Source organism: Chiloscyllium punctatum, chromosome 7 (assembly GCF_047496795.1).
Source record: "Chiloscyllium punctatum isolate Juve2018m chromosome 7, sChiPun1.3, whole genome shotgun sequence".
In the NCBI taxonomy this organism is placed as follows: domain Eukaryota; kingdom Metazoa; phylum Chordata; class Chondrichthyes; order Orectolobiformes; family Hemiscylliidae; genus Chiloscyllium; species Chiloscyllium punctatum.
The window spans coordinates 44,609,819-45,035,444 of NC_092745.1; the positions used below are offsets into that span (position 1 = coordinate 44,609,819).

General features: G+C 40.4%; 2 protein-coding genes across 3 annotated transcripts; one reads left to right on the forward strand and one right to left on the reverse strand.

The window, feature by feature from the left end:
- The first annotated feature begins 470 nt into the window (after positions 1 to 470).
- Positions 471 to 77,688, forward strand: LOC140479611 (olfactomedin-like protein 2B). Its single transcript, XM_072573459.1, has 8 exons — positions 471 to 957; positions 1,565 to 1,828; positions 15,470 to 15,577; positions 30,771 to 30,953; positions 41,970 to 42,192; positions 52,699 to 54,036; positions 65,304 to 65,480; positions 70,393 to 77,688. Exons 1-8 carry the CDS (start codon positions 760 to 762, stop codon positions 70,992 to 70,994), a joined length of 3,093 nt encoding a protein of 1,030 aa, XP_072429560.1. The 5' UTR covers positions 471 to 759; the 3' UTR covers positions 70,995 to 77,688.
- A 16,868-nt stretch (positions 77,689 to 94,556) lies between these two features.
- Positions 94,557 to 424,558, reverse strand: atf6 (activating transcription factor 6). 2 transcript variants are annotated; one of them, XM_072573462.1, is made up of 17 exons: positions 424,031 to 424,048; positions 406,743 to 406,807; positions 399,387 to 399,536; positions 398,687 to 398,771; positions 396,033 to 396,109; positions 388,678 to 388,813; positions 386,188 to 386,370; positions 377,098 to 377,324; positions 339,760 to 339,945; positions 329,914 to 330,005; positions 322,862 to 323,002; positions 304,513 to 304,623; positions 300,743 to 300,842; positions 291,646 to 291,713; positions 279,630 to 279,741; positions 219,411 to 219,495; positions 94,557 to 96,862 (listed from the first exon to the last, which is right to left on the reverse strand). In XM_072573462.1, the coding sequence occupies exons 3-17, from the start codon at positions 399,411 to 399,413 to the stop codon at positions 96,636 to 96,638; spliced, it is 1,857 nt and encodes a 618-aa protein (XP_072429563.1). In that variant the 5' UTR covers positions 399,414 to 399,536; positions 406,743 to 406,807; positions 424,031 to 424,048; the 3' UTR covers positions 94,557 to 96,635. The 2 variants fall into 2 exon arrangements, with proteins under 2 accessions (XP_072429563.1, XP_072429561.1); XM_072573460.1 differs by lacking the exon at positions 399,387 to 399,536 and having other exon boundaries at positions 424,031 to 424,558.
- Positions 424,559 to 425,626: the final 1,068 nt, after the last annotated feature.

A 425,626-nucleotide genomic window follows, 5' to 3' on the forward strand; every position in this document is an offset into this window, starting at 1 on the left:
CTTCTGATTTCCTATCTGAATAATTTAGCTCTATTTTTAAGATTATGTTTCCCCACACTTAATACCGTTATCAGAGGAAATATTTTCCCCATAATTATCCTATTGAATTATTTTGCATTTCAAACACCAGAACATAAAAACAATATAACTGAGAGCCTTTACACTGTATCACAAAATGCGGTTTGAAGAATGGAGAAATGTGTCTCAAATTATTTTTTTCCCTCATCTCACTTCACTGATTCTTTCCCAGATTTGGACCATGGTTAAGTTTCTTCTGATAAATAAGTTCCACATTTTCTTAAATTGTACCAATCCTTGGTTTCTTCATCTCTTCCTTTTCTGCATTTTGTTCTTAAGGCTGTTAGAATTGGACCAGCCCCCTCCTTTCCCACCCCTTCATCTGTTCCTGCTGACTATTGGCAGTAAGACTCCCCCTGGCTTCCTCTAGTCCCATTCAGTCAATCAGCAGCGACAAACCCAGCTCTGCTGCACATTGGAAATTAATGCTCTCTCCACATCAGGGGTTCGCTATGAATGGCAACGCAGTATTATTTGTGCAACTGGTATTTGTCAAAAACTATAAGTGAAGGAACTGGACCGTTCTCTGGAGTGTTTGCCTCAGCCTTGATCTTGCCGATTTTAGTGGGGCGGGAGGGGGGGGGAGTTGGTATTTGTTTTCTGCAGCTCTTGGCAGCTGCCAGTAATCCTGCCCTCCGACCCGACCACACTCTTATTCAGTGAGTGCGGAAAGCTCCCTTCATGAGGATAACGAAGATGCTGTGGGGAGTAGTCTTCATCGTGGGCTTGGCCCTGTGCAGTGGGCTACCGGTCAACAGCGGACTCCGCAACATCACCGGCAAAAATGCTAAACCGATGCCAGTTGTTTGGGAGGAAGCGAAGAGTGACGCTGAAGCCAGGACAACTGAATCCCAGAAACAGGACAGCAACCTATCAGAGGTAAAATCACCCCCTTTACTAGTTCGAGAGGGGAAACAAACTGAAAACAACTGCAGTATATTTTTGGAATGGTAATTGCACCTTTGGGAAAATGGTTTTTCTTATAACTTAATGATGTGCCCGTCATACCGTTGTTTATTTCAGTCTAACAGACCTGTCGTTTATATGCAAAACCTTTTCAAATTCTTTAGCTTTCCTTTAGCACCGTTGCATCAGTATTATTTAATTCTAATTGGGAACATTCTTATCGATACTGTCTTCCATTTAGGAGGAAGTCCTGCTCCTCTTTTCCCTTTAGATCCCTGAGACAAAATCAAAGCTGCAAATGTGCGCTTGCAAGTTTCTAAATGCTCTGGTTTGTTGTGCAGCAACAGATTTAGGAAACTTCAGATTGCCGGATGCACAATTCTTTAAAATGAAACAAAGTTACAGTCAGAAGTAACAGAAGTGTAATCCTCCCACGTTTTTAATTGTGCATTCATTATTGACCGTATACTGACTGGACACATCATGTAGTGACTAAATATTGCTGCTTTGCACTTAAGGTTTGCTATTTTCTTTTGCACACACACGCACGGGTTGTGACTTGCTCTTCGCTTGCCTCCAGTTGCTAGGGGACTATGACAAAGTGAAAGCCGTGTCTGAGGGCTCGGATTGCCGCTGTAAGTGTGTGCTTACACCCCTGGGCCGGGACGCTTGCCACCGGATTCAGGAAGGCACCGCCAGGCCGGACGACTCGTACACGGTGGAAACTATCAGCTCGGGACCACACTGTAAATGTACCTGCCTCGCCCCACCCTCGGCTCTCGACTCCTGCGCTGGCCAAATCAGATTGCAGAAGTTCCAGGAAGCGGAAGGCAACAGTTTCAAGGTTGGTTGCAACTGAAGCTGAACATGTTGGATTGATAACTATCAGGCTGTGGAGCAAGTCTCTGAGGGCATGCTTTCATGGAAGCGTTTTTGGCAAACTGTGATAAAGGAAGGGGTGTGGGGCACCATCGTAGACAAGTGAATCAAAAGTGCTTTTGAAAATGCGCTCAAATAATCAGATTTGCTCATTGTTGTTGAACATATTCGTGGCGGTCTGATCAGTTCCCCTGACCCTGCCTTTTGTCACCCAACACACCATAGACAAAAACCTCCTCACATCAGCAGTAAATCAGCCTTTTGAGGGCTCATTAACTCAAATAACATTAGCTCAATTTTATGGGAAAGCATCCTAAGCATCGACAGTGTGCAGTGTAGAGTACAGTGATAATGACGAACTAGCCCTAACAGTGATTTGTTGTAATTTACAGTTATAGAATTCAAAATCACACAACACCAGGTTATAGTCCAACAGGTTTATTTGGAAAAGCACTAGCTTTTGAGGTGCTGTCTCTTCACCAGGTGGTTGTGGAACCTGACCATATGACACAGAATTTATAGCAAAAGGGTTACAGTGTCATCGAGTAATGGCATATTAAATAACTTTAGTTTAAAAATACACTAGATCAGGTTATAGTTCTTAAACAAATTTAGATTAAGTCTTTCATCTTTTAGAATGGAGTGGTTTAGGTTCTTTACTATGTAATAATTACAGTTATGGAGTCATAGAGTATCACAGATGTACAGCATAGAAACATGTCCTATTTGCCAGGACTTGGCTCATATCCCTCTAAACCCTTCCTATTCATATACCCATCCAGATGCCTTTAAATGTTGTAATTATACCAGCCTCCACCACTTCCTCTCGCAGCTTACTCCATACATGCACCACCCTCTGTGTGAAAAGGTTGTCCCTTAGGTCCCTTTTAAACCGTTCCCTTCTCACCCTAAACCTGTGCCCTCTAGATTTGGACTCCCACACCCTGGGGAAAAACACCTTGTCCAATTATGCTATCTATTCCTCTCATGATTTTATAACGCTCCATAATATCACCTCCCTACGTTTTCCGTTGTACCAAAGCACAGTAGAATAATCTTGCAAATGACTCCCGAGTATTAGAACCATTCTGAACAGGCTTCATCAGATGGAGACTTAGCTCAAGTTATGGTCACATGTAGAAGAGTCGGTCATTATAGGACAAGTCGAGCTCCCTTATCTTGCTAGTGCTCTTAAACCACATAAATTTGGGTCCTATGACTTTGTTTGGTTGTATTAATTGTATAATTTGTTTTACACTGATTTCTGCATTTAAGAAAAGTGTCCGACATGTTTTATTGGTTTGGCTGGTAAATCAAAAATCAAGTCTGCACCAGCCCTCTGAAGAGCATTCAGCCCAGATCCACCCCTCACGCCCTGCAACCTCTGCATTTACCATGACTAATCCAGCTAACCTGCATATCCCTGGACAAATCTGTAGCTTGGCCAATCTGCCTAAAGTGTATATCTTTGGACTGAGGGAAGAAACTGGAGCAGCCAGCAGGTGCTCACACAAACATGGGGAGAATGTGCAAACTCCACAAAAACAGACACACAAGGCTGGAGTCAAACCAAGGTCCCTGGTGCTGTGATGCAGTGGTGCTAAACGCTGTGCCCACCAGGTCACAGTAGGATTGATCCTCATTATGTTTTTCAATCAATACTGTACAGGTTCCTCCTTGAACACGCACATCAAGTACAAATTCCAGCACATCCCATGGCTTTGCCCAGTATTGATGCCAGACAGTGAGTCTACAAACACCACTACCAGCTGTGAGAAACAACAATATTTTCAGAAAAGAATGCACCAAGATAGCACAATGATGCCACCAGTGATTAAGAAATGTTAAAAAAAAATTTGGCAATAGTGGACAATCCTGCCAATGGCCTAATTTGAGAGATGGGTTCAGTAAGTCTCTCTTACATCAATATTGAATCAGGAATATATGTCAAATAAAACAGAAGATTTGGGTATATAGTCTAAATAGGTTTCCAGCTTCTTCGCGGGGCACCTGGTCAAAGTACTCAAGGAAACAACGCTGCATGAAGCCATAATACTCCCATACAATGGATTTAAGATCAGTTTCTCTGGAATCCTTACTCTGCTGGTTAAAAAGATTGTGCAGCTTTAAACAAGATTGTATCCTCACAGTAACATGCCCTGAAAAATGCAACAGTCATTGACACAATTATAGGTGATCGATGAAGGTTACCTCTGAAACCTTTGTTCTAACTTGTACAAGAAAACAAATTGAACATTGCAATTTGAACATTGTGCTGGAGAAAAAGTAAAATTGCCTTGAATTTCAATGTGATGAGTCTGGTAAGGTTTGTAAGGTGAGTTGTATAAGGATTATTGTCTGCCCTACAACTGTTACTGGAGCAATAATTTATATTTACTCTGAAAGGATTTTAAAAAATCAATTTCTGGAGCGAATAAAGATGAAGTAACAGGTTGAATCGAAAATGCTTGCTCCCAATGGGGCAGTCTACATTCCCGAAATTGCTGTCTTGGGTATAACAGCAAACTGATTTTGTTTTATAGTATTCGGAATTTAGTACAGTACACTTTCTGGAACTGATGCGAGTTCAACAAGTTTAATGGCTTGGTTTTGCAAATGTGCTCAATATAAAAATGAAGCTGAAGGAATAGGAAAATGTTTTGTTTGTGCTGAGTGAGCTGATCTCCACAAGGCCAATGATAGTGAGTGCTGCAGTTGTCAGAGGACACCACATTCCCCTTGTGACGTATTTTTGAAGTGCACTGTGGTTTTCCCTACAGTCAAATTGGTCATTAACATGCAGTGACTGACCTCCTACAAGACATACTGACTTGGGTGAGTTACAAGTATGATATTTTTGTCTGTGAAAGTGCATTTCATTAAAAACTCTGTCTTCCGATGTGGAATACCTGGAGGAAAAAGACATTAAACACATTTGGAAAAAAAGCCAAACATAATTTGACAGCATCTCATAAAGGTGTAACAATTTCTAAGGAATCACGGAGGTTTGCAAAGCTCATGGTCTAATTGTACTTCTTGTGTCAACTCCAAAAAAAATCTTGAGTCCGGAAACAAGAACAAAGTTGAGCCAGATGCGTTATTGGAACTGTTCAAGGGCTGCTTCATTCCTTGGGATTGTTACGTTCCACTTGTACTGTGACAGCATCATCAGTGATTTTTTTTTTCAATTGGAAACCATTCAAGTTGGAATTTGCACACTTCTTTGCAACTGGGAATGTCCTTACTGAGTTTGTGTCTGCAGTTGTCGGATGAAGGATGTCAATGATGGGCATACTGGGTGCTTTATTACTTTGGTAACCTACACTAACATAGACTTAGGAGCAGAAATTGGCATTCATCTCTCAAGCCTGATATGCCACACAATAAGATCATGGTTGATCTGATTTTAATCTCCTCTGATTTGTGAACAGTTCTAGATTTTCCTAAAAGAAAAAACACCTCCTCCACAGCTGCCTGTCAAGACCTCCTTTGATCTTCTTTGCTTCAATCAAGGTGCTTCTTACTATTTTAAATTCCTGCAGATGCAAACCTAGACTGTCCACAATTTTCTACCAAGACAACCTCTCATTCCAGTACGAGCCCCTATGTCTGATATCATGCAAGGAAAAATAATTCTTTCCACTGTGAATTAATTGACTCTTTTTATGAATACTGAGCAGCGCTCCAGTTGGAGTTCCAGCAATGCCCTCTATAACTGAAGCATAACTTCCCTACTTTTGTATTTAATTCCTTTGTCAACCAATGATAATATTTATTTGCTTTCATTTAGCTTTCCTGAATCTTTGTTGTACCTGCATACTTCTGCGATTCATGCACAGGGACACCTGGATCCCTCTGTATCTCCGATCTCTGCAATTTTTCACCATTTAGACAATACATCTTTTTAAAAAAGAGCATGTGTCAAGACTTTGTTTAAACAATTCATAACATACTGCAACACCCCAGAACTCCGCAAAAAAAGAAAAGGAACACCTATACAAAGTCTTTGTCAATAATGGATATCCTACCAGCTTCATCTTTTTGGTGCTTGGCCTACAAACGGCACCAAAAAGACACTGTGCCCCCCACCACTCTACCCTATATTAGAAATGTCTCAGAACTAACAATGAGACTTCTACATCCTCTGGGAATAACGACAGCACAAGGATCCACAGCAACACTTCTCTAGTTACTATTCAGGACAAAAGACCCATATCCACAATATGCAGGACCAATGTGGTATATAAAATACTATGCAGCAACTGCAAGAAACATTACATAGGACATATGGGCAGGAAACTCGCCACCAGAATATATGAATGTCAGCTTGGACAACAACATGACCAGCCCTCCCTCATATCAATACACACTGACAACAAAGGACACCAATTCAACTGGGACAATGTCATGATACTGGGACTGGCCAAACAAATAAAAGCTCAGGAGTTCCTGGAGGCCTGGTATTCATCCATTGGTTTCATAAACAAACACGTTGAAGTAGATCCCATCTACAGACCAGTACAGAACAAAACCAGAAGTAGAACCACCCGCCACAACAGACAGAACCGTATAGATTCGGGGCAGATCACAACAACAGGGCGTCATCCGGAGGCTCCTGAAGATGCCACCAGGGAGGGAGACGAAACATTTGTAAGAAAATCAACCCAGCTCAGCGAATCAACCAACCAAAAAGTCTTCCTGCCAAAATGGATAGTTTCACATTTCCCCACATTATACTGGATTTGCTACATATTTGCCCACTCACAATTTATCTATATGTTTTCGTCATCTCTTTGTGTTCTCTTCACAATTTTCTTTCCTACCTCATCTTAAAAAACATAGAGGGCTTTGTTCAAGATTATGTGCTATTGTACTTTCTGACAGAAACTGATTTGCAGCAATTTTCAGAATGTGTTCAAACTACATGTCTCATTTCAAGGCTTAATTAGATTAGATTACAGGCCAGTTAGTCTTACTTCTGTGGTAGGCAAAGTAATGGAAAGGGTACTGAGGGATAGGATTTACGAGTATCTGGAAAGACACTGCTTGATTAGGGACAGCCAGCATGGATTTGTGAAGGGTAGGTCTTGCCTTACAAGTCTTATTGAATTCTTTGAGGAGGTGACCAAGCATGTGGATGAGGGTAGAGCAGTGGATGTAGTGTACATGGATTTTAGTAAGGCATTTGATAAGGTTCCCCATGGTAGGCTTATGCGGAAAGTCAGGAGGCATGGGATAGAGGGAAATTTGGCCAATTGGATAGAAAACTGGCTAACCGGTCGAAGTCAGAGAGTGGTGGTAGATGGTAAATATTCAGCATGGAGTCCAGTTACAAGTGGAGTTCCGCAGGGATCAGTTCTGGGTCCTCTGCTGTTTGTAATTTTTATTAATGACTTAGAGGAGGGAGTCGAAGGGTGGGTCAGTAAATTTGCAGATGATACAAAGATAGGTGGAGTTGTGGACAGTGAGGAGGGCTGTTGTCGGTTGCAGAGAGACTTAGATATGATGCAGAGCTGGGCTGAGGAGTGGCAGATGGAGTTCAACCCTGCCAAGTGTGAGGTTGTCCATTTTGGAAGAACAAATAAGAATGCGGAATACAGGGTTAATGGTAGGGTTCTTGGTCAGGTGGAGGAACAGAGGGATCTTGGGGTCTATGTACATAGATCTTTGAAGGTTGCCACTCAGGTGGATAGAGTTTGTAAGAAGGCCTATGGAGTATTATCGTTCATTAGCAGAGGTATTGAATTCAAGAGTCGTGAGGTGATGTTGCAGCTGTACAGGACTTTGGTTAGGCCACATTTGGAGTACTGTGTGCAGTTCTGGTCGCCTCACTTTAGGAAAGATGTGGAAGCTTTGGAGAGGGTGCAGAGAAGATTTACCAGGATGTTGCCTGGAATGGAGAGTAGGTCGTACGAGGATAGGTTGAGAGTTCTCGGCCTTTTCTCGTTGGAACGGCGAAGGATGAGGGGTGACTTGATCGAGGTTTATAAGATGATCAGAGGAATAGATAGAGTAGACAGTCAGAAACTTTTTCCCCGGGTACAACAGAGTGTTACAAGGGGACATAAATTTAAGGTGAAGGGTGGAAGGTATAGGGGAGATGTCAGGGGTGGGTTCTTTACCCAGAGAGTGGTGGGGGCATGGAATGCGCTGCCCGAGGGAGTGGTAGAGTCAGATTCATTGGCGACCTTTAAGCGGCATTTGGATAGGTACATGGATGGGTGCTTAATCTAGGATAGAAGTTCGGCACAACATCGTGGGCCGAAGGGCCTGTTCTGTGCTGTATTGTTCTATGTTCTATGTTCTATAGATAACTTTACAGTGTGGAAACAGGCCCGTCGGCCCAACAAGTCCACACCGACCCGCCGAAGCATAACCCACCCATACCCCTACATTTACCCCTTACCTAACATTATGGACAATTTAGCATGGCAAATTCACCTGACCTACGCATCTTTGGACTGTGGGAGGAAACCCATGCAGACACAGGGAGAATGTGCAAACTCCACACAGTCAGTTGCCTGAGGCGGGAATTGAACCCAGGTCTCTGGCGCTGTGAGGCAGCAGTGCTAACCACTGTGTCACCGTGCCGCCCAAAAGGAGTAACTAAAAATTAGACCTTGAACTTTATTCAGGTTGGTACTTCAGTCCAAGATAAATGAGAAGTTTACAGCTGTCATCTTTCTCAAAATACGAAAAAGCCAAGGAAATCAACTGGTGCTCAACTGGCAATGGGTTGGAGTGAGTTAGGTTAATGTCATAGATTCTGAGACCAACGTTAAATTCAACTTAGACTGACTGAATTAATATCATGTTTCATTCTGTTTTGCCTAAGGAGCTTTCTAACTCTGACATAAAAGTTAGTTTCGGGATGTTTTGACCTGGAGCCAGCTCATTGCAAAAGTAAACCTGCTTTTGTTCAAATATCTGTTCAAAGAACCTGGAAAGGTAGTGGTGAGACTAGTTAGAAATGGTACAATGATGTAGAAGAAGATGCCTTTGATATACAGTTCCCAGTTTGCACATTCCTCTCCTGCACCGCTCCATTCTCAAAGTGGAAACGTACTCCTTGAGAACAGTTTATTGTTAAACTATAGCAACAGGAACATGGCTATGGTCGTGTTCTTGCCTCTGAGCGAGAAGAAGCAGCTTCAAGCCACACTGCAGTGCTTAAAGGTCAAGGAAGGTGCATTTACAACATTTCCAAACTTGCAAATGCTTCCAGTGTATGCCAACAGTAGGTGATAAGAGCGGGAGAGATTCCTGATCAGCTGTGTGATGAAAAAAAAGTCAGAGTCCCTACATCTCGTCGCTGCAGATACAACGTGCTTGTACAGTCTGTAGTGCCAAACAACTTGGATTCATTGTGAGCCAGTTGGCTGGACGGCTACTGTGGATCATTCTGGTTCCAAGAGCACAATGTTTACGCCTGGACTGGCTGGGGTAATTTCAAGACCTGTCTCCTTGCCCTACCTGTGATGGATAATGTGGCACAGTGGGTACCACACTGCCTTTGGGTAGAGATCTCAAGAATAAGAAGAATACAAATACGTCCCCGGAGGATGCCGTGTACAGCCCCATTGTCTGCAGTGTCAGAACATTCTAATGTGTGTTTTGAGCGTGCAGTTTATTGGGAGCCAGTTAAGCCAGATTCAACTCCTAAAATCCTGCGCAGGATGCTTAATGAAGAAATTACTGGCAAGAAAGGGGGGACTAGAACGCTGAAAAGAAACGTTCTGTGTACAATATAGTTTGAGCAGCCACTTGAAATGAAATTATGATTCACTATCTGTTAAAGCCAAGAGCAACATTTTCACTAGAACACAAAGAGGAAACTATAGCTATCATTTATCTGCCAGTAACAGCTGAAGAATTCAACCATTAAATGCGTTGGTTCCAGATGGAGTTCAGGACAGGAAGAAACTGCACTTATAAAGCAACTTAACATACTGCTCGGAAACCGCCCAAAGTAGCTCCATATACAATGTGGAAGCAAATTAGACACATGTTTTGATATGTTGGTAAAAACATTTTCTATTTTCTTCATAGCGAAGTCCAACAAACAATAATGAGATGAGTGACCAGTAGTTGTGTTCTTAGTGATGGTGCTTCAACTCTGACCTGGGTACCAGGAAAACCTCCCTGCTTAACAAAAACAGGGCAATGGAATCTTTACTTCTGCCTGACCTTGAAGATGGGTTTGTCTAAAATGAACAATTAGAAAGGGAAACACATAGATACAAACTCTTTAAAAATGAGAATGAAGAAAAGTGAAATGTTGAATTTGTCAACATTGACATGTTTACTCATTCAATACTGTGGCAAGCAAAATATTCCTTTTATTGTACAGCACTTCGGAATGTTTGGGAATTAGCTAGGATATAAACACTTGTTTTTCGTCTGTATTTCCTTAATGTCAAAGGTTATGGAATCTGAGACAGTAATTGGCACAGAAGCTCTGCAGAAAATACATAGGAGAAAGTGAGGACTGCAGAGTCAGAGTCAAAAAGGGTGGTGCTGGAAAAGTACGGCAGGTCAGGCAGCATCCGAGAAGCAGGAGGGTCGGAGTTTCAGGTATAAGCCCTTCATCAGTTTTGAGGCCTTGGACGGAGGTGAGGGGAGATATGTGGGTGCAGGTTTTACATCTTGTGTGGCGGCAAGGGAAGGTGCTGGGTATGGAGGGTGGGTTGGTGGAGAGTGTGGACTTAAGGGAGTCACGGAGGGAATGGTCTCTGCGGAATGCAGATGGGGAGGAGGGAAATATCTTTGGGGGTGGTGTTTGACCGTAGGTGGCGGAAATGACTGAGGATAATGCGCTGTCGGGAGATCAGTTGGGGTGGAAGGTGAGGACCAGGGGGTTCTATCCTTGTTGCAATTGGAGGGGTGGGGTTCAATGGTGGAGGTGCGGGAAGTGGAGGAGATGCGCTGGAGGACATTGTTGATCATGTGAGAAAGGAAAGTGCGGTCCTTGAAATAGGAGGTCATCTGGGATGTCCTGGAGTGGAATTGCTCCTCCAGGGAGCAGATACAGTGGAGGAATTGGGAGTAAGGGATCTAATTTTTACAGGGGTTGGGGTATGGGGGAGGGTGGAGGTGGTGGGAGTTGGTATAGTCAAGGTAGCTATGGGAGTCGTTGGGTTTGAAATAGATGTCTGTGTTGAGATGGAGATGGAAGGTCCAGAAGGGGAGGGAGGTGTCAGAGATGGTCCATGTGAACTTGAGGTCAGAGTGGAAGGTGTTGGTGAAGTTGATGAACCATCCAACCTTCTTGTTGGAGCATGAGGTGCCGCCGATGCAATCACTGATGTTTTGTAGGAGAAGGTGGGGTATGGTACCAGTGTGACTGCGTAAGGTGGACTGTTCCACGTATCCTATGAAAAGGCAGGCCCATGCGGATATCCAGGGCTACCCCTGTGGTCTGATGGTAGTGGGAGGATTCAAAGGAGAAGTTGTTGAGGGTGAGGAACAGTTCCACCAATTGAATGAGTTTGAATTGAAACCATTTCCTGATATAGGGCTCTGGCCTGAAACGTCGACTCTTCTGCTCCTCGGATGCTGCCTGACCTGCTGTGCTTTTCCAGCAAAACACTCTTGATTCTGATATCCTGCATCTGCAGTCCTCACTCTCTCCCAATTGAATGAGTTTGTCATTCATGAGTGTATAGTGACTGGATGTCTATGATGAAGATGAGGTGTTGGGGATTATTCCCTCTATGGCTCCCCATTAGGTCCACACCCCCTACCAACCCACCCTCCACACCTGGCACCTTCCCTCCCCGCCGCAAGAGGTGTAAAACCTGTGCCCACACCTCCACCTTCACCTCCGTCCAAGGCCCCAAAGGATCTTTTCACATCCGACAGAGATTTTCTTGCACATCCACCCATCTCATCTACTGTGTCTGCTGCTGTCAATGTGGTCTCCTCTACACTGGGGAGACAGGATACCAACTCACAAAGTGCCAGGGAACATCTCTGGGACACATGCACCAACAACCTGACCACCCTGTGGCCAACCACTTCAACACCCCATCCCAGTCCCCCAAAGACATGCGAGTACTAGGTCTCCTTCACTGCCACATCAAAACCACTGCCTCATTTTCCGCCTCGGGGCCTTTCAATTACACGGCATCAACATCGACTTCACTAATAATTTCCAAATCTCCCCTCCCCGCATCTCATCTCAGATCCAAGCCTCCAACTTGGCACTACCTTCTTGACATTTCCTACCTGTCCATCTTCCTTCCCACCTGTCTGCTCTACCCTTCACACTGACCGATCACAATTACCTCCACCTGCCTTTCCACCTAATGCTGCCTGATTTGTTGTGCTTTTCCAGTGCCACCCTTTTTGATTATAGATAATACATAGTCCATTCTGTAGTGGAGTCCACCTATTGCCTTTAATCCTAGAGAAGGTCCTGAAAGATTTTACCTATTCCTCTTCCGCCCAAGTTAATCAAATACATCTCCATAACGTTGAGGCTTTATGATTCCTTATTAACCAATTCCTGTTGCAATTATTTGTACCATTTCAGCTGCTTAGAAAATAATAATTCCCAAGTGCATTCACTTAACTCCATCGGTGCTTCTTTATAATCTTCAATTCTGTTTCTAAATTTATATTCATACAGTTCCTTTAAAGAGGTGTTAATTGACAGAACATGAATAACCTCCACAAGGAGAAGTGTTGCCATTGTCATGTGAGAAAAAATAATTACTTCTATTTGAATTAACTGACTGTCTTTAATACTGGGCTGTATTTTCGCAATCAGTGCTCATGGTATGTCTGCAGCTAAATTATGCATTCCTTGTCGCATTTTAAAACCTCAATCACGTCTTCTCACAATCCTTTTTGATGGAAACAGCATTTTCTGTGATCTAACTGAGTTGCTTCATTAGATTAGTGGGAGAGTCCACAAGGAGGTATAACCTTGAAATTAGTCATTCGGGGTGATACCAAGAGCCACAAGTGAATTTCTTTGCATTTGTGTTTCAAATGCCAACTGACAGCAAACTTCCCTTCATTGGATACTGCAGGCCAAGATGAGACCCTTATACTGGCCCCTGTTACATTTGGGGATTGCAGCTGATGGGAAGTTGTCTCACGCTCATACGTAACATAAATTGGCCTACATCATTCATGAGCAGTAGTGATTTTTTGAGTCTCCACTCGGTAAATCAACTTTCCTTAAAGCCTACTGAATTTGTGAAGCTGGTCTAGCATTATGAGCTGGCTAACTGGGTGGCACGGTGGCTCAGTGGTTAGAACTGCTGCCTCACTGCACCAGGGTCCCAGGTTCGATTCCAGCCTTGGGTGACTGTCTGTGTGGAGTTTGCACATTCTCCCTGTGTCTGGGTGTTCCAGTTTCCTCCCACAGTCCAACGATGTGTAGGTCAGGTGAACTGGCTGTGCTAAATTGCTGAAAGTGTATAGGTACATTAATCAGAGGAAATGGGTCTGGGTGGGTTACTCTTCAGAGGGTCGGTGTGGACTGGTTTGGTGAAAGGGCCTGTTCCCACACTGTAGGGAATCTAATATCAGTTGTGTTAACAGCTGATCAACGAACACTGTTAGATAGCAACTCATAACAGATTAACAGTGGATATTAACAAAGATAAATAGATCTGAATGCTCCTAATTTGAAGCTGAGGTGAATATGAAAAGCAGGGTTGAGTGAGTAATGAAACATGTGCAAAGAGGCCAGTGGAACACTGCTGTCATGAAAGTAAAAGGTTCAGTCAAGCTTTTCATTTCCAAAGCCCATCAGAGGCAGTTAGCAACTCTTTTCATTAGAAAATAACATGGTTTTCCAGTTTTGAAGAAAAGGCATATTGGTTTTGAAATGTTAAATTTTTTTCTTGCTTCTTGGATGCTTCCAGACTGGCTGAGTTTCTCCAGCATTTTCTGTGATCTAACTGAGTTGCTTAATTAGATTAGTGGGAGAGTCCACAAGGAGATATAACCTTGTAATTAGTCATTCGGGGTGATATCAAAAAATATTTTAGCTTTAGGGATAAGGTGACTTTACAGAGCAACGAGTGAATTGCCCAATAGACAAAGGAATATCTAATCCATGGTGTTTCTTGATAGGATAAGCAAGGAGATGCAGAAACAATTATGACAGATCTATTTGTTGCATGGATTGTGCTGTCTGCAGAATGAAACATGATGAGAATGAGTTGAAATCTGAGAGTTATTACTAAAACAGATTTCAAGGTGTTATTTTGGATATTTCATGTTATTGTATTTGCTCTTCATTATAATATCACAGGACATGGATCCTGTAAACCATTGAGGAAATTGGAGGATCACTGGGATTGCCCTCTGCATTACAGCAAACACAGGTGCCACTTGAGACAATAGCTTAGACGTGACTAAACCTAGTCTCAATGGAACCCTAACAACTGTGCTTGATAACTATTACAGAACAAAATTATACATAACATAGTTAATATATTAACTCATCAAAAGAACACCATTGTTATTTTATGTCTTGGAAACAACCTCTTTCAATTGAAATCAATTCATCTTCAGGATTCATGGTATCACTTTGGAGAAGGTCACTTGTGTTTTTGAAAAAAAAACTTGCATTAGTATTGTCTCTTTCTGAAAGCTCTTTGAAGCCAATGAAATGTATTCCCTGTTGTAATGCATGAAATGCAGTAGCCAGTTTTCATACTGCTGTTTGTGCGAACTTGTAACTGGATTATAACCAATAATCTGTCTTTATGATATTGATTGAAGGTTAAATATTTTCCATGATAGTAGGAGTAAATCCTGTGGGGAGGACTCTTCCAATCCTGGGCCATTCACTGGGAATGGAACTTAATTAGATGGGATGGTGGCATCCAAGCACCTCCCCATCTTCCTGTCTTTGCTCAGTTTAAACGTAGTTTTTCTGCTACTGACAATTGGTCAACTAATGACCAGTTAAGGGCCTACTCCTGCCTAGGCTGAGATTATTTTGGCCTGAGGTGGGATGAGAAAAAGTCGGTCTAACTGACTGGTTAACAGTGCAGGTAGGTTGACAATTTGTCGATAGGATGGAAGTGGGGTGATACCTCAAAGTGTATTAAACTATGAATGACTGAGGTACTTGATCTTGGGACAGGGGTGGCAAGAGTGAGCTACACCTTCACATTTGCTTCTGATCCCACAACTCTCAACTCGAGAAAGTTCACCACCAACAAGATATATTTTTCCTGTCGGGAGACAATGAGCAATTATACTGGCAGTAGTCACAGTCTCCTTGTGATGCCGCTGAGCTTTGGAGCTACTGACCTCTGATTTGTTACAGGGGCACACTTTCCCTACATCTGAATTCTGGTAAGTTTGCTGTCAACGAATCAACTGTCTGATCACCAGAAGATCTGGCAGTCCTGCCCTCACAGACTGCAGATTTCTCTCTTCCAAACTCTTCTGGTTTTAGACTTAACCCAAAATCAGTCTTTGAAACTCTGCACCCTGATCATTTACCTGAGAAAGCAGATGAGATTACGGTGTAACATCTTACACAAAAATTGGCTCCTTCCGGACTGTATTGCAATGAAAGCTTTTGTTTAATTGCAGTCAACATTATTTCAATGTGTTTCTCATTTATTTTCAGCTCTCCTCTGCAATGGAATTGTTGGAAGGTGCCATCTTTGGATTAGACCTCATAAAGTTACATTCCATTACAACCAAGCTTATCAAGCGCATTGAAAAATTGGAAGAGGTAAGGCAGCCTTTGTGTGGAGCCGCAGAAAATGGGGGAGATACTAAATGAGTATTTTGCATCAGTATTTACTGTGGAAAAGGATATGGAAGATATAGACTGTAGGGAAATAGATGGTAACATTTTGCAAAATGTCCGTATTACAGAGGAGGAAGTGCTGGATGTCTGGAAACAGGTAAAGATGGATAAGTCCCCAAAACCTGATCAGGTGTACCCGAGAACTCTGTGGGAAGCTAGAGAAGTGATTGCTGGGCCTTTTGCTGAGATATTTGTATCATCGATAGTCACAGGTGAGGTGCCGGAAGACTGGAGGTTGGCTAACGTGGTGCCACTGTTTAAGAAGGGTGGTAAGGACAAGCCAGGGAACTATAGACCAGGGAGCCTGACATCGGTGGTGGGCAAGTTATTGGAGGGAATCCTGAGGGACAGGATGTATATGTATTTGGAAAGGCAAGGACTAATTCGGGATCGTCAACATGGCTTTGTGCGTGGGAAATCATGTCTCACAAACTTGATTGAGTTTTTTGAGGAAGTAACAAAGAGGATTGATGAGGGCAGAGCGTAAGATGTGATCAGTAAGGTGTTTGACAAGGTTCCCCATGGGAGACTGATTAGCAAGGTTAGATCTTGCGGAATACAGGGAGAACTAGCCATTTGGATACAGAACTGGCTCAAAGGTAGAAGACGGAAGGTGGTGGTGGAGAGTTGTTTTTCAGACTGGACGCCTGTGACCAGTGGAATGCCACAAGGATCGGTGCTGGGTCCTCTACTTTTTGTCATTTACATAAATGATCTGGATGCGAGCATAAGAGGTACAGTTAGTAAGTTTGCAGATGACAGCAAAATTGGGGGTTTAGTTGACAGTGAAGAGGGTTACCTCAGATTACAACAGGATCTTGACCAGATAGACCAATGGGCTGAAAAGTTGCAGTTGGAGTTTAATTCAGATAAATAGGAGGTGCTGCATTTTGGAAAAGCAAATCTTAGCAGGACTTATACACTTAATTGTAAGGTCTTAGGGAGTGTTGCTGAACAAAGAGACCTTGGAGTGCAGATTCATAGCTCCTTGAAAGTGGAATCGCAGGTAGATAGGATAGTGAAAAAGGCATTTGGTATGCTTTCGTTTATTGGTCAGAGTATTGAGTAGAGGAGTTGGGAGGTCATGTTGTGGCTGTACAAGACATTGGTTAGGCCACTGTTGGAATATTGCATGCAATTCTGGTCTCCTATCAGAAAGATGTTGTGAAACTTGAAAGGGTTCAGAAAAGATTTACAAGGATGTTGCCAGGGTTGGAGGAATTGTACTATAGGGCGAGGCTGAACAGGCTGGGGCCGTTTTCCCTGGAGCATCAGAGGCTGAGGGGTGACCTTATAGAGGTATACAAAATTATGAGGGGCATGGATAGGATAAATAGGCAAAGTCTTTTCCCTGGGGGTGGGGAGTCCAGAATTAGAGGCCATAGGTTTAGCATGAGAGGGGAAAGATATAAAAGAGACCTAAGAGGCAACATTTTCACACAGAGGCTGGTACGTGTATGAAATGAGCTGCCAGAGGAAGTGGTGGAAGCTGGTACAATTGCAACATTTAAGAGGCATCTGGATGGGTATAAGAATAGGAAGGGTTTGGAGGGATATGGGCCGGGTGCTGGCAGGTGGGACTAGATTGGGTTGGACCGAAGGGTCTCTTTCCATGCTGTACATCTCTATGACTCTATGACTCTACATAATGAGCTGACTATAATTTGGTACCTAGTCCAAGTGGATTCTCTTGGGTGGCGATAATGATGGTGATAAAATAGAGTAGTGATGTCAGAAGTGTGTTTAATTATGAGAGGTTTTGTAGCAAACCCAATCCTGCAGATTGTGTTTGCCAGTGTCACAGAACAACCTCTGAAAGAGGGAAGGCAGAGGGAGAGTCACTGAGGCCGCAGTATGTATCTCCTTATGGTAGGTTTTAGAATTACACAGAAAAAGCCATTGAACCCAAATAGTCTGTAATTGTACTCCCACTTCATATTATAGCAACTTATCACAGTGTCCTTTCAAACAAAACTGAAAGAACTGCTGTAAATCAGAAATAAAAACAGAAATGGCTGTAAAAACTCAGCAGGACTGGCAGCATCTGTGGAGATAGAAATCAGAGTTAACATTTCGGTCAGTTTTGAGGAAAGGTCACTTGACCTGAAACGTAAACTCTGATTTTTCACCACAATATACTTTTATTTTTTGCTCCCTCATGTAATAACCTAACTTCTCAAACATAGGGTGGTACAGTGGCTTAGTGGTTAGCACTGCTACCTCACAGTGCTAGGGACCTGGGTTCGATTCCAGCTTTGGGTGACTGTCAGTGTGGAGTATGTACATTCTCCCTGTGTCTGTGTGGGTTTCCTCTGGGTGCTCCAGTTTCCTCCCACAGTCTAAAGATGTTATCTGAGGTGAATTGGCCAAGCTAAATTGCCTGTAGTGTTTTGGGTTGTGTAGGTTAGGTGCATCATTCAGCAGAATGGATCTGGGTGGGATACTCTTTGGAGGTTTTTTGTGGACTTGTTGGGCCAAATGGCCTGTTTCCACACTGTAGGGATTCTATTCTATTCAATCGATGTTGGGCAGAATTGTAAAGGAGCCTGAATGATGTCGGCTATGGCAAGAATTGTGACAGAATTGGTTGGCAAGTCGGTGAGGCCTATCTTGAGGTCAGGAGCAGCATGCTGTTTTTTATTATTGAAGCAAAGAAGTGCAGATGTTGGAGATCTGAAACTAAGACAGAAAATGCTGGAGAAACTCAGCAGGTCTGGCAGCATCTCTCGAGAAAGAAAAACATAGTTAACACTTTGAGTTGAGTGACTTTTTGTCAGAACTGAAACCAGCTCGGAAAGGATGATTTTAATGCTGATGAGTGAGATGAATAAATGGAGACAGTGCCCAGGAGACAGACCGAGAGAGAGAGAAAGAAGAGAGGTAAGCAAAGGGATTGCTGATGATCAGGTGGGAGAGAGATAAATACTGAATGGATACTGATGAGAAGTGTGAATGCCTGCAAATGGATTGGCTGTACTAGGAGCAATCTGTACAAAATGGGACTTGGGGTGTGAGGGTAGGTAGTGAACATGGAGGAATTTAACATTCTGAAACTGTTAAATTCATTGTTGAATCCTGAAGGCTTTAAGGTACCCAGGTAGAAGATGAGATGTTGTTCCTCCAACTTGTGTTGATCTTTGCTGGAGCACATGCCTGAGACAGAAATGTTGGCATGGGAACATGGTCGTCTGTTGAAGTGGCTGACGACTAGACGCACAGCGTCTTTCTTTATGGACAGAGTGGAAATGTCCTGAAAATTAGTCACCCAGTCTGTATTTTATCTGTCCACTGCCGAGGAGGCTATATTGTGAGCAGTGAAACAAGGACAGAACGCCCCTGGTGCTCACCTTCCACCCTACCAACCTTTGCATAAACCAAATCATCCGCCGACATTTCCGCCACCTCCAAACAGACCCCACTACCAGGGATATATTTCCCTCCCCACCCCTTTCCGCCTTCCGCAAAGACCGTTCCCTCCGTGACTACCTGGTCAGGTCCACGCCCCCAAATAACCCACCCTCCAATCCTGGCACTTTCTCCTGCCACTGCAGGAACTGTAAAACCTGCGCCCACACCTCCTCCCTCACCTCTATCCAAGGCCCTAAAGGAGCCTTCCACATCCATCAAAGTTTTACATGCACATCCACTAATATCATTTATTGTATCCGTTGCTCCCGATGCGGTCTCCTCTACATTGGGGAGACTGGGCGCCTCCTAGCAGAGCGCTTTAGGGAACATCTCCGGGACACCCGCACCAATCAACCACACCGCCCCGTGGCCCAACATTTCAACTCCCCCTCCCACTCTGCCGAGGACATGGAGGTCCTGGGCCTCCTTCACCGCTGTTCCCTCACCACCAGACGCCTGGAGGAAGAATGCCTCATCTTCCGCCTTGGAACACTTCAACCCCAGGGCATCAATGTGGACTTCAACAGTTTCCTGATTTCCCCTTCCCCCACCTCACCCTAGTACTAAACTTCCAGCTCAGTAACTGTCCCCATAACTTGTCCAGACTTGTCCTACCTGCCTATCTTCTTTTCCACCTATCCACTCCACCCTCTCCTCCTTGACCTATCATCTTCATCCCCTCCCCCACTCACCCATTGTACTCTATGCTACTTTCTCCCCACCCCCACCCTCCTCTAGCTTATCTCTCCATGCTTCAGGCTCACTGCCTTTATTCCTGATGAAGGGCTTTTGCCCGAAACGTCGATTTCGAAGCTACTTGGATGCTGCCTGAACTGCTGTGCTCTTCCAGCACCACTAATCCAGAATCTGATTTCCAGCATCTGCAGTCATTGTTTTTACCTCGTTAAATGAGATGAAGTGCAGGTAGATCACTGCTTCACCTGGGAAGTGAATCTGGGACCTTGGATAGTGAGGAGTGATGAAGTAAACGATCAAGTATTGCACCTTCTGCGACTGCATGGGAAGATGCTGTGCAGGTGTGGGGTGGTGTTAGGTGGAGAAAGACTGGATGAGGGTGTCTAAGACGGACCAGTCCTTACAGAATGTACAGAATGGCAAGTTGGGTTTTTCACTAGGCAGTGGTGATTTACCAATTGAATGGGATTGTAGCTTGTTAAATTAACTCTTAAAATACATAAAAGGTGGATAAATCCCTTGGACCTGATCGGGTGTATCCTAGAAGTCTTGAGAAGTTTGGGAAGAAAGTGCTGGACTTCTTGCTGAGATATTTGTATGATTGGTAGCCACAGATGAGATGCCGGAAGACTGGAGGTTGGCTAACGCGGTGTCACTATTCAGGAAAGGTGGTAGAGAAAAGCCAGGGATCTATAGACCAGTGAGCCTGACATCAGTGGTGAGCAAGTTGTTGGAGGGAATCCTGGGATTTATATGTATTTGGAAAGGCAAGGACCGATTAGGGATAGTCAACATGGCTGTGTGCACAGGAGATCGTGGCTCACAAACTTGATTAAGATTTTTCAAGGAGTAATAAAGAGGATTGCAGAGTAGTGGACGTGATCTATATGGACTTCAGTAAGGCTTTTGAGAAGATTCCTCACTGTAGACTGGTTAGCAAAGTTAGACCACATTGAATATAAGGAGAACTAGCTATTTGGATACAGAACTGACATGAAGGTAGAAGACAGAGGGTGGTGGTGGCATGGTAGCTTTTCAGACTACAGGCCTGTGACGAGTGATTTGCCACAAGGTTTGGTGCTGGGTCCACTACTTTTTGTCATTTACACAAATGATTTGGATATGACCATAGGAGGTATGGTTAGTAGGTTTGCAGATGATACCAAAATTGGAGGTGTAGTGGACAGCGAAGAAGGTTACCCTCAGAGTACAAGGCAATCTGGAACAGATGGACCAATGGGCTAAGGAGTGGCAGATGGAGTTTAATTTGGGTAAATGAGAAGTGTTGCATTTGGAAAGGCAAATTAGGGTGGGACTTATATACTTGATGGTAATGCCCTGGGTAGTGTTGTTGAAGAGACTTTGGAGTGCAGGTTCATAATTCCTTGAAAGTGGAGTCACAGTTAGGATAGTGAAGAAGGCGTTTGGTATGCTTGCCTTTATTGGTCAGAACATTGAGTATAAGAGTTGGGAAGTTATGTTGTAGCTGTACAGTACATTGATTAGGCCACCTTTGGAATACTGTATGCAATTCTGGTCTCCCTGCCAAAGGAAAGATGTTATGAAACTTGAAAGGGTTCAGAAGAGATCTTCAAGGATGTTGCCAGGGTTGGAGGATTTGAACTAGAAGGAGAGACTGAATAGGCGGGGGCAGATAAATGGCAGATGGAGTTTAATTCAGGTAAATGTGAGGTGATGCATTTTGGAAGGTCAACCAAAGTTGCAAATTATACAGTTAGGAGAAAGTGAGGACTGTAGATGCTGGAGATCAGAGTCATGAGTGTGGCGCTGGAAAAGCACAGCAGGTCAGGCAGCATCTGAGGAGCAGGAGAAATAACATTTCGGGCAGAAGCCCACTGAAGGGTTTACGCCGGAAACATCGATCCTCCTGCTCCTCGGATGCTGCCTGACCTTCTGTACTTTTCCAGCACCACACTCTCGACAAATTATACAGTGAATGGCAGAATCGTTTGGAATATTGATATGCAGGGATCTGGGCGTGGGGGTCCACAAATCACTGAAGGTGGCAGCACAGGTAGAAAGGCCTATGGATTGCTTACCTTCATTGGAAGGGGCATTGAGTATAAGGGCAGTTATAAAGCAAGTTATGGTGCAGCTTTATAGAACTTTAGATAGGCCACACTTGGAATAATGCATACAGTTCTGGTCATCACACTACCAGAAGGATGTGAATGCTTTGGAGAGGGTGCAAAAAAGGTTTGCCAGGATGTTGCCTGATGTGGGGGATTTTAGCTGTGAAAGAAAGGTTGGATAGACTGGATTTGTTTTTGCTGGAACACAGGAGGTTGGGAGGGGGGGGAGGGGGGGTGACCTGATAGAGGTTTGTAAGATTGTGAACGGCTTGGATAGAGTGGAAAGTTTAAGGCTTTTTCCCAGGGTGGAGAGATCAATTACTAGGAGATACAGGTTCAAGGTGTTGGGGGAGGGGAGTCAGGGGGAGTTGTTGGGAGTGGAGTTGAAAGAGATGTGTGAGGCATGTTTTTCACATAAAGAGTGGTAAGTGCCTCAAACATGCTGCCAGACGAGGTGGTGGAAGCAGACACAGTAGGAGCATTGAAGAAGCACCTGGATGAATATATGGATGGGAAGGGAACAGAGGGATACAGATCCTGTAAGTGAAGATGGCTTTAGTATAGAAGGGCAAATGTGTTGGTGCAGGCTTGCAGGACCTGTTCCTGTGCTGTATTGCTCTTTATTCTTTGTTCAATGCAGTTTGCACTTATACAAAACAATTGTAAGATTCAGTCCACTGGTTAAAATAAGTAACACCATTCTATGTGCACCAACACATTTGCCCTTCTATATTAAAACCATCTTCACTTACAGGATCTGTATCCCTCTGTTCCCTTCCCATGTGGCAACATGATTCATATTCACTGGAGAACAATACCAGCGGTGACCTGGAACAAGGCATTTGGCTGGGGGAAAATTGAAGCACATGGGGAGTGAAGAACTAGTGTGACTGGAGTTGAAGAGATACCACAGCTGTTATTTTGTTAGAACCATTGAAAGTTGTTGACTGAACTTTAAGTTATTCACTACGTCTTACCACACACCAAGGGTACAGACTTTACTAACAAAGAAAACCTGTTCAAGTGTCAACCATGGTTTAATTCACAGAAGTGCAAGAAATGCTTTCCCTGATGATGCACGCACATCAAAAAGACAGACACTTTTTGCCAGACCGCAATTTGTTTATCTTTCCTTTTGTTGTGTGACTGACCATTGGCACAGAGCTATGGAAAATCTTGGGTAACCTTTCCACTCATTTTAAAAACAGGCAGTGACCTTAGAGTTTAGCAGCAGCTTAAAGCCCACAACTCCTCTTCCATGGTTCTACATCCTTCTGTACTCTCTCATGCACAGTTCTTTTGGTTGAGTTACAGACAACATTGAGCATGGCAAATCAGCATACAAATAATCTGTTAGATCTAAAGCAAATTAGTATGAAAATCTGTGTAAACCATTCAGGAACTTACAGGTCTAGTCATATTGTTGGTTGTGATATTTGATCCTCAAAACAAGTTTTGAAGAGGATACAAAAAGTCCTCAATTGTATAATTAAGTTAACTGAATGGGTAAAGATTTGGCAGATGGAAAGTTAGGTGTGAAAATGTAAATTTGTTCACTTTGACAGAGTAGACGCATTTCAAAGGGTAAAAAAAAAATTCCAAAGGACAGAATCAAAATCTGCAGTTAATTAGAAATGTTAAACATATGATCAAACTAAAAGAAAAAGCAAATCTATGTGCAAAACCAGGTGGATTAGAATATTGGATAGAATATGAAAGAAACAAATGACTGAACTATTAATAAGGAGAGAAGAATTATGCTACAAGGGAAATATAAAAACAGATAGTAAGAGTTTCTATTAATAGTTAAAGAAGGGGGAGGTAGTGGCATTGTGGTGGTGTTGCTGCTGGTAATCCAGTGCCTGTTTTGATGGGGAGATGGTAGTTCCAGGATTTTGGCACAGTAACAGTGGAGGAACAGCGATGTATTTCCAGGCTGGTGGTGGTTGTGAGTGTGGGAAGTACTGTGTAGGGACCTTTCGCAAATTGCTGTATCATAATGATTCTATAAACTACCAGGTCGTCTTCAAATCTGACTTGCTCTATTGATGTCCTTTAGGAAAGTAAATCTGCCATCCCTAGTTGGCCTGGTCACCGCAATCAAGTTGATTAACAGTCCTCTGAATTAGCTAGTATGCCACTTAGCTGTGAAGAGGTCCCTCAGTAAATGCCAGGCAAAAGTGAGGACTGTAGATGCTGGAGATTAGAGTTGAGAGTGTGGTGCTGGAAAAGCACAGCAGGTCAGGCAGCATCCAAGGAGCAGGAGAACACATGTTTCGGGCAAAAGCCCTTCATCAGGAATGAGGCTATGAGCTGAGGGGGTGGTAAGATAAATGGGAGGGAGTGGGGCTGGGGGCAGGGTAACTGAGAGTGCGATAGGTACCTATTGCACTCTCAGCTACTTTGCTCCCCAGCCCCACCCCCCTCAATAAATGCCAGCCTTGCCAATCACACCCACTTTTTATTCGTCAATGAAAATATAACCTTTCCTCATCAAGCAGGTATATTCTGCCAGAAACAGCTTTCCAAAAATAAGAATTATGCCAAAGTCATAAATTTTTCCTGGAGGAGATCTCGGCATTGCTCCCGGAATAGAGTAAAGGCAAGAATAAAGAGACTATTCTTGGACTCATCTCAGAGTCTGGTACCAGTCAAAGCTGTGTGGACACAGCACCTGAGCCCTTTGCATTGTTCTAATATTAATCGCCCACCTCCTGGCCCACCCTGACCTCCTGACACATACTTGAATGACATGCCCAGCAAAGAAAACTTGGTCTGATAATTCCTTCCGGAAATTTTGGGATCAACTTGTCCTTACTTGCACTAGCTTTTGTTGAATGGATTGCAAGGGCGAATTCCTGCTGACGGCAATGATGCTTTGGGAAGTTCAGATCCAGTATCCATCCGGAGTTTAGAAGAATGAAGGAGGATCTCATAGAAACTGATAAAATTCTAACAGGACCAGACAGGATAAATGCAGAAAGGATGTTCCTGACAGCAGGGCAGTTCCAGGACCAGGGGTAACAGTCGAAGGATACAAGTCTGAGCAGAGACAAAATTTCTTCACCCATAGATTGGTGAGCCTGTAGAATTCTCTGCCAAAGCAAGTGGTTGGGGTCAAATGTTGAATGTTTTCAAGAAGGATCGTTATTAGGGCTAAAGGGTTCAAAGGATATGGGGATAAAGTGGGAACAGGGATACAGAGTTGAATGATCAGCCATTCAGTGATCCTAATGAATGGCAGAGCAGGCTCAAAAGATTGTGTGGCTTACTTCTGCTACTATTTTCTATGTTTTCTTTTATTATTTAAATGGAGTCTATAGAATACTGCAGAATAGATAGACCTGAATGTCCTTGTACATGAAAACCGTATGTTAGAAAGCAGGTATAGCAAGTACAGCAAACATTTTATTAACTGGTACTTATGGGACCAGGAATGTGCTGGTTGATCAAATATTCTGGACAATCAAGAGATCCTAATAATCAATGTAAAAACACACACTAAGAAATAGAAACATAACAAAGCGGGTATGCACATCACTGTTGTACCTTATTTATAGCATTAATCAGTTAAATAATAATGCAACTTTGCCTTAAATAAAAGGGCAGAGAGCCCTCTCACTGACACCATCAACTGACTACTTGGACATCGCGGTAGAGTGCAGTATTTGAGGAGAAATTGACTCAGAATTGAGTCAACTGTTGATATTTCATGTGGCCATTCAATTGAACAAATATTTACGTTGAGGTATAAATTTAAAACTAGACAGAATAATACAATAAGCCTTAGTAAAATACAGTCAACTACAGGTATATAATTTTTTCTCGGTTTAGTGTTGGTTCCAAAGGTGTTGGTTAAAACAATGTTTAATGTAATTAAAAGGCAGGTGGAATACTTTATTGGAAGGTTAATAGAATATAAACAGTAGAGAGGGCATTGGTAAGACCATACATGGTGTAAGTACTGTGCGCAATTTTGGTCTCCTGGCTTACGGAAGGCTATACTTTTATTGGAAACAGTTCAGAGAATGTTCACATGGCTGATTTTAGGAATGAACAGATTGTGCTATGATTCTCATTCCTGATGAAGGGCTTTTACCTGAAACCTCGATTTTCCTGCTCCTTGGATGCTGTGCTTTTCCAGCACCACTCTAATCTTGACTCTAATTTCCAGCATCTGTAGTACTCACTTATGCCTAGGTGGTGCTATGATCAGAATGGGCAAATATTATATGGAGTTTTGAATTTATTAAAATGTAAAATATTCTGAGGGGGCTTTACAGGGTTGGTGGTGGTAAGATGTTTCTTCTCATGGAAGAATCTAGATTGAGGGTCAGTCTGAAAACAAAAGGGTCTCCCGTTTAAAATAGAGATGAGGAGAAATTCCTTCTTTCAGAGGATCATTGGTGTTTGGAATTCCTTTCTACAAACAGAAGTAAAGATCATGTCATTGAATATCTGAGACAGACAGATTTCTGATTTACAAAGGAGTCAAAGGTAATGGGGGCAGACAGGGATGTGAAGTTAAGGTCACATTCAGTTCAGCCATGATGTTATTGAATAGTAGAGCAAGCTTGATGTACCAAATAGCATTCAGTTACTCTATTTCTTATGATCTATCTCTGCAATCTTCTCCTGCTTCATAATCCTCCCATAACATGTGTTCTTCTAACTCTGGCCTCTTATGACATGCCTTAGAACCAATTTCTTTAACCAAGCTTTTGGTCATCTGCTGTAATACCTCTCTACCTAATTCAGTCATATTTTGTTTTGTAACATTCTAATGAAGATCTTTGGGGCATTTTATTGTGTTAAAGGGATTATATTGTGTAAGCACAAGTTGTTGTAACAACAAGCTCTATAAGACTTTAGTTATTGTGTTCAATTCTGGTCGCCACATTACAGGAAGGATGTGGAGCTTTTGAGAGGGTGCAGAAGAGGCTTACCAGGATGCTGCCTGGATTAGGTTTGAGCTATCAGGAGAAACTAGAAAAACTTGGTTTCTTGGGTTCTTTTCTCTGGAGTGGTGGAGGCTTGGGGGGGACTTAATAGAAGAGATGCATAGATAGGGTATACACTCAGAATCTTTTGCCCAGAGTTGAAATGTCTAAAACTAAGGGGCATGCATTTAAGGTGAGAAGGGAAAGTTCAAAGGGATGTGAGGGGTAATTTTTTTTTTACACAGAGATTGGTAGGAATCTGGAACTTGCTGCTAGTGGTGGTGGTGAGGGCAGATACAATTGGGGCATTTAAGGGACTTTTAGATAAACACGTGAATATGCAAGGAGTGGAGGGATATGGACCAAGGGCAGGCAAAAGGGATTAGTTTAACTTAGCATCATGTTGGCATAACATTGTGGTTTCGAGGGCTGTACAGTTCTATGTTCTAAGTAACAAACAATATTTTATCCAATGTATAACAGTCTTTCTTAAAACACACATTTCCCCTCACATTTGCGATGTTATATTTTGGGTGTCACTTTGGTACAGTAAATTATTCTACTAATTTTGCAACGTGTTGAGATTCACATTGACATTCATTTACACATTCACAAGCACCAACATAATAAAACTGCACAAACTGCCTATTAAAGGAAACAGCAAAAACATTCAATTAAAGTACTGAACATTCAAACTAGTTAAGCTGCTTAAAATAGTTTTTGAAAATCTTTTTAAATGTGCTGACTCTATCTTTAAATGGAAAGGATGCAGTGCAGGTAATCTTGTTGCTAACCAAAGCGCAAAAATTTGTCAAAGTTCTAAGGAAGTTATCAAGCTTCACATCCATTGCTAGATTTATGTTTAAGATATTTACAGGTGTATATCTGTCCAACAGTTCAGTCTCCCTGCAAGCATTTCTTGTGCCTCATGCAAACGGCTGTTTCCACAAACGAGCCACACTCAATAATGCAAAATGTAGTCATTTGCTTGAAGTAATCAGGGAATTCCTATGCCTGTGGTGAAGGGTAAATCCCTTATCTTGTTTAAACATTCATGTAACTATTGACTATGCAGCTTTCTAACTGTGACCTATCTATTTCAGGCTAAAACAAGTAGTCATTGGAGTCATAAAGAATTGTGAAATTAAACTAACCATTAATCAATCCTCAGAAGTAACAAGAAGTCCACTGAAAAACCTGCTTCTACCAAATCATTAAAATGTTAAAAACTGCTCATGCTTTAAAATGTAAGAAAAGCTCATGTGAGAACATGATAATTCAGAGCTTCATCCCCTTATCACTGTGGTGTGACAGCTGAACCATGTCAGTGCACATGGGGAAGAATAATACTTCTTATCCCTATCAAATAGGGTCTGCACATGGAGTTGCCAACAAACACTAGCTACTTCCATCCTGCTTGAAATGGCAGCTGCAGCAAGCTCCTACTGCTTGACCTGCAAGGCATTCCAATTGGTACAGCATGATTAAAGAGGCAAGTGAGCTTAATTCCAAAAAGTATCTATCACACTAGACACACATGCAGTTGGAGAATAAGTGAACTTGCTGACAGATGGGATCACTTTTGCTTAAACCATGACCAGATGAACGTTTCTGGCAACTCTGTCTGAAAGAACAGTTAGTGGTTTTTGAACAGGTTTTGCTTCTATTCACAAACTGCCCATTTGTTTGGATCTGGGTAATGACCGTTAAGTACAAATAGTGTAATTGTGCAGATGGGCACTGATACACGGTGTTGTCAAGAAAGGATTGTAACTTACTAGGTCCAGGTTAAGTGGGCATTGCTATTTTGAAACAAGGTTGAAAGGAACAAAACTAGGGACCATCAACATAAAGTGGTAATTCAGAAATTAAACAGGAAATTTACCTGGAGTGCTCGAAATATGGAGTGGTTACATGGTGAATTCTTAGATTGAGATGTCCAGAAGGATTTAGGGGAAAGTTTGATAAGTATATATAAAGAAAGCATAAAAGGGTTCTGCCAGTAGAGCTGGATGAGGAAGGAGGTTCAAGTGCAGCACAAAGACAGACAAGGATGGTTGGGCCTGATGCTATGCTGTACATTTTATATAAACTAACACTATAAGCCTAAAAGGGAAGATTAAATCAAGCGTTACCTTGCAAAAGATAACAGAAAGTGGCTGAGAAAATTAGAGGAGCACTTGAAGAGGAACAGTATTCTGGAGTATGGGTATTGTGATTAGAAAACTGATGTGGAACTAACATAGTAATGAAGGGACTGATGGTGGACAATTTTTGTGATTTTGTTTCTTCAGTTACTAGTCTTTGTCCAATTTGAATTCTATGGGCTGAGTGATTTAGAAAATGCAGTTTATAGTGCTGTTGCTTCATTGATGAAAGAACCTTAAGGCTTTATCGGTGTTGAAATTTTTATGATTCTGTGAAAATAATATGATAAGTTGATGAATCTTAAATTAGGGAAGAAAGAACTGACAGTCTTGCATTTATGTCACACTTCCAATGATCTTAGGAAGTTGTAAAAGTTATTTGTTACCAGTTAATTTGGATTGTAATGTAGGAAACAGCAATTGATTCATGCACACAAGCTATGAACAGCAATGAGATAGAATTCAGCCGATTTGTTCAAGTGATGTTGATTGAGAGTTAAATATTAACTGGGAATGAGAAGAATTCTCCTGTCGTCAAATATACCTTGTTTTTTTTAATGTCAATTTGTAAGATACTTGTCTACCCCAATGTGATTTTTTAATAGTCTCATAGAACCCCTACAGTGTGGAAACAGGCCCTTAGGCCCAGCAAGTCCACAGCAACCCTCCAGAGAGTATCCCACCCAGGCCCATTCCCCTATTACTCTACATTTACCCCTTACTAATACACCTAACCTACACATCCCTGAACACTATGGGTAATTTAGCATGGGCAATTCACCTCACCTGCACATCTTTGGATTGTGGGAGGAAACCGGATCACCTGGAGGAAACCCACGCAGACACAGAGAGAATGTGCAAACTCCACACAGACTGTCGTCCAAGGCTGGAATCAGACCTGGGTCCCTGGCACTGTGAGGCAACAGTGCTAACCACTGAGCCACCGATCTACCCAGGGAAAGTATATAAAATGAATCAATTGCATCCAAAATCTATCAACAATAACTGGGTACTTATTCAGATGGTTCTCATAACACACAGCAACAGAACAGATGTAGAAAAGGAGGTGTGAAAAGATGATGCTGGTTGTATTTATAGTGTGACAAGAGCTTTAAGAAGATGCCATGAACAATAAAGTCTCATGGACACAGGCATATTCTCCAAATAAGATAAAACCATAATTACCCACACAAAGGAATGCAATATCACAAGCATGCTGAACAATAGTTCTAAGCAGTTAGCCATGCTCATAAAACTCTTTCAGACTATCAAGTCAGAAACCTCTACAAACTTGCCCTCTCTTTGTTAAGTTCAGTGGACCAATTGTCAGTGAAATTGTTGTTGAAACAGTAAATTATTTTGTAACATTATGGTTTTAGAAGAGGTTGGTTCCCAAAACTACTTTTAAGGCTTAAGATGTAGCAAATAGCTCCTCATCACCTTTATAATATTGTAAATTTCACAGACACTGTGTAATTAGTGGTATTTGAGGTCTATGAATCAATATGCAGCATATGAGGTATACTAATTTAGTGATTGAAGTACAAGACAAAAATTCAAATCAGGAGTCCATCCTGGGAGGCTGTAAAACTGTAATAAATAAAATCTGCTAGATTTGTGTAAAACTTCAGCTGGTCCATACCTGCTTGTTGTTAATGTGACTTTGGTTATTTTCTATTGTAAGGGTGCTTTCAAGCCACATGTCGGTTGCTGCTGAGTTACAGAAATAAACTTGAGAAGCAGAAGAAAGGACCAACCAAAATCAGATAAATGAGGGAAGACCGACTGGCTGACAGAACAGGGCAGCTAACTGATCTCCCCTTCTCTTCAGGTATATCCCATGAAAACCTCCACAGAGGATGTGCCAATCACTGGTTATATCAATGAGGTTCAGAATAAGATGGAGAAGAAGGAAAACTGCACTACTCCTCACAGAAACACAAAGGAAGAAACGATCGACATGAGCTCAAACTTCCTGCAGAGAGATGCTGCAGCCACCTACACACAGTCTGAGGTAAGATATCAAGCAAGTGGGTAAATAACAGCATTTTGACAGCTCAGTCACATTTATATATCTTTTGTCAGTTTGAAGCGCAGCTGAAGGAGATAGGGATCCTAGCAGAAAAACAACAATAACTAAATAATTTGACTGGTCTAGGTTTAGGGTCTTGTCTCTAAGCACTCTTCTCAACTCCCACTCCAACATGACAGGATTGGCATGTGATTCATTCAGGCATGGGTAAAAACTCCAAACTTGAAACAAAAAAATGACCTTGAGGTTTTGTGCTTACCAGCATTGGGGATAGTTAATATTGGAGCATGTGCCAAAGGTCTAAGGCAGGTTTATGTTTGGGTTTATTTCGCTGAGATGACAGCACCCTTGTATCCTGCTTCTCCATGTTTTAATTCAGCTCCACTATCCACAGAAATGTTTTGTTGGAATACAGAAAATAGGGCTAGGATTTAGCCATTTGGTCCCTTAAGCCTGGTGCACTATTCAGCTAGATCCTGGCTGATCTGCTAGATCAATTTTATATTTTAAAATATCCTCAATATCTATAAATCTATCCACCTCTGTCTCATATATTCTTAATGACTGGGCTTGCACAACTCCCCAAGTTAGAGAATTCCACCTCCAAAGTCCATTTTATATTTACTTTCAATTCTAATTTTCTGTTCTTTTACAGGTTTTATTGGCCTCCTTTGCTGAATTATCAAGACTCCCAATCCTCAGGCTTACTACTTTTTTTGGCAACCTTTTCCTTTGACCTAGTACAATCTTTAATTCTTATTCGCCATTGTTGGATCATGTTTCCTGATAGGGTTTTATGCATTAATGGAATGTAAATTTGTTTTTAACCATTTATTAATTTCTTAAATGCTAGCAATCACCTGTCTACTCTCATACCCTTAATTTAATTTCCAATCTATCACAATCTACTTTTCCCTCATAACTTTGACCATAAGATATAAGAGCAGCATTAGGCCATTCTGCCCATCAAGTCTGTTCTACCATTAGTTCATGGCTGATATGTTTCTTAACCCCATTTCTACCTTCTCTCTTGCTAATCAAAAACCTATTCATCTCTGTCCCCTACATGCACTCAGTGACTTAGCCTCCACAGCCTTCTGTGGCAGTGAGTTCCACAGATTCACCATCTTCTGGCTGAATAAATTCCTCCTCATCACAGTTCTAAAGGCTTGTGCCTTTACCCTGAAGCTGTGCCCTTGGGTCCGAGTTTCTTCTACTTGTGAAAAAATCGCCACATCTACTCTATTCAGTCTTCTCAATATCACTGTTGATTTTATCTTGTACTAACAAGGCAACCTGGTCCCCTCTGCCTGTCTTTTTGATAGGATGCATATCCTTGGATATTTAGTTCCCAACCCTGATCCCCTTGGAGTCACACCCCTGTCATTCCCACATCGTATCTGCCAGTTTCAATCTGCGCTAGAAGCTCATTTACCTTGTTTTGTATTCCGTGTGTATTTAAGTACAACACCCTCAGGTTTGCATTGACTGCCCCCCTTCTCATAATTGTCCCCTTATCTGCTGTGCCTGAGTTAGATTCCTAATCTTTTCAATACGCTTTGTCCTATTACTTGCTCTGGAAACTTTAATAACCTCTCATAAATCCGTCATCACTTTAATTTTTCAATAACGTTTCATGCAACCAAACTCAATGCACCACTATTTAGCTTAAAAGTCGTATTTACAATGACCCATGAATTTGAACCTGTTTCTCCCACACCAGTCTTTGAGCCACACATTTACCCCTTTATTCTTGTTGATCCTGTGCCAGTTAGCTTATGGATCAGGGAGTAATATGGAGATTATTACTTTTTCAATTCTGTTTTTTAATTTAGCCCCTAACTGCTCATTCCCTCAACAGAACGTGTTTTCTCTTCCTCTCTGTATCATTAGTACCTCCATGGAGCATGATAACTGGATCTTTCCCCTTACACTCCAAGTTCCTCTGCAGCCCAGATGAAATATTCTGAACCTGAGCACCAGGCAGGCAACACAGCTTTTGGGACTCTTGATGCTGACCACAGAGAACAGTGTCTATTCGCCTGACTATACTATCCCCAATTACAACCACATTTATCTTTGCACCTCCATCTTGAGTACTACAGTGCAATGTTCAGTTTGCTTATCCTCCCTACAGTCCCATTCTCATCCACACACCTGTTAGGCAAGCTCAAGGGCTGAGGTTCCTGGATCCTTCTACCTGCCTCGCTCTTAATCACACTCTCCTGCCCCTAACCAATGACTGAATTTGGGGTAGTTAATTTGAGGGTTGTGACTGCCTCCTGAAACACAGCTTTCAGGTAACTCTCCCACTCCCTGATGTGTCATTGGATTTGAGGCTCAGACTCCAGCTTATCAACTCCAGCCGGAGTTCCTCAAGCAAACAATTTTGGAGTTTCCAGTCATTTAGATGAAAGACTGTCATTTCAGGTGGAACAACATTACTTTCAAATTTTATGCAATTTTCTTTTCAAATTATAGTCACTTTCTCCGAAAGGCTTCTTTACAACTATATTACTAAGTAGCTCTTGTTAATTGCACAATACTAGATCTAAACTAGCGCGGTCTCTAGTTGGATTCTTAACATGACATGTAAAATATCATCAGGAAAACGTCCTTCATAGAATTAGTGCTGCTTCGGTTTACCAAGTCAAGATGTAGATGAAATATACCTGATCTTTCTTCCATGCATCTCTAATATTTTGATTCATAATGTGCCCTACATTAACACTAATGTTTGGTGACCTATAAATAACTCCCATAAATCTTTGTTGAATCTGTGATTTTGGTGCTGGATCAGAGAGTTTTGGAAAGCACAGGGAGTTAAAAAAGGGGGGGGTGCCAATATCCTCCAAATATAACTCCAAGTTTCCATATAAAAGGAGCTTTGGTCACTTGTAGTCCACACAAATATAAAGCTTGCATGATGCCATCTCAAAACTGAGCTTCAATCTTTGGAAAAGCACCTCTGACTTGCTTTATCAATTTCCAGGTTTTCATTTTCTAAGCTAGCCTGAGCAGGCAGAGTTTCATGTTGTGGGCTCAACACCCACATGGAACAGAATAGAGATTGCTCAAATTTGTTTCAGCTTAGGAAGGATCCTCAACAGCCAGTCAATAGATCACCTTGAGCTATTTTTAGTTGGGTTCTAGAGGTCATAGAGTCTTTAATTCTTAATTTGACAGGTTGATCATTAAAGATAGAGGCTTTACACCCTGCCAATGTCAGAAATTGAGATAATACTGCTCCTCGCAACCTACTGGTTCTCCCACCCACTACCCTTAATTGGACAAGAAAACAGTGTCCAGTGACAATTAAGGGGATCCCCAGTCATAGAGTAGTAGAGATATACAGCACGGAAATAGACCCTTCGGTCCAATTCATCCATGCCGACCAGCTATCCTATCCTAATCTAGTCCCATTTGCCAGCACTTGGCCCAGATCCCTCTAAACCCTTCCTATTCATATACCCATCCAGATGCCTTTTAAATGTTGTAATTGTACCAGCCTCCACCATTTCCTCTGGCAGCTCAGTCAATACACCCACCAGCTTCTATGTGAAAAAGTTGCCCCTTAGGTCCCTTTTAAATTTTTCCCCTCTAACCCTAAACCTTTACCCTCTAGTTCTGGACTCCCCATCCCATGGAAAATACCTTGTCTATTTACCCTAACCATGCCCCTCATGATTTTATAAACCTCTATAAGGTCACCACTCAGCCTCCATGCTTCAGGGAAAACAGATTCAGCCTATTCAGCTTCACCCTGTCGCTCAAACTCTCCAACCCTGGCAGCATCCTTGTAAATCTTTTCTGAACCCTTCATGTTTCACAACATCCTTACGATAGGAGGGAGACCAGAATTGCACACAGTATTCCAAAAGTGGCTTAATCAATGTCTTGTACAGCGGCAACTACTCTTAATGCTCTATCCAATAAAGAAAAACATACCAAACGCCTTTTTCACTCCTAAACATGTAAATAGAAAGCGGGTCTCTAACAGCAGTGCTTTACTGGAGGCTCACTGATGATGTTACCTAGTATGGTGACGAAATGTCTGAAAATGAACCTTCCAGCTCTGCGAGCAAACATATATCCAGAGCCTTCTTCACTATCCTATCTTCCTACGACTCCACTTTCAAGGAACTATGAACCTGCACTCCAAGGTTGCTTTGTTCAACAATGCTCCCCAGGATCTTACCATTAAGTGAAAGGTCCTGCTCTGATTTGCCTTGCCAAAATGCAGCGCCTCATATTTATCTAAATTAAACTTCGTATGCCACACCAAACCTGAGTAGTGGCTGTTTCTTTGTGGGGCCACATTTGGGATCCATTAACAGCCCCAACTCCCATTTCCTGCCTCTGAGGTGAAAATTTAGCCCTCTTCTGCTAAAATGGAAGATAAAACCAACAATGGGAAGAAATATGGTAGTGATAAACAGCAAGGCAAAGGAGTGAAGGACACGATAAATTTTCGTGGAAGGGGCAAGAAATATTGCAGCTGAAACTCACAAAGCGTAAAATGGTCCATATTAAGTGTTAAGTGACTAGGTAAGGCAGTTATTTGTCATGACATTCCAACAGGAGTAGGTTTAAGAGATTAACAGCCTAATTTCCAGCCGATGGGAAAGATGTTTAAAGGAAACTCTTGAACAGGTTGGGAATGCATCCTTTTGCTTTGCTGTATTTCAGGGTTCAAATGTCCAACCTTTTCTTCCATTCATTCTCTGTTATGGCCATTAAGTGAGGCTTGGGGATTATTTGGTTCCCCAGTCTCCAGGTAACAGTATAAACTTTAAAGCAAACACTTTATTGCCTAACTATAGCTACTCTGTGAGCATGAAGACTCAACCATATGGTGTGAGATTAAATTTCTGTGCTTCTTGTCAAGTAGAGTTGGCAGCTTCCCCTTCTTGAAAAATGTGAGTGATCTATATAACAAAACACTGATAATTTTAGGCTGCGATTGCAAATAGCCAGATTTATGGAGTTCAGCTTCTTCTCTTGCCAAGGTAGGATTTGAACTTGGAACCACCAGGCTGCTAGTCCAGTACCACAATCACTAGGTTACTGTACCTACTTCTGCTTTCAGCGACTCCCATTTTAACTTGGAGTACCGCAGTGGTGGTAAATTACTTTTCCTCAGTTTCTCCTAAGCCTCACTGAGTCATCTCCCAACCTTCTGTGTTTAAGTTTCTCACCACCACATCCTTCCATCTAGACTTAAGACTTTTTGTTCTCCTTCTTCCCGGCTCCATCTGTCTCCTTACTGCAAGACCTTACAATTTCACCACTTCTTTCAATGTCACTGAAATCTTCACTGACACCCTATGTACAAGTCCCCAATTTTGTCTGTTCTTGTCACTCTACACATCCATCTCAATACCTGCACTCCAATACTAGTCAGTTGTTGTTCCTCTCTTGTTGAATTGGTTGCTGTGCTATGTATTAAGGGCAGTTTCACCAGTGTTTTGTATATTCTTCCTTTCAGTTTCAGTGATACCTTTCCTGTGCACAACATCCAATTAGACAGAACCATTGAAAACGCACAGAAAAAGACCATTCAGCCCACCTTGTCTGCATCACCTAAAAGAAATTGAGCTGCCCATTTTAATCCCACCTTCCAGCACTTGTCCGTGGCCTTGCAATCAGGTGCAGGTTCAGGAAGCTTTCAAGTGAATAAAGATGTCTTGCTTCAACCAAACTGGGCAACAAATTCCTTAAACCCACCTGTTTCTAGATGGAAAAGGTTTATTCCTCATATTGCCTCTAATTCAATGTCTAATCAATTTAATCTGTTCCCCTTGGTAAATTGACTCCTCTGCTAGAGGAATCAGGCCTTTCCGATTACTCCAAGAAGGCCCTTCATAATTTTGTACACTTTAATTAAGTCAGCCCCCAGCTTCCTCTGTTCTAAGGAAAACAATTCTCACCCATCAGTCTTTGAGATTGCAAGGATGCAGAACCCTTGAAGAGAAAGAAAAATTGGCTCTTACTTCTTAAAACAATTCTTCCTATCAAAATGGATAATTCCACATTTTCCCACATTATACTCCATCTGCAATATCCTTGCTCAGTCACTCAAACTATCTATTTTTTTTGTAGCTTCCTTATATCCTGTTCACGGTTTTCTCCATATATTTGGGCCAACAGCAAATGTGACAACCATGCCTTCAGTTTCTTCATCTAAGTAGTTTATATAAAAATGTAAAGAGTTGAGGTCCCAGCACTAATCCGTGTGGTATACCTCTTGTTACATCTTGTGAACCTGAGAAAGACCCGTTTATGCCTAATCTCTACTTCTTGCTACCCAGCTAAACTTCTACCCTAGACCATGAGCTTTTATTTCTGCAATTACGTTTGATGTGGCACCTTATCAAGTGCCTTCTTAAATGTAATTCCTCTTTAGCTAGAACATGTGTTACTTCCTCAAAGAATTCCAACAGACTGGAGAAACTATGTCCTTCCTGTAAAGTGGTGACCAGCTGTGGCCTAACGTGTTTTATACAATTCCAGGATTGCATCCCTGCTTTTGTATTCTGTACCTTGTTCATTGAGGGAAAGCATTCTATCTGTTTCCTGACTACCTTATCTACCTGTCCTACCACCTTCCAAGGATTTGGAGACATATATTCCAATATTGTCTTGCCTTGCTTAGCTTTCTGTCCTAAAATCCAATATCTCACATTTCTCTGTGCGACTTTTCTGTCCATTCAACTAAACAATTTTGCTAGGCAAAAGCAATCAAGGGTTATCGGTGAGAGATGTGGAAGTAGAATTCAAAACTCAAACAGATCAGCGACTGTCTTATGGATAGGCAGACCAAGCTGAAAGGGCTGAAAAGTCTACTTCTATTCCAATTTCGTATGTCCATAAAACACTGATATGATTCTGGAGTGAACAGCAATTTTCCTCAATTTGACTATATGGCCAGCTTTTGTGACATCTGCAATTTTCCTAATCGTGCCCCCAACATTTCATTTTAAGTCATTAGTCTGTATGGCAAACAGAAAGGGTCTCAACATTAAGGTCTGTGGAACAGCACCAGAAACCATGCTGCATTTGTAAAAATATGTCAGTCCCTACCCTTCAATCCTTGTCAATTTTGGATCCCTTTCATTCGACCAGTTATCAAGTGGGACCTGTCAAATGCCTCAAACATCCATTTGAGTACCTTATTAATACTCCTTATTACTTTCTCAAAAAACTTTATTAAGTTAGTAAGACACAATCTTCTCTTTTCAAGATCGTGCTGACTCTTCCTGATGAATCTGTGCCCTACGAAGTGTCTCTCAGAATTGGTTCTAATAATTTTCCCACCACTAAGTCAGAATGATAAGCCTATAATAATTTGGCATATTCCTCACCCCTAAGTGCTCAGATTTCCAATCTTCTGGAGGATTGTCTGTACCCCATGCTGGGCACCTTTATTTGTGGGCAGCATGGTGACTCAGTGGTTAGCACTGCTGCCTCACAGCGCCAGGGACCCAGGTTCAATTCCAGTCTTGGGTGATTGTCTGTGGAGTTTGCACATTCTCCCCATTTCTGTGTGAGTTTCGTCTGGGTGCTCCAGTTTCCTCCCACAGTCCAAAGATGTGCAGGTTAGGTGAATTGGCCATGCTAATAGTATTTAGGGGTGTGTAGTTTAGGTACATTAGTCAGGGGAAGTGTAAAGAAATAGGGTAGGGGAATGGGTCTGGGTGGGTCCTCTTCGGAAGGTTGACGTGGGCTTATTGTGCCAAATGGCCTGTTTCCATACTGTACAGATTCGATGATTTAGTGTGGATTGGAAAATGATCCTCAGAGAATCCATTATTTCCTCACTTATTATACTTCTTCTAATTACTCCAACCAGAGTTAATCTGATCCTTAATTTCCAATCCCATGCAATCATATCTACTTATAACTCATCAAGGAAATGGTTGAGGACCTGAATAATTTACTTTGCATCGGTTTTCATAGTAGAAGACATGAGTAATAGCCCAAAGATTCAAGAGAGTCATGAGGCAGAGCTGATATGTTGGCCATCACAAAGGAGAAGATGCTAGAAAACCTGAATGGTCTGAAGGTGGATAAATCACCTGGACCAGATGAACTAATTCCCAGAATTCTCAAGGAGATAGCTGAAGAGATAATGAAGGCATTAGTGGTGATCTTTCAGGAATTAGTAGAGTCAGGGAGGGTCCCAGAGGACTTGTAAATGACTAACGTGACACTCCAGTTTAAAAGGGAGTATGGCAAAAGATGGAAAATTACAGGCCGATTAGCCTAAGCTCAGTCATGGATAAGATTTTGAAGTCCATTGTGAGGGATGAGATCTCTGAATACTTGGAAATGTGTGGTAAAATAGGGCAAAGTCAGCATAGTTTCATTAAGAGGAGGTCATGTATGACAAAGCTGCTAGAATGTTTTGAGGAAGTAACGAGCATATTAGACTAAGGAGATCCAATGGGTATTTTCTACCTGGGCTTCAAGAAGGCCTTTGACAAGGTGTCACACAGGAGCCTGCTGAAGAAGATCATCGTTCATAGTGTTTGAGCCAAGTTGCTAGCATGGATAGAAGCTTGGCTATCTGGCAGAAAACAGAGAGTGGGGATAAAAGGGTAAATGTTGTCCCCTTGTTTGAGAAGGGGAGTAGAGGCAACCAGAGATACACCAATGAGCCTTATTTCGGTTGTGGGTAAAGTGTTGGAGGGTTATAAGAGATAGGATTTATAAAAAACTAGAAAGGAATAAATTGATTAGGGATATTCAACACGGTTTTGTGAAGTGTAGGTCGTGCCTCACAAACCTTATTGAGTTGTTTAAGAAGGTGACTTAACAGGTGGATGAGAGTAAAGTGGTTGATATTGTGTATATGGATTTCAGAAAGACATTTGATAAGGTTCCCCATGGTAGGCTATTGCAGAAAATATGGAGGCATGGGATTGAGGGTGATTTGGCGGTTTGGATCAGAAATTGGCTAGCTGATAAAAGACAGAGGTTGGTGGTTGATGGGAGATGTTCATCGTGAAGTTCAGTTACTCGCAGTGTACCGCAAGGAACTGTTTTGGGGCCACTGCTGTTTGTCAATTTTATAAATGACCTGGATGAAAGTGTAGGAGGTTGGGTGAAGAAAACTTGCAGATGTCACTAAAGTCAGTGGAGTTGTGGGTAATAATGAAGGATGTTGCAGGTTAAAGAGGGACATAGATAAGCAGCAGAGCTGTGCTGAGAGGTGGCAAATGGAGTTTAATGCAGAAAAGGTATGTTGCCTGGTATGGAGGGAAGGTCTTATGAGGAAAGACTGAGGACTTGAGGCTGTTTTCATTGTCGAAAGGTGCCTTAATTGAGACCTATAAGATAATCAGAGGGTTAAATAGGGTGGACAGTGAGAGCCTTTTTCATCGGATGGTGATGGCTAGCACGAGGGGACATAGCTTTAAATTGAGGGGTGATAGATATAGGGCAGATGTCAGAGATAGTTTCTTTACTCAGACAGTATAGGGGCATGGAATGCCCTGCCTGCAACAGTAGTAGACTCACAAACTTTCAGGGCATTTAAATGGTCATTGGATAAACATATGAATGAAAATGGAATCATGTAGGTTAGATGGGCTTCAGATTTTTTTTGTATCTCAGTTTTACTCTGACTTTGAAACTATGATCTTTCGTTTGAGACATCCCACAAGTGGAAACATGATCTCACCATCTCTGCTGTCAAATCTTCTCAGAATCTTATATGTTTCAATAAGATCACCTTTCATTCTTCAAAACTCTAATGAATAATAAAGACCTAAGCTGTGTGGCCATTCTTGATAAGTCAATCCCTTTACACCAGGGATCAGCTTTTGAAATTCCTTCAAAGCCAGTGTTTTATTTTTTAAATATGGGGATTAAAACTGTATGTGTGGTCTCAGTAACACCCTGTACAGTTTTAGCAAGACTTTCCTAAACTGAGGGGTTGGTGAGCTTAGTTGGCTGGATGGCTGGTTTGCAATGTAGAGTAGTGGCAACAGTGTGGGCACAATTCCTTCACCAGGTAAGATTATTCTGAAGGACTTTGCTTCTCAATTTCTCCACTTACCTGACACATGGTGACGCTTAGTATAAATGACCACCAGTCACCTCTCTCTAATGAGAGATCAGTCCTATGGTCTGCTAGGACTATGATGATTTTACATTTACTTTTAAATTCCAAGCCCCTAGCAATTAAGGCCAAAATTTCACTTGCATTCTTAATTACTTGCCGCACCTGCGTGCTAACTTCTTGTGTTTCATGCATAAGAGTACCCAAATCCCTCTGTGCACAAGTCTCTGCATTTAAATAATAGTCTGCCTTTTAATTCTTCTTTCCAAATTGTGTGAACTTACACTTACCGACATTAAACTCCATCTGCCAGGTTTTTTTATATTTGTAACCCCTTGCAGCTTCTTTATGTCCTCATCACAATATGTCCTCTCACTTATTTTTGTATGGTCAGCAAATTTGGATACATTACACTCTACTCCCCACCCCAAGTCATTAAATCTTAATAGTAAATTATATTAGAAGACATTTTACAATGGCTGAAGGTACCTAGAAGCAGGGTTACTGCCCAGTATCACACCTGAAAAGGAGTCTTCTGCCTTAGCATCACTTTGCACCACTTCCCCAGTAAGTAAATGGGAGAACTTAGCCTTCAATTAGCACAGGATCACTTGTTTTACACACATGTAAATTAATGTATTTATGGATTATTCACAATCTGTTATGACATATGACTCCCAGAGTGGGAATTGCATCTAGAGACATTGGCTCCCAGGCAAATATGCTACCCTCTGTAAAAGACCTTCCTGTGAAACTGTTATTCATGATAAATTAACAAAACCATAGAATAAAAAAATTTGTGTGGTATGCTGAGCTAACCAATTTAGAGTCAGTATTATAGACTTTGAATCTGCAGTGTGATTTGTTAATGCTGCTGCGAGCTCTTAACTGGGTGTTCATCCTAATGGCCTCCAATTCTGGTTTGTTTAAAGGAGAGGCACATCCGATTGTTAGCTGAAATGTATGACAAAGAGCCTAGCCAGAAAAGACATAATAATAAAGATACCATAACACCCGCATTATCGCGCACAGAGAAGAAGCGGTTTGAGAGGAAACAGAAGCAGCAGTCCCAAGGGCCAACTATTTTACGAACAACATACTACAAGGCAAAGCCTTCAGAGGAAGCAGGGGATGAAGAGATGGCAGAGGATGAGCGTAAGTGCATATGTTTGAGAACTGGATGAGAGTTTTTAAGTTAAGCATAATTGGCCGTAAAGCATGTTGAAAGATCTTGATATTGTTGAAGATGTGATATCAATACAAGTGTTTTCTGTAATACTTAATAATGGAGTGACAGTAATGGTTCGGAACAGAGGAACACAAATATGCCGTTCAACCCATTGATCCTGCTCTGCCATTAATACAATCAGACTGATCGAACACTTGATCCCCATAGCCCTTTACATTATTGGTAATCAAAAATCTATTAATTTCTCTTTAAATCTCATCATACCTGTGTTTAACATGGAGGAGCACTAATTCATAATGGATGGTAATCATCAGGAGGTTTCTTTCCCTATGTTTGACCTGATGCCATGAGACTTCATGGTGTATGAAGCAACTATTGAGCACTCACAGAGCAACCCATTCCCAGGGCAACTGTACACCACCGTGTTGTATAGTACTCTAATCTGGAGCCATTGTGAGCTGCTGTATATCAGGCTCTGTCTTGTGACTCTGCACCTTCTCTAGACTAACGATCTGCTGCTCCCTTCCTTCTGTCTTTGCTCCAAGAGCAGAGAGTGTGACATCTGCTATTACAGCTTCATCAAACTCAGTGAACAACTAGAGGAAATAACACTGCCATAATTAGAAGTTGAAACATTGCACTGGTACAGTGTTGGACAAACTGCAGCAACTTTTACCTGATGTGTTAAAAAAAAGGAAATTATTAAACTTCATCACCTTGATAAGCATAAAACTAAAACTGTATTAAATTTGCTGAAGACTGGCATCTGGCGACTTGAAAAGGAGGCCAGGATCTTCTTGGTGCATTGATCTTTAGTTTAGAAAAGGCATCATGTGTCTGCACAGGCTAGGTGGGCTGAAAGGCCTGTTCATCTGCTGTATTGTTCTTTGTTTTTTGTTCTATAATCTTCATTGTACACTTTAGAAAAACAACAGTGCTAAATGGGACCAATTTAACACAAATGTAGATACCTAAAACTGACTATTGACATCAACTGAATTATATTCAGTCACAGTTTGTAACTTCAGCATATCCCTGACACTACGGTTCAATGATGAATGTGAGAAAGCATGCGAGGAGCAGCACAAGCTATGCCTAAAAATGAGGTGCAGCCTTGCCATGCTAAACAGTGGAAAGAGCTTGCAATAGAGAATAGCAAACTCCCAACCACCAGATCAGATCAAAGCTTTGCAGTCCTGCCACATCCAGTCATGAAACATAGTGGATAGTTAAGCTAACAGGAGGAGAAGGAGGCCTGCATATCAGTGCTAAGTCTGAAACATTTTCAACTATCTTTAAACAAATTGCCAAGATAATACTGGTGTCCTCCTCAAGTCCCCAGACGCCAGTCTTCAGTTGATACACTCCAAAAAAAAATTCCAAGAAATGGCTGAAGACCTGGATTATTTTAAAGGCAGTAGGCCCTAACAGCACGGTGGCTCAGTGGTTAGCACTGCTGCCTCACAGCGCGCGGGACCTGGGTTCAATTCCTGCCTTGGGCAACTGTCTGTGTGGAGTTTGCACATTCTCCCCGTGTCTGTGTGAGTTTCCTCCCACAGTCCAAAGATGTACAGGTTAATTGCCCATAATGTTAAGTGCATTAGTCAGGGGTGAAGATAGGGGAATGGGTCTGGGTGGGTTGCTGTTCGGAGGATCAGTGTGGACTTGTTGGGCCGAAGGGCCTGTTTCCACACTGTAGTGAATCTAATATCTAAATAACATCCCAGGTAGAGAACTGAAGATATGTTTCTGAACAAAACGTGTCCTGAGCCAAACCATCTGCAAAGGCATCTACCCTGCAATGAAAGTTGTGAATTTTGAGCTGAAAGGAGGTCACTGCTTTTAATTAAATATTCCACGTCTTCAATTAACCTTGGACACTGTTCCCCTCATGTTTAAAGAAACAAAGCAAACATTTTTGAACTAAGTCTATAATTCTACTGAAGAGAAATTCTGTTCAACCTGTAACAGCTTTACTATTAATTTTGTAATCATGACACTTTATTTAGTTTTTACCTGATTTCAGTATGTGGGCAACATGAGCAAAGATGCATTTACAGTCCGTCAAGTGTTCCATAAGGTGCTAGTGGGCAGCATCTTTGAACTTCACAATTCACATATTGTTGATGCTCTGTGGTGCCTTTGGGCAGCGAATTTCAATGTCACAGGAATATGCAGCTGCCTAAAGATGAAACATGACTATGTATTATATAGAGTCATAGAGATGTACAGCACGGAAACAGACCCTTTGGTCCAACTTGTCCACGCCAACCAGATATCCCAACCCAATCTCGTCCCACCTGCCAACACCTGGCCCATATCACTCCAAACCCTTCCTATTCATATACCCATCCAGATGCCTTTTAAGTATTGCAATTGTACCAGCCTCCACCACTACGTCTGGCAGTTCATTCCATACATGTACCACCTTCTGTGTGAAAAAGTTGCCCCTTAGATCTCTTTTATATCTTTTCCCTCTCACCCTAAAACTATCCCCTCTAGTTCTGGACTCCCCCACCCCAGGGAAGAGACTTTGTCTATTTATCCTATTCATGCCCCTCATGATTTTATAAACCTCGATAAGGTCACCCCTCAGTCCCGACATTTGTAGGAGGATTTTATGCTGAGTTCATAGCATTCAAATGTTGAATTAGGATTGAGAGGTTCACATAGTAGGAGCAATTAGGAATTAACAAGGCCTCAAGTGTGCCTGAATTCCCTGAAAGGTTCACTGACTCCAAAGTTCTGCAACTTTCTGTGATTGAACCAAACTGCTCACAGCCTTGGTATCCTTTTGGCCTCATCCATCCCTGGTTCAGCCCATCCACTGCTGAAATCCTCTGTTACCTCTGGTGTCACCCATTCTGATCCTCTTCTGCCCAGCATCCCACCCACCATTGTCCAGAAACTTGATCACATCCAAAACTCTACTGCTCAGATCCTAAGTTTCATCCATTCATGACGCCGGTGGTTGCAGACCTAAAATAGTTCCTGGCTCGCAAAATCTCAATTTTCATCTGTTTATCTCTGTAATCTTTCTCTGCCCGACAACTACCTGAGGTCCCTGCACTCTCTCAGATCCCCAACTTTAATCAGAGCACCATTGTGGGCTGTGACTTCAGCAGCCTTGGCCCTTAGCCCTCAAATTTTCCCCTTTAACCTCTCTGCCACTTGCACTTTCTTGAAGATGGTTGTTAAAACCAACCTCTTTCACTAAGCCTTCGGTCATCTATCTAAATATCACACTATGTGGTTCAGTGTTAAATTTTGTTTGATAATGTGCTTCTGGAGTGTGTTTTTGGTTACTTTACTGCTTGAAAAGGCAGTATGTAACTATAAGTTGCTGTTGTGTATCCAGAGACAACTGTGGACCTATGTTCATGCAGTGCATTAAAATAAGTTTAGAACATTTTTTAATAATCAAGGCAGCTAACATTGATGTGTCAAGACACTTCTGCTTTCTCCCTACACCAGTTGTGGGGCACCGGGCAATATTTAGTATATTTAGTGAATACATGCATTGCAAACTAAATTTGCAAGATAATAAGATTAGATACTGCTAAAATGTACATGCACAGAATAAATTGGAAACTAGCATTGAAGTAGGCAAACACTAAGGGGTACATAACGTGCTGTCTGTCTGCATCTTAATGTTTTAGTGCTTTTTATTCATTCATTCATGGGAAGTGAGCACTGCTGACAAGGGCAGCGTTAATTGCTTATTCCTAATTGCCAACATGAATCACTGCATTTCATTTGATTAATGTGCCTGCATTTAGGGAGTTCAAAATGTTTACATAACGGCAGTGAAGGAATACAATGCAGTTCCAAGTCAGGATGGCCTTGAAGGGAAATTTTCAGATGGCGGTGTTTCCATTCTTCTGCTGCCCGTGACTTTCTAGATGGCAAAGATTGAAGGGAGCTTCGTGAATTGCTGCAGTGCATCTTGTCAACACTGGTACAACTGAGCTTCAGCCATTCTTGCTCTCTGCTGACCGATATGACAGCATGACAATTCAGTAAAACATGGCACAAGATCTCTAATGAACATGACAGCCTATTTGTTGGTTAACAAGTGAAGAGACATGTGCAAAATGAGGAGACATGTTCATTATATTTGTTCCAAAAATTCTATGTAGTGAAATGGTGACATTGGCAGGTGGCAGAGGGAGTGACTATGTAAAGGTGTGGGTCAGGTGCTGATCAAAGGACTGTTTTGTCCTGTATTCTGTTGAGCTTTTTCAGATTTGTAGGTGCCTCACTCATTCAGCCAAGTGGAGAATATTCCATTGTGCCCCTGACTTCAACCTTTTGGTTCTGGGACTCAGGAAGTGAGCACTTGCCAAAGAATTCCCAGTTTCTAGCCTACTTTTGTAGGTGAGGCGTTTGTATGGCTAATAGGTTTCTGGTCAATGCTGACCCTTATGATGTTAATGGGAGGAAATTCAGACATGGTAATCCTGTTGAATATCAGGGAAAGGTGCGAGCCTGTCTTGTTGGAGATCATCGTAACTTGAATTATGAGATGTGATCATACTTGCATTAATCAGGCCAAGCTTCAATATTGTCCAGATGCATAATAATCAGGCATAATCAGATTCAACCCCAGTCTTCAAGTTTAGATCTGATACATGTGTCAATGGGCCCAGGCTGACCCCAAAGCAGTGGTATTGTGAACAGGAATACGATTGATGGCTGATATTCCACCAAGTGGCACACAATGGGTTAAAGCTCAGAGATTTAAAATAAAGCAGTTTGATAATACACATAGAAAAGAAATAGCTACATTTAAGTGGTGCAGTTCTTGCTATAACATGCTTTGTGGCCAGTAAAGTCCATTTGAAGGGTGATCACTATTGTTACAAGGCTGATGCAATAAATAACTTGGACACAATATGGTTGCATAAAGGGTAAATGAGGCAAATTTCCAGCTCATCTGTTGTTTTCTGGATATGTTGGCTGAGGGATAAATGTTAGATAGATAAAGGTTGGATTTGCTTGCTTATCTTTAAATAGTGACATGGGATCTTTATTCCGAATATGCAGGCAACACATTGCTTGAACACAAATGAAAAGCGAAAAATTGCAGATGTTGGAGATCTTGTTAAATTGACCCATTTTAGTGGGACGTGAGCCAACATTTATTGCCTGTCCCTAGTTGCCCTTGAGATGGTGGTGGTGGTGGTGAGCTGGCTTCTTGAACTGCTGCAGTCCACCTGCTGTGGGTTGACCCACAATGCCATTCAGGAGGGAATACCAGGATTTTGATCCAGCAACAGTAAAGGAACAGCGATGTATTTCCAAGTTAGGATGCTGAGTGGCTTGGAAGGGAACTTGAAGCTGGTGGTGTTCCCATATATATGCTACCCATGTCCTTCTAGATGGAAGTGGTTGTGGGTTTGGAAGGTGCTGTCTGAGGATCTTTGGTGAATTTCTGCAGTGCATCTTGTAGATAGTACACACTGCTGTTACTGAGTATCGGTGGTGAGGGAGTGGATGCTTGTAGATGCAGTGCCAATCAAGTGTACAGCTTTTTCCTGGATGGTGTTAATCTCCTTGAGTGCTGTTGGAGCTGCAGCCATCCAGGCAAGTGGGGAGTACGCCATCACACTCCTGTCTTGAGCCTTATAGATGATAGACAGGCTTTGGAGAGTCAGGAGGTGAGTTACTCGCCACAGTATTCCTAGCCTCTGGTCAGCTCTTGTAGCCATTGCATATATTTGGTGAGTCCAGTTGAGTTTCTGATCAATGCTAACTCCCAGGATGTTGATAGTGGGCGATTCAGTGATGGTAACAACATTGAATGTCAAGGGGCCTTGGTTAGATTGTCTCTTGTTGGTGTTAGCCATAGCCTGGCATTTGTATGGCACGAATGTTACTTGTCACTGGTCAGTCCAAGCTGGATATTGTCCAGATCTTGTTGCATTTCAACAAGGACTGCTTCAGTGTCTGAGGAGTCGCAAATGGTGCTGAACATTGTGCAATCATTGGTGAATATCCCTACCTCCTACCTTATGATGGAGGGAAGGTCATTGATGAAGCAGCTGAACATAGAACAATACAGCGCAGAACAGGTTCTCCAGCCCTCGATGTTGCGCCAACCTGTGAATTAATCTAAGTCCACGCCCTTACACTATCCCATCATTATCCATATGCTTATCCAAGGACAGTTTAAATGCCGCGACTATGGCTGAGTTAACTACATTGGCAGGCATTCCACACCCTTACCACTCTCGGAGTAAAGAACCTGCCTCTGACATCTGCCTTAGATCTATTACCTCTCAATTTGCAGCTATGCCCCTTCATAGAAGCTGATGTCACCATCCTGGGAAAAAGACTCTCACTGTCCACCCTTATCTAATCCTCTGATCATCTTGTATGTCTCTATTAAATCCCGTCTTAGTCTTCTTCTCTCCAATGAGAACAGACCTAAGTCCCTCAGTCTTTCCTCATAAGACCTTCCCTCCAGACCAGGCAACATCCTGGTAAATCTCCTCTGCACTTTTTCCAATGCTTCCTGTAATGGGTCGACCAGAACTGCAAACAATACTCCAAGTGAGGCCGCACTAGCATTTTGTACAGTTGCAGCATGACGTCACGGCTCCAGAAGTCAATCCCTCTATCAATAAAACCTAACACACCATATGCCTTGTTAACATCATTATCAACCTGGGTGGCAACTTTCAGGGATCTATGTACATGGATACCAAGATCCGTCTGCACATCCACACTGCCAAGAATCTTTCCATTGACCCAATACTCTGCCTTCCTGTTATTCTTCCCAAAGTGCATCACCTCACATTTATCTGCATTGAACTCCATTTGCCACCTCTCAGCCCAATTCTACAGTTTATCCAAGTCCCCCTGCAACCTGCAACATTCTTCCACACTGTCCACTACTCCACCGACTTTAGTATCATCTGCAAACTTACTAACCCAACCACCTATGCCTGCATCCATGTCATTTATAAAAATGACAAAGAGCAGTGGTCCCAAAACAGATCCTTGTGGCACACCCCTAGTAACTGGACTCCAGGCTGAATATTTTCCATTATCCACCACTCGCTGCCTTCTTACAGAAAGCCAGTTTCTAATCAAAACTGCTAAATCACCCTGAATCCCATGCCTCTGCATTTTCTCCAAATGCCTACCATATGGAACCTTACCAAATGCCTTACTGAAGTCCATGTACACCACGTCAACTGCCATATCCTCATCCCCACATGATTGGTCACCTTCTCAAAAAACTCAGTGAGTATTGTGAGACACGACCTGCCCTTGACGAAACCATGTTGACTATCTCCAGTGCTTGCTAGATGACTACAAATCCTACCTCTTATAATCCTTTCCAAAATTTTTCCTACAACAGATGTAAGGCTCACCGGTCTGTAATTACCTGGATCATCTCTACTGCCCTTCTTGAACAAGGGCACAACAATTGCCCTTGTCCTCCGATCCTCTGTAGGCAGTTACGACTCAAAGATCAAGGCCAAAGATTCTGCCATCGCCTCCCTAGCTTCCCAGAGAATCCTTGGATAAATCCCATCCGGCCCAGAGGACTTATCTACTTTTACACCTTCTAGAGTTGATAATACCCCCTCCTTACTAACCTCAATCTTTTCTAGTCGAATAGTCCGTATTTCAGTCTTCTCTTCTACAATATTCTGAGGGAAAATAGATGAGAAATATTCATTTAGCACTTCTCCAATCTCCACAGGATTCAAACACAATTTCCCACTTCTGTCTTTGACTGGCCCTATTTGTACCCTAGTCATTCTTTTATTCCTCACATACCTATTGAAAGCTTTTGGGTTGTCCTTTATTCTACCTGCTAAAGACAGCTTATGTCCCCTCCTTGCTCTTATTAACTCTATCTTTAATTCCTTCCTAGCTAATCTGTAACTCTCAATCACCTCATCTGCAACATCTCGTCTCAAAGTCACATACACCTCCCTCTTCTGCTTAACAAGAGATACAATTTTGTTAGTAAACTGCAGTTCCCTTACCTTATCACTTCCTCCCTGCCTGACAGAGGGATACCTATCAAGGACACGCAATATCTGTTCTGTAAATCAGCTCCACATTTTGATTGTCCACATCCCCATTTTGCTGCCCCATTTCATGCCTCCTAAGTCTTGCCTAATCGCACGATAATTGCCCTTCCCCCATCTATAACTTTTGCCCTGTGGCACATACCTATCCCTTTCCATCGCTAAACTAAATGTAACCGAATTATGGTCACTCTCTCCAAAGTGCTCACTTACCACTAAATCAAACACGGCTGGTTCATTACCAAGTACTAGGTCCAGTGTGGCCTCCCCTCTTGTCGGCCCTTTGACATACTGTGTTAGGAAACCTTCCTGTACACATTGGACAAAACCTGATCCATTCGATGTACTAGAGCTAAAGCATTTCTAATCTAATTGGGGATGTTAAAGTCTCCCACAACGACCACCCTGTTCCTTTCACTCCCACCCGGAATCGTTTTGCCAATCCTCCCCTCCACATCCCTGGAACTCTGCAGAGGCCTATTAGAAATTCCCAGCAGTGTGACCTCTCCTGTCCTGTTTCTAACCTCAGCCCATACCACCTCAAAAGACGAGTCCTCATCAAAAGTTCTTTCAGCCACCATTATACTATCCTTGACTAACAGAGTCACACCTCCCCCTCTTTTAGCACCTTCCCTGATCTTAATGAAAGATCTAAACCCTGGGACCTGCAACATCCATTCCTGACCCCCTCTATCCATGTCTCCGAAATGTCCAGAACATCGAAATCCCAGGTACCTGTCCATGCTGCAAGCTCACCTACCTTGTTCCGGGTACTCCTGGCCTTGAAGTAGACACACTTCAAACCAGCTTGCAGTCTGTCAGCACACTCCTATGACAGTGAAATCCTGTCCATGTACTCCCTACTCACATCCTCCTGTGCACTGGAACTACACCACAGGATCCAATCCCCCTGCTGAGCTAGTTTAAACCCACCTGAATAGCACTAGCCTCATGGATGCCCAGTCTTGAGTTGCTAGATCTGACAGTGCCACATAAGACGATGGAGGTTATTCTTAATGTGAAGGCGGGACTTGGTCTCCACAAGGACCGTGCAGTGGTTGCTCTTATCGATACTGTCATCGACAGATGCAGCTGGCAGATTGTAAGGATGAGGTCAAGTATGTTTTTCCCTCTTGTTGTTTCCCTCACCATCTGATGCAGACCGAGTCTAGCAGCAATGTCCTTTAGGACCTCATCAGCTCGATCAGTAGTACTGAGCCACTATTGGTGGTGGACATTCAAATACCCCACCTAGAGTACATTTTGTGCCCATGCCATCTGAGATAAAACAAAATGCTTGAAAAATTGAGCAGGTCTCGGAGCAGTTGTGGGGAGGGCAAGTGTTAACATTTGAGTCCAGTTACTTCTTTGGAACTGAAGAGAGGTATAAAAGTAATGGGTTTTATGCTATTGAGAAAGAGGTGGAGAAAGTTAAGAAGAAGGGCAGGACAGGGAAAGGTGAGGGGAGATTGAAGCTCAAAGGAGTCATAGATAAAAAGACAAAGGGGTTATAGAGAAAACAAAAGGCAGGGTATGTGCTCAATTGACTGAAAGCAAAATATTAAAATGGAGGACAGAGTTCACCTTCTGAAGTTCTTGAACATCATATTTAGTCCAGAAGGTTGTAAAGTGCACCTGCACACAGTTCTGAAGAATAATCATATCGGATTTAAAAGATCAACTCTGTTTCTCCCTCCACAGATGCTGCTAACCTGTTGAGTTTCTTCAACATTCTCTGTGTTTATTTTAGTGTAATCAATGTAGCTGTTGGTGTCTGTGGAGTTGTAATGGATCTTAGTGGATAGCCTATCCCAGGAGCTGGGAGACGAAAAAGGCAAGAGCTAGAGATGGACAGAGGAAAGTGGAATTAAGTCAGATCAACCATGATTCCATTGAATACCTGAGAGGCTGAATGGCTTATTTGCGCTCTTGTTTTTATGATCTTATGACAATACTTACATCATTGGAATGTTTAAGAAATTCAGTGTGACTAACTGGTGAAGCATTTTGAGAACTTTTGATTTTAATTGATGCAAGGATTTGCTTCATTTTGACTCCTTGCAACCAACACTTGTTTCTGGGAAATTGAATTTGAGGATTTGAAAAGACTCCATGTTCTGGAAATCTTCAAACCTGTACATAGTTCAATATTATAACCTGTAGAAAATGCCCATAATCAAAGTCACTGTCATTTCGAACAGCTTTGAATCAGAGCCAACATAAGTCACATTGCAATCACCTTGAAGGGATTTGTGATTTTGAAAATACAATTTCTTACTGAATGTTGCGTTGAAATTAAAAATAGAAAATACACACCATTAGTTTACTAAAGAAAGAGAATTAAGACAGATCACTGTCATAGGGAGGGTTTTCTATCAGCTCTTCAGTTCAATTTAACTGATTTTTTTTGTTTGTTAACAGAAGCCAGCTCTGCGAGTGGTGAAGACGCAACTCTACTATTTTTGGACGATCAACTCATTAAACACATGGAACAAGTGATTAACATTTCTCAGGCACCAAATCCTGCAGTGGAACCAGTCACAAAGATCAATCCAGAGGCAGCAACAACATCAAGACAACAGATGAATCTCTCTGCTGCTGCTAGTCCTATTCCTATCATTGCTTTTGCAGGTCCTGATATGACTGCTATCACTAGCAATACTAACATGACCAACTCTTCTGCAACCATCCTAAGCAGACACACTGCAACACCCAACCAATCCAATACCACTAGCCCTACAAGTGCAACCAACACCACTACTTCTGACACATTTACCACCAAAACTCTTGCTTCTGGTCTCTCTATGCTCTCCACAGCAATCACACCTTCCAACAACATTCCAAATTCCATCACGACGAATGCAAGTCATACCTCAACTGCACAACCTTCTGCCAACACCACAGTGTCCCTTCAACCACCCAGCTCTGCTCCTGTGTCTAGTGCAGGCATCTCCACAATTCTCAGCAGCGAGGTTCCTATTGCCATTCCCATCATTTCCATTGTTGATCCTTCGAGTACTGCAGCCCCCATCAGCACTGCAACCACAACCTCAAGCCCCCCACCTACTTCAGCCATCACAACTGTTGCTGCTGCCCTCATTACTACAGCAGCCACTACAAGCACTGCACCTCCAACAACAGCTACAACTGTGAGCACTACAGTCCACTCTACTACGAGCACCACAGCCCCCACCACTACAAGCACCACAGCCCCCACCACTATGAGCACCACAGTCCCCACCACAACCAAGAGCACCACAGCCTCCACCACCATAAGCACCACAGTCCCCACTACAACAGTCCCCACCACCACAGTCCCCACCACCACAAGCACCACAGTCCCCACTACCACAGTCCCCACCACCACAAGCACCACAGTCCCCACTACCACAGTCCCCACCACAAGCACCACAGCCTCCACCACCATGAGCACCACAGTCCCTACTACCACAACAACCACTATACCCACCACTGATGTTCCCACCACTGAGCCTCTGACTACTGCAGTCACCACCACAACCAATGTACCCACAACCACCAAACCCACAACAACCACTGTGCTTACCACAACCACCATACCCACCACATCTCCAATCACTACGACTGTTAGCACAACCACCACTCAAAGGGCAACCACAACGACAACTACACGTTCTCCAAAATCCAGAATAACTTCTTTTGCCAGAAGGAGGTCGCAGATAGAGGTCACACGGAGGCAGCGTGTGAGCCACAAGCCAAATAATAGCTACAAAAGTTTTGGTAAGTGAATCACCCATCAACATTGAATCTAGATTTTATGGCAGCAAAGACCACCCCAATTGTTGAGAAATCTGCTGTACTTTGACAACTGAGATGGTTGTGATGGTTCTTTTCTTTTTATCATTTTATTCGCTGACCTTGCGGACAGATTTATGGATGGTCAGTGAAATAAATAAAAAACATGAAGACAGATCCCAGATAGACACAAACAGATCAGACAAAACATTGATGGATAGATAACCTTATTTTGAAATAGATAACCCCAGAATGGTTTCTTCCATTGCAGATTGTCTGAAAGTCAAACAGCACAGAAACAAATCCTTTGGTCCAAAATGTCCACGCTGACCAGACATCTCAATCTGACATAGTCCCATTTGCCAGCATTTGGCCCATATCCCATGAAACCCTTCCTCTTCACATACTCATCCAGATGCCTTTTAAATGATCTAATTGTATCTGTCTCCACCACTTCCTCTGGCAGCTCATTCCATACACGCACCACCCTCTTTGTGAACAAGTTACTCCTCAGGTCTTTTAAAAATCTTTCTCCTTTCACCTTCAACATATGCCCTCTAGTTTTAGACTACCCCACCTTCGGAAAAAGACCTTGGCTATTCACCTTATCCGTGACCCTCTTGATTTTATAATCTTCTATAAAGTCACCCCTCAGCCTCTGATGTTTTGGGGAAAAAAAAGCCCCGCCTATTCAGACTCCCTCTGTAACTCAAATCTCTGGACACTGTGCTGATTCTCTGATTCTATACGGAAAGTAATATTCCAGATGTGGTCGAACCAGTGCTTTGTATAGCTTTCGCAAGAGTTTTATCCCTTAATATTCTTGTCCTCTGCATATGAAAGCCAGGGTAGCATTACCGTTTATGATTAATTTAATCTCTGTCCATGACTTTGCAATGCACATAGACTTCTATTTCTTGACTAAAAATAAGATACTGCAGATACTGGAAATCTGAAACAAACACCAAGAATTCCAGAGAAACTCAGCAGTTTGGCAGCATCTGTGAAGAGAAAAACTGAGTTAATGCTGAGTGTATTAGTGATTCTTCTTCAATTGAAGAGCTATACAGGACTCGAAATGATAACTGAGTGTCTCTCTTCTCAGATGCTGCCAGACCTGCTGAGCATCTCCAGCATTCTCTGTGTTAGCTTTTGACCCCTATTCCTCTGTGGGCCTTCACCGTTCCTAACTTGTCATCATTGAGACAGTACTTTGTTCTAATCATTTTTAGGTCCACTTGCCAATATGGATTAATGCCACAGATATTGACCATTCAATTAATATATTAATACTTCTTGGTAATTTTATGCTTCCATCTACACTGCTTACAGTGTTGAGTACTTCAGTGCAAACTGGGATATTCAGCTGTCTTTACTATTACCTAAGTCTTTAATAAATCATGAGTAGTCAAGAGCCCACTTGTTAGTCACATGTGCCCATTAAATTACTTGCTTATTATCCTTAACTCTGTCTTTTGTTGCTAAGCCAATCTACTGCACTCGATACATTGAGCTTCAACATAAGTTAACATCTCTTCTGAGGGCTATTATCAAATATCTTCCACAAGTTGACATAAACAAAGTTTGTGGACATTTCCCTGTCACTTCTTCCAAACAGGGAGAAAGTGAGGACCGCATATGCTGGAGAGTCAGAGTCAAAAGGTGTGGCACTGGAAAGGCACAGCAGGTCAGGCAGCATCTGTGGAGTAGGAGAGCCGGCGTTTCGGGCATAAGCCTTTCATCAGCAAATTCCTGAATTTGCTGATGAAATGTCGATTCTCCTGCTCCTCGGATGCTGCCTGACCTACTGTGCTTTTCTAGCGCCACACTTTTTGACTTCCTTGAAAACAATTCACGCAGTTTCACATGGCATAATCCATGTTTTAGTGATTCATACAGTATTTCTGATAAACTGAACATTTTCAAGGTATTCAGCTTCTCAGTCCTTAATAAGACTATTATAATTTCTTAACAACAGATGGTTGGCTCACTTGTCTACACATTCCTAATTTTTTCCATTTCGTTTACTTAAGCAGTGGAGTAAATGTACAAGTTTCAATCTCAAGTAATGGTTCCTGAATTGAGAGAACTTTGAAGATTATAGAACATAGAACATTACAGCGTAGTACCGGCCCTTCATCCTTTGATGTTGTGCTTACCTGTGGAACCAATTTGAAGCTACACTATTCCATTTTCATCCATATGTTTATCCAATGACCATTTAAATGGCCTTAAATTTGGCGAGCCTACTACTGTTACAGGCAGTGCGTTTCACGTCCCTACTACTCTCTGAGTAAAGTAACTACCTCTGACATCTGTCCTATATCTATCACCCCTCAATTTAAAGCTATGTCCCCTCATGCTAGCCATCACCATTCTAGGAAAAAGGCTCTCACTGTCCACCCTATCTAACACTCTGACTATCTTATATGTCTCAATTAAGTCACCTCTCAACCTTCTTCTCTTTAATGAAAATAGCCTCAAGTCCATCAGCCTTTCCTCATAAGACCTTCCCTCCATACCACGCAGCATCCTAGTGAATCTCCTCTGAACCCTTTCTAAAGCTTCCACATCCTTCCTGTAATGTGGTGATCAGTACGCATTACTCCAAGTGTGGCCGCACCAGAGTTTTGTACAGCTGCAGCTGTGGTATACCATCTCAAAGACTCAATAAAGTTTGTGAGGCACGACCTACCTTTAACAAAACAGTGCTGACTATCCTTAATCAACTTATTCTTCTCTCGATTGTTATAAATCCTATAGCTGTAGTTAGGGTTTCAGCAATGTTCTCAAGTACTTCTATTCAACTCTTGGCAGAAAAGAAAAACATCTAATCCTAGGGATTTGCAACCCTTTAGTTTCATTACCTTCTTCATGACTATTAGAATATAGAACATAGAACAGTACAGCACAGTACAGGTTCTTCGGCCCTTGATGTGCCGACCTTTCATTTTACTCGAAAATCAAACTAACCTACATACCCTACATTTTACTGACATCCATGTGCCTATCCAAGAGTTGCTCAAATGTCCCTGATGTACCTGACTCTGCTGCCACTGTTGGCCGTGCATTCCATGCACCCACCACTCTCTGACATCTCCCCTAAACCTTCCTCCAATCACCTTAAAATTATGCCCTGTCGTGATATCCATTTCCGCCTTGGGAAAAAGTCTCCGGCTATCCACTCTATCTATGCCTCTCATCAACTTGTACACCTCTATCAAGTCACTCTTCACTCCAGTGAGAGGACCTCCTAGCTCTCTCAACCTTTCTTCATAGAATATGCTCTCCAGTCCAGGCAGCACCTGGGTAAATCTCCTCTGCACCTTCTCTAAAGCTTCCACATCTTCCCTTTAATGAGGTGACCAGAACTGAACATAATATTCCAAGTGTAGTCTAACCAGGGCTTTTTAACCTCGCGGCTCTTAGTCTCTATCCCCCTGCTACTGAAAGCCAACACACCATACGGCTGCTTAACAATTCTATCAACCTGTGTGGCAACTTTGGGGGATCTTTGGATGTGGACCCCTCTTGTTATGCACTGGACCAAACCACTCAAAACATTCTTATGCTGGCAGCCCAGACCATAACTTTGCAATTTGTTTTGGTAAGTGCACAGTGAAAATTACCCAGGAGTAAGTTAGCCAGGTTGACTACCAGATTTTAAAACAGACAAAAGTTTATTCACAAAATTCCACAATGAAACACAAAGAACAGAATAAAGAACCCCCACAGAACTCAGTATATCCAAACAAGACTTAATTATGCTGTTCCAAATGTACACAACAGTCCAAATAAGCAAACCCCCAAACCACAGTAAAAATGAAACAAAAGCTTACAGGTCGAAGTTAGAAGGGTAGAAGGAGAGAGAGTCTCGCAGCCTGTTGCCACACCGTTCCACAGTTGACCTCCCCAACTAGTTCTGGAATGAACTGCTCAGCTAGAGAGCTGGCCACGCCCCCTTGATTTATACAGGTTACTTGTAAAAACATAAAATCTTTGGCCTAAAGACTCGTCTGTTTACGTAAAAACAAAAAGGCCTTTCATCTCTGTACCAAACCCAGCCGTTTTGGAGCCCGGCTTGTTTACTACCCCTCTGAAAAAAAAACCAAGGACACAGTATCCTTGAGAAAAGGAACATCTTTTAGATAAAAGGACCAGCTTTTTGACACCTTCCCACTTTAAAAAAAAACCATCAATATCAAAAAATGGCTTACTTTTTAAAACCCTTCAAAAGCAAACTGGTAGTAGTCTAAAACACACATATACACTATACTAACTATACAGATGCAAACATGCACAACCACATGCAAATTCAGGCCATGGCCACTGAACATCTCTGTGTCTCATTTGAGTCTCAACAACGCATTAGCAATCACATTTGTGCAACCTGCCACATGCACAGTTGTCAAATTGAATGGCTGCAACAACAAGCTCCCTGTAAACTGCCTGGCATTTTTGTTCTTGAATTTCTCCACAAATGTCAATGGGTTATGATCAGTGTATAAGGTTGTCTCAGAGGTGTTGCTGACATAAACACTGAAATGTTGTAATGCCAACACCAAGCTCAAAGTTTCTTTCTCTGTTGAATATTTCTGGAACATTCAATTTTCTGGAAAAAGGGTCTTTCTGACCCTTGTCGTCTCCTGCGGGAGCATTGCACTAATACCCACAACACTGGCATCAATAGCCACCTTCAAAGGCTTCGTGTAATCAGGTGTGGCTAATACTGAGGCAGTGGTTACCACAGTTTTTAGGCTGTCCAATGCCTTCTGACAGTCTGCTGTCCACTGAAACTTCTCGCCCTTTTTAACAATTCAGTGAGTGGAGCTAAAATTTGGCCCAAACTTTTGGTAAAATCTACTCAATCCCAGGAACTGTAGTACTGCTCTTCTTGTCAATTGTGTGGGAAATTCCCCAATTACTTTCGTTTTTGCATCCTGTGGAGCCTATTGTCTGTGTCCAATAACATTGCCCAGGAAGGTGACTTGGGCTTTGGCAAATTCACTTTTAGCCAGGTTTATCACCAAGCCTGCCTTCCGAAGTTGATTGAACAAGTCTAATTAATGCTGTAAGTGTTCCTTCCATGAGTGACTAAAAATTACCAGGTCATCAATGTAAACAACACATTTGGGTAATCCGACAATGACCTTATTAGTTAGTCTCTGAAATGTGGCTGGAGTGTTTTTCATATCAAATGGCATGACTTTGAACTGATAGAGTCCATTTGGCATTACAATAGCCGAACTTGCCTTTGCTCATTCTGACAGAGGTATTTGCCAGTAGCCTCTGAGCAAGTCCAACTTAGAAATGTAAGTTGCTTGTCCCACCTTTTCAACACAGTCCTCCAACTGCAGAATTGGATATGCATCAGTCTTTATAATGGCTTTGACTTTGCAATAGTCCACACATAACCATTGGGTACCATCTGCCTTTGGCACCATGACTATGGGTAAGCTCTAATCACTATAACTCACTTAGATTATGCCATCTTGGAGTATCCGTTCTGTCTCCTTCTGAACCTGTGCCAACTTTAGAGGGTTATGCCTACAAGGATGTTGCTTAATCGGAACAGCATCTCTTATGTGTACATCATGCACAATTAGGTTAGTACTTTGTAGTTTATTTCTGCATATCTCCCCATGAGATAGTAATAACTCTTTCAGGTCATTTCGATTTCCTTGCGGAAGGTAACTCAATAATCTATCCCAATTTTTGACAACTTCCTCATTGTCCAATTTGATTTGAGGAATGTCCAATTCAGAATCCTCTGAATTCGGTTCTTCCTTCTGTGATGTAATTATTAACACCTTCTCCTCTTGCTTTCCTTCCCTGTCAAAATACCTTTCGAGCATATTCACATGACACACTCTGTGAGATTTCTTCCTGTCCTGAGTCCTTATCAAGTAGTTCACCTCACTCAATTTCCTCTTGGTTTGATAAGGTCCACTAAACATTGCTTTTAAAGGTTCACCTATTACTGGAAGTAACACCAATACCTTATTCCCAATGGCAAAATTGCAAATTTGTGATTTCCTATCATTGTTTCATTGTATGCTGTGATACTTTAAATGCTGTCCAGCCAACTCTCCGGCTCTTTATAGTCATTCTATAAAATTTGACACATAGTCCAAATGTGTGATCTCTGAATTCTGACTTATTAATTTCTTCTTAATCAATTTTAATGGTCCTCTTACTCCATGGCCAAATATTGATTCAAACGGACTGAATTTGGTTAATTCATTTGGTGCATCTCTGATCGCAAAAAGTACAAAAGTACTTATCCTAATCATCAGGGTAGTCCTGACCTTAAGCACTCAACATGGTCACTGGCCACTGCATTTGTTTAGGTGTTTTTTTCAAATGAAAAAGGCTTCCACATCCTTCTCATTAAATTTAGGCAATGCTTGAACTTACTTAGATAATTTCATACTAGGCTTTTAACTACCAGGGGCTTGCTTATCCTTACTAAGCCTACCTGCAGCCTTTCCCTCCAGCCTCTTAAGCTGACTCTCCTTTTTAAGTGTCAGTTTTTGAAGTTCAAATGCGCTCTCTTTTTCTCTTTCTTCTGCTGGCTGTCTCTTTTTACCTCTCTTGTGCTTTTAATCACAACACAAGCGGTTTCAATTCTGCTGCCCTTTCCTTATCTCTCGTCTCTAACTCAAGCTGCCTCATTTGCAATTGAATTCTTGCCATCTCTATAGATCCTGATGGTGTTTCCAGCCAATATCAATGCTGAGCTACTGCTGTAATTACCTCTCCTTTCCTCAGAAGGAGGCAGCTCCAACCCCAGCTTGTCTGCTAATTCCTGCAGCTTGGTCTAATTCACTTTTTGTAAGACTTTCAAAATCAACGTGTCCATTCTGAAAACTCTTGGCGACTGAAAGAGCCATTGCTATCCCGAGCATTGTGTACCCAACCAAACCAATACCCAAAATAAAGACACTATAGCGCCTACCACTCACCGTTTAAAATCCTGCAAAAAGCCACTAAGCTCTTACGGACTAGGCCAGACCACTCAAAACATTCTTAAGCAGGCAGCCCAGACCATAATTTTGCAATTTGTTTTGGTAAGTGTACAGTGAAAATTACCCAGGAGTAAGTTAGCCAGGTTGACTACCAGATTTGAAAACAGACAAAGATCTATTCACAAAATTACACAATGAAACACAAAGAACAGAAAAAAGAACCCCTACAGAACTCAGTATGTCCAAACAATACTTAATTATGCTCTTCCGAGTATACACAACAGTCCCAATAAACAAATCCCTTAACTACACTAAAAATGAAACAAAGGCTTACAGGGCAAAGTTAGAAGGGTAGAAGGAGAGAGAGTCGTGCAGCCTGTTGACACACAGTTCCACAGCTGAACTCCCCAACTAGTTCTGGAATGAACTGCTCAGCTGGCCACGCCCCCTTGATTTATACAGGTTACTTGTAAAAACATAAAAGCTTTGGCCTAAAGACTCGTCTGTTTACGTAAAAACAAAAAGGCCTTTCATCTCTGTACCAAACCCATCCGTTTTGGAGCCTGGCTTGTTTACTACCCCTCTGATTAAAAAAAAAACAAGGACAAAGTATCCTTCAGGAAAGGAACAGCTTTTAGAAGAAATGTCCATTTTTGTGACACTCTGTTCCTCCACACTGCTGAGAATCTTGCCATTAACCCTGAAATCTGCATTCAAATTCGACCTTCCAAAATGAATCACTTCACACTTTCCAGGTTGAACTTTATCTTGCCACATCTCAGCCCAGTTCTGCATCCTGTCAATGTCCCGTTGCAACCTAAAACAGCCTTCTACACTAGCAACAACCACACCAACCTTTGTGACATCGGCAAACGTATTAACCCACTCTTCCACTTCTTCATCCAAGTCATTTATAAAAATCATAAAGAATAGAGACCCCAAAATACAGCCCTGCAGAACACCACTGGTCACCAAGCTCCAGGCTGAATACTTTCCATCTACTGTCACCGTCTCTCTTCTATGGTCCAGCCAATCCTGTATCCTCCTTAACTTGACTGCGTACCTTAGAAATTTGAGTATGTACTGAACTCTGCACAAGTATTTACAGTCGAGGTAAAGTAATTACTTAACACTTACACAAACAAAAACTGAAATTGCCGAAAAGCTCAGCAGGTCAGGCAGCATCTGTGGATAGAAATCAGAGTTAAGTTTTTGGGTTGAGTGACCCTTTTTCAGGACTCAGAACTTAACACCTACACTGCTTTTTGTAGCTACACCTGCTAGGAGTTGAGCTGTCATGGTATTCCATGCTATACTTGCTTGTGTCCTTCTCACACATCCACCGTAAGCTGCCTTCTGATACTGTGACATCCATCATCCAGCTGTGCCCGCACCGACCTCTTTCTGCCGTCCCAGAGATCTTTCAGAGATTTCAGTAGCTTTTCAGCTCTGGTCAAATGACAAAATGACATTTTCATTTCTGTGTGTCAATTTTTAGAGTTCTTTTTGCTCTCACAATTTCAAACACTGCTTTATTGATCTTAGAGTATGGACATGGAAGTTTTAGCATGCTGTTAGCATCCAAATTTCAAAGGGATCAATTTTCTTCCATTCTATATTTATTGCACAGGGTTAAAGGCATTCAGAAAATTGGATAGAATGTGACATCTTAGGATATTTTACTTAGTTAACAAGTTTGAATTCCTTTGAATCATACTCTTTTACTTGATATAATTCTGAAAGTATTAGTGTGCTGAACCTGATAACTCTTTGCAAGTTTATTTTCATCCTTTTTGTAGCTATTATAATGCTGACCTCCATTTTACTATTCTTTGTATTTCTCCTATTGTTGCATATTTTTGCATTCTTGTATACTGTTTTCATTAGTTTTAAATTTAAGGTAAGTCGCTTATCCCTTTAGCCAATGAATGCTTTCTTATCAGCAAGTAGAGCTCATGTTCCTTTGGGGTATAGACTGGTTCACATTGAATTATTTTGGAACAACTTATCTATTCTTGTTTCATCCATTAACAGATCTGACCAGACTTATAACTCACCAAAGTGCTGACATTTTATGTGAGTCTAGAAGTGAGTGTTAATGTATAGAAACACAGAAATTTGGAGCAGGAGGAAGCCATTCAGCCCTTTGAGCCTGCTTTACCATTCAATATGACCATGGCTGATCATTCAACTCAGTCCCCTTTGCTTTGGTTTTTTCTGAGAACTTTTGGTTCCTTCAGCTCAAAGAACCATACTTAATTCCTTCTTGAAAACATTTCAAAGTTTTGATCACAAGTTTGATCACAACTGCTTTCTGTAGCAGGGAATTCCATAGGCTCACCACTCTTTGAACGAATAAGTTTCTTCTCATTTTAATCCCAAATGGCCTATTCCGTATCTTTTGACCACGACTCTATTCAAAGGTGGGAAAGTGAGAGCATATAGTTGGCATTTTGCTTAACTGACATCCACAAACACATGATACTTTAATAAAGGATTATTGCATTATAAATAGGAATGTTAGCTCTGGTTATGGTCAGTGAACGTCCAAGAGTGATTGAGTTTGGGCCTTTCTGGGCATGGAAAGGTTAATACTATAGTAGAAGAGTTGATCATGGGCCAGTCCTGTCCTATCTGGTTTGGCATCATACCTGATGGATTGATAGTTGGGTGGAAAGGCCAGTTCACATGTTATACATCTAATGTAATCTTCTATCATAGTGTAAACCTGTGCCCTTTTTCTCTTGCCTGGTTTGGTAACACATGAACTGGTACACTTACCCACTGAACTCGTAAAAGAGATTGTTACTTCAAATTCAGTACTGAGGCAGATGCTGTTTTCAGAACTATATAATGCTCTTTTAGTGAATTGGCATCTTGGTTCTAACTGCTCTGGCACAGCAGGACATTCTGAAGTAGTTTGCAGTCAGACCAAAATCTTGGTGGGGGGGGGCGCACTGACTGAGCCTGTTTCAAGTTTCATACTTAGACTAGACTCACAGGAAAAGCATGTTAAATCCTTGCCAGTTAAAAAATATATCGTATCAACTCATTCCCATTGTCGAATCCCAATCAAACTTTGTTTTCAGGCACTTCCCTAAACACCGGTTTCAGCATAAATATAACATCATGGGGCTGAAAGGGAATAATAGTAACAAAACAATCTTAAGGATGCAAATTTCTGCTATTTCTGCAGTGAGCCCAATTGCAAACAATTTCACTACAGCTATAACTGTCCTTCTTATACTAGGCTAGTAAAGTTAAAAATCACACAACACCAGGTTATAGTCCAACAGGTTTATTTGGAAGCAGTAGCTTTCAGAGTGCCGCTCGTTCATCAGGTGGTTGTGGAGTAAAAGATCTTAAGATACAGAATTTATAGCAAAGGTTTACAGTGTGATGCAACTGAAATTATATATTGAAAAAGACCTGGATTATTTATTACGTCTCTCATCTTTTAGAATGACCGTGTTGGTTTCAGTTCTTTTATATGTAAATCCCAGAACCTTTTTTAAAGTTACATTCTCAAGTGAACTTCAACAATAGGTGCCATGTCAGCTCAGATAATGCATTGAAGGTGTGAGGTACCCTTGTGAGGCTGTCTGTGTGCCCCAATGTTCAGACTGATTCTATTTCTAAAAAAGGGATTTTACAGAATCTTACATGGATTAATGCAGTTTTTGAGCAAAATAAAATGTAATTCTGCAAGTACAAATTCATCCCATATTCTTATGTGTGTGTGTCTGTATGTTTGTGTGCATGTGGGTGGGTGTGTGTGTGTATGTGTATGTGTGTGATTGTGAGTGTAAAGGCGTATAAGTCTGTGAGAGGTTGCGTGTGAGCACGGGTGTCTTTGTGTGAGCGTATGAGAGAGAGCTTGTGTATGCGTGAGTGTATGGGTCTGTAGGGGTATATGTGTGTGTGTGTGTGTGTGTGTGTGTGAGAGAGTGTGTGTCTAGTACAGTGGGGTCACCTGTACTGTGACATGAACCCAAGGTCCCGGTTGAGGCCATCCCCCTGGGTACCGAATTTAGGCGAGTAAAGATGAGATTTAATTGAAGCATGGAGAACAGCTTTCCCCTCAACAGGGGTGGAATACCTTTCATTTTTGTCACATTCTGGGTGAAGCTCTCTGATGTGACTGATCCAATGATTCAAGCTCTCAACATGATGGTTGGGAGAGTGACCATTTCAAATGGTGGTACCTATTAGTGTTGCGTTTTTTTTGGAAAGAGATGATTCGGTGTAATGGACAGTAAAGCTGAAAGCCATTTTGTATTACAGCAGAGTGTAAGGAAACCTTATCAACTATTTCTGGACCGAAGACAAAACACATTTATGGGAGAAAAGAAGGTGCTTGGATGAAAGATCCATTAGCAAAGGGAGTTAAAATCTACATCACCAACTACTATTATGGCAATACGCTGGTGGAGTTCCGCAACATGGAATATTTCAAACAAGGTGAGGGCTTAAAATATGAAACACGAAAAGAATGCCTTTCATATACCAGAAAATTTCTTCTCTTACTGATCAAATAAAATTTCAAATATTTGTTTCTCCCAAGGTCTTTATGTTCAGCGTAATAATTGATTATGAACTGAGGTTCAAGAAGTTCTATCATCTTTGCCCATTATAATCCTACAATCCTGAAACCTATTTCAAAGCAGATTTTCAAGAGAAATCCAATTTTTCTCTGAAATTATATTTTTTATTTTATCCATATTGAGAACTCATAGCTGAGTGATGTTGACTATCATGTAAGTGGAATGTCAGAGGAATCGAATTTTCTCTTAATAATATGTAATTTTAACACATATATATTTATATTTTATGATACAATTTCAATTTTCCTTTAAACATAATGTTTTGTGATCTTTGCAACAGAGTCAGAGGCTTCAATGCTTGCAATAGTGTGATATCCTCAACAAAAAAAGCCAGTGCTGACCTCAAGAGATCCAGGATATGTACCTAAATGTGGAAATCGTAAAACCAGAATGGGATTTAGTAACATCTCATTTCAGCAAAGGCCTTTCACTGAATGTGCAATATCATTTGTATTTTTGACATTGACTAATGCTTGGCATACATGGAGTGGGGAAAAGTAACTGCTCATTTTGATGTTTTTAATTTAAGATACTACACTGAAATTATAATGGATCTTTGTTGTAGATTTTTCCACTGCCCTTAACTTTTCTTGTAAGAAACATAACAAATTACACATTTGAGTGTTACTCATTCTGACTCAGCCAAATGCTGGTGGCTTGTTCTAGTTGGCACCACATAGTTTTTAAATGAAGAGGTTCACAGCGCGATGATTCATTGCTCGAATTCTTTATCAGTCGACTTCCTAATTTTGGCTTCATGCTGAAATAGAGGTGGCATAGAGTCATAGAGATATACAGCATGGAAACAGACTCTTCGGTCCAACTCGTCCATGCTGACCAGATATCCTAAATTAATCCAGTTTAATTTGCCAACACTTGGCTCATATCCCTCTAAACTCTTCCTATTCATATGCCTATCCAGATGCCTATGAAATGTTGTAATTGTACCAATCTCCACCACTTCCTCTGGTAGCTCATTCCATACAAGCACGACCCTCTGTGTGAAAAATTTGCCCCTTAGGTCCCTTTTATATCTTTCCCCTCTCACCTTAAACCTATGCCTTCTAGTTTTGGACTCCCCCACCCGAGGGAAATGACCTTGTCTATTTACCCCATCTATGCCCCTCATGATTTCATAAACCTCTATAAGGTCGCTCCTTAGCCTCGAACCCTTCAGGGAAAACAGCCCAGCCTACTTAGCCTCTCCCTATAGCTCAAACCCTCCAACTCCGGCAACATCCTTGGTGATTCTTTTCTGAATCCTTTCAAGTTTCACAACAACCTTCCTATAGCAGGGAGACCAGTATTGCACACAGTATTCCGAAAGTGGCCTAACCAATGTCCTGTTCAGCTGTAACATGACCTCCCAACTCCGAAACTCAATGCTGTGTTCAGTAAAGGAAAGTATACCAACCATCTTCTTCACTATCCTATCTACCTGTAACTCCACTTTCAAGAAACTATGAACCTGCACTCCAAGGTCTCTTTGTTCAGCAACATACCCCAGGACCTTACCATTAAGTATATAAGTCCTGCCCTAATTTCCCTTTTCAAAATGCAGCATCTCACATTTATCTAAATTAAACACCACCTGCCCTTCCTTGGCCCTTCGGCCCATCTGACCAAGATCCCGTTGTACTCTGCTTTAACCTTCTTCATTGTCCATTACACCTCCAATTTTGGTGTCATCTGCAAACTTACTAACTATATCTCCTATGTTCACATCCAAATCATTTATATAAATGACAAAAAGCAGTAGATCCAGCACTGTTCCATGTGACACACCACTGGTCACAGGTCTATAGTCTGAATGGCAACCGTCTACCACCACTCTCTGTCTTCTACCTTCACCTGTATCCAAATGGCAAGTTTTCCCTGTATTCCATGTGATCTAACTTTGCTAACCAGTCTACCATAAGGAACCTTGTTGCACGCCTTACTGAAGTCCATATAGATCATATCCAGTGCTCTGTCCTCATTAGTCTTCTTCAAAAAACTCAATCAAGTTAGCTTTGTGGCAACTTAGTTAGTTGCATGATGTTGAAAATATTTCTTGGTCAATGAGCAGTGAGTACTGCAGGGAAAATATAAGAGATAGGGAAGTTTGAAAAAATGATATCAAATGCAAATAACAGATGAAAATGAATGGGAAGGCAATGGACCTGCAAAGCTGAAATTGCAACTGGCCTTTTTTGAAGCCTTCAAAGCTCAATAAGACATTCCGGGGAGAAGAGAAACCTATATTGTAGAGATAAAAGTGGGCAAATTAACGGTGATTGTTAATTATTTGCAGGAAGATTGAAAATCTACCATTTTTGGTTTCTAATTTGGCAAAAACATATTCAATCAAGCAAGGAAAATGGGAGTGGGGGTTGAGAGAGAAAGAGAGAGAGAGAGAGAGAGAGAGAGAGAGAGAGAGAGTGGTGGACGAGGAGGTGGTTACCTGATACTATCTTTGACAGCCATGCAAGTTTCTAGAATACTAACCAGTGAAGGGAAAATAACTTGCCTCAGCTGTGATATTATTCATGATGGAATGGCAACTTGTTCCTCAAATGCGTGAGTAATGGCTACAGTGAATGACTAGAAGAGTTACCATGAGGAATGTCCTTCTGAGAAGGAAATTGAAAGATCGAAAAGAATATTGATTTACATATTCTTGATGAATTTCTAAGATATAATGCACCAATAAAGAAAAAGGTTTGATTTCTACAATGCATAATCCAAGTACAGGTCATCACCCCAATCTCAACTAACTTAGCACTGTGTTTTAGGAGACTTTATTCACCACAGAATCATAAAGCCAGTCCAAAGTCTTCTTCCCACAAATTCTTTCAGTGAAGTCAAATCAGATTGGAATGGAAGGGATAAAAAATGATACAGCAGATGAATCACTTTCTGGGAAGGACTTACAGATCATGTGAAGGCTGCCTCAAGACAGTCATTGGCACCTGTTTGGGTGTTGATTGCATGTCCACCTTTTTTAAGCAGTGGCTGGGTGGGGCTTAATGGAGCAGACAGGAAGGCAAAAGTGAAGCTTTTTAAGAGGTAAACTAAACAAAGTTGAGAAATAAGGGGTTATGGTATCCTTGTTCATCACCTTTTTGACTTCTCATTTAAGCATAGAAAATATCAAAGATTACTGAAATTGCAGAACTGGGAGTTCAACTCTGAAGAAGGGTTACTAGACCTAAAACCTTAAGTTTGCTTTCTCTCCACAGATAAGTGTCAGATCTGCTGAGTATTTGCAGCATTTTCTGTTTTTGTTGTATAAAAGACTGACATAGGGTATTGGGCACCAGCAATTCAGCATATGTCATGACATTTAAGCACTTGAATACTAATTGGATGCCATCACCACCAAACTTCATAATTGCAGACACTGTCGTAAAGAGAGAGCATCAGAACAGCAGCTTAGTAATTTTTCTGTGCCTTATGGACTCTGAAACTGAAAATTACAAGCTGTGGAAAAATATTATATTGCTTTCTCTTCCTTTGAGAAAGCTAAATGATCCTCTCATAAGTGGCATTGTTTCAGCTTTTCAGTACAAGGCTGTTCATGAAAATTGTAGGAGTTACAGATAAATATACATGTCAGAATTGATAAACTATTGCCTCTCAGATGGTGAACATTATTTAAATGTGAAAATGTTCTAACCTTTATATGAAAGGATTAAAACAGAGTTCAATGTCTGTAGCTTATATTATGTCCCAATATAAAATAGTATATTGGCCACAGCTCTCAAGTCAATGTTAGCTGAATTTCCTTTCAGAAACAGTATTCATGTGTAGATAAATTGTCTCAAAGGATAACAGAACCAGCTTGCAATTTAGTCAAGATTACCACCAAATCTTGTAACCTTTGCCTTTGGGTGTTATCACACTATTTTATGAACAGAGGCGTTATTGAAAGAGGTGAATCCATTTCTTAAATGACTCCATCTTGCAGAAGTAGTTTCCATCTATATCTTGCAGGGTTGCTTTGTTGTAGGGAGTGTCTGAGTAAGGAAACAATATGTTTGCTGAGGTTGTGGTTCAGTAGCAATGTTTAAAAGGGGCTATAAGTGGGCTACATGATCTCAGGGGACAATTAAGGGAAAAAGTGAAATATCCTCCATAAACCATAAACTTCCAAGGAAGATTGAATGAGAGGGCATTTTTCATCAATGTGGTAGTTCTTCAGTGCTTGTTATGAAGAAATGGCACAATGGCATTTGACAATGGTGACACCTTATAACTTGTTCTTAGATGTCCATATTTTGAACATCTATGATAGATATATGGAAAAAATGTAATTTAAATTTCAGACATTCCAAAATTACATTGAATAAAGCAATCTATTATTTCTAGTTTGTAAATACATTGCTTCATGTTGAGTTGAATGGTGCAGAATGAGATGAATTCACTGATTTCAGCTGCAAGTGCAGCAATTGATCTCAAAACTGTATTTTGAGATTTAGTTTGACTACAATTTCATCTTATGCAATCAAGGTGAATAAGATGGAGTTAAGGTACAGATCAGCCATGATCTGATTGAATGTCAGAACAGCCTCAAGGGCTGAATGGCCTTCCTTTCTATTTCCCACACTTGAGAGTAATCTTGTAATATTATTGTTCAGGATCGTGCTTGGAGAATGTCTCCTTGAATAAAGTGCTGGATGAGCACCTAGTGTTCATGGAATCTGAGCAATGTCCTCAATTGAGTTAAGGAGAAATGATTAGGTGTATATGAAAAATAAACTTCATGTTCCTGTCACATCTTCTTTCAGGTCGCTGGAGTAACTCTTACAAACTTCCATACAATTGGATTGGCACAGGCCATGTGGTGTATGGTGGGGCTTTCTACTACAATAGAGCTTTCACTCGCAATATTATCAAATATGACCTGAAGCAAAGGTATGTGGCTGCCTGGACCCTGCTTCATGATGCAGTGTATGATGAGGCCACACCCTGGAGGTGGAGGGGTCACTCTGACATAGACTTTGCCATTGATGAGAATGGTTTATGGGTGATTTACCCAGCCATTGATGATGTGGGCTCCTTGCAAGAGGTCATTATCATCAGTAGGCTCAACACTGTTGACCTGTCCATCCAGAAAGAGACGACCTGGAGGACCGGCTTGAGGAAGAACTATTACGGCAACTGCTTTATTGTCTGTGGTGTGCTGTATGCAGTGGACAGCTACAACAATAAGCATGCTAACATTTCATATGCTTTTGACACCCATACAAACACACAAATCAATCCAAGGCTGCCATTTACCAATGAGTACTCTTATACTACCCAGATTGACTACAACCCCAAGGAGCGTATTCTGTATGCATGGGACAATGGCCATCAAGTCACATATGGAATCACATTCGCCTATTAAGATGGAAAACACAGACATTAACAAAGTGCTTCTAGCACTGGTCTTTGTAAAAAAAATTATAAAAAGAAGAAATGATGTTCTTATATTCATTCACAGATTGTAGATCGATCTGTTTTGTGTTAATATAACCATGGTAACCTGCTTTAAAAGAGACAGAGAGAAAAACAAATGCACACTAAAGGCCCCTTTTGATCTGCGCTTTATACAATAGTTGCATATCTTGCATATCAAAACGTAGAGGAGTAAAATGCCTGCCAAACTTCGCTGCTGAGTTACAAATGGCTCATAGTTCCTGCTCAAGCTTGACATGCCTGTTGACCGATAAAAGCTGCATGTTTCATTTCATATTGGTTATTTTGTGGAGAAGAATCCAGCCTCTCAGCTCCGTCACTGCACTATTGCTATGAACTGACCATCATTGCTACTGTCTGGAATAAATCAGACAGACAATACAATTCAAGAGGATTAAGTTTAAGTTCTAAACAATGAAACTGTTGATTTATGCATCCTAACTGATGACTTTGACATATGGCATTATAACAATTCAGTATTTCATCATGTTCTAAAGCACAAATATTTGATTTCTATTTGAAACTATTCAGTATTGTGGATTAACTCCTTGACGACTGAGAGGTATGAATTATTGAATGATGTACTGCACCTTAGTTTATAGCTTAGAGATGGTTGCTCCCTGTGCTGTTTATTATTGAGATATTAGTGGTTATGTGCTTGAGAATTTACAGATATGTTCCTGATATTTAGTTTTTACTAATAAATAGGATTTAAATCTTGAAGTAAGCTTCTGTGGAACGCTGGGGTGGAGAAGATCAGAGTTTTGGATATAGAGTAGAAAGCAGAAACTGCGTATTGGTATGGAGTCTGAAACCGACAGCCTATAATGTAACATTGTGTGCACTGTGATTGGTGCCCTCTATTCACCAATGATTCAGTTTTAAATCAGAATTGCAATACACCTATCAGAAAAGGAAGTGCTTTTCACCACAGTCAGCATGAGTTTTGCTATTTTTGTTGAAAAATTAAAATACTTTGTGTAGAACATTTGCACATCATTACAGCCAATTGGAATTGTCAGGTTGAAATCAGATCCTATCGTTAAAAGAACAAAGCAGCAAGCAGTTTTCCACACTCCATCCGCATCAATATGAAGTTACACAGCTTTCCAGTAACACGTGCATCCACCCTTGTCAGCTACATCATTGATTTTATAAGCATGGAAGTTCCAGCTGCCTTTGGCAAGGAATTAAATTAAATTAAATCACGCCCCTGAATGGGACCAAATAGGTAAACTAAAACCTCTGACACATGGGCTGAGCAGCTGAAGAATGAATTCTAAAATCTTCACGATAACTGAGGTCACATATATTTTGTCTTGTGCTGCCCCCACATGCCATCTGATAACCAGGAATACTTCGGGCAGCTGGACCTGAAAGGGGATATGGTGGGCAGATGACAAAATGAGCTGCTCTTGTAATTTTATAGTCATATGTTAAGTCACAGAGGAAATACTTTGAAGAGCACATGGTTTGGGAACATAGCTTTTTGTTACTAGATTAGAAATCCAGAAGCCCTAGACTAATGATTTAGAGAAACAAGTTCAAATCCCATCATGCCATCTAACTTAGATTATTTAAATCTGTATTCAAAAGATAGTATATGGACACTGTTACTGATACTATCAGATTGTTGCAAGAATCCATTTGATTCACTAATTTCCTTAAGGGAAGGAGATCTGCTCCCATTATCTGTTTTGGCCCATATAAGTCTCTGGACTGTTTATTCACTTTGAACAGTCCTCTGAAATGGTCCCACACAAGCCACTAAATTGTTGTCAAGAACAACCAACTTCTCAAGAACAATTAGGGATAGGTAGTTAACACAAGCATTACTGGCAACAACTTACAAATCATGAATTTATTTTAAAAAAAGTGAAAGTATACATTTAAATAACTTCACAAAGGCCAGTATCCCATCATCAAATCATCCTTTATTTACACGTACGTCGTACATGACTCTGATCCAGGTAGTTCAGAGCCAGCTCCTACAATGAGCAGAACGCCTCACACTCCTGTTTTATTTTCACAATGAATGAACGAGTGCATAAAATTTTATTACGTTCCACGACAAGGAAGAAAAACACTCATCTGTCAACCAGGACTACCTGATTTGATCAGGGTAACAGCCCAATCAGGGAACTCATACTGTGAGGTCCACCTGGCTGACCTCCTTCCAATCACTATATCCCTCCCCTTCTAAGTCCTGGGACATAAGCCCATTCTTTCTCCTGCAGCTTCTCCTGGGGTGCTTTTCCAACTCTGCTTCAGACACTGGTGGTGTGTATCGGACCATAGCCGGCCTCTTGTACCCAAAGTGTCTCAGCCAAAATTAATCATCAGGCAGTAATGGTGTCGGAGCTATGACACCTGCCATTTTCATCTCGACCTCAGACTTTGATGTTAGGTGGAGAGGGAGAACCTATGGGTTCTGACAGCCTTGCCAGATGTTCTGAGGGGCTGGATATGTTTTGCTCCTGCCCCATTTGCGACGTTATAGCTTTCATATGGTCTGTGTGTGTGTGTGTGTGTGTGTGTTCAGGAAAGCCTCACCTACCCAAACTTTGTACATCACAGGACTGACCTCGCATCGACCATGCCTCTTCCCATGGCCATTCCATTTCGACACCAAACTTCATCCCCTGAGTTAAACTGTTTCTCTCGCTTAGAGGAGCCTTACATCTGACTCTAGCGTTACTGATGTCATTTCGTTCTTCTCCCCCCCCCCCCCTCCCCCCAGGTCCGGGATGATCAGATTTAATCTGGTGCGGTGTCTTCTCCGCATTAGTAACTCAGCTGGAGCTATCCCTGTAGTTGCATGAGGGATGATCTGATAATCAAATAGGAATCAGGACAGTTTGGTATTGAATGATTGGTACATTGTTCAGTCGACTGTTTCTTGAAGCCTGCCTTCAAAGTTTGGACTGCTCTTTTTGCCAGATTATTGGATAATGGATGGTATGGAGCTGTCTTTAAATTCCTTAAAGCCATTCGACTTTAGGGAATACTCAAATTCACTGCCGATAAATGATGTCTGTGACCAACAACTCCGGAAGCTTGTGTATTGCAAAAGACACTCACAACGTTTCAATTATGGTGCCTGTGTTGGACGAATGAACTCTACTCACACCCAACCACTTTGAATAGGCATCCACAATGACTAAAAAAACTTAGAGCCCATGAAAGTATCTGCACAGTCAACATACAACCAAGTCCAAGGTTTACTTACCCATTCCCACGTGTGAGGAGCTGCTGATAGTAAATTTTGTCCTTGTTGGCCCTCTAGGCATTGCCCTACCAATGCAGCTATGTTGACATCCAATCTTGGCCACCAAACATAACCTCTTGCCAACATCTTCATTTTGGAAACCCCTGAATGACCTTGATGCAGTTCAGCAAATACCTGGCAGCATCCTTTACTCGGGACAATCACTTTTGCTCCCCGTAATAATATGCTGTCCTTTATGGTGATATGGTTTTGCTGTATCCAGAAAGGTTTCAATTCTGGTTGTGATGGCCCATTTGTTTCCCCTAACACCACTATCTGCTTTAGTTTTGCCAGAATGGGATTGTTTTGTGTCCATAGCTGATATGGTCAGCTGTGACCATAAGGGTGTCCAGAATGGACTCTTCTAGTGATGGCACCACCGGTGGTGTATCTGCCAGTCGGAGGCAGCTCAAGGTATATCCGCATTTGTCACTTGGCCTCCCGAACAATGTTCCAACTTGTAATTGTACACATTCAGAATAAATGCCCACCACTGAATTGTACCCGTAGCAATGGACATGGGTGTGTCCTCTTCAAGTAGCCCTAGCAGGGGTCTGTGGTCTATTACTATTACAAATGTATGACACTAAAGATATTGGTGGAACTTTCTCACAACAAAGATGACCACCAAGCTTGCCTTCTTTATCTGGGCACACCTTCGTTTGGCATCAGCCAAAGACCGGGAAGCATACGCTAGCGAGTGTTCCTTTCTGTTGGGCCATCTGTGATCCAACGCTACCCAGATACTGTACGGGAAGGCATTGGATGTCAGCACACATCTTACTTGGGGTCATAGTATGCCAACACCTTAGATGATGATAGCTGCCTCTTCACTTTGCTAAAGGCTACATCTTGGCAACAAGATGATATCCAAGGCTAATCCTTTTTCAATAGCAGATGTAAGGGTGCTAGGATGGAGGCCTAGTTATGTATGAATTTTCTGTAATAATTCACTAATCCAAGGATAGACCTTAAGCTCTGGTACAGACATGGGAGCTGGGCACCTTTGATCACCTTCACTGTATCTTCCAATGTGTGTAACCTGCTCTTGTCATCTCTGTAGTCCAAGTAGGTTTCTTGGGATGCGTTGGACACACATTTTTCCCTCCTAAGGTGTACACCCTTCTTGGAGAAAATTCCAGTTATTAGTGCATCATCAGATAAATGGAGGCCTGGAAAAACCACAGCTCCTATTGGAGGAACAACACCTTATCTGCCACCTGGGAACGCTACAACCCGGAGGACTCAACATTGAGTTCTCCAATTTCAAATAATCTCCCTCCCTATCCCCTGACTCCTTTCCCAGCCCCTCCCCCTCCCTTTCACTGCTCCCTGCCACCAACCAGATTCATTTCTCCCACTGACCAACCAGGTCATACCCTCTACCTGTCTTCAATTATCCACACTTCACCACCTTCCCCCCACCTCCCCCTTTATCTGTAGCTCCCCCCAACACCCACCCCCAGTCCTGAAAAAGGGTAACACCTGAAACGTCGATTTCTACACCTCGTGATGCTGCCTGGTTTGCTGTGTTCTTCCAGCTTCCTGCCCGTTGACTGATGATGAGGCAGTCTCATATATTGGTACAAACCATTAATTGTAGCTGGGAATCCTCATCTAATCAGGTACACATGGCTCATGAAGGACAGCCCCCTGCCTGTTTGGCGTAAAATCCCTATACAAGGGATTGGATATTTATCCAGCTGTGGAAATTTGTTTACTGTTTTGTTACAGTCCCCACAAAGGTGAACCGACTGATCAGACTTCACAATTAGTATCACTGGGATTGCTCATTTTGCAAACTGTACTGGTTTGATGATTTCCTCACTTGCCAGCCTCCTGATTTCTGACTTTACTTTTGCACGCAAAGCAAATGGCACCGGGCAGGCCTTGTAGAATCATGGAATTACTTCTTGGTCAACATGTAAGGTGGCCTTGGCTCCTTTGATAGTCCCTAGACCTCCCTGCAAAACTCCTGGGTATTTATTTAGGACTTCGCTCAGGCAGGCATTTTCTAATCAAAAAATGTTCAGCCAATCAAGTTGAATCATTCTTAACCAATTTTGCCACATCAAGCTTGGGCCTGAGCCTTTTACCACAATCAGTGGTAACTGAACCAGCTGCTTCTCATAAGAGACCAGAATCAAACTTGTACCCTTAACCTGTAGGAGTTCCCTGGTATAGCTTGTCAGCCTGGTCGAGCTCTTAACACAAATTTGAGGGTTGGGATTCAGAGTCCAGAATTTTGAAAAAGACTGGTTCTGCCATCTCTGATACAGCTGCACCGGTATCAGCTTCCATTTGAACTGAGCCGTTTAACCAGACATTTATTTTGATTGGTTCTGATTTGGATGTTGCTAGGCAATCTAACTGTTCCAAACCCGGAGGCAGGCAGGCTTTACAGGGTGTGCACTCTCCTGGATATTGGCCTATGAGTTCCCTTACTCAGTTCAGGCCTAGTGGGATTATTTTGCTGTCTTGAGTCCATATATTGGCATCAACTACAATGACTTGCTGGCCTGGATCCTGGAGAGAATTTTAACTGTTTGGCTAAGGCTTGGCTTCGTTTTGAGTTTTTATATGTAGAGTCCTTCTGTTTAGATATATCCTGAGTAAGGCTATGTAATCGCTTTCACTCAAATGGTGTTCCCCAAGCTCAGTTGGCCTGGCAAGGGTGTCCACTTCTGCCGAAATACCATGTAACTCATAAGCTCCACTTGCCGTTTTTTTTTAATGATACAGCCAGTTGTAGTGCCTGTTTGAAGTGCAGTTGGGCTTTAGCATGATTACATCATTAATCTCACTTACCAAATGGTGTCTCAGCATCTCACTTAGGGTTAAACCAAAATCACATGCCTCTGCCAATCACCTTAACTTTGTGGAAAACCCCAATACGTATTCCCCTGGTTCTCGATTAAAACTGATAGTGTTTCAGAGTTACAGAAGTTGTAATATTTCCTAGCTAAATCTGTCAACTCTTGGCAGGTTTTAGTATCTGATGCCTCAGGGCAAGTTGGGGTTCTAATAACTGAAAAAAGCTGCAAGTCCACAAGGTGTTTCGAAAATTAATTGTTGCTTTTCGTCTTCCCCAAAGTCATTTGATTGGAAAAAATAACGCATTCTTTCCACATACTGGGCCCAGTCATTGACGGCAACATCAAATCAGTCAAGCTTCCCAAATAGTGGAATGATACCAGAAATGCTGACCCCACCTGAAAGATGGCTGTTATAAGCGAATCACTTCAGGGCATATATTTCTCTTCTTGCTACTGAAATAACTTCACAAAGGCTTGGTGTGGAGGAGTCGATGTTGGACTGGGGTGGACAAAGTTAAAAATCACACAACATCAGGTTATAGTCCAACAGGTTTACTTGGAAGCACTAGCCTTCGGAGCGCTGCTCCTTCAGGTAGTTGTGATGAAGGAGCAGCGCTCCGAAAGCTACTGCTTCCAAATAAACCTGTTGGACTATAACCTGGTGTTGTGTGATTTTTAACTTTGTGCACAGTGGCTGGTATCCTGTCACCAAGTCGCCCTTTATTTACATTTGCATAGTACATGACACTGACCCAGCTAGCTCAGAATATGCTCCTCGACTGAAAGTGTCGCTGACAGTCCTGTTTTCTTTTTAGCAACTCACTTAGGGTTAAACCAAAATCAATTGCCTCTACAGCAGTCTTAACCTCATCAAAAATCCCAATACAGATGCCCCCGGTTCTCGAAATGTCTAGTAAAACCAGTAGCTTCTCAGAATTAGAGGAGGTTTGGGATAATAATATTCCTTAGTTAAATATGTCAACTCTTGAAATGTTTTGTGTTTGGTACCTCTGGGAAAGTTAGGCTCCTGATAACCGAAAAAACTGCAGGTTCACATGCTGTCAGGAGAATGATTCGTTGCTTTCCGTCTGCCCCAATGTCATTTTCCTGGGAAAAAGAACACATTCTTTCCACATACTGGGCCCAGGTTTCATTGGCAGCATCAAACGAGTCAAGCTTCTCAAATAGTGGTGTGATGCCACAAATGCTTACCTCCAATTCAAAGATGACTGTTGCGTGTAAGTCTCTTCAGGGTCGTGTTTTTCTCTCATCGCCACTGAAGTAACTCCACAAAGACTGGTATCCTGACACCGAGTTACCCTTTATTTACACGTGCCCAGTACATGGACACTGACCCACCTAGCTCTGAGTTGGCTCCTAAAGTGATCAGAACCCTCTAAGAGTGGACAGAACCTCTGATACTCTCGTTTATATCTGTCAGCGAGGGCTCCCTGATTGGATTAGATTAGTAGCCCCAGTCAGGGAATTATATTCTATGAGGTGCACCTTGCTGATCTCGTTCCAATCACTACGTACATATCTCAAAGAAAACTGATACTGTGATATCTCATACATAAATGCTATAACAACAGAGAAACAAAAACTGTCTTGCTGCTAACCAAGACAACCATAACACTTGACTGAGCATCAACATTCAACAGATTATATAATAAACTGTGAGAAATTGGAATTAGCTCAAGCTGATAAATGGTCATTATGCAAAAGATGTCAATTGATTACCAAATAATCTTATCCACAACGATTATACAACCTTTACGCTTGACTTATGGAATGTACTGATGATTACAGTACAAATACATGATAAGTTTGAAATTACACTAATGGCTCACTTCAAATGGATTGAAGCCATTATCAAAATTGCACAGAACGCCACTGCGTATTAAGTGTTTTGCACAAATATTGTTCAGCATAATTTCAAGAACAGCAGTATAAGAAATTCTAAAATCATTTTGTTTTTAGATTTAGCTGCTTAGGAGATCTTCAATGCTGTCATGTTATGTGATCGGTTAAAATTGCACTCTTGGCAAAATGGTGCTGCTCATTTTGATAAAACTATTACCAAACAGTTCTAGTATTCAGTGATGCTAAAGAGAGGACCCAATCAATTTTAATAAAGGTTTGTTTGATTGGATTTCAGTATTTATTCAATTGGCAGCTCATTTTAGATTTTAAAGTTACTTAAAATCACAGGCTTCCAGTCACCTTAATATTTATTAGTTTTTCTTTCTCAAATTGGAGTATGTCTGTCATCTTCTAAGAGATAGTCAGCCAGGTACCTTCTCTATACAGAGGAAAATAACTGCTCTGAAAGAATTTTACTGACATTATGGTTGAGCATAGCAGTTTAAATGATTAATTTACCCGAGGTGCTAGCTAAGCATAGTAACAATTGTAAGCATATATTTCTGTTATTGTATAATTTGCCTGTCCTATTACTCTTCAATAAATTTGTTTGACAATTGAAACTGAAGTCGAATTCCAGTGTTGTGGTACTTTGTCATTAACTGAAAGGAAGGAGAACTTAAATTTATTTGACATATTTCATGTCTTCAGGCAACAGCAATTCCATGGATTGCTCCAGGAACTAAGAACTGCTGTCTGAAACATCCTTGCAAGAAGACTCTTGCTTTAAGACTGAAATCTCTCAAAGCTTCGATAACTGAAAACTCTTTAAGCTTCTGAGAACCCTGTGTTTCTCCAACTCTCACAAATTGCTCTTCCTTGCAATTTATTTTCTCTAACATTGGTGCGTGTGCTTTCTGCAATTAAGATTCTCTTCAAAACCACATCCATTGAGCCAAGTTTTGTCACCTCCTATTATCTCCTTGCGTGACTCTATTTTATTTTTGACTGATTACTGTGAAGCAGGAAAGTAGTACTGCTTTAAAAGTGCTATACAAATGCAAGATGTTGTTAACTGGACAGGTTCAGAATCTCTGTGTTGGCTCATGTCTGAATTATAAATGTACAATTTGCTGAGAACAGTAAGACTGTGCTCAAGCAAGGCCACCAGGACGACTCAGGACTCAAATCCTGAGGGTGCAGTGTTCTTAATCAGATCATCATTCATGCATCTTATTGCCTAGGTTTGACAATGAAAAATATTTAAATGAAGAAAAGGCTTAATTTAGGAATTAAACCACTAAGGGAAACCAAATACCAAGTATTATGGAAGAGTAAATATGATTATTTCAAATTCAGCCAGGAGAGTGTTGCAAAGTATGAACTTACCATTGATTACATGGTAATAGTGGAGACACTGAAAATATGGCTGGATGGAATGATATGATTTAGGGTAATGGTGAGATGAAACTTAATAATGCAAACTGGTCTTTTAGCACCACTGACTATCTTTAGCAATGTGATCACTATTTGAAAACATCAAAATATTGGGGAAAAAAATCATAATGAACAGACCCCAGCTGTAGAGGTGATTTTTGAATAGGGATGTTTGTTTGCAGTAACTATATGACTTAAATTCAGTTTTGATGATATGGGATTTTTTTGCTTTTACAGCTGAAATCCAGATGTCTGGTTATAATCTGTTTAATCACTATTTTTAAAGAATAATCAGAAGTTGGGAGAAGATAGTGATCTAATTCAAGGACTTCACATAACATCAAACTGAGGGTCTTCCCAACTAGTATCTGGATCCCCAAAGATTCAAGTTTTTGACCCTCAAAACCCAGTTAATGAAGCTTAAAGAGTTTTCAGTCTTAAAAACCCAAAATCAGCACGTTCTTCATTAGAAAATAAACAACTATTGGCGTAACACAGCAAACCCATCTGTAAATGTGAAAAAAAATGGGTTTACATCCTGAGTGTTGACCCTTGGTCATTTATGTTCCATTTCTTCAGATTTACAACATTTTCAAATTAAAATGTTATTAATTCTTTGGTAGCTTCTTTAAAGTTCTCATGTCTTAATTTTTCTGGATTGAAATAATTCTCTGGTTTCATTAGAGCAAATTTACAGCAATATCATCTGCAATCAATTCACTTTGATAAGTACTGTTGAGTACAAAACGTGCTTTTGAACATATTGTAAGGCTGTAAATGAACTCTTGGGGCTTGGTTGAAAACCTTCATTCATGTTTTGATGAGTCATAACCACTTGGAATACATTACTTTATCAAATGCAGAGCCACCCATTATCACAGGGACACACATATCAGTAGAGGATCTTTCTATTTGAGCTTTTACACAATACTCTTGCCTTGAGTTACTGCAGGTTTTGTGACTAGGATTTCTCACCCATCTATGAAAACCCACAAGAGAAGGACATTTCACAGTATTTCACAGAAGTAGTAGACTCTGTATTTAAGATAACATCAAGGTGCTGCACAGTTTCCTAAATGTCACCTAACTACAAATAAATCTTCATTGTCCAATTTTTTTTGTCATAGCAAGTATATGTGTAATGCTTTTGTAATGATCAAAGCTTACAGTAGGCTATACTGAGCATTATACTGGATTAGTGGTGCTGAAAGAGCACAGCAGTTCAGGCAGCATCCGAGTTTTTACCTATACTGAGCATTATAGACACTTCACTGCTGAGGTATTTCAAATGCAAGCTGCACTGAACTACCTCAAATATAACCTATTTTTAGTCTGGTCTTCATGTTAGTACATGAATAAAAGGGACTTCCATAATGTTACTGTCAATCATTTTGATAAAATAGGGTTGTGTTAAATGAATGCTGATGACTTGGTGCTCGACCTCTGTCTTTTCCATCATGACTTTTCCCTTCAACTGCCTTTCTTGTGTATTAATGTACTGAAAGGTGATTCTGTCATGTTCAAACCCATTATTGTTTTTGCTGAACACCCACAACTCATTAATGTTGGAGACTGATGACATGGGCAGACCAGTCACATGGCAGGTGTCAATCAATAAGTATGAAGTAATACATTTTGGTAAGACCAGTGAGGAGATGTAAACAATCCTCTTTTAAAAGGAGTGAACAAAGTGCACCTGGGGTTGCAGCACTTTACACAACTATTTGAAGTTGGCAGGACAAATTAATGAGGCATTTGGGAGGTTGGGCTTTAATAAACAGATGCACAGAGTCAAAAAGAAGACAATGTGATGCTATTTGTACAAGTCATTTGTTACACCTCAACTGGAATATTATATCTAAACTCGGCCACCAAGATTTAGAATGAATTTCAAGGTACTCTTGAAATTCTGAAAACAGAGCAGAGGCACCAGGATTATTGCCCTTAGAACTGAGTTTTAAAATTTATGTACAAAATTAAGAGGATCATAGAGTAAATGAGAGAAACTGTATCTACTGTCAGGACAGATAATTGTGCTAATTGGCAACAAGATGAGTTCTTTTTTAAATACAGAAAGCTGTAATGATATGCACTCCACTAGCTGAAAAGGTAATGGAACAGATTTAATAGATGAAAAACTTGGTTGTGAAGCTTACATCAAATTTCCTTGGGGCAGACAGCTCCATGAGCTGTAAACCTGTGCAACCCAAGTGGGTTTCCTCATCAATTTTATACCTAATGCTTTGCATCTCCTAGGGAAACCTACTTTGTCTGAGTAAACATAAACATTTTCCAATATTCATTTCCAGACAATATATTCCATTTCATCAGTTTAAAAATAAGTCCTCATTTCCACCTCTGATTAATTTACCAATTGATTTACTCATTGATTTGAAAAGGAAAGGTTTGTGGGGTCATGTGGAAAGAACAGGGGAGTGGGACTAATTGAACAGTTCTTTTAAAGTGTTGGCACATGCACAACAGACTGAATGGCCTCCTTCTGTGGTTTACAGTTTTTTGACACTGATTATCTTGACTCCATCAGTCCCCTTATTGTCATGTTATTCTGAGTTAAAAAGGGCAGGACCTTGATACATGCTTCAACTATGAGTTCTCTCCACCCAATCTATTCTGATAGCAAGACTGCAGTTTTGAACTTTCACATTTCCTGATTTTGCCCCTCTCACTCACTGATGGTAGCCCTGAATCACAGTTTTATCGTCACAAGTCTCAACTTCTTTATCACTGTCAAATTGGGCTTCCTCGATCAACCCTCAGCATTCTTAAACATTCACTCCATCACTGAGTCCCACGATGTCAGGAATACCTACCTTCTGAAAGTTGCATTTATGTCCCAACTTCTGCATCGTTGTTGCCATCTTTCAAATAACCTTGAACAATTCCAACATGGTGACCTTCTGAGCCTGGTCTTTAACGTGCCTTACTTTCTTAAAATGCATTCACAGGACATGTGTATCACTCAATGGAAAATGAGGATGAGAAATAACTGCAGGTCCACATCCTGCTAGAAAATAAAAAAAATTAGGCACATTAAAGACAAGGTTCAGAAGGGCAAGTGACCTTCAAAACTGGTTCTCCTTATGCGCAATAGTTGGCAATTTCCTTATTAGCTGCTACATTCCTGCTCTTTACCATGTTACCTTTATGTTGCCCTATCTCAATTTGGTTTTGGGCAGGTGATGGCCTTGTGGTGTCATCACTGTTGCTCCCCATAACAATAAGCTGTCCTCTACTGTGATCTGGTCTCTCTGGGTCCATAAGAGTTTCGATCCTGGTTGTGAGAGCCCTTTGTCTTCCCCCATTACCACCAGCTGTTTGTTTTGCCAGAACTAGATCTTTCTATGTCCAAAATCTGATATTGTCAGCTGTGACTGGAAGTGTGTTCAGAAAATTTAAAACCATGACAGACACTTCCAGTGGTGGTACCGCCTGTGGTATACCTGCCAAGGGAAGGCGGCTCAATGCGTCTGCATTTGCTACTTGGCCACCTGGATGATGTTCCAACTTGAAATTATATGCACTTAGTATTAGAGCCCACCATTGAATTCGGCTTGATGCTATGGGCAGCATTGCCTTGTCCTCTTTAGATAGACCTAGCAGGGGTTACTGGTCCATTATTATTACAAGTTTATGTCCATAAAGACATGGTGGAACTTCCTGACTCCAAATATGACCACCAAACCTTCCTTCTCTGAGTGTATTTACACTCTTTATTAGCCAAAAGCCTGGATACATACACCATTGGGCATTCCTCTCCATTGGGTCATCTTTGAATTTATACTTCCCCGATGATGCACAGGCAGGCATTGCATTTCAATACCAGATATTGCTTAGGATCATAGTATCCAACATCTTAGAGGATAATAGCTGTTTCTACTCGTCCCTGAAAGCTATGGCTTGGAGATGCAACCATTTCTAAGGGTGATCCTTTTTTAAGAACGAAAGTGTCAGGATGGACACCAGATTATGTATGAACTTTCTGTAATAATTCACCTGTCCAAGGAAAGACCTAAGCTCTGGTAAAGACATGGGAACTGCAGCACCTTTGATTGCCCTCACTTTACGTTCCAACGGGTGTGACCTGATTCTTATTGACCCTGTAACCCAAACAGGTCACAACTCAGAACACAGATTTCCCTTCTAAGGCATGTGCCCGCCTGGGAGAAACATCTAAATACTATGTGCAAGTTCTGTAAGTACTCCTTATTGGTTATTAGCACATCATCTAGATTAGTAGCAACCTTGGGCAGAGCTTATAAAATGTTCTCCATCATCTGCTGAAAAATTACACATGCTGATGATACCCTAAATGGCAGTCTTGTATACTGGTACAAACCCTTATGGGTATTAATGCTGCATACTACTGGGAATCCTCATCTAACCGCAAATGCAAGTAAACATGGCTCAGGTCTAACCTAGTGAAGGACAGCTTCTCTGCCAGTTTTGTGTATAAATCCTCTATGCGAAGGATTGCGTATTCATCCAGCTGCAGAAAGTGGTTTATCATTGTTTAAAATCTGCAGAAAGCTGAACTGACCTGTTGGGCTTCATAATCAAAACAGGATTATGGGTAATCCAAGATTGGGGACGGGAAGAAATTGTGGCTGTAAGAGCTACTCCTTTTTTGAGGTATTTTAGGTGTAGGAGGTGATTTTCTCAAATTCCAGGAGCAGTAATTACTGTTTTATAAGCTGTTGTATTGTTTTGGAACTTTGGGGAAAAATTATCAAAACAACAGCCCTTTTAAAGGAGGAAGAGAGAGACAAAGGTAGAGACCACATGCTCAGAGAAAGAAACATACACTGCTGTCAGACACAGCATTGAATCTGCATAGCTATTCCCTTTACTGTTTGAGTTCAAGTATCTCTGAACATTGGACTACATCTAAGAAAAAAATGAACAGTGAAATTCATAGCTGACCTTGAAGGAATTGAGGGGGGAGAGTTCACGGGAGAAGCTAAGTGCATAGTTTTAAAGTGTAACCTTGCTGGAAATCTACAATAGTGAGTAGAGTGGGATCTTTTTTGATCATATGTTTTATTGAAATCTGTCTTTTGATTAAAATATAAAAAAAATACAGGCACTAAGTTAGCCTGGAGCAGTATTTCTTAAAGCAGTAAGACGGTGCTATTTTCTGGGACTGTAGATTATAAAGGTGTCAAGGAATTTATTTCGGTGGAACTGAGAAATACGAAAGGGTTGACCACCTTATTGGGATTGTATGATAGACTCCCCCTATAGTCAGCAGGAAATTGAGAAACAAATTTGTCAGGAGATCTATGTTATTTGTTAGAATAATAGGGTGGTTATTGTCAGGGATTTTAACTTTCCAAACATAGACTGGGACTGCCATAATGTTTAGGATTTAGATGGAGAGGAATTTGTTAGGTGCGTATAAGAAAATCTTCTGATTCAATAATGTGGACATACCAACTAGAGAAGGTGCAAAACCTGACCTCCTCTTGGGAAATAAGGCAGGGTAAGTAACTGAAGTATCAGTGGGGGAATACTTTGGGACCAGTGACCACAATTCTATTAGTATTAAATTAGTGCTAGAAAAGGATAGATTGGATCTAAAGGTTAAAGTACTACATTGGAGGAAGGCTGATTTTGACGGTATTAGGTAAGAACTTTCAAACGTTGACTGGGGCAGATATTCGCAGGTAAAGGATCGGCTGGAAAATGGGAAGCCTCCAAAAATGAGATAACGAGAGTCCAGAGGCAGTATATTTCTGCTAGGATGAAAGGCAAGGCTGGTAGGTTTAGGGAAGGCTGGATAAGTAGAGAAATTGAGGTTTTGGTCAAGAAATAATGACGCATATGTCAGGTATGGACAGCAGAGATCAAGTGAATCCTTAAAAGTGTATAAAGATAGTAGGTGTATACTTAAGAGGGAAATCAGGGGGGTAAAAGGGGACATGAGATAGCTTTGACAAATAGGGTTAAGGAGAATTCAAAGGGATTTTATAAATACATTAAGGACAAAAGGGTAACTAGGGAGAGAATAGGACCCTTCAAAGATCAGCAAGGCAGCCTATGTGTGGAAATGCAGGAGATGGGGGAAGAAACTAAACAAATATTTTGCATCAATATTTACTGTGGAGAAGGATATGGAAGATATAGAATGTGGGGAAATAGATGGTGACATCTTGAAAGTGTCCATATTGCAGAGGAGGTGGTGCTAGATGTCTTAAAATGCATAAAGATGGATAAATCCCCAGGACCTGATCAGGTGTACCCTAGAACTCCGTGGGAGGCTAGGGAAGTGATTGCTGGATCACTTGCTAAAATATTTGGATCATTGATAGTCACAGATGAGGTGCCGGAAGACTGGACGTTGGCTTACATGGTGCCATTATTTAAGAAATGCGGTAAGGAAAAGCCAGGGCATTATAGACCGGTGAGCCTGACCTCAGTGGTGGGCAAGTGGTTGAAGGGAATCCTGAGGGACAGGATTTACATGTATTTGGAAAGGTGAGGACTGATTAGGGATAGTCAACATGGCTTTGTGCATGGGAAATCATGTCTCACTAACTTGATTGAGTTTTTTTGAAGAAGTAATGAAGAGGATTGAGGAGGGCAGAGTGCTGGACATGATCTGTATGGACTTCAGTAAGGCGTTCGACAAGGTTCCTCATGGTAGACTGGTTTGTGAGATTAGGTCTCATGGAATACAGGAAGAACTAGCCATTTGGATATAGACCTGGCTTGAAGGTGGTAGTGGTGGACAGTTGCCTTTCAGACTAGAAGCCTGTGACCAACTGTATACCACAATAATTGGTGCAGGATCCATTGCTTTTCGTCATTTATATGTGAACATAGGAGGTATAGTTAAAAAGTTTGCAGAAGAGACCAAAATTGGAGGTGTAGTGGACAGCAAGGAAAGGGTTCTCTAACAGATGGGCTAATGGGCCAAGGAGTGGCAAATGGAGTTTAACTTAGATAAATGTGAGGCACTGCATGTTGGAAAGGCCAATCAGGGCAGGACTTGTACACTTAATGGTAAGGTCCTGGGGAGTGTTGCTGAACAAAGATACCTTGGAGTGCAGGTTCATAGCTCCTTGAAAGTGGAGAAGGTGTTTGGTATGCTTTCCTTTATTGGTCAAAGAATTGAGTAAAGGAAGACATGTTGAAGCTGTACAGGGACATTGGATAGGCCACTTTTGGAATATTGTGTGCAATTCTGGTCTCCCTCCTATTAGAGGAAAAGGTTCAGAAAAGATTTACAAGGATTTTGCCTGAGTTGGAGGGTTTGAGCCATAGGGAGAGATTGAATAGCTGAACTGGTTTTCCCTGGAGTATTGGAGGCTGAGGGGTGACCTTATAGAGATTTATAAAAGGAGTTTGGATAGGGTGAGGGGGGAAAAACTTAAAAGGAATCTAACAGGCAACTTTTTCATACAGAGGGGGATGTGTGTATGGAATGAGCTGCCAGAGAAAGTGATGAAAGCTGGTACTATTACAACGCTTAAAAGGCGTATAGATGGGTATATGAAGAGGAAGAGTTTAGAGGAATATGGGCAAGTGCTGGCAAATGAAAGTAGATTAGCACACCAGGCAAACAGCACTGGGTGGGCCTTGCAGAATCTGGCCACCTTCCATGTTGACCAGAACTCTTGGTCAACATGGAGGGTGACCGTGGCTCCTTTGATCGTCCCTAGACCTTCCTGAAAAATTTACAGTTCTTTAATTAGGATTTCCTTTTGGGCAGCCATTTTCTAATCAAAAATTGTGGAGCCAATCTTGGTGAATCTTTCTCAACCAATTTTGCCTCATCAAGCTTGAGCCCAAGTGTTTTACAACAATCAGTGGTAACAGATCCAGCTGCTTCTCATTACTGAGTCGAGAGTGTGGTCTGGAAAAGCACAGCAGGTCACGCAGCATCTGAGGAGCAGAAGAATCGGCGTTTTGGGAATGAGGCTTATGGGTCAGGGCTGAGAGATAAATGGGAGGGAGTGGGGTTAGGGGCAGATAGCTGGGAAAGCGATAAGTGGATGGTGAGGGAGAAGGGGATAGGTCAGAGGGGCCAGTGATGATCGGGTCTGGAGGGCAGTGCTGAGTTGGAGGCTTGGGACTGGGATAATCCACATTTATCCCAAATGGTTGCAGGGTCCCAAGGTGGAAAATGAGGCGTTCCTCCTCCAGGCGTCGGGTGGTAATGGTTTGGTGGTGGAGGTGGCCCAGGACCTGCATGTCTTTGACAGAGTGGGAGGGGGGAGTTGAAATGTTCAGCCACAGGGCACTGGGGTTGGTGGGTGTGGGTGTCCCAGAGATGTTCTCTGAAATGATTCACATGAAGGCATCCAGTCTCCCCAATGTAGAAGAGACTATACCGCGTGCAACGGATACAGTAGATGACATTGAGAGAGGTGCAGGTGAATTTCTGACGGATGTGGAAGGATCCCTTGGGGCCTTGTATGGACGTGAGGGGAGTGGTGTGGGCACAGGTTTTGCACTTCCTGCAGTAGCAGGGAAAGGTGCCAGAAGTGGGGTGTGGACCTGATGAGGGAGCCGCGGAGGGAATGGTTCCCATTAGAGACTGGAACTGAAGAGTCTACCCTTAATCTGCAAATATTCCCCAATATATGTATGTTCTCAGTCGAGCCGAGGTCTTGGGCAAACATGACAGTTGGAATCCAGAGTGAATTTTGTTGAAGACTGATTCTGCAGTCACTGATACAGCCACACTGGTAGTGGCCTCCAGGAGAACCAGATGACCATTTAACCAGACATTTATTTTGATTGGTTCTGATTTGAATGTTGCTAAGCCATTTAACTGTTCCAAATCCAGAGGACTTTCCAGAGTGTGCGCTCTCCTGAATACCAGCCAGTGAGTTCTCTTGCACAGTTTAGGTTTAGTGGGACTCTTTTGCTGTCTCAAGTCTATATACCAGCAGCAGCCACAATGGTTTGCCTGCCCAAACTCTAAAGAGAATTTTAACCATTTGGCAGAGGCTTGGCAAAGGCATTTGCCATGCCTGTTTGAAGTCCAGTTGGACTTCAGCTAGTAGGCGCATTTACATGGTTTCATCATTAATCCCACGTACCAAATGGCCTCTCAGGATTTTATTAAGGGTTAAACCAAAAACACATGTCTCTGCCAGTCATCTTAATCTAGTCAAAAATCTTGATACAGATTCCTCTGGCCCTCGAATAGCTGAGTAAAACTGATAGTGTCTCAGAATTAGAAGCGGCTTGGGGTATTAATATTCCTTAACTAAATACATTAACACTGGTGCCTCAGGGAAAATTAGTCTCAAAATAACCAAAAACGTTGCAGGTCCACAAGCTGTCAGGAGAATTACTTGTTGCTTTTCATCTACCCCAATATCATTTGCTCTGAAAAAATAATGCATTCTTTCCACATAGTAGGCAGTTTTGCAGGATCAAATGAGTGAAGCTTCCCAAATATTGGCATGATGCCAGAATACCCTAACTCAAAGATGACTGTTGTGAATGACATTCTTCAGGATCATGCTTTTCTCTCATTGTCACTAAAATAACTCCATAGAGGGCGGTAGCCTGTCACCAAGTCACTCTATTTACATGTGGATATCCCTTGACACTGATTCAACTCTGTCAAAGCCAGCTTTCAGAATGGACAGAGTGTCTGACACTCCTATTTTTTTTTCCACCATTGCGCAAAGACTTAATTGTATATTTTCCTCCACCAGGAAAACACACATGCAAACATTAACAAGCAAAGCCTGAAAAGGGCAATGTTTACGACAAAAAAGAAGAGTCTGAGGGGGAGGAGGACACTCCTGTTATTTTCAGTCAGCCAGTTTCCCAGATTGGATCAGATTAATAGTCCCAATTATTTCCAAGAGTTCCACCTGGCTGACCTTGTTATAATCACTACAAATTACCCTTTTTTGGGTCCTTGTCCCACCCTCTCACTGTGACAGCTTCTGTTCCTTTTTATAATTTTTATGCATCTCAAACTTTTCCCAGTACAAATGTATGGTCATAAACCTGAAATGTAATCTCTATTATTCTCTCCATAGATTCTCCCAGACTTGCTGTTATTTAAAACATTCTTTGTTTTTAATTCAAGTAATCTGTATCTGTCTTCAATTGACGGGTGGTTATCAGCCAGGACATTAAAACAGCAGGCTGCTGATCTTCAACTGGTGATGTGGCATTTTTATGTCGACCTGAACTGGTCGCTTTAGATGTTCAATTATCCTAACATGTAAATTAGGTACTCAAAAACAGATAAATGCAATGATTCTCTAACATCCCTGTGACTTTGTTGAGAGGATTGAAAGCTGTAAGAAACCTGCATAAGAGCTAAGAGAATAGAGTGAGAAGCTTAATTTATGAGCAGGCATTGGCATCAACTAACACACTCTCCCTCTCACACATTCTGTCTCTTACTGTCACACATACTCACTTCCTCACTCATTCACACTCACATCGAACATGGAATATAGAACAGTACAGGCCCTTTGACTCTTGATGTTGTGGTGGTCTTCTATCCCACTCTAAGATCAAACTGACCTTCAGACCCTTCATTTCACTATCATCCATGTGCCGATTCAACAATTGCTTAAATGTCCCTAATGTATCTTAACTCTATTACCACTACTGTCAGAGCATTCCATACACTCACCACTCTGTGTAAAGAACCAACATCTCCCCTAACTTTCCCCCAATCACCTTAAAGTTATGCCCCATTGTTATAGCCATTTCTGTTCTGGGAAAAAGTCTCTGGCTATCCATTTTATCTATGACTTCCATTGTCTTGTACACCTCGATCAAGTTACCTCTCATCCTTCTTTGCTCCCATGAGGAAAGCCCTAGCTCCCTCAACCTTTCTTCATAAGACATGCTTTCCAGTCTAGGCAGCAACCTGGTAAATTTCCTCTGCACTCTCTCTAAAGCTTCCAAATTTTTCCTATAACGAGGCGACCAGAACTGAACATAATATTCTGTGTGGTCTAATCAAGGCTTCATAGAGTATCCAGTCAGCCAACTTTCCCTGTATCCCATGCCGCCTTACATTTCTGAATGAGGCCCCAAGGGATCCTTCCATATCCGCCACAAATTCACCTGCACCTCCACACACATCATTTACTGCATCCGCTGCACCCGATGTGGCCTCCTCTATATTGGGGAGACAGGCCGCCTACATGCGGAACGTTTCAGAGAAAACCCCTGGGACACCCGGACCAACCAACCCAACCGCCCGTGGCTCAACACTTCAATTCCCCCTCCCACTCCACCAAGGACATGCAGGTCCTTGGACTCCTCCATCGCCAGACCATAGCAACACGATGGTTGGAGGAAGAGCGCCTCATCTTCTGCCTAGGAACCCTCCAACCACAAGGAATGAACTCTGATTTATCCAGTTTCCTCATTTCCCCTCCCTCCACCTTGTCTCAGTCAATTCCCTCGAACTCAGCACCGCCTTCCTGACCTCTCCGCCCCCACCCCCACTCCGGCCTATCACCCTCACCTTAACCTCCTTCCACCTATCGCATTTCCAACGCCCCTCCCCCAAGTCCCTCCTTTTATCTTAGCCTGCTGGACACACTTTCCTCATTCGTGAAGAAGGGCTCATGCCCAAAACGTAGATTCGCCTGCTCCTTGGATGCTGCCTGACCTGCTGCGCTTTTCCAGCAACACATTTTCAGCTACTTTCTGAATAAGCCTACTAATGGGGAACCTTATCAAATGCTTTGTTAAAATCCACATACACCACATCCACTGTTTTACCTTAATCAGTATGTTTTGTCAGATCATCAAATAATTCAATAAGGATTGTGAGGCATGACCTGCCTCTCTCAAAGCCATGCTGACTTTCTCTAGTCAAACGATTCTTTTTCAAATAATCATAAATCCTGTCTCTCAGAATCTTCTCCAATAATCTGCCCACCACTGATGCAAAGATCACTGCCAAAGGCGCAGCAATTTCTTCCCTTGTCTACTGTACTAACCTTGAAGTATATCCATCTTGCCCAGGGGATTCATCTATCCTCATGTGTTTCACAATTTCCAGCATATCCTCCTCCTTAATATCAACCTGTTTCACACTGTCCTCACAAACGACATGGTCCCTCTGAGTATTGAATACTGAAGCAAAGTATTCATTAAGGACCTCCCCTACCTCCTCCTACTCCAGGCACAAGTTCCCTCCACTATCCTTGATCAGCCCTAACCTCACTCTGGCCATCCTCTTGTTCCTCACTTAAGTATAGAATGCCTTGGGGGTTTTCCTTAATGCTATCCACCAAGGCTTTTTCATGCTCCCTTCTAGCCCTCCTAAGTCCATTCTTCAGTTCCCTCCTAATTCGTAACCCTCTAGAGCCCTGTCTGATCCTTGCTTTCTCAACCTTAAGTAACTTCTTTCTTTCTCTTGACTAGGTGTTCCACATCTCTTGTCATCCAAGGTTCCTTCATCCAACCATCCCTTCCTTGCCTCAGTGGAACAAACCTATCCAGCACTCGCAGCAAGTGCTCCCTAAACAACCTCCACATTTGTCATGCATTTCCCTGAGAATATCTCACTTTCTATAACATATTTATTCTCTCACTCACAGTTAGAAGAAACTATTTGGAGCGAGGTTCCATTGGGGAGCAGACCTTGGGCAACATGGGATATCCATCAGCAGCTAACTTGTATGCATTCGATTAATAAAATGTGCCTTTACCATGAGTGGACTGAGAGATGTAATGGGAATATACATAAAAACAACAACTTGTATTTATATTGAGCCTTTAATGGAGCAGAATCACTCAAGGACATTCAAAGCAGCATTGACAAACAGAATATGACAGCCTGCCATATCAAGGGACACTTGGGACAATGAAAAAGAACCTCGTCAAACAGGTCAGTCTTAAGGAGCATCTTAAATTGGGGAAAGATGGAAAGAGTAAAGATGGGGTTTATAGAAGAAATTCCACAGATTCACGCCTTGGAAGCTGAAGACATGGGTATCAACTATGCAATGACTAAAGTCAGGGATCTCAAGTGAGCAAAATGAGAGGAGTACCAAAATCCAGGGGTTTATAGGCTGTCAGAAATTATACACAGGGAAGATTGATGCCATGGAGGGATTTCAGGATAAGCATTTTAAAATTGATGTGCAGCTGAACTGGGAGCCAAAGTAGGTCAGTGAATACAGAGGAGCCATTGGGTCTTGGTAGGAGTTAGGACAGCAGAACTTTGGATGATCTCAGGTTTATAGAGAGATGAGAATGTGGGAGGCCAGAAATAGTGTATTTAGAATAGTCAAGTTTAGAGGAAGCAAAGACACAGATAAAAGCTTCAGCACTGCGGCAGGGGTTGAATTCGGAGAAAAATTGAAGTTAGCTTTTGAGAGTGTTGGCCTCAGAGGCTCAACAGATTTTCAGAGTTGGGTGAGGAAGAAAGACTGAAAATTACTTTGGGAGAAAAAGATAATGGAGATGAAGCATGGAGAGCAAATGAATATTTAGAAAACTGGCTCAATGAATGACATTTAGGATACTTATAGATGCTTTTAACCCGTAAGAAACTTTTGTTCTTCTTTCAAGTTTGCAAGAACATAAAACTGCAGTGAAAAGAAATCAAGTAAAAGCATTTGCAAGATACCTTCAATGTAACATCAGAACTTGTACAGTCAAGATCGTGTATTTGGGGTGCATTTCTTTAAGCATACTTTATGTGCTCGCTCATGGATATTGATCAAAGCCACAGTTCAAGCAAAAAGGGAGTTTTATTTTTGGCATGAGGAAGTGGGATGATGATGACAGAGAATTTAATGGTCCAGATTTGGAATTATATAGACAGCCAACAACTATCTCCTTTAATAAACCAACGTTATAATGATTTGTGGTTAAGCTCCCTTCCTCAAAGCTGGAGGTGGCTCCCAAAACAAAGGCCAATACCATAAGATCTTCTGAAAGCTTTTACTCCTGCTGCAGACAAATTTCAGTCTTCTTGAAATTCATATCAGGAAACATGCTCTGTGTATAAGAGACATTAGACTCACTTTGGTATCAGTTGATCATGATCCAAAGGATAGAGTCCTTTTGCATTGCACTTGCGAAAGCAAAAGAAAACTTAAGTTCAACAACAGGTCATGAAGATGTCACAAAGTTTACCACAGAACATCAATTTTAATGGTGTTGTAAATGCAGACATGAATTTCTTGACAAAACCAACAATAAACTTTAATATTGCATAAGAACATTTGCAACTTCACAGCTTCTCCAGAACTAGCTGGAAAGACTGAATCTCAAAGTAAATGATATCAAGGAGGAAAGCATGAACATCAAAAATGTAGCTAAGTGCAACATTATTTAAAAGTTGACAATTCTTGAGCTGTAGGTAAGAAACAAATTAAAAAACCCTGAACTTTGCATGCACAATCAGTTTTCTCAGGCTGCACCTTGAACAATCTTGGGTAGTGTGTGTGAACTACAAACAAAAAAAAACATGTTGTTGGCTTTGGAATGAGTGCATTCAAATAATAAAGTTACTGACGGGGACAGTTGCAGACACTGGAATGAGACCAATTAGGTTTGCTAAGTGGAATTCTTGGTGATAATGGGGCGAGGAAAGGATGTGCATTTTGAGACAAAAATGCAAACACTGAGCCTTAATTAATCAATCCTGCTATTTACTCACAAAAGAACTAATAAACTCCAGTGAACTGGTGAATTCATCAAAATATTGGATATGAGTGTTTCAATTTACATTTGATTGTACAGAATATTCTATTTAACTGCTAAGTCTCGACAAGAATAGTTAAGGCAACTGGAAATTCAAAATTAAATTTAAATGCCCATGAACCACATTATAATATGCTATGATACTGATGCAAGTGGCTGAGGACTGACTATTGTTTAGTGGTGTGAAGTTGCTTCATACCAGCCTGGACAATGATGGAAAATGACAAAATTGCTGCAGTATTGCCAGGCTCATAAAGATAAGTTAACCAAGATTTCTGCCCTGCAGGTAGAGAGCCATCAAATCATGTAGTAATGGCCTTTTGTGTGGTGTGTGAAAAGGAACAAATAGCCTGGACTTACTTGGCTTGCATTTAAACAACAACGAAAACAAGTAGGACAAGTTACCTGAGTTCTTAAGGAGCCTTGGTTTATACTCCAGAGAGAGTCTAACCAGAGTTGGAGGAGGTAAGAGGAGGAAATAAGTTCAGTGTTGAATGGACCTGAAATCTCCCACAGTAATTTTTAAAGAATTCATTCACATCATTGCTGTGCATGGTCTTCTTCAGGTCATTCAGCATATTTTTCAGGTGCTGCAATCACAGATCTAGCCTCCATTGAATTGACAAATATCAATGATATAAAAACAACAGAATGAAATCATGGACAGCTGCTTTTCTTGTCAATAAAAAGCACTAGGTTTCAAAATTGGACATTCATGTTCCACTAACTGCTAATTAATTAGTAGAATTAAAAGAAAACAAGCTCTTTAGTGGTCTTTGAATTTTTTTTTGAGATTCATTAAGAGTTCATCTCATGTAGCCATGTGATATTTTGATTTCAAGCTACACTGATGAATTACTGTATAGATATGCTGGCTTTGGTAACAGCAATTTTGCAGAAGACTAAAAGAATGTTTAGTAATATTGCTTTCACAGAATGGATATAGTTGGTTTCCCCTTCAAGCATTTCACAAGTACAATCTCTTTGAAGCAACTTTCTGTTTTAAACTGCCCAAATTTAATTTAGACTTGTGTAAAAAAAAATTAGGTGGATATTCACAATCACCTAACATAGATCAAACTGAGTTAAGTTGGACTGAAAACTGAAAGAACTGCGGATGCTGGAAATCAGAGGAAAAAAAAAAGCAGGAATTGCAGGAAAAGTTCAGCGGGTCTTGTGGTATCTGTGGAGAGAAATCAGGGTTAATGCTTGGGTCCCATGACCTTTCCTCAGAACTTGGCTCACTGGACCTGAAAAACTAACTTGATTTCTCTCTATAGTTGCTGCCAGACCTGCTGAGCTTTTCCAGCAATTTCTGTTTTTGTTTTTAAGTTGTACTACATCAGCTAAGGTTTTAACAAATTAAAAAAAAACTTCTCTATTAATTTTGTTTTCTAAATTATACAGAAATTAACTCACATGACAGTGTAGATTCTAAGTTGACCCTATGACCCTTTGGAAAACAATCTAGTCATTCAAGATGTTAAATGCTTTAAACCAAGCACTATTGGTAAAGTTTGAACCCAGTCCCATGGGTCTCTGTGATGATGTGCGGTGCTGCATGGGTCGGCGCAGGTGACGGACGCTGGTACGAATTAGTGTGATTTTCCCGCTGCTCTTGCAGAAAGGAAGGTATAGATGATGACTTTATATGAATAATTCTGGTGGCCATCACCTCACAATCAATCTGCATCATTACCTCATGATCTTTTGGGTCATTGATGAAACTTTCTGAAATACAAGCACAGAACAACAAATTAGCAAACTTAGAGAGAGGAATGCACTGTTTTCTCATTTAGAATCTAAAGTACTACAAATCACTTGCATTAACTTGATCCAGTCTGTGGATCCTAACATTAAAATTATATTGTCCTGCACTGTTGCCAATTCGCAGTTCAGTGAGTTCAGAGTCGCTCCACTTTAAGCTGAAAATGCTCTTTTTTCCCATGTATCAACTGTGAGACCAATTTTAAAACTTACTAAATTACAGCTTATTTCCTCAACTCCTTTTCTTTCTCAGCTAACTGCTTCCTGAATCTACATTGGAATAAATGTTGGTTCAAAAGCAGTCTAAATAAACAGTTACATTATGAAGATAACTGATACAGATCAAAAACACAGCAAGTTAGACAAAAAACAAAAACTAACATACACAGAACAGAAACTGTGTATGCACAAAGAACTGTTTGCAAACAATAAAGGCAGAGACAACACTCCTTTAGTTTAGTGCAGTATTGGTAAACTGCAGTTCTAATGGATGCTAAAATCATAACATGTATTTGTCTTTATAGGTGCTAACAGGCTTGTTTATTTCCTGTCTGTGTCTGTTTTAGTCATTGCATATAGATAAGTACATTTCAATTTAACTTGTAGCTTAAAGTCATTCTTTTTCTACATCTTCAAAAAAGGGGTCACAATCTATTTAAATGTTGTCTAATTTAGTTAAAAATCCAATTATATCAGATGATTCAGATAACATACAAGAAATAAAAGTTATAGCATGTCTGCGGAAGGGTGATCGCACAATAAAGTTTAACATCATCTTGTATTCAGATACACCAAGATCAGAAGAACAAGTTTATAACTTCTAAAGGGCCACGTTCAAAGTACAACTTAAGTAGAGTGAAGGAGGGTATTCATCAAGACCACAATAGAAGACAAGTGCGACATCATTAAAAGGAGAATGTTAAAACAAAAATGCTGGATTCAGTAAATAGGGAGAAACTGTTCTCACTCATAAAAGGAATAAGAATAAGAGGGCACAGATAAAATAATTCACTCAGTGACTAGCGAGGGTGTGGTATGCACTGTCTGGAAATGTTGTTGGGGCAAGTTCAGTTGAGGCTTCAATAGAGCACTGGATGGTTATTTGAATAAAAGTAACAGTATAGGGAAAAAGCAGGAGTTGGCACCCAGCAATGAGCTGATGCAGAAATGATGGGCCAAATGGCCTCCTCCTCCACCATAACACTGCTGTGATTCTGTCGTGTTGGATGTGCAAGACAAATGCACATTGAGGACCAGCACGAGCTTATATTAAAAATGTGAGGCCTTCAATGGATTAGCAGGAGAATTAATTGTTGTTAGGAGGCAAATCTGTATCTATTATTTTGAAGAGGGAAGTGGAAGGGGCGACAGTGATGACTTTAAGAACGTTAGACAACACATCAAAAGGGAGACCGGAAGAGCCGCTAAAAATTAAACAGCGTAGTGAGAGAGGCAAAAGCTGAAGTATTTTTGTAAAGAGGTCCAAGTGAAGAAGTGAGAATGTTAAAACAATGTTAGCCAGAATGGAACTGGGGAAAGGTATTAAATATTTTGATTTACAATTCCTCATAGTGTTCATACTGGAAGACACAAATAAAAAAGTCAAATTTGTGACTGAGAGATATTTGGTTTTTGGTGCGAGACAAGCAGAGTGGAGTTTAAAAATCAAACTTCAGTCTCTCGATCAGATGCACTCATTCCAGAGTTTTGTGTGTGTGAGTGTGTGAGTGAGTGAGTGAGTGAGTGAGAGAGAGAGATAGATAGATCGATCGATCGGGGGAGTGGAGTGTCATTGCAATTATTAGAATGTCAGTAGACACTGTGACATTCTTCACATTAAAATTTGATCTAAACTTAGATTTCTAAAAGGAATAACAGGTGAAAATCCATGCATTCTTTAAAAAAAACAATTTAATGCAGTAAACAAAAACAGAAATTGCTGGAGAAATTCAGTAGGTCAGGTAGAATCTGTGAAAAGAAAACAGATTTAACATTTTGATGCCGGTTACTCATCTTCAGAACACCTGATTAAATGCAGCATTGATTTGGGTTGAGGAGGAAGCAAGGTTTATTGATAAGCTAAGATGGGCTGAAAGATCTCTGTTACATGTTAGTAATTCAAATCCAAACCTCTGGTTGTTACATTGTCATAATCACAAAACTTCTAACACACCTTTCCCAACCCGAGAATATTTTCAAGCATGAGCTAATTAAGTACTTCTGTGCTGTGGTCAATGTTGTAATGTATTGAAATATGTCAATTAATACACACACAATCAATTAAGTAGCCAAATAATCTAATACAATGATATTGGCTTACTACCAATACAGGTCTAATGTTTTTGTGTTTGTTCATGGGATAACATGGTGTCACTGGTTAGGCCAGCATTTATTGCCCTGGAGGAGGTGGTGGCCAGCTACTTTCTTTAAATGCTGCAGTCATTGGTTGGAGGGACACCCACTGTGCTATTAGGGACGCCATTTTGGGATTCTGACCCAGCAACATTGAAGGAACAGCAATATAGGCCAGGATTGTGTGAGACTTGCAGGTGTTGGTGCTCATATGCATCTGCAGCCCTTGTCCTTCTTGATGGAAGAGATTGTGGGCTTGGAAGGTGTTGTTCAAGGAAACTGAATTAACTTCAGTCAATGCATCTGGAGCGATTAACTTTATTTTTGATTTCTCTGAATACTTCTACTGTTTGGCTGCTCCAAGGGGGGTAACAGACTTTCTCATTTGAAATTGTCTTCCGTTGCAAGACTACATAATAATTGGCACAATGATCATAAATGGATTAAATTGGGGGATTAAATTTGTATCTCCTCAAACTTTTGACACAGACATTGCTTTAAAACAGCACTAGCCCACATCTAATTATATTTAGTTTTAAAATAAAATGTGCTTTCCATAAAGCATTTTCAGAGTCTGGTACCCATCTGTTCATTCTAGACACATTTCCTGCTTTAAAGGGAACTTAATTTACAGCTCTTGTGACAAATGTGAACAGAAAAACACTATACCTAAACTGTGAACTGTACTCCTGCTGGACCACAATGTGATCATAGAAATTTGCAGCTGAAAAAACTATTATACATTAAAAAAAAACACATTGCCCGCCAAAAAGAAGAATTAATTTGGATTATACATTTAGCTGACAGAAATTCAAAGCAGCCAACATATGAAGGCAATTTACAAATAGCAACAATTTTGCCTTGAGAATGTTTCTGACCTTTTCCTCTCATGTAGATTTCAGTCATGAAATGCACTACATTGCGATGTGAATATCTTGCATTGCAGCAAAACAAAGTAGCAAATTAGTTAGTTTTTAATTGGGAGAGGCATCAGCCAAGTGGTATTACCACTGGACTGTTAACCCAGAGACCTTGGTAACACACTGGAGACATGGATTCAAATCCAACCATAGAAGCTGGTCAAAACTGAAGAAGGGCTCATGCCCGAAACATCGATTCTCCTGCTCCTTGGATGCTGTCTGACCTGCTGCGCTTTTCCAGCAACACATTTTCAGCTCTGATCTCCAGCATCTGCAGTCCTCACTTTCTTCCAAAACTGTTGATTGTCAGGAAAAAAACAACTGGTTTATTAAGGTCCTTTAGGGAATGAAACTGCCATCCTCACCTGGTCTGATCTACACATGACTCCAGACCCACAGCAATGGGGCAGACTTTTAATGACTCTCTGGATAGTTAGGGATGGGTAATACGTGCTGGCCCAGTCAGCAACGTCTGCACCCCGTGAATGAATTTTTAAAAATGTGCAAGCATTGTTAGTCACCACATGGTTCATCTCTGACTTTTTCCTTCCTTGACTTTTCTGTGTCAAGGCTAATACAAGTCCACTGATTCCCACAGCTACCTTGATGACAGTTCCAGTTGCAGTGTACCATGTAGTGATTCCATTCCTCCAGTTCCTTAGTCTCATGTTTTCTAATGATGCAGCTTTCCAGCAAAGCACTTCTAAGATGCCGTCTTTCCTCCTCATCTGAGGATTCACACTAACTATGATGATAGGGTCCTCGATCAAGTCTGCCACATTTTCTATAGTTCTCCCCTTATCCCTTCCCCTCCCTCCTGGAAGCACATGCCTTCTGCTTCTTCTCAACTTCCACTCCACCTGTAATTTGTGCTATTTCATAAGAAGCCGAGCATCTCTAATAGGTCAGTACAGCTGACATTGTGGGCTGAGAATCCTTTCAAGCAGTGTCTGTTTGATGCAGCTGAGCAAGATGGAAGCTCAGAGAAAAGCACAAGCAAAGATTTAGCTCGGTGAAACTTGCTGTTGGTGAAAAGCTACAGATATGCTAGTGAATAAACTGCTGGGGTACAGATTTCACAGTTCAAGGAAGCATAAACTCTGGAGAGGAGGGTTATCGGCTACTACAGGAGCGGTTGTTGAGCAGTCCGTGACAGAACAGCCCGACAGGGAGTTTCAAGCCAGACTGGCACAGCGAAAAATTATGACCCCGTGTGAATTTGAATGAGATTTGATGACAGGGATCATAAGATCCTAAACAGACTTAAGGATCTCACTGACAATGTTTTCCCAAGTTTAAGCTAATTCTTACACAACTAACGCTGGTGCTATTTGTCAACCAATTGATTGTTTGACATAAAATATTTCAACCAATCTTTGCTTTCTTGATTTCTCGTACCAGCTTTTCCTGATGAAATATACCAAACGTCTTAATGAAATCCAAGTGCACCCCATCAATCTCTTTTTATCACACTTTCAAAGAAAGCTGTTAAATTAGCTTGGTGAAACCTTATGTTTGAAACCCATATTGGTCATCTTTTGTGATTTTTAGCTCTATTTTAAAATGTTCTGCAATTATAGCTTTAATAAGGGATTAACACCTGTAATGGACATCAAACTCACAAGTCTGCAAATTCCTGAGTTCCTATTGCTATTTTTCTTCAAGAAAGGATTAATATTCCTCTCTCTCATCTTCCTGGGCATATCTACAGTACTGCGTACTCTAGATTTTGAGAGGTTTTGAAACTGCTTCATTTCCTGAAAAATTATTAGGTGTATCTGAAATTTATTTACCTTAGGTTTGTACAGCTGTTTGACAACAATGCCAGTAATACTGCGGCGTGAAATCCATTTGCAATAGCCTGCAGCTCATTTCTAGATTAAATACATTATCTGTCACCTTCTATGTATAAATTCTAATTCAATTAGCCAGTTGATTTACACACAACTCAGCGCTTATCACTGAGCTACTGTTCCACCCTGATTGTTGAGAATATTCAAGGTGAAGCTAAACAGATTTTAATCAGTAGGGGAATCAAGTGTTTTGGGGAAAAGGCAGGAAAGTGGAGTTGAGGATTATCAGATACCTTGATACACAGAGGAAATCACAGATAAGAGCTAGACAATAGGACATGACATCTTCATAAAGAAATGTTGCATCTCGGGCTTTGGAATGCATTCCTCAAGTCATAATTTTGCCATGGCACACTGAATTGTAAAGTTTTAAACAATGTATAAAGGACAATCCAGACGTTGAGATTATAGTCCAGTGACAGTTAACAGATAATGGAATTGAGGTTATTGGGAAACTCAGTCCTCAGAGTCAATATTTTTAGAAGACATATGTAGCAAAGTAGTTACTTGTGAAAAAACTCAAAGCATATAAATATGAGGGATTGTATCTGGAGCAGGATGCTAAGTGTATACTTTTACCCCCCCCAAAAAAACCTCAGTTCAGAAACTTATAAAGGCCTTTCACCTAAATGGTTGTTCTTTCACGAGCATCTAATTAACGTATCACAATTTTATGGTGTTACACTGCAAATCTATCCTAGTTTTCAGGATGTGCTGGGTAACTCTGGAGAATTTGAAACAAGTACTCAAGATTAGCTTAAGAAACACACCTAGAGGAAGCATTAGTTTCTGCTGTATTCTGAGCATGCTGTTAAATCATGATTCGACAGAGCAATGTTCAGCGCACAGACAGCAATTCGCTGCTCTAGGATGTGAAAAATAACAGAATGCAATCGCTTTGCGAGAAAGAAGCTGGCAGGCAACTCAACATACTAGTTTTCTGAAATGGTTAATTAGCTGCTACTTATACACATTTTTGAGTTTTTTTTATAGCCATGTTTAATCTTTGCTTGTTGAATAAACTGACTTCATTAGAACATAGCAAAGCAATCCTAATGTATTTTAAACAGTTTTAAAATGTTGTTGCCATTTGGCACTATTACAATTATGTAATATCTATCAGTTTCGATTACAAATTCATCTTCTTGGTGGGTTAAACTCTTGTAGACTTCAATGTGTTATTCGGGACTCACAATCAAGCCAGAGAGATCCATGGTTTGCGAAACATCCCAAGACCATATAATTTTGTGGGCGGCACGGTGGCACAGTGGTTAGCACTGCTGCCTCACAGCGCCAGAGACCCGGGTTCAATTCCCGCCTCAGGCGTCTGACTGTGTGGAGTCTGCATATTCTCCCCGTGTCTGTGTGGGTTTCCTCCGGGTGCTCCGGTTTCCTCCCACAGTCCAAAAATGTGCAGGTTAGGTGAATTGGCTATGCTAAATTGCCCATAGTGTTAGGTGCAGGGTAAATATAGGGGAATGGGTGTGGGTGGGTGCGCTTCGGCGGGTCAGTGTGGACTTGTTGGGCCGAAGGGCCTGTTTCCACGCTGTAAGTAATCTAATCTAATCTAATCTAATTTTGCTGCTTCAAGCTGGAAACAGTTCAGAATGCTTATGAAGGTCTTACATGGAGAAAACTCTCCTTCAATTAGATCAAGTTTAATGATGAAATTAAACTGAGGAAATGAGATACAAAGTGATGTTGATATCCTTTTGAGATTTGGATGGATAATATCATCAATTATTTATCCTACTTAGAGTTTCTAATCATGATTGGTCAGTGTTTGGGTATGTGGCACTTGGACCATGTTTTGACTCAAGTTTCAACACAGTAGAAAATGAACAAGGGTATCAGTAGTGCGCATTATTAAAACAACTTGCACTCACAAAGCATCTTTCAGAACCTCTAGTCATCCCCAAAAACAACTTTGATAGTGCATTTATTACTAGACAAGGATACACTTATTTAATCTACCATCAAACCGGCAAATGTCCAGTCACAAAATGGCATTTCCGTAATAGTTATTTTAAAAAAAAAGCTTGACAGAATCATTGTGGAATCATCTATTACCATCAAGAGGTGCTTGGAGCTTTGTATAATTCAATTTAAACATTTAATCTCACCAAGCTGTAGGTTTAGCTACAATCATGGATAAATGGCCACTTCAGCAGCTATTGCTGGATGGTGGATGCAAGAAAAACACAAAGGCAAAAAGGAAGAACGACAAACAAGGAAGAACTTGAATTTCTTTCCCTTTTCAGCATCTCCCAAAACACTTAACAACCAATGTACAATGTTTTCAATGTACAATGACCACTGTAGAGAAATGGAAACAAGAAATTTATCTTCAACTGGACTTGCTTCAAGTAAGCTAAAAGCTAACTGGAACTACCTTTCTGAACTCCTTCCTTCTGCTCTTCCACTACATACTTAGTGTTATTTTCTATGTCACCAACAAAAATGGGGTTCATCATAAAAGATAGATTATTTTTGTTCATATTTTAAATATGGTGTTTTGATAAATATTCAAACATTCTTAGATTAGTGAAAGGCAAATTACCAGCAACTCTAAAACTCTTGTACTCCTATGCTTCCTATGGCTTATATTGCCTGTGGTTAAGCAGTCTATGTAGAAATTCCTATCTGCTGAGCTACTCATACAAATTTGCTGAACTCTGCTGAAATGAGTCATACATTTGATGATGAACATGAGTACTAGTGTTCACTGAGATGCATACAAGTCAGAATAAACACTCCAAAGTGTTACTTGTCTGCTAGGTACTGTTGTGTGGCAGAGGGCACACATAAGGCAAGTCCTGATCTTAGACAGGGAACGGAGACAACATTTCAAGTGAAGCCGTTCGCTGAATTTCTGCAAGCTTCCTTGTATTCAAAATAAGTGGGAAAAGAGCTCAAACCCCCCAAAAAGAGAAAGATAACTGGATACTAAATTCAAAGACAATTTAAGGTAGCTTGGTACACTGGACAGTGTACATGTGACATTCAGAATTGGAAATAATCATGTCTTAAATATACATATGATCAACTTTCAGACGATAATTTCATTGCTTTACAAAGATTATGTATGGCTGCCAGTTATTGCTTTTATTTGTTAATTTGCACATTAATTTTGCTCTTTTAACAATTTGTCCTTATTTTAATCTTGCTATACTGATGCCAATGCACTACATTATCAGCCAATAGGTGGCTGAATGGCACCCTCAGTGTGCATGTGCAACCAAAGTCGAGACACAGAAGACTGATGAGGATATCCCTTTTCTCCAGGGAGTCAGTGGGCTGTGGTACACAGTGAAAGGATGGATGGGTGGGGGTGGGACAGCACAGGGGGTGTGGCTGCAGAATTCATACCCACTCAGTTGTCAGTAGGCCTCTCTCGCACTCTCAGAACCATCAGACTAACTAATTTTTTTTAACTTTTTCATTTATGGAACTGTTTTAGTTCAGCCCAGCTGATTTTTCTGTTTTTTTTTTGCATTGACTTAATCAGTAGTTTTTTTTATATTCAAGTCAGTCCAAAAAAGACTGTTTAAAGTTTACCAATAATAACTGAACTTAATAATGAAACTGAGCAAACTATCAACTTATCATGCAAAATACATGACACTGATCAAATCCCAATAACTAAAATGGCATAGTTTATAAGTGATAAGAGGTGCTTGAACTATTAAACCAGGTTAATGAACTATGCATTGCATTTTTGAGACTGGATAATTAGGACAAAGGAGTTTCCTGCATGCTGTTGCAGCATTTGGGTATTCAGTACGTTATAATGCTAACCATTAAGACACTAATGTCACAAATTACTCTGAAAACAGAGCTCATGTGGTTTGTATCTGTCTTTAAATGATGATACAGCTTCTCATTAATCGCTGTTCATCTCAAATGAAACATCAATTTTCCAGCGTCTACAGGAAAATAAAAAAAATAATTTTCATAACGTTAGGTCCCAGACGCTTCTGGATCTCAATTTTTGCTTACCAGCAGCCTGTTAACTCTTTCAGATTATGTACTGGACTGCAATGCAAAGACCAGGACTTGACCTTCAAAGAACTCACAATGCACAAGGAGCTTTGTCAGTTACACACAAAACAATTTTCATTTGCAGAATAAATCAAGTAACTGTCAGCTGAATATCAATTGTCATCTGATCACCTCCTTAATGCTCAAAACTCCTTGACTAAAATTTGCACTCAACTGTTGCTACAATTTAACATAAGCAGTTAAGCAGCTAGGAGAAAATAGAATGTTAAAATGACAGTGTAGACTTGAAGGCTCCTTCCCAAAATTGTGGCTTTTTCATTTCAGTCATAATTGCAAGTTTCATTAAAAGAGAAGCAAATGCAGATCTCTTGTTTTTTTTGAAAGCAGGAGCAGGCCAGAGGCTGGGAATTCTGCAGTGACTCAGTTCCTGACTTCCCAGAGGCTAGATATATATCTACAAGTCAGGAGTTTGATAGAATACCCTGCACTTGCCTGGATAAGTGCAGCCCCAACAACACTTAGAGTCATAGAGATGTACAGCACGGAAGCTGACCCTTTGGTCCAACTTGTCCATATCAACCAGATATCCGAAATTGATCTCGTCACATTTGCCAGCACTTTGCTCATATCCCTCTTAAACCCTTCCTATTCATGTACCCATCCAGATCCCCTTTAAATGTTGTAATTGTACTAGCACTACTTTCCTCTGGCAGCACATTCCATACATGCAGCACCCTTTGTGTGAAAACATTTCCCTTTAGCTCCCTCTTAAATCTTTCCCCTTTCACCCCAAAACTATGCCCTCTAGTTCTGGACTCCACCAACCCAGGGGAAAAAAAAACTTTTTCTATTTACCCTATCCATGCACCTCATGATTTTATAAACATCTATAAGGTCACCCCTCAGCCTTCGTATGTTCCAATGAAAACAGCCTTCGCTTACTCATCCTCTCCCTATATATAGCTCAAACCCTCCAACCCTGGCAACATCCTTGTAAATCTTTTCTGAACCCTTTCAAGTTTCACAACATTCCTCAGAAAGAAAGGAGACAAGAATTGAACACAATATTCCAAAAGTGGTCTAACCAATGTCCTATACAGCTGCAACATGACCTGCAACTCCTATACTCAATGCTCTGACGAATAAAGGAAGGCATACCAAACACCTTCTTCGCTATCCTGTGACTCGACATTTAAGAAACTGTGAACCTGCACTCCAAAGTGACTTTGTTTAGAATCACTCCCCAGGACCTTACCATTAAGTGTTTAATTCCTGCCCTGATTTGTCTTTCCAAAATGCACCACCTCATGTTATCTAAGTTAAATTCCATCTGCCACTCCTCAGCCCATTGGCCCATCTGATCAAGATCCCCTTATAGTCTTAGGTAACCTTCTTCGCTGTCCATTATATCTCCAATTTTGGTGTTATCTTTTAAGTAGACGTCCTCCTATGTTCACATTCAAATAATTTATATAAATGATGAAAAGCAGTGGACCCTGAACTGATCCTTGTGGCACACCACTGGTCGCAGGCCTCCAGTCTGAAAAGCAACCGTCCACCACCACTTCTGTCTTCTACCTTCGAGCCGGTTCTGTATCCAAATGGTTAGTTCTCCCTGCATTCCACGAGATCTAACCTTGTTAACTGGTCTACCATGAGGAACCTTGTCAAACGCCTTACTGAAGTCCATATTGATCATGTCCACTGCCCATCAATACTCTTCTACACTTCTTCAAAAAACTCAATCAAGTTAATGAGACATGATTTCCCACGCACAAAATCATGTTAACGATCCCTAATCAGTCCTTGCCTTTCCAAATACAGGTAAATCCTGTCCCTTAAGATTCCTGCCAACAATTTGCCCATCAATGATTTCAGGCTCACCAGTCTATAGTTCTCAGGCTTTTCCTTACTACGTTTCTTAAATAGTGGCACACCATGTTAGCCAACCTCTAGTCTTCTGGTGCCTCATCTGTGACTACTGATGATACAAATATCTCAGTAAGTGCCCCAGCAATCACTTCCCTAGCTTCCCACAGAGTTCTAGGGTACTCCTGATCAGGTTCTGGAGATTATCGATCTTTATGTGTTTTAAGACATCCAGCACCACCTCCTCTGTAACATGGACATTTTCAAGATGTCACCAATTATTTCCCTACATTCTATATCTTCCATGTCCTTCTCCACAGTAAACACGCACTTAATATCTTCCCTCATCTCCTGTGGTTCCATACATAGGCTGCCTTGCTGATCTTTGAGGGGCTCCCGAGTTACCCTTCTATTCTTAAAGTATTTATAAAATACTTTTGGATTTTCCTTAACCCTATTTGTCAAAGCTATCTCATGTCCCCTTTTTGCCCTCCTGATTTCCCTCTTAAGTATACTCCCCTACTGCCTTTACATGCTTCTTAGGATTCACTCGATCTCTGCTGTCTATTCATGACATGCGATTTGTTCTTTTTCTTGACCAAAACCTCAATTTCTTTAGTCATCCAGCTTTCCCTACTCCTATCAGCTTTGCCTTTCACCCTAACAGGAACATACTGCCTCTGGACTCTTGTTATCTCATTTTTGAAGGCTTCCCATTTTCCAGCCGAACCTTTACCAGCAAACATCCTCACCTAATTAACTTTTGAAAGTTCTTGCCTAATACCATCAAAATTGGCCTTCCTACAATTTAGACTTTCAAATTTTAGATTCAGTCTATCCTTTTCCATCACTATTTTAAAATTAATATAATTATCATCACTGGCCCCAATGTGGTCCCCCAATTGCCCTGCCTTATTTCCCACAAGTAGGTCAATTTTTGTACCTTTTCTACTAGGTACATCCACATACGGAATCAGAAAACTTTCTTGTACACACTAAACAAATTCCTCTCTATCTAAACCCTAACACTATGGCAGTCCCAGTCTATATTTGGAAAGTTGAGATCCTCTACCATTACTGCCCTATTATTCTTTCAGATAACTGAGATCTCCATACAAAATTGTTTCTCAATTTCCTGCTGACTATGGGCAGGTGGGGTGGGGGGGACAGTCTTATAGTACAATCCCAATAAGGTGATCATCCTTTTCTTATTTCTCAGTTCCACCCAAAAAATTTCCCTGGATTTATTTCCAGGAACACCCTCCCTAAGTAGAGCCATAATGTTGTCTCCTATCAAACACGCCACACCCTCTCCTCTATTTACTCCCCCCACTTTCTAGCCTTCCTATAGCATTTGTATTGTGGAACGTTAATCTGCCAGTCCTGTGCATCCCTGAGCCACATCTCTGTAATTGCTATCATATCCCAGACCCATATTCCTAACCACTCCCCGAGTTCATCTGCCTTCCCTGTTAAAGCGGAGAAAGTGAGGACTGCAGATGCTGGAGATCAGAGTTGAGTGTGTGGTGCTGCAAAAGCACAGCAGGTCAGCAATTCCTGAAGAGCTTATGCCAGAAACGTTGATTCTCCTGCTCCTCGGATGCTGCTTGACCTGCTGGGCTTTTCCAGCTCCACTCTCTGAAGACTTCCCTGTTAAGGCCTCTTGCATTGAAGTAAATGCAGTTTTTACCTCATTCTCTGTTTTGGAACTGCTTGCCCTGACTGTTTGACTTGCTCTTTTTCCCAATTGTACCAGTCTCAGACTGATCTTTTTTATCACTATCTCACTGAATTACTAGTTTAAATTCTCCCAAGTAGCTTTAGCAAATCACCCTGCCAGTATATTAGAACCCTTCCAATTCAGTGCAACTCTTCCTTCTTGTACAGGTCACTTCTGTCCCTGAAGAGATTCCAATGATCCAAAAATGTGAACCCTTACCCCTTGCACCAGTTCCTCAGCCATACATTCATCTGCTCTATCCTCCTATTCCCATCCTCACTATCTCGTAGCACCGGGAGTAATCCAGATTACCATCCTCGAGGACTTCATTTTAAAATTCCTCCCAGACTGAACGGTTGGTTCAGCTCCTTTATCTGGCACCGTAAACAACCCCTCATTAAATTAGCCAAACTGCAGTTGCCTCACAGATTGGGGGGAGGAGACCTTCTGGACATTAAAAATTACCAATTAAGCTCGCTTTTGACCTACGTAAGTGATTGGGTTTGTGGGGACCCTCTTTCAATATGGCTAGATATTGAAGTCTCCCAGGCAAGGTGGCCCCTTACCAGTTTGCTGTTTTTAGACAAGGTGAGGAAAGTTAGGGAATATTGCCATAACCCAATAGTCATCAATACTGTTAAAGCATGGAGGGCAATTTGGCAGAGGGAAGGTAATATTGGCAAAACATCTTTGTTTACACCTTTAGTAGGTATGCCGGGTTTTCAACCGGGTATGATAGATTCAGGATTTAAACGTTGGGCAGCTAGGGGTATATCTTGCATGGGTGATTTATTTGAGGGAGATGTAATGATGTCCTTCGATCGGTTAGTACAGAAGTATGAGTTATCTAAGAGAGACCTCTTTCGTTATTTTCAAGTTAGGGATTTTATTCAAAAAAAGACCACACTCTCTGTCAGTACTTTATATCACCAATTGGGGGGGTGCCACCTCAGATGAGTCCGATCGATTCTGCAAGATGTGGGAAAGAGAGCTGGGTGTTGAAGTTTCTTCAGAGGTATGGGAGGATATTTGGGAGAATGCAAGGAAGATATCAATTTGCAATAGGACCCATGCTTTACAGTTGAAGATTCTCCACAGGGTCCACTTAGCCCCCAGACCGTTTGTCAAAATTTAAACCAGGGCTATCTTCAGCATGTCCCAAGTGCAAGGTCTGTATGGGTATTCTTACCCATTGTCTTTGGTCTTGTGCCAGGCTTCAAACATATTGGAGTTTCATGGTGGGTGCAATGGAGAGGATTTTAGGTGTAGGGAAGGAGAAGGACCCTATTTCTCTCCTTTTGGGCCTACCCATTGTATTTCCTGCAGACGCGCATAACAAAAATCTTTTCAATATTCTTACGTTCTGTGCAAGGAAGAATATCTTGCTAGGTTGGATATCCGAAAACCCCCAAGACCTCTCGGGTTGGCGGAAGATTGTTATGGAGCATATTCCCATGGATTTTCTCACAAGTATGGTACACCACAAAACTGAGAATTTTTACAAGACATGGCAACCCTTTTTGAAATACCTGGATACAGATTTATCTGCCACACTAACAAGGGCTTTTATATAGCCATAACGATTGTGTTTCATGAGTCCAATATCCAAGGAAGAGGAACTGTGAATGTCTGAGAGTTTTGTTTGGCTGGGCTGAGTTATTACTATTTATTTGTTTGTTGTTAGGTATTTATTTATTTAGTTTAGGTTTTTAAAAAATTTTATACTTCTCTATATATGTTTATACATTTGTATGGGGGGGGGGTTGGGAATTTTTTTTTAATTATTTGGGTTTAGTTTTGTACTATTTTTGTACTGTTTTGAATTGCATTGTTTTGTATTTGTTGTAATATTTAAAAATCTATTTTTTCTTAATAAAAATATATTATAAAAAAATTCCTTCCTAACTTACTGTATTCTCCTTTCAGACTCTCATCCTTTTTCCTCCTTATGTCATTCGTTCAAATGTGTACATCGACATCCTGATGGTCCCACTCCCCTTTGAGAATATTTTGCACTCTCTCAGAGATATCCTTGATCTTGGCACCAGGGAGGCAAAACATCATTCTGATTTCTTCAAGCCATTCAAAGGAAAACGGTCCTCCTGATACCCCATTTACCACCAGCAATGCATAGTGACAGCAATAATATGCACTGCAGCAACTTGTGATGGTTCTTTCAACAGCACCTTCCAAACTTGATAAACTAAAAGGACAAGGCCAGCTGATGCATCACCTGCAAGTTCCACATAACCACTTTTACTTAGAACTGTATTACTATTCCTTTGTTGTCACTTGGTCAGTTTCTTGACAGCTTTGCGCATGCATCTACAGCCCTCGAAGTAAGGGCACGCTATCATCTTCTCAGGGGCAATTAAGGATGGGCAACATAGCCGGTCTGCATTGCTGATACATTGTGGCTGCTGTTGTCTAATATGTAGCAATAAACTTTGAGATAATTGTTGATCAGACTCAATTACTGGAGAAGCAGTTCATTACAGGTCTCAGGGATCAATTTTACAGCGCAACTATCATCAGCTAATCTGAAACACATGTATTGGCTTAATACAGTTCGTGTGTAGAAGTATACTTGATGTAAAACACAAAACCATGCAATTGACAAAAAGATCGGGAGTTGGATTCCTCTTCACGAGACCCACCTCTTTTATTTATCCTTCACTACTAGCTTGTTACTGCTCATTGAATTACTCTAGCTCAACACATTTCAGGCATCTGACAACTGTTTTCTCTCCTCATGCACCTCCCATCACAGCTCTTCTACTATTACGCCACTTTCAATCTTGTCTTCTGCTTTAAAATTCTCATGTCACCATTCAAATCTCTTCAGCCATTCAATGACACCATCAACACTCAGACTGTGACATTTCCACACACTACTTCTTTGTCACCCAACTACCACACTTCCATGGATCAAGTACCACCTGCAACATCAGAATATGTCCTGTCATGAATTCCTTCCCTGTGTCTGCTTGATCAAACATGAGCTGCTTTAATGATTTATTATTACTCTCTCAATCCTCATTTACAAGGTAGCTCTTCTTTTCCCCAATTGGCAGCAGAGTGGGGCTCCCATGCTTTTGTTTTTACCTTTTTCATTTTTGTTTGTGTTTCTTTTAAAAGCTTGTAACTTTCAAAAAAAATTTTTAAACTTAGTTGAAGGGGAAGGGAGGAAGCAACGTACAGAATGGAGGTCATTGTGGGGAGCCGACTCCCAGACTGCAGGCTGTTGCAAGGAGGCAACTCCTGGACTGCAGGTCTGTCGCGGGAAGGCGATTCCCAGACTGGAGGCCATTGTGGGGAGGCGAAGTCCTTTGCTGACTGGAGGCAAGGCCTTGAGTTTTGAAGCCCAAAGTAGTCTGGAGTTTTGGCCTGGTCTGGTCGGGTGGTCAGGTGCCAGCACACAATTTCCAGTCCTCCCAGCCCAGTGAGTTCTTTTTTTCCTTTTTATTCATACGATGAACTTTTTATTTATTATTCTGTTTTATACCAAATATTTCAGTACCTGTACCTAGATATCTTATACTTAAGATGGCATGTGTAAGTGGCGACATTACAAACTTTTCGCTACACTCATTCAAGTGCACATGGCAATAAAGCTAATTCAAATTCAAATGCAACGAGCTTCTGCACTTGAGTCAAAGACTGTTGCTTCCTTTACCTTGCCACCACTATAATTAAGTCTACTATTTCTCTGTATACCCGCTGCTTGTCTGGCATCAAGCCATGGATAAGCCAAATTTCTGTCTAAATTCAATAACAGCAAAATCAATGTCATGCTTTTCAGCTTCCAACAAAAAACCATCCCAATTCCAATCCTTCCTTTCTGATTTCAACATTCAGGTTGAGTCAAAGGAACAATGTCCAAACTATGTTTGGTCAACATTAATGGCTTAGACTTAGGTGTCTGGGATAGAAGTTCAATATCTGCAAATGCCCTAAACCTGGAAATCTTGTCAAGTATGAGGAGGACAGTGACACAAGACAAAAACAGAGGAAGAAATGGGTAGACAGGTGGCAGATGAAATGTACTGCAGAGTAGTGTCAAGTCATACAGTTTGTTGAAAGAATAAATATCTGCAGTATAAAACAGTGGATACAATGCTAATGGGGTGCAAAAGTAAAGGGATGTGAAATTATATGACTGTTCTCTCCAACTGGCAATAAATGGTAGCCTGGCCAGCTACGCTCTCTTCGCATTAATGACTTAAAAATATACATGTACATTCAAAAATTGGTGAAGGAAGTAAGACAGATTGAGAAAGCCATTATGAAGCAAAACAGAATCCGGGCTTCTATAAATTGAGGTTAGAAGTGCGAAACAAACAAGTTGTTGCGAACCTATTCATAGAATACTGGCTTAGCCTCAAATTGAGTTTTATTTCCAATTCTGGGCACTGTGTTTTAAGGAGGATATGAAGTCACTGGGGAGGGTGCAGAAAAGATTTATAAGAATGATTCCGGGGCTAAGAAATTTCAATTACATGCTTAGGTGGATAGATCAGAATAGTGGAACTCCTTTTAGGCAAGAGAAATTTGAGAAGAGAATTCAGGGAAGTGTTCAAAATTGTAAGCAGTTGACAGACTAGATTGGAAGAAAATTCTATTGCTCCAAGGGTCAAGGACCCAGGGATACAGATTTTAAATGATTGCCTAAAGAACCAGAGGCGACATGAGGTAAAATATATTAAAATGATGATTTGGATCTGGAATGCCTAAGAACACAACAAAGGCAGGTTAAATTTCAGTTTTTAAAAGAAATTAGACAATCACATGAAGAGCAAGTATTTGCAGAGCTACAGCAAAAAGCAGGGATGGCACGAGTGAAGTTGATATTGTGGAGACCTGGCTTGAACTTGATGGGCTGAATGGCCCTCTGTGTGCTTTAAACTTTCTCTGATTCAGGTTTAAAGACCACAAGGCAGTCAAACCTTTTGTTTTCCATTTTTAAAAATTCTGTCCACCTCGAAAACTGGAAAAGTCATTTCAGTGATTTTAAAAATGATCAAGTCCAGGCATTTCCACAGTTTTCAAATGAATCAGGTTTCACAATCTTTTAAACTCGAGTCTTCAAAAGAATATTGGTTACCCTGGATTGTCACTGAACATATTCACAAGTGGCTATCAATGTTGGTTGAAAAGTTTTAAAAAAGCCATTGTTTGAAATATTTTAATGTAAACAGCAAAACAAACTTACAATATTTTTTCCCAGAAAACATCCTTCACATATACACAACCTAATCAAGCATCACTTGTATCTTAACTCTTTAATTTCTGACTTAACGAAGTCTGATGGCCTACACCGCATTTCAGATTTGAAAACTTCTATAGAACTCTCACAGACTGGAAACTTCATAGGCTAATTTACCCTTCTGCTGATGTGAAACTATTTTTCAGAACTAAATTGAAACTACAAGTGGCTGTTGGTCTGTTTTATTTTCCATATGCTGTAAAGATTCAACACTGGAAACACTTCTTCAACTTATTCCACAGGTATCTATCAAGTCATTTAACTTAAATCATGTGATCTCTTGGACATTATGTAATTAGTTATCCTGACATTTTGGTCCAGGAGAAAGTCACACCCATCAGATTACATAATTCAAGCTGATCACAAACAGGATGGTATGACAGCAGACTAAGCAGACATGGGGTCTCAAAGGAATAGCTGTCAAGGAGACTCATCTCTGTGACTGTCCAACAGTTAAAAAGTTTTTGCAAGCTATGTGGATGAGAATGGGCATAGTATGGAGGATGAGCAAATGGCACCATGGTAAAAGATGCCATGCAAGTTGGTGAGGAAATAGGAACACAGCAGTGGTAGGAGACTGGGGAGCTAGTCAGCTAAATGCTGTTCTTTGCCAGAACGAGTAAGAGTCCTGAAGAATGTGCGGCCTGGTCAGTACCAGTTTCAGACACCTGCTCAGTGATGAGAAGGCCTTTGGAGTAGGGCAGAGGGATTGTTATGTGCATGGTGGTACCAACAATATTAACAGAACCAGAAAGTAGTTTCTGCTGTACGAATGTGAACAGTAAGAGCTAAATTAAAAAAAACATAACTGCCAAGGTGATAATCTTGGAATTACTACCTGAGCCATAAGCAAACTGGCATAGGGAAAATAAAATCAAAGGGTTAAATACATGCTGCAAAGGTTGGTGCAAATGGAATCAATTTCAGTTAAAGGGACACTGGCACCAATACTAGGGGTAGAAGGTAGCCATTCTGGTGGGATGGGCTTCACTTGAACCATACTGGGACCAGTGTCCTGTTGAATAGAGGTTTAAGACTGATTAAAGGGCTTCTGGAGAGGAGATACATAGGCTTACAAGACGCAAGGGATTTTTTTTTTTTTTTTAGATTACTTACAGTGTGGAAACAGGCCCTTCGGCCCAACAAGTCCACACCGCCCCGCCGAAGCTTAACCCACCCATACCCCTACATCTACATTTACCCCTTACCTAACACTATGGGCAATTTAGCATGGCCAATTCACCTGGCTTGCACATCTTTGGACTGTGGGAGGAAACCGGAGCACCCGGAGGAAACCCACGCAGACACGGGGAGAACGTGCAAACTCCACACAGTCAGTCTTGTGGCAGCATTGCAGGGCAACTATTTAGGTAATGATACACAGAATGGGACAGGAAAGGACAGAGTGTACAAACATAAAAGAAAGAAGCACAGAGGGTCAAAGGGGGAAACAATACCAAGGTAAAATGGCCTTTTACATAAAAGCACATAATATTCAAACAAAGTAAATAAATATCACAAATAAAGGTTAATGGATCAGATCCTACAGCTATTATGAGGAAATGGTTACAAGGAGATCAAACCTGGGGGCTAAATATTCAGGGGTTTGTGGCTTTTTGAAAAGACAGGTAAAAAGAAAAGAGTGGAGGAGAGGGTGCAGGGACTAGCTTTGTCGGTATGAGATAGAACAAGTAATGATCTTAGATCAGAAGATATACAATCTATATGGTGGAAATAAGAAATAACAAAGGAAGATGACCTCCACCAGTTGGCTTAACATTTGGGCCCTTATAGGATGGAGAATAGATATAACGATATAATAGGGGCATACATACAAGGCGGTATATTAATCACAGGTGACTTCACTCTTCACGTAGATCTGCAAAATCAAACTGGCAAAGGAAAACATGAGGAAAACTTCATAGGTATATTCAGTGTGGGGTCCTTGAAAAGTATGCTGTGGAACCAAGGGTTCAGTCTGTTAAGAGGGAGCGGGATGGAGTTGGTAACAAGGGAGGAGGATTTGGAACAGGGACTGCTAAGAATGGCTTCAGCTTTCCCTCTATTTACCGTGTATGTCCAGCAGAAAGTAGACCAGAACTGCCCTGTTTTGAAAACAAAAGCATACAGTCAGTTCTGCCATAACAGGGTAGTTGTGTTCTCATGCAATCCTGCATTATAAGAAAATCCAGTAATAGCAGCACCATTTAAACTAATGGGGCTGGAATCGCATTATAACCAATACACACTTTAAAAGTTTGCGCTATAGAAACATTTTGTGTGTTATAGCAGAACGACCTGTGTTTATAACTGACATGTTAAACCATATGACAATGTAAGAACAAACAATCTAATGATTGACAGGTGATAATTTTCAAATGCAACCATGTATGTCTCTTCTTCCTTGTATTTGAGTAGTCAGACTTCGAGATGATAACCTAACTCAATAAACAGTCAACAGCTGGTTGTAAGTGGATGGAATGTAATTCCCTTCTCCTGATGTGTTTGGCTGCTGAAGTGAGACATTCAATTAAATGTTTGGTTTACTGCATTCCTCCGCTACCAGGTTAAGTGTATTACAGGAAGACTGATGGCTTCATGTCCTGGTACTACTTATCGGTTTGACTCTGCTTGTACTGATATATACCCATCCACTGGCAGGGGAATTATCTGTGTGTGAAGGCCAAAAGCAAACCATGTCCAGAATGCCAGTCTCAGTGGGTGGAATTTCTGCCTCTGGTGTCCTTGATTCTGGAGAAGAACAGCCTGCTTCCACACTGTAGGGAATCTAATCTAAAACAGTTGCTGCTCAGTTAAGTATCTTCATGTGGCACACCTTGCCAAAAAGAGGTGACATGAGGCTCTTGCTAGCTCTTCCACTGGTGGGCAAGATTCCTGTCACTTACATTAAACCTCACATGCGCAATGATAACGACAAAAACTACACAATTCACTGATTACCAACTTGCAGAATGTATTTGAATTTTTATATTGTGCTAACTGGATGAAACCTCTGCATTTGATCCACATCATCTGAAGTAACCACAACATTAGCTCCAGAGCTGTTGCAATCTAAACTTTGTGTACGTTTACAGTTGGTCTTTTGTAGGCAACCACAACCATTTCTTTCACATGCTTCCAATAAGCTATAGTGGGCATGCTTCATTCTTTTTCTCACCTCAATTAGAAAGGTTAGAGGGGACTAAGGGTAACAGAGCAGAATAACAAAACTAACAGGACAATATGTATCAAATTATATTAAATTAAAGGCTGTAATGCAACGTTGTATTTTAAAGCCTTCATATTCTAAGCGGAAAGGAAGCTAAGAAATTCTACAGATCTTAATTCCTTGGAAAGAACTGAGTTTGCACATTCTCCCTGTGTCTGCGTGGGTTTCCTCCGGGTGCTCTGGTTTCCTCCCACAGTCCAAAGATGTGCAGGTCAGGTGAATTGGCCATGCTAAATTGCCCGTAGTGTTAGGTAAGGGGTAGATGTAGGGGTATGGGTGGGTTGCGCTTCGGCGTGGACTTGTTGGGCCGAAGGGCCTGTTTCCACACTGTAAGTAATCTAATCTAATCTAATTACAATAAGACATGGAATCATCACAGTGAGGCAGAGAACAGGAGAAAAATACTTGTGTGGAACTTGGAGAAATGTTGACATCATGAATGATGCTAGCACTGATGAAATATGGCGACACAAGAAGAGGTGTGTCCAAAAACCATCATTAAAGTACACATCAGATGCATTTTTAAACAGATGGCACATTACACAGCCTAATTCCCAGTGGATTCAGAAAATAAGGAGAGGGGGATTTATTGAAGTTCTTTAAACTTAAGAGTACAAAGCTAACTGGAATAATTTTCTATTCTTGTGCAAATACATTCACGAAATTGTTCCAGTAAGCATCAACACCAAAAGTACCATTTTTATATATTTTTAAAACATAATCAAATGTCCAAAACAAATATCCACACCTTTAATTTAACCCAGTGTTTATCTTGGTAAACAAAAAATGCATGCCTTTGAAAGATATGCTGAACTGAAAGTAAGAATGCTGCCAGCAATGATATGTAACTGCATTTTTAAAAGGGCTGAAGCATTTGGAGACTGACAGGATAGAGATCACATTTGTTTTGTGAATGTGAAGGCACTGCCTGTCAGAACAACCAGAACTGACAGCAATGCTATCATGTGACAAATGGATCTAACTGGACATAGGCATGACATCTAAGTTTGAACAGATTCCACTACATTTGAATTTCTGTCAACATTAAATGATCAGAAAAGCACAGCGAATGGGTTTGTTGGTTTCATTGTTTTTTGATATGCTTGATGTGTATTGAAAAGCATCTGGAAAATGGAGGGAGACATCTGGGAAAATGGAGGAAAAACAGAAGAGAATTAGTGTGGCCTGTGAAAACCATTAGATAACAAGAACTGACAGTAACTAAATAAAAGGTCTCGACTGCTCATTGTGACAATTCAGCATGAAAAGACCACATGTCATTACGTGCTGTGAAGTGGCAGAGGTGGATGCATCTACTACTCAAAGAGCAGGAGAGACATCTGTCAGTGAGATTGCTTGCAATTTTTAATACTTCTGGAGGCCATTTAGCAAGAATAAACATATGCCTCTCAGGATTAATGAGTTTGTAGGTGCACCAAAATTGATGGTATAGTGGACAGCTTTATCTCAGATTACAAAGAGATCTTGATCAATTGGGTCAATGGACTGAGGATTGACAGATGGAGTTTAATTTAGGTAAATGTGAGATATTGCATTTTGATAAAACAAACAACGGCAGCACTTATACAATTAATGGCAGGCCCCAGGTAGTGTTGAAGAGCAGAGACCGAGGGGCTCAGGTAATTAATTCCTTGAAATTAGCATCATAGGTAGACAGGGTGGTTAAGAAGGCATTTAGCATGCTTGCTCAGACCTTTGAATAAAAGAGTAAGGATGTCATGTAGAGATTATAAAGGATTTTGGTCAGGCCTCTTCTGGAGTACTGTGCACAGTTCTGGACACCCTTCTATAAGGATGTTATTAGCACTGTACAACCCTGTCATGGCAACCACTGCAAGATGTCGACATGGATATTACCTTTACATGTGGGGTCACCACCGACCATGTATGAGGCAGGTACTAATGTGACTCCGCCAATATTGCCTGTCTCGTCTGCTGCAGGCAAGAACGTGCAGAGGCATGGTACAAAGGCGAGATCAAGCAGACGCTTGGACACTGCGCAACAATCGCCAGTCAGGGAACACTTCAGCGGTCAGGGTCAGTCGGCCTTGGATCTTTGGGTGACCATCCTCCAAGGCAGATTTAAGGATACAAGACAATGCAGAGTGGGCGAGCACAGGCTGATAGCCAAGTTCAACACCCATGAGGATGGCCTCAACTGGGACCTGGGATTCATGTCACACTTAAAGGTGACATTAAAAGATGACACCAAAAACCTCAATACCCTATATACTCGTTCTTCTCTTTCACACACACCCTTACATACTGGCACACTCACACAGACCCTCTCTCATACATACGCTCTCTCTGAGACACACACACATACACGCTCCACACTCAAACCCATGCGCACACCCTCTCACAGGCTTCTACTCTGTCACACTCACGCACATATTTTACCAAATATGCATTCATGCACGCATACAGGCACACACACACACTCTCTCCCTCGTGCGCACACACACACGTCTATGGGGTGAATTTGTATTTGCAGAATTGTATTTAAAGATACATTCTATTTTGTTCAAAAAGCACACAATCTGTAGACGGTCAATCCATGTGACATTTTATAAATTCCTATTTTGTAAGTAGAACCAATCTGATTCAAGGTACATTTCGACTCTAACCTCACAGCTTTAATGCATTGCCTGAGCTGAGATGTCACCTTTTTTAAAAAAAACCTTAAGCTATCTCGGGAATGTGACTTGAAAGATGTTCTGGGATATACATATTAATGAATCAAAACCTGCATCACATTCTAAATGATGAATGACTTAACAGCAATCTAGGTTTGTTCAAAATATTGTATCAGTTGCAATGACACTACGATATTGTGCTATAAAGTTTGCATCTTCTTATCATGCCCCACTAGCTCCCTGACGAAGGAACAGTGCTCTGAAAGCTAGTACTTCCAAAAAAACCTGTTGGACAAAAAACTGGTGTTATGTCATTTTTAACGTTATTAAACTGGAGAGAGTTCAGAAAATATTTACCAGGATGTTGTCGGGAATGGAGGGTTTGAGTTATAAAAATAGACTGGATAGGTTGGGATTTTTTCCACTGGAGCTTAGGAGATTTGGGGTGACTTTATAGAGGTTTATAAAATCAAGAGGGGCATAGATAATGTTAATAACAAGGGTTTTTCCCTGGGGTGGGTGAGTTTAAAACCAGGGGGTATATTTTTAAGGTGAAATATGAATAGGAAGGGATTGGAGGAATGTGGGCCGGGTGCTGGCAGGTGGGACTAGATTGGTTTGGGATATCTCATCGACATGGACGAGTTGAACTGAAGGGTATATCTCGATGACTCTAAATAAAGCTTTAAAAAGGACATGAGGAGCAACTTTTTTTTTAAACACAGACAGCAATTCATTTGTGGGAACTGCCAGGGAAAATGGTAGATGCAGGTACAGTTAGAACATTTGAAGGATATTTGGCTAAGTATATAAATAGGAAAGATTTGCAGGGACATGGGCCAAATGCAGGCAAATAGAACTAGTTTAGTTTGGGAACATGTTTGGCATGGAATAGTTGGACCAAAGGGCCTGTTTCCATGCTATATGAGTCTATGACTCTACCAACAGCAGACTTATAATAACATACTATTTTACATATTGACTAAATTGAAAGGATTCTATTAAACAGTGCAATTAAAGACTATGAAACTACTTTGGAGATAAAGTTTATGAACATCTGTACAAAGAACCACTCATTGAGTAGCCAAACAGAATACAAAGATTATCAAATCCTGCTTGCCCATCACTCCTGTCCTCACCATCCCACACTGGTTCCTGATATAGTCTCTCAGTTGCAGCAGTGTGCACTATCTATAAGATGCACTGCAGAAATTCAGCAAAGATCCTCAGACAGCACCTTCTAAACCCACAAAAACTTCCATCTAGTAGGACAAGGGCAGCAGATAAATGAGAACACCACCACCTTCAAGTTCCCCTTTAAGACACTCACCATCCTGATTTGGATATATATCGCCATTCCTTCACTGTCAATCAGCCAAAATCCTGGAATTCCCTCCTTAATGGCATTGTGGGTCAACCCATAACGGTGGACTACAGTGGTTCAAAGCACCTCACCACGACCTTCTCAAGGGCAACTAGGACAGTCAAAAAATGCTGGCCCACCAGCGAAGCCATCATTGCACAAAATGAATAATTTTTAAAAATTCTACGCCCCAGTGAATGAAGGCAGGCATCCCATATGACTTCTTCACCACCCTGTCTACCTGCTGACACCTTCAGGGATCTACGGACTTGTACACGATGGTCATTTTGTTCCTCAGTACTCTCTAGACACCTAGCCTGGCCAGGTGATTAAGGTTTCAATGGGGGAGCATTTTGGAAACAGTGATCATAATTCTGCAAATTTTAAGACAGTCTGTATAAAGATAAGATTGGTCCTCGATTGATGGTCCTCGAGTGCTACATTGATGAAGCTCATTACAACAACATTAGGCAAGAACTGGAAAAATTAAACTGGTGACAGCTGTTTGAGAGTAATCCACATTTGACATGTGGGAGTCTTTTAAAGGCCAGTTGATCAGAATTCAAGACCAGCATCTTCCTGTGAGGGTAAAAGAGAAGGATGGCGAGATTCAGAAACCTTGGATGACAAGAGATATTGAACGTTTAGTCAAAAAGGAAAAGAAGGCATTTACAAAGTTTAGGAAACTAAAGTCAAACGAGACTTTTGAGTGGTATAAAGGAAGCAGAAAATAACAAAGGATGAGGGCTGGAAGGGGGAATTAGGATTAAGGAGAATCACAACACATTTTACATGTATATTAGAAGTAAGGGGGTAAAAAGAGAAAGGGACATCCTCAATGAGTACTTTGCATCAGTAATTACAAGGAGGACGACAAGGATGATGGCAAGGTTAGGGATGGATATGTTGATATTCTTGGGCTTGTCATTATTAAGGAGGAGGTGGTGTTGAAGTATCTTTGAAAACATTAAGGTAGATAATTTGACAGGCCCTATAGGATCTATCCTAGGATACTGAAGGAGGCAGGAGAGGAGACTGATAGACATGTTTGTATTCTCTTTAGCCAGATGTGAGATTCCAGAAGAATGATGAATTGTCAATGTTGGTTCCTTTGTTTAAGAGCAACAGGGATAATCCAGGAAATTATAGGCTAATGAGACTTTCATCAGTGGTAAGGAAATCATTGGAGAAGATTCTTAGGGTCTAGATATACTCACATTTGGAGATGAATACACTTATTAGTGTAGCTAGCATGACTTTATGTGGGGGAGATCTTGTCTTTCAAATTTTTTGAGGAAGTAACAAAGACAATTGATGCGGGTAGGGCAATGGATATTGCCTATATGGACTTTACTAAAGCATTTGACAAAGTCTCTCATGGTAGGTTGGTCCAGAAGATTAAGTTGCATGGCACTCAAAGTGAGTTGGCAAATTGGATACAAAATTTATTTGGTTATAGAAAACAGTAATTGTAGAGAGGTGTTTTTCTGACTGGAGGTTTGCAACCAATGGTATTCTGCAAGGATCAGTACTGGGACCTCTGTTTTGGCAAAATGCGTAAAATGATTTGGATGAAAATGTAGGTGGTCTGATTAGTAAATTTGCAGACAACACAAAAATTGGTGGTGTTGTGGATGGTGAGCAAGTTATCAAGTGATACAGCAAGATATAGATCAGTAGAAAAGTTGAGTGGAGAAATGGTAGATAGACAAGTGTGAAGGGACGCACACGTTTTTGTCAGTTCAAATGGAAGAGGAATGTATACAGTAAATGGCAAGACCCTTGGGAGCACTGATGTACAGAGAAATTTTAGGGTGCAAGTCCATAGGTCTCAGAAAGTGGCAACACAAGTGGATAAGGTGGTAAAGAATGGGGTAAGCTTGCCTTCATCGGTTTGGGCACTCAGTATAAAGGTTGGCAAGCCACATTGCAACTGTGTAAGACTTAAATTAGGCCACATTTTAAGAACTGCATGCAGTTTTGGTTGCCATGCTATGGGAAAGATATGGAGGCTTTGGAGAGGGTGCAAAAGAGGTCTACCATGATGTTGCCTACTTTGAAGTGTATTCACAGGAAAAATTTGATAAACCTTAAATGTTTTTGCTAGAGGAATGGAATGTCGGAAGCTGAGGGGGGTCCTGATAGAAGTATATCAATTTATAAAAGGACAGATGATTCGAGTCTTTTTCCCAGGGTGGAAATGTCAAATACAAGGGGCATAGGTATAAGGTGTGAATTAAAAATTTTAAAAGTTTTTCACACAGAGGGTGCTAGAAGCTTAGATTGCGCTGACAGGGTGGTGGTAGAAGCATTTACGTTAGCAGAGTTTCAGAGATTTAGACAGACACATGAACAGGTAGGGAATACAGGGATATGGACCATGTGATGGCAGATTAGTGTAGAACAGCATCTTGATTAGCTTAGACATGGCGAGCTGAAGGGACCTGTATTCCTGTGATTCTCTATTCTGTGCATATGCGTGGGTGTGGGTGTGGGTGAGTGGAGAGCTCATAAAAAGGTTAGAGTTTAACTTGCAGAGATATATGTGAACAGTTCATCACTGTTTTTCTGTAGCTAAAATCTGTTTTTTGAAATAAACAGTAACTCTTGTTAAGTACAGAAACCATGCTTTTTGTCAACCCTAATCTAAAAGACAAGTAAATTGGAGAATTTTGCATACTTTATAACATACTTTTGTGATGACTCTGTGAATAGCAGGGCTTGATTTCCAGCACATGATCCCAGTGAGGCATAATAGTAGTTTGCATGATGTTGCCATTGACAGCAAATAGCATTGCCTCAAGGAGTTAACTGTTAACATTAATAAAATTTGCTCAGGATGTTGCTTTCGCTGAAGGAATCACTTCACTACCTCTGGAATTTTCACTGCTGCCACATGAAAGCATGCAGCACTTAGCAGAAAGATCTATGTATATATAGTTTATATATTTGTGTCATATAATAGACATTTTGAGGATTCCTGATGAAGGGCTTTTGCCCGATACGTCGATTTTGAATCTACTTGGATGCTGCCTGAACAGCTGTGCTCTTCCAGCACCACTAATCCAGAATCTGGTTTCCAGCAACTGCAGTCATTGTTTTTACCTGGTTTTAACCCTACTGCGAATCGTCTTGTAAGGATGCCTGCCTTGAAGAAGTTTTCCTCCTCTCTCTACAAGAATCTCAGGGAGTCCCTCTCCCACTGCAACTGCCAGGTCATTTCCTCTGCCCTGAAGCTCTTCAACCATGTCGTGAAACAAACTCGCTACCATAGCCACATTTGCTTCCTCAGTGCCTGTCTCCGTAACCAACTCATCCCACACGGACTCCGGACCACCTTTAAACCAGCAGAGTTCGGACCCGAACAGGACAAACAGTACAGACTACAGATTCAAAAACACCAGCAACAGTTCTCCTTCAAGATCCTCCGCTCCACGCTTGCAGCAATGCGCCGACACCTAACCTCTTTCCTGATGAAGGGCTTTTGCCCGATACGTCGATTTCGAAGCTACTTGGATGCTGCCTGAACTGCTGTGCTCTTCCAACACCACTAATCCAGCATCTGCAGTCATTGTTTTTACCATTTTGAGAAACAATGCAATTTGCTTTCAGTTCTCATTGAAACAATTGAAGAATTGTTTTTTTTTGGAAAAGAGAAAAAAAGGCAAAATACAGCAGGCACCAGCAGAAGCAGACAAGGACATGCAAACATGACAAATGAAGCAAAGTGGGAATTGAACACAGAGCAAAGAATCTAAGGGGAGAACATTAAGAAGAAAATGAGACAAAAACTGTATTAGCAGAAAAGGCCACATGTTTATTGTTATGGACCAGGCCTGACCCCTCAAAACCTTTTTAAGTAGGCAGCCTAGACCGTAACTTTGCTATTTGTTTTAGGTAAGTGTATAGTGGATATTCCCGAAGTAAATTAGCTGATCTGACTGCCAAGTTTTAAACAAACAGAATGTATTTACAAAATTAGGGAATGAAACACAAAAAACAGAAAGTGGATAGCTTATCCGATCCAAAAACCCGACAGACTATCCCTACTTAATGGTGCGGTTCTGAAAATACTTGCAGCAGTCCCAATAAACACCATCCCTTAGCACAAAGAGTAAAAATGAAACACACCAGGGCATACAGGCTTAAAGTTAGAGAGAGAGAGTAGCCCCAGCAGCCTTTCTTCACACACACTGCTGCTGAATTGAATCAAAATCTATAATCTAAATGAAGGCTAACTACACAGCTAGCTGGCCCCTCCCCTTTGATTATATCAGTTATTTTTAATACAGGAAAGCCTTAGGCCACAGGCATTATCTGTTAGGGGTAAACAAAAAGGGCCCCAATAAACTTTCAAACGCAGCCTAGTTGGAGACTGGCCAATTGCCCATTGTCTGGAAAAAAACTCAAGGGCATAGTTAGCAAATAAAAAAAACAGTATTGTGACACAATCTCTGAAGAGCAATAAACAAGAAAGACAGATTAAGAGAAACAGAGGCGAGTCTGGAAATAATGCAAAACAACAGAAAGACAGAATCAGACTGTAAAACGATGGAAACAGAACGAGAGAGAGAAATATATGGAACCAAAAGCAAAGCAGGATATTTGAAAAAGGGAGAAAGAGAATAAAAAGAGAAAAAGGAGATAAGCAGAGTAAGGGAGGGAGAAATGGAGAAAACAAAAAACCCAAAGGGATAGAAGCTAAGTGAATAACAGAGATAAAGTCCACTTTTGAAACATTAAAATCAAGTGAAAAGAATCTTCCATGACTAGCATTAGCTTTACAGTGATTGAGACAAGATAAGGTGATCAATCACAAAGCTTCCTTTCCTGGTGCAAGATCTTCTCACTTCCTGTTGCCTACGGGATAGTTACAACATATTTATCAAATTGAATCAAGTAGGTTTGAATATCAATGCAATATAGTTTAAGAATCAAATTCAACAATGACCTTGGATATTGTTCACTAAAAGGTTATTCTAAAGAATAGGACAAGCTAACCTGTAGTTTATTGATACTGCATATGAGAATACTAGGTTCAGACAAAATAAGGGATTTATTTGAGCTGCAAGTAAAGCCATTTAAGTAAATTAGGGCTTTTTCTGTTGAAAGAAATGGTAATCTGCAACCAATTGATGGACAGAGAATTCTGTTTGACATACTAACAACTCATACTCAAGTGCTCTTCAGACTCATGTCACTTTGTGAATTTTAGGCATTTCATCAATGAATAGTAGGATGAAAAGAAAAAGCTTTGACCCTTTTCAATGAATATATGTTTTCCATTGTACTTTTACTTTAGCAAACAATTCACCTTTTTGCAGAATCCTGTTGGTGTGAACTTATTACTGAAATCTGAGTAGGCAGGAATGAGGTTTTTCACTCCCTGATGTGACAGCATAGCTAGAAACCAATTCAAGCTCAACCTTTTCCAATGCAACTTAATGTTCATTAGCATTAATTTAAAAGAGAGCTTCACATCACAATGGAAATTTTCCCATTCTTTATGGTCTCTTCTAGAGAGGCTTTGAAAGTTTGTGGTGAAAGATAGACATCACGATAGGGATTTAGTCTCTGATATGAACTCAGATCTGGACTGAGATTAGTTAAGCTTCTTGCACCGACAGACCTTTCTTACAGTTAAACTGATTCAAAGTCAGGTCCCAGACTGCAAACGACAACGCCAACCCTGGTGCACCTGGTTTACAGGAGCTTTAAGTTGAACATGAGTCAAGGGGAACTGGCACGCTTGTGAAGTGCCTTGGAACATTTTACCTTGTTCAGGGCAATGCACAAATAAAATACAAGCTGTTTCCATTGAAATATGCTTTCTTCTGATAGATATAACCATGGTAAAGTCAACAACTTGTTCAAAATATAAAAAAGCTTCCAAGGCCTTGACGCAAATTATAAATTGGAAACTATTGTAAATTCCAAAAGTTTAGTTCCCAATAATGCACAGGATACGAGTGGAATGCAGTGTACATTTTGATCAGTTGTAGATTACAGAAAATGCTATTTGTACTTTCTTCCAGATTTAAAACATCTTGCACTGGCACAAATTCTGCATTTGAATTTAAACTACGTGTCAATAATAGTCGGCTTGTTTTCAAAGTACTATGTATCCAATTATGTATTGAATGTGTGTTAAGCTGCTCTAGGATCCAAATAGATTTAAGTATAACCAATGAATGCTGAGAAATGCTTGATTATAGTTTGGGAATAAACTTTTTACAGAAGAGAATTTCTACACATAATGCCCAGATTGATATTAAGTATTGCTTTACATAAAAGGTACATGCTATAACATTCAGTAGGTTAACCACATAATTCAATAAGTCCCCAGGTCTCTGTGCAATTAACTGATGCCACCCAGACTGTGGGAGGCTTTAACAATTTGCTTCTTGCTATCTCATGGGCATAGAAGCCAAAGAAATAAACCAGAGGTTCTTTCCTGATTGATCATGAGTTGTTACTCCTCATTACTCACAGGCATATTGGCACCAAGCCACCCTTGCTGTTTACAATCAGCATCCAATTATCCCTGGGGGCCACCATCATCATATTAACATGTATATATGGTAGGTTATGTTGGGACAAGGAGTGAATGTTTGAATGGACAAGGGAATATCTGTGCATATTGTTTATGCAGAATTCCAGAAAGCAAAAGAAAAAAACATAAGAAATCAGAGCAGGAGGAAGCTAAACTGTGTGGAATTTGCAATTCTCCATGTGTCGGTGTGGATTTCCTCCAGATGCTCTAGCTTCCTTTCACAGTCAAAAGATGTGCACGTTAGGTGGATTGGCAATGCTAAATTGCCAACAGTATCCAGGGTTGTGCATGCTAGGTGGGTTAACCATGGAAAATGCAGGGTTACATTGATAGTTTATTGGTGGGGGGGGGGAGAAATGGGGGGTCTGGGGGATAGATTCTCTTTGGAGGGATGGTGTGGACTCAAATGGGCTGAATGGCCTGCTTCCACACGATAAGGATTCTATGATTTGACCCTTCAAGCATGCTCTGCCTTTCAACAAGATTGTGAAACGTCAGTTGGTGAAGGAGGCAACTAGTCATCAATCTCTATTTATGTTTAGAATAATTCATAAAGTGAAACAATATAATTGTATGGCTCCTAACTACAACACACTGTCAGTGTACCAAAATGTCTCTTTATATTTATTTTCAGTCAACCTGTTTGGATATGTTCTGATTCTCCTCCATAAGCCTTGAAATGGACCATCAGGCCCAGAGGTAGAGACACTATCACCACATCACAAGAGCCCTTCGGACAAAGTAACTACACATGCTTCAGCAATTATCAAACCAGTGGTCCCACCTGTACTTTTTTCTTTATTCTTTCATAGGATTTAGATGTTGCTGGCAAGGCCAGCATATGTGGCCTAATTTGGTGGTACTGAGGGGGAAGGGAGAAGCAAATAAACAGTATAGGCTTCTGTAACAACAGGTATGTGTCAATAGCCAGCAATGGGAACACATAAGGTATGACTGAATAATATAATGTGTGTTAGTTTGAACATGATTGGATAATATAGTCATGTGTATTAATTTGGAATGTCTTCTATGCAAATACCATTGAAGAGGGATATGGATGAGTAAAGGTGTGATCATTTGATTGGAAATTATTATTTTAAGAATAGTTGATCAGAAGCTCATTATCTGTAAATGGGGTATAAAACCTCTGTTCTTGTGATAAAGATTTGAGCTTATGCTATTTTCTTCATGTATGCACAAACATTTAAACAAAGAAATCTGAGTTTCTTCTGGTCTAAGAGGAAATAAAGAATTCAAGTCACTCTTTTGTTGCTCATCCTTCACTGCTCCTGAACTGAATGGCTTGACAGGCCATTTTAGAAGGCAGTTAAGAGTACCACAGACCACACAGGGTCATACAGTCATACAGTACAGAAACAGACCCTTCAGTCCAACTTGTCCATATTGATTAAGTTTCCCAAACTAAACTAGTCTCACTTGCTTGAGTTTGGCCCATATACCTCTAAACATTTCTGATTCATATACAGCATTAACAGTTAATTTTAAGTTACACAATGAATAGATTCCCTTTGCTCTTTTCAAACTAAATGTAAACAAATAAGATTCACTAACCAGATTTTAAAACAAATTAAACAGGAAAATCTGATTTTACACATCCTCCATAAAGCATTGCCTGACAAAATACTTTTCTTCTAGGATTCCAAGTAATGATTTTATCCACCCATCTTTTATCGTGAAACAATTAATTACTGACGTGCATCACTCATTTGATCTTGGAGATTTTCTTTTTTCTGACCTTCGTTTCATGCAAGCAAGGTCATTTCTAAATCTTTTCTCACTCAGACCTGTTACAGAACAAGGCTTCCAGAAATTGCTGAGGCCTCAAGACCTGTTATAGCCAGGAGGGGCTGGATGCCAAAGACAGCATGGTAGCCACGAAGACCTGCTAAATCAGTGGAAAGAAAGCTATTTAAATCCTCGGGGGTTTTTAAGCAAAAAGCACCTACCTTCCTGCTAGGCTTTTAGGAGAGGATTCAACCCTGCAAGATTAGCCATACATATCATTATAAAAACTGCAAGATTTAAAGGGGCATCACAGGTGTTTGCACTTGGTTAAAGCTCCACAGCAGCTACTGCTGCAGAGCTCATGATCCCAAAATATTAGCTGGAGACTGCCACTGTGATACAGTTTGGGAAGTCCTGCTGTAGAGTATGTAGATTATTTCATGGGAATGATTAAATGCATAACATTCAAGGATTTAACTATTTTCAGTCATCCCCTTGAATAGAATTTCCCCCAAAATATTTATTAAACACAATATCATTTCCACAGCTTCCACATAAACCAATGTTTCTGCAGCTAAAGCACTTATTTTCCTAGTCTCCAATGCTAAAGGGCAATGTTTCCCATTTTCTCCCACCAAAAGTATTATAAGATCAGCTACATTGTGAAGAATGATGAAAGAAAATACATTAAAAATAACTAATTTCAGTTTTGGGTAAGCCAAGCTTAAGGAAATTTTAATGCACATTTTTCCATATTTAACTTTTTACATGTTTTATCTGCCTTTTAAACATCTTTGACTTCAGGACACTTCATTGTAGCACTTAGGCCCAACGCATTAAAATTAGAAATCTATTTTGTGCATCATTATTTCTACTGACCAACCAAGCTTCACAAATGCTATCTTTCTCATTTAGTCTCTAACAGAACTGCTGATTCAAAGATATTCCATACATGTTCTGCTCAATGTCTAAACTGCAATCTTAAATTCTACTTTCATATTATTTTACTAACATATTTTTAAAATTCCATAGTCCGACCCAATAACATATCAAATGCATTATGAAGATGTCTGGAAGCTCACCTTTTTAAGGCAATAAAACATAGCAGGGCTGGCTTTTAATTAAAACAGTCCACTTCCAACAAAAAAAATCTGACTGTAAAATAATGCTCCCTTTCAGTCCATAAATACATTTGTTTATATTCCACAGATTCTCCTCAACGCTGATTGTCTGTTTAGGTGGTTTTAGAATCACTTCTTGCTCAGATATTTCACCCTGTAAAACTATGGATTTTATTCCAACTGATCTAAACTTGTATGGCTATGGGGTCAAAAGAACTAATAGACTTTTAGGATTACTTTGTGGAAGAGTCCACTTGAACATGGGCACTGTCCAATTGCTCTTTAAAACTACTAACAACTAGCCTCACCTTAACCTCATACGTTATATATGCAAGAATATTTTCTTCACAAATCCATTCATGGAACAACGATGTTGTTCCCTACTCTTTTAAACTCTGGAATTTCAGAATGTTCTGTGGATTCCTTTGAACTAATCACTTCCATTTATTTTGTCTCTCTGGTTAGTTTATCTTCTAGCTTAATGGCAGCCACCAAAGCTTCACAGCCATTTGGATTTCTGCTTCTAGATCTCCCTGGAGATGGTTCCATTGCTCTGACTTTTTTGTGTAATCTGTTCAAGCTAAGACCTTAACTTGGGCTTCTCTGTCTTTTGGGACTACAACTGTAAGGTCTGTCTCATATACAGTTGGAGACCCTGTCTCTGGTATATGATTATTTTCTAACATGAGTCAATTTCAAACTCACTATTAGAACTCGCACTGTACTTCCTTATCTCCATGCTTCTACCCCATTATACCAGCCAATGGACTTTACTTCTTGGCCATGACCTTGAATATTTAACCAATATTTAAATTTTCTCGTAGTTTTTCCTCCATATCCTCTATTAACTAGCTCTTCTTGGAAGATGTGTAATCCAAGTATCCACTTGAGCTATTTGCCTTTGGACGCAAAAGTTCTGTCCTCCCTATATGTCATGATCACTCAGCTCCCACAATCCAGCCCATAATCTCGTGCATTCTATTTCTCAGGATGTCATCGTAAAACTGTTTGAGAATGTGAAGCAAAGGATTACGGTTTTTATGGACTGCCATAAAAATCCATCTAGTTCACTTCAGGAGGGGAAAATCTGCTCATCTTACAGTCTTGATGACACGAAACTCTATTCTCACAGCAACTTTCCTTTTGTTACAATCCCCATTGGCACCAATAACATGAAAGAACAGAACTTCTCAAACAACCCCAAGAAACCAATGAACAAGATTTTAGTAAGCTTTACTGCAACAGCTAAACCAAAATCAACATCAAATAAACATGAATTAACGAGATAATGAGAAACAGGTGTCATTTGTCTCAGTTGCAAACCCCTCAAAATCCAGTCTTTTCAGCTCCTGGTTCTATTCCTTGACCCACACAGGGTGTGACCATCAAATAGCCTCTGACAACAACTTCAGTCCATCTGAATTCCACATCTATGATTATCACCAAAGACATCCACCTTCACTCAGTTCATGAGTGTTTGTGGGATAGATTTACCAAGTAATCTTCAATTGACTACCAATTACATTCCAGAACAAAAAATGGTCATCTCTGGTCAGATAAAGCCACCCAATTTTTTTAGTATGCCTGGACTGCTCTGACACCAATTCACAACCTCTAAATTGATGAACTCTAATGAAAACTGATCTCCAAGACTACTATTAGCTTTGTTTCAAATAGCCTTTATTTTCCCAGCAATGTACTGACATAACTTAATGATCTCGCAAGGAATTAAGAGCTATGAGGAGAGTGTGGGTAAGTGGAGTTGAAATGCCCATCAGCCATCAATGGTGGAGTGAACTCGATGGGTCGAATGGCCTTACTTCCACTCCTATGTCTTATGGTCTTAATTTACTGGTTCCTTTTTCACCTGGAAACTGAAGCCAGAAAGTTGAAATCATGATCTTTCCAGAAACTGAAAGTTTTGGTTTCTCTTTCAATTATGGACTGTTCACGAAGAAACATCCAGACTTTGAAATCATTTCATCACACTGTTTGATGGTTCAACAAGCTACTCAGTTGTATCAAAATTGTACATAAAATAACAAGAGTAATACTTGGCATAAACCTGGGAAACTGAGTCAAAAACAGGAATTTCTTCTCTCATAGCCTTTTGAGTGCATCTGCACCATATGGACAACAGCAGTTCAATAAGCTGTCTAAACACTCGTTTCTCAAGGGTATTTAGGATTGGGGAGCACCTGATGGCAGCATTACCATGAAGTAACATAAAAGCTTAATCTAGGGTCACATTATAGGTGCACAAATGTGAAAAGACATACCTATAAGAGATGATATCACAATAATTGACAAACAGATCAGACACCAGGAGATGTCTCTTAAACATCAGTTTCAATTCCCATGTAATTACATGGCTTTAAAGAGTGAATAAACATGCGTTTTTTTCACCCCTCAGATTATGGGAAACATACACTTCGCACAGCATAATCACACAATTAGCACGCGACTAAACAGAGGAAAACCACTCCATTCTCTTTCAAAATAGTGCCCTGAAATGTAACACAATGTCTTTAATATCCAAAATATATATTTCTAACTAAGCAGCAGTTGCCCACAGAAGTGGATGGATTACTTACTCAAATCTCTGGGATGGAGCTTGAAGCCATGGTTCAGTAACTTTGAAGTGAGAGTGAGACCACTGATCTACTGCTCACATTCCTCTTGCATGGCCCTATCCCATCACCCATTTTGGTCTGAGTTGCCATTACTCTTCAATTTACAGCAAAACTGTAGACAAAAATTTGTCATGATAAATCCATCAATTCCTCCTGGCAAATCCAAAACTTGCCTGAGATGCCTGGAGGGCCCAAACCACAGCTCTCAGTATCTGGTCAGGAACATTGGAACTATTTTGATCATCATTTATAGCCCACAAATCCCACACTGAAGAACTCCAAACATTTCCACAGATATGCCAACATGATTCCATGACTAACCACCCAACAGAAATAGAAATCAATTTTTCTCTCATTTTTTAGCCGGGCAGTTTTCCAACAGACTAACAATATTTTTTGGGGAGAAAAACTTTCACTGCTGCAGATATCAGCATTGATCACTAAAAGTCCTAAACAGTTGCAGAAGGAAGTAGTGCAGCAGATTGATCATCTATTAATGGCTTCAACTTAAACTGGTCATTTTCAGATGGAAGCCTTTAACGATAAATTTCCTTCCATGCAAAATGTTTTATTAACTATGCAAACTAACAGTCATCGACGTAGTCGCTCACAGGCAATATAACTATGGTATAAATATTTTTAGTACTGAATCATAAGAATTGTTATTGGTGAAAAACTTGCCTAAATCCACATGTTGCTACATCACTCCCACTATCCACTGGAAATAAAGATAACTTTGGGTTGTGTGATTGTAGTAGAAGAATGAGCTTCAATCTTTCTCTGTCAGGAGTGTGCTTTATTGGAATTCAGATTCTTCTGGAATCCTGACTGAGATTGGGAATTCACTTGGTTGGTAATATCATGTATGAACACAAATGATACTTTGTCCAGAACATGTATTTCATCAACACGATATACCATCAGTGAAATGCAAGACCTTTACTGCTAATGTCAGGTCCAATTATTGCACTTTTCTTCATTCTCCTAAGAAGTTACATCCACACAACATTGAGGTCATTCAATATTTAAAATAAAGAAATTCAGAAATCAAAAAATTGTTCAATCCAAGCCCAAATCACTGTGCTGAGTGAACAATGTAACAAAAAAACACAAGGTCAATATTTATAAATGTGGATATTTTCGATCAGCCATGATCACATTGAATGGCAGACAGTTTCCATGGGCAGAATGAACTAATCCCGTTCCTATAGTGGAGAAGCCTGCACCACTATCTAGGCTTTTTAGGATGATATGTAAGAATTGCCAATTGAATTTATATTATGTCTCTAATGTATCAAATAGTCTAAAGATGCTTCTTAGAAGCTTTATAAAACAAAATTTGACAATGAGTAACACAAAGCAGCACAGCAACCAACCTCAATGCCCCATGGCTGAACATTTCAACTCCCCCTCCCACTCTGCTGAGGACATGCAGGTCCTGGGCCTCCTTCATCGCCACTCCCTCACCACCAAATGCCTGGAGGAAGAATGCCTTATCTTCCGCCTCGGAACACTTCAACCCCAGGGCATCGATGTGGACTTCAACAGTTTCCTTATTTCCCCTTCCCCCACCTCACCCCAGTTCCAACCTTCCAGCTCAGCACTGCCCTCATGACCCATCCCACCTGTCAATCTTCCTTCCCACCTATCCGCTCCACCCTCCTCTCTGAACTATTACCTTTACCCCCACCTCCATCCACCTATTGCACTCTCAACTACCTTCGCCAGCACCTGCAGACCTCACTGTCTCCTACACAGAGCAGTACTAAAGCAATTGGCTAGAAAGCTTGTTCAAAGACATAAGTTTCAAGGACAGTCTTAAATGAGGGATGAAGGTCTGAAAGAAGGAATAAGATAGGCATGGTGGAACGAATGGTGGAACAATTAATCTCAAAAACAGTCAAGAGGCTGGAATTAGATAAGCATGGGTATCTTGAAGTGTTATGTGACTGAATGAAATTACAGAAGGGTGAGGGGCAGGATAGGTTTTGAAAGCAAACGTTAGGAGTTTTAAAATGAGGCATTGCTTAACAAGGTGTTAATATAGGTGAGTAAGAACAAGGGTAAACAGGATTTGATCTGGACACAAGCACCAGAGCCTTGACCAATGCTACCACATTACCTGAGTTTCTCGAGGATTCTCTGTTTCTATTATACCAAAAATTTGGCTGACTCCAAGTTCATGAAAAAACTTTAATGACAATCATTGAATAAGTCACAGGAAATATTTATTTGTGAAATGTGTTCAGATCATCAACAGCATACCCTGTAACAAGACAGTCTGAATGCACCAGGGGCAGGGTGGTTTTAAAAAAGCACATTCCACCAATGACCCAGACAGCCAACTTCCCCAACATGCCAAATCAATCTGCTACAGGACTGACACCCCTGAGAGATTTCCTTTTGAACATTCAGAGTCATACATTGAAACTATTCTGGTGTCATTCATAGACTAAACTGCCCAACCTATAAAGCGTCTGCTATTGTTTCAAACTCATACTTGGAAGAGAGGCTTTTCCTCAAGCTGATAACACATAGAATGAAAGAAACAAAGTCAAGGCCCTGTCAAATGAAGATAACCATACACCCTGAACCAATAACACTAAACTTAGACTTGGAGAAACTAAAGGAGGTGGCTCAGACAGGTCTTTTAAGAATAAAAGCCAATTAAGAAAATTTGCTCTTTTTGTGAAAGGGATATAGAGGAGCAATCGAAAATTCATAAGTATATGTGAAGATTGCAAAATCAATTTGTTTATAATACAGTGCCATACAATTACCTATTAAAGGAGTACAGCCCTTTACAACAAGATCAGTTGTATTGGCTTAAATGAAAATTTCCAGTGCAATAGCTGTTGTAGATACCAGACACAACCCCACATTGCCTCTGAATAAGGTTTTGTTTTTCATTTTATAGCTAAACTTGAAAATATAATTGGACTTCTCCTTTTCAGAGGTGTTTTGATTTCCCCTACCAAGAATGTTTTATACATTATTTATACATTAACTTTAAGAGATATGGTATCAGTTTCACAAAGAACCTTCCAGTCACCATCTGCAACAGCTTTCAATAGTGCAAAGGACTCTGGGTCATCAGGATTTATTTGAAATGGACAAAGTTAAGGAAACAGTGATCACCAAAACTGCAGTAATGCTTTTTACAGGCAGCAAATAGCCCACGAATTAAACCATAAATATGAGCTATGGATCAGCTGGAAGCATCAAGTCAGAGTGATGTGTATTTACAGAAAACCAGGAACAGGAGCAGGTCATTTGACCCCTTGAATATGTCTCACTCCAAGCATGAGCATACAATTCAAGATTGATATTCCAATGCAGTATTGCAGGAGCACTGCAGTTTGAACTAGTTGTCCTTTAGATGAGAAGTTATGCTGAAACTATACCTGTTCTCTCAGGTGTAAGCAAATATCCTGTGGTCTATTTAAAAAAAAGAGCAGGGGAATTAGCCGCTGAGCTCTGGCCAATATTTATCAATCAATTAAAACATTAGCTGGTTATTATGATACTTTGTTTATGAAAGCTTAAAATGTGTTGCTGGAAAAGCGCAGCAGGTCAGGCAGCATCCAAGGAGCAGGAGAATTGACATTTTGGGCTTTTTCAGCAACACATTTTCAGCTCTGATCTCCAGCATCTGCAGTCCTCACTTCCTCCTTTATGAAAGCTTATATTGACTACTGTCCAGATGAATGTTAATGCAAAAGAAATGCAATGCTATTGACAGTTTTATTAAATATAATGGTACTTTAATCCCAAAACAGAGACAAGATTCTTAGGTAGCACCAGATCTCAGCAGTTCTGACGCGAGATGGTTCAGATTAGGAAGTCAGTGTGATGAAAACCATGTGACTTTGGTTATGCAATAAACCACTGCTTCAACACACAATCAGCATGCAGTCTGTTGGAGGAATACATTTTTAGTCTGATTATCACAGCAGCCACTTTGACAGAGTACATTACTGCTGTGCTACTGCTGATAGAGACTTCCAATGGTTTTCAAAGGTGCTTTAAAATCAGAGCATTTTACAGCATCCCTTCAAATGCTAGCAAAACACATTTGCTGATGACTTGTTTCAGTACAGCCAATAAAGTGTTATTGATGTGAAATGGGAGATTGAGGCCTCCTGGTAAGGAAAAGAAAATTCAACCGTCTCAAATAACCTGGCCTTGATTGTACAACATAGCAGTGTATTTAACAAAAGATTTTTATTCAACTGATCTTATGTCGTCTGCCTGCAATGGGACATTGTACATGACTGCATCTCAATCCAGAATCCCAATTTCTAAACAAAAAATTACATATATTATCATGTACATTTTGAGTTTCCCAAGTTACCAACCTTATACTAATCATTCTCACACATTAGCAGTTCACACTGAATGCTTAAAGCATATTGGTTTCAAAACGATACACCGTGTTGATGTTTCATCTGGGTGTTGTTTCACAAGGAAATCTTTTTCTTTGGTACGAGAATCCATATGGGTGGAAATAAGTAGTAAGAAGGGAATGACTACACTGACAGGAGTAATCTATGGGCTCCCTAATAGTAGCTATATGGTGGGACAGAAAATAAATCAGGAAAAAACGAGAATTGATCAGTACGTTTGCAGATGATACAAAAATAGGTGGGGTGATAACTAGTGAGGAACATAGCCTTTGATTACAAGAGGAAAGAGATGGGCTGGCCAGATGGACTGATCAGTGGCAAGTGGAATTCTATCCAGATAAATTTGAGGTGCACTTGGGTAGGACAAACAAAGCAAAGGAAAGCATGATGAATGGCAGGACCTTGGGAAGCACGGAGAATTACAAGGAACTTGGTGTGCAAATACACATAGATCGCTATGACTCTATGTAACATAGACAGTATATTAATCATGGATATTTTTAACCTTTAATGGGTTTGGATCATCAGATTGGCAGAAGTAACCATGAAGAAGAATTCACGTATGCATTCAGCACAGTTTCGTAGAACAACAAGTTGTGAATCCAACCAGGGCTCAAGTTATGTTGTATCTATGGTTGTGTAATGAAGCACATTGAATAAATAATGTCAGAGTCAAAAAAAAACCTTAGGAATCAGAGACCATAACATGATAGAATTTTGCATTCAGTCTGAGAGGAAGGAACCTGGGTCTGAAACAACTGAGTCATATTGTGTGACAACCCTCAAAAATTACACTAAGAACATATACAGGTGAAACAGTGCCTTTAAAGGGTTGTATCAATGTGAATGACTGTATAACTGCACAATCTGAAGATTTATCTTGCACATTGTCAAAGGAAATTTTCCAGCTTTATTGGGAAGAGCACGGTTGGAGAAAACCAAACGTAACTGGTCTGAAGTAAATCACTCATCAGATTCTGACACCGACCTATCACAAATTCCAAAGGAACATGCCAGCATTTTCAATGGTGATCTGGGAAGAATGTAGAGGGTGTATGTTAAATTTAAACTCAAGGATAAGAATCAAGAAAAATGTTCCAAGGTCAGATCAGTGCCTCATGCAATCAGATTAAATACTGAAGCAGATTTAGAGGGGTGGGTCACTACAGGAGTCCTTGAACCTGTAAATGAAAGTGACTGGGCCAACCTATTGTACCATTGGTATGCACCTGCATTGATTTTAAGGTCACTATTAATCCAGTACTGTGTGCTGAGCAACATCCTCTGCCATTAATCAATGGTCCATTTACTGGATTATCTGGCAGCCAGCTTTTCAATAAAACTGACCTTAATCAAAGCTATCTCCAGATGAAAGTACAGCTCAAATCTTAAAAATACTCAACAAATGTAACACAAAGGACTATTCAAATACAAGAGTCTTCCACTTGGAATCACATCTGCACTTGCACTATTCCAATGCGTCACGGATCAGATTTTCAATGGGTTGGAAGAAGTACGAGAATGAAGTGGGAGCGGTGAGAGAGAGGACCGGGGAGCTGCCGGGAAGGTAAGTGAATCATAAAAAAAAAACTTATCGCGTGAGAGTCAGCGGCTTCCATTTTTTGCAGCCAGAATGGTAAGAGTGAGGTCCAGGGGCTGTCAGGAAGGTAAATTAATTATATAAAAAGCTTACCTTGTGAATAGGTGGAGCACACGCTGAGCAGGAGTGAACATGGGACTGCTCAGTAAGTGAGGTTATACATACGGGTGGGTGTTTTACCCGAAACACCACTTAGGTAGTGTCTCCCATCCATCCTTCTCCTCTAACCAAAAAAAATTTGGTAAGGGTACTAGTTTTTTTTCAATAGTCTCTCTGGAAATTCAGAACAGTGGAAATGGATGTTACAGCAGTTGAACACTCCTCCTGTAGAGTGTGGGAGGCAATGGTCATCACTAGTGTCCCTGCTGACTTCATCTGCGGGAAGTGCACCCAACTCCAGCTCCTCGGAGACCACGTTAGGGAGCTGGAGCTGGATGAACTTCAGGAGGCAGAGGGGATTATTGAGAGTTACAGGGAGGTAGTCACACCTCAGGTATAGGAAGAAGGTAGATGGGTCACAGTCAGGGGATGGGAAGGGAACAGGCAGACAGTGCAGGGATCCCCAGTGGCTGTTCCCTCCACAACAAGTATACAGTTTTGGATACTGTTGTGGGGGGCGGGGGGGAAAGACGACTCACCAGGGGTAAGCCATGGGGTGTAGGTCTCTGGCAGAGAGTCTGTCTCTTTTGCTTACAAGGGAAATGGGATCATTAGTTATTGGGGATTCCATAGTTAGAATTAAAGTTAGGAGATTCTGTGGGAACGAGAGAGACTCGTGGTGGGTGTGTTGCCTCCCAGTTGCCAGGGTTTGTGATGTCACAGATCGTGTTTTTCGATCCTTAAGGGGAGGGGAGCAGCCCCAAGTCGTGGTCTATATAGGCGCCAACGACATAGGTAGGAAAAGGGATGGGGATACAAGGCAGAAATTCAAGCAACTAAGGTGGAAGCTTAGAGCTAGAACAAACAGAGTTGTCGTCTTTGGTTTGTTACCCGTGCCAGCAAGGTGAGGAATAGGGAGAGAGAGAGCAGTTGAACATGTGGTTCAAGCTTTCTATAGCTAATTCAGGAATTTAAAGAATGACAAGAGTAAGATTACAGCCTATCAAAGACGGTGGTGGGAAGCTGTGCGTGGAGTCAGAGGAGATAGAAGTGCTAAATGAATATTTTTTGTCAGTATTCACAAAGGAAAAAGACAATGTTGTCGAGGAAAATACTGAGATGCAGGCTATTAGACTAGATTGGATTGAGGTTCACAAGGAGGTGGTGTTAGCAATTCTGGAAAGTGCGAAAATAGGTAAGTCCCCTGGGCTGGATGGGATTTATCCTAGGATTCTCTGGGAAGCTAGGAAGGAGATAGTACAGCCTTTGGCTTTGATCTTTATGTCATCACTGTCTACAGGAATAGTGCCAGAAGAATGGAGGATAGCAAATCGCATCCCCTTGTTCAAGAAGGGGCGTAAAGACAACCCTGGTAAATATAGACCAATGAGCCTTACTTTGGTTGTGGGTAAAGTATTGGAAAGGATTCTAAGAATTAGGATTTATAATCATCGAGAAAGGAATGATTTGATTTGGGATAGTCAACACGGTTTTGTGAAGGGTAGGTCATGCCTCACAAACCTTACTGGTTCTTTGAGAACTGACAAAACAGGTGGATGAGGGTAAAGCAGTTGATGTGGTGTATATGGATTTCAGTATAACGTTTGATAAGGTTCCCCACAGAAGGCTTTTGCACAAAATACGGAGGCATGGGATTAAGGGTGATTTAGAAGTTTGGATCAGAAATAGGATAGCTGAAAGAAGGAAGAGGATAGTGGTTGATGGGAAATATTCACCCTGGAGTTCATTTACTAGTGGTGTATTGCAAAGATCTGTTTTGGGGCCACTGCTGTTTGTCATTTTAATAAATGACCTGGATGAGGGTGTAATAGGATGGGTTAGTAACTTTGCGGATGACACTAAAGCTAGTGGAGTTGTGGACAGTGTGGAAGGACGTTGCAGGTTACAGAGGGACATAAATAAGCTGCAAAGCTGGGCTGAGAGGTGGCAAATGGAGTTTAATGTGGATACTTATGAGTTAACTCACTTCGGAAGGAGTAACAGGAATACAAAGTACTGGGCTAATGGTAAGATTCTTGGCAGTGTAGATGAGCAGAGAGATCTTGGTGTCCATGTACATAGATCCCTGAAAGTTGCCACCCAGATTGATAGTGTTGTTAAGGTATGTTAGGTTTTATTGGTAGAGGGATTGAGTTTTGGAGCCATGAAATCATGTTGCAGCTGTGCAAATCACTGGTGCGGCCGCACTTGGTAGATTGGGTACAGATCTGGACACCGCATAACAGGAAGGACGTGGAAGCATTGGAAAGGGTGCAGAGGAGATTTATCAGGATGTTGCCTGGTATGGAGGGAAGGTCTTATGAGGAAAGGCTGAGGGACTTGAGGCTGTTTTCGTTAGAGAGGAGGTGGTTAAGTGGTGACTAAACAGAGACATACAAGATGATCAGAGGATTAGATAGGGTGGACAGTGAAAGACTTTTTCCTCAGATGCTGATGGCTAGCATGAGGGGAAGTAGCTTTAAACTGAGGGGTGATAGGTATAGGACAGATGTCAGAGGTAGTTTCTTTACTCAGAGAGTAGTAAATACGTGGAATGCCCTGCCTGCAACATTAGTAGACTTGCGAACTTTAAGGGCATTTAAATGGTCATTGGATAAATATATGGAGAATAATGGAATAGTGTAGGTAAGATGGGCTTCAGATCAGTTTCACAGGTGCAACATTGAGGGCCGAAGGGCCTGCACAGCGCTGTAATATTCTACATTCTATGAAGAAGAGCAACTCCACAATTTAGATGCTACTCTACAGATATTTGAAAATTATGGCTTAAGAATGAAGAAGGACAAATGTGAATGATTTTGTAAACTTTCCATTGAATATTTAGACAATGTCATTAATGATAAAAGGACTACACAAGTCACCTACAATAGTAAAAGCCATTAGTGAGGCATCAGTACCTAAAAATGTAAACCAACTATAATCATTTTTGTCGAAATGTATGGCGCTGAAAAAGCACAGCAGGTCAGGCATCATCTGAAGAGCAGGAGAATCGACGTTTTGGGCATAAGCCCTTCATCAGGAATGTGTGTGTGGGGGGGAGGGGGGGGTTGTGGGGAAGGTGGGGGAGAGAGGAGAAGGGGGGGCTGACCGATAAATCACAGAGGAGTAGGGCTGAGGGGGAAGGTAGCTGGGAAGGTGATAGGTAGATGCAGGTGGGAGTGATGATGATAGGTCAGAGTGGAGGGTGGAGCAGATAAGTGGGAGAATTCAAGAGGGCAGTGTCAAGTTGGAGGATTGGATCTGGGATGAGGTCCGCATGGGGGGGTGGGTTGGCTGATGAGAAACTGGTGAAATCGACGTTGGCGCCATGTGGTTGGAGGGTTCCAAGGCAGAAGATAAGGCATTCTTCCTCAGTGCGTCAGGTTGCTAGGATTCTCTCAGCCCCCCACTCCCCCAACACATTCTTGATGTAAGGCTTATGTCTTAAACATCGACTTTCCTGCTCTTTGGATGCTGCCTGACCTGCTGTGCGTTTCCAGAGTCACATTTTTCAAGTCTGATCTCCAGCATCTGCAGTCCTCACTTTCTCCTAATCCTTATAATAATTTTTGGACCTGATAAATTACTATGTTAGGGCTTTTGCCCAAAACATCAATTTTCCTGCTCCTGGATGCTGCCTGACCTGCTGTGCTTTTCCAGTACCACTCTAATTTTGACAAATTACTATTTCAAGTTTGTCCTAAATCTTGCAACCATTCTCATGCAGGTGCGCAATTTATTATATCAAACCAAAGAAATAAAAATGGGAAGATCAATGTGAAAGAGCTTTTCTACAAACAAAAGAGGCTTTATTAATATCAGAAACCCTGACTCATTTTGACTCAAAGTTACTGTTACAAGTATGCAATGCAGCACAGTATGGAGTGGCATCAATTGTTTCTTAATATTATCCATTACTGAAAAGAAGCCAATAACTTTTGCATAAGGATAATTAAACATAGCAGAAATGTGCTGTGCATATATAGGGAAAGAACTTCTAGGAATCATTTTTGGCATTAGACAATTCTACCAATACCTGTACAGCAAGGAATTTATCTTACTAATAGACCACTGACCATAATATTTGGGCCTCATACAGGAAAACAATTGATGCACTCAGCTCACACCTATACAATTAAGTATCGACAATCTAACATGGGAAAGCTGATGGGCTTTCTGTATTACCTTTGTCAAATGAGTAGACTACAAATAGTCCTTACCTAGATATTTTCGACTTTGAACAAGTAGTAGTACACTAGAAATCATTCACTACTATCAGAAGTGATGGACATGGTACTTTGTGGCAATAATAATTTTTGGACCTGATAAATTACTATGTCAGGGCTTTCACTGGAAAATTCCTGAAATGACTGATGACATCATTTTATCACGTGATCGGTCAAAAAGCAACACTTCACAATACTTACAGATAAATGTAACAATTAAGGAATTGGATGAAGAAATTGAGTGTATTGTAGCCATTTTTGTGAATGACACAAAAATAAGTGGGAAGGCAAGTGTTGAAGATGAGACAGAGTCTGCAGAGAGATACAAACAGGTGAAATTTCGTAAAAAACTGGCTGACAGAATATAATTGGGAAAACGTGAGGTTATGTACTTTGGCAGGAAGAATAGAAGAACTAAATATTATTTAAACAAAGAAATACTTCAAAAAGATACAGAACAGACATTTGGGATTCCTTGCACATGAAATCCATAAATCTATCATCCAAGTTCAGCAAGTAACATAAAGGCAAATGGAACGTTGATCTTTACTTAAAAGAGAATGGAGTGTAAAAGTAACAAGGTTTTGCTAAAACTACAAGGTACTAGTCAGACCACAGCTGGAATACTGTGAATAGTTGGAGGCCTCTTATCTGAGATATACTGGTATTGTAGGAAATCTAGAGAAAATTCACTAGGCTGATGCCACAAATGGTGAGTCTGTCTCATGAGAAAAGTTGAATTGATTTGGTCTATATTCATTGGAATTTAGAATAATGAGAGGTGAACATATTGAGGCATGCATGATTCTTACTGGACTTGACAGGGTAGATGCAGGAAGGTTCTTTCTCTTGTGGGAGAGTCGAGAACTAGACGAAATAAACTCAGAACAGAGAGTTGCATGCTTAAGACAGAGATGAGGAAGTTCTTCTCTTGAGGATTGTGAAATTCTTTACCACAGAGGGCTATAGAGGTTGAGAAAAGACAGGAAAGTGGAGCTGAGAATGATCAGATTACCCATTACCTCATCAAACTGCAGAGCAGATTTGATGGACTGAGTGGTCTACTTCTATATGGTCCGTTCTCGTTTTATTTCTGTTGTTGGGTTGCTGTGGACCTTGATGTCTGATGGTTAATTTGTGATCTGTGCAAGTGGTGTATTCTTTCATTATCAGCTGACTGCAGGCAAGGAACATCAAGTGCAATTAGGTAAATCTGCCTGGAGTTGCATGATGCATCTGGTAGTTCACTTCCACTACAATATGGTCAAGGTGACAACTGCTGCACACAGGTCCCAAGTTGCTACTTGGGCTGGTTTTTGATGAGTAGTAAAGGGTTATATTAATTGGTTCTTCAAAGCTCAACTCTGGCAATGACATGGCAGTTTTGTCAAATTGAAATTTGGCTTTCTGCTATTTCACTTTGATTTTGTCACTCACCCTGTTACTAATTCTTGTTTCATCAGTGCTTTTGCTATTGGAAGATTAGCTTTGTGGATTGAGACATTAGTCTTTGCAGCGGACTATTTTCCATGCTTTCAATAGCTGAGTTTCTCCACTTGAGACTTGATTTGTATATATCTGTGTAGGATTTGCTTGATTTCTTTATGACCCCAATTTTCATAGCCACCTTAGCCTTTCCATTTGACTGGAGATAAAGTGGAGATTGTAGGAGATGTTGAATTTCCAAGTTGTTTATGAAGTGACAAGAATTTTCCATTCATGAGCTGAGGGCCATCAACACTTGTGAAAATATTAGGAATGCCATAACTGTTGAAATGTGCTTTTAGACATTGAATGATGTCAATGGTGGTTACTGAAGTCAGCTGGTCCACTCCTCAGTAGTCAGAACAGTAGCGGAGATCACCAGTTTGTGCAAGTGTGAAGAGGTTTAATCTTAGCTTCATCCATGGTCTGTCTGTGATGTGTATCATCAGCAGCTCTCTAGCTTGCTTAGTATGATACTCATGACAAGCATTGTACTGGCTGTGGTACTTCACTTCATTATTCAATTTTGACCAGGAGAACTTTTCTCTCACCTTCCTCAGGCTTGATTCAATTCCTCGGATAGCTCACGTAGATGTAATGGCTCCTTTCAACTACTTAGGATAATGACTATTTTCTTTGTACAACATGCCATCTTGGGCTGTTAATTTATCTCTGTGTGTCCAAAGCTCTCTTATAGCAACAGGTGTTCGTGATGCTCTTGGGCCATTCTTCCATTACAACTTCTTGAATACTTAGAAAGTTGCATCTTGTTGGACAATTTGCTTGATTTGAAAGGGTTAGTCTGTTATATTCAATGAGTCTGCTGAGTTGATGACTTCCAGAGCAAAATGAAGCTGCTCCTTCATCTTGAATCTGGCAGATTTCACACTCAGTTAGAGCAGTCTCTATTTCCCTTATTGGAGCACTGTTCTTGACATCACATCTGCAGTGTGCATCTGCTTCCTTTGCTTTTATGTCACAAACAGATGGTATTTTTATAACTGGAGTAACATGCTTTGAAGACACTTTGGAGCAGATAGTCGTGGTTTGAGGAAAATGCTTTGAAGTGGCTTGTGGTCGGAGTCAACTGTGATTTGCCTCTTCCAAATAGGAATTAATGAAAAAGTTCACAAGCAAAGACAATGGCCAGATACACGTTCTCAACCTGAACAGAACATTGCCCCACTTGTGTTAATACCCTGGATGGAAATATAACCAGTTATCTTCCCTGCCTTAGGGTTTCTCCAGGTCTTGTCTCACTGGCATAACACTGCAGAATGACTTCATCATTTACATCATCGTATTTTTGGCATTGGTATTGCAATCATTATCTGCTTGATTTTAAGGAATGCTGCTTCTTGTTCTTGTCCCAATACCATTGCATAGCCTCGGCAGTGAATTGCTGTCATGGTTCATGCTTGGATGATAATTTGGGTAAGAATTTTGCCAAATAGTTGACATATTCAACAAATTGTTGTACTGCCTTTACATCTGTAGGTTACAGCTTTGCTGCTGTAATTCTCAATTGTTCAGGATGTGGGCAAGATCTTTTGCTGTCAGTAGATGGTCTAGTACATGCCTTCAGGCATCTTCAATTGTATTTTTTTCTTGTTCAATTTCAGGTTCACCTGGAGAGCTGTCAAACAGTCACATTAGGTTTTGATCAGTTAAGCAACTGCCTTTTTTTAATATCTCCCGTCCATAATCTAGCAGATCGTCTAATACCGTGTCCATCCTCGGAAGGTCATGATCTTATGTTGTCTGCATTTATTTTTCTGGAGCACGGGAAATGCCAAATGGCACATGCAAACATATTTATCTCTCAAAGTGTATCTAGAATGTGGTTAAATCTATTGCCTTTGCAAGTTATGGCAAAATTCCTTTGATGTTTGGCACAGGGTAGTAATATCTCTTCAGGGCTTTATTTAGATTGCGTACTTTCAGCTTTCCAGGTAGTTTTACTGCTTGGTACCAGTAATGCTGGCAATCCATTCTGTCGGAATTGCCCTTTTATTATTTCCTTCTTTTTCAGCTCTTCTATCTTATCTTTCAAACTGGTCCTGAGGGCAGCTGTAACTTCCACTGTAGATGTTGAATTGGTCTTGCATTCTCATTCATTTCATAGAATCCCTGCAGTATGAAGGTAGGCCATTCAGCTCATCGAATCCACACCGACTCCATGAAGAGTATCCCACCTAGACTCACTCCCTACCCTATCCTATCCTGTAACCCTACATTTCCGATGTCTAGTCCACCTAACCAATACATCTTTGGGCTCTATGGAGCAATTTAGCATGGCCAAACCACCTAACCTGCACATCTTTGAAATGTGGGAGAAACCTGGGGCACCTGAAGGAAACCGACACACAGGGAGAATATTCAAACTTTGCAGAGATAATCACCAGAGGCTGGAATCGAACCTGGGTTCCTGGTGCTGCGAGGCAGCAGTGCTAACCATTGAGCCACCATGTGAAACAACATTATCCTCTGTAATCACATCACTGTATTCCTCCAAGATCTGCTGCAGAGTTAATGATTTTATTGCTGCAACACATTGTAAAACTCTTTTGGCATGTTGAGCGTTACCAGTACAAGCTTTAGACCTGCCGCGGCTGAGATAAGCAGCATTTGTTTTCCATGTATTATTTGGAGCTCCAGATCCTCATTTGTCTTGTTCAAGTGGGATTGTAATCTGTCCTCTTCACACAATTAAGATGCCATCACATATCCTCATCCTTATTCATTTTTGGATTGCTAATTTGAGACATTTTGCACAGGTCATGATATTGCATGATGCATCAGTGTCTAACGTCGACCTGACGCTCCCTATCGGCAGTCATCATTCCAATCATCACAAACAATATATCACTGACTGATTTGACTGAAGCAATTTGCTATAGAGTGATTTGTCAGCTGATATCTCTCCGGTGGACATCCTTGTCAGTTCTGTACATTTCAATTACTTTCCTGAGTATAGGTTTACCTTGTCTCAATAGGTGGTGCTTTCACTTCTGGGTCACTTACACAAACACAGTCCTGTCTTTATTTAGATCACCCTTACTTATGCAAATTCACAGGTTTCTGTGAGTTAAGTTAACCATGTTATGCATTGATCAATGCACTCTTTTCCACATTATTTATTCTCTAATATTGAATACAGTGCATTCATTTGTAATGCTCACTTGGGGCTAAAAGCATGCCATCAAAGCTTTTAAAATTTCTGCTGTTCAAGATTCAGGAAGGTATGCATTTTAAAACACACATTCCTCAAATATGATAAACGGCCGACAACTCTTAACAGTACTGGTTTGATCAGCAAATCTATTACTCTTGCATAACTTTAGCACTGTGCATGAAAGAAACTGCAATTTTGCTTTGCATTCCTTGTCATTTGAACAAGAGCTGGAACCATTTTCCGCAGCCATTTTCTTTTAACCAGTGTTTTAACTACGGCTGACTTTTGTGTTCCTTACAGACAGCTCACAGCTCTGCACATAGCTGCACAAGAGTACCTCCCTGTCAGTAACTGTAATTACTCACATATCTGCAACTTATGCCTCAATACCACTTCTGACACCATGCCTTGAGTATAACAAGAGCAGTGTATTCAACACAAGATCTTTTTGCAAGTGAGCTTAAGATGTCTGAGTACAGCCTCACGATACAGGACAACGGCAGACAGGGAGGGATATTTGTAAATGATGGTATTCCATTCCAAACAAATGCGGGAAGACAAAAAACCCAATATTTGTGAAACCAATCAATGTCCAACTTGTATTGAATAAACATCTATCACAAAGGTATCCATTGGTTATTTATTAGCAAATGCACAGGAGTTGAGGAGAAAATCATTTCACAGTGGACAAGTTAAAAGCCTTAAGTGAAATTGATCCAAATACTGACGAGTCTGGCAAACCGACCAACCATCTAAGAAAGGCCCAGGACATGCTGCAATATGTTGAGTGCTGTGGTCCCACCTTCCACTACTGTCATTTTAATAAATTATTGCTGTGCACCAAAATCCTAGGGTACTTCCATCATTTCAACACAGCTTATCATGAGGGAACTGATTGATTGCAGTTTGGAGGTCAGATCCTGAGCTAGCTGGATTATGGCTCTGCTTTGTATTGTTGTCCTAATTCCATCATTTCCAAACAGTTCCCTTGCATCATGAGATTCAAGTGAAGCAGTTATCACAGCAAATAGCAGGTTCTTTTCATTGCCATGAATGTTGTGCAGAATCATGGCAGCAAAAAAGCGAATCTCGAAGACAGACATCTGCCACTATAAGCCACAGTCTGCAAAATAATATCTGGTGGCTCAGTAAGATTATAAACTGCAGACTGAACACATACAGTTTCCATTTCTTTGAGTGTTTGTTGCTATGTATGTGCAAGGCAAGTGTTGCCATTGCATATATGCTGCTCGCTCATTGGGTCACTGGAGACGTGGAGGACAGATCTCTTCCTCCTCCTGCTTTGCCTGCCCATTCAATTAACTACTAAATACTTTAGGAGATGTATTTTTGTAGTATCGTACAGTCCAGTGGCAAACCGCTCTCTTCACACATGCTTCACTATCTTAAAAGTAAGGGAACTGTAAATTGCTTCCCAATTTGCAGTTTTTGAATGAAAATGTAATCATAAAACTGGAATGCATTCCTTAAACTGGATATTAATGGTATGTTGCTTCAAATTGATGTACAGTTCAGATGGATAAGTCAAGACCATGATAAGTTCTACTTTTGTTGTGGTACTCCAAAATTTATTTTTGGATTGTCAGTGAGGACCCCTTTTACTAACCACACACAATTGTCCCGGGAAGATGGTACAGGCAGAGTTCATTTTAAGCTGTTCCACCTTGTATTCATGGTGCTCCCACAATGGGGCTCAGTAGGAGTTTCAACAGTGTATATTTGACTCCCGTTATATATATTTGTATTGCAGTATTCATGTCTTGTTATTTAGCACCTGATCAAATCTGATCTAAGATCCCTGAAGCAAGCTAGCCGTTCCATTCAACCTACTCACTGTTTGCAGAAAACTGATATCACCTAACATCTCGAGACATAGCTTTGTGCTTAATTTTGTTAATAAATCCTTCAATACAACCTCTGAGAATACAATGCTGCATGGATGCAAGTTAAATACAATAGATCTTTTTACAACCTCAAGACCCGAATGAGATTCATGGTTGATACCTTGGCAGAAACAGTGCTATATATTCAACTACTACTGGTCCCAGCTTTTAAATGAGACTGACAGAGTCAAATTCTTTCCAAGTTTTAGCAAAAATAAACTGAGATGCAGCTATTAACACAGCTATTACCTCCAATGCATGCACAGATACCAGAAATAAAACACATACAGTGTAGGACTATCTCTAAAATACTTGTTGGTGGCAGGAGGGAGACGATTATTTATGATGTGGAAAAATGAAGTGCATATCGCCCTGATTCTAAAAGCTCTGTTCTGTGTGCTAACCAACAATTAAGAGAGAGATTAAGGGTTGATGTTTCAACCATTTTCAGTTTATGGATATAGTAAATTATGAAAGGATTTGTACATGAAAATGGAAAGCATAAAATTGAATCACTGGTTGCACAATGGTTTTGTATTTAGATTTATTACTGCTCAAATAGATTCTTGTAACATAATCAAGGCAACTGGCATCATATATTTAGGAGCAGGGCACTCAATAAATATTTTCATGTATCTTGACTTCACCGCAGTGACCTAATTTCCTTGTTTTTCATTCAGGAAAATACTTATTTCATCAAGTCTGGCAGCATCTGAGAAGAGAAATCAAAGTTTACCATTTCGGGTCTGGCATTGCTTCCTCAGAAAGTCACTAGACCCGAAAGATTAACTTTGATTTCTCTGCACACATGCTACCAGACCTGCTGAGCTTTTCCAGCAACTTCTGTTTTTGTTTCTGATCTACAGCATCCACAGTTCTTTGGGTTTTTATTTATTTCATCAAGTTAGATTAAGTTTGATTTGAGCCCTCAGCGTGACCTTCACCAATGCCACCTCCTTGCACAGGGAGCCAGATATTTTCATCAAGCGCTCAGTGCTTTCTACATGCTGCCAACTCTAGATTAGATATAAGGCATGAAGTAACTGGTCAGTCTTCCTATTGCAGTGTATGGGATGTTGCTGATGCATTATTATTCTCTTGTTTGTCTACATAACTGTCACTACATTTGAAATGAAAATAATTTGCAAACTGCTTTGATTTGTTTCAAAGCGATGAAGTAATGCATAATTCCAAACATTATTACTTCAGGTCTGCTTGCTATTTGTTTTGGAAATTAACATTGTGATGAATTCATGTTCTGCTCAGGTCATTATCAGGTTTCTCTTCAGCCTTACTTGAGAGACAAACAGATACTGCACCAGTGGGACATGCAACAGTGAATAATAAAAATTGCACCATTTCATCCCCAAACAAAGTGCTAATCTGCAGAAAACCCTCAGCTGATTCTGTTACATAAACAGAATGGGTCCTTGGCCAGTTAAGTGGAAGCTTTCCATGGGCCAACAAAGTCAGGGGAAAATGAGTTTTCTCTCTGTTGCAATTGGATACCTTAAAATCATTTCTTTCTGAATTGTCGTTTCTTCAAGCAAAATGTCTCCTCCAGATAATATTTACAAGTTGGATGTCATTAGGAATGCAATATGAATGAACATCTGTATATTACTCAGTGAGGAAGTGTTGTTCAAAACATGCAATCCAGTTTTCTCCATTCCTACGTTCTAATACCAAACAACATGCTGTAAAACCTTGTAGAATCCAGTACTGCTGTTCAATTGACATTTTTTCAGGATGCCACATACATTGCATCAGTGCATGGCCAGCATTTATGAAGTTCCATAAGGGAGCCACCATGAACTGTCAATTCCTGATTCTTGTCAACAATAATCTTGGTTTTGTTGTACTCCCAACTGAAATACCACCATAGTGTGACCTCCAACACTCAAACATAACAAGAGGGCACCATATGATTATCATTTTAAATCCTATTAGCACAAGGTCAGACGTTTTTCACAAGGATTCTTGAGCCAGTTTATGTAAAGATATTGGTTGGCAAAGTCATCGGAAATTACAGCACAGTAGAGTACTTTCAGTACAGCTGTGCAGAGTAGTTGGAAACTATATACTTCAAGTGTGTCTTGGCAAAAAATAATTAAAGCCTGAAACATGTACAGTAAGTGATGGAAAGAGGATTTTGAACATATCAAAGAACTGCTGCAAATTCAACATAATTAATTTTCACATCACAAGAAAGTCGTACTTGAAAGTCAACCTTTAGATAACTCAAAGTGTGAAGTAATGAAAAGGGAAGTGCCAAAAATGACAATGAATTGGCATGTGCAAGTGAAAGATTGGCTTGTATTAATTGCGATAGAGGATTTAAGTTAAGATGCGCATGTGAAGCTTCTCTTTCTGATACTCATTAAGCTGTTGTAAATTCCCAAAGTCTTTAGTTTTCATTACATTTTTGATATTTTAAAAAATTACTATGTGGGATTTAGAATTTATAAGAGGCCATAAAAGACTTACCAGAACAATAATCAAATAAATTGCTGAAAGGACTGAGAGATTTGCAGATAACAGCTGAGTGTGAGGAACAGGTGACACAGACCTGAACTGCAGATAACTGATCCATTCTTTTCTCCAGTCCATCCCATATACATGGAAAATATTCTGACACTTTGACAACTGTCAAGTGTAACTCATCAATAAGGGGGCACCTAAAGGGAATGTAATTAAGAAGAGGCAATGGCCAAGAGGTATTATTGCTAGGCTGTTAATCCAGAGATCCAGGTAATGTTCTGGGGACCCGGATTTGAATCCCTTCACAGCAGATGATAAAACTTGAACTCAGTAAAACCTGGAAATAAGAGTTTAATGAGGACTGTGAATCCACTGTTGATTGTTGGAAAAACCCATCTTGTTCACTAATGTCCTTAATGGAAGGAATCTGCCATCCTACTCCAGTCTGGCCTACATGTGACTCCAGACACACAGCAATTTGGTTGACTCTTAACTGCCTCTGGGCAATTAGGAATGGAAAATTAGTGCTGACTGAGCCAGCAATGCTTTCATCCCGTGAATGATTTTTTAAAAAAAAATCAAGTTGCATCTTGAGCATTCACAGTGACCATTGTTTCTTGAGATTGTTAAGAGTTTTTATTCAGCAAAGGTATTAAGCAATACAAAACCAAGACTGCTGAATGGAGTAAAATAAAACCCGCCACAATCCAATTGACTGATAAACTGGGTTCAATGACTTTCTGGGCCTCCTCCTTTTCCACTCAGTGAGATTTCAAAGCAACTGGAGACAAATCACCTTTTGAATACCAATGAAAAATCTGCACTAATTTCATGAGAGTCAAAGAGTTATACAGCACAGAAACAGACTCTTCAGTCCACTCTTCTGCACTGACCAGATATTGTAAACTGATCTAGTTCCATTTGCCAGCATTTGGCCCATAATCTTCTAACCCCTTCCTATTTATATACCAATCCAGATGCCTTTTAAATATTGTTACTGCATCGATAAATATCACATTTTCAGACAATCTTGATGAAGCAGCCAGGAAGCCTAGGATATTGACCTGGGGAACAACAATTAAGAAAAGCCTTTGCAGATGATTCTCTGACTACCTGTTGTGGTTCTGTTCGCCGAGCTGGGAATTTGTGTTGTGATCACTATAAATGCCAGAGGAAACATCACAGAAGCGCTTCACAGGAGGCTCCCAAGCACTGAGAATATCACCTAGACAGGGGACGAAACATCTGCAACACAAATTCCCAGCTCGGCGAACAGAACCACAACAACGAGCACCCGAGCTACAAATCTTCGCACAAACTTTGAATCTCTGACTACCATTAGATAGATAAGATTACAACTATGTAAGTGCAGTCGTGACCTGTGGGATAATGGTGTTAAGCTGTGGGAGGAGGTTGATATGGCCAGACAGGTAGAGAAGGACGCCACATTCACAGTGGCTATCATTTATGATTTTGTTAAGAGTTATCTTACTGTCCTATATCAGGGTAAAAACCCAAGTGCAGAGATTCAAACATGAATCCCAGAAATATATGCACTGATTTTGGACAGGACAACAAATTTGAGGATTTGGAAAGGAAGAAAAAAAGATGTTGAAGATGGGGTCAAGAAAGAGAGAGATAATTACAGATTTGAAGGAACAGTCTCTATAGAGAGAGAACACCTCTAGTACACACAGGAGAAACATGACAAGAAATTTCTCAGTAACATTGAATATAAAATTAAAATTTGTCTGTGAAATGGAGATCTCCTCCAATGTAAATGCACCATATTCCAGGCTACATGTACATGACACTGTCCAAAGAGACATGGAAGCCGTCAACATCATTCATAACAAATCAGAAACCCTCGCTGATAACCAATACAAATGATGACACCAGCGATTGGCAGGAAATTACCATCACAATAAAGTTTTGAAAACTCAAAAGCATATGCTAGTCAGAGTCAAAACAACATACAGAACGGAAACAGACCCTTTGTTCCAACTCATTCACACCAATCAATATTCTAAATTAGTCTCATTTGCTAGCATTTGGATCATATCCCTCAAAACCCTTCCTATTCATACATCCATCCAGATACCTTTTAAATGTTGTAATTGTACCAGCCTCCATGACTTCCTCTGGCAGCTCATTCCATACATGCACTACTCTGCATGAAAAAGTTGCCCCTTTTTAACCTTTCTCCTCTCACCTTAAACCTATGTCCCCTAGTTTTGGAGAAAACAATTCCAAAGCAAATGTGAGAATTTGGATAGGAAAAAGTGAGAGGCAGAAGGTGGTGCACACTTTCAGGATGATGGGCTCAAGGAAGAAAGGGATACTTACTGCAGTTTTGAAGGAACAGACTCCACCACTGCCTCTGGCAGCTCTTTCCGTACACTCACCACTCTGTGTGAAAAAGTTGCCCCTTTAGGTCCCTTTTAATTTTTCTCTTCTTATTGTTGTGGTTCTGTTCGCCGAGCTGGGAATTTGTCTTGCAAAAGTTTCGTCCCCTGTCTAGGTGACATCCTCAGTGCTTGGGAGCCTCCTGTGAAGCGCTTCTGTGCTGTTTCCTCCGGCATTTATAGTGGCCTGTCTCTGCCGCTTCCGGTTGTCAGTTCCAGCTGTCCGCTGTAATGGCCGGTATATTGGATCCAGGTCGATGTGTTTTCTCTTCTCACCTTAAACCTATGCTCTCCAGTTTTGGACTCCCTCACCCCGGGTAAAAAAAAACTTGTCTATTTACCTATCCATGCCCCTTATGATTTTATAAACCTCTATAAAGGTCACCCCTCAGTCTCTGACACTTCCAAACAAAGCTTCAGAAATCATAGAATCACAGAATCCCTACAGTGTGGGAACAGACCATTTGGTCTGACAAGTCCACACCGACTCTCCAAAGAGTATCCCACCCAGGCACATTCCCCTAACCTATTACTCTACAATTCTCCAGACTAATGCACAGAGCCTACACAAACCTGAACACTGGGTAACTTAGCTTGGCCAATTCACCTAACCCCGCACATCTTTGGATTGTGGGAGGAAACCGGAGCATCCAGAGGAAACCCATGGGAGAATGTGCAAACTTCTACACAGACAGTTGCCGGAGGTTGGAATTGAACCTGGGTCCCTTGCTCTGTGAAACAGCAGTGCCAACCACGGAGTCACCGGGCTGCCCATAAAGATCATCCAGCATAATCGAAGGGAAAACTTCAGGCATTCATGACAGACTATGCCTTTCCAGAATCGCCTTCTTCAGCAATCAAAACAAAAGCTGATGATCTCATCTCACCTTACCAAAGTTCAAAAGCTGCATTCCCCTTTTCTGTCTCAGATACAAGGATGCTAACTACTCTGGATCTGACGCTTACATTTATTGTTTTCAACTGTTTATCTTGCCTTGCATCCTCTTGACCTGTTCCTAAACATGAATCTCAAATACAGCAAATTTAGAAGGATCAGAGGACTACAACCTTTTGTGCCGTAGGGTCTGGTGCCAGAGACCAGTGAAGAAAATCTCTGTTGTTTTACATATTAACTAACCAAGTCCTGTCAGTCCATTTGATAACCAGATGTATGGCAACATCAAACACCATTTAAATTGCCTCTCAAACCAGACCTGATCCAACTTGGCAGATTTCCTTCCCAAAAGGATATTACTGAAGCAGATGGGTGTTTACAAGTAGCAGTCACTACAGAGTCACCATTAGGCTTGTGTTTTTTATTCCCGATTTTTCTAGTGCTTTGGAATTGTTTTCTTCAAAACTCAGACTTTGGCCTTGGTCCCTTTGGCGGTCATTGAGACAAGCAAACTAGAATCCAGCAATGTAAAATGTTAACACGAGCAACATTTACTCTAAGCAAGTATTTAAAATTAAGGCCCATGAGACTTTAAAACGAATCTCCAACACCAAATATTGCAGAGAATTGGCATAAACAAAGCAATGTTATCTTATAAGTGCAAATGAAGGAATGGAATATAATACTAATACAAAAGTGAACAATAGAAGATGCTGAAAATCTGAAATAAAAAGCAGATAATGCCAGAAATTCTCATTATCGTAAATGAAACATTATTTCTCACTCTTCAGGTGCTGACTGATCTGCTGTGCAATATGTTCTTTATTAATACTAGAAATAAACCTGATGTCAAACCACAAAAGGAGGTCAAGCACAAATGTCAAGCACACTCAGGTTTATAAACAGTGCAATTTTGAACAGTGATTACTGATGTGCAACTGCTATAAACCCCTGGTACAACTTTGTGACAATGTCATGGAACGACACATCACTGAGCACAAACCGCATAGTTAGAATACTAAAATATGAGAGAACTCAAATTCATGTACATATGTTTCCTATGAAAAAGGTAACTTAGTCTTTACGTGATATGACTATCAGAGTGTGGGACATTTGGGATTGTCATGTAGAGCGGTATTTACAGGTACACAATCTGAAAACATCAGGCCCATCTGGTTTACGGAATTCAGAATTTTTTGGATTTCAGAATAAGTGGCAATTTAACAGTGAAATGTGAAAAATGTAAACAGTCAATGCACCTGTGAGTACGACAAGCTCTGAGACAGAATTGACACCTGCCATGCTGGGCCACACTCCCATGTCACATCTTAGTGATGTGGGTCGAGTGGGTGTGAAATTGGGTTAAGTGTTTGCACGCCATACAACCTTGTTATGGAGAAAAAAAACTTCACGAGAAAAACCTCAGATTTTGGGTTAATGATTAGCACTGCTACCTCATAGCACTAGGGACCCAGGTTCGATTCCAGCCTCGGGCAACTATCTGTGTGAAGTTTGCACATTCTCTTCGTGTCAGCATGGGTTTCCTCCGGGTGCTCTGGTTTCCTCCCACAATCCAAAGGTGTGCAGGTTAGGCAATCTATTCATGCTAGATTGCCCGTAGTGATCAGGTATGTGTAGGTGAGGTGCATTCGTCATGGGAGATGTAGAGTAACAGGGTCGGGGAAAGGATCTGGGTAGGATACTCTTTGGAGGGTCAGTGTGGAATTGTTGAGCCAAATGGCCTGTTTCCATATTGTAGGGATATTGTATGATGAAAGTATAATAAAGTGTGCTATTTTGAAGCCTGAACCTGAAGACTATCCTTGACATCAGCTTCTCCTAAATCAATATGTCTTAAATCTCACTAATGTGGCATCAAATCACCATGAAATTCACTGTTTAAAAGAAAAGTCAAAATAGGTCACAAAATGGTGGATCTAGTCTGACAAGTTTACAGAAGGTACAAGACCGATAAGAATTTTAACAAGTAAAATTTTGGAGGGACCACTATGATGTTTTTCTTTGCTGGTAAAACTATTTAGACAATTTCTGCTTAGGTTTTAATCATTACATTTTTCAACATCTCCACATGAAATTTTCAAGCAAAACTGGCATTAGAGTTTACAGCTATGCAAATCTTGGCACAAAGCTTTTTCATGATTTTTTTTCCTAGACTTCCATCACAAGAAGATTTACTACAGTTTTAACAAATCTCAATTCAAATTTAGGTTTGAAAGATACCTGCATTTTACCATTGACCTTTTTGCAAAATCATTCTTTTCCTGTTTAAAGAGCAACATTTTAAAAGCAAAGGCATTTAAAAATCAATATCTTCCATAATCTTTTGACATGACAAAGTTTTCTCCATTTTATAATCTTACTGTGCTGCATAATGCCAATGAGACCTTGAGAACATAAAAGGATTCATACTGTTGTAAAACGCTAACATTCCACTGTCAGGAACCCCTCCATTTTTCATTTTTCTAAAATTCAACTTCTGGGAGTCAAAATCTAGGATATCATGTGTGTCTCAGTTTCTAATATTCATCTCCAATTACAGCTTGGCCATGATCCCTTTGTCTGGCTGGCAATTAAAATTTGCTTTGGCTTACTTTTTGACTGTTGGTTGTGAATGGTTTTGAGTAAACCACTGTAGTGACTCACTGTTGAAACTAGTTCCACATTTGTCTTTTGTTACTAATCATTCAGAATGAAAATTGACATGTGACGCCAAGATTTCCGAGCTCATCTGTCTGAAAGATACATTTGCATTTACATAATGCTCTACACTTCTCAGGACATCTCTGAAGTGTTTTACAGCTAAAGAGATGAGACTGAAGTGTGGTCACAGTGTAGACAAACATGGCAGCCAATCTATACACAAGGTTCAACAAACAGCTTTCAGATAATTTTCTGGGCAAACTGTGTTTAGATTTGAATCTTAGTATTATTAGTTGAAGGTTAAATAACAGCCATGACATCAGAAGAATCTACCTGCTCTTCTTGACCTGAGTGGGGACATTTAGCTGCTACAATTAAATCCTTATCCGGTGTATCCAGTTGGACCAGGGAAGTATGTGCTGTCTGACAATGCAGAATTCAGAGTTGTTAGCAGGCAACTGTAAATTCTGGCCAGCTATAAGAGGGAGGGAGTGCTTTTTTGCAAACATTTCAACACATTACTCAAGGTAGTTCAGGGGTCACTGAAAAACAGTTCCAGCTGGTAGGCAGCTGGAGAAAGAGACAGATAAGACTTGAATTTAGGAGTGAGGCGATTAGCTTGACTGCTGAGAAGGCAGCTGAACTGAGGAGTCAAGAACAGCTGGATGGCTCTGCTATTCAAGGTTATGAATGAGCAGACAGCTGAGATCAGTTGGAGTCAGGACACAGAAGTCATCCTGGGAGACGAGAATATGAGATGGTCACAAGCTCTGTGTCATGGAAAACCATGAAGGGCTTGGAAGATGACTGCAAGCAGAAATTCTTCAGTGGAAAGACATGAGGTTGAAAAATTCATAAGCAATATCTGTTTGACACATCTGAGCAAGACAAGAGGGAAAAGCAAAAGAAAATATCTAACTTTGCAAGGTCTGCTGTCAGTAAAAAATTGAACTTATGCTTGTGAATGTGTACTGGAATGCACTTTTGGAATCTGGGTAGCATAAACCCAAGAAACAAGGGTGATCAGCCAAGATATGAGCAGTTATTGAGGTTGTCCATGCTGGAATGACTCTGGAGAGGCTGTTTCAATGTGTGGTGCTGAGAAATTCATGGGATCTGTCCTGATCGCAATTTGCTATTTGATGTGCCCTGTGGGGTGCATGCCCACCCATATTTAGCACATGTATTTTAGACTGCATTATTGTTCTAACTTGCATACTATTTGCTCAAAACCATACAATATTCTGGTTTTATTCTTGTAAATCCTTTTATCTTTTTTAAAAGAAAGGATTCTGGTCTATAACCAGATTGTGACAATTTAACAATCTCATCTGAGATCACAATGAAGTTGGCAATCTAGTCTGGGATCTCAGCACAGGTCTGTCTGAGATCAGCAGACAGATAAGCCTTCCTATTGGGCAGCAGTCCTTCAGACTGCACTGAAATGCCATTTGCAATTATGTGAAGAAATCACAAGAGATAAACTTCGATATATTTTATGTTTCATCAGTTTTACTGAATACGGAGTGAATCTGTTCCAATTTCCCTGTTCTTGAAACATTTTCATACCTGTTCTCTAATGTCCGCTGCAACCAAGTATTTAAACAGAACACATTTTTCCATTTGAAATCCTTTCAACTCTTTTTAGGTTCTTAATCATTTAAGGTTAGACGCCAACATGTGAATTTGACTATGTTACAGTTCAGCTTTCCCTGGCACTTAAATGTCATGGCAATTGCTATCCCACTATTAATGGAAAAGTTTTCCAGTTTAATCAGACTGCCAGGTGGTTTTCCTTCCCCATTTCCCAAGAAAATTCACATTTACTGGCCTGTCTAGTGCAAACTGAATAAAAAACACACAATGAGCAATGCAGTAAGAAAGCACTGCTACAGCTGACCTTTTGATTGAAATCACGGAATTAAAGAATCCAAAGTCTTAGGCACAATGGACTACCCATGAACAAATAATGAGATGCATCCAAAAAGCAAAACTGATGTATCAAAACAAGAAAATCTTATGGCAATGTTTTTCAGAGAACATCAGCTAAAGGAAGATATTGAAATGGTAAAAATCTATTGCTTCCTTCCACGATTTGCATTGAAAGGGCAATGTTCATTTCGTTTTTCCAAATTGCAAGATGAACCTTGTTCCAACATCAATACAAAACAGCATCTTTTTAAACAAGTGATTCTGAGCCGTCTTGAACTTGCCAAGCCATGGGGGCTGATATAAAATAGAGGCAATTTACGCCAAAATCGCAAACATAACAAAATATTTCATCCACATTTCTAAATTCACTATTTCTCAACTCCCCACGTGTTTAATCCCTCATTTTAAGATGATCTTAAAAATAGTTTAAATTTCTCATTCCAAGTTTTCTGGTCAGTTGGCTTTAGATAGGAAACACATTGTTAGCTAGAGTTTTTGAGATGGTTTTCAGTTTGGGCATCATGCTGTACATGACTTAGAGTCATAAAGTCATACAACATAGAAACATGCCGATAATAATCCCAAACTAATCCAAACTTTTCTGGTTCTTGTATTTATCCAAACATCTTTTAACTGTACCTGCATCCACCACTTCCTCTGGAAGTTCATTCGGCACACAAACCACTCTGTAAAATAAAAAGTTGTCCCTCATGTCCTTTTTAAAAGTTTCTCCTCTCACCTTAAAAATGTGCCCCATAGTTCTGAAATCTACCACCACAGGGAAAAGACACCTGCACCTCTCATGATTTAAAAAACCAATAAGATCATCCCTTAACCTCCTATGCACCGGAGAAAAAAGTCCTAGCCTCTCCCTTTAACTCAAACCTTTCACCCCTGGCAACATCCTAATAAATCTTTCCTCAATCCTCTCCAGCTTGATTATATTCTTCATATCACAGGGTGACATTGGATCTGAATCTGATCCAATTAAATTTTTTAAGATGACACAAATAGTTAATCTGATTTTACATAAAACTTGAACATTGGTGAAAACAGCCAATTTGCAGAAGCCTTTGCTCTTGCACTTGTCAGGACAAATGCAAGAATGCCAAATTTCAAATAATTTTTACAGTTTTTACTGCAAGAGAAAAGCTTGCTATTGGTTGGTCAGATATGAAAAGTGCCATGTCTATTTCAACTTACCCTGGAAAGGCAAAATGTCTCAGAACTTTCAATGACAGGTTAAAAGAAGTGGTTTCACACTAACTACAGAGGAACCTCGATTATTAAGGACATGGGCAGGGAGCATTTCGTTTGGTTACTCAAATGCTGAGTAACATAGTTAGCCAAGCATCAGGACTCTATGATCTTGTTCGAATAATCTGAAATTCGGTTAATCGAATGTTGGATAATCGAGGCTCCTCTGTACACAGTTTCTAGCTACTTGAATCGTATATTTCAATAACAAAGCCAAATCTCTCAGAAATGTCAATGCTGGTTTGATTCCATGTATATAGGCTGCACATTTCTACAACTGGCTGATAAAATATTCCTTTATTTGTTGGTAAAGGTCAAGTACTACTTAACCAGCCTGCACTTGTAATACCCAAGCATAATGTTGACTGTTATATGGTATTCAACAATCAAACCCTAAGTTTGCTCATAGCTGCTTCAGAATCAATTTAAGATAATCAGTTACCCTCATAATTTAGCTCATTTATACTTGTTAAAAGGGACATACATTCAGATGCGAGGACCCATATATTTTGTTTTTGTTGCAGCAAAATAAATATATTCAAGCCTTGCATCATTTTCAAATTACCAGTGAACCTAGAGAGCCGATAGTTCCCGGTTTCTTTCTCCATGGCAATATCTTGGACAATCAGTGTCAATGCATCAACCAATCAACATTCTTTTTGCCTGGAGAATAAACTGTAATCATTTGAAATTTGGCATTCTTCCGTTTTATGTGTGTAATACAGTTCAGTACCAAAATTACTGCTGAAAAGGGAGAGAAGTTTCTCATAATGGTCATGAAATATTGGAAAAACAATATAAAATGCTTTTTTTCAAACCACTACACTTTTTTCAAAATACCAGAAAATAAATTTTAAATTTCTTCAATTAAAACATGAGTGAGTACTGTAACAGAGATGATAGAACAACATCCCTGATGGGGTACTGATGTCAAACATGGGCAATGTCTGAGAGCAGCTCCACTTGAAGAAGAGGGGAGTCTAAGGTCAAACTGGCCCACAGACACCTGACGCCAGGTGAGCTGAGCTGATCAGTGTTCATTCCAGGATGCAACCTGGGTTTTCTGGGGTTCAGGCAATGCACAGCTGCAATGTTTAAGGTATCATTACCCCTCCTTTTCACCCTCGATTCTTAAAATAGTTCTTGGGAAGGTTTTTCATTCTCGAGGGCACAGTTTTGGTCCAAGCAGAAGACAATTTAAGATGGAGTAAAGTTCTCTACTAAACTCAATACACTGTGACAATACACTTAGCATGTTTGGTACATAACATGCATAGAAGGGTAGTACTAAATTAGAAGTTTTCCTTGAATTATTAAACTGTGTCAGACAGCTCCTGAACCTCTGAACAGATACTGTTTCCAAAATCTTTTACGGTAGAAACGGAGAACAACAAATTAGTTGTTGGAAGCAAAATGTCAATTCAGATCCGAGCCAATTGGTGAGACACAAACCAAGACACCTTTCTTTGAAGTTACAGCTTATTAACTATGCAACTTTACAACTTCTTCCACACTTTAGTCTCACCTTTTCCTTATTTATGTCGACACACCAATTAATTCAATTAACCCTAATCACCAGATTAACTACTTGCTGTATTAACAGATAAGGGGTTCTTGTGATACAGTGATAATGTCTCGACCCCTGAGCCAAGAGGCCCGGGTTCAAGTCCCACCTGTTCCAGGTTTATGTCAGAGCATTTCTTAACAGATTGATTGGAAAACTGATATTAGAGATGCCCCTCATATTCAAATGAAATTTTGAAGATATACAAACAACCCTTGAACAAAACTGATGAAAATATATTTTCATATCCCATATATTACCTTATAATACAAATGATAAGTGACAAGGTGATAAAAATATACGAATCTGGAGCAGGAATGGGCAATTTGGCCCCTTGAGCCTACTTTATAAAACTACATTTTAATATTTCAATAATATGATCAAGTTTTCATATTCCCCATTCCTTCTTCAAACAAACAATATTATAACATACTTTGTCACAAAGCAATCCAAATAAATGATTTTTCATGTTCTTAACTCTATATACCACCAGGTGTCCCTCTTCAAGAATCTTCAATGGTTTCTTGGAGAAATAACTGAGTCTTGTGAAATGACGCAATAACCAGTGGCTTCCTCAACCCACTTGACTTCAGAAAGTTCTTCTCCTTCTAGCATTTCCTTTATAATGACGAGGTCAATTCTCAACATTTCTCAGCGACACCTTTTATCAAAACGACATGGCCTCAGAAAGAATTACCCACATAACACTCTCATGGATAAATTTTTCTCAGATTGCTCCTTTCGTAGGCTCACCATAATCCTTAATTCCTTTACTGTTCCAAAACTTACCTTTATCTTAGAAACATTCAACTGCTCCACTGGACAGAAAATTCCACAGTTTCACAACTCTTTGGGTAAAGAGGTTCCCCAATTCACACCTAAATCTGCTCCCCCTTATTTTGAGGCTTTGCCCCCCAGTTCTAGTTTCACCTGCCAGTGAAAACAACCCCCCTGCTTTGATCTATTCCCTTTGTAATTTTATATTTTCTTTAAGATTCCCCCTCATTCTTCTAAATTCCAATGAGCAGACTGGGACCTTACTCAGTCTCTCCACATAAGCCAACCCCCTCAACCCTGGAATCGATCAATCTAGTGAACCTCTTCTGCACACCCTTCACCTCCTGTTTCCTGACGAAGAGCATGCTAGAAACATCGACTCTCCTGTTCCTCGGATGCTGCCTGACTGGTGGTGCTTTTCCAGCACAATTTCTGAGTCTGATCTCAAGCACCTGCAGTCCTCACTTTCTTCCTGCACCCCTTTCAGTGCCAGTACATCCTTTCTCACGTAAGGAGACCAAAAATGTACTCATTACTCAAGATGTGGCCTCACCAGCACTGGATACAGCTGTAGCATAACCTCCTTATTTTTAAACTCCATTCCTCTAGCAATGAAGGACAATATTTCATTTGCCTTTTTAATTATCTGCTGCACCAGCAAACTGAACTTTTGCAATTCATACAAAGGGCACTCAGGTCCCTCTGCACAGCAGTATGCAGCAATTTTTCAACATTTAAATAATAGTACATTTTGCTGTTACTCCTAACAAAATGGATGAACTCACTGTTACCAATGTTGTTCTCTATCCTCCAGACTCTTGGCCACTCACTTAATCTAACTATATCTCTCCCAGATAGCTTCCTACTTCAAGGACCACACATTACCTCACATGTGGTCAACTATGCCCTCCAGCACATCTCATCTTCCTGCACCTCTGCCCTTGAATCCATCCCACCAATCTCTGGCTCCACCCTTTCCATCATCTACAGTCAGATCCCACCCTTTCCCTCCCCACCCTTATTAACATTCCACACAGACCACTTCCTCTGCGACTCCCTCGTATATCCACCCCACTCCCCCACCAAACCACCCTCCACTCCTGGCACCTTCCCCGGCCGCCGCAAGAGGTGTAAAACCTGCGCCCATACTTACCCACTCACCTCTGTCAAAGGCCCCAAAGGATACTTCAACATCTGGCAGAGATTTTTCTGCATATCCAAACACCTCATCTACTGTGTCCATTGCTCTCGACATGGTCTCCTCTACAGTGGGGAGACAGGACGCCAACTTGCAGAACATTCCAGAGAACATCTCTTGGACACATGCACGAAATAACCCCACTGCCCTGTAGCTGACCAGTTTAACTCCTCCACCCATTCAATCAAGGACATGCAAGTTTGGACCTCCTCCATTGCCAATTCCTAGCCATCCAATGTCTGAAGGAAGAATACCCCATCTTCTGCTTTGGGACCCCCCAGCCACACAGCATTAATGTCGATTTGACCAGTTTGCTCATCTCCCCTCCCCCCAATCTCATCCCAGATTCAACCCTCCAACTCAGCACCGCCTTCTTGAACTGTCCCAACTGTCTATCTTCCTTCCCACCCATCCGCTCCGACCTATCACCATCACCAGCCCGCCACGTGCATCAACTTATCGCCTTCCCAGCTACCTTCCTCCCAGCCCCAGCCCCACCTCCTCTCCTATTTATCTCTTAGCAACCCCCTCCCAATTCCTGATGAAGGACTTATACCCGAAATGTCAATTTTCCTGCTCCTCAGATGCTGCCTGACCTGCTGTGCATTTCCAGCACCATACTTTTTGACACTATACTTGGTCCCAAACTCTAAATCATCTATGCACTATTTACATATATACATTACAGCTTCCTGACCAACAGACATTTTATTATTATTTCCCACCAAGATTATGACAAACCTTGACATACCAGAATAAACATCTGCAAGATTGATAATCAGCGTCGTTACAAAATTTCATTTCTTTCACAATTTATTTGTTTTCAAAACGTCCTCGCCAGAAACATACTTCATCATATTACTGAGCTTTGAAGAGTTATTTGATCTGACATTGAGTCTAGTCCATGTACATAACCAGTTTAACTGTCCAATGAAGCTTCTTAAATGGTCTGTTTCTTCTCTAATACAAAAGTCACCTTTTGGAGTGTAATTAATGTTTTCCAGATAAGACTATTGCTTCCAAGTAATTTCTGACTCATTATACTTAACATGTAATTTAACATGTTTAAAGGTCCCCCAAAAATACCACTTCAAATCCTAAATTTTCTTTTTATTTATCCAACTCATTGCTCAAACTCCACAGAACCTCCCCACAGAAAATCCTTGATGTGCACCTTAAAGATGATTGCCAGCTTTTCTTTGTGATACTTGCGGCATATTGCTGGGTTTGCTTTGAGTAGAAAGCAATTTACTTACAACAAGACCTATGAGGATGGGTACAACTGTACCCATCCAGCTTCATTTGATCCACTGGTTAAATTTCTATAGGCTTCCAGTGAGATCATCAACTTCTTTGGCCGCTTTTAAACTTTATTTTGTTATTCATTCAGGGAATAGGACTTTGCTGGCTATGGCAGCAATTATTGCCCATTCTTAGTTGGCATCAAGAAAGTGGTAATGAGCTGCCTTCTGGAACCACTGCAGTACTTTGTTATGGACACACTCTCAATCCTACTGGGGAGGCAATTCCAGGATTAGACATCAGTGACAGTGAAGGAACTGGGGCAGCACAGTGCCTCAGTGGTTAGCACTGCTGTCTCACAGCACCAGGGACACGGGTTCGATTCTGGACTCGGGCTACTGTCTGTGTGGAGTTTGCACTCTCCCCATGTCTGCGTGGGTTTCCTCCGGGTGCTCCTTTTTCCTTCCACTATTCACAGATGTGCAGGTTAGGTGAACTGACTATGCTAAATTGCACATATTACTACCATAGTGTAGGTTACTAGTCAGTGGTAAATGTAGGGAAATGGGTCTGGGTGGGTTACTCTATGGTGGATTTGTTTGGCCGAAGGGCCTGTTTCCACACTGTCGGCATTCTATCTCTAATTCTAACAACAATATATTTTCAAGTAAGGATAGTGAGTGCACAGAGTAAAAGTTGCAAGTGGTGTTCCAAAAAATGTGTAGCTTTTGCCCTTCTAGATGGTAGTGGTCATAGGTTTGGAAGATGCTGTTAAGGAATTTGGTGAATTTCTGCAGGGCATCTTATGGATGATAAACACTGCTGCTGCTGAGTACCAATGAGGGAGAGAGTGAATGTTTGTAGATGTGGCGCCACTTAAATGGGCTGTTTTGTCCTAGCTGGTGTCAATCTTCTTGAGTATTGTTGCAGTTGCACTGATCCAGGCAAGTGGTAGGAATTCTATTGGCGTATTCTATCATAATCCTGACTTGCAGATGGTGGCTAGGATTTGGGAGCCAACAATTCAGTTTGGTGTCGCTGAATTCGTAGTCTCTGACCTGGTCAGGTACTGACAATATTTATGGGGCTAGTCTTGTTAAGTTTCTAGACAATGGTGTTGTGGGGAAAAACACCAGTCTCAGAGTCAGAATTGGGGTTCAATGACAGAGTTTATTGTACAAGGTAATATTGGAGCTCTGGGGAGAGAAGGACACCAACAGCGCAGTGGTCAGCTGTGAGTCTTCTCTCGACCTGGGGCACATGTCAAGAAACTTATATACACCTTGTGACTCAACAGGTCAGTGATGAGATTATTGTCTTTGTAACATGGTTTGTTTATGGCGACCATTGCAGAATCTTTGATAGTTTCAATAAAGTCTTTGTCAGTTCCAGTGCAGCCTTTGTTAATTGTCAGTTTCAATGTCTGCATGGAAATCCAACGCTATAGTAATAGGCGCTAATCGCTCTTCCTGAGAAGGACGATTACTGCAGCCCTGGCTATGAGCATTTCGTCTTTTGTCTGTACCAAGCCGTTAGCATTTCTCTAAGAGGTGTTGACTGGACCTAGACACTTCGGCGGGCAGTGTTCGTTACTCATATGTATTCTCTCCCCAACCTGCCTTAAACTAATCAACTGGGTTGTAAGTGCATTGTGCTGGCATGCTGGTGGCCCCAGGCAGTGTCTGTATCTGTTCTGCTGTTTCTCTCCATACTGTGGCCCAGCGGCCATCTCGTGTGTCCATGTGCCGAATGTCACTCTGCCTATGCCATCTCCCCCTTTAATGGCAAAACAAGGATGTTAATGGGTGTGGATTCAATGTTGGTACCACCACTGAAAATGGCGAGAGAATGGTTCAGATTCTCTCTTACTGGATATGGTCATTGCCTGGCATTCACATGGCATAAATGTTATTTGCCAATTGTCAACCAAAACCTAGATTTTGTCTAGGTCTTGCTGCATGTAGACATAGATCGCATCAGTATGAGGAGTCATGACTAGTACTGAACACAGTTCAATCATCGGTGAACATCCCCACATCTGACCTTATGATAGAGGGCAGGTCATTAATGAAGCAGCCAAAGATGGATGGGCCAAGGACGTTATCCTGAGGAACTCTTGCAAAAATATCCTGGAGCTGAAATGACTGATCTCCAACAACCATGACCATGTTCTGATGTGCCAAGTATGACTCCAAACCACGAAGAGCTTCCCTGATTCCCATTGACTCTGGCGTTGTTAGGGCTCATTGATGCCACAATTGGTCAAATGTAGTCTTGATGTCAAGAGCTGTCACTTTCATCTCTGGAATTTCTCTCCTTAGTCCATGTTTGAACTGAGGCCGTAATGCAGTCAGTCACTTAATGTGTCCAGCAGAACTGGGCCTGGGTGAGCATTTTAATTCCTAAGCTCATGCTGCTTGATTGTACTGCTGATGATACATACCATAATTTTATTGATGATCAAGAACAGACTGATTGGGCTCAAGTTACCAGGTTGGATTTGTCTTATTTTTTGTGTACAGGATATACCTAGACATCTATTTGCATGGTTATGGAGATGCCAGTACTGGAGCTAGAGGCCAATAGTGTACTGACTGGTCTCTCACAACACTGTTTGCCCAACAGGAAACAGTATATCATTCCTTTCCCTTATGGAAGTCAAGCTGGGAAAGAAAGTTTTGGGCTGGAAGTAATGGGAAAATTTCTTTTAAATGTCCTTATATCTGTCCCTGTACAAAGGAACCCAGAGGAAATTTCTCTCACTTTTCTGGATGGAGGTCAATGTGCTGACACTACTGATCCTTAATCATCATATTACACAGCCTTCCAGGCAGCTTTATGGCAGTGCACTAATGAGGAATTGGATAGCAATATTCTAAAAATATGACCTCTCAATGGCCCCACATACTCCACAGAGTGAAGTGGGAGTCAGTGACAAAAATCAGTAGAGACCAAAAAGTTCAATGAAATTTGGATGCACAATTCTTAAGTAAAAAAGTAATCTTAAGCAAAGTTATTCGAGATGATCCCGACAGCATGGAAGCAGGCCATTTGGCCCATCGAGTCCACACCGACCCTCCAAACAACATTTCACCCACACCAATCCTATCCCTGTAACCCTGCATTTCCCATGGCTAATCCACCTAGCGTGTACACTGCTGGATACAAGGGCAAATTAGCATGGCCAATCCACTTAATCTGCATATTTTTGGACTGTGGGAGGAAAACTGCACCCGGAGAAAACCCATGCAGACTTGGGGCACATGTGCAAACTCCACAACTACAGTCGCCCAAGGTTGGAATCAAACCCTGGTCCCTGACAGCAGTGCTAACCATTGAGCCCTCTTTACATTCTCACTGGTTATATAAAATGAAACTTTCATGTTTTACATAGAAAATCACAAATGACTGTGCACATTGACTAGAAATATTTTATAAAATTGCAATTAGTCCTTTTACATTTTACAGGCAATTTGTGTTTGAATAGCAATGTGTTAGAAACTAATTGTAGTATATCACAATAATAGCTATCAGTGTGTAGGGGGTGGGGGGGGGGGGGGGGGGTGGTGGAGTAGAGGGGGGAGAGAATGCTATGGAATTATAGTACTCTCAATCCTGCAATTCCAAATAAAAATTAACTACTTTCCAACAAAGTTACTCTCTACAAATGCACACAAATGCAGAGTTGTAGAATACAGATTTCATTTAACTCAACATGAGGAAAGCAAAATCACATACATGCCTTATCACCAGGAACAAAACAGTTACTATTAAAAATAATTACGTTTACCTTTGCTAGGCATTTGACAGTCAGTAACTATTGCCCCTAAACCATACATCTCAGGATTTACTCAAATTAGTAAAAATAAGACTGATTACAACCACTATTTCCATTAATTTTTTTAATATGATTGCATACTATGCTTAAACATAGAGGCACACAAAGTGTAAACAAAGAGTAGTCAGCAGGTTAAATTTACAGCATCCATTACTTTCATACAATAAAAACACTAAAATGCAACAACGAAACCAGCCTTCCCATCTGTTTTAGAGTGACTCATGCTACATACCCACCTTCCACACTTTGTTTTCCTCAAGTTGTCTGCATTTAGAAGAAGATATAATATTTCCCTGTGCAAAAAGGCCTGCATACTTGCCAACATCTCTATTAGATCCAATTAGAAATGTTGTAAATTTGGTTTTGATTCAAAAGGGTAATTCTGAAACAAAATGGCAAATACAGACCTCTGTAGGTCAGATCATGGATTAAAAAAAAGTTGTCATTTGACTGGCATAGACAGATTATGATTATTTTCTTCTAGATTGTTAAACTGAAGTATTTTGAATATCATCTCTATAGAATACAGTCTTTGCCACTCGAACAAGATACATGTCAAGTCTTGGTTGATTACAATCGTCTCAACTTTGGCCTCCAACATGTAATCCATTACAAATGCCCTGTTCGTCAATAATTAGACAACATCCTTACTTTGTAGATTACAACATTTCAAAAGTACCATAAAACACTTTGCTATATCTTGATACTGTAAAATATGACATATAAATATAAGTCTTTCTTTAGAATTCAAGTTTGGTATAATCAATCCATAAGGTGCTTGCATTTATGTCCTACAGTTGTCAAACTTAGTGATGTCTAAAACAATGAACCATGGTTGTTGACCTTAGTTTACCAGTAGTGAAAATAGCTTTCAAAAATAGTACACATACTATTTTGGGGAAAGTAATAAAAAGAAAATCAAACTTATGGAATATTGAATTACCCACATTGTTAAAAAAAAGTCCTGTTATAATTTACTCCTGGCTAACGTTAGCTTCTGGACGATGAATCTACTGAGGAAAGAGTTAAAGAATATGAGCAACTCTCTACAAACTCAAAATTAGGAAATGACAAATTGCTTGATTCAACATCCTCAGAGAAAGCAGCTGCCCAAACCCAACCAGAAGGGAATACTTGTCAGCATGCTTAGGCCAACATCAGACCAGCGTGAGTCATAGCAAAACAATAGCTATCATAGGAGGTCTCTTTCCCAGGGCTTGTGCAATGTGACTGGGAAAGACACTCCAGTCTTGGCTGTTTCTCAAATCTTCTCCACTGCAATGTGAGAACTTCAGTAGTTAGTTGTCATGCTCAGGAATATTACAACTTTTCTTTTGGACAAAAATAGAGTGAATGGCCCTGTTATAAATGTAAATACTAAGTTTATCAACATATATAATCAAGCAAGGAGATAAATTCACTCTCCCAACAACAATTTAAACTGAGACATTCTTTGGCTTGACACAAAATTAACTTATTTTAGATTACTTTGTGGGAGGCACGGTGGCACAGTGGTCAGCACTGCTGCCTCACAGCGCCAGAGACCCGGGTTCAATTCCCACCTCTGGCGACTCTGTGTAGAGTTTGCACATTCTCCCCGTGTCTGCGTGGGTTTCCTCTGGGTGCTCCGGTTTCCTCCCACAATCCAAAAATGTGCAGGTTAGGTGAATTGGCCAGGCTAAATTGCCCGTAGTGTTAGGTGAAGAAGTAAATGTAGGGGAATGGGTCTGGGTGGGTTGTGCTTCGGTGGGTCGGTGTGGACTTGTTGGGCCGAAGGGCCTGTTTCCACACTGTAAGTAATCTAATCTAATTTTAAATGAAAAGATATGGAGACAACTTGTGTGTTTTTATATTCAACATCACTGTAGGTAACTTTATCAGAACATATTGGGTTTGGGTATTATTGCAAAATGCTCCCACCTAAGTATTTACTATGAGAGTGAGAAAAGGCACAGACTAAGTTCTAAAAGCCTCCCTGCTGATTTAAGGGTATTAAATTCATAGATGCACTGTACTTAGTTAACACTACACAGTACAGTTCTTAGATTTGGTTTATACATAATGTAATTGTATTTCTAGAAATCCAGAACAGTACAGCATCAAAGAGAGACACCATTCAGCCCTTCCAGCTTTAAAGAGCAAGTTCTGAGCCTATCAGTCAGTACATTCATGCCACATCATTGTCATTACTTAAAAAAAGCTTTTCATAATGTACCCTCTGGTGTTTTTGTTAACCACTACAAAGTGCTCTTTAGTTATATTCATGTTGCTGATTTGATTTTGGGATGTGAGCATAATTAACAAGGCTCATTCCCATCTCTAATTGAGATGGTGATGTTGAGTGCCTTCTGAATTGCAGCAGTCCATGTGTTATAATTTACACTCAGTGATGTAAAGTGATTGTTCCAGGATTTTGATGCAATGACATTGGAGAGAATGGCAATTTAATTCCTCTTCCGATGTTATGTGGTTTGGAAGAGAATCTACATGTGGTGGTGTTCTCAAGGACTTTGCTGTTCTTGCGTTTTTGGGTAGTAGAGGTCACGGGTTCAGAAGATCCTGAGGGAGCCACACCAAATTTCTGCAACAGCCCTTTTGAGACATAGTACTGCTTTTATGTACCAGTAGTGGACAAAGTGCTGATCATGTAGGTTGTTTTCTCTTGAATGGTGTTGAAATTTTTCAGTGTTTTTGGAGCTACAATCATCAAGGTCACTGCACAGTATTTGCACATATGACTTGTGCCTTGGAGATGCTGGACAGGCTTTGGGGACACATTACAGAATTTCAAGCCTCTAACTTGTTCTTGTAGCCACAACATTTATATGGCTAGTCTAGTTCAGTTTCTGGTCAATGTTTGTTGATGTTGGAAAATTCAATTGGGTTAAGGACACTGTACTGTGTGGGGCTCTTGTACAATGTACTTGGGCTGAATAATTGGCCTCCAACAACTACGCCCTCTTCCTTTGTGCTTGTGTGACTCCATCTCAGCTAGGATGATGGTGGCAGTGTGATAATGTCACTGTTCCAAAAATCCAAAGGCCAGATAAATGCTCTGGGGACATGGGTTGAAATCCCAGCATTGCAACTGGTGAATTTAAATTAAATTCATAAATTTGGAACATGAAGTTAGTCTCAGTAATGACGACTATGACAACTATCATTCTTTTAAAAACAATCTGGTTCACGATCATCTTTTAAGGAAGGAAATCTGCCACCTATACTCTGATCTTGCCTACACCTAACTCTGGATTAAGAGCAATGTGATTGACTCTTCAATGCTCTATGCAATGGCTTAGCAAGCCACTCAGCTCAAGAGCAATAAGGGATAGGCAACAACATCTGGGCTTGCCAAGAATGCCCATACCTCATGTAAGAATAAATAAAACAAAACACTGGGGAGTTTTCCCCTTGATCCCATGGCTTTTAATACCACAATGAAATGCTACCTTAATGTCAAATGCAATCATACTCAAACATGGATTGCTACATTTCATTCCACATGTGGACCAAGGCAGTAATGAAGTCTGGAGCTCAGTGGCTCTAGTATAACCCAGAACTGGGAAGTATCACTAATGATTTTGCAGAGACAGACTGGGGAAGGGAATGATGTATTTGGCAGGATTGAATTTATTTGACTTTTGTGGTCAGGATATACCTGGACAATTTTACACATCATTAAACAGTTTCCTGTGTTGTAGCTGTAACAAAACAGCTTGGTTCAGGATGAGACTAGTTCTGGGACAAATCTTCATTAACATAGTTGAGATGCTGTCAGTATTTTGCTGTACCTAATGCCTTCAGCCACTCTTGGTATCAGGTGGAGTGAATTGAAATGACTGAGAATAAGATTATAAGAAACAGCACTTGCTGTGTTTTTCCAGGGCCACTCTAATCTTTAATTATAAGAAATAGAAGCAGAAGTAGGATAGGAGCAGTCTTCAACATTGTTTTGCCATTGAATAAGATCAAGGTCAATGTGATTATGGTTGGTCACCACTTTGCTGCTTGGACCTATAATCTTAGATAATGTCCTTCTGTTGGTCAGAAATCTGTCTAACTTAGTCATAAAGACTCAATTTTTCTTTCTGGAATAGAATGCCGAAGACAAGTAATCCTTAGAGAAGAAATTCACCTTCATCAGTTTTAAATGGGAGACTCCATTTGTTTCAAACTATGTCCCCTAGTTCTAGATTCCCTTTAGGCATAAGCATCCTCTCACCATTCACCCTGTCTATCCGTCCTTTGATACATACATGTCTCAAAAAAATGACTTCTCCTTCTTCGAATCCAACACATACTGGCCCAATCTTATCTCATTGGATAATTCTAGGAATGTGTCTGTAAACATTTTCTGAACTGCTTCCAATCCAAATACATCCCTCTTGATGCATGTAGGTTATAAGTGTAGAGATTTTAATCTTCATGGTGTTTTAAACTTAAATAAGGGCATGAAAGCAGAGCAAGCTAAAATGAAAAGTCAAATTAAGTTAAGTAATACATCAATGGAGATGCAGCAGCAGGTATTTAGGGGGATATTTCAGAATATGCAGGATAGATACATCCCAACAAGAAAGAAAAAAAATCCAAGGGAAGGACCCATCAGCTGTGGTTAACATTTTAAAGGTAGTATTAAAATTTCACAATGATGAGTGGCAGGTCAGAAGACTGCACATAACATAAAAATGCAAAGAATGATTTTAAAAAATTGAATGGGGGGGGAAATTAAAATGAGAAATAACAAGCTAGAAATACAAAAACATACTGTAAGAGTTTCCATAGATATTTGTAAATAAAGTTAACAAAGTGAGCATTTCTTCTATAAACATTGAGTCTGGGGATTAATAATGGAAAACAAGGAAATGGCAGATGAACTGAACATGTTGTACATGCTCGGCACTATTGAGGAAATAAGTAACACCCAGAAATGGCTGTAATCAGTAAACGGAAGGAACAAACTCAGGAAAAGCTCAACATGGGTTGTGTACTGACTAAATTGTTGAAGCTGTAGGATGAGAAGTCCGCAGGTCCACTGGAGTTTACCTTTGGATCTTAAAACAAGTTGCAAGTGAGATAGTTAATGTATTGGTTTTCATTTTCTAAAGTTCTTTATATTCGGGGAAGGTGCAATTCGATTTGAAAATACTGAATGTAACTCCTTTATTCAAAAAGAGAGGGTGTCAGAAAGCAGGAAACTGTAGGCCAGTTAGCTGAACATTTGTCATAGGGCAGATATTAGTAGTTATAACTAAGGACGTTATAAGAGGGCACTTATAGTCAACAGGATATTGTGAAAGGGATTTCATGTCAAATGAAGAGAGATTGAACAGTTTAGGCCCATACCCTCTGGAATTTAGAAGAATGAGAGTAGATCAAGTTGAGGTACTTGTAGAGTGGATGCTTCCTCTTGTGGAGTAGAGTGGTGCTGGAAAAGCACAGCAGTTCAGGCAGCATCCAAGGAGCAGTGGGGGCATTCCTCTTGTGGGGCATTCTAGGACGAGAAGTCCAAGTTTTAGGATAAAGTCGAGCAAGTTTAAAACAAAGCTGAGGAGAAACTACTTCTCCCAAAGGGTTGTGAGTCTGTGGAATTCGCTCCCCCAAAGTGCGGTGGATGCTGGCTCAGTGAGCAAATTTAAGTAGTTAGACAGATTTTTAATTGGTAAAGAGTTGAAGGGATATGGAGAGAAGGCAGGAAAATAGGGGTGAGGAACATATCAGCCATGATCAAATGGTGGAGCAGATTTGATGGACCCAAATGGCCTAATTCTGCTCCTGTATTTTATGAACTAATATTTTTTTCAGGAGTAATGATAGGAGAGAGGAGATGTTTCATCTTTAAAAGTGGGATTATCAGTGGATTTTGATGAAATTCTGTTGGTGTAGAATGAAAATAAGCATGAAGGTCTCACACATTATCCATTATGATAAAAGCATGTTAGAGTTATAACAAATACTGGAGTTATAAATGCTGGAGGAAACATCACAGAAGCGCTTCACAGGAGGCTCCCAAGCATTGAGGATGTCACCTACACAGGGGACGAAAAGTCTGCAACACAAAGTACCAGCTCGGCGAACAGAACCACAACAATGAGCACCCGAGCTACAAATCTTCTCACAAACTTTACAACAAATACTGTTCAATTGATATTTATATTTCTTTGCAAAGGCAAGAGTTACTAGAAGTTCAAGGCAAAGTTCCATTCAAGAACAGCTGAATAAATTGAACACAAGTGAGGTATTGTTTAAGCAGTTATTGTATTGACAGTTTTCAGTCTGTATTAAATGCAAGTGCAGACACAGGCTGATTCCAACGTGTGCCGATTTCCTCATAACTTTGGCCTCTCTCAGGTCTTGCCAAGAGAGTGCCCCAAGACTGAATGGATGAACTAAGCTATTCAAAGAACTCCATAACTGTTGAAGAAAAAAACATTATCAAACATTCTAGATTGCATGTATTAGCAACCTTGGTTTCTGCAATCAAACCGCGTCTCATTTTCAATTCTTATTTTAAACAATTCCATTGTTCACATCAAACTCACTCAGGTTGTTAAGAAAATGTATTATAAAACAAAGCTTTTAAGGAGGCCAATTCTGTTCACAACAAAAGTGGAGCATAGGTGCTACAGGGCATCCCATAGGATGTGGACTCTTTCGCCTTTCCAACTGAGTGTGGGGAACATCACTTGAGCACAGGCAATTGCAGAGCCTCACCCAGGTCGTATCCTAAGCAAAGGGACCTCAGGCCAGGCCTTAGCAAAACCCCACAACAAAGCTGCGCCTTGGCCAAGTGGCCAAAACATTCTTTTGGATCTGGGCCAGCAAGCTATTGCAGTTGCTGCCGGTATGTGGACTTGAGACAGCAAACGAGTCCTACAAAGCCTCACTTTAAGAAAACACGTAGGCAGTTACCAGGAGAGTGCATACCCAGTCAAGTTCCCCTACGTAGGGATTGGAACAATTAAGTTGCTTAGTGACATCCAAATCAGAATCATTAAAATTAAATGTTTGGTTAAATGGTCACCTATTTTCCATGGAGGTTGGTACCAGTACAGCTGTAACCGTAGTTGCAGAATGTCTTTAACAAGATTCATTCGGGACTTCAACACGTAAGTTTACACAAGACCTCAGCCAGACTGAGAACATACACTTAATCTGCAATGGATCCCCAGTGTATGACTTCAGTTCCAGTCTCCTACGAGAAGCAGTTTGTACAATTACCACTGGTGGGCCCAAGCTTACTGGGGTGGAATTGGTTAAGAAAGATTCACCAAGATTGGCTCAACATTTTGATTAGAAAATGGCTGGCTCAGTGAATTCTTAGTGAAACACACAGCAGTATTTCAAGAAGGGCTTGGGACTATCAAAGAAGTCCCAACTCTCACATCTGTACCAGAGCTTAGGTCTTTTCTTGGGATGGTAAATTATTATGAAAAATTCATACATAACCTGGCTTCCATCTTGGCACCCTTACACCTGCTATTGAAAAAGCTTTGGAAATGGTCACATTGCTAAGTACTAACCTTTAGGGAAGTGGAAAAAGCAGTTTTTTTCAGGTGCTGGCCGACTACAGTCCAAAGTCAGAGGTAGTGGTGACATGTGAAGCCTCCTTGTATGGTGTCAGGGTGGTGTTGGCTCACTGGTGGCCCAATGAATACGAACACCTGATAGTGTGCTGTTCCCAGATTGGGGCTGATGCTGAACACAAATATGCCCAGATAGCATTCATTTTATGCAAGGAAGTTCCACCAGTACCTTTACAAATGGGAATTTGTCACAGTAACAGATCACAATCCCCTGCTCGGCTGACTGAAGGAAGACAAGGCGGTGCTGCCCATAATTTCAGGTACAATTCAGCGTTGGGCCCTTATTCTCAACACAAACAAGTTAGAACAGTGCCCAGGAAGCCAAGTGGCTAATGGGGATGCCTTGAGCCACCTTTCTTTGGTAGATATTCCAATAATGGTGCCTCCCTGGAAGAGATTATTTTGGTTTTGAACTTTCTGAACATCCTTCCAGTCACCACTGGCAACATCAGTGTGTGAACACAAAGATCCTGTGCGAATGAAACTAAAACATCAGGTGTTAATGGAGGGCGGCACAGTGGCTCAGTGGTTAGCACTGCTGCCTCACAGCACCAGGGACCGGGGTTCATTTCCAGCCTCGGGTGACTGTCTGTGTGGAGTTCTCCCTGTGTCTGCGTGGGTTTCCTCCGGGTGCTCCAGTTTCCTCCCACAGTCCAAAATATGTGCAGTTCAGGTGAATTGGCCTTGCTAAATTGCCCATAGTGTTAGGTGCATTAGTCAGAGAGAAATGGGTCTGGGTGGGTTACTCTTTGGAGGGTCGGTGTGGACTGGTTGGTCTGAAGACTCTGTTTCCACACTGTAGGGAATCTAATTTAATCTGAAACAGAATGTCCATTACAACCTAGATTGAAACTTTTTTTGGACCTGGTGAGACCAGATCACTGTAGAGGACAGCATATTACTGTTGGGAGCAAGGGTCATTGTTCTGGATTAAGGTCACTACCAGATGCTGGCTGAACTCCACCAGGGCCAACCAGGGGTTTCCAAGATGAAGATGCTAGCAAGAAGCTGAAGAAGCTGTTGGGTGGCTGGGGCTTGATGCCAGCATAGCTGCATTGGTGGACAGTGCCCAGAGTGCCAACTAGGACACAAACTATCACCAGTAACACCCCAACATTTGTGGGAATGGCTGGGAAAACTCTGGACTAGGTTGCATGTCGATTACGCTAGTCTGTTCTTTGTGTATGGCCAAAGTGGTTTGACGTGCATAAAGTTTGTTTGACAAACTCTGACAATTGTGAAGCTGCAAGCATCAGATAGATTCCTGAAAGTAATGGCCACAAACAATAGGACTTCACTCACCAGCAGGGAATTTGAATATCTTCCAAAGTCAAATGGCATTCGGCACATAAGAACAGCTCTATACCATCCATCGTCCATTGGTCTTGTGGAAAGATTCAAAGTCCAAATGTTGAAAGCAGGCTTAAAGAAAAAGCAGCCTACAGTGCACAAGGCGAGGTTGAGGCAAGGTCAGGTCCTTTCACTGAAAGTGTGGATAGACGATAATAGTCCTGAACAAACACAAGGATCACCTTGCTGTTACCTTGCAAACTGGACAGGAGCAAAATATACCTGGTCCCTTGGAACAGTGAGAAGGCCTGTTGGAAACCATAGGTTCCCCTTTCTCTCTAGAGTTGAGCAGACCTCCAAGTCAGAGATGAATGCAGCCTTAATACCATTAGTAGAGAAAGAGGAGGAAACTCTCCCGAGATGTTCTGGATGCAAGAAGCAGGCTACAGTCCAGTACATGCAATCTGTGTCAGAGTCTGAATCAGAAAAACCTGACTTGGGGCAAAAACACTGCAGGAAAAGCTGCAAGCCAAAGCCAAAGACAAAGCCTTACCTACGCAGGTGGGGAGGGAGGAGGAATATAGTGATTGGAATCAGATTGACCTCAATGACTATGAGTTGAGTGTGCGTTGCTGGAAAAGCGCAGCAGGTCAGGCAGCATTCGAAGAGCAAGAAAATCGACGTTTCAGGCATACATTCCTGATGAAAGACTTATGCCCGAAATGTCGATTTTCCTGCTCCTCGGATGCTGCCTGACCTGCTGTTCTTTTCCAGCAACACACTCTCAACTCTGATTTCCAGCATATGCAGACCTCACTGTTGCCTCACTGACTATGAGGTTATTGGCTCAGGATAACAACCCCAATCAGGAAAGCTCTGGCTCACTAGCATAATCAGGACATGAGAACCTCCTCAGTTCAGGTGACTGACTCAAAGCAGGTTGGCCACAGCCAGTGTACAATGTACAAGTAAATAATGGGTTACTTGGTGATGGGAAGTAACCCTTGCAGTTAGTTCACTTCAAAAGTAGAAGTCAATGTGCTGCGTTTTTGTACAGGACAAATGTTGTATTTGCTCCATGAATATAACAATTTCCAAAGAATAAATATTTACAACATTGGTGTGCTTATTTTAAACCCATTTATTCTTTGAGACTCCTACACACAATTGCAAGCAGAAAAAAAACACTTCTCCATCTTAATGCCAGATGTTGCAACGACCACAACTTTTGTTTTTAATCCACCATCAACCTTTGACCTCCACTTCAGGCAAAAATGTAATCTCAAATTGACTTTTACTGGCTCTTCCAGAGGAGGGATTCCTGGCAAATACAATACATTAATTTCAGATACCCAGCATTAGCATTCTAGATCGGGTCACAGCCAAACTATCTTTACTCGAAGCTGATTGAATACCCCAGCACAACTTAAGAACATTTCCTACTGCAAATTTTTATGGCTGTGCCACTCTTGTTATTTCATTGATAACTTCAGTGAGACAACTCCTGGAATTTCTGGTTTGTTAAGTATGTTTCTGCTGTGATGTTGGGTTATATTGACATGTAATGAAGGTTTGGCATTTCCAGTTGACAAGTCAGTGTATTCTTATATTGTTCTCATTTAACTAATCTTGCTGTCTGAGGGGTTCAAACTTAAGCAGCTTGGTGAATGTCTCTTGAAATGCAAATTTTGGTCTTGTCCTACAGCACTTCCATAACAGCATCATTGTAGTGTACAGAACAAGATGGGAACAAAGTTGCATTTGGTGTTTCATTATATCGTGAGGAATGTAAAGGCTAAATCTGCAAGGACCTTGTGCGTGTTGATGCCAAGCATGGTACGGCCTAAAAATCTGTCTGTTCAAGAGTCATTCCTGCCTTTCCTATCCTGGACACAGATAATGATGCATCCAGGAGATGCCAAAGCTTGGGTCATGAATATTACCATATTGCTTTGCCTTTGAAATTTAACTGACAGACAAAATGTGATTTGAGTTCATGTTCAGTGCACTTGATGCAAAAGAAGAGTGTGGCCACTTGATCTTCTCACTCCTCCTTTCCTGATGGAATTCTTCCAGGTAGTGTAGATATAGCTAACTCTTCAGATCTCCCGACAGAAACAAACCTACAGAACTCTAACACATGAGAGAACAAGCAGATGGAAGATGCACATTTCAATCCAACTGGCTTCAGTTAACCTCAAAGTTTGGTTCTTCAGGTGTGTTCACTAATCCCACTTGCGAGGTTTCTAGCATCAGAGGGTCAAGTAAACCCATTTTAGCACAGCCTATGTTCACCCCACTCGTTAAATTCCACATTCATTATTATGTTCAACTATTTCTGAAATGATTGCAGAGTTGTCGTCTTGACAAATTCACTTACTTCATTCCATATGTTGAACATTCAGTGGAACAAACATGTTGATACTTCCTATATTTGGCTTTTATCCATTACAATCTTTATCTCTTTTCTCTGGATTAATCTGAAGGAATAAAATGGTTCTCGATCTTTACTAATGTATTTATAGCCTGACAAACAGAGTGTGGTGCTGGAAAAGCACATCTGGTCAGGCAGCAACCGAGGAGCAGAAGAGTCGATGTTTCAGGCATAAGTTCTTCATCAGGAATGATCAGAAATAGTGTGTGACATGCCATGACAAGTTTTCTGGTAGGAATAGATACAAGCAACAGCTACATGTATTTACAGTCCTCTATCTTTCTTCAGAGTCACACTTAATCACAGTTGAAGGTGGAAAAGCTGAATTTCCTCCAATCATTCTCAACTACTGCATCTTTTTTGACATTAGGGATCAATCTTCCTTTACCATTGCAGCATCAAAATCCTCTAACATCCACCTTAACAGCATTTTTAAAGTATATACAAAAGGATTGCAGTGTTCAAGGAGGTGGTTCAGCAATTTCTCAAGGACTATGATGGGCAATAAATGCTGGTGTTGCATGCAATCCAATGAAAAAATTAGATAATTTCAACTTGGAAAAAGGTATCAATGTTTCAATTTCTCTTTTGTTGCCTGGTGACTAAGTTGGGACAACACGGTGTGATGTGACCAGCACATTGATCATTTTAGTATGGCCTGTTCTGAGTTCTAGTCTTGGATTTTGTTGTTTAGTATTCTAATTTGTTTTAATGATTAGGGAGTCAGTGTTGGATGTATTGAACATAGAGAGCACAAAAAACCAGAATGATGTTACATTTTATCCCGAGCTAATACCAATGATTTACTGCCCTTCTAATCTTGCCATAATAAAACTTTCTACCTAAATATGCTTCCATTCAAACTCAATTTTGAACAAAATCCTCAAATTCAATAGTCAAACTCATTGGGTATTACCAGCAGTTGTGATCACAAGGCAACTTGGAGTAAGAAATGCAAATTTCACAAGAACACTAATGAATCATACAGCATGGAAACAGGCCCTTCAACCCAACTCGTCCAATGCCAACCAGGTTTCCTAAACTGAACTCATCCCACCTGCCTGCATTTTGACCATATCCCTCTAAACTTTTTCCTATCAATGTACCCGCCAAATATCTTTTCAAATGTTGCAACTGTACCCACTTCTACCATTTCTGGCAGCTCTAGATATTCCATATACACACCACCTTCTACGAAAAAGTTGCTCCTCAGGTCCCTTTTTAAATCTCATCCCCTTCACCTTAAACCTATGCCTTCTAGTTTGGGCCACCTCTATCCTGGGGAAAAGATCTTGGCTATTCATCTTACTTTTGCTGGGAAACACTCAGGAGGTTTGGCAGTATTGGCAGAGAGAACCATTTCAACAGCCTTTCACCAGACGTCATCACTTTGAAATGTCAACTCTGCATCCCTCTCCGCAGATAATGCCTGACTGATATATTTCCAGCATTTTCTGTTTTAATATCAGATTTCCAGCATTTGATGATCCAGGAATTTGATGGTATTATTTATTTATGACAACAGTGGTGTGTTTAATCAAAGAGAACAATTTTGGCCTTTTCTTGCTCAGTAAGGATTATGTTGTACCCAAATTTTAATGCGTATTTCTTCTGAACCAAGGCATCTTAATAGTAATATCTAGTATTTTCTAATATATAGCTATTTAAGAAGAGTAACCTGAATCCCCAGGAGACAGTTGGAAAACACTGTACTGCAATTCAGAGTCAAAACTATGGAAACAAAATTTCAGCCACATTCAAATTTTACTGCAACAGGAAGTTTGTTGAGGATTAAAGCAGAATCTTCAATTTGATTTGTGAATGCATACATTTTTGAAGATTTCTTTTGCAAATAATTGCAACTCTTTCCAATATACTGTTCATGTACCAATAAAATTATATTTATTCTTGAACAAAATCTGAACATCAGCTTCCAGGATTAGCTAGAAATCATAGCAAATATTCCAAGTAACAATTTGGCACCAAGCAAGAACCATTCATCCTACTTACGTCACTGGAATGCACCAGTTCAGAACTTCCTCTCAGCAGATTTTGCACTCTAAGTTTATATAACCATTTGCTAAATTTAGTAATTAAATTTAACGATTAATCCAAGATCAAAGTAGAGACCTCACTTCTGGAAAGGGTCTTCAACCACCTGCCTTGAAGTCTAAGAAAATATAGCACAAATAGCCAGCTACAAAAACTATCCTCCGCCCACTTCTCACACGTACTTTCCTACAGACTTCAGTCACTGCTACTTTGAAGCTTGCAGCTCCAAGACCATCCAACAGAAATTTGTTCTTTTTACAGCCTTTAAGACAAAAGAATGTATCATATTTTCTCTCATTCTATAAGTATGCAAAATAGCTGAAATTTCTTACTTCCATTCATTTGTTTCTCACACAAACTACAAAGCGTTTTAAAACTGAAATTCAGTGCTACTTTAAGATTTGACTGGTGTTTCTGTCAGGTTTTCATTAAAAGCTTCATTCTGCTTAAATATTCAATGACTTTTCATTTAAAAGAAAATGATAAATTTGACTTTCCTCACCTGGTAATGAGCTTATTCAAGAATTTCTCCTGTAGTCACATCCTTCACACATTGACTGATCAGTTTCCAATAAAATGCATAATGGTTTAAGAATGCAAACTTCTTCAGGAAATCTACGTTTAAACAGCTGAGTTTCTCAAATGGGCATAAACTGATGCATCACAATAGAACAAAACAGATTAAAAAGTACTCTCACACTACCAAAGATTTCACCTGAAATCCATCTTAAAGGAAGTGATTCATTTATCTCTTCATGTTTAATACTTCTGGTTCAACTGTATTATAACTAATGAAAAGACTGAGGGAAATGTATGGAGAGTGCTCCTCTTTTTTTCCATTTTCTTTCCAAGCTGCAAAATAACTCATGGAATAGAAGACACAATGGTGAACAGTTGCTTTCAAAAATATATTACTGACAAGTTGATCTCGTATGAAGGTATTTAGATATGGGATCGTTGAGTTTGGTCTAAAATTGGCATTTGATAAATCACATTGGCATTTAATCTCAATTACTGCTTTCTAAATATTCAGTTATGTTGTCCCTGCATTAACCGACTTAAAACATCTGCCACTAAGAAAAAAAATATAATTTCTGTGGTGACACTGGAAATAGCAGAGTTTGATTTTCAGCTTGTTTGTCCAGTGAGGCTCAGCACCTGGTATAATACTGGGCAACAGTGAATGAGATTGCTCCATCTTTCAGCATTAGATGAACCTATCTGGCTTCAGAATATTTGCACAAATACCCAACAGGGCAAGTAACTCATTTCACAGCGTAAGTGAAGCATATGCAATTCCAAAATGCAATTGAAAAGCATATGCAATTCCGAATAGATGCAAGTTCAGAAGACAGCAAAACTCAAGTAATGTATATATTTAAAGTTTGGAAACTTGGACTTTCCAAACTTATGCATTTTTTTCAAGCTAAATTGCATTGAAAATTTTGCATGAAGGAGGTTTGATTGCAATCCAAAACAGACAAATATTGCAGTGTTGTCTTATATGATGATCAGGATTAAACAGAACATATATACTGCAAATTTCTTAATTTCCTTAGCTGGCTCATACAAAAGCAGATAGTCTTAGTGAAAAATTATTTGTGACCTCTGTTCTAACAAGAATATTGTGAAACTGCAGAGGCCAGTATCCCATCACCATCATGGGTTCTGACCATCCAGCCTAGACTGAGGAGACCTTCTGAATCTCCTGTTTATATCTGCCAGCCAGGGCTCCCCAATTTTCCCAGGTAAACCCCAATCAAGAACCTCACACAATGAGATCCCCCTGGCCCTGGTTCCAAATACTACATTATGAAAGTAAATTAATTTAAGAAATTGAACTGGCCAATTATACAGATTTTGCACAGATAGGATGTGGCATTGTTCTTAATTGGTAGACATACAATTAACTACAGTGTTGGCTTGAAAAGATGAGTTTTCCAAATTATGGTAAGTTCCTCATATCCATTTCATGTACAAATAATTTTATAAGTCAAAAATGGGCCATTTAGTCCATGGTAGAGTTTGTACCTGCAGGTGTCACCTGCCACCCTACATCCTCCCACTTCATCAGCACATATTTTGACATCTTGCTCTTCATTCACTTATCTACCTTTGCCTTGAGATGTGTGTTATTCTCTTCAACTACTCCATGTAATACTGAACTCTTATAGCATTTTCTGGACAAAGATGTTCTTCTCAAATCCCTTTTAAGACTTATTGGTGACAATCTTGCAATTGTGGTCCTGAATTTTGGGTTCCCCAATGTGAACATTCTTTCCATGTCAATCAGATTAAATCGTTTTGTAATTTTCAAATTCACGATAATATCACCTCTGTCTTTTTTCTTAATGGGTAAGAGCTTCAGCACATTCAGTTAATTCCAATATGTTGCAACTTTACAGCTTTTTGTCCAAAGTAACAATGAGAAAGGAGATGGCTAGTCTTCATGAGTGCAATAGCTTGATCACAGCAGCTGGGATGTTACATCTGGTTTCAGGTGTCCTGGATAAGAGTTTTTTTTCCTGATGCTATTCAACAGCTCTCCTGAACATTTGCAATCTTATTGTTGAAGAAATTATTGATTCTAGAAGTGAAATATTAACTGAGGTATCTTGAAGAGTTGGACGAATCTTAAAGTCATAAGAGTCATAGAGATGTACAGCATGGATACAGACCTTTCGGTCCAACCCGTCCATGCCAACCAGATATCCAAACCCAATCTAGTCCCACCTGCCAGCATCCGGCCCATATCCCTCCAAACCCTTCCTATTCATATACCCATCCAGATGCCTCTTAAATGTTGCAATTGTACTAGCCTCCACTACTTCCTCTGGCAGCTCATTCTATATACATATCACCCTCCAAATGAAAAACTTGCCCCTTAGGTCTCTTTCATATCGTTCCCCTCTCACACTAAACCTATGCCCTCTAGTTCTGGACTGCCCCAAACCCAGGAAAAAGACTTGGTCTATTTATCCTATCCATGCCCCTCAGGATTTTCTGCACCAAGATGAGGTCACCCCTCAGCCTCTGACGCTCCAGGGAAAACAACCCTAGCCTGTTCAACCTTTCCCTATAGCTCAAATCCTCCAATCCTTGTAAATCTTTTCTGAACCCTTTCAAGTTTCACAACATCTTTCCGATAGGAAGGACACCAGAATTGCACGCAATATTCCAACAGTGGCCTAACCAATGTCCTCTACAGCTGCAACATGACCTCACAACTCCTGTACTCAATACTCTGACCAATAAAGGAAAGCATACCAACCGCCTTCTTCACTATTCTATCTACCTGCGACTCCACTTTCAAGGAGCTATGAACCTGCGCTGCAACATCTCTTTGTTCAGCAACACTCTCCAGGACCTTACCATTAAGTGTATAAGTCCTGCTAAGACATGCTTTCCCAAAATGCAGCACCTCACATTTATCTAAGTTAAACTCCATCTGCCATTTCTCAGTCCATTGGCCCAACTGATCAAGATCCCGTTGTAATCGGAGGTAACCTTCTTTGCTGTCCGCTACACCTCCAATTTTGGTGTCATCTGCAAATTATAACTATACCTCTTATGCTCAAATCCAAATCATTTATATAAATGATGAAAAGCAGTGGACCCAGCACCGATCCTTGTGGCACTCCACTGGTCACAGGCCTCCAGTCTGAAAACAACCTCCAACGCCACCCTCTGTCTTCTACCTTTCAGCCAGCTCTGTATCCAAATGGCTAGTTCTCCCTGTATTCCATGAAATCTAACCTTGCTAACCAGGTTCCCATGGGGAACCTTGTCGAATGCCTTACTGAAGTCCATATAGACCATGTTCATCGCTCTGCCCTCATCATTGCTTTTTGTTACTTCTTCAAAAAACTCAATCAAGTTTGTGAGATGATTTCCCATGCAGGCAAAAGTGAGGACTGCAGATGCTGGAAATCAGAATCCAGATTAGAATGGTACTGGAAAAGCACAGTAGGTCAGGCAGCATCCGAGGAGCAGGAAAATGATTTCCCATGCACAAAGCCATGTTGACTATCCCTAATCAGTCCTTGCCTTTCCAAATAAATGTACATCCTGTACCTCAGGATTCCCTCCAACAAACTGCTTAACACCAACGTCAGGCTCACTGGTCTATAGTTCTCTGGCTTGTCCTTACCACCTTTCTTAAACAGTGGCACCACGTTAGCCAATCTCCAGTTTTCTGGCACCTCACCTGTGACTATTGATGATACAAATATCTCAGCAAGGGGGCCAGCAATACTTCCCTAGCTTCCCCCAGAGTTCAAGGGTATACCTGATCAGGTCCTGGGGATTTATCCACCTTTATGTGTCTCTTGACATCCAGCACTTCCTCCTCTGTAATTTGGACATTTTTAAAGATGTCACCATCTATTTCCCTACATTCTACATCTTCCTTGTCCTTTTCCACAGTAAATACTGATGCAAAATACATGTTTAGTATCTTCCCATCTCCTGTGGCTCCTCACATAGGCTGCCTTGCTGATCTTTGAGGGGCCCTATTCCCTCTCTAGTTACTCTTTTGTCCTAATGTATCTGTAAAAACCCTTTCGATTCACCTTAGCTTTGGCAAATAGAGTTATCTCATGTCCCCCTTTTGCCCTCCTGATTTCTCTCTTACGTATACTCCTACTGCCTTTATACTGTTCTAAGGATTCACTTGACCTATCCTGTCTATACCTGACATATGCTTCCTTCTTTTTCTTAACCGAAACCTCAATTTCTTTAGTCATCCAGCATTTCCTATTCCTACCAGCCTTTCCTTTCACCATAACAGGAATATACTTTCGCTGGACTCTTGTTATATCATTTCTGAAGGCTTCTCATTTCCCAGTCATCCGTTTACCTGCGAACATCTGTGCCCAATCTGCTTTTCAAAGTTTTTGCCTAATACCGCGGATAACATCGTTTTTTGGACACCGCGCATTACCAATAATTCCTAAAAAGCTTGCATCCTCTGCATCTCGACCAGCTGTAAAATTCCAGAGGTGAAGGACATCTGCCATCTGATTACATGGACCAGTCAAGATTTTTCTATCTGAAATTGATCCCAAAACCGAACATTCATGGTCATTAGTTACTCAAATAACTTGAATAAATTTACCTGTAATAAATTCAGACTGATTTAACTTAGAATGTTAAAATAGTCAACAATCATATTAGACTACTGGATCATTGTGGTTTGTATACTCTGGTATTATTTTATCCAATTGTATTCCCAATATGTCAAATGTTTTTGGCTGTACTCCCTTCCCAGCAAACTATGTCAAATATTAATCAATCTTGGATTTTTTTCACATTATGTCTGCTTTAAAATGTATTTCTCAGTAATTGAAATTCCAGCCCTCTGCTCCTATTTCCCTGGCTTAATCTGAAGGAACATTCTACAACTGATAGTGTATTTAAGAATTCTTCTTTTTTGTAACAAGCATACTTTCCAATGTCTAGACATTGCAAGTGATGAATCAATTGTCATTTCCAAGCCATGTTCTTAGTAACTCTCTGCCAGTTCAATTGGATTCACTTTGAAGTACATTTTCATAAATCTTATGTATTTTACATTAATACTGAACTTATTTTGTTTTGCCAAGAGGTAACTAATCCAAATTGAGTTATATATCTTGCACTGCATCCTCAAACTTCATTGCTTTCCCCAGTTTAGCAACTCTGACAAATCGGTTTTAAGTTCAAAATCTAGACCTTCAGTGTAGAACTGAAATAATACAAATCTGTTCACTGATCTATTCAACTCTTCAATTCACATCTCAGATCTTCTTACATGGTACCTATTCTGATTACTCTGTTCCTTTTTACTTCATTATTCAGTCACATCTGAGCTGAAATTCCTGAGGCTGCTATTTGCTGTAATAGTGCTTGATATATATTATCAATACCACACAAAGTTCAAAAAATAAGATTACAAGATGATTCAGTATCTATCTAAGCTGAAAACTTCTCCCATCTGGATATGTGTCAGGTAGCATCTTGCTTTCCTAAATATTTACTCACTTCTTATTATATTATTAAGTACAAATACACACACCCAACCTGTTTCCCATTACTTTAATCATTACTCATTGCAGGCCTCTGGCTGCCTAATCAAATTTATTGCTCTTATTGAAAATGACTATTTGTTTGCTTTCAAGATTGGGGATGCTCACCATTGACAATAATTCCTCTTTGATGACAGCTAAAACACATCAAATTTCCTTCCTCGTCTTCCTCACAACCCAAGGATACAGGTTATTTGCCAGAACATATGTTAATTATAAATTCCTTTAGTTTATCAAATGCTACTGCTAAAATCATGTCAAGGGGAAACTGGTGAAATTAGACTCCAAATTATACTCGCTGGAAGTTCTTGTAAATGTATTTACAATTTATAAGTGTTTAATTTTAAATTTTATAACATTCTTATCCTTCATCCTTCACTATGATATTCAATTTCTGCTTCATGCACTGCCTTAACTCATCAGGGCTTTTAAAAAAAATCTCATCCCTTCAAACACATTGCAGCAATTTCTGATAGTTCTCTCAAATCAATTTGAATAAGACTTCACCTGACTTGTGAAGTCTGTCAGCAACTTGGTCAGAAAAGATTTGCTCTTTTTAAATGTTGCATGCTTTTGCTCTGGGTCTTGTTGACTCTGCTTCTAGGCTTGCAAGTTCATCATGCCATGGATACTAGTCTCTGACCACTTCTGGCACTTCTCCATTGTGAATATTATCCTGGTTGCTCACATAAATAAGGTTGTAATGTGAGAAATTACAGAATGGCTTTGAATGTCAAGTATTGTAGCTGTAGTTGGCTGAAATATCTGGCTTACAATATAAAAGTAAATTACTGCCTGACTGATATAAGACATTAGTTTTTCTACAAGTTAATCCACAATACCTTGTATTATTATTGACTCCTTCACGAGCAGGAATCTTAAAATAAAAATGTATTCAAGCCAGCAGAAAAAGGAGAATCATAAGGGTACAGCGATTGCACAGGAGTTGCCTACTGAATAAATTTCTGTACATTTTCTTTTAAATTTTGATGGGAAAAAAAAACTTACGTTAAAGATTTTCAGGAGAACACCCAAACATTTTATATCATGGGGATATTACAGGAACAAATAGTATATAAGAGTATAAGGCCACATAGGGTCAATGGAAAGGCAGTTTTTCCCATTACTGGAGGAGTCAACAACAAGGAAGCTAGCTTAAGTCTAGGAAAGGAGCCAGTGGATGGTGGAAGTCTGGAACTCACTCAAAGGGTGGTTAAATCAGAAGCTCTCAAAACACTTAAGCAGTACTTAAATATTTACTTGCATTGTCAGAGCCTCCAAGGCCATAGATCAAGAACTGGAAAATGGGATTTATGTCACGGATCTTTGAATAACATGAACATACGTGAATCACCTCCTTCTATGTTGCGACTATCCATGATTCTTATAAGCATGTTTAATTGCAGCTGCTTAATTTATCAATTTCAAAATGGCTTCAATAATTCAACTCAGGCATAAAACAAACATATATTTTGAAACTTTTGGGAAGATTGGATGTGAATTTGGCTGAGTGAACTTGGCAAACTGACACAATATACTGAATGCTCCATGCAATTGATGTGTGAATTTAACTGATGGGTGAATTATTTATTTATCCATATGCCCTTGCGGTTGTGTGAAATGTTCTTTGTTAAGTTGTGTTGCTGCATCAAGAGTCAACTATGTGGTTGACCAGGGAGTAAATGCCAATGCACAAAGTCTGAAGATATTTTCAGAGGCAAGTTCGGAGCAGAAGGATGTTCCAAAAGTATCACTTCTTTCTTCCCACGGAAAGTGCTAATGAAAAGCTGTTTACCACTGAATGAAGTCAGCAGTGATTAGAAAGTTTCAGATTACCTATCATTCACAAGAGTTAAGAACTGATCAAAGTTAATTAAAATAGAAATGCATTTAAGAGTTGTATTGCAATGTGAAAAGAAAGCCACTGAATATTTCTAGATATATTTTTGTTAATGTCTGACATTAAGTTGCAAATTTATAGCATGGAGAACACCATCAGGATTTTCTTCCCTTTGCTCTCCACAAACAAATTGGGTAGATTCATGAACAAGGTTAAAAAAGATAACGTCAAATAGTATCTTAAATTGGATTTTGAGCAACTAGTTCAGTCATGTGGTGAATATTTTAAACTTCAATCTTAATTTGCATGTTGATCATGGTTGCCACTGAACAATAGCAGTAGAAAATGGATGTCACATTTGTACATGCCAGAGGTCATTCGGCAATCCTTCATTAAAGCTTTCAACGTATTTTCAGGCTGGAATATGAAGTGGAAACCTCATATGCTTGCTTTAAATCTTGTCTATAGTGCAACAGATAGACTAATACAGAATGCAAAGAGTGAGCACTGACATGCCTTCTGTTTTGCAGTTCTTTTAAAATGAAAATAATTCAGCAAACAGGTTACAGTCTGGCAGCATCCTACAGAAGGAACAATGATATAACTTCTGATAATTCACTTGCCACAGTCAGGAGGGTAGGTTGGTGGAACAGCTTTGTCAGTATGATATGGATTAAGCATAAGAATCAAGAAATGATCTTAGATCAGATTATTTAAAATCTATTTGCATGGAGATAAGAAATTCAAGGGAAGGAGCAGTCTATAAGCCCCCTAACATTAGTTATACGGTACAACAGAGAATATATTAGGAGATAACAAGTGCATGCAAAAATGTAAACATGGGTGACTTGAATTTTCATGTAAAATAAAACTGGTAGAGGAAACGAGAAGGAAGAATTCATCGAATTATTCAGAACAGTCTCCAAGAATAACATTTTGTGGATTCAACTAGTCATCGGGCAATTTTGAATCTGGTAATGTATAATCAAGCTGGTTTAATAAACGATCTCATGGCTAAAGATCCTCTAGGGAACAGCAATCATAACATGGAAGACTTGAGTTTGACAGTGAGAAACTTGGGTCAGAAACAATTGTACTAAACATAAGTAAGGGCAATTACAAGGAAAAGAAACACAGTTATCTGAAGTGAAGGAGGAAAGGAATTTAAGTTGGAAAAACAATTGAGGAACACTAAACAGACATTTCAGAAATTATTCATGACTCACAATAAAGACACATCCCAGTCAAGAAGAGGATAAACTAGTTGAGGATGGTATCAAACTGAAAGGAAAAATATACAACGTGGCAAAAATTAATGTTAAGCTAGAGGACTGAGAAAGTTTCAGAAACCAAAAAAACAACTTTGAGAGTAAAATAGTAAACAATGTCAAAAAGAACAGCAAGAGCTTCTTTAATATAAAAAGAGCATGACAATCCAAAGTTAATACAGGCCCCTAAGGGAATAAGACTGGGGAACCAATAATGAAAAAAATCAAGTAATGGCAGAAGAAATGAATAATATTTCAAAAATACTAAATCAAGGGTCAAAATGAGGAAAGAAAATAAAGATTAGAACATCACTAGCGAAAATGTACTAAGGAAACCAATAGGGCTTAAGAAAGGTAAGTGCCCGGGATATGTTGGGATGCACCCTATTGTGACAATGCCGTCACTTTAAGAGGCTATTTTGTCCTGGTTTTCTTTAAAAGAGAGGTTCTAATGCAGAGGAATAGAACTTGCTATTTAAGACCACTTGTGCAAACAACTTGGGAGGTCTTTTTTTTTGAAAAAGACCGCCTAAATGGGCACAGTTCACTCTCTCAGATCAGGATTTCTGAGTAGCCATTGGGGTCTCAAAAGTTGGAAGCTTCAGTGAATTTCTCCTGGCTGCTGGTCTCTTTGAATTTCCTCTTGATTTTTCCTCATGGATTGGAGAACTTGTTGTATGAATGGGTTTGAATTTTCCATTTTTATGCCAAGGGGAGTGTTCGTGGGACATTACTACATTGGAACAGTTAATTAGTAATAGTTACTGTGTTATTCTGTTAAGTTTTCTAAAAAAGATGTTATTCTAAATTCCTCTTTCTGTGGTTAGTTATTAAACTAAATTATGCTTTGCTTAATGTTGAGTAGTTTGACCAGTCACATTGAAACAGCCACTTGAAATTTGCCTTTAAAATCAGAAAAAGTTAGGATCGAGGCTACCACATTAGAATATTTTGAGGGGTCTGTTCGATGACAGACACGATGATATTGAAGGAAGTAGAACACGAGATAGTGGATGCACTGGTAGTAACCTTCCCAAAAATACTGAGAATCTGGACAAGTCCCAAAAGATTTAAAAATTGCCAATATAACACCTAGACCAAAAAAGGCAAGGAGCTAAAAATAGAGGAACCTATAGGCCAGTGATTTAATGTCTGTTATTGGGAAAATGTTGGTGTCCATTACAAAGGATATAATAGTAAAGCATTTGGAAAAACAAGTTAATCGAGCAGAGTCAGGATGGCTTCCTAAAAGGGAGATCATGCCGGTCGAATTTATTACATTTTGTTTGAGGTGGTGACAGGTAGGATAGATGAGAAGCAGTGAAGGTAGTACATTTGGATCTTCAGGAGGCAGAGGATTCTGGGTAATCCAACTTGGAGGATGGGAAAAATTTCTGGCTGTAAGAGCTGCTCCTTTTTTTAGGGTATTTTAGGTGTTGGAGGTGATTTCCTCGAATTCCAGGAGCAGCAATATTTGTTTTATATGCTGTTGCATTGTTTTGGAACTTTGGAAAAAAAAGTCAAAGCAACAGCAGTTTAAAAGGGAGAAGGGGCAGACAAAGGAAGCACATGGTGAGGACAGTGTAGGAGAGAGAGAGAGAGAGAGAGAGGGAGAGAGAGAGAGAGAGAGAGAGAGAGAGAGAAAGAAAGAAAGAAAGAAAACCTGCACAGTTACCGCCTTTGCTGTTTGAATTCGTGTGTCGCTGGACATCGGAGTGCATCTGGGAAAATTAACAAACAGTGAAATTCACAACTAATCTGGGAGGAACTGTTGGGCGAAGTTCACAGCACAGAATCAGTTAAGTTAATTGTTGTTTTAAGTCTGTCCAATAGAAAGGCTGCAATAGTGGGTACAGTGGATTCTTTCTTGATTATGTGTTTTTGGAGATAAGTCTCTTGATTAAACTTAAAATATAAGCCACAGCTATTAAGTTAACCTGGGGCAGTGTTTGTAGAGGAATAAGACGGTGTTATTTTCTGGGTCTATAGATTGTGAAGGAGCAAAAATGGCCTTTGCAGTGATATGTACTTCTTGTCAGATGTGGGAGTTTAAAGAGAGTTTCAGGGTTACTGTGGGTTATATCTGCCATAAATGCTGTTGGATGCAAATCTTATCAGATCGAGTGGATCGACTGGAGAGACACATAGAAGCGATGAGGAATTTGCAACAGCAACAGTACGTGATGGATGGCAGCTACAGGAAGGGAGGAAAGTCTCAGATACAGTCACATAGATGGGTTAACTCCAGGAAGGGTAAGAAAGGTAGGCAGCTAGAGCAGGAGTCTTTTGTGGATATACCCATTTCAAACAGGTATGCTTGTTTTGGAAGATGTAGGGGGTGATGGATTCTCAGGGGAACGTAGCACAAACAGCCAAGTTTCTGGTATTGAGACTGACTCTAATGCAACGAGGTGTACGTCGACTTCCAAGAGATCAATTGTGTTAGGGGATTCTGTAGTCCAAGGTACAAACAGATGTTTCTGTGGCCAGCAGAGAAAAAGCAGAATGGTGTGTTGTTTCCGTGGTGCCAGGATCAAGGATGTCTCAGAGAGGGTGCAGAATGTTCTCACGGGGGAGAGGGGCCAGCAGGAGGTCATTGTCCACATTGGAACCGACGACATTGGACGGGAAAAGGTTGAGATTCTGAAGGGAGATTACAGAGAGTTAGGTAGAATTTTAAAAAGGAGGTCCTCAAGGGTAGTAATATCTGGATTACTCCCAGTGCTATGAGCTAGTGAGGACAGGAATAGGAGGATAGAGCAGATGAATGCATGGGTGAGGAGTTGGTGTATGGGAGAAGGATTCACATTTTTGGATCATTGGAATCTCTTTTAGGGTAGAAGTGACCTGTACAAGAAGGACAGATTGCACCAAAATTGGAAGGGGACTAATATACTGGCAGGGAAATTTGCTAGAACTGCTTGGGAGGATTTAAATTAGTAAGGTGGGGTGGGACCCAGGGAGATAGTGAGGAAAGAGATCGATCTGAGACGGGTACAGCTGAGAACAGAAGTGAGTCAGTCAGGGCAGGCAGAGACAAGGTAGGACTAATAAATTAAACTGCATTTATTTCAATGCAAGGGGCCTAACAGGGAAGACTGATGAACTCAGGGCATGGTTAGGAACATGGGACTGGGATATCATAGCAATTACGGAAACATGGCTCAGGGATGGGCAGGACTGGCAGCTGAATGGTTCAGGATACAAATGCGACAGGAAGGATAGAAAGGAAGGCAAAAGAGGAGGGGTAGTGGCATTTTTGATAAGGGATAGCATTACAGCTGTGCTAAGGGAGGATATTCCCAGAAATACATCCAGGGAAGTTATTTGGGTGGAACTGAGAAATAAGAAAGGGATGATCACCTTATTGGGATTGTATGATAGACCCCCCAATATTCAGAGGGAAATTGAGAAACAAACATGTAAGGAGATCTCAGCTATCTGTAAGAATAATAGGGTAGTTATGGTAGGGGATTTTAACTTTCCAAACATCAACTGGGACTGCCATAGTGTTCAAGGTTTAGGTGGAGAGGAATTTCTTAAGTGTGTACAAGACAATTTTCTGATTCAGTATGTGGATGTACCTACTAGAGAAGGTGCAAAACTTCACCTACTCTTGGGAAATAAGACAGGGCAAGTGACTGAGGTGTCAGTGGGGGAGCACTTTGGGGCCAGAGACCATAATTCTATTTGTTTTAAAATAGTGATGGAAAAGGATAGACCAGATCTAAAAGTTGAATTTCTAAATTGGAGAAAGGCCAATTTTGACGGTATTAGGCAAGAACTTTCTAAAGCTGATTGGAGGCAGATGTTCGCAGGTAAAGGGACGGTTGGAAAACGGGAAGCCTTCAGAAATGAGATAACAAGAATCCAGAGAAAGTATATTCCTGTCAGGGTGAAAGGGAAGGCTGGTAACTATAGGGAATGCTGGATGACTAAAGAAATTGAAGGTTTGGTTCAGAAAAAGAAGGAAGCATATGTCAGGTACAGCCAGGATAGAACGAGTGAATTCTTAGAAGAGTATAAAGAAAGTAGGAGTATACTTATGAGGGAAATCAGGAGGGAAAAATGGGGACATGAGATAACTTTGGCAAATAGAATTAAGGAGAATCCAAAGGGGTTTTACAAATATATTAAGGACAAAAGGGTAACTAGGGAGAGAATAGGGTCCCTCAAAGATCAGCAAGGCAGCCTTTGTGTGGAGCCCCAGAAAATGGGGGAGATACTAAATGAATATTTTGCATCAGTATTTACTGTGGAAAAGGATATGGAAGATATAGACTGTAGGGAAAAAGATGGTGACAGCTTGCAAAATGTCCAAATTACAGAGGAGGAAGTGCTGGATGTCTTGAAACAGTTAAAGGTGGATAAATCCCCAGGACCTGATCAGGTGTACCCGAGAACTCTGTGGGAAGCTACAGAAGTGATTGCTGGGCCTTGCTGAGATACTGTATCATCGATAGTCACAGGTGAGGTGCCGGAAGACTGGAGATTGGCAAATGTGGTGCCAATGTTTAAGAAGGGTGGTAAGGACAAGCCAGGGAACTATAGACCAGTGAGCCTGACCTCGGTGGTGGGCAAGTTGTTGGAGGGAATCCTGAGGGACAAGATGTACATGTGTTTGGAAAGGCAAGGACTGATTCGGGATAGACTTTGTGCGTGGGAAATTATGTCTCACAAACTTGATTGAGTTTTTTGATGAAGTAACAAAGAAGATTGATGAGGGCAGAGCAGTAGATGTGATCTATATGGACTTCAGCAAGGTGTTCGACAAGGTTCCCATGGGAGACTGATTAGCAAGGTTAGATCTCATGGAATACAGGGAGAACTAGCCATTTGGATACAGAACTGGCTCAAAGGTAGAAGACAGAGGGTGATGGTGGAGGGTTGTTTTTCAGACTGGAGGCCTGTGACCAGTGGAGTGCCACAAGGATCGGTGCTGGTTCCTCTACTTTTTGTCATTTACATAAATGATTTGGATTCGAGCATAAGAGGTACAGTTAGTAAGTTTGCAGATGACACCAAAATTGGAGGTGTAGTGGACAGCGAAGTGGGTTACCTCAGATTACAACAGGATCTTGACCAGATGGGCCAATGGGCTGAGAAGTGGCAGATGGAGTTTAATTCAGATAAATGCGAGGTGCTACATTTTTGGGAAAGCAAATCTTATCAGGGCTTATACACTTAATGGTTAGGTCCTAAGGAGTGTTGCTGAACAGAGACCTTGGAGTGCAGGTTCATAGCTCCTTGAAAGTGGAGTCGCAGGTTGATAGGATAGTGAGAAGGTGTTTGGTAAGTTTTCCTTTATTGGTCAGAGTATTGAGTACAGGAGTTGGGAGGTCATGTTGTGGCTTTACAGGACATTGGTTAGGCCACTGTTGGAATATTGCATGCAATTCTGGTCTCCTTCCTGATGGAAAGAGGTTGTGAAACTTGATAGGGTTCAGAAAAGATTTACAAGGATGTTGCCAGGGTTGGAGGATCCGAGCTACAGGGAGAGGCTGAACAGGCTGCGGCTGTTTTCCCTGGAGCGTCGGAGGCTGAGGGGTGACCTTATAGAGGTTTACAAAATTATGAGGGGCATGGATAGGATAAATAGGCAAAGTCTTCCCTGAGGTTGGGGCAGTCCAGAACTAGAGGGCATAGGTTTAAGGTGAGAGGGGAAAGATATAAAAGAGATCTAAGGAGCAAATTTTTCGTGCAGAGGGTGGTACATGTATGGAATGAGCTGCCAGTGGATGTGGTGGAGGCTGGTACAATTGCAACATTTAAGAGGCATTTGGATGGGCATATGAATAGGAAGGGTTTGGAGGGATATGGGCCGGATGCTGGTAGGTGGGACTAGATTGGGTTGGGATATCTGGTCGGCACGAACAGGTTGGACCGAAGGGTCTGTTTCCATGCTGTACATCTCTATGACTCTATTTAACGAAGTACCACACATTAGGCTAGTAAATAAGATCAGACTCCATGGTATTGAAGGCAGTTTTAACATGGGTAGAGGATTTACTAACCAATGGAAGACAGAGTTGGAATAAAGGGGGAATTTTCATGATGGCAACCTGTAACTAGTGCTGTGGGGTCAGTGCTTGGGTCACAGCTATTTTCAATATTTCAATGATTTGGATAAGGAACATGGAGGTACTACAGCCAAGTTTACAGATGTTTTAAAAACAGGTGGGAAAGCCAAGGATGAGGCAAGTTAAAAATCACCCTTCACCAGGCTATAGTCCTACAGGTTAATTTGGAAGCACTAGCTTTCAGAGCGCTGCTCCTTCATCATGTGATTGTAGACAAGGAAGAGATTGGAAGGATGGGGAAGTCAGAGTCTGCAGAAGGATACAAAAAGCTTAAGACTCTGCAAAAACTTGGCAGATGAAATACAATGTGGGAAAATTTAATGTCATGCACTTTGGCAGGAAGATTGGAGGAGTTGAATATTATTTAAATGGTGAAAGACTTAGGAGTTCTCATGCAAATATCACCGTTCAACAGGTAATAGGGAAGTGAAATCAAATATTGGCTTTTATTTCAAAATAAGCAGAGTATTAAAAATAAGGAAGTCTTTCTTAAATTATTCAAGGCTACACTTAGAATACTGTGAACCATTTTAGTCCCCTTATCTAAGCAAAGATACACTGGTTGCAGAAGCAGTCCACAAAAGCTTCATTCGGCTGACCTTGAGTACGGAAGGTCTATCTTACGAAGAGAGATGGTGTAGGTCTAGCTTGTATTCATTGGAGTTGAGAAGAATGAGCGATCATATTAAAAAACATATGATCCTTAGGGGACTTTACAGGATAGATGCTTAGAGGTGTTATTTCCTATGTGGGGGAGTCTAGGACCAGAGGACAAAATCTCAAAGAAAGGTACCACCCTATTAAGACAGATAAGGGAGAATTTCTTCTGAGGCAGGAAATCTCGTGAATTATTTACTAAATGGGCTGTAGATGCTGGGTTGATAAGTATATTCAAGGGTGATAAATCTCTTGCTGATTTAAAAAAAACTAAGAGTTAATGAGGAGAAAACAAGACTGGTTAAGGATTATCAAATTAACCATAATCTCTCTGAATGTCAATGGGACAAATTGCCTATTTCTGCTTCTATATTTTATGGTCATCTCCCAGACTAAACAAGGGAGGCGAACTTAATTTCCTCTCACAATTCCAACTCTAAATTATTAGTCTTCCAGAATACAGCAATTAAAAATGGTGAACGTAGAACAACCGCATACATCTGCTTCCATCCTGTTCCAGATTTACTAAACTTTTTGAAAACATGTAAGAAAGCAACATTCATCTCCGTTACAAGCAAAATACATTGCAAGACTAAAGAAACAAAGACTGATATAAATTTTTAAAAGTTAATAATCATACAACACTAGATTATAGTCCCAATAGGTTTATTTGGAGTATAAGCTTTTGGAGCACTGCTCCTTTGTCAAGTAGCTACCTGAAGAATAAGCAACGTTACAAAAGCTTGTACTTCCAGATAAACCTGTTGGACTATAACCTAATGTTGTGATTTTTTAACTTTGTCCACCTCAGTTCAATACCAGCACCTCCGCATTCTGAATTTTTAAAGCAAACTAAAGCAGGTCAACAGCTGAAAGTGATATCCAGTAACTCCATTTAATTCAATTATGTCAGTTCACCCAACACTGGACTTTGAAATCAATCCCGTCTCTGCCCTCAAGAAATGAATGAATAACTATCCAGATGCAGTGCAGTAAAGAGATAAGTAATGAATTCAAATATACCATCAACTGGCGCGGTAGTGTTACAATATGCTTAGAAGCTGCAATCTGAACATTCGGGAACAATTAGCTTCCCCATGAGCTGGCTAGTTTAGTGCTTGGCCTTATTCATCCAAGTACTTCTCCTGAGAACAGGACTGAAGAGCTACACCAGGTTGCTCTTCAACATCATGATTATCGGAGAAAGTGAGGACTGGAGATCAGAGCTGAAAATGTGTTGCTGGAAAAGCGCAGCAGGTCAGGCAGCATCCAAGGAACAGGAGAATCGATGTTTTGGGCATGAGCTCTTCTTCAGGAATGAGGAAAGTGTGCCAAGCAGGCTAAGATAAAAGGTAGGGAGGAGGGACTTGGGGGAGGGGCGTTGGAAATGCAATAGGTGGAAGGAGGTTAAGGTGAGGGTGATAGGCCGGAGTGGGGGTGGGGGTGGAGAGGTCAGGAAGAAGATTGCAGGTTAGGAAGATGGTGCTGAGTTCAAAGGTTGGGGCTCAGACAATGGTGGGGGGAGGGGAAATGAGGAAACTGGAGAAATCAGAGTTCATCCCTTGTGGTTGGAGGGTTCCTAGGCGGAAGATGAGCACTCTTCCTCCAGCTGTCGTGTTGCTATGGTCTGGCGATGGAGGAGTTCAAGGACCTGCATGTCCTTGGTGGAGTGGGAGGGGGAGTTGAAGTGTTGAGCCACGGGGTGGTTGGGTTGGTTGGTCCGGGTGTCCCAGAGGTATTCTCTGAAACGTTCCGGAAGTAGGCGGCCTGTCTCCCCAATATAGAGGAGGCCACATCGGGGAGACAGGCCGCCTACTTGTAGAATATTTCAGAGAATACCTCTGGGACACCCGGACCAACCAACCCAACCACCCCATGGCTCAACACTTCAACTCCCCTTCCCACTCCACTAAGGACATGCAAGTCCTTGGACTCCTCCATCACCAGACCATAGCAACATGATGGTTGGAGGAAGAGCGCCTCATCTTCCGCCGAGGAACCCTCCAACCACAAGGGATGAACTCAGATTTCTCCAGTTTCCTCATTTCCCCTCCCCCCACCTTGTCTCAGTCAAATCCCTCAAACTCAGCACCGCCTTCCTAACCTGCAATCTCCTTCCTGACCTCTCCGCCCCCACCCTCACTCCCCTTGACCTCCTTCCACTTTTCGCATTTCCAACGCCCCTCCCCCAAGTCCCTCCTCCCTACCTTTTATCTTGGCACACTTTACTCATTCCTGGAGAACGGCTCATGCCCGAAACGTCGTTCTCCAACATCATGATTATGTCAGAGTAGTGGAAAAGATAATCCATTGCTAAAATCAAAATAATCTTATTTTCCTGCAACGAAAAGCTTCAAAATCATAATATTTTAACGTTACATAATATGAGAACACACACACAACAGAAGTTTTACTCATTTAAAAAATGGAATTTACAATCTAATGTGTATTTACAAACTTCTTTCTTGAACATTTAGTTTATCATTTAATGCACTGTCTGTTTATTTACATTAATTTGATTTGGCATTCAAAACACAGGCCAGGTTAAATACACCGTAAGTAGGAGAAATACAGTTTATGTCGTAAGGTTCCACAAAGCTACTGGTTTAGAAAAGTGTACTCAGTTTCTGCGCAACACTACAGACATAAACCTAGAGTTGATAAAAGGAAGGATTTATTCAAAACAATCCTCCGAATTAGGGCTGCCAGACATTACCTTTTTCATGAAAAATTACTGGAGCACGACTAGTCCACTGATAAGGTTTCCCAATTTATTCATATTCCAGATGGGGTATGCCAATGTATTGTTCTTCCAGTGAGGAGAAATCTCTGGTTCCCCTTCTTCATTCAATTGCCCCCTTAGTTGGTTACAATAAATGACATTTAAAGAATCCCCTCCTTCAGGGGAATTTAGTGTCCAGAAGTGTGGTGCTGGAAAAGCGCAACAGGTCAGGGGAGTCAATGTTTTGGGCATAAGGCCTTCCTCCGCCACATTCCTCACGAAGGGTTTATGTCTGAAACGTCGACTCTCCTGCTCCTCAGATGCTGTCCGACCTGCTGTGCTTTTCCAGCACCACACTTTGGCTTGGATCTCCAGCATCTGCAATCCTTACTTTCCTTCTGGAAAATTTAGTCAACTTAGCCAATTTTTTTTGAGTTAACAAAACTGCAAGTTTAGTAGTTACGAAGCGCAAGAAGAAATAAGTATGCAACACAAATATTTATACAAATTTATAAATGAGAACCAAGTTCTAGAAAAGATAAAAAGTGACAAGGTACAGGGATCAGTCTCTGAATTGTTCATGTAAAGTAGTTGGTTGAACATTGATAATTTAAAGTCAATTTAGAGATTCTTGGTTTTGCAGGCTCACTGAAATTTCTTTGTTCTGTTACCTTTCGAGCTGGCTTCTAGTACTCAGAACCACTGTATTTGGCTGCAATGTAGTGTTACTGGTAGACAAAACTTTGACTGTGACTTTCATAGCATACCAGCACTTGAGTTCAGGCTGGTACATTGAGATACCTCAGACCACCAGCTGACACAAGCACTTCAGCTCACTAGCACACAGACCAGGGTTGCGACTGACTTTTAACCTCTTTCTTTTTGTATTATCTAAAGGGGAAAACACCAATGTATCTCTCAACCAGACTGCTGTATTTTCTACTATGAAGTTCACAGTCTGAGATATTAACAAGAGATCACAACTCATTTTGTCATGCAATTTTCTTTTTAAAGCTTTCTTGATATTCCAGGGTTCTTCTCTAGATAGCTACTGAATTTAAATCTGCAGTCACCTTTTGTCAGTATCTCTTTCTTTTGTCTAAAAAAGACACATTGCTCAATTAAAAGTTCAATATGACCATAGGTGATCAAGAGTTATGATATCTGGCTTGGCAGAAGAGTCTGCAAATACATAGCTTCACTTTAAAATGGTAAAGGTTTTATGCCATTTTTCTAAGAAGTTTTAATTATGGTCATATGAAACTGAGTAAGATCAGAAGTTTTCATCACTACATTCATCTTTGACAGCTTTGCTGCCTTAACGTAAACATACATACATACAGCAAATGCATTAATTTAGGTATCTCATGTCTCTCTTCAATAGGAGTCTTAGACATGAGAGATCCATCAGAAATACTTACAAAGTTGTTTCAATACTGGGTTATTCTTGCACAATTTGCATGAATTCAGTTTTGTTTTGAGTAGCATTAATTAAAACTTCCAGAATCCCATTTCAAAATTGTGTTGTGGTCAGATGATACAGCTTGTTTCAAAATAGTTCACAATTGATATTTTACTTGGTCTCAACAAAAATCAAACCATTATGAATGACAAGCAAAGATTTTAAAACTATCACAGTCATGTGCCCAACTGCCTAATGCATAGCTAATGTTAAGCTGGAATCAACTCAAGGCATCTGCCTTATAAACAATTCAAAGCCAGTCAACAAAGTAAAAAGCCTTGTACAGTATTACTAATACATTAGCCAATACCTTGAGGCCACTATCGCTTTGCAATGGAACATGATTATACTTAAGTGCCAATTCTTTGCACATTCAAATTAAATTCCGACCTTTAGCAACAGGATAAACCTGCTGATATAGTTACATATCAATTACTGCACAGAAATGTTTTGACAAATTGGTCTGCACTAGTGGTTAGGCTCCAAACAAGCCACCTTTAACCCTAACTCCTTTGACCCTATCACTATATTCTTCCAATTCTTTGTAAACTCTTGTACTGACTAAATGCAATCCAGAAACATTCTTAAGGTTGAAACCAACAAACCCGTCTACAAATTTTAAGTTTCCATGAGGTGACCTCTCAATGTCTTTTTTTCAGACAAAAGAACCCCAAGCCAATCTATGCAGGCTTTCCTGATAGTTATAGTCTTTTATTTCTGATAACAGCCTAAATAAACATCTCTCAAAATAATTGTAAAAACAATGTCACATGAATAAACAAGATTGCAAATTGTAATCCAAATTTGAGCAACTTTTACACACGGCACGGTGGCAGTGGTTAGCACTGCTGCCTCATTGCGACACGGACCCAGGTTTGATTCCAGCCTCGGATGACTGTCTGTGTGGAGTTTGCACATTCTCCCTCTGTCTGTGTGGATTTTCTTCGGGTGCTCTGGTTTCCTCCCACAGTCCAAAGATGTGCAGGTAAGGTGAATTGGCCATCCTAAATTGCCCATAGTGCTAGGTGAATTAGTCAGGGGTAAATACAAGGCAGGGGAATGGGTCTGGATGGGTTGCTCTTCAGAGGGTTGGTGTGGTCTTGTTGGGCTGAAGGGTCTGTTTCCATACTGTAGGAAATCTAATCTAATCTTACAGTGTCAGATTTCTACGAGCAGATCACATAACTACAATAGCCAATGCTGTCCCAATGTTTAAGGGTAGCATGGATAATCCAGGAAATTACAGGAAAAAAATTCTCAGCAACAATATTTATGCACCTTCAGAAGCTAATGGACATATTAGCGATGGACAGCATGGTTTTATGTGGGGGAGATCGTGCGTCATTAATTTGATCAAGTTTTTTTTTGAGAAGGTGACAACGATGATTGATATTGTCTCGACGGAGTTCAGTAAAGGCTTTGACAAGGTCCCTTATGGTAGATTGGTACAAAAGGTGTAGCTCACGTGGTATTGGGGTGAGCTGGCAAGATGGACGCAGAAGTCGTAGGATGCAGAGGGTTGTGGTGGAAGGATGCATTTTGGAATGAAGGGCTGTGACTAGTGATGTTCCATAGGGATCAGTCTGATTCATGATCTACATAAATAATTTGGAGGGAAACGTGGATGGTCCAATTAGTTAATTTGCAGATGATACAAAAATCAATGGAGTTGCGGATAAGTGAGGAGGATTGGCATACAAGAAAGCAGGATACAGATCAGTTGGAGGCATGGGCAGAAAAATGGCAGATGGAGTTTAATCCAGACAAGTATGAGGTGATGCATTTTAGAAGGTCAAATACAGGTGGAAATCATACAGTGAATAGCAGAACCCTTATGAGTACTAATATACAGAAAGCGCTGGGTGCACACATCCACAGATCACTGAAGGTGGCAGCAGAAGTTGACAAGGTAGTTAAAAAAAGGCCTATGGCATGTTTGCCTTCACTGAAAGGGGCACTGAGTTTAAGCATCGACTAGTTATGCTGCACCTTTATAGAACTTCAGTTAGGTGACACTTACAACAGTAAATACAGTTCTGGTCACCACACTACCATAAGGATGTGGATGCTTTGGAGAGGGTACAGAAAAGGTTTACTGGGATGTTGCCTGGTACAGGGGAATTTAACTATGACAAACTCAGTCTATCCAACCTTTCGTTTCCAATGGAATGCAGGAGGTTGAAAGGCGACCTGATAGGTGTTCATAAGATTGTGAATAGCATGGATAGAGTGGAAAGTATGAGGCAGTTTCCCATGGTGGAGGGGTCAATTACTAAGGGACACAGGTTAAAGGTGCGCAGAGGTGGGTGGAGGTTTAAAACAGCTGTGCGAGGCAAGTTTTTCACACAAACTGTGATGAGCGCTGTTAATGCGCCACCAGAGGAGGTCGTCGAAGCAGACACAATAGCAGCATTCAAGAAGCACCTGAACGAATGGGAAGGGAATATATGGCTACAGATCCTATAAGTGAAGTCAGTTTTAGTAGGGAAGGGCAAAATGTGTTAGTGCAGGCTTGGAGGGCCAAAAGGCTGTTTCCGTATTTTTTTTAGATTAGATTCTCAACAGTGTGGAAACAGGCCCTTCAGCCCAACAAGTCCATACCGACCCTCCGAAGAGTAACCCACCCTGACCCTTTTCCCTCTGACTAATGCACCTAACACTATGGGCAATTTAGAGTGGCTAATTCACCTGACCTACACATCTTTGGACTGTGGGAGGAAACCGGAGTACCCGGAGGAATCCCATGCAGACACAGGGAGAATGTGCAAACTCCACACAGTCACCCAAGGCTGGAATCAAACCTCGGACCCTGGTGCTGCATTCAATTTGAGAGTGACTCTGCAATTTTTAATCACATATTTAAACCACTTAAGATACAATTCTACTAAAAATAACACGAACTGCATTTATAGACCAGTTTGCACTTTGTTCTGAAGTTGAAATAAACCATTAGGCAGCAACAAGACCAATAAACTCTTATTGCTGGTCAAAGGAGACAGAAGCTGCCTTAGTTCACTCTTATGGATTTATTGAATGGAAAACACTTGGTTGCAGCCAGGTAATTACCACCAGACATCTGTTATTGCACTGATCTTGGGCAATCAAGTGATGAGAAGAAATCTTAGGAACCCTACAGTGTGGAAACAAGCCGTTTAGCCTCTCAAATCCACACCAATCCTCTGATGAGTATCCCCCACCCAGACCCACCTCTCTACCCTATTCTTGTAACCCTGCATTTCCGATGGGTAATCTACCTAGCTGCACATCCCTGGATACCATAGGCAATTTACCACGGTCAATCCACCTTCTGCATAACCTTAGACTGCAGGAGGAAACCAGAGCAAACGGAGGAAAGCCACACAGACACGGGGAACATACAAACTCCACACTGACACTTGCCCAAGGCTGAATCGAACCTTGGTCCCTGGTTCTGTGACGCAGTAGTGCTAACCACTGAGCTACCGTGCCGCCTGTAACATGCAGTAAGTTTCAGGTATTTGTTTAATAGCCACAAGGACACAGTTACAATTCAGATTTATCGTTTTTGAACTTTAGGTTTAAAGTTAGGGTAAATAAATGAGGTCATGTGCCCTGTTACACAGTTTGCCTCACAGTCACTTGGAGTGATTGGATTGTTAGCAGTCAAAGGAAGGCTTAGATTCTTTTATTGAGGTGGTGGTGCAAGATATTTATGCTCTGAGTCAATGACAGCAGGCGCTGAGTCTCTCAAAGTCCCAAAAAAGTACTGAAAGTACCAGATTACAAACAGTTTTTCTGAAGGGTCACCGGACTTTCATGTTAATTTTGATTTCTCCCCATAGATGAGTTTCTCGAACAATTTCTGTTTTTGCTTCAGATTTCCATCTTCTGCTGTTCTTTTGTTTTAATTTAGATTACAAACAAACAGTCAGGTTGTAAGTGTGCTCACTGAGATGGTAGATTTGTTCTCATGCTCAGTAACATCAGTGAGCCTCCAACGAAGCACTGGTGTTCTGTCCCGCAAGCTATGTGTCTTGATCTGTTGTAGTGAGTGATATCACTTTCAAATATTTTTCTGAGGGGTTGGTAAATGTTGTCCAAATAAATATGTTTGTTGATGGAATTCCAGTTTGAATGCCAGGCCTCTAGGAATTCCTGTGCCTGTCTTTGTTTAGACTGTCCCAGGATGGATGTATTGTCCCAGTCCCTCTTCATCTGTGTGTATGGATACCAATGATTGCTGATTATGTCTTTTGGTTGCCAGTTGGTGTTCATGTGTCCTGGTGGCTAGTCTCCTGCCTGTTTGTCCAAATGCAATGTTTGTTGCAGGGTATTTTGTATATGACATTCATTCTGTTGGTTGTTGTTATGGTGTCCTTTAAATTCATTAGGAGCTGTTTCAGTGTGTATACAGGTTTGTGGGCTACCATGATGCCTTGGGGCCAGAGTAGTCTGGTCGTCATTTTCAAGATGGTTTTGATGTATGGCGGGATGGCTACAATCCCTGGTCGTGTTGTATTTTCTTGTTTAGGTCAGTGGTCCAGGAATCAGCAGGCTGTGCTCATCAGGTACTCGTTGTCCCTGAATTTGTTGTGTAAGTATTGGTCTTCCTGCTGCCGTTTCACTGCCCTCTGCCGCCAGCCCCCCCATCCCCAACCCCTCTTATGTCTGAGAGCATCAGGTTTAATCTCATGCAGGATCTTCTCCCCATCAACAACTCTGCTGGAGCTATCCCTATTGTTGCGTGGATGGTCCTATAATCAAGCAGGAACTGGGACAGCGTGGTAGTCATTTGACGCTGCAGGCTGCTTCTTTAAGCCTGCCTTCAAATGTTTGGACCACTCTTTCCACTAGACCACTAGATGACAGATGATATAGAGCTGTCCTTATGTACTGAATGCCATCTGACTTTAGGAAATATTGTAATTCCCTGTTGGTAAATTACTTCTCATTGTCCGTGACCAATACTTCTGGGAGTCCATGTATTGGGAATGATACTCATAGCCTCTGAGTTGTCATCCCGGAGTTTGCCAAATCAACTTTATGCATGTCCAACCACTTTGAATGGCCATCCACAATGACCAAGCACATTGAGCCCATGAAAGAACCGATACAGTTAACATGCAACCCAGACCAGGATTCTCCCGATCATTCCCATGAATGTGGGGGCGCTTCTGGTGGCAATTTTTGTCCTTCTTGGGACTCTGGGCACTGCTTCATCCACAGAGCTAGGTTAGCATCCAACCCTCACCATCAGACTCAGCTTCTTGCTAGCATCTTCATCTTGGAAACCCCTGGATGACACTGGTGGAGCTCAGCTAGTATCTGGAGGCGATCGTTACTGGGACAATCACCCTTGCTCCCCATACTAATATGCCTTCTTCTCACAGAGTCCAGAAAGATTTCAATCAGGGTTGTGACGACCCTTCGGTTTCCCCCATTACCACCAACTGTTTTAGGTTTTGCTAGGACAGGATCTTTTTGTGTCCACAGTCGAATATTGTCAGTGGTGACTGAAAGAATATCCAGGAAGTACAAAACCAAAATGGACTCTTCCAAGGGAGGCACTAGCACTGGAGTATCTGCCAATGACAGACAGCTCAAGACATCCTCATCAGCTAGTTGGCTTCCTGGATGGTGTTCTAACTGGTACTTGAACCTGCTGAAAATAAGGGTCCAATGCTTAATTCTACCAAAAGCTGTGGATGGCACTGCCTTGTCTTCCTTCAGAAGCCCTAGCAGGGGTTTGTAATCAGTTACTATAACAATTTCCTGTCCGTAAAAGATACCGGTTAGACTAAAGATGACCGCAAAACCTTCCATCTTTATCTGGGCATGTTTGACTTTCGCATCAGCGTCCAAGCAGCTTATGCTATTGGGCATTCCTCTCCATTGGGCCACCAGTGAGCCAATACTACCCCGAAACCATACAGGGAGGCTTCACAAGTCACCACTATCTCTTGCTTCAGATCGTAGTGGGCCAACACCCTAGATGATAGCGGCTTTTCTCACTTTCCTATAGGCTACCATTCTTGGATATGCTACCATTTCCAAGGCTGACCCTTTTTCAATAGCATATAAAGGTGCCAAGATGGAGGTCAGGTTACGCATAAATTGTCCATGATAATTCACTAACCCAAGGAAAGACCAAAGCTCCGGTACAGATGTGGGAGCCAGGACTCCTTTGATCACCCTCATTTTCTCTTCCAACAGGTGAACCCAGTTTTTTTTCAACTCTGTAACCCAAGTAGGTCACTTGGGGTGCCTGGAACACATTTTTCCTTTAAGGCATTTGGTTGCCTGGGAGAAAAATTTAAGCATTATGCCTTTGTCTTGGTCTTCCCTGTTATTAGTACATCACTCAGATAAATAGCAACCTACGGTAGTCCTTGTAAAATGTTCTCCATTTTCTGCTGAAAAAGGGAGGAGGCTGAAGATAGCCCAAATGGCAATCTTGTATATTGACGTAAAGCCTTATGGGTGTTAATCACAGCATTTTTCTGGAACTCCTCATCTTTTCACAATTGCAGGTAGACATGGTTCATGTCCAGCTTTGTAAAGGAGGGCCCCCCCACCCCCAATCACCAACCTTGTGACTAGTCCACTATGTGAGGGATTGGGTATTTAACGAGCTGCGAGAGGTGGTTTATTGTTCGCTTAAGCTCTCCACAAATGTGAATTGAGCTGTCAGGCTTCACAATTAGCACAATCAGTAATGCCCATTCTGCAAGTTGCATTGGTTTGATGATTCCTTCTTTCTCCTACCTCCTGATTCCACCTCTACTGCTGCCCGCATGGCGAAAGGCACCAGGTGGGCCTTGCAAAATCTGAGAATCGCTTCCTGGTCAATGTGTGAAGTGGCTTTGGCCCAAGCCTTTTCACACCATCAGTGGTAAATGTACCAACTACTTCCTATAGGAAACCGGAACTGAAGTCGTACACTTAACCTGCAATGGTTCCTTAGTGTATGTTCTCAGTCTGGCTGAGAAAACTTGTGCAAACTTACGGGTTGGAATCCCAAGCGAATCTTGTTAAAGACAAATTCTGCAACTACATTCAGGATACACCCTGTGTGAGGCTCTACAATTGCCTGTGCTCAAGTGGTGTTCCCACAGCTCAGTTAGAGAGGTGAGACAGTCCACTTCCTTTGGGATGCCCTGAAGCTCCTATGATCCAGTTACTGCATTTTCGAATAATGACGCCAGTTGTGTTGCCAGCTTGAAGGCCAGCTGGACTTCAGCTAGTCGACACTTGTGCATGGTTATGTCATTAATCCCACATACCAAATGGTCTCTGAGCATCTCATTCAGTATTATCCCAAAATCAGATGCCTCTGCTAGTCATCTCAACTTCATCAAATATCCCAGTACAGATTCCCCTGTTCTCAAACAGCCAAATAAAACAGATAGCATCTCAGAATTAGGGGACGTTTGGTGTCATAATATTCCTTCACCAACTCCATCAACGTTTGAAAGATTTTAGTGTCTGGTGTATCTGGAAAAGTTCAGCACCTAATAACAGAGAATGCTGCAGGTTTGCAAGCAGTCAGAAAGATTACTTGTTGCTTATCATCTGCCTCAATGTCATTTGCTTGGAAAAAATATCGCATTCTTTCCACATGCCAAGCCCAGTCTTAGACAACAGGATCAAATGAGGCAAGCTTCCCAAATAAAGGCATGATGCCAGACATGCTTACCCCAATTCCAAGATGACTGTAGCAAGCGAATGTTCTTTAGGCACATCCTGTTTTCTCCCATCACCACCAAAATAATTGCACAGAGACCAGTATCCTATCACCAATCAACTTTGAGTTGCTTATGGAAAGTATGCTGGCTGTAATCAGCCAATTTGGAGTCAGTTGCCTGAGCTGAAGAGATTCTGATCTCTTGGTTATATTGGTCAGCCAGAGCTTTCCTGGTTGGGGTTATTAACCTGGGCCAATCAACAGCCTCGTAATCAACGAGACCAAGTTGGTTCCAATGACTACAACATCTTTGTCATGACTAAGAAATGACTGCTAGAATAGAGCTTTCATCCGACCTTGACAATCAATTTTAATGAAAATTTGACAAAAATGCACTGGCACAATTCGTTCGATTTATTTTTCAAATGAAATAAGTTCTTTTACATCTTAAGCTTTATCTGTATACCTCCAAAAGAATACCTAGAGATGAAGGCACTTTCATTCTAAAATCTTTTTTCTCACAAATGAACACAATGGACATAAACAGGAACAAATGGCACCAAGAAGAATTTTGCCCTCCTGGGAAATGTGTGACAATACCAGAATAAAAATGCTCAAACCCAAAACTGACAAAAGGTGACAACGAACGTGTAAAACTCAAAATGAAAACGCTTCCAATCATCATCTCCCCATGTATTGTGTCCTGTGGAGATCAGCAGGCAATGAAACAACAAATAGAATGTCAAATTCTTGGCTTAGAGGCAAAAGATCCCAGCAAAGCCTTCAAGAGGAAACCTCGGCTTAAAACAAATTTTACTTCGGTTTAGCAAGAACTTTTGAAGAAAATGAATCCAAAACCAACAAACATTGGTGAATTGTTCCTTTTTTTTATCAGAGGCTATTAATATTAGATTGCTGTAAATCTTGAAACTCTTGAATACAATAAATATTTTTTGTAACTGATGAAAATGCTACAGTCAAGTGTTATACGTCATGGATAGGACATAACTGTAATGAGTCATTTTGCCCTCCAGTATTTTTTCTGGGAAATTGTTTTGCCTAGTCTACCTTCCACAGCACAGAGGATCATAAAATGCCAGTTTTCCTATGCTGCATGAATCTTTCCACCTTGTGCCATAAACAATGGCCCCCAGCATGGTTTCAGGGCAGGGGAAGGGGAATTATCCAGTAAAACATTCTTCATTTCATAGAAGGTGTTGTAATTGCAAAAAGAAAAGTTGAACACTGAAATCCGATGGGTCTAAGTTTGTAATGTGTGCATCTTTATGGTTGACAATTTGATAAAATGCAGCATTAAAGAAGCAGAATGAAAAAGATATGTGACAGATCCATCTAATTTTTTTATGAGACATCATAATGCATTCCAGAACCCATTACTTCAAAGTAATCCTGCAATGTACATGGGCTACAGACTATAATGCACGATTCCTTCAAAATCTGCTATAAACCATCAGGTCTGGGAGAGCATTGATAGATGAATGCAACAGTGGAGAGAAAGAAAATCTCTTTCATCTGAGGTTAACACAAGTAAGGAAGACTTCTAAGTTGAAAACCAGAAATTGTTTTAAGTAATAAGGAACTGCTTTTCGGCAGCAGGTTGAAACAGGAGTAGTGCCAGAGGACTGGAGGCTAGCAAACGTGGTTCCCTTGTTCAAGAAGGGGAGTAGGGATAATCCTAGTAACTATAGGCCAGTGAGTCTCACTTCTGTTGTGGGCAAAGTCTTAGAGAGAATTGTAAGGGATAGGATTTATGCACATCTGGATAAGAGTGATGTGATCAAGGATAGTCAGCATGGTTTTGTGAAGGGCAGGTCGTGCCTCACAAACCTTATTGAATTCTTTGAGAAGGTGACTAAGGAGGTAGATGAGGGGAAAGCGGTAGATGTGGTATATATGGATTTTAGTAAGGCGTTTGATAAGGTCCCCCATGGTAGGCTACTGCAGAAAATACAGAGATATGGCATTGAAGGTGAGTTGGAGGTTTGGATTAGGAATTGGCTCTCTGGAAGAAGACAGAGGGTAGTAGTTGATGGCAAAGGTTCATCTTGGAGTGCCGTCACTAGCGGTGTTCCGCAAGGATCTGGTTTGGGACCATTGCTGTTTGTCATTTTTATAAATGACCTGGAGGAAGGGTTAGAAGGTTGGGTGAGCAAGTTTGCGGATGATACGAAAGTTGGAGGAGTTGTAGACAGTGAGGAAGGATATGGCAGGTTACAGCGGGATATAGAGAAGCTGCAGAGCTGGGCAGAAAGGTGGCAAATGGAGTTCAATGTAGCTAAGTGTGAAGTGATTCACTTTGGTAAGAGTAATAAAAAGATGGATTACTGGGCTAATGGTAGACTACTTGGTAGTGTGGAAGAGCAGAGGGATCTTGGTGTCCATGTACACAGATCTCTGAAAGTTGCCACCCAGGTAAATAGTGCAGTGAAGAAGGCATATGGCGTACTGGCTTTTATTGGTAGAGGAATTGAGTTCCGGAGTCCTGAGGTCATGCTGCAGTTGTATAAGACTCTGGTGCGGCCGCATCTGGAATATTGTGTGCAGTTTTGGTCGCCATACTATAGGAAGGATGTGGAGGCACTGGAACGGGTGCAGAGGAAGTTTACCAGGATGTTGCCTGGTATGGTAGGAAAATCCTATGAGGAAAGGCTGAGGCACTTGGGGTTGTTTTCATTGGAGAAAAGAAGGTTTAGGGGTGATTTGATAGAGGTGTACAAGATGATTAGGGGGTTAGATCGGGTTGACAGTGAGAACCTTTTTCCACGTATGGAGTCAGCTATTACAAGGGGGCATAGCTTTAAATTAAGGGGGGGTAGATATAGGACTGATGTTAGGGGTAGGTTCTTCACTCAGCGAGTCGTAAGTTCATGGAATGCCCTGCCAGTAGCAGTAGTGGACTCTCCCTCTTTATGGGTATTTAAGCGGGCATTGGATAGGTATATGCAGGATAGTGGCTTAGTGTAGGTTAGGGGTGCTTTGATCGGCGCAACATCGAGGGCCGAAGGGCCTGTACTGCGCTGTAATGTTCTATGTTCTATGTTCTATGAAAATTAATGAAATTAGTTGGATAAAGTGTTCTTGTGATACTGAAAAAAATAGGTTTTCTGATGTAATGCCACTACCCATAATTTAACTGACAGACTTTCTCATTTTATCCTTTTGTAAAAAGTAGGTATATGTGATAAATCATATCAATTATACAAAGAATAAATTAGTAAGTTTTCAGTAATTACTGGGTTAGGAAAATTATGACTGGATTCATATTTTTGTTTTCCTGGATTCTGAAGTTCACTTTGGTTTTAGTATACAAATACTGCTATTCCAATTGAATACCGCAAAAACATGAGTGTTAATTTTGAATTGTTTTATAATGTTCAACATTGTTTTATTGCTTTGAAATATGAGCCACAGAAAACCAGTGTGTCAATAACCAAACAAAAGGCTAATTTAATGTAGACGTAAACTTAAAATCTTGCATTATTTTCTGTCAGAAATGTTTCTTTGCCATCACCTCAACTTATGATATCGGATGGACTTTACTGGGGATAAGGACCATAGACTATTAAGTATCGGTTTTCATTCCATACTTCTTAATGAATCCTTTCCAAGAAAAGCCCTGATCACTTATAATAAACGCAAGTGTTATTTGTCAGAGAGCATGTTTTTTTAAATCTTACTGGACTAAATTTGCAATGTGTGCATCTTTGTGATTGACAATTTGTACGCATAATTCAGCAATAAAGAAGCAGAATGAAAAAGCTATGTGACAGATCTGTCTAATTTATTTAAACTTGCATTTCTCCTTGAAGTAATGGTTGAAAGTTCTACATCGTGCCTATTTTAAATTACATGTGAAAGTGGATGCAGTACAGTAAATTGTGTTGACCGTGATCATTTGCCCTCACTGCCTTAACACTCACTTGACCAGAGGTTAAAAACCTTTCTTATTCTACACAGTTTTGGAAGATCTCTTTCTACAATTGCTCTCATGTCTGAGTATCCCTTTCATAATAATTCAACACATTTTTGGATAAATGAATCTCGTAACAAAACAGAAATTGCTGGAAAACATCAGCTAGGCTGGCAGCATCTATGGATAGAAATAAGAGCTAAGGTTTCAGGTCCAGTGACCCTTCTTCAGAACTGATGGCAGCCAGGAAAAGTTAGTTTTTATTCAGAAGATAGGGTGGGGGTAAGGAGTAAATGATAGGTGGAGGTAGAACCCAAAGAGAGAGATAAGTTGGACAGAAAGAATTGGATTACAATCAGCCTCAGAGAATGAACAGCTGCTAATGGGGACTATTCATGACTAACAATGGCATTGTGTGTAACAGCAGACCATTTGATAACAAGGCCAAGTGTTTGGGGTAAGGACGTGGGAGAAGGTGCCTCAAGCCGTAAAACTGTTTAACTCAATATTGAGTCCAGAACGCTGCAGAGTTCCCAAGCGGAAAATGATGTGCTATTCTTCCAGCTTGCACTGAGCTTCACTGGAGCACTGCACCAAACCTGAGACTGAGATATTGGCCAGGGAACATGGTGGTGTGTTGAAGTGACAGACAACTGGAAGCTCAAGGTCTTTTTTGTGGACAGGACATAGGTATTCTGCAAAGCGGTCACCCAGTCTTTGCTTAATTTCCCCAATGTAGAGGAGGCCACATTGTGAGCAGCAAATGCAATAGACGAGATTGAGTGAAGTGCAGGTAAAGCTCTGCTCGACTTGGAAGGTGTTTGGGCCCTTGGATTCTGAAGAGGGAGGAAGTAAATGGGCAGGCCTTACTTCTGCTGTGGGGAAGTGAAGGAGTTGTGGACCAGTGTGTCCTGCAGCGAATGGTCTTGCGGAAGACTGACAAGGGAGGGAATGGGAATGCGTGTCTGATGGTGGCATCCTACTGGAGGTGGCAGAAATGGTGACTAATGATCCTCTGGATGTGCATGCTGGTGGGATGGTAGGTGAGAATTAGGAGTACCCTATCCTGTTGCAGAAGGGAAAAGAGGGGGCGAGGGTTCAAGTGCAGGAAATGAGTTGGACCTCCTGAGGGCCCTGACAACCATGGTGTTCAGGAATCCTTGCTTGAGGAAGAGGTTGAGATTTCAGAGGTCCCTTGTCAAAGTTGGCATCAACAGAGACAGAGAAACTGACAGAATGGAGTATAGTCTTTACAGGAAGTTTTTTTTAAAATCTACAGTACTGGCTGAGAATTTATTCATACATTTAAAATTCTGTGGGGTGGTTTTTTTTAAACCGATGTCTTGTTTAAGTTTTATTTATTTGTTGTTTACAATTTTGAGTTCTGCACTCAAAATATACAGTACCTGCAGTTACATCAAGAATTTGCCTCAGCAAATCAAAATTTGGATCTTACCACCTCATAAGAATCTCTGAATTATTCATTACCTCTGCTCTCCAAACTCTCCCTCACCCAAATCCTTCACAAGGTCAAACATCCAGAACTACCACAAACAAGTTTTTATTTTACAAATTATCACTCCCAAAGCATGGTTTTGGACAGCAGGACTGGACACTGAGAATTCAAGTATAGCCATTGGTGTGAGAGATAGTACATCATAAAAGCTGAAAACTTTTAAATGTGATCCTTCAAATTAACGAGGTTCATGCGACTAATTTAGTTTAGGCAATATAGGCAAAAGCCGAAGGGAATGTTTTGGCAAGCATCTGAGCTAGGCCTGTAAGGGCCAGCCTGACCTCCCAGTCACCACCCATTTCAATTCCCCTTCCCACTCCCTCTCAGACATGTTCATCCTCAATCTCTTCCATTGCCATAGTGATTCAGATCGCAAATGGAGGAACAACACCTCATCTTTCACCTGGGCAACCTATAGCATGAAGGACACAACACTGAATTCTGCAATTTCCAATAACCTTCCCACCCATCCCCCGACTAGATCTCTAGCCCAGCCTCCTCCCTTCCATTCCACCTAGTGACCCTTCCTTCCAGCTACCAACCAGATTCATTCCTCCCAACCAGGTATTACCCACCACCTGTGTTTATCTATCACTACTTCATCATTGCATCCCTCTCTCCAATTAACCCCCTCCCCCTGACTGCGGATCCCCCTGCCCCACCTCCATTCCTGTTATACCCAAAACATTGGCTTCTCCATCTCCTGATGCTGCCTGGCTTGTTGTGTTCTTCCAGCCTTCACCTCGTCTACTTTGGATTCCAGCGTCTGCAGTTTTTTTTGTCTCTAATTAAGGGTCACCCCAGCACTGATCCAGCTTTGATATTAACAGTTTCATACTCATGAGATTCTTTCAGCGATTTTCAACATGATAAGTAGATCTTAAATTAATTTAATTCATCAAATCAGAACTCAACTCCTCTCCACTTTGTAGTTAAAGCCTTCTCCATTGATCATATTCAGCCTTTTATGTTTAAAATTGTCAATTTAATATTCATTCATTAGGTTAAACTCTCAGCACATCACTGTCAGTTCAATTATTGTACATTCTCTGAACTTCTCTCAGTTATCAAATTATGAACTTCAAAATAGCTGAAACAACCTCAATAAAGGTATCCTGCTCAAGGTCATTGCTCTTTCGATAAAGATTGTCACCAGTAAATATATCTAACATTCTCTTCTCCGTGTTTCATGTACAACAGCAATACTGCCTCTGTAGTGCTGTTCTTAGAATATCAGAACAAAGATGGCTTTTTTCTCACATACATCAGAGGAGATTTACAAACTACTTGAAGATATGAACAATCTGGTATCTTTCCTATCATTCATGTCTTTGCAAATTTTCATCTCTGTATATCTTGTCCAAGTCACCGACACAAATGTACTTCTTTCAGGTTTTCCTTACAACATGAATTATTGATCAAATTAAGTCATCACATAATGAATAATAACTGAGTACATTTGCCATGTCCATTCTGCAGACAAGATGTTCAACTCCACGAAAAAAAGAAACAGTACCTACCACCCACTTTCATTGCTGGGAGTACAAGAGACATTTTCGGTCTGGTTGTCTTATTATGGCTAATAGCTGGTAGCAAAAGGTGATCCTGAAATACAAAGAGACATATGCTGTTACAACACATTCTAAAACAAATTGAAACTCAGGCTCAACCCTGCATGTTTTAAAACCTTGTCTTCTTTAAAACTAATTTTAACTGCAAATTAGTTTCTAAAATCAAATAAAACTTTAAAAAAAGTTTGACAAACAAAAACAAATTCATCCTTCCAACCATCCGTCCATCCATCTATCTATCCAATTAAACTTGGAAGACTGAAAGATGTGAGCTTTTGTCTTTTTCCCTCAAACGCTGTTAATTTAGTGGTTCAGAATCCTTATTGGGCTGTTCATAAGTTTTAAAGAATAAAATTGCAAAATTAAAAAAATATATCCCTTCTGTCTCCTTTTTCCTGAGAGTCCAATCTTGCTTTCCCACTTCTTAATCCTCTTTCTGTAACTTTAATATTTTTCTTGATTCTTGTTTAGATTGAATCATCAAAACATTAAAAAATGGACTGTGCGAAACAAAGGACAAGGCAATAAGTACTTACGTGGCTGTTCTACAATTTAGAATAAGACAAGATTACTTAAAACATGATGTAAGCGCAAGTTTTCTCTTTTCGGGTTATATTATCCTACACCAGTGTCTTCAATGGTTTTTTATGTTATGGACCAGACCAAACCCCCTCAAAATATATTAAGAAATAGTCTAGACCATAGCATTTTCTTATTTTAAAAGGTAAATGTAAGGCGCTGTATTCCAGATGCAGTTCAACTGCAGTATTCCAGATGCAGTTCAAACTACTCAACACTAAGCGAAACACATTTAATATTTACACTACAGTTAAAATACAAAGTAAAAATAAAATGTCTTAACTGTAACTGAAATGAAATGCTTAATGAAATAACAGATATATTAACTGCGATTAATGAACTGTTCCAATTCATTAACATCCCATAAACATACCCTTGGCAAGGGCAAATTCAGTTAAACAGATGTTTGCATGCAATTCTAGCAGCAGGAAGAAAACCCCAGCTTTTATATAAAACAGAGAAAGGGGTATAAGAGCTTCCACATCCAGCTTCAAGATGCTAACAACTGCTAAAGTTAAAAATCCTGTGACTGTGGGAGTGCTTGATCCCACCCATTCAGGATGCTTCTAATGTTCTAACTTTAGAAAAAAACTAAGGCGTCACAAGCGGTTTAATTTAATGGGTTTGGGCAGACTGCTCACACCTCTATTTTAACCTTTCTTGATAACAAATACCAGGACCATACACCTCTTAAAGCCATAGTATTGTCTCACCTATAACCAGGGTCTAAGAGCACACAGACACATTTCCAGTATTTTAGTGATTCTCAAGTTCCTCAGATGTTGACCTGTTAAATGAGTCCTAGACATTATCAGAAGTGATGCAGCTGAATAGAAACACTTGAGAAAAATAAATGATAGCAGGATAACCTTCAAGTGATTCAAGTGTTAAATAAAAGTAGTCAGCTATTTCCTCACCTGTGACAAGAGGGAAAACTGACCCAAATTAACAAATACTTCCGATATCTCTCTCCAAACATCACTGAACTAGTTTTTTTTTGAGTGGACTAAAATTCACTTAGAAACCAAAAAACTCAGTCCAAGGTGCACTGAATAATGTGATATCTGTTATGATTTATCAGCTTTATTTTAAAATGACTGATATATAAATAATAAAAGCTAAAATGATGTATCTCGTTACTTACATTATCAGATACCTGCAAACATTTTGAATTAGAATCTGTTCTATAAGAACACCTACGCAATACATTTGAAGTAAAGGAAATTCAGAGAAAGCCAAATTACTTTACTGGGAGGACACTACTGGGAGGCTGAAGAAGTTGGGGAAGGTGTTGAATTGTTGATTTGAAGTAGTATTTTATTACTTAAATGTTTAGTTAAGACATTCTCTTTTATAGCTAGCATCACCTTGCATGCAATTGAAGCACGTGATTGTATACACATACATCATAATCATTGAAGGCTCTGAGATGGCAGAAAAAGGAAGAGGAATTATTAGAGCCATGAAAGCTAATAAAGTGCTGAAATTAAGATTGCACAAGGCAGCTCATTTCCTAACATGAATGCATTATACACCAGAATCACATGTCATGAATTCTTTTGGAGGGGGCTATATGTGACAAAAATAAATTTTAAAAAAATCAAAAATCTAAGAAAAACTGATTCAAAAGCAAAAAAAAGTCTAATCTTTCTTACATCAGGATAACTTCAACATTACTGCACATTTCCCTTATAAAACATAGCACAGTAAATAAATTGTTTCAAATGTCAGTCATTCTCTACTTTCACTCCAAAAGGAATGAAAAATATTATTTGTTACTAAGCAACGTAATAGTAGATTTCCACACAACAATTTTTTAAAAACTTCTCATTTTTTAACTATTGTTTGCCTTGCTGTTCCAGACTGTCTACATTCTTACAATACCCCTTGGAGTTATTTAACAAAGGTTGCCACAACGAAATGTCAATAATTTGGCTATACAGATCCTGGTTCTGTGATTTAAAGCAGTTGCGTTGATCTCAGTAGAATTTTAGCATTATACAAGGATCTCACTGCCAGCTTTTCTTGAATTGGCTGAGAATTCCTTCAACACGTAACATTTCACAGTTTTCACTCTTTTTGGGGTAGTTGAAGATCTAAGCATCATGGCTAAGTACATCAAACACACAAAGCACACAATGGGTGAGTAAGTAACCTCATGCAATTCGTTATGCGATACCAATACACAGATTATAGCTCTTTCTAAAGAATGATAGATTGCCTGAACCAGTGTAGCCCTGTGACGTTTAATAGCTTTAACTGACAGAGCACGAAGTAGTGGCTCACATGCCAAATCAAAGTCTAACTGTTGCTCATTGCTAGATATAAGTCAGTCTGTCAGTGAAGGTATGTGAATACACCAATGTTGGTCATTGCTTAATATATAAAAGGTAAGCCCTCTGTATGAGCATCCCTGGGCACAGTTATGGGGAAATAACAATGCCCGCAAGCTCTTCCAAAAAGAGCAAATGGTTATTGGCAATTTTGCACACCAGCTGAAAAAGGATGAAAATTGCAAAGTACTTAGCATATTTGGGGTTTCCTTCTGACGTGGCCAGAACGAAGAGTTAATCTTGCAAAGGGGTATTAGAAATGTGAAATTCACATCAATTTTCAGTTTTGAATTAATGAATGTTTATCATGCTATAATTCACTTTTATCCAGTGAACCTATGTCATTCTAAAATTTATTGTGCACTTTGTCAAGTCTCACTTTGATCACCTGACCTTGGATACCACCAATTAATTTCCCACTCAATTACTCTCAGAATCAGGCTTCTGTTTTTCAGTCAAGTGTCAACCTTTGGCCAACATATAACATGCAGCTTAGCGTCATGTTATTACTTCAGATTTCACACGAACATAACATGAATCAGAATTCATCTGTGCACACAACTGGTGAGCTGATCTCACTACCCTTGACAAAATGACAATAGTATTTGGGATTAAAGGGGGAGGGAAACAAGTAAGTAAATCTCATGTACCCATTTCCTGTGCACAGGGCAAAATATATAAGCTTTTTCAATGGTTCCTCTTGAGAGTTACTTTCTGTTTCTCAAAGGATATTTTTCATTCTCACTAACCTTCCATATGAGTGTTGATGGACAAAATATCTGGACTCACACATAAGCAGAATGAAAAAAGAATTATTGATACTCTCAATAGTTACCTTCAATATTTCTCCAAATATTCCTCAACAACCCCATTAAATTTAAAGTCACAATATACTCGGGAATGCACTAATTTTTTATATATCCCTATAAATAAATTAGCACAAGACAACAAGCATAAATTAGAATGGTCTTTTTTCCTAAAACAATGAACACATGCATCTTCATACCAAGCCATTATCTGAACCACATCTCTGTAGACTGATGAGGTCATGACCTAAATGTTTCCAGTATGAATATTCTTGAAGGAGGAATATTTTAATCAGCTAGTTCCTCCCACTTTTACTACACCCCAGATGTCAATCTCAGATTTAAATCAATCAATTGACACAACGTTCAATACAACAACATTCAACAGAATCTTCCCCTGCAGTAGTTCCTGAATAAATGCAGCCTTAAGCTAAAGATACCATATCTATTTATTAATAATTGAGTAATAATGAATACTATCAATAAATTAATCATTTATTAAGTGTTTCCTATTTCTCCTGCTATTCACTACTTCCAGGAGTGAAGGTAAGGATTCAACTTGAGGTAAGGAAGAAATGTGTCCTAGCCATTCTCCTCCATGGTTCACAGCTCCTGCTCATGGGTCCTTTCTAAGATGGCAGTGGTGGAATAGGTAATTTCTGGGCTATGCCCAGGATTCATCCACTTTGGTTGCTTTTCTTTTACTGTATCTTTTATTTTCCCTCTTGATTTCCTTTTTTTTCTGTTTTTATTGGCAGAAGGTGGGATGAAGGCATCTTTGTCAGGGTCCATAGCATGTAGATTTTGGCCCTGCATCTGCGGCCCAGGAATCATTTGGGCAGCTTTTACAACATCTTCTTTCTTGGGATTGGCGATGAAATTGGTTCTTGGGGTAGTTTCTGCAGAGCCTTTTGACATGGGATTCAAGCAGCCCACTATGGATGCCTTGCTTTGATGGTGACTTCAGGCCTGCTATTCCAACATCCTGGTGTGGTGGTCTTACACTGGTATGCTCTTTTCTCAAAGCCAAGATTCAGGAATTGAATTAAAATGGAATTTGTCTTAATTTTTTTTTGATTACTTACAGTGTGGAAACAGGCCTTTTCGGCCCAACAAGTCCACACCGACCCTCCGAACAGCAACCCACCCAGACCTATTCCCCTACATTTACTTCTTCACCTAACCTACGGGCAATTTAGCATGGCCAATTCACCTAATCTGCACATTTTTGGACAGTGGGAGAAAACCAGAGCACCTGGAGGAAACCCATGCAGACACGGGGAGAATGTGCAAACTCGACACAGACAGTTGCCTGAGGCGGGAGTTGAACCCGGGTCTCTGGCACTGTGAGGCAGCAATGCTTACCATTGTACCACCGTGCCACCCTTAAGATTTTTTCTGATCTATGCTTTCTTTTATTAATATACATGCCATCATATTGCAACTTAAATACTTTTCACTTTTTTTTGTAAAATAAAAACAAATGACTATTTTATTCTAGTAATTCATTATATCAGAGGCCAAACTCCTAATAACCTTCATGTTCCTTTGTTCATAGGATTGGAAGTGTTTTCACTTAATTACAATCTCTCTCTTTCCCCCTCCTCCCCTTGCAGTTTTTCTCTTTCCCTCTACCCTTGCTCCTTCCCACTCTCCCCTTGCCCCAACACACTCAACTATCGCACTCCATCTCCCCCAAGGCCAACTGTGGCCCCCTCAGTTTCCTGAATGGAGTGGAATTTTGTGGAAAGGAGGGAGGAGAGAGGGAGGAGGGAAAAGGACAAGACGACTCATAAGACAATTAGGGTTTCTAATTCTTGACTTTTTTCATTTGTTCTTTTTTCCTTTTGGTCGAAATGGAACTTTGATTGATATTTACAATTAATCAACTTGTTCAAGTGTTTTTGATAATGAACTTAATGTAATGAATTGGGTATAATGGAAGAATCCTGCTTTTGGTTTTCGCCTTGTTGAAGAGCAATAATCATCTCAGGTACATTCTCTCCAAGAACGTGGAACAGCTCCCATCAGAAAGTTCCACACTCAACAATCTCGTTCTACAAAACCTTTAACAGTGAATCCAATTGATTATGAACATTTCTTTTGTGGTATAGTAGCATGTAACCCATATATTGCATGCATTGTTATGTACAATTTGTATTTCAGAATTGAAGCAATGTCCTCTGGCATTTATTGACTCACGTTCGATTTTTGATCAAATGTGCAAAAATTGGAGAGAATACTGCTCGAATATGTAAATTAGTACTCCAGTTGTCTTTCTCCCTGTTAGTTATTTTATTATCAAAGTTTTGTATAAGATTAGATTTTCATTATCTGCCTCTTAACTATGGCAAATATATTTATTCTGACAATGTGTCTTCAAATGTTGAGACATGTGCTACAGCATTAATACTGAGCATCAACTGCTAAATTAAACAGCTTTAGTCAGATCTGAACTTCTCACCAGTAATTTCACACCTCCTCCAACTGGATGACTTAAACATTTTCCTTTTCAGATTGATGGCGCCTTTCGTTCATGGCAAATGGAAATTTTGTCCTTTAACTATTATAATATAACTTGTTAAATTGGCATGGTCTTATTTAATGATAAGCAAGTATTTTCAGACTGCTCTGTAATCATGCAGCATTGATTTGGAGTTTGTTTAACAAAAAACCCTTCTGTTGCAAAATAAGAAGTTGTGCTGTGTCCTCACTCATGCAACACAATTATGAATATCGATAGTCTAATATCTTTCAACATCGACTGAAATTTTACATATTCGAATTTAGAAGAACACAATGTGACCTTACTGAAACATATAAAATCCTTTACATTTTAAGGTTGTTTTCCCCTAGGGGACGAGTCTAGGACCAGTGAGGATATCATCTCAGAGTAAGGAGTCACCTAGTGAAGATGGAGATAAGAAGGGTTTTTTTAAAATCTCTCAGGCGCTGGCGAATTTGTGACAGCAGGGATCTTTCTAATGTTGATGCTCATCAGCTCAGCCACGTCAGCAGAGATGTTTCAGTGTCACAGCTGCTTCATATAAGTTCTGCAAAGCTGTTTCCATATGTGCACAAATTGTAAGCATTCTGTCTTTTGATTTTTGTCATTCAAAGCTGTTGGTTATTAAGATTACAGTAGCCGTCAATTCAATCTAGGTTAACCCACTATATGAAGGGTGAGTGTTACAATTATCACTTGCATTCTCAAGAACAACCCCTATTGCTGGGTTGCTCAAGTTATTAACTTGTTTCAACTAAGTAATAATGTGCTAACTATGGTAAAAACATTCTATTTGGTGAATGTGAAGAAGAGGAATGCCCCGTATTTGTGCAGCTCCAATCAATTTAAATAACACTTTGCTTCTTTTATGGTAAACCAAAGCCTTGCTCACTGAAGTGACCATATCAGATTTTGTAATACAAAAGAACATGAGTTCGCACAGTCTTTCAACCAACAACTGTTCCCAACCAACACAAACAAGAAAATATTGTGTGGTTACTTACATCTTCATTAGACATGGGACCTTGTTGTGCATAAATTGGCTGACACAATTCTCCACATTACAACAGTGACCACATTGTCAAGTATTTGATTAGCTGTGAAGCATTTTGAGATGACATTAAAACATATTCCTTTCTGGGGAGAACAGCTTCCATGATCTGAACTTGAATATTCCAGACAACTGTCTGTCTCTAAATGCAATATCATGGTCTATTCTTGGAAACCTAAATTGACATTATCCCTTGCAGTTCCTACTACTTCTTGTCATGTCACTGTGCCTTTGCTTGCCACTACCCCACGCAGGATCTGGTTCAAGAACTGAAGACCATCATTATGAACATATACAAAGAAATGCTCAAACACAACTATACAGGACAACTAATACAGAAATCACTGGAGAAACTCAGCAGATTATGCAGCATCTGTGGACAGAAAGCACAGTCAATGTTTCTAGTCCTGTGACCAATGAACTCGTAATATTAACTCCACTTTCTCTCTACAGAAGTTCTCTACTCAGAATGGTGGTTGTGTGGAATGCATTACCGTGGTGGTAATAGAATCAGAGACATTAGGCACATTTAAAGAACAAGCACATGGATGGTAGTAAATTGAGGTATATGGAGGTTAGGTTGATCTGAGATTAAGATAAATGTTCACCATAACATCGTGGGTTGAAAGGCCTGCACTGTTCTATATCCAATGTAGATGCTGCCAGATCTGAGTTTCTACAGCAATTTCAGTTTTTGTTTCAGATCTTCAGAATCTGCACTTCTTTGTTTTATTTTAGGATAACAACAACGTTGGAGCAAATAATCTTGGGAAAAGTGAATTTTCCAGTAAAAATATGTACGCATGGTGATTGAATTCAGTTTCAAACAATATGCATTTTAAACTGTGAAATATTCTAACTTAGAGTAATTAGAATTTCCATCATTTTGTTTTCAACATAGGTACTTACATAATAAACTATTTTTTTTCATTGACAGTATGTAGGTCAGCATTCCAACAAGGTGAGCATTTAATGCCTGTGCTGAGGTGGTGAGGAGCTATCTTCTTGAACTGCTATAATCTGACAGTGTTTTCAAACAGAAAGTTGCAAGGTTTTGACCCAGTGATAATAAGGACTGGTGATATATTTCCAAGTCTGATTCATGTGATTTGGAAGGCAGCCTGGAAAGCGTAATGCTCAAATGTGCCTTTGCTTGTCTTTCCTGATGATAAAGGATTATGGAAGTCAAATAGCACAAAGAAAGAAAACAAAAGTGGAGACACATTGACTATATATTTATTTTTCAAATGATACACTACTGAGGTGCAGAACAGCTAAAAAACATCTTGCTTCATTCTGTCTTTCTATATAAAGCTGACTGTAATTCAAAACAGGGCTCCAACTATCCAAATACAACAAATTGTTCATGGATGGCCATTGGTGAGATTTTTCAAATGAGGAGCGGAATTGTTTATTTCTGTTTTGGAATCAATGCCAATGTATTTGGTTGGCCCTTTGGCACATAAATGACTTCGATTAATTTATTCTAGGTCATGCTAATCTCAAAGCCAACTCAGTGGTCTGGCAAAAACTTAACAGCAAGGACTTCAGGAATCAAACGTGGAAACATGGAAGATATCTAACTCCTTTTATCTGAGCCAGGAAATGCAATACAGCAAACTGAGTCACTGCATTATCACTCGCATTAAACTAAATATTAAAATGAAAGAAAATTTTAATTGAAGCTTCAGTGGCTGTGCAGCTACTGAAATGTGAATTGAACCAAACGTTTTCAAAATATCTATGACTGATAACCTCCTTACAGCATGCAATTCTATGCTTTCAGTAAAATTATTGGATTGTAGGAGCAAATTATTTTCAATAATGCAGCAAAAGACATTCGCAATAGGCAAAGGAAGAGATCACTCAGCCCACCAAGTCAATTCCAGATTTCAATGAGATCATGGCTGACCTGTACTTCAATGTCATTTACCTACTTTGATATACAGCTCTTCACATCTTAACACAATGAAATCTCTTGATCTTAAAAATTTTCAAGAACTTCCCTTTGGAAAACAGTTTTATATTTTCACTATACTGTGTGAGAAAAAGCACATTGTGATTTCACTTTGAATGCTTTACTATAATTTCAAAACACTGTGCTCCCTGCTTCTAGATTCCTCCTCCAGAGAACATAAATATTCTAACTTTACTCTGTTGAAATCTTTTAACCACTTTTCATTCCTCCGTTGAATTGTGCTTTAACTCTCTAAACAGAAGGGAATACAAGCTAAATTTATGCGGTTTGGTCTCTGTTGAATAACTCTGTATTCCCAGTATAATTTTGGTGTATATCCTTTGTGAAGTCCAAAGACAGAAACTAAATGCAGTACTCCAGATAGAACTTAACCAGTGGTTTCAACAATTAACTATGATCTACTTCACTTACAAACCTTGCCCCCTTGAGATGAAGTGTTCATTTGCATTTATGCAATGTTTTGATACTGGACCTCCAGCTTTTAGTGATGTATACCTGAACCGCCTATTTCTTGAATTTCTCCAGAGCTGAATATTAACACAACAAGAAGAAACTATTAAATCAACCCAGTTCTAATATTCAACTGTATCATGGCCAATCTGTATATTCACTGGATCTACTTGTCCTCGTTGGATACCTTTAATATCTAAGCAAAAATCTGCCAACTCTTATCTAAAATTTTCAATGGATCCAACATCAAGATTTCTTTGAGGAATTAGCATATTCCTCAATATTATTCCACCCCGTGTGAGTAAGCACTTTCTGACATCACTACTGAACAACCTCGCTATTAAAGTCATGTTTTGACCAACTGATCCAGATCCTCCTGCCTGACAATGTAGTTTTTCTCCATCTAAACTATTAAATCATCTGAAGTATATTGATTAGATAATCATTTAGTCTTCTATATTTAAGAAAGTATATGCCTAATCCTCTAATGGGACATCAGAGTGTGGTCATGCCTGTCCTTTTCAAATTATATTCAAACTCAAGATTACATCTGTGGCCAATGGCAAACCAGTGAACCTTTTAGTGGTAGTGGTGGAAGATCTAGAACCTTGACAATCAATGACTGCTTAAAATTAGAGGATTCTTTGAAAAATGGACTTGTGATTCCATGCAAAGAAAGAGACCATTCAGCCCATCGTGCCTGCACATTTTCCTTATGTTCCCCTTTCATCCTTACTAGTAATTAATTTAAATTTCCCCATCGATTCTGCCTAATCACGCAATGAGGTTTCCTCTGTTCAAAAAAAACCCCTAACCTATTCTATATGTCCTCATACCTTCAATTTACAAGGCATGTCAACATTATTATAATCCTCTCTATAGTCTCTCTCTTACAATTATGTCCTTCCTGCAATATGGTGACCAGAAATATACAAAAAGCTATATCTATGGCCAAACTAGTGTCTTACTCTGAGGGCACCTCATAAAAATGCATAAAATTCAAAAGGATTGGACAGGGGCAGATGCAGATAAGATGCTCTCAATGATCAAAAAATCAAGACGCAGGGTGACAACCTTATGATAAAGGTAATAAGAGAAAGGTAAAGTCGTCTGAGCTCTACCAGACAATAGAGGGGTGGCTGGTGGTGATTTAACCTGAGGGTCACCGCGTCTCAGACAAGGGAGAGGTTGAGAAGGACAGTCCATCACAGTAGCCTCAGTGAATTGGCATCACTGTGTATTGAAGCTATCTAGCCAAATGAGCTACGTGATCCCGTAAGCCATTTAGGACGGAGATGAGAATCTTTTCACCCATACAGTGGTGAGGTGCAGAATTCTCAGCCAGAGGAAATGCTGAGCCCAAAATATTGAATACCTTCAAAAAAAGATGTTGGTATTGTTCTTGTGGCTAAAGGAATCAAAAGATTTGCAAAGAAAGCAGGAACAGGTAGAGCTGGATGATCGGCTATGATCATATTGAATGGCAGAGCATTTGAAGGGTCGAATATGTAATCCTGCTCCAATATTCTATGTTTCTATGTTAACAGTACTGTCTGAGTACTTCCATCTCAAGATAAACTGCTGCAATTCAAGAAAGCATCTTGCTGCCACCATCCATCTTAAAAGAAGTTACAGATTGGGAATATATGTTGCCCTGCCAGTTACATGCACATTTCATTAATGAACAAACAAAAAGAGAGTTACAGAGGTTCAACTGAACCCAAGGATATAAAAAATACATGTTACCCCAATGATTGACTGAGTAAACATAACCGCTTATGTTGTGTAGGATCATGTTTGGTTAATACTAGGTTCAATCAATGGTTTTTGTTAACTGTGCGTATTTTCAGACCAGTTGGCTCCATGACACAGGGTTTGATGGAGAATCAATCATTAGCAACTGTTTCTACACTTTTACTGCCATGTGTCGACCATTGATAGAGGTAACCCTATTTCTGCTCATGGTTCATTCGCCCAACATTTCAAGTCTCACTGCCTTTCTTAGCTCAACCAAGAAAATTCTGCATATGATCAGAGTTGGCAAAGTGCCTGACTAGCAGAATCTTCCAACTATGGCTTGTATATTAGCTGTAATATCAGAGACCAAATGGATGCCTTGAAGATCAATGTTGATGTTCTGGGAAGCAGTTGAATGAACTTAACTGCCATAAAATCAGTAGAATAATTGAGATGAGCAGTAGAGGATTATGGGAATCTGGAAGTAGTAGTAATTTCCTCAGACATGATGAGTATGTGTCCTTAGGAGAGCAGATATTTCACATGCATTTTAATTAGAAATGGGTCAATGTGTCAAATAGAGAATGTAGCCTTAGCTCTCTTTCCAGCGTTTTCTCACTGTAATGAGGCCAATATGAGGGACAAATTCATTTTCCACATATCATTTTAAAGACCCATCCTTCAACCAAGTAAACAAATTAAATTGTTAGGCAAGCAAAGCAAAAGTATGCACTAAGAATGGATAGAACAAAGGCTCTGCACACTACAGACTAAGAGAAAATTCTAAAATTCCCTGTGAGGAAGAACACATGGTTTTCATAAAATCCATGTAAAACAAATACAGCTGTCAACAGCAATTCATGGCATTCTTTTATTTTAACATTGGTCGCGTGCTCATCCTGAACCATCACTGTATCTCACTGCTGAGGAGGTTGTGAGTCTAGCAATAAAATAGGTAAATGGATGCATTGTCTGTCTAAAGTAAACAACAAAACTAAGATAAAAAATTGCAAACATTTGCAAATTTTAAAATGTTCATAGCATAGAAACCCAGACATCATTCAAAATTGCCTATTTTGAAGATGAATAGTCATTTTGGAAGTGAGAAAAGATTATATATTTTAGAAGTTTTCTTATTTCGTATGCTGCAATTGTGACTATACAAACTGATTAAATGGGCATCTCTTTTTCTTATTCAATTCTGCTTGCAAAATAGGTTTTCTGCAGATGATAGCATGCTTTCACATACACCCAGGAGACTGACCGAACAGGGATATTAGCAAAACAGTTCTCTAGCTAGCCATAATAAATACAACTTTTTCTCTTTTCCAATTTCACCAACACAATGGTCTCTCTCTCCGACTCCATCTAATTTTTTTCCTCACTCTGACATTCATTCATGACATATTCCATTACCCAATATCATGAGCACTGGCCAAACTCCACCTTCTTCTGCATCAGCTGGTTGTTTATTTACAGCGGACATCAGATCTGAACATAACCATGCAATAAGCTTATGAGAACTGCTCGGTAATGAGCTAGAACAGAAACCTTATTAAATTACATTTCCTGACCCCAGAGACACTTCAGACATTGAAAAATCAACCGCTCTGATTAAGATCTATTTGATAATGGGGGTCACACAGCCATTTTAACTAGAATAGTCATTATATTTATCTCTTGAGCTTCACAGGCTAGTATCTATTTGTCAAAGCACATCAGCTAATCAATTTTCATTTTGTGGCGAAAGATGAGGAATCAGGGAGAGTAAGAAATTGGAAATATTGGCCATAGAAGAGAATCTGATTGCAGAAATAGGCTTGGCTGGTCAACCTGGCCTGCATATGATAATTTTCTTTTGTAATTGGGCACAAATACAAAAAATTCACTGTTCCATAGCAGTCTCTGGAAATGGAAACTTATTTCCAGAAAGATTACAATCATTAGGAAGGTTGGGGTGGAAGAGTGGATGAGCCAATGCACAATTAATAAATTGTACTACAAGCACAAAAGAACCACACAAGTCAAATCTTGTGCTATCAATTCAATTGAGGTAATTAGTTTTCCATGTCAGTGTTCCATCTTGAACTGAAATGTATGACAAACTTAATTCCAACAAAAAAAGTAAATATGGCACCAAAGTAACTATCCCTGTTCCAAAATTATCGCTAGTTTCAACAAAAGATAATAATTTTTCCAACTCTAAGGAATACAAGTAAAACTGACAGTTATAAATTGACCTAGAAATTCTGGTTAGTGGCATTTTGCAGAATAAGACAACTCATTTATCCCTCTGTCCAACTAACAATGTCAACATGGAAACTCAAGAACTGCCCTGCATTTTTTTTTTGACAAACTGAATGACTTTCAACTTTTAATCAAGTTGTTATGAATTCTTCAAAGAGCTGGCTCTAGCACAACGGACCAAATATAAATTACCTTTGAAAATCTTCCACATCAACTTGTAGCCAACGAAAGGTCGTTCTTGAATGAGCTTCCACTTAAAAAATTTCTTTAACTGTATGAAAATACTTCAGCTGGAAGGTGCAACATATCCAATGGTGATTTCAACTAATGCTTCCATAGTTTGCACTCAGAGATAGTAGTAATCTTCAGTATAGGTTATTTGCTACCTTGAGGAGAAAGCGAGGACTGCAGATGCTAGAGATCAGAGCTGAAAACGTGTTGCTGGAAAAGCGCAGCAGGTCAGGCAGCATCCAAGGAGCAGGAGAATCGACGTTTCGGGCATGAGCCCTTCTTCAGGATTCCTGAAGAAGGGCTCATGCCCGAAACGTCGATTCTCCTGCTCCTTGGATGCTGCCTGACCTGCTGCGCTTTTCCAGCAATACATTTTCAGCTGTTTGCTCCTTGAACCTGGATTATAATTTGCATAAATTATAACAGGCCTAACACTTATCCCGGGAGAATAAATGGTTCTCTCTGGAGAATTATAATGTCAGAAACACAGGGGAGAATCTTGGGATCTTTCCCAATTTTTCATTGGATCTATGCTCCTACAACACCTAAAATGATTTATCAATGTTAAGAAATGGGGCTGCTGAAATTGACTTCAAGAAGTTTCAAACACACAAAATCTTCAGCAGGTTATAAAGGTAAACAGGCAATTGAATTTTTAACAACTTAAGGCCATTTTCTAAAATTGTAATTCAAAAGGGAAAGGCCACAATTTTTTCATATCTCTGTACGTTGCTTGTTTAAGCAAGTTGTCATCAATTAAATAACATATGAACCATGAGCCATGCACGCAAGGTCAACATAAATTCTGAATTCATTTTTAAAATTTCAATGGAATAAGTCTAGAGCTGCATCAAAAGCATTTTTGATATTAAATTCTTTCTGAAGAGGCTTTGTGTCACAAAGAGTAATAGGGAGAAACTTGGATTGCAAACAACTATACTTATTTTAGGGGGACTTGACACATCACATGTGGAAAAATCATTTCCCCTTGTGGAAGCGTGAATGCCAGAAGACAAAATCTCCAAAAAAGAAGTTGCACACGAGACAGTTTCATTTTCTTTTCATTTTCTCAGATTGTGGTCATTCTCAGAAAACCCTCACCACCAGGAGCTTCAGGGGCTGGGTTCTTACGTACATTCAAGGGTGAAGTCGACAGATTTTTAATCAGTAAGTGAATCAAGTTTTATGGGAAAAAGGTGGGAAAGTAGGGTTCAGGGTTATCAGGATTAGACATGATCTCGTTGAATAATGGAGCAACTTGATGGGTTGAATGGTCTACTACTACTATGCCTCTCTCTTATGGTCATAATCAGTGCCAGATTTGCAAGGTAAGTCCAGGAAGTGGCAGTTGGGATCTGTGCTACCATGATCAATAACAGCCACCTGTATTTACATTTAACATAATAAAATGCCCCAAGACATTTCACAGATGCGCAAGAAAGCAAAATTTCACCCCAAATCACAAACAAATTAAGGTAGATGGCCAAAGATAGGTTTTAAACATCTTCCCTTTTAAAAAAAAACTTTTCACAAAATTTGAGCATCACTGCAAAAGTCAAGATCCTTATATGCCCTTGAACTGAATGGCCCACATGGACACATGAGAAAGCAGTGGACAGCCAACCATATTATTGTCGGTCTGAAGTTATAATAAGGATAGACCAGATACGCATGGCACTTCCTTCCTGAACAGTGAACCAGTTGGGATCTGCAACAATACATCATAATTTCATGGTGACCATCCTCGAGTCAAATTTCATATATTCCAGATTTGGTAAATTGAATTAAAATTCCACCAGTTACACAGTCCCCAAAGCATCAGCCTGGCCTCTGGATTACTACACAAATGACATTTCCATTTTGCCAGAATCTACCCAGGTCTTAAAAGATGGAAGAGGAGAGAAGCTTAGGAAACAATGGCAGAATTCAGGGCCAGGTGAGGCGATTAAAATCAGGGAGGTTGAAGTGGCCAGAGATAGCTCAGCATACATATTATGGAGCTGGAGGAGATTTTAGAGATCGGGAGAGGCAAGGCTGGGAAGAAATGTGAATGACAAAGTTCATGGTCATGTTAAAAATTATTGCACACTTGGTTGCCTGGCAACCAGAAGACAGAGCAACTCTTTTCAAAAGTTAACAAAAAAAATCACACTCCAATTGGAATAATTTGTAGGATACTACTGCTAAAAGGTTGTGAACCAAATTTATACTCGCTATTCTGCTTCGCGATAAAGTCATTCTTGAACAAGAGCCTGGTGCACTGTCCATGAGGACCTCAGAATTTCTTCTATCATTTGGTTAGAGGTGTGGCTGTCTTCATGACAAAAAAGTCACAGGATATTATGAGTTTAAAAGGAATATGCTTGCAAAAGCAAAACACAGAATTAACATTGCATGACAAGGTCGAAGATGCAATTAAAAACCTCAAGATCACCTGCCATCAATTCCCTAACTCACAAAGAAATATAGAATAGACAGTCTCTCAAGGAAACAACATAGGAATTAGAGGAAGGTCGATTATCTAAACGACACGGGTGGGGAGTATTTTGTTCGGAAAATCGAATGTTGGATAACACAGTTTAGCCAAGCATCGAGACCTTGCGATCTTGTTCAGATAATCGACGTTCGGATAAGCGAGGTTCCTCTGTATAGAAGCTCACAAATAAGGCAAAGAAACATTTGCTCAATTTTGTGTCCAAAAAACATCTCGTCATTCTAAATGTCCTTTACAGTTCCAGCTCGTCAGTGCTTTTGTGACAATGCTGCTCCTTTAACAAAGTTACCTTACCCTTTGCTTTTTTCAAAAAGGGTTGTAAAAGGCATAAGTTCCGATTAGGCCACTTTGATTATGGCTAACAGATATTGCCCAAGGCAACAATCAGGGAAAAGGCTCTTAGAACTTTTTTTTAAAAACACTTGCACAATGAAAGGGAAGCTACCTGTTCTCCCAGTTTGGGGATTTTTCTTGTTTAATTTAGTTTCTCAGAGAAACAGCTGCAGTGGAAGAGGTTTCATGTTGCAGCAAACAATCCCTAGCTGATTCTCTCTGCCATCTCTCTCTCCTCTAAGAACTTGAGTTTGAATTTACCTTTTTGCCAAGGGGTGTGTTTATGAGATGTTGCAGGAAATTGGGACAGCTCTTTGTTAAGTTGCAGGGGATATCATATCGGTTGGGTTTTCAAATAGTTGTTATTGAAAATTGTTTTTTTCTGCTTGTATTTCATTTACAGACTAACAAATAAATCATGTTTTGTTTAACACTGAGTGGTTTGACCAGCTGCATCATTCCTGGAATATCCACCTTACATCTGCTTAAAACAACTACAAAAGTTACGGTCTGGGCTACCACCTTGAAATGTTTTGACGGTGTCTGGCCTGATCCATAACACTTTAAATGCCACAGCGCAAAGGAAGTATTTTCAAACTTGCACTGCTGTGTTAAGGTGGCAGGCAATCTTTTTTTAAAAAGGGCAACTGTGAAGAAAAAAATGGAAGGGAGCTGTTATGGTAGAATGTATTTCCAGAAAGTGCTCAATAGGTACCACACATTAAGGTACTTATTAAGATAATAGCTCATGGTGATAGAAATGGTAAATTAGAATGGACAGAAGAGTGGTCAACTAATAAAAGAGAGAGTTCGGATAGGGAGTCATTTCCAGGAGGGCAACCTATGACTTGGAGTGTAACAGGGATCAATGCTCGGGCAACAATTATTTAGAATATGTATTAATGACCTGGATGAGGAAAGTGTACAATAGCCAAGTTTGTGGTTGACACAAAAACGAGTTGGAAAGGCAAGTGGTGGAGATGACACAGAGTCTGCAGAGGGATATAGGCATGTTAAAGCAAGTCAGGAAAACCTGGTAGTTTCAAAAACTTGGCATACTATGTGGGAAAATGTGAGATTATGTACTTGGTAGGAAGAATAGAGGGGCTGATTCTTATTTAAATGGAGAAAGAACTCAAAAAGCTACAAAAAAAAGAGAGATTCAAGTCCCCGTACATGAATCACAAAAAGTTAGTATCCAAAAATGGGAGGTGTACTTAGTAAGTTTGCAGATGACACCAAATTGGAGGTGTAGTGGACAGCGAAGAAAGTTACCTTAGATTACAACAACAGATGGACCCATGGGCTGAGAAGTGGCAGATGGAGTTTAATTCAGATAAATGAGAGATGCTGCATCTTGGGAAAGCAAATCTTAGCAGGACTTATACAATTAATGGTAAGGTCCTAGGGAGTGTTGCTGAACAAAGAGACCTTGGAGTGCAGGTTCATAGTTCCTTGAAAGTGGAGTCGCAGGTAGGTAGGATAGTGAAGGTGCCATTTGGCATGCTTTCCTTCATTGGTCAGAGTATTGAATATAGGAGTTGTGAGGTCATGTTGCGACTGTACAGGACATTGGTTAGGCCATTTCTAGAATATTGCATGCAATTTTGGTCTCCTTCCTATTGCAAGGCTCTTGTGAAAATTGAAAGGGTTCAGAATGAGGCGCATGTATAGGATAAATAGACAAAGTCCCTTCCCTGGGGTGGGGAAGTCCAGAACTAGAGGGCATAGGTTTAAAGATGAGAGTGGAAAGATATAAAAGGGACTAAGGGGCAACTTTTTCACGCAGAGGGTGTGGCGTGTATGGAATGAGCTACCAGAGGAAGTGGTGGAGGCTGGTACAATTGCATTATTTAAAAGGCATGGGTATGTGAACAGGAAGTGTTCAGAGGGATAAGAGCCAAGTGCTAGCAAATTAGACTCGATTAGGTTGGGATAACTGGTCGGCATGGATGAGTTGGACTGAAGGGTCTGATTCCATGCAGTACATCTCTATGTTCAGCAGATATTAGGAAGCAAAGTGAAACACTGGCTTTTATTTCAAATGGAATGGAGCATAACAGAAGAGGCTTTACTGAAACCAAGGCTTTAATCAGATCACAGCTGGAATAATGTGGACAGTTTGACCCTTATCTAAGGGAAAATATACTGTATTGGAGGCACCAGACAAGGTTCACAAGGTTGATCGCAGGCATGGAGAGACTGTTGAGGAGAGATTGCGTAGGTTGGCCCTACACTCACTGCAATTCAGAAGAATGAGAAACAATCTTATTAAAACATCCAAGATTCTAAGGGAACTTGACAGAGCAGATGAAGAAAGATGGTTTCACCTTGTGAGAGAGTTGGGGACTAGAGAACATAATCTCAGCAATATCGGATTGCACATTTAAGACAGAGATGAGGAGGAGTGTCTTCTTTCAAGAGTGGAAATTCTTTATCACAGAGAACTGTCAAGGCTGGATTGCTTTATATTAAAGACTGAGATAGGTTTTTTAATCAGTATGGGAATCAAGGGTTATAGAGATAAGACAAGAAAGTGGAGTTTAGGATTATCAAATTAGTCCTCATCTCAATGAATGGTGAAGCAGCCTGGTGGGCTGAATGACCTGCTTCTGCTCTTAAGTATTCTGGCCTTAAAATAAATGCTGCCTCAATTATGTCATCCACATTCCCCAAAGCTTTTTTGACCAAGTGAAATAGTTCATCAGGAAGCTTTCCACAAGCTAACAGTATATTAGACAGGAACAACACATGATAACTGTTGTGAATAATGCAAAATGTAACACTAATTGAGATGCAGTACCCTTTCCAAAATCAACATAACCTGATCAACTGAAAAAAATACAAATGAAGAAAATGATGCATAGGAATGTTCATTATGTTCAACAGTTACCAAATTAAATTTAAAAATCACACAACACCAGGTTATAGTCCAACAGGTTTAATTGGAAGCACACTAGCTTTCAGAGCGTTGCTCCTTCATCAAGTGATAGTGGAGGTCTCAATCCTAACACACACAATTTATAGCAAACATTTACAATGTGATGTAACTGAAATTATACATTGAAAAATTGATTGTCTGTTAAGTCTTTCATCTGTGAACGCCATGATTGTTTCACTTCTTTCATGTCTAAATCACAAAACCTTTTTTTAAAAAAGGTTGCATTCTCAGGTTAGCTGTTAACAATGGGTGATAGCTAGACAATATGTTGAAGGTGTTAGCTCCCTGTGTTCTCTGTCTATGCCATGATGTTTAGATTGATTCTTACATTGTACTTTGCTCAAAAACTGCATGCATTCATGTAGAACTCAGTGATCTCACTTTTTGGATTAGAATCAATCTAGTAATCCAGAGGTCTGGGTTAATTATTTCAATCCTGCCATGGCAACTGATGGAATACAAGTCTGATTAATAAACCTGGATTGTTATAAACTGGTTCACTTATGTCTTTCGGGGAAGGAAATGTGCTATCCTTAGCTGTGACTGTGACTCCAGACCCACAGCAAATATTGCTGATCCTTACTTGTCCTCAGAAATAGTCTAGCCAATCAACTGGATTAGGGATGGGCAACAAATGCAAGCCTTGCCAGAGATGTTCACTGACCACAAACAAATAATTTTAATATCAAAATTTATACTCAACTTCTAATGTATTTTAAAATAACTAACAGGAACCAGAAGTAGATGGCAGAAATCTCCATGTTTCCTCGCAATCATTCACAAAGTGGCCAGATTGGACTGATGTGGTAACAACAGTTACCAGAATCAACTCTCAATCAACAATTACTCAGCCCGTACTCAGTTGGAATTCTGCCAGGGTCACACAGCTCCGACCTTGTTACAGCTGGATACACGAACAGACAAAACAACTGAGTGAAGCATGACGATGGTCCTTGACATAGAGACTCCGCAGCAAATCTGGAATTACTGGGATTCAGGAGAAAACTTTCTATAGGTCAGAGTCGTGTCCAGCACAAAGGAAAATGATTGATTGTTGGAAGTCAGTAACCTCTGCCCGGAGATATCATTCCAGGAAATGCTTAGGGTAATGTCCTAGGCTCAATCATCTTCACCTGCTTCATTAATGGCATTCTTACCATTATAAAGTCAGAAGTGACGAAGTTCATTGTTGTTGCAATATGTTCAGCACCATTGAGAACTCCTTAGATACTAAAGCAACCCTGGCTGAAATGCAGCAAGATCAAGGCAACATTCAGGCTTGGGCTCGCAAGGGACATCTAAAATTTATGCCACAAACTGGTGGGTAATGACCAGCTCCAACGAGAGAATTGAACCATCGCCCCTTAACATCCAATAGCTTTATCTGAACTTAATTTTATACTGCCAACATTCTACAGATGCTCACCAGAAACTGAACTGGATCAGCTATATAAATTCTGTGGTTCAAAGTGCACTGGCAAGGAAGTCACTCCTGATTTCCCATAGTCTTACCAGACTACAGGGCCACTCCTTCATGAGTGAGAGATGATTGGTGGTAGATTTAACTTGAGGGTCACCATGCTTCAGGCAAGGGAGAGGTCGAGAAGGAGAATCCTTCATGGTAACCTCAGTTGGTGCAGAAATTGAACCCATGTTCTTGGTGTCACTTTGCATTACAAATCAGCCATCTAATCAACTGAGCTAAACCAACCTCATATCATCTACAAGGTCCAAGTAGGCAATTTGGTGGAATACTCTCCAATTGTCTGGATTAGATCAATTCCAAAAGCATTTATGAAGCTCAACACCATCCTGCATCAGGTACAAAGCAGGCCACTCGATTGGTACCCATCCATAACCTTAAATATTCATTCCTTCCATCAGTGATGTGCAATGGGTGCCTTCCACATGACACATAGCAGTTGTTCATCAAGAATCCTTCAATTACACCTTTCGATTCATAACCTCTACCATCTGGAAGGAGAAGGGCAGCAGATGCAAAGGAGCAAAACACTGATTTGGCCAGAGATGTAAAATAAAAATCCTCACCACTCATCATTCAAGTGAAAAATATTAGCATGAAAATTAACGAAAAGAAACACTGATTTTCAGTCAGGTGCAGAAAAATTTACTGCAAAATGGAGGAAATGGGAACTGATAAATTCAATAATTTCTAGAGATTTTCATGATTTAGGAGAAGATGAAAAGGGAAACAGATGAAAAGTGAAACAAATGCAAAGCACTTGCGCAGGTCATTATTTTTCATTCATCCTGTTCTAAAGTACAATAGTGCCATTAAAGACACAGAATGATAAGTATTTCAATGCACGAATATGGCTGCTCACAACAATGATGTTGAAGTGTCGATGTTGGACTGGGGTAGCAACCTGATGAAGCTTGCCCTTCCAAATAAACCTGTTGGACTGTAACCTAATGCCGTGTGATTTTTCTCTCTGCTAACAGCAGCCAGAATTATTTGCTGCTGTATATCACAGCTTCACACCATGCTGTCATAAGTTTCCAAGAGATGTAAATTCCATCTGTCAGTTATAAACCCCAACACAACTTTTGTCTTTCCAAGTTAACATGAACTGCTACTCCATTCCCTTGCAATTCTTTACATAACATGTGCTGACAGTAATGATATGAAATTAACAGATTGTCACCCAAACTGAGACAAACGGAATAAAAATTATTCTTCCGTAGAATTGCTTCTGATCAATGAAAAGATCTGTTGAAGTTTCAGATGTTTAGCATCGTAGTCTTTGATGAGACTGTTTCCAGGTATAAAAGGGACAAGGCATAGACACACTTTAAGAGATTCAGGACAGTGTGCACGTGAAATTTGTTTTCTGGATGCTTGGCAAGGCTATGATAATGATTGCTAGAGTCAATTACTTAAGCATTGTTTTGAAGTAAAATTGGAAAGAGTCCATATTGTGCATTCAGACAATTTGACACAATAACGCTATGTCAGTGTTTATGTTTCACATGTATCTGCTCCAATCCCTCCATCAAACTTAGTTGTTACTCAAGATGGCGGCTCATGGCCAGTTTAAGTACAATGAGAGATGGTAAAAATCCTGGTCTTGCTAGCGATGCTAAAATACTGAGAAAGGAAAACATACTCCTCATAAAATGGAAACCGGAACTGTATACAAAACGTCACGTGATCTAACCAAGATCCAAGTTTAATATATTAACTCTGCTTTTCAACTCCATCCTCAAGAAATCAGTGCTTGGTTTTCCTTTTTCTGGGCTCATTAATCTGTGTTCCTGCTTTTGATGATATCTGTATCCCTATACATTAGCTAAAACAGGATTGGAAGAGGCTAAAAGTGGGAATGAAAGGGAAATAGGAATAGAGCGCACTGTTGTTTTGAATGATTGATGTACAGGATATATTCCAAAGCACACTAATTTCCACATTCTGATTTCACTGTAATCCAACAAAGGTTTTCAAGAGATTATCAAGCCAACCTCACATGCCATTGACCTTGGAAAACTGCTGTACTCAGAAGTAACACAAACACACCTTGGCTGCCTTCTTTCCCTCTCACTGTAAATGTTGGTTATGCTGAAAACTACAGAATAACGATGCAGTCAGTAACTATGAGGTGAGCCCTTGCCCATTGTACTGATTCTGTTTACATTACCAGCAAGGCACCTCTCCAGCACTTACAAACTTTGAGGGCAGAGCTGTTAGAGAAAAAGGTTTCTTCTGCATGGACCATTTTCCCAAAATTTGGACTGCCATCCTCACAGCCTCTTACAATTCTGCAGCACCATGCTGTAAGCTACTCAACTAAAAAGTGGAGGGGTGCACAGTGAACCAAAGTAACTCAAACTGGTCACAGCTATACTTTCTGGTCAGGTTGCCCTCATCCTTTTTTGGGATCATAGTGAAGTCATTGAAAAGTCAATATTTCTTCTTTTCTCTCACAACCCCATGCCATGTTTTAATATGAAGCAATTTCAAAGTGATTGGTTTCAGTTGTGTGATGTCATGCATAACTAAGAAGACGTTTTTTAAAAACTGAATTTTTAAAATGTTTGAGAGAAACATTACTTAAAAATAATTACAACATGGCAAAGGCATCTTGGCTCAACCAGTATGATTACTAAAATGCCACCTTGTACTATGTGCTAAAATATGCAAGGGGGGCATGAAGCCACATCAACTTTGAACATGAACAACTTTTCTATCAACTGGATCAGGTGGAGATGCACTATGCCAGAAGAGGAAACTGAACTGTATTTAAAACTATGCATACATTATTACATGCACAGCAAGTTATTCTCCTTTGTTAGGTGCTAAAACACAATTGATACAGGAGGGATGGAGTTCATTCTAAAAGTGAAGCATATAACTTGGACTGTTACTTTGATGCAGTTCTGACTGAGCAGCGCTGTACATGCTGCCTTTTTGATTAAATGTTAATACCAATATTGCAAACCACTCTCAGGTGTGCAATAAAAGATTCTGTGATACACTGAGAAAAAGACAGTTCTTCTGCTATCCATTCAAAAAAAAATGATACCTCATCTGATATTACTGAAAAAAGTTATATGGTCATGCTAAGGGAACTTACTGTGTGGAAATTTGCAGCTGTATATGCCTGTATTCCAATTGTAAGTACAATGAGAAGCACTTTTCACTGGCTGTAAAGCACTTTATGATATTCTGAGTACTTCAAAATGCAATCTCCTTTCACGAATAAAGGTAAAGTCGTCTAGTCCGACCAGAGCTTAGAGCTGCTTTTTCATTACAAAGTGATGAATGGTGGCAGTTAAACTTGAGGATCACCTCAAGTGAGGAGAGAGGATCAGCACAGTGGCCTGTGGCTTGGTGGGGATGGAGTTTAGAGGGGCACGTGTAGACTCAATGGGGCTAAATGGTCTCTATCGGCACTGCAGAGATTTTGCGATTTTATTCCAGGAGATGTTGAGAAGGAGAGTTCTCATGGTAACATCGGCCAGTGAGTGAGCTGAACCCACGCTATTGGTGCCAGTGCCAGCTGGGCATCCGGCCAACTAAGCAAAACTGACCCCAAAAGCAGGCATCAAAACATCAGATCAGTATTGGTCAATGACTACAAAGTGGTCATCATGAAGTTGATTTTGGATCCCAGATTTCAAATAAACTGGCTTGAGGTTTACGGAAAGGAAGAAATAATACCCTCTGAAGGGTTACAACAAAGATCATTTTATTTCAACACATTTAGGATCTTCATTTATTATCTAATTATGAATGTATTCAATAGATGACCAATTTCAAAAGAAACGAAGTTGAATATATTTAATCTGGTGTTCGATATGCTGAGGAACAAAGCTTGAAAAATATCATGCAGGGGCTTTCAACAGGAGAAAGTAGGTGTAACAGCTTTTCATTTCATATTTCTTTGAGCGGAGAAAATAATTTTTTGAGAAATGACGGCACTTTTTGGAGCTATTCAATCAACTCAGAAGGATTGGTGACATGGAGTCGAGCACAACAAAGACTCGGTTTGAGATACGCCTAAAATACGGATACCCTGATATGCAAAGGCATCTCACAAAGTTCCAGACTACAGTGCAGCTTTACAATTTAACACAAGCTGATTTGCAGTTGTCAGGATCTTCAGTTTTGGACTATTACTTCACAAGGAGTATTGAAAATTTAAACTTAAAGTTCAAACAGAGGTGTTCCTTCAGAGACTTGCATACTATGTGACCATCAACATTAGTGTGAACAGAAGCAGTTGTTATGAGATGTTGTCACAGGTACAGATACTGTCATAGAACATAGAACTGTACAGCACAGTACAGATCCTTTGGCCCTCAATATTGTGCCAGCCTTTTATCCTACTCTAAGATCAGACTTAACCTACATACCCTTCCGTGTGCCTTTCCAAGAGTCGCTTAAATGTCTCTAATGTATTTGACACTACTACCACTGCTGGAAGTGCATTCCACGCATCCACTACTCTCAGTGTAAAGGACCTACATCTGACATCTCTCCGAAACCTTCCACCAGTCACCTTAAAATTATGCCTCTTGTGATAGACATTTCCACCCTGGGAAAAAATGTCTCTAACTATCCACTCTATCTATGCCTCTCATCATCTTATACATCTTTATCAAGTCACCTTGCTCCAATGAGAAAAGCCCCAGCTCCCTCAACCTTTTTTCATAAGACATGTCCTTTCCTCATAAGGCAGCATCCTGGTAAATCTCCTCTGCATCCTCTCTCAAGTTTCCACATCCTTTCTCTAACAAGGTGACCAGAACGGAACACTATTTCCAGTGTGGTCTAACCAGAGTTTTAAATAGCTGCAGCTTAACCTCGCAGCTCTTAAATCAATCCCCCACTTATGAAAGCCAACACACCAAATACCTTAACAACCCTATCAACTTGGGTGGCAATTCTGAGGGATCTTTGGACATGGATCTCAAGATCCCTCTGTTCCTCTACACTGCCAAGAATACTGCCTTTAACCGTGTATTCTGCATTAAAATTCAACCGTCCAAAAGTGAATCACTATGTTTTTCCAGGTTGAACTTCATCTGCCACTTCTCAGCCCAGTTCTGCACCCTGTCAATGTCCCGTTGCAATCCACAACAGCCCTCCACACTATCCACAACTCCACCAACCTTTGTGTCATCAGCAAACATATTAAAACACCCTCCACTTCCTCATCCAAGTCATTTATAAAAATCACAAACTGCAGAACAGATCCCTGCAGAACACCACTGGTTACCAAGCTCCAGGCTAAATATTTTCCATCTACCACCAGCCTTTGTCTTCTATGGGTCAGCCAATTCTGTATCCATAGTCATATTTCCCTGCATCCCATGCCACCTTACTTTCTGAATGAGCCTATATGGGGCACCTTATCAAATGCCTTGCTAAAATCCATGCACACCACATCCAGTGTTCTACCTTCATCAACATGCTTTGTCACATCCTCAAAGAATTCAGTAGAGCTTGTGAGGCATTACCTGTCCCTCACAAAGCCATGCTGATTGTCTCTAAATTATGGTTTTCCAAGTAATCATAAATCCTGTCTCTCAGAATCCTCGTCAATCGTTTGCCCACCACTGACCTAAGACTGATTGGTCTGTAATTCCCAGGATTATCTCTGTTCCCATTCTTGAACAAGGAAATAACATTTGCCATCCTCCAATCATCTGGCACAGTGAGGATGCAAAGATCATTGCCAAAGGTGCAACAATCTCTTCCCTCGCTTCTGTAGTAACCTTGGGTATATACTACCTGGCCCAGGGGATTTATCTATCATTATGTTTTTCAAAATTTTCAGCACATTCTCCTTCCCAACATTAACCTGTTTCAGCATCAGTCTGTTTCATGTTGTCCTTGCAAACATCAAGGTCCCTCTCACTAGTGAATACTGAAGTAAAGCATTCATTAAGGACCTCCCCTAATTTCTCCAACTCCAGACGCAAGTTCCCTCCACTGTCCCTGATCAGCCCTACCCACACTCTGGCCATACTTTACAATACCGTTTGCTCCCATCCAACTCCACGAATATCGTAAAAGGTCAGGGAGCTGTGCTCACTATCACCAAAACACTCTCCCATCAAAAGTTCTGACACCTGGTATGGTTCGTTGCTAAGTACCAAATCTGATATGGCCTATCTACATATTGCATCAGGAACTCTTCCTGGACACACCTGACAAAAACTGCTGCATCCAAACTGTTTGAAATAAGGAGGCTCCAATCAATATGAGGGAAGTTAACATCACCCATGACAACAACCCTGTTACTTGTGCAACTTTCCAAAATTTGACTCCCAATCTGCTCCTTCATGTCTCTATTGTTACTGGGGGGCCTGTAGAAAACTCCCAATAAAGTGACTGCTCCTTTCCTGTTTCTGACTTCCACACATACTGACTCTTTCGACAACCCTCCTCAACCACTTCCCTTTTGGCAGCTGTTTTACTATCCTTGACCAGCAAGGCCACTCCTCCACCTCTTTTACCTCCCCCCTCGCTCCCCCCCCACCCGCCATTCCTTTCGAAACATTGAAGCCCTGGAACATCCAACAACCATTCCTGCCCCGGTGATATCCAAGTCTCCGTAACGGTCACAACATCACAGTTCCAAATACTGATCAATGCTCCGAGTTCGTCAACCTTATTCATGATACTGTTTGCATTAAATGAGACACACTTGAACCCATTACACTGACTGCACCTTGGCCCTATCAAATGTCTATCCCTCCTTACAGACTCCCTGCACACTGTATCTAGCTGTCCACTACCTACTCCATCTTCGTCTCCCAAACACATGGCTGTCATTTCCACTGTAAATGGACTTTGATCACAATTATTTTCCTCTTCAAAAATATTAGGCAATGTAAAAGTCATTGAAAACATACGGATATATTATATATATTTTCAAAATGCACAAAAATCTTTTTCACACTATTTTGATTTTTTTTCATCACTGGAATGGCAGCTATTGGTGATTTGGAGATAAGAACAGGCAGAAGCAAAGTTTATTATCTCAAGGAAGGAAATAGACAAGACAATCCCTGCCAGACACCAAGCTTGGGAGGTTTGCAAAACAGTGGCTTTGACATGTACAATAATGATCAAAACCATCTATTGAATCACTTATTGCTTAAAAACTCTGCAAAAAACCTAGGAGCCACTTTAGTTTTGTTACCACTTCCCTCTTTTCACAGAAAGTTGTGCCCTCAGTTCGCTTTAAGACACAACCACTGGTTGAAACATTTATACAACTACTTTTTGTGGAAAAAGTGGTGAAAAAAATCTCCAAAGTAATAAGTAACACAATTTTGTATTTCAGGTAAAGTTTAGTTACGCATGCAAATAATTCACATCCAAGCAGTTTTCTCTTTCACATTGCCTTTACAAGCATAAGTATACACACCGTCCAAAAAACGTTATTTCCTCATTCTAGAAAAGAAACTTATCGCTCTGAACCCCTCCTCTTCGGACTTTTCTAAAGACTGTGCATTATTTCAGATTTGTTTTCCAACAGACAAAACCTTCTGTCAATCAACCAAGCCTGCATCCACCTCCCAGGGTCCAATTAATATCAAACTAGCCTGCTCCTTTCAAGCATGCAATCCGAGCTATTGTATATGAATTACTTGATGAAGAACGGATTCATGTTGTCATCTGCAGACCTTGTGGGAAAGGCTAAACTTCAACAAATTTGAGGAGTAAAAATAATCAAACTGTCCATTCAGACTTCACAGATGTTGCTGTTCATGTGCCAACAAAGGTTGAAGTGATTAAGTTGCAGGATAGAAAGAGCTCACCACCAAAAACAATATTTTACCAAGGCAGCTCTGTTTTATTTATCACAAACAACAAAACAAAAATCACAAACAGGTTTTACAGTTGGCAGAAAATAACCAGATGTTGACATGTGAAACCATTCAGACTGTTGTGCTTTCGCGTCAATTCTGGTGTTCCTCAGCTGGTATGGCATCAAAGATGCTTTTAAAGGATGCACAGCTCACTGAATCAATGAAGACACACTGTTTTTGAATGTTGTTATCTCTCACAGGCTTTACCTCATTCAATACAAATAACATGCATAAAAATGTTGACATTGCCAACAGGTGAAGGCAATCTCAAGGTTGAATTCTCTTTCATTTTTGCAATGTAATGATTCATTTTTAAGAAATGTTATAACATGAAAATGTTTCATAGTCCAATTTACTTAACTACCGTAAATATTGTTGCAAGATGGCTTTAATGATACAATGCTGTTCAGCAGCAATGTGATATTTGGAGTGAAGCTATACCCTGAAGCCCACTGTTATGAATTTTCAATATTTGCTTGCTCTCGAGGATCTGATAGAGTGGCGGTGTTACCAACAGGGAGTGCAATACATTTTCACCACCCAAGTTCTACTGTTCCTGTACACCTCCAAGAAACACAGTGAGGTTGGAGGAAATATTCAGATATAGAGCTTGGTGTGTGCAGTGGACATGGGGAATGGGAAGGAGGACTGTGTTAGGGCTAAAGGAGTCCAAAAAATATTTGTAAAAAATAATCTTTTTTAGGTCTAAGAATTGAGGAACAAAGTTAGCTTACATTGTCTAGACACTTCACACAGTGAGTGAACAACCCAAACATAATGGAATCAGTGAAAAATGAATTGCACTCATATACTGTGGGGGAAAAAAAACTACTTTAATTTATTTTGGCCCAGCGACAATTTACTTATCTTTATAACATCATCATCACCAACTTTTACACAATTAATTAGAATTATTCACAAGTGACAAATTCACACAGTAGAACAAACCTCACTTAACAGAATAACCACAGTGGCGTGGCAACACAAAAAAACGCAACAGGCAGAGCAAGAAAAGCATGAACCTGATTTTTGGCAATTATTTAAATCATCACACCTTGTACTGTGTTCTCAGTGTTGTGGGAGGCTGACTGCCTCGTGTTTTCTGCTGGATAATTTAATCTATTACACCCAAAGCTATTAATGATGCAACACAGTTTCAGCAATTAAGATCATTATTGTTTTTTCCTCACCATCTCATCACATTAGACTCCTACGTAAGTTATTTTGTAGCAATTACTAATATTTCATAGCAACAGAACTAATTGGTGTTGCATGCTGCTTTAGTAACCATCGTTCACCACTTGAAATAAATCCTTGGCGTATTCAACAAAACCTACAGTCACCATCAGAAAGTTCTACCACAAAGGAAACCACACTGGAAATGTCCTTTCTCGCCTAATGATATTTATTGTTAGTGCAGGTAATAGGCATTTTCTCTCTCTCATTTTACATGCTCAAAAATCTGGCACGTAATTAAATAGAGACTACAAAAGTTTCTTGCTCTGTTTCACTAATCTTTTGAAGTCACAAATAATCAAATTAATGGTATAGAGGAGAGGAACCTCGATTAAGCAAAGTATGCAGGTGGGCAGAATTTCATTCAGTTAATCAAATTCCGGATAATTAAATGCCGGATAACATAGGCTAGCCGAGCATTTGGAACCTTGCAATCTAGCCAGATAATTCAATATTCGGATAATTGAATGCCGTACAATCGAGGTTCCTCTGTATATCAGAGCACTGAAGTTCTTAAAATGAGAGCGACTTTAAGAAAGTCATTCATACGATTTGGACACCGCTGGTCAGGTCAACATTTATTGTCCATCTCGAATTGCCCAGAGGGTAGTCAACAATCATTCACATTGCTGTGGGTCCAGAGTCAGACCAGATAAGAACAGCAGTTTCCTTCCCTAACGGACATCAGTGAATCCAGGTGGGTTTTTCCGACAGTCAGTGGAATAACACAGGAGAGACACCAATCTTCATTCCGACCACAGCTGCAATCACTCCAGCCTAAACAAAGCCCAACAGATCTGACAAGCTGCCATCCAGAATGAGAGTGTGAGGAAGGCTAAGACCAGGAAGCACAGCTCTACCAAGTAATGGCCCAAATCCTGTGTAATTCAATGCTTCTCTTAATTTTCTTTCATTTCAAGTCACAATTTTTAGGAATTCAACCACATCTTTAAGTGCAAACACTTTGTACATCAATGACCGACAAGTGCAGGACTGTTCAGTCACAGTCTGTTCCTCAATTCAATGAGATGATGGCTGATCTGATAATCCTCACCTCCACTTTCCTGCTTTTTCCCCATAACCTTTATTTTCCTTACTGGTTAAACAAAAATCTATGTTAAACTCAAATATACTCTACAGCCGTCTGCGGTAAAGAATTGCACAGTTTCACTACTCTCAGTGAACACATTCCTTCTCGTATCAGTCTTAAACAGGTACCCCTTATTATGAGCTTATGCCTTTTGGTCCCAGGCTCTCCAGTAAGGGCAAAACAACCCCTCCACATCTGCCTGTCAAGTCTGCTAACAACCCTGTATTTAATAGGATCACCTATCATTCTTCTAAATACCCATGAGTCTAGGCCCAATCAACTTAACCACTGTTCAAAAGACAGACCCTCCATTCCTGGTATCACTTCCTCATAACTCTTCTCAAGAATGCAAATCTTAGCAGGACTTTAACACTTAATGGTAAGGTCCGAGGGAGTGTTGCTGAACAAAGACACCTTAGAGTGCAGGTTCATAGCTCCTTGAAAGTGAAGTCGCAGGTAGATAGGATAGTGAAGGCGGCATTTGGTATGCTTCCTTTTATTGGTCAGAGTATTGAGTACAGGAGTTGGGAGGTCATGTTGCGGCTGTACAGGACATGGGTTAGGCCACTGTTGGAATATTGTGTGCAATTCTGGTCTCCTTCCTATCAGAAAGATGTTGTGAAACTTGAAAGGGTCCAGAAATGATTTACAAGGATGTTGCCAGGGTTGGACGATTTGAGCTATAGGGAGAGGCTGAACAGGCTGAGGCTGTTTTCCCTAATGCGTCAGAGGCTCAGAGGCTAAGGGATGACCTTTAAGAGATTTACAAAATTATGAGGGGCATGGATAGGGTAAATAGACAAAACCTTCTCTCTGGGATCAGGGAGTCCAGAATTAGAGGGCATAAGTTTAGGGTGAGAGGGGAAAGATATAAAAGAACCTAAGGGCTCTTTTTACTAAGGAGGACTGCAATGTTTAATATTTTAAACTTTGTTTTCCTTATTTTTCTGCTTTGTAACTAAAATTCTGTACCTTGGTAGCTTTGTACCTAAGATGGCGCTTTAAGCGACAACTTATAAACTTTTCACTGTACTCTTGAGGAAATGTGACAACAAACATAACTTAATTCTTTGTTTAAATAAGGGAGCCAAACCGTTCACGACATTTCAACTATGGTCTGACTAGCGACTCATATTTTCATTAAAATTTCCCGACTTCTGCATTCTTTGAAATAAAGGCCAACATTCTATTTTCTTTCCCTATTATCCAATAAGTTGGATATTAGCTTTCAGTGATTCACGCAGAAAAATACCCAAATCCCTCCGCTCTGATTTATTGTAATCGTTTAAGTACAGTAAAAAGTTTTGGCTGCAAGCATTACAGGAAAAACATGGCAAGAAAGGACATACAGATCACAGGATGCTTAGTCAGGCATACAAGGTTACATTGCACAGGACGTGCGCAAAGCAAGATCAACATTATTTGAAGTTAGAGAAACTATTCATTCGTGTAATGACTGCAGGGAAGAAGCCATTCTTGAACCTGCTTGTGTGTGTGTGTGTGTGTGTGTGTGTGTGTGTGTGTGTGTGTGTGTGTGTGTGTGTGTGTGTGTGTGTGTGTGTGTGTGTGTGTGTGTGTGTGTGTGTGTGTGTGTGTGTGTGTGTGTGTGTGTGTTCAAGCTTCTGTAGCTTCTACCTGACAGAGTAAAATGCAGGAGAGTATTACCGACATGGGAGAGGGTCGAAGATGATGTTGACAGCCTTTCTGCGGCAATGAGCAGTGTAAATGGAGTCCATGGATGGGAGGTTGGCTTCCAAGATGGTCTGGGCTGTGCTCACAACCTTCTTTAGTTCCTTACCATTTTGGGCAGAGCAGTTGCTGTACCAAGTCATTATGCACCCAGACAGTATGATTGCCATGGTGCATCTGTAAAAGTTGATGACAGTCCGTGTGGACATGTCAAATTTCCTAAGCCGCCTGAGGTAGAAGGGGCATTGCTGCGCCTTCTTGACCTCCGCATCCATGTGGGAAGTCCAGGATAGGTTGTCGGTTATCATCACTCCTTGGAACTTGACACATTCCACCTCCGCTCCACTGATGCAGATAGGGGCATTTCTCCTCCTTTCTTCCTGAAGTTCAATAAGCAGTTCTTTTGTTTTGCTGACATTGAGACAGAGGTTGTTATCATTGCACCAGGACACCAAGCCCTTTAGCTCTTTTCTGTATTCTGATTCATCGTTGTTCTATATCCATCCGACCTCAGTGGTTCGTCAGCAAACTAGCAGATGGCATTCGTTCAGAATTTGGATGCACAATCATGGGTTTACAGGGAATACAGTAGGAGGCTGAGAATGCATCCTCGAGGATGCGCCAACGTTGAAGCTTATCATGGAGGAGGTGCAGTTATCTAACTTCACTGACTGCAGTCTGTGGGTCAGGAAGCTTGCAGTTTGCAGAGGGCAGAGCTGAGATCTCGATCTTGGAGTTTTGAGATTAATCTGGAGGGAATTATACTGTTGAAGACAGAGCAATAGTCAATGATTAGGGTTCTGAAGTACGTGTCGTTGTTGTCTAGATATTCCAGGGATGAGTGCAAGGCTAGGGAAATGGCATCTGCTATGGACCTGTTACGTCAGTTGGCAAAGTGCAGGGGATCGAGGCAGGCTGGAATGCTAGAGTTGCTGTGGGCCATGACCAGCCTTTCAAAGCACTTGATGATTATGAAGGGCAGAGCCACTGGGCGGTAAACATTAAGGTACATTGCATGCGCTTTCTTTGGTACTGGGATATGGTGGTCTTCTTGAAGCAGATGGGAACTTTGGCTTGTAGAAGGGAGAGGTTGAAGATGTCAGTGAATACCTACACCAGTTGGCCCGCACAGGATCTGAGTACATTGCCAGGGACTCCATCTTGGCCCATTGCTTTCTTCTGGTTGAACTCAAGAAAGATCTGATGTCTGCAGCAGTGACAGTGGGACAGGTGCTTCCAGGCTGTCAAGGCAGGTGATACCACGCCGCTGGCATTCTGCTTGAATCGAGCATAGAAAGCATTCAGCGCATCAGAGAGGCATGTGTTTTTGTCTGCTATCTTGCTTGGCTTCATTTTGTATCCCAGTATGTTGTGTAGGCCTTGCCACAGGCAGGTGTCTGCATGGTTGGTTTGGGCCTCTACGTTGTCCGGTACTGCCTCTTGGCATCTGATGGCTTTGCGGAGGTCATATCTGGATTTTCTGAATACGTCTAGGTCATCTGACTGAATGCTGCAGCCTGGTCTTCAGGAATCAATAGATTTCCCAGTTGGGGAATATTCGGATTAACTTTGGCATGTAGTCCTCCATGCTTTTGCTAATGTAGTCCGTGATGGTGGTGGCATATTCATCCACGGTCTTCTGCAGAGTACTTGAATGCAGTCCAGTCCACCAATTCCAAGCAGTCCTGGAGACACTCCTACCCTGCTTTGGATCAGCATTGTACTACTTTCTGTGAAGGATCCTCCCGTTTCAGCTTCTACTTCCAAGCCGGGATGAAGACCACAGCGTTGTGATCTGATTTTCTGAAGTGTGTACGGGGGATGAAGCAGTGGGCGTCTTTAATGGTGGTCCAGGACGTTCAGTTCTCTAGTGGACAGAAGACATATTAGTGGTATAGGTAGACAACCATTTATCCGAAATCCCAAAATCTGAAAAGCTCCCAAATCCAAAGGTTTTTTGTGAAGTTTTTTTCTCATTAACAAGGTTGTTTGGCGTGCAAACAGCTAACCCAAGTAGACACCCACTCAATGCGACGTGGGGAGATGTAGCCATGCACTAGCAGGCCTCAATTTTGTTTCAAAGCCTGTTTTGCTCAATAAGTTTGCTCCTCTGGTAAGATTTTTGAAAATTTCACCATCAAACTGTCACTTATTCTGAAATTCAAAAAATTCTAAATTCCAAAAAACCAGCCGGTCCCGAGCATTTCAGATAAAGAATTGTGCACCTGTATTTTGATAGCACCTTCTTAAGGTTGGCCTGGTTGAAATCACTGGCCACAATGAACATAGCCTCAGGAAATTTTGTCTCCAGAGCGTGTGTGATATGTAGATTTCATCAACTGCATTTTGCACATCCACCTGGGATGGTATGTAGATGGCTGCCAGGATGGTGGAGGTGAACCCAAGTAGCAGATAGTAGGGACAGCATTTTACTGTAAGGTATTCTAGTCCAGAGAGCAGTGGCTCACCAGGGTCGCCGTGTCTAAGCACTAAGTGGCGCTTATTGGGAAGGTTTAGCTTTCTGCTTTTCTCAATTTCAATAACATACAGCACCTGTATTCTTCCGAACAATGTGCAAAATCTCACACTTTCCTGCATTTAATTCTATCTGCAAAGTTATTTCGCTACTCGCTTAACAAGTCGAGATCCTTCATCATCCTCATCACATGCCTCTTCACTTATTATTGCATCATCCACAAACATTATACATTCATTTGCCTCATTATACATTTATATTATACATTCATTTGCCTCATCCAAGTCATTAACATATATCTTGGGGAGGCAATGCTGCGATGGTATTATCGCTAGACTGTTAATCCAAAAGCACAAGTAAGGTTCTGGGAACCCAAGTTCGAATCCTATCATGGCAGACAATGCAATTAAATCCAATAAAAATTTGGAATTAAGAGTCTGATGATGACCATTTCTGGGAAAAGACCAGTCGCTTCACTAATCTCCTTTATGGAAGGAAACTGCCATCCTTCCTTTTTCGAGCCTACATGGTGATTCCAGACCCACAACAATGTCTGTCTTTGCAAAAACTGCCTAGCTAGCGATGCCTACATCCCTTGAATTTTTTTTAAAAATGTATAATTGTAGCTCCAGCACTGATCCCTGTGGTATTCCACTCATTACTGGTTGCCACCCTGAAAATGTCCTCTCCTCATACCAAATTTGTTTTTCAGTAGTTAGCTAATTGTGCATTCGCACAAGTATACTACCTCAGAAACTATGGATTCAAATTATTAAGTAGCCTAATGCACGATACTTTTTTCAAAAGGCTTCTGAAAGTCCAAATATATTAAATCAACTGCTTCTCCTTTATCTACTCAATACCGTGCATGCTGGACTTCTGAAACAAATGCAGAGAATGCTGGGGAAACTCAGCAGGTCAGGCAGCATCTAATCAGAGAGAAACAGGGTGAACATTTTGGCTTTAGTAGGACTCTTCTTCAGAACCAGAGTTCATGCTAAACTCAAAACATTAACTCTGTTTCTCTCACCACAGATGCTGCCAGACCTGTTGAGTTTCTCCAGCATTCTTTGTTTTTGTTCCCCTGTATTTATCCTGTTTGTTACATCTTCAAAGAATTCTAGTAAATTTGCCAGGCAGGATTTCCCCTTCAAACGCCATGCTGACTCAATGTGATCATATTATGTATTTCCAAATGCTCTGCAATTTCATCCTTTACAGTGGACTCTAACATTTTCCCAATAACAGTTGTTGTTAACCAACATATGTTATGATACACTAACACACAATGCCATGGTTTGAGTACTCACTTCTTATTCCTGCTATTCTACTTTATCCAATCAAATCTACTGTTGGCGGCAGCTAAACAGGCTTTAGCTTATGTGCAGTCATTTTTGCAACCACACAGGAAGGTTGTGGTTTGTGCCCACTATTTCTCAGCTCCATCTAAGAGTGGCTACCCAATACTCCACGCAACACAGAGTTACGTTGTAATAGGTAAAATCTAACTGACGAGATATGAAATTGTGGCCCATATGACTCCTCAGGTGGAAATGAAAGAGAATCCCCACCACCCCACACGTTGTATATACGAACAAACCTAGTTGGTAAGAAACAAGCAGATATCAAAAAGGTCAAGAATACTCTTTCCTGGAGATAAAACATGGTTACCACATTCCATTTTTTATCCCTATAATATCAACAATCATGAGAATGGAAAGGAACAGAGGTCACACAAAACAAACATTTCTTCACAAAACCTCAATGGTCTGACAAAGGAAATCACTGTTCTGTCTTGAATAGCAAAGGAGCATCTGTTAAACCTTTAAAAAAATTGTCAGGACATCTACTTCCATGTAGTCCAAATGCTGAAGATTATAGAGATTGCTTTCATTAAGAGATTCATATGCAAGGAAGTGGAGTGACCTTTCAAAAACAAAAAAAAAGAGGCATTTTGAAGGTTCTTAGTGGAATAGAAGGAATTTCCAGTTGTTTTGGGGGAAGGAGCAGGATAAGGGGAAGACAATGAAACAAGAGGAAGAAGAATTTAATCTCACATGCAAAACTGGAGTATGAAGCTTGATTTGCAACCGAACAATCAAAGATTAACAAATATTTAACTTTGTTTTTAAGTTTATTTACCTAAATCTCATGTGAATTTCAATTTAGAAAGGAAGGTGGTTCATTTGAAAACAATTAAAAATGGTTACATTTTCAAATTTCCTTGCATTATTAACTCAATTTCTCATTGCTCTAATCGAGAGGGTTCTGAACAAACAAATTTCTTAAAACAATTCCATTAAGGCATTCAAGCCTTTCTTAATGCACAGTTTAGCTGGAATTGATAAATTTTATTGACTTCAGTAAATATTGCCAGCCCATTAAATGAGTACTCTTAAAACTCAGCTGAAAGCATTCTTTATTTTTGTCTCCTGATTTGGGAATATCAACTTAGGTAGGCTTGAAGACTGTAGAGCTCAGTTATAATTACATTTATTTGGACCATCAACAGTCTCCTGGATGTCAACAAAAAATCTGCATCTCTCATGTTGCTTTCAGTTGTAATTTAAGCAGTTCAGGAATTAGATTTTAAATTGTGCATAAGAGAAAGTCTTTCATTTTTGGCATATTAATGTGTTCTAAAATTGTCCAACTACCCAAACGTTACTTGAGAGGTTTTGCAGTTAAACTAGCCAATTACATTGCCAGCAAGTATAAAATCTATTGCAGCTTTTTTTTTCCACTGACAAAAAATATGAAGGATAAAGATGGCACTTTTTTTTTAACAAAACATTTCCTCATTAATAAGTGACAATAATACCAGATCTATAGAATATTCTGCCAATAACCGTTTTCAGAAATTACCTTGGTCATGTGAATTTAAGGTTTAAGGATAGCAGAATTGTCAAATCCATATTAGTTTGGAAAGGACCATTTACAATATTACAAACACTGCAGGCTAATTTGATGTTTCACAAGTCTTCTCACACATTGCTATAATTCTGCGCCTAAAGTAAGCTGGAATTCTCATGAGGCAGTTACAGTAAAAACTCTGGGAGGAGTAATGACCATAGTCTCGCTACTAAACTAATTGTTTCAATATGCTAGCATTTAAGTTCAATGCTGCTGTTAAAAATAATCAATGTACACATACATACCCATCACATTAATTAGTTAAAAAAATGACTAGGAAGCCCCATGTATTTGCTTACTTTGGTGACTGGCCCTTGTGCTCCCAATCAACAGACAGCACCAGCTCTGAAAACAATGATAAGCATTTCCAACAATCAATAGTTCACTTGTTTGGCAAGGGTCCTACCCAATTTCTCTTAACATCGTTTAGTTTATTTTTGTAAGCACTTAAAGTCATTATATTGTTCAGATATAGGAGAAAAAAAAAATCAGACCCTCGTGCATGTCTGGGCTCACTGTGGACCTTTTCTCACTCAATCTGTATCCTGAAAACTAAGACCTGCCAAGATCAACATTATTTGAATGCCAATCCTGGGAGCGGCAAATGTGTTTGACTTTCTTTAAAGCAAACAGTACCCTGGATATTATTTTTCTTAGCAGTGAGTGACATGTTACATCAGTTCCACATTGAACTTGTTTTCAGACTGAATTTGTCTTTTATTTATATTTTTTGTACAACATTAAAAACCGTACCATCGTGAATCAAAGAACTACTAAGTACCACATCAAAGGAAAAGCCTCACTGTATTTTCTTTTTGATAAGAACCTACTAATCCATCAAATATAAACATGTTGCGTCTAAGGCTAGAATGAATTTAACCAATCCCTTCAATTAATGTGTACTTCTGCGGCTCATATAAATATGTGCACTTAAAGTATGTAGTATAAGTATATAACTAAATTCCACTAGCCCAGAACTTTAACTGTTGCTTTGCAACTTTGCAGGATGCACAAGGAACATACTTGCAAATCAGTCTCAAGTATTTTCTAAAGCAGGATCACTCAAGAAAATCACAGAATTGAACTACTTGTCCCAATGAGTCAAAAGACCTGAACTTTAAGCCCCAGTCCAGGACTTCAAAAAAATCAATAACTTAAGTTGAATAGGATCCTGCATTGTCAAAAGCACATCCTTCAAATGATACACTCTCCAAGATTCATTTGTCTTCTTATTGTAGTTCAGGTGAATAGTAAGTGAAACTATCATTTCAAGAGGGACAAAAAATTATTTTCTCAGTACTAGCTTGAATTACAGGAGAAAAACAATGGCAAATATATTATTTAAAAGTGTAAATCATACATCTTGTGGCAATTGCAGAAGTACGGTTAATCAAGAAGCTAGTAAGTTGCTGTTCAAGTTGCCCACATCTTGCAGAGCAGCAAGATGCTGGCATCTCACCAAGGATTCGGCATTAGAATGCATGGAAGGTGGTCAAACAGTTGAACTCACATGCTAGATACCTTCTTAAACCCAGCACAATGGGAAGATATAGCTGTTCCAGGATTTTATTTTAAGAAACAGCATGCTATATTTTGTTTGTGTAAAGACACTCTCTGGATCTGAAAACCATTTTGCAAGTGTAGAATTTCAATCAATTTGATTTTAGTTATTGCAGTAGATTTAGAATAATTGGAAACAAAATTCTTTTCCCTCTCCATTTCAGTCACATTTTCTCTTCCCCACTCTTTGTTTATCCCTGATGTGCACTTATTGATTAAAACTCTATCTACCTTGCTAACGGTCAGAGTTATTTGTGACAAGACAAGGCCATTCTATTAATCAAATCCATGCTGATTTTACTCATTATTCCAATATTCAAGAATTATATATATTTTAATTGTATTGGATATTTCAAGGAAGAAATAGCTTTAGCCCTAACCCTTGGCAAACACCTTCAGAACTTCTGACAAAACACAAAACATGAATTCTGCTTTTCTTTTTGCAGTTGCTGCCATACCTTTCGAGTTTCTCCTGCATTTTCAATATGGGTTTCAAATCTCCATCATCCACAGTTCTTTGTTTTTTATTCAAATGAAACCGATCACTGCAAATATTTCAACACAAACAAGCTACTAGTTTCAGGTCAAATGACTAAGTCTACTAAATGATCTTCAATAACTTAACAAGAAACCATCATAATTGTCAGATGCAAAATTATATTTGAGAGATCGATCATGGACTACCTGAATCATTAAAAGGTAAACATTGTAAGCTTGGTGGAAGCAGACATGATTGCTGATATCCAAATGAAAATGGATGGGCACTCAAAGGAAAGGAATATGCAGAGCTACAGAAGTAGAGCAGGGCAATGAAGCTGTTAATCTAATGGGAGAAAATTACTCCTTCCTGTGTCTTACTGTCATCATCTTCATCTCTACTCAAAATTTCATTAAGGCCCAATTCTCTGATTCAGTCAAATGTGTCACGTCCTTTGGCAAAAACTAATGTGGAACTACAGGCCAAAGTTGAACCAGTTGTAGCTGTGCACAGGACTACCAGCATCTCAATGTATTAAGAACTGTACTACAGTAAAACATGTTCAATGGTACCATGTAGATGACATAAAATTTGCATGTGAAGAAGAGATGCCTGGTAAAGAGACATATTTCTGATTGCCCATTTAAAAAAACACAATTGACAACTAAATCTTTGACAATATCAAGTTACAACTGTAAAATTTAATGCAGAAATTTTAAATCAAGGATGAGTATGTGATGAATACTGTCTATGCATTCCTTCAACCGAAGGGGTGATAGCCTAGTAATATTATTGCTCGGTTATTAACCCAGAGACCCAGGTAATGTTACGGGCACCCGTTTGAATCCTGCCAAGACAGATGGTGGAATTTTAATTCAATAAAAATCTGGAATTAGGTCACTAATGATAACCATGAAACCACCAGATATTGTTAGAGAAAAAAAAAATGGTTTACTTATGTCCTTTGGGGAAAGAAACTGCCGTTCTTTGCTGGTCTGGCTATGTGTGACTCCAGACCCACAGCCATGTAGTTGACTCTCAACTGGCCATGGGCGACAAATGCTGGCCTGGCCAAAACAGAAATCATTACTCAGAGCCAACATGATAATATTTGTTAACTTTGCTTCAAATCTTGACCTATAATGTAATTCCTGTTCTGACAGGCCCACCTAAGAACACATAGCTGCAACTTCAAAACTGATAGAACAGACAGTCAAGGAAGAGCAAATGGTGGCATTGGAAGAAAGGAGGTCAATTTCCAGATGATCAAGGGCAATCTGTTATTCGCAGAACAATTCCTACAATACTCATTAGCTGTCGTCAAACCAGATAGCCAAGACCAGCAATTGTAAATCATCTGTTACAAAAGTTACTACGCCAGCAAGATAATGAACAAATGGATACTTTAAGACAGCCTTGCAATTGCTCTCTTGTTTAACTAAACTTTTGAGTTGTTTTTCAGTGTCATATTCACTTGACAAATTGCAGTTTGTGTCTTCTAGCTCACAATGCTCAAATATGAAAATTTAAAAATATTCATGCCAGATGTTACATGAGACCCAGTGACACACACCAGCAGTTGGAGCAGTAACATTTTTGTGAAAATACAATGCATTTAAGTGTCACACCTAAAATTATTGTTCAGTATACAAAACTGCACATTGTAAAACAACAAATCCAAAATATTCACCAATGGAAAATGTTGTGGGGAAGTCTCGGAGTCAGAATTGGGGTTCAATGACAGAGTTTATTGCACAAGGAAATACCGGAGCTCCGTGGAGAGAAAGACACCAACAGCACAGTGGTCAGCTGCAAGTCTTTTCTCAATCCGGAGCACATGTCAAGTAACTTTTATACATCTTATGATACAATAGGTCAGTGATGAAATTATTGTCTTTGTAACATGGTTTCTTTGTGGAAGTCATTGCAGAATCGATGATAGTTTTGATACCGTCTTTGCCAGTTCCAGCGTAGCCTTTGTTACTTTCCACATGGTCATTGCCAGTTTCAGTGTAGATTTTGTCGGTTTCAATGTCTGTACAGAAATCCAATGCTGAAGTAATAGGTGCTAATCGCTCTTCCTGAGAAGGATGACTACTGCAGCCCTGGCTATTAGCATTTCGTCTTGAGTCTGTATCAAGCTGTTAGCATTTCTCTGAGAGGTGTTGGCTGGACCCAGACACTTTGGCGGGAGGTGCTCGTTACTCAGGTCTATTCCTTCCCACACCCGTCTTAAACTAATCAACTGGGTTGTGAGTGCATTGTGCTGGCATTCTGATGGTCCCAGGCAGGGCTGTATCTGCTCTGCTGTCTCTCTCGATATTGTGATCTGGTGGCCATCTTGTGTGTTTAGTTGGCCAACTGATCTTGTGTGTCAGTGTGCCTATTGCCACCCTGCTCTGTGCCATCTCCCTCTTCCAGAATGAAACAGAATGGCTGCAATTCATAACTTATCACATGGGGTAGTTGCAGCAATCAGCATAGTGTGTTTGAGGGGAAATGAAACAGTTGGTGGGAGGGGATAGGAATGCACTATTATGGTTGGATGAGATAGTGAGAGAGGAGGGTCAACTGGAAAAAAATGAGTCCATACTGGTGGTATTCAAGTTGTCTGCATAGTTTTCTGCTGTAGAATCAATCAATGTGATTTTTTTTTTACAGAGAAGCAATCCTCAGTTATCTTGATTAAAAGGTAAGAATAAAAGCTACAGCATTTTACAAAAAAAAATTACGTACAAGTATAAAATATACAGAAAATGAATGAGGGAAGGCAGGGAAATAATAAACTGTTCATTCTATTTCTCCCAGTAGCTGCTGACATTCCCCTCAAGCCTTGCTCCTGAAACGTATGGAAATAGTGAAAAAAAACCCACTCCAAGACTTGTTTTCTCTTTCATCCTCTCAAACCTGATTCTAAATAATATGAATTCTGAGGGCAAAGTCAGAGCAGCATGTATGCAACAGGTGACAGGAGCATAATAGATCAACTCAAGCAGGAAATATTCAACGGCTGTATCAGAAAGCAAAAGCAGCAATGGAGGAGGAAAGGAAGTCTTTGAGATGAGGATTGGGTTCAGCATAAGGAAGGTAAAAGAATAAACTGTGTTTATTCAGCATCTTACAAAACTGAAAGCCAATGTCACAAACATTTAATCAAAGTGCAGTCAGTGCTATGACATAGGAAATAAGGAACACTACCCCATGAGAAATCAAAATTACTTAGTAACTTGGTTTATCTCTGTACTCTGATGGATTTAGAAGAACCCACAGCACCAAAGAAAAGCAGGAGTACGACATTGTGTCGTAGGCAAAGTCACCTTTCGATGATCGTGTCATGCTCTTGGACTTAGCTGCAAGAATTCACTAAGCACCAACCACAACTAATATTTCCTTATTCAACACTTCCAAAAGTGCTTATTTGACTGTGAAGCACTCTAGAATATCCTAAATCCATAAGGTGCAATGATAAGTCCTCCTTTCTTAAATTTCAAATCAATTCTGATCCTCATTTTCAGCTATAGAATAATTGTTATTGGTTAAAAGTCTGATGATAGGAGAAATAAGCAAAACATTGCCTTACTAGAAATGGAATTGTACAATTTAAGAAGAAAAATATAATCAGTAAGCACGTGCAACAAAGCAAATGTGAACGAGAAAATAAAAAGCGAGGTCAAGGATGCTGCCAAAAACTGACAAATTTCACTTTGCCTTAGGAACCACGAGGCAAATCAGTCTTATTCACAGTCAGTTTGTTCAGAGCACACCCTTGGACCTTACAAATCACAATATATTTGCCAACTAATGATTAATGAGGTACAAGAGGAATGATATTTATCTGAAGGCTTATCTCACAGTCCAAGAAGGACACCCATGAACTTGAATTCACTCTTAGCATCACTTTTACTTAACCTATAACACTCCAGTTTCCGCACTATATTCTTTCCATTCAATGTCTGCAGTGACCAAAGGAATATCACATTTTCTCTTTGAGGTATTCATGTCAGTTTACACTTGGGTGTCATTCAAGAATGCAGGCAATTACAAGTAGAATCACCTGGAGACCAGCACAAACTGCAGGATGCTTTGAATATAATTTTGTAAACCTCCGACAAAAAACAAGAAGCATCCTACAGATGTTTCTGAATTATTCCTCCTTACTGGCTTGTGTTTTCCTCTGTTCATTTAGCTACTGTACTGATCAGAGCTGAAAATATGTTGCTGGAAAAGCGCAGGTCAGGCAGCATCCAAGGAGCAGGAGAATCGACGTTTCGGGCATGAGCCCTTCTTCAGTTCTTCAGGACTTTAGCTACTGTACTGATGCCAATTTTAATCAACAATAACCAATCAGAACAGAGATGGGTTTGCTGAATTTTATACATACAAATTGTAGCAGAAATAATATGAACATAAAGTTTTAACATTTTTCAATTTGACCGTAGTCCCATTAAATTCACTGTCATGATAAATTAAGCCTATTAAAAGTTGCATGCTTTATATTAGACTGAATACAACATTTATGACTGAAGATTGAATACAACATTTAAGTTGAAAACAGCTTCTCTTCAGTTGATAATATTTTATTGGATCATTTAAAGAGTTTTCTGGGCAAAGTGGAAAGTTAAGAACAGTTCCAAATCTATTCCTCACACTGGCCTCAATGAGAAAGCATTGTTAACTGCTTTCCAGCTTAAGTGCATTTCAAGATGTAAACAAAAAGAAGACAACAGTGCAAATCTGCTGACCCTCATTAAGTATTGAAAAATGAACAGAACCTCTTGATTTAGATCACCAAAGGTTGCCTGCAACTCTGAAATGTCCTGGTAAAACTCTAACTGATTGCCAAGCCAAATACAGTCAAACTATATCTGTAAAATTTCACAACACCTTCAGGTATTTCATGACCTACCGGCTTGATTTAGCCTCAGGTCTGATGTTTTGCTCTCAGATCCTTAGTTCTCACTTCTTTTCATCAAATATGGTGCTTTCTCTCCCACCTTGCTCCCTCTTTCTTAGGAGGTCTTTCTCTTCTTTCTTATGTTGTGCTCAGTGTCTCACTTCCTCACTTTAGTCACTGGTCTTCGCTACATTACTTGCTTTTTTTTTTAGGTCTTATGACAATATATGCATTCTCCCACTGCCTGTGATCATGATGTTTTGTATGGAAACAGGTGGGCATTTGCTTAGTCTGAGAGTGTGAATCTAATGAATCAGTTGCAATTGAGTTTAAAAACCTCAAGATTATTTGTTCTTGTATATCTATACTGAACTAAAAAGTATCACACATTCATTTATGCCCCCATACACATGAAGATTGGACACAAGTTTTTTTGTCCAAAATCACACAATACCAGGTTATAGTCCAACAGGTTTATTTGGAGACACTAGCTTTCGGAGTGCTGCACCTTCATCAGGACAACCACCTGATGAAGGAGCAGTGCTCCGAAAGCCAGTGTTAACAAATAAACCTGTTGGACTATAACCTGATGTTGTGTGATGTTTAACTTTGTACACCCAAATCCAACACCGGCATGTCCAAATCATGACTACTTTTAAAAAAACTTATTCATTCATGGGATGTAGGCAACAAGAAGATGCCCATCCTTAATGTCCAGAGGGCAGTTGAGAGTCAATCACATTGCTGTGGGTCTGGAGTCACACATAGGCCATATCAGCTAAGGATGGCAGATAGCCTTCTCTAAAATACATTAGTGAACCAGATGGGTAACATGGTTGCCATTTGGCTTGAGTTAAATTCCCCATTTCTAAAACAATCTAATTCAAATTTCACCATCTGCTTTGTTGGGGTTCAAACCCATACTCCATGAACATTAGCATGGTCTCTGGATTATCAGTCCAGTGAAATTATTGTGACGCCGACACCATCCAAGCACAGATGGCTCAGTGAAACGGAGGACTGCAAATGCTGGACAGTCAGAATCGAAGTGTGGTGCTGGAAAAGCACAGCAGGTCAGGGAGCACCCAAGGAGGAGGACAGCTTCTTGAATGAAAGGTTTATGCCCGAAACCTTGACTCTCCTTCCTCGGATTTTGCCTGACCTGCTGTGCTTTTCCAGCACCACACATTTTGACACGGATGACTCAGTCCTTGATTTATGATTTCTGGTCTCAAACAGGAGATGCTTGACCAGTTTTGATGACTTTAAGTTAAATTTGAAGCCTCATAAAATCAACCATTTGCAGCAGATAATGACGCTTTTCTTTGTGAAATATTTAGGAGGTCAGTTCTCAGGTAAACATTAAATTAGGATCAGGCTTTCTACTGCCTTAAATCTTGCAGCTTGTTTCAGAGTTTGGTTCACAACTTGGTTGATCATGTGTATCTGATGGCGAAGGTATTTCTGCAGCCAAACATCACTTTGTTTCTTTTGTCTACTTAAAGATCAACTATCACCTCCACACTGCTTTTCAGGACTTCAACCTTTTCCTCCAAATTGTACGTGTGGTTGTGTTCATTCTACATCTTGAATTGTGAGTTAACATCACTAAGGATTTGAGGCAGTCAGTGCCTTTGCAACAAAATTACCAACTTAAATCAGCTGGTACTCTTTTGACTAGTTTCAAGGAAAGATGTGGATTCATATCACTGAAATTTTATTTGCTCCCTCTTGAGATATAGCAGTGGCTCTAATCTCCAAAAGAAATTGAGTGACAACCAGCTTTTTGTCTAACTTTTAAAGTACAAAATTAGTTTGAAGTTGAAAAAATGACATCTTAAACTCTTTCCTGAACATTTTTTCAAACCGTAGGTGGGGAGGACAAAGTTGCATCAAGACTTAGGCCTAGGTGACCTGTGTCAGGCAAGCAAAGAGAAGCAGTTGAACTTCTGCTGAGAAAGTCAAATTACACTGACTGCAGTCTTGCTTCTGTCCTTGGTGACTTCACACCAAATATAAAATTAAGTCAGAAGATTGATGACAAGACCACATGAGCTTGAAAAGAAATATAGCAAAGACACTCCATACTTTGGTGGGTGGAAGTTGAGAGGAATGGTTGAACACAGACAAGTGCAAAGACCATTTGGGGTTGAGAGTGCACACTGAATTGAGCATTTCCTCTTATAGTTGAAACCAAACTGGAGATATTCCAACAGACGTAGATATGTTAGCACCCTCAAGCGTATTCCATAATTCTGTTAAATCATGACTGATTTCCAAGTCAAAAACATATTATAAAGTTTTGTTCATTGCCCTTTGAAACCTTTATCGAAGAAAACTCTGTCAAGTTCAGTCTGAAAACTTCAAAGTCAAAATTTAACCTTTTGGTTTTCAGCTTCCTTACAGAAAGCCTTGTTTCTGTCTACCCTTTTGAATCCTTTATCATTGGAAAAAACATGATTATATCACCTCTTGATCTGTGGAAACTTTAAGGAAAACAAGCCAGGATTTGCACCTACCTTGGTTTAACTGCTTCAGTCCTGGAATTATTGCACTGAGCACAGAGAGGGTGGTGCATGTCTGGAACAAGCCAGAGGAAGTGGTGGAAGCAGGTACAATGACAACATTTATAAAGCAACTGGATGGGTATACGAATAGGAAGGGTTTAAGAGGGATATGGGCCAAGTGTAGGTCTTGCCTTACAAGTCTTATTGAATTCTTCGAGGAGGTGACCAAGCATGTGGATGAGGGTAGAGCAGTGGATGTAGTGTACATGGATTTTAGTAAGGCATTTGATAAGGTTCCCCATGGTAGGCTTATGCGGAAAGTCAGCAGGCATGGGATAGAGGGAAATTTGGCCAATTGGATAGAAAACTGGCTAACCGGTCGAAGTCAGAGAGTGGTGGTAGATGGTAAATATTCAGCATGGAGTCCAGTTACAAGTGGAGTTCCGCACGGATCAGTTCTGGGTCCTCTGCTGTTTGTAATTTTTATTAATGACTTAGATGAGGGAGTCGAAGGGTGGGTCAGTAAATTTGCAGATGATACAAAGATAGGTGGAGTCGTGGACAGTGAGGAGGGCTGTTGTCGGCTGCAGAGGGACTTAGATATGATGCAGAGCTGGGCTGAGGAGTGGCAGATGGAGTTCAACCCTGCCAAGTGTGAGGTTGTCCATTTTGGAAGAACAAATAAGAATGCGGAATACAGGGTTAATGGTAGGGTTCTTGGTCAGGTGGAGGAACAGAGGGATCTTGGGGTCTATGTACATAGATCTTTGAAGGTTGCCACTCAGGTGGATAGAGTTTGTAAGAAGGCCTATGGAGTATTATCGTTCATTAGCAGAGGGATTGAATTCAAGAGTCGTGAAGTGATGTTGCAGCTGTACAGGACTTTGGTTAGGCCACATTTGGAGTACTGTGTGCAGTTCTGGTCGCCTCACTTGAGGAAAGATGTGGAAGCTTTGGAGAGGGTGCAGAGAAGATTTACCAGGATGTTGCCTGGAATGGAGAGTAGGTCGTACAAGGATAGGTTGAGAGTTCTCGGCCTTTTCTCGTTGGAACGGCGAAGGATGAGGGGTGACTTGATAGAGGTTTATAAGATGATCAGAGGAATAGATAGAGTAGACAGTCAGAAACTTTTTCCCCGGGTACAACAGAGTGTTACAAGGGGACATAAATTTAAGGTGAAGGGTGGAAGGTATAGGGGAGATGTCAGGGGTGGGTTCTTTACCCAGAGAGTGGTGGGGGCATGGAATGCGCTGCCCGTGGGAGTGGTAGAGTCAGATTCATTGGCGACCTTTAAGCGGCATTTGGATAGGTACATGGATGGGTGCTTAATCTAGGATAGAAGTTCGGCACAACATCGAGGGCCGAAGGGCCTGTTCTGTGCTGTATTGTTCTATGTTCTATGTTCTAAGTGGTGGCAAATGGGATGACATCACATTGGGGGTTTGATTTGCACAAACAAGTTGCACCAAAGGGTCTGTTCCTGGGCTGTATGACACCATGACACTGAATATGTGACATCCCCCTTCCAAATTTAACTTTTCCTTGCTCCAGTGCCATTCACAAAATTGAATGGAGCACTCAAAATATGATCGGAGCATAACGGAAATACACTCTGTAGTCCAGCCAAACCAGAAAAAGGCATGCATTCCATTTGTTTTTTTGATCACATTTGATCTCATACCCGCTTCCATCAATTTCTTTTTATGTACATCTTTGTCTCTCCTCCGTAAAAATCATTGGTTCTCACTATTAATCTACAAATTAAAGAGATCATTGTACTAAAATTGAGGATGATGGTGGACAGTGACATGCAACAATCCAGACTGAGAAATACCAACTGGCGGAGAGGAGATATCAACAGGGCAAAAACAGAGCTGGGCGGGATTGACTGGAATGAGGTTGGCAGGAAAAACAGTAACTGAACAGTGCAAATGGTTTGGGTACCTCAAAGTAGAATCCCTAAAATGGGAATAAACTAATCCAAAGCCCTGTGGATGACAAAGAAGATAGAAACTAATGACAAAGAACAACAACTGTGTCGATGATAAGTATCAGATCAAAGATAAAATTGAGAAGCAAGAGAAGCATCAGATGTTCAGAGGAGAGCTCAAAAAGTAACTAATGAAAGCAAAGAGGAATGATGATAAAACCAACATGAAGAAGTATCCACAAACTCTTTTTTTAATGGCCATATAAATAGTGAAAGGATAGTAGAAGAAGGAGTAAAGTCAATTTGGGACGAAAAAGGTGATTTACCCCTTACCTAACACTACGGGCAATTTAGCATGGCCAATTCACCTCACCTGCACATCTTTGGACTGTGGGAGGAAACTGGAGTACCCGGAGGAAACCCACGCAGACACAGGGAGAATGTGCAAACTCCACACAGTCAGTCGCCTGAGGCGGGAATTGAACCCGGGTCTCTGGCGCTGTGAGGCAGCAGTGCTAACCACTGTGCCACCATGCCGCCCAGGTGTTGGTTTAGGTCTTGGAACCAGATGACATTCATCCAAGGATTTTGAAAGTAGTGGAGAGTGGAAATTGCAGGAAAATTGGTCACAATCTTTCAATCTTACCTAAATCAGGGGAGGCACCAGAAGACTGGAAAATTGTAAGGCGTTTTTCAAGAAAGGTTGTAAGGATAACTCCAGGAACTATTTTCTTTGTCGGGTACGTGGAATAGTTAATCTTCCGCAGTTACACCAGCGCCACCCCCCACCTGTTCCTCCGCTATATTGATGACTGTATCGGCACCACCCCAAGGAGGTTGAACAGTTCATCAACTTTACCAACCCCTTCCACCCCAACCTCAAATTCACCTGCACCATCTCAGACACGTCCACTCTTCCTGAATCTCTCCATCACGTCTCCAGTGACCAACTAACCACAGACATCTACTACAAGCCCACCGACTCTCACAGCTACCTAGACTACACCTCCTCCCATTCTACCTCTTGGAAAAAAATGCCAGTATATAAGAATGGCTCCAGGATTATGGATAAAATTTAAAACATTGCAACTGTTCTATCTCGAGGGAAGGTGTTAGAGCAGACCTGTCAGAGGTTTTAAAAATCATGAGGAGTTTGCTTAGAGTAGATGTGGAGATACCATACCTAAAACAAAAAGCATTTGGACAAGAGGGCTTCGACTTTAAATGATCTGCAAAAGAATCGAGGGTGAAGTGAAAAAAAGACTTCTTCACTTCGCAAGGAGTTAGAGTATCAAAGTGTAGTACAGGCAGGTTCAATTGTGATATTAGAGGGTATTGATGATTATTTGGATTAAAAATAATATGCTATGGTTTGGGGAAAAAAGTAGGAGATTGGCAGGCAGTATTAATGCATATTAACACCCTAGTTCAAATTGCCATCATCTTTGCTATAACACTTCTATGATATTATAATTGAATAAGCACATACAAAACTATGCTTTAGGTTATTTAATTCAATGAAGTAAAGAAGTAGGGTATAATATCAAATCCCAAGTAAATTATATGCTCGTGTGAACTGTACTCTTTGAAGCAAATCAAATTTATACCCCTGACAGATCTGCTAACCTTCTACCTTGTCTTGGATGAAAACCAATTTTGAAATGCACGTTTGATCATTTCATTTTATTTGCCTTGCTCAACAAGTTGCAACTTTTTCTTATTGAGAGATAATTTTACATATCAAGTATTTTGTTTCTATTTTCAATGTGAATTCAAGCCTAGTTTAATCTTAATCATCTTTTATGAATTGCTTTTTGAAATTGCTCTAATTCAATTGCTGCAGGATTGAGAATGGTGCCAAAAATTCCAGACTGTATTTCATGATGGTGAACTCACTCACCTTAACTACTATGTTCATTTGAGAATCATCCCAAGAGTCACAGATCTGGAATGTGAATGTATCACTGGTACTGCTGACTGCATTACTGCATGGACCTGACAAGAATGGAATGCCAACACACTGCCTGAGCACAATCAATTATCAAAAAGTCAGACATAATTGACAAACCAGAGTGTTTAATGCACTGTAGCTGCCAGATTATACACATGGCTACTCTGATACTGCCTTATCCACAGTCAAAGGCTTCACGTTTAGACTTTGTTTTACAGTGATGATGCTAATTTCCACAGCAAGTCCTTTTGCTTTCAATTTTATGACAGAGACTTTCAATTACTTTGAACTGGGTTACACCATTTTGACTAGATGCTGTAACACCAACTTTTATTTATGCAAAAGCTTCAATTTTGATTAAAGTCCCAAGACACTCAAACAAACAAAAACTAAAGCCAAACTAAAGGAAGAATATTAGGAGGATAACTAAATCCTTGGTAAAACAAAAACGTTTTAAAGTGGATCTTAAAAATAGGAGTAAGATCTGGAGAGGCAGATAAGTACATAAAGGGGATCGCAGACGATAGGGAGGACCTAGACAATGGAAAGAACATATGCCAAAATTGGAAAGAAGAAATTCAGAGAAGAAGGAACTGTTGCTACATGTTGGACCAGAGATTCCTGTTTGAGATATTTATCTATCATTAACACAGCAGTAATTATGAAGAGAAGGGATCATACAAAAGAAGCTTGAATTCTGAACATTCATTTCATCTCCATACACAAAGCAATGGCACCAAAGATATAAATGTTTCTGACACAGTAAACAGCAGATGACATAATAAACCCAGACAGATATGCATACAGCCCAAATTATGATTACTTTCCACTGTCAGATAAGTAAGTAACTGAAATGACCAGTGTTGGACCAAATAGATATCTTATTGATAATAGTGAGAAACCTTAAGCACAGTGGTCAATACTGTGGATACATCATATCAAGAATGTTCTTCAATTTTCCTTTGTGGTGCAGAACAACATTAGGAATGAGGTAGAATATAATCTACAACATGCTCTATTTGTCTTTTTTAATCTCTTCAAATGCAGACTTAATCAGTTATGCTTGGTGTACCCCATTCACCTTTTAAAAATGCAATTCTCTTATGTATAATTCAAAGAGTTTATAAAAGGAATTCTGTGGTGACTCACAGATTGAGGATTTCCTTGGACTGAACTCATTGATTATTTGAGTCATCTTTTCAGTTAATGACAGGCCCATCTCACATACTCCTGCTATTGTCAATGCATTTTATTTTCAAAATTTTTCGTTTACTGCACAATTGAACACAAGACCTCAAAGAAATAATCATGAATGCTATGGGATGGAGGATGCTACACCACTTCCCACATCAAAAAAAGTTACATGATCATGAACGTCGCAAAAACCAATTTATAACTTGGCTGTTCAAGCACAAGTATGGGATACTGGTGAACTAAGAACAGAATTATTGCACAAGTGGAATCCCAGTTTTAAGAAGCAATCACCTACTATAGCAAAATAGAATCACAGAAAAGTTGCTGCACAGGCAGAGACCATTTAATGACCTTGCTTTAATACAAGGAGTGTCAGAAATAAGTGTGATGAATTTCAAGCATTGATCAGTACTTGGGACTATGATGTTGTGGCCATAACGGAGACGTGGGTTTCACAGAGGCAGGAATGGTTGCTAGATGTTCCAGGGTTTAGAAATTTTTTTTAAAAACAGGGAGACGGAGAGAAAAAAAGTGGAGCGGGTATAGCATAGCTCAGAGTGCGCATCAAAGCTACAGAAATGAAGGTTGTCAAGGAAGGTTTGTCTACTAAGTCAGTAAAGGTGGAAGTTGGGAACAGCAAGGGAGCAGCCACCTAATTGGGGTTTTTCTACAGATCCCTGAATAGCAGGAGGGCGACTGAAGAATGCATAGGCTGGCAGATTTAGGAAAAATGCAGATGTGCAGGGTTGTTGTTATGGGTGACTTCAACTTTCCCAATATTGACTGGAACCTCCTCAGTGCAGATAGTTTGGATGGAGCCATTTTTGTCAGGTGTGTTCAGGAAGGTTTCCCTACTCAGTATGTCGATAGGCTGACAAGGGGAGAGGCTTTTTTGGATTTGGTGCTCAGCAATGAGCCAGGACAGATGTCAGATCTCTCGGTGGGAGAACACTTTGGTGACAGTGACCACAACTGCCTCACATTTAGCATTGCCATGGAGAGGGAAAGGAGCAGTCACCAAGGGAAGATATTTAATTGGGGAAAAGGAAATTATGATGCTATCAGACAGGAGTTGGGAATTACAGATTGGGAGCAATTGTTCCACAGAAAGGGCACAACAGACATGTGGAGACTGTTTAAGGAGCAGTTGTTGTGAGTGATGCATAACTTTGTTCCTCTGACACAGGCAAGAGGTAAAATTAAGGAGCCTTGAATAACAAGAACAGAGGAGCTTCTCATCAAAAGGAAGGCGGCAGCTTAGTTAAGGTGGAGGAAGCAAGAACCTAGCACAGCTTTAGCAGATTACAAGCTTATTAGAAAGGACCTCAAAAATGGACTGAGGAGAGCCAAGAGGGGGCACAAAAAAGGCGGGAAGGATTAGGGAGAACCCAAAGGCATTTTACTCATACATGAGGAATAACAGAATAATCAGGGAGAAGGTAGGGCCGGTATAGGGAACTTGTTGTGGAGTCTGAGCCGACAGGGAAAAGTCCTAAATGAGTTTTTTGCTTTGGTTTTCATTAAGGAAAGGGACCTTGTTGGGAATGAGAACTTTGAGGAGCTGAGCAACAGTCTTGAACAGATTAAGATTAATGAATTTGAAGTTGATGTGCTGGAAATTTTGACAAACATTAAGATTGATATGTCCCCAGGGCTAGACCAGATTTATCCTAGTTTGCTCCAGAAAGAGAGAAAGGAGGTTGCGAAGTCGCTGGCGAAAATCTTTGCTTCCTCACTCTCCACAGGACCGGAGGATTGGAGGGAGGTGAATGTTGTTCCTTTTTTCAAGAAGGGTAATAGGGAAATTCCTGGCAACTACAGACCAGTCAGTCTTCTGTCTGTGATCAAAAAGGTTTTGGAAAGAATTCTGAGGGATAGGATTTATGACTATTTGGAAAAGCATAGCATGATTAAAAGCAGTCAGCATGGCTTTGTGAGGGACTGGTCATACCTCACAAACCTTGGAGTTCTTTGAGGAGGTGATGAGACCGGTCGATGAAGGTCGAGCAGTGGATATGGTGCATATGGAATTCAGCAAGGCATTTGGTAAGGTTCCCCATGGTAGACTCATTCATAAAGTCATGAGGTATGGGATAAAGGGAGATTTGGCTGACTGGATTCAGAATTGCTTGGGTGACAGAAGACAGAGAGTGGTTGTAGGTGGAAAATATTCTGCCTGGAATCGTGGTGAGTGATGTCCTGAAGGGCTCTGCTCTTGGGCCTCTGCTCTTTGTAGTTTTTATAAGTGACTTGGATGAAGAGGTTGAGGGGTGGGTTAGTAAATTTGCTGATGACACAAAGATTAGAGGTGCCATTGATAGTATCGAGGGCTGTTGCAGGCTGCAGCACGACATTGACAGGATGCAGAGCTGGGCTGAGAAATGCCAGATGCAGTTCAACCTGGATAAATGCAAAGTAATGTATTTTGGAAGTTTGAACTTGAAAGCTGAATGTAGGATTAAAGACAGGATTCTTGGTGTTCACATACCTAGATCCCGCAAAGTTGCCACCCAAGTGGATAGGGTTGTTAAGAAAGCATATGGTGTTTTGGCTTTCATTAACAGGGGGATCCAGTTTAAGAGCTGTGAGATTTTGCTGCAGCTCTACAAAACCCTGGTGTCCAGTTCTGGTTGTCCTATTATAGGAAAGATGCGGAAACTTTGGAGAGGGTGCAAAGAAGGTTTACCAGGATGCTGCCTGGCCTGGAGGGCTTGTCTTATGAAGAGAGGTTGACTGAGCTCAGACTTTTCTCTCTGGAGAGGAGGAGGAAGAGAAGTGACCTGACAGAGGTATACAAGGTAATGCGAGTCATGGATAGAGTCGATAGCCAGAGACTTTTGCCCAGGGCAGGATTGATTGCCATGAGGTGTCGTAGCTTTAAGGTGTTAGGAGAAAGGTATAGAGGAGACGTCAGAGGTAGGTTCTTAACACAGAGTTGTGAACATGTGGAATGTGTTGCCAGCGGTGGTGCTGGAAGCAGAGTCATTAGGGACATTTAAGCGAATGCTGGACACGCATATGAACAGCAGTGAATTGAGGGGCGAGTACGTTAGGTTGTTTTGTTTTAGATTGGGATTAATCCTCGGCACAACATCGTGAGTCAAAGGGCCTGTTTGGTGCTGTACTTTGCTATGTTCTGTTTAGCCCGGGCACACCATGTCTGCTCCGTGGAAAAGCACCCTCGCACACCTTTCCTCCAAAGCTCCGCACATTTTCTCTCTTTAGGTAATAATCCAAAGCTGTTTTGAAAGCAGTGGTTAAATCTTACCCCATCACATTCTCAGCCAGTACATTGCTGATAAGGAAATAATTTTGCTCCTGTTGAGTTAATGATTTGAAGTGTTCTCTCCAGCAGACACTGAGCATCATTGTAGGGAGTGTAGGGCGGAGTTTACACATGAGCATTTGTCTACACTTTGTTCAGCTGAGAAACATTTTGTCTCTGAGAGACATTTCAACATACAAGACTATTGCTTTTCTGATTTCACACAAATTTTCACAGGACAAGATAATGTGTCTTCTTGACCAAGCACACACTATCTTCAGAATAAATGCTGAGAATGTTCATAATAGAACGTATGAACAGAAGCCACTTCTCACCTTGAGTCAGTTCTGCCATTCAATATCATGGCTTCTCTGTGACCTAACTTCACAATCCATGCTTAATAACTAAGCACATGCAGATTCCCAAAGGTGTGCTATCGTTATCATAGAAAATGCCAGAATATCACTTTCACAAGATTACATCAGGTGCCTGAAAATCAACTGCAGAAAGAAGAGATTGGGTTGGCAGAAAATGTGATAACTGACACTGGACAAACTTGGTGCTGAAACTTATTAGCAAGTTCATCATTTTACTGGGAAAATAGCAGGAAATGCAGCTATCTCCTGGAACCTTTGAAGGGGTAAATGAGAAGTGGTGTCAATTCACTAAAATGCAACAGTTCACAACATAGTCAACATAAAGCTATCCAATAACCTGGACTGCTCAAAATGCTTCATTTGACAAACTCTTGAAACGATATTTTACAGTGCAATCACAAATGCTTGTCAAATGAGCTGTCATTATTTCCAGGATTTAAGTAGCTTTGCTACTTGCCTTGTCTGAGATCAGATAATGCTGGTACAAGAAAAACTCTTGTTGTAATAAGTTTAAAGTTACCCAACAATTCCAAGCACAGCACACCATGGAGAGAGACAAAAGAAGGGAGAGATAGGAAGGTCAGGGAAGACAAGGATAATCTCCATTTCTATAGCACCTTTCACAAGCTCAATGTTCCAAAATAGCACACAGTCAGTGAAATATTGATGAATTCAAGTTACTTTTATGGAGGAAATACGACAGCCAGTTTGTGAACAGCACAATCTCAAAAACAACAAAAAAAATCCAAAATCTGTCTTAATGATAGATAAATCCTCTTCAGTACACTTAAGAAAATTCCTCTATTCTTCTTTGAATTATGCTTTGAGATCTTTTATATCAACCTGAGAAGGCTGATGAGGTATCACTTTGAACTTCTTCTGAAATGTTGCACCTCCAACACGGCAGCAACCCTTTCTTACTGCATTGGATAAGTAACCTCAATCTTGCAGATACATCTTAGACTGAATGATTCAAAGTCTAACATCAACTTTTTGAATAATCCCCCCACCATTTGACCTTAATTGATGGTTATTTAGGAGAAAAGCATCATTTGTGACATCATTCAATGGCTTGAACAGGTGCACAGTTTTCACCTCTCCGAAAAGGATGCTCAGCTACTATTACTTTCTGATTGCGACACACCTCCACAATATGTTAACACTCATGATTTTAACAGTCTTCATACAAATTACAACAAACACAAGCAAGAATATGTTTCTCATGTGACAAACAATTTGGAAAAAAAAAAATGCAAGTCAGTAACTTATGCACTAATAGCAAGATAAGGCAGGCTTCATACGTTCATATGCCTGTCGAGAGCAGTAGCCTAACTGGGTCTTCAAACCCTGAATTGAGACAACCAAAAGTAGACTTTATCAATGTATGCAAAACATCAGAAGGATAAGGGACAATACAAGCATCATCTGGGAAACCTTACACATTAGATTGATAAGGCATGGACTGAAACTGGTAAATAGTTCATGCTGGATGATTTCATGCTCGTTAATGATTTCCAAAATCAAATGGTCAATATGCAAATCATAGATTAACTGCAGAAAATGTGAGCCTCAGATGTGAAGCGAAAAGATGCTCAACACTAATTTTCTTTTCTAGTTGGTCAAATAAGGTTGGTCAAGTGCTTTCCCGCATCTATATTTCCAAACCTAAAACACTAAAATCAAGTTCACTTGCCCGAGAGGCAGTGCTGAGGTGAAGAGTTCCCACTATTGTACATATCTTGATCATGTCTTAATTTTTTCAATCTGTAAAACACAGTCAGGCCAACCACATAGAAGCCTCAGCACATGTGAAAATATGGCAAGATTTATTACATTTTAAAAAGCAGTCAAATGCATTGGTGTTGGCACTGCATTACTTATCTCTCCTCCTGTAGACCTGCAACTCCTCTGACTCAGATTCTCCCCAGTCATGACTGATAACAGGATCTACCTCAAGTCTGTACAGGATAATTGCTCTGAAAGGTTGGCCCATGTTAGTTTCATCACCTATGTCCAATTAACCAACATAACTTGCATCTCCTGTTATCATGTAGTAAACTACATCTTATTGTTAAAAAAGTGCCTTTTCTTTCAAGGCTCACTGTTGACTCATTCTCCATCCTTGTTAACCAAACAGGTCCAAAAACCCAGTACAAGGGCCCAAGGTCAGCTCTTTTCCCCAATCACTAACTGTTAATGTTTGATTTTGTAACATACACAGTGCTGAATATATCAAAATCCTTGAAAGAGAAGTTAAAATTTTAAAACAATTCCAAGTACTATTGTGTACTCTCTTTCTATGTAGTAACAACCCATTTGCCTCTACCACATAAGATCTACAAAAGCCAAGTGATCCTAAGGAAGGCGAAAAGTGATAGGATGAAGCTTACATCACTTAAGTGCCAACGTGTAGAGGCGGCCATTTGGCCCATCATATCTGCACGAGCTCTCGAAATGAGCATTATTATTAAGTGCCATTCACCTGCCTTTCCATATACCCTTACACATTATCATTTGACGAGAAACAGTAATCCAATGCCCTTTTAAAAACCTCATTTGATTCTACCTCCATCACATTTTGAGACAGTGTATTCGGATCCAAAACACACATTGAGAGAAAATATATTTTTAGAACATCACATTTGTTTCTTTTGCAAACTGTTATAAATGTGTGCTCGCTCATTGATTTTCTTTTTAAAAACCAAGCTGAAATTGTTTCTCCCCACCTACTTTACTGAGTTCTCTTTGTTATTTTGGAAACATCTATTAGGTCTCCTTTTAGCACCCTTCAATCCAAGCAGAACAGTTCCAAAGTATCCATCCTATCATTGTAACTGACGCCCCTCATTCCTGGAAACATTTTTGTAAATCTCTTCTGCACGCTCTCTATTATATTCAAATTCTTCCTGTATAGTGTATTATGTCAATAGTAGGGTCTCCAGAACTGCAGTTCAACAGCACACTAAAAGTCACTTTGCATTCAATTTTGTCCTCAACTTAACGTTATAAAACATTAAAACTTAAAATCCTAATAAGTGAACCTACATCAAACATGATGCATAGGTTTTAATATTCAATATATTTATTTAGATTAGATTACTTACAGCGTGGAAACAGGCCCTTCGGCCCAACAAGTCCACACCGACCCGCCGAAGCGCAACCCACCCATTCCCCTACATTTACCCCTTTACCTAACACTACGGGCAATTTACCATGGCCAATGCACATCTTTGGACTGTGGGAAGAAACCAGAGCACCTGGAGGAAACCCACGCAGACACTGGGAGAATGTGCAAACTCCACACAGTCACCTGAGTCGGGAATTGAACCCGGGTCTCTGGCGCTGTGAGGCAGCAGTGCTAACCACTGTGCCACCGTGCCGCCCACTATATTCAACATAGCTTGAATTTTACCATCTTAAAAACCTCTGTTCCTGCGATTTTTCCAGTTTAACAGAAAGGAAAAATGACTGGAAAATTTAAATGTCAAAATTCACAAGTTTTAATAAATTGCCAAAAGCACAGATAACAAAGCATGTCCACCATATTTATATAAGAGTAAAATTGTTGAGTACTTACCCTTCTAAATGATATCAAATAAAAGGTATCGCCTCTCCTACGAATAGCTTCAAAAAAGTTTGGATAACGTTCATCTGGAGCGTAATACACTTGTAATTCACTCCCTGAGTCTCTGTAGATAACAAAGAGTAAAAATATTAGCAATGTGTGATTCAAGGAAAAAAAAAACAGCATTTAGGATTTAAATTTATCAGCAAAAAAAACTTGGTTATAAACTTTATTTTAGGGCTGTGACCATAACACTTGCAATTGCCTTAGAAAAGGCCTTCTCAAACCACTGGAACCCACATAGTGTATCTTAGCATGCCAAAAGCATATGAAGTCCCAGTTCCAGATTTTGACCTAGTAATCAATGGACAGAGTTATACTTCCAACTCAGGATCATGAATGGAGCCTGCAGGCGGTGGTTCTCCCAACCATCTGCTGACTTTATCCTTCGAGATGATTAAGACAGTAATTTTGAAAGATGCTGTCAAAAAGCAGTTTTGGTAAACTACTGCCACACATGTTATATATGGTAAAGACTGCTGCCCCTGAGTACCAGTAATGGATGGTATATAAAACTGTCTACTTTGAGTTACAGATTGTCAACATTCTTCATGGTTACATTCATCCAAACACAGAGTATTCCAACAATCTCGAGACTTGCATCTTCTACATGGTGAACAGACTTGGGCAAGTTAGATGATGGATGACTCGCTGAGAATTCCCATCTTCTGACTTGCTTGCTGCCACAATACTTATATGGAGTTATGCAGTTATGTTTCTGCCCAATATTAATTCCTAGAATGTTGAAAATAGGAGAGTTAGCGACAGTTATGTCTTTAATGTCAAGAGAGGATTGTATTAAATTCTCTCGTCTGGACAACAGTCATCGCTTCACACTTGTGAGTATGCTAATTTGCCATTTATCTGCCCAAATCTTATGATGGTCAGAGGTCTCTGATAAAGCAGCTCGGACATCAACTCAAGGAACTCCTGCAGCAATGTCACAGGTTTCATAAGATTAGCTTTCAACAATCAAAACCATTTTCCTTGTGCAAGGAAGTTCTCCAACCAGAGAATGCTTCCATCCATATTGGGACAATACAGTAGCTAGCACTGCTACCTCACAGCACCAGGGACCCAGGTTCGATTCCAGACTCGGGGGACTGTCTACGTGGGGGTGGCACATTCTCCCAGTGTCGGTGTTGGTTTCCTCCCACAATCCCAAGATGTGCAGATTAGTGTGAATTGGCCATACTAAATTGCCCATAGTGTTCAGGGATGTGTAGGTTAGGTGCATTAGTCAGGGCTAAATGTAGAGTAATGGGAAATGGGTCTGGGTAGGTCCTCTTCAAAAGGTCGGTGTGGATTCGTTGGGCCGTAGGGCCAGTTTCCACACGGTAGGGGTTTTAAGTTCTATCCTTATTTAATTTTGCTTGGGGTCCTTGATGTCACAATTGGTAGAACACTGCCACAACGTCAAGGACAATCACACTCTCACCAGAGTTAACAGTGGAATACCTCTGGAGTTCAATTCTTTTGTCTATGTTTGGACTAATGCTGCAATGAAGTTAAATCTTTAACAGTCCATCATTTTCAAGACTGAATGTAGCAGGACTGCAGCGTCTTAATTTGTTGGTTTGGGTAGAGGATCATTTAGCTCTACCTGTAACATTCTGGCTCTGCTTTTTAGCATAACTATAGTCTTGTCTTGCAACTTCATAATTTTAGGTATGCCTGGAGCTACTTCTGTCGTGTGCTTCTGTTCACTTCATTGAACAAGGAATGAACCCCAGGTGTCATTGTCAGAGGGCTGTGTCCACCAGAAGATTACAGATTTTGGTGCCACACAATTCTGCCAATAGTCCACAAACCTCAAGAATGCCCAATTTTATGTGATGACATCTCACCATAAATCACAGAATCCTTACAATGTAGAAACAGGCCCTTCAGCCCAACAAGTCCACACTGACCCTCTGAAGAGTACCCCACCCAGATTCATTCACCTACCTTATTACTTTACATTTCCCAAATGTAATGCACCCAACCTACACATCCTGAACACTACGGACCATTTAGCATGGCCAATTCACCTAATCAGCCGTGGGACGAAACGAGAGCACCCAGATGAAACCCACACAGACATGGGGAGAATGTGCAAATTCCACAGAGTGTGTCACCCAAGACTGGAATTGAACTTGGGTCCTTGGCACTGTGAGGCAGCAGTGCTAACCACTGAGCCACTGTGTGGATCATATTCTGAACACATCCCCATAGCATGGGTGGTCATATACCACCGAATATGTAGGAGGGTGTCTTCAGTGTGCTGACAAGACTTGGTCTCTACAAGGACTGTGGAGGACTTGGACCTATAAACATGGATGTAAGAGTGTTCGATTGAGCAGAGGAATGCAAGCAAATAGCTTTCTTCGATTTACTTTATTCTAAAAGTTCCTCAATCTAATTTAGGATTTATTTTTTGCGTACATCACAAATGTTCTTCCAGATGTTACTACACGGGGTAAACCCTCCTGCTTAAGTTAAACCAACAACACAGAAAAGATTTATTCTGTGCAATAATCTGTGAAAATCTGAGAGGCCAAGAACTATTTAAAGTATAAGTTAACAACTTTATTTCTTAAAGTATAACAGAGAACAATTAACTAATAATGACTTACAACTCCTCTCTTTAACCTATCTTTTACCTTCCCCTTCTACAATACTAATCCAATAAAACCCCTGATTAAAAATTAACAAAAATTCAAATTTCAAAACCAACCAGCTGTCGAATTCTCTCTTTGGATCTTTCTCCGTCTTCTTTCCTTCTTCTTATTTTTCTTCTTATGTTTCATAGGTCACTGATCGATAAATCTATCTTTAAGAGAGCTATTCTCCAGGCAATCTGTATGTGTTGGTGGCTTGGTAGTTCTCCTCCAACAGTTCAATTTTTCCCGGTCTTATACCCCAAAGCAACTGATTGTTTCACTGGTTTTTAATATAGTCAATATACTTATTCAAACTTGATAGGAGCTTGGTATTTTGGGGTATAATTTAAACTGACCGAATTCGAATTTGTTTTGTCATCTCCAAGCAACCAGCTACACTAGCTGCTGTACCAAAAGATTACAGTATATCTTGTTCAGATCACTTGGTGCTATATCAGGTCGTTCTGCTTGCTTTTAACTCTTTTAAAGGTACAGTACCCCTTACGTCTTCATAACAGATAATAAGTTGAAATTTATGAATTTTTACAGGGAAGAAACAAGGTAAACAGGTAAAGAAACTGGTAAAGAGACAAGAAATAAATCTAATTGTGATACAAGAAACAAAAGGTTATCCATACAATAACAAGATGTTTTTCACGATGCTAACTGCATCGGCGCTTTGTTCTTAATAGTATATCTAACTACAACTCATAATCAGAGGTAAATGCTTCCTGCAATCTTGAAGGATGCCTACTATATGTCCTGTCAATGCAAAGCCAAAAATTCATAATACTAAATATTAAGTTGTGCAGAGAAGCTGTTTATTAAATGCATTTATAATTTCAAGTGATTGATGGAAACAAAGTATTAATAAAAAGTTAAACAACCTAAAACCAGTACAAAACAACCAGAAACAGTTCACAAGGGAACTCATATACCTTCTGCAAGGTTTAGTCATTCCATGCCACAAAATGAACAGGATTAAGAATACTGCACTCAGCTTTTTTAATAATCTTGAAAAAAATTAAGAAAGCCTGGGATTACTCGTTAACAAGCATTTTTATAATGTCAAAGATGATTTTTCAGGACACTGCATGACACTGAGTCATAAATATCTTAAGACTGGGTGCAATCCAAACATTGTTTTGGCCTCTTCACATGAATGTGCAGCATGCAGACATCACAAGACTACAAGAGTGATCGCCATATGGTCCTTGGAGATGAAGTCCTGCCTTCACCTTAAGACCCTCTGTCGTGCTTTGTGGTACTACCACCATGCTAAATGAGTCAGACTTAAAACAGATTTAGCAACACAAACCTGGGCATCATGAGGCTCTGTGGACCTCAACAGCAGTAGAATTGTACTCCAATGCAAACTGGCCTATCCCCCACTCGGTCACTACAATCAAAACAGGGATCAAACCCTGGTTCAACGAAGAGTGCAGAAGGGGCACCTAGCATATCTTAAAATGAGGTGTCAACTTGGTGAAGCTACCAAACAGGACTATTGACATGCCAAACTGCAATAAGGAGCAAGTGATAGACAGAACTAAGCTTTCCTCCAACCAACAAATCATATGTAAGTCCTGCCACACCCAGTTGAGAATGGGAGTGTATAATGAAGAAGCCTACTGGAGGAGGCAACACCACAAACATCCTCATTCTCAATGATGGAAGAGCCCAACACATCAGTGGAAAGGATAAGGCTGAAGCATTCACAGCAATCTTCAGCCAGATGTGCTGAGTCTATGGTCCAAGCTGGCTCCTCCACAGGTCTTCAGCTGATTCAATTCATTCCAGATGATCTCAATGAACAGCTGGAGGCACATGATTCTTCAAGGGCTGTGGTCCCTGACAATATTTCAGCAACAGTACTCAAGACTTGTGTTCCAGAACTTGTTACTCCCTCGTAAAGCTCTTCCAAGTACAGTTCCAACACTGGCACCTACCCGACAATGTAGAACATTACCCAAGTATGTCTTGCACTCGAAATGCAAGGCAAATCCAAGCCGGCCAATTACTACTCCATCTGAGCATCCTAGATCATCAGTAAAATAACAGAAGGTGTCATCAACAGTGCTAACAAGCAGCACCTGCTTAGCAACACCCAGTTTGGGTTCTGCCAGGATTACTCAGCTCATGGAAGTATTACAGTCTTGGTTCAAACATGTACAAGAAAGTTGAATTCCAGAGGTGGGATAAGAATGACTGCTCTTGATATCAAGACTGCATTTGACTGTGTGTGGAAGCAAGGAGCTCTAGAAACGCTGGAATCAATGGGTATCAGGGTCAAACTCTCTGCTGCTTGGAGTCAGATCTGTCACATAGGAATATAGTTATGGTTGTTGAAGGTCAATCATCTCAATTCCAGGAAAATTCTGCAGGAGTTCCTCAAAGTAGTGTCCTAGATCCAACCATCTTCAGCTTAAATGCTTCAATGGCTTTCTCTCCAGAAAGTCAGAAATGGGGATATGGTACAATTGCATTATATAAAAGGCATTTAGACGGATATATATGAATAGGAAAGGTTTCGAGGGATATGGGCCAAGTGCTGGCAAATGGGATTAGATTAGGTTGGGATATCTGCTTGGCATTGACAAGTTGGACTGAAGGATCTGTTTCTGTGCTGTACATCTCGAGAAGTCTATTTGCTGATAATTGCACAATGTTGAGCACCTTTCGCAACTCCTCAGACACTGAAGCAGTCCAAGTTCAAACGCAACTGGATCTGGATAATATCCTGGTTTGGGCTGACAAGTGACAAGTAACATTTACACCACACAAATGCAAGGCAATGACCATCGCCAGCAAAAGACAGACAATCTAACCACCGCCCCTTGCCATTCAATGGTGCTACCACTACTGAATCCCACCACCACATCCACCGATCAGAAACTCAACTGGACTCACCACATAAAAACTGGCTACAAGAGCAGGTCAGAGGTTAGAAATCCTGTAGCAAGTAACTCACTTCCTAACTCCCCGAAAGCCTGTTCAGCAGCTACAAGATGCAAATCAGGCGTATGATGGAATATTTCCTACTTGCCTGGATGAGTGCAACTTCAACAACACTCAAGAAGTCTGACACCAACTAGGACAAAGCAGCCCTCTTGATTGGCACCACCTCCACAAGCATATACTACCACTGAATAGGAGTATCAGTGTATACGAGCAACAAGATGCACTGAAGAAAATTCACCAAAGATCCTTAGACAGCACCTTCCAAACTCATGACCACTTCCATCTCAAAGGATAAGAGCAGCATGGGAATACCATCACCTGCAAGTTCCCCTCCAAGCTACTCACCATCCTGACTTGGAAATATATTGCTGTTCCTTCACTGTTGCTGGGTTAAAATCCTGGAATACCCTCCCAAAAAAACATTGTGGGTTAACCTACAACACAAGGACTGCAGCAGTTCAAGAAGGCAGACATCACATCTTCTCAAGGGCAACAAGGGTTAGACAATAAATGCTCACCAAACAGCAACATCCCATGAGTGACTAAAAAAAAGCCCTCAATCTATTTGTACATATTTAACTATCGAAATCATTGAATGTCAAAACTTCAGCGTAGAAGGAGGTATTCAGCCTACCAAATTAGTGACTCAGTTTTCAAGTTGGAAGGTGCCAACAGGATGATCCTAACTTTAATATTGCATCACTTTAAATTGCGAGAACAGATCAAAGAAATAAGGATTCAAAGAAAAATTTAAAATTAAGACAGGACTGCAGCATTTTGCTTCATTTTATACACATGGGTGGAATGCATTTTCTAATTGAATTAGAAAGGTGAAATTCCTGGAATCATTAAATATATTTTATAGGCACATCATTGAAAGGGGAAAGCTACCATGAAAAAATGATTATTCGAGGACAGACAAGATAAATGCCATAGGCATAACAAAGAAATGGCACCAACAATTAATAAATATTTCATTCACTACTTAACAGGGAGACAGAATGAATGGACATGATACTAACTGATGAGATGAGTAAAGGGATCCAAAAGGAAGTCATACACTGAACAAACGAATCAAATTGAAGGAGAATAAAAATCCCAGTTCTGATGGGTTGTGTGGACAATTTTTAAAAGAATCTCAAGAAAACAAGGAAGAATCTGTCTAACTTATATTTAATGACCGACTGGTTCTTGGATCTCTTCTCTTTTCAAAAAGGAAGTCTGAGAGGTGACCTAATAGAGATCTCTAAAATTATACAAGGTTTTGAATATAGTGGGTGTGGAGACAATACTTTTTCTTATGGGAAGTGTACAGTTCTTAAAAGCTGTAAGAGAGTTCAATTCTGCTTCAAATATTCTTCCTGTTATCAGACTAAATGAACTTCTTATTCTAGAATTTGGCTTCAAAACTATACTTTATTTCCAAATCTCTCTCAATTCCCAATACTTATTTAACACTACTTATTTCTAGTGGCTTTCCTCATCTTTCTCCTTACAGCATTAATAGAGTTTGGGTTTTTGAAAAATCATATTTCACTTGACACTGTCTTAATAAAAGATTTCAGGGCACTGTTTGGTTTAGACTTAAGAGAGTGTCTTTTATCATTTTGTTGACATGTTTTGAGTATCAACATATTTTGAGTATCAACATATTTTAATTTTATTGGGTTACAATAAATCTTTCAAAATTTTTCTTGTCAGAATTTATCCTTCTCCTGTTGCTGCCATTAATTATCTTTTGTGGATATTACTTCCACTCTTGTGCTTCTGCATATATCTTCAAAATATTTCATTTACTACAATGACTCCAATGACACAGATACCAATTCAGTTTGGGTGAATCCCAGCTGAACAGTTTCCCTCACCAGCACTTAGTACAATTTTCTTGTTGTTAAGTCTCACTGTTGCGTTTGATGCCCATCATGATATCTCCTGTAACCTCTTCCAGCACAATTATCCCAGAATTCTGACTTCTTGTACACCCCCACCAACTTATTTAATCTTCCCTGCAGGCAGTTGTGCCATCTGCTCCCACAAGATAAAATTTCCTCCCAAAATCATTCCATTGCTCCAGTTTTCCCTTTCAGTTCAGATGCTTCTTAAAATTTAGCATTTCAGATCATCTTCCATTTATTCCTGTTTACACCTCTGGGGAATACCTTTCATTTTGTTTTCTTTATGGGAAGTTGAATGATCACCTCAGTTTGCCTTTCAGTTAAATTGTTAATGTTGCTTGATACCACCTCTTCTTCCAATATGGTGCACTCAAAAGTAGCATGTAACGTAATGGTTCTGTTAGTGACCAATTGAACAAAAGGAACGAACTATCAGTCCAGAGGACATCTGTTTAAAGTCAGCTGTGACACTATAAAAAATTAGATTCAATTCATTTTAAACATGAATATTAGAAATTGGTCCTGATGCCACTGGATTCCTAAAATCCTTTGGAAAAGAGAACATATCATAGTTAACAAATCTGGTCTATTCATTACTCCAGTCCTATATTAAGCTGGTGCACTCTTACCTGGATTCTGATCTCATCTACAAAGTTAAATCAAAGTAAGTGATGAGCAGTTAGTCATGCTTTATCAGCAATTTGTTCATCCCAAACATGAAAATATTTTCAAAAATGTTTTTCATGCGCTGTCCAAGTTCTTAGACTTGAATCCAGAAACCAAATCCTCCAAATCTGGCCAAGTCAGACAAGCCAGTCATTTCTCAGTAAATAAAAGTTTTTGAGTATTTTCACTCATGTATCCACCGACATTCTGCATCTCTGGATCAGCAACAGCAAATGTCTTCGTTATCTTGAAAAATTAAGTTACATCCCTCCAAAAACTAATTTCTATCAAAGAAAACAAGGCCAGTGTCTTTAATCTTCATTTTGAACATTAATTCTCTCTACCTGGAATCATGTTCATTGCTTGCCTTGATGATCTGTTAAGTTGTATGACTGACAAAAACTTGTCTATTTGGAAAGTTATGAGGAGAAGACAAGGCTCCCAGATATGCTTCAATGATAGTGTTGGGTTTGCTGACAAATTTATGGAACTTAATGTCAAATATTCAGTCCCTCTTTTACTCAAAACTCCAGACACCATATCAAAATTGTCAAAATTAAATCTTGATTGACATTCTGCACCAAGTCAGGGATCCAACTGAAAACATGACAGGCCCAAAGTCTCTGCCAGGATTGGAAGTTTGGATGATTTAACTAAATAATGTTCCTTCAAAGATGGCTTCCAAAGAACAAGATCTCTACTTTAACAAAACAACGTCAACTTGAAGAAAGTGATTTACAATGGTTTTCAATATAATTGCTTCCATATCTGCAAACTGTTATATCCTTATCTGATGAAGTTACACCACTTAATCTCTGCTGGAAATCAAGTGAGCTTTTGTGGTACAGTGGCAGTGTCCCAACCTCTGAACCAGGAGACATGGGTTCAAGCCTCACCTACACAGGCATGTAATAATATCTCTGAACAGGTTGATTAAAGTAAATAAAGTAGACCCACCAGTTCCCATTAGTATAATGATTAGTGTCCCTGCCTGACACGTTGGCAATTCTCCGGGGCTCTTGTGGTGCAGTGGTAGTATCCCTACCTCTGAGCCAGGAGGCCTGGGTTCAAGTCCCACTTGCTCAGAGGTATGTAATAACATAACTGAAAAAGTTATAAAATATCTATAAAGCAGAATGGTTTGTCTCAGGCTGGGACTAGCCTATGAATGCTGAGAGTAGTAGGTCTATTTTCACATTCAACAAATGATGTGCCTTTCCAGTGGGGCTTTCCAAGTTATTACATTAGCAAGAATAGAATGAAACTAGTGCGAGAATGCAAAATTTTGTCTGAGTTTGAAAATAATAAACTCAAATTTGCTTCAATTGCATTTAATTCTGGGTCATAAATAACAATGTCAGAAATACAGACTACAAAGGTAGTGATAATAGACTAATAAAGATGGGGAAGTGTACAGCCTACCAAGGTGGAGTAAGTGAATCAATAATTTCAAAAGAAATTTCAGTAGACATTTCTTGGTAATAAACTCGCAGAGCTCTGAGGTACAGTAGGTAAAATAAAATAGACTAAATGGAGTTCTCCACAAAGTATGGCGTGTGCTCAGATCTGGTCTGCCAGCTATAGCAGGAATATTATTAAGCAGGAGAGGTTTTGATACGATTTACAAAGACATTGCTGGGAATGGAGGGTCTGAGTTATAAGGAGAAGCTGGATAGGCTGTGACATTTTCCCTGGAGCAAAGAAGGTTGAGGGATGATGTTATAGGGGTTTATAAAATCATGAAGGGTTTAGATAAGGTCAATGGCACATGTCTTTCCCCTCGGGTGGGAATTTTAAGACTGGGGGCATATTTTTAAGATGAGAGGAGAAAAATTTTAAAAAGACACGAGGGGCATTTTCTTTTAAAAAACACAAAGTAGTTCAGAGGAAGTGGTGGATGTGGTACAGTTATAACACTTAAAAGACATTTAGATAAGTACACGAATAAGTAATGTTTGGAGGTATATAGCAGAGCGCAGGGGTGTGGGACTAGTTTCGTTTGGGATTAGGGTCAGCATGGGCTGATTGGACTAAAGAGTCTGCATCTGTGCTGTATGTCGTTATGACTCTATGTAGTTAATGGGCCAAATGATCTCTATGGCTTAAGATGTCAGAGCAATGAGAGTTGGAGCAGGATGGGCTGTTCATAAATATAAGGAAGTTTACTCCAATGCTTACTGTGTAATTTAGAGGAACCACTTAGAGAGATAGCAAGTGGAAAAGCCATCCATTGAGATGTAATGCAGTATCAGGACAGGCATAGTGAAAGCATGCGAAGGTGATACCATACAGTACCACTATAGGATGCGCATGCTTGAGTCGTGCAACTGACCCCATAACATCAGCCCAAAGTGTTTAGAGGCATAAAAGGGGATAAAACACCATGGTTTGTTACCAATTTCTACTTAAAATAATACTGTCAAGGTGATGTGAACTAAACCAGAATGAACGGATTCCCTAAGGACATGCAAACACAGATTTGAGGAGTAAATACTCATTTACAGACCTAAGTGAAAGAGAGATTCAATGAGGCAACAGTTTCAGAAACAGAATCAAAGTACTGGTGAGCACTATGGCCATGAAAGAATGCCTTTTGTTCAAGCGCTTCATCCCACTGGAGTTGACAACAAAACTTCTCTCTCAACAAAAACAACTAATTAAGTACAATGCAGGGCTCATAACTGATTCTTTTTAAAAATCAATTGAGAACTAGGAGCACTTTCATTTTAATGATCAAGGTTCAAGACAAACCAGAGGCTAAACTCATTCCAAGGTAATACTTAAGGAATGTCACACTCCAAAAAAGACAATTACTAACTCTCCATCGATGTAATGCTATTTCAAATTTACAGCATACAAGTCTATTGAACAAAAAGTTACTCAGTTCATCAAACTCTGCTGACTCTTCAAGAAATACCACTTTGGAACTTGAATGTGAGACTCTGGGCTGCTAAGCCAATAAGTAACCAAACCCCTTAGAATTCACATCACAGCTATAAATGAGGAAAAGTTTACGTCATTTGGTTACTCATCCAAGGCACAGCTGTACCCAGTTGAGTTGGGAAAAAAAGTACCACATGTAAGTTTCTGCTAGAAAACTGGCTGTTCTCTCAACTGATTTCCATAACTGCAGATAACGCTTGTCAAGAACTTCAGGTAGACATGTAAACAGGTTGTCCACAAAACAATTTAAGAAAGATAAAGATAAAGTATGAAGGCATTTCCCAACATGTGTGTGCATAAATCTGTGGAATATTTTTGCCTTGTTACACTAAGTATTTGGTACAAGCAATAAAAGTTTTCGTCCTGCGCCAAAACAATTGTACAAAACATTAGAAAAAGTGCAAATACACATGAAAAGCTGACTTCTGCAATCAATAACAAATTGTAGCAATGCATATAAACTCAAATCATCATCTTTGGGGAGACTTTCAAAAACACAGAACCTTACAGCACAGGATGAAAATCAATGGTCCAGCATGATTTTCTGTTTCAAATATTTGTTTGCTGGTCCCTAAAGGTTGAAGGAACCAAAGTGGAAAAGAATGGGGTATCTAAAATAAAAACAGAGTAAGTGCTGGAAAGTCTCAGAAATATGACTTCGCCCCCTTCATCTCTCTACATGCTGCCAGAAATGCTGAGCTTTTCGAGAACATCATTTTTATTTCAGATCTCAACAATCCCCCCAATTTTGCATTCACCATAGGTGATTTAAAACATTTTTATCCAATGCACTGAGCCACCTCCAACTGAAAACTGCCCTGCAGCAACTTAACAGAGAATTTGTGTCATAAAACAACTTACTTCTTATCAATGTTTGTGTACATCCCGGTAACATACTGGGCTATATCAGTCTTCTTATCAGTAGATTTCTGTAAATAAATAGGAATAGCTATATTAAAAACTATTTACAAAGTGAAAATAACATTACAGGAGTAAAGGGAGACTCAAATGAAAACTAATCAAAAGTTAAGTATCTCAGAATTTCGAACTTCTTGCAAGAAGAGCTGTGGACTTAAGATTTTCTGAAAGTCAGGTCTCACCGATCCAACCACCAAATCCTGTCTCAGTGTAAACATTCCTGCCAGCGACAGACTTAAAGAGAAAATGAATCAAAAATACTTGAATTTAAACATCTATTGCATAAACAAAAATACTTTTCATCAACCAAACAAATAACCCTGAAACCTTGTTAGTTATCTTCAATGTGTTTATAAGTCAGGTTATGTTACAATGAATACAAGCAAGTGAATAGATGGGTGAGACCAATATTTTCACTGATAAAGCCACAGGAGGCCAGAGAGGGAACTCTAGTCCCAGGTGAAAACCTAAATTGGCAGGCACATGTGGAGTATATGATGTAGTACAAGTGACAGGGCCACAGCTTGAAGAAACAAGTGAGGAGAGGTGAAGATGCAGGCAAAGAAACTGCAAAAACAAAGAGGGTCTACAAGAGGGACAGTAGGATTGCAAACTGGTTTAGGGGGGTCTTGGATGGCTTGGTGGTCAGGTCCACGGCCCCCAACAACCCACTCTCCCCTCCTGGCATCTTCCACTGCCACCGCAGGAATTGTAAAACCTGTGCCCACACCTCCCACCTCACCTCCATTCAAGGTCCCAAAGGAGCCTTCCACATCCAAAGTTTCACCTGCACTTCCACAAATGTCATTTATTGTATCCGTTGCTCCTGATGCCGTCTTCTTTACACTGGGAGACTGGACGCTTTCTCGGAGAGCACTTTAGGGAACGTATCCAGGAAACTCTCACCCATCAACCCCACCGCCCCATGGCCCAACATTTCAACTCGCCCTCCCATTCTGCCAAGGACATGCAGGCCTTGGGCCTCCTCCACCGCCACTCCCTCACCACCCGACGCTTGGAGGAAGAACGCTTCATCTTCCGCCTCGGAACACTTCAACCCCAGAGCATCAGTGTGGACTTCACCAGTTTCCTCATTTCCCCTCCTCCACCTTACCCCAGTTCCAACCTTCCAGCTCAGCACCATCCTCATGACCTGTCCTACCTGCCAATCTGCCTTCCCACCATTTCACTCCACCCTCCTCTCTGACCTATCACCTTTATACCCAACCTCCAATCACCTAATCACCTCTGAGCTACTTTGTCCCCAGCCCCACACCCATCCCATTTCTCTTTCCACCCTGGAGGCTCCCAGCCTCATTCCTGATGAAGGGCTCCTGCACGAAACGTCGATTTTCCTGCTCCTCGGATGCTGCATCACCTGCTGTGCTTTTCCAGCACCACTCTAATCTTGATTCTGATCTCCAGCATCTGCAGTCCTCATTTTCACCATTTGTTTTGTGTAAAACAGAAATAACTAGTTATTATTTTAAAAATGTACTTCACAAAATTCTAGGAATGGCAATGATACAAACGCCACTAACTACCCACAATGTTACCCCAAAATGGCACTTAAACCTGGCAGAAAAGACTAACGATTAGGAGGGGAGGTTAGATATTAGGTTAAAGACAGATAGAGAGACTCAGGTGTCTGAATCAGGGGTTAGCAGTTCCCAACTCCAAATGTGCTGAACCCCTCTGACCAGCTGTATGTTAATTTGGTGATGAAAGAGTTTAAGCCTTTAAAAAGAGTTGAGTTGGTTTGGTTCCTTCTTCTGGGCATTTTCCTCTTTTCTCACTACCAACCAGACACTCACAATACGGCTCCTCACCGAAAATGGTCTTCCAGTTCAACCTGTACTGCTCCAGTCGTAGTTATCTATTCTTTGCTTCAAGCAATGCCCCCGTGGTTCCCTAACAAGCAGGCATTCATGGTGCATCCCCTCTCTGGGAACAACAGCTTCGCAGACCTCGCTGCTCAAGCTCGAGCGATCGACTGAGCATCCAGGGTTTGGCTTTACAATTCCAGTCTCTCATTTTTCCTTCAGATTGGCAACAGTTCTTAACAGTTGTTTTCATATCCGTTAGGAAGTCATAGGATTAACTCCCTCTTAGCTTTTGTTAACTTTCTGCAGAGTGAGTGACTGACCAGCAGCCAATCCTGATCTCTGCTGATTCCTCAGCAATGGGGTGGGGGTGGAGCAGGTGGACTGAATTGTGAACCTTAAAAAGAATTCAGTCTTCTTGGTTTCATTTTTAAAATTAACACGACAAGTTAGTTACAGAAGGAAAAGTTAGAAACAATGGAGTGGGTTATAAGGCTGAGACAGAAAGATTCTTGATCAGTAGGGGAATCAAGCATTATGGGGAAAATGGAAAGTGAATCGGAGGAATGTCAGATCAGCCATGATCCTACTAAATTTCAAAACAGGTTTGAGGGGCTGAATAACCTTGCCTATTCCTATTTCTTATGAACCCTTAAACCAATTATCAATAAATCTCACTTAAGCTGATCAGAATTTAATAGCATAATTGATTATGCTGAGAGTTAATAGCACAGCTGTTGGTAACCAAAATACATAAGTAGTTTGAAGTCATCTTGCTTCCAATTGGGAGAATTGGAAAGAGACCAAGAAACCAAGTGTCAACCTGCTCCTTCAGCTGCAATGGAAAGCAAGAGCCATAGTAAGACCATGAAGTTGTTGCCTTACTTTAATAGGTGTTAAATTTCCTAAATTACTGCACTCAGTGGTCTCCTGTTGGCTTATCAGTTAACATCTCAAGTAAACAAATTAATACTTATGCTCCAGTTTAAATTATAAGACTCCTGAAATTTACAAACTTAAGCACAACATTAACACTTCTGTATTCAATTCCCCTCACAATAAAAAAGAACATTTTCTTACTTTGCGAATGACTGCCTGCACCTGCATACTAACCTTATGTAATCCATGCACAAGAACAATCAGATCTCTCTGTATCTCAGATCTCTGCAATCTCTAACCATTTAAATCATATGGTTTATTTTTATTCTCCTTGCCAAAAATGGACAGTTTCACATTTTTCCAAATTACATTCATTTGCCGTATCTTTCCCCACTCTCTACACATATCAATGCTTTTTGCTGTCTCTAAATTTTCCACCGTAGCACTTGACTTGGCACTATATCAAATGTCTTCTGGAAATTTAAGTACAAAACATCCAGCCATTCTCATTTATCCACAGTGCATTATATTAATGTCTTAAAGAAAATTTGGCGCCAAAAGCTTGGTCAGACCAGTTTTCTGAATATCAAAAGATTACCAAATGGAGAAGCTGCATCTGAACTTTGTACACATTTTGTAGTTCTTAATCTGGCCCAACACATCTTCCCTTTCATAACAACAGGATTGATCTTATTCAAGATTTCTGCTGTGACTCCTGTTTTTGGAAGGATTTTGAGGCTTCAAAAGTCAACTTACAGACTGTGATTTATAGTAGCCCAATTTCATTTGGCAAGGGCAGAACAGTGGCTCAGTGGTTAACACTGCTGCATCAAGGACAGGGTTCGATTCCAGCCTTGGGCAACCAATTGTGTGGAGTTTTCACATTCTTCCATGTCTGCGTGGGCTTTCTCTACGCGCTCCGGTCTCCTCCAATAGTCCAAAGATATGCAGGTTAGGTGGACTGGCCATGCTAAATTGCCCCACAATGTCCAGGGTTGCACAGGCTAGGTGGATTAGCCATGGTAAATGCAGGGTTACGGGGATAAAATTAGGGGCGAGGTCTGGGTGGGATGCTCTTCAGAGGATCGGTGCACATCCGATGGACTGAATAGCCTCTTTCCGCGCTATATGAAATCTACGATTCTAAGATAATTTAACAGGTTTATAAATTGAGACATCTTGAATTTAGTTTTTCTATCCCAGCCCCCACTATCTTTTCAGTGACTGGCATCACCCTCCTCAGGCCAATTGTTAAGAAAAACTGTACACCAATCTTTAACACCAATGTTACCACATTGAAGATAATACTCGACAGATTAAAGAAAACTCAAAGTTCAGATGCAGCTTCTCCATTTGGTACCTTTTGATATTCAGAAAACAGGCCTGATCAAGTCTGGGTTGTAACTGAGTTCTTGGCATCAATTTTATGATTTTGGAGAATATTATGAAATTGAAACTCATAAACAAACAAGGTAACAGACATTACGCTATCAGGGCCTAAAACAGATGCATATATAATAAATTACCTCTACTGTTCAAAAGCAGCAGCAAAGCATGATAAAAACAATTTAATTTTTTAGGATTAAAGCACGTGCGACTACAGAGAGGCTTATGGGGAGTTTGCAGTTTGTCCTTCTATTCTTGTCTTGTACCTCCAGTCTCAGTTATATTAAATGTCAATAGAAAAAAAACATTCTTCATTGGAACAGTTTCACAGTTTTCTCCATAAACAAACTTTGTTTTCGTTCATGCATTGTGATTTATAAGTTTTATTATTCTTATTCACAAAGAGTATACGTTCATCAAACCTAATTGAAGAAACTTGCTGAAAACTGATAGGAAAAGAGTTTGAACATGCAGTTTACTTTCAGATTTACTTCTCCTAAACACTAAATTCCTCACTGCTTTTGCATTAATCGGCCTTCTTCAACCTGAACAAGACAGAACAAGTGTCTGGACTGGACACTAAGTGTCCGGAAGAGGCAAGAGGCAAGACACAAGAAATACTGAAAGCAGTCAGAAGATCAGGCCCCAACTGTGAAAAGAGAGTTAACATTTCAGACTGATGAGGGTGATAAATGACTTGAACATCAACTTTGTTTCTCTTCAAAGATGCTGTTTGATCTGTTGAGAATTCTCAGAATTTTGTGTTTTTATTTCAAATTCCCAGCATCTGCAGCCAAGCAAGTAAGTTGAGCAGTCATCAGTTACAAAGTAGTAGTGTCCAGAGAACACAAGAGGAACTCATCACCAAAATAAATTTGGGTATGAGGGGTGCTAGGACAGAAACAAAGAGGACGTGTGTGTATATCACAGAGTCCCCAAGGGAACATCCAAATAATTTATTATATTCTATTCCAGTGGAAATAATATTCCTCATTTCTCTGAGACTCTTTTCCATGATAATATGAAAAAGCAAACTACTGTAAATGCTTTAGAAAATTATGCAGCTTATTCAGAATAATTTATCAGGCTACGTGAGGAATTTAATCATCTTCTAACTTGAAGACAAACTGTCACCAGGTAAAAGAGACAATATATGTTAAGATCATTTACCAGCATGCCTGACAGCTAACTCCAGAGTCGTTGATTTCAAACTGGAGTAGATAAGGCTCAAGTGCCATCGGAAGAGGATTAAAAATCCAGGAGATGGAATTGAGTAATTTGAAGAGAGTCCATTACTGCCACAACTGGCTGCCCAGGTGGAAGGACATGCTGGATATACAAATCTAGTAAAATTGTGTCCCTCAACAGTCTACAGAGCACTATGCAAACAACACAGTGAGCAGGACATGATGGGCATGTGCAACACAAACTGTTGGGATGCAGAGTGCACAACAATGAGCCATAATCAGAAGAAACAAAAGCCATGCAGTAAGTAGCAATGGGTAAACAATATAATAAACTCCAATCACTCAGTATGCTGCGATGAGCAATCAATCTTGGGAAGTGCAGCAGTGTTGTGTGCAACTGGCATCCACCATGGCAAGATATCAGGACAAACTCTTTGCTTCCTCTTCATATTAATTAAACAGTGATTTTTCTTTGTTTGATCCAGCTGTATTCAACAGGAGGTACATTGCTGTACCACACAAAATATCAAGTTTGCTGTTGTTGTGTTTGAACATTTTGCCAGTGAAGGAAACTCAATAGGTACAAGACACAGCAGTTTGCCAACTTTCCAACCTCAAGCCATGAGAAAAACAAACTGTTTCTGACGACTAAACCATGAACTCATCAGAAAGGACTTTGATCCATGACATTTGCTGCAAACAGGTGTTCTCTATTTTCCTAAATTTTATTACACTGAATGATTTTTGCATATGGGTAAATACATAATTTTTTCCCAAGTGTACAGTTCTAGCAGTGCTATTTTCTTTTGGCTGAACAAAATAAACAGAACTGCCGAACAGACATGATGAACCACATGATAGCAAAACAGGCAAAGCTGTTTGGAGCCAAAATTGAACATAATTTCAAACCTCAATTTTAAACAAAATTCAGTTCTTTACTGTTGCTTACTGCCTTCTACTAGCTGCACATAGAGGAAAAATACAGCACAACAGCATAAGCTCTGTCAGTTAACATATCTCATGTCTTCAAAATGCCACAAATGAGAATGAAAACTGTATTGTCATGATTACCTGACATTGCTAAATTACCACAGTCAGTTACTGTAGTATACATTGTAAAGGGCCTATAAAGCAACATCTTCAGTCTATTATGGTAATTTAGCACTTTAGTTTTAATATAATTTTGAAGCTTCATCAAGGTAAATAAGATACTAACTTGAAAATTAACTTGTCAATATAAATTGGAGCAAGAGACTGCTGTCAGCAATGAAGAATGGAATTTTATTTATTCTTTCAGGAGAAGTGGGTATTACTGGAAAGATTGGCATTTGTCGCTCATCCCTATTGCTTATGAGTAGGTGGTAGTGAGGTGCCTTCTCAAACAAGTCACTGTGATCTACTCCATTCTTTTCACACGTCTCATTAACAAAACAAAATGAAACGTTGGCAGTAAATTATAACATTTGCCAAAGATACCGAGATAAATTGCCAGGGTGACTAGGATAAGCAATGGATTCTGTCAGAAGAATCTGGATCTAAGAAGCATTCTGAGTAGCTTAAGGAACAGCTGATTTAAAAAACAGCACAAAATTAGAAATAACACAGAGGTAACATTTTTTATCCTCCAAATACTTAGAATTGGTGGTGGTCATCAATCTAATTAGTGGTTTGAATCATGATTGAAGCAAATTATTCAGTCAATTGCATAACCATTAGAAAGACATAAGGACTGTTGACAAATAATAATTTTTAACATAGTAGAGAACTTCTTAGTTGGAACAACAGAAATCTTCTCTTGTCCCTGGAAAAACTAACAATTTGAAGGTGTCAGCGTTGAGAAAAAGATCATAAAGATTGCACTGGCTATCTTAATGTCAAATTCCTAGATCAGCTTTAACCAAAACAATTCCTCAAGCATATGACAAGAGAGATTTTGATAATTTAATTTATCGATTACATCTTAAATCTTTTTGCCGAGTCTTGGATTCAATTAAACATGACAACTGTTGACTGAAAATTATATAAAGTTATATAATGGTCAAACACTAAAATTCTGTATCTCTATCAACTTGATGTCAACTAAGTTTGGGAGAAGATTTGTAGCTCGGGTGCTCGTTGTTGTGGTTCTGTTCACCGAGCTGGGAATTTGTCTTGCAAACATTTTGTCCCCTGTCTATGTGACATCCTCAGTGCTTGGGAGCCTCCTGTGAAGCGCTTCTGTGCGGTTTCCTCCGGCATTTATAGTGGCCTGTCTCTGCCGCTTCCGGTTGTCAGTTCCAGCTGTCCGCTGTGGTGGCCGGTATATTGGATCCAGGTCGATGTGTTTGTTGATAGAGGCATGGCACTCATCCACAGACTCTAGGAATTCCCTGGCTGTTCTCTGTTTGGCTTGCCCTATAATGGTAGTGTTGTCCCAGTCGAATTCATGTTGCTTGTCATCTGTGTGTGTGGCTACTCAGGATAGCTGGTCGTGTCGTTTCGTGGCTAGTTGGTGTTCATGGATACGGATCGTTAGCTGTCTTCCTGTTTGTCCTATGTCGTGTTTTGTGCAGTCCTTGCATGGGATTTTGTACACTACATTGGTTTTGCTCATGTTGGGTATCGGGTCCTTCGTTCTGGTGACAACAACATGAATTCGACTGGGACAACACTACTATTATAGGACAAGCCAAACAGAGAATAGCCAGGGAATTCCTAGAGGCATGGCACTCATCCACAGACTCTATCAATAAGCACATCGACCTGGACCCAATATACTGGCCACCACAGCGGACAGCTGGAACTGACAACCGGAAGCGACAGAGACAGGCCACTATAAATGCCGGAGGAAACAGCACAGAAGCGCTTCACAGGAGGCTCCCAAGCACTGAGGATGTCACCTAGACAGGGGACAAAACGTTTGCAAGACAAATTCCCAGCATGATGTCAACTGGTACAAACTCATTAAATGCATTAAACGTTGTTCACATTTTAATTACGAGTCTTTTAAAAAGAAATTTACTTGTGGCCTCTAGGATCCAATTACAATAATGCAAAGGCTTAAATAGTGAAAATTTTCAGAAATTACCAGCTGCTTTTCAATTGGAAAACTGAAGATAATAATTGCAAACAGACAAGAATAACGACAAAATGACATCTTAGCTAACTTGCCTCCTTGTTGAACTTTGATTAAGATATCAACCAATCTTAGCTAAATTCTAATAGTGTGGCACAATGTAGCTTATCCAAGATGGATTGCAGTTGCCACATTAAGTATGAGATAGACTGACAAAGGTTTTCTGATCATTATGCTGGGCTTGTTTTATGAAATGTAGCTCGCTATCATTGCCAATGAAGATTAAAAGGAGACCATAAGGAGGAAGGACTGACATCAGCTAGAGAGAGTTAACAAAAGTAACTTGAGCTAATGGGGCAGAAAAGGTCCAAAAGCCAAAAGAAGGCTCTTGTACTCCATGCGATACAAGATTCAAATTATGAGTCAAACCTTTGCTTTGCTGGAATACCTGAAATATGTAGAATTACTGGGACATCTTAGCTCTCCTGCAATATGGTGCTTGCACAATTCCAGACATCACCTACCATGTACACTAACCTCAACCACACACACCGTAGCTTAGAAACAAGAGGCAATGATTTCAGTGGCAGTAAATTCAATGATTTTTTAATAACTCCTGGAATATTTATCTGTTTTTCAATTAATAAATATTCACAAACAGAATTTTTCATCTGAACATTTACTTTAAGTTTATAAAGTTAAGTACCTACCGACACTGTTCGTATTTTATGAAACATTTTGGATCCTTTTCTCATTTTCACTCTGACAACTTCATGTCGATGTACCCACCCACGGAGTTCATCTGCTAGCCTACGCCAAGACAATGGAGAAAATACTTAAATGAGAAATGAATTACCACAGCACTATCTCAGACAACTATCAATTGGAGTTGTTGAACCAAAGTGTGGTTAAAATGGATTATCTTTGTTTCATTCAATAAGCTCAACTACAAATTAAATAATCAAAACATCAGACGTAGGGATCTTCCTTCAGTTAATTTTTTTTGAACAGATTATTATGCATGAATGTTATGTGCCTACAGACTTAACATCCTCACTAATAAAACACAATGACCACACTAATAGCACATAGATATACAATTTTCCTTGGCGGTGAATAGCTTAACTCTGCTCACATATGGCTTGCCATTAAAAATGTCCGTTCAAATATTCACCATGTTACTAAAATGTATCCGTACACTAAATCCAATAACTATGGCTTGATCCACAGGAAACATAGGGAACTAGCTCCACAGGGTTAATGTTATCTTGGGCTAAATGTTACTGCATACAGGTAGCCTGCTTATTTATCCTTCAAGCACTGAGAAGGTCACAACTCATTTGCAGTTATATGAATTCCTCTAAGGATATTAAAACTGAAATAAATAGCTAAATTGAGCTAGATTCCTTATTATTTCATGATTCAACTAACAGGACAGTTCTGCAGTGAAGTGAGTCACTGCTGAAAGGAGGGGAGAAAAAGGAAATATAAAATTTAAAATAGCACTCGTGCCAGTGTAACAGCATCGTACAGGCGTGATGAGCCAGCCAAATAGCTACTTTTTATGCATTTAGTTTCATTATTCTGTCAGCTAGCTCAAGACTCAAAATATGGTTGATACTTAAAACATTGTTATTATAACATATTAAAACATAATACTTGTAAAGAGGAGAGAGATTGTATCTTTTGTCAAATCAATTTGCTGCGTGGGTAGGCATGGATTCACCCATGCCTCCCTGCCGTCAATGGATAGTAAAACTAAAGGAATTGTGAGCTCAATTGAATTGCTTAAGGGAGAAATTTTGATCTGTTTCATGCGTGGCTTTTCTATAGCATGAAATGGACTTGTTTTGTGTTTTTTTTTTAAAACCCTGGCATCAAGCATTGCCAGGGCAAGTACAATAGCCACAGCTGTAAAAGGCTTTCCTAACACTGCTCTCAACTCTTTTGAATAATATGACATTCCAAAAACATGACTAATTAGGTCCTCTTAAATTTGAAAGAATTTCATCATGTCATCTAGAATCAAATCCAGGTATTTGCAAGGAAAGTCAAGTCCTTTGTCCACTTGTTGAAATCATATAAATCCAATAACTTTTAAAATGATGTTTCAATTTTAAGACATAAGACTTTTTTTTACTGTAATAAACAAACAAAAAACCTTGTTAAATGAACACGATTAGTTGGCAACTTAGACTTTCAACAACAAAGGTTTTCCAATGCGACAAGAAGTTTAACGCAGCCAAAATTCCACACCACACCGAAACATTATATAGCCCCCTAAAGTGGATACTTTATTCTGCTGGAACCAGTCCAAAGCTGCTCACCATTCGCAAAGTCTTTCTTGCATTTTCTGTTTCCAGATGGTCACATTCAATCCTAGGGATCTTCCCTTCTTAAAACTCATCTCCATGGCAACATGAACAACATTGTTTGCATCCAGATAGAAATAATAATTAGCCAACATCTAGAACTCAACATTGTTCAAGCCTCATATTAAATAGCTAGTTTGAAGTATGAATCTTGATAAAACCTGACATTCCAAACATCTCCCTGTAAAACATGGAGATTATCACCCACAACCAACACTGATATTCTTGCCAATCAGTGTTGTGATTATCTTGTACCTTTCTGAAAGTTTCATGACTTGGGCCCTATTTGTCTCCTCAGTCCATTGGTGACATCTGCAAACTTACTAACCATACCTCCTATGTTCACATCCAAATCATTGAGATCAATGATGAAAAGCAGTGGGCCAGCACCAATCCTTGTGGCACAAAATGATTAGACACCCTTTGCTTCCCCTCCCCACAAAACTTGGATATCATAGAGATTCAGTCAGAGATGTACATTTCGGAACAGACCCTTTGGTCCAACTCGTCTGTGTTGACCAGAAACTAATTGAGTCCCATTTGCCAGTACTTGGCCGATATCCCTCTAAACCCATCCTATTCATGTGCTCATCCAGATGCCTTTTAAATGTTGTAATTGTACCAGCCTCCACCACTACCCTTGGCAGCTCATTCCATACATGCACCACCCTCTGCATGAAAAATTTACCCCTTACATCCTTATTAAATTTTTTCCCACTCATCCTAAACCTATGCCCTCTGGTTCTGAACTCCCCTATCCCAGGGAAAAGTCCTTATCTATTTACCTATCCATGCCCCTCATGATTTTATAAACCTCTGCCAGGCTTCCGACGCTCCACGGAAAACAGTCCCCCAGCCTATTCAGCCTCTCCCGATAGCTCAAACCCTCCAACCTTGGCAAAATCCTTGTAAACCTTTTCTGAATCCTTTCAAGTTTTGCAACATCAGTTTGATAGGAGGGAGACCAGAATTATCTAAATTGAACTCTATCGACCACTCCTCGGCCCATTGGCACATCTGATCAAGATCCCCTGGTACTCTCAGGTAACCTTCTTCACTGCCCACTACACCTCTAATTTTGGTGACATCCGCAAACTTACTAACTATACCTCCTATGTTCACATCCAAATCACTATACAAATGATGAAAAGCAGTGGACACTGCACCGATCCTTGCGGCTCACCATTGATAACAAGCCTCTAGTGTGAAAGGCAACCCTCCACTACCATTCTGTCTTCTCCCTTCAAGCTAGTTCTGTCTCCAAATGGCTAGTTGCCCCTGTATAATGAATACTTTGTATCGGGGTCAACGTGGGTTTAGAAATCAGGGAGAAGGTACATGATATAATTAAAGATATTAGCATACACAAAGAGGAGTTACTGAGTGGTCTGGCAAATTTAAAAATAGATAAATCTCTCTGGTTGGATTGAATGTGTCCCAGGTTGTCGAGTGAGGCAAGGGAAGAAATAACAGGTGTGCTGACAATAATTTTCAATTCCTCTCTGGCCACAGAAGAGGTGACATAGGACTGGAAGACAGCCATGTGATACCGTTATTCAAGAAGGGATCAACTTAGAAACTGGACAACTACAGGCTAGTCAACCTAACCTCACCAGTGGGGAAGTGGAAGCAATTCTGAGGTGAAAGCAATTCCCTTAAGGTAGTGAGACAGATAGACAAATTGGTTAAGGTGGAAAATGGAATACTTGCCTTTATAAGTTGAGGCACAATGTTTAAGAGCAGGAAGGATATGCAGGAATATTTTTCCTGTGTTATGGACCTCTTTCACTATTCTATCCAGTTCACAAAAATCATGTGTCATCAAACATGAAGCAAACAGTTTGATATACTTGATACTGGATCTCCTTTCTTGCACAGCATCTTCTCACAGGAGATCCTGAAAATGCTGCAGCACAGTCCAAGTGCAAGTTAAATAATGCTAACAGACTCCTTTTATTAAGGAGCATATTTTGCAAGTACGAAATAAACAGTGCACAGTAATTTTTTTTCAAAAAGAATGACTCACAAAGGAAACAATTCACACATGCAGAGTTTAAATAGATAATGAACTTTTAATGCTTTCTGTATAACAGTTATTATCTACTTACCTCAGTGATTCTGTCCTATTAACTTGTGGATGGCATGCTCGTTTGATAAAGAGAAGAGGCTCCTTCTTAACCACCATTAGATCTTTTTTATCGGAGATTGAAATTCCATTTCTGAAAGAAGCAGATTATCAAATTTAGAATGGCCTTGCTCTCAGGAAAGAAATGTTACTGTTGCCACTGCTTCATACCAAGTATCATGAATTTTGTTAAGAATAATTGAACTATGTGCATAGGGATTATTACTAGCATATCTTACTGGCAGAAGTCATTTATTGTAAACCTGCATTTTCATATTCAACCATCATTAAAGTCAAATCCTAATTAATTACAAGTTTCAACACCTTGATACATATCAGCTTAAGACAATAGTCATTGCATCTCAAAGCTGCAGGAGGATATGGACAGGTTAGGAAAGTGGGCAAAGAAGTGGCAGATGGAGTAAATGTAGATAAATGTGAGGTCATGCACTTTGGCAGGAAGAATAGAGGCATGGACTATTTTCTACATGGGGAGAAAATTCAGCAGTCTGAAATGCTGAGAGACTTGGGAGTTCTAGTCCAGGATTTTCTCAAGGTAAACATACAGATTGAGTCAGTAGTTAGGAAGGTAAATGCAATGATGACACGTATTTTGAGAAGTCTTGAATATAAAAGGAGGGATGCACTTCTGAGGCTCGATAAAGCTCTGGTCAGACCACATTTGGAGTACGCAGTTTTGGGCCCCATACATCAGGAATGATGTACTGGTCCTGGAGCATTTTCAGAAGAAGTTCACGATAATAGTTCCAGGAATGGAAAGTTTAATGTCGGAGGAACGTTTGAGGACTCTGGGTCTCTCCTCAATGGACTTTAGGAGGATGGGTGGGGAATCGAATTCAAACATACAGAGTACCGAATGGCCTGTACAGAGTAGATGTTGGGAAGATGGTTCCATTGGTAGGAGAGACGAGGACCTGAGGGCACAGTCTTGGAATAAAGGGAAGACCTTTTAGAATGGAGATAAGGAGAAACTTCTTCAGCCAGAGAGTGGTGAATCTATGGAATTAATTACTACAGAAGGCTGTGGAGGCCAGGTCATTAAGTATAGTTAAGACTGATATAGATTGGTTCTTGAGTATTGAAGTGGGAGATGGCATGGGGCAGGGTGACACTCGGCACATGGACACACAAGATGGCTGCTGGACCACAATTTGGAGAGAGACAGCACAGCAAACACAGATACTGCTCGGGGTCACCAGAATGCCAGCACAATGCATTCACAACCTAGTTGATTAGTTTAATGCAAGTTCGGGAGAAAATACACGAGTAGCGTATACTGCCTGCCAAAGTGTCTAGGTCCAGACAACAGCTTTGATAGAAATGTTAATTGTTTGATACGGACTCAATGATACGGATTTAATAGCCAGGCTGCAGTAATCATCCTTCTCAGGAAGAGCGATTAGCGCCCATTACTACAGCAATGGACTTGCACGCAGATGCTGAAATTGACAATGTCTGCGCTGAAACTGACAACGGCCATGCTGAAATTTACAAAGGCTGCACCGAAACTGACAATGATTACACCAAAACTATCAACGATTCTGCAATGTTTACAATAAACAAACTATGTTACAAAGACATTAACCTCAACACTGACTTATTATATTACAAAATGTATAAAAGTATCTTGACATGTACTCCAGGTTGAGAGAAGAATCTGAGCTGACCACTATGCTATTGGTGTCTTTCTCTCTGCGGAGCTCCTGTATTTCCTTGTACAATAAACTCCGTCGCTGAACAACGACTCTGACTCAGCAGATGATGATTTTCCCTTTTCCCCTCAACAATATCAAGGGGATCAAGAGTTACAGGGAGAAAGTGGACGAATCGAGTTGAGAAACCAATCAGCCATGATTGAATGGTGGAGCAGACTCAATGGGCTGAATGGCCTAATTTCTGCTCCTATGTCTTATGTAACATTTCTCCATCAGTCCCAATCCCATCTCTCAGAATGATGCGTTTGCATGCATGATTATTCTACAACATTTGGAACAAAATTCTAAAGTTCAACTTCTGCAGCAATGGTCCTCAGGTTTCTGTCAGATCTAAAACAAAGGCCAGAACCTTCCCAGTTATTTGCACAGTTGGAACTGCCAACTTGAGAAGCATCGTTTGGACTCAATACAAAGCATGTTATGTCAAAAAGCAACATGCAGTCCATGAATTAGATCATATTAAACTGATTCATTAAGCTAAAATGAGGCTACACACTTGATAACTTGCTTCATATTGTAGCAGTTCAGAAGCAAGATTTCTGGATTTTAGTCCATGAGAATGACACATGACACAACATATGAAAACAGAGAGTTGGAATATTTAAAATGACAACAAATAAACTACAGTTGAAATAATGAGGAGACATGTTGGTGGAATAATGTTCAGGATTCAGCAAGTATCAGACGGTTTATCCTGAAACAAACTGATAGGGAAAGGGTGTAGAACTTAACTCATGAAAGAGTAAATTCAAAAGCAGCAGTGCCATTTGAAGTCATTGTTGAATTTTAATTGCAGCAAAGGCCTTATCTCACAGCGTGGAAGTAACCAACTTGTGGAGGATATATAAAGGCTTAAAAGGGCAAGTAACGTATGTATAACTGTCAATCTGTGAAGTTGTTTCAATCCACTGCACTTGAGGGTTTGTTAATTCAGCCTATTTCAGTGAGAAATGAAAAGAATATGCTCCAGCATTTACAATAACTGTATGTTAATCTTGTTGCAAGGGCCCATAAACATTGTATTATTAGCATCTTAGGTGTGGGGTTTTCAAGACAACTTTTTGTTTTAAGTATGCAAACAAGTACTGGAGAGTTTTTAAAACTTTTTTAATGTGATTTTGTGATTGGGATTTTTTTTATTGCTTTAAAAGCTGAAATAGATATTTGGATCTTTATTTTGTCTAACATGGGTCTTTATGTCTTCCCATTGTAGCTAAAAGATGCATTAGTATGGAGAGTATAAAGGCAACAGATGGCAGTGTGAGTTATGGATAGACATGAATTGGGATTAATTTGGCATGAATTCAGTGAAAACCTGACTTAGCTTTACATACCATTGGGTTATATGGTGCCAAGGGGTGAGTAGGTGGGCAGATAGGTGGTGATGGGATGTGAAGAGAGAGGACTGGAAGGTCTATTATTTTGTAAAACAGGTGCCCACACAGAAATGATATGGGCCTTTTCATCAGCCCAACTTGCAATTTGCCTGTGACTGCTTCCAATCTCTGCCGAGGGACGATGTCCTGACTTCATATATTCACACCTCCCACTGAATATTGACTTTGAGTACTAAGTAATTCCAATATCTGATGTCAGGGCTGGTCTTTTCAGCTGTTGTCAAGAGGTTACTTCTTTGAGTACCATCTAGCCTTTTGTGAGTAAGTGAAAATAAAAAGTTTGATCTGTATTCATATGCCTGTGACAAAATACCTAAGTATTCTGTCTAACATAATGGCAACATCAGAACTTCTGGAATGACTATATTTCAGTACTGTATTCGAAAAGCATGAAACAAGCCAATTTTTTTTTGCATTTTCTGAAAGTCACATATGCCAGTTGGCCTTATTGCAACAGCCAATGAAATCCTGGCTAAAGTACAGTGACTGAAATAATCAACTTATTCAGAACTGATTCCACTTTGTGAGCCAAGACTGTGGAGGCAATAAAGGAAAAGAAAATGAAGCTGAAGAGGGAACGGTCAGACAGGCCAGCTGAGTAACATGCAACATTACTGAAAATATACCATTTCCTTTGTCACTCTGTGGTACTCAGTCAGTGATACAACACATTATAAAACTCACACTACAAAGCTTCATATCTTTGCGCTCTATCAACCTGCAATTTAACAAGTACGTTTGACTGTGAAGAATAATCATCTGCAAAGCATTAATCTAATTCTAGATAAACTTCAACAGAAGACAATGAGCCAATGCTGTATCCAAAAGAATAAATATGTTGAAATATGAAACAACTTAAATATTTGGCTTCAACAATCATTTCACAAAAGGGAGGCAATAACTTTAGATTGAATCAACAAAGTTTCAGATAGCAATATGACCTTCGCATGATAGATGCCATGAACTTCATAGAGGCACTCAAGTGTTTCTGATGTGGCCTAACATTAAAGAAGAAAACTCTGATAAACTCCTCAAAATAAACAAATACAAACACCAAGAATTTTCATTCTCTAAGCTAACACTTACCAAATTACCACAATACTAAAACAATTTAATTATTTAGTTGTTGGGATTAATGATTTAAAACTGAAAAGATGACTTCAAAGTACACATGACCAAGATGTGGTCAAGTATTGGCGATGGGGCATTTAGTAATTATTACTTTCCAAAACTAAGCCAAAGTCAGGTACAAATTTAAAATGCCCTGATCAAATCATATTAAATCTTCTTTTAAGTATGTTATTTACTGAATAGTCAACAAAATTGTGGTGCTACCACAGCTCCATGCTGGAATTAAGATGGGGGGGAAGGTGTTATCTTGGGAGCTCAGAAGACTTTCAATAAGGTCCCTCAAAAGAGATTAGCACATCAAATTAAAGCATTAGGGGTAATGTACTGACATGGAGAGAGAACTGGTTGGCAGACAGCACAAAATAAAAGAGTAGGAATAAATGCGTCATTTTTCAAGTGGTAGGTAATGATTATTGGAGTACTACAGGACTCCGTGCTTAGACCCCAGTTATTCACATAATGAATCCATGACTTAGAGGAGGGAACTAAATATCTTATCTCCCAGTTAAGAGACAACACAAACCTTGAGGGGGAGAATGAACTGTGAGGAGGGTGCAGAGACGCTTCAGTGTAGTTTTAACAAGTTGAGTGAAGGGGCTATGCATGGCAGATGAAGTATTGTGCAGATAAAATTGAGTTTCTCACTTTGATAACCAAACAGGAGACAGATTATTATCTCAATAGCAACCGATTTAGAAAAGGGGAAGTTCTACAAGATATGGGTGACCTTGTACACCACGAATTGAAAGTCAGCATGCATGTAGTTAGTGATGAAGAAGGCAAATCGTATGTGTGCCTTCATTGTGATTTGAATATAGGATCATGGATGTTTTACTGCAATTGTACGGTGTCTTGGTGAGACCACACCTGGTGTGTTGCATACAGTTTTGGTCTCCTTATCTGAGGAAGATGTTCTGCTTCTGGTTGAAATGTAATGAAGATTTGCAAGACTCATTCCTGGGTTGAAGAGAAATGGATTAGTTAGGAATGTATTCATTAGTTCAGAAGAATGAGAGGCCAGCTCATTGAAATTAATAAAATTCTAACAGGACTAGACAGGGTCAACGCAGGAAGTAGGCGACTGAGGAGTTCAGAGCCAGGGTTCACAGTTTAAGGATATGGATGAACTATTTATGACTGTGATGAGGAGAAATGCCTTTACCAGAAAATGGACAGCCTGTGGAATTCTCTGCCACAGAAAGCGGTTGAAGGAAAAACTTTCAACGTTTTGAAGGAGGAATGAGATAAACTTCTTAGGGCTAAAGGGATCAAAGGATATGGAGAGAAATTAGGAACAGGATTGGATGATCAGCCATGATCACAATGGATGGTGGAGGACATTTGAAGGGCCAGATGGTTCAGTCCTGCTCCTATTTTCTATGATCCATGAAATGAGCTGCAGCGGTTCAAGAAGGCAGCTCACCATCACCTTCCCAACAGCAACTATGTACGGGCAATAAATGTTAGCCAGCCAGCAATGCACATATCCTGTGATGGAATAGAAAAAAAATACTCTGAAGGAGAGTCACTGGACCCGAAACGAGAACTCTGCTTTCTCTCCACTGATGCTGCCAGATCAGCTAAGGTTTTCCAGTAATTTCTAATTATGTATTAAAAAAACCTCAGAGATTACAAATTCAAACCCACCATAGCAAGCTTGAAAACGGAATTCAATTATTCTCGTAAACTGTGGGCTAGTACCATGGAAACTGCAAGATTGCTGTAAGAACCCAAGTGGATCTGACCTTCTGCTATTTGCAGTGAGGTTTGAATGAATCCAGTTTCATAACTTAATTGATCCTTAGCACCCTTGTGCTAACTGGGATGGACAATTACTTCTTACTGAGTGCTGCTCAAACCTGATCATTAATTTTGTCAGTTTGCTTACAACAACTATAATTATTGTTGCTATCCACTTGATTATATCTACCTATTCATCCTCCACATCTCAAAATTCTCACAATCCTTAACTATCCTTTGATAGGGTTCATTATTCATGGAGATGAGACTGCAGATGGTCTGAAAACACATCTCCATTTCATTATTTAAGATCCCCAATGCACAGGATGAGTGTTTGATTGTATACTGTACATTGTAAATACTCTCCCTGGTCAAATTAATACTTCCTAATAGAATGTATTTGACATGCTAAGCCATTACTAGATTCAACTTCTTATTGGTGCTAAGTGGTTTTACTTCTCTTGCTGCTTTCTGCTGATCAAGACCAACTCCATTCTCCCTGCACAAGACCACACACCTTCTCCAACCCTCCCCCAACCAACACTGTTGAATATTGAATATTTTAATGCAAATCATATCTGCATATGTTCTAATTATCTTCTATCTTGAAATATAGCATCTGTTCAATCAGCCTATGTCCTTGCAATCTGTAATTTATCTTCCTGGGTTACAATCTTTTATAGTTCCCCTTTCTATTCACTTGCCAAGATGAGTTCACATACTAATCGCCAACCTGCTTCATTTTACCGAAGGTTAATGTTATGTGTATAATTAAACTTAACTGAATCGCTATTTGTCTTTGTGAATTAATGCATCATCTCGGTAACATTTTGATTCCTCACATCAAAAGATCATAAGATCACAGAATTCTAACAGAAGGTCACTTGGCCCATCATGTCCACACCAGCTCTCCAGGAAAGCAATAACTATGTCAATAACGATCCACCTGCTTCTAATTCAGAAATACCCAACTTTTAAGAAAATATTTTTCAGCAGTATAGCAACTGAATCAGGATCTGCCCTCTCACAAAAAAAACTCAATAATTCTAACTCCGTTCAACTCCAAACCCATAGCCCTTCAAAGTTAAGATGGTCCTCAGTGTGGTATGGCTAGAAGGTAGTCGGTGGGAGATCGAATCATTCACACCAGGACCAGCCTTTAACCTGCCTCAACTTCTAGGCATCAGCAAAGACTGAGTCACAAAATATCTTTGGGGGAAACAGGAGGTACATTGCCAATCTCTAGGAAAGGCAAGCAGAGAGTTTGATATTATAATAGTGGGGGGAATTTCAATCTGTGTATGTCCTTGATTGGCTGAGAGATGTTGAATAGAAAAGCAACCCACTCCTTCTTCCTCCAGGTCCACAGCTGGGTTTCTTCTATGGGCACAAAGTCAAATCAGGACAGTGTGTAAAGCGTTAGAGTCTACATGGATTGTACACCTTCAAACTGCAAATGAAGTTTCGAACTCCATGTCCAGTGAGTGATGGGGTCTAGAAACATAAGAGCTAGGAGAACAAGAACATTTTATGGCCAGTCAAGCCTGTCTCATCAGTTTGATCATGGCTAATTTTGGCTTCAACTCAACTTTCCACGCACTCTCCATATATCTGGGTCTTCAGGAGATCAAAAGTCTCTCTGAATCTTACATATATTCAATGGCAGTGCATTCACAACTCACGAAAGGTTGTACAGTGATTTAAGTGAAGACATTTCTCCTCATTACAGTCCTAAATAAGCCTTTTGCGTGAAACTGTGCAACCATGTTCGAGACGAAACAGCTACTCAATCTTCATCCTATTAAACTCATTCAAAATCTTTAGTGTTTCAATGAAATCACTACTCATTCTTCAGAATTCCAGCGAATATAGACCCAGTTTACTCAAAGTCACATCATGAGACAACATCATTATCCCAGAAACAAAACCGAGTGAGCCTCCAATGTCAATGAAATGTGGATAGAAAAATTGTGTACAGTACTCCATGTGTGATTTCACCCAAGCCCAAACAACTACAGCAAGACTTCTTTATTCATGTACTCCAATCTCTTAGAATAAAAACTAACTGTCATGGTTAACTCAGTCGGTTCAATAGCTGGTTTGCAATGCAGAGTAACACTAAAAATGTGGCTTCAATTCCTTCAGGGACACAGGTTACCATCCCTCTCAACTTCTTCCCTCATCTGAGACATAATGCACCAAAATTGGCTTTATCCCTAATTTCTTCTAAAGTATACTGCTTCAAGAAACTGTCACCAAAGTATTTACAAGCTCATCTTCCAGAAGAATCTTGCCAATTTAACTGGGTCCATCTATGTGAAGATTCTAGTGCCCCACAACTGCTACACTGCTTTTTATCTGTTCCAAATAATTTTTATCCGCGACTGTCATCAACATTTTCTGATTCTCAAGTTCTCGCCTCAGATATAGCGATTCTGCTTTCTTTTGTTTTGGGTCAAGATACTTTCTCATTAATGTCCATTAGTCATTGTTTATGATCAGGGTTATCCTTCCTCATTTTCCATTGTGGGATCTACTGACCTCTGGCATCAAGTGTAAAGGTTACATTCCCCCTTCCTGATGGATCACAGAGTTCACAGCTCAGATTCCAGTTCATCATCCCTGAGCAGACGTTCCATTAGCCGCAGACACATCTGGCAGATGTCGTTACTGTAGATCACACTGATTCACCAACTGTCATGTGCGAGAGCTGGAACATTTCACTGACCTTGCTTCTTCATTGCCTTTTATTTAACTAATTAGGCTTCAAGGCTAAAATTATCATCCAACATAGCTAAATAGTTGCTAGGTAGCTTAACTAGTTAAACTACCCAGCTTGGGGAGATAAAACCGTCGAACCTATCAACCAAGTACATATCTGCTCACCCAATTAATCCTAATGAACACTCACCAGATGCTGAAGGTTGAAAAGAAGTATTACAAGCAGCATCTCCTTCAAGACATGTGCCAAACTTCACAATAATTCTCGGCTGCACTTAGTCATCTCCATTCTGGGCTGTTGCAAAAGTTATCTGCTTTTACAGAGAGTGGGCAACTCACACCCAAGTTGCAACTGCGAAGTTAACTTTCTGGTACAATCAGTGATCATCTAAATTAAAGCTAAGAAAATCTTACCAGAGATATTCCACTTACACCAAATTCCCAAGTTAGCCTCTGGTCTTTGCTGCATTTAGTTCTTATCATGTCCACGCCATGCTCAATTTCTTGCTTGCTTGCTCGTTCGAAAAGAAATTTCAGCAATTTCCCTGAATTTCTTTCCTCTGAATGATGTCATAATTTAACCATACACCTCTGTCGCAAAAACATGTTTGCTTCTGCCTGCTTTTCTCTTCCCCAGATTGAATCACATTCATAACTCAAGGGAAGGTCTTCTATTAGCCTATCCCTGTCAAAGGCTCAGGACCAGGGATCTCCCAACGCAGAGAATGGAATTATTTATATGATGACTAAAACAGGTTGACTATTAGTTATTTCGAAGTCTTCGGGGAAAGCAACTCATAAACCTAACTCATGACATTTCATCTTGGTGACTTCATTAACAAAGCTCCTTTAAATACATTTGTTTAAATTTTAAAAACATTTTTTCCAAATGCTTTTTGAAAGAAATCAAAAATTCTGAAATGAAATATCTCCAATAATTGAGCGATGTCTGTTTCTCAGAAGCAGATCTTAAACAAAAGGCAACTTTGTAGCTTTCTAAACTTGCAAAATCATCAAGAAACAGTTAAGCAGCAAAAACAAGCTCAGAGTTTTTCCCACTTGAGAATGATATAACGTTTGCAGAATAACAAACGCAGGCTAGTCTTCACACATGTATCAATCTACGGTAAAAAGAATGTACGAGAAATCTACAGCGACTCCCCAAGAAGATAGGAGCATAATTTTGACAAGTGGAACAAACCATTCATTTTCTAATCAATGGCACAATTTTGCTGCTGACATTTTTAAATGTATATTTTCTAATCAATCAATCAATCAATCTTATCAGAGATGTCATCATACACTTCTAGACCACGTGGGTCTTGAACTTGGGTCTCTTGCTTCAGATATAGGGACACTACCTCTACACCTCAATAGCTCTACTGATCTCATTACTGAAAGAAAGTAAGTTAATTTCCTGATTGCCAGTCACAATCTAATGCTGATAAAAATAAAACAATCAAACATAGCATTGTATTACCAAAGATACATAAATTAAGCTTATACAAGGGCACAATTCAGTATCCACGATTCAACTGGAAGAGCACGACAATAATAATAGTTAAGCCTATTTAAAGTTTAAGAATCCACTCTGAAGTCTGATCACACAAACACCTTGGACTTCACCAAATAAAATAAAAACACGAGTTACTTAAAGAATTCTTGGCGGTTCAGTGATTTCAAAAAAAGCCAAATTCCATTAAAAATTACAATTAGCAGAGTTGCAAATGTTTGGCAGGACTGTGAAAAAAGATTGCCACAAATCAAGATAGCTCAAACATGCAGCTTGTGGAAAATGATGCCAAAGTTATTGGAGAAATAAAGTGAGTGAAGATTTAAAAATATTCATCCGTGGAGAAACTGAAAACCAATAATGTTGTCTGCTGTTACCACAATTTCAACTAAGACTCAGTGCATCCTAAATTTGGATGAAATATAGAGATTAAAAATGTTAAGACATGTTGGCTCCAAAGTTGAAAGCTTAAGGCTAAATTTCATTTTGAAACATTAATAGCTTTTTTTTGTTTTTCTAATAAAAGAGCTCAATATAATCAGCTATTCCAAGTTTCTCAAGCTTTATGGGTTGGCTGTTTGATCAGACAGAGGGATTGCTATTCCCAAGAGTTTGCAAAAATCATGTCTCAAGACTTTCTAAACTTGGAAAAAATTGTACACTGGTTTCACACCAAATTCGGGGGAGCCTGCTGCTCTGGAGATTTTGTCTCTATATTTTAAGAACAGTGCAAAGGAGAGAGATTATCCATCAGTTTTCACATTGGATACAAATCATTACAGTATGTAAAAACACTAACTCGGTCCGAGCAGTGCGTTGTCCAATGCAGCTAGTTTTCTTGCTTTGATTAGGTTTTGTATTCAAAATCATGAAAGAGCTGGACAGAGCAGACAGTAAGATACTGTTCCTATCGGTGCAAAGATTGAGAACCAGAGGCTGAGGTTATTTGGGAAAAGAAGCAACAATAACCGGAGGATAAAATATTTCATACATTGGAAGTAACGATGTGGAATGTACCGGCTTACAGTGTGGTGGACAATGCTTTCAAGAGGAAATTACATTATCCGAAAAGATTATATGCAGGGTCAAAGGATAATTTCTCAGACAGTCAGCATAGAAATGATGGGTCAAATAGTTTTCTCTGTTCTGTAACCATTCTGTGATTCATATACATTGAAACAACTGGCTTCTATAAAAGATTTGCTCCTTCAAAATCATATAGAAAGTCTAATAAGCAGATTGACGTTCCAATTGACTACAGGACAGGGGAAGTTCAGTTACTGCCAATAAAAGACAGTTTATTTGTTTGCTGCTTTGCAAACTCAAACTCAACCTCTGCAGTGATTGATTCTGAAATAGGCCCACCATCAAACCTGTACCTAATTATTATCCACATAACCTCATTTTCAGCACAAGCATAAGTCACACATTTTTATCTGATCAAATACAGCACATTAAGAGGAAAAGCTACATATTTATGGGCCTCTTATGAAACGGAAAAAAAATTTATGGAGAATTTTTGGGACTAGTAGGGGAAAAAAAGACGACTAGTAAACTCCAAATAAAACAGCAAAAACTGGGATTGTGATCATGGACTTGAAAAATAAGGAAGGCAAACTTCAATATGAGAAAGAATCAGTTTCACTTTGTCATGAAAGATTGGGCTCAGGCGTGATACCTTTAAGGATAAACAAACTACTCAACAGTGTGCAGACTAAGTAATACATAATGCCCATTTGAACAATCCATGGGAAAGGATCCGAATTGGAGTTTGAATCCAAGCCCATTACCATAAACAACTGCAATCTGTGGGAATGATTACTAGGTTCATTTGCGTTAGAGATTCAGAAGCTATTCCAGTCATGAACTGGAGAAGATTGACAAAATCCAAGTTCTAAAACAGCATCAGATGCTGCGACATCTGATAAATAATGTGCGATTGGTTGCAAGTTGAAGTTCCAATGCTGACACATTTCCTCACCATCTGTTGTTTTGTATATTAATTAAATTTTAGCACCTCATTTGATACTGGAGTTATTAGCACATTAGCGCTGTCAAATCCGATCAGTCTATATTGTTAATATTCTGAAAATAGCAGATATAATTGAAGAACATAAAGAGAACACTGAAAATATAGAAATATTGTAATTAGGACATGATGTAAACCATTCAGACTGTCAAGTCTGCTCCATCATTCAATTTGAGCATGGATGATTTTCATTTCAATGCCAAATTCCCACTGTCTCCCCACACCATACTATGTTATGGGTGGAATAATGTTGGACAGGAATAACAACATTCTGAAGCTCAAGTTTAGATCACAAAAACGGGTTCAGTTATCTCTCATTACCCTTTCAATTTTATAATGATGACATACTGTTGTCTGTACAGCAATGGTTTTTCTACAATTCAACAGATGATCTGGTGGTCACAGGTCTTCTCTTGTATTACAATGGTTTTGTTCAAGTGTCTGGGCATTTTTTGTCTTTTCATTCACAAGGGGTGAGGAAAAAAGGTGTTTCCTGCTTGCTGTCTCTGGATGCTCGTCACTGCACTACTCCCACCAATCTGAAGCAAACTACAACTTGACCAATCGGAGGGTTGTCATCAGGCAGTTCTGTCTCAATTCCAAGACTCCTGGCACCACTCTGGCTCAGTTATCAAACAACCTCACTGGCTTCAAAAGTAACATGGGTCTTGTACAGCTAAACATATGTACCACTAGGTTTTTTCAAGTAAAATGCTCCAAAACTCTCCTGGTATTTCAGCAATGTAGCAGTTTCTGACTTCTGTTCCAGTCTTTAGCCCAAAAGGAATAACAAGCAGTCCCTTACAGGAGGCGCTTTGATGTTGAGGCTGTGCCATTGGCTCCTAATGGACAGGTTACATACAGCCAGCAACTAGCCAACTTTGAATCAGTTTCCTCCATCAAGACAACAGACTGAGGAAATTCCAATCATATCCTAGATTGTGACTAATTTCACAAGAGCATTGCTGCATGAACCAATGGCACAAACAATCCATTGACACCAACACAAACAAACTAAAATTAGCAAATTGTCATTTATATTTCCCAAGAGAGTAAGTGAACACAGATCAGTTAAAGATCTTGCATTTATTTAGCACTCGTTATGACCACCAGAAATCTCAAAGTGCTTAACAACCACTATAGGACTTTTCAAAAACTATCACTGTTGGCAGATAGGAAGGCCAAAGTCTTGATATATCACGCATGACATGAAAACAGCTAAAACTGCTTGCCTTTAACTAGATATCGAGTCTCATACTTCTTATTAATACAAAGTCTCCAGTAAAGGCTAACATGTGGCTCCAATCAGGAGGTATACTAAAATATGACCTTGAGGTAAAGTGACGTACAAGGTGAAGATGATACACCCAACACCTTGAATATCTGTCCTGTAGTCATTGATGAAAGGTTTTCAAACAAATGATTGGGACAAGCGCAAGTTAACTGAAATGAGTTAACTGAGTAGCCAAAATTTGACAGAAAAAATATAATGTGGGAAAATATGTGATTATGCACTTTGGCAGGAAAGAATAAAGGAGCTTAATATTGTTTAATGGGAGGAGGCTGCAGAAATCTGCAGCACAGAGGGATTTGAGGATCCTCATGCATGAATTACAAAAAACTAGCATCCAAGTTCAAGGAAAATGAGCTGATGGCATTTACTTCAAAGGGAATAGTGTACAAAAATTTAGGGGTCTTGCTAAAATTATACAAGGCACTAATGAGACCACACCTGGAATACTGTGAATGATTCTGGTTACTTTACCTAAGGAAATATACCGACACTGGAGGCGGTGTCGCTAAGTAGCCAGCATTTATTGCCTATCCCTGGTTGCCCTTGAGAAAGTGGTAGTGAGCTGTCTTCTTGAACCGCTTCAGTCCACCTGCACAAGGCTGAATCTGGGTCTGGAGAGATATTATCAGGAGAGGTTGAATAGTTTTATCTTGTACTCAGCAGAGTTCTATTAAGACAGAAACTATTAAGACAGAGGCAGAAAGGCCAATCAGATCAGCTTCCTTGTCCCTATATTTGCAACACAGTCAAATTAAAACAAAGAATGAACATCAGTATAAGGTCTGGTCAGACCACATTTGGAATGCCATGAGCAGTTTTGGGTCTTCATATCCAAAGCAGGATGAGCTGGCCTTGGAGGAGTTCTTGAGGACGTTTACGAGAATGATCCTCGGGATGAAGAGCTTGTCGTATGACTAGCATTAAGGATTCTGGGTCTGTACTTGGAGTTGACAAAAATGAGGGGGGGATCTGATTGAAACTTACAGAACACAGAGAGGCCTGGAAAAAGTGGACATGGATAAAATGTAGGCAAGTCTAGGGCCTAAAGGCACAGTTTCCAAATGAAGAGAAGAACCTTTAGAACTGAGAGGAGGAGGAATTTCTTTAGCAAGGGGCTTGTGAATCTGTGAAACTCATTACCACAGAAGGATGGTGAGGCCAAATTATTGAGTGCCTTTAAGGCAGTGATAGATAGGTTCTTGATTAGGAAGGGGATCAAGGGTTGCAGGAAGAAGGTAGGAGAATGGGGTTCAGAAACACGTTTTAACATTGGAAAAGGATAGACCAGATCTAAAAGTTGAAGTTCTAAATTGGAGAAAGGCCAATTTTGATGGTATTAGGCAAGAACTTTTGAAAGCTGATTGGAGGCAGATGTTCGCAGGTAAAGGGACGGTTGGAAAATGGGAAGCCTTCAGAAATGAGATAACAAGAATCCAGAGAAAGTATATTCCTGTCAGGGTGAAAGGGAATGCTGATGACTAAAGAAATTGAGGGTTTGGTTAAGAAAAAGGAAGCACATGTCAGGTAGAGACAGGATAGATCGAGTGAATCCTTAAAAAGTATAAAGGAAGTAGGAGTATACTTATGAGGGAAATCAGGAGGGCAAAATAGGGACATGAGATAGCTTTGGCAAATAGAATTAAGGAGAATCCAAAGGGTTTTTACAAATATATTAAGGACAAAAGGATAACTAGGGAGAGAATAGAGCCCTTCAAAGATCAGCAAGGCGGCCTTTGTGTGGAGCCACAGAAAATGAGGGAAGACACTAAATGAATATTTTGCATCAGTATTTACTGTGGAAAAGGATATGGAAGATATAGACTGTAGGGAAATAGATGGCGACAGCTTGCAAAATGTCCAGATTACAGAGGAGGAAGTGCTGGATGTCTTGAAACGCATAAAGGTGGATAAATCCCCAGGACCTGATCAGGTGTACCCTGGAACTCTGTGGGAAGCTCGAGAAGTGATTGCTGGGCCTCTTGCAGAGATATTTGTATCATCAATAGTCACAGGTGAGGTGCAGGAAGACTGGAGGTTGGCAAACGTGGTGCCACTGTTTAAGAAGGGCGGTAAAGGCAAGCCAGGGAACTATAGACCTGTGAGCCTGACGTCGGTGGTGGGCAAGTTGTTGGAGTACATCCTGTCCCTCAGGATTCCCATGTATTTGGAAAGGCAAGGACTGATGAGGGATAGTCAACATGGCTTTGTGCATGGGAAATCATGTCTCACAAACTTGATTGAGTTTTTTGATAAAGTAACAAAGAAGATTGATGAGGGCAGAGCAGTAGATGTGATCTATATGGACTTCAGTAACGCGTTCGACAAGGTCCCCCATTGGAGACTGATTAGCAAGGTTAGATCTCACGGAATACAGGGAGAACTAGCCATTTGGATACAGAACTGGCTCAAAGGTAGAAGACAGAGGGTGATGGTGGAGGGTTGTTTTCCAGACTGGAGGCCTGTGACCAGTGGAGTGCCACAAGGATCAATGCTGGGTCCTCTACTTTTTGTCATTTACATAAATGATTTGGATGCGAGCATAAGAGGTACAGTTAGTACGTTTACAGATGACAGCAAAATTGGAGGTGTAGTGGACAGCGAAGAGGGTTACCTCAGATTACAACAGGATCTGGACCAGATGGGCCAATGGGCTGAGAAGTGGCAGATGGAGTTGAATTCAGATAAACGTGAGGTGCTACATTTTGGGAAAGCAAATCTTAGCAGGACTTATACACTTAATGGCAAGGTTCTCAGGAGTGTTGCTGAACAAAGAGACCTTGGAGTGCAGGTTCATAGCTCCTTGAAAGTGGAGTCGCAGGTAGATAGGATAGTGAGAAGGCGTTTGGTATGCTTTCCTTCATTGGTCAGCATATTGAGTACAGGAGTTGGGAGGTCATGTTATGGCTGTACAGGACATTGGTTAGGCCACTGTTGGAATATTGCATGCAATTCTGGTCTCCTTCCTGATGGAAAAAGGTTGTGAAACTTGAAAGGGTTCAGAAAACATTTACAAGGATGTTGCCAGGGTTGGAGGATTTGAGCTACAGGGAGAGGCTGAACAGGCTGCGGCTGTTTTCCCTGGAGCATCGAAGGCTGAGGGGTGACCTTATCGAGGTTTACAAAATTATGAGGGGCATGGATAGGATAAATAAGCAAAGTCTTTTCCCTGGGGTCGGGAATTCCAGAACTCGAGGGCATAGGTTTAGGGTGAGAGGGGAAAGACATAAAAGGGACCGGAGGAGCAACTTTTTCACGCAGAGGGTCATACATATATGGAACGAGCTGCCAGAGGATGTGGTGGAGGCTGGTACAATTGCAGCATTTGGATGGGTGTATGAATAGGAAGGGTTTGGAGGGAAATGGGCAGAGTGCTGGCAGGTGGGACGAGATTGGGTTGGGATATCTGGTCGGCGTGGATGGGTTGGACCAAAGGGTCTGTTTCCATGCTGTATATCTCTGACTTTATGAATGGTTGAGCTGACTTGATGGGACAAATGGTCTATTCATGTCCCTATACTTTACGGTTTCCGGAGTCAAAGGTCTGTGAAACACTTTTTAAACAAGAATCAACCCGCAATCAACTTTCAGGTCTGGCTTCAAAAACAAATAATAGCTTGTTTGTTCTTTTTTGGAGAACTCCAGACTCTCAAAGATGAACCAAGGCCACATCGAAACTGCTGCAGCACCTACAGACAATAGTGAACTGGAGACAGGGTGGAAAGCAGCTAGATCCATGCCTGCCCAGCCTATTGGGCTGTTGATTTTAGTTTTGGTTTACAAACATCTACTGTTAGTTTCCATCAGTTGTTTTTCTCACAATTTTGCTGCATTTTATTTTTACTTGCAATTGCTCTGGTGGCGGAGGGTAAGGGGCTTGATAAGGCAGAAGATCAGGCTCTGCGAGCGTGAACAGATGGCAAAAATATCACAGTAGAGTCAAAGAAAAAATAGAATAGTTACAGAGTTATATAGTTACCTGATACTTTTGGTCAATTCTTTTAACTGTTCCACATAAGCTCATACTAATGCTTTACTCCCTTTTGAAGCACATTGGGATATTGTTTGTTGTCTTACATCTCTCAGTTACTGTGTCAATATGTTTTTGAGACACATGCTCATGATACCATCATCACATAGCAGTCTTTGACTTTAGTATATAAATATCTTATTCTGGATTAGTGGTGCTGGAAGAGCACAGCAGTTCAGGCAGCATCCAAGGAGCTTCGAAATCAACGTTTTGGGCAAAAGCTGTTCATCAGGAATAAAGGCAGTGAGCCTGAAGTGTGGAGAGATAAGCTAGAGGCTCTTGCTTATCTCTCCACGCTTCAGGCTCACTGCCTTTATTCCTGAAGGGCTTTTGCCCAAAACGTTGATTTCGAAGATCCTTGGATGCTGCCTGAACTGCTGTGCTCTTCCAGCATCACTAATCCAGAATCTGCAGTCATTGTTTTTATCTCGTATAAATATTGTATCCAACTTCAACTTAGTTCAAGTGATCTGAGGTATGACATGCTGCTGAAAGCAAGTTCCTCTGTTGTAAGTTAATATCAGCCCAGACAGTTAAATAGCTGAGCAATGTAATGGTTATACATAATAAAATGTCTGTTGAATTTTTAAATATGAAATTTGAGCATGCACATTCTCATGTGTTATAGTTCTGAAGAAGGGTTACAGGATTGAAACAGATGCTGCTAGACCTGTTGAATTTCTCCAGCAATTTTGTTTCAGATCCCAACATCCTGCGGTGCATGTTATCAATGGGCAAAGTTACCTGTAGTTCTCCTCTGTAAACTTTTCAGTTCTTTCCTGAAAGCCTCCGGCTCGGTTTTCATCAGAAAATCCCAAAAGATGTCTACTGTGAGTAGCAGGACTGCCACTGGACTGAAGTGCACCAGAATGCTTCTCCCAAATGCTTAACAAGAACACAGAAACAATTACTTTTGCAACAGATTGACCATATTTATATGTATCATATCTTGTTAGCATTTTTGAAAACATTTTATTCTGAAAATTTCTCTTCAATTAACGATTCACTCAAATGAGAGATAGGAGTTTTGTGGAATTAAATATTTTGCCAATTTTTTTTCATTTATTATCAGGGTCAAACACTTTCCTTATAAAGTTCATCACCACTGCAGATACTTTGTGAAAGTAGTAATATTGTAAGTGGATCCTTAAACCTCACTATTAGATCTCCAACAGAAGCAACTCCACCCTGCATCTTCCGTCCTGCAGACTTGGCCAACTGAGATTATCCAGTGCAAAATTAATATCAATTTTGTTCTGTCGAGTTCTATTTTTTAGAAAAATCAGTTAAAATCACAACAATAAAATCAAAGATAATTATTTTGAATCCAAGTCCAATTATGGGAAGAGCAGTTATTACAGTGGGTCAATTACAAGGCATGAAAGTTTTCACTCTGCAACAAATTTTAGCCTTCTTCAAACATTGATTTCAAATCAAAGGGGGAGATAGGACTCAAATAATGAGTAAAACGAATATTTAGCATTTTCACTGCCAATGTCCAAGTGTCAATAAAATGTCAATGTGAAAATGATCGGCTTGTCAGAGTTAGCCTTCATGAAGATTAAAGACAGAATAAAGTTGCAACAGGATTTATGACAATTATTTAAGAAGTTGCATTGTGAAGTGAAACAGCTTAACAGCTGACATGATGCCAAAATAGTGTGGGAAGCTTTTCTATTCACAGGTTCATCTCTGACACTGATCCTAACTCCATTTAGAATCACAGTATCATGGGATTACAAAATCTGCAATGTGACATCCCAAACAAAAACTGCAGCAGTCCACTTGAATTGTTGCAACATCCAACTTAAGAACTGCTTATTAATCTTGACTGAGTGTTAGTCATTCTTGACATCATTTTCACAACAAATTTATTCTCAATGGCAGCAAATAAATAGCAAATGATTTTGAAGACCTTTTAATAACCAAATAGTTCAACAGATTTAAAATCAACATCACATTACCAGTGGGTCCTCCCAAGAATAATGGAATAGACGTTGCTAATTACCAAGTCTATTCAAAACTCAGCTCAGCATAACATACTAAATACGGGGAAAAATTCCCAAAACTTCTTTGAAATTATGTGATATGCCCTGAAACACACTCACAATATCTAGCTTTTTATCTGGTCTCACCAACTTGCATTTACGTAGAACCTTTAACAGACCAAAATGTTGCAATGCACTCACATCATGCCACAGGAGGAGATATTAGGACAAATTGTCAAAAGAGACAGAGGGAGGATTGTCATAAGCACATCAATGGCATTTAGAAAGCTGCAGTAGCTGGCTTTTCTCAAAAGAAGGTGAAGCATATCGGTAAAGAAAATTTCTCTTTCAGAAAATCCATCAGTTGAAATATATCAACCAATTCTTTAGAACAGAGAGTCAATGGACAGTGTGGAAGAAACTTTCATAGTCTAATATTTGTGATGCAGAAATGAGGTACAGTAGGCGCTAACCCTCTTCTACTGTTGAATGCTTCTTAAAATTTGTGGCTCCATTGGAAAAACAAAGATTTTACTCATTACAGCTTTTAACTTAAGGTATATCTACAAAATCATGATCATTAAGCTTTAAAGTGTATCATTTGGAATACCAGGTTAACTAATATGTGATGTTTAGTCACCAAGGGGACTTCAGTTGTGTCGAGCCAGGAGAGAAACTAGGAATGGCAGGTAAGGGTTGCATTTGCTTTTCAGTCACCTGACATTTTAATTCTGCACACAACTGTTACTGTGCCCTCAGCCTTTCCTATACTGCTCGACTAAAGCTTAAAGTAAGCTCAAAAAAAGTTCAAAGAATAATACATTATCTTTTGATCAGACACTTCAGACTTCAAAGATCAATGTCAAATTCAATAATTTCAGATTATAATCCCAACTCCCAAATTTTTTGAGGTAGCAGCTATTGGTAAAAGTTCTGCTCTCCCCATTTAAACTTTCTCTTGGCCCATTTTCTGTTTCTTTCCTCGTCCCATTACTAACACCTTCCATTTTGCATCATGATCCTTTTTGTCAAATAATGTCTTTCACGCTATGAAAGTCCTTTCCTTCGCTCTTCTCCATCCATTCTGTATTTATTGAACAATCTGTTAAATCTCCAAACTTTCCCAGTTCTCACAAAAGGTGATCAACCTGAAAATGAACTGCTTCTCTCTTCACTGTTGCTGTCTAAACTGCTAAGTATTTCCAAACTTCCTCTTCTCAAATTTCACGTGCCCAGCACAAGCAGTTAACTGCTTTTCTATAACTAAAAATTTACCTGAGTGAGGTTTTTAGTGTAATGAAGGCATTCAGAGCATAGAGAGAGAGAATTTGGGAATTCAAACAAGGACCATAAGTAGTGTCAATAGATGTAAAGCTGGAACAAGTCCTGACAAAGGGATTTGGACCGAAACGTTGACTGTCCTGCTCCTCAGATGCAGTCTGACCTGCTGTGTTCTTCCTGCTTCACATGTATTGACTCTGACTTCAAGCATCTGCAGTCCTTACTGTCTCCCAGGATCATAAGTATATGATAGGCAACAATAAGTCTATTCAGTAATTAATGTAAAACCTGATCACGTAGTAGCATAAATGTGGAGTACAGATAGCTAATAGCAACAATAGATTCAATGGAAAGTTGCATAGGCGCACAATGGAGCAAGAATATGTTGAAAGAGAGGCAAGTTGCATCAACACAAGTACAGCATCAACACAAACAGACTGTTTGGATTGAGTGCCTCATTTCTGTTAATTCCTCATAATTCACATATTTAAGGACATTACATTAATTTGTCTACATACAATTAATACTCGATCAGTAATGTATGTATTAACTGGTAAAATAAGTGGTTCTGCTGCTATCTCAGTCCTTCTCTGAAATTATATGACAAGAAATTACTATAATCTAACAGGTAGTCGGCTCTAAACAGACAAGCTGCAGTTAGATGTGAAAGTTAGATGAGTGAAAATCCCCAAAATTTCATCCTATCTTGTATTTTTGGGTTTGATGAAATCTGTCAAGAATGAATCAAGGTTCGTGTTACGCACCCACCAAATTTGTAACATAATATGGAATGGGATTGAAAGGTGATATAATTAGAGACTATTGATTTAAGATTAAAGGGAACTTCAGCAGCCTCTTAGTGTCTCAGGCCTGTTTTACATTTAGGATAAAACTTATTCATTTGACCAATTTCCTTGTTGCAATCTCTGCAATAATACAATCCCACAAGTGTACAGTCTTTTTGCCTGCTTCTACCCTCACCCACCACCTACATTTGCCTATCTTTCCTCCAGAAGTCAATGGATAGTCAGTATGATCAAGAACCCTGGTTCAATTTCACATCCTATCACTTATGCATGAGTGCAAGGCTTAATTACAGCACCACCTCTGGCACCCCAGCCCAGAAAAGTCATTCATGAGCCAGAGATTGAACCTTGACAGCTTCTTCAATCCTTGGCTCAACTACTCAGTGTCAGAACATTATGATGGAACCTAACTCTTTTTCTTTTCCCTTATAATAATTCAAAGTTTGTGAGAAGATTTGGAGCTCAGGTGCTTGTTGTTATGGTTCTGTTCGCCGAGCTGGGAATTTGTGTTGCAGACTTTCTTCCCCTGTCGAAGTGACATCCTCAGTGCTTGGGAGCCTCCTGTGAAGCGCTTCTGTGATCTTTCCTCAGGCATTTATAGTGGTTTGAATCTGCCGCTTCCAGTTGTCAGTTCCAGCTGTCCGCTGCAGTGATCAGTATATTGGGTCCAGATCGATGTGCTTATTGATTGAATCTGTGGATGGGTGCCATGCCTCTAGGAATTCCCTGGCTGTTCTGTATTTGGGTTGTCCTGTAATAGTAGTGTTGTCCCAGTCGAATTCATGTTGCTTGTCATCTGCGTGTGTGGCTACTAAGGATAGCTGGTCGTGTCGTTTCGTGGCGAGCTCATGGCACACCAACTAGCCATGAAACGACCAACCAGCTATCCTTAGTAGCCACACACACACAGATGACAAGCAACATGAATTCGACTGGGACAACACTACTATTATAGGACAAGCCAAACAGAGAACAGCCAGGGAGTTCCTAGAGGCATGGCACTCATCCACAGATTCAATCAATAAGCACATCGATCTGGACCCAATATACCGATCACTGCAGCGGACAGCTGGAACTGACAACCGGAAGCGGCAGATTCAAACCACGACAAATGCCGGAGGAAAGATCACAGAAGCGCTTCACAGGAGGCTCCCAAGGACTGAGGATGTCACCTTGACAGGGGACGAAATGTCTGCAACACAAATTCCCAGCTCGGCGAATAGAACCACAACAACCCTATAATAATTGCTGTTGTTTCTCCTTGATCATTTTGAAAACCTGTCAACATCTAAGCTGCAGAATTTTACCTCCGATTCCAAAAAACCTTTGTGAAAACACTGAGTTATAGCTAAGAGAATCTGCATGAAATTAGATCCTGAGATCAGCACTGGCAATCCAAAGTAAATGGCAATTAAATTTAACCAAAATAAAATTTAAACTGTCTAAAATTTCAAGGTTAAAATTCACACGACACCAACAGGTTTATTTGGAAGTACAAGCTTTTGGAGCACTTCAGAAGCTTGTACTTCCCAATAAACGTGTTGGATTATATCCTGGTGTTCTGTGATTTTTAACTTTCTCCGCCCCAGTCTAACACCAGCACCGCCACATTATAAAATTTCAAGGAATTACCCAGCTCAAATGTTTACTACGAAAACATGAGTCAACAGGAGGATGAGAAAGCAGATATGCTCACAAGAAAAAATGTGATGATGCAGTATAGTCAAGAAACGAGTTTAGAAACAGGGGCTGTGCTTGGAGGTCTTTTCATAGCTCACTGAACACAAGGTGGTATAAGTTGACGAGAAAATTGCTTTCAAAGTGTCACATACAAGGGCAGATTCCGCTGAAAATTAACAGCATTAATACATGGTTTTATTCTTCAAACTGGTTAACAACTTTTCGCAAGAAAGAAGTATCCTGTAAATTTTGAATCTCAAGTTATGGCCAAGTTTACAGCGCTTGACTTTTAACTTCGCAAAACTGGTACCTTGGAGTTAATCTCCCCATGATTTTCTTAAGGTGGTTAGATTTATGCATTAGCTACCTAGCACTTACACCACAAACGCAATTCCAGTATTTAACAGGGTAAGTACTCCTCTCCTCTTGGTATTTGTTAATGACCGCCAGTCAATTTCACCAAGCTATGTAAAAAATGCAGGGTGAAAGGGATAGTGTCTGGGTGGAATTGTCTTCAGAGGGTCAGTATGGACTTGTTGGACTCTGTGCCTGTTTCTACGCTGTAGGGATTCTATGATATTCTATGGCTCAGAGGTTGGGACATTGTAAATGCACAAGATCCAGAGAATAGCAGAATAAATATTTGGAAATTGATAGCAGCCTTCACAAGTACACATCCAATAAATTTTGGAGAGTGTCAAAGAGCGTCCAGTAAATCCAAAAGTAGTCTGAAAGAATGCAAGCAAAGGTAGATAGATTCAGACAAGGAAAAGATAAAGGAAAAGGAAAGGACTCGAACCAGGCAGTATTTCAATGATTCTGGATTAGTGGTGCTGGAAGAGCACAGCAGTTCAGGCAGCATCCAAGTAGTTTCGAAATCGACGTTTCGGGTGCCCGAAACGTCAATTTCGAAGCTACTTGGATGCTGCCTGAACTGCTGTGCTCTTCCAGCACCACTAATCCAGAATCTGGTTTCCAGCATCTGCAGTCATTGTTTTTACCTAGTATTTCAATGATTAGCCACTAAACTTACAAGTCTGCTATTAGCTACACAGAGAGAGTAACTACACAACTACCTATAATTACTGTGGGTCTCTAACCTCAAAACAACTGCCAGAAATCAGCCAACTAACTGCTGGAATATATCATTATGCTGGGATGTAACTTCTGTGATCAAACATTGTTTTAACCTTGTAAGTACCATAACAGAATTTAAAGGAGCTACCGGCATGGTATTTCTTGGGCCAAAATATTGGTCATGTACTACTGTGCCAACTTCGCAAAAGCAACGACAATCTCAAAAGCTGAGAACACTGAAATGTCAAACATCTGAGTACTTTGCCCATCATCACAATTAGTAAGGTACCAGGTGAATTCAAAGCAAAGTGCGGAGCAGGGGGATTTAACAGAAGATTTTCCATAAAGGATAATATGCCTGAGTTAAATCCCAGTTATTGGAAAAGCCGAACAAAGGAAAGCACCACGACTGTAACACCTACACTTAAATTCTTCAGATGGAAACACTGGTGACAATTCGAGCCAAAATTTCCATCAATCAAACAGCATGGAATTCCAATGCACTCTCTGCAATATCTATTTTTAGGAGTACTGAGGAGTCATAATCTACCCTCCAGCAGCCAAATGCTTGCACTCAGTTTATAAACTTGGAATCTTTTGACTTTGGTGTCCCAACTCAATTATGATTTAAATCAGTTCAGTTGTGACTTAAATACAAATTTTAAAAATGGGACTACAAACACCTGGGAACTGAACACCAGGTAACAACTAGATAAACTTTTTAAAAGATTGATCATACAGCCAGCTGTGTAGATTTTCTTTAGAACTCATTTACAACCATTAAAAAAATGGACTTCTGTTATCAATTACAATTGTATTGATGCTATTATCTGCTCATATGTTGACCTATTATTACAAAAAATTATCAAAGACCTTGGCAGTTAACTTCTGAGGCTGAGAACTCAGTCAGTTCCTGCAATAACACATGGGACGAGGTCAGAAAATTCCAAGTGATGAAACTTACCTTGCAGGACCATAACTGAGTGCAATAAATGCCAGCAATACCATGGCACACACAGCTCTTCGTTTTGGAGTAGTAACTTTTAGTTGCTGATTCTGAAAGAGAAGAGAGGCAGTGACATCATCGAATGCATAGGAGATTCCAAATACATTAAACTATTGCAATCTTCACAAGAGCATGAAACGATCTTCATGTTTGACTGCTGTATTCTCCTTCTCCCGACCCTTTTCAGGCCCCTTTTTATCCCAATGCCACCTCCTCACTTCATTCACAAAAGCATTGCCTGATATCCTTTCAAGTACCACCACACTGATATGCAGCCATTTTACAGTAAAAATACTTACTTTTGCATTACATAAGGTGTGATGTTACATTTTTTATTTTTACATTAGAATTTTTTTATGACAAACCCAAGACAAACATGTGTTTCTTTCAAAGCTTGTCTTCACGCTGGATCATTTTACATTGAACGATGTGTTGAACATTCTTAGCCAAACTGGCTATAAAATATACACAGCCAGGCAAATAATTTTTCTCTCCCATGCTCAACTCTCTCACACATCGCAACTCTCTAACACTGCATTACTTTTAGCAGATACAGAGGAATCTCGATTATCTGAATAAGATGGGTGGGTGCTATTTCGTTCGGATAATTGATTATTCAGTAACTGATTCAATGCCTCTCCTCTGGGGCTCAGAGTTTTCTGAAATGTCCTTTCTCCTCGCTCTGCCTGGCTTGTTCCCCCTCTTTATTTCAGGGTTTGTTTCTGAGCAGACACACAGTTGTGTGTCAGGGACCTGCAACACTGCTGAAGCCTCCCCACCCTCGCCATCAGTTCAATGGGATAGACACAGCGAGCACTTGCGAAGTCCACTCCCCGTACAGGAATCGAGGCAGCTGCACACAAAGTGAGAGTCCCATCCACCCCCCAACCCTGTCCAACCCCACCCCCATCCACCTCTACCCCGGCCCCTGTACTCTCCCCAACCCCACACCCTTGACGGCCCCCACACCTTCTTCAGGGCAGCCAGACTGGACACCACCAGGAAGACTGCTGCTGCTGCCTTTAGGGGGTGAGTCTCAAAATAGTGTGCGCGCACACACACACACCACTTTTTCCTGCAACATTTTGACAAGTTCCACCTTTGCCCTGTACAGGACAATGTTAGAGAGATTATCTGGGGAAAGGAGGTTTAGGGTACACCCCTGTGTAGAGCTCCAGGGAAAGTGTATGGGGGGGGGGGGCGGCACGGGGGGGAAGAGAGAAAGGGTGGGCGGTCAGTCATTTGGAGATGGTATCCATGCTACCATTAACGTCCAGGACTGTTCTCAGCAGCACTTCAGTAAGCTGAGTTCATTTTTAATCATTGTAAACAAAAGACGTGATCAGTGCTGGAAACACCTCTCTGATGTAATGCTTCTATCGGGACCTTGAGATCTTCTTTGAATAATGTGAAATTCGGACAATTGATATTCAGATAATCAAGGTTCCTCTGTATAACCAAAGTGAGCAAATCACAATCCTGCAAATAAAGGTGACCACATGCCTGCCTGAAAGATGCTCTAAATTTGCATACTTAAAGCATCGGATGCAAGAATGCACACTGAATCATGAAAATATTCTAAGTGCAATTTTTATTTTGCATGTTTGTACTTTTAGGATGCAAAACAACCTGAAGTCATCAAGTGACTTGTACATACACACAACTATAAAGCGATAACTAATTACAACACCCAGCTCTACCTCACAATTGCCTCCAGTAACTTTCTTCATTACTTTGACCTTCACCGACTACTTACCCAAGATCCAGTTATGGGTGAGCAATAATTTCCCCAAACAAAATATTGGGAAGTCATGAACTTCATTTCACATAAGAAACTAGCCGCTGGTCCTTAGCCTGAGTTGAGATTTGTTTTTGGAAAAGGTTTGAGTTGACCCAGGCTCACAAACTGAACACTGTATTTGATCCAGCTTCCATAGATCTATGAAATGAATAAAATCACTTCTTTCCAACTTTATAACATCCCAATTCTGCAACTGTTACCTCTAGACTTGTCAGAACGTAAGCAAATGTGGATTAATCAAGACTTCTGAGTGTCAAAAAACGAGTCGCAGTTCTGGATGAGTATTAGAACATAGAACAGTGCAGCACAGAACAGGCCCTTCAGCCCACGATGTTGTGCCGACCACTGATCCTCATGTATGCTCCCTCAAATTTCTGTTAGCGGGAGTCTGGCCATGAAATAATTCGTATAAGTCTCAAAATTAACGAAGTCAGTTTAGAGTTTCAGAAGTACATGAGTTGAAGAGAGGTGGTATTGGGTAAACATAATACATAGAGTCTTCATGCTGTATGTTACATGGACTAACATATAGAAAACCACAAAGTGCATCATGATGACTTATGCCCGAAACATCAATTCTCCTGCTCCTCGGATGCTGCCTGATCTGCTGTGCTTTTCTACTCCACAAAGTTGAACTCTGACTATCCAGCATGTGCAGTCCTATTTTCTCCGAGCATCATGGTGGCAGTACATAGGTGCTAAAAACTAGTCATGATAACTCGTTAAGTGATGGTAAAGCCCGAACAGGTGACTGTAGCCTGCTAGTTGTAAACAGTCTGTTTTCCAGCAATCATCCGTCAGTCAATCTGTCAGATTTCAGAGCTGAAGCCATAACTTTAACTAAGATGAAAGTGCTACAAAAACAAGCCAAAGCACAGACAGTTTTCTCTCTCGCTCTCTAAAAAACGCAGTTCACAAGATGCCCAGTACAGCTCCCATTTGAAAAAAAAACTGCATTTTAGCTCTTGTGGAAGACGTACTCAGGAAACTTGCACAATGTGGCACAGTCCACACAAGATAACTTAACAACAGGTCGGCTATTCCATGCGTTGGCATTTTCCACCTCAAATTCCAATATAGATCCCTGGGATGGACATTAGAAATTTCTTCCATAGTTGAAGCAAATGGACCAGTTATTATCAGCCTGTAAATATGCACGGAGCTAATCGTTAACATGATCCATGAGGAGATCCAAGATGGTGGTGACCCAGCAAGTCTGAGTCTGTAGTGCTCCTCCCAAGACTTGGGCAAAGTCGGCCACTCGCCTCCACCACACTTACCAAAATATTTAAAATAGTTTTTACTTAATATAATTAGTTGCTCTGTACTAAATTGAAACAGTATAATCTCCTGCAAAAATGACTGAAGGGAAAGTACCCGCAGCTCTCAGCACACAGGAACCCCTCCCCCACCCTCCCCTGCTGCAGCAGAGGTGTCTGCAGCCACCCCGGGAGACTTACCTATGGTAGCGAGCCTCATGGAAGTAATCTCCAAACTTGATGCGAAAGTCGATACCTTCATCGAAGAGTCCCGAGCAGATGGAATTCACTCTCGGCCGCACTACAAAAGCGCCTCTAAGACATCAAGGAAATCAAGCGCCGAATTGGAGGGACGGGGCTAAAGGCCGCGACCTCCGAGATTATCGCAGAATCAGCCGTGGGTTGGGCCCGGACTCTCCAACAGCGAGTCCAGACCTTAGAAAATCACATCGACACCTTGAGAATCAATGTCGTCGAAAAAAATATTCGTTTGCTGCGCCTTCCCAAACGGAAAGAGGAAGGCCAGCTTACAGCGTTCCTTAAGCAGTGGCTTCCACAGCTGTTAAATCTGGAGGCTGGATCAGGCCAGGTAAGGGTGGAATGAGCCTACCGGGTTGCAATGCGCAGGCCCAGCTCGAACCAGCGCCACAGCCCGATCCTGTTCCAGCTGCAGAGCTACAAGGTGAGGCAGATGCTCTTAGAAGCTTCCAGAAATCTTGGGAAAGATCCCCAAGCCATGATTTATAAAGGATTAAGATTATGCTTTTCCAGGACTTTTCCCCAGCTTTGGTCCAAAAGAGGAAGGCGTTTGACGAAGCGAAGAAGTGTTTACGGGATTTAAACATTCACTACTTCCTGCACTACCCAGCGACGCTACATTTTAGCCATGAAGGGTCCGTGTACAACTTTGGATTGCCGGAGAAGGCCAATCTGGACTCTCTTAGATAAATTGTAAGAGTTAATTCTAGTGGTGAATAATGTTGTTCTGCCCTCCCCCCACCCCAGTTTATACGTTTTCTTCCTTTCATTACCTTATTGTTTAATATTATCTCCGGGGGTGGGGGTGGGGAGAGGGGTTTATTTATTTGTTCTTCATTTATTGATTTTCACCCCTCTTTTTAAAAAAAAATATATATAGTTAATGTAGGTGGGGGGGGGGGGGGGGGAAAGAGTGGTTACCTTATCCTATTTTATCTCTGTCTTTAAGAGCGGGGCTGTTTTCCCCTGTTATTTTGTATTATTATATTTAATTATTATTTGTCGAGACTGTAATTTTATAGTTATATATGTTCATACATGGTATTAACATAACCAAATATATCTAGGTGTTCGGGGGGGGGGTGTAGAGTACTCACTGTTAACTCTAGCTTTGTAGCATATTTGCATTTTTTTTGTATTCTATGATGGGCTGCCTGGGTCAAGGGTGGGACACTGGTTGGGAGAGGATATGATGGGGCTTTTGGAAAGGAAGTGATGCCCCCTGGAACAAGAGAGAAAATCTCCGTTTAAATATATTTTACATTTTTTCTATTTAGAAATAGTTTTTTATTATATTGATGTGAGTGTATTAAAGAACCTCTATTTTATATGTTCTATGCTCGGGATGTTTTGGATAGGGATTCTTCTCCCGAGGGGTCTCGGACTTGCCCGGACGATTATGGTTAATCAGTCGGTTAAATGGTGCACCTGGAATGTCAAGGGGTGTAATTCACCAGTCAAAACAAAGAAAATATTATCAAACCTCAAGAAAGAAAGGGTTGATATAGCTCTCCTACAGGAGACACATTTATTGGATAAAGAACACTTGAAATTATGACAGGGTGGATTTGATCAGGCCTTCTTTTCTTCCTTCAGCTCAAAAGGTAGGGGAGTCATCATTCTTATTCGGAAGAATCTCCCTTTCAAAACCCTAAATCAGATAAAAGACGAATCTGGATGATATATTCTGATTAAAGCTCTTATAAATGGAGAGGAATATGGGATCTTAAATCTGTATTGTCCCCCGCACAGCCTTTTAAATTTATAATGGAAGCCTTCTCCAAATTGATGGCTCTCTGTGCTCGTTATACAATTATAGGGGGATACTTTAATTGTATTATGGACCCGGAAATAGATAGGATTCCCCAAGAGTACTGCAGGAGTACCCCGAGATCCAGACAATTGATGGATTTGAACAAAGAATTAGGACTAGTAGATGTGTGGAGATGGCTTCACCCACAAGGCAGAGATTTTTCTTTTTACTCCAATCCACATAAATGTCACACCAGAATTGATAAGCTTTTTGCCCCCTCTATTTTTAAAAATTCCATATCATCCTGTAAAATAGGTAGTATAACAATTTCTGATCATGCTGCTGTATACATAGAAGTCAAGGCGAGGAACAATGAGACATCCCCCCAACATTGGCGTATGGACCCCTTCCTGATGAAACATAGTAAATTTGTAAAGTACTCCTCTCAAGAATTTAAAACTCTGAAGAAATTAATTCAGGCACGGCTAGCAACCCATCAATGATGAGGGAGACCATCAAAGCTTACACGCGAGGTTTGATCATTTCATACTCGGCGACCCTGAAAAAATTAAAGGGAGAACAGCAGTGTCTGCCTGAAGCTCGCTGAAAAGCAGCTGAAACAGCATACGATGACAGACCTTATATTATTAAATTACAAAGGATCAAAGGCCCTTAGGACAGCTCCGAATACCACGCTTACCCAAACGGCTAAGAAGGAAATATTATTTGCAAATCAAAGGTTATATGAATTTGGCGATAAACCTGATAGATACTTAGCATTTCTCGCAAAGATAAAAAAGGCTCCTCAAACTATCACGTCTATCAAGGAAAGTGTGGGTACTCTGACTCATGATCACAAAAGGATTTATACAATCTTTAGAAAATTTTATTCTGATTTATATAAATCACAGGACTGCAAAGATAGAGCTAGGAGGATGCAGTCATTTTTTAAAAACCTGACCATTCCGGACCTAACCCCGGAACAGGTATCGGTCCTGAATGTTCCCCGAACAATCCAAGAAATACTTGACGCAATCAGGCAACTTCAGAGCAGTAAGACATCTGGCCCAGATGGCTATCAAGCCGAATTCTACAAAGAATTTACAGGAATATTGGCTGGTCCACTTATGGACATGTATAACTACTCATACAGTCAGGGCTGTCTCCCGCCTTCGCTGAAAGAGGCGAATATCTCCCTTATTCTCAAAAAAGGAAAGGACCCAGAAGACTGTGTGCCATACAGACCAATATTCTTGCTAAATGTAGATTTTAAAATCCTTTCTAAAACGTTAGCAATGAGGCTAGAAAGTGTATTGCCATACATCATAAAGGAGGATCATCCAATTATGTTAGAAGGGTTTTGAATGTGATTCAAGCCTGCCATCAGAGAAAAATACTGGGAGTAGTAGTGTCATTAGATGCAGAAAAGGCATTCGACAGGGTTGAGTGGTCATATCTGTTTTACCATTGGAAAGGTTTGGCGTTGGAAAGGTGTTTGCCAAATGGGTCTCAACACTGTAGGATGATCAACGCAGTTGTGATTACCAATGGACTAGGCTCGGATAGCTTCAGTATGGGTAGGGGCTGCCGTCAGGGATGCCCTCTCTCACTATTGCTATTTACGCTAATAATCGAGCCACTAGCAGAAGCTATACAGGCTGACCCTAAAATAACGGCCCCGAGGATTGGTACAGGTAAACATAAAATTACCCTTTATGCAGATAAAGTTCTCCTATACCTCAGTAATCCCCTGATGTCCGTGCCTCGCTTAATCCAAGTTATTAATATATTCAGTGTATTTTCAGGCTTTAAAATTAATTTTTCAAAATCGGAGGCCATGCCAATGGGCGGCTTCGCTAGTATATCCCACCTATCAGACGGTTCCCACTTTCCCTTTCGGTGGTCTCTGGAGGATTTCTTCTATTTAGGCCTTTTTACCACCCCAGTATTTGGCCAGCTATACAAGGCTAACTTTGTGCATCTACTGGAGAGGGTAAGACAGGACCTCCAGCGATGGGGAGACCTTCTAATTTCCTGGTTAGGCAGAATAGCACTAATTAAAATGAATGTCCTGCCCAGTCTCCTATACCCTATGAGAATGCTTCCGGTGGATGCTGCCGAGGTTGTCACTAAGCAAGTGGTATGGCTGGCTGGGTTCCTTCATCTGGAATCAGAGATGGCCCCTCATTCAGCTGAGGAAGCTTCCACAGGCAAGGGGAGGACTGGATTTTCCAGATTTTAGGAAATATCAGTTAAGTTCCCTATTAAGCTATATAGCCAATTGGGTCTTGTCTGACCTGCAATCAATCTGGCTGAACATCAAGGCTTCTCAAGTAAAATGCCCACCTATTAACCTCTTGTTTTCAGACAAGAGGAAAATCATCACGTATCACTGTAAAAACCCTATAATATTAAATACAATTAAAGCTTGGAATATAATGTGGCAAAATGAGGGCAATTCACATAAAACATCCCCCTATGCTCCGATAGTGGAGGAATGGGGGTTTCAACAGGGGCTTACAGATGCTACATTCAGACTCTGGAGATTCCATGGTATCTGCTGTTTAGGGATCTGTTTAAGGAAGGGGTCCAGATGTCTTTTGAACAGCTGCATCTTTCGATACTTCCAAATTCGAGATTACATACAGAAGAAGATTATGCTATTAGATAGTCTTTATAAATCAAACAGAGAAAGTAGAGTGTTATGACCAATGGGGGTACCTTCGGCCAGCACTCTTTATCATTTATTACATGATGAAGTATCGGAAGATATGGACAATCTGCTTAAAACATGGGATCAGGATTTGGTGCTGGAAATTTCCATAGAAATGTGGAATGATATTGGGGAAAATGCCAGAAAAATCTCCATCTGCAACAGAACTCAGGCCATTCAGTTGAAGATATTTCATAGGGCCCATATAGCACCAGACCAATTGGCAAAATTTAAGGTAGGAGCATCTCCAATGTGTCCCAAATGTAAAACAGAGGTGGGCACTCTTGTACACTGCTTACGGACCTGTCATAAGATCCGTAAGTATTGGACTAAAGTAGCAAATGCCCTGACAGAAATCTTAGGAACGGAAATTAGAGTGGATCCAGTATCTCTCCTTTTGGGCTTTTCAAGCTTGCCTTCTCTGGATGTACATGGGAAGAGATTATTTTCCATTCTCTCTTTCTGTGCAAGGAAAAATATTTTGGTAAACTATGTGGCTGAGGGCCCTCCTGGACCTTTGAATTGGCACAGAATGATCATGGAATGTATTCCCCATGGCTTCCTTACAAACATGGTGCACCAAAAAACCAAATTATTCTATAAAATATGGCAGCCCTTCTTGAATTACACAGATACAGATATTTCAGCCATTCTATCAAGGGCTTTTATCTAATTGAGACAACGACCCTGGCTGGTCCGGGGCCCCTTGGGAGAGGAATCCTGCAGGAATACGGGTTTTGTTACGATCTGATGTTAACACATTCTGAGCATCTATTTTACTACTTAATTTCTGTGATATCCGTTGTTTGTTTTCTTTTCTTGAGTAATGTAAGAGATTTAATCATACACTCTGGTTAGTTGTGGGTTAGGTAGTTGAGTTTTGTCTTGTTTTTTCTTTTCAGTATCTCTTCTTTTGTTTGATAGATTTTGGCTAGTATTTATTTAAGATTTAATTGTATATCAATGTTCACACTTGGGTTTTTTTATTTGTAAACTTGTAAAAACATGTTAACTTTTCATTGAAAATATTTATAAGAAGAAACATGATCCATGAGATGACAAACCCATAAGCTGCAATACCAAAGATTCAAGACTGCAGAAACCACTGAAACAAGCAAACTGAACGTGATGGGGAAACCAGGTCTACCTTAGGTACAACATTAAATTGTGCATAAGCACAGGTTAATTTTATATATAATTTCATCATGAAAAATATGCTTGAAAGGCTATTTTACTCAATGTGTATAAGTCATGAACCTCTATTCCAAAAGGCAGGGGTGAAACCTCTTCAGAAAGTCACTTTGTAAAACTCTCCAGTTTTACTACGACCTTATTTCATGTATTATAAAATGCACATTCCACTGGTTTTTATTTAGTTGGAAAAGCAACTCCGTAAACTGTTGGATAACACCAACTTGTATGTTAATAGACTGAAAATGAACTCAAACAAATGGAGCAGAACCATTATTTTCCCCCATTGACATGGAATACATAGCCTCAGCTGCAGTGAAGGACTACTGTATTGTGCAATGAGCAGTCGTTATTGGCTTGTTCAACGGAGACTAACTACCTTCACCCATGGACATCAGGGAGCCTATGACGCCACTCAGAAAAGAGTACAATCCCACTTCTGGTAAACATTTGTGCTTTGATTAAAAATAGCTCAAGCATCTATTTGTCTCAGATGTTTATGCACTCATACAGTCATATCATACAGATCACAGTTATCATGTTTCAAAGTAATTAAATGCATCTGAAGTGCTTTGTTGACACTTCAGGCAAGTTGTAACATTTTAAAAAAGCTTTATACAAAATGTTACTCAGTTTCTATTAAAAGATCTATAGCACTTTTTGAGCTTACATTAGATATTCTGATTGCGGTATTTTCATTCCATGTTGACCAACATAATGCAAATCTATTCTTCAACCCATAACATGATATAAATCTATTCTTTAACCCATTCTTCAATATGCATACCTAAACTTGTCTGTCTTAACATCTACTTGGAAAGTGGCTCACCTCTGACATCAACTCTTGAAGCTGTTTTTGAAGAAAACCATTTTCATTCTTTAGCTTTGCATTTTCAAGCAGTGCAGATCGAAGCCTGCACTCCAAATTCAACAGATATTCCTTCTTCTTCCTCCGGGACAGGCTTGCTGATTCACGGTTCTTAATCATTCTTTCTTGTCGTCTTAATGCATTTACCTATTAGATAGCAACACGCAATGAATTTAAATAACTGAAAACCTTACAACTCCAAGCTTAATTTGTGAGCAATCAAATCTTTGATTCCAAACTTAGTATCATCTTTGAGCAAACATTGTGGTCCTTACTTGGCATTTTAGAAATAAGCTGCACAGCACTTTTTAAGAATACAATAATATATTATAATTGGATCTATAGAACTAGAAGCGGGAGCTGATGTAAGCTATCTGGCTCTTCAGTCCTGTTCTCCCACTAATCCTGATCTATCTTCAATCTCAAATCCATAATCCCTCAATATACCTAAATCCTGTAATTCCCTTTACACCTGAAAACTATTGGTCTCTGCTTTGAGGTCTGCTTTCACTTAAAAGCTGAATTGGCCGTTTTAAATTGCCCATAGTGTTAGGTGCATGAGTCAGAGAGAAATGGGTATTGGTGGGTTACTCTTCAGAGGGTCAGTGTGGACTTGTTGGGCCAAAGGGCATGCTTCTGTACTGTCGGGAATCTAAATCTAATTTTGAGAAGGGCAGAGCAGAAAGGAAAAATAAAGTTTAATTTGAAATGTGTGAGCAGGGGGATTCAATATCAGTTTGGAGCACTTGCATGTGTTGAAGTGATTCTGTCAATGCTTGAAAAGACCAGAGAATAACATCTTTCCAGGATGGGATGCCATGAAACAAAGTGGAAGGAGATTTCCAGTTCTGTTGAATGACCTGTTTTTGACCTATAAATCGTCTACATTTCAACGGAATCTAAAGGACTCAATATTAAAATTTCTAAAACTTGAAATAATTCCTTCCTTAACTCATACTATTGGATATTTTACACTATCCTTCCTCAACTAAGTTAAAAATCACACAACACCAGGTTATCATCCAACAGATTTAGTTGGAAGCACAAGCTTTTGCAGCGCTGTGCCTTCATCAGATGGTTGTGGAGTATAAGATCGTAAGACAGAATTTATAGCAAAAGTTTACAGTGTAACTGAAATGATATACTGAAAAAGATCTGGATTGTTTATTAAGTCTCTCATCTTTTAGAATGACCATGTTGGTTTCAGTTCTTTCATATATAAATCCCACAACTTTTTTTTAAAGTTACATTCTCAAATGAACTTTAACAATAGGTGCCATATCTGCCCAGTAATACACTGAAGGTGTGAGGTGCCCTGTGTGAGGCTGTCTGTGCCCCAATGTTCATACTGATTCTAATCTAAAAACAGGATTTACAGAAACTTACATGGATTCTTGTCGCTTTTGAGCGAAATAAAATGTAATTCTGCAAGTACAAATTCACCCCACAAATTTATATGTCTGCGTGTGTGCATGGGGTGGGGAAATAGGAGTGTCAGCGACAGTGTGGGTGTGTGTGTGAGATTGAGAGTGTAAAGGGGTATAAATCTGTGAGTGTGAGTGTCACCTGTAGTGTGACATGAACCCAAGGTCCCAATTGAGGTCATCCTCATGGCTACTGAACTTGGCGATCACTTCTGCTCAGCCACTTTGTGTTGTTGCCTATCCCGAAGTCCACCTTGGAGGATGGTCACCTGAAGATCCAAGGTCGAATGTCCCGGACCACTGACATCTTCTCCAAATGGGAGGGAGCACTCTTGTCTGTTGATTGTGGTGCAGTGTCCATTCATCCATTGTCGTAGCCTCTGCTCAGTCTCACCAATGTACCATGCCTCAGAGCATCTTTGCCTGCAGCATATGAGTTAGACAACGTTGGCCAAATCACGAGTACCTGCTATGCACATGGTGGGATGTGTCCCCACATGTAATGGTGGTATCTGTATCGACCCATTGACACATCTTGCAGCATGAGATGGCACCTATTGTTAAAGCTATTTTGAGGATATAACTTTTAAAAAGTTCTGGGATTTACATATGAAAGAACCAAAACTAACATGGCCATTCTAAAAGATGAAAGACTGAAACAATCCAAGTTCTTTTCAATGTATAATTTCAGTGGCATTACATTGTAATCTTTTGCTATAAATTCCATGTTGTATGATCTTATACTCCACAATCACCTGATGAAGGAGCAGTGCTCTGAAAGCTAGTGCTCCTGAAATAACCTGTTGGAGTATAACCTGGTGTTGTGTGATTTTTAACTAAATCTAACTGAATTCTGTAATTACTTACACTAAAATGCTCTCCCACTCATAGACATTGCATTTGCCCAGGCTCATTCTGCAAATCCAAAAGTGTCCATTCCAATTCACCCACTTTCCAGCAATAACTTTTCTTCCATACAGTTCAAGGATTCTGTATCTCTGGACCCTTTATGCTGAACTTATTAGTGTTAGAATAGTTTGAGTTCACATCTTTGGTGCATTAATCTAAACTAGATAAGGAAAGGCAATTAGCTGTATTTCATGAAGAAGAGCGGGCATTTATTTCTGTCAGCTGACACAATTGGCTATATCATTGTGGGGTAACTTTGTGGGCTCTCTGACAATGAAAGGAGGCAAACTGCCCTGAATGACAACATCTAATATGGTAAGTAGTCTCATGCTGTTGGCTTTATTCAGTAAAACAAACTAGCTAACTGAGCTAAACCAACTACCACAATTCAACCTGTGCACTGTTACAAACGTCTATAGAATCATAGAATGCATACAGGGTAGAAACAGGCCCATCGACCCTCCAAACAGTATCCCACCCAGACCCATTCCTCCTACTCTATTACCCCACATTTATCCCTGACTAATGCACTTAACTTACACATCCCTGAACACTATGGGCAATTTAGCATGGCCAATTCATCTAACCTGCACATCTTTGGAATGTGGGAAGAAACTGGAGCATCTGGAGGAAACCCACGCAGACACGGGGAGAATGTGAAAACTCCACACAAACAGACTATCACCTGAGACTGGAATCAAACCCAGATCCCTGGTGCTGTAAGGCAGTGGTTGCCACTGCTGAGCCATCGTAACTCTAAATGGAGATATTTTATGCAACAGTTAAAAGGGTTCTCAATTAGGTTCACCACTCACTGGAGAGAAATATTAGCAGCTCTTTGTCTCCATTAGGTCTTATTTACTCTATTACAGTAGATATATAAAGCAAATACCACTTCAATAGTTTTCATCTTATTAATACCTCATACTTAGGCAACTGGTCCAATTCTTCAATTGTCTTGCTTCATTAAGAAAGATGGTAAGGACAAGCCAGGGAACTATAGACCAGTCAGCCTGACGTCAGTGGTGGGCAAGTTGTTGGAGGGAATCCTGAGGGACAGGATGTACATGTATTTGGAAAGGCAAGGACTGATGAAGGATAGTAAACATGGTTTTGTGCATGGGAAATCATGTCTCACAAACTTGATTGAATTTTTTGAAGTAGCAGCAAAGAGAATTGATGAGGGCAGAGCAGTAGATGTGATCGATATGGACTTCAGTAAAGTTCCCCATGGGAGACTGGTTAGCAAGGTTAGGTCTCACGGAATACAGGGAGAACTAGCCATTTGAATACAGAACTAGCCATTTGAATACAGAACTGGCTCAAAGGTAGAAGACAGAGGGTGGTGGTGGAGGGTTGTTTTTCAGACTGGAGGCCTGTGAACAGTGGAGTGCCACAAGGATTGGTGCTGGGTCCACTACCTTTCATCATTTATATAAATTATTTGGATGTGAGGTTAAAAGTTATAGTTAGTAAGTTTGTAGATGACACCAAAATTGGAGGTGTAGTGGACAGTGAAGAAGGTTACCTCAGATTACAGCGGGATCTTGATCAGATGGGCCAAAGGGCTGAGAAGTGGCAGATGGAATTTAATTTAGATAAATGAGAGGTGCTGCATTTTGGGAAAGCAAATCTTAGCAGGACTTATACACTGACTGGTAAGGTCCTAGGGAGTGTTGCTGAACAAAGAGACCTTGGAGTGCAGATTCATAGCTCCTTGAAAATGGAGTCGCAGGTAGATAGGATAGTGAAGTAGGCATTTGGTTTCCTTTACTGGTCAGAGTATTGAGTACAGGAGTTGGGCATCATGTTGCGGCTTTACAGGACATTGGTTTGGCCACTGTCGGAATATTGCATGCAATTCTGGTCTCCTTCTATCGGAAAGATGTTGTGAAAGTTGAAAGGGTTCAGAAAAGATTTACAAAGATGATGCCAGGATTGAAGGATTTGAGCTAGAGGGAGACATTGAATAGGCTCGGGCTGTTTTCCCTGGAGCATCGGTGGCAGAGGGGTGGCCTTACAGAGGTTCATAAAATCATGAGGGGCGTGGATCGCATAAATAGATAAAGTATTTTCTCTGGGGTGAGGGAGTCCAGAACTAGAGGGCATAAGTTTAGGGTGAGAGGGGAAAGATATAAAAGAGACCTAAGGGGCAACTTTTTCATGCAGATGGTGATACATGTATGGAATGAGCTGCCGGAGGCAGTGGTGGAGGCTAGTACGATTGCAATGTAAAAGGCAACTGGATGGGTATATGAATAGGAATGGTTTGGAGGGATCTGGGCTGACTGCTGACAGTACATTGGGTTGGGATATCTGGTCAGCATGGACAAGTTGGACCGAAGGGCCTGTTTCCATGCGATACATCTCTATGACTAAGTAACTTATTTTACAACTACCGTTAAACTAAATATGAATGCAACTACTCTACATTTCATTAGCCCCAAGTTATCACACAATCTCAAGGTAAAAACATACAAAAAAGACTGGATACTGAAGATCTGAAACAAAAACCTAAAATGTTGAAAAAATTCAGCAGGTCTGGTAGTATAAGTGGACAGAAAGCGGAGTTAACATTGCGGTTCCAGTGACACTTCTTCAGAAGAAAATCTGGCCTGTTTAGTTGTGCAAAGAACATGTTTCTGAAGTGCTCGCAGTAAAGGTTCAGGAAAGGGAAGGAGCAATGAATAGGCAAACTTGGAGTTAAGGAGAGATATGAAACAGCAAAGAATCTCTGGGAACAGGGAAGGTTGCTTCAAAATGGCACTGGTTGGGTCACATACTCTTCTTTGGCCCCAACACAATTTAGCCCGACATGAAATGGGCATACTGGCTCCATATCTGAAAAGCTAAAATAAAGCATTGCTGAAGTAAGGCAACACAAAACGGGGACTTGGAAAGGAGCTGAGCTGCAAATGATTGTTGATGATACACAATTACAGATTATAGTAATTCAATAATTCTTGAATTTATTTAATACTTGACGAAGTTTTCCTTTCTTTAAAATAAAAATTCAAGAGTGCAGTTTTTTTTGCCCACAATTAGTAATTCTTGAAATGCCAGTGACCAAACAGTTTTTACTTGCCATCCCAAGTTACTTTAAGGACATAAAACATCAAAAGCATAGGACAAGAGTTATATATATGATGTGGCAGTTTCCCTCCATGGAAAGATATTATGCAAACCTTTTGATTTATATCAACAATCTGGCAGCCTTTACAGCTTGTTTTCTAGCGCTAATCCATAAATAAGCAAACTTGTTTAATTCAAATTCACAATTTGACACCAGCAGGATTTGAATTCAGAATAGCTGAGCTGCAGCACTCATCACCTGACTTAACTATTTTAGAAATTTGCAGTAGGATATAAGTAACATGACGCAGATTTAATTAAGTATCTTGATATAAATTGCAAACATTCATTTGCTGCAAGTAATTGCTTGAATAATTTAAATGTGAATTACAGAGTAGAAATGTGTTGACACATATTTAATCATCAGCATGATGGATGTTCACCTTCATTACTGTCTTACATCTCAAGGGTCATCAGGCAAGCAGAAAATCAATGAAGAAAGCAGGGGTTGGAACCAAACCCAGATTCACTCTGGTAAAAGGAGTGTGTTCGTCTACCCCGTGGTTGTCAGTTTGTTTTTCATACACGTAACTACAGCATATTATGTTCTTGTCATAACTTAGCTAGGAAATCACACTGATCTATGTTGCCCCTGCAAACAGACCGAATGAAAGGAGTAAAATAGTGGAGGAGTTCAGAATCATCACCTATCTTTGGAGCAGGTAGGACTTGAACTCCCCTTCTAAAGAAAGGTCACTGCACCCGAAGCGTTAACTCTGTCTCTCTCCACAGATGCTGACAGACCTATTGAGTCTTTTCCAACAATTTCTGGGTTTTTGTTCTGGTTTCCAGTATTTCAGTTCTTTGTATTTTTTTTGAACTCTGGTTTCCTAGCTCAGAGGTAGGGATAATAACACTGCACGATAAGGACTCTCTTCTATCTTGTGGTATTTTCAAATGCTTATCTAAAAGGTTCTGAAATGACTCTTAGTTACCGAGCCAAGCGTCCAGGCAGCCACAACCCATTTTTCTTCTTAATGTCCTCTGTAAATCCTCCTGTTAGATGGGCTTCAGATTGATTTCACTGATCACCGCAACATCAAGGGCTGAAGGGCCTGTACTGCGCTGTAATGTTCTATGTCTTAGTTATTGACCCTTGTACTAAGGAAAAGGTTTTGCTATATTTGCACTATTTATGTATCTCAAACACCATACATCTCAATCAGAAGGAGCAACAGGAATACAAAGTGCTGGGCTAATGGTAAGATTCTGGATAGTGTAAGTGAGCAAAGAGATCTCTGTGTCCATGTACGTAGATCCCTGAAAGCTGCCACCCAGCTTGATAGGGTTGTTAAGACAACATATGGTGTGTTAACCTTTATTGGCAGAGGGATTGGTTTTCAGAGCCATGAGGTCATGTTGGAGTTGCACAAAGCTCTAGTGTGGCCACACTTGGAGTATTGCGTATAGTTCTGGTCACTGCATTATGGGAAAGATGTGGAAGCTTTGGAGGGGGTTCAAAGGAGATTTATTAGGATGTTGCCTGATATGGAAGGGCAGGTCTTATGAGTAAAGGCTGAGGGACTTGAGGCTGTTTTTATTAGAGAGAAGGAGGTTGAGAGGTGACTTAATTGAGACAAAGATAATCAGAGGGTTAGACAGGGTGGACAGTGAGAGCCTTTTTCTTTGGATGGTGATGGCTAGCATGAGGGGATATAACTTTAAATTGACGGGTAGTAGACATAGGACAGATGTCAGAAAGTAGGAAGGGTGTGGAACGCTCTGCCTGCAACAGTAGTAGATTTGCCAACTTTAAGGACATTTAAATGGTCATTGGACAAACACATGGATGAAAATGGAAGAGGGTAGGTTTGAGGGCTTCAAATTGGTTTCACTGATCGGCGCAACATCAAGGGCCAAAGAGCCTGTACTGTGCTGTAATGTTCTATGTTCTATGATAGACAACAATTTGTACAACTGAAAAAGTCTCCAAGCAAATGATGAGCCCCATCTAAAACTTGTATGCATCCACTCCTTACATGATTGTTGTGAACTTCCTGCAAACCTTTTGAAATTAGAGTCCCATCTTAAGATATTCTGACAGCTGAGCATTCCTTGCTCAATCTAATTGATGAAACAATTGGGAGCAGAAAGCAAAGTGACTGATTTTACATGAACTCCACACAAACTTAAAACTGTTTTGCTGATACGTTAGAAAGGACTGAGGTGCAAATGATCAGTCCATTCAACTGAAATCATATTAAACAAGTCTCTGTCATGCAGCTGCTGTTGGTACTGTGACTTGCAGAAGCCATTCTGTTACACATTTATGCACAATGTTGTAAACAAAATTTTTTAAAATTATGAAGATGTGAAATTAGCCAGCCAACAGATGCATGCATTATGTGCTCACTTAACTGTCCATTCCTGAAAACATTAGTAATTCCTACAACTCAGGGCTCTAATTAAACCTGAACGTCAGTCAGTCAGAGTAAGGTAGAGAGACAGACAGTCGATCACAAAAAAAAGAGTAAGCCAGAAACACTAGTTTAGGGGCACTACCCTCTATGTATCCTTGCATTTAGCCTTGAATATGGCAATGGAAAAAAAAATTGAAATTGAAGAATTGAGTTGGCAACTTTGGGTGGGGAGGAAAGTGAGCGAAGAAAGAATTTTGCGTGGTAAGGGAAGTGCTCATTATTTGAGTGCAAAATAACATCAAAGGCCAAAACACAAGTAACTGCATTGTGCAACGAACACTTGAAGAAATATGGAGGATCTCTCAAGTGTAAAAACGCTTCGTCTCTCATGGTGTGGAAAAGTTAAAACTATTATTTCAAGCTTCAAAAGAATATAATCCTTACATCTGCAATTCTTCTGACACATTAGAAGCTTCCAGTTTGTGGGCTCCATCTGCCTCCTCTTCACCATGAATGTGCAATCTTTTGACATGTCTTTCCTCCATCAGAATGGTCTAAGGGCTCTCTGCTTCTTCTCGGAAAAAAGGCCTGACCATCCTCATCCACCACCGCCCTTCCCTGCTTGGGTGAGCTCATCCTCACCTTAAACAACTTCTTTAACTCCTTCTACTTTCTTCAGTGGAAAGGTGCAGCCACGGTTACCTGCATTGGTCACAGTTATGACTACCTTTTTTTAAGTTGTCTGGAACATTCCTTGTTCCACTCCTAATTTGGCTCCCACCCACAACTCTTTCTCTGGTACATTGATGACATCATTGGCATTGCTTTCCTCTCTCATCCAGAATGGGAAAAATTAATCAATTTCGCTTCCAATTTCCACCCAACATTTGCCTTCACCCTGTCATCTGACTCCTTCCTTCCTTTCCACAACAGCTCTCTTTCCATTTTTGGGGAGAGGCTGGTCACCAATATCCACTATACACCACTAACTCCCACAAGTTACCTTGACTGTACATCTTCCCACCCTGCTTCCCATAAAGACTCTTCATCCTTCACGCTCATCTGTCTCTCTCACGTCTGTTCTGATGATGCTAACTTCGGAAAGGGGGCCCTCTGAAATGTCCACCTTCTTCCTCAACACAGGAAGGAGGTTGACGGACACTCAGCTACGTCCGATCCATCTCATGCACTTCAGCCCTCACTCTGCTCTTCCCTCTCACAACAAAAATAGGATTTGCCTCATCCTCATCTATCATCCCACCAGCACGTATATCCAAAGGACCATTAGCCACTATTTCCACCACCTCCAGCAGGATGCCACCAACACATACATGCTCCCCTCCCCTCCATCAGCCCTCCACAGGAATAGTTCCCTCCAAGGCACCTTGATCTGCTCCTCCTCCACTTCCAACCTCTCCTGATACCCACACAGCACCTTGCCATGCAATCACCAAGGTGCAACACTGCCCATTTCATTCCTCCCTCCTCACTATCCAAGGCTCCAGGCACACCTTCCAGATGAAGCAATGATTTACCTGCACTTCACTTAATCTCGTCTGCAGTATTCACTGTTCACAATGTGGTCTCCTCTACTTTGGGGAGACAAAGTGCAGGTGGGCAACCGCTTTGCAGAACATTTACATTCTGTTGCAAAATTGGCCCTGGGCTTCCAGTTGCCTGACATTTCAATACACCATCCTGTTCCCTTGCCAACATCTCTGTCTCAGGCTTGCTGCAGTGCTTCAGTGAAGCTCAATGCAAGCTGTAATTTTGCACTTGGGAAATTATGACTGGGGGAACCGTGCAACCTTCTAGACTTGATATCAAGTTCAATAGCTTTAAATAAGCACCTTCTCTCATGTTCTTACCCCAAACCCCACACAATAGGCCTGATCATCATATGGGCTGTTGCCACAAACAATCCATTGTCAGGCATGAATATTACCCATTAGCAGCTATTCATTTTCCCAAGCTTACCTTAACCATTCTTTGTCTGTCCAACTGTTTTCATTCTTCTCTGGGCTCCAATTTCCACCTCTTGTTTACTCCTTCCCCTTCTCCCACCCCTTCTTTAGCATATATCCCAAATTTTTCCTTGCTTCTATCAGTTCTGAAGAGGAGTCACTGGACCCAAAACATTAATTCTGCTTTCTCTACAGATCCTGCTAAACCTTCTGACTTTTTCTAACAATTTCTGCTTTTGTTTCTGAACTTAAACTTGGTCTACCAAGATTAACTGCATAGCTTTTAAAGGCCCACAAGCTTGACAGGATTTTCAGAGGTTCAGTCTTTTGGAATGATGACAATATCAGTGAAGGAACTAATTTTTTCCAACCACAATATATCAATGTCAAAAAAGACAGATTAGCAATAGAGTCACTCATGAGAAAGAGCCAAAAGAGTCAGAATCTAAGTCGTAACAACTGACACTTGGAAACACATGAGCAGGATTTGCATTAATAATATAAGGTGAAGAATGCCCACTCTCTCCTGTTCATACCACTAAACAGATTTTGAGAAGAATACCCATTAGCAACGACACACTTCTCAAACATAACCAACTACATTGTCAGCCATGAGATTGACTAAGTAGCTGGATAAACAAACAAATCATTTTTCTATAGTATAGTAAAAAAGCTTGAACTACACTGCAATGTTGACTATATTACAAAAGATATTTGTTTTTTGAAAACATTGATAATTCTGATACTTGGTTCTCCAGTTTTGCGATTAAACACTAATCCCATTCTGAATTAGCATTCTGAATTAGCATTCTCCATTGTGCTCCCCTCCTTCTAAAGATTAACTACTCTCTGCTCAAATCCTTGCAATCAGGAAACTTCAATGGTCAAAAGTCACCATGGCGTGGTAATGATTTCTGCTTTAAACCACTGCGATAGTCTGTCCTCTGATATGTTACATTTTGCTACCACTATATGGAAGCATGGATTTGGTGTCAGCTAGATAGTTTCATACCATCCAATCTTGCCATTGGGAGATCATATTGCAGCTGTACAGGACATTGAGTTGGCCACGTTTGGAGTAACACATGCAATGCTGGTCTCCCAGCTACAGGAAGGATGTTGTGAAATTTGAAAGGGTGCAGAAAAGATTGACAAAGATATTGCCAGGGTTGAAGGGTTTCAGTATAGGGAGAGGCCGAGTAGGCACGGACTATTTTCCCTGGAACGTCAAAGACTGAGGGGTGATCTTATGTAGAGGTTTACAAAATCATGAGGGGTATGGACAGGGTGAACAGCTAAGCAGTCATTTCCCCAGCGTAGGAGAAGTCCAAACGTAGGCATAAAGTGAGAAGGTAAAGATATAAAAGGGACCTAAGGGGCAATTTTCCCATGCAGAGGGTGGCATATGTATGGAATGAGCTGCCAGAGGAAGTCATGGAGACTGGTACAATTGCAGCATTTAAAGGCACCTGGATGGGTATATGAATAGGAACGGTTCAGAGGGATTTGGACCAAATGCTGGCAAATGGGACTAGATGAATTTGGGATACCTGGTTGGTGTCAACTAGATGAACCGAAGGATCTCTATGACTCTATGCCATGGTCAAGTAACAGTTTATTATTAAGTGACAGACTACCCCCATATTTTCATTACTTGACATTGAGAACACCAACCTGATATTGATTAAACTCCAACAATAAATTTGCAAGTTTGTTCCAGATGCAATCCCATTTCCACAACACCTATCCCCTCCCAAACTATGGATGCTGAGGCTCAATATCTTGTTCAGCAAAAAACTGAATATTAAACCACAAATGCAATCATCAACTTGGTCCTCAAAAGATCCATACTACTGCTGAAACTCTGATACATTTTTTTTAAATTCAGTGTCAATTTCTCATTTGCCCATCTTGATGACTCTCAATCCAAATTGAGACTGGTATTCCTCAATCCCAAATGGATCCGAACTCCTGGCTTACAAGCTGACCCAGTTCCCACCAATTCTGAAGAACGATACCATTGAAAATGTTAATTCAGCTTCTCTCTCCCCAGACCTGTTAAGTTTCTGCATTTGTGTATTTGTCTCACACTTATAGCAGCTGCTGTGTTTTGCTGTAATGCCACCCAGTCCTGTCCTCACTAACCTGAGCAAGCTTCTTTTGACCACATATACTTAATTCAAAGTCTTCACTCTCGTTTCCAAACACTCAGTGGTTTGATTGGTCCTAACTCAACATCTCTGCAGAATGCTACAACCCTGCCCATTTCTGGCCTCCAGTGCGATCTTGCTTCCACCTCACCTCCAGCAATGAAGGCTTGTGCTGGCTCAGTCCTATTCCTCCATTCTTTCTGAACCTCGCCACTCTTACCATTTTGAGATGCCGCAAAGCTTACCATTTCAATCATGATTTCTGTGCATGACTTGACTGTTGGCAGCTTTTTCTTCATGAAGTGTTGTGATGAAACACAAATATATATAAATCATTAAGTGCAAAATATGAATTGCTCTCAAAGAATAAAAGCAGTGAGCAATCTTTAAAATCTAAATGAGCTTGTATGCTTTACATTTAAAAACATAAATTATATTGGACTAGGTAAAAATGAGGGGATAAAAGCGTATTCCCATTGAGAAGTTTTAACACTATGTACATTCACTTCTGCAAATGAATAAAAACATTTTTGAGACATTACATTAGAGGTTCTATAAAGCACAATGGCTAACACGGTGTTGGGACCACAAAATGAAGAAATGGCCAACTAAGACTAAGAAATGCAAGGCATGAAATTAGTTCAGTATACCTTTTGAAGTTTTTGCCATGACCTTTGAAAACTGACAGAAACAAAGCTCAGACATGCTGAACATGACAGCCGAAACAAACAGTAACTAGGGTTTACAAAGAAACATTGAGTGCTTGGATTCCATGGCAACTCATTCCAAAGGCACTGCACTCATTTATATCACTTCTATCTTTCATTCAATATGCTTCGTTTTGACAATTTTCCAGAAAAGTCAACATGAAAAAAATCCATAGGATGTGCAGTACGGCTAATAATTACGCCAAGTTACTTGCTAGTTCAAGAGAAACAAATTGCCTTCCAAACACTGCTGATTCAGTTGTCTCCTTTCAATTTTCGACAAGTTGACAGATATGGTGCAGCACACTTAGATCACAAGTGATAACAGTATTGAACTGATTAATTGGTCATATCCAAACCTACTTAAACCTGGGAACTACAATTGACGAGCATATACTTCTAATGTCATTTCAGGCATCTAACAATGAGTACAACTGATGAAGACAAGTGACAAAATCCAAGTCTTTTTCACCTAACTGCTCACAAGTGTGTACAGATATCATGCTATGGTTTCCTGAAAAAAACGTTGAGGACATCATAACCCTAGAACTACACAAGACACAGGTTTTTCGACAAGCTGCCCTTCAGAACAAACTATAACAAATATATAAATAGGTGAAGCTATTTAAGATTTCATCAGGTGTGGAATTTTTCATTTTATTAATACTGTCAAAATGGCTTCATTGCTGTGTCATAACATGTCTACCTACAAAGCCAGTCGCATTTTGACTCGCAGGTAAAGCATCAGTCATTTTTATTGACTGTTAAGTCACTTCTACATTCAATAGAATAAGGACTTGGATGTGAAATACTTTACTGCACTTGCCAATTTGGAAGAAACTTTATTTTAAGTTTGTAAACTCAAAGCAATCCTCATTTGAAACACTGGAAACAAAACCATTTTTCTAGCCATTAAAAACCACTGTTCAATTTTCTCCAAGAAAAATTCTAAAATAAAGAAGCCTCATCTCCAGCAGAGGTATCACTGAATTAATGATTTAGAGGTGCCGGTGTTGGACTGGAGTGTACAAAGTTAAAAATCACACAACACCAGGTTATAGTCCAACAGGTTTATGTGGAAGCACGAGCTTTCAGAGCGCTGCTCCTTCATCAGGTGGTTGATGAAGGAGCAGCACTCCGAAAGCTGGTGCTTCCAAATAAACCTGTTGGATTATAACTAGTGTTATGAGATTTTTAACATGGAATGAATGGCCTTCTTCAATGCTTTATCACTCAAGACAATCAATGAGGTTGACAAATTTGCAATATAGATTAGCCCAAGTTAACAGAAAATACAACATGCTGAAGGAACACGATCAGTTGTTGTCATGACCTGGCCATAATTCAGGCTTTTCACCATGTTATATAACCATGCAATTCATTTATTGTGAATGTTAACACGGCCTTTTGTCCTTTGTAGTTTCCCCTTAAATACATCATTTAATTGTTTCAACCACTGCTTGCAACTTCAGGTTCCACATTCTAACTGGAGTATAATATTTTATAAAATGTAATCATATCAATCAACACTTACAAAAGAAATATATATTCCCAAATAATTGACTAAGGCATGAATAAGAGCTGCAAACAAGTTCCTTTGCATTAAAAACTTTCAAAACTATATTTTTGAAAGTACATCTAAAGTCACAAAAGTGAGAAGTTTTCTTGTTTTCAAATGGAGTTTCTAACTTGTAAATATTGATCAGCTATAATTTGTACAGAATGCAACTTCAGCATTCAAAGTTCTGATCTTGCTTGAATCTGGAAGGTCTGAAATCAATGCCATTGGCTTTGTAAAACTGAACAATATAATTTTAATTCCAACTTCATTTTGTACAAGAACTCCATTCACCTAGTTAGAGATGAGTAAACAGTAGCCCTGTATTAGGTTTCACTTCCATGTGACTCTCAAGACCACGTCTTCATTCAGAAGTATATTAAGTTTATACAGTGGCACCTTAGCACAATGACTGCAAATTATGCCAAATTTTAAAGTGAATCTTAAACTGAATATCGGAATTGTTTTTAATAGAGTCCATACTGTGTTGCACAGTTGCAAACTCAGACTAATTGTCTTTTCATACTTCTCAGTATGACCATTAAAACAAAAACCATACAAACTTCATGGTCTTGTCACTGTACCTACGTGGAGCTAAGTCGTTCAGAAATTCCACAGTACATGTACTATGACTAGGTATTGATGCCTAGAAACAACAGTTTTCAAATTCCATAGTATTGTCACTGTTCATAGTAAGATCTATACATCATAAGATTTAAAATGGTTCAGTGGTTTGCTCATGTCCTTTAGAGATTCAAACTCTCATCGAGCCTACGTGTGACTCCAGATCCACAGCTCTTAACTGCCCTGTGGGCAATTAGGGATGAGCAATTAATGCTGGTCTAACTGTGAATGAACACAAACAAAAGTTATATATCTCTCATAGTCTATAGTGAATTGCATTGTAATATAAAAGCAGAGGGGACCAAGTGATCATACAGAATTACCTACTAGTGTATTCAGATTTCATAAATATTAACATATTCATTGGACCAGAAACCCTCTTTTGGGAGACAAAGAAATTACCCTCCAGGAATAGATAACAATCATGGGTTTAGATGCAATATTAATTTCTTTTTAAAAGGTTAAAATTGAGCCATTTAGTGAGTATTTCAAAGTCATAAAGGTCACTGTTGCTGAGCTAAGGGAGAACACAACATACAACTGAAGGAGGAGGAGAAGTAGACCACCTCGTGACTCTCCCAACTGTTTTGCCATTCAGTATTAAAATGATTGAACTTGGGCTTCAACTCCACTTTCAACATGACTAAGTGAATAATATAAATAAATAATAAATTAAAAACTCATCAAGAATGGTAGTAAGGTGACATGTCAAAGCTGCATGATGCAGGAGCTCAAGGATATCACTGTTTCAGGGAAAACATATCTGCGCTAAGTGTTTGAAGTTCAAGCAGCTTTGCCTCAGAGGTTTTGAGCTGGAGGTTAAACTACAGACACTGCAATGCATGAGAGAGGCGGAAGGATACCTGGATTCCCTTACTAGGGGGCAGTCACATCATGTTGGACAGGGTATTTTGTTACAGTTAGCATTCAGGTACAGTTTTTGACTGAAAGTGGGGAAAAAGTTGTCGAGATGAGGAATACATTTAATGCTTTCAGGACAGTTTCTTAAACCAGCATGTTATGGCACCAACCAGACAGCAGTCTATACTATACCTAGCTAGACTAGACCAAACATACTAGACTAAGTCTACTATTTTGAATTTAAACAAGGACAATTGGGAAGACATGAAACGGAGCTAGCAAAAGTCAACTGTCAATTTAGGTTAAGCATTAAGTCAATAGAATTGCAGTGGCAAACAGCAAAAGGGATATTCCAAAAAGCACAGAACAGATACAACAAATAAGAAAATGTATGCCTACCATGCTAAACTGAAAATGTCAAAGATAATATTAAATTTGAAGAAAAGACATAATTGTGTAAAAGATAGGTGGCAGGTCAGAAGACTGGTGAGAATGACTAGAAAAATAATGAGAAAAGTTAGAGTATGAACGAATATTCGTCAAAAATATAAGAACAGAGAGGAAATGTTTCTTCAGATGTTTAAAAAATGAAAGAAAATTATCAAGGTCAGTGTTAGTGAAATGGAAAAAGAGTCTGGGGAGTTAGCAATGGAGGATAAAGAGATCGCAGATGAATTGAACAGCTCGAGAGGATAAAAGTTGCATCTTGGAAATAGCTGCAAATCAGGAACTGAAAGGGAAGGATTAACTCAAGGAAGTTACAATTATCAGGAAAGTGGTACCAAGCAAATTGACAGAACTGCAAATTGGCAAGTCTCCTGGCCCTGATGGATTTAGCCCTATTTAGTGAGATAACTGATGCATTGGTTTTAATTTCCCAAAACTCATTACATTCAGGTAAGGTTCATTTGGATTGCAAAATAGCAAATGTAACACATTTATTCAAAAAGGGAGGGAGAAAATCGGAAGCTATAGGCTTAATAACTTAACATCTGTCATATGAAAAATGTTATAACGGGGCATTTGGATAAGTTCAAGGCAGAATCAACATGGTTTTGTCAAAAGGAAATAACTGTGAATGAATCCATCGGAAGTCTTTAGATAAAAAGGAACAAGTAGATGTTTTGTACATAGACTTCCCGAGGACATTTGATAAGGTGTCACACAAAACGTTACTACAGAAAACTAAAGCTCATGGTGTTGAGGTAACATATTGGCATAGACAGAAGACTGGCTGGTTATTCTGACACTCTGCTTTCTGACAGGAAGCAGAGTGTCAGAATAAATGATCTTTTTCAGGCTGATTGGATGTCACTACGAATGTACCACCGGGGTCAATCAGTGTTGGGGCCCTAATGCTTTACAATTTATATAAATATTTTGGATGAAGACATCTAAGGCATGGTAGTTAAATTTGCTGATGACACAAAGGTAGGTAGAAAAGTGAGTGCCTACAGGGATACAGTTTGGTTATGTTAGTGGGAAAAGAGCTGGCAAATGGAGATTAATGGGGCAAAGTGCAAGAGTGTTCATTTGGAAGAAAAAAAAAGTATAAAGATGAGATGTTGCGGAGCTCTAAAACACAGCGTAGGGTGTCCCAGTGCAGAATCACAGAAGGTTAGCGTGCATGTACGGCAAGTAATCAGGAAACCTAATGGAATATTACATTTTATTGTTAGGGGAATTGAATGTAAAAGTAGGGAGGTTATGCTTCAGTTAAACAAGGCATTTGAGAGACCACATCTGGAATACCATTCAGAGAATTGGTTACAATGCTTATAGAAGGAAGTTAATGTACTGGAAGCAATTCAGGTAAGTTTTACTAAATTAACATCTAGAAAAATAGCAGATTGTGTTATGAAGACAGGCTAGACAGACTAGGCCTGTATCGTCTAATTTGGAAGAGTCTGAGGTGACTCTGCCAGGGACACTACTATTGCATTTCAAGAAGTCCCTTCAGAATCTGTCAATGAGATGGCCGATCATTCATCTAAACTACAGAGAAGATAGGCCCAATTTATTCAAGCATCTCACAAATTAACACCACATCAGGAACTAATCCAGTGAACCCTCTCTAAGTCTCAGCTTCATTCCTCAAATGTCTATTGTCCTGCTCCTTGGATGCTGCCTGACCTGTTGTGCTTTTCCAGCAACACATTTTCAGCTCTTAATCATTTGCAGACAAAAACAAACATACACTGACAAAGGAGACAAACTTGGCTGTGAATACCTTGTCCCACTAAAAAAATTCAGTCAATCTCATGGTGAGCCTTGTTCACCAAAGCATCAAAATATAAATCCTGAACCTTATTTTCACTTTATTCAGGTCTCCCAAGTTCAAATTTATGGTGGCACCTTCAGGCATTTTAACCTTATTTTCAGATCCGACTTCATAAATTTTGTCAGCCTGGTCTCTCATAAAGCCTGTCAATGGAACAATGTTTTCAATTGCCTCTCGCTCTTTCTGTATATGATCAGCATCCCATTGCCAAAATGAAGCATATTGTGTTACATTTGGTCATTGAAAAAAATCTTGTTGATCTGATGGATTACTTCGGAACTTACAGAGCTGTTAACAGGAAAGCAACTAAGCACATGCATCTCATAAATCTATTTCAATCAATGTTACCTCCTGGTGGAGCAACTCAGTAGAACACACAGTAGCATCAAAGTACCTGAAGCCACAACTCATTCAATTTAATTGTTATACCCTGCATGCAAGGAGGAGGCAGTGAGAACACTGGACAAGAATTCAGGCTAACATTCTGGGCACAGGGGCTCAAATCTCATCATGACAGATGATGAAATTTTAAATCAATAATAGCAGAATTTTTTTTAAAAAGCTAAAATAATGGCATCCACGTAACCACTGTAGATTGTTGTAAAAACCCATTTCATTTCCTAATGCTCGTTTAGCATTAAAGAAAGCAAATCTCGCCAGTTCTGAAGTCGTCATATTGGACGTGAAAGCAATATGGTTCAGAGATGCTGCCAGACATGCCTATATTGTTCCCTATATTGTCTGTGTTTGTCTCAGAATTCCAGCATCTGCATTATTTTACTTATGAGAGATGACAATAATTCAATGATGCATGCCTGTCAGGCCACTTAGAGAGAATTCTTTTCTTGATATTCATTTAAGCAGTACAAGAATACTAACTATGAAAAGTATGACTCAGAACTCTAGTGCGAAGTAAATTCCTTTGAATCACAGTAGTTATGGTTAACAAATTGGCCATTCAAATCAATTGGTCCATGCAAGCCTTGTGGCATCTGACTTCATCTCATCCTAGATGTCAGCTGACATTCCTGCTCCTCCCTCATAATGCACCAGTTTTCCCAAAATGGCACTTAGGCAATTCACCCCAAATGTCCAACGAGGCATCAATATTCCAACCATTCTAAGTAAAGAAGATTCTCTTTAATTGCTTGCTTGATTTATTGGCGACAGTGTGATTTTGATGGTCTGTAGTTTTGGATACCATCACAAATGAAAACATTTTCTCCATATGTACCCTGACAAATCCTTTGCTAATCCTGAAGATCCCCATCAGATTACCACTCAATCTTAGAGAAAATTGTCCCCATCAGCCTGTTCAGGTTGTCACTTATCGACAATCCACCAATTCTTGGAAGCATCCATGTAAATCTTTATAACAACTTTTTTTCTAAAGATACATCATTTCCAGGTTCTCCGAGTACATGTCATTCTGCTATAGCACACGTTTCCTCCAGTCGAATTTGCTGCAACATGATTGACAAATTAGAGACGCTGTTGGTAAAGCTTGAACTTTTGCCTGTAAAGCGATCACATCATCAACACTTTAAGTGCTGTTTCTAAAGCATGATTTTTCTGTAACATAGGGTTCCACAAGAACGCGACCATTGCGTTATAGAAGAATTGACTGTGTAGGCAAACAAAAATGAATACAAATTGCACACAACCTACATTCTTTTCAATTCTACTCTTAAAAAATATTTTGCTTCCATTTTAATGACCATGTTGACCTGCATATTATTTCTGAAAATTAGCCTGAAGGCCTTGCTCCTTCCCCCACAGGAGACATTGTGCAAGGTAGATATGGCAGATTATTTCTCCCAATAAAATATACCATTTGATAAATAGGTTGAAATGAAAAGTTGAATTAATAATGACAGCTAATGCTACAGGACTTGCATTCAAAACCCTCCAAGCAGCTCACTGAAATTGGTGCAAGCCATTTTCTACATTCAGAGTTAAATAGCTTTAACTGTTGTTCATTTTTCACAAGTGACACTAAAAAATATACACTAGCCAATGCAGAAATCCAGTTTTTTTTTTGAAAGAGTTGCTAGAATTTTTTAAAATGTGCACCCACTGTCCAACGTTTTCCAATTTTGTTTCTAAGAATTCCAGCTATGTCTTTGCCTAGTGCACCATCTAGAGGATACAGTGAACTCGTGTGCAGAATAATTGAATATTGATACTTAACCCAATGACTTGCCAAATTTTCAATGAATGTAGTTTCCAGCTGGTACACCATGATACTGAGTTTTTTCTATAAATAATGAAATAAATTTAAAATATTGAATGGAATTTCTCTGTTACTTAACACATATGAACTTCTAAATGGGACCAGCAGTCCACAGCAGAATCTGTCTGTACCTTTCGGTTTCTGGGACCGCAAATTCTCCAAGCTCCCATTTAACGACCCAATTGTGAACCACGCTCTCCCAGATTTGAGTTACAAATTTAGTGCTTTCAGCTCAATGACATGTTAGACTGTAACGTTGGATGTTCCTCCCTTCTTTGGGATGAAGATCAGGAAATCCTCCTGCAAAGGGAGCTCTCACACCTGCAATGAGAATGAATCAGCTTCAGAAATCAGCTGATGCAATCTCATCTAGCAAAATTTGCAATTCATCCTGCAGAAACAGAGGCAGATGTATCGACAAATAAAGATCTCAACGCAGATCATAGAAATCCTACGGTGCAGACAGAAGCCATTTGGCCCATCAAGTCTGCACTGATCCTAACAACATCCCATCCTATCCCCATTACTCCATGTTTACCATAGTTAAACCACCTAACCTGCACAATATGGGGCAATTTAGCACAGCCAGTGCACCTAACCTGCACGTTTTTGGACTATGAGAGGAAACCGGAGTACCCAAAGGAAACCCACACAGATACAGGGAGAACATGCAAACTCCACACAGTCATCCAAGGCTGGAAGAGTCGTGAGGCAGCCATGTTAACTACTGAACTGTGTGATTAGGATATGTGGATGACCACCAAGATGGTCACACTTGATTTTGCTTGTGCTACCCATATAAATGTTGGTGAGGAGCAGAGGTCAGACTGCGATGCCAACAAAACTGAGCATAACAGCTGTAGATAAGGCTGGTCATAATTTTTGGGTTTTAGTCTCTAGAACACAGTATATTTTGTGATGAACTAGATTTATAGATAAGAAATACCATTAGATTAGATTAATTACTTACAGTGTGGAAACAGGCCCTTCGGCCCAACAAGTCCACACCACCCCGCCGAAGCACAACCCACCCATACCCCTACATCTACCCCTTACCGAACACTACGGGCAATTTAGCATGGCCAATTCACCTGACCTGCACATCTTTGGACTGTGGGAGGAAACCGGAGCACCCGGAGGAAACCCACGCAGACACGGGGAGAATGTGCAAACTCCACACAGAGAGTCGCCTGAGTTCTCCTCTCCTTACTTGCTGTCTGACTAGGACTTGAGGCAACAATTTTTCATTTGGGACTTTAAAGCAAGTTAAACATTAGTTCTCCTCTCCTTACTTGCTATGAGGAGAACTGTATGGGTAACATGGTAAACTACTAAACAGAGCTTGTGCCAAAAATCAAAATCTGTAAACTCCCTTTCCAGGCTCTGGCTGCAATGGCCACTCAGGACGTTGAAAGTCCACCATAAAACCAGCTTTTGTTTTTGTTACAGACTAAAGTTAAAATTTCCATTCTAATACTTTCATGTAGTACGATTCTGTCTCCACAGGAATTCCTTTATTGGCCCCAGTCTAAAAAGTATGCCTACACAGACTTCTCAGACTCATTAACTTGCTTTAAAGTCCCAAATGAAAAATTGTTGCCTCAAGTCCTAGTCAGACAAAAAAAAACTGACAGTAACAGATGCTAAATAGTGATCCAGGAAAACAGTAAAAATGGTATACACAGTGTTAACAGTGAATCACGAATCACATTGATGCTGGCCACAAGCAAGCATTTATTTACTGTAGCTGACAAAACAACTTCAATATACCAGCCCACAAAACAATGCACAGAAAATAAAGTGTTCTAATGCTGCAGAGTCAGATTATGAATTTAAAAAATTTAAATAATTCTCCATCACATGTGTTTATTCTCACTGTTCTGAAAGAATGCAGTAACAAGTACATTCACAAAATATTTTGTTGTCAAGGAAGGGTTTTATCTAATCTGGAGTCAAGTAATAGCTTAGCTATAATGCTACATATAGCTATAGCTATAAATATGCGCACTCTTATCACTACGTTAGTGAATACGATCAGCTATAAGAACAATAGACTTGCATTACTTACTTATTAGGGGCACTGTTTGTAACTGGAGAATAAGGTCACAAAAACATTGTAGAATTTGATATTTCGCAAGAATGTCGGAGGCTGAGGGGTGATCTTATACAGGTTTATTAAATTATGAGGGGCATGTATAGGGTAAACAGACAAAGTCTTCTTCCTTGGTAGGAGTCGTCCAGAACTAGATGGCATAGGTTTAGGGTGAAAGGGGAAAGATTGAAAAGGGACCCAAGGGGCAACTTTTTCATGCAGAGGATGGTGCATGTATGGAATGAGTTGCCAGAAGAACTGATGGAGACTGGTACAATTACTACGTTTAAAAGACAGCTGGATGGGTACATGAATAGGAAAGGTTGAGAGGGATACGGGCCAAGTGCTGGCAAATGGGACTAGATTAGGTTGGGATAACTGGTCAGCATGGATAAGTTGGTCTGAAGTGTCTGTTTCCGTGGTGTACATTTCTATGACTCTAAATGGAGGCTTGGTATGACAGCAAATGTGAAACTGCATAAATCATTGTACTGAAAGCACAGGCTCCACTCAGATAATGAGTTTGATTTGTTACAAATTTGAAAGAGTGTATGTTCACTTTAAAGTGGAAAGTGTTTTCTGATTTTTGGAGTGAATTTAAAATGCAGCCTCAGCTACCCAAATGGATTGGCTGGAAAACAGGCTGTTCCAAAATAGGTACATGTAACAATTGACTGTTAAAAGCGATACTGAAGTTTTTCTTCAACTAGTTTCAAAGGCCCTCTCACTTGATGTCTGAATATTAACTCGGAGGGGGTAAACTGAGGACTTTCATTTGGGGCATCTCTAATGGCAAACAACATGAATGGGATACCTTTGTCTCAATCATTCGGGTAAGCCTGACAATATGCTCTTAACGTGGATCTTCTGGGTCTGATGCCAGCTTTCCAAGGCTCCCTGGGATTCAGATTTAAAGTGCTGTATGCCTCAACTATCCAGGACTTCCTTAAGTAGCTTAGTAATAAAATTAGACCCTTGGTGTAACTGAATCGCCCTGGGTAGCCCATACTGGGTAAAAAAAGCTACCAACTCCTCCTCCTCCATTTTTGCCTTTAATGGAATTGCCTCTGAAAATCTGGTAGGCACAGGGGAATGCCAAATTTCTGTCCATCTATTCCACAAATTATCACCCTCTCGGGTAAAATGTCAGAAAGTATGCAAACACTTTCATCTCTTACTATTTGAGACTGACCAGATTCCATATCTCTTAAAATTATAACTTATTTATTTTCTCCCCCTCTTCTTCCTGAATAAAACTTTACCCACAGAGGTGAAGTCTTTATAGAGAACAGGCACTAAGTCAATACCCAGGCCCTGCCTCGGCTGTAGCTCAACTTTTCTTGAGGTTTCCTTAATGTCTTCCACTAATCCCATTGGCTTCGCCTCTTCAGCAAAATAATCTATCTTGGAGCTTCATTAGTCTTGTCTATTTTTAAGGCCTGCACCCATCTATCATAATTGCTATATTTAATTCTTTCAAACTCAACAGAAGTCTGACCTGGTTCCTTGTTTATGTTTCTGAACTGCTGTCGATATGCTTCTGGTACAAATTCATCAGCACTCAATAGCTTGTCTGACATTTTCATAACCTCGTGACTGCCTCATCTGACAGTGCTGCAAATACCTCAATAACTCTGCCTACCAGCTTAGTCGGAACTAGCATTACCTGCAAGTTGTATGGCCACTCCAGCTGCCGAGCCCATTTTTCAAATGAAATAAAAAAGACCTTGACATCTTTCTCATCAAAATGTGGTAATGTTTTAACATATTTGTACACATTCCTAACTCCTCCTTTCATCGCCATCTTGTTAACTTGACTTTCCTGATTAACTTGCAACTTCTGAAGTTCAAATTCTCTCCCCCTTTCTCTATTCCTTTGTGCTCAGTAAGAACCTTCCCTCCCTTTCTTTATCTTGTAACATGGCTTTTCTTGTCCTTTCTTTATCTAACTCCAATTGCCTCATTTACAATTTAAGTTTTTGAACTCCACTGCACTTGCCTCTTTCTCTGATATACCCAAGTGCCTGACCAACTCCATGACAATTTCAGCTTTACTTTTGTCCTTCTTTAAACCCAAATCTAACCTGTTTGCGAATTCTAAAAGTATATCCTTCCTCTGTCTAAACTTTCTTGGCAAATTTGGGAAACATCTTCAAAACCCAGAACCAATGTTAAAAGCCATTTTCCTCACTTTTAATTTAACCAACCCCAAGTAACTGAAATTAAACAAATGTTCTCACCTAAGTTTTATTTAGAGATCTAAGACACTAATTCCCAAGTCTGTTTCGATCTGCTGGGATGCTTTCTCACCCAAATCTGTCAAATCTGTCCTGATCCTTCCTGGATCCATCGAAATCAGTCTAACCCTGCCCAATTCCAGACTGGATCTGTCCAGGTCTCAGACATCGAGTCCCCAAACTGTTTTGATTCGGAGTTTGGATCCTTCTGTTAATTAAAACCAAACACCCAGAAAAGCTTGCCTCGTCTCGTGATCTGTTAAAATATGTGAGTGAGTGACAGAAAACTACTTATTTCCACAGTTTAAAGAAAAATAACAATTTATTTTCCTAATTATAATAGCGAACACTAAACAAAACTAGTAACATACTGAACACACTTTCCCCTAACTGAACTCAATTCTCTTATCATGCTGTTCCAATAACATTACATGAACATAATCTCAAGTCCACACAGTCTGTCTTCAAATCTTCCGCCTGATCTCCCTGGGTCTTTTTAATTTTTATTGTGAATACGTTTTACACAAAAAGGTACTTTTCAATAGACAATGTCTTCTAATTTGTTTGAGAGCAACATGTTAGATGGACAGTTAGCTCTCCAGCTCTACAGCAGCTGCTATGACCAATTTTCAAAATGCCCGCATTTTTAATATGCCGCAACATCATATCCTCTCATTAGATCCAATGTTGCCAAAACAAAAAAATGCAAATTCAGCTGGGTTTTAGTAACCTGGGCATAATTTAAATTAATTGGTTAAATCTGAATTGCTGTCAAAACAGCAATCAAAACTCCAGTGTCCCTTTAATAGCCAATTGTTGTATGTATCTATTTTGAAACAGCCAGTCTCCCAGCCATTCCTTCTGGGCACCTGAGTCTGCACTTAAATTTCACTTCAAAACTCAGAAAACACACAATTTTAAAGCGAACATACACTCTTTTAGCTTCATAACACTTGGACATAATCTATTTAAAACTAACACCCACACTTGTTCTGATCTCACTGTTTCATTAGGACCTGGATGCAAGAGACATACTTATTTTTAAATTGTACCACAGCACATGACACGTTGCTTGACTTCATCTAATTAAAAAGAGACAGCTTTTAATTTCTGCATGTTGAGTTCATATCCATATAATGACTTCTGGAATAAAAGGTATTCAAATACGAATTAATAGTTAAATTACTAATTTAGAGTTCTTTTAGAATAATATGGCCACTGTCTTCAATTTTCTGCGTGCAAATCCCACTCTGCTTCTCTTCAACCTGTCATCACATCTCAGTCTCTTCCTGGCATAGCTTTCGGTCTATTCCACACTTTGTCCCAGGTTCTCTAAGTTCTGTCTGAACTACCTTCCTGGATCCACCTGGGCCCATCTCCCATTTTCTCACTGGTAGAAACCTATTAAGAATGGAAACTATCCAGCCTTAGCCAAAAAAAAATTGAAATACAAATCTTCTTGAAGGTTCTTCCAAACAAAACGTCAAACCTCAAAGCAATAGGTTTAGAGCTTGGCTGAACAGGCAGTCAGTTTTGTCCTGGCTTGTATAAATCATAAATTCCCTACAGTGGGAAAGCAGACCATTCAGCCCATCAAGTCCATATTGACCCTCTCAAGAGCATTCTTTCCCCCCCCACCCCGTCCTCTCTCTGTAACGCTGCAAATATCTTAGCTAATCCACCTAGCCTGCAGATCCTTGGACACTACGGACAACTTAGATACAAGGCCAGCACAACATTAAGGACCGAAGAACCCGTATTGTGCTGTACTGATCTATGTTCTAATTTAGCATGGCCAATCCACCTAACCAGCACATCTTTGGACTGGGGGAGAAAACCTGAGCACTGGGAGGGAACCCACGGAGACATGGGGAAAAAATGTGCAAATGGTCTGTCAGCTAAATTCTGCAGCTCAGCCATCTTTCAGGCCCAAAACCAACTACACCAATCTCCCAGTTATTTAATCGCTCATAAGAGGAGATAAATTATCCTTCCTTGGGTATCTTCAATTTATCTTCATGGTCATTTTTTGCCTGCAAGCTTGAAGCTTGTTCGGAAGAATTTTCAGGAGAACTGAAATTTCAAATTTGCTTTCAGCAAGGTAAGTCTGAACTAGGCTGATGAGAATTTTTGAAATCATTTTGCTCTTTTAGACTTCAGTTTGTACAGTTGGCTGAATTGCAGGTGAGTCACTGACTTTATCAGGAAAATCAATGTCCTCACCTTACTTATATGCATGAACAATGATTTTAAGTACACCTTTACTTATAAGGGGACACTCCTCACTTACTTCATGGTAAAACACTCAGTGGATCTTGTCACCATGCCTGCGTGAACTGCTCCCTGGTTGATTTATAAATATCCTCTCCTCTATGGAGCATAGAAATTGAAACAAAATAAGGAACACTGCAAGCAATTTGGAGTGAAAGAACACTTCACCTCTTTCCTATACCTCAGCATCTACAAGAGACAAGTCATCAAACTTATCACTGAATAAAAATAACTGATCAGGAAATGAAATGTTGCATTACAATATCATCTCTGATAGCACCTACACAGAGAGTGGCATTCTGACATTATTTAAGAGATTGCTGGGCAAAAAAAAACTTTCAATCTAACCTATCGGCATAATCACTTTAACCTCAGGTAGAGAAGCTGTGACTTAGAGCATTTCTCCTTAACTCCAAAATAATAAGTAAAAATGTAGGTCAGTGCTTAAAAGGATTGTAACTTTTCCATTGGATCTGCAAAGTGCCTTAAAGTTTTAAAATTCCTCATGCAGGAGCACAATTTTGAAGAACATGTTGGCAAATAATTGCATTGAATTTGATTCAAATACACAAAATAATCCCTGAAGCAAACTGTTAATTGCTGTGTATCTCTCACCCTCTTCGGTTCTCAGAAACTGAAGAATGTGTGCACTAAAATGTTATCGTGCAAAGCTGATATGTCACTTTCAAAAGGAAGAACACAGAGTCATCAATCTCTAAATTTATAGTGCCTAAAACAGCTGGAGCTATCGGGTCCAAACGGAATTGCAATGATTATCTCATGGATTTTTGTTTAGTATTGTGACTCATCACAAGAATGCTTAAAGAATACACAGGACACAAGTGACCCCCCTATTTACTTAGTGCAAGGAATTAATTTCCTATTGTTATCGATCTCACCTCTCTGAAGTATTCAAAAAAACCCACTTCTTCACAATTAAAATTCTTCTTTGATTTATTTCTGATTGTTGGCCTAACTCCATACTGTTGGCTTGCATTGGATTCCTATATGCAGCCTGCATGGCATTCTTCTTAAAAACAAACTGGATCAAGTGGTTTCAAACACAACTTTGAATTGAGGAATGACTGTCAACACAATGATAGGCCACTAGCTGGGGAAGACCTCAGTGAAATGACATAGCCAAGTAACCAGCAAACGTCATAAACAAATTATAACATTTAGATTTTCTAATACAAGTCTGACATTTACTCACCTCTAGAGTCTGGCTTAAAACTCATTAGCTTGATGTGTCTAAATACATGCTGAAGGGCAGTAAATGGGGTTTCACTTGAACACATATGAAGACAGACACAAACTTGGTGTGTTTAACAGGTATACGCTTGTAAGTTTCATTCTGTCTATATACGCCAGAATGACTTAAGATTGGCTCCAGTATCCTTCAGCACAAGCATTCCAGAATAGAACACAACGAAAAGGATTAATCAGGGAAGAGTGGTGGACATCATCTGTATGGACTTCAGAACGGCACTTGACAATGTTCCTCATGGTAGACTGGTTAGTACGGTTAGATCACATGGAATACAGGGAGAACTAGCCATTTGGTTACAGAAGTGGCTCTAAGGTAGAAGAGACAGGATGATGGTGGAGGGTTGCTTTTCAGACTGGAGGCCTGTGACCAGCTGTGTGCTGCGCCCACGGCTTTCCGTCACTTGTTTAAATGATTTGGAAGTGAACATAGGAGGTATAGTTAGTAAGCCGACAGATGACACCAAAATTGGAGGTGTAGTGGACAAGGAAGGACGTTAACCTGAGAGTACAAGGATCTTGAGCAGATGGGCCAGTGGGTTGAAGGAGAAGCAAGATGGAGTTTAATTTAGATACGTGTGAGGTGCTGCATTTCAGAAAGGCAAATCGCTGCAGGACTTATGCACTTAATGGTAAGGTCCTAGGGGGTTTTGCTGAACAAAGACCTTGGAGCCCAGGTTCATAGTTCCTTGAAACGAGAGTCACAGGTAAATAGGATAGTGAAGGTGGTGTTTGGTATACTTTTCTTTATTGGTCAAAGCATTGAGTACAGGAGTTGGGAGGATATGTTGGGGCTGTACAGGACATTGATTAGGCCACTTTTGGAATAGTGTGTGCAATTCTGGTCTCCCTCCTAAAGGGAGGATGCTGTGAAACTTGAAAGGGCTCAGAAAAGATTCTGAAGGGTGTTCCCAGGCTTGGAGGGTTCAAGCTATAGGGCGAGGCTGAATAGGTTGGGGCTGTTTCCCCCAGAGCTTCAGAAGCTGAGGGGTAACCTCATGGAGATTTATAAAATCCTGAGGGCATGGATAGGTCTTTTTCCTGGGGTGGAGTAGTTCAGAACTAGAAGGCATAGGTTTAGGGCAAGAGGAGAAAGATTTAAAAGAGACCCAAGGGATAACATTTTCACACAGAGGGTGGTGAGTGTATGGAATGAGCTACTACAGGAAGTGATGGAAATTGATATAATTACAACATTTCAAAGTCATCTGATGGGTACATGAATAGGAAGGGTTTAGAGGGATATGGGCCAATGCTGGCAAATAGGATTAGATTATTTTAGGATATCTGGTCAGCATGGAAGAGTTGGACCGCAGGGTCGGTTTCTGTGCTGAACATCTGTATGACTCTCTGACATGTACTTTACATGTCAAAAAGGTACATTTCATGAATTCTTGACCAGAATCTCAAAGTATTTTTCCTTCGTGAATGCTGCAAATTACCACCTCATCTCATTAATTTACAACATGGTGATTGACAGTGGTACTGTTTGCAATAAGACAGATAATGTGTTATTTCTCACAGTAAACTATAATGTGACATAAATAAATAACACAAGCAGACTTTTTAATTAATTTACAATTTGACAATGTAAAACATCAGGAGACTAATGACCAGGTCCTTCCCAATCACTGTTTCAGAGACAAATATCCTTCAAATGCACTAGTTAGCTTTCTTACATAATCTCAAAGAGGTGTCGGATATAAAATAACTACCTTAATGTAGCTTTAGCTTCCATTAAATGTAATCTTTTAAGATAAAAGGAAAATGAAACTGAGCACAACCTTAACCTTGCCTTGTTTAAATGGTGCTTGTTAGGAATTAAGTCTAAATAAGCTCAAAACCAAAAAGTGGCCAATTGATGAAGTAAAAACAAAACAAAAATGCACTGGAGTAAAACATGAACATACTTAATAAATTTATCAGCCTTGACTCAAAGAATAAGAAATTCTGGTATTTATATAATATCTTTGATGGTCTCATCGTGCCCCACAGCACGTTACAATTAATCAGTGACTATCAAAAATATTGCTCCTGTTGTACTAGCAAACATGGCTGCCAATCCGAAACTCCCACCAACAGCAATTTTATCCTGATCCAACAACCTATTCTTGTGATGTCAACTGAGAATAAATATTAGCCAGGTCAGTGGGGATAACAGCCCAATTATTCTGAAAAATAGTGCCCTAAGATTTTTAGTCTCTAAGAGTAGGAGGCTAGTCCAGAGTTTTACTTCTTGAGCAGAAAGATGGCACTTCCAGCAGAGCACTATCACCTCATGATAATGGGCTATTTGTGGTCAGGTTTGTGGGCTGGAATAAGAAAGGAATTTTTGATTGTGTGACAAGATTGCTAATCCATTGATCCATAGCAAACCTATCAGTAGTATGTTTGATTCAGACTCGGAGGATTGTATATCCAGCCCAACTCCAAACACCAGAACATATAATTGAGACTGGCATTCGACCTCACTTCAAAGATAATGTGGAGGAGCTGGTGTTGGACTGGGGTGAACAAAGTTAATAATCACACAACACCAGGTTATAACCCAACAGGTTTATCAGAAATCAGAATTCAGATAAAATCAAATTCAGAGTAAAGCCCCTTCATCAGGTGAAGTGAGAGAGAAAACCACACGCAGAATTAATAAGTCGCACTACACCTAAACCTGATGAAGGAGCAGCCCTCTGAAAAAGAGTTCTTCCCAATCAACCTGTTGGACTATAACCTGATGTTGTGTAATTTTTACTTCATTTCAGGGAAGCAATTTTTCAAGTGAGGAGACAGAGGACCAACCAGTTTTTACAAATGGGTGTGAAACATATTGCTAATCATAGAATTAAACTTGAGCGTGAGGTGGTTTATTTCACAGCAAGGCAAACAGTAAATGCTGAACTTGCAAAGATAATGCAATTTACAAAATTCTAGCTTCAAAACTAAGATAATTTTCATTATCCTCAGAGCAGGCAATTTTTCAAAATAATGTCATATAATGGTTTCAATACTTAATGTTCAGTCATAATATTTGAAAATATCACCCAATACTTGAAAACTGGAAAATAAGTAGGAATTCATGCTCCATTACTAAGGCTTATTATATATTTTGCTTATGCATGGAAAAAAAACCACAATTGGTAAGCTCCTTTTTTTTAAAATTGCTCATCCATAAAAGCTCTAAATAAGCTGCTGTTAGGCTGCTTTTCTGAGAGACTGCAATCTGTAGGTAAATCTGGCCCAGAAGAAACGGAGATATAGTTCCAAGTCAGGACGGTGTACGATTTAAAGGGAAATTGCAAGTGGTGTCATTCCCAAGCGTATTCTGTCCTTGACTTTTTTTTGATGGCAGAGGTCACAGACTCCAAATGTGTTGCCAAAGGAGTCTTGGGGAGTTGCAGTAAGGAATCTTGCAGATGCTATACACCGATATACTGTGTGCCGATGATGCTGGAAGGATTAAACATTCAAGTATAGATGGGGCACCAGATAACAGGCAGCTTTATACTGGATGAAATCAAGCTTGACATGTTATTGGAGTTGCATTCACAAAGTTCAAAATCACACAACACCAGGAAGTACTTCCAAATAAACCCGTTGGACTATATCCTGGTGTTGTGTGATTTTTAACTTTGTCCACCCTAGTCCAACACTGGCACCTCCACTTCATATAGCAAAGCATTCCACCACACTGCTGCCTTTAACTTTGTTGATTTTGGATGGTTTTGTAGGGTGACTTTTGGGAATATTATGTGCTGAGTGGAAATTCATAAAAAGTGACAGTAATATCCCATAAAACACACAGAAGGCCTCAAAGAAATTTGTCTTCAAATAATGCAATAAAAAGCAGATAAGGAAGACGAGCTACTACAGAGAATTTATAGAATAAAAGATTAACACAATTTGGTCAGCCTCAAATATTGAAAAATCAAAATACACCGTTCAGTCCTGCTATCCCTCAAACAATGTTGCATTCTCAATTCCTATACAACTTGCTTCTAAAATTAATGATGTTAGTGGTCTTCCATGCTTCAACACCTTAATTTTCAAATCAGTACAGTTGTCCTCAAAAAGGTCTGGTTTTTTGAAAAACATCAACTTGCACTCCAGGAATTAGCCAAAATCTTCCATAGTACAAGCACAAATAAATAGTTCAACATATGTGCAAAATCAGAAATGGCTGGGCAAGCTCAGCAGATCCGGCAACATCCGTGGAGAGAAAGCAGAGTTAATGTTTCAGGTCCAATAACCCTTCTTCACAACTGGAATGCAGTTCTGAAGATGGATCAATGGATCTGACATGAGTCGAGAGTGGGGTCCTGGAAAAGCACAGCGGGTCAGGCAGCCTCCGAGGAACAGAATTGATGTTTTGGGCAAGAGCCCTTCAATCAATGGGTCTGACATGTTAACTTTGCTTTCTCTCCACAGGTGCTGCCAGATCTGCTGAGCTTGCCCAGCAATATCTGACTTTCTTTGATTTCCAGCATTTGCAGTTCTTTGTGTTTTTAGTTCAAGATACTTGTCAACTTCCACTTGCTCATGACCACACCAGTGCTCTTCAGAGGCAGAGGCAATGGCAATATCTCATGCTTCAACTTTGTAGCAGAGTAGTCATTTCAAGTGACAGCACAGCCATAAGTGTTTTTAGACACACACATTGGTAACTGGGATATCTGCGCAATTTATTGTGAACAGAGTTTTCTCCGCAGCAGATAATAGATGGCAAGGTACAGCAACGATTTCCATCTAGAAACAGTTTGAACAAGGTAAAAAGGGTTGACAACCATTACAGGACAAACGCAAAAGCCAACAACAGCTACACACTGTTCTGACCAAGTGAAGAGGAATGAATTAGCTCCTCTCCTTACAAGCTCCCAGTTGTCCACAAGTTTCTGTGTTCTTTTTAGTGCAAAGTTACACCTCTCTTCAGTCAAACTGCAATGGACTTGATTCTAATGCAGCAGAAAGGAGTTAGTTATAAGGTTTTCTTGAGTGAAACAATAAGAAATGTCATTATCAGCTAACCCTGAGAAAAAATAACAAAGATACAGAAAAAGTGATTGGAGTGGTATCAGTGCCTCAAGTGAAATCCTGAGTGTTTATGCCCTTTGTTTTGATCTGTCAAAAAGAAATACTTAGAGTGTTTCCATGCAATACTTTGATACTGTAATGCCCCATTCACTTTCTCCACCATCAGGTACAGGATCACATAGCTAGCACAGCTCTGCATGTCAAAAAGCCCTATTTGATTTCAACCCTGTGATCCAACTTTGATTTTATACCTCCAGTGAAACCTTGCAAAGTTGGAGACAAGGACTTTTCAGGGTCTTTTGAAAAACTGTTTATTTTGTTTCAGACAGTGCTCTTTTATTTCACATCGGTTTTGTGAAGGTGTACTCCCCAATCAGCTGATTGCTATGGCCAATTTAAGTCAGCATTTTTGTCCCTTTTTAAAACTATATCAATCCATGAAAGTCCAAGGTATTAAAACCTTATGATCAAATTCAAAATTCAATTTTATCACCACCATAACACATTCACACACCACTCCAACCCAGAGGTTTTGTTTAAGCACGTTGTCTTATAATTAAAAAAAAGAGCCAACAGTGAGCCTGCAGACAAATTATTCACAGAAGGATTTCTTCTCAAAGTGCAAATCAGACTGCATTGGGACAATCAAATCTATAAACTCTCAAATGATTCAACACATTAAGAAGTACTTGCATTTGTTCCAAAATATAAATTAATAGAACCATAGACTGTAACCAACTCTCAAAAGAGTTACCAGCTAGTCCCATTCTTTAGCTCAATCTCGTCAGCCCTCCAAATTCATCAATTTCAAATATATGTCCAGCTCTCTTTCTAAATCCCTTGTGACATTTGTGTTCACCACTCTCCTGGGCAGTGTATTCGAAATTCTACCAACTCTGACTAAAAAAGTTTGTCCTCATCTCACTCCTACTCTCTTGCTGACAGTCTTGAAGTTCTGACCCTTACTTACTCGCATACCAACTAGTGGAAACAGTCAAAATTTTTCATTATTATGAACATGTCAATAAGGTCACCTCTTAATCTTCCCTGCTCCAAAGAGACGAAGTCCAATTTCTCCAATCTTTCTTTGCATCGTTTTCGTAAATCTCCCTTGTATTCCCTCCAGGACTTTAATATCTTTCCTTAAATAAGATGCGCAGAGCTGGAGACAATACTCCAAACATGGTCTGACCAATGATTTGTGGAGGTGTAACATCACTGCCTTGTTTTCATACTTTACGCCTCTTATGTCAACTAAAATATATTCTGCAACACACTAATTTAATTTGAAATATATAAGCAAAATAAAGTTGTGATTCAGGTAAGATTCATCATAACTTAGCCAGCAAAAAACTGCTTGAATGACAGAGTCAATGCAAGTACAAGTCAGACGAAACCATGTTTACATTGTGCTGCTCCCTGTGCAGATCGCTCAAATTTTGATAGTGACACTGTTCAGCCCTGTAGTTGTCCAGAGAAGTGGGAGTTCTCATGTCAGAGAACTGAACTAGATCTGAATTAAGGATTGCAGAAACTTCACCTTTTCAAGCTTCTGTTTATGTATGAGGAACTGCAAATGATAGCCAAGGTAAATACAAACCTAATTTCCAGCTCAATTTTAATAGAGAACAAGTGGCACATGTTCATAGTCAGTGAAAAACAGAATTAGGGTTGGTGCGAATAAATTATTGTTGTAACATAAAGTAAGCAATATTTGGAAAGACTTGGAGGCATTTTGTGGAAACAAAAATCTTACAATCATCTCAGAAAACATAAAGACTGGAAATTCTTGCTCAGTGGATCAGTCAAAATTACCAAAAAAAGGTGTGCCCATCCATATCTTTCAGATTGTAAAAGTCAAAAATGGATATAAGATTCTCTCTTTCAAGTTGCATATGTACTATATGTTTAGCAGCATAAAGAATGGTTTTGAAAACCCTCCAACTTAACTAGTGTAGTGCAAATTGGGTGATAAAAGCACTAAGTTGCTCTAAAGTGAAATTGGTTATGCAGGCCTATGACTGGACTATATTTTCATTCGAACTAGAAAGGGAAGCTGCTTCACATCAACACTGCAGATGTTGGATAAATTCATAGCTGATAGCAATTTTTGTTTCAGACGGGGAAACCATTTTCGTTGTTTGTATTAGCTTTAATTAAAGCAACTCAGCACTTAAAATGCCTAGTGAAAACATGCGTACATTCTGAACACAGTAATATCTGCAACACAAACCTAAAAGAAAATACATTAAAAATATTGCATGGAAACGTCAAGCACCACACTTCGTTAGACAGTGAAAGACAGGCAGAGTTCATGAGTAAAAACTACTGTTGGGAATGCCATTTATAGGCTTTTTTCAAGTTCCTTTTATTTCTAATAATTCAATGTGTGCCTTTTTCACATCATTTTCTCTCATATTCCTCATCTCAGCTCTGACGTGAAGATGATGGCATTGGACTGGGGTGGACAAAGTCAGAAGTCACATGACACCAAGTTGTAGCCCAATAGGTTTTTTTAAAATCGCAAGTTTTGGACTGCTGCAACTTCATTAAGTGACAAAGGAGCAGCGCTCTGAAAGTTTGTGTTTCCAAATAAACCTGTTGGACTAAAACCTGGTGTCCTGTGACTTCTGATTTAATCTCATCTAATTCACCTCAGCTCCTTAGCTCTTAATTCTCCCCCTCCTCTATCCAGTTTACCCTTACTTCATTCTCAAACCTCCTTCGATTTGATTTTTGATTTCTTTTTTCACCCCCTTCCCAATCAGTTTTAGCTAAGAGGAAGAGACAATCACCAAGACTCCAACAATCTGGAGGTAGCTGCAGCACAGTTCACTGGCAATTTCAGCAATCAGGTGGGATTAGTCAGAGCCAAACAGAGAATCTCTTCATATGCTTTTTATAAAAATGCTTGACTTTGTCAACAACTAGTCAGCCACAACCAAGTTTTACATTTGCATAAGATCAAATCAACATGACATAAACTTGCCTTTATTCTTAACCTACAGTTCGTCATGCTCTTGAGACTATTCAGTCAGACCAGAATGCCAAGAACAATGTTCTGCAAATTTCTGGGTTCACCGAATATGAATAGGACACATGTCACTGAATTTTTTAAAAATTGGCAAGCTAAGTAGAACTCAGCCAGCCTTTGATGGTTCACAGGTCACAGTTTGGATATTGTGATTGAGTCTCTATTATCTTCAAGCAGAGACAACGTTTCCACTTGTACGGGAAACCAGTACGACAGGTCATAAAAGTATGATAATTGCTAATAGACCCAATAGAGAATTCATCTAAAAATTTATTCATTCAGAGTGGTTAGAATGTAGAACTTACTACAGTACCACAAAGAATAGTGAAGATGAACCATGTGGATGGATTTAAGGGAAAAATATCCAAGTTTTTTTTATTCCTTCATTGGATGTTCTGGCCAGGCCAGCATTTCTTCTCCAGTGTCCTGGAGAAGATGGTTGAGAGTTGCCTCCTTAAACTGCTGCAGACCCTGAAGTGTAGGTAGCCCCACAGTATAGTTAAAGGAATTTCAAGAGATTGACACAGTGACAATGAAGAAATAGTACTTTTCTTTAGCAGGAGAATTCACAGGCAATGGTGCTCCCATATATTTTCTGCCCTTGTACCTCTAGATGGTAGTGGTTACAGGTTGCTAACAATTATTAAAGGAGCCTTGCTGAGTCACTACAATGCATTCTGCAGATGGTACACACTGCTGCTACTCTGATGAAGGGAGTGAACATTGAAGGTGGTTGATGGGCTGCCAATCAAATTGTCTGCCTTGCCTGATGGTGTCAAGTTGTTGATGCTGCACCCATTAAGCCATGTGGAAAGAATTCCATCACACCTCTAAATCGTGTTTTGACGGGCACACATTACTACGTAATGCCTAGCCTCTAACCTGCTCTTGTAACAGTTTTTATGGTTGGTCGAGTTTGGTTTCTGGTTAATGGTAACCCTTGAGATATTCATAGGTATGAGTGAGAAAGGAATTGCAGAGTGCACTGTCAAGGTGACACTCTAACTGCCCAAGACTAGTTAGAATGACCTGTAGTCTCTGTAATTTCCTATTTAGACTGCAAATATGCTATCAATGAATGACAAGAGCCCCAGAAATTATGCTACTAAGTGCATCCTGGAGCTAAGAAAACAAATGATTGATAACTTAGATTATCAAAAGTAAAACTTACATCTGGCTTCCTGTTACTGGGTGCAGTATGTGCAGGTGTTGAGTTGGCAGCTTTTCCCACTGGAGCATTTCCATTCATAGTGCTCTTGTTTGCAGGTGTCAGCACTCTAAGCGGAGCTGTGCTAACACGATTGGCTCCACCAGCCATGTTTATAACTGGTTGAGAAGCAGGAAGACTTTGGGGCTGAAGCTGTACCACAGCCGACTGAGGGATCACAATTGGTTGACCTAAGATAAGGTAAAAAAGTGATAAACATCATTAACATCAGATTTGGAACACAGGAACTCTACTCTCATGTCCACTGGTGTACATGTGAAGAGGTTTCATTTAGACTCTAATTAACCTGAAACCATTTTGTAATTAATTAGTCAAATTAACATGAAATAAATCGGTCAAAACTTGTAGTTTAAAAAATCTGATCCAATAATCTTATTGATAAATGCTTATCAAGTCAGGTCAATGCATTGAAGCTTGTAGGCAACAGTGGAGCTTATTATCCAAAAGGCTAAACAGAACTCCCAGACTAAAACGATAAAAAATAGCTGCAAAGCAAAGTACCAAAAACTTATTTCCAGCTAAGCCATTCCTTTCACTATGAACCATGCTAATTGCCAATTCATGCCTCTGTGATTGCACATTGCAATCAGACGTTCTTGTTTCCTTGACATATATTATCGTAATTTGCAAATGTTAATAGTCAAAACTGCAAAAACGTATGACATTTATTTAAGAAACATGGACAAGCACACATAATTAATCTTGACCAACTCGTGTGGCAAAATATCCCTTAATTCATGAAACATTTGCTGCTAAACACACGATGAAACAAGCTCAATGTAGTTTCTTTATAAGGTCAGATTCTGTGTCAATCATACTCAGAGCTTCAAATTTCCCAGCAAGCAAGGTACATATTCACTGTGAAATGAACATTTTTGCAATGCAACACTGTTTTGAAGAGAATCATGTATTTAAGCATTCAGCCCATCCGCAGCACCTTAATTTTAAGAATGAGAATTTAGCAATGGGTTTCAAAGAACTCAAATTTCATAAATTCTATAAATTCCCTGTATACAAAATTTCAATTGTTTCCTCTCAGCACAGGTCTTTAAAAATCTTCATGCAATGTCTATGATCAGGAAAAAAAAGAGAACATTAGAAATTTGTTCCTGATAAACTCTAACCATCTAATGCCATAAACTAAACAACGTAAATGGTTTATTCATTAACAGTAAAGGGTTTTGCCAGGTACTGTAATACAGGCTTTTTTTTGGAACCAATGGATCTAGGTTTGAGCTCCAAAGTGACTTTCTGAAGTGCAAACGTTCTTCACACAATTGACCCACATCCATCTCCCTCTATTTTGAAATCCAAATCCAAAGATTCAAATTCAAGGTTTCAACCTGATGTGAAGCTTCATACTAAGGAGATTTACATCAGAATCTCTCGGTGATATAATTCAGACATGACTTCTTGCTTTTTTTTTAAAACAGAAGCAACTGTTACCTGCACAACTTAAAAACCCAAATTGGACAATTTTGCATATTTTATCAAGTTTAGCTTCTCAACCAACTATCTTTCCCAGTACTCAGCTACATTAAGTTAGCCACAAATGAGCACAGACTGCTCCCAAGGTTCCAACACTGTGACTTTCATCACAAGGACTTATGCCCATGCAGAAAGAGGGAATCTTCTTCTTTTGTTTTTCTTTTTTTTTGTTCACTGGAGGGAGATGTTGCATTTTTTTGTCCATCCTCATTATTCTCAATGTCCATCCTCAAGGCAGTTAAGGGTCAACCATACTGCTATGGGTCTGGAGTCACATGTAAGTCAGACTACATAAGGATGCAGGCTTCCTTCTCTGAAAGGAAGTTAGTGAACCACATGGGTCAATGACAATCAACAAGAACATCATTTGGCCAGCTCTTTATTCCAGACTTTTACTGAATTCAAATTTCTCCATCTGCCATGATGAGATCTGAACCTATGCCCCCAAAGCATAGTCAAGGGATTCCAGATTACTGGCCCAGTGTCATAACAATGACATCACTGCTTCTGCTCTCCTTTGGTAATACATAAAATAACAGGATTGTGAGGATACAATTAAAAGGCAGGGATGGTTTTAAATTAGTTTGGAATTGGTATATGACAACGTTTAGGCACAAGCACTTTGAGTTAGAGGGACGTAGATAGGCTGCCAAGCTGAGCTGAGAGGTGGCAAATGGAATTTAATGCAGAAAAGTGTGAGGTAATTCACTTTGCAAAGAGAAGCAGGAATAAAGAGTACTGGGCTAATGGTAAGATTATTGGTAGTGTCGATGAGCAGAGAGAGCTTGGTGTCCATGGGCATAGATCCTTTAAAGCTGTCATGAAGGTTGATAGGGTTGTTAAGGAGGCATACGGTGTGTTAGCTTTTATTAGTAAAAGGATTGAGTTTTGGAGCCACGAGGTCATGCTGCAGCTGCTCAAAATTTTGGTGCGGCCGCATTTGGAGTATTGCATACAGTTCTGACCACCTCATTATAGGAAGGATAATGCAAGCTTTGAAAAGAATGCAGAGGAGATTTACGAGGATGTTGCCTGGTATGGAGGGAAGGTCTTATGAGGAAAGGCTGAAGGGCTTGAGGCTATTTTTGTGAGAGAGATGATGATTGAGAGGTGACCTAATTGAGACATATAAGATAATCAGAGGGTTAGATCGGGTGGACAGCAAGAGACTTTTTCCTTGGATAGTGATAGCTAGCACGAGGAGACATAGCTTTAATAGAGGGGTGTAGATATAGGACAGAAGTCAGAGGTAGTTTCTTTGCTCAGAGAATGTGGAACAGACTGCCTGCAACAGTAGACTCGCCAACTTCAAGGGCACTTAAATGATCATTGGATAAACATATGGATGAAAATAGAATACTGTAGGATAGGTAGGCTTCAGGTTGGTTCCACAGCTTGGCGCAACATCAAAACCAAAGGGCCTGTACTGTGCTGAGATGTTCTATGTTCTAACCTGAGCAGTGATGATTCTAATTCAAAGCACACAAATATTTTTCAATTTAGAAGTAGCCATGGATCTTCATAGTTAAGTAACAGATTGAATAAAAAAAAATCAGATCACACCGATATGACCGGACACTAAATGTGCAAGCTAACTTCAATATACATTCACAACTCAAATATTTAGGCATAGGCCTTTCCACTCTCTACAAACACATGCACTTGACTGACAACCCAAACACCAGTCAGAATAATTTATGAATGAGTGTTACAGGAGTGGTGAAATGTGTTTGAACCATATAAATGAAGTGCCTGAAGAGGAGGTTGTGTTTCAATTGATGTATTGACTGAGACACGTCTGACCTTTTAAATTTGCTAGATTTTCAAACAGCAACCATATCCAGTTCAATATTCTGCAGACTCTTGAATTACCTTATGGCCCCCAGATAGAAAACTGTCCCCTTATCCCTGACTCTGAAAGTCTTGGAATGTTAAGATTTATTTATTGTCCATCCTCCAAGCCATTTTTTTGGATAATTAGAAATTGTATGAACCCCATGAGATTCAGTCCATTTGTGTCTGAGTTTTGACAAGTGCAAGGTGCTGCATTTTGGGAAAGCAAATCTTAACAGGAATTATACACTTAAAGGTAAGGTCTTAGGGAGTGTTGCTGAACAAAGAGACCTTGGAGTGCAGGTTCACAGCTCCTTGAAAGTGGAGTTGCAGGCAGATAGGACAGTGCAGAAGGCATTGCATATGCTTTCCTTTATTGGTCAGAGTACTGAGTACAGGAGTTGGGAGGTCATGTTGCAGCTGTACAGGACATTGGTTAGGCCACTGTTGGAATATTGCATGCAATTCTGGTCTCCTTCCTATCAGAAAGATGTTGTGAAACTTGAAAGGGTCCTGAAATGATTTACAAGGATGCTGCCAGGGTTGGAGGATTTGAGCTACAGGGAAAGGCTGAACAGGCTGGAGCTGTTTTCCCTGGAGCGTTGGAGGCTGAGGGGTGACATTATAGAGGTTTACAAAATTATGAGAGGCATGGATACGATAAATAGACAAAGTCTTTTCCCTGGGGTTGGGGGATCCAGAACTAGAGGGCATAGGTTTAGGGTGAGAGGGGAAAGATGTAAAAGAGACCTAAGGGGCAACTTTTTCACATAGAAGGTGGAATGAGCTGCCAGAGAAAGTGGAGGAGGTTGGTACAATTGCAACATTTAAGAGGGTCTTGGGGGGGGGGTATATGAATAGGAAGGGTTTGGAGGGATATGGTCCGGGTGCTGGCAACTGGGACTAGATTAGGTTGGGACACCTGGTCGGCATGGACAGGTTGGACCAAAGAGTCTGTTTCCATGCTGTACATCTCTATGACTCTAAGTAAGCATATTTTCCAATTCACTTTCAAATATACGTAAGCTATGCAATGAAGGTTTCTATATTCACTCTTGTTTGCATTAAATTCTTGGAGGCTGATATATCCGAAGAGACATCCTGCCATTACATTCCTGAATGTGTCCTTCTCCTAAAGCAGATTACAAGCAATCATGGGTCTACAATTTTGGTAAATGGTTAGAAGCCCTTTTTAATAGGCTAATGGGAGAAGGCTAGCTCATGCCTTACAGGCTCCATGAATCTAGAAAAAGTGACCAGACTAGAAGCAGCTTCAGAAATACATACAAACAGAGTTGCATAGATGTATCCTCTCATTTGCTTTGCCAAAACTCATGAATCAGAATATTTCCCAATTGGCTGCATGACCTTGTGTTACCGACCAGCAAGAGTCACAGGATAATCATCAAGATGAGAATCATGGCCAATCAACACAACCAAAAGCAGAAATGTCAATGTTGACATAACTCTTGGTATGATGCATATCACTCCAGGAAATCGAGACAGAATTTAAGACCTATATGGATTAAAGTGGTCTGTATTAACCAGCATACCGTAATTAGTTGAGACATATTTTATGATTTTATCTGATTTTAAATATAGACATGTTCCAGTCTTAGGCTCCCAAATAATACAAGTAATTTCAACCCAGTCTATACACTTAGCTTAATATCTTGAAATCAATCATTGCTCGAATGAGAAAGCAGCCTTTGGTCTGGCAAGATTACGGCAACTTAACATTTACTGGTTTTTACTGAACTTCCTGGTCTTGAGCTTGATAGCTTCTTCACTGAAGATTCACTAATCGGCAGCAAAACGTTTCCTTCTCAGAGGAAGAATTACACACCTCTGGAGCAAATGGGACTTGAACCCAGTACCACTGCAACACAAGAGCCCCACCTTAATGTTCATGCTCCGACAATTAGTAGCCATCATCCGTCATCTTAACTTAAATCAAGGTATTGCTTAACATGATTAACCATATTAACGTATTTAATCAATTATGCATCGGATTTGGACAACATTGCCCCAGTGTAAATGTAATACACCGCTTAACAAGTAATTGTGGTCATGAGTCTCAAAACATAAAAAAAATCAAACTGTTTGTTTAAGATCTGTTGCAAGGCACTTCCCTCAGCACCTCAAGTGGCACTTCAATGAATATCCAAACTAGATATCCCACAGTTAGCTTTTCTCATCAACCCAAAATTGTGGTGGTACTATGCTTGTACTGAATGTGAAGAAATATCAGCCACTTTCATACTGAGGAGACCAAGGTCACTGCAGCAGTGCAAGCCTCCTATTCTCTGGTCTCTATGCACCATCTCAAGTCTCTATCCATTCTTTTCTTCACAGCCACCTGAACCAGACCACTTACATTCTTGGTGTTACACTTAACATGATGCACTTGCAAGCATATATCTATTTCATGACCTGTATTCTTGATTTACACGCAGGCATGGTTTACCAACAGATGGAATCCTCATTCATGTATTGGATCCCCCAGACTTGACAATCCCAATGCTTTCTGGACCAATGTCCCATTTCCTGTAGGCCTGGATCATCTGATACTTCAATTTGTGTCTTTGAATCCTCAGTATGTGCAATACATCAGGCAACCCAGAGCATCCTCACCAATGGCCAACATTAAGTTTTATGGCTTTTTATACAGCACTGGTTAAAATTTTGGATTTTCAAAATTCATGTTCGTGCTTGTCAAGATTGAAGATTGCATTTCCTTGAGTTTGTAAATATTGAGCAAAGTTTAAAATCTGAAAGGAATTTTATAAGCAGATATGGTCACAATTAGCAATCTATTGACACTTTTACAACTGAATGACTTACACCACAATTTCATTAATTCTTACAGACAAGCAGTTTCTCCTGGCAGAACCTATGGCAGAAAATGTGAAATCTGGATGCACAAAATTACACTGAATTCAAGAGAGTTATACACAAACATATCTTTTGGCTGATCTGATCCCAAACACACTTTATGCTCCATACAGGTCGATATGCTATAAAGAGTTTATCATTAACACAAATTTGTTTTAACATGTTCGACGAGTTGGGGGCACTGTCTTGAAGCGCAAACTTTTAAAATGTGTGTTGGTTGTAATGCGATTACATCGCCAACACTTTAAGTGCTGTTTCAGAAGTGCGATTTTTCTATTATGCAGGGTTGCACAAGAACACAACCATCGTCAAAGAAGAATTACCTGTACAAAGTTCCTCCAAACCAATCTGTGAAATATTCTATTCCTATCAGCTCAACATACTCGTCTAATTTCCCCTTAAATAGATCTGTTATATAACTCAGCAAATCCAGTGATAACAAGCTCCACTTTTTCACCACTGTTTGATTGAAGAAATTTCTCCCAAATTCCTTATTATAATATTAATGATTATCTTATCTTGATAAACCCACGTTATATACTTCACCACAAGTGTTCAACATCTACCTTAACAAACAACTTCAAAATTTTCAAGACCTCGATCAGTTTATCGCTGAGCCTTTTTTTGACAAATGAGCTGAGACTGTACTTTCTTGCTATGATCTCATAATTGCTGTCATCCTCATCAATACATTTTGCACATTTCTCCTCTGCTTCTTAAACATGTGCCCACTGTTTGGTAATTCTCCTAGTGTTGTAACCAAATTGGTCTGAATCACATCAGACAATCCCGATTTGTCTCTTGAACACAATGGAAACAAGGATCTTTTTGTCAGCCGAGGTGAATGTTAATAGCTGCACAACCAATGTACGTTTGCCTCCCATGAGTACCTTGTTTATCTGATGTCTTTGGGACGTATACAGCACGTTCCACTACGAAGACTGACACAAAATATTGCTTTGTCTGTAATTTTCCTGTTCCTCAGTATTAATTCCAGACTGCATCCTCCAAGTCCCAAATTTATTTTAGTTGCTCTCTTTTCATATACTCATAGAAGCTCTTGCTGTTTGCTTTTATATTTCTCATCAATTTACTTTCATAATCAATTTTCTCCTCCTTTATTAGTTTCTTAGTGATCTCCTAGAACTCCCAATCCAGTAGGCTTTTTTATATAGTATTGCATGCCTCAGTTTTTGATTGGTTGCCTTCCTTGACTATCTTTGTTAACCACTGGTACTCACCCTTTTTATTAAGTCCTTTTTGACTGGATTAAATTTTTATTTCGCATTCCGAAATATCTGCTTTTACGTCAGCAACTGCTCATTCATTCATCTTCCACTTAATCTATCTTCCCAGCTTGCATCAGAAATCTCTTTCTTCATACCTCTGCAATTGCCCAAATTTAATTTTAATTTGAAGACTCTGGTTTGAGACCAGAGTTATCCTCCCTCAAACTGGATTTGAAATTCCACCATGTTGTGATCACTACTGCCTTGTCTTTGGTCATGTTAGCCCTCCAAAAAATCTGATTGTCTGGAAGGAATCGATTTGATATTGACCAATCACAGACCAAACTGTCTATTTATTGACCAACAAGAAAGTCGACATCTACAAGTTCATGCAACAATTTTAAACAGGTGTGTATTAAAATTCTTGAATTCCCAATTTTACCAGAGATGACTTCAGTTCGAATGTTTCTCGATTTGATAATTCTCCCATGTTACCATGAATATCTTTTAGTTTGGCCAGCGACCATATTGACTGACTAAACTTTCCCCACTTAAGAAACATGTTTGAAATGGCCAAGTTTGGTATGACGAAGCATACTCCATTTTTTTTAAACCATCAAAAACACTCAGTGCCTCTCTTATCTGCTTTCAGTATCCAATACCAATAATTTGATTGCATTAATGAAAATAGATGCTGCTCTGGTTAATTAACATTGCAAATAGTTTGCTTTATTTGTATTGAAGTAAACACTTCTGCAGCAAAATTGTGCATGTGAGTCTCTGAACAAAATTACTGAAGTATAGCCAATCAGATCTCTCGAGAGATTCTGGAGATGCTGCAAAAGGCATTTTAAGTATATTCTGACCAAGGATGTACTCCTTGTCAAACAATAATCTTTACAACTTGTAGCCAGGCTTTGGAGAGAGAAAAATATCAAACACTACAAATAAAATGACTTAAAGCACTTGCCAATGAACTTATGCTCTCTAATGAGGGGTAGTCATTACTTTCAAGTCCCTTTTGAACTCATTGTTAATAACTGTTCATTTCTTTAAACAAGATTACCTGGAATGCATTCTTCATTTGTTTAGAATGTTGCAGTTGGGCCATATTCCTGGGCATCACAATTGAAGGAAAGGCATGCAAGTTAGGAGAGAACATGCAGCAAGATACGAAGTGTTCAGCTGGAGTATCGGTAAAATCCATCCAATGCATCTCACGTTAAATTTGTTTCAGGAACAGGTCTCAAGTGTTTTGCTACAGTTGACAGGAAGGTCACTACATCAAGTTGAACCTATACCCAGACATTTCTCATACAACTTGAATTGTCCCCTTAATACTTTTCTCAAAAGGGATAGTTGTTGCTTTTTATTTAATGTTTTTATGTAGGATGTAGATAGCTTGGAGAGAACTATGCCAGGAAAGCCTAAACAACTGCCTTCAGGGCAAGACTGTGGACATTTTGTCAGCAAGTTGGTACAGCAGAGACTCTATAATCACTGGCATATACAAAATGTACTCCAGGATACTATAAAAATATGTCCACAATCACAAAGATGCATTTGTTTCAAATCATATGGTACTTACCAGAAGGAGCCGGACAAATTTTTACTGGTTGTTGTTTTAAAACAGATACCACATTTTGAACCGGGTGAATTATAATCGTTTTTCCAGCGAGTGTTGGGCTTGACTGTGACACAGATAATGCTGGAATGAGGATGGGCTTCGGTTGAATCGGTTTCTGTTTCGAAATATTTGATGTGACATTCACTGTAACAGAGGAACACAGGTTTCTAATTCCAGGACAAATAATTACTAGTTATCGAAATTGTAACATGATTTTACATGTAGAGCACTAAAGCTGAATTCCAGCAACTCTGGTACAAAATATACAGAATGCATAATGCATCATGGTTGATTTTGTTGGGCTGAGTTTGACACCTTTTCCATAGTTTTCCAAGACTGAAGTCTACAAGCTATCAAGAAATAAAAGAAAGCCAACCAAAAATCTTAATTATCTTTCTTTTGAACAAAAGAGGCACAAGTCAATAATCTTCTTCAAATCATGTAATTTAAGAAGACGCATCAATAATTATCTTCGATGGAGATTCAAAAAATTCTGGAAGAGTCCCTGTAGATCGGAGGGTAACTAATGTTACTCCAATATTCAAAAAACGGAGGTCGAGGAAAACCAGGGAATTATAGATCAGTAAAGCCTAACATCAGTAGTGGGGAAAATTCTCTAATGTATTATTAAGGAGTTTATGGCGGAACATTTAGAAAGCAGTGGTAGAATCAGAGTCAGCATTAATTTATAAAAGGGAAATTATGCTTCATAAATATGTTGGATTCTATGAAGACGTAACTCAGAGTTGACCGAGGGAGCCAATCAACGTCGTATACGTGGACTGTCAGAAAGCATTGACAATATTGTGCAAGATTTATTGGAAGGATGCTTGGCGGATTGGAGGCCTGTGACTAGTGGAGTGTCTCAAAGGTCGGTGCTGGGCCGACTGTTTGTTAGCTATATTAACGATTTGAATGAGAATGCACAAGGCATAATTAGTAAGTTTGCTAATGACACTAAAATAGGAATTATTGTGGTGAGGAAGGTTATCAGAAATTGTAGCAGGACCTTGATCAGCTGGGGAAATGAGCTGATAAATGGCAAATGGAATTTAATATACATAATTGTGAGGTCTTGCATTTTGGAAAGTCAAATCAAGGTACAGGTTTCATGGTGAATGGTTGGGCCTTAAGGAGTGCACTGGAACAGAGGGACCTTGGATTTCAGGTTCACCGTTCTCTGAAAGTGGAGTCACAGGTAGACAAGACAGCGATGGCAGTTTTTGGCACACTGGCCTTCATCAGTCAGGGCACTGAGTATAGAAGTTGGCAAGTTATGTTGCACTTGTACAGGACCTTGGTGAGGCCGCAGTTGGAGTATTGTGTTCAGTTTTGGTTACCTTGCTACAGAAGGATGTTATTAAACTGAAAAGAGTGGAGCAAAAATTTACAAGGATGTTGCCTGGACTCAATGGTCTGAGTTACAGGGACAGGTTGGACAAGCTCGGACTTTTTTCTTTAGTTTAGGAGATTGAGGGGGAACACTATGGAAATGCATAAGATCAAGAGAGGCATGAATAGGGTGAATGCACTCTACCTTTTTCCCAGGGTTGGGGAATAGAGGACAAGAGGACATCCATTTAAAGTTAGAGGAGAAAGGATAAAAGAGAACCTGAGGAGCAACGTTCTTACACAGAGGGCGGTATGCCATGTGGAATGAGCTGCCGCTGGATGCTGTTAAAGCGGGTACACAACAACATTTGGATAAATACATGGATAGGAAAGAATTAGAACGATATGGGCCAAGTGCAGGGAAATGGGGTCAGCGTGGACAGACATTTTGGTCGGCATGGACCAGTTTGGGCCTGTCCCCGTGCTGTAGGACTATGACTCTGAGTGAGGTTGGGGGGGGGGGGGGGGGGAAGACTTATAAAATTCTAATAGAACTGGACAGGGTAGATGCAGGAAGGATTTTTCTGATGGCGGGTGTGTCCAGAACCAGGGGTCACAGTTTGAGGATTCAGGGTGGGCCATTTATAGGACTGAGATGAGGAGACATTTCTTCACCCAAAGAATGAAGAGCCTGTGGAATTCATTACCAGAAGAAGTAGTTGATGCCAAAACATTGAATGCATTCAAGAGGCAGCTAGATTTAGTACTTGGGGCGAATGGGATCAATGGTTAATGAGAAAAAGCAGGATTAGGCTACCGTGTCAGACAATCAGCCATAATCGTGAATGATGGAGCAGGCTCAAAGGGCTGAATGGCCTCTTCTTATGTTTCTATAACACATTTGATCGATAAAATTAAACCAAGATGAGTAATACTTGCAGCTACCATTTCCAATTCACATAATTTTGTAATGTACCCCTAGCTTCCAATAGGAAATAAATGATGCAAATAACTGGATGATACAGAGAGGAGAATAGTTTTGGCACAATAAAACAGAATCTAACAGCGCTTTACATGGTCTCAATAGAAATCACCTTAAGTAAAACGTAGTTATGATACCTGGTACAGACTCTTCACACTTAACTTCAAGGGAGCTTGCCACCTTTGACTCTCTTGATGGAGAAGAACAATCACTGGTCTTGCTCCATGGTGAAACTGGAGAAGACTGACATGATAAGGTGTACAGTAGTTCTTCCTGTTTAGAGTAAAATAGGGAAGTTATAGTCAGAACTACAAGTAGTATAAACCTTGGTGCGAATTCTGTAAATACTACCTTACTATTTCAAAGTAATTTATTACATATGCAAAATCCTGGGAGATTGGAAAGATGAAGTAAATGCAAAATCTCTTTTCAATCATGAAGAACATTGTATACTTTAATATTAGCATGACAAAAAAGTCTATGATAATGAGAGGTTGCAAAGAAAACATGAACTTGCTGTCTCTCCAGAGATGTTGCGATATACTGCCAGCATTTAACATTCTACTTCTAATAATTATGCAGATGTATTTTCTTTGTGTCACACACTAGCAGTTTACCAAATCAAAGTATCAATGATCACGAACATTTTCTGACTTCAAGTTTTTCATTTCCCTCAACCTCCCATAAAAGCAGCATGGTTATCAACTGAAGAGTTCACTCATGAACGAGAACAATTGTAAACATGGAGAGCATTCAGCCAGTTTGCAAACCAAAGGATAAAAATGCAGATACATAGTCCTATTCATGATCTCAGAACACCTCAAAACACTTCGCAGACAATGATATACTTTTGAAATTCATAACTGGCATGGCAGGTAATGTCAAAGAGTGTGGTGTTGGAAAAGCACAGCTGTTCAGGCAGCATCAGAGAAGCAGGAGAATCTACGTTTCAGGCATAAGCCCGTGATCAGCAATGAGGCTTGTGGGCCAAAGAGGCAGAGAGATAAATGGGAAGCGGGTGGGCTGGAGGGAGGTAGCTGGCAATACTATAGGTAGATGAAGGTGGGGGTGAAAATGATAGGTCGGAGAGAAGGGTGGAGCAGATAGATGGGAAGGAAGATGGATAGGTAGGACCATTTAAGAGGGTGGCGCTTAGACGGAAGGTTGGGACTGGGGAAATTGGTGAAATCCACATTGATCCCATGTGGTTGGAGGGTCCCAAGGCAGAAGATGAGGCATTCTTCATCCAGGTGTTGGGTGGTTAGGGTTTGGTGATGGAGGAAGCCCAGGACCTACATGTCCTTGGGGGAGTGGGTGGGGGAATTAAAGTGTTCACCCACATGCCAGTGGGGGTTGGTCAGTGCGGGTGTCCCAGTGATGTTCTCTGAAATGATCCGCTAGATGGCATTCGGTCTCTCCAACGTAGAGGAGATTATACTGGGTGGAACAGATGCAGTAGATAACCTTTGTGGAAGTACATATAAATTTCTGTCGGAAGTGGAAGGGTCCTTTGGGGCCTTGGATGGAGGTGAGGGGCTAGGTGAGGGCACAGGTTTTGCACTTCCTGCAATGGCAGGGGAAGGTGCCAGGAGGGGAGGGTAGGTTGGTGGGGGGCGTGGACCTGACAAGAGAGTTGCGGAGGGAATAGTCTCTCCAAAACGCAGATGGGAGTGGTGAGGGAAATATATCTCTTGTAGTAGGGTCTGTTTGTAGGTGGCGGAAATGGCAGAGGATGAGCAGTGTATCCAGAGGTTGTTGGGGTGGAAGTTCTGTCCTTTGTTTTGAGTGGTCTGGCTTAGTCTCTAACATTTTTTAAGCAGGCAACCCAGACCATAACTTTGCAATTTGTTTCGGTAAGTATACAGTGAAAGTCACTCGGACTAAGTTAGCCAGATTGACTACCAAGTTTTAAAACAGACAAAAATTTATTCACAGAAGTATGCAATGAAACACAAAGAACAGAAAAAAAGAACCCCTGCAGAACTCAGTCTATCCAAATTATGCTCTTCCGAATATATACAACAGTCCCAATAAGCAAACCCCTTAACCACAGTAAAAATGAAACAAAGGCTTACAGGTCGAAGTTAAAAGGGCAGAAGGAGAGAGAGTCTCACAGCCGGTGTCCACATAGCCTACAGCTGAACTCCCCAACTAGTTCTGGACTGCACTGCTCAGCTTGAGAGGTGGCCACGCCCCCTCTGACTTATACAGTTTACTTGTAAAAATATAAAATCTTTGGCCTAAAGACTCATCTGTTTACTTATAAACAAAAAGGCCTTTCATCTCTGTAGCAAACCCAGCCTTTTTGGAGTCCGGTCTGTATACGACCCCTCTGAAAAAAAAAGCTAAGAAGAAGTATCCTTGAGAAAAGGACCATCTTGTGACACCTTGTTATGATTGGAGGGATGGGTTCAAGGGTGGAAGTATAGGGAGTGGAGGAGATGTGTTGGAGGGCATTATCAACCATGTGGGAGGGGAAATTCCGGTCTTTGAAGGAGGAAGCTATCTGGGATGTCCTATGGTGGAATAGGTCCTCGCGGTAGCAGATGCGACTGAAGCGGAGGAATTAGGAATAAGGGATAGCATATTTTCAGGAGGCAGGGTGGGAGGATGTGTAGTCCAAGTAGCTGTGGGAGTGAGTGGGTTTGTCGTGGATTTACATGTTGAGTCGGTCGCTGGATATGGAGCTGGAGAGGTCCACGAAGGGGAGGGAGGTGTCGGAGATGGTCCAGGTGAATGTGAGCGCAGGATGGAAGATGTTGGTGAAGTTGATGAACTGTTCAACCTCCTCGTGGGAGCATGAGGTAGCGCCGATATAGTCATCAATGTAGTGGAGGAAAAGTGGGGAATGGTAGTTGTGGAAGATGGACTGTTCCATGTACCTGACGAAGAGACAGGCATAGCTGGGGCCCATGCGGGTGTCCATGGCTACCCCTTTGGTCTGGAGGAAGTGGGAGGATTGGAAGTTGTTGTTGAGGGCTAGAACCAGTTCAAGGAGTTTAATGAGAATGTCAATGGAAGGGTACTAGTTGGGTCGATGTGAGAGGAAGAAATGGAGGGCTTGAAGGCCTTTGTCTTGGTGGATAAGCTTTCCATAAATTACTGCATAATCAGAGCAACTGAGGAATAAGTATTTGCCAGGACATCAGGGAAACTTCTAGTTCTCCATCGAAAAGCATAAGGAGATGTTATAACAAGGCAAGAGTGTCCATTTCACAACTTCTCTGAATGACAAAATCTTTGGCCATGCCCAATAACGTACGAGCTAAGAGTATCCACCCAGTCTCTGGACTGAGTCTTCAGCTTTCAACCATTTGGTTCAGAGGAACAAAGGTACTCGCTCTGAACTATGGCTCTTCACCCAAAAATGAAAGACTGGGAAAGACAGCCAGAATAAAACACAATCTTGTCAGGGATACAGAACAGCCAAGTTGAGAGTGGACAAATTAAATTTTAACAAAACAGAAGGCTGCAGGAAACATTGATTGAAAACAATGAGACTTTGACTGAAAGCAGTAAAAGGATGCGAGACAAGGAGGAGAACCAGATGATGAAAAATTGATGCTTGTAAACATCTTGGAAATCCAAAAGGAGATTGTGTAGTTGGGGTAAACATAATCCCAACTACATACAGCAGTTTAACAACGCTTCTTTACATTATTTCAAACATAGCAGCTCACTTTGCACATTTGATCACTTCAAATAAATCTACCCATCTTTTTGATTAGTGATATGAAAGGAGCTTTAACACAAATGTTAGCCTTTTCATCAGCATTATAAGTTCCATTCACTAACCATTTAAAACAATATCATTCTTTGTTGTGCAGTCAGGCACATGAAATGACAGACACGTTAAATACTTTATATCATCTCCAAAGTACAGAAAAGGAATGATATAAGAAAAACCAAAACTAAATCAAGGTAGGAGATTGCTTGATTTCATACAAGCAAATAAAAATTGTAAATGGAGAAAATGTAAACAAAGAGCAGGTAGAACTCCAAGATTTAATAGTGCAGAGAAGCAGTGATAATATCACTGGACAGTAATCCCTGTGATCCCACAGTCTGGGAAATGGACTCAAACACTACTTTGGTAGCTGGTTGGAATTTCGTATCAATTACTAAATCTGTGATATAAGTGACCATGAAACAATCACTGATTGTTGTAATAATCTATCTGGTTCATTTTTTTTTGAGCTGAGTAGGGGGACATGCTGCTTTTCTCAGCTTTGGCCTACAAGTGTACTGAACCCAATGTAATGTGGCTGACTCTAGCTTCTGAAATGGCGTAACAAGGGCAACAGATATCAGCCTTTCTATTCACACCAACATTGAATGAAAGAATAAAGAAAAACTGCATTGTAATAAAGGGTGAAGAAATTCTAGATGTCTAAGCCATATAATTTTTGAAAACTATTTATGTTGAATTGCTTTTTTGGATAGGAGGGCAGTAAATAACTCATGGAGAATTCCCAGAAGCTGTTGGTTTAGACTGAAGAGGTGAGCAATTAGAAATATGCTACTTGATCAAATATGGATTTTCCAGAATCACAGAATTGTTCCTTCACAGAAGAAGGCCATTCAGCGCATCATGCCTATAGCAGTACTTTTACCTAGAGTAATTTTCCTGCCTTTTCCCAATATCCCTGCATAGCATTTCTATCCAAGTAATAATTCAATGCCCTCTTGAATGCCTCAGTTGAAACTGGGTCCACCACATTTCCAGGCAGTGCGGTTCATGTTAGATTCCCTACAGTATGGAAACGGGCCAAATGGCCCAACAAGTCCACACCCAACCCTCTGAAGAGGAACCCACCCAGACCAATTTCCCTCTGACTAATGCACCTAACACTACGGGCAATTTAGCATGGCCAATTCACCTGACCTGCATATCTTTGGATTGTGGGAGCAAACGGGAGCACCCAGAGGAAACCCACGCAGACACGGGGAGAGTGTGCAAACTCCACACAGACAGTAACCAGAGGCTGGAATTGAACATGTGTCCCTAGTGCTGTGAGGCAGCAGTGCTAACCACTGAGCACAGTGCCACCCCATAATATCTTAAATACCTACTGTGTGAAAAAAAGTTCTCACATTATCATTGCTCCACTTGCACATCACTTCAAATCTTGCCTTCTTGTTCTTTTTCCTTTTATGATCAGGAACAGTTGGATGCTGCCTGAACTGCTGGGCTCTTCCAGCACCACTAATCCAGGAACAGCTTCTCCCCGTCTACTCTGTCCAACCTGGTCATGACAAATCTTCACTCAGTCTTTTCCTCTCGCAGAAGAACAGTCCCAATATCTTTAATCGATCACAGAACCAAAATTTCTCATTCCTCAAACCCATTCTTGTAAATCATTTTGCACCATTTCTAATACATTGACAGGGACATTTAAGCAACTCTTGGATAGGCATATGGAAGTAAGTACAATGAAGGGCATGTAGGTTCGTCTAATCTTCAAGTTGGATAAAAAGGCCAACACAACATAGAGGGCCAAAAGGCCTCTCCTGCGCTGTACTGTTCTATGTGGCGCACACAATTGTACACAATACTCTACTAGAGTTCTAATAGGTGTTCTGTACAAGTGCAACATGACCTCCCTGCTCTTGTACACTAGGGTCCTATTAATAAAGCCAAGCGTAGTATCTGCTTTATTTGCTCATCTCCAGCTGTCCTGTCATCTTCAATGATCTGTGCACACATCCCCAAGTCCCTCAGCTCTTGCACTCCTTTTAATAAATTGTACCTCCCATTTTATGGATGTCTTTCAGTGTTCTTCCAACCAGAATATAGCATCTCACACTTCTCTGCATTGAGCCTCATCTGCCAACTAGCCACCCACTCCACCAACTTGTCAATGTTGTTCTGGAGTTATATGTGATCCTGAATTTGTAGTGGGTAACTCAAGTCTTAGTAATGCAGTCAAATCTTTTGATGGCATAACCGAAGTGAGGAATAAAGTGGTGACATGCTGTTACTTTCATTGACTTTAAGAAGATATTTATTGAGATTCTACATCAGAAACTTGGCAATAATACTTATACATCAAACTGCCAGCAACCTGTTACTTAGGTAGTTAGGTAATTCATTCAGAAATCAGAGAAAGAAAGTCAAGATGACAGATAAGTATTTTAACTGAGAGGTGGTATAGTGGTAACATGTACCAGTAACCCAGAACCCCAGGTTAATTAACTTAAATCCCACCAGAGCCAATAATTAGATTAGAATTCAAGAAAACTTTGGAATTGATTAGATTAGATTAGATTAGATTAGATTCCTCCACAGCGTGGAAACAGGCCCTTCGGCCCAACAAGTCCACATCAACACTCCAAAGAGTAACCCACCCAGACCCATTTCCGTCCGACTAATGCACCTAACACTATGGGCAATTTAGCATGGCCAATTCACCTGACCTGCACATCTTTGGACTGTGGAAGCAAATCGGAGCACCCAGAGGAAACCCACACAGACACAGGGAGAATGTGCAAACTCCACACAGTCACCCGAGGCTGGAACTGAACCTGGGTGCCTGTCGCTGTGAGGCAGCAGTGCTAACCACTAGTTGAATGGCTGCTGTTCACTGTTACAAAAAATGGATACAGTTAGGAAATCTCTCATCCTTCTCTGATATGGCAAACATGAAATTCCAAATCCACAAAATTTGAAGTTAGGTCAATTGCAAGTTTCAACAGAGATTGTCAGATTTTGTTCAGCAAAGATATTCACAGAGTTATAGAGATGTACAGCACAGAAACAGATGCTTCAGTCCAACTTGCCCATGCCGAACAGTTATCTTAAACTAAACTAGTCCCATTTCACAGCACTTGGCCCATATCCCTTTCTATTCATACACCTATCCAGATGTCTTTCAAATGTTGTAATTGTACCAGACTCCACCACTTCTTCTGGCAGTTCATTTCATACACGCACCATCCCCTGCATGAAAAGGTTGCCCCTTAGGTCCCTTTTAAATCTTTCCCACTACACCCTAAACCTATGCCCTCTAGCTCTGGACTCCCCCATCCCAGGGAAAGAGATCTTTTGTCTATCTACCCATGTCCCTCATGATTATGTACACCTCTATAGGGTCACCTCTCTGCCTCCCACACTCCAGGGAAAACAGCCCCAGTCTATTCAGCCTCTCCCTAAAGCTAAGGGTTCAGGGTTATGAAACAAAAAAATGAGTAGATAAAGTAAGATAAAGATCAATTACAATCTAATGGAATGGTGAAACAGTGCAGAGATAAATGATCTACTCCTGTCCGACTTCCCTGCTTTCTTGCCATAGTTTTCTTTCACTCAATAGAACAATAGTACATCATAGTTCAATAAGTCATTGGTGTGCCCCATGAACCACCATTTGAAACTCACATTCTTCAGCAAAATATTGCAGACTCAAATTAATCTTTTAAAATACTGTGGTTTGTGACTGTTCTCAGCAGCCAAAACAAATCAAGACTCAGCCCAGCATCCAAAAAAACTGCTTACGTTTTGCAAAATTGAATCTGAAGAAGTCATTGAACAGCTCGAAGCTGGAGACTGAGGCTCAGACAAGATCTGCGTGCCTGCAGAAAAGGACAAAAAAATATACATCATTCACATGAACACGTTGACAACTTTGCAAATCATTTCTTTTACCAAAGTTTTGTGATTGTGCATAACAACATGGTAAGCGAATTCAATTAATAAGTAACTTACCCTGAACAAAACAAATTCCTGCTAATAGAAACAGTGTCATACACTATGGAAACAGACCCTTTGGTCTAACCAGTCCACACCGACCATGTTCCCAAACTAAACTCGTCCCACCTGCCTGTGGTTTGCCCATGTCCCTCCAAACCTTTGCTATTCATGAACTTATCCAAATATCAATTAAACGTTCTAACTGCACGAGCATCCACCATTTTCTCTGGCAGTTCAGGCTTCACACAAACCATTCAGTAAAAATGTTGCCCTTTCTGTCCTTTTTAAAATTTTCTCCTCTCACTTTAAAAGTATGCCCCCTTGTGTTGAATTCCCCCTACCCTAGGGAAAAGATCCTTGTCATTCACCTTATCCTTATGATTTCATAAACCTCAACCTCCAACGCTTCAGTGAAAAAAGTTCCAGCCTTCCCAGTCTATTTTTATATCTCAAACCCTCCATTCCGAACAATATGTTTGTAAATCTTTTCTGAACCCTCTCCAGTTTACTAATATCCTTCTCTAACAGGGCGACCAGAACTGCACACAGGACTCCAGACGATCTTTTAATTGAATTACACTCAGTGAATTAACATTGTATCTTGGACAGACACACATATTATCAGTTTTTACTCACCAAGCTGATTATAAATAAATTCATCTCCAATCAGTTTCCAATGAAGTACACATTCACGAAAGTCATTTTAAGCTCATTAAAGTCTATATCAATGTCTTAGATGTAGAGAGCAAATGTATGGTAGCAAAATTTAGCAGTTACACCAATGTAGACTGAAAATTGAATTGTCAACAGGAGTTGAAGAGTCTACAAAGCTATATAGGTGGATTCAGTGAGTGGGCAAAAAAAGTTGGCAGATGGAAGATTACGTAGGAAATGCAAACTCATCCAGTTTGGCAGCAAGTTTCCTATTTAAATAGAGATTGCAGAACTTGGGTTAGTACAATCAGATCTGGGTGCTCTAGTAAGATGAATCACAAAAGGTTTGCAAGTACAGCAAGTGATTTGGACAATGTATGGGCTGTATCTTTTTACTTCTGGGTTTTTTAATCCAACACATTGAAATGAAAAAGAACTGTTTTTAATATTAGTGTTTTGTAAGAGTACTACACATTTGAAAAGCAAGTAAACTGACTTCCAATGCAATCATCATGTAAACAACTGAACATGCAGTATCTAATGTTTAAGTTGCAGACAAAGAGGGGCCAAAGACTTCTGTTTTCAGATGCAGCTGAGTGGTGACAAAAAGTTAAGCGTTCTGTGGATTAGTAATCTTTATCTGTGACAGAGAACATTTGTTTGCCAACAACTGCAAGATTGGTTCTCAGATAGTTGAGCAGCCTAGTGCTGGAAACAAAGTAAAGAGACACAGAGTGAGATGGGGAAAGAAAGTGTGCAGACTTTGTCCATGCCTAGAAACTGCCTGTTCTTTGCAGCAAAAAACCCAGTTTAAACCTGAAGAAAATCAGTTATCCTTCCAACAGCATTTGCTGTAACCTGTGACTTTTGAATTGATAAGTCAGAGACAGTGACATTTTTCAAGTGAAAGTTCATGCGGAATGCTTACAAACTCAAACATCCAGAGAAAGACATCAGAAGAAGAAAGGGTCTCATCACCCAAAGAAGAACCACCTCAACATCAAAACTGGGAAGCAAACACCACCCAACTAATTTTCTAGTTTTTTTTATCTCCGCCAATAAGCTATTTTCACCTATTTATCTGTGTGCGTTATGTAAGGGGGAGTTTAAAAGGGATTAAGTGTTTTAGTTAGTAGTGTCAATGGTTTAGATCTGCTTACTATAGTCCAATTTCTCGTAATAAATAATAATTCTCGGTTAGTACAGAAATCTGATCTGTGTTTTCTATCGAACTGAAAGACAGGTAAATTGTAATGCTGTGCATACTGCAAAAAAAACTTTAACATTTGATATGACTCCTTGAATTCTCCAGAAATTAGTACAGGCTGTACTTATTCAAGATCAAATTTGACAGGTTTTTACAAGAGACAATAAAATCAGTGAGTATGGCAGAAAGAGAAGTGGAGTTGACGCCACACTGGAATCATCCGAGATCTAACTGAATGGTGGAGCAGGCTCAAAATGCCAAAGAGCTTACTCTTGCTCTTAAGGTCTCACTAGACAGTTCTGCACTCAAATACCAAGACTGGGCGCAGTACTATGCCATTACAATCATGTATCAAAGCAGACATGTTAAAAAAAATATACTGTTAGCATCATACATCTAAAATTCAAGTTTCAGGATTGCCCATTATTACCCAGTTTCTACTGTCCATCCTCTATTTGCCTCCTCCAAATCTGCCCCTTGCCTTTTCGGACGTGGTGGGTCTCTGTAGAAATGAGTGCGAGCTTCTCACCTTGTATTCAGAAATTCATATTTTCAATCAAATCATGCTGAGTCACTGTAAATGATGAGTGAAAGATACCTGGAGACATGTTGCATGTTGGTCCCCAAGGATCATCATCCCAAGATGAGACTTCCAAACTGAAGTCAATTTCCATGTCCATATCCTATTGAAGTAAAAACAGAAGGGAAACTTTACATTTTCGCACAACACAATTTTTCAACCTGCCACCATGAATGCAGACAATTCCAATAACTCGACATTCCTTACCTGCAAAATGGACTTCAAAGCTTTTTTGAACATGTAAGATATTGTATCCAATGTTAAATCAACATCATCCACTCAATTAAGTTGTCATTTTTTTTTAACTAAACTTGGCTTTTTGGCCCAGTAGTTTCAATTCTTTACTGTTGTAAAGTAAGTCACTTCATCAAAATAGAACAAAAATATCCCAATATAGACTGGGAAAAACACTGACTCTAGAACCCCTACCAACTCCATAACATCAGGTGAAACATGTGCAATGAAACCTTTGGGTGATCATCACCTATTGCTCCATCTCAACTAATTAACCAGCACTCCTTCTTCTTTAAAGCCAACTGGAAGAAACACAGAGTTGCAAAGGCACAAAGTTCTGGGATGAGGGACTTCAATGGGCATTACCTAAAATGGATCTGTAACACAACTACTGAATGAGTTTGCCAAGTCCCAAAGAACATAATTGCTCCACTGGCTATGTGGCAGGGTGTAGGGTAAACACCAATTAAAAACCTTACTTAACCTGACTGTCATCAATCCAGGGAGGCATCTGTCCATGACAGCATTAGTACAAGTGATCACAGCGCATTCCTTGTGGAAATGAAGGCCCATCTTCATATTGAGGATACCTTCATCGTGTTGTGTGGTTCTACTATCGTCCTGCTTCCCCTCCCTATCAAAACAAAACGGTCACAGACATAGTGTAGTTTTACCTCCTTCATCTTTATCCCAGGCCCTGGAAGGAGAAAGAACGATCGTCCACATGCACAGAGACATGAGTTCACGGTTTTCTCTGGAATAGCAGTTTCTTAATGAATTATATAGACATTTTACAGGGAGGACCATCCAGATAAGACAACATATATGTTGATTGGTTGACCGTTATAATCAGCGAATGTCAGTAGCAAAGATTAAGCCATCTGGTGTTACACAATGAATGTTCTTAACCTTAACTGGTTTCACATAATGAATACTTTTCACCTTGTTAAACTGACCTTACATACCGGCATACCTAAAAATGAGGTGATAACCTGGTGAAGATACAATGTAGAACTACCTGCATGCAAAACACTAGAAGTAGCAGGCTACAGAGTAAAATTATTTCACAATTAACAAATCAGATGCAAGCCACATCCAGCCAGGAATTGTGGTCGATAAGTAAATTAACAAAAGGAGGAGGGTTCTTCCTCAAAATGTGGAGCGGAGCACTTCAGTGTAAAAGACAAGGTTTAAGCATTAATATTTATCTTCAGCCATAAATGCCAAGTAGGGAATCTATCCCGAGGTCCCCAGCATCACAGATACTGCCTTCAGCCAATGCAATTCACTCCCAACGATATCAAGAAAAGTTGTCATCCCTGACAACATCCCAGCAACAGTACTGAAGATATATGCTCCATAATTATGCCCAAGTGTTCCAAAACAATAACAACAGTGGAATCCACCAGAGTGTGGAAAATTGTCCAGCTAGGTTCTGCCTACAAAACGGAGCAAAAACCGAATCCAGCCAATTACTGCACCAGGCTACACTCAATTGTCAAAGTGATGGAAAAGGTTGCAGACGATGCTGTGACCAGCTTTTGTAGACAATATTTATATGGATGGCCCAATACAGTTGCCAGTCAGGAATAATCCCAGGATACTGGTAGTGAGAAATTCAGCAACAGCAATGCCATTAAATGTGAACGGGATTATTGGATACCCCTTGTTGAAAATGGTCATTATCTGACATGTAGGACTTGAAAGTTCCTTTGCACTTAACAGCCATTGTCAGAATGTTGTCCAGGTCTTGTTGCATTTGGACACAGTGTTTCAGATCCAGACAGTCACAAAAGGTGCTGAACATTGTGCAATGTGACCTTACAACAGAGGGAAGGTAATTGAACCACCTGAAGATGGTAGGCCGAACACATCACACTGCAGTGATGTCCAGTGCTCAGATGATTGATGTTCAATAATTGCGACCATCTTATCTTGTGCCAGTATGACTCCAAAAAGCAAAAAGATGTCCCTCTGATTCACACTTACTCCACACTTGCCAGGGATCCTTGATGCCATTACTCAGTCAAATGCATCCTTGATGTCAAAGCAATCATTCTCATTTTCCCTCTTCACTTCAGATTTCCTGTTCATATTTGGACTTAGGCTGTAATGAGGTCAGGGGCTGAGTAGTCCTGTGAAGCCCCCAAATTAAGCACCAGTAAGAAGGTTATTTGTTGATTAAGTTTCACTTGACAGCACTGTAAACAACTCTTCCATTCACTTGGCAAGTCATGATGGAGTGGTGATTGGTCTGGTTGGATTTAACCTGGTTTTTCAGGACAAGTGTGATTGTTCGAGGTCAATTATCTAAGTCCCAGACATTACTGCAAGTGGTGTTGAGGGTTGTGTTTGATGCCCAACCACCTTTAGCTGCTTCTTCAAATGCCTTCCTTCCATCCTAAATCAGAGACGCAGATGTTTGCATCATGTTCTGTACCATTCTCAACTCCACAGATTTTGATGAACTCATATCCACATACTTGTGCAAGATTGGACAACATCCAAGCTTTGGCTGCAAAGTTCTAAGTGTCTTGATACAAACGTTCAGCAATTATCGTTCCAAACAAGAGAGAATCCAAACATCTGTCCTCAATGATTGTGGCAACAGTAATGCTGAATCCCTCACTACCATCACACTGGACAAGAAGCTGAACAGGACAAGCCTTTTAAATATTGTGGCTAAAGAACAAATCAGCATCTAGGAATTCTGTAGCAGTGCATATACTACTGAAAATTTACAGGACACAGATCAAGATTGCCATAGAATATTCCCCACTAACCTGGTTGAGTGTGGTCCATCAATTTTAATGAAGTCTGACAACAGTCAGCACCACAAAAATTCCTTCCCTTCACCACCGACACACAATTTACAAAATGCACTACAGCAACTCACCAAGGATCCTGAGACAACACCTTTCAAACTGACAACCATCTAAAAAGAGAACAGCACTAGAAGCTCAAGTACACCATGGCTACAAACGCCTTCAGTGTATTTGGATCCAAACCTTTTAAATCCCTTACCAGTACAGTGGATGGACCAAACTCCCATATCTTTATCTGTCTCTGTATCTGTCCAAGAAGGTGACTCATCACCAATCTTCAAGAGAAATTAGGAGTGGATAACAAATACTGGTTGAACCAACAATTCCCACATTTCAGGAACAATTAACGTTTTTCACCAATCTCAAAGACTATTTGGACCTAAATGGTCCATATTCACCACAAACGCATGAACATTTCCACTGTCATTCTCCATTTCTTCCTTGTAAAAGAGGACTAACAAATCCCCAGCCATCATCATTCTCCTCTATTTAGGTGAACTTATTGTCACAATTAAGAATTTCTCGTTCAATTTCAGTCAATTGATCCAAATTTTAAAAAACACTATGGAAACCAGACTGATTGACAATAAGGCTGCCTTTTTGTAGAACATTCTTTCTTCCAATTCTACCAAACTACCTCCCTCCACACCCTTTCAGATATATCGAGGACTACATCAATGCTATTTACTGTTTGCCACTTGAACCAGAAAATTTGATCAACTTTGATAGTCAATCATTCAATATGAATTACATGCCTTTCGACAGTCATAGTTATTTGAACTATATGTCCACCTCGCCAGTTGCGTGGAAAGACTTTCTCAGTTACTCAACCTCTATCATGTTTTTTTTCAGATGATGCCACTTTCCATATCAATACTTAAGAAATACCTTTCCTTCACCCAACATCAATTTTATGGAGAGAAAATCTATCTTATTTATTCCATTTCCAGTGGTTTTGCTCTTAACTCTACAATTCTCTCCAAAAATTTGGCAGGATTTCGCTCTATCCTGACCTTTCATGACACTGGACTCAACGCTGATCATTCACTATTCCCACCATTATGTCGAGCATGATACCACTGAACACATGCTGCACTCATTTTTCAGCAATCTTTCCAACACCCTGGTCCATTCCTCCATCAATTCCCCACATTTTATTCTCAGGACAACTTGCTCTGCAAACATACGAGATACAAAAATAATTCACCACTTAAATCTTCCCTTCTCAACAATGAGGGCCACTATTACTTCTTCCAGGTGGAACTGCAATTTCCTTGCACTCAGAGTCACACAGATGTACAGCATGGAACCAGATATTTGGTCCAACTTGTCCATGCCAATCAGATATCCGAAATAAATCTAGTCCCATTTGCCAGCATTTGGCCCATATCCCTCCAAACCCTTCCTATTCATATACCTATCCAGATGCCTTTTCAAGGTTGTAATTGTACCAGCCCCCACCACTTCCTTTGCTAGCTCATTCTGTACATGTTTCACCATCTGCATGAAAAAGTTGTCCCTTAGGTCCTTTTAAATCTTTCCCCGACCCAAGGGAAAAGACCTTGTCTATTTAACCTATCTATGCCCCTCATGATTGTATAAACCTCTAAGGTCATACCTCAGCCTCTGACACTCCACGGAAAATAGCCCAAGCCTATTCAGCCTCTCCCCATAGCTCAAACCCTCCACTCCTGGGAACATTCATGTAAATCTTTTCTGATCCCTTTCAAGTTTCACACCTCCTTTCTTATAGAAGAGAGATGAGAATTGCACACATTATTCCAAAAGTGGCCTAAACTAATGTCCTGTACAGCTGCAACATGACACCCCCGCCCCCCCAAACTCTTATATTCAATGCATTGCCCAATAAGGGAAAGCATACCAAATGCCTTCTTCACTATGCTATCTACCTGCAACTCCACTTTCAAAGGAACTACGAACCTGCACTCCATGGTCTGTTTGTTCAGCCACACTCTCCAGGATCTTACCATTAAGTGTATAAGTCCTACCGTGATTTGCCTTTCTAAAATACTGTACTTCACATTTATCTAAGTTAAACTTCATCTGCCACTCCTCAGCCCATTGGTCAATCTGAGCAAGATCCCCTTGTACTTCTGCGCTGTCCACTACACCTCCAATTTTGGTGTCATCCACAAACTTTTGATTGCACACTGTATAGTTCCAACTAAACTCAACTCACATTTGAAAGGTGAAATGTAAACCAATTTATAATCCATTTATAACTTAAGACTTAATGTTGAACTGAAAATTTTCAAATCATAATCTCTGCATTTTTCTGGGCAGCAGCTACTGGTAATACAGAGTGACGCCTGTATCTATGGGTCCAGTTTCCGTGGTTTCAGTTACCCGCAGGTTACTGCGGCCCAAACATATTATAGGGAACGCTCCTGAACTAGGGACCAGAAGACTGCCGTGTAGGTGTATTTCCCATTTAAATGAATGGGCTCACATCTATCCACGGTTTTGGGCTTCTACGGTAGGTCTTGGAACGTATCCCTTGCGGATACGGGGAGACTACTGTAATTCTACTTTTCCAATTATACCTCCTCTACGTGCATATTTTACTCCTATCCTTATTCCAGTGCCACCTCCTTTTGTCTTGCACGTTCATCCCTTTTATCATTTAATATCACTCGGTCTACCTTCTATCGTAAACCTTTCCTTATATTATTTTCACACTGTCAATGCCTCACTTTCTCTACTTCTGTATTTGCTCAAACTGTTATATCTCTGTACTAATGATGATGAGAGTCATCAATCTCCAATGTTAATACTCTTTCTCTCATGCTGCTTGTCCTGATTATTTACAACTTTTTAAAATTTTATTAAAATTTTATTCCATTGCACTTCAACAGGTCACATTCCCCAGCTCTTCAGTGTTTTGAGCTGCTAAAAGCTCTGGACAAAGCAAGAACAATTTTCCACCTTAAAATTTACATTTGGTAGTAGGCAGTCAGTACAGTGGCATTTTGAATATAACTCAGAGGTATTGGCCATAAAAGGAATTTAAAGTCCATGAGCTAACAGTGTTTCCTGTTATTAATCAATACTCGAAGCCATGCACTGAAGGAAAATATTCTGAAATATTTCTGATGAATTTTAACCCAATACATCACTTGAAACTAAATCTGTCCCAATGGAAACCAAAAACTTGTATCAATCAACAGTCTAAGTCTACATAGAATATCCAGTAATTATCCAACAACACTGAGGCATAGTTCTGCATATTGTCAAATCAACCTCACTCATTCAAAGGCCTTTTTCATACAAATTAAATCAAACAGTTTAAGCACTGTCACCAGAAGAAGTCCTTCTTCAGTCTCTGACAAACAGGAAATGTTCATGACCATAGAGGTTGCAAACAGGACAGAATTGTGGAAGAACAAAAATAACTAGCACACAGCATAAAAACTGGAAATATAAAAGATGTACTCAATATACTAGGAGGGTATTGCACCGGTCGTGCAGATCACTTGCTCATTTTATACCCGCGCTGTTGAATAGATTATTTTTAAAAAGCATAAAATTAAATTGTATCTAAACATATCAAAGGCAATTGCTAAATTGTGACTAATTTATTTTCACAACTAAAAATCAACTTTTGTGACGGATTTGAAAATGCTTTCACCAACTTACTTGAAAGCTGCATGTTTATGAATGGCTCCACCTACTGTGCAAACTTTGAACAACTTATGGTAAAGGAACACCAACAATGGTTCAAATGAACTAGTTTATGAGACATCAGATAAATAATTTGTTTAAACTGCACAGAGAAAATATCAACTATTCACTCGGTCTTTTGAGAGGCAGATCAAGGTTTAAATAGAAATGTGAGCAAGACCAACATTTTTACAAGAGCTAGTTCAACTAACTTGTTTGACCTTTTTGATAAATGTAAAGATTATGTTTTAAAATTATTTTAAAAACCAAGGATTGCTACGTGTTTTGAAAGCAAGTACTGTGACACACACATTGTGAGCTTTGTTTACACAGTTGCCTGTTCAAGCAGTAGTGAAGTTTAGTTTCAAACCCTTCAAACTAGTGTCGAAGGGTTGCATAAAATGGAGATTTGGTTAGCCACAAATAGCAGAATGGTTTGTGGAATATTGATCAGTTAGCAATGACAAAGGTCTTCTGCCTGCCAACAAATGTATTATTGGTTTTCATAAAGATGAACAGATCAGGGTCGTGAACAAGACACAGAAAAGCCTTTGGATGATGACACACTCAATTTTCTGTAGTTAGCCACTTTGAAGTGAAGAAAACCACTTTATCTTTCCTTCAGCAGTTGTAGGATGTTGGTACTTGGAATTTATAAATAAATCAGCCATTCCAGGCCTTTTCCAAACAGTTAAGACAAGAAAACTGCAGGAATCCAAAGTAGATAGGCAGGAGGCTGGAAGAACACAGCAAGCCAGGCAGCATCAGGTTGTGGAGAAGTTGACGTTTTGGGTGTCACTCTTCTTCAGGACTGGGGATAGGTTTAGGGGAAGCTGCAGATAAACAGGGTGGCGAGGTAGGGTGGTGAAGTGGGGATAGGTGAAGGCAGGTACGGGATATAAGATGGTTGATCAATGAGAGGAATGAATCCTGTAGGTGGCTGGGTGGTAGGTGGAGGAGTGGAAGGGAGGGGGGAGGGTCTGGGAAAGGAGTCAGGGAAGGGAGGTTATTTGAAATTGGAGAAGTCAGTGTTGAGTCCTCCAGGTTGTCGGCTGTCCAGGCAGAAGAGGAGGTGTGGTTCCTCCAATTTGCAGTTTGGTTCCTTGTGCCAATGGAGGAGGCCAAGGATGGTCATGTTGGATAGGGAGTGGAAAGTGGAATTAAAATGAACGGTGACTGGTAGGTCCGGTTGGCCCCTGCAGACCCAGCTGAGACGCAAAAACATTTTTTCTCTACCTATTCTATCACAGAAATGCTTCAATACAACTGAACACCCAAACAGTAAACCAACTGATCACTGCTGAAGAGAGAGACATAATTCATGTAATACTTACAAATGGATTTTTCAAAGCTTCAAGCACATCACTGGAATCATTTAGTTCATCAAACAGTAATGATTCTACAAGAAACAAAAAAAAAATTAATGGACCTGAAATGTGGAATACGGTTTTCTAAAAAATGAAACATTCTAGATAATTATAACACATCAATTATAACACTTTAAAACAGAGGATAGCTCAAGTACAAACTGCAAGAGTTAACCTCACGTTGCATAGCAACCTAAAGGCTGTAACCTGTACAAACATCATATGATGTTGGGACACATTCAAAGGTGCCTCAGGGAGACTGCGAGGATCCTTTTTTTAAAAATACTCTGATTGGTATAGCATGAGCACCCTCTGCCAGAAGTAAGCGGGCAAGATTTAGAGCAGCAATATTCTGAGACTTTTTAGGATAATTAGAATAATCTGAGTTAAAAATCACACAACACCAGGTTATATTGGAAGCACACTCGCTGCTTCCCGGTGTTGTGTGATTTTCAACTTTGTACACCCCAGTCCAACACTGGCATCTCCAAACCATAGAATAATCTGGAACTTTGATGATAGAAAAACATTCTCAAGTAGAATCGTAGAGAGTTGTAGAGGTGTACAGCACGGCAACACCCTTCAGTCCAACCAGTCAACGCCGACCAGATATCCCAACCCAATCTAGTCCCACCTGTCAAGCTAAATAAATGAAGTGGCAACTGTTTGTTCTACATTATCTGCCAATTGGCAACATTTTCACTTCTCAAGAGTCAGATGCAAATTGCCAACTCAGCTGGTTATTTATCATCAATCAAAAGCACAAAACGCAGACAAGATTTTTTTTTTGTCAGAACACTGTACACATTTATTGCCATTTTGCTTTATGAAACAGCAGCAACTTAAACCCATTGGCTTTAAAGTACTGAGGGTGTAAAATACATTTTACAAATGCAAATTATTCCCTTATATTTGTGACCAAGTTAGTCATGAATTACTTCTGAAAATGAAATTTTATGAAGTGAAATAGAAAATATTTAAAAGTTATTTTAAGCAGCTGAGAACATTTCTTTCTGTTGGCAAAAATGGTATATGGGCAGAATTACATGAAGCTATTAATTCTGGGGTTTTGGCAATTATTAAGTTGACAAGTTAACCGAATTTAACAATGTAGCAATGTAAAGTGAGACACAAAAAGAGAAAATGCTGGAAAATGTCAGCAGGTCTGGCAGCATTTGTAAGGAGAGAAAAGAGCTAACGTTTCAAATCTAACTGACCCTTTGTCAGAGCTGTCCAGCTTTGACAAAGGGTCAGTTAGACTCGAAACGTCAGCTCTTTTCTCTCCTTACAGATGCTGCCAGACCTGCTGAGATTTTCCAGCATTTTCTTTTTTATCTTTTTTGTTTTCAGACTCCAGCATCCGCAGTAATTTGCTTTTATAAAGTCAGACACAGGTGGAATACCGTGAACAGTTTTGGTCCCCTTATTTAAGGGAAGATACATTGGCCTTGGAGGCAGTCCAGAAAGAATCATTAGGTTGATCTTTGTTATAGAGGACTGTCCTCAATGCGAGATGGAGCCTGTAGAGGCAATCTTATAGATATGCTTAGAGAACTTGACAGGGTAGATGTGAAAAGGTTGTTTTTCGTTGTGGGAGAGTCTAGTACCAGAGAGCATAATCTCACAGTAAGGGGTCTCCCATATAAGACACAGCTGAGGAGAAATATCTTTTCTGAGGGGATACTGAATTTGTGGAATTCTTTACAGCAGAGGACAGTCAAGCCTGGTCATTAAGGATATTCAAGGCTAAGGCAAATCAAGAAAGAAATCAAGGGTTCTGAGAAAAAGGCAGGAATATAGAATTGAGGATCATCAAATCATCCATGATCTCTAAATGGCAGAGATGACCTGATGGGCTGAATGACCCTACTTCTGCACCTTCATCTTCTGATCTCAAGGAACATTATTTACTTCGTTAAGATGAACTTTGAACTCCCTTTATTCCAGAAAGCAACAGAACTTTTGAGCATACTACACACCATACAACAATCAACAACTAATCCAATGATTTAAAAGATAATTCACGAATACAGCCACACTTCTTCAGTAAACTCATAGGAAAAAGTACTGTGGTTGCATAGATGCCTTTTTAGGCAGAACATGGTATTACGATAAGGGGACACAGATTTAGCATTTCACTAAGGATATCCTTCCTCAGATAGAGACCAAAACTGTACACAGGGCTCATATGCAATCTCACCAAGGCTCGATACAACTGCAGTAATGCATCTTTACATATGCAATCAACTTGCCTCGAAATTAATGCTAACAGCATTTGCCTTCCTAATTCTTGCTGCTCCTGCATGGTCGCTTTTAGTTACTCATGGACAAGGACACTTGATCCCTTTAGAAATATTCTGCCTGTGTTTTTTTTCTCCCAAAGTGAAATGATATAAAAATTCACTCCAAACTCAGATGTTTGGAAATCTTATTCAAGATAAATTTAAATGATTTGAAGAGAAATAAAGATGTATGGGAAAATAATTCCTGACTTTGGGTCCTGCACAGCTAAAATTCAATACTAAAGCAAAGCAAGTGGAGGACGCACAAAGAACCAGAGTTGGAAAAAAGGAATAAAGTTCTTGGAAGGCTGTATGAGATTTATCAACTTAAGGAGAAGAATTACCAGAAGCGGGGGGGGGGGGCAGAAATTTTAATGTGAGAGAGCCAAGGCACCAATAATGACATAGGTCACCGAGCATGTTGCTGATGGTCAATGAGGACTTGGGAGTTTTGGAGAAAGGCAAAGTTTATGGAGAACAGAAGATGGGAGGCCAGCCAAGGGCAGATTAGAACAGTTGAATCTGGATATAACAAATAGATGGATTGACAGATTCAACAGTGGTTGAGATGGGGCAGAAAAACAGAGACAGTAAATGAGATGAGAAACTCATCTTGGGGCCAAAAGGTCACTAAGATTGTAAGAGTTGATTTCAATGCAAAGCGTGCGAGGGCCATATATGACCAATTAACTGAGTTTGTGTCAGGGCTCAAAAACAATGCGTTTTCAGCTCCCAGAGTTTAAATTCTCTGATGTTCAATGATCCAAATAATACTCAAACCCCATATTCCGACTTTTTAACAGACACTAGAGGTTTATATGGAGGTCACAAGTCTTGATAATTGGAACATTCTTGTTTCTGAAATCTAAACATCTACGGGTGCGGGGCTACAATTCAGTGATCAAAGTCTTGACCTTTCAGAACATGCTGATGTTTTTGACCTACCAAATAGGTAAAATATGTCACATTTGCACACACCCCTCAGTTACATTGCCAGAAAGCACATTTGTGAAATTCTGCAAGTAATGGAAATCCACATTGCTCTTACCAGCTGGAAGTAAAACACAACCCTTGCAACTGGGACCCTTTATTTTAAAATTGGGCTTCCATCCTCAAAAGAAACAGTTGCAATGAGGATTGATTACCATCATCCAGGACTCTTGCTGAGTTTGGCACATGCCCATCTCCACAAAAGACCAACAAAATTATATTTCTACCACCCAGTTTTCAATGATTTCCTTCAGGGAATCATTCAAGTTTATTTACAGAAACTATTTTTGTATGGAACAGCATTAAAACTTTGACTTGGAGAACATCTGTTTTGAAAAAAAAACTTCCATCTCATTCACAGGCATTGCTGTATTATTTTTGAGGCTCTGAAATAATATTGTCCAATAAGTTGAAGTAAACTCTTAATTAGTATTTAATAACAATATAGGTATTTTGCATTTTTAAGAGGGCACGACGGCTCAGTGGTTAGCACTGCAGCCTCACAGCACCAGGGACCCGGGGTGGATTCCAGCCTCGGGTGACTGTGTGGAGTTTGCACATTCTCCCAGTGTCTGTGCAGTTTTCCTCCAGGTGTCCCGGTTTCCTCCCACAATCCAAAATGTGCAGGTCAGTGGATTAGCCATGCTCAAGTACCCATAGTTTTCGATGCATTAGTCAGAGGGAAATGGGTCTGGGTGGGTTACTCTTTGGAGGGTCAATCGGCACTTATTGGGCCAAATGGCCTGTTTCCACACTGTAGGGAATCTAATCTAATCTCGTCTTAATGCAATAAAATATCTCAAAGAACTTTAGAGGAAAATTAAGCACCAAGTTTCTTAAAGATGATATTCAAGAAATTGGCCTAAAGTTTACTGCTAAAAGTAGATTTAAAGTATTAATTTCGGGGGATCCAAGACGGCAGCGACCCAGCAAGTCTGAGTCCATAGTGCTCCTCCCAAGACTTGGGCAAAGTGGGCAACCTGCCTCCACCACACTCACCAAATCATTTAAAATAGTTTTTACTTAATGTAATCTCCTGTAAAAATGACTGAAGGGAAGGAAGCCCGCAGCTCTCAGCAGGCAGGAACCCCTCCCCCACCCTCCCCAGCTGTAGCTGAGGCTTCCGTAGCCGCCCCAGGGACTTACCTACGCTGGCGAGCCTCCGTGCAAATAACCTCCAAACTTGAAGCGAAGATCAACGCCTTCATCAAAGAGTCCTGGAGCCAATGGAATTCACTCTCGGCTGGGCTATAAAAGCACAACCGAGACATCGAGGAAATTGAGCGCCGAGTCGGAGGGGCGGAGCTAAAGGCCGTGACCTCCAAGACTATAGCAGAATCTGCCGTGGATCGGGTCTGGACTCTCGAACAGCGAGTCTGGAACTTAGAGAATCACATCGACGACCTTGATTCTCGAGGTCGTGGAAAAAAATATTCGTTTGTTGGGCCTTCCCAAAAGGCCAGCTGACAGTGTTTCTCGAGCAGTGGCTACCACAGCTTTTAAATCTGGAGGCTGGATCAGGCCAGCTAAGGGTGGAATGGGTCTACCGGGTTGCAATACGCACACCCAGCTCGAACCAGCGTCCCCACCCGGTCCTGTTCCGGCTGCAGAGCTATAAGGAGGGGCAGATACTCTTAGAAGCTTCCAGAAATCTTGGGAAAGATCCCTAAGCCATGATTTATAAAGGATCCAAGATTATGTTTGTCCAGGACTTTTCCCCAGCTCTGGTCCGAAAAAGAAAGGCGTTTGACAAAGCGAAGAAGTGTTTAAGGGACTTAAATATTCAGTACTCCTTGCGCTACCCAGCAACATTACTCTTTAACTATGAAGGGTCCGTGTACAACTTGGGATCACCGGAGAAGGCCAAGGAATTCCTGGACTCTCTTAGATAAATTGTAAGAGTTAATTGATGTTGTTTTGCTCTCTCCCCCCACCCTGGTTTACACTCCCCCTTTTTTTATATTAGTCCCTTTCGTTACCTTACTGTTTAATATTATTTTCGGAGGTGGGGAGAGGGGTTTATTTATTTGTTCTCTACTTAGCGATTTTCTCCCCCTCCTTCCTTTTTCTTTTAATATAGGCCGGAGGGTCTAGTTAATGTAGGTGGGGGGAGGTGGTTACCTTATTTTATCTCTGCCGTTAGGAGCGGGGCTGTTTTCCCCTGTTATTTTGTATTACTATATTTAATTATTACTTGTTGAGAATGTAATTTTATAGTTATATATGTTCATACATGGTATTAACATAACCAAATATATCCAGGTGTTGGTGTGGGTTGGGGGGGGGTAGGGTGCTCACTGTTAACTCTAGCTCTGTAGTATATTTAAATTTTCTTCATCCTATCGTGGGGTGTCCTGATCAAGGGTGGGGCACTGGTAAGGAGAGGACATGATGGGCTTTTGGAAAGGAAGTGATGCCCTCAGGAACAAGGGGGAAAACCTCCATTTAAATACGTTTTTTTAATTTAGAAATAGTTTTTTCTTATATTGATGAGAGTGTATTAAAGAACCTCTATTTTTGTGAATTTTATATGTTCTATGCTCGGGGTGTTCTGGATAGGGTTTCTTCTCCCAAGGGGTCTCGGACTTGCCAGGACGATTATGGTTAACCAGTTGGTTAAATGGTGCACCTGGAATGTCAAGGGGAGTAATTCACCAGTCAAAAGGAAGAAAATATTATCAAACCTCAAGAAAGAAAGGGTTGATATAGCTCTCCTACAGGAGACACATTTATTGGATAAAGAACACTTGAAATTACAACAGGGTGGATCTGATCAGGCCTTCTTTTCTTCCTTCAGCTCAAAACGTAGGGGAGCTGTTATCCTTATTCAGAAGGATTTCCCTTTCAAAATCCTAAATCAGATAAAAGATGAATCTGGACAATATATTCTGATTAAAGCCCTTATAAATGGAGAGGAATATGGTATCTTAAATCTGTATTGTCCCCCGCACATCCTTTTAAATTTGTAATGGAAGCCTTCTCAAAATTATGACTCTCTGTGTTCATCATACAATTATAGGGGGAGATTTTAATTGTATTATGGATCTGGAAATAGATAGGATTCCCAAGACTACTGCAGGAGTATCTCCCAGATCCAGACAATTGGTGGATTTGAACAAAGAAATAGGATTAGTTGATGTATGGAGATGCCTTCACCCACAGGGTAGAGATTTTTCTTTTTACTCCAAACCACATAAATGTCAAACCAGAATTGATATGTTTTTTGCTCCCTCGATTTTTTTTAAATTCCATATCATTCTGTAAAACAGGAAGTATAACAATTTCTGATCACGCTGCTGTATACATGGAAATCAAGGCGAGGAACAATGAGACATCCCCCCGGCATTGGCGTATGGATCCCTTCCTGATTCTGGAGATCCAGGGGTATCTCCTCTTTAGGGGATCTGTTAAAAGAAGGGGTCCTGTTGTCTTTTGAACAGCCGCATTAGAAATTTGGATTACCTCATGGTGATCTCTTTCGATACTTCAAAATTCGAGATTACATACAGAAGAAGACTACGCTTTTAGATAGTCTTTATAAATCAGATAGAGAATGTAGAGTGTCATGGCCAATGGGGGTATCTTCGGTCAGCACTAATTTATCATTTATGACATGAAGTATCGGGAGATATGGACAATCTGCTTAAAACATGGGGTCAGGATTTGGGACTGGAAATCTCTATAGAAATGTGGAATGACATTTGGGAAAACGCCAGAAAAATCTCCATCTGCAGCAGAACACAGGCCATTCAGTTGAAGATATTTCATAGGGCCCATATAGCACCGGACCAATTGGCAAAATTTAAGGCAGGAGCCTTAAATGTATCCCAAATATAAAATAGAGGTGGGCACTCTTGTACACTGCTTATGGACCTGTCATAAGATCCGTAGATAATGGACTAAAGTAGCAAGTGCTCTGATAGAAATCATAGGCACGGAAATTAGAGTGGATCCAGTATCTCCCCTTTTGGGCTTTTCAAATTTACCCTCCTGGAAATGCAGGGGAAGAGATTATTTTCTATTCTCACTTTCTGTGCAAAGAAAAATATTTTGGTAAGCTGGGTGGCTGAGGCCCCCTAGGACTTTCGAATTGGCACAGAATAATCATGGAATGTATTCCCCTTGACTTCCTTACAAATATGGTGCACCAAAAAACCAAATTATTCCATAAAATATGGCAGCCCTTCTTGAATTACACAAATACAGAAATTTCGGCCATCCTAACAAGGGCGTTTATTTAACGGAGGTGGCAAACCTGGATGGTCCGGGGCCCCTTGGGAGAGGAATCCCGCACGATTACGGGTTTTGTTATGATTTGATGTTAACACATTCCAAGCATGTATCTCACGACTCAATTTCTGTGTTATCCATCGTTTTTTTTTCCCTGAATAATGTAAGAGACTTAATTATACACTCTGGTTAGTTGTAGGTTAGATTAGTAGTTAGTTGAGTTTTGTTTTTTTTTCTCGGTATCTCTTTTTTCTGTTTGATAGATTTTGGTTATTATTTATTTAAGATTTAATTCTATATCAATGTTTATACTTGGGTTTGTTTTATTTGTAAACTTGTAAAAATGTTAAATTTTCAATGAAAATATCTATTAAAAAAAGTATTAATTTCAAGAAGGAAACATAGGTAGAGAAGTGGAAAGGTTTAGGGAGGAAAGTCTCGAGCTTTGGCCCTCATACTAATAACACAGCCACAAAGGATGGAGCAAAATATAATTTTTTTTTAAACTCAGGAAGGCTCAAGAGGGCAGAATTAGATGAGTGCAGTCACCCTGGAGGGTTGTGGGCTGGAAGAGATTACAGAAGTACAAAGTGTTCAATCAACGGAATAAATTGAAAATAAGAATTAGGAATTTAAAAATCAAGGAGCTACTTGACCAGAAGCCAGTGTAATTCAGCAAGCATGGGAGAAGAGGTCAATAGAACTTTCTTCCAGTAAAAAAAGTAGAACAAAAGAGAAACATTCTCTCTCCAGATACTGTCAGACCAGCAATTTCTGTTTTTGTTCTTCCAGTAAAATCAGATTTGTGCAGCATAGCTTGTGGGAGACCAGCCAGGACTGTTGAACAAATCAGGTCTCAAAAGTTACAAAGATATGAGACTAAGCTGTACAGTCAGAATGCGGGAGACATCTTCAAAGTGTGACTGATTCAGAGTAAATTTGGGGGGGGGGGGGGGAGAGGGGGAGAAGAGGAGAAACAGAATGAGGTGCTTTAATTCATCTTTACTGCAAGAAATAAAATCTTGTGAACAAGAGGTTAACGGGAGAGGAAATCAAGCATGAACTGAGAGGTCTAGTAGCATTGAGACCAAGAGTGGTATGACAGCGCAAGTGCAAGGAAAGCACTGACTGGAAATACTGACCAAAACTATCACCATTCTTTAAAATGAGGATGGGAGTGGAGGGGAAGTCAACCCAAACTGGAAAGACAAAGTTGGTAGGTAGCATCTTTTCTAGTTCATGTTAAGGAAACTTAAAGACAAGAGAAACAAAGTGAAGCATCAAGTATGCTTCAAAAGCAAATGATGTCAAAAAGATAAAGTTAAAGGCACGCTACCTAAATGCAGACAGCATTTGCAACAAGGTAAATGATTATGACCGAATTCACATTACAAAAATATGGCGGCATGGTGACCAGGACCGGGAACTGCATGTTCAAGGGATATGACATTTCGGAAGAATAGAAAAAAAGGAAAAAGGAGGTAAAATTGTACCCTGAATGATTACTTTGTTTTTATTGAGGAAGGTTCAAGAAATCTCCCAGAACTAGATATGCAAGTGGCTAGGGAAGAGAAATTGAAAGACATGAGCATCAGCAATAAGATTGAACTGGAAGTATCAATGGCTGCAAGTTGATGAATCTTCAGGACCTGATGGTCGACACTGCAGAGTGTTGAAAAGGATAGCTATAGTTGATGCATCAGTGATTTTCTTCAAAGTTCAGTAGATTTGGAATGATGACCGCAGATTCAACAGTAGCAAATGTCACTCCACTACTTGAAGGAGTGCAAGAAAGTATAGGGAACTCCAGACTTACATCAGTCACAGAGAAATTGCTAGAAAGGATCATAAAAGGATGGGATAAATACACATCCTGGTTGATAATGATCTGACTAAGCACAATCAGCATGGATTTACTAAAGAAAATCATGATGAAGGGCTTATGCCCAAAACATTGACTCTCGTGCTCCTTGGACGCTACCTGACCTGCTGTGCTTTTCTCAGCGCCACACTTTTCACCTCTGACACTCCAGCAAACTTTCTCCTAGTTGCTGAAAGCCTCTTCCAAGGATGCCCACCTTGAAATTCTCCTCCTCCCTCCACAAGGATCTCAGCAAGTCTCTCTGCCATTGCAACCCCAGGTCATCTCCTCTGCCCTGAAGCTCTTCAGCCATGCCCTGAAACAGACCCACTACTACAGCCATGTCTCTTTCCTCAGCATCTGCCTACCCAACTGACTTATCCCCCTAGACTCCAGACCCCTGTTGAAGGGCTTGGACTCGAAACATCGACTCTGCTGCTCTTTGGATGCTGCCTGACCTGCTGTGCTTTCCCAGCACCACACTTTTCGACTCTAAAGAAAATAATGTTTGACAAAATTTTGTTTTTATTAAGACAACACCAACAAAAATAATAAGAGGAGAGTTGACTGACCAAACACATTTAGATTTTCAAGAAGCTTTTGATAACATTCCCCCACTTCTAAAGTTATAGCAGACAGGATGAGATATAATGTACTGGCATAGATTAGAGAGTGGCTAACAGACGAGAATAATGATGTGGAGGTGCCGGTGTTGGACTGGGGTGGACAAAGTTAAAATTCACACAACACCAGGTTATAGCCCAATAGGTTTGGAGTCATAGAGATGGACAGCATGGAAACAGACCCTTCGGTCCAACTCGTCCATGCCAACCAGATATCACAACCCAATTTAGTCCCACCAACCAGCACTTGGCCTATATTCTTCTAAACACTTCATATTCACATGCACATCCAAATGCCTTTTAAATGTTGCAATTATACTAGTCTCCACCATTTCCTCTGGCAGCTCAGACCATATACATACTGCCCTCTGCGTGAAAAAGTTGCCCCTTAGGTCTCTTTTTATATCTTGACTACAAAATCTTCGCCAGGGTGTTGTCTTCTCGCCTGGCTTCCGTGCTGGCCCACATGATTCACCCGGACCAGTCCTACACGGTCCCGGGCCGGAGGATACACGACAACGTCCACCTGGTCCGGGACCTGATCCATTTCTGTCGACGGGCTGGTCTGCCGAGCGCCTTCCTGTCTCTCGACCAGGAGAAGGCGTTCGACAGGGTCGATCACGAGTACCTGCTCGGGACTCTGCGGGCATTCGGGTTCGGGACGCGTTTCGTCGCCCGGATCCGACTTTTGTACGCCGCCGCAGAGTGTCTAGTTAAAGTTAACGGGTCCCTGACGGCGCCCCTTCGCTTCGGGAGGGGAGTGCGTCAAGGCTGCCCCCTGTCCGGCCAGCTGTATTCCCTGTGCGTGGAGCCTTTCCTGCGCCTCTTGCGGAGGAGGTTGTCGGGGCTGGTTCTGCGCGGCGCGGGCACGGGGGGTGGTCCTCTCGGCCTACGCCGACGACATGCTCCTCACTTTCACCGACCCGGCTGACCTGGGGAGGATGCGCGAGTGCCAGGCCGTGTACTCGGCGACGTCCTCCGCCAGGATCAACTGGGCCAAGTGTTCCGGACTACTGGTCGGTCCGTGGCGGGTGGACTCTCTGCCGGAGGAGTTACAGGGGTTCAGCTGGAGTACCACCCATCTCCTCTACCTGGGGGTCTACCTCAGCCCGGCTGAGGAATTCTGGCCGGCCAACTGGCAGGAGCTGGAGGCCAAAGTCTCGGCTCGCCTAGGCCGCTGGACAGGACTGCTCCGAGTGCTATCTTACAGGAGTCGAGTGCTGGTCATAAACCAGCTGGTGGCCGCCATGCTGTGGTACCGGCTGGTCACTTTGGTCCCTCCTCCTGGCTTTGTCGCTGACATCCAGAGAACGTTGGTCGACTTCTTCTGGGACAAAAAGATGCACTGGGTCGCCGCGCAGGTTCTGAGTCTCCCTATCGAGGAGGGCGGTCAGTCGCTGGTGTGCGTCCGCACCCAGGTCGCGACGTTCCGCCTTCAGACCTTGCGGCGATACCCTTACGTCGAGCCTCCTCCTAGGTGGTGCGCCCTGGCGACGTATTTTTTCCGCCAGGTGCGTAACCTCAACTACGACACGCAGCTCCTGTTCGTCGACCGTGACGGTTTGGAGGTCGCCCTCAAGGTGCTGCCTGTCTTTTACCAGGACCTGATCACTGTCTGGAACATGGTCGAATCGCGTCGCGCCTACCCTCCGGCTGGAGTAGCGGCTGTCGTCAGGGAGCTGTTGCTCAGGAATCCGCACCTCCGTACGCGCGGGTTCGAGTGGCTGTCGGAGGGGAGGGCCGTGGCGGCGAGGGCGACCAGGGTCGGGGACGTGCTGGGTGCCGGGGGCCTGGGCTGGACGCTGCCGCAGGACATAGCGAGCAGGGCAGCGGTAGACGTCCGGTACGTGGCCACCGCCATCCGACGCCTTAAAACGGCGGTGCTCGGACCCGACGTAGTGCACCGGTTGGAGGACGCTCAGGTGTGCGGTGGGATCCCGTCCGCGCTCACCCCGGCCCGGACGGAATTTCACATTGGCCCCAAGGTCCCGTACTTCCCGCGGGAGCCTGTGCCCCACAACCTGAGCCGCCTCCGGAATTTTAATTTTGTCCCTTTCAGGGATATAAAAAGGAAGGCCCTGTATCGACTGCTGCTGCACACCGTCCACCTCTTCTCCCTCATCCACCGTCCGGACACGCCTTGGCGTGCCCATTTGCCACCGGGCGGTGGGGATCCCCAGTGGAGGGCTCTCTACGCGGGAGTCCTCCCCCTTTCTCTCGGGGATCTGGGGTGGAGTGTGCTGCACGCAGCAGTCCCCTGCAACCGCAGATTGCGGTGGTTCACGGACTCCCAGCCCAACTGCTTGTTCTGTGGCGCTGTGGAGTCCGTGGACCATGTATATATTGGGTGTGGGCGTTTGCACTCCCTTTTTGATTTTCTCAGAAACCTTCTCCTCTGCTTTTGGCTGCACTTTAGTCCCACGCTCCTGATCTTCGGGCACCCGGTACGGAGGAGGGAGGGCAGGTCCGAAGACCTCCTCGTGGGTCTGCTCCTGGGCCTGGCCAAACTAGCCATCAACAGGTCCAGGTAGTGGGCCGTGGAGGGGATCATTAGGGCCGACTGCCTGTCCCTCTTCCGGGGTTACGTTAGAGCCCGGGTGTCCTTGGAGAAGGAGCACGCGGTGTCCACCAACACCCTGGAGTCATTCAGGGAGAGGTGGGCGCCCCAGGGAGTGGAGTGCATCATTTCTCCCTCCAACTCTATTTTGATTTAGTCCCTACCCTCCCCTTCACTGTTTTGATCACACAGCGTTGCCCTGTGGTTTGAAGGGCAGTGCTAGTCACTGGCCACTCGGGTGTTTTTCCTATCTTCCTGGTGGTGGAAATTGAATAAAGATTCGTGCACTTTGTGTCTTTCACTGTGTCGCACATCTGCACACACACCATGGGTGCTGGGGAAAAAATAAGCACTCCCGCAGAAAAAGGAAAAAAAAAATAAACACTTCATATTCACATGCACATCCAAATGCCTTTTAAATGTTGCAATTATATTCGTCTCCACCATTTCCTCTGGCAGCTCATACCATATACATACCGCCCTCTGCGTGAAAAAGTTGCCCCTTCGGTCTCTTTTATATCTTACCCCTCTCACCCTCAACCTATGCCCTCTAATTCTGGATTCCCCAACCCCCAGGGAAAAGACTTGGTTTATTTATCCTCTCCATGGCCCTCATCATTTTGTAAACTTCTATTAGGTCACCCCTCAGCCTCCGACGCTCCACAAAAAACAGCCCCAGCCTCTTCAGCCTCTCCCTATAGCTCAAATCCGCCAATCCTGGCAACATCTTTGTAAATCTTTTCTGAACCCTTTCAAGTTTCACAATATCTTTCCAAGAGGAAGGAGACCAGAATTGCATGTAATATTCTAAGTGGTCGAACCAATGTCGTATACAGCCGCACATGACCTCCCAACTCCTATACTCAATATTCTGACCAAGAAAGGAAAGCATACCAAATGCCTTCTTCACTATCCGACCTACCTGAGATTCCACTTTCAAGGAGCTATGAACCTGCACTCCCATGTCTGTTTGTTCAGCAACACTCCCTAGGACTATTCCATTAAAGTGTATAAGTCCTGCTCAGATTAGGTTTCCCAAAATGCAGCACCTCGCATTTTATTTGGAAGTACAAGCAATCTTTTTGTTCAAAAATCACGCAATCTGCAGGCAGTCAGTTCATGTGACATTTTATAAATTCTTACTTTGGAAATTGAACTGGTCTGACTCAAGGTTGGGGACACAGACAGACTCTAACCTCACAACTTGAAGGCATTGTCTGAGCTGAGACGTCACTTTTCTTAAAAAAAACAAACCTTAAGTCACCCGAGGACTGTGACGTGAAAGCAGTTCTGGGATTTACATATAAAAATCAATGGAAGCTGGCACGAAGTGATGAAAGACTTAAAGGTTTGTGCAATACATCGCACCAGTTGCATGACACTTTGACATTTTACTATAAATTCTGTGTCTTATGTAAATTCTGTGTCTGCAGGGGCATGGGAACCTGGACTGTAGCTTTAGGGTACAGGACCTTGAGTGTAGGGAGGTTAGGAACATGGCATCGATCTAGAAGGAGGGTGCCTGTAAACAGGAAGGTGGCTTGAAGTGTGTATACTTCAATGCCAGAAGTATAAGAAATAAGGTAGGTGAGCTTGCAGCATGGGTTGGTACCTGGGACTTCGATGTTGTGGCCATTACAGAGGCGTGGGTAGAACAGGGACAGGAATGGCTGTTGCAGGTTCCAGGGTTTAAATGTTTTAGTAGGGTCAGAGATGGGGGTAAAAGAGGGGGAGGTGTGGCATTGCTTGTCAAGGATAGTATTACAGCAGTAGAAAGGGTGATGGAGGAAGACTTGCCATCTAAGGTAGTGTGGGCGGAGGTTAGAAATAGGGAAGGTGAGGTCACCCTGTTAGGAGTTTTCTACAGGCCTCCTAATAGTCCGAGAGAAGTAGAGGAAAGTATTGCAAGGATGATTCAGGAGAAGAGTGAAAGTAGCAGGGTGGTTGTTATGGGGGACTTTAACTTCCCAGATATTGACTGGGAAAGCTATAGTTCGAGTTCGTTAGATGGGTCGGTGTTTGTCCAATGTGTGCAGGAGGGTTTCCTGACACAATATGTAGACAGGCCAACAAGAGGTGAGGCTATACTGGATTTGGTTCTAGGTAATGAACCAGACCAGGTGTTAGACTTGGAGGAAGGTGAGCACCTCGGGGGCAGTGACCACAACTCGGTGAGTTTTACTCTACTGATGGAGAGGGATAAGTGTGCACTGCAGGGCAACAGTTATAGCTGGGGGCAGGGAAATTATGATGTGGTGAGGCATGACTTAGGATGCGTGGATTGGAAAATAGGCTTCAAGGGAAGAACACAAATGATATGTGGAGATTGTTCAAGGAACAGCTAATGGATGTCCTTGATAAGTATGTACCAGTCAGGCAGGGAGTAAAGGGTCTTGTGAGGGAGCCGTGGTTTAATAAGGAATTGGAATCCCTTGTGAAAGGGAAGAGGGCGGCCTATGTAAAGATGAGGTGTGAAGGTTCAATTGGGGCGATTGAGAGTTATAAGGTAGCCAGGAAGGATCTAAAGAGAGAGCTAAGAGCAGCGAGAAGGGGACATGAAAAGTCCTTAGTTGGTAGGATTAGGGAAAACCCAAAGGCTTTCTCTACGTATGTCAGGAATAAAAGGATGACAAGGATAGTAGTGGGAAGTTGTGTGTGGAGGCGGAGGAGATTGGTGAGAAACTAAATCAATACTTTTCGTCAGTATTCACTCAGGAACAGGACACTGTTGCTGATGTGAATATTGAGTCACAAGTGATTAGAATGGATGGCCTTGAGGTACGTAGGGAAGAGGTCTGGGGAATACTGGAAAGGATGAAAATAGATAAGTCCCCTGGGCCTGATGGCATTTATCCTAGGATCCTCTGGGAAGCTAGGGAGGAGATAGCGGAGCCATTGGCCTTGATTTTTATGTCGTCGTTGTCTACAGGAATAGTGCCAGAAGACTGAAGGATAGCGAATGTGGTCCCCTTGTTCAAGAAGGGGAGCAGGGATAGCCCGAGTAACTATAGGCCAGTGAGTCTCACTTCTGTTGTGGGCAAAGTCTTAGAGAGAATTGTAAGGGATAGGATTTATGAACATCTGGATAGGAAAATGTGATCAAGGATAGTCAGCATGGTTTTGTGAAGGGCAGGTTGTGCCTCACAAACCTTATTGAATTCTTTGAGAAGGTGATTAAGGAGGTGGACGAGGGTAAAGCAGTAGATGTGGTGTATATGGATTTTAGCAAGGCCTTCGATAAGGTACCCCATGGCAGGCTAATGCAAAAACTACAGAGGTATGGCATTGAGGGTGCATTAGAGGTTTGGATTAGGAATTGGCTGGCTGGAAGGAGACAGAGGGTAGTAGTTGATGGTATAGGTTCATCTTGGAATGCAGTTACTAGCGGTGTTCCACAAGGACCTGTTTTGGGACCATTGCTGTTTGTCATTTTTATAAATGACCTGGAGGAGGGGCTTGAAGGCTGGGTGAGCAAGTTTGCGGATGACACGAAAGTCGGTGGAGTTGTGGACAGCGAAGAAGGATGTGGCAGGTTACAGCGCGATATAGTTAAGTAGCAGAACTGGGCAGTAAGGTGGCAAATGGAATTCAATGTAGCTAAGTGTGAAGTCATTCACTTTGGTAGGAGTAACAAGAAGATGGATTACTGGGCTAATGGTAGACTACTTGGTAGTGTGGAAGAGCAGAGGGATCTTGGTGTCCATGTACACAGATCTTTGAAAGTTGCCACCCAGGTAAATAGTGCTGTGAAGAAGGCATATGGTGTACTGGGCTTTATTGGTAGAGGAATTGATTTCCGGAGTCCTGAGGTCATGTTGCAGTTGTCTAAGACTCTGGTGCGGCCTCATCTGGAGTATTGTGTGCAGTTTTGGTCGCCATACTATAGGAAGGATGTGGAGGCATTGGAACGAGTGCAGAGGAGGTTTACCAGGATATTGCCTAACATGGTAGGAAGATCATACGAGGAAAGGCTGAGGCACTTGGGGCTTTTCTCATTGGAGAAAAGAAGGTTTAGGGGAGATTTGATAGAGGTGTACAAGATGATTAGGGGTTTAGATAGGGTTGACAGTGAGAACCTTTTTCCGCGTATGGAGTCAGCTGTTACTAGGAGACACAGCTTTAAATTAAAGGGTGGTAGGTATAGGACAGATGTTAGGGGTAGATTCTTTACTCAGCGGGTTGTGAGTTCATGGAATGCCCTGCCAGTAGCAGTGGTGGACTCTCCCTCTTTATGGTCATTTAAGCGGGCATTGGACAAGCATATGGAGGTTATTGGGCTCGTGTAGGTTAGGTGGGCTTGGATCGGCGCAACATCGAGGGCCGAAGGGCCTGTACTGTGCTGTATTTTTCTATGTTCTATGTTCTATGTACGTTGCCCCACTCGCTACATGACGAAGGAGCAGCGCTTGTACTTCCAAATACAGTCCAGGCAAACCTGTTGGGACGATATAACCTGGCGTTGTGTGACTTTTAACTCGGGGGGGGGGGGGTGCGGTGCGATGGGGGGGGGGGGGGAGACGGGGGGGGGAGACGGGGGGGGGGGGGGGGGATGAGGCGTTCACGGTACGTCGCGGTGATGTGAGGTTGGAAACCCAGTGCGTTGACTCCCAACTGTGTGAATGACGCAATGCTGAATAGGCAAGTGGGGCTGTGAGGAAAAAAGTAAAGAGACTTCGGGTGGGGAGGACTGGACAAATTGGCCGAGCACTTACCCAAGTCCCGGTCCAGGTCCCAGGACCCGCCGCCAATGTCACTGTCCACCGGGTTCAGCCACCCGCTCAACTCGGTGGCCATGTCCCGAGCCCACGCCTGCCCTCGGGCTCTCTGTCTCTCTCTCTCTTTATTTATCAACCGGTTTCACACTCTCTATTCGCCCCACGATCTGAATTTCCTTCTCTGTTCCGATTTTCCTCCCGGTTTATTTGTCTTCCTCTCTCTGACGCCCGGTTTCACGCTGTCTCTCCATCCTCCAGCTTTCGGTTTTTTTTTGAAACGGAGGGTTATCCCGTCGCGCGGAACACGTCAGCCCAACAACGACGGCGTGTCGGGAGTGTCAAACGACGGACGGCTCGAAATCGCGCAATCGGGCACAGCGACGGGTCGGGCTTTGTTGAGGAGTGGGGGGTGGGGGGGAAGTCTCCTCAGGGAGAAACCAGCCAAAGTGCTTCGGCCGCCCAACATCTGCAAAGGCAAACTGAAACCACTGGGGGCGGGGTGCGAAAACTCGGCAGATCCGTCAGCATCAGTGGAAAGAAAGCAGAGTCAACGATTCGTGTCCGGTGACCCTTAATCAGGACTGATTGTAGCTAGAAGATGGTATCGATGTCTTGAAGGCAGGGAATTGGAGAAAGGAGGAAACAGGAAGTGAAGATGGAGCCCAGAAAGAGAGGGAGGGAAAAAAAAACAGTAGCTGGGTAGATAAGGATAGTTCAGCCATCATAAACCACATTTGATTAGATTTCCTACAGTGTGGAAACAGACCCTACAGCCCAACAAGTCCACACCAACCCACCCAGACCTATTCCCCTACATTAACCCCTGACTAATGTACTTAACATTACAGGCACTTTGGCACAACCGTACATCTTTGGATTGTGAGAGGAAACCAGAGCACCTGGTGGAAACCCACGCAGACATGGGGAGAATGTGCAAACTCCACACAGTCACCTGAAGTGGGAATTGAACCTGGGTCCCTGGCACTGTGAGGCAGCAGTGCTAGCCACTGTGCCACCCCAATTGAAATTTCAGGTTTCAACCTTGCATGGGAAATCTGTGCACCATTCAATTGCTTGGGTACAGGTCAATATAGGACCACTTGCTCCACAGGGTCCAGTGAGGCTCAGGACAAGCAGGAAGAACAGCATCTCATTTTCCGCTTGGGGACCCTGCAGCCTTCAGGATTCTGGTGTCAAGTTCAATAATTTTAGGGCTGCTTTCATCTATGCCCTTTACCCACCTCATCACATGGGCAGCGTTCAGTCACAGGGAGAAAGTGAGGATTGCAGATGCTGGATTGATCAGAGGCGAGAGTGGGGTGCTGCCACCTTGACCATGACCTCACCACCAGCCCCCACCCCCCCCCCCCCCCCCCACCATCACCAAACCATCATCTCCCAGACCGTACACAAGCCTATCACCTCAGGGGATCTCCCACCCACAGCTTCCAACCTCATAGTTCCACTCTACCTTCTGCCCAAGATTCACAAGACTGACTGCCCCGGCCAACCCATCATCTCAGCCTGTACCTGGCCCACCAAGCTCATCTCCACATACCTTGATACTGTCCTATCCCCCAGGTCCAGGAACTC

Bases quoted from the DNA above. Each gene is read 5' to 3' on its own strand.
- LOC140479611 (XM_072573459.1), top strand. From the start codon at position 760: ATGAGGATAACGAAGATGCTGTGGGGAGTAGTCTTCATCGTGGGCTTG. The intron at 42,193-52,698 runs GTAAGTGCATAT...GTTTGTTAACAG, and splicing joins AGAGATGGCAGAGGATGAGC to AAGCCAGCTCTGCGAGTGGT. The intron at 65,481-70,392 runs GTGAGGGCTTAA...ATCTTCTTTCAG, and splicing joins CATGGAATATTTCAAACAAG to GTCGCTGGAGTAACTCTTAC.
- atf6 (XM_072573460.1), bottom strand. From the start codon at position 424,112: ATGGCCACCGAGTTGAGCGGGTGGCTGAACCCGGTGGACAGTGACATT. The intron at 323,003-329,913 runs GTAAGTTTCATC...GTTCTTGTTAAG, and splicing joins CTCAGTTATGGTCCTGCAAG to CATTTGGGAGAAGCATTCTG. The intron at 304,624-322,861 runs GTAACTTTGCCC...TGCTTCTTTCAG, and splicing joins TTTACAGAGGAGAACTACAG to AAATGGAATTTCAATCTCCG.